General features: G+C 44.1%; 1 protein-coding gene across 3 annotated transcripts; it reads left to right on the top strand.

Annotated features, from left to right (window-relative positions):
- The first annotated feature begins 153250 nt into the window (after positions 1-153250).
- ADCY8 (adenylate cyclase 8) lies at positions 153251-517966 on the top strand. Of its 3 annotated transcripts, none has more exons than XM_077271241.1 (18): positions 153251-155030; positions 259745-259894; positions 283680-283810; positions 296442-296553; positions 330780-330907; positions 332008-332166; positions 345782-346052; positions 378929-379126; positions 405562-405662; positions 419502-419703; positions 441688-441777; positions 446548-446720; positions 454015-454096; positions 472220-472378; positions 476492-476638; positions 498305-498397; positions 498918-499032; positions 517382-517966. In XM_077271241.1, the coding sequence occupies exons 1-18, from the start codon at positions 154110-154112 to the stop codon at positions 517867-517869; spliced, it is 3720 nt and encodes a 1239-aa protein (XP_077127356.1). In that variant the 5' UTR covers positions 153251-154109; the 3' UTR covers positions 517870-517966. The 3 variants fall into 3 exon arrangements, with proteins under 3 accessions (XP_077127356.1, XP_077127357.1, XP_077127358.1); XM_077271243.1 differs by lacking the exon at positions 153251-155030 and adding an exon at positions 231876-232003; XM_077271242.1 differs by lacking the exon at positions 378929-379126 and having other exon boundaries at positions 153271-155030.
- Positions 517967-576716: the final 58750 nt, after the last annotated feature.

The raw sequence follows: 576716 nt of genomic DNA, 5'->3' as shown, positions 1-576716 counted from the left end.
AAAAAAAAAAAACAGTGGCAGAATTGATGTTTTTGTTCATTCGGCACAAAAAAAAAATTAAAAAGTTCTCTAAAAATTGCATTTAGTCCAAAATGTTACAAATAAAAAAACATCTTATGTGATAAATAACAAGTCGTCACTAAGATCCATAATAAATAAAATAATTAAGCTAAACATGTCAATTAAATGACAAGGTAAGCTATGTTAAAAAATAAACACTAAAATGGCGCTTTTTTATTCATCTCTTCTCTCAAAAAATAAAGCAAATTTTTTTATAAGAAGCGTATTTAGTATGTAAAATAAGAAAAACAGAAAAAAAATATAACTTTGGAATCTTCATAATCAAACTGACCTTGAATAAACTTAACTCAATTAATGCTGCCCATACAACAGCTACGCACATACTCAACTTGTCTAGCAAATAACAATCCCTCATACAGCTAGGCTTATGGAAGAAAATAAAAAATAAGGCTCTTGAAGTGCAATTTAAAAAAATCGAAAAAAAATCTTTAGCCTTTTCTAGCTTTGAACATATTGTAGCATTACATCTCTAGATCAAGCAAACTATTACCAATATGTATAAAAACTTAGTATAAGTCGTGTCATCGCTATTTTTGATAGGCTTAAAGTGATATTTCATGTTGCTAAGTTTAGTTTTATAAATCAGATTTAAAGAGTAACCATCATTTAAATTTTTATTCCATAAATGAATAATACACATGAAAATAAGCAACAGAGAAATGTGTAGACAAAACAGGGGGAATCTGCATTATTGCAGCTGAAATAGCAGGTGGTAATTGATAGTGAAATATCATAGTTTATCACTTCTTCTTGGAAATGATGAAGTACACTTACTGTCACCATAGGAAAGTAAGTGATGACCATAGGAAAGTAAGTGAAAGAGGAACCCTATTATGTCCCTTAATTGAAGAGGGTCCTAGTCTATCCATAATCCCTGGGTTACCCCTGAAGGTGGAGATGCCTGGGTCTCAAACCTTTCTGTGCTCCTTCGAAATCCTACACAGCTCTCACTCTCCCTCCAGGGAGGGAAGGGGCAGAAGAACAAGGGTAACGCTGGCTGGACAGAAAGGGAAAAAGCAAGACACAATGAAAGAAGAGACACACAGGATAAAATACAAAGGGAAAATAGGTACACAGTAAAGAGGCAGAAAGGCAACAAGGAAAAACACCAAAAGGGACGGTAGAAATATTCACAACAAACATGCATACATTTCTCAAGATGACTAGAGCGGCTCTGGAGAACAACTTTCTCCAATGAAGCCAGGAACAGAATGAAGATTCTATTGCTCACATGGAGGGAAGCCAGACACAGTGTTATATAACCCCTTTCTGACATCTGACGTACAATCCCGTTGAGGTGGGCCCGTATGACCACCGACGGGATAGTACGTCATAGCAAACGGCCGCGCTCACTGGGGGAACGCGGCCGATCGCGGCCAGGTGTCAGCTGCCTATCGCAGCTGACATCCGGCACTATGTGCCACAAATGGTCACGGACTGCCCCCAGCACTTTAACCCCTGGCACACTGCGATCAAACATGATCACAGAGTTCTGGTGGTATAGGGAAGCATCGCGCAGGGAGGGGGCTCCCTGCGGGCTTCCCTGAGATCTCCGGAGCAACGTGATGCCACAAGAAACCTGTTGACTCATGAATGGCTGTGTAGATTTAAAGGGGACCTGTCCTCAGCTAATCGCCACAATGTTCTAATCTCAGATGTACCACAGATCCCAGCATAATTTGTCACATTCATGACACACCCTCTAAGGAGACCAGGAAGGGGTGTCACATACACAGCCTTATTTGTGTGTGAATATTGTTACTGTCCACATTTATCTTGGCCTCCTGTAATGCAATAAAACTGCCATATAATCTTTTGCCCTTTGATGATAATGAGAAGACTCTGCTCATTCAGATCTAGTCGATACAGCAAAGCAGACAAACAGCACTCATTTGCTGAACAACAAACATTTCCTGTGTGGACGCATATCTTTATTCTTTGAAGTGTAGATTAATTTGACGTAGCCTTTGGTAAGTATTTTCATTGACGTAACCAAGAATATAAGTGAGTAAAATAAATAAAAATAAAACTGGTAAATGTGATATTTAATGAGTGTTAGATTTGACTGCGGAATTAATACCAACTAAAAACAGAGGTGGTAAATTACAGCAGCTGCATAACATTAACCAAAGGTGCAAAAACATCTTATAATTAAAATCGTGAAGAAGTTTTCAGAATGAGATGTCAATGTTTTTTTCAAGTAGGAGGAGCTTAAAAGTGGGGTTTTCCTATAGGAAGGGTCTTTGATGTATATTGTCTCCACTGTACATAACAGAGTAGTTACAGAAAGGGAGGATTCCTGGTGCATAGCATGGACAGTTGGACACCTATTGATCCCACCTCGCCTACACGTATGCATAGGGAGAGACCTGTCAATCACCCGTTGCAGCTCTGGGTAGAGCAATCCAGAGACCAGAATAGTCCAGTGTCGGTCTTTAAAGTAAATCTCTGATTAGGTCTGGGAGGGTTCTGCGCAAGTGCACAAATGGTCACAGAGAAGAAGGGCTGAAGAGGTGAGCAAGAGGTTGAGTATAAGGAATTTTTATTATTTTTTTACCTTTCGTTGGCCATTTACGGTTCTGAAAAAAATTGGAGCCTGCAGTACCCATTTTGCTGAGTCCACACAGAATCTAATTGCAAAAAAAAAATCTTCATTTTGGCCAATGCAGATTTTTGTAAAATTTGAACAGAATTCAATTCCACTCAAATATATTCATTCATTTCTACAAGGAGGGATCCCAAAGGATCAACTGTAATCTCAATCTCAATGCTTAATCACAGTGGAAATGATTTGGTTAATTGATAGAGAAATGTCATACATTAGGACAAGGACACTTAACGGGAAGAAAGGGAGTATAAACTTTTCCCAAGACACCAGAAAGTGATAGTAGAGTTGAACACAGACCCTTGTTTGTATGTATTGTGTTACTATCCTGCCTTTTTAAGGTAAGAAGTATAATAGAGCTGACCTTGACTTTCTTATCCTCTAATGATAATGCGATGACTCGGATAATTCTGTCCCAGTCTGTACGGCAAAAACTCTCAAAAAAGTAAATATCAACCTATTTTAACTGTTGTTTTGGCCAGAACAAAATAAAACGCAATCTTTCAAGATATTTGGAATAAAACTCTTGAACAATATGTAATGTTCTGATGAAATATTTACTTTTAAGATCACAGGTAACAAGAATACATTGTTAGGCTGTACACCCACAAGATTATCTTTGGAAATTTGTAGCCTTGCACATCAGCACAGAATTACAATATAGCTCTGTATGTAATGACTGAACTTCCGATTGTTTAACATGTCCTGAATATTATCCTAAATTTAATGCTGAGCTGCGGTCCCAGGGGATGTCAACTTTGATAGCAGGCTTTTAGCCTAAATGATGTTTCCTAGAAGGCGAGAGGGCTCCGGTGACTCATACCAAATCATACAGGAAGCCGAGTTAAGAAAGTGAAAAATGGAAATATTCTTTACAGTCTTATAGCTAAAGGCATAACTTACATATTCTGGGCCTTAATGCAAATTCTGTAACAGGATCCCTACAGGCTCCAGGACCCAGAGTCTCTGCTACATCTGTACCTACACTTCGTATCCTTAAAGGGTGTTTAGAAAATCTGGAATGTTTCTACGAAAACCATGGCAGACTTGTCCACAGGTAATTCCAGCCCAGCCCCATTCCTTTCCCACAGACAGGTATATGGCGCTATTTGTCTAATCCTGGAATGGTGACTATATGAGTTAATCATGACCTCCAGGGCCGGATTGTAGGAACAGCAGAAGGGGCATTTGCCCAGTGGCCCCATCACCTGGATACCTCCTGCACTCAGCGCCTTTCTATCCAATGAGTGCGACAGAAATGACCTTTGAGCAGTTTTTACCAAGATGAGTTATGAAGGACCAGAGCCGCATTCTATGACTATGCCTGTCAGTGTTATATGTGGCTGCCACTGTTATGGGGGCACTGTGATTGTCTCTGTTATCAGGGGCACTAAGACTTTCCATGTTATATTCACACTGTTAAACTCACTACTATGGGGTTCATTGCAGTAGTTGCTGTTTTTCGGGGTCACTGCTTTGGGTCACTGTAGCTGCCATTGTTATGGAGGCACTATGGCTGTCATTGCTATGGGGGCACTGTGGCTGTCATTGCTATGGGGGCACTGTGGCTGTCATTGCTATGGGGGCACTGTGGCTGTCATTGCTATGGGGGCACTGTCGCTGTCATTGCTATGGGGGCACTGTGGCTGTCATTGCTATGGGGGCACTGTGGCTGTCATTGCTATGGGGGCACTGTGGCTGTCATTGCTATGGGGGCACTGTGGCTGTCACTTCTATGGGATCACAGTGGCTGTCATGCTATGGGAGCACTGTGGCTGTCACTTTTTTAAGCAACTTCAAGGAACATTCTGAATATCTGAGAAAAATCAATAAATTGTGTTATGCCAATTACAGAGCTGGATGTGGTGGCTCCTGACTCTGTGATGTTCTTGAATAGCCGCGTGATCTACACTTGGCATCTATCAGTTTGGTCTCAAGTTTTCCTTGATGTGTCTACAAAGTTGTACAATCTGTGATATGATATTTGAAGAAAAAAAGGTTCTGGACTCTGGCTTTAACCAGGGGAGTCCACAACTGTTGATCTTTGTGCCAACCTGAGGCGATCCTTGTGTTCCTGGCCAAGAACCTGGATTGCCAAAGTCTTCACTTTGCAAGGCTGCAGTGATGACGTGCTGTCTGCCCAGATTACCCCTGCAGCCAGTCACTAGTCTTTCCGATATTTGGGGTGAGACTGCCGACACCAGTTACTGGCTTCAGTAGTCATGTAGGTCGACAGAACTTCATTACAGTATCTTGGCCCTATACATATAAAGGCATAGAAACACATGAGCTTCTCCATAGTTTCAAATTAAAAAAAAGTCCTATCTACTTTAATAGAGCCAAGATCCATTATATAACCCAACCCATAGACAGTTGTGGTGCTGTTTTTGTATGAAAGTCATGTTTTTGTCCTTCTGCAAATGTCATTGGATGACTACTACATGAAAAGCCAGGACTAAGGGTCCCATGGGCTAATTTACATAGATTCATAGAATGTTAGAGTTGGAAGGGACCTCCAGGGTCATCGTGTCCAACCCCCGGCTCAATGCAGGACTCACTAAACCATCTCAGACGGATGTCTGTCCAGCCTCTGTTAAAGACTTCCATTGAAGGAGAACTCACCACCTCTCGTGGTCACCTGTTCCACTCATTGATCTCCCTCACTGTCAAAAGGTTTTTCTAATATCTAATCTGTATCTTCTCCCTTTCAGTTTCATTCCATTGCTTCTCATATGTCCATGTGCAAATGAGAATAGTGATCCTTCTACACTGTGACAGCCCTTCAGATATTTGCAGACAGCTATTAAGTCTTCTCTTAGCCTTCTTTTTCGCAAGCTAAACATTTCCATAATGTTCCTGGCTTTATTACCCTAATAGCAGCGCTTAACACTGGTAGATAAATTTGATCACCAATATAAATCTCCGGTGACTTATTCCCATGTGACCCCTCTACTTTGTTGCCTTCAATTTGCTGGCAGTGATAAATGGTGACACTGCCAATACTGTAGCTGGCCAGGTAACATGGCATTGCTTGAAGGATGATTGGAAAATAGCACAAGAAAGAGCAAAAGTGCAGGACAGGTCTGATGAGTACAGTACAGGGAAGGTATGGTGGCAAAGAGGAGCAACAGAAATGTCTACGACGGTTGCGGAAAGATAGAGTGGGAATGTGTGCCAAACCTTCGGACTGTGACTGCTGGACTGTTCTGTTGGCTTTGCTGCACTTGGGGGTAGGCTGATTTATCAGAGCAATGATCTCGTTTTGTAGATGAACACCATATAACATATTTACTTTGCTTTTTCGTATCTTTTCCTGACACTTTCATACCGTATGTTAGAAACGGGATATGTCACATGCGTAATTTTGATAAACGTCCTCCGATTTGCTTTATTTTGCAGACCCATAACGTCTCCATATCTTACACCACTTATAATAATATTCTTCTCGTTTTCGTATAATGTTGTAACTGTTGGATCACTGGGCAAAAATAAGTTTATTTCCTCAGCTTGAACGTGGGCAAGATTTTGCATGAAATATGCAGCTAGAGTCGCAGACTCCTGAATTAACGATTCCCACACAATCACACATCTCGCTGTGCGGCATCCGTGTCCCTCTCAATGTGTTTAACAGTTTGTCAATCTGTGCAAATTAGGTAAAAAAATCTAATAAACACAGAGAAATGGATACACAAAGGTATTAATTTACTCATATAGTAAACGTCCAGTAGCCCGTCAAACAACAGTGGGATCATTCACACATTATTGTGGAGGGTCATTCATCCATTTATCAATACCCTTGAGCAAGTGACATTCTAAAATGCGAAACGTGCGTCGGGGTACATCCTATCCGATTCCTTCGACAGTCTGAGTCCTTCTCCCCACATAGGTAAGGCTGGTTTCACATTTGCGTTTTTTGCCGCTGCGTTTTAGCGCAAAAAAACGCATGCGTTTTTCCCCTATATTTAACATTAAAACGCATGCGTTTTTTTGTATGCGTTTTGCCGCGTTTGACGACGCATGCGTCGTTTCTATGCTTGCGTTTTGTTGCAGAAATGCAACATGTAGTAATTTCTAGAGGCGTTTTTTTGCATTAGACCTGCCAGGCAGACAGGGAGAAAAGGAGGAACATCTGAGCTGCAGACAGAGGTCCCTGTCAGGGGTGGGATCCTGGCAGAGACTGGGCGAGAGATAGAACATTACAGAGCTGCGCCTGCACCTCATTGCGGCAGCATCCTAAGAAAGGACAAGAAGCGGAGTATATTGTGGAGAAGTGAGAAACGAGATCACAGCACAAGGAGACAATACCGGGAGGAGTTCTGCCTTAAGACCGGCAACATCCTTCTGAGGCGCGTAGCCGGTGGCCAGAACACCGAGGGAGTAATAGGCTCTACGCATTACTTCAAACTACGGCAGGACAGTTAATTCCAAGTTGGCTGCCCAACCTTTAACCTAATGAAGACAACGGAGGCAAATTGTGGGAGAGGGGCTTCTCTAGGGTCCCTATAAAATAGCTCCAGGCCTACCCCATCATACGGGTCGTCCTAGCCATATCATCTGGGGGACATAGAAAGAGAATATCAGAAACATACACGACAGTTGTGAGGACTATCCCGTGGTGCTCAGCAGGGAAGTACTACAACACACAGGCGCTAGTAGTAAGGCTACTGATTTCCACCTGCAAAGGGAACTCAGGATGTGCCTTCGGACCGGCTGGATTCAGCCAGCCCTGTTAGCAGTGCTCTGGATTGTGGATGCTGAAGTCTACAGTAAAAGGTAAAGAGACTGCAACCCTGTGTCCTCGTTATTTACTGCGACCTACACCATCATCATCTACCTTACTGGGAAGCCCTGGGGACATACTTCACCTGTGGGAAGGTATACCATCTAGCTGCCATTCGAACACCCCAGTGGACCCCTAGCAGTGTCGGTCATCCTGACCGAGTACCACAGGTGGCGTCACGAACACTTGACAAACTCATCACCCCTTTAATTGGACGCCCCTTAGCAGGGCCAGGGACCGGGTCGGGCCACCGTGACATCCCCAGAACCGAGACAGAAGGGACCCGATACCGAGTACCCCACTGTCCTGCGCCTGGGGGCGATCCATTCACATTAATACCAGGATGGGAGTTGCACCTCTACTGGGGGATATAATAGGGCATCATCATAGGAACCATAAAAATATACCAAATCAGAAATACTCTCAAAACATGTCACACGTACAGTAGCTTGTCAAGTGATTTGGGTTACTTTAACGGATGTGGGAAATCAAAGTAGGCTACAAAGTGGCGGTGTGTCTGAAGTGAGAGTATAGTAATTTAAATGTTTGTACTATGAAAGGTAAAAGAAGGGGAACGTTTTCTAAGTTGCCATTCAGTGTCCTAGTGATTGGGGATGAGCAAATCGATTCAGCAAGAATCAAATTTGTGTTGAATTTTAGTAAATTTACTAGACCCAACAAATTTAAACTATTTGTTATTCGATTCATGCAAATTGCCTAATAATTATGCCCATCATCATTTTGTGATGGAAGTGTTGCCCACTTTTCTATTCTAGAAATTCTACTTCTTCAGCCAGATTCTCTTGAGAACTACAACTTTTGAACTAGAACACACTGACATAAGGGAAGTACCCCCATATTTTCTCATGTAATTTATCTCATATCCCAGGATGTGTTTGACAACCCATTGTATAACTCATATTTCTGCCAGATTATTGTGTAATGCCTCATTTCCCGTTGATCTTGTACTATAAAAGAACACCCTACCCCCCATTAAACAAAGACTATTTGGAAAGACAATGAGCAGTGTGTCTCTCTGATAATTGCTTCATCGCTTGGGTACCTAAGACAGAGAACACCTGAGTAGGTTAGAAATCCCTCCTCTAACACACCTTAAAGACACATGTATTGTTGCAATTTAGTAATGACAGTTAAGGTTAATAGTTGGGACCGGCCCAGAGTGGGAATGACTAAAGTTAATGGACAGAGACAGTTTCCCATCAGGAAGATAGATAGGGCAAATACTACAGCAGAAGCAGACCTATAGTCTCATAAGTAAGCAGAGCCACATGACGAGGGTGTCCCTGAGGTGAATGGAGACCGAAAGAACAGATAGCGAGATCCAGGAAAAAGGCAAGAGAAAGTGTCTGAGTGAGTCTTCAGAGACAAAACCTGGGGGCAGGAAACCTAGCAATGCTATATTGAGCTTGCGAGTCCAGAAGGTTACGGGATGGAGCAGAGCAGAGAATGTGAGATGAAGAGAGTGCCCAGGGTGGTAGTTTCAAAGCATTGACAAGCAGAGGAGCTGAGTAATGGCCAAAGTGGCAAAGTAGCTCTAAGGGGAAAAAGGAAGCAGAACAGTGGGTTGAAGTTCAGGACTCTCACTTACTGACTGTAGCATCGTTATTGGGGAAAGGGAAGTTCCTGAAGTATTATGCTGGGTTGTGGTGAAGACACAGGAGCGAGCAAGGCAGAACCGAGACATCCTGGAAAGGATGGAGAGAATGTGTATAAAGACGTTGCATGTACTAAGAGAAATGATAATGAAGTTATGCATCCGCTGTCCGGTGTATATAATTCCCACCAAGTTACTTTTTAGTAAAAGACAGTTGATTTTTAAGAGATGGTCTCACTTATTGAACTTTGCAAAACTTGGTCATGGCCAGCTGTAGTCACCGGCAGCATGCGGCCTGCAAAAGTGTAATGCCTTCATAGCTAAAGTCCAGAACTTCCATTTTGATGTAGCGGTCCAGGGAGTAAAACTCGAATACCTCGCCTACGTCTACCCTCCTGTGCCATGTTACAATTTTACATCAAGATAAGATTACATCAGCAAGAGAAGGCTCATATAACTTCAGGAACGCCCAAGCAGGCTTACCAATAATGTTTGGACCCATATTACTAACTATGCCAGTGTAATAGAGTGCAGGGTTGAGTATGTCACCACGGAACAGACAGACCAACTGTTGAGGACGAATTTATTAACAGGAGTAAGATTCTCCTCGCAGGGAGTAAACAGGGGGTTAATAGAGATAAATCAAACAGTAAACAGTTAAGCGGAATCAAAAGGGTTAATGAGTGTTCTTGTAACTTATCAGTCCAGTGAGGTCCTGACTGGAGGGTCCTAATTCCAACGTGGGTACAGTCACCAGCAGCACTTGAGATTCTGAAGTCTCTCCTCTGTCTCCTGAGAACTGGGTTAAGTCTTTTCTCCCAGTGAAGCTGGAAGCAGGAAGTAACACAGCCACTCTGCTGGGAGTCTCTGTATATCAGGCTGGCAGGCTTTCTGCAGTAGCAATGCTACACACACTGAGCAGTTTACTTGTCACACTCAGGGGTCCTGGCTTGTCACTGCGGTCACCACGGGGCTACGCACTCAGGTCACTGTCAGGGGATACGTCTTTTCTGATTATGGAGGCTTCCAAGTCCACACTCTCACATCCAGCCTCCACTATGGCTGGTATCTCAGCCTCAGTGCCCTCACGGGGAGCACTCTCTTTCAGGGAGCGTGGCGCTACAGCCTGCTCTCTGTCTGGCGTGCTGTCCCCTCTGGCGTGCTCTGCTCTCCCGCTCTTTTCTGACTACACCCCCCTCTCTTCCTCTCTGCCCCCAGCAGTCACATGGTCCCTTCTGTCCAGGGCAGAAAGTCTTCCCCTGACAACCCAGCTGTCTGACTAAGTGGTTCCAGGTAAGGAGCAGGGAAAGCAACCTCCTTACACCTGTATAAAAGCAGAGGCAAGGAATGCAGATGCCACTTTCTAGTGAATCTGGATAGTGAGGGGACATCACAGCTCAAAGCTTAGCAATATAGATAAGGAGAGAAAGCTTTGAAACACTGGAGAAACATCACAGATAGTGTGTGACAGGACAGCAGTGAAAATGGCTTCCATCCTTTTACCCATGGCCATATATGTTGAAGTCACTCTGACGTTACTTAGGCCGTGTTTCTGGTTAAGAGCCTCAATACTATCTTAAGAGGCCTTAGAGTGTTACACTTGCTTTCATGGCAATTGCCATTTTAGAAATTAGCAGAAAATTGATTAGCCGTTAATGCCTCAACGCATTAACCTAACGATCCCTGTGTGGCCTATCATAAAAAACAAACAAAAACAAAACATAATCAGGTTCCTCTCATCGTGTTCTCATACACTTTATGCAGTTAATAGCCTCTGTGTCTGTACTGTTACATACTTAGGCAGTTAACTGGTTCATGCAGCTTTACATGAACACCCGAGCCTTACACTATGGCTGGTCCAAATAACTAAAGCAATTGTTACCATCCACCTCTTGTGTCTCCCCTTTTCCTCATAGGTTGTAAGCTTGCGAGCAGGGCCCTCATTCCTCCTGGTGTCTGTTTTGAACTGTGATTTCTGTTATGCTGTAATGTCTATTGTCTGTACAAGTCCCCTCTATAAGTTGTAAAGCGCTGCGGAATATGTTGACGCTATATAAATAAAATTATTATTATTAGCCGTGAATCAAATTTTGGGGGAAAAACTTTATGAACCTGGAGAACTTATACCTAGTAGGGATCGGTAGAATATGGCAGACACACCACTTATGGTTACCAGGGTCCAACTACATGAGTCCAGTCTAACAATAATCTCTCAGGTTGGACCCAGAAGCTAGGATTAAACAGTTCAGTATTGAATCTTGTATAATTGTTTAAATGAAAACGACTAAGGCGGATGTTCACTCTGCAAAATTCCAACCGCATCCATTAAACATGTCAATAGTGCCCTTTGGCCCAAAGAAGGCCCAAAGAGGGCAGGCAATAAAAAAATGTGGTTTTTTTTCATAATGGTTGCCTATGGGTGACGTATGCCACAGTATGTCTTTACAGTAGCATAAGAGCCTACTGCACTGGGTAGCACTCCTTACGTATTCCTCCAACTGAAGGCTAAATACCATGTGAACAGAGACAAAGAACTAACAGAATAAAACTGACTGGAGTAAAATGGTTCCCAGAGATTTGGAGAATGCATACAATATTGAGAATAAATAATAAAGAATATATGAATGTGAGACTCAACTTCCCAGAGGCAAAGAAAGAGCAAAAGGACACAACAATGATGGGACAGAATCTGGGTATTGGTTACAGAGTCTCAAAAGTGGTCTATTCAATTCATGTGGTCTTAAAGGTAATTAGGGTGGAATAAGTGCAGCCAACAAAGAAGACATATATCATCATCATCATCATCATCATCATCATCAAGAAGCACCTGGTACATTGAACTAAAACATTACAGAGAAAATAAACATTAAAGATCCATCTGGGGACCATAGCAGGAGACCAGATTAGTCTGATGAAGTCCAGGCCGGCTCTTTCCAGCACTGCTACAGGTGATTGACAGGTCATTTCCTATTACCGATTGGACAAACAAAACACAGGGTAAGATAACCCCTGTGCCCGTAAGGAGATGAATATACCATAACGGTCCCGTACAAACAGATATATATAACCTATAATAAATTGCACGAGTCAAACCTCAAAATACAAATGTTACAAAAACTTTATTAAGATTAAAAAACAGCAATGAGACAACAATGATGGTGATATGTACCAATGATAAAGCACCATAGACCAGAGGCACGCTTGTTACACATATCCTTACTGCCACATTGTATACATTCTCCATGGACTAACACCCTATAACGCTCAGTGGCATAATAACATTATATTCCATGGTTATTCTATCACAAAATGTGGCAAGGTACAATATAAATGGTAAGTCACGCACTACATTACTTTACCTCAGGTCTGATGGTGCCAGAAACCCCTACGCACGTTTCGGCCGCGTGTGCTTTCTTCCGGGGGAGTGGCATCATCTGATCACATGCTAGATTAAATAGTACCGCCATCTTATCACAATCAAATAAAATATACCACGTAATATAGCCGCCGCCTTATTGCGTCTCATGCGCCGACCGCCGCCAAGAGGCCCGAGTCAATCACGGCGTCATCAGGTAGCCACACCCACTCGAACGCCCATCTGGGAAATCACGTGAGCGCAGGACCCGATAGAGACTCCAGTGATCAACACACAGCCCAACAGGGCCGCCATCAGGGCATGACAGCCATGACTGGCGTATGGGGCCCGGTGAGCAGAGGGGGCCCGCATCGGGCCCCGTCTAATCTGCTCACCGGGCCCCACCCTGCCGGCGCTGCGGCCCCCCCCCCTGCCGGCGCTGCGGGCCCCCCACCTGCCGGCGCTGTGGGCCCCCCCCTGCCGGCGCTGCGGGCCACTATTGACGTGCGGGCCCGTGCCCGCACGTCAATGGTTAACAGCCGCCGCCAGCCAGTCGGAGGGGCAGTCGCACTTCGCCGGCGTCTGACGTCATTGTCAGCCGCCGGCGAGTGCGTCCTTCACCTGCGTGGAGGAAGTGAGGTGGTTCCCCCCCGCCGCAGGAGCATGGCAAGGTAAGAACTCTTTTTTGTTTTGAGAACGGCGATCCCAGGGGGGTGGGGCCCGGGGCAGAACGCTGGACACGCTGGGGCCCGGGGCAGAACGCTGGACACACACGCTGGGGCCCGGGGCAGAACGCTGGACACGCTGGGGCAGAAAGCTGGACACGGGCAGTATGCTGGACACAGGGGGCAGAGATGCTGGACACAGGGGGCAGAGATGCTGGACACAGGGGGCAGTATGCTGGACACAGGGGGCAGAGATGCTGGACACAGGGGGCAGAGATGCTGGACACAGGGGGCAGAATGCTGGACACAGGGGGCAGTATGCTGGACACAGGGGGCAGTATGCTGGACACAGGGGGCAGAGATGCTGGACACGGGGCAGAGATGCTGGACACGGGGCAGAGATGCTGGACACAGGGGGCAGAGATGTTGGACACAGGGGGCAGAGATGCTGGACACGGGGCAGAGATGCTGGACACAGGGGGCAGAGATGTTGGACACAGGGGGCAGAGATGCTGGACACAGGGGGCAGAGATGCTGGACACAGGGGGCAGAGATGTTGGACACAGGGGGCAGAGATGCTGGACACAGGGGGCAGTATGCTGGACAAGGGGGCAGTATGCTGGACACAGGGGGCAGAATGCTGGACAAAGGGGCAGAGATGCTGGACACAGGGGGCAGAGATGCTGGACACAGGGGGCAGAGATGCTGGACACGGGGCAGAGATGCTGGACACGGGGCAGAGATGCTGGACACAGGGGGCAGAGATGCTGGACACAGGGGGCAGTATGCTGGACAAGGGGGCAGAATGCTGGACACAGGGGGCAGAATGCTGGACACAGGGGGCAGAGATGCTGGACACGGGGCAGAGATGCTGGACACGGGGCAGAGATGCTGGACACAGAGGGCAGAGATGCTGGACACAGGGGGCAGTATGCTGGACAAGGGGGCAGAATGCTGGACACAGGGGCAGAATGCTGGACACGGGGCAGAATGCTGGACACAGGGGGCAGAATGCTGGACAAAGGGGCAGAGATGCTGGACAAAGGGGCAGTATGCTGGACAAAGGGGCAGAGATGCTGGACACGGGGCAGAATGCTGGACACAGGGGGCAGAATGCTGGACAAAGGGGCAGGATGCTGGACACAGGGGGCAGTATGCTGGACATGGGGCAGAATGCTGGACACAGGGGGCAGAATGCTGGACAAAGGGGCAGGATGCTGGACACAGGGGGCAGAATGCTGGACACAGGGGGCAGAATGCTGGACACAGGGGGCAGAATGCTGGACACAGGGGCAGTATGCTGGACACAGGGGCAGTATGCTGGACACAGGGGCAGTATGCTGGACCCAGGGGCAAAGATGCTGGACCCAGGGGCAGAGATGCTGGACACAGGGGCAGAGATGCTGGACACAGGGGTTGAGATGCTGGACACAGGGGCAGAGATGCTGGACACAGGGGCTATGAATGATGCTGGACACAGGGGCTATGAATGATGCTGGACACAGGGGCTATGAATGATGCTGGACACAGGGGCAGAATGGAGATATGGGGTATGATGAAAGACATGGGGGCATGACTGGAGACAGATGGGGAAGGATTGGAGACACAGGAGGCATGATTGGAGACACTGGGGGCAGAATTGGAGACAGATTGTGCAGGATCATGGGGCAGGATGGATACGATGGAGACAGATGGGGCAGGATGGGGAGATCATATGGGGCAGGATGGATACTCATGAGGGCAGGATGGGAGAACATATGGCTGACGCCAGGAATGAGACACACGGGGGCCAGGATGGGGAATATTATTACCATAGGGACTAATTAAGGGATATTATTACTGCAGTGATGTATTTATTTTTTGAGGACACTGTTTTAACCCCTTCATGACCCAGCCTATTTTGGCCTTAATGACCTTGCCGTTTTTTGCAATTCTGACCAGTGTCCCTTTATGAGGTAATAACTCAGGAACGCTTCAACGGATCCTAGCGATTCTGAGATTGTTTTTTCGTGACATATTGGGCTTCATGTTAGTGGTAAATTTAGGTCGATAATTTCTGAGTTTATTTGTGAAAAAAACGGAAATTTGGCAAAAAATTTGAAAATTTCTCAATTTTCACATTTTGAATTTTTATTCTGTTAAACCAGAGAGTTATGTGACACAAAATAGTTAATAAATAACGTTTCCCACATGTCTACTTTACATCAGCACAATTTTGGAAACAATTTTTTTTTTTGCTAGGAAGTTATAAGGGTTAAAATTTGACCAGTGATTTCTCATTTTTACAACAAAATTTACAAAACCATTTTTTTTAGGGACCACCTCACATTTGAAGTCATTTTGAGGGTTCTATATGGCTGAAAATACCCAAAAGTGACACCATTCTAAAAACTGCACCCCTCAAGGTGCTCAAAACCACATTCAAGAAGTTTATTAACCCTTCAGGTGTTTCACAGCAGCAGAAGCAACATGGAAGTAAAAAATGAACATTTAACTTTTTAGTCACAAAAATGATCTTTTAGCAACAATTTTTTTATTTTCCCAGCGGTAAAAGGAGAAACTGGACCACGGACGTTGTTGTCCAATTTGTCCTGAGTACGCTGATACCTCATATGTGGGGGTAAACCACTGTTTGGGCGCACGGCAGGGCTCGGAAGGGAAGGAGCGCCATTTGACTTTTTGAATGAAAAATTGGCTCCAATCTTTAGCGGACACCATGTCACGTTTGGAGAGCCCCCGTGTGCCTAAACATTGGAGCTCCCCCACAAGTGACCCCATTTTGGAAACTAGACCCCCCAAGGAACTTATCTAGAAGCATAGTGAGCACTTTAAACCCCCAGGTGCTTCACAAATTGATCCGTAAAAATGAAAAAGTACTTTTTTTTCACAAAAAAATTATTTTAGCCTCAATTTTTTCATTTTCACATGGGCAACAGGATAAAATGGATCCTAAATTTTGTTGGGCAATTTCTCCTGAGTACACCAATACCTCACATGTGGGGGTAAACCACTGTTTGGGCACATGGTAAGGCTCGGAAGGGAAGGAGCGCCATTTGACTTTTTGAATGAAAAATTATCTCCATCGTTAGCGGACACCATGTCGCGTTTGGAAAGCCCCTGTGTGCCTAAACATTGGAGCTCCTCCACAAGTGACCCCATTGTGGAAACTAGACCCCCCAAGGAACTCATCTAGAGGCATAGTGAGCACTTTAAACCCCCAGGTGCTTCACAAATTGATCCGCAAAAATGAAAAAGTACTTTTTTTTCAAACAAAATTTCTTTTAGCCTCAATTCTTTCATTTTCACATGGGCAACAGGATAAAATGGATCCTAAAATTTGTTGGGCAATTTCTCCTGAGTATGCCGATACCTCATATGTGGGGGTAAACCACTGTTTGGGTGCACGGCAAGGCTCGGAAGGGGAGGCGTGCCATTTGACTTTTTGAATGGAAAATTAGCTCCAATCGTTAGCGGACACCATGTCGCGTTTGGAGAGCCCCTGTGTGCCTAAACATTGGAGCTCCCCTACAAGTGACCCCATTTTGGAAACTAGACCCCCCAAGGAACTTATCTAGATGCATAGTGAGCACTTTAAACCCCCAGGTGCTTCACAGAAGTTTATAACGCAGAGCCGTGAAAATAAAAAAATAATTTTTCTTTCCTCAAAAATGATTTTTAGCCCAGAATTTTTTATTTTCCCAAGGGTAATAGGAGAAATTGGACCCCAAATGTTGTTGTCCAGTTTGTCCTGAGTACGGTGATACCCCATATGTGGGGGTAAACCACTGTTTGGGCGCACGGCAGGGCTCGGAAGGGAAGGCACGCCATTTGGCTTTTTGAATGGAAAATTAGCTCCAATCATTAGCGGACACCATGTCGCGTTTGGAGAGCCCCTGTGTGCCTAAACATTGGAGCTCCCGCACAAGTGACCCCATTTTGGAAACTAGACCTCCCAAGGAACTAATCTAGATGTGTGGTGAGCACTTTGAACCCCCAAGTGCTTCACAGAAGTTTATAACGCAGAGCCGTGAAAATAAAAAATGTTTCCTTTCCTCAAAAATATTTTTTAGCCCAGAATTTTTTTATTTTTGCAAGAGTAACAGGAGAAATTGGACCCCAAAAGTTGTTGTCCAGTTTCTCCTGAGTACGCTGATACCCCATATGTGGGGGTAAACCACTGTTTTGGCACACGTCGGGGTTCGGAAGGGAAGTAGTGACGTTTTGAAATGCAGACTTTGATGGAATGCTCTGCGGGCATCAGGTTGCGTTTGCAGAGCCCCTGATGTGCCTAAACAGTAGGAACTCCCCACAAGTGACTCCATTTTGGAAACTAGACCCCCAAGGGAACTTATCTAGATGTGTGGTGAGCACTTTGAACCCCCAAATGCTTCACAGAAGTTTATAACGCAGAGCCGTGAAAATAATAAATGTGTTTCCTTTCCTCAAAAATATTATTTTAGCCCAGAATTTTTTATTTTTGCAAGAGTAACAGGAGAAATTGGACCCCAAAAGTTGTTGTCCAGTTTCTCCTGAGTACGCTGATACCCCATATGTGGGGGTAAACCACTGTTTGGGCACATGCCGGGGCTCGGAAGGGAAGTAGTGACGTTTTGGAATGCAGACTTTGATGGAATGGTCTGCGGGCATCATGTTACGTTTGCAGAGCCCCTGATATGCCTAAACAGTAGAAACCCCCCACAAGTGACCCCATTTTGGAAACTAGACCCCCCAAGGAACTTATCTAGATGTGTGGTGAGCACGTTCAACCCCCAAGTGCTTCACAGAAGTTTACAACGCAGAGCCGTGAAAATAAAAAATCATTTTTCTTTCCTCAAAAAAGATGTTTTAGCAAGCAATTTTTTATTTTCACAAGGGTAACAGGAGAATTTGGACCCCAATATTTGTTGCCCAGTTTGTTGTGAGTATGCTGATACCCCATATGTGGGGGTAAACCACTGTTTGGGCGCACGTCAGGGCTCGGAAGGGAAGTAGTGACATTTGAAATGCAGACTTTGATGGAATGGTCTGCGGGCGTCACATTGCATTTGCAGAGCCCCTGATGTGCCTAAACAGTAGAAACACCCCACAAGTGACCCCATTTTGGAAACTAGACCCCCGAAGGAACTTATCTAGATGTGTGGTGAGCACTTTCAACCCCCAAGTGCTTCACAGAAGTTTATAACGCAGAGCCGTGAAAATAAAAAATAATTGTTCTTTCCTCAAAAATTATGTTTTAGCAAGTAATTTTTTATTTTTGCAAGGGTAACAGGAGAAATTGGACCCCAACAGTTGTTGCCCAGTTTGTCCTGAGTACGCTGGTACCCCAAATGTGGGGGTAAACCACTGTTTGGGCGCACGTCGGGGCTTGGAAGGGAGGGAGCACCATTTTACTTTTTGAATGCAAGATTGGCTGGAATCAATGGTGGCGCCATGTTGCGTTTGGAGACCCCTGATGTGCCTAAACAGTGGAAACCCCTCAATTCTAACTTCAACACTAACCCCAACACACCCCTAATCCTAATCCCAACTGTAGCCATAACCCTAATCACAACCCTAACCCCAACACACCCCTAACCACAACCCTAACCGCAACACACCCGTAACCTTAATTCCAACCCTAATCCTAACCCTAATCCCAACCGTAGCCCTAATCCCAACCCTAACCACAACTGTAACCCCAACACACCCCTAACCCTATCCGTAACCCTAACCACAAGCCTAATCTTAACCCTATTTCAAACCCTAGCCCTAATTCCAACCCTAACTCTAATTCCAACCCTAACCCTAAGGCTATGTGCCCACGTTGCGGATTCGTGTGAGATTTTTCCGCACGATTTTTGAAAAATCTGCAGGTAAAAGGCACTGCGTTTTACCTGCGGATTTACAGCAGATTTCCAGTGTTTTTTTGTGCGGATTTCACCTGCGGATTCCTATTGAGGAACAGGTGTAAAACGCTGCGGAATCCGCACAAAGAATTGACATGCTGTGGAAAATACAACGCAGCGTTTCTGCACGGAATTTTCCGCACCATGGGCACAGCGGATTTGGTTTTCCTTAGGTGTACATGGTACTGTAAACCTGATGGAAAACTGCTTCGAATTCGCAGCGGCCAATCCGCTGCGGATCCGCGGCCAATCCGCTGCGGATCTGCGGCCAATCCGCTGCGGATCCGCGGCCAATCCGCTGCCGATCCGCTGCGGATCCGCGGCCGATCCGCTGCGGATCCGCTGTCAATCCGCTGCGGATCCGCGGCCAATCCGCTGCGGATCCGCTGTCAATCCGCTGCGGATCCGCGGCCAATCCGCTGCGGATCCGCTGCCAATCCGCTGCGGATCCGCTGCGGATCCGCGGCCGATCCGCTGCGGATCCGCTGCCAATCCGCTGCGGATCCGCTGCCAATCCGCGGCCGATCCGCTGCGGATCCGCTGCGGATCCGCTGCCGATCCGCTGCGGATCCGCTGCGGATCCGCGGCCGATCCGCTGCGGATCCGCGGCCGATCCGCTGCGGATCCGCGGCCGATCCGCTGCGGATCCGCGGCCGATACGCTCTGTGTGCACATGCCATAACCCTACCCCTAACCCTACCCGTAACCCTAACCCTACCCCTAACCCTACCCCTAGTTCTAACCCTAGTTCTAACCCTAACCCTAGTGGAAAAAAAAAAAAAAAAAATTCTTTATTTTATTATTGTCCCTATGGGGGTGATAAAAGGGGGGGGGGGTTATTTATTATTTTTTTTTATTTTGATCGCTGTGATAGAACCTACCACAGCGATCAAAATGTACCTGTAAGGAATCTGCCGACTGGCAGATTCGGCGGGCGCACTGAGCATGCGCCCGCCATTTTCCAAGATGGCGCCGCCCAGCGAGGAGACGGCCGGACACCGGGAGGATCGGTAAGTATGAAGGGGTGGTGGGGGGGTGGATCGGAGCACGGGGGGGGGGGAACGGAGCACAGGGGGGGTGGGTCTGAGCAAGGAGGGAGCGGACAGGAGGACGGGGGAGCCGGCAGGCGGACGGAGGGGACCGGACCCCATAACGGAGGACGGGGGGGGCGATCGGTGGGCGTGGGGGGGGGCACTTCAGTATTTCCAGCCATGGCCGATGATATTGCAGCATCGGCCATGGCTGGATTGTAATATTTCACCAGTTTTTTAGGTGAAATATTACAAATCGCTCTGATTGGCAGTTTCACTTTCAACAGCCAATCAGAGCGATCGTAGCCACGGGGGGGTGAAGCCACCCCCCCTGGGCTGAAGTACCACTCCCCCTCTCCCTGCAGATCGGGTAAAATAGGAGTTAACCCCTTCACCCGATCTGCAGGGACGCGATCATTCCATGACGCCACATAGGCGTCATGGGTCGGACTGGCACGGGTTTTCATGACGCCTACGTGGCGTCATGGGTCGGGAAGGGGTTAAATGAGGGGGCGGTCCTGTTACTGTGTAGAGTGACACTATGTCGCCTCTTTTTCTTTATGCGGTGTAATGTAGAAGTTGGGAAAAATTAAGTAATGTGTTCTACAAGTGGAGCTCGAGATAACTGTGTTATTTCCTGCAGAAACGAGTCCTGGCTGGAAGACATGATGGCGGTCTGTGCTGGATGAAAGATGAAGGACTTCACCTAGAGACGTCACTGGTGAGTCAGTGTTACCTATACACTGACACTATACACTGCATACTAAGTACAGATCTCCTGTGTATAATGGCACTTATGGATGGTGATAGTGTGGTGCTTTTTTTTATTACTGATCAGAATTGTAGTATTCAGTAACTATGTGGTGGTAATATGTGGTCTGGTCATGGTGTAGCGGTATTTGTTCTTTTTATGTGATATTATTGGTCATTTTAAAAATTGAAAAATAAATAAAAATATACCTAAATTGTATTGCATATTTTAACAAATATTTAATAGGTTACAGCAGAGTAGGGCCTCACCAAAAGAGTCTACCGTGTTATGGTGGCGGCTTACAAAATCTTTTGGCCAAAACAAAAGCTGCCGGCTATATGTGTGATCTGGTGATGGGAACTGTTAGGGTTAGTGTCCACGTTAAGTAAACGCTGCGTGGGGCCACAGCGTCAAACACGCAGCGTCCAGATGTTCCAGCATAGTGAAGGGGATTTTATGAAATCCCGTCTCCACTATGCATGGTAACACGCACCCGGCGGCCCTGCGACTCCGGACATGCGGCGCTTGTTTTAAGATCGCAGCATGTCCGTGTTTCTTGCGGCAGCTGCGCCGCCGCAAGCTATAACACATGGCCCTATTTGTGGGGTGCTATGCAATGAACACATCCGGCATCATCGCGTCACAGTAGGGGGCGGGGCTTAGCGCCGAGCGGGTTTGCCGCTCCGACGCAACCACCGGCCATCCTGAAGGTGGATACATACCCTCAATGTGTGATTGGTGAGAAGTGGAGTTTTTCCAAGAGAGAGCGGTGGGACTGTGGACAGTTTGAGGGGTGGAGAGTGGAGGTGGGGCTGGGGTGGAACTGGGGCGGAGTCTCAAGGGGGCCCCGAAAATTTTGCCAGTATGGGGCCCCGAAATTTCTAGTGGCAGCCCTGCAGCCCAATGACGGAGGACGCGCACGCGCACAGGAGGAGACCACACACGGGGTAAAGCCACCATCGATATTATAGTTTATAACATATTCTAATTCCAAACCAAGTATTAATATTATTAAGACCGGACAGAGATAAATCCCATTAGAAGCATAATATACAACCAAGAAGAAGGATTCTATTAACCCCATAGTTATGAACATAAATACTCATAATACATATTACAAAATACAAAGTTAGCACCAAAAAACATTGTGATGTGCACATTATACAATATATATGATATTAATAACCTATAATTAACAGTAAAGAAAAGTGCAATAAAAATACATACATACAAATACATGATAAACACATATCAATGTATACACGTGTGATAATACATATATATATATATATAAAGTGCAGTACACCTTAAAGTGCATAAAGTAGAAAGATCTTCTTTTATTCGTCCAAGCTTCCCTCAATACTCATACAGGGAAAAGAATATAGTGGAGGCTGAAAAATAACAAAATCAAGTTAAAATCAACTTAAAACCAAGCTTATAAAATCCAATGAACCACACAACATTAAAAAAGCAACTATATTAAAGAAAGGGTGCGAAGCTCAGAGTCTCATTTAGACCGTCTGGTTTCAGGGTCCGGAGTTCCCAGATCCAACGGGATTCCTTTTGAGCCAAAATTCTACTCACATTCCCCCCCGTGGATTTAGAGGGATACAATCAATACCTTTAACCCTCAAAATAGAGGGATCGCTAGCATAAAACTGTTTAAAGTGTCTAGGGATACTTTTTAACATGTCCAAGTTTTTTTCTTCCTTACCAGCAAGAATGTCTCTCACATGTTCTCTAATACGTATCTTCAAGGCTCTTGTGGTCAACCCCACATAAATTTTCGTACATGTACAATACGCATAATAAACCACTGCAGTAGTGGTACACGTTATTGTATGCGTAATTTTAAAATAACGTCCATCAGAGGATGCAAATTCAGATGCCGTATCCATGTTAGGGCACGCCACACACTTCCCACAAGGTTTACAGCCCCATGGAGACCTCAGTTGTCTTTGTAACGTGAATAGTTAATTAACGGCGCTGTGGAAAAAGTGAATAGCGCCCCCCAGAGTCGGATTTTCTCTGGGGTCTCGGTTACCGGGGGTAGCCGAGACCCCAGAGAACATGATTCGGGGGTTTTTTACCGACCCCCGAGTTGCGATCGCCGGTAATTAACCGTTTACCGGCGATCGCAAAAAAACCCCAAAAACGCGATTTCCCATTTAATTTCTCTGTCCTCCGATGTGATCGCACATCGGAGGACAGAGAAATGGGGTCCCCGGTCGCCCCCGATGCCCCCCCGATACTCACCTGTCTCCCCCGGTGCTCCTCGTGGTTCCACATGGGCGCCGCCATCTTAAAAATGGCGGGCGCACGCACAGTGCGCCCACCGTCCGGCACCTGGGAGATCTTTGGGGTCTCGGCTGCTGGGGGTAGCCGAGACCCCAAAAAACATGATCGGGGTCGGTTTTTACCGACCCCTGTTTTGCGATCGCCGGTAATTAACTGTTTACCGGCGACCGCAAAAAAAAAAAAAAAAGTGATGTGTAATTCTCTGTCCTCTGATGTGATCGCACATCAGAGGACAGAGAAATAGGGGGATTCGGGGACCCTATCATACTTACCGGTGTCCCTGGGTCCTCCTGTGTCTTCTCCTGCCGGCCGGCTTCTTCCTATAGAAAGAAAATGGCGGGCGCATGTGCAGTGCGCCCGCTCTCTGCTGCCATCTGCCGGCCGGCAGGAGAGAAGAGTTGGGGCTAAAATTAGGGTTAGGGTTAGGGTTAGGGCTAGGGCTAGGGTTAGGGTTAGGGCTAGGGTTAGGGTTAGGGTTAGGGTTAGGGCTAGGGTTAGGGTTAGGGTTGGGGCTAAATTTAGGGTTAGGGTTGGAGCTAAATTTAGGGTTAGGGTTGGGGCTAAATTTAGGGTTAGGGCTGGGGCTAAATTTAGGGTTAGGGTTTGGGTTGGGGCTAAAGTTAGGGCTATAGTTAGAGTTGGGGCTAAAGTTAGGACTAGGGTTGCGGCTAAAGTTAGGGTTAGGGTTGGGATTAGGGTTTGGATTAGGGTTGGCATTAGGGTTACGTTTGGGATTACGGTTAGGTTTGGGATTAGGGTTAAGGGTAGGGTTGGGATTAGGGGTGTATTGGGATTAGGGTTAGGTTTGAGGTTAGGGTTGAGATTAGGATTAGGGGTGTGTTGGATTTAGGGTTCTGATTAGGGTTATGGTTGTTTTGAGGTTAGGGTTGCGATTATCCTTAGGGTTGTGATTAGGATTATGGATCGGGTTGGCATTAGGGTTAGGCCTCTTTCACACTTCAGTCTTTTGGCCTTCAGTCTGAAACGGCCATTTTCATCAAATAGCGGATCCGCCATTTTTTTTGGCGGTTCCGCTATTTTCCCATAGACATGCATTAGCGACGGATTGTGGCGGATGGTCGTCCATTCCATCCGCCATGTGATGGATCCGTCGAGATTTGGCGGACGTCATCTAGACATTGACGGCCATTGTAACGTTTTTTGTCTGCGCCGAAATGGCAGTTCGCGACGGATCCGTCGCATTCGTCATTCCATAGAATGGCCGCCTATGGGCGACGGATCCGTTGTTACCGTCATTTCGGCGGATCCGTCGCCCCAATCCGCTTTTTCAATTGCGCATGCTCCAAAAAGTAGATACTTTTCCCAGACAACCCCCAAGTAACGGATCCGTCAAAAAAAACGGATCCGTTAATACCGTTTTCTCAACAATTGTGACGGATCCGTCACTATGTCGGAGCTGACTGACGCCAAACAACTGAAGTGTGAAAGAAGCCTTAGGGGTGTGTTGGGGTTAGGGTTGGAGTTAGATTTGGGGGGTTTCCACTGTTTAGGTACATCAGGGGGTCTCTAAACACCACAGCCAATTTTGCGCTCAAAAAGTCAAATGGTGCTCCCTCCCTTCCGAGCTCTGCCGTGCACCCAAACAGTGGTTTACCCCCACATATGGGGCATCAGCGTACTTGGGATAAATTGGACAACAACTTTTGGGGTCCAATTTCTCCTGTTACCCTTGTGAAAATAAAAACTTGGGGGCTAAAAAAAATTTTTTGTGGAAAAAAAAATATTTTTTATTTTCACAACTCTGCATTATAAAGGTCTGTGAAGCACTTGGGCATTCAAAGTTCTCACCACACATCTAGATAAGTTCCTTGGGGGCTCTAGTTTCCAAAATGGGGTCACTTGTGGGGGGTTTCTACTGTTTAGGTACATCAGGGTCTCTGCAAACGCAACATAATGCCCGCAGACCATTCTATCAAAGTCCGCATTCCAAAATGGGGTTCCTTCCCTTCCGAGCTCTGCCATGCGCTCAAACAGTGGTCCCCACCACACATGGGGTATCAGTGTACTCAGCACAAATTGGACAACAACTTTTGGGGTCCAATTTCTCTTGTTACCCTTGTCAAAATAAAAATTTGGGGGCTCAAAAATCTTTTTTGTGGAAAAAAATTTTTATTTTTATTTTCACGACTCTGCATTATAAACTTCTGTGAAGCACTTGGGCATTCAAAGTTCTCACCACACATCTAGATAAGTTCCCTGGGGGGTCTAGTTTCCAAAATGGGGTCACTTGTGGGGGGTTTCTACTGTTTAGGCACATCAGGGGCTCTGCAAATGCAACATAACGCCCGCAGACCATTCTATCAAAGTCTGCATTCCAAAACGGCGCTCCTTCCCTTCCGAGCTCTGCCGTGCACCCAAACAGTGGTCCCCCCCCCCACACATGGGGTATCAGTGTACTCAGGACAAATTGGACAACAACTCTTGGGGTCTAATTTCTCTTGTTCCCTTGTGAAAATAAAAACTTGGGGGCTAAAAAATCTTTTTTGTGGAAAAAAAAATATTTTTTATTTTCACGACTCTGCATTATAAACTTCTGTGAAGCAGATGGGCATTCAAAGTTCTCACCACACATCTAGATAAGTTCCTTGGGGGGTCTAGCTTCCAAAATGGGGTCACTTGTGGGGGGTTTCTACTGTTTAGGTACATCAAGGGCTCTGCAAATGCAACATAACGCCCGCAGACCATTCTATCAAAGTCTGCATTCCAAAACGGCGCTCCTTCCCTTCCGAGCTCTGCCATGCGCCCAAACAGTGGTTTACCCCAACATATGGGGTATCAGCCTACTCAGCATAAATTGCACAATAAATGTTGGGGTCCAATTTCTCCTGTTACCCTTGAGAAAATAAAAAATTGCAGGCTAAAAAAATCATTTTTGAGGAAAAAAAAAGGATTTTTTATTTTCACGGCTCTACTTTATAAATTTCTGTGAAGAACTTGGGGGTTTAAAGTGCTCACCGCACATCTAGATAAGTTCCTTAAGTGGTCTAGTTTCCAAAATGGGGTCACTTGTGGGGGGTTTCTACTGTTTAGGCACATCAGGGGCTCTCCAAACGCGACATGGTGTCCGATCTCAATTCCAGCCAATTCTACATTGAAAAAGTAAAACGGCACTCCTTCTCTTCCAAGCTCTGCGGTGCGCCCAAACAGTGGTTTACCCCCACATATGGGGTATCGCCACACTCAGGAGAAATTGCACAACAACTTTTGTGGTCTAATGTCTCCTGTTACCCTTGTCAAAATAAAAATTTGGGGGCAAAAAGACCATTTTTGAAAAAAAAATGCGACTTTTTATTTTCACGGCTCTACGCTATAACCTTCCGTGAAGCACCTGGGGGTTTAAAGTGCTCACCACACATCTAGATAAGTTCCTTAAGGGGTCTAGTTTCCAAAATGGTGTCACTTGTGGGGGGATTCCACTGTTTAGGCACATCAGGGGCTCTCCAAACGCGACATGGCGTCCGATCTCAATTCCAGCCAATTCTACATCGAAAAAGTAAAACGGCACTCCTTCTCTTCCAAGCTCTGCAGTGCGCCCAAACAGTGGTTTACCCCCACATATGGGGTATCAATGTACTCAGGAGAAATTGCACAACAACTTTTGTGGTCTAATTTCTCCTGTTACCCTTGTGAAAATAAATATTTTGGGGCAAAAAGATCATTTTTGTAGAAAAAATGCGATTTTTTATTTTCACGGCTCTACGTTATAATCTTCTGAGAAGCACCTGGGGGTTTAAAGTGCTCACCACACATCTAGTTAAGTTCCTTAAGGGGTCTAGTTTCCAAAATGGGGTCACTTGTGGGGGGCTTCTACTGTTTAGGCACATCAGGGGCTCTCCAAATGCGACATGGCGTCCAATCTCAATTCCAGCCAATTCTACATTGAAAAAGTAAAACGGCACTCCTTCTCTTCCAAGCTCTGCGGTGCGCCCAAACAGTGGTTTACCCCCACATATGGGGTATCAACATATTCAGGAGAAATTGCACAACAACTTTTGTGGTCTAATTTCTCCTGTTACCCTTGTGAAAATAAGAATTTGTGGGCGAAAAGATCATTTTTGTGTAAACAAATGCGATTTTTTATTTTCAAGGCTCTACTTTATAAACTTCTGTGAAGCACTTGGGGGCTCAAAGTGCTCACCACACTCTAGTTAAGTTCCTTAAGGGGTCTAGTTTCCAAAATGGGGTCACTTGTGGGGGGTTTCCACTGTTTAGGCACATCAGGGGCTCTCTAAACGTGACATGGCATCCGATCTCAATTCCAGCCAATTCTGCATTGAAAAAGTCAAACGGGGCTCCTTCTCTTCCAAGCTCTGCGGTGCGCCCAAACAGTGGTTTACCCCCAAATATATGGGGTATCGGCGTGTTCAGGAAAAATTGCACAACAACATTTATGGTTAAATTTCTGTTTTTACACTTGTGAAAATAAAAAAAAATGGTTCTGAAGCAAAATGTTTGCAAAAAAAAGTTAAATGTTCATTTTTGCCTTCCACATTGTTTCAGTTCCTGTGAAGCACGTAAAGGGTTAATAAACTTCTTGAATGTGGTTTTGAGCACCTTGAGGGGTGCAGTTTTTAGAATGGTGTCACACTTGGTTATTTTCTATCATATTGACCCCTCAAAATGACTTCAAATGTGATGTGGTCCCTAAAAAAAAAATGGTGTTGTAAAAATGAGAAATTGCTGGTCAACTTTTAACCCTTATAACTCCCTGACAAAAAAAAATTTTGGTTCCAAAATTGTGCTGATGTAAAGTAGACATGTGGGAAATGTTATTTATTAACTATTTTTTGTGACATATCTCTCTGATTTAAGGGCATAAAAATCCAAATTTTGAAAATTGCTAAATTTTTAATTTTTTTGCCATATTTCCATTTTTTTCATAAATAATCGCAAGTAATATCGAAGAAATGTTACCACTAACATGAAGTACAATATGTCACGAAAAAACAATCTCAGAATCAGCAGGATCCGTTGAAGCGTTCCAGAGTTATAACCTCATAAAGTGACAGTGGTCAGAATTGTAAAAATTGGCCCGGTCATTAAGTACCAAATTGGCTCTGTCACTAAGGGGTTAAGCACTGGATCCGCCAACAAAATCGGCCAATGTTTTGCTACACTTTCAAAAAGTTTATCCCATTGGGAATTATAAGTTGTCACAAGCCTTACCTGATTAGTTGCAGCTTTTTTAGCAGAGGAGTAAAGAAGATGATGACGATCCGTATTTCTAGCACGATTATATGCTCTTTTTATACTTCTTCGACTGTAACCCCTCTCCAGAAATCTTGCTTTCATTTCCAGTGCACAATTTTCAAAATCTTCCATAGTGGAATAAATTCTTCTTATCCGAAGAAATTGGCCATATGGTACTGCATTGATTACATGAGACGGATGAGAGGAGCTGGCATGTAGAACTGAATTTACAGCAGTATCCTTACGGAAGGCATCGGAGATCAAGAGACCATTGGGATCCCTCTTGACCAAAACATCAAGAAATTCGATCTGCTCAAAACTATGCTTATACGTTAACTGAATATTATAATCATTATTATTCAAAAACTGAAAAAAAGAATCCAACTCAGACGGTGTACCACGCCAGAACAAAAATATATCATCAATGTAGCGGGTCCAAAATATGACCCGCTCCATCGATGTACCCCGATCCGACGTGAATAGATCCCTCTCCCACAGCCCCAGGAACACATTTGCATACGAGGGCGCACAAGCCGCCCCCATTGCAGTGCCCTAGAGCTGCAGGTAGAGGGATCCATTAAAAATAAAAAAATTATGAGTGAAAAGAAACTGTAATAAGCACACCGAGAACTCAATTTCCTCCCTTGAAAAATTGGTCATAGTTAAAAAACTTGATACCGCCCTCAAGCCATCTTGGTGACGAATGCTTGTATATAGCGACTCAACGTCGCAAGTCACCAACAGCATATCCTCATCTATATGCACTGAATCTATTTTCTTCAGAAAATCAGATGTATCTCGAGTAAATGAAGGAATTGCTTCCACCAATGGCTTAAGGAACATATCTATATACCTCCCGATGCCCTCCGTAAGGCCCCCTACCCCGGAGATGATGGGCCTCCCCGGAGGATTTTTCTGATTTTTATGCACCTTAGGCAATAAATATAACGTAGGGGTGCATGGATCCTTAACCAATAAATTATCCCTCACCTCCGTAGTAATTATTCCCCTCTCCTCTGCCTTCCACAAAATTTTACGTAACTCCTCCTTATATGTGACAAGGGGGTTGAATGTTAATTTTTTATAGCAGGCTGAGTTCCTCAGCATTCGATATGCCTCTGTCTCATATAAATTAGTGGGAAGTGTGTGGCGTGCCCTAACATGGATACGGCAACTGAATTTGCATCCTCTGATGGACGTAATTTTAAAATTATGCATACAATAACGTGCACCACTACTGCAGTGGTTTATTATGCATATTGTACATGTACGAAAATTTATGTGGGGTTGACCACAAGAGCCTTGAAGATACGTATTAGAGAACATGTGAGAGACATTCTTGCTGGTAAGGAAGAAAAAAACTTGGACATGTTAAAAAGTATCCCTAGACACTTTAAACAGTTTCATGCTAGCGATCCCTCTATTTTGAGGGTTAAAGGTATTGATTGTATCCCTCTAAATCCATGGGGGGGGAATGTGAGTAGAATTTTGGCTCAAAAGGAATCCCGTTGGATCTGGGAACTCCGGACCCTGAAACCAGACGGTCTAAATGAGACTCTGAGCTTCGCACCCTTTCTTTAATATAGTTGCTTTTTTAATGTTGTGTGGTTCATTGGATTTTATAAGCTTGGTTTTAAGTTCATTTTAACTTGATTTTGTTATTTTTCAGCCTCCACTATATTCTTTTCCCTGTATGAGTATTGAGGGAAGCTTGGACGAATAAAAGAAGATCTTTCTACTTTATGCACTTTAAGGTGTACTGCACTTTATATATATATATATATATATGTATGTATATATATATATATATACATATATATATATATATATATGTATGTATTATCACACGTGTATACATTGATATGTGTTTATCATGTATTTGTATGTATGTATTTTTATTGCACTTTTCTTTACTGTTAATCATAGGTTATTAATATCATATATATTGTATAATGTGCACATCACAATGTTTTTTGGTGCTAACTTTGTATTTTGTAATACGTATTATGAGTATTTATGTTCATAACTATGGGGTTAATAGAATCCTTCTTCTTGGTTGTATATTATGCTTCTAATGGGATTTATCTCTGTCCGGTCTTAATAATATTAATACTTGGTTTGGAATTAGAATATGTTATAAACTATAATATCGATGGTGGCTTTACCCCGTGTGTGGTCTCCTCCTGTGCGCGTGCGCGTCCTCCGTCATTGGGCTGTGCGTTGATCACTGGAGTCTCTATTGGGTCCTGCGCTCACGTGATTTCCCAGATGGGCATTCACGTGGGTGTGGCTACCTGATGACGCCATGATTGACTCGGGCCTCTTGGCGGCGGTCGGCGCATGCGCCGAAATAAGGCGGCGGCTATATTACGTGGTATATTTTATTTGATTGTGATAGGATGGCGGTACTATTTAATCTAGCATGTGATCAGATGATGCCACTCCCCCGGAAGAAGGCACACGCGGCCGAAACGCGCGTAGGGGTTTCTGGCACCATCAGACCTGAGGTAATGTAATGTAGTGCGTGACTTACCATTTATATTGTACCTTGCCACTTTTTGTGATAGAATAACCATGGAATATAATGTTATTATGCCACTGAGCGTTATAGGGTGTTAGTCCATGGAGAATGTATACAATGTGGCAGTAAGGATATGTGTAACAAGCGTGCCTCTGGTCTATGGTGCTTTATCATTGGTACATATCACCATCATTGTTGTCTCATTGCTGTTTTTTAATCTTAATAAAGTTTTTGTAACATTTGTATTTTGAGGTTTGACTCGTGCAATTTATTATAGGTTATATAGGTCATTTCCTATGTATAAAGACTTGTCTATCTTGTCTAACAGTGCTGGGAAGAGCTGACCAGGAGTGGTGTCGGACTAGTCTAGTCACTGGCTATGGACCCTGCTTTGGTATATATTGTAACATAGTAACATAGTGACATAGTTATTAAGGTTGAAGGAAGACTTTAAGTCCATCTAGTTCACCCCATAGCCTAACCTAACATGCCCTAACATGTTGATCCAGAGGAAGGCAAAAAAAAAACATGTGGCAAAGAGTAAGCTCCACCTTGGGGAAAAAAATTCCTTCCCGACTCCACATACAGCAATCAGACTAGTTCCCTGGATCAACGCCCTATCAAGGAATCTAATATATATACCCTGTAACATTATACTTTTCCAGAAAGGCATCCAGTCCCCTCTTAAATTTAAGTAATGAATCACTCATTACAACATCATACGGCAGAGAGTTCCATAGTCTCACTGCTCTTACAGTAAAGAATCCGCGTCTGTTATTATGCTTAAACCTTTTTTCCTCCAGACGTAGAGGATGCCCCCTTGTCCCTGTCACCGGTCTATGATTAAAAAGATCATCAGAAAGGTCTTTGTAATGTCCCCTCATATATTTATACATTAACATAAGATCACCCCTTAGCGTTCGTTTTTCCAAACTAAACAGCCCCAAGTGTAATAACCTATCTTGGTATTGCAGACCCCCCAGTCCTCTAATAACCTTGGTCGCTCATCTGTTATGGCTGGACCTGGTGGTTAAGAGCACCGGGAATGACCTGATAGTCAAAACTGCAAAATAGAGCGAGCTCTGGGAAGTGGGAGCTCTGCTGACCGCAGCCCTAATCTATTATGACACACACTAGAATTAGCCGTGGATCGTACCTGACTCTGCCTAGACGACTCTTCACAGCCTGAGAGGTAACTTCCCCTAAAGAGAAATATAGCCTCACCTTGCCTCAGAGAAATTCCCCAAAGGAAAAGAGCAGCCCCCCACATATATTGACTGTGAGTTAAGAGGAAGGCACAAACATAGGAATGAGACAGGTTTCAGCAAAGGAGGCCCGACTTACTAAATAGACAGAAGATAGATAAAGGGATCTTTGCGGTCAGCACAAAAAACTACAAAAAGCCACGCAGAGTGAGCAAGAAACCCCCCGCGCCGACTCACGTGCCACTCTGCAACCCAGAGCTTCCAGCTAGCGAGACAATATCATGATAGCCAGCTGGACAAAACTTAGCAGGTACTCAGAAATATATTCAGCACACAAATGAACAACAAATAAGCTTAACAGGGACTTAGCTTCTGCTGAAGTAGACAGGTCATCAGGAGATCCAAGTGAGATCTGAACCAGTACAGATACATTGACAACTGGCATCAGGTAACGATCTGAGCAGAGTTAAATAGAGGAACCAGCCCAGTCTTAAACGATGCAGCTGAGGAAGCCACCTCCAGACCAGCAGCTCCACTTTCAGCCACCAGAGGGAACCCATGGACAGAACTCACAGAAATACCATTCCTGACCACAGGAGGGAGTTCCAGAACAGAGTTCACAACACTCTTCTCTGCACCCGCTCTAGTTCAGCTATGTCTTTCTTATACACCAGAGACCAGAACTGTGCACAGTATTCTAAGTGTGGTCGCACTAGTATAGAGGTAAAATTATGTTCTCCTCATGAGCATCTATGCCTCTTTTAATACATCCCATTATTTTATTTGCCTTTGTAGCAGCTGCCTGACACTGGCCACTACATGTGAGTTTGTCATCCACCCATACACCCAGGTCTTTTTCATTGACGGTTTTGCCCAGAATTTTAGAATTAAGCACATAGTTATACATCTTATTACTTCTACCCAAGTGCATGACCTTACATTTATCCCCATTAAAGCTCATTTGCCATTTCTCAGTCCAAGCTTCTAGTTTACATAAATCATCCTGTAATATAAAATTGTCCTCCCCTGTATTGATTACCCTGCAGAGTTTAGTGTCATCTGCAAATATTGAAATTCTACTCTGAATGCCCCCTACAAGGTCATTAATAAATATGTTAAAAAGAAGAGGGCCCAATACTGACCCCTGTGGTGCCCCACTGCTAACCGCGACCCAGTCCGAGTGTGCTCCATTAATAACCACCCTTTGTTTCCTATCCCTGAGCCAGCTCTCAACCCACTTACACATATTTTCCCCTATCCCCATTATTCTCATTTTATGTAACAACCTTTTGTGTGGCACCGTATCAAAAGCTTTTGAAAAGTCCATATACACTACATCTACTGGGTTCCCTTGGTCCAGTCCGGAACTTACCTCTTCATAGAAGCTGATCAAATTAGTCTGACATGAACGGTCCCTAGTAAACCCGTGCTGAACGGTCCCTAGTAAACCCCTTTTTGAATATTGGCACCACATTTGCTATACGCCAGTCCTGTGGTACAGACCCTGTTATTATGGACTCTTCAAAGATTAAAAATAATGGTCTTTCAATGACTGTACTTAATTCCTGCAGTACTCGGGGGTGTATCCCATCCGGGCCCGGAGATTTGTCAATTTTAGTGATTTTTAGATGCCGACGTACTTCCTGCTGGGTTAAAGGGAACCTGTCACCCCGTTTTTTCAGTATGAGATAAAAATATCATTAAATAGGGCCTGAGCTGTGCTGGACAATAGTGTATTTTGTGTACCCTGATTCCCCACCTATGCTGCCGAAATACCTTACCAAAGTCGCCGTTTTCGCCTGTCAATCAAGGTGGTCTGGTCAAATGGGCGTGGTGAAATCACTTCTTCTCCCCCAGATCTTGCTTATCTTTCCGTTGGTGGCGTAGTGGTTTGCGCATGCCCAACAGTGGAATGCACTGCACAGCTGAAGAAAAAGAGCGCGATCTGCGCTATTCACCGCTTTATCGCTGGCAGCGGCCATCTTCCTGAGGCTGCGCGTGCGCAGATGGAGCGCTCTGCTGCCCGTGGCTTCAGGAAAATGGCCGCGGGATGCCACATGTGCGCAGATGGAAATCGCGGCGGCCATTTTCCTGAAGTCGAGTTCGCACCTCTGCTTCAGGAAAATGGCCGCTGCGATCTCCATCTGCGCACGCGCGGCATCCCGCGACCATTTTCCTGAAGCCCCGGGCACCTCCATCTGCGCACACGCAGCCTCAGGAAGATGGCCGCCGCCAGCGATAGAGCGGTGAATAGCGTAGATCGCGCTCTTTTTCTTCAGCTGCCCGTGTGCGCCGCGTCTAACCCGTGCCTTCCTTTTCTTTTTTTTTTCCCATCTCCGTGCGCTCACCCAGCCGCCGCGTCTAACCTGCACCTTCTTTTTTTTTTTTTTTCCCATCTCTGTGCGCTCACCCAGCCGCCGCGTCTAACCCGTGCCTTCCTTTTCTTTTTTTCTTTCACATCTCCGTTCGCACACCCAGCAGCGGCCGAACTTTGATAAGTGATGCGGTTCACTTATCAGAGCTCTCGTGCCTGCCGTTTTTTTTCACATCCTTGTTCGCACACCCAGCAGCGGCCGAACTTTGATAAGTGACGCGGTTCACTTATCAGAGCTAGGGCCTGCTGTTTTATACTTTTCTTTCACAGGTATTTTTTTTCCCTATTTGCTTTTTTTTCCTTTAGCTTTTTCTTTTCAGAGTAGTTTGCACCAAGCACTATCCCCCCCACACTTACACATAGTTACCAATAAAGTACACCCAAGCACCACACTTACAAAAAAAATGTCCCTCTCGTCCCGTTCGTCCCAACAGCGCTATTCCGCGGAGGAGGCTGATAGCGAGGGAGAGGATCACACTTTTCTTTATTTTTCCGATTCTTCCTCATCCTCTTCCCACTCATCTTCCTCCTCCGGCCCTGCGGAACCGCCACGCAGACGCCGCAGGACAGAAGATGAGGCAAGGTCCATCATAGATGAAGATGAAGCGCCCACCATTGCTGAAGACGAACCAGCGCACCCCACTGCGGACCCCATATGGACCTCGCCACCCGAAAATTACGAGCCACTGATTCCTGATTTGTGGCAGAATCAGGAATCAAGTTTGACACCACCGGCCTCACAGAACTAGACTTTTTCAAAGTCTTTTTCTCTGAGGCTTTCGTTAACCTAATTGTGGAGCAAACTAACTTGTATGCGCGGCAATTTTTGGACCAAAACTCTGGTTCATCATATTCTAACTGGTCTCCTGTAGACGCAGTTGAAATGATGCAGTTTTGGGGCCTGGTCTGTTGTGAACTCTGTTTCCGGGCTCCCTCCTGTGGTCATGAGTGGTACTGTGTGAGTTCTCTCTTTGGGCTCCTCCTGGTGGCTCTTTTTGTTATTTTGCAGGTTTCTGGCAGGATCAGCTGTCTCGTCATCTGCTAGTTAGGTTTCCTATTTAATCCACCTGGTCCTTCATTCCTTGCCTGTTGCCGTTGTATTCAGTGCTATTCTGATTGCTCCTGTCTACATCCGTTATCAGTCTCTCCAAGAGAAGCTAAGTTCTGTTTGCTTATTTTTGCTCATCTGTGTTCAAGATGTTTCCTAGTATATGATGAGTTTTTGTCCAGCTTGCTAATATGTGATTTCCCTGCTTGCTGGTGCTCTGGGGTGCTGAGTTGCTCCACCCACATCGTTAGTTGGTGTGGGGGTTCTCGCATTCTCTGCGTGGATATTTTTGCATAGGGTTTTTTACTGACCGCACAGACGTTCCACGGCTGCCTATAGTGTGTGCGGTTAGGATCAGGTTTGCGGTTAGTTCAGTTACCACATCCCCAGAGCTCGTCCTATTATTTTCTACTTAGCTGGTTAGATTTGTGATCCTAAGCCACTAGGATCATAACAATGCAACAGGCCAAAAGTGTTAAATGCATCGCAAAAGTGGGATAAGAGAAATCCTGAGTTCAAATTTTTTTTTTCTGCTCTGCAGTCTGTCCTGCTTCTCTCCTCCCCTTAATCTCTGGGTGGCTTTGAGTTCTGCTGCAGACATGGATATTCAGAGTCTGACTTCTAGTGTGGATCATCTTGCTGCAAGGGTGCAAAGCATTCAGGATTTTGTTGTTCACAGTCCTATGTCTGAGCCAAAAGTACCTATTCCTGAGTTTTTTTCTGGAGATAGATCTAGGTTTCTGAATTTTAAGAATAATTGTAAATTATTTCTTTCTTTGAGACCTCGTTCCTCTGGTGATTCCGCTCAGCAAGTTAGAATTGTTATCTCTCTGTTACGCGGCGACCCTCAAGATTGGGCCTTCTCCCTGGCGCCAGGAGATCCTGCATTGCTGAATGTGGATGCGTTTTTTCTGGCGCTTGGATTGCTTTATGAGGAACCTAATCTGGAGAACCAGGCAGAAAAGGCCTTGCTGGCTCTCTCTCAGGGTCAGGATGAAGCTGAGGTGTATTGTCAAAAATTGCTTACTCAATGGAATGAGTGTGCCCTGGCTGCAAATTTCAGAGAATGTCTTTCTGAAGCCATTAAGAATGTTATGGTGGGGTTCCCCACGCCTGCGAGTCTGAATGAGTCAATGGCTTTGGCCATTCAGATTGATCGGCGTTTGCGGGAGCACAAACCTGCGCACCATCTGGCGGTGTTTTCTGAACAGAAACCTGAGTCTATGCAATGTGATAGGATTCTGACCAGAATTGAACGGCAAAATCATAGACGTCAGAATGGGTTGTGCTTTTACTGTGGTGATTCAGCTCATGTTATCTCAGCATGCTCTAAGCGCACAAAAAACTTTGCTAGATCTGTCACCATTGGTACTGTACAGCCTAAATTCATTTTGTCTGTTACTTTGATTTGCTCTCTGTCATCCTACTCAGTTATGGCTTTTGTAGATTCAGGTGCCTGTTGTGAAATTGGATTTTGGGCTCCCCCGGTGGCCACTGGTGGAATTGAACTTGTGTGCATCATCCCCTCTGTTCACCTGTTCCCATCAGGATGTGGGAGTCGCTATTTAACCTTGCTCCTCTGTCACTTCCATGCCGGTCAACATTGTAATCAGAAGCCTTTCTGTGCATGTTCCTGCTACCAGACAACTTCCAGCTAAGTCGGACTTTTGTCCTTGTTTGTTTTTTGCATTTTGTTCCAGTTCACAGCTGCAGTTTCGTTTCTGTGTCTGGAAAGCTCTTGTGATCTGAAATTGCCACTCTGATGTTATGAGTTAATACTAGAGTCTTAAAGTAATTTCAGGATGGTGTATTGATAGGGTTTTCAGCTGACCATGAAAGTACCCTTTCTGTCTTCCGGCTATCTAGTAAGCGGACCTCGATTTTGCTAAACCTATTTTCATACTACGTTTGTCATTTTCATCTTAAATCACCGCCAATATATGTGGGGGCCTCTGTCTGCCTTTCGGGGAAATTTCTCTAGAGGTGAGCCAGGACTATATTTTCCTCTGCCAGGATTAGTTAGTCCTCCGGCCGGCGCTGGGCGTCTAGGGATAAAACGCAGGCTACGCTACCCGGCTACTGTTAGTTGTGCGGCAGGTTTAGTTCATGGTCAGTTTAAGTTTCCATCCTTCCAAGAGCTAGTTCCTATGTATGCTGGGCTATGTTCTCTTGCCATTGAGAACCATAACAGTTTGACCGGCCACAAAGGGTTAAATTAATTGGCAGAGAAAGGAGAGAAAAAAGAAGTCTGCTGAAAAATTTTTTATTTTTTTTTTCCTTCAGTTCTGAGTGTGCTTTCAATTGAATCACTTGCAAGTCTGCCTATATTGCAGCCTTCCTCTCTCTCTCTCCTTCTAATCCTGGAATGGCTCTGTGTTCACCTGTTTAAAATGGATATTCAGAGTTTAGCTGCAGGTTTGAATAATCTCACCACGAAAGTTCAAAATTTACAAGATTTTGTTGTTCATGTTCCTATATCTGAACCTAGAATTCCTTTGCCTGAATTTTTCTCGGGGAATAGATCTTGCTTTCAAAATTTCAAAAATAATTGCAAGTTGTTTTTGTCCCTGAAATCTCGCTCTGCTGGAGATCCTGCTCAGCAGGTCAGGATTGTGATTTCCTTGCTCCGGGGCGACCCTCAAGATTGGGCTTTTGCATTGGCTCCAGGGGATCCTGCGTTGCTCAATGTGGATGCGTTTTTTCTGGCCTTGGGGTTGCTTTATGAGGAACCTCATTTAGAGCTTCAGGCGGAAAAAGCCTTGATGTCCCTATCTCAGGGGCAAGATGAAGTTGAAATATACTGCCAAAAATTCCGTAAATGGTCTGTGCTTACTCAGTGGAATGAGTGCGCCCTGGCGGCGAATTTCACAGAGGGTCTCTCTGATGCCGTTAAGGATGTTATGGTGGGGTTCCCTGTGCCTGCGGGTCTGAATGAGTCCATGACAATGGCTATCCAGATCGATAGACGTCTGCGGGAGCGCAAACCTGTGCACCATTTGGCGGTGTCTACTGAGAAGACGCCAGAGAATATGCAATGTGATAGAATTCTGTCCAGAAGCGAACGGCAGAATTTTAGACGAAAAAATGGGTTGTGCTTTTATTGTGGTGATTCAACTCATGTTATATCAGCATGCTCTAAGCGTACTAAGAAGCTTGATAAGTCAGTTTCAATTGGCACTTTTCAGTCTAAGTTTATTCTATCTGTGACCCTGATTTGTTCTTTATCATCTATTACCGCGGATGCCTATGTCGACTCTGGCGCCGCTTTGAGTCTTATGGATTGGTCCTTTGCCAAACGCTGTGGGTATGATTTAGAGCCTCTTGAAACTCCTATACCTCTGAAGGGGATTGACTCCACCCCATTGGCTAGTAATAAACCACAATACTGGACACAAGTAACTATGCGAATTAATCCGGATCATCAGGAGATTATTCGCTTTCTTGTGCTGTATAATCTACATGATGTGTTGGTGCTTGGATTGCCATGGCTGCAATCTCATAACCCAGTCCTCGACTGGAACGCTATGTCTGTGTTAAGCTGGGGATGTAAGGGGATGCATGGGGACGTACCTTTGGTTTCCATTTCGTCATCTATTCCCTCTGAGATTCCTGAATTCTTGTCTGACTATCGTGACGTTTTTGAAGAACCTAAGCTTGGTTCATTACCTCCGCACCGGGAGTGCGATTGTGCCATAGATTTGATTCCGGGTAGTAAATACCCTAAGGGTCGTTTATTTAATCTGTCTGTGCCTGAACATGCTGCTATGCGAGAATATATAAAGGAGTCCTTGGAAAAGGGACATATTCGTCCTTCGTCATCTCCCTTAGGAGCCGGTTTTTTCTTTGTGTCTAAGAAAGATGGCTCTTTGAGGCCGTGTATTGATTATCGGCTTTTGAATAAAATCACGGTTAAATATCAATATCCGTTGCCACTGCTGACTGATTTGTTTGCTCGCATAAAGGGGGCCAAGTGGTTCTCTAAGATAGATCTCCGTGGGGCGTATAATTTGGTGCGAATTAAGCAGGGGGATGAGTGGAAAACCGCATTTAATACGCCCGAGGGCCACTTTGAGTATTTGGTGATGCCTTTTGGCCTTTCAAATGCCCCTTCAGTCTTTCAGTCCTTTATGCATGACATTTTCCATGATTATTTGGATAAATTTATGATCGTGTATCTGGATGATATTCTGATTTTTTCGGATGACTGGGACTCTCATGTCCAGCAGGTCAGGAGGGTTTTTCAGGTTTTGCGGTCTAATTCCTTGTGTGTGAAGGGTTCTAAGTGCGTTTTTGGGGTTCAAAAGATTTCCGTCTTGGGATACATTTTTTCCCCCTCTTCCATCGAGATGGATCCTGTCAAGGTTCGGGCTATTTGTGATTGGACGCAACCCTCTTCTCTTAAGAGTCTTCAGAAATTTTTGGGCTTTGCTAACTTTTATCGTCGATTTATTGCTGGTTTTTCTGATGTTGTTAAACCATTGACTGATTTGACTAAGAAGGGTGCTGATGTTGCTGATTGGTCCCCTGCTGCTGTGGAGGCCTTTCGGGAGCTTAAGCGCCGCTTTTCTTCCGCCCCTGTGTTGCGTCAACCTGATGTTGCTCTTCCTTTTCAGGTTGAGGTCGACGCTTCTGAAATCGGAGCTGGGGCGGTTTTGTCGCAAAGAAGTTCCGACTGCTCCGTGATGAAACCTTGTGCTTTTTTTTCTCGTAAATTTTCGCCCGCCGAGCGGAATTATGATATTGGGAATCGGGAGCTTTTGGCCATGAAGTGGGCTTTTGAGGAGTGGCGTCATTGGCTTGAGGGGGCTAGACATCAGGTGGTGGTATTGACCGACCACAAAAATTTAATTTATCTTGAGTCCGCCAGACGCCTGAATCCTAGACAGGCGCGCTGGTCGTTGTTTTTCTCTCGGTTTAATTTTGTGGTGTCATACCTACCGGGTTCTAAGAATGTTAAGGCGGATGCCCTTTCTAGGAGTTTTGAGCCTGACTCCCCTGGTAATTCTGAACCTACAGGTATCCTTAAGGATGGAGTGATATTGTCTGCCGTTTCTCCAGACCTGCGGCGGGCCTTGCAGGATTTTCAGGCGGATAGACCTGATCGTTGCCCACCTGGTAGACTGTTTGTTCCTGATGATTGGACCAGTAAAGTCATTTCTGAGGTTCATTCTTCTGCGTTGGCAGGTCATCCTGGAATCTTTGGTACCAGGGATTTGGTGGCAAGGTCCTTCTGGTGGCCTTCCCTGTCACGAGATGTACGAGGCTTTGTGCAGTCTTGTGACGTTTGTGCTCGGGCCAAGCCTTGTTGTTCTCGGGCTAGTGGATTGTTGTTGCCCTTGCCTATCCCGAAGAGGCCTTGGACGCACATCTCGATGGATTTTATTTCGGATCTTCCTGTTTCTCAGAAGATGTCTGTCATCTGGGTGGTGTGTGACCGTTTCTCTAAGATGGTCCATTTGGTTCCCCTGCCTAAGTTGCCTTCTTCTTCCGAGTTGGTTCCTCTGTTTTTTCAAAATGTGGTTCGTTTGCATGGTATTCCGGAGAATATCGTTTCTGACAGAGGAACCCAATTCGTGTCTAGATTTTGGCGGGCATTCTGTGCTAGGATGGGCATAGATTTGTCTTTCTCGTCTGCTTTCCATCCTCAGACTAATGGCCAGACCGAGCGGACGAATCAGACTTTGGAGACATATTTGAGGTGTTTTGTGTCTGCAGATCAGGATGATTGGGTTGCTTTTTTGCCTTTAGCGGAGTTTGCCCTCAATAATCGGGCCAGCTCTGCCACCTTGGTGTCTCCTTTTTTCTGTAATTCGGGGTTTCATCCTCGATTTTCCTCCGGTCAGGTGGAATCTTCGGATTGTCCTGGAGTGGATGCTGTGGTGGAGAGGTTGCATCAGATTTGGGGGCAGGTGGTGGACAATTTGAAGTTGTCCCAGGAGAAGACTCAGCTTTTTGCCAACCGCCAGCGTCGGGTTGGTCCTCGGCTTTGTGTCGGGGACTTGGTGTGGTTGTCTTCTCGTTTTGTCCCTATGAGGGTTTCTTCTCCTAAGTTTAAGCCTCGGTTCATCGGCCCGTACAAGATATTGGAGATTCTTAACCCTGTGTCCTTCCGTTTGGACCTCCCTGCATCTTTTTCTATTCATAATGTTTTTCATCGGTCATTGTTGCGCAGGTATGAGGTACCGGTTGTGCCTTCCGTTGAGCCTCCTGCTCCGGTGTTGGTTGAGGGCGAGTTGGAGTACGTTGTGGAAAAAATCTTGGACTCCCGTGTTTCCAGACAGAAACTCCAGTATCTGGTCAAATGGAAGGGATACGGTCAGGAGGATAATTCTTGGGTGACTGCCTCTGATGTTCATGCCTCCGATCTGGTCCGTGCCTTTCATAGGGCTCATCCTGATCGCCCTGGTGGTTCTGGTGAGGGTTCGGTGCCCCCTCCTTGAGGGGGGGGTACTGTTGTGAAATTGGATTTTGGGCTCCCCCGGTGGCCACTGGTGGAATTGAACTTGTGTGCATCATCCCCTCTGTTCACCTGTTCCCATCAGGATGTGGGAGTCGCTATTTAACCTTGCTCCTCTGTCACTTCCATGCCGGTCAACATTGTAATCAGAAGCCTTTCTGTGCATGTTCCTGCTACCAGACAACTTCCAGCTAAGTCGGACTTTTGTCCTTGTTTGTTTTTTGCATTTTGTTCCAGTTCACAGCTGCAGTTTCGTTTCTGTGTCTGGAAAGCTCTTGTGATCTGAAATTGCCACTCTGATGTTATGAGTTAATACTAGAGTCTTAAAGTAATTTCAGGATGGTGTATTGATAGGGTTTTCAGCTGACCATGAAAGTACCCTTTCTGTCTTCCGGCTATCTAGTAAGCGGACCTCGATTTTGCTAAACCTATTTTCATACTACGTTTGTCATTTTCATCTTAAATATATGTGGGGGCCTCTGTCTGCCTTTCGGGGAAATTTCTCTAGAGGTGAGCCAGGACTATATTTTCCTCTGCCAGGATTAGTTAGTCCTCCGGCCGGCGCTGGGCGTCTAGGGATAAAACGCAGGCTACGCTACCCGGCTACTGTTAGTTGTGCGGCAGGTTTAGTTCATGGTCAGTTTAAGTTTCCATCCTTCCAAGAGCTAGTTCCTATGTATGCTGGGCTATGTTCTCTTGCCATTGAGAACCATAACAGGTGCCGCCCTGAATCTGATGGATTTGTCATTTGCCAAGCGCTGTGGTTTTATCCTTGAGCCATTACAGTTCCCTATTCCATTGAAGGGAATTGATGCTACACCATTGGCCAAGAATAAACCTCAATACTGGACTCAAGTGACCATGTGTATGACTCCTGCACATCAGGAGGTGATTTGCTTTCTTGTGTTATATAATTTGCATGACGTTGTCGTGTTGGGTCTGCCATGGTTGCAGGCTCATAATCCAGTCCTGGATTGGAAAGCTATGTCTGTGTTGAGTTGGGGTTGCCAGGGAATTCATGGCGATGCTCCCTTGGTATCAATTGCTTCCTCTACTCCTTCTGAAGTCCCTGAGTTTTTGTCGGACTACCAGGATGTATTTGATGAGCCCAAATCCAGTGCCCTACCTCCTCATAGGGATTGTGATTGTGCTATAAATTTGATTCCTGGTAGTAAGTTCCCTAAGGGACGACTGTTTAAGTTGTCTGTACCAGAGCATGCCGCTATGCGGAGCTATGAAAAGGAGTCTTTGGAGAAGGGACATATTCACCCCTCCTCGTCCCCTCTTGTTGCGGGATTCTTTTTTGTGGCCAAGAAGGATGGTTCGTTGAGACCCTGTATTGATTATCGCCTTCTAAATAAAATCACGGTCAAATTCCAGTATCCCTTGCCATTGTTGTCTGATCTGTTTGCTCGAATTAGGGGGTCTAGTTGGTTCACCAAGATAGATCTTCGCGGTGCGTATAATCTTGTGCGTATAAAACAGGGCGATGAATGGAAAACAGCATTTAATACGCCCGAAGGCCATTTTGAGTACTTGGTGATGCCTTTTGGACTTTCTAATGCCCCTTCTGTGTTTCAGTCCTTCATGCACGATATCTTCTGAGAATATCTGGATAAATTTATGATTGTGTATCTGGATGATATTTTGGTCTTTTCAGATGATTGGGAATCCCATGTGAAGCAGGTCAGGATGGTATTTCAGGTCCTGCATGCCAATGCCTTGGTTGTGAAGGGTTCCAAATGTCTCTTTGGAGTCCAGAAAGTTTCCTTTTTGGGCTTTATTTTTTCTCCTTCTTCTATTGAGATGGACCCAGTCAAGGTCCAGGCTATTCATGATTGGACTCAACCTACATCGGTTAAGAGTCTTCAGAAGTTCTTGGGTTTTGCTAATTTTTACCGTCGCTTCATTGCTAATGGAGCGCCCCCACACCGCCGCAGGGCCGAGGGGTACCCGGAGCCGGGCCTCTGGGTCTCAGTCCTGGGGTTGTCACGGTGGCTAGACCCGGTCCGTGGCCCTGTCTGTCAGTGGGGGACGTCCGGTGCAATAAGTGGTGTTGTAACGGTGCAGTTGTGGGGTGCAGGTCGCGGTAAATAACGAGGACACCAGGTTGCAGTCTCTTTACCTCTTTACTGGAGATCTCTGAGTCCTCAGTCCAGAATACGGTTCACCAGGCTGCGCAAGTCCGGCCGGTCCAATGGCACCTCCAGAGTTCACTTCACAGGTGAAAATCGGTGCCTTCCTTCTTAGCGCTATGTGTTGTAGTCCTCCCCTGCTGTGCTTACGGAAAGTACCCCACAACCGTTGTGTCTGTTTCTTAAGTTCCCTCACAACTCGATTAAATGATGTTCTTCTAATCTTCCGTCCCTTCCTGATGTTACAGTTAGAACGGCACCCGTTTGTCGGATAGGCCTGGAGTTCTTCCGGGACCCTAGAGACGCCCCTCTCCCGCAATTGCCTCCCAAGACTTCATAGGTGATATGTGTTAGACAGCCCGCCTTAAACTGACTGTCCTGCCGCTGTTTAGAGTATTGCTTGAAGCTGAATGTTATAATACTCCCTCGGCGTTCCGGCCACCGGTAGTGCACCTCAGTAGGGTGTTGCTCCGGTCTTACAGCACGACCCCTACTGGAATTCTCCTATTGCTTGATCTCGTTTCTCACTCAGCACAATCTATCTCGCTTCTAGTCCTTTCTTGGGTCCCGCCGCTTCCCGGAGCTGGCGCGGACCCGTTACGTTCTTTTCAATGCCAAGCCTCTGTCAGGATCACACCCCTGACAGAGACCCTACTGTCTCTTCCTCCACAACACCCTCTGCCACTAGGTGTTGCTTCGTCCAATCCAGTCAGCTTTCTCATCTAACTTCCTGCCTGACCCCCAGTTTACCCACTATGGTGGGGAGTGGCCTAATGAATAGAACCCTTAGCTCCCCCCCGGAGGCCCGGCTGTGAAATGTATTGGTGTCTGTGATACCTGGTCAGATGAACTCCTTCAGTGCCATCGGACGCACCATAGCTCCCCATAGTGGCGGAGCCACAGTACTGCAACGACCAGGACTCTGGGGCGCTGCACTCCCCCCTGGTTAAACACAGTACTCCGGGACTGGGAAGAAAACAACAATACAAGATTAGCAAAAAGACATACAATTTTTGTTGAGTGCAAATAACAATATGTATACTTGAACAAGCTTCCCTTTATGGGAGGTGAGGACACTTGAACGTTACAAAACATGGTTAAATATTAAAACATTATAAATTACAGGCTATAAATAACTCCTGTTACCCAACCGGGTATTCTACTAAGTGCAAAAACTGCTGAATAACATTTTAACATTGCCCTTAAGGACATACACTCTGTATCCACCAAAGGCCTTCCTATAATCACATTATAAGGTAAGTTAACTTTTTCATTCTCCTTCTTTGAGTCTGCAGGACTGCCTGTCCTATCGGCACCAGACCTACTGCCTCTCCTTTCTGTTACAGGACCGTCCCGTTCAGCCAGGACCTACTGCCTTTTCAACTGCTATACATAGTATAGGACATAACATACTTTCAGTTTTAGAAGCTTTGAGCCATCTACGTATGGCTCTTAGGAGGACTCGCTACCTAACCCCTACGGGTTCACTTTCTGTCCTCTGTAACACATTACTAACTCTTTCTTAACTTTCTATGGAGGACTCAGGGTTTACCTTCTATCCCCATTTTCTTATCAACATTATCAACTTTCTTCTTAGATCATCAACCTTCATTAATACTTTCTTACTTCCGACTATGCAGGACATTCTGTCTACCCCTAGGGGCCTACTGCACCTTCCTTCTGTCTCTCAATCTTTCTTCTAAGGAACATTATCAGCATTTCTTTACAATTAACCAGTTGGATACATATAACTTTTACATGTAAGTATCATCATTTTCTCTTATCAAACATCATTGCTATCTATCAGTCTTAATGCAATACCATTTCTTTAAGTGCAACACGTGAACATCCCCTTTAAGAGGGGGCCAAGTCTTTAGGAGGTAGCATTTGTTCTCTAGCTACCAGTCCTTTCTCAGCAAAAGCTCCGGTATGGTATCTTCACAAAGAGTCTTTAAGTAAAACCAGTAGGAAACACCCTTAAGAAGGTGTAAACTATTTACAAAGAAGAGTTTGTATCATGCACGGTCCATGATTACTGCAGTTCTTTCAACTTGTGCAAACTTGAGGAAAAATAAACAAACAAGAAGGATCCCGGGTCAGCAGAGGGATCCATAAGAATTAACCCTGGACGGGTTTAGCAGCAACAATCAGGAAACAAACAGTTAAGCAAAGAACTATATACATTTTCATGGTTTCGAGGTTTATTCTTGTTCTGGCGGTCTTGGTCCCTGACCCCCGACTACTGTGGCACGGATACCAGCGGCAGGCCCCGCAGGGACCACCAGGTCACCCGGTGTCTGAATTTGAAGACTGACCCTGCTGGCGAGTTCGGGAGCTACTACAAAGCGCACAGTGGAGACAGTAACGAGATCTGGCAAATCTGGATCAACCATAATTGGGGCCACAGGTGACACTCCCTCAGGCTCACATCGCTGAACATTCCGGGCACGCCATCCTTGTGCGTTCCAGTGACGGGTGTACGTCACCTGGTCCCCTTCTCGCAATGGTTCGCCTTCCCGATCACAGCAGGGAGTTTCCACGTCATAACTAGCAACAAAGACGTCAGTCGATAGACCCGGTTCCTGTATAGAGCCCCATCCTTTCCTTGGGTGGAAGGCCGACACCATTCCTCGCTTCACCACATCTTTCCTGCCAGGCACAGACTTCTTGCGTTGCGTCTCCCGTTGTTCAACTCCATCTCGCTGTTTCCAGTGCTGGAGCATGCATTGATTGTACTGGTCCCAGGTAAGTATCGCGATGGTGAGACCATCCACCGGAACCCCATCCTGCTCAATCCAGGGGGTGTCCCACCGGAACATCACTCCGTCCGGGCCCATCTCTATGGGCTCCCCCCACCTGGTTGGTAGTGGTGGCAACAACTTCCCGATCGCGCTGGGGCCGAGGACCACCCGCTCGATGGTGAACGAAGGATTACTGCTGCGGGGAGGATCGGTCGCGGGAGCGGGATCGAGCGTGGGGGCAGGGATATCTGTCGTACCTGCGCCTGATGTGGTTCCACTGGTGTCGATCCGGTCCGCTGACAAGAACGCTGGAGTCGGCTGCAGCCCGGACTGCGGCTCTTCCAATACGGTCCCCGGACGCGGCTCCGCTCGCTGTGGTTCCTCCTCCGCTGGCTCCGAGGTCAGGATTGGTGGACTCAGCTCCGCTATCTGTTCCAGGGGCTTCGGATCCTCCGGCTGCAGGGGACACGGGTCCGCCTCTGGTGAACGAGGGCAAACCGGGACTGCTCCTTCCCCGTTCCGGCACTCGCTGTTCTTCGTCATGGTCTGCTGATCGGTGGCAATGCATGCATCGGACTCCGCCATTTCTCCGGGGCCGAGCTTCTCCATCTCCGGCTTCCCGCTGTTGCAAATCAGGGGGTCGTCCTCTGCTTGAAGGCAGGTCCTCACTTTGCAGCCAGAAGCGCAGGGGGCGGTAGCCATTTCTCGCGCCACCCTGGTAGTCTCCTCCCATGGCACGCCCTCCTTCTTCTCTGGCGTAGCAATGGCGGCGGCTTTTGGCGCGAACTTTTGGTGGCAAGTGACAATCCACAGTCTTTGCAATAAAGTACAGTCCAAGCACAATAGATCACAGTTCCAAGGCACACATGACCCGATTCTTCAGGCTTAAGTAGATCCTGTTCGTGACGCCAAGTTTTTGGAGCGCCCCCACACCGCCGCAGGGCCGAGGGGTACCCGGAGCCGGGCCTCTGGGTCTCAGTCCTGGGGTTGTCACGGTGGCTAGACCCGGTCCGTGGCCCTGTCTGTCAGTGGGGGACGTCCGGTGCAATAAGTGGTGTTGTAACGGTGCAGTTGTGGGGTGCAGGTCGCGGTAAATAACGAGGACACCAGGTTGCAGTCTCTTTACCTCTTTACTGGAGATCTCTGAGTCCTCAGTCCAGAATACGGTTCACCAGGCTGCGCAAGTCCGGCCGGTCCAATGGCACCTCCAGAGTTCACTTCACAGGTGAAAATCGGTGCCTTCCTTCTTAGCGCTATGTGTTGTAGTCCTCCCCTGCTGTGCTTACGGAAAGTACCCCACAACCGTTGTGTCTGTTTCTTAAGTTCCCTCACAACTCGATTAAATGATGTTCTTCTAATCTTCCGTCCCTTCCTGATGTTACAGTTAGAACGGCACCCGTTTGTCGGATAGGCCTGGAGTTCTTCCGGGACCCTAGAGACGCCCCTCTCCCGCAATTGCCTCCCAAGTAGTGTTGAGCGATACCGTCCGATACTTGAAAGTATCGGTATCGGAAAGTATCGGCCGATACCGGCAAAGTATCGGATCCAATCCGATACCGATACCCGATACCAATACAAGTCAATGGGACTCAAGTATCGGACGGTATTCCTGATGGTTCCCAGGGTCTGAAGGAGAGGAAACTCTCCTTCAGGCCCTGGGATCCATATAAATGTGTAAAAGAAAGAATTAAAATAAAAAATATCGCTATACTCACCCTCCGACGCAGCCTGGACCTCAGCGAGGGAACCGGCAGCGTTGTTTGTTTAAAATTCGCGCTTTTACTTGGTTACGTGAAGTCCCGGCTTGTGATTGGTCAGGGCGGCCATGTTGCCGGGACGCGGACCAATCACAGCAAGCCGTGACGAAATTACGTCACGGCTTGCTGTGATTGGTCCGCGTCCCGGCAACATGGCCGCCATTAACCAATCACAAGCCGTGACGTCACGGGAGGCTGGACACGCGCGCATTTTAAAATGGGCGCGTGTCCAGCCTCCCGTGACGTCCCGGCTTGTGATTGGTTGCGCCGCGATCAACCAATCACAAGCCGGGAGGCTGGACACGCGCGCATTTTAAAATTTTAAAATGCGCGCGTGTCCAGCCTCCCGGCTTGTGATTGGTTGATCGCGGCGCAACCAATCACAAGCCGGGACGTCACGGGAGGCTGGACACGCGCCCATTTTAAAATGCGCGCGTGTCCAGCCTCCCGTGACGTCACGGCTTGTGATTGGTTGCGTCTCCCATGTGACTGCGACGCAACCAATCACAAAGCCGGGACGTAATTTTAAAATCCTTAAGGACCTGAAATTACGTCACGGCTTGCTATGATTGGTTGCGTCGCCCATGTGACTGCGACGCAACCAATCACAACGCCGGAACGTAATTTTAAAATCCTGAAGGACCTGAAATTACGTCACGGCTTGCTGTGATTGGTTGCGTCCCGGTCACATGGGCGGCACGCAACCAATCACAAGCCGGGACTCACGTAAAGGAAAGAAAAGCGCGAATTTTAAACAAAGAACGCTGCCGCTTCCCTCGGTAAGGTGCAGGCTGCGTCGGAGAGGTGAGTATAGCAATATTTTTTATTTTAATTCTCTCTTTTACACATTTTTACATTAATGTTGTTTCGATACCGATACCCGATATCACAAAAATATCGGATCTCGGTATCGGAATTCCGATACAGCAAGTATCGGCCGATACCCGATACTTGCAGTATCGGAATGCTCAACACTACTCCCAAGACTTCATAGGTGATATGTGTTAGACAGCCCGCCTTAAACTGACTGTCCTGCCGCTGTTTAGAGTATTGCTTGAAGCTGAATGTTATAATACTCCCTCGGCGTTCCGGCCACCGGTAGTGCGCCTCAGTAGGGTGTTGCTCCGGTCTTACAGCACGACCCCTACTGGAATTCTCCTATTGCTTGATCTCGTTTCTCACTCAGCACAATCTATCTCGCTTCTAGTCCTTTCTTGGGTCCCGCCGCTTCCCGGAGCTGGCGCGGACCCGTTACGTTCTTTTCAATGCCAAGCCTCTGTCAGGATCACACCCCTGACAGAGACCCTACTGTCTCTTCCTCCACAACACCCTCTGCCACTAGGTGTTGCTTCTTCCAATCCAGTCAGCTTTCTCATCTAACTTCCTGCCTGACCCCCAGTTTACCCACTATGGTGGGGAGTGGCCTAATGAATAGAACCCTTAGCTCCCCCCCGGAGGCCCGGCTGTGAAATGTATTGGTGTCTGTGATACCTGGTCAGATGAACTCCTTCAGTGCCATCGGACGCACCATAGCTCCCCATAGTGGCGGAGCCACAGTACTGCAACGACCAGGACTCTGGGGCGCTGCACTAATTTTTCTGGTGTGGTTAAACCTTTGACGGATTTGACCAAGAAGGGTTCTGATGTGACTAACTGGTCTCCTGCGGCCGTTGAGGCCTTTCAGGAGCTGAAGCGCCGGTTTTCTTCGGCTCCAGTTTTATGTCAGCCAGATGTCTCTCTTGCCTTCCAGGTCGAGGTTGATGCTTCTGAAATTGGAGCAGGGGCTGTTTTGTCACAGAGAAGCTCTGATTGCTCTGTGATGAAGCCATGTGCCTTCTTTTCAAGAAAATTTTCGCCGGCTGAACGAAATTATGATGTTGGTAATCGGGAGTTGTTGGCAATGAAGTGGGCATTTGAGGAGTGGTGACACTGGCTAGAGGGAGCTAAGCATCGTGTGGTGGTCTTGACTGATGATAAAAATTTGATTTATCTTGAGTCGGCCAAGCGGTTGAATCCTAGACAGGCTCGTTGGTCGTTGTTTTTCTCACGTTTCGATTTCGTGGTCTCGTACCTTCCTGGTTCGAAGAACGTGAAGGCTGATGCTCTTTCTAGGAGTTTTGTGCCTGACTCCCCTGGAGTTTCTGAGCCGGTTGGTATCCTCAAAGAGGGGGTAATTTTGTCTGCCATTTCCCCAGATTTGCGACGGGTGTTACAGGAATTTCAGGCGGATAGACCTGACCGTTGTCCATCAGAGAGACTGTTTGTCCCAGATAGATGGACCAGCAGAGTTATTTCCGAGGTCCATTCTTCAGTGTTGGCGGGTCATCCTGGGATTTTTGGTACCAGAGATTTGGTGGCTAGATCCTTCTGGTGGCTTTCCTTGTCGCGGGATGTGCGTTCCTTTGTGCAGTCCTGTGGGATTTGTGCTCGGGCTAAGCCTTGCTGTTCTCGTGCCAGTGGTTTGCTTTTGCCTTTGCCGGTTCCTAAGAGGCCTTGGACGCATATTTCCATGGATTTTATTTCGGATCTTCCGGTCTCTCAGAGAATGTCTGTCATCTGGGTGGTTTGTGATCGTTTTTCTAAAATGGTCCATTTGGTGCCCTTGCCTAAGTTGCCTTCTTCCTCCGATTTGGTTCCGTTATTTTTTCAGAATGTGGTTAGTCTGCACGGCATCCCTGAAAACATTGTGTCTGACAGAGGATCCCAGTTTGTGTCCACATTTTGACGGTCCTTTTGTGCTAAGATGGGCATTGATTTGTCTTTTTCGTCGGCCTTCCATCCTCAGACGAATGGCCAAACCGAGCGAACTAACCAGACCTTGGAAACTTATTTGAGATGTTTTGTTTCTGCTGACCAGGATGATTGGGTGACTTTTTTGCCATTGGCCGAGTTTGCCCTTAATAATCGGGCTAGTTCGGCTACTTTGGTTTCGCCTTTTTTTTGTAATTCTGGTTTTCATCCTCGTTTTTCCTCGGGTCAGGTTGAGCCTTCTGACTGTCCTGGGGTGGATTCTGTGGTGGATAGGTTGCAGCAGATTTGGAACCATGTGGTGGACAATTTGATGTTGTCACAAGAGAAGGCTCAGCGCTTTACTAACCATCGTCGCTGTGTGGGTCCCCGACTTCGTGTGGGGGATTTGGTGTGGTTGTCTTCTCGTTATGTTCCTATGAAGGTTTCTTCTCCTAAGTTTAAACCTCATTTTATCGGTCCTTATAAAATTTTGGAAATCCTCAACCCTGTGTCATTTCGCTTGGACCTCCCGGCATCGTTTACCATCCATAATGTGTTCCATAGGTCTTTGTTGCGGAGGTATGTGGTGCCTGTGGTTCCTTCTGTTGAGCCTCCTGCTCCGGTGCTGGTTGAGGGAGAATTGGAATATGTGGTGGAGAAGATCTTGGATTCTCGTATTTCAAGACGGAAGCTTCAGTATTTGGTTAAGTGGAAGGGCTATGGTCAGGAGGATAATTCCTGGGTTGTCGCCTCTGATGTTCATGCGGCCGATTTGGTTCGTGCCTTCCATGCGGCTCACCCTGATCGCCCTGGGGGTTCTGGTGAGGGTTCGGTGACCCCTCCTCAAGGGGGGGTACTGTTGTGAACTCTGTTTCCGGGCTCCCTCCTGTGGTCATGAGTGGTACTGTGTGAGTTCTCTCTTTGGGCTCCTCCTGGTGGCTCTTTTTGTTATTTTGCAGGTTTCTGGCAGGATCAGCTGTCTCGTCATCTGCTAGTTAAGTTTCCTATTTAATCCACCTGGTCCTTCATTCCTTGCCTGTTGCCGTTGTATTCAGTGCTATTCTGATTGCTCCTGTCTACATCCGTTATCAGTCTCTCCAAGAGAAGCTAAGTTCTGTTTGCTTATTTTTGCTCATCTGTGTTCAAGATGTTTCCTAGTATATGATGAGTTTTTGTCCAGCTTGCTAATATGTGATTTCCCTGCTTGCTGGTGCTCTGGGGTGCTGAGTTGCTCCCCCCACATCGTTAGTTGGTGTGGGGGTTCTCGCATTCTTTGCATGGATATTTTTGCATAGGGTTTTTTTACTGACCGCACAGATCCCTTGCTATTTTCTGCTATCTAGCGTTAGCGGGCCTCATTTGCTTAACCTGTTTCATTTCTGCATTTGTCTTTTCCTCTTAACTCACCGTTATTATTTGTGGGGGGCTTCTATATCTCTGGGGGATTTCTCTGAGGCAAGTGAGGTCTTACTTTCTCTTTAGGGGTAGTCAGTTTCTCAGGCCGTGAAGAGACGTCTAGGATTTCAGGAAACATTCCACGGCTGCCTATAGTGTGTGCAGTTAGGATCAGGTTTGCGGTTAGTCCAGTTACCACATCCCCAGAGCTCGTCGAATTATTTTCTACTTAGCTGGTTAGATTTGTGATCCTAAGCCACTAGGATCATAATACTGGTCCTCCACATGGGGATCCTGAAGAAGCCTGAACTTCGGCAATACTGGAGTAAAGATATTTTATATAACACTCCAGTATTCCGAATGGTCATGACCCAGACGCGTTTTGAGGCCATCCATAAGTTCCTGCATTACAACGATAATGCACGGTGTCCCGCACGAGATGACCCCAACTTTGACCGTCTGTTCAAAGTTCGGCCGGTCATCGAACACTTCAACAAAAAGTTTGCTGAAGTGTACGTGCCTCAAAGGGACATCTGCGTGGATGAGTCCTTTATTCATTTTAAGGGGCGGCTAAAATTCCGTCAATACCTGCCCAGCAAAAGGGCCAGGTACGGAATCAAACTCTGCAAGCTGTGTGAGAGTACCTCAGGGTACACCCACAGCTTTAGAGTTTAAGAAGGGAAGGACACCAGGATTGAACCGCCTCAGTGTCCTTCTATCCTGGGAGTGAGTGGGAAAATTGTGTGGGATTTGGTGCACCCACTGCTGGATAAAGGTTACCACCTCTATACCGATAACTTTTACACCAGCATCCCACTCTACAAATCTCTCTCTGCGTGAGGTACCGCAGCCTGCAGTACTGTCCGCAAAAATCAGAGAGGCCTCCCGAAGACGCTACTTGGGCAGACTCTCAGAAAAGATGAGAGCAAAGCCCTATGTAGCGACCACCTGCTGGTGGTCAAGTACAAGGACAAAAGGGATGTCCTTCTATTGACCACCATACACGGTGATGACAGCGCCCTCAGCACTGTAAGGGGTACCTCTACAGAGGTCAGCAAACCGACCTGTGTACTGGGGTACAACAAAAACATGGGGGGCGTTGATCTCTCTGATCAACTCCTCTATCCGTACAGTGCTTTGAGAAAGGCCATGGTGTGGTACAAAAAGCTGTCCGTGCACATTGTACAAATGGCAATGCTCAACGCTTTCCTGCTGTCACGATGTGCACACAACACCGATACGTCGTACCTTCATTTCCAGGAGGTAGTGGTTAAGGCCCTGATGTTTGGCACGAGGGAAGGAGCGGACCCCAGTACTTCTAGAACTGAAGGTGCTCGTATCGTACCAGGTCAGCATTTTCCGGGGGTGGTCCCGCCAACTGGAAGAAAAGGTAAGCCGCAAAAAAGGTGCCGAGTGTGCTACAAAAGAGGAATACGCAAGGACACCACCTATCAATGCGACACCTGCGCCAAAAAACCTGGCCTGTGTATGAAGGATTGCTTTAAATTGTACCACACCTCCATGCACTACTAATTTACCGGAAACAGATTTATTCCAAAGGAGGCACATCTACGTAAGTTCTTTGGGGACCTACTTTCCAACATGTTGTCACTTGTGGGTTTTTTTCCTGTTTAGGCACATCAGGGGCTCTGCAAACTGAACATGACGCCCGCAGACGATTCCATCCAAAACTTCAGTACTTCCCTTTCGAGCCCCAACGTGTGCCCAAACAGTTTTTTCCCACATGTGGGGTACCAACATACTCAGGACAAATTGGACAACAACTTTTGTGGTCCAATTTCTCCTTTAGTGAAACTTTTTGGGGTTCAAAGTACTCACCATGCATCTAGACAAGTTCCTTAGGGGGTCTAGTTTCCAAATTGGGGTCACTTGTGGGGGGTTTCTACTGTTTAGGCACATCAGGGGCTCGTCAAACGGAACATGATGGCCGCAGACGATTCCATCAAAGCTTGCATTCCGAAATGTCACTACTTCCCTTCCGAGCCCTGACGTGTGCCCAAACAGTAGTTTTCTCCCACATATGAGGTACCAGCCTACTCAGGACAAATTGGACAACAACTTCTGTGGTCCAATTTCTCCTGTTACCCATGGGAAATTAAAAAATTGGGGACTAAAGATCATTTTTGTGGGCAAAAAATAGGATTTTTTATTTTCACGCACGGGCGGTATAAACTTCTGTGAAGCACTTGGGGGATAAAAGTGCTCACCACACATCTAGATAAGTTCCTTATGGGGTCTAGTTTCCAAAATGGGGTCACTTGTGGGGGGTTTCCACTGTTTAGGCACATCAGGGGCTCACCAAACGCGACATGGCGTCCGATCTCAATTCCAGCTAATTTTAGCTTGAAAAAGTCAAATGGCGCTCCTTCCCTTCTGAGCCCTCCCATGCGCCCAAACAGTGGTTCCCCCCCACATATGGGGTATTGGCGTACTCAGGACAAATTGGACTACAACTTTTGTGGTCCAATTTCATCAGTTATCCTTGTGAAAATAAAGAATTGGGGACTAATCAATCATGTTTGTGGAAAAAATATGTTTTTTTTATTTTCACGCACAGGCGGTATAAACTTCTGTGAAGCACTTGGGGGATAAAAGTGCTCACCACACATCTAGATAAGTTCCTTAGGGGGTCTAGTTTCGAAAATGGGGTCACTTGTGGGGGGTTTCCACTGTTTAGGCACATCAGGGGCTCACCAAACGCGACATGGCGTCCGATCTCAATTCCAGCTAATTTTAGCTTGAAAAAGTCAAATGGCGCTCCTTCCCTTCTGAGCCCTGCCATGCGCCCAAACAGTGGTCCCCCCCCCCCATATGGGTTATCAGCGTACTCAGGACAAATTGGACAACAACTTTTGCAGTCCAATTTCTCCTGTTACCTTTGGGAAAATAAAAAAATTGTTGCTAAAAGATCGTTTTCATGACTAAAAAGTTAAATTTTAATTTTTTTCCTTCAACATTGCTTTAGCTCTCATGAAGCACCAGAAGGGTTAATAAACTTCTTGAATGTGGGTTTGATCTGCCTGAGGGGTGCAGTTTTTAGAATGGTGTCACTTTTGGGTATTTTTTGCTATATAGACCCCTAAATGTGACTTCAAATGTGAGGTGATCCCTAAAAAAAATGGTTTTGTAAATTGTGTTGTAAAAATGAGAAATTGCTGGTCAACTTTTAACCCTTATAACTCCCTAACAAAAAAAAAAATTTGTTTCCAAAATTGTTCTGATGTAAAGTAGACTTGTGGGAAATGTTACTTATTAAGTATTTTGGGTGACATATCTCTGTGATTTAAGGGCATAAAAATAAAATTAAAAGTTGGAAAATTGCGAAATTTTCAAAATTTTCGCCAAATTTCCATTTTTTTCACAAATAAATGCAGGTAATATCGAAGAAATTTTACCACTATCATGAAGTACAATATGTCATGAGAAAACAATTTCAGAAGTGCCAAGATCCGTTGAAGCTTTCCAGAGTTATAACCTCATAAAGGGACAGTGGTCAGAATTGTAAAAATTGGCCCGGTCATTAACGTGCAAACCACCCCTGGGGCTTAAGGGGTTAAGGATGATTTTACATATAGACACACACCTCCCCCTCGCTTATCCGTTCGGTCATTTCTGAACAGAGTATAACCCTGCAAGTTAACAGCCCAGTCATGGCTCTCATCCAGCCATGTCTCAGATATCCCCACCATGTCATAATTATGTTCCAACAACATTAATTCTAATTCGTCCATTTTGTTGGTGAGGCTTCTGGCATTAGTATACATTTTATGTATCTCTCTGCACCTCTATTCTTTCTTAAATTATTAATTGATCTAACCCCACCCCCCATGGGCAGCATGAATCAGATGACCTGTTCCCTTTAAGAGCTATAATAATGTAAGTTATGAAAGACAGATTTTTGTTGCAAATTGTGCCAGAATTCCGGCATGATTATTATAACAAATGGTCCACAATTTGTTGCAATCCTAGGGCATATCATTGGGAACCACAAAGAGATCATACCCACAGTCCAGCTACAACACATAACGATGAACATAAAAGACATAAAAATATCACACACTAAGGGATTGTCTAGTCAAAATGGGACTTCCTGATAAGTGAGGGTCTGAGGGCTGGGACCTGGACTGATCAACAGGACATGTAGCCTTTATCTCCAATAGAATGGAACGGCAGTGCACATGCTCAACCGTAGCTCCATTCATTCCCATGGGACAGTGCTCATGTTTTTATCAGGCAGCCCCATAAAGAATAAACAGGGGGGTATCCATCTGACCTAGCGCCAGTTTATAACAGGGATAAAAGACCCTTGTCAGAGATAAAAATTCCCCGCTGTGCTGATTGGTTCGAGCCTCAGTGATTAGACACACTGATCAATAAGATACTCCACCACCTTTCCTGAGGATAGGTGATAGCTTGTTTTCTCTAGACGTCATCCATCAAACCTGTGTTATATGAATTACACCTGAAATGCAATCACTGATATAAATATACAATACAAATTCGAATTCGCCTGAAGTTATTCTCCACAAATTTAATTTTGCTTATTATGCTCTGAGATTTTTCTACACCCCAGGGTATAATAAATGTAATATGTTAAAAAGTTATAAAAATCCTCATATCTGTAACCTTACCACTCACCTCTCCGGCCCATCCGCTCCTCATCGTTACCCCCATACGACTCACCTCTCCTGTCCCTCCGCTCCTCATCGTCACCCCCGTACCACTCACCTCTCTGGCTCTCCTGCTCCTCATCATCACCCCCTTACCCCTCAACTATCCTTCCCCTCTGCTCTTCATTGTCACTCCCTCATCACTCAACTCTCTGGCCCATGTGCTCCTCATCGTCACCCCCTTACTACTAAACTCTCTGGCCACTCTGCTCTTCATTGTCACCGCTTTACCACCTACCTCTCTGGCCCCTTCGCTTCTCATCGTCACTCCCTTACCACTCACCTCTCTGGTCCCTCTGCTCCTCATTGTCACCCCCTTACCACTCAATTCTCCGGCCTCTCTGCTCCTGATTGTCACCCCCTTACCACTCATCTGTATCTACTGTATATAGATGTGTTATCAGTCATTGTACAGGAGGAGGTGAGCTGTGACATCACCTATTGTCAATGGTGGATCCTGTGGTATCTACTGTATACAGAGGTGTTTTCAGTTATTGTACAGGAGGAGGAGGTGAGCTGTGACATCACCTATTGTGAATGGTGGATACTGCGTTATCTACTGTATATAGAGGTGTTATCAGTCATTGTACAGGAGGAGGAGGTGAGCTGTGACATCACCTATTGTGTATGGTGCATCCTATGTTATCTCCTGTATATAGAGGTGTTATCAGTCATTGTACAGGGGGAGGAGGTGAGCTGTGACATCACCTATTGTGAATGGTGGATCATGTATTATCTACTGTATATAGAGGTGTTATCAGTCATTGTACAGAGGAGGAGGTGAGCTGTGACATCACCTATTGTGAATGGTGGATCCTGTGTTATCTACTTTATATAGAGGTGTTATCAGTCATTGTACAGGAGGAGGAGGGGAGCTGTGACATCACCTATTGTGAATGGTGGATCCTGTGTTATCTACTGTATATAGAGATGTTATCAGTCATTGTACAGGAGGAGGAGAGCTGTGATATCACCTATTGTGAACTGTGTATCCAGTGTTATCTACTGTATATAGAGGTGTTATCAGTCATTGTACAAGAGGAGGTGAGCTGTGATATCACCTATTGTGAATGATGGATCCTGTGTTATCTACTGTATATAGAGGTGTTATCAGTCATTGCACAGGAGGAGGAGGTGAGCTGTGACATCACCTATTGTGAATGGTGGATCTGTGTTATCTACTGTATATAGAGGTGTTATCAGTCATTGTACAGGAGGAGGAGGTGAGCTGTGACATCACCTATTGTGAATGGTGGGTCCTGTGTTATTTACAGTTTATAGAGAAGTTCTCAGTCATTATACAGGAGGAGGAGGTGAGCTGTGATGTCTCCAGTTCTGAATGATGGATCCTGCATTATCTACTGTATATAGAGGTGTCACCTTTCATTTTAATTTTGCCTGTGTTGATAAAATAACTCCAGTGCCCTGTGGGAACATGTCAATATGACTAATTTTATTTTTTAATACAAATCATTATGCAAAAAAAGCACTGCCAAAGTAAAAAAACAATGCACGTAAATTTGATTGTAACAATAGATATTTTTTTTATTGCTGGGGGTCCGGCTACTGAGTCCCCTAATATTAACAACCATTGTTTGATTGACTTTGATGATTGCAAATGCTCAGTCCAGCTGCACACACATAGGCGGAGATACTCTATAAAGCCTAATCGCTTCACACATTCAACTCATTTCAAGAGAGAAAAAAAGGAATAAAAATAAACCTAAATTGTTGTGATATTTAAGGTATCAGTTTTTTTAAGGCTGCAAATACATAAATCATTTTTTGTACATGAAAATGTATTTTTCAAGACTCTGGAAAGCCAGGTAAACGTTCAACTCTTCTATTTTCTGAATACAAAAAAATAAATAAAATTGCCTGGAAGCAATATGTTTCCTATTTTTTTTAACATGAATGTGATATTACAAGTGGAAAGATGGAGCCCATCAGATGTGATGAGCGTTTAATGTACACGTACAGCCATTTCTCCAGCCTAATGAATAGCATCTTCAAGCAGATGTCATTTAAGTAAACAGACCTGAAGGAGAAGGATGATGGCACATTGTGAACCGGCAGCAATCATTTCATTCTTCTCTGTCATTACCAGGCTTGTCCAACTGAGTTATATTTATTTTACTGCAGCTAAAAGAAAATCCAAATTGGAAACATCTGCTTCAACTGAGCGAAAATGTCACATATATACTCCATATGACCACCTACCTAAAGAAGAATTACCCTCAGCGGCATTAAGTGATGTAGTGCTTGGAAAAAAGGCTAAACCAAACCCTACGAGAACAACAGTACTTCCCCTGCTCAGTAGATATAAGCAGGGGAGGGGCAAAGGAGGAAGTGTCCTGCAGTCTCCACCCCCTAGGGGCCTCAACATTGCCTTGGAAGAATTATGGACTTTAGTGAAGCAGAGAATCCATTGATATCCCACTGTTTTCCACATTTTTACTATTCTGAGTAGTTTAGACTCTTTAGAGTGCTTATTATGATACTTCGGTGGTGGTATTATTCAAACTCTCTTTATCTGTTTTTTCGTATGACTATATGACTATGTGGTGGTATTATTGTATTGAGATATTTAATATACTATAATACATTAGTCACGATGCTTAGTACAAAAATGTTGGTATTATCTTGAGGCATTTTCTCATTAGTCACTTGCTTGTTGTATGGCAACATTTATTCTATACCCTAAAGTCTTTTTTGTGACAAAGTATGACACGGTTATTAAAGCACTGTTTGGTAACTTATGTAGGAGTAAACTCTATGAGATGACCAAAATATTGTACTAGGAAATAAATAATGTACAAATTGCTTTGCATCGTATAGCAGTATCTTTATTCCCTGCATTACACAATGTATTACACTGTTATTAAAAACTTTATACAGTGGCAAGTAAACATTTGTGCACCCCTCTTCAAAATGACTGATATTTCGAACAGTTAAGCAAGTTGAGAATAAAATTATCTCTAAAAGGGTTAAAGTTAAAGATGACACATTTCCTTTGTATTTAAGGCAAAAAATAGATATATTCATTTTTAACATTTTAAAAATTACAAAAAACAAATGGGACGATGCAAAAGTTTGGTCACTCTTGGAGATTTGGGTACTCAGATAACAAGGTTTCAGACCATAATTAGGAAATGCCAGGTAATGCAAATTTTGCAGCTTTATAAAAACCCAGCCTACTCAAAAAACAGCAACCATGGGTTCTTCTAAGCAGCTGCCTAGGACTCTGAAAATGAACATGTTGGAAGCCCACAAAGCAGGAGAAGGCTAAAAAAAAGATAGGAAAGTGTTTTCAAGTTGCTCTTTCCTCAGTTCAAAATGTAATCAAGAATTGCCAGTTATCAGGAACAGTGGAGGTCAAGATAAGGTCTGGAAGACCAAGCAAAATTTCAGTGAGAGCTGCTGATGGAATTGCAGAGAGGCAAATCAGAACCACCTCTTGACTGCAAAACCTTCAGAAAGATTTAGCAGACTCTGGAGTTGTGACACATTGTTCTACTGTTCAGAGACACCTACACAAATATGGCCTTCATGGGAGAATCATCAGAAGAAAACCTCTCCTGAGTCCTCATCATAAAATTCAGTGTTAGAAGTCTGCAAAAGAACATCTAAACAAGCCTGATGCGTTTTGGAAACAAGTTCTGTGGACCGAAGAGTTTAAAATAGAGCTCTTTGGCCACAATGATCCAAAGTATGTGTGGAGAAAAAAGAGCACAGAATTTCAGGAAAAAACATCCCACCAACCATTAAGCATGGGGGTGGATCAATCATGCTTTGGGGTTGATGGGGGTGGATCAATCATGCTTTAGGGTTGTGTTGCAGTCAATGGCATGGGGAACATTTCATGGGTAGAGGGAAGAATGGATTCATTGAAATTTCAACAATTTCTTGATGCAAACATAACACAATCTTTTTAAAAGCTGAGGTAGAAAAGTGAATAGCTTCTACAAATGGATAATGATCCTAAACAGACGTCAAAATCCACAATCCACTATAAATGACCTCAAAAGGTGCAAACTGAAGGTTTTACAATGACCCTCACAGTCCTCTGATCTGAACATCATTGAAAATAGCAGTGCATGCAAGACGACCCCGGGATCTCACAGAACTCGAAGAATTTCCAAGGAAGAATGGATAAAAACTTGGGAATTATACAGCATTGTATTGTATTGTTTTGCTACATTGCTATGCAATAAGGTTTGCCCTTTAGAAGTTTATCCTCCCTCTCTCTCTATCTGCCTCCCTAGCTCTGGGGGGAGTATCTCAGCCATCTTAAGTAGCTCATGTCTTGCATCTCTGGTTAACAAAAGTCTTTTTTTTCCCTACTGTAATTATGTATGGCTGTAAGAATTCAGCTCCTGCAGTCGAGTCATGCTGTCTGATAAAGTCTCATAGTGTGAGTACTGGTACATTGAGATATCCATAGAAACGGTGTCTCAAGCACCCTACACTTGCAGCCTAGTTATGGAGTCAGAATAAACCTAGCTACAGTACATTACAGGGATTTCTCTGAGGACCCGCAGCAAGACTCGTGTGTACTGTAGAAGATTTGTGTAGACCAGGAAAGGAAGGGAAAGGGCTGCTGTAGCACAAGGCCCATTGTGGGCTCAAGACCTTACCACCAGGGAACCGTCAAATCTGACCCCATAGTCTGAGTCTGGGTCTGAGTTCTGTATCTGTATTTAGAATGATTTAAGAAATCAAGTCTATGGGAGGCCTACAATAATTCAAACTCTAGATCAGACCACAGAACTAAACTATGAAATCGCAAACCAAACCCAACACACTTGAGAATCGCAAACCAAACCCAACACACCTTAGAATCACAAACCCAACTTAACATACTTCAAAATTGCAAACCCAACCCAACATGGCTTAGAATCACAAATCAAACCCAACATACCTGAGAATCACAAACCCAACACACTTGAGAATCACAAACACAACCCAACACATTTGAGAATTGCACAACAAACCCAAGACACATGAGAATCACAAACTAAACCCAACACACTTGAGAGTACCAAACCCAACCCAACCCACCTGAGAAATGCAAACCCAGCTTGAGAATCGCAAACCCAACACAATTGAGAATTACAAACTCAACCCAAAATCGGAGAATCTGAAATCCAACCCAAAACATTTGTGAATCGGAAACCCAATCCAACAGATCTGAGAATTGCAAACCCAACACACTTGAGAATCGCACACCCAACACAACAGATCTGATAATTGGAGACCCAACACACTTGAGAATCGCAAACTCATCCCATCACACTTGAGAATCGCTGCTAAGAGTACTAAGCTGAACGGCAGCTGTTCTAAGGAAAAGGGCTGATGCAGAAACTGCCTGATTTGGCACAACTGTCCTCCAGCACTCCTCTGGTGAATTCTCTCATCCAACCCTAGTGTGGCTTGCAATATAGAAAAATTACTTTTAAAACATATAATATTGCTGAGGAAAGCTGTCACTTGCCATACATTTTAATGAAACATCACGTGTCAGCTGCTCCAATGTTCACTTTGCATCCAATATCAACCTCTTGCCGGAAGCCCATGTGCTTCTTTTCATCCTGGGTATGACTAGTTTGAGTCAATTGACTGCTCGTTCTTACAAATGATGCATCGCTCTGTAGGCACAAGGTGCATTGTAATAGGATCAAAACATCATTTTGCTATTACTCTTTTTCTAGTCTATATCAGTGTGGGCGGCATCAAAACAACCTACAGCAAGTTGAATCATCCAGATCACAGCAGCACAGGACATTTTGGATGAAGGCACCGTGCAGCTGGAGAACAAGGGTTTTTTTGGCATCCTATGCAAAGGACACATATATCAGTGCCTGTACACAAAATGTTCACTAATCACATGATTAAACAAATGATGTCCAAGGGTTGTGTGATGGGATTTAATAGCAGTTCTTCCATCGAAGACCTATTTTGGTCTGTTAGATGCTGGGTTTCTAAATGAGGAGACCAAAGGTATATGCCATTATTTCTATCTATGCACAACTACAATAACTCTGACTGCAGTTGTGGCATTATATTTATAAACCAGGATGACCAGGGCTAAAAACAGAGGTGTTGTAAAACAAGGTGCAGTTTCCAGTCCCACTCCCAGATCAGTAATCTGAGACCATCAGATGGGAGCCATGTCAGAAGCTGCGGCTCTTCTTTTGATTAGCTGGCCTGGCGTGACTACAAATGAGTAAATGTTCATCAAGCCACAACAATGACATTGCGGCAGGCCAACTAATCAAAAGAACAAATGGTTCGTAAGGCTCCAGTCCAACGATCAAAGATTACCTGGGTTAAGTCATGAGAATCGATTTGCACCAACCTTCATAAAGAATCCTCCCATATACTCACCAGAATGTTTTTTGCTGGACTACAGGTTTGTCCACCCTTACCTTTGCTAGTTATGGATTCCAACTCTCAAAACAGATTCCTTACATTATCGGAACATGCCGACAAAGAAGGCCGGCCCTCATAGCACCACCACTGGGTGGACACACATAGGCACATGTAAACTAAACATCTCCTGTTGTTGACCTGTGCCTAAGGCCTGTAATTTTGGACATTGAGAGTAGTGTGATGGGCTGAACTGGAGCAGTTTGCGGATTGATCTTTTTCGGTGTGCTGAAGCATGAGTATTACAGATTGTTTTGAAAGGTGAAGTACCCATATTTACATCATGATCAGGCTTTGTATTAATATTGTGACTTTGTGTAATACGAGAAGGGCGAGTGTTCTTCAACCTGGATGAGGATATCACTGGAGGTGTCAACATTGGTTTTGGGACCATATCAGCCTACAGTGAAGACCAGTGATGAGTGAACAAACCCATAGAGTCTTATAGCTAGAACTTGGAGATGTTGTAATGGAGGCCTGGATGTCAGAAGGATGTCTGAAGATTTGAGGTGAAACCTGGAGGTGTGAACAGAGACATCATTGGAAAGGAAGAGTTAGAGAGCTGGGGCTCCTGAGAATGCTCATGCTAGGGCTTTTGAGGTACAGGGTCAAAAGAGAGACAAGGTTTAAAGATCACAGTTTGGACAATTTGTTCAAGGGAGCAGAAACGGGGATGGCAGTGTTAGGACCCTGGACAGTAGGGCATAGGGAGACGTAAACTAGGACCTGTGGACGCACGGTCATTATAGAGGAATAAGTCTTTACAGAGCAGGGTTTAAAGAGAACCTGTCACCAGGTCACAAGTGGGCAGTGTTCGCTCCCCTGATTATCCAATTTTTAGTTCTTTTTTAAATCCGCAATACATTTCCAGATATATTTTTTTTATTTATTGCCTTTACCGTGTGGGAGCAGGGCATGACTCATTGGATCCTCTGGGGCGTGTCTTTAGTCTGCTCTGCATAATATCCCTGTGAGCCATGCCCCTTAGATAAAGATCATAAAAACTACAACTAAATAAAAAGGTCCATGTGTCTGGAACTGTATGTCAGATTTAGAAAATAACTTTTCATCTGATGACAGGTCCTCTTTAAGGCAGAGCATTAGGATTTTAGAAGGAAAAGCTATGCGGTGAGAGAATCACTTGAGATTCAGTGGGAAGTGACAGATAGTGTAAGTCCTGTGTGAAGGAACACAAATCTGGGTAGGGTTCTTACGGAAGGAATGGAATCCTGAGGTTATAGACGGACTTGATTACTTTTGCAATGTTAGGTGACTGTGTCCCCTTGTGTGTACTGAAGACACCAATAATCTACCTCAGATAAGTGCTGAGACTCAAAAGCTTTTTATGTCTCCTAAATATACAGAAACCAAAAATAATTCCATCCACTTTTCTGTTTCTGCCATTTTGTTTAATAACACTGGTCAACGCAAATTTTCTGGCAAAAGGTTTTAAAACATATTTTAAGTCAATTTTGGCTGCTGATTACGAATATGAACTCCGTTTTTGGCTATCACATGAGGATTTCGAGATATTTTCAATTTTTGATGAAAATTACTCCTAATGTTTTATGATAAAAACACATGATTTTCAGTACTACATTTTGTATATTTTTAATCAAGGAATAACAAAGATTACAAAGTCTATGTACAGCAAATCAAATATACTTACAGAATTAAACTACAAAATATAAAAACACATATATATGGCACACAGATGACTGGCAAATGGCAGTTATTTGAACTTTCTTTTCTTGGCTGATCTGTAATGTACAGCTTCTGGGTTGTCTCTCATCAGCTCCAGCAATAGTCAGCCATCATCTGTGAGTCCCACCGGCCTTGATACCATTCTTCTATTGTTTTAATGTCCTGATGAAAACGCTCCCCTTGTTCCTCGCTCACATCCCCAAGGTTCCCTGGAAAAAAGTCCAAATGGCCGTGTAAATAGTGAATCTTGATCCTCATTCTACCTCCAAGATTTCGCAGACTCATTAGTAGCTCTTCCACAATCTCTTCATAGTTGTCTGCTTTCTTGTCCCCTAGAAAATTCTGCACCACATTACAAAATGCATTCCAAGCTCTTTCTTCTGTCTCATTCATTGATGTGATAAAATTTGGGTCTCTCATAAGTGTTCTTATTTGAGGTCCATTAAATATTCCAGCCTTTTTCTTCTCTTCACTAAGACCAGGAAAAGTTGAACATATAAAGTTAAAGCATTCTCCACTGTGATTGAGAGCTTTGACGAACTGCTTCATCAATCCAAGTTTTATGTGTAAGGGAGGAAAGTCAGTGTTCTTCCTATCCACTAGAGGATCATGGATGACATTCTTATCGCCAGATGCCAAACTCTGTCGCTGAGGCCATTCAGTTTTCACCCAATGCTCTGCTGTAGCTCTACTGTCCCAGTAGCACAGAAAACAAGGGTGTTTTGTGTACCCTCCTTGCAGACCCAAAAGAAAGTTAACCATTTTCAAATCAGCACAAATTAACCACCCAAATTAAACTAAATTTACCTTAGTGAACCGTATAAACCGGCACTTTTCATACACTACTTATATTTATCATGGAATTAATGAAAATGGGCTATATACCTATAGCGCAAAAACGTGATGTAATAGAGAAATTATAAGATCAGATTTGAATTCAGCACCCTCAAATTAGTCTAAAACTGTTCTTAAAGTCCAAGAGTCCCTATAATTGGTGGATGTAATGTGGATATGAAGTCCCAGAGAGCACAGGCGATTGCAGTGTAAAAATGTAATGTCCTGGGTAAATGCAGCTACAGGACTGGAAACACAGTCTGAAAACATGGAGGAGCTTGTTAAGCAAATAATCCAGCAGCAGCAAACTAACAAACCCCGGATCCAGCAGTTTTAACAGCAACAGCAGTTTCAACAGCAGCAACAGGAGTTGTGGCCACAGTTACAGCATGTTCAGTAGCAGCATCAGCAGCCAAAGCAAAGGTAACCAAATGAGGGGAATGGTAGCGGAGGCCTTACAGAAAATGCCTCTGGAGGACAACGTCGAGGCTTTACTCTCTGTATTGGAGAGGGTGGCAGACAAAGAGAAACTGCCCCAAGAGCACATTACACTGTATGGATTACTAATTCAATCCAGAAAGATTTTTTGAATGTTGCTGTGTAGTGTAACACCACCATAATGTAACACTAACCACTGTATGGATGACTAATTGAATCCAGGAAAAAAATGAACTTTTTTTGGAGAATAATACCACCGTAATTTAACACTACGCACATTACACTGTATGCATGGCAAATTGAATCCAGAAAAAAGTTTTGAATGTTTTTTTGGAGGTTTATACAATGACAAGTAAATGTTTTGAACTTTTATCTTTCAGGCTCCATATCTCACCATCCACTACTACTTCAATCCTGAGACTCCCATAATTTATAGACAATCATCTTGGCTATCTCATACATGAATTTGACTTGCAACTATTTAGCATATGAATAGTTATGCCAGTGGTGGCGACATTACACCACTCCATTCAACGCCCAGCATTGTGCTCGGTGATGTACATCGGCATGCAGCTGCTTGGCCATGAGGCTCCTGGTTGGGTGCAGTGTTTGTGCTGATGTCATACTAGAGGGGGTCTGGACTCTGCAGTTATAAGGTCAGCAGAGCGTTCGTGACGTTTCTGGCTTCTCCTCCTCAGTACTCGGTGACCCCGCTCTCTAACATTAAGGGGTCTCCACTTTGTGGCTGAGTTACTTTGGTTCCCTGCAGTTCTCAATAATATCGCTCACAGGTGATGGGGGGAAGATCCAGGAGGCAAAAATGTCATGAACGGACTTGTTACCCCATCTGACCCCCAAGCCCAGGTATATAGTATTCATCCCCTTGCCCCCTGGTGTATAATCTCCATCCCCTCGATCCCGGTGTATTAAATCCTGACCTTTGGCTCTGGCGTATTATATCTGGCCCCTCTGCAACACCCGCTAAGGCCATGGGGTACTCAGAACCGGGGTGGTCACAGCAGCGGTGACCTGGTCCGTGGCCCTGGGCGCGCAATAAAAATAAGAAAGGGGAAGTCCCTCTCTCAGTCTGTCCACTAAATGAAACACTACCCACATGGCAGGCAGTTTGAGCCTGTTGTCACTCCCTCGTGGTGACTCCGGGCGCTAGTATGATGCTGTGCCTCCGGGTGTCGGCTGGGGCCAGGAGACTTACAATCTCCTGTCCTCCTGTTTTAGTTGCTGGGCCTGCAGTTCCCATACAACCACGGACTCTGGTGTCCGGTCCTTGGCGCTCAGTCCTGGGGTGAGCTCAGTCACAGCTCCTATCCCCCAGATTCTCCTCACTTCTTGCCTCTTCTTCCTTCACTAAAAAAATGATGAAGGAAAGCATCCAATCCAGGTGAAAAAAAAATTCTTTTATTGTGCCAAGTGCAATGTTTCAACCATCAAAGGTCTTTTTCAAGCATACAAAATGATTAAAATGGCGGCTTTAAATAGGGAATGGTTGCAAATCCCACCAATCTCTTTACAAGAAACCGCCCATATAATTTACATACAAATATATAATAAAGTGAACAATATATAAAAACACACATTAATACATCATATCTACCTAAATAAATGTGTCAATTCTTATTTATATGGAGAGATTCCTAATAAAAACGCTATAGATATCACTACTAGCACATTGAGTACATCAAACGTAAATAAACAGAAACATGCTGTTGTATCTAAACCAATCGTTACATCAAAAGGTGCTTTGGTCACTAATTCACTACCAATAAGATGTAACCTAACAAAGAGTGGTCACATGTCCAGTTTAAATCAATCACAGCTCTAAAAAAGTCAACAAATCACAGTGTTATCTCTAGCATGGTCTAATACCAGGACTGCCATTGGCTACCAAAAGAATGGTCACATGTTCAGTTTAACCCAATCAGAGCTCCAGATATATCAGTAAATCACAGCACTATCCCCAGCATGGTCTAATAGAAGGGCTGCCATTGGTTAACAACAAAGAGTGGTCACATGTCCAGTTTAACCCAATCAGAGCTCTAAATATATCAGCAAATCACAGCGCTACCTCCAGCATGGTTTACTACAAGGACTGCCATTGGCTACCAACAAAAGTGGTCACATATCCAGTTTAACCCAATCAGAGCACTAAATATATCAGCAAATCACAGTACTATCACCAGCACAGTCTGATACAGTGACTGCCATTGGCTATCGCGCCAGAATCTCAGGCCGATGCAGTAGAACCAATCCAAAGTAAACTCCACATCACCTGATCGGGGCCTCGCTCACCCGTCATATCCAGCAGAGAGTCGGCCTCTCTCCAACGTGCAGTGCCAACTCCGGTATGCGAATACGCATGACACCCAGCTCCACATGAGCAGCGCCCATTGGACACGCATACCGGAGTTGGCACTGTTTATTTACGTTTGATGTACTCCATGTGCTAGTAGTGACATCTATAGCGTTTTTATTAGGAATCTCTCCATATAAATAAGAATTGACACATTTATTTAGGTAGATGTGATGTATCAATGTGTGTTTTTATATATTGTTCACTTTATTATATATTTGTATGTAAATTATATGGGCGGTTTCTTGTAAAGAGATTGGTGGGATTTACAACCATTCCCTATTTAAAGCCGCCATTTTAATCATTTTGTATGCTTGAAAAAGACCTTTGATGGTTGAAACGTTGCAGTTGGCACAATAAAAGAAGTTTTTTTTACCTGGATTGGATGCTGTCCTTCATCATTTTTTTGGGTATGTACACTTCCACTTTGGTCCGTGGGACTAGGACGGGCATCCCATTGCCAGTTGTGCTGTCAGCTACTCTCTGAATTTCATCTTCTTCCTTCACTGTCTGCTCTCTGACCGAAGCTGACTAACCCCACCTCCACACCAGAACTTATAGGGAAGTTCTCCTGAAAACCGGGTTAGAGCTCCACCTTCTGGTCTGGAGTCAGGAAAGGTGTTGCATGCGAACATCAGCTGGTAAGGGGACCCCTCTTTGCTTCAAGGCATGGCATCCCCTCCCCGAGGAAGGCAATGCCACTGAGGCAACCGGACTCCTGGGGTGCCACACCTCACCCCCTTTTGTATTACATCCGTCCCTTCACCCACAGTGTATAACCTCCAAACCATCGCCCCAGGGTATAACTTCCGGCCCTTCGCGTCCAGTGTATTACATCCAGACCCTCACTATTCCATCTGCCTTTACTAACATGTCACATAACGACTAGTGGTAAAGAGCTCAGTACTATTTCCTATTTACTACCTTTCTAATATCAGTTTTAGGTACATCTGGGGGCGCTATTGCATTGATGTCTATGGAAAATAATACCCATAACAGTGGCTTGAAATGGTACTGCAAGTGAAAATTAAAAAAATAGGCAAATATCCATAAAATTAAGAAAATATATTCAGGGCATTCAAACTAAGTAGAATATTTTCTAATACATATTATGAAACAATTTTAAGCCCAGAATAAAATGTCCTATTAATGCACACCGGTAGAAATACGGTAAAAATCATCCACCGGGTTGAGCTCTGGCAATAAAGCTCAGAAAAAATGCAAGATTTCTATTATCAGGAGATCTGCTCACATTCAAGTTTTTTTAATGTTACACTGATGAGTCAGATCAGACGGTGCTGTTACACCGGACGTCTATGCTCTAAAACTCTTATCGAACACGACCCCCGGGTCATTGATGTTGTAGCCGACATTCGTTCTCTGCTCCGGTACTGATATATACACTCACCGGCCACTTTATTAGGTACACCTGTCCAACTTCTTGTTAACACTTAATTTCTAATCAGCCAATCACATGGCGGCAACTCAGTGCATTTAGGCATGTAGACATGGTCAAGACAATCTCCTGCAGTTCAAACCGAGCATCAGTATGGGGAAGAAAGGTGATTTGAGTGCCTTTGAACGTGGCATGGTTGTTGGTGCCAGAAGGGCTGGTCTGAGTATTTCAGAAACTGCTGATCTACTGGGATTTTCACGCACAACCATCTCTAGGGTTTACAGAGAATGGTCCGAAAAAGAAAAAAAATCCAGTGAGCGGCAGTTCTGTGGGCGGAAATGCCTTGTTGATGCCAGAGGTCAGAGGAGAATGGGCAGACTGGTTCGAGCTGATAGAAAGGCAACAGTGACTCAAATCGCCACCCGTTACAACCAAGGTAGGCCTAAGAGCATCTCTGAATGCACAGTGCGTCGAACTTTGAGGCAGATGGACTACAGCAGCAGAAGACCACACCGGGTACCACTCCTTTCAGCTAAGAACAGGAAACTGAGGCTACAATTTGTACAAGCTCATCGAAATTGGACAGTAGAAGATTGGAAAAACGTTGCTTGGTCTGATGAGTCTCGATTTCTGCTGCGACATTCGGATGGTAGGGTCAGAATTTGGCGTAAACAACATGAAAGCATGGATCCATCCTGCCTTGTATGGAGCATCTTTGGGATGTGCAGCCGACAAATCTGCGGCAACTGTGTGATGCCATCATGTCAATATGGACCAAAATCTCTGAGGAATGCTTCCAGCACCTTGTTGAATCTATGCCACGAAGAATTGAGGCAGTTCTGAAGGCAAAAGGGGTCCAACCCGTTACTAGCATGGTGTACCTAATAAAGTGGCCGGTGAGTGTATATGTTTTTTGCAATATTATGATAAATTACAAACAACGATAAAAGTATTGATAATAGCGGAGCGCTTCAGTCAATGCGCCCTACGCCCGGCTCCTGCCAGTGGAATATCTCGGTTTCGAGAGACATTAATTCATATTTATGTGCTGAATTATGCAAAGCTATTCTGCAAATGTATTGTATCTAACCTCCCACTCTGACTGTGAAACAGTCTAATAATAAGAGGTAGGCATTACTAATGTTTGAGCATCTAATGAAATACACCAATCTACGGGAGGAAAAAAAAAAGACTGTTCACGATCCTAAAAAGCAATTTTCAAGAAGTAAAGTCTAAAAGAAGATGAAAGGTGCAGAATATTATCTCTCGCTCCCCCATTACTCATTTTACATTGGCCTTATGTGGTTATGAGCTCATGGAGGATTTTTTATTTATTTATTTGTTTTTAAACTTGAAAAAAAGATTAGTTTTTTTTTTTTTATATAATAAAACTGCTTCAAAAAATGCTGTTTTTTGGATGAGTTTTCCTTTTTCTAAGTTTTTTTCTGAGGTTTTCGTGGTTTTTTTATCTTTTCCCCTCTGAATAGTTGTTTTGCAACCTGTCGATTGGACGAAGGGCTTAATTTTCAAAGGTTTCCTTCAGAATCGACTTCAAAGAAGCGACGTGGATTTCTCATAGAAACGAGTAAAGACATTATTCCAAGGATGTTTGGAGGAAAATATTTTTTTGGGAGAGGATCTGCTCAGAAAAAAAAAAGTCTTCGCAAAAAATGTCTGCATGAACATAGACAAAGAAGTGTTTTTGTAGGTGAAACTGAGCAGAAACTCCAAGTTTTTGAGTGGTTTTGAGTTTTTGAGGAGGATTTTGGAGAGTTTACTTTCCAAAAACTCAACAAAAAAGACCTAGTGTGAGCACAACACACCCGTTTGGCTAAGTTCCCATGATGAGTTTCTGATGTTGCAGACTTTAACTAGTCTTGAAATGTGACTTGGGAGAAAAGCCAAATCAGAATCTCAATTTGCAGACACGGTGTTTCGGGCTATTGCCCCTCTTCAGTGCAAAGTATGAGATCTGATTTGTCTAGGTGAGAAGCTCTGGATTGAGGTCTAAAAGATAACCTTTCTCCTTGTGGAGAGTGATACACTCATCCATCCATTTACTTTTCGTTTTTTTTTTCCCTTCAAGCGTTTTTCAAAACTTCTTCAGGAAAAAAGTCTCCAAAAACTCATATAATACTGCAAATTGGAAATAGAGTATTTGAAAGCAGATTTTGGCAAGCACCTGCTCCAAAAAGAATCTTCACAAAAAAACCCTCTCTGTGAGCATCGCCAAAGGGAGTATTAACCATGAGTCTTTTTGCTGAGTTTTTGCAGCTGAAATTGAGCAAAAACTCCAAGTTTTTGAGAAGTTTTGAGGTTTTTTTGAGGAGTTTACACTCCAAAAACTCAGGAAAAAGACTCAGTGGGAAAAAAACAACATTCCCATAGGATATATTCACGCTGTGTATTTTTGTGTGGGCTCGTGTACACAACTGTAATTTTTGTCCAAGTGCTATCGGTGAAAAAAACAGAACAAGCAATTCCATGGAGGAGTGCAGATGAGTTTTTTTTTTCACTGACCAAGTGTGAAAAAAAAAATTGCAGCATGCACGATTTTCCTCCTTAAATTGGATGAGAAAAAAAATCGGATGCCACAGTGGAGCACGCGATTTTTACGGATACATTGCAATCCTGTAACATAGGAAACTGGAAACGGTCTAATAATAATTAACAACTACTACTGTAATAAAACAGATTGTATACGGAAAGCACATGGATGACAAGTGAGAAAAAAAATCACCCCACTAGTCTAGATGAAACTCTCAACTATTTTTTTTATACGTTCGCGTGAACAAACTCTGAAGGTTAGTCCTTTTTTCAAGAAGAAGGCGTTACTGAAATAGTTCCTTTTATTTTCAGCTTTGTAAACCTGAAGCATCTTTTTTAGCGTTATTGCTTCTTTCTTCATATTTGTTTTTCAGTGAATTCGACTTTTTTTTTTTTTTTTAATGGAGTTTTTAAAAAAAAAAAAAAATTTTGTTTAATCCATTAAAACAATGAAGAGAATGTTTTTTCAAGCAAAAACGCTAACAAAACTCTCAAAAAGAAGCCCAGATGTTGAACATCTTCCTAGCGGAAAAAGCCTGAAGAAAGGACATGTCACTTCTATTAAACACTCGAGGTCTTTGAAAACCCGAAGGGCTTTATAAGATGTTCAAAATCCTGAATTTATGAACAACAAATCCTCTTTCCCTTGTGAATTTATAGGACCATTCCTTTGATCATTTTGTGAGCTCTTTTTCTGCCATTTATTTGCTCAAAAAAACGTGGAAAAAGAAGCAATGGGAGCACACCCTTATGATTTTCTGAATAGTACTGCACTTGAGAATATTTTCCAACTTTACTTATAATGGGATATTAGTATACAGTCGGTATTAGGACAACCCCTGCGCAGATGCCCCTCTATCATAGCCATATACCCTAATACCCTATGATAGAGGTGGATTCTCTTTCGAGGCCGCCCTTGTATGAGCCAACCATTAATTTGGATTGTTGGCATGTAATACTACATTTTCTATGCAGAGGCCTTTAAAAGGGAATTGCCAAATTAGACATGGATTTCCTACTTGTGCCAGTTCATTGTCAGGGGATTTAGAAGCCGGATCCAATAAAATAATCTCATGACCCATTTGGCTTCCATACAAAATTGGAAGTAGAGTTCCAATGGCCATTAGTAGTTTGACAACAAAAGCATGGATGACAACTATACCAAGATACCTCAAGTGAAAGAATGACGGGTTCATATAAACCCCATTCAAAAGTGGGCATCCTACTATGGGACAGGAGTGTTCCCACAAGTGGTGGTTTTGTTCCCATAAGGAACGGGGGCTGGATTAGGGATAGGACTTGGGGTTGGGAAAAAATGTTGGGTTGACCAAGAAAACCTAATTTAAAAATGAAAATGTGCCAGGATCTACTTGGGTCCAGCCTGTAAAACTTGTCTGACGACAAGGCATTTCTTCTCAATTATGCCAGACACAAATTTAAGTAAGCGAGGAGGCATAGACTGTTATCTTTATGTAGAATTTAGAATTTATGTGTTTGTCTTTGGTTGGTCAAGCAGCAAAAACTATTTTTCCTATGAGCCTGGATGTTGATGTTTGAGTTGCTGTTTGCTGTAACTTATTGTGTGTTATCTCTGCAAGAAAGGGGCTCAGGGTCATTGAACAATCAGTGTTTGATAACATCTTGACCTGCAAAACATAGAACAAGCTATACATAGTGATTAAATACTCAAACAATGAGAGTTAAACTAATCCCACCTCCCTCCTGACCTGTGGATGATGACCTGAGCCACAGCTGTGGGTATAAAAGAGGGATTTTCTGTCCTTATGGTGATCAGACAAAATCACAGATAGGAACATTCTACAGGATGTCAGCTTATTGGACCACGACCCTAGCTGGAAGAACCCACATCTGCTCTATTGACCATCACTGAACTCTCAGAGATGTCTTGAAAAATCCAGGTTGGGACAATCAGGTCACCTGGCCACATATCTCACAGCTCTCAGTCAGCTTCCCATGCTTGTCGCCACCTCCTCTCTGTGTGTGCCAAAGGTGGGGGTAGTCGGTCCCTGGAAATCACAGCCGTCATAACCCCGGTGAGTCAGCGAAAGGGTGAGACTCTGCAGGATGAGGTCCAACAGAGAGGCAAACCGGCCACATAGCCAGAGGTCACTGGACCAAACCTCAAAGTCAAGACATGACAGTATTAAGCCATCAGGTTACTGGTCTTCCTGTTCGCCTTGTTCCTTCTGTGGCGCCCCAGGGTCCTGGTCGTCACAGTAGCATTGCTCTCCTCTCGGGGAGAGTGATGTTACATTTGGAAGCGATGAAGGATATTTTTTATCAGGTAACCACCATACACACAACATGTTCACACTCCAGGCCACAAGGGGGAGCTTTTGATCCTATTTACTAGGTGACTCCCCTACATATATTGTGGTTTGGAGGGAAAGAAAGTTCAGACTGTGAGCGACAGAGAAGAGAGCAGACCGACCTAGGGGGTCAGATGGTCTGAAGGGGCCATGTAGTCTGAAGCACTACAGCTCCTAGAAAGGGACATACAGAAAGCCGAACATTGTTCAGTGAGCGTGAAGGAGAGCGAAGCACAGGAGAAGGATATCAGGTGAGACCAGCTAAGAACAGGCTGCCTCCCTCTGAGGCGCAGATCCCGTAGCTGGACCACCGAGGTTGTAAGGACTCTACAACTTACATCAGAGACCGGCAGGACAGCTGAACTGCAAGTTACCTGTCCGATTTAACACCCAGGAGACACGGTGGCACCTATAGAGCCCGGGGCATGCTAGAGTCCCTGTAAAAAGGCTCAAGTCACCAGTCATATGGGTTATGTCCTATCCTATATGGGGGACAGAGATGAAGCGCCCCCACTGCCGCAGGGCCGAAGGGTACCCAGTACCGGGCCTCTGAGTCTCTGCTCTGGGGATGTCACGGTGGTTAGACCCTGTCCGTGACCCTACTGAGGGGCGTACAGTAATAGATGTGAATAGATGATGGTGGTGGTGATGCTGTAGTGGTGCGGTGCAGTAAATAACGAGGACACCAGGTTGCAGTCTCTTTACCTCTTTACTGAAGATCTCTGGGTCCTCAGTCCGGAATCCGGATAACCAGGCTGCGCAAGTCCGGCCGGTCCAATGGCACCTCCAGAGTTCTCTTAACAGGTGGAAATCTGCGCCTTCCTGCTAGCGCTATGTGTTGTGGTCCTTCCCTGCTGTGCTTACGGAAAGTCCCCACAACTGTTGTGTCCGTTTCTTAAGTTCCCTCACAACTCGATTAGATGATGTTCTGCTAATCCTCCGTCCCTCCCTGGTGTTCTGGTTGGGACGGCACCCGTATGACGGGTAGGCTCGGAGCTCTTCCGGGACCCTAGAGTCGCCCCTCTCCACAAGTTGCCCCCCAAGACTGCATAGGTGATTTAGGTGAGACAGCCCGCCTTAGACTGACTGTCCTGCCGTGGTTTAGAGTATTGCTTGAAGCTGAATATTGTAATACTCCCTCGGCGTTCCGGCCGCCGGTTGTGCGCCTCAGTAGGATGTTGCCTCGGTCTTACAGCACGACTCCTACTGGTATTCTCCTTGTTGCTTTGATCTCGTTTCTCACTCAGCACAATCTATCTCGCTTCCAGTCCCTTCTTGGGTACCGCCGCTATACTGAGCAGGCACGGTCCCGTTACGTTCGCTCAAGTTGCCAAGCCTCTGTCAGGATCCCACCCCTGACAGGGACCCTACTGAATCTTCTCCCACAACACCCTCTGCCACAAGGTGTTGCCTGGTTCCAACCCAGTCAGCTTTCTGTCTAACTTCCTGCCTGACCCCCAGTTTACCCACAATGGTGGGGAGTGGCCTAGTGAATAGAACCCTTAGCTCCCTCTGGTGGCCCGGCTGTGAAATGTATTGGTGTCTGTGATACCTGTCCAGATGAACTCCTTCAGTGCCATCAGACGTACTATAGCTCCCCTTAGTGGCGGAACCACAGTACTGCAACGACCAGGACTCTGGGGCGCTGCAGAGAGAACAACTGTGAAGACCTTATGAGAAGCCATAGGCAGTAAGGGACTACAACACCACCGCGCTAGAGGAAGGCTTTTAACTCCCACCTGGTAAAGGGGACTCTGGATTCGCTTCCAAGCCGGCCGGACCCTGCCTGCCCTGTGATCTGGTGCCCTGGACTGTGGCTGCCTGAAGTCTTCAGTAAACCAGGTAAAGAGACTGCAACCCTGTGTCCTCCTTCTTTACTGCGCCATTCACCATCTTTCATCTACACACCGGGAGCCCTAGGGATATACTTCACCTGTGGGAAGTTATACCATCTAGCTGCCTTAACATCACCCCAGAGGACCCCTTAAAGCAGCATCAGTCCCCACTAACCGAATACCACAGGTAGCGTCACGAACATAAACTCTATTCAAACTTTCCCCTTTTACATGGGCACCCAGGGTCATGGACCGGGTCGCCGCCATGACACGTCCCCTTAAGTACTGGACCCGGTACCGAATACCCCACGGCCCTGGCGGGCGACTCACTTCTATTCTTCCGACCATGATGTCCTTCTCCAGTGATCGCTCTCTTTATATGATGTGTCCAAAGTAGGCAAGTTTTAACTTGGTGATCCTTGCCTTGAGTGACATGTCCCGCTTGATTTGCTCCCAAATTGATTTGTTTGTTCTCCTTGCCATTCATGGTATTGATAACATCCTTCTCCAGCGCCACATTGTGAAGGCGTCAATTCTTCTTCTGTCTTGTTTCTTTATGTCCTGGTTTCGAATTAGTAATGTATGTCTGTTAAAATATGTTTTTGTTTTTTCTTTTAGAAACCTCAGTAATATGAGAAATTAAAGGTGTGTTCCTATCTGGGACATTTATGGCATATCAATAGAATATTCCCTCATGGGAATTCACGAGTATCTCTAGGTGCAAGGAACAATATGTCAAGAAAGGAGGTAGCCATGCATGCATGACTCTCTTCTTCCATCTCTATATGATCCTTGAAAATCGCCAAGCATTCTCAATTGTCAATCTACCGGACACTTAAGCCATATTCTATTGACAAGGACATAGCTAGTGAGGCATCAACAAGGTACTTTGCTTGGACTGGAATATTTTGATATCGGATGAAGGCAGTACATTTAAATATTTTATCCCAGATAAAGATGTATCGTTTATCCTTGCGGAGAGTGACATGTTAAGCATGTTGAGATGAGGAGACTTAAAGCCGCAATGCTCCTCTGGGAAATATGCAAATTGTCTCTTCTGAGAGGAAGAGGACTAGAACTCTAGTGCCACCTATTGGAAGTAGCAAACCTAACAGTCAATGTCGACACTTTAACGAGCCTTGTCACATGACTTAAGATAAAAGCCAAACCAGATCTCAATTTGCAGACACTGTGTTTCGGGGTAATGCCCCTCTTATCCCAAGTCATGTGACAAGACTCGTTAAAGGGTCGGCATTGACTGTTAGGATTGCTACTTCCAATAGGTGGGACTAGAGTTCTAGTCCTCCTCCTCTCTGAAGAGACAATTTGCATATAACCCAGATAAAGGAAAGCCTAGTTACACCTCTGGTATCTATTATCCCATGAATGTTCCAGATTGGACAAATCCTTATCTTTTTGGCTACTGTCCTTTCCCTGTGGCTCCTGCATTTCATCACTAGGTATGGCATCCCTGGGCTTCCTGCACTTCATCACTACTTAGTAAAGGGACCAATATTGCCACAATTCAATTTGCAAACCAAGGTGGTTGCTAATTATAATGGGTAACATGAAGGACCCCAAGAATAAAAGTCTATTTTTTGGGGCCGGTCGCCTATCCAGTCGCGTGATTTGACATCCTAATCAGTAGTGGTAGCAGCAATGTAAGGGTTAAAAACAATGGGATTGAGGTTCTTACTTCTTATCAATCAGGTCAGATGCATCTGAAATAAAGAAATAAAAATTCACACAGGTTTCTGCCAGTTAAACTTTTTTTTTTTTACAATTAGTCCAAAATATCCATCCTCTTAATTTAACGTTTTTATGACCAAAATAGCACAATGTGACCTCTCGTTAGAAGCGGCTTTTAGAAACATTTTTTGAAGAGCACCATTGAATTTTGCTATACTTAGCACAAGCGGTTGGCTGGAGAGCTACGTTCTCTTGGACTTGGCAGCTGAGGTGGATGAGGTAGGGCTTTGTACAGTAGCTACGAATCTGATACTCAAGCACAGGCTATTTATATGCCGGCAATGATTGCAGCAGAAAATGGTATCAGGATAGGACAAACTGGTATTATAGGACATTGTGAGCAGAAATTTACTATATTAACCCCTTTCTGTCATCGGACTTACTATTCCGTCCATGTGGGGTGGGCTGTTATGGACTGGTAATTTAGGAGCGACATGCGACTAGCTCTGGGGAGGTGGTAACTATACAGACCGCAGTTCCTGATCTTAACACAACACTAGCAGTAGCCGTGGAATGTTCTTGTCACTCCCTGGACATCTCGTCACAGCCGGAGAACTAGCTACCCCTAAAGGTAGAAACATGAAAGCTATCTTGCCTCAGAGATAATCCCCAAAGGATAGGACAGCCCCCCACAAATATTGGCTGTGAGAGGAGAAGGAAATGACATACGTAGTATGAAACAAGATTTAGCAAAGGAGGCCAATTCTAGCTAGATAGACAGTAAGGAAAGAAACACTGTGCGGTCAGTAATAAAAACTAGAAAAAGTCCACCGCAGAGATATGCAAAAATCTCTACACCTGACTAAAGGTGTGGAAGGCAAAAACTGCAGCCCAGAGCTTCCAGCTTAGCTGAATGGATCCATACTGATAAGCTGGACAAATGAGCAAAACATAGAATGTGCTGAACAATAAAGTCCACAACAAGTGGACAGCAAAAGGACAAAAAGACTTATCTTTGCTGAACTGGACAGAGTGTCAGAGAAATCCAAAAGAGCAGTGGCTCCAAGCAGGAACAATTGACAACTGGCATTGATTGAGGAATAAGGCCAGACTAATATAGCAGAGCCAGAAAGACGATCAGTGAAAACAGCTGCTGATGCTAAATCCAAGAAGCAGCTATACCACTCAAAACCACAGGAGGGAGCCCAAGAGCAGAATTCACAAAAGTGCTACTTACAACCACCGGAGGGAGCCCAAGAGCGGAATTCACAACAGTACCCCCCCCTTGAGGAGGGGTCACCGAACCCTCACCAGAGCCCCCAGGCCGATCAGGACGAGCCAAGTGAAAAGCACGAACCAAATCAGCAGCATGGACATCGGAGGCAACCACCCAAGAATTATCCTCCTGGCCATAACCCTTCCACTTAACAAGATACTGAAGCCTCCGCCTCGAAAAATGAGAATCCAAAATTTTCTCAACCACATATTCCAACTCCCCCTCAACCAACACCGGGGCAGGAGGATCAACAGAGGGAACAACGGGTACCACATATCTCCGCAACAAAGATCTATGGAAAACATTGTGGATGGCAAAAGAGGCTGGAAGGGCCAAACGAAAAGACACTGGATTGATAATCTCAGAGATCTTATAAGGACCAATAAACCGAGGCTTGAACTTAGGGGAAGAAACCTTCATAGGAACATGACGAGAAGATAATCAGACTAAATCCCCCACACGAAGCCGAGGACCAACACACCGACGGAGGTTAGCAAAACGCTGAGCCTTTTCCTGAGACAACGTCAAATTGTCTACCACATGAGTCCAAATCTGCTGTAACCTGTCCATCACAGAATCTACACCAGGACAATCAGAAGGCTCAACCTGCCCTGAAGAAAAACGAGGATGGAAACCAAAATTACAAAAAAAAGGCGAAACCAAAGTAGCTGAACTGGCCCGATTATTAAGGGCAAACTCGGCCAACGGCAAGAAAGCTGTTATGGACTGGTAATTTAGGAGCGACATGCGACTAGCTCTGGGCAGGTGGTAACTATACAGAACGCAGTCCCTGATCTTAACACAACACTAACAGTAGCCGTGGAATGTTCCTGTCACTCCCTGGACATCTTGTCACAGCCGGAGAACTAGCTACCCCTAAAGGTAAAAACAGGAAAGCTATCTTGCCTCAGAGAAAACCCCCAAAGGATAGGACAGCCCCCCACAAATATTGGCTGTGAGAGGAGAAGGAAATGACATACGTAGTATGAAACAAGATTTAGCAAAGGAGGCCAATTCTAGCTAGATAGACAGTAAGGAAAGAAACACTGTGCGGTCAGTAATAAAAACTAGAAAAAGTCCACCGCAGAGATATGCAAAAAATCTCCACACCTAACTAAAGGTGTGGAGGGCAAAATCTGCAGCCCAGAGCTTCCAGCTTAGCTAAATAGATACATACTGATAAGCTGGACAAATGAACAAAACATAAATGTGCTGAACAATAAGTCCACAACAAGTGGACTGCAAAAGGACAAGCAAGTACTTAACTTTGCTGAACGGGTCAGAGTGTCAGGGAAATCCAAGAGCCGTGCCTCCAGGCAAGAACAATTGGCAACTGGCATTGATTGAGGGATAAAGCCAGACAAAAATAGCCGAGCAGAAAGAAGATCAGTGGAAACAGCTGCTGATACTAAATCCAAGAAGCAGCTATACCACTCAAAACCACAGGAGGGAGCCCAAGAGCAGAATTCACAAAAGTGCTACTTACAACCACCGGAGGGAGCCCAAGAGCGGAATTCACAACAGTACCCCCCCCTTGAGGAGGGGTCACCGAACCCTCACCAGAGCCCCCAGGCCGATCAGGACGAGCCAAGTGAAAAGCACGAACCAAATCGGCGGCATGGACATCGGAGGCAACCACCCAAGAATTATCCTCCTGGCCATAACCCTTCCACTTGACAAGATACTGAAGCCTCCGCCTCGAAAAACGAGAATCCAAAATTTTTTCAACCACATATTCCAATTCCCCCTCAACCAACACCGGGGCAGGAGGATCAACAGAGGGAACCACAGGTACCACATATCTTCGCATATCTCCACAACAACGATCTATGGAAAACATTGTGGATGGCAAAAGAGGCTGGAAGGGCCAAACGAAAAGATACTGGATTGATAATCTCAGAAATCCTATAAGGACCAATAAACCGAGGCTTGAACTTAGGGGAAGAAACCTTCATAGGAACATGACGAGAAGATAACCAGACTAAATCCCAGACACGAAGCCGAGGACCAACACACCGACGGCGGTTAGCAAAACGCTGAGCCTTTTCCTGAGACAACATCAAATTGTCTACTACATGAGTCCAAATCTGCTGTAACCTGTCCATCATGGAATCAACACCAGGACAATCAGAAGGCTCAACCTGCCCTGAAGAAAAACGAGGATGGAAACCAAAATTACAAAAAAAAGGCGAAACCAAAGTAGCCGAACTGGCCCGATTATTAAGGGCAAACTCGGCCAACGGCAAGAAAGCCACCCAATCATCCTGATCAGCAGACACAAAGCATCTCAAATAGGTTTACAAGGTTTGATTAGTTCGCTCAGTTTGGCCATTTGTCTGAGGATGGAACGCCGAAGAAAAAGACAAATTAATGCCCATCCTAGCACAAAAGGAACGCCAAAGCCTGGAAACAAACTGGGAACCTCTGTCAGACACAATATTCTCCGGAATGCCATGCAAACGAACCACATGCTGAAAAAACAATGGAACCAAATCAGAGGAGGAAGGCAATTTAGACAAAGGTACCAAATGGACCATTTTAGAGAACCGGTCACAAACCACCCAGATAACAGACATCCTCTGAGACACAGGAAGATCCGAAATAAAATCCATAGAAATATGCGTCCAAGGCCTCTCAGGGACAGGCAAAGGCAAAAGCAACCCACTAGCGCGGGAACAGCAAGGCTTAGCCCGGGCACAGGTCCCACAGGACTGCACAAAAGAACGCACATCCCGCGACAAGGAAGGCCACCAAAAGGACCTAGCAACCAAATCCCTGGTACCAAATATCCCAGGATGACCGGCCAACACAGAACAATGGACCTCAGACATTACCTTACTTGTCCATCTATCAGGAACAAACAGCTTCCCCACAGGACAGCGGTCAGGTTTATCAGCCTGAAATTCCTGAAGCACCCGCCGTAAATCAGGGGAGATGGCAGAAAGAATCACCCCTTCTCTAAGAATGCCAACCGGCTCAAGAACTCCAGGAGAATTAGGCAAAAAACTCCTAGAGAGGGCATCCGCCTTAACATTCTTAGATCCCGGAAGATACGAGACCACAAAATCGAAACGGGAGAAAAACAGGGACCATCGAGCCTGTCTAGGGTTCAGCCGCTTAGCCGACTCGAGGTAAATCAGATTCTTATGATCGGTCAAGACCACAACGCGGTACTTGGCTCCCTCAAGCCAATGTCGCCACTCCTCAAATGCCCACTTCATAGCCAACAACTCCCGATTGCCAACATCATAATTGCGTTCCGCAGGTGAAAACTTTCGGGAGAAAAAGGCACATGGTTTCATCAAGGAACCATCAGAATTCCTCTGTGACAAAACGGCCCCTGCCCCAATCTCAGAAGCGTCAACCTCAACCTAAAAAAGGAAGAGACACATCAGGCTGACGCAAGACCAGGGCAGAAGTAAATCGGCGCTTAAGCTCCTGAAAGGCCCCCAAAGCCTCAGAGGTCCAATTTGCCACATCAGCGCCCTTCTTCGTCAAATCGGTCAGGGGCTTAACCACACTAGAGAAGTTGGCAATGAAACGGCGATAAAAATTAGCAAAGCCCAAAAATTTCTGAAGGCTCTTCACAGATGTGGGTTGAACCCAGTCATGAATGGCTTGGACCTTAACAGGATCCATTTCTATAGACGAAGGAGAAAAAATAAACCCCAAAAAAGAGACCTTCTGGACCCCAAATAGGCACTTAGACCCCTTCACAAATAGAGCATTATCACGAAGGATCTGGAATACCATCCTGACCTGCTTCACGTGAGACTCCCAATCATTGGAAAAAATCAAAATATCATCCAAATACACAATCAAGAATTTATCAAGATAATTGCGAAAAATATCATGCATGAAGGACTGAAATACAGAAGGAGCATTAGAAAGCCCGAAAGGCATCACCAGGTATTCAAAGTGGCCTTCGGGCGTATTAAATGCAGTTTTCCATTCGTCACCCTGTTTAACACGAACAAGATTATACGCCCCTCGAAGGTCAATCTTGGTAAACCAACTAGCCCCCTTAATCCGAGCAAACAAATCAGAGAGCAAAGGTAAAGGGTATTGGAATTTGACCGTGATCTTATTAAGAAGGCGATAATCAATACAGGGTCTCAAGCTCAAGGAGCCATCCTTCTTGGCAACAAAAAAGAATCCCGCTCCCAATGGTGACGAAGACGGCCGAATATGCCCCTTCTCCAAGGACTCCTTGACATAGCTCCGCATAGCACAATGTATATATTGAACAGCGCTCCATCCAGGTGTAAAAGTCTTCAATACAAACTTTATTTAAGCCATAGTAAAACAGCGACGTTTCGACCACAACATGGTCTTTATCAAGCATACACCAAAATACACAGGGCTGTCTTAAGTAGTGTAGGTGCCACATGGTGCACCAATCACCACTCAGTACCTCCCATTCTATACAATTAACAAATAACATGTAAAAAACAGACATCAGTGGTACATATATGTAATCCATCACAAGAAATACCCATATAGTGTATAGAACTTACCAAACCCTATTAGAGTTGTGCATTGATCTTCCCATATTTGTTCATGATCAGTCAGTTGTCATATTCTGTTTACACCATCCCCATGGTGACTGACCGTCCCCCAGCAGTTCCCATTGTATAGAATGGGAGGTACTGAGTGGTGATTGGTGCACCATGTGGCACCTACACTACTTAAGACAGCCCTGTGTATTTTGGTGTATGCTTGATAAAGACCATGTTGTGGTCGAAACGTCGCTGTTTTACTATGGCTTAAATAAAGTTTGTATTGAAGACTTTTACACCTGGATGGAGCGCTGTTCAATATATACATTTTGGTCTGACGATATCCAGGACGGTTCCCTGGATGTGGAACGAGCGCCCCAGTCAACAGTGAGTGCTGTCAGTCTGTTTTGTTTTTTTGTGGACTGCTGGAACCTGGACTGACGTGCACCCGGAACATAGATATGGAGGCTATTGCTAGTCTAGAGGTGGGTGATCTAGAAAATGCCATGACTTTTTCGTATACCGATGATGACGCCGCACGCATTTTATCTGGCACAGATATGGACTCAACTTTCTTGAGCACACCAACCTCAGACATGCTCCGGAAGAAATGGGAGAATGAGAGGAGGAGATTTATCTCTCTGGAACTCCATGTTTTGACTTTGACTGAATATTTCAGAGCTAGAAGGATCCCGAGGGGATTACGGCCACATTTGAGACCAACTTTATTACCGGACAATGTGCAATTTTGTATGAAGTTTGAATCAATTTCCAACAAATATGCGTTTGATATAATGCTGTTAAACATTGAATTCCTGAAAAGGGAGATGGAGTTGATTAAAAAGAACGTACTTGACCTGGAGGAACAAATCAAGAGACAATTGACAGCACTGGTCTGGAGTCCGTTGAAAGCTAAGATCGAGGAAAATCTTGTGAAATTTAGAGCTGATATTGAGACCACAAAGAGAAATAAGTGGTTTCGTGATGCTGAGGACTATCGTGTGGGCCGAGTCTTCTCGTGGCAGATGAGATCTAATCAACAATCCGGAGGTGGACGAGGTAGATATGTGACCTCAAGAAAACATAAAAGACAACAAGGAAGGAAGCAGTCCAACTTCGGCTTTACAACAGCAGAGTCTGACTCTACGGATGAATCTGCGGCTGGGAGCAGCAGCAACAGAGCGTCCCATTTTTTAGGGAAGGAAAGGGTGGACAAGACCACTCCAGAAGGCGAGGCCGCCGAGGGGGTCGGAAGCATAGGAAACAAGGGATCGTCGAAAGAACAGCGCCAGATACGGAACACCACAATGAAAACGAGGAACATGAGGGACAACCGGTGATGGACGACCAGCTGGTGGTAAATATTTCATCTGTTACACTATCAGAAATTGAAATTAAAGTGTTGTCCAAGGGTTTGTCTTTCTGCCCCACCAATAATCCAGACTGGTTTGGTATAGAAGTTGATTTGCAGGCATTTTTCAGGAGACTGAGACTTTCATCATTTTTCTCTGATAAAGTGATTGAGAGTAATGTGATGACCGAGGATTCTAGTGGTGCTTTTTCTTTACAGAAGGTGGGACTCTACAATAAGAGTAAATTTCAGCCACCAAGCAGGAACCACTTTGTGGAGTCCTATATTGAACTTGCCCAGAGAGACATTGATAAGATAAGGACTACCTTCAGACCTAGGTCTAGATACAACATGACCATATTGGAGAGATCAACTATGGACACACTGGCTAGGAATGCTGCTTTGACTATCAAGCCGGCGGACAAGGGTGGGGCGGTGGTGGTGATGGACACCCTTAAGTATAAGGCTGAAATACAACGACAGCTAGGAGATCATCTGGTGTATGAGAAGCTGTCTTGCAACCCTACCACCCGGTTCCAGAGGGAACTACAACTTATGGTCAGTGACTCCCTGTCCATGGGACTCATTGACCTTAAGTTGTCCGAATATTTGGTGGTGGACTCTCCGGTGGTGCCTGTGATATATACATTACCTAAGATCCACAAAGACTTGTTTAACCCGCCGGGCAGGCCGATTGTGTCCGGTAGAGGTTCATTGTTTAACAAGACTGCGATTTTCCTGGACAAGGTGCTTCGCCCCTTCGCAATTAATGCAAGATCATATATTAGAGATACTGATGACTTTCTTGATAAAATCAGTGAGCTGGTGGTCTCTGAGTCCACCATTTTGGCCTCATTCGATGTGGTATCGTTATATACCTCAATTGAACATGAGAAGGGTCTGGAAGCGGTATCTTCTACGCTATCGGGCTCTGACATGGCCCCAGAGTGTGCACGGCTTGTTCTCTCGCTGCTGGAGTTCATCCTCAGGAGGAATTATTTCCTCTTTGGGGATGATTACTTCCTGCAGTTGAGGGGTACCGCCATGGGGTCCAATGTGGCCCCCACGTACGCTAACATCTACATGGCGGTACTTGAGGACAGGTTCGTGTACAACTCCAACCTCTGGCGCCGTGTCAGAGCCTGGTGGCGTTATATTGATGATATCTTTGTCATATGGGATGGTAACGTACGGGAATTAGAAGAGTTTTGGGGTGAAATTAATGAGATATACCCGGAATTAAAATTTACCCTCACCCATTCAACCTCCCAGGTACAATTTTTAGATACATTGGTATATAAGGAAGGGGCCACGTTGAGGACGGACATTTATGTCAAGGAGACAGACAGAAATAGCCTTCTGCTATTTAATAGTGATCACCCTAGGAGGATGGTCAGTTCCCTACCGTGGAGTCAACTGTTGCGAGTAAGGCGGATTGTGTCAGATGAAGATAGGGTGGATTTGCGACTGGAGGAGATGTGCTCCAAGTTTTTGAGGAGAGGATACCCAAGGGTGGAGGTCAATAGGCATAAAGTCAGGGCTCGCGATCTCTCACGTACAAGCATTCGTAATATGACGTCTAGTAGACAATCCGGTGAACGTATTCCTTTTGTATCTACATACAACTCTGCCAGTAAACAGATCTGTTCGGTTTTGAAAAAGCACTGGGCACTCCTACAGCGGGGGCTTCCCTCGGTTGTGGGCTTTAGAGCCCCTCCAATGATGTCGTTTAGGAGAGGTCGGAACTTAAGAGATAGGCTGGTGAATTCCGACATTGGCACTGAGAAAACCACTACTCAACGTCTATTGAGCGCAGCTCGACATGGGAATTTTCCATGTTTGAACTGCGCTTGTTGCAATAATATGCTGAAGGGTGAGTTCTTTCATCACCCCCATACGGGCAAGAAGATATTTTTGAAGGAGAGATATACCTGTTTGTCGAACTATGTGGTGTATATGCTTGTGTGCCCATGTGGCTTGACATACGTGGGAGAGACCACGATGGAGGTGAAAAATCGGATCAGTAAACATAAGAGCACCATACGGACGGGCCTGACGGATCTACCTGTTCCTAGGCACTTTATAGAGAAAAGACACTCTGTGAATCAATTGAGATTCAGGGTCATTGATAGTGTCCCTGTGCTAAGGAGAGGTGGTGACAGATTACAAATGTTAAAAACAAAAGAGATGAGGTGGATCTACACACTGGGGTCCCTGCAGCCCAAGGGTTTGAACTTAGATTTTAATTTACTCAATTGTGCCTGATGTGTCCTAGATTTTATGATGCGGCGTTTCTATCGGTGTATGTTTGTTTTTAGATTTGTGGGGTTACATATCTTTGGTAATTTTTGGTTTATTTTGTATGTTTCAGGTTGCCCAGTGACAGTCGGTGGCTGGATGGATTGGTCGGTTTTAGATCATGTCTGTTCTATAATGATAACAAATGGATATTTGTACATTTGATTCCTTTTTTATGCTGGCCGACTGTCTCACAGTAATGTGATAATGTATATTTCTTAGGATGGTGGATATTCTTCCAATACCCTAGAGTGCTTTTGCTTAGTTTGTTCTTTAACCCCCCCCCCCTTTTTTTTTGTCTGGTTTGTGCAAGGGGCACTGATGCCTCTGATAGAGGGATGTCACCTCTGAGATGCTGTGTTCGGGTTGCTACGCGCTTGCGCGGTTTGGTTTCCTAATTCAGGGCTTTACATGCAGGCGCCTTAGCTTCCTTTACATTGGTGGGAGGGACGTCCCAGGGTCCTTCGGCGTGACATGGGCGCCTGCGCGGATGGAAAGGGCGGGCCAACACTGTGGTGGTACGATGCGGCTTCGGCCGTGCGTTGTGCGCATGCGTTCTGCTCCGGCGCCCTGACAGGGGAGGTCCGGTGGTTGGCGCGTGCGCACTTCGCCAGGGTCCGAGCGGCATCCGCGGTCACGTGGTGTGGGTTCGCCGGCTTCCTCCTGCGACGGCGCCCAGTGATGACGCTGTATGGTGAGTCCCATGAGACCCGGTAGCATTATCCTTGTATGGTGACTTGCTTCCTCCTGCGCCGGCGCCCTGTGATGACGCTATATGGGGAGTTCTATGAGACCCGGTAGTAGTATCCTTGTATGGTGACCTGCACGTATGTGAGAGTCCCTGTGATTGGTACCGATTGGGGTGTTTGCAATATTAGATACAGTGATTGGTTACTGGCTTCTTTGGCGCCATGAGTATACATTGGACGGCGTGGTATACCTTAGAACTGCTGGGGGACGGTCAGTCACCATGGGGATGGTGTAAACAGAATATGACAACTGACTGATCATGAACAAATATGGGAAGATCAATGCACAACTCTAATAGGGTTTGGTAAGTTCTATACACTATATGGGTATTTCTTGTGATGGATTACATATATGTACCACTGATGTCTGTTTTTTACATGTTATTTGTTAATTGTATAGAATGGGAGGTACTGAGTGGTGATTGGTGCACCATGTGGCACCTACACTACTTAAGACAGCCCTGTGTATTTTGGTGTATGCTTGATAAAGACCATGTTGTGGTCGAAACGTCGCTGTTTTACTATGGCTTAAATAAAGTTTGTATTGAAGACTTTTACACCTGGATGGAGCGCTGTTCAATATATACATTTTGGTCTGACGATATCCAGGACGGTTCCCTGGATGTGGAACGAGCGCCCCAGTCAACAGTGAGTGCTGTCAGTCTGTTTTGTTTTTTTGTGGATAGCTCCGCATAGCGGCATGCTCTGGCACAGACAGGTTGAAAAGTTGGCCCTTACGGAACTTAGAGCCTGGAATCAAGTCAATAGCACAATCACAGTCCCTATGTGGAGGAAGGGAACTGGACTTGGGCTCATCAAATACATCCTGGAAATCTGACAAAAATTCAGGAACATCAGAAGAGGGGGAAGAGGAAATTGACATTAAAGGAACGTCACTATGTACCCCTTGACAACCCCAACTAGTCACAGACATCGATCTCCAATCCAACACTGGATTGTGTACCTGTAACCATGGAAAACCCAGTACAACAACATCATGTAAATTATGCAATACCAGAAAATGACAATCTTCCTGATGTGCTGGAGCCATGCACATAGTCAGCTGAGTCCAATACTGAGGTTTATTCTTGGCCAACAGTGTAGCATCAATACCCCTCAAAGGAATAGGGCTCTGCAAAGGCTGCAAAGAAAAACCACAGCGCCTGGCAAATTCTAAGTCCATTAAGTTCAGGGCAGCGCCTGAATCCACAAATGCCATGACACAGAAAGATGACAATGAGCAAATCAGGGTCACAGACAGGAGAAACTTAGGCTGTACAGTACTAATGGTAACAGATCTAGCGACCCTCTTAATACGCTTAGGGCAATCAGAGATAGTATGGACTGAATCACCACAGTAAAAACACAGCCCATTCTGATGTCTGTATCCCCTCTTTTCCGCTCTAGTCAGAATCCTATCACATTGCATAGGCTCAGGACTCTGTTCAGAGGATGCTGCCATATGGTGCACCACTTTGCGCTCGCGCAGGCGCCGATCGATCTGAATGGCTAGAGACATAGATTCGCTCAGACCAATAGGCGTGGGGAACCCCACCATAACATCTTTAAGGGCTTCAGAAAGACCCTTTCTGAAAATTGCTGCCAGAGCGTCCTCATTCCATTTAGTGAGCACAGACCATTTTCTAAATTTCTGGCAGTATAATTCTGCCGCTTCCTGACCCTGGCACAGAGCCAACAAGGTTTTTTCCGCATGATCCACAGAGTTAGGTTCGTCATACAATAATCCGAGCGATTGAAAAAATGCATCTACATTAAGCAATGCCGGATCCCCTGACTCAAGGGAGAATGCCCAGTCCTGAGGGTCACCACGCAGCAGAGAAATAACTATTTTAACTTGCTGAGTGGGATCACCAGAGGAACGGGGTTTCAGAGCAAAAAACAATTTGCAGTTATTTTTAAAGTTCAAAAACTTAGATCTATCCCCGAAAAACAAGTCTGGAGTAGGAATTCTAGGCTCTAAGGCTGGAGTCTGAACAACATAATCTTGGATACTCTGAACTCTTGCAGCAAGCTGATCCACACGAGAAAACAAACCCTGAACATCCATGTCCGTGCCCAAATCCACCCAGAGATTAAGAGGAAGGAAAAAGACAAAACAGGCTAAAGAAAAAAAAAAAATGGCTCAGAACTCTTTTTCTTTTCCTTCTTTTGAGATGCATTCAACTCATTTTTGGCCAGTTGTACTGTTATGGACTGGTAATTTAGGAGCGACATGCGACTAGCTCTGGGCAGGTGGTAACTATACAGACCGCAGTTCCTGATCTTAACACAACACTAGCAGTAGCCGTGGAATGTTCCTGTCACTCCCTGGACATCTCATCACAGCCGGAGAACTAGCTACCCCTAAAGGTAGCAACAGGAAAGCTATCTTGCCTCAGAGAAAATCCCCAAAGGATAGGACAGCCCCCCACAAATATTGGCTGTGAGAGGAGAAGGAAATGACATACATAGTATGAAACAAGATTTAGCAAAGGAGGCCAATTCTAGCTAGATAGACAGTAAGGAAAGAAACACTGTGCGGTCAGTAATAAAAACTAGAAAAAGTCCACCGCAGAGATATGCAAAAATCTCCACACCTGACTAAAGGTGTGGAGGGCAAAAACTGCAGCCCAGAGCTTCCAGCTTAGCTGAATAGATCCATACTGATAAGCTGGACAAATGAGCAAAACATAGAATGTGCTGAACAATAAAGTCCACAACAAGTGGACAGCAAAAGGACAAAAAGACTTATCTTTGCTGAACTGGACAGAGTGTCAGAGAAATCCAAAAGAGCAGTGGCTCCAAGCAGGAACAATTGACAACTGGCATTGATTGAGGAATAAGGCCAGACTAAAATAGCCGAGCCAGAAAGACGATCAGTGGGAGCAGCTGCTGATGCTAAATCCAAGAAGCAGCTATACCACTCAAAACCACAGGAGGGAGCCCAAGAGCAGAATTCACAAAAGTGCTACTTACAACCACTGGAGGGAGCCCAAGAGCGGAATTCACAACAGTGGGCCCTACTTCCCAAGGACGGAATAGTACGTCCAGCGTGATCGGCGGGACTCACGGGGGGAGCGCGGCCGATCGCGGCCGGGTGTCAGCTGACTATCGCAGCTGACATCCGGCACTATGTGCCAGGAGCGGTCATGGAATGTCCCCGGCACATTAACCCCCGGCACACTGCGATCAAACATGATCGCAGTGTGCCGGCGGTATAGGGAAGCATCGCGCAGGGAGGGGGCTCCCTGCGGGCTTCCCTGAGACGATCGGTACAAGGCGATGTGCTCACCTTGTACAGAGCGTCTCCTCCCTGCAGTCCCCAGATCCAAAATGGCCGCGGGGCTGCATCCGGGTCCTGCAGGGAGGTGGCTTCACAGCGCCTGCTCAGAGCAGGCGCCGGGAAGCCTTCCTGCTGTGCTGTGTGATCGCCGATCTAACACAATGCACAGCAAAGTGTCAGATCGTCGATCTGTCACTTTACTGTGATGCCCCCCCATTGGGTATCAGCGTACTCGGGACAAATTGGACAACAACTTTTCGGGTTCAATTTACACTGTTTCCCTGAAAAAAATACAAAACTGGGGGCTAAAAAATTATTTTTGTCGAAAAAAAAAGATTTTTTTTTTCACAGCTCTGCGTAATAAACTGTAGTGAAACACTTGGGGGTTCAAAGTTCTCACAACACACCTAGATAAGTTCCTTGGGGGGTCTAGTTTCCAATATGGGGTCACTTGTGGGGGGTTTCTACTGTTTAGGTACATCAGGGGCTCTGCAAATCCAACGTGACGCCTGCAGACCATTCCATCTAAGTCTGCATTCCAAATGGCGCTCCTTCCCTTCCGAGCTCTCCCATGCACCCAAACGGTGGTTCCCCCCCACATATGGGGTATCAGCGTACTCAGGAGAAATTGGACAACAACTTTTGGGGTCCAATTTCTCCTGTCACCCTTGGGAAAATACAAAACTGGAGGCTAAAAAATAATTTATGTGGGGGAAAAAAAAGAATGTTTATTTTCACGGCTCTGCGTTATAAACTGTAGTGAAACACTTGGGGGTTCAAAGCTCTCACAACACATCTAGATGAGTTCCTTAGGGGGGTCTACTTTCCAAAATGGTGTCACTTGTGGGGGGTTTCAATGTTTAGGCACATCAGTGGCTCTCCAAACGCAACATGGTGTCCCATCTCAATTCCAGTCAATTTTGCATTTTAAAGTCAAACGGCGTTCCTTCCCTTCCGAGCTCTCCCTTGCGCCCAAACAGTGGTTTACCCCCACATATGGGGTATCAGCGTACTCAGGACAAATTGTACAACAACTTTTCGAGTCCAATTTCTTCTCTTACCCTTGGGAAAATAAAAAATTGGGGGCAAAAATATAATTTTTGTGAAAAAATATGATTTTTTATTTTTACGGCTCTGCATTATAAACTTCTGTGAATCACGTAATGGGTCAAAGTGCTTACCACACATCTAGATAAGTTCCTTAGGGGGTCTACTTTCCAAAATGGTGTCACTTGTGGGGGGTTTCAATGTTTAGTCACATCAGAGGCTCTGCAAACGCAACATGGCGTCCCATCTGAATTTCAGTCAATTTTGCATTGACAAGTCAAATGGCGCTCCTTCGCTTCCGAGCTCTGCCATGCGCCAAACAGTGGTTTACCCCCACATATGGGGTATCGGCGTACTCACAACAAATTGTACAACAACTTTTTGGGTCATTTTCTCCTGTTACCCTTTGTAAAATAGAACAAATTGGAGCTGAAGTAATTTTTTTGTGTAAAAAAGTTAAATGTTCATTTTTATTTAAACATTCCAAAAATTCCTGTGAAACACCTGAAGGGTTAATGAACTTCTTGAATGTGGTTTTGAGCACCTTGAGGGGTGCAGTGTTTAGAATGGTGTCATACTTGGGTATTTTCCATCATATAGACCCCTCAAAATGACTTCAAATGAGATGTGGTCCCTAAAAAAAAATGGTGTTGTAAAAATGAGAAATTGCTGGTCAATTTTTAACCCTTATAACTCCCTAACAAAAAAAAATTTTGGTTCCAAAATTGTGCTGATGTAAAGTAGATATGTGGGAAATGTTACTTATTAAGAATTTTGTGCGACATATCTCTGTGATTTAATTGTATAAAAATTCAAAGTTGGAAAATTTCTAAATTTTCAAAATTTTTGCCAAATTTCCGTTTTTTTTCACAAATAAACGCAGGTAATATCAAAGAAATTTACCACTATAATGAAGTACAATATGTCTCGAGAAAACGTTGTCAGAATCACCGGGATCCGTTGAAGCGTTCCAGAGTTATAACCTCATAAAGGGACAGTGGTCAGAATTGTAAAAATTGTCCCGGTCATTAACGTGCAAACCACCCTTGGGGGTGAAGGGGTTAAAGCCAATATATATTAATAAGTATAAGTATATTAGCTTCAGGCTAATATACAGCTATAGTTAAGATTTACATCACCAAGGACAAATGTAAATTCTGCTGCCCTGGTCTTGGATCTAAATACCCCCTGTAAAGGTGTGGCCCAGGATCAGATATTGCTAAGCATTATTATTGAATATCAGATCAGTGGGAATCCAATGTCGGCGACCAACGTCTATCAGATATTTCCAGGAGTTAAACATTGAACTGAATTTGGACACCTCAGCTCTGTACACTGTGTAGAGGCCGTTATCAGGTGCTGCAGCTCCTATTGAAAATAATGAGAGCTGAGTTGCAGTACCTAACTATGGCCACTACATGGTGCATGGAGCTCTATTGGTAGCAAGACCTGCAAATAGCTGATAGTGATGTCCTAATATGGACAACCCCTTTAGGAGTGGCTTGTTAATGACCAAACTGTTCAAAACACCACCAGGATTTTCTCCACTCTCTACAGGGCCCCATTATATGTATGTCATGAATCCCACCAATATGTCACAGGTCACGGGGAGGATACCTTTATCATCCCCACTACTCACACCAATTTGTCATGAACTAGGGTTGTTTGGTTGCCCCTGGTTCCTTCTGAAGGGGATTTATCTATATCCCACTTCCCAGTTCCGGTTTGGAACTTGCAGCTCTCTGGCGCCCCCCTTACCCTCAGGTCAGTCAGGGTACTGCACCTAGGGTAATAAGTCGCCAGAAAGGCTGCCTGCTATGTACTGGCTATTGGGCACGCTGCATCAAGTGCAATATAACTACTCCCACACAGGCGGGAACAATAATTATCAACACCGCCGGTCGCTTCAAAGACGCCCAATTGTACAGGACAAAGTATGCTGCCACAAGCTCCGATTCTCTTAATTGTTAACAGGTCTGGAGCCAACCCAAATCAGTAGCGTAATTCACCTCTGAGGACGCGACAGTTCGTTATAGGGCAAGGAGAGACAAGCTAGTAGTTTTATATTTTACTCCAAAAAGGTAGGCAGTGTTTACAAAGTATAAAAAGATATTATAAAGAAGACAATTATCATATGTACGTTGAAAAATCACTTACATTTCGTTACGTCATCTTATCTCATGGTCGACCGTGTGCTGTGGAGGAGGGGACGAGCATATATCCAGATGCATCACCCCTGTATTGCAGCTAGACCCCAGACAAAGACACTGCAAGACTGCTGTCTCACTAAGTTATCTCACAGACGCAAACCCAGGCATTCCCCTTGTGGTGACCTCACTTAGATGCTGAAACCTCCCCTTTACTTAGAGCTATGGCAACTATTTTTATGCCTACCTCGCAGGATGAATCTCGTATATGAAATACACAATGATCAGGATGTAAACACGGAGTTATTACATGACCCGCTTATGGAGAAATCCACTCTTTGCACTCATTGCGTTTAGCTGCTAGCGGTTTTAGTGAGTTATAGATTTATTAATTGACATCTGGAATATATAATTCTTATATCTCTAGCCCAGATCGGTGCCCCTATATATCACTTTAATAGAACAAAGAATCTCATGCTTTCTGTACTAGTTTTGGCCGGTACCAGGTGGGAGGGGGAATGAGTAGTGTTCACAGAGTCTGGTATTTGCAGCATAGCTATATAAATTCTTGTGGGAGGAGAGAAACTGAGGGGTTTTAAATTACACACACAGGCAGCAGGCAGAGTGAGAAGAGGAGGGGTCGGAATGGCCCACAGCGTGTGCCTGTCATGGAACCTCCTAGAACTAAACTCACAATATGGCATTTTTACATTATCGTGACAATGTAGTTTCCCTGGATTTAATTACAGAACCAATTTCACCCACATTGGTTCACCACCTGGCTGAATGTTCCACATAGACTAGTTGTCTAGTCCAGTAATACACCTCAACCACCAACAATCAGGCAGCTGCACATCTTGACCCTAGCATGCCCACTTCCCACAGGGTATTGGTCAAGTACTAGCTCACAGTCCACTATAATACTGCCCCTATGTACAGGAATATAACTACTATAATACTGCCACCTATGTACAGGAATATAACCACTACAATACTGCTCCTATGTACAGGAATATAATTACTATAATACTGCCACCTATGTACAAGAATATAACTACTATAATACTGACCTTATGTACAGGAATATAAACACTATAATACTGCACCTCTGTACAAGAATATAACTACTATAATACTGCCCTTATGTACAAGAATATAACTACTATCATACTGCCCTATATGTACAAGAATATAACTACTATAGTACTGCTCCTATGTACAAGAATATAACTACTATAATACTGCTCCTATGTACAAGAATATAACTACTATAATACTTCCCCCTATGTACAAAAATATAACTACAATAATACTGCTCCTATGTACAAGAATATAACTACTATAATACTGCTCCTATGTACAAGAATATAACTACTATAATACCGCTCCTATGCGCAAGAATATAACTACTGTAATACTGCCCCCTATGTACAAAAATATAACTACAATAATACTGCTCCTATGTACAAGAATATAACTACTATAATACTGCTCCTATGTGCAAGAATATAACTACTGTAATACTGCCCCCTATGTACAAGAATATAACTACTATAATACTGCTCCTATGTACAAGAATATAACTACTATAATACTGCTCCTATGTACAAGAATATAAGTAGTATAATACTGCCCCAATACAAGAATATAACTACTATAATACTGCCTGTTATGTACAAGAATATAACTACTATAATACTGCATGCTATGTACAAGAATATAACTACTGTAAAACTGCCTCCTATGTACAAGAATATAACTACTATAATACTGCTCCTATGAACAAGAATATAACTACTATAATACTTCCCCCTATGTACAAGAATATAACTACTATAATACTGCTCCTATGTACAAGAATATAACTACTATAATACCGCTCCTATGTACAAGAATATAACTACTATAATACTGCTCCTATGTACAAGAATATAACTACTATAATACTGCTCCTATGTACAAGAATATAACTACTATAATACTGCTCCTATGTGCAAGAATATAACTACTATAATACTGCTCCTATGTACAAGAATATAACTACTATAATACTACTCCTATGTACAAGAATATAACTACTATAATACTGTCTCCTATGTACAAGAATATAGCTACTATAATACTGCCCCTATGTACAAGAATATAACTACTATAATACTGCTCCTATGTACAAGAATATAACTACTATAATACTGTCTCCTATGTACAAGAATATAGCTACTATAATACTGCCCCCTATGTACAAGAATATAACTACTATAATACTGCTCCTATGTACAAGAATATAGCTAATATAATACTGCTCCTATGTACAAGGTTCAGTGACCTTTCATAAGGCCATAAGGATGAATATGTAATCAGAGCACCACACAAAGACCCCCCCATAGGCCGCCCTGAAGCACGAGAATTTCTTTAAGTGAAAACTGCAAATGCAGTTTTAACAACAACCACAAGATGGATTTCATCAACCAAGGTATCAATTTAATCAGTATAATGGTGCCACCCTGACAGTGTCTGTAGTTTACTTAGCAAAATCCTGCTGACAGGTTCACTTTAATGCCTAACAGGGTGTCTGCAAGTGACCATTTGCTGGTTAAAGATGACAGAGAAAATAAAAACAGAAAGAATTACATTAGCAGGAACTCAAAGTGAAGTGCATGTTCCCTCAGGGAAGATATTGAAGGAGAAACCGGGACAGGTGATAGCTATGACACAGGACAGATGTGCAGTTCATTGAGCAGGCTTATAGCTGCCATTACAAGAGGCCAAAGCCAAGTAAAGATCTGAGACCAAAGTCGAATAAAGAGCTGAGAAAGACCAGTGCCAAGTAGAGATCCGAAAGAGACTAGAGCCGAGTAGAGATCTGAGAGAGACCAGAATTGAGTAGAGATCCGAGAGAGACCAAAGCCAAGTAAAGAGCCCAGAGAGACAAGAGCCAAGTAGAGATCCGAGAGACCAGAGCCGAGTAGAGATCCGAGAGAGACCAGAGCCAAGTAGAGATCCGAGAAAGACCAGAGCCGAGTAGAGATCTGAGAGAGACCAGAGCCAAGTAGAGATCCGAGAGAGACCAGAGCCGAGTAGAGATCAGAGAGAGACCAGAGCTGAGTAGAGACTCCAGGGAGAACAAAGCTGAGTAAAGACACAAGGAAGTTGAGAACTGGGAGAACTGAGCCAATTGAGCAGAACTGGGGCATAGAGAGACACAACTAGGCTGCTGCGGTGGAGGAACGTTCATGTCAGCTATTATTTCCGTGGTAGGATTTCGGTACAAAGTGGGGGCCAGGACCGTGCTTCAGGGAATGAAGGCAGCCAGTGTGATGAGTATATCGAGTGACTAACCAAGGACTTGCTGCCTAGCGAGTAGCATCATTGACCTACGTTGGGGCCTGTGTGACGTTTTGTGTTGCCTAGAGTGACAACGGTGATGGGCCAGTAGTGACAGTGAGGCTCTTTAAGGTGGGGTATTGGGACCGAGACATCATTGACGATAATTTATTTAATGCTAATAATGCTAATGCTTATAAGAATACAGTAATTCAGATGAACATGATAGTGACAAATTGCTATTCACACGTTATCGTTCTATTATAATAGAACGATAACGTGTGAATAGCAATTTGTCACTATCATGTTCATCTGAATTACTGTATTCTTATTGTAACAAAACTTCACATTTACACTCTTTGCGCTATCTGCTAATAATGTGCGTGTTGCTTTGGGTACCACTGTCTCCTCATTGTCTGCGCTGTTGCATCCGCGTACCTGTTAACATATGCACATGCGTCGCCCCAGGGTCCTGGTCGTCGCAGTGGTATTGCTTTCCTCTCGGGGAGAGTGATATTACGTTTGGAGGCAATGAAGGAGATCTCTTAATCAGGTAACACAATGCATGCAACATGTTCACACTCCAGACCAGAAGGGGGAGCTCAAGCCTGTTTAAGGTGAACTCCCCTATAAAACATCCTGATCTGGGGGGAAAAGGGGTTCAGTCAGTTCAGTTCCTGTCAGGGAGACAGAGGGAAAGGAAGCAGGGGAGCCGTGTAGCCTGAAGTGCTGCAGCTCCTGGGAAGAGACTTTCAGAAGGCAGAACTGTATTGCAGTGAGCATGCAAGGAAGTCAAAGCAAAGGAGAGGATACCAGAAGGGGACCAGCCCTGCTTAAGCTGCCTCCTTCTGAGGCGCAGAAATCCGGTAGCCGGAATACCGAGGGGGTAAGGACCTGTATGCCTTATCTCAGAGACCGGCAGGACAGCTAATTGCACATTACCTATCTGCACCTACACCCAGGAGGCACGGTGGTACCCCTCAGAGGCCGGGGCGTGCTAGAGTCCCTATAAACAGCCTCAACCCACCAGTCATACGGGTATTGTCCTATCCAACTACAGGGGACAGAGAGAGAAACAGCACATCTGTGAGACCCTTATGTGAAGCCATAGGCAGTAAGGGACTACACCACTGCAGCACAAGGGAAGGCTACTGATTTCCACCTGGACAAGGGAACTCTGGACTTGCCTCCAAACCAGCCGGACTCTGCCTGCCCTGTGATCTGGTGCCCTGGACTGTGGATGCTGAAGTCTTCAGTAAAGGTAAAGAGACTGCAACCTTGTGTCCTCGTTCTTCACTGTGCCTCTCACCATCCACCATCTACACACTGGGAAGCCCTGGGGATACACTTCACCTGTGGAAAGGTATACCATCTAGCTGCCATAACATCCCCCCAGCGGACCCCTTAAAGCAGCGTCGGTCACTCTGACCGAATACCACAGGTGGCGTCACGAACACAAACTTTATCCCTTTAAAGACCTTTCCCCTTTTACACGGACGTCCCAGGGCAACAGACCACGTCAGCCACCGTGACAACCCCTGTGAACCGCAGGACACAGTACCGAGTACCCCACGGCCCCATGGGGGCGATCCACACATATGACATGTGACATGTAAAATTGATGAGTACGACTGACAACCATCTTTATATAGAGAATGAGTCTACATAAAAAAATTAAAGCAAGTGTCAATGTTCACATACAGTCGTGGCCATAAGTTTTGAGATTGACATGGTATGGTTTTCACATTTTGCTGCTTCGGTGTTTTTGATCCTTTAGCCTAAGTTAAACAATCAGTCTTTTTCAGATGATAGCTTTCCTTTACTTTTATGCACAAATAAAATGTGAATATGGGTGTACTATTATTATCATTTTTATGATTTATTATATAATGATTATATAATGATTATTACTAGAAGTATAATACATTCAAATTAGTGATAAGGCAGCGTGTTTGCCACTACTCGTATCGTGATTGCTCTAGCGCCTGTCCCGCATGTTTCACAGCTATTATTGTACGTTCAGTGTTTGTTCAGGCGTCCAAGCAGCTGAATTTCCCCATGAATCCTGCACCTCATCTCCCTTGAGTTTTTCCTTTCATTTTTCAATGTATTTTTGCTGCATGTGTTTTTTGTCTCTCTTTGGTGTGATGTTGAAAGATATACCGTGGGTACGGACCCCTTTAAATTTTTCATTCTTTGTTTCATTGCAGCCATTTGGTAACTTAAAAAAAGTTCATTTTTTCTCATTAATGTACACTCTGCACCCCATCTTGACTGAGAAAACAGAAATGTAGAAATTTTTGCAAATTTATTAAAAAAGAAAATCTGAAACATCACATGGCCATAAGTCTTCAGCCCCTTTGCTCAGTATTCAGTAGAAGCACCTTCTGAGCTAGTACAGCCATGAGTCTTCTTGGGAATGATGCAACAAGTTTTTCCCACCTGGATTTGGGGATCCTCTGCCATTCCTCCTTGCAGATCCTCTCCAGTTCCGTCAGGTTGGATGGTGAACGTTGGTGGATGCCATTTTCAGGTCTCTCCAGAGATGCTCAGTTGGATTTAGGTCAGGGCTCTGGCTGGGCCAGTCAAGAATGGTCACAGAGTTGTTCTGAAGCCACTCCTTTGTTATTTTAGCTGTGTGCTTAGGGTCGTTGTCTTGTTGGAAGGAGAACCTACGGCCAAGTCTGAGGTCCAGAGCACTCTGGAAGATGTTTTCATCCAGGATATCTCTGTACATGGCGCATTCATGTTTCCTTCAATGACAACCAGTCGTCCTGTCCCTGCAGCTGAAAAACACCCCCATAGCATGATGCTACCTCCACCATGTTTCACTGTTGGGATTGTATTGGGCAGGTGATGAGCAGTGCCTGGTTCTTCATGCCATTGGGTCTTATATAAGACCCAGGACGCAATGCTGGGCACTCTCTCCACTGAAAGTAGTTCAGGGACATCTAATCTAGGAGGGAGAGCTTAGATTATAAGCAGTGTTTAATTGCTATTGCAGTACTTCCATACCGCTGCTGCACAATTAAAACAAAAGTCCTTTTCAGGGCTACACACTGTACTTTCTCTACTAAAACTGCTGTTATCTGCATTCAGTGTAGGGATATCTGGTGGAGGAGGGACAGTTTTGGATTAGGGGCATATAGGCAGGGTTTATTGCCATACAGTCCTTCTATAGGTATACTTCTCCTGCAACCTAAAAACAAAAGTCCTTTTCAAGGCTGCATCTTTTCTTTTCCCTATTAATACCGAAAAGTTTGCAGGCATATATTATGTTTCTAATTTAAATTGCACAAGGCGTGCGGTGAGGGACGGGGAAGTGAACGTGCTGCTGATGGTGCACACAGAGGCCAAGGCCTTGGGCCAGGTGAAACTGCGTCTACTGGGGGAGCAGAACAAACACACTTATTCACGAAACCAAGCTTCCTGTCCCACTTTGCAGGGGGGACACGGAACACAATTCTTGAAGCTAGAACAGTGCGAACAGCTGGTCAGTTGGATGGCAGATAATGCTTACAATATGTTTCCCAGCACCACCCTGTTTTCCAGACCCACTAGCCAAAAGTCTGGACCACATAATCCTCACTCTGATCCTCCTTCTTCCAACCATGGTGAGTCCCAGGAGAAAAGTGATCTTTATTTTTCTCTTTATCTATTCTGGCCTCTCACCCTGCAAGTTTCAAGAGGGACATGAGGAGATTGTGTGTAGTGATGCCCAAATATTTGAGCAGCCACGGTCAGAAGAAGACAACCAGAGGTAGATGATGATGAGATGTAAGGAGTTAAAAGCACCAGAAGAGTCTGGGGGCGGTTACCTTCTCGGCTCTGTGCCCGGAACCTTTGAGCTGTGCCGCAGGTTCCCTAGGGGAGAGACTTGTAGACTGGGACAAGAGGGAAGCAGCCAGAGAGCGGGAAAGGGACGCATGCAGGAGAGAGAGCAGCTTGCAGAGCAGCGTGCAGAGCCGGGTGCAGCTGCGCTCCAGAAGAGAGAGAGAAAGAGACTGCCCAGAAAGACTGCATCTTGTAGAGACTGCCCAGAAAGACTGCATCTTGTAGAGACTGCCCAGAAAGACTGCATCTTGTAGAGACTGCCCAGAAAGACTGCATCTTGTAGAGACTGCCCAGAAAGACTGCATCCAGTGAGTACTTAAAGCGGACTCTGCTGTGACTTTAGGGGGGCGCTTTGAGACCCGTTGAGAGACTACTACACCCTGGCCCCTGACTCCTGGTACAGAGACTTAACAGTGCAGAGCCCCCTGTTTTCCTGGTACAGAGACTTAACAGTGCAGAGCCCCTTGTTTTCCTGGTACGGAGACAACCGTGCGGAGCCCTGATTTTCTGGCTGTGCTATAAAAGTTAAAGACTCAGAGCCTGTGCATACCACATTAACTCCCGAAACCCCAGGCAGCAGGCTCTCAGAGACTACTCTGCTCACGGACCACAGAGGGACGACAAGTGCCACTGGTTCTCGGCGCCTACGTTGGAGAAGACGACCCTCCAAGCAAGTCCTCATGAGACTGATAAGTGTTCTTTTCTCAAGAAATCCTGCTTAATTCAGTTTTATTGTTTAACTCCCGTATTCTTGCATTGTTTTATTGTTAGTTATTTTCCATTGCTTCCTCCCTGCGAGGAGAACCTAATTCCTGTTATTAAACCCCTCAACTGTTGGTCTGCCTGTTCCATGGTGACATACTCAGTACCTGCACGTTATTACAGAGACACGGAATATGAGGCCCTCTTTTATGTCTAAGTCAGGGTGAATCAAAGTCCTTCTTACGTTTAATTTTTGGTAGTTCTTGCATTGTCCTCCTAGGCTTTGTGAGTTTCAGAGTCCGTCCTTCATAAGTTAAACAGGATATGTCTGACCATATCACACACACCACATGCCCAGAAAAGGTAGTAAAATATTAAAATTATATTTACCAGTGACTACAACTGGGTGTGGTTTTATTTCCCCCTCTACTATGTCATCTACTGTAGTCATAGGTGATGGCGAAATCCAGTTAGGGATGGCTCGGCTATTAAGGGGTGGAGGAGGCTTCTTTTTTTTCCTCTTTTTAATTTTGACTTATATAAAAATCATTATACAGGAGAGATTGTTTCCTAACTGTTTTTTTCACATAAAATCCATTTTATCATCGGTTTTGTATGTTTTAATGCCAGTTTGTAAAAGTGGAGTAATGCTCTGAAAACATTGTTCCCAGCAACGACATTGGAGTCAGAGATGCGTTCAGGGGTCTTCCCTGTGTTGTTTCCATCCATTTCAGCAATTTTTTAATTTGCACTCTCTACTGTGGAGTTTATCATAAGCATTATTGACTATACTAGTAGTAGTAGCTGTATTAGTTTCTATCTTATTATGTATTATTTATTGTATTATTTTTATTATTACTATTATACATTATTATTAATAATTATTATTATTACCATTCATTATTGTGGAGATTACCATGTTATCATTAGTAGCATTTTATTGAATATAATATTAGTAGCCGTATTATTATTACTTATTTATTGCCTTATTCATTATGTATTTTTATTATTACTATTATTATTATTACTACCACTCATTATGATGGAGATTATTATTTAGCATTAGCAATAGCTGTATTAGTACTTATTATCCTATGATTATTTCTTTATTATTTGTATTACTATTACACATTATTATTATTATTATTATTCAGGACATTAGTATATTATTATTATTTTGACTATAATATTAGTAGCTGTATTAGTACTTATTCATTGTCTTGTTCATTATTAATATTATTATTATTATTCTTTTTTTGTGGAAAATAATTAGCATTTTTTTGCAGTCATATTAGTAGTATTTATGACATAACATTGTTATAATAATATTATCAGTGTTTATTATGGAGTCTATTATTACTAGAAGAAATAGAAGTTTTGATTCTTCTATTATTCGTTTTTCTATTAGTATTTATGTTATTATGCCATGTATTATACTTGTTATTTCATGTATTTATTATTGTGTGTCATTTCTTTGTATTATTAGCATTATATTATGATTATTACTACTACTACAAAACATTATATCCAAAAACAAGGGAAGTGCCAGACAAAAAATTAATTAAAATCTGAGTAGTTTATTAACAAAATTAATAAAATTGTTAAAAGGAAATCATCAATATATAGAACATGACAGAGTGAGCACCAAGCAACACACAGATAAATTCAAATGAAACCCGGTATAAATAATAGCACCGTAATAAGAAGTCACGAAGTATATACCCTTATCTTAACAAAATAAAACCCAAATGGGTATAAAGTTAATGTAGCGCCCCCACTGCCGCAGGGCCGAGGGGTACCCGGTACCGGGCCTCTGAGTCTCTACTCTGGGGTTGTCACGGTGGCTAGACCCGGTCAGTGGCCCTGCCTGCGCGGGGGCGTTCAGTGAATGAGTGGTGAATGGTGGTGTAATCGTGAAGTGCCGGTCGCAGTAATAACGAGGACACCAGGTTGCAGTCTCTTTACCTCTTTACTGAAGATCTCTGGGTCCTCAATCCGGAATACGGTTAACCAGGCTGCGCAAGTCCGGCCGGTCCAATGGCACCTCCAGAGTTCTCTTTGCAGGTAGAAATCTGTGCCTTCCTGCTAGCGCTGTGTTGTGGTCCTTCCCTGCGGTGCTTACGGAAAGTCCCCACAACTGTTGTGTCTGTTTCTTAAGTTCCCTCACAACTCGATTAGATGATGTTCTGCTAATCTTCCGTCCCTCCCTGATGTTACGGTTAGGACGGCACCCGTATGACGGGTAGGCTCGGAGCTCTTCCGGGACCCTAGAGTCGCCCCTCTCCACAAGTTGCCCCCTATGTCTTCGTAGGTGATTTAGGTGAGACAGCCCGCCTATGACTGACTGTCCTGCCGTTGGTTTGAAGTATTGCTTGAAGCTAGATTTATGAATACTTCCTCGGCGTTCCGGCCGCCGGTTGTGCGCCTCAGTAGGATGTTGCCTCGGTCTCACAGCACGACTCCTACTGGTATTCTCCTTGTTGCTTTGATCTCGTTTCTCACTCAGCACAATCTATCTCGCTTCTAATCCTTCCTTGGGCACCGCCGCTATGCTGAGCAGGCACGGTCCCGTGACGTTCTCTCAAGTTGCCAGGCCTCTGTCAGGATCCCACCCCCGACAGGGGCCCTACCGAATCTTCCCCCACAACACCCTCTGCCACAAGGTGTTGCCTGGTTCCAACCCAGTCAGCTTTCTTGTCTAACTTCCTGCCTGACCCCCAGTTTTACCAGTATGTGAGGAGTGGCCTAATGAATTGAACCCTTAGCTCCCCCTGGAGGCCCGGCTGTGAAATGTATTGGTGTCTGTGATACCTGGTCAGATGAACTCCTTCAGTGCCATCAGACGTACCATAGCTCCCCTTAGTGGTGGAGCCACAGTACTGCAACGACCAGGACTCTGGGGCGCTGCACTCCCCCCCGGTTAAATCCAGTACTCCTGGACTGGGAAGAAAACAACAATAGAGGTTAGCAAAAAGACATACAATTTTGAAAATGCAAGTACAAGTTAATTTTTTTAACAGAACTTCCCTTTATGGGAGGTGAGGACACTTGAACGTTACAAACATGGTTAAATACTTTTAAATAACTTTACTATAAATAACTTTTCTTACCCAACCGGGTATTCTACTAAGTGCAAAATTTTGAACAATAATTTAACATTGTCTTTAAGGATGTACTCGCTAACTCCACTAAAGACCTTCTTATATCACATATAAGGCTAATTAACTTTTATGCATTCTCCTTCTTTAAATCTGCAGGACCGCCTGTCCTAGCTGCTCCAGGCCTACTGCCTCTCCTTTCTTTACAGGACCGCCCCTTTCAGCCCGGGCCTACTGCCTTTTCAACTACTATACACAGTATAGAACATAACATTTACTTTCAGTTTGAAATCACTGAGCCATCCCTACATGGCTCCTAAGAGGACTCACCGACTGACCCCGTACGGGTTCACTTTCTGTCCTCATTTTTCTATCAACGTTATCAAACATTTCTTACAATCAACTAGTTGGATACATATAACTTTTACATGTAAGCATCATCATCACTTTCTTTTTGTCAAGACATTATTGCTATCTATCTTAAAGCAATACCACTCTTTAAATGCAACAAGTGAACATCCCCTTTAAGAGAGGACCAAGTCTTTATGAGGTAGCACATCTCCTCAAGCTACCAGTCTGTACTCAGCAAAGGCTCCGGTGCGGCATCTTCGCAAAGAGTCCTTCTTTAAGTAAAACCAGTAGGGAGCACCTTTAAGAAGGTGCAAACTATTTACAAGCAGTTTGTATCATGCACTGTTCATGATTGCGGCAGTTCTTGATAACAAAGAAGAAAATAGAAAATAACCAAAAAGCAGTAGGGATCCCGGGTCAACAAAGGGATCCCTTTAAGAGTTAACCCTAAACGGGTTTAGCAGAAAAGATCAGGAAACAAACAGTTTAAGGAACTATTTACATGTTCAGAATACTAAAATGTTTATTTGAGCCATTCAGGAGGCAGCACCGGCGGAGGCAACCCCTTTGGGTATTGCGAACCACCTGGTACTGCATAAGGGGGTCTGTTATCCCAGCTGGGGGTCTGTGTACCCACAGTCTTCAGTTCTGGGGCAGTAGACACGAGGGTCACCTGAGGAGGCACTTGCGTGGCCACGACTTCGGTGGAGGTCACAACGCGGCAAGTCGTGGTCTTCACGATCGTGCCCGTTGGGGTGACCATGGTGGTCTCAGTGGTGATCGTGGGCCGACCACAAGGGGGCACCTTAGCTACAGGAGATATCTTCTCCGGCACCTTAGTCGAGGGTTCCATCAGCTTTTTCTTGTGGACATTCAAAGCAAACCATCCCTTCTCCCCAAAGTGCCGGGTGTAGGTGACTTCATCCCCTGGGTGGAGGTACCGGTCCGGGTGACCCTCCCGCAAGTGAGATTCAACATCCCTCCGATTAACAAATACTTCCGCATACAGGCCCGGTTCTTTGATGAAGCCCCAACCTCCGCGGAGCCTGAAGGTGACGATGGTGCCCTGCCTGCGCGGGGCCTGGTGAGCGATGGGGTCCTTGCGGGCCCGATCCTTGACTGCCAAATCTTTCTGGTGGTAGGCCTCTAGCCCGGCCTGGTATTCTTTCTGTTTCTCCTCCCATTGCTGCTCTAGCTGGACCTGGTATTCCTCCCAGCTTAGGGCCTGTACCATCTCTCCCTCCTGGGTCTTCACCCCGGGGAACCCCATAAGGTTAGATCCTGGGTTCACCCAGCGGCACACTGTGCGCTCTGCACGGACTTCACACAGCAGAGCAGTGGGTCGAAGCGGGGCTTTCAGGCCGTGTTCCATACCCGTGGGCTCCTCCCATGGCAACAGGCGCTGAAGTCTATGGGCCCCGGGGAGAGGGGGTGCCGCAACGGGGCCTACTAGCAAGCCCTCGGCCGGCGGGACAGGGTCGGCGGACTCACCAGCCGATGCAGGCTCCTCCTCCGCGGCGAATTCCTCTGCGGTGTCAGCGAGGACCTCGGCAGCAGTATCGGATCCGATGCTGGAAGACTGCTGTCCGGTGCCGCCTGGTGCGGAGCCTGGGCCTTCACATTCAGCTGAAGGAGCTGGTCGAGCAAGCTCTCCATCTCGACCCGCAGGAGTTCGGTGCTGTCCACGGAGAACGGGCTGCTGTGCTCATCCGGGTAGTTGGGGGAGACTTCCACTTCAACCCCACTTTCGGGTTCGGAGCTGCTGGCCATGGCGTCCTCCACGTGGGTCGCTTCCTGGTCTTTTTCCCGCTCTCTCCTTCGTGGGCAGTGTCGCCTTCTCGGTCTCCGCCCTCCATTGAGGATCAGGAGGCGGATCTCCGCTGCTGACGGACACGTCCTCACAGTGCAGAAATATTTAGACTGGGCGGCCATCGTCGTTCGCGCTCTCCAGCTTGCCTACGCCCATTCCACGCCCCTCTTCTTCTCCTGCGCTCTCCTCAGCGCTGTAATGGCGGCGGATTTTGGCGGCAAATGGCACAGCACAGTCCTTGTAATAAGTCACAGTCCAAATACAATAAATCACAGTTCCAAGGCACACATGACCTGATTCTTCAAGCTTAAGTAGATCCTGTTCGTGACGCCAAGTTGTAGCGCCCCCACTGCCGCAGGGCCGAGGGGTACCCGGTACCGGGCCTCTGAGTCTCTGCTCTGGGGTTGTCACGGTGGCTAGACCCGGTCCGTGACCCTGCTGAGGGGCGTACAGTAATAGATGTGGATAGTGGTGGTGGTGCGGTGCCGGTCGCAGTAAATAATGAGGACACCAGGTTGCAGTCTCTTTACCTCTTTACTGAAGATCTCTGGGTCCTCAATCCGGATTACGGTTAACCAGGCTGACCAAGTCCGGCCGGTCCAATGGCACCTCCAGAGTTCTCTTTGCAGGTAGAAATCTGTGCCTTCCTGCTAGCGCTATGTGTTGTGGTCCTTCCCTGCGGTGCTTACGGAAAGTCCCCACAACTGTTGTGTCTGTTTCTTAAGTTCCCTCACAACTCGATTAGATGATGTTCTGCTAATCTTCCGTCCCTCCCTGATGTTATGGTTAGGACGGCACCCGTATGACGGGTAGGCTCGGAGCTCTTCCGGGACCCTAGAGTCGCCCCTCTCCACAAGTTGCCCCCTATGTCTTCGTAGGTGATTTAGGTGAGACAGCCCGCCCATGACTGACTGTCCTGCCGTTGGTTTGAAGTATTGCTTGAAGCTAGATTTATGAATACTTCCTCGGCGTTCCGGCCGCCGATTGTGCGCCTCAGTAGGATGTTGCCTCGGTCTCACAGCACGACTCCTACTGGTATTCTCCTTGTTGCTTTGATCTCGTTTCTCACTCAGCACAATCTATCTCGCTTCTAATCCTTCCTTGGGCACCGCCGCTATGCTGAGCAGGCACGGTCCCGTGATGTTCTCTCAAGTTGCCAGGCCTCTGTCAGGATCCCACCCCCGACAGGGGCCCTACCGAATCTTCCCCCACAACACCCTCTGCCACAAGGTGTTGCCTGGTTCCAACCCAGTCAGCTTTCTCGTCTAACTTCCTGCCTGACCCCCAGTTTTACCAGTATGTGAGGAGTGGCCTAATGAATAGAACCCTTAGCTCCCCCTGGAGGCCCGGCTGTGAAATGTATTGGTGTCTGTGATACCTGGTCAGATGAACTCCTTCAGTGCCATCAGACGTACCATAGCTCCCCTTAGTGGCGGAGCCACAGTACTGCAACGACCAGGACTCTGGGGCGCTGCATTAACATGGGTAAAAGAACTGGACTTCATAAAAAGGCAGCTTAAAAATATGAAAAAATAATCACACAAGTGATATAAAAAAGTGCAATGTGCCAAAGTGCTAAACAACTGTATATAGATGTAAACAGTCCATGGAATCAAAGTTAGTGATCCTAAATGCTAAAAAAATGCAAAATGTCAAAGTGCTGTGTAATGCTAGCAGAAGACAAGATCCATGGGTTAAACAACAAATGCTGCCGGAATATGGGCAATACCTGGTGCAGTGGTTGAAAGGAGAAAAGACCCCGACACGCGTTTCTTCTTCCAAGGGGGCGCTATGTATGCTATGTATTATACTTGTTATTTCATGTGTTTATTATTGTGTTATTTCTTTGTATTATTAGCATTATGTTATGATTATTACTACTACTACAAAACATTGTTACAGAATTTATTATTATGAGTATTATTCACTAATTTTCCTCCTCGCACAATTCATTTCTCTGATGTATCACACAGTTTGTATACCGCCAGTAATCTTTTTTCCAAGTACTTATTATTTGACAGTAACACATTAATAAAGACTCTTAAAAAGTTACACCAAGGTTGTCTCCTGCTGGTACGAGGTGAAGAACCTTCCCTATGGAATCGAACATTTCTCTGATAGAAAACAATGAAAGTGAAAATGTAAATTCCGAACTGTTAAGTCAATGTGAGAATACAACTTTGTCTCCAAGGCCTCTCTTCACACATTGAAAAAAACTCTCTATTTAAGACATACGGAAGGCTAAATATGGGAAATAGAGCCAATATTTAATACAAATTCCAGACATTCTGAGCGGGGAGAGCTTTAACAATAGAAGAATGTTAAAGGGAGTCTATCAGTAGGATCAACCCTCCTAAGCCGTCTATACGGACATGTAGGTGATAGGAGCTGGATACAATGATACCTTGATATCCGCGATCCAATGTCTTATTCATTAGGAAAAATCTTTTTTTTTTTCCTAATATGTAAATGATCTGTTAAGACCTATGGGTGGGGCATAGATATCTCAGAGAATCTGCCTTTAGAGATTATTGCAAATGAAATGGACTTTACTAGTGTGAGACATGTAGATGAGGAGAACAGACCATCAGTCATTACATGTCTCACATTGGTTGAGGTAGGAACCTCAGCACCACAAAAGAAAATGAGACTGTAGGTCTTGCTGCAGTGTAAATTTATTTTACTATGGTAAGGAGTAGTGATGGGCGAACGCCTGGATGTTCGGATCCAGCAGGTTCTGCTGAACAGTTAAAAAAAGTTTGGTTTAGGTACCAAAACAGTACCTAATCCCGAACTCCAGTCATTTGAACGGAAGGCCCGAACATCCATTTTCTGCCATGCTTTCATCTGCATGACAGCGCAGCAAACAAAATTATTTAAATAAATAATTTAAAAAACGGAGAGGGGTTCCCCCCATTTTTGACAACCATCCAATATAAATCAGACAGCTGGAGGCTAATATTCTCAGACTGGTCAGGGGCCATGGATATTTCCCCCCAGCCTCAAAATAGCAGCCCTAAAACGCCAAAGAAAAGGCGCATCTAGTAGATGCGCCAATTCTGGTGCTTTGCTCTGCTTTTCCATTTGCCCCGTGGTGGTAGCAAGTGTGGTTGATATTTGAAGCCCATATTTGAAGCCCACCAATTATAAGACACTGATCCATTACTAACCCCATAGTCATATTGTAAATAAAAACACAGCCAAAATAAAGTCCTTTATTTGAAATAAAAATACATTGTTTAAAAATAAAAAATAAAGTTATACTCACCTGTCATGGTTCTCAATGGCAAGAGACCGTAGTAAAGCATACAAAAGGACTAGCTCTTGGAAGATGGGAACGCGAGCTGACTGTGAGCTAAACCTACCGCACAACTAACAGTGGCCGGGTAGCGTGCCTACGTTTTATCCCTAGACGCCCAGCGCCAGCCGGAGGACTGACTGACCCTAGCAGAGGAAAATACAGACCTGGCTTACCTCTAGAGAAATTTTCCCCAAAAGGCAGACAGTAGCCCCCACATATATTGTCGGTGATTTTAGAGGAAATTGACATACGAAGTATGAAGATAGGTTTAGCAAATTGAGGTCCGCTTACTAGATAGTAGGAAGACAGAAAAGGGAACTTCACAGTCAGCTGAAAACCCTTTCAAAACACCATCCTGAAATTACTTTAAGACTCTAATATCAACTCATGACACCAGAGTGGCAATTTCAGCTCACAAGAGCTTCCAGCCTCAGAAATATTCAAACACAGAGAACTGGAACAAAAATGCAAAACAATCTTAGGACTACAAGTCCAACTTAGCTGATAGTAGTCTAGGAGCAGGAACATGCAACAGAAAGGCTTCTGGTAACATTGTTGGCCGGCATAGAAATGACTGAGGAGCAAGGCTAAATAGAAACTCCCACATTCTGATGGAAACAGGTGAACAGAGGAGATGAAGCACACAGGTTCAGTACCACCAGTAACCACCGGGGGAGCCCAGAAACCAAATTCACAACAGTACCCCCCCCTCAAGGAGGGGGCACCGAACCCTCACCAGAACCACCAGGGCGATCAGGATGAGCCCTATGAAAGGCACGGACCAAATCGGAGGCATGAACATCAGAGGCTGTCACCCAAGAATTATCCTCCTGACCGTAGCCCTTCCACTTGACCAAATACTGAAGTCTCCGTCTGGAAACACGGGAGTCCAAGATCTTCTCGACAACGTACTCCAACTCACCCTCAACCAACACCGGAGCAGGAGGCTCAACGGAAGGCACAACCGGTACCTCATACCTGCGCAACAATGACCGATGGAAGACATTATGAATAGAAAAAGATGCAGGGAGGTCCAAACGAAAGGACACAGGGTTAAGAATCTCCAATATCTTGTACGGGCCGATGAACCGAGGCTTAAACTTAGGAGAAGAAACCTTCATAGGGACAAAACGAGAAGACAACCACACCAAGTCCCCAACACAAAGACGAGGACCAGCACGACGACGGCGGTTGGCAAACTGCTGAGTCTTCTCCTGGGACAACTTCAAATTGTCCACCACATGCCCCCAAATCTGATGCAACCTCTCCACCACAGCATCCACTCCAGGACAATCCGAAGACTCCACCTGACCGGAAGAGAAACGAGGATGAAACCCCGAATTACAGAAGAAAGGAGAAACCAGGGTGGCAGAACTAGCCCGGTTATTGAGGGCAAACTCCGCCAAGGGCAAAAAGGCAACCCAATCATCCTGATCCGCAGACACAAAACACCTCAAATAAGTCTCCAAGGTCTGATTAGTTCGCTCGGTCTGGCCATTAGTCTGAGGATGGAAAGCAGACGAAAAAGACAAATCAATGCCCATCCTAGCACAGAACGCTCGCCAAAATCTAGACACGAATTGGGTTCCCCTGTCAGAAACAATATTCTCCGGAATACCATGCAAGCGAACCACATTTTGAAAAAACAGAGGAACCAGCTCGGATGAGGAAGGCAATTTAGGCAAGGGGACCAAATGGACCATCTTAGAGAAACGGTCACACACCACCCAGATGACAGACATCTTCTGAGAAACAGGGAGATCAGAAATAAAATCCATGGAGATGTGAGTCCAAGGCCTCTTCGGAATAGGCAAAGATAACAACAATCCACTAGCCCGAGAACAACAAGGCTTGGCCCGAGCACAAACATCACAAGACTGCACAAAACCTCGCACATCTCGCGACAGGGAAGGCCACCAGAAGGACCTAGCCACCAAATCCCTGGTACCAAAGATTCCAGGATGACCAGCTAACGCAGAAGAATGGACCTCCGAGATGACTCTACTGGTCCAATCATCCGGAACAAACAGTCTACCAGGCGGGCAACGATCAGGTCTATCCGCCTGAAACTCCTGCAAGACCCGTCGCAAGTCTGGGGAAACAGCAGATAATATCACTCCATCCTTAAGGATACCTGTAGGTTCAGAATTACCAGGGGAATCAGGCTCAAAACTCCTAGAAAGGGCATCCGCCTTCACATTTTTAGAACCCGGTAGGTAAGAAACCACAAAATTAAACCGAGAGAAAAATAACGACCAGCGCGCCTGTCTAGGATTCAGGCGCCTGGCAGACTCAAGATAAATCAAATTCTTGTGGTTGGTCAATACCACCACCTGATGTCTAGCCCCCTCAAGCCAATGACGCCACTCCTCAAAAGCCCACTTCATAGCCAAGAGCTCCCGATTACCAATATCATAATTTCGCTCAGCGGGCGAAAATTTACGAGAAAAGAACGCGCAAGGTCTCATCACGGAGCAGTCGGAACTTTTCTGCGACAAAACCGCCCCAGCTCCGATTTCTGAAGCGTCGACCTCAACCTGAAAAGGAAGAGTAACATCAGGCTGACGCAATACAGGGGCGGAAGAAAAGCGGCGCTTAAGCTCCCGAAAGGCCTCCACAGCAGCAGGGGACCAATCAGCAACATCAGCACCCTTCTTAGTCAAATCAGTCAACGGCTTAGCAACATCAGAAAAACCAGTTATAAATCGACGATAAAAATTAGCAAAGCCCAAAAACTTCTGAAGGCTCTTAAGAGAAGAGGGTTGCGTCCAATCACAAATAGCCTGAACCTTGACAGGGTCCATCTCAATGGAAGAGGGGGAAAAAATGTACCCCAAAAACGAAATCCTTTGAACCCCAAAAACACACTTAGAACCCTTTACACACAAGGAATTAGAGCGCAAAACCTGAAAAACCCTCCTGACCTGTTGGACATGAGAGTCCCAGTCATCCGAAAAAATCAAAATATCATCCAGATACACAATCATAAATTTATCCAAATATTCACGGAAAATGTCATGCATAAAAGACTGAAAGACTGAAGGGGCATTTGAAAGACCAAAAGGCATTACTAAATACTCAAAATGGCCCTCAGGCGTATTAAATGCGGTTTTCCACTCATCCCCCTGCTTAATTCGCACTAAATTATACGCCCCACGAAGATCAATCTTAGAGAACCACTTGGCCCCCTTTATTCGAGCAAACAAATCAGTAAGCAATGGCAAAGGATACTGATATTTAACCGTGATTTTATTCAAAAGCCGATAATCAATACACGGCCTCAAAGAGCCATCTTTTTTAGATACAAAGAAAAAACCGGCTCCTAAGGGAGATGACGAAGGACGAATATGTCCCTTTTCCAAGGACTCCTTAATATATTCCCGCATAACAGCATGTTCAGGCACAGATAGATTAAATAAACGACCCTTTGGAAACTTACTGCCCGGAATCAGATCTATAGTACAATCGCAATCTCTGTGCGGAGGTAGTGAACCAAGTTTAGGCTCCTCAAAAACGTCACGATAATCAGATAAAAATTCCGGAATCTCAGAGGGAATAGATGACGAAATGGAAACCAAAGGTACGTCCCCATGAGTCCCCTGACATCCCCAGCTTAACACAGACATTGCTTTCCAGTCGAGGACTGGGTTATGAGATTGCAGCCATGGCAATCCAAGCACCAACACATCATGTAGATTATACAACACAAGGAAGCGAATAATCTCCTGGTGATCCGGATTAATACGCATAGTTACTTGTGTCCAGTATTGTGGTTTATTACTAGCCAATGGCGTGGAGTCAATACCCTTCAGAGGTATAGGAACTTCCAGAGGCTCTAAATTAAACCCACAGCGTTTGGCAAAGGACCAATCCATAAGACTCAAAGCGGCGCCAGAGTCGACATAGGCGTCCGCGGTAATAGACGATAAAGAGCAAATCAGGGTCACAGATAGAATAAACTTAGACTGTAAAGTGCCAATTGAAACAGACTTATCAACCTTCTTAGTACGTTTAGAGCATGCTGATATAACATGAGTTGAATCACCACAATAGAAGCATAACCCATTTTTTCGCCTAAAATTCTGTCGTTCGCTTCTGGACAGAATTCTATCACATTGCATAATCTCTGGCGCCTTCTCAGTAGACACCGCCAAATGGTGCACAGGTTTGCGCTCCCGCAAACGCCGATCAATCTGAATAGCCATTGTCATGGACTCATTCAGACCTGTAGGCACAGGGAACCCCACCATAACATCTTTAATGGCATCAGAGAGACCCTCTCTGAAATTCGCCGCCAGGGCGCACTCATTCCACTGAGTAAGCACAGACCACTTACGAAATTTTTGGCAGTATATTTCAACCTCATCTTGCCCTTGAGACAGGGCCATCAAGGCTTTTTCAGCCTGAATCTCTAAATGAGGTTCCTCATAAAGCAACCCCAAAGCCAGGAAAAACACATCCACATTGAGCAACGCAGGATCCCCTGGTGCCAAAGCAAATGCCCAATCCTGAGGGTCGCCCCGGAGCAAGGAAATTACAATCCTGACCTGCTGTGCAGGATCTCCAGCGGAGCGAGATCTCAGAGACAAAAATAATTTACAATTATGTTTGAAATTCTGGAAGCGAGATCTATCCCCGGAGAAAAATTCAGGTAAAGGAATTCTAGGTTCAGATATAGGAGCATGAATTACAAAATCCTGTAAACTTTGAACCTTCATAGCGAGATGATCCAAACCTGTAGCTAAACTCTGAGGATCCATTTTAATCAGGTGAAATCAGAACCATTCAAGGATTAGAAGAAGAGAGAGACGAAGGCTGCAGTAAGCAGAGATGCAAGTGAATCAACTAATGAGCAAACTCAGAAAAAAAAAAAAAATTCTCTGCAGACTTCTTTTCTCTCCTTTCTTCTGCCAATTATTTTAACCCTTGGCCGGCCAAACTGTCATGGTTCTCAATGGCAAGAGACCGTAGTAAAGCATACAAAAGGACTAGCTCTTGGAAGATGGGAACGCGAGCTGACTGTGAGCTAAACCTACCGCACAACTAACAGTGGCCGGGTAGCGTGCCTACGTTTTATCCCTAGACGCCCAGCGCCAGCCGGAGGACTGACTGACCCTAGCAGAGGAAAATACAGACCTGGCTTACCTCTAGAGAAATTTTCCCCAAAAGGCAGACAGTAGCCCCCACATATATTGTCGGTGATTTTAGAGGAAATTGACATACGAAGTATGAAGATAGGTTTAGCAAATTGAGGTCCGCTTACTAGATAGTAGGAAGACAGAAAAGGGAACTTCACAGTCAGCTGAAAACCCTTTCAAAACACCATCCTGAAATTACTTTAAGACTCTAATATCAACTCATGACACCAGAGTGGCAATTTCAGCTCACAAGAGCTTCCAGCCTCAGAAATATTCAAACACAGAGAACTGGAACAAAAATGCAAAACAATCTTAGGACTACAAGTCCAACTTAGCTGATAGTAGTCTAGGAGCAGGAACATGCAACAGAAAGGCTTCTGGTAACATTGTTGGCCGGCATAGAAATGACTGAGGAGCAAGGCTAAATAGAAACTCCCACATCCTGATGGAAACAGGTGAACAGAGGAGATGAAGCACACAGGTTCAGTACCACCAGTAACCACCGGGGGAGCCCAGAAACCAAATTCACAACACTCACCTTACTCCCATTCCATTGAAGCCCACATCTCCTGTAAAAAAAACAGAAAATATTAAACAACAATAATACTCACCTAATACCCATTCCATTGAAGCCCTGGTCTCCTGTAAAAAAAAAAAAAAAATTAAAAACAACTATATCCCTCACCTGTCCGAAAGGTTTTCAACCTGGATGGTGCCAAGATGCGACTGTCCAGGCTGAAAACTACAGGAGAATGAGGTGCTGTGAGTGCACCATCAAGGACTAATGGTGACATCAACTGAAGCTACATTCGCAGCTCACTTTGCTGTAAGCCAGTCCGATGAACTGTGGTGACCTCAGTGAGATCACAGCTAGCACCATGACAAAAAGTCTCACGGTTGAGCTCTGAGCTCAGTGAGTTCAATGCAGTTCACCATAACAAATTTCTTTCAGTGAACTATGGTGAACTCACTGAGCTCAGCGCTACACCATAAGACATTTTCTCACAGTGATAGCGGTGATCTCACTAAGGTTACCATAGTTCATCGGCCCAGCTCACAGTGGTAACCTTGATGATGTCACCGCTAGTCACTGATGCTGTGCTCGCAGCAGTTCCTTCTCCCATGGTTTTCAGCCTGGAAGGTCGCATCTTGGCACCATCCAGATTGAAAAGTGAAAACCACTTACCACAGAAATGGATTATAGCGTGGCACAGTATGTGGGACAGGAGAGGGATATGGTTGTTTTTTTACAGGATGTTAGGTGAGTATTATTGTTGTTTATAATTTTCTGGGGGGGGGTTTACAGGGGATGACTGTTGTGAATTCTGCTCTTAGGCTCCCTCCGGTGGTTGTAAGTGGTAGCGCTGCTGTCTCTGAATCACAGCATTTATCAGGTGTGTTCACTTTTTGCAATTTGGACTGGGCTATTTAGTCTTGCTTCACCCTTTAGTCAGTGCCAGTTGACCATTGTTCCTGGAGGATTCACATCTCTGCCTGGTCTCTTCTGCTTTGCAGTTCTTTTCAACAAAGATAAGTTCTGGCCTTGATTTTGCTGTCCACATGCTGTGGTCTTATTGTTCAGTTCTTTTCTATGTTTTGTCTTGTCCAGCTTGGTCTGTATAAGGATTTTTTTAGCCAAGCTGGTATCTCTGGAGATGCAGATATACCCTCCATATCTTTAGTTAGCTGTGGAGATTCTGTATTTTCTGTGGTGGATATTTTCTAGTGTTTTAATACTGACCGCATAGTACTCTGTCCTATCCTTTCTATTTAGCTAGAAGTGGCCTCCTTTGCTAAATTCTCATTTCAGTCTGTGTTTGTTTTTTCCCTCTCCTCTCACAGTCAATATTTGTGGGGGGCTGGCTATCCTTTGGGAATTTTCTCTGAGGCAAGATAGTTTTCCCTTTTCTATCTCTAGGGGTAATTAGTCCTCCGACTGTGTCGAGATGTCTAGGGAGCGCTAGGTACATTCCACGGCTACTTCTAGTTGCGGTGTTAGGTTCAGGGTCTGCGGTCAGTACAGGTACCACCTTCTCCAGAGTATGTCTCATGCTGCTCTTAGGCCACCAGATTATAACAGATGACAGCTTCAATGGAATGGGCGTAAGGTGAGTATAACTTTGTTTTTATTTTTAAATAAAAAAGTAAACCGTGTAGATTTTTATTTCAAACAAAGGACTTTAGTCATGCTGTGTGCTTTTTTACAATATGACTATGGGGTTAGTAATGGATAGGTGTCTTATAGACGCCTCTCCATTACTAAGCCATGGGCTTGCTGTCATCTTACAATACAGAGGTGAAATCAACACCAGAAATATGAACCCCACATTCCACCCCCACAGGGTAAGTGGGAAGAACTGGGAAAAGTGCCAGAATTGGCGCATCTAATAGATGCACCTTTTCTGCAGTGGCTGTGGGCTTCTATTTTTAGGCTGGGGGCCAAAATTCATAGCCACTTACCAGCCTGAGAATGCCAGCCCCCAGCTGTCTGCTTTAGCTTGACTGGTTGTCAAAAATGGAGGGGAGCCAATGCCGGTTTTTAAAATTATTTGTCTAAATATTAAAAAAAAAAAACCGGCATGGGGATACCTCTATTCTTGATAAGCAGCCATGATAAAGCTGACAGCTGAGGGTTGCAGCCCGCCATTTTTAAAATGTATATATAGCTGATGAATTGTCCCATCAGCGGCGCCTGCTCTTGCTGTTATTGGCCACAGCAAGTTTAGGCTGATGGGAGTAGTACGCTCTAATCAGCCAATGCCTCTGTGACCGGAGGTAAACTTTTTACCGTCGGTCACAGCTGCTGGCATGCAGACCAGCGTTAATTATCTTACTGCCAATCAGAGCAGCCAGTGTTTCTCGCACTGTTATACAGATGACAGCATGGGAAACACCCAATGTTGGAGGTGTCAAACCTGAACAGTGACACAGACTTCCTCATGAAGTCCGTGTTTGGGGTCTATGCCGAACAGTAGGTGCTCAGTACGGACCCCGAGCTTTACTGTTCGGGTTTAACCATCTCTAGCAAGAAGTCAAAACATATACTGTATGGTCCAATATGTCGACCAGGAGCGGTCTTTGTCAAGGACATCCTTCTTACCATATTTCCTGATTCTCGGCTCTTGTTCCACACAGGTTCTCCTTGACATGCAAGAGATTTTATGATTTACGTCATTGTTCTAGTAGATTTCTGCCTACCTGCACCCGCAACAGATGTCTTTCACAAAGAACGTTCCTGGTCAAAAAATTGGACTCTTTGCCAGATTAAAATAAATTTACACTGCAGCAAAACCTACAGTCTCATTTTCTTTTGTGGTGCTGAGGTTCCTACCTCAATAAGTCTGGACCACAATTCTTTTAAAAGGGCAGTGTGAATTAGAAGGTCTTTCTCCTTCTAATTCACACCGGTAATACCCCTTTCATTTATAATAAGCTCTGAAGGCGAATTCTCAGGGAGATCTATGTCCAGACCATAACAGCTCATTTATATATTAAGAAACTGTATTTGTCACTAATAGAGATGAGCAAGCAATAAAATGCTCGGATGTTCGTTATTCGAACCAAGCAGTTCCTAATGCTCGGATGATCGTTTTGAGTAATGAGTATAGTGGGAGTCAAGGGAAATCCGAGCATTTTTAGGGTAGAAGCTATAAGGATGTCTTGGGCGCAGTAAAAATGTTCAAATGGATGTGAAAAGTGCCGAATGGAAGGAGAACAGCATGGTGAAGACCCCTGGAAGCATCTCCGACCCACAGATCGCTGCTGAGAACAATGGTGTCACACATTCACTCCACTTTAAGTACTTACATTAAAACATTTAAAGTCGAAGAGAAAAATGGAGCTTACAAGAAAATAATGTTAAGAAACATTCTTTCCTGTGTAATGACTTGTATATAAGGCAAAATGTAAACAGGATTTAAAGGGAACCTGTCAGCAGGATTATGATGAAATTCGTCTAGGGGTTATTTCTTAATCTTTATTTTCAGTTTTGAGTTAATGATATGCTCGCGCTCGATCACAAAGCGCAAAGCCAGGAAAACATTAGTATGGTCTGTCTGTCATCCATAGACCATTGAAGGCAACAACTGGGGGCCTCATTCAAATATTAAACAATAAAAACATTTTATGTGCTGCTGTCATCTGTTGGTGTGGAAAAGTTGAGGCTAATCCAAGCTTTGTTAATTTTAATCAGAGTCAGAGCTTTGAGATCCAATATCTGAAGGTTGCAGAGGAATTAGGGAGTATGCTAGTTTTATCGGCCAGGTATTGCTTGAACATGTTTAAAAACTTTTCCCTCCTTGTCAAAAATACCCGGACATCAGGGCCTGGACTCTGGGAGGGTGTTATGAAATTGGCAGAGGCCTTTGAGAGTGTACCCCTGACTCGCCTAGTGTGAAAGTAGCCTATCCTCCATAGTTGGTCAAGGAAGCTTACCCCCTGTCGCTAGTTTGTCTGAAGGGAATTTTCTCAACATATTTTCAACAAAGGCCTTCTGCTATAGCACCATTTTAGTAGACTTCTCTGCCCCAGGAAGGAGACATGCAAGGTTCTCCATGTAGTGTGGGTGTAGAAGGGTGAACAACCAGTACTCTTTTTTTGGCCAAGATGAATGTAACGCGAGAGTCACAAGAAAGGCGGAAGTACATAAAGTCTGCCATATGTGCGAAGATCCCTACAGACAACACTTCCCTGTTTCCACCATGATGACTACTCTCCATCTCCTCCTCCTTCTCCATCTCTTCTTCCTCATTCCCCTCCTCAGCCCATCCACATAGTAGAGACGGGACCTTGTTTGTGTGGGTACTAGCCTCTGTTGCATTATCAACCATCTCCTCTTCCTCCTCCTCAGCCTCCACCTCCTTATTGCAATGTTACCTACTCTGCATTGAACAGATGAGATGAGGCTAGGCTGGGTATTATCTCCTTGTCTCATGTCTTCCTCAACTCCACCTTGTCTTCATGCAAATCTTCATACTTAATTGTCAGCAGCAATTGTTTAAGTAGGCACAGAAGTTGAATTTTTGCACCGATGATGGCATCAACACCGCTCACCATCTTGAGGCTTCCTCAAAGTCTTGGAGAACTGCACAAATGCCAGATGTCCATGCTCACTCTTCTGGTATGTGGAAAGGCTGACCCTAATACTGATGGGCGTGTTGGAGCTGGTAATCCACAACTGGCCTTTGCTGCTCACAAAGCCTTGTCAACATGTGCAGAGTGGAGTTTCAGAATGTGTGATGTCGCACATCAGTCTGCTGCATGCAGCACTGCCAGAGCCGCAACAGCTGTAGCTGATTTGCGGAAATGAGCGCTGAGGGCCAAGCCTGGTGCACCTGTGAACTTGCCAAGCTTTACAGCCACCACCAGGTTAAGGCCATTACCACACACAATTCCTGGTTGTAGGTTCAGCGGCGAGAGCCACAGATCTGTCTGGTCTGTTACTCCTTTCAATAACTCTGCCGTGGTATGTGATTTGTCTCCTAGACAAATTAGCTTCAGCAGAGCCTGCTGTTGCTTTGCTGAGGCAATGCTGCAGAGCTTCCAGCTTCCAGCTGATGTGGACGGCAAGCTCTGAGATAGCACATCGAAGGTGGAAGATGAGGAGGAGCAGTAGGAGATGCAGGAACTGATGTAGACGGTGGCGGAAACCCTGATAGAAGTAGGGCCAGCAATCCTCGTGTGTCGGTAGCACATGTGCCGTGCAATGGTGGGACTTGGCCTCGGCCTCTACAATGTTCAAGCAGTGTGCATTCATGGAAATTTAGCATCATTGGCCACAAGCACTTGTCCACGTGTCGGTTGTTAAGTGGACAATCCCAGTAACCTCATTGGTAAGAGCATGGGTGATGTTCCTGGACATGTGCTGGTACAAGGCGGGGACCACCGGGAGAAATAGTGGTGGGAACCGAGTACCGAAGAACCAAATTTGTACACCTCTAGCAGGCCAAGTTTTGTTTTTATTTTAAACCAATGAAATTTCACACAAACCAAGTTCTACAGTATAAATGAAAATAGTCAATATTTGAACAACCAAATTTGTTCACCTGTAGCAGGCCAATTTTGTTTTCTATTTCAAACCAACAAAATTTCACACAAGAAAGAAAGCTCCTAATGCTCTATGGATGACTAATTGGATCCAGAAATATTTTTCAACACTTTTTGGAGTGTTATACACCAACAAAATGTAAGAGAAAGCACCTAATATTCTATGAATGACTAATTTAACCCAGAAATATTTTAACGCTTTTTTGGAGTGTTATATACTACAGAAATGTAACAGAAAGTACGTAAAACTCTATGGGTGAGTAATTGAATCCAGAAATATTTTTCAATGCTTTCTTGTAGTGTTATATACCACCAAAATGTAACAGAAAGAACCTAATACTCTATGGATGACTAACTGAATCCAGAAAAATGTTGAATGCTTTTTGAAGTGTTAAATACCACCAAAATCTAACAGAAAGCACGTAATACTCTATGGATGACTTATGGAATCCAAAAATATCTTTCAACGTGTTTTTGGAGTGTTATATACCCCCGAAATGTAACAGAAAGCACCTAATACTCATTGGTTCAATATTGGAATCTAGAAATATTTTTCAATGCATTTCTTGAGTGTTATATGCCACCGAAATGTACCACAAAGCACATAATATCTATGGGTGAGTACGGTAATTGAATCCATAAAAAATTTCAACGCTTTATTGTAGTGTTATATAACATCAAAATGTACCGCAAAGCACATAATACTGTATGGATAAGTAATAGAATAAAAACATATGTTTATTGGACAGAAATGTACCACACAGGACATACTATTCTATGGATGAGTAATTGAATACTTAAAAAAAATTCAACTTTTTTTTAGAGTGTTATACAACACTGAAATGTACTACAAAGCACGTAATACTCTGTGGATGACAATATAGTTAATTTTTTCTGCTCCAAAAAAAGAATGGGGTCAATTGCTGCAGCTATGTATGTTGCAACAAATTGTATTGACTGTATTCAGCCACTCTCCCTGCTCCTGCAACTCTCTCTCTGTTCCTAGGCTAAATACAGAATGTGTCTGGATACAAACTGCAAAGCAAACAATTAGCCCTTAGAAGGGCTGTTAGTATGATGGTTCAAAATCAGCACCAGTATCCAGGGCCAGTTTTAGACAAAGTGGGGCCCTGGGAAAAAGCTTAAAGTGGAGCCTCAAATGCTCACATTTTGCACCATCACACAGAAGCATTTCTGTTGTCTTTGTAAGCGCTAAGCTCAAGCCGGTAAACGAGCATGATCAACAATATTGAAGTCGTTCGACCCTTGTTTCCCGGCCTCTTCAGGGTACATGCACATGTTCAGTAATTAGCAGTGCTTTGGACGCAGCACATGTCTGCTGTGTCCAAAGCGTTGACAGCTTTTGAACGCAGGTGATTCCGCATGTCTTCATTGAACCATGCGGAATCACCGCGTCCAATACATTGTATGGGTGAAATTTATCTTGCGGAGACTCACGTCTGCACAAGATAAATACACATACTGCGGTCTGGAGAGACATGCCGCATGTCCATCTCCGCGGGTGAGCTGCGGGTGTCTGTACACGCATAGTGGGCATGGGATTTCTTGAAATCCCATCCACTATGCTGTAACATCTGGACGCTGCACAAGTATGCACGTCCAACCCGCATCATTTGGCCGTGTGCACCTACTCTTACTCCGCCTGAGGAAGAATGATTGGTACAGATAGTCCTTGATAAAGTATAATGCAGCCCCCCTCAGAGAATACTGCAGCCCCCTCAGTGTGTACTGCAGCCCCCTCAGAGTATAATGTAGCCCCCCTCAGAGTATACTGCAGCCCCCTCATAGAGTATAATGTAATCCCCTCATAGAGTATACTGCAGCCCCCTCAGAGTATATTGCCACCCCATCATAGAGTATAATGCAGCCCCCCTCAGAGTATACTGTAGCCCCCTCATAGAATATAATGTAATCCCCTCATAGAGCATAATGCAGCCCCCCTCAGAGTATGCTGCAGCCCCCCTCATAGAGTATACTGCAGCCCCCTCAAAGAGTATAATGTAATGCTCTCATAGAGCATGATGCTGCCCCCCTCAGAGTAGAATGCAGCCCCTTCAGAGTAGAATGCAGCCTTCTCAGAACATAATACAGCCCCATTCAGAGTATAATGTAGCCCCCTCAGAGTATAATGCAGCCCTCTCAGAGTATAATGCTGCCCCTCAGAGTAGAATGCAGCCCCCCACACAGTATAATTCAGCCCCCCCACAAACACACACACAGTATAGTGCAGCTCTCTCACACACAGTATAATGCAGCCCCACACACAGTATAATGCAGCCCCTTCAGAGTATAATGCAACTCCCTAAGAGTATAATGCAGCCACCTCAGAGTATAATGCAGTGCCCTAAGATTACAATGCAGCACCCTCAGAGTACAATGGAGCGTATAATGCAGCTAGACACACAAAGTATAATGCAGCCCCCCAGAGTATAAAGCAGCCTGCTCAGAGTATAATGCAGCCCCCTCAGAGTATAAAGCAGCCCCCTCAGAGTATAATGCAGCCCCACACACACAGTATAATGCAGCCCCCCTACAAACATACACAGTATAATTCAGCCCCCCCACAAACACACACACACAGTATAGTGAATCCCCCACATACAGTTTAATGCAACCCCCCACATATACAGTATAGTGCAATCCCCCCACACTCAGTATAGTGCCGCTCCCACACACAGTATAGTGCAGCTCCCACACACACTACACTGCAGCCCCCTACATACACAGTATAGTGCAGCCCCCACACACACAGTATAATGCAGCCCCCACACACAGTATAATGCAGCCCACACATACACACAGTATAGTGCAGTACCCCCTTACACAGTATCATGAAGTAGACACAGATAAACACACAATTACCTCTCCTCCTTGTTCCCCCGCTGCTCCAGCTTCTGCAGAACATCTCAGCATCTCATAAGCTCCACTGCTGGCACACATTAACAGGCAGAGGGGGAGTGATGGGAGAGGGAGCATCACATGATGCTCTGTCCTCAATCACTGCTTTAACTGAATGCGTGATGTTGGAGGGTGTGGCGCCGGGCCCCTCTTACTCAGGGGTCCACTGGCTTGGGACCCCTGAATGAGCGGCCTGCCCTACCAGTATCAACACTAGAGGGACTGATTCATTAAACTGTGCACACACAGGCTTAGACAAGCACTCTCTCCCTCCGATAAGAACTGTCCCTGTGCTGTGCAATGGCGTCAGTGAGCGCAGAGCAGTGGTGCTGGTCCTTTTACAACCTCTGATTAGGTAATGCGGCCAGGCAATCATAGTAATGCCACTACAGGGCAGGGCCGTATTTGCCACTAGGCACTTGAAAGCACGTGCCTAGGGCGGGGCGACGCGGGGGGGCGGCACCTGAGCAGGTATGTGGGTTTTTTTTGTTTTGTTTTTTTTTAAAGAGTCCGGTCTGGCCGGGTTAACCCCTCCCCCCCTCCGCCCGCCCACCCACCGCTGCCTCCTTGCCCCCTTGAAGACATCATGATACAATCATACTCACCTCACCTGCTCCAGCGATGCCTGGTCTGCTCTCAGTGACTGCACGCCCTCGCCTCGTCCTGTGTGAGCGGTCACATGGTACCGCTGATTAAGGTTCATGAATATGCATGCATATTCATGAACTTAATGAGCGGCACCACCTGATCGCGGCGCTCACACAGGACAAGGGTGCTGCACCGCCGCTGGGAGTCGGGACAGAGGTGGAGCCGGCCGGGATTCCTTTCTTCTGTGCGGTGTGAGGTGAGTATGAGGATGACAGCCGTCAGCCAGGGAGGACGCGGGGGAGCCGGGGAGGATGAAGCAGGACCATGGATGGGGGGCGGCGGGGCAGCCGATGAGCCACGAATTGGGGGGGCGGGGGGGGATGGGAGATGATGAGTCTGAGCCGCCCGCACCCATGCATACAGAGGGAGGGGGAGATGAGCCACGCATGGGGAGGATGGGAGATGAGCCAGCCACCCATGCATACAGGGAGGGAGGGGGGATGAGCCACGCATACAGCCAGGGAGGGGGAGATGAGCCAAGCATAGGGGGGATGGGAGATGAGCCAGCCACCTATGCATACAGGGAGGGAGGGGGAGATGAGCCACACATACAGCCAGGGAGGGGGAGATGAGCCACGCATACAGCCTACAGGGGGGGATGGGAGATGACGAGCTTTAGCCACCCATGCATACAGGGAGGGGGAGATGAGCCACGCATACAGGGGGGGGATGGGAGATGAGCCAGAGCCACCCATGCATACAGGGAGGGAGGGGGAGATGAGCCACGCATACAGGGGGGATGGGAGATGAGCCTGAGCCACCCATGCATACAGGGAGGGGGAGATGAGCCACGCATACAAGATGGGAGGGGGGTGGGCCATTATACAGTATGCATGTAGCATCATATGTGGCCCTTATAAAGTATGGAGCATCATGCGTGGCCATTATACAGTATTGAACATCATGTGGGGTCATTATACAGTATGGAGCATCATGTGTGGTCATTATACAGTATGGAGCACTGTGTGGCCATTATACAGTATGGCGCATCATGTGTGGCCATTATACAGTATGGAGCATCATGTGTGGTCATTATACAGTATGGAGCATCATGTGTGGCCATTATACAGTATTGAGCATCATGTGGGGCCATTATACAGTATGGAGCATCATGTGCGGTCATTATACAGTATGGAGCATCATGTGTGGCCATTATACAGTATGGAGCATCATGTGTGGTCATTATACAGTATGGAGCATCATGTGTGGCCATTATACAGTATTGAGCATCATGTACGGTCATTATACAGTATGGAGCACTGTGTGGTCATTATACAGTATGGAGCATCATGTGTGGCCATTATACAGTATGGAGCATCGTGTGTGGCCATTATACAGTATTGAGCATCATGTGTGGCCTTTATAAAGTATGGAGCATCATGTGTGGCCATTATACAGTATGGAGCATCATGTGTGGCCATTATACAGTATTGAGCATCATGTGTGGCCATTATACAATATGGAGCATCATGTGCGGCCATTACAACAGTATGGAGCATCATGTGTGGCCATTATACAGTATTGAGCATCATGTGTGGCCATTATACAGTATGGAGCATCATGTGTGGCCATTATACAGAATGGAGCATCATGTGTGGCAATTATACAGTATTGAGCATCATGTGGGGCCATTATACAGTATTGAACATCATGAGGGGTCATTATACAGTATGGAGCATTGTGTGGCCATATTTTTTTTTTGGTTATAATTATTGTATATGAAACAGTGTGATCAGCAGTGCTAAATGGGTATGGTTGGGACTTGGATATAGGTGTGACTGGTTGTGAAATGAGTGTGGTCAGAGGCGTGGCGAACTACGTGCGCTGCAACCTTTATGCCTCTTTCCCTTCAAGAGTTGGGAGGTATGGTACCGCATTTTCCAGATCACAGCAAGTGCCGCAAATCCCATACGGAATGAATGAAGCCAAACGCAGTGTTGCCGTAAGTGATCCGTTACGCGGCAGATGCGAAAAAACTGCCCGATCTGCTGCAAAAGGCTATTTTCACATCAGCGATTCTTGCCAAAGTCACTGCCGATTGTGTCATACTCACCAATGGGGGAGGCAGCGCTAAAAGTGCCTAGGGCAGCAGAAACTCTAAATACGGCCCTGCTACAGGGGGTGCGCAGGCGATCGCCACTGATTCTGACAGCTGACACCCACAGTGAATGATCAACAAGTCTCTCTGTCAGTGCAGTGCTGACAGTTTCTATAGCATGCAGATGCTGCTTCATCTGCATGCTATAGAAGCGATCAGCCTGCAAAAAATGATTGTCCCATAGAGTGACAAAGTAAAAAAGGTAGAAAAAAGTAAAAAAATGTTTAAAATGATTGTAAAAATATAAAATAATAATAAGATCAATATATATTCTATCTCTAAATAAATATTTGAATGAAAAAAAACAAACAATAAAAGTACACATATTTGGTATCGCCGCATCCACAATGACCCGACTTATAAAACTGTCCTACTAGTTAACCCCTTTATTGAACACTATAAAAAAATAAAAAGGCAAAAAAACATTGCTTTATCATCATACCAAGTGGAATAACACGCGATTAAAAAGACGGATATAAATAAACATGGTACCACTGAAAAACGTCATCTTGCTCCGCAAAAAATAAGCCACCACACAGCTCCATCAGTGGAAAAATAAAAAAGTTATAGGTCTCAGAATAAAGTGATGCAAAAAGTAATTATTTTTTCTATAAAATAGTTTTTATTGCATAAAAGTGTCAAAACATAAAATCACGATATAAATGCGGTATCGCTGTAATCGTACTGACCCGAAGAATAAAACTGCCTTATCAATTTTACCGCACACAGAACAGCATAACCCCGCCCCCAAAAAAGAAATTCACGAATTGCTGGTTTTTGTTCATTCTGCCTCCCAAAACTAGAAAGATATAGAATAGAAAGCGATCAAAAAATGTCATATGACCGAATAAAAACGACAATTCGTCCCGCAAAAAACAAGCCATCACATGACTCTGTGGGCCAAAATATGGAAAATTTATAGCTCTCAAAATGTGGTGATGCAAAAACTATTTTTTGCAATAATAAGCGTCTTTTAGTGTGTGACAACTGCTAAACATAAAAACCCGCTATAAGGTCTTTTTGACACGTCCTGAAATTTCCGGTACCGGAAATGTCAGTGTCTGTGTATGTAATACTTGTGGCACACGTGTGGCGTGCATATGCCGCATCAGTACCACACGGACGGGCGCCAGGGAAGAAGCGTTACAGTAAGCGCTGTTCCCTGGCGCCGGGTGCTGAACACGGCTCTCATCATTCTTCCCTGCTCTGCTAGTGATCGGTGCGAGCAGGGGAGAATGATGAGAAGTATATTTAAGTGATAAAAGAGACAGCAAGCAGCGGCTGATTGGACTATTACTCCCATCAGCATACCCCTGCCGCCGCTAATAACCGTGACAGCAGGAGCAGCTGATAGGGGTATGGAAAAAAAACGGTGTGGGTTCCTCTGTATTTTCTATAATCAGCCAGGCAAAACTCTCAGCAGGGGGCTGCAACCATCAGCTGTCGGCTTCACCAAGGCTAGTTATGAATAATTTTAACCCCTTCACCCCCAAGGGTGGTTTGCACGTTAATGACCGGGCCAATTTTTACAATTCTGACCACTGTCCCTTTATGAGGTTATAACTCTGGAACGCTTTGACGGATCTTGGCGATTCTGACATTGCTTTCTCGTGACATATTGTACTTCATGTTAGTGGTAAAATTTCTTCGATATAACTTGCGTTTATTTGTGAAAAAAAACGAATATTTGGCGAAAATTTTGAAAATTTCGCAATTTTCCAACTTTGAATTTTTATGCCCTTAAATCACAGACATATGTCACACAAAATACTTACTAAATAACATTTCCCACATGTCTACTTTACATCAGCACAATTTTGGAACCAAAATTTTTTTTTGTGACGGAGTTATAAGGGTTAAAAGTTGACCAGCAATTTCTCATTTTTACAACACCATTTTTTTTTAGGGACCACATCTCATTTGAAGTCATTTTGACGGGTCTATATGATAGAAAATACCCAAGTGTGACACCATTCTAAAAACTGCACCCCTCAAGGTACTCAAACCCACTTTCAAGAAGTTTATTAACCCTTCAGGTGTTTCACAGGAATTTTTGGAATGTTTAAATAAAATTGAACATTTAACTTTTTTTCACACAAAATTTATTTCAGCTCCAATTTGTTTTATTTTACCAAGGGTAACAGGAGAAAATAGACCCCAAAAGTTGTTGTACAATTTGTCCTGAGTACGCTGATACCCCATATGTGGGGGTAAACCACAGTTTGGGCGCATGGCAGAGCTTGGAAGCAAAGGAGCGCCATTTGACTTTTCAATGCAAAATTGACTGGAATTGAGATGGGACGCCATGTTGCATTTGGAGAGCCCCTGATGTGCCTAAACGTTGAAACCCCTAACAAGTGACACCATTTTGGAAAGTAGACCCCCTAAGGAACTTATCTAGATGTGTGGTGAGCACTTTGACCCAACAAGTGCTTTACAGAAGTTTATAATGCAGAGCCGTAAAAATAAAAAATCATATTTTTTCACAAAAATGATCTTTTCACCCCCAATTTTTTATTTTCCCAAGGGTGAGAGAAGGAATTGGACCCCAAAAATTGTTGTGCAATTTGTCCTGAGTACGCTGATACCCCATATGTGGGTGTAAACCATTGTTTGGGCGCAGGGCAGAGCTCGGAAGGGAAGGAGCGCCATTTGACTTTTCAATGCAAAATTGACTGGAATTGAGATGGGACGCCATGTTGCATTTAGAGAGCCCTTGATGTGCCTAAACATTGAAACCCCTAACAAGTGACACCATTTTGGAAAGTAGACCCCCTAAGGAACTTATCTAGATGTGTGGTGAGCACTTTGACCCAACAAGTGCTTTACAGAAGTTTATAATGCAGAGCCGTAAAAATAAAAAATCATATTTTTTCACAAAAATTATCTTTTCACCCCCAATTTTTTATTTTCCCAAGGGTAAGAGAAGAAATTGGACCCCAAAAATTGTTGTGCAATTTGTCCTGAGTACACTGATACCCCATATGTGGGTGTAAACCATTGTTTGGGCGCAGGGCAGAGCTCAGAAGGGAAGGAGCGCCATTTGACTTTTCAATGCAAAATTGACTGGAATTGAGATGGGACACCATGTTGCGTTTGGAGAGCCCCTAATGTGCCTAAACATTGAAACCCCCCACGAGTGACACCATTTTGGAAAGTAGACCCCTTAAGGAACTTATCTAGATGTGTGTTGAGCACTTTGACCCAAGAAGTGCTTCACAGAAGTTTATAATGCAGAGCCGTAAAAATAAAAAATCATATTTTTTCACAAAAATGATCTTTTCACCCCCATTTTTTTATTTCCCCAAGGGTAAGAGAAGAAATTAGACCACAAAAGTTGTTGTGCAATTTGTCCTGAGTACGACGATACCCCATATGTGGGTGTAAACCATTGTTTGGGCGCATAGCAGAGCTCAGAAGGGAAGAAGCGCTATTTTACTTTTCAATGCAAAATTGACTGGAATTAAGATGGGATGCCATGTTGCAATTGGAGAGCCCCTGATGTGCCTAAACATTAAACCCCCCCACAAGTGACACCATTTTGGAAAGTAGACCCCCTAAGGAACTTATCTAGATGTGTTTTGAGAGCTTTGAACCCCCAAGTGTTTCACTACAGTTTATAACGCAGAGCCGTGAAAATAAAAATTATTTTTCACAAAAATGATTTTTTAGCCCCCAGTTTTGTATTTTCACAAGGGTATCAGGATAAATTGGACCCTAAAAGTTGTTGTCCAATTTGTCCTGAGTACGCTGATACCCCATATGTGGGTGTAAACCATTGTTTGGGCGCAGGGCAGAGCTCGGAAGGGAAGGAGCGCCATTTGACTTTTCAATGCAAAATTGACTGGAATTGAGATGGGACGCCATGTTGCATTTAGAGAGCCCTTGATGTGCCTAAACATTGAAACCCCTAACAAGTGACACCATTTTGGAAAGTAGACCCCCTAAGGAACTTATCTAGATGTGTGGTGAGCACTTTGACCCAACAAGTGCTTTACAGAAGTTTATAATGCAGAGCCGTAAAAATAAAAAATCATATTTTTTCACAAAAATTATCTTTTCACCCCCAATTTTTTATTTTCCCAAGGGTAAGAGAAGAAATTGGACCCCAAAAATTGTTGTGCAATTTGTCCTGAGTACACTGATACCCCATATGTGGGTGTAAACCATTGTTTGGGCGCAGGGCAGAGCTCAGAAGGGAAGGAGCGCCATTTGACTTTTCAATGCAAAATTGACTGGAATTGAGATGGGACACCATGTTGCGTTTGGAGAGCCCCTAATGTGCCTAAACATTGAAACCCCCCACGAGTGACACCATTTTGGAAAGTAGACCCCTTAAGGAACTTATCTAGATGTGTGTTGAGCACTTTGACCCAAGAAGTGCTTCACAGAAGTTTATAATGCAGAGCCGTAAAAATAAAAAATCATATTTTTTCACAAAAATGATCTTTTCACCCCCATTTTTTTATTTCCCCAAGGGTAAGAGAAGAAATTAGACCACAAAAGTTGTTGTGCAATTTGTCCTGAGTACGACGATACCCCATATGTGGGTGTAAACCATTGTTTGGGCGCATAGCAGAGCTCAGAAGGGAAGAAGCGCTATTTTACTTTTCAATGCAAAATTGACTGGAATTAAGATGGGATGCCATGTTGCAATTGGAGAGCCCCTGATGTGCCTAAACATTAAACCCCCCCACAAGTGACACCATTTTGGAAAGTAGACCCCCTAAGGAACTTATCTAGATGTGTTTTGAGAGCTTTGAACCCCCAAGTGTTTCACTACAGTTTATAACGCAGAGCCGTGAAAATAAAAATTATTTTTCACAAAAATGATTTTTTAGCCCCCAGTTTTGTATTTTCACAAGGGTATCAGGATAAATTGGACCCTAAAAGTTGTTGTCCAATTTGTCCTGAGTACGCTGATACCCCCTATGTGGGGGGGAACCACTGTTTGGGCGCATGACAGAGCTCGGAAGGGAAGGAGCGCCATTTGGAATGCAGACTTAAATGGATTGGTCTGCAGGCGTCACGTTGCATTTGCAGAGCCCCTGATGTACCCAAACAGTACAAACCCCCCACAAGTGACCCCATATTGGAAACTAGACCCCCCAAGGAACTTATCTAGATGTGTTGTGAGAACTTTGAACCCCCAAGTGTTTCACTACAGTTTATAACGCAGAGCCGTGAAAATAAAAATTATTTTTTTTTTTCACAAAAATGATTTTTTAGCCCCCAGTTTTGTATTTTCACAAGGGTATCAGGATAAATTGGACCCTAAAAGTTGTTGTCCAATTTGTCCTGAGTACGCTGATACCCCCTATGTGGGGGGGAACCACTGTTTGGGCGCATGACAGAGCTCGGAAGGGAAGGAGCGCCATTTGGAATGCAGACTTAAATGGATTGGTCTGCAGGCGTCACGTTGCATTTGCAGAGCCCCTGATGTACCCAAATAGTACAAACCCCCCACAAGTGACCCCATATTGGAAACTAGACCTCCCAAGGAACTTATCTAGATGTGTTGTGAGAACTTTGAACCCCCAAGTGTTTCACTAGTTTACAACGCAGAGCCGTGAAAATAAAACATATTTTTTTTCCCACAAAAATGATTTTTAGCCCCCCAAATTTTTATTTTCCCAAGGATAACAAGAGAACTTGGACCCCAGAAGTTGTTGTTCAATTTGTCCCTAGTACGCTGATAACACATATGTTGGGGTAAACCCCTTTTTGGACGCACGGGAGAGCTCGGAAGGGAAGGAGCACTGTTTTACTTTTTCAACGCAGAATTGGCTGGAATTGAGATTGGACGCCATGTCGCGTTTGGAGAGCCCCTGATGTGCCTGGACAGTGGAAACCCCCCAATTCTACCTGAAACCCTACCCCTAACCTCACCCCTAACCGTTTACTGAACATTTTCTGACAGTCATAAATGCCACGTATATAAGTGCCACGTATTTAAGAGCCACGTATTTAAGTGCCACGTATTTCAGTGCCACGTATTTCAGTGCCACAATATTTCAGTGCCACGTATTTCAGTGCCACGTATTTCAGTGCCACGTATTTCAGGCACTGAAAAATACGTGGCACGTAAATACTTCAGTGCCACGATATTTCAGTGCCACGATATTTCAGTGCCACGATATTTCAGTGCCACGTATTTCAGGCACTGAAAAATACATGGCACGTAAATACGTGGCACGTAAATACGTGGCACGTAAATACGTGGCACGTAAATACGTGGCACGTAAATACGTGGCACTTAAATACGTGGCACTTAAATACGTGGCACTTAAATACGTGGCACTTAAATACGTGGCACTTATATACGTGGCCACTGAAATATCGTGGCACTTATATACGTATATTTCAGTGCCACGTATTTCAGTGCCACGTATTTCAGGTTAGGGGTAGGGTTAGGGTTAGGGTTTTTTGTTTTTTTCTTGTTTTCTTGTGTTTTTCTATAAAAACGCATGCGTTTTACCGCGTTTACATGCATTTTTTCACACATGTGGTTTTTTTAAAAAACGCATGCAGATAAAAACGCAAGTGTGAAACCAGACTAAAAGACGCTTTTTATAGCAAAAAAGTTTTTGCGTCTCCACATTTTGAGATCTATAATTTTTCCACATTTTGGTCCACAGAGTCATGTGAGGTCTTGTTTTTTGCGGGACGAGTTGACGTTTTTATTGGTAACATTTTCGGACACGTGACCATTTTTTATCACTTTTTATTCCGATTTTTGTGAGGCAGAATAACCAAAAACCAGCTATTCATGAATTTCTTTTGGGAGAGGCGTTTATACCGTTCTGCGCTTGGTAAAATTGATAAAGCAGTTTTATTCTTCGGGTCAGTACGATTACAGCGATACCTCATTTATATCATTTTTTTATGTTTTGGCGCTTTTATACGATAAAAACTATTTTATAGAAAAAATAATTATTTTGGTATCGCTTTATTCTGAGGACTATAACTTTTTTATTTTTTTGCTGATGATGCTGTATGGCGGCTCGTTTTTTGCGGGACAAGATGACGTTTTCAGCGGTACCATGGTTATTTATATCCGTCTTTTTGATCGCGTGTTATTCCACTTTTTGTTCGGCGGTATGGTAATAAAGCGTTGTTTTTTGCCTCGTTTTTTTTTTTTTTCTTACGGTGTTTACTGAAGGGGTTAACTAGTGGGCCAGTTTTATAGGTTGGGTCGTTACGGACGCGGCGATACTAAATATGTGTACTTTTATTGTTTTTGTTTGTTTTTTTTAGATAAAGAAATGTATTTATGGGAATAATATTTTTTTTAATTATTATTATTTATTTAGGAATTTTTTTTTTTTTTTTTACACATGTGGAAATTTTTTTTTTTTACTTTTTTACTTTGTCCCAGGGGGGGACATCACAGATCGCAGATCTGATAGTGTGCACAGCACTCTATCAGATCCGCGATCATACTTTCATCGGAGCAGGCTGCAGCTTTCATCTGCAGCCTGCTCCGACCCGGAAGTGCTCCCTGCAGGACCCGGATACAGCCCCTCGGCCATTTTGGATCCGGGGCCTGCAGGGAGAAGATGTTCGGTACGAGGTGAGTACATCACCTTGTACCGATCGTCTCAGGGAAGCCCGCAGGGAGCCCCCTCCCTGCGCGATGCTTCCCTGTACCGCCGGTACACCGCGATCATGTTTGATCGCGGTGTGCCGGGGGTTAATGTGCCGGGGGCGGTCCGTGACCGCTCCTGGCACATAGTGCCGGATGTCAGCTACGATATGCAGCCGACACCCGGCCGCGATCGGCCGCGCTCCCCCCGTGAGCGCGGCCGATCGCGTATGACGTACTATCCCGTCGGCGGTCATGGGGGCCCACCCCACCTCGACGGGATAGTACGTCTGATGTCAGGAAGGGGTTAAAAAATGGCGTGGGGTCCCCCCATTTTGGACAACCATCCTTGCCAAAGCTCACAGCTGGGGGCTAGTATTCTCAGGCTGGTAAGGGCCCATGGATATTGGCCCCCCAGCCTAAAAATAGCAGCCCGCAGCCGCCCAGAAAAGGCACATTTATTGGATGAGCCAATTACTGTCCTTTTCCCAGCTTTTCCCACTTGCCCTATGGCAACTGTGATTCATGAGCTAGCGGGGATCTCTCCGGGTCTCACCACAGTTCAGCCCGGCTGGGAATGGAGCCTCAGTGACTGGAGGTAACCTCGATGATGTCACCGCTGGTCAATGATGCTGTGCTCGTAGCAGCTCAGTCGCCAGTGATTCCCAGCCTGGACGGTCGCATCTTGACAACGTCCAGGTTGGAAACTAATTATCCCCCAAACAAGGTTTACGGCGTGGGACAGAACGACAGACAGGTATGGTATATTGTTGTTTTTTATTTTAGTTTTATTACAGGAGAACGAGGGCTTCGGTGGAATAGGCTTTAGGTGAGTATAACTGTGTTTATTTTTACATTAATAGGTAAAAAGTAAAAGTGTGTTTTGTTTTAATTCTAATAAAATACTTTATTCTGGCTGTGTCTTTATTTACAATACAACTATAGGATTAGTAATCGATAGGTGTCTTATAGACGCCTCTCCATTACTAAGCTGTGGGCTTGATGTCACCTGACAATATAAAGATGACATCAACCCCACAAATATGAACCCCACTTGCCACCACTACAGGGCAAGTGGGAAGAGCTGGGCAAAGCACCAGAATTGGCAAATCTAATAGATGTGTCTTTTCTGGGCGGCTGCGGGCTGCTATTTTTAGGCTGTGGGGGCCAATATGCATGGCCCCTTACCAGCCTGAGAATACCAGCTCCCAGCTAGGAGCTTTAGTAAGGCTGGTTGTCAAAAATGGGGTGGATCCCACGCTGTTTTTTTAATTATTTATTTAAATAATTTAAAAAAATCAGCATGGCGAACCCTCTAGTCTTGATAACCAACCTTGCTGAAGCTGACAGCTGAGGGTTCCAGCCCCCAGCTGTGAGTTTTGCCTGGCTGGTTCAAGAAAATACAGGGGAACCCACGCCATTTTTTAAATTTATTTATTTATATATAGCGCAAGCAAAGGATGATGAGTACCCCCATCAGCCGCTCCTGCTGTCACTGTTATTAGCGACAGCAGGGGTAGGCTGATTGGAGTAATAGTCCCATCACCCACCGCCTGCTGTCTCTTTGATATGAAATTCTGTGACACACCCATTGTGTCAATATGATCACTGCATCCCTATATGAATTCATTGAGAGGTGTAGTTCGTAAAATGGGGTCATTTGTGGGTTTTTTTATGTTCTAGCACTTCATAGGCTCTCCCAGTGGGTCATGGCACCTCAGGGGCTCTGCCAATGTGACATGGCACCCTCAAACCATTCCAGCAAAATCTGAACTACAATATGGCACCTCTTCCCTTCTGAGCTTTGCACTGTGTCTCAAAATTCCCTTACATATGGGGTATCAGCGTACTCAAGAGAAATTGCACAACAAATTGTATGGTGCAATTTCTCTTGTTACCCTTATGAAAACGCAAAATTTGGAGCTAAAATATCATTTTTTTAAGGAAAATTGATTTTATTATTTTCTTGGCCCAAAGTTATAAACTTATGTGAAGCAACTGGGGGATTAAAGTGCTCACCACACATCTAGATATGTTCCCTTGGGGGGTCTATTTCCAAAATGGGGTCACTTGTGGGAGGTTTCCACTGTTTAGGCACATCAGGGGCTCTCCGAACGCGATCAGATCTCAATTCCAGCCAATTTTGCATTGAAAAGTCAAATGGCGCTCCTTCCCTTCCGAGCTATTGCTAGTGTTTATTTCTGTTAATGTTGATGATTATGGCTTACAACCAATGCAAAGAAGCACTTGTATATATACAGGTACATTACATGGTGTTTATATTCATGCAGGTGCATTACACGTTATATATATGTGTACCTTATGTGTATATCTACTGAATGGCACAGATACATACTGTTAGGGCTAGCGGAACGCACCAAATATTTAGAAAGATAGAGTAAGGTGCGTTCGAAGCCAGGGTTCCACCGTGCAGAGATGGAACCTACTGCTAAGTAATGACGGACTATATGGCGGTACAATATGGATTCACACACGGGTTAACTTCACCCAGTATAAAGAAAGCAAACCCTGTTGCGTCACAGGGCCGCGGTACCGCACAAAGAGCGCAAGCAAGGAGTCACAGAACTCTACCCCTAGACTCGGGATTAGAGTACAACTAGACCTCTTGCGCTCGACACCGCAACTGGGGTGTCAGCGTAACCAAAATAATAATTTAGATGCACAGGAGTGCGTGCGGTGCCGCTCTGGCGGACGCCACTAACCACCCAGGCTTGGGTAAGGAAAGCGCTGTGAAAGCGCACTGCACCGCACTGGCGGTCACAGCAATCTGACGCTGTATTGTGTGTCACGTGCTGATGACTAAGTCGGGCGCTAGATAGCAATCATCCACCTTACGCGAGCAGTCATACACAAGGGAGGGGATAATTAATGAACGACTTCACACATCAACACACACACGTTTACAAGTGTACACTAGCGAATGGCCGAGCGGCCATGCAAACCTTTTATAGCTGCAGCAAGTACAGGACCTTCCCAGAAGGACCAATGGGAGGCTGTCACAGAAGTTGAGCACCGTCAGGACCTTCCTAGAGGACCAATGGGATCTGCTGCAGTATCTGAGCATGTGACCCTTGATCTCCAACGGGAGATCTTGCCCTGGGCATGCTCAGAAGGGGAAAAGCAGGACTTAGTGCCAAAAGCGTCTGCTCGCCGCTGCCCAGTACTGGCTACAATGGCAGAAGCTGGAAAGGCAGCAGTAACCAGTCCAGTATCAGCCTGAGGCAGACGCTGGGTCCGACGTCTCCGCTGAGCGGACTCCACTGTGGCAGGAGAAGAATGGGAGACTGCAGCGGAGATGGTTTGAGATTCCCCCTGTGCAGAGTCGGGAACTCGACTGTTATGGTTACCCCAATGACCAGGGGAATAAAAATACAAAACGGACTAGCTCTCGGGTGATGGAAACTAAGGTCGACCGTGACCTGAACCTGACCCAACACTTACAGTAGCCGGGGGATGTACCTACGATGCCCTAGACACCACGCGCCAGCCGGAGATCTAACTACCCCTATAAGAGGAATATACAGGCCTGCCTTACCTCCAGTGAGGAACCCCAAAAGATGATAGTAGGCCCCCACAGATATTGACGGTGAGTTCAGAGGAAATGACATACGTAGGATGAACAGCAGATTTAGCACAGTGAGGTCCGCTTACTAGATAGCAGAAGGACAGGAAAGTGTTACTTCACGGTCGACCTAAAAATCACTATTCAAAAACACCATCCAGAAATTACTTTAAACTCCAGTGACAACTCATGCCACTGGAGTAGTAATTTTCTGTCCACAAGAGCTTCCAGCACTGAAGAGTCACATTGCAGATAGCTGGACAAAAATAGCAAAAACAAGAAACAAAATTCAACTTAGCTGAACTGGAACTTGAGGCAGGTGAATGCAACAGAATGCTACTAGCACATTGTTGGCCGGCATATGACTAACAGCCAAGCAGCCTTAAATAGGAAACTCCCCTAGAGGGTGGCGACAGGTAATCAGAGATGGAGGAAGGCACATAAGAGGCACTACCATAACAGACCACCGGGGGAGCCCACAAACCGAATTCACAACAGTACCCCCCCCCTTAAGGAGGGGGCACCGAACCCTCACCAGAACCACCAGGGCGATCTGGATGAGCACTATGAAATGCACGAACCAAATCAGGAGCATGAACATCGGATGCTGTCACCCAAGAATTATCCTCCTGGCCATAACCTTTCCACTTAAACAGATACTGAAGTTTCCGTCTGGAAACACGGGAGTCCAAGATCTTTTCCACCACATACTCCAATTCACCCTCAACCAACACAGGAGCAGGTGGATCAGCAGAAGGAACAACCGGTACCTCATACCTCCGCAATAATGACCGATGGAAAACATTATGGATATTAAAAGATGCTGGGAGGTCCAAACGAAAGGACACAGGATTAAGAACCTCCAGAATCCTATAAGGGCCGATAAACCGAGGCTTAAACTTAGGAGACGAGACCTTCATAGGAACAAATCGAGAAGACAGCCACACCAGGTCCCCAACACAAAGACGAGGACCAATACGCCGATGACGATTAGTGAACTGTTGAGTCTTCTCCTGGGACAACTTCAGATTGTCCACAACCTGTCCCCAAATCCGATGCATCCTATCAACCACAGCATCCACTCCAGGACAATCCGAAGACTCCAATTGACCGGACGAAAACCGAGGGTGAAACCCTGAATTACAAAAAAATGGAGAAACCAAAGTGGCAGAACTGGCCCGATTGTTAAGGGCAAACTCTGCCAATGGCAAAAAGTCAAGCCAATCATCCTGATCAGCGGACACAAAACACCTCAAGTAAGTCTCCAAGGTCTGATTAGTACGCTCAGTCTGGCCATTAGTCTGAGGATGGAATGCAGACGAAAAAGACAAATCGATACCCATCCTGGCACAGAACGTCCGCCAAAATCTAGACACAAACTGAGTACCCCTGTCAGACACTATATTCTCAGGAATACCATGCAAACGCACCACATTCTGAAAAAATAGAGGAACCAACTCAGAGGAGGAGGGCAATTTGGGTAAAGGTACCAAATGAACCATCTTGGAAAAACGGTCACAAATCACCCAGATGACAGACATCCTACGAGAAACCGGAAGGTCAGAAATAAAGTCCATAGAGATGTGCGTCCAAGGCCTCTTAGGAATAGGCAAGGGCAACAACAACCCACTGGCCCTAGAACAGCAGGGCTTGGCCCGAGCACAAACATCACAAGACTGCACAAACATGCGCACATCTCGAGACAAAGAAGGCCACCAGAAGGACCTAGACACCAAATCCCTGGTGCCAAAAATTCCAGGATGACCTGTCAACGCGGAAGAATGAACCTCCGAGATAACTCTACTGGTCCAATCATCAGGGACAAACAGTCTACCAGGCGGACAGCGATCAGGCCTATCCACCTGAAACTCCTGCAAAGAACGCCGCAGGTCTGGGGAGACAGCTGACAATATCACCCCATCCTTCAGGATGCCGGTAGGTTCGGAATCACCAGGCGAGTCAGGCTCAAAACTCCTAGAGAGGGCATCCGCCTTCACATTCTTGGACCCAGGCAGATATGACACCACAAAGTTAAATCGGGAGAAAAACAACGACCAGCGCGCCTGTCTAGGATTCAGACGCCTGGCCGACTCAAGATAAATTAGATTCTTGTGGTCAGTGAGGACCACCACCTGGTGTCTAGCACCCTCAAGCCAATGACGCCACTCCTCAAACGCCCACTTCATGGCCAGAAGTTCCCGATTTCCCACATCATAATTTCGCTCAGCGGGCGAAAACTTTCGGGAGAAAAACGCACATGGTCTCATTACTGAGCAGTCAGGATCTTTCTGCGACAAAACTGCACCTGCTCCGATCTCCGAAGCATCCACCTCAACCTGGAACGGAAGTAACACATCAGGTTGGCGCAACACAGGAGCGGAAGAAAAGCGGCGCTTAAGCTCTTGAAAGGCCTCCACAGCCGCAGAGGACCAATTAGCAACATCAGCACCCTTTTTGGTCAAATCAGTCAAAGGTTTAGCAATGGCAGAAAAACCCGCTATAAATCGGCGATAGAAATTAGCAAAACCCAAGAACTTTTGCAGACTCTTCAAAGAAGTAGGTTGCATCCAATCACAAATGGCCTGGACCTTGACAGGGTCCATCTCCATAGATGAAGGGGAAAAAATATATCCCAAAAAGGAAATTCTCTGAACTCCAAAACTACACTTTGAGCCCTTTACAAAAAGAGAATTAGCTCGCAAAACCTGAAAAACTCTCCTGACCTGTTGAACGTGAGATTCCCAGTCCTCCGAAAAAACAAGAATATCATCCAAATACACAATCATAAACTTATCCAGATATTCACGGAAAATATCGTGCATAAAGGACTGAAAAACGGAAGGGGCATTTGCGAGACCGAAAGGCATTACCAAATACTCAAAATGGCCTTCAGGCGTATTAAATGCGGTCTTCCACTCATCCCCCTGCTTAATCCGCACCAAATTATACGCACCACGTAGATCGATCTTAGTGAACCACTTAGCCCCCTTTATACGAGCAAACAGATCAGTCAGTAAAGGTAACGGGTACTGGTATTTAACTGTAATCTTATTCAAAAGTCGATAGTCGATACAAGGTCTCAATGAACCATCCTTTTTACCTACAAAGAAAAATCCTGCCCCTAGTGGAGACAACGAGGGGCGAATATGACCCTTTTCCAAGGATTCTCTGATATACTCCCGCATAGCAGTATGTTCGGGCACAGACAAATTAAACAAGCGACCCTTAGGAAACTTACTACCGGGGATCAATTCAATAGCGCAGTCACACTCTCTGTGAGGAGGGAGAGAATCAACTTTAGGCTCTTGAAAGACATCATAAAAATCTGACAGAAATGCTGGGATCTCAGAGGGAGTAGATGAAGAAATAGGAACCAAAGGTGCATCCCCATGAATACCCCGACATCCCCAGCTCAACACAGACATAGATTTCCAGTCCAAGACGGGATTATGAATCTGTAACCATGGTAATCCAAGCACTAAGACATCATGTAGGTTATATAATACAAGGAAACGAATAATCTCCTGATGGTCTGGGGTAAGACGCATAGTCACTTGTGTCCAATATTGTGGTTTATTGCTAGCCAAAGGTGTAGAATCAATACCCTTCAGGGGAATAGAAACTTCCAATGGCTCCAAATCAAACCCACAACGCTTGGCAAAGGACCAATCCATGAGACTCAGAGCGGCGCCAGAATCCACATAAGCATTCACAGTCACAGATGATAAGGTACAAATCAATGTCACGGACAAAAGAAATTTTGACTGCAAGGTACCTGTAGAAAAAGATTTATCAACCTTTTTATCAACCTTATTTATACGTTTAGAGCATGCTGATATAACATGAGCTGGATCTCCACAGTAGAAGCACAATCCATTTTTGCGCCTGTAATTTTGACGTTCGCCTCTAGACAAAACACGATCGCATTGCATATGCTCTAATGCCTTTTCAGAGGTCCCCGCCAAATGGTGCACAGGTCTTTGCTCAGAAGACACCGCCATATGGTGCACAGGTTTTTGCTCAGAAGATACCGCCATATGGTGCACAGATTTTTCCTCAGAAGACCCCGCCATATGGTGCACAGATTTGCGCTCCCGCAAACGCCGATCAATCTGGATAGCCAATTTCATGGCATCATTCAGACCTGCAGGCACAGGGAACCCCACCATGACATCCTTCACGGCATCAGAGAGACCTTCTCAGAAATTAGCTGCTAAAGCGCACTCATTCCATTTAGTAAGCACCGACCATTTACGGAATTTCTGGCAGTATATCTCAGCTTCATCTTGCCCTTGGGAAAGAGCTATCAAGGCTTTCTCAGCCAAAATCTCCAAATTAGGCTCTTCATAAAGCAACCCCAAAGCCTGAAAAAACGCATCTACATTTAACAACGCAGGATCCCCTGGCGATAATGCAAATGCCCAACTTTGTGGGTCGCCCCGCAATAGAGAAATAACAATTTTAACTTGTTGAGTATGATCACCAGCAGAGTGAGATCTCAGAGACAAAAACAATTTGCAATTTTCTCTGAAACTCAAAAACCGGGATCTGTCTCCGGTAAAGTATTCAGGCAGAGGAATCTTAGGTTCAGACATTGGAGCACGTATAACAAAATCTTGTAGGTTCTGTACTTTTGTCGCAAGGTTATTCAAACCTGCAACTAAACTCTGTGGATCCATATTCAAATGGGTGTAACCCAAGCATTCAGAGGTTAAGAGGAGAGGAGAAAAAAAAAGGCTGAAGACTGCAGTTTAAGCAAGGAATACAAATGAGCAAACTAAGGTGCACTTTCAAACACAGAAAAAAAAAAAAAACCTTTTCTTCTCCTTCCTACTTTAGTGCATATTTTAACACATAGATTTTTACAGGCCGGCCAAACTGTTATGGTTACCCCAATGACCAGGGGAATAAAAATACAAAACGGACTAGCTCTCGGGTGATGGAAACTAAGGTCGACCGTGACCTGAACCTGACCCAACACTTACAGTAGCCGGGGGATGTACCTACGATGCCCTAGACACCACGCGCCAGCCGGAGATCTAACTACCCCTATAAGAGGAATATACAGGCCTGCCTTACCTCCAGTGAGGAACCCCAAAAGATGATAGTAGGCCCCCACAGATATTGACGGTGAGTTCAGAGGAAATGACATACGTAGGATGAACAGCAGATTTAGCACAGTGAGGTCCGCTTACTAGATAGCAGAAGGACAGGAAAGTGTTACTTCACGGTCGACCTAAAAATCACTATTCAAAAACACCATCCAGAAATTACTTTAAACTCCAGTGACAACTCATGCCACTGGAGTAGTAATTTTCTGTCCACAAGAGCTTCCAGCACTGAAGAGTCACATTGCAGATAGCTGGACAAAAATAGCAAAAACAAGAAACAAAATTCAACTTAGCTGAACTGGAACTTGAGGCAGGTGAATGCAACAGAATGCTACTAGCACATTGTTGGCCGGCATGTGACTAACAGCCAAGCAGCCTTAAATAGGAAACTCCCCAAGAGGGTGGCGACAGGTAATCAGAGATGGAGGAAGGCACATAAGAGACACTACCATAACAGACCACCGGGGGAGCCCACAAACCGAATTCACAACACTCGACACCTAACACATACACATATACATACATACATCCATACATATATGGAGCGGCCCCTAGGGGTACTTGGTACCGGGTCTTTGATTCACAGGGGGATGTCACGGTGGCTGACCCAGTCCGTGGCCCTAGGGACGTCCGTGTTAAAGGGAAAGGTCTTTAAAGGGGAATGTTTGTGACGCCACCTGTGGTATTCGGTCAGGGTGACCGACGCTGCTTTAAGGGGTCCGCTGGGGTGATGTTATGGCAGCTAGATGGTATACCTTCCCACAGGTGAAGTGTATCCCCAGGGCTTCCCAGTGTGTAGATGGTGGATGGTGTGAGGTGCAGTGAAGAACGAGGACACAAGGTTGCAGTCTCTTTACCTTTTACTGAAGGCTTCAGCGTCCACAGTCCAGAGCACAGACCACAGGGCAGGCAGAGTCCGGCCGGTCTGAAGGCAAATCCAGAGTCCCCTTATCCAGGTGGAATTCAGTAGCCTTCCTCTAGCGCCTGGGTGTTGTAGCCCCTTACTGCTAAGCGTCTCATAAGGTCCTCACAGATGTTGTAGATGTTATGACTCTCTCTGTCCCCCAGATGGATAGGACCAACCCGTATGACCAGTGGCTTGAGGCATTTTACAGGGACTCTATCATGCCCCAGCCTCTTGTGGGTGCCACCTTGCCTCCTGGGTATGGGGTGGATCAGTAACGTGAAATTAGCTGTCCTGCCGGTCTCTGGAGCAAGGCATAAAGGACTGTTGCTCCCTCGGTGGGCCGGCTACCAGATCCTGCGCCTCAGAAGGGGGCAGCCTGTGCAGGGCAGAACTCCTTCTGGTATCCACTCCTTTGCTACTTCTTTTCACCCTCTCTACAATACAGTTCGCTTTTGTGTCCTTTCTTAGGAACTGCCGCACGTGGGGCAGGCGCAGCTCCATGTCCTTCCGTCTAGATCTCTGACAGGCTCCCGCCCCTGTCAGGGACCAACTACCTGAGTGAAGCTCAGACAGCAACTGCCTAACTTCCTCTCCAGGCCACCAGTTTTACCTAAGTGTGAGAAGTGCCCTAATAAATAGGAGCATAGCTCCCCCTGGTGGACTGCAGTATGAAATGTGTTGTATGTTTGTGATACCTGATAAAGAGATCTCCTTCATTGCCTCCAAGCGTAACATCACTCCCCCCTAGAGGAGAATGATATTGCTGCAACGACCAGGACCCTGAGGCGCTGCATATACAGTACAGACCAAAAGTTTGGACACACCTTCTCATTTAAAGATTTTTCTGTATTTTCATGACTATGAAAATTGTACATTCACACTGAAGGCATCAAAACTATGAATTAACACATGTGGAATTATATACTTAACAAAAAAGTGTGAAACAACTGAAATTATGTCTTATATTCTTGGTTCTTCAAAGTAGCCACCTTTTGCTTTGATGACTGATTTGCACACTCTTGGCATTCTCTTGATGAGCTTCAAGAGGTAGTCACAGAGAATGGTCTTCCAACAATCTTGAAGGAGTTCCCAGAGATGCTTAGCACTTGTTTGCTTTCACTCTGCGGTCCAGCTCACCCCAAACCATCTCGATTGGGTTCAGGTCTGGTGACTGTGGAGGCCAGGTCATCTGGTGTAGCACCCCATCACTCTCCTTCTTGGTCAAACAGCCGTTACACAGCCTGGAGGTGTGTTTGGGGTCATTGTCCTGTTGAAAAATAAATGATGGTCCAACTAAACGCAAACCGGATGGAACAGCATGCCGCTGCAAGATGCTGTGGTAGCCATGCTGGTTCACTATGCCTTCAATTTTGAATAAATCCCCAACAGTGTCACCAGCAAAGCACCCCCACACCATCACACCTCCTCCTCCATGCTTCACGGTGGGAACCAGGCATGTAGAGTCCATCCGTTCACCTTTTCTGCGTCACACAAAGACACAGTGGTTGGAACCAAAGATCTAAAATTTGGACTCATCAGACCAAAGCACAGATTTCCACTGGTCTAATGTTCATTCCTTGTGTTCTTTAGCCCAAACAAGTCTCTTCTGCTTGTTGCCTGTCCTTAGCAGTGGTTTCCTAGCAGCTATTTTACCATGAAGGCCTGCTGCACAAAGTCTCCTCTTAACAGTTGTTGTAGAGATGTGTCTGCTGCTAGAACTCTGTGCTGAGCTGCTGTTAACCTGCGATTTCTGAGGCTGGTGACTCGGATAAACTTATCCTCAGAAGCAGAGGTGACTCTTGGTCTTCCTTTCCAGTTTCTTTGTAGTGCTTGATGGTGTTTGCCACTGCACTTGGGGACACTTTCAAAGTTTTCCCAATTTTTCGGACTGACTGACCTTCATTTCTCAAAGTAATGATGGACACTCATTTTTCTTTACTTACTGTAGCTGCTTTGTCTTGCCATAATACAAATTCTAACAGTCTGTTCAGTAGGACTATCAGCTGTTTATCCACAAGACTTCTGCTCAACACAACTGATGGTCCCAACCCCACTTATATTATAAGGCAAGAAATACCACTTCTTAAACCTGACAGGGCACACCTGTGAAGTGAAAACCATTCCCGGTGACTACCTCTTGAAGCTCATCAAGAGAATGCCAAGAGTGTGCAAAGCAGTCATCAAAGCAAAAGGTGGCTACTTTGAAGAACCCAGAATATAAGACATAATTTCAGTTGTTTCACACTTTTTTGTTAAGTATATAATTCCACATGTGTTAATTCATAGTTTTGATGCCTTCAGTGTGAATGTACAATTTTCATAGTCATGAAAATACAGAAACATCTTTAAATGAGAAGGTGTGTCCAAACTTTAGGTCTGTACTGTATATATACAGTATATGCCTCATTCAGAGCCATGTCCACAACACAAAGCACGGGAAGATGTACGCTTGTTTTGTGGATTTCAGAAAGGCTTTTGACTCAGTGTGGCACCCGGGCCTGTTACTCAAACTGCTGGAGAGCAGAACAGGAGGACAGACCTATGATGTCATCAAAAGCTTCTACACCGAGAACCGCTGCAGTGTGAGCGTGAACAGTAGAATGGCTGATTTCCAGCAGAGCCGCAGAGTCAGACAGGGCTGCACCCTAAGCCCAACGCTCTTCAACATTTACATCAATGATCTGGCCACCGCTTTGGAATCTTCCATGGCACCAGGTCTCACACTCCATGACGCCCAGGTGAAATATTTGCTGTATGCGGATGACCTACTGCTGCTGTCACCAACTGAGAAAGGCCTCCAAGAAAAGCTGAAAATCCTGGAGAAATTCAGCTCCACATGGGCACTACCGATCAATGCAAAGAAAACCAACATTATGGTGTTCCAGAAGAGAAAGCCAAGACCGAACCCGCATCTTCCATTCATGCTAAACAACTGCGCTCTTACAGAAACGGACAAATATACCTACCTGGGCCTGGAAAATCACCAGCTCACAGACACAGAAACTGACCGTGTACCAGAGTCTACAGAGGGACTACAGACTGGCTCCATATCTGGAGAAACTCTCGGATCTCAGAGACCGCCAGATCCTGAGCCGGTATAGACTCAGCGCCCACAATCTGGCCATCGAGGTCGGCCAGCACAGAGCTACAAGCCCAGAGAAGACAGACTGGGCCTACACTGTGACATGGAGGCCCAGGAGGATGAGACCCACTTCCTGCTACACTGCACCAAATACTCAGCAGTGAGGGACACTCACTTCAGGAGACTCTCCAATCTCTTCCCGGATTTCAGCTCCATGAAGGAGGAAAAGAAAACATATATCCTGCTTTACATACATAAACATACACATACATATACACACCCACATACATCTATACATACATGCACTCATACACATATATACATACACATAGCGGTATATACACATACACACATACATACGTACATAAATATACAGGGTGGGCCATTGATATGGATACACCTAAATAAAATGGGAATGGTTGGTGATATCAACTTCCTGTTTGTGGCACATTAGTATATGGGAGGGGGAAACTTTTCAAGATGGGTGGTGACCATGGGGGCCATTTTGAAGTCGGACATTTTGCATCCAACTTTATTTTTTCCAATGGGAAGAGAGTCATGTGACATATCAAACTCATTGAGAATTTCACAAGAAAAACAATGGTGTGCTTGGTTTTAAGGTAACTTTATTCTTTCATGAGTTATTTACAAGTTTATGACCACTTATAAAATGTGTTCAAAGTGCTGCCCATTGTGTTGGATTGTCCATGCAACCCTCTTCTCCCACTCTTCACACACTGATAGCAACACTGCAGAAGAAATGCTAGCACAGGCTTCCAATATCCATTGTTTTAGATGCTGCACATCTCATATCTTCACAGCATAGACAATTGCCTTACGACACACACACACATATACACACATACATACAACACATACATAGATATACACACACATACATATACCGTATATACACATTACATACATATATACACACATATACACACATATCTATATATATACTGTATATACACATACTGTACATAGATATACACACATACATATATACACATTACATACATATATAAACACATACATACACACACAAATAGATATACATACACACATACATATATAAACACATACATACACACATACATAAATATATATATATATACAGTATATATATATACACACATACATGTACACACACACATATATATATACACACATACATACATATACAGTACATATATATACACATACACATAGATATACACACATACACACAAATAGATATACATACACACATACATATATACACACATACATACACATATATATACATACACATTCACATACATACACATATACCGTATATACACATATATACACACACATACATATATACACACATACATAGATATACATACACACATACATACACATATACAGTATATATATATACACACACATATACATACACACATACATACATACACACATATACAGTACACATATATGCATACATAGATACACATATACATACACATGCATACACATATATACACACATACACATATATATATATATATACATACACATTCACATACATACACATATACTGTATATACACACATATATACACACATACATATATGCAGACATACACATACACATATATACACACACACATACACATATACAGACATAGACATATACTGTATACCCACATGTATACATGCACACACATATATATACATACACATACACACACATATATACTGTATATACACATATATACATACACACATACATACATACATACATAGACATATACTGTATACACACACATACACATACATAGACATATAATGTATACACACATATATACATACACACACATACACATATACACACATATATACAGTTAGGTCCATATATATTTGGACAGAGACAACATTATTCTAATTTTGGTTCTAGACATTACCACAATAAATTTTAAACAAAACGATTCAGATGCAGTTGAAGTTCAGACTTTCAGCTTTCATTTGAGGGTATCCACATTAAAATTGGATGAAGGGTTTAGGAGTTTCAGCTCCTTAATATGTGCCACCCTGTTTTTAAAGGGACCAAAAGTAATTGGACAGATTCAATAATTGTAAATAAAATGTTCATTTCTAGTACTTGGTTGAAAACCCTTTGTTGGCAATGACTGCCTGAAGTCTTGAACTCATGGCCATCACCAGACGCTGTGTTTCCTCCTTTTTGATGCTCTGCCCGGCCTTCACTGCGGTGGTTTTCAGTTTCTGTTTGTTTGTGGGCCTTTCTGTCTGAAGTTTAGTCTTTAACAAGTGAAATGCTGCTCAATTGGGTTGAGATCAGGTGACTGACTTGGCCATTCCAGAATATTCCACTTCTTTGATTTAATAAACTCCTGGGTTGCTTTGGCTTTATGTTTTGGGTCATTGTCCATCTGTAGTATGAAACGACGACCAACCAGTTTGGCTGCATTTGGCTGGATCTGAGCACACAGTATGGCGGCTCTGAATACCTCAGAATTCATTCGGCTGCTTCTGTCCTGTGTCACATCATCAATAAACACTAGTGACCCAGTGCCACTGGCAGCCATGCATGCCCAAGCCATCACACTGCCTCCGCCGTGTTTTACAGATGATGTGCTATGCTTTGGATCATGAGCTGTACCACGCCTTCGCCATACTTTTCTCTTTCCATCATTCTGGTAGAGGTTGATCTTGGTTTCATCTGTCCAAAGAATGTTCTTCCTGAACTGTGCTGGCTTTTTTAGATGTTTTTTAGCCTTTTTATTCTTGATGCTTATGAGTGGCTGCACCGTGCAGTGAACCCTCTGTAGTTACTTTCATGCAGTCTTCTCTTTATGGTAGATTTGGATATTGATACGCCGACCTCCGGGAGAGTGTTGGTCACTTGGTTGGCTGTTGTGAAGGGGTTTCTCTTCACCATGGAGATTATTCTGCGATCATCCACCACTGTTGTCTTCCGTGGGCGCCCAGGTCTTTTTGCATTGATGAGTTCACCAGTGCTTTCTTTCTTTCTCAGGATGTACCAAACTGTAGATTTTGCCACTCCTAATATTGTAGCAATTTCTCGGATGGTTTTTTTTCTGTTTTCGCAGCTTAAGGATGGCTTGATTCACCTGCAAGGAGAGCTCCTTTGACCGCATGTTTACTTCACAGCAAAACCTTCCAAATGCAAGCACCACACCTCAAATCAACTCCAGGCCTTTTATCTGCTTAATTGAGAATGACATAACGAAGGGATTGCCCACACCTGCCCATGAAATAGCCTTGGAGTCAATTGTCCAATTACTTTTGGTCCCTTTAAAAACAGGGTGGCACATGTTAAGGCGCTGAAACTCTTAAACCCTTCATCCAATTTTATTGTGGATACCCTCAAATGAAAGCTGAAAGTCTGAACTTCAACTGCATCTGAATTGTTTTGTTTAAAATTCATTGTGGTATTGTCTATAACCAAAACTAGAAAAATGTTGTCTCTGTCCAAATATATATGGACCTAACTGTACATACACATATACACACATATACACACACATACACATATATACTGTATACACACATATATATACATACACACACATATACATACACACATACTGTACAGACATACATACATATATATACACACACATACACATACATAGACATATAATGTATACACACATATATACATACACACACATACTGTACATACATACACACATATATACTGTATACACACATATATACATACACACACACATATACACACATATATACATACACATACACATATACATACACATATATACATACATACACATATATACTGTATATACACATACATATACACACACATACTGTACATACATACACACATATATACATACACACATAGCTATACATAGACATATACCGTATATACACATATATACATACATACATACACATATACTGTATACACACATATATACATACATACATACACATATACTGTATACACACATATATACATACACACACATACACATACATACACATATACATACACACATATACATACACACATAGCTATACATGTACATATGTCACATAGTAGGATTGTGGCTGTGAACTTGCAGGTAATAGACGGCCGTGACGTCATCCTCGGTGTCAGCTGACTCCGCAGGCCCCGCCCCTCCAGCGGTAGCAGCCGCTCCGGCTCCGCTCTCGTGTAATCCTCGGTCTATCCCGGGCGCTAATGCTCTCCGCTCCGGTACCGGCTCATGCGGCTCCCGGCATACAGGACCCTGCAGCGGCCTCACCGGGCAGCCCGCACCTGAGATGAAGCCCCCCATGGAGCCCCCCTTGAAGGTCAGCAGCAGCGGCAGCTCCTTGTTATCTGGAGGAGGGAAGTTTATTTGACGCGAGCAGGACGGCGATGTTCGGCTGCCGGGGACCGCGCTGTGCCGCCGCCGAGGAGTGAGCCATTGGTTCTCCTGCGCCTAACTTTGCGCTGAGTGGCCGCACCAGGAGGTGTCACAGTGGCATCTGCCCCCCAGCTGCCACCACCACCACCATCCTCACCCATTAATGACCTTAGCAAAGACCTTGATGATGTCTTCTGTAGCTGAGGTCCGCGTCTCCTGCATCTCCAAGGTCAATGTTCTCCTGGTCAGATGAACTGTTCCCAAGTCCCCTATTGTTCTCCAGCCCTCAGATGTCTGCCTGCTCCTTCCACAGCTGCTCGTCCCCAGACCAGATGTCCCAACCTTCCCACCAGCTCTGATTCCCAGATCCATCCCAGTTTGGTGAAGATCTGATGTTTCTTTGGAAGTTTCATCCAGACAGAAGATTAACCTTCAGGAGGTTCCTGACCTCAGTTTTTAAAGATGAATGGACTTAGTGCCTGTTATGTTGATAGCGACGTTTAACGGGAGGACATGATACCAGGATTATGGACCTGGGGACCATACGCCGCTCCGGAAAGTGAGCGTCCTCTCTAAGCACATAAGAAGAAGAACCTTTTGTCAGCCAATGCCATTGGCCAGTAAAATGACCACAGATGTATTTCAGTAAGCTCCAACGAAGAAAACAGCAAGAACTGTACAGATCTACCATGGAGCTGTCCGAGGTGAGGTGCTCCAGTGCCACGGATGAACTCTATACCATCAATAAGACCCCCACCATCAACAGCAACACCAGACCCAAAAGGCTCCTCTGGCAGACGGCGGTGAGGCACATCACCGAGCAGAGGTTCATTAACGAACAAAGCAGCGCCAAAACCCTCTCCTCCGATGACTCCTACACCACTAATGCCAGTAGACAATTTGGCAAAATCTCTGGTGGGGATAGACACAATAATGGGGGCACCAAAGTCTTCCCAGAGAGGACAAGTAGTGATCTGGGCTTCCTTCACCTGGACTGCGCCCCTAGTAATTCGGATTTCTTCTTAAACTGGGGCTACACCTATCGAGGGGTCATCTTCCCAACCTTAAGGAATTCTTTCAAGTCTAGAGACCTAGAGAGGCTTTACCAACGCTATTTCCTCGGTCAACGACGCAAATCGGAAGTGGTGATGAACATCTTGGACGTATTGACCAAACTCACCTTACTGATCCTCCATCTCACCTTGGCCTCTGCACCAATGGACCCCATCAAAGGCATTTTGCTGGGCTTCTTCACTGGAATTGAGGTGGTCATCTGTGCCTTAGTAGTTGTCAGGAAGGACACAACCTCGTACACCTATCTGCAGTTTAGTGGGGTTGTGACATGGTTAGCCATGGCTACCCAAATCCTGGCAGCCGGTTTAGGATATGGCCTTCTAGGGGACGGTATTGGCTACGTACTCTTCACACTTTTTGCTACCTACAGCATGCTTCCATTGCCCCTTACCTGGGCTATTTTGGCTGGATTGATAACTTCCCTTCTACAAATCGTGATGCAGTTGGTGATCCCCAGACTTGCAGTGGCTTCCATAAATCAGGTACCCAGTGTGCTTGTGTGCGTGGGTGTTTGATATGTTTCCCTGAAGCATCTATCTAGATGGAAAACTTCCCATGGTTATTCATTCAGTTATATATAGACAAGTTGAGGAGTTTGGATTCTGACGTGCAACAACTGTATAAAAAACTTCATTCATCACCTTCAGGAAAGTGGGTCATGGGCTCGTCCTTCACAGGTCAAAGTCTGAACCTGCTTCTCCTTTATCCTCCATCACATTATTTTCTGGCTCATACCCTTATTACGGTACCATAAGACAAGATCGGGGTCTAAATTTCGGTCAACCTTGTTTTCCATCCTATGAATTTATTCCTTTATTTTTCAAGTACTGAGCATTATAAGGTTATGTTTGATGCTCCCTCATACCTTGGGATTTTATTTATTGTTCTATTTGTTATTTCTGTATTTATCTATTATTTTTTTATATATTTATGTATCTCTATTTTTTACGTTTCTTTATTAAGTTATACATTTCTATATGTATTTTATTTATATATTTATTATGTTCATTTATATGCATATGCATGTATCTTTTAAGTTTATATATTTATCTATTATGTTTTATGTATCTTTTTAAATTATGTTTAATTCGTATATTTATTTATATATTTATATATCTTCTTTTCATTTATATAATTATTTATTATGTTATATATTTATGCATTGTTCATTTGTTTATTTATTTATATATTTATTATGCTATATATATGTGCATTTTTGCATTTATTTATAATGTTATTTTTTATATATATTTATGCATTTTTTCATTTATGTATTTTTTTATTTATATATGTCTCTATTATGTTTCTTTAGCCTATTCTTTTTTTTTAATTATATTCATTTGACAGATTTAAACCATTGTTATTTAATGTCCTCACGGAACAGATCCACGAGAAGAGATTCGTGTATCTCTAGGTACATTCCTGCCGTTTCCCATTATATCAGACAATGGATGACATTCACTAAGGACACTAACTGTGTCGTTAAGTGCTCAGCTCGAATTCGGCAACACATTCGTCTTTGGTCAATTAACAGATCTCTCCGACTGCCCTTGTGCTGAATTATAGATTACAGTGCAACATTGTGTCTTGGAGATCAGGAGCTCTCCAGGCTGCTGGGTGCTGAATGCACAGATTGTTTCAGAGCCATCAAAATTAGGATTCACTTGGCTCCCTCTACCGGTCCCGTACCATTCACCCATAGGAAACATCTCCCATTCTTGGAATTGAAGAATGCAATGAGCCCCCTCCTCCCATTAATAAGATTCTGGACGTGTCTCCGGTTATTTCCACAAGTGGTGCACATTGGGTCTGTAGACACTCCATTAATAAAAAACCATAGTTGGGGGCGATTAAAGGCCTTTCTGTAGTAAATCATATCCTGAGGATATATGCAGATAATCTGGGGCATAATAACATGGAAAAGCTCTTCTGGTGAATGTAGGGATTTGTACTTATGGCCGCCAAGGTAAGAAGTGACTACTCTGCCTGTAGGACCGTATTAATATCTGTGAATTGGAGGACGCAGACAGAAAAGGGCCCCTGTGCAAGAACAATCTATGGGCTCTAATGGTAGAAATGGGGCCCCCTTACCTCTTGGGCCCCAGGTTGCACCAATGAGATATGTCCACCCCTGAAGGAGTGCATTATTTTCAGATACTGCAGGCAGCGTCTACCATCCCGTCAGCCACCCACGCAGTACGTCCATACAGACTGGGATATCTTCCATCAGTTCCTGTCCTTGTGAATCTCAAAAACGAATCTCCTTCTTTCTCACTTCCCTCCCAAATATATTTATTTTTTTATAATTTTGGTTAATTTTTTTGCATTTGGGTTACCTTCAAATCCAGGACCCCAGTGATGACCACTGAGCTACCAGTCCACTGCCAAAAGGGTTCTTCAACAACAGAAAGAGGTGGCATCACTACTCATAGATGCCCATTGTTTCCTAGAAAAAAATGGACTTCTGAATTTCTCCCTGCGTAGGATCACTCTTGGCTGTGCAGGTTTTTCTTTCCCATGTACTTTTTAGGGGGCTGCACAGGATCGGTATAGGGGTGCAGGTAGACGTGTAGCATGATGGCTCACTGGTCAGTTGAGTTTGAAATTGACCAAGAGGTATCTGCTTGAAATCCTCATATTTCTCCAACCTGGGTGGGGGAAACAAATGAAATAACCTTGCATCCGTCTTGGAACTTTTTTTTAGAGGGGCACCAGTTTGGGGGAACACTCTGAATCCGCTTCCTTGGGATATCAAGAGAGTTTGGGACATAGAGGACAGGAGCTTAGGGAAAGGGAGTCCAGTAGAAAAAATTGAAATGGACTTTGTTGGTGGCACCATGCCATGATGATCACAGGAGGTCCTGGCGCTTAGCGGTGTTATGGCAGGGGTGGACACAGAGGCCCCTGTGCAAGGACAATATATGGGTCCATTGCAGTCCAATAGCTCAGCATAATGCAGCTTTGGAAGTGGTAATGGCCCCTTTTACCTTTTGGCCCTTGTGCGATGGCACAGGATGCACCAATGGTTTGTCCGCCCATGTGTCAAGGGTCTATGGAGTCTCGTTCTGAATTAATCCTCCCTTGTTTGGGTTTACATCACCCATGCGAAAGATGGAAGGAACCAAAGTGAGCTTGATATTCCCTGACCTTGGGCCCCATAGTGACTGCCTTTAGGGTGCGTATATCCGCATACTCTGCACTGTGGGGGGCCATGTGGGACAGTGCCTTAATAGAAGACTTTCAGGGTGACGTTTGACCTTGACTTTATGAATATTAATAATATATGAGAGATTATAAAACTAATAGTTCACGATACTAAAAAGGATGATACGTCGAGTGGGTCATCTGCCTTGGAACTATGATCGCCCCGAACCTGAGCCGGCCCCCCATGGCCACTTCCCTTGTATCTTGCATATCATCTGCCACCACTAGGAAAAGGTAATATCACATAGTCTTTCTTCTGACTAGTCAACTGGGTAATGGATGGGCTAGCCAAGACCGCCATGGTGGCGGCTCATAGAAGCGCTCTGAAGGAGACCCCATTATTGTAAGGCTTTATATCCTGTACATCACTAAATGACCTTGGGGGGTATATGCCCATATAGACCCCCACTAAATGACCTTTGAGGGTGTAAGGCTATATAGACCCCAGATGCACCTGCGCCCATGACTGTGACTACGGAGATAACGATTGTGATATCTGATGTGATAATCCCCATAAATAATGTAACGTCCTCCCGAACCTGCTCTCTGTATCCTTCCCACAGTGATACCGCCGGGTTTTATCAATGAGCTTTAGCTCCGAGCTGAATGAAATTCCTGTCTGATTCTTCACTCGGTGATGAGAGAACATCAGCGTCAGGAGCTGAACCTGACGGACGCAACTGCCGGTGGGAGCTGTGCTGTTCCTCTATGGTGCAGAGGATGCCCATATACCGTCCCCTATAGGATGTATATAACGCTCCATTATTTAGTATGGGGTGCCATATAGCCTTTCCTCTATAGTGCAGAGGATGTCCCATATACCGATACCGTCCCCTATAGGATGTATATAACGTGCCATTATTCAGTATGGGGTGCCATATAGCCCTTCCACTATGGTGCAGAGGATGTCCCATATACCGTCCCCTATAGGATGTATATAATGCACCACTATTTAGTATGGTGTGCCATATAGCCTTTCCTCTATAGTGCAGAGGATGTCCCATATACCGTCCCCTATAGGATGTATATAACGCACCATTATTTAGTATGGGGTGCCATATAGCCCTTCCTCTATGGTGCAGAGGATGTCCCATATACCGTCCCCTATAGGATGTATATAACGCTCCATTATTTAGTATGGGGTGCCATATAGCCTCTCCTCTATAGTGCAGAGGATGTCCCATATACCGTCCCCTATAGGATGTATATAACGCACCATTATTTAGTATGGGGTGCCATATAGCCCTTCCTCTATGGTGCAGAGGATGTCCCATATACCGTCCCCTATAGGATGTATATAACGCTCCATTATTTAGTATGGGGTGCCATATAGCCTTTCCTCTATAGTGCAGAGGATGTCCCATATACCGTCCCCTATAGGATGTCTATAACGCACCATTATTTAGTATAGGGTGCCATATAGCCCTTCCTCTATGGTGCAGACGATGTCCCATATACTGTCCCCTATAGGATGTATATAACGCTCCATTATTTAGTATGGGGTGCCATATAGCCTTTCCTCTATAGTGCAGAGGATGTCCCATATACCGTCCCCTATAGGATGTATATAACGCACCATTATTTAGTATAGGGTGCCATATAGCCCTTCCTCTATGGTGCAGACGATGTCCCATATACTGTCCCCTATAGGATGTATATAATGCTCCATTATTTAGTATGGGGTGCCATATAGCCCTTCCTCTATAGTGCAGAGGATGTCCCATATACCGTCCCCTATAGGATGTACAGTATATCACTCGCTATTATTTAGTATAGGGTGCCATATAGCCCTTCCTCTATGGTGCAGAGGATGTCCCATATACTGTCCCCTATAGGATGTATATAGTGCTCCATTATTTAGTATGGGGTGCCATATAGCCCTTCTTCTATGGTGCAGAGGATGTCCCATATACTGTCCCCTATAGGATGTATATAATGCACCATTATTCAGTATGGTACCATATAGCCTTTGCTCTATAGTGCAGAGGATGTCCCAGGTGGGCATTCAATCTGGTGATTAATGAGGCAGTGGCGCACAGGGTGTTTTGTAATGGCCACAAACATTCCCCTACATGCTTGTATATAGTAGAGCTTGCAATACCAGTTCTGGCCACTATACAATGTGTGGTGCTGTGTCATTTCCACTGTTCTGGTGTCAGTCTTTACTGCATCTCTGGAATTATATTCATAGATTCGGTTGAGTCTCGCCTGCATAAGGGGATGCAGATATCTGCAATGCCAGACACTTAACATCTAGCATATATTCAATACAAGCAGCCAAACTCCAGAAACAGCTCTTTAACCAAAGGCATCTAGTTGCCATGTGCCTTTAATGCCGCCCCCCCCCGGTTATTATCAGCCATGCCGACTGTCCACGCCTCTGAGTCACGTACCTGGTAAAGTCACGTGATCCGGTCCGAGCATAGAATTATATGTCTCGTGCTCCTGTGTGGGCGTCTATAGGGTAAGATTAAATAAAAATCCCCTATAAGGGTTTTTCCCCCCCTCGAACATTGGAGCACCATGGTAAATAGGGCATAGCTAATATTTCCCATCCGATGAGTGACTGTATTGTGGAAACACATCGGGGTGAAGGATACCGGCCTCGGCACCGTCATTCCTATTGTCCGCTCGCTCTCTAAACGCTTTCTCGATGAAACAAATCTTCCCGGTGACGTCGCACGCGCTCTAAATTAAAAGATGTCACTTTACTGCTGAGGTTTCGCCATAAAGCCGTTCAATATGTGCTATTAAGACGCCGCAATGTTCTGTGCCGTCAGTCAGCGCCGATCTGATCAAGACCCCCGTCATAATAACGAGGAGGCTGCGTATAATGAGACAGCAAAGACGGCACCATTACGTCTCCAGAATGTGACCGCCACATGATGAAAAAGCACCAAAAATGATAGATGCCACCGGCAAGTGACTGTGCGGCTGAGTTCTCCCCATAAACTTGAATATCACCCGAAAAATCTGCAGATAAAAAAACACGGCGGAGTTTTTAGCGCGTTCCACCTCCATCTCTAAGAGCTACTTGATATAAGACCTGGGTCGTGTACGGCAGCTCTCGGTGTAACGACCCGGACCAGACGCCTTCAGCTCTAGTCATAGCGCCCCCTGCTGCAGCGTAGGCAGGAGCACCGCCGACCCTCCAGGAGCAGAACATTGTGCCCCCCTCCACACTTACTGAAGCCCCATACTCTTTAAGACGGGCACAAGTTCGTGGTCAACATACAGACATCAGCTTCATCCACCTGATGAGGACACTTTTCTAATACACATGATATGGAATACCCACTGCACCCCAGAATACCATGTACTTCTCTCCCTCTGTTTTAACTGACCTCCTACTCTCCTCCACACTTATTCGTTCCTCATACAACTGCCTCCAAGATTTCTCACGAATATCCCCCATCCTCTGGAATTCCACGCCTCAAGACATCCGATTATCTACCACCCTCGGATCCTTCAGATGGAACCTGAAAACCCATCTCTTCAGGAAAGCCTACAGCCTGCAATAACCATTCTGCTGCCTCCCCACCACCCGAGCTGCCGCCTCACCACCACCCGAGCTGCCGCCTCACCACCACCCGAGCTGCCGCCTCACCACCACCCGAGCTGCCGCCTCACCATCACCCGAGCTGCCGTCTCACCACCACCTGAGCTGCCGCCTCACCACCACCCTCGGATCCTTCAGACAGAACCTGAAAACCCATCTCTTCAGGAAAGCCTACAGCCTGCAATAACCATTCTGCTGCCTCCCCACCACCCGAGCTGCCGCCTCACCACCACCCGAGCTGCCGCCTCACCACCACCCGAGCTGCCGCCTCACCACCACCCGAGCTGCCGCCTCACCATCACCCGAGCTGCCGTCTCACCACCACCTGAGCTGCCGCCTCACCACCACCCTCGGATCCTTCAGACAGAACCTGAAAACCCATCTCTTCAGGAAAGCCTACAGCCTGCAATAACCATTCTGCTGCCTCACCAACCACCCGAGCTGCCGCCTCACCACCACCCGAGCTGCCGCCTCACCAACCACCCGAGCTGCCGCCTCACCAACCACCCGAGCTGCCGCCTCACCAACCACCCGAGCTGCTGCCTCACCACCACACCTGATCTGCCGCCTCACCACCACCAGTGCTGCCACCTCACCACCACCCGACCTGTCTCTTCCCCATTATCCCGTAGAATGTAAGTCCACAAGGACAGGGTCCTCTCCCCTCTCTACCAGTCTGTCATTGTAAATGTGTTTACTGTAAACAATATCTATAACTCTGTACATAACCCATTTCTCTAGTACAGCACCATAAATAAATAATAATTATAATGATACTACGGCAGCCAATTTGGTGGCACTGCTATGCGAGTGTCACATTTGTCTCCGGGGGTATCTATTATCTATCTATTATCTATCTTTCATCTATTATCTATCATATATCTATCTATTACCTATCTATTATATATTATCTATCTATTGTCTATCATATATCTCTATTATCTATCATCTATCTAATATTTATCTTTTATTTGTTATCTATCTATTATCTATATATTATCTATTATCTATCCATCTTCTATCTATGTCATACTGTGACTGTTCGTGATTAGGGAAAGGGGCCATGAACTGTCCCAAGGACTGGGGCCCTAACTATCCCTGCTCCCAAAGGTACCTCTAAAGGTGAGGATGTTTGGGCCACCAGCCTTACTGTTCTCCTGTTATTCCTTAAACTGTCTCCTCCGCTTCCCCCAGGAGGCTCGGGACTGAAATGCTATTGTATCTACACATAAGACAGGGATAACAGGAAGCAACAAATGTACATACACTTACCAAAGGTAAAGATGTATATATGGAAGGATAGAAATGTACCAACCAAATGGGAATAGGACAATGAGGAAAGCATATACCCCAAAACAGCACGCAACAATCTCCAGTAGCAACAACGATCTCCAATTCAGCACAGTGTCTCCAAGGAGCTAGGAAGCAAAGCTTTCACTGGCAAGACAGAGAAGGTCTGGCCAGGTTTTATAGGGAGAGGTAATGACCAGATCAGAAGCAGCTGAAATGGAACTGCATGTTTTTGTCCAGCACAGAAAGATTCATTAACCTCTTCAGCACCAAAGGAAACCAAATCCATTCAATATGGGACACAAACACACAGGCTAAATGGAGGAACTGTGATTCGCAATACGTAGTTATCTTCTAACCCCAGATCTCCCAGAAGGACGTGACACACTTGTGACTATCTATTATTGATTATCTATCTATCTATCTATCTATCTATCTATCTATCTATCTATCTATCTATCTAATCTATCCATCTCTCTATCCCACAGTATCTGTATTTTATCTATATTTATGTGTCTTTTTTCATCAGTAACTGATTTAATGTAGTGTAACATCTGCATGGTACTAGAATTAATCTTTCCCTTAGGAGATTGAACAGTCAGAAGAAAAACAACATGATTATTAATAATAAAAAAAGAACATGTGCAATACCGCAGAGATTATTACAGGTCTTACTTTGTCGCTACTATATTTACCAGGCTGGTATTCTAAAGACGACCCCCATCCACGGCCGTCATGGAGGGGACATCAAGTCCTCTTTGTGCCTGTCTGATTGGTGCGATTCTTACTTTTGTGGACTCTGTTAGTGAGAATTATGTCATATATTTCTCATGTATTTGGATACTTATTGCTTATTGCCGAGGTTAGAGAAAAGCCTGAAAAATAGAGTGTCAGGGAGCACTGATGCCGGACTGACCAGGGAATTTTTATTTAATGCCACTTTCTCTTCTGACGTCTTGGCCCAAATTTTTCTGATCTTGGAAAACCCCTTTATCACTGTGTTGTAATTTCCCCTTAGTCATAGCTGCAGGGAGACATATTTTTTTTAATTTATGCATCCATCATTATCCAAGGGCTGACTCAGGTGGCTGCGCCGAGTATTCAGGTGGCTGCCATGTGCTCTTTGGGAGTCAAGCCTTACGTCCCACCTGACTCTGCTACAGCCGGATTCCTGATTGTCTACTCAGTTCCTTCTGAGTGTTGTCTGCACACTCAGTTCTGCTGTTCTTGAGTGCTATCAGCACTTCCAGGTCTGCACCGTAAGGTTCCTGATTGCCTACTCGGTTCTTCTGTTCCTGAGTGCTATCAGCACTTCCAGGTCTGCACCGTAAGGTTCCTGATTGCCTACTCAGTTCTGCTGTTCTTGAGTGCTATCAGCACTTCCAGGTCTGCACCGTAAGGTTCCTGATTGCCTACTCAGTTCTGCTGTTCTTGAGTGCTATCAGCACTTCCAGGTCTGCACCGTAAGGTTCCTGATTGCCTACTCAGTTCTGCTGTTCTTGAGTGCTATCAGCACTTCCAGGTCTGCACCGTAAGGTTCCTGATTGCCTTCTCGGTTCTTCTGTTCCTGAGTGCTATCAGCACTTCCAGGTCTGTACAGTAAGGTTCCTGATTGCCTTCTCGGTTCTTCTGTTCCTGAGTGCTATCAGCACTTCCAGGTCTGTACAGTAAGGTTCCTGATTGCCTTCTCGGCTCTTCTGTTCTTGAATGCTATCAGCACTTCCAGGTCTGTGCAGTAAGATTCCTGATTGCCTTCTTGGTTCTTCTGTTCCTGAGTGCTATGCACACTCTCACCCCCTGGCTATTATATCTGCATATTCAAAGTGTTATCCACACGCTCAACTTTGCTTCATCAAGGTACCTGCCTTCTCATTTGTCTCTGCTGGTTCAATTCAACAGACTCAACTGTGCTGCATCAATGTAGCTGCTCACCTACTAGTCTCTGCTGAGTCAAGGTGCTCTGCTGCTGCTTCTAGCACCTCAAGGCCTTCTGATCCACATCCTGCATATCCATCTGTAATGGTCCTCGCTGTTCCACATGGCATCTAGTTAATCCAGCGCCTCCGGTCCATGCTGCTCACTCTTACCTAGAACTTAATTAATTCACCTCATCAGGAGATACCATAACTCATTTACTCAAAATTAAAAAAATAAATGAATATTCATGACTAGGGTTGAGCGACCTTGACTTTTTTAGGGTCGAGTCATGTTTTGCGAAACCCGACTGTTGGAAAAGTCGAGTCGGGCGAAATCGGCCGATTATTGCGCAAAATCGAGGATCGGCCGGAACACGAAACCCTATGCACGTCAATGGGGATTTTTTTTTTTTTCTCTCTCCCTCTCTCTCTCTCTCCTCCGTCCCAGCACAGAAAATTTCATTTTACACATTCCAAATCGCTACTGCGCACAAACGATAAAATGATGATAGGCGTGCACGCCCTAACCCCTATGTCATCACTCTGCCCACGCTCCTTCATTGGCTGAAAAAATGGCGCTAAACGCGTCATACGAAACGCGACTTTGGCGCCAAGATCGCGTACCGCATGGCCGACCCCACACAGGGATCGGGTCGGGTTTCATGAGACGCCGACTTTACCAAAAGTCGGCGACTTATGAAAATGAACAATCCGTTTCGCTCAACCCTATTCATGACAAGTGACAGGTTCAATTTAATTGAGAAAAAGAGACTTTAGAGACTTTGGTTTCGGTTTCCTACAAGGAAGTAATTATGGAACTTGGTTCCCAAGGACGATTTGTGCCTTCAAAGCTTTTCTTGTGCTATTCGGCCGGGAGTTTTGTGAATGTTAAGGTTCTGTATTTCCTAAGTGGAGAAAAACTCTGCAAAGTTTCAGATCAGACAGGCAAAGATCAAGTCTCTGAATTACCGAAGAGTCCTGCTATAACTTGTCTCCGCATTGAAATGGTTATAACTGTGACAGGTTTGGAAGGCTCTGCCGGTATACCCCCTCCTTCCAGCCCAGGGTCCGCAGCATCGTCCCACTCCTGCCACCGCCGGCTTCTTGCAGGGGCGACCTTGCCTCATGGAACTCTGCTCTACCACAGCTTCCTGTTGTGAATTCTGCTCTTGGGCTCCCTCCGGTGGTTATAAGTGGTAGCGCTGCTGTCTGTCTTTCACAGCAGTCATCAGGTGTGTCCACTTAGGACTTGGCTATTTAGTCTGGCTTCACCCTTTAGTCAGTGCCAGTTGTTCATTGTTTCTGGAGGATTCACATCCCTTCCTGGTCTCTCCTGCTTGCCGTTCTTTCAACAAAGATAAGTTCTGCTTGTTTTTGCAGCCCACATTTTGTGGGCCTTATTGTTCAGTGCATTTCTTGTTTTTTTCTTGTCCAGCTTAATCTGTGTAAGGATTTATGCAGCCAAGCTGGAATCTCTGAGAGAGGCAGATATACCCTCCATGTCTTTAGTTAGATGTAGAGTTTTTGTATTTTCTGTGGTGGACATTTTCTAGTATTTTAATACTGACCGCATAGTTCTCTGTCCTATCCTTACTATTTAGCTAGATTGGCCTCCTTTGCTAAATCCTGATTTCAGTCTGTGTATGTTTTTTCCTCTCCTCTCACAGTCAATATTTGTGGGGGGCAGTCTATCCTTTGGGGATTTTCTCTGAGGCAAGATAGTTTTCCCTTTTCTATCTATAGGGTTAATTAGTCCTCCGGCTGTGACGAGGTGTCTAGGATCGGTAGGTACATCCCACGGCTACTTCTAGTTGCGGTGTTAAGTTCAGGGTCTGCGGTCAGTACAGATACCACCTTCTCCAGAGTATGTCTCATGCTGCTCCTAGGCCACCAGATCATAACAGCTTCCCCCGCACCCCGATAAGCTACATTCAGAATATAAGACGCACCCCCATTTTCCTCCCAAATTTGGGGTAAAAAAGTATGTCTTATAGTCCGCAAAATACAATACAGTTTAGAGAACATACAGTCAAATCCAGAAATATTTGGACAGTGATCTCCATGATTTCAGCTTTGCAGGCCAATTTTTTTTAACCCCTTCCCGACCTTTGACGCCACGTAGGCGTCATGAAAACCCGTGCCAATCCGACCTATGACGCCTATGTGGCGTCATGGAAAGATCGCATCCCTGCAGATCGGGTGAAAGGGTTAACTCCTATTTTACCCGATCTGCAGGGAGAGGGGGAGTGGTACTTCAGCCCAGGGGGGGTGGCTTCACCCCCCCGTGGCTACGATCGCTCTGATTGGCTGTTGAAAGTGAAACTGCCAATCAGAGCGATTTGTAATATTTCACCTAAAAAACTGGTGAAATATTACAATCCAGCCATGGCCGATGCTGCAATATCATCGGCCATGGCTGGAAACACTAATGTGACCCCCCCACACCCCACCGATCGCCCCCCCAGTGCTCCGTTATAGGGTCCGGTCCCCTCCGTCCGCCTGCCGGCTCCCCCGTCCTGCTGTCCGCTCCCCCGTCCTCCTGCCCGCTCCCCCCTGCTCCTATGTCACCCCCCCGTGCTCCGACGCCCCCCTCGTGCCCCGATCTCCCCCCCCTTATACTTACCGAGGCTCCCGGTCCCCGTCCGCCTCCATCATGGGCGCCGCCATCTTCCAAAATGGCGGGCGCATGCTCAGTGCGCCCGCCGGCCGGCAGATTCATTAGAGGTACATTTTGATCGCTGTGGTAGGTTCTATCACAGCGATCAAAATAAAAAAATAATAAATAAACCCCCCCCCTTTATCACCCCCATAGGTAGTGACAATAATAAAATAAAGAAAATATTTTTTTTTCTTTTTCCACTAGGGTTAGGGTTAGAACTAGGGTTAGAACTAGGGGTAGGGTTAGGGGTAGGGTTAGGGTTACGGGTAGGGTTAGGGTTAGGGGTAGGGTTATGGCATGTGCACACAGAGCGGATCGGCCGCGGATCCGCAGCGGATCGGCCGCGGATCCGCAGCGGATTGGCCGCGGATCCGCAGCGGATTGGCAGCGGATCCGCAGCGGATTGGCCGCGGATCCGCAGCGGATTGGCCGCGGATCCGCAGCGGATTGGCCGCGGATTGGCAGCGGATCCGCAGCGGATTGGCCGCTGCGAATTCGAAGCAGTTTTCCATCAGGTTTACAGTACCATGTACACCTATGGAAAACCAAATCCGCTGTGCCCATGGTGCGGAAAATTCCGTGCAGAAACGCTGCGTTGTATTTTCCGCAGCATGTCAATTCTTTGTGCGGATTCCGCAGCGTTTTACACCTGTTCCTCAATAGGAATCCGCAGGTGAAATCTGCACAAAAAAAACACTGGAAATCTGCTGTAAATCCGCAGGTAAAACGCAGTGCCTTTTACCTGCAGATTTTTCAAAAATCGTGCGGAAAAATCTCACACGAATCCGCAACGTGGGCACATAGCCTTAGGGTTAGGATTAGAGATAGGGTTGGAATTAGGGCTAGGGTTTGAAATAGGGTTAAGATTAGGCTTGTGGTTAGGGTTACGGATAGGGTTAGGGGTGTGTTGGGGTTACAGTTGTGGTTAGGGTTGGGATTAGGGTTACGGTTGGGATTAGGGTTAGGATTAGGGTTGGAATTAGGGTTACGGGTGTGTTGCGGTTAGGGTTGTGGTTAGGGGTGTGTTGGGGTTAAGGTTGTGATTAGGGTTATGGCTACAGTTGGGATTAGGATTAGGGGTGTGTTGGGGTTAGTGTTGAAGTTAGAATTGAGGGGTTTCCACTGTTTAGGCACATCAGGGGTCTCCAAACGCAACATGGCGCCACCATTGATTCCAGCCAATCTTGCGTTCAAAAAGTCAAATGGTGCTCCCGCCCTTCCAAGCCCCGACGTGCGCCCAAACAGTGGTTTACCCCCACATTTGGGGTACCAGCGTACTCAGGACAAACTGGGCAACAACTGTTGGGGTCTAATTTCTCCTGTTACCCTTGCAAAAATAAAAAATTACTTGCTAAAACATAATTTTTGAGGAAAGAACAATTATTTTTTATTTTCACGGCTCTGCGTTGTTGGGGTGTTTCTACTGGTTAGGCACATCAGGGGCTCTGCAAATGCAATGTGACGCCCGCAGACCATTCCATCAAAGTCTGCATTTCAAATGTCACTACTTCCCTTCTGAGCCCTGACGTGTGCCCAAACAGTGGTTTACCCCCACATATGGGGTATCAGCGTACTCACAACAAACTGGGCAACAAATATTGGGGTCCAAATTCTCCTGTTACCCTTGTGAAAATAAAAAATTGCTTGCTAAAACATCTTTTTTGAGGAAAGAAAAATGATTTTTTATTTTCACGGCTCTGCGTTGTAAACTTCTGTGAAGCACTTGGGGGTTGAAAGTGCTCACCACACATCTAGATAAGTTCCTTCGGGGGTCTAGTTTCCAAAATGGGGTCACTTGTGGGGTGTTTCTACTGGTTAGGCACATCAGGGGCTCTGCAAATGCAATGTGACGCCCGCAGACCATTCCATCAAAGTCTGCATTTCAAATGTCACTACTTCCCTTCTGAGCCCTGACGTGTGCCCAAACAGTGGTTTACCCCCACATATGGGGTATCAGCGTACTCACAACAAACTGGGCAACAAATATTGGGGTCCAAATTCTCCTGTTACCCTTGTGAAAATAAAAAATTGCTTGCTAAAACATCTTTTTTGAGGAAAGAAAAATGATTTTTTATTTTCACGGCTCTGCGTTGTAAACTTCTGTGAAGCACTTGGGGGTTGAACGTGCTCACCACACATCTAGATAAGTTCCTTGGGGGGTCTAGTTTCCAAAATGGGGTCACTTGTGGGGGGTTTCTACTGTTTAGGCATATCAGGGGCTCTGCAAACGTAACATGATGCCCGCAGACCATTCCATCAAAGTCTGCATTCCAAAACGTCACTACTTCCCTTCCGAGCCCCGGCATGTGCCCAAACAGTGGTTTACCCCCACATATGGGGTATCAGCGTACTCAGGAGAAACTGGACAACAACTTTTGGGGTCCAATTTCTCCTGTTACTCTTGCAAAAATAAAAAATTCTGGGCTAAAAAAATATTTTTGAGGAAAGGAAACACATTTATTATTTTCACGGCTCTGCGTTATAAACTTCTGTGAAGCACTTGGGGGTTCAAAGTGCTCACTACACATCTAGATAAGTTCCCTTGGGGGTCTAGTTTCCAAAATGGAGTCAATTGTGGGGAGTTCCTACTGTTTAGGCACATCAGGGGCTCTGCAAACGCAACCTGACGCCCGCAGAGCATTCCATCAAAGTCTGCATTTCAAAACGTCACTACTTCCCTTCCGAACCCCGACATGTGCCAAAACCGTGGTTTACCCCCACATATGGGGTATCAGCGTACTCAGGAGAAACTGGACAACAACTTTTGGGGTCCAATTTCTCCTGTTACCCTTGGGAAAATAAAAAATTGTGGGCTAAAAATCATTTTTGAGAAAAGAAAAATTATTTTTTATTTTCATGGCTCTGCGTTATAAACTTCTGTGAAGCACTTGGGGGTTCAAAGTGCTCACCACACATCTAGATTAGTTCCTTGGGAGGTCTAGTTTCCAAAATGGGGTCACTTGTGCGGGAGCTCCAATGTTTAGGCACACAGGGGCTCTCCAAACGCGACATGGTGTCCGCTAATGATTGGAGCTAATTTTCCATTCAAAAAGCCAAATGGCGTGCCTTCCCTTCCGAGCCCTGCCGTGCGCCCAAACAGTGGTTTACCCCCACATATGGGGTATCATCGTACTCAGAACAAACTGGACAACAACATTTGGGGTCCAATTTCTCCTATTACCCTTGGGAAAATAAAAAATTCTGGGCTAAAAATCATTTTTGAGGAAAGAAAAATTATTTTTTTATTTTCACGGCTCTGCGTTATAAACTTCTGTGAAGCACCTGGGGGTTATAAGTGCTCACTATGCATCTAGATAAGTTTCTTGGGGGGTCTAGTTTCCAAAATGGGGTCACTTGTAGGGGAGCTCCAATGTTTAGGCACACAGGGGCTCTCCAAACGCGACATGGTGTCCGCTAACGATTGGAGCTAATTTTCCATTCAAAAAGTCAAATGGCACGCCTCCCCTTCCGAGCCTTGCCGTGCACCCAAACAGTGGTTTACCCCCACATATGAGGTATCGGCATACTCAGGAGAAATTGCCCAACAAATTTTAGGATCCATTTTATCCTGTTGCCCATGTGAAAATGAAAGAATTGAGGCTAAAAGAAATTTTGTGTGAAAAAAAAGTACTTTTTCATTTTTGCGGATCAATTTGTGAAGCACCTGGGGGTTTAAAGTGCTCACTATGCCTCTGGATGAGTTCCTTGGGGGGTCTAGTTTCCAAAATGGGGTCACTTGTGGAGGAGCTCCAATGTTTAGGCATACAGGGGCTTTCCAAACGCGACATGGTGTCCGCTAACGATGGAGATAATTTTCCATTCAAAAAGTCAAATGGCGCTCCTTCCCTTCCGAGCCTTACCATGTGCCCAAACAGTGGTTTACCCCCACATGTGAGGTATTGGTGTACTCAGGAGAAATTGCCCAACAAAATTTAGGATCCATTTTATCCTGTTGCCCATGTGAAAATGAAAAAATTGAGGCTAAAATAATTTTTTTGTGAAAAAAAAGTACTTTTTCATTTTTACGGATCAATTTGTGAAGCACCTGGGGGTTTAAAGTGCTCACTATGCTTCTAGATAAGTTCCTTGGGGGGTCTAGTTTCCAAAATGTGGTCACTTGTGGGGGAGCTCCAATGTTTAGGCACATGGGGGCTCTCCAAACCCGACATGGTGTCCGCTAAAGATTGGAGCCAATTTTTCATTCAAAAAGTCAAATGGCGCTCCTTCCCTTCCGAGTTCTGCCGTGCGCCCAAACAGTGGTTTACCCCCACATATGAGGTATCAGCGTACTCAGGACAAATTGGACAACAACGTCCCTGGTCCAGTTTCTCCTTTTACCCTTGGGAAAATAAAAAAATTGTTGCTAAAAGATCATTTTTGTGACTAAAAAGTTAAATGTTCATTTTTTACTTCCATGTTGCTTCTGCTGCTGTGAAACACTTGAAGGGTTAATAAACTTCTTGAATGTGGTTTTGAGCACCTTGAGGGGTGCAGTTTTTAGAATGGTGTCACTTTTGGGTATTTTCAGCCATATAGAACCCTCAAAATGACTTCAAATGTGAGGTGGTCCCTAAAAAAAATGGTTTTGTAAATTTTGTTGTAAAAATGAGAAATCACTGGTCAAATTTTAACCCTTATAACTTCCTAGCAAAAAAAAAAATTGTTTCCAAAATTGTGCTGATGTAAAGTAGACATGTGGGAAACGTTATTTATTAACTATTTTGTGTCACATAACTCTCTGGTTTAACAGAATAAAAATTCAAAATGTGAAAATTGCGAAATTTTCAAATTTTTTGCCAAATTTCCGTTTTTTTCACAAATAAACTCAAAAATTATCGACCTAAATTTACCACTAACATGAAGCCCAATATGTCACGAAAAAACAATCTCAGAATCGCTAGGATCCGTTGAAGTGTTCCTGAGTTATTACCTCATAAAGGGACACTGGTCAGAATTGCAAAAAACGGCAAGGTCATTAAGGCCAAAATAGGCTGGGTCATGAAGGGGTTAATTTAAACAACTGAGATGCAGCTGAAGTGCAGACTTTCAGGTTTCAATAAAGGGGTTGAATAAAAATATCCTGCGAAAGGTGTAGAAATTGCAACCATTTTTCCATAAAGTCTCCTCATTTCAGGGGCTCAAGAATAATTGGACAAATTAACTTAACCAAATTAACCATAAATAAAATATTCAGTTTTAATACTTTGAAGAGAATCCTTTGCAGGCAATGACGGCCTGAAGTCTGGAGGCCATGGACGTCACCATCGCTGGGTTTCCTCCCTTGTGATGCTTTGCCTTCTTTACTGGTGCCGACTTCAGTTGTTGCTTGTTTGTGTCTCTTTTTGCCTTATGTTTTGCTTTCAGCATGTGCAATGCGGCTCAATGGGGCTGAGATCTGGTGATGACTCGGCCATTACGGAATATTCCACCTCTTTGCTTTCGTAGGATGTTTCGGGTCGTTGTCCATCTGTCCTGTGAAGCGCCGCCCAGTCATTCTTGCTGTATTTGGTTGAATCTGAGCAGACAGTCTCGCCCTGTACACACACAATTCACACGGCTGCTTCTGTCTTCAGTCACATCATCAATAAACACTAGTGACTCGTGCTAAAGGAAGCCATGCATGCCCGCGCCATCACACCGCCTCCACCATATGTTATTGAAGATGTGCTGGGCTTCAGATCATGAGCTGCTCCAAGCCTTCTCCATAATTTCTTCTTCCCATCATTCTGGTACAGGTTGGTCCTGGTTTCATCTGTCCTGTTAATGCTCTTACGGAACTGGGCGGCTTCTTTAGATGTTTTTGGCAAAGTCTAATCTGGCCTTTCTATTTTTAATACTAATAATGGTTTGCACCTTGTAGTGAATCCTCTGTATTTGCTCCCATGAAGTCTTCTCTTTATGGTGGACTTAGATACTGAAGCACCAACTTCTGAGAGAGTGCTCTTCACTTGCGTGCATGTTGTGAAAGGGGTTTTCTTCACCATGAGATGACTTCTGTGATCATCCATCATTGTGGTCTTCTGTGGATGTCCATGCCTTTTTGAGTTCCCAACCTCACCAGTGCACTCTTTTTTTAGCAGAATATACCAAACCAATGTTTTTCAGAATGTACCAATGTTGATTTGGCCACTTGTAACATTTCTGCTATCTCTGTGATCAATTTCTTTTTTTTTTTTTTGCCTAATGATGGTCTGTTTCTCCTCCATTGAGAGCTCTTTTGACCACATGTTGTGGGTTCACAGCAACAGCTTCCAAATGCAAATGTACATCTGGAATCAGCTCCAGACCTTTTACATGCTTAATTGATGATGGATTGGCAAGGGAATAACCAATGCAGCCCATTAAAGAGCTTTTGAGATAATTGTCTAATTATCTTTGGTCCCTGTATTAAGAGGCAGCTCTGCATTAAGGAGCTGTAACTCCTAAACCCTAACTCCAATTAGAATGTAAATAACCCCAAATTAAAGCTGAATGTTCGCACTTTATGCCCATATTGATTATATAGCTGTAACTTGATTTAGGTAAACAGCTAAAATGCCAAAAACTTGTGTAACTATTCAAGTATTTCTGGACTTAACTGTACATTTAGATCAAAGACACATGCTGATCTTTCTGGTCGAATGGAGTTGGGATCTAAATAGAGTCCATACAGTATAAAACCCAAACTTTCAAAGCAATAGTAATCCCTGGGCAGTGCCAAAGGGTTATAGGCGCTCTATAGAGTCCGCCAAAGTGTTATAGGCGCTCTATAGAGTCCATACTTTGTAGACGCCACACATTGAAATCAAATTATGCTAATAAGTGTAAAATAGGTTTGTGACCTTTATAGGGGTCCATATGTTCTAAATCTCATACTGTCAAATCAATGGCATTCTCTAGACAGTGCCAACTGGTTTAGGTAGTTTTATGGAGATTTGCCTTTCTTGGCCCATCCGTATCATCAGTTGTATTTTTATAATTCTCCATGTTGTTTCAAAGCGGTTTCGATATCAGTGTCGAAGAGAGATACTTCCAAAGTCTTTGTTCTGTGCTTCTTGGTCATGTCCTTGAAACATCGGTAATGACTAGAAATGCCCTTTCAATGAATCACTGACCTCATCAGTAACACGCTTTAGTCAGCGTTTGGCTAAATTGGGATTTTGAGTCAAGTGCAGGATCGAGAAGCAAAAGACCAGCAGGGACCAAGTAAGAATGGGACCTTGAGGGAATTGGTGCAGGAGTGTATTATTATCATCATCTATAAACCCCTCCTTGGAACCCTTCTGAAGACCTGTGGCGATCTATAATTTTACACTCCACCACTGGCTGGACACTAGTCATAATACATCGTATCAGCTATATTGTTTCTGAGGATAACTCCATATAATGTGATCCTGCACAGTTGAGAAAATTTTGCTTCCAAGGAAAAGTTGTCGGGATGTGCTTTCTTTCAGGTTGTGTCTCTGCAAAGGTCTTCAAACTCCAGTAGCCCACAAGCCACTTTCAGATACTGTACGAATCAGACTGAACAAAGTCTATTTCAAGACATGAACGAGAGATACAACTTTTTCAGGAGTGCCAGTGATATAAAGTTAAATTCTAGCGTAAACGTTCAGTAATTCTATTACATTCCTGTTACTCCTAGTACACAGGGGTGCACCATCCGTGATCCAAGATGAAAATTCCCGGCCTTCAAGGGTCAGCTCTTTGCAAATATATTTCAATCTTTTACTTTCCCATTCTCTCTTCAGAAAGTGAGGATAACATTATACTTGTTATATCAGGTAATATGATTTAATATGATTTAATCCTAATGTTAATTTCCAATAATGCAATTTTATCATTGGTACCACTAATACAGGTTGGGCCATTTATATGGATACACCTAAATAAAATGGGAATGGTTGGTGATATCAACTTCCTGTTTGTGGCACATTAGTATATGGGAGGGGGAAAACTTTTCATGATGGGTGGTGACCATGGCGGCCATTTTGAAGTTGGCCATTTTGGATCCAACTTTATTTTTTCCAATGGGAAGAGGGTCATGTGACACATCAAACTTATTGAGAATTTCACAAGAAAAACAATGGTGTGCTTGGTTTTAACATAACTTTATTCTTTCATGAGTTATTTACAAGTTTATGACCACTTATAAAATCGGGAGACCTTGGTGGCCATTCAACTGGCCCACGAGGACCAATCCACTTTCCAGGAAACTGTTCATGTAGGCATGCTCAGACCTGACACCCATAATGTGGTGGTGCACCATCTTGGGTGTCAGGTCTGAGCATTCCTACATGAACAGTTTCCTGGAAAGCTGATTGGTCATCAAGGTCTCTCAATCTGACCCCCTTAGACTTATCTTTGGGGTCATCTGTAGGTAGTTGTCTATGCTGTGAAGATAGGAGATGTGCAGCATCTAAAACAATGGATACTGGAAGCCTGTGCTAGCATTTCTTCTGAGGTGTTGCTATCAGTGTGTCAAGAGTGGGAGAAGAGGGTTGCATTGACAATCCAACGCAATGGGCAGCACTTTGAACACATTTTATAAGTGGTCATAAACTTGTAAATAACTCATGAAAGAATAAAGTTACGTTAAAACCAAGCACACCATTGTTTTTCTTTGAATGTCTCAATAAGTTTGATGTGTCACATGACCCTCTTCCCATTGAAAAAAATAAAGTTGGATCCAAAATGGCCGCCATGGTCACCACCCATCTTGAAAAGTGTTCCCCCTCCCATATACTAATGTGCCACAAACAGGAAGTTGATATCACCAACCATTCCCATTTTATTTAAGTGTAACCATATAAATGGCCCACCCTCTATCTTGAGATGCATCACCCATGAGATAAAGTGATAACGTCCCTGTTTCAAATATATTACTTAGAGTACTTGCACTTTACAACCTCTAATTGTGAAAGGAGGATGACATTATATGTGCCATAACAATTTTTTTTTTAAATGAATGACAATTTTCAGTAATGCTATTACACTCCTCGCACCCCTAGTACACAGGGGTGCATCATACATGAGGCAAGATGATAACTTCCCTGTCTTTAAATACTGTATATAACATATAGTACTTGCATCATTCTACCTCTAATTGAGAAAGGCAGATGCCTTTTATACCTTAAAAAAACATGGTTTTATCATTGTGTCAACTCACAGTAAAACTATTGCATGATTGGTACTCTCAGTACACAGGGGTGCATCATGTATGTAGTAATGATAAACCTCCCTGCCCTCGAATATAGTACATACAGTACTTGCACTTTTCCACCTTTAAGTGTTGTGAACTCTGTTCTCGAACTCCCTCCTGTGGTCAGGAATGGTATTTTTGTGAGTTCTGTCCGTGGGTTCCCTCTGGTGGCTGAAAGTGGAGCTGCTGGTCTTGAGGTGGCTTCCTCAGCTGCATCGTTTAGGACTGGGCTGGTTCCTCTATTTAACTCTGCTCAGATTGTTACTTGATGCCAGCTGTCAATGTATCAGTACTGGTTCAGATCTCACTTGGATCTCCTGATGACCTGTCTACTTCAACAGAAGCTAAGTCTCTGCTAAGCTCATTTGTTGTTCATTTGTGTACTGAATATATTTCTGAGTACCTGCTAAGTTTCTGTCCAGCTAGCTATCATGATATTGTCTCGCTAGCTGGAAGCTCTGGGTGCAGAGTGGCACCTACCGCACCGTGAGTCGGTGCGGTGGTTTTTTGCTCACTCTGCGTGGCTTTTTGTAGTTTTTTGTGCTAACCGCAAAGATCCCTTTATCTATCTTCTGTCTATTTAGTAAGTCGGGCCTCCTGTGCTGAAACCTGTCTCATTCCTATGTTTGTGCCTTCCTCTTAACTCACAGTCAATATATGTGGGGGGCTGCCCTTTCCCTTTGGGGTATTTCTCTGAGGCAAGGTGAGGCTATATTTCTCTTTAGGGGTAGTTACCTCTCAGGCTGTGAAGAGTCGTCTAGGCAGAGTCAGGCACGATCCACGGCTAATTCTAGTGTGTGTGATAATAGGATCAGGGTTGTGGTCAGCAGAGCTCCCACTTCCCAGAGCTCGCTCTATTTTGGCAGTTTGACTATCAGGTCATTCCAGGTGCTCCTAACCACCAGGTCCATAACATTTAAGTGCCAACTTTCAGTAATGCTATTACCTCCCTAGTAACCAAAGTACTCAAGGGTGCGTCTTCCATGAGCCAAAGTTGTACCCTCTCTGCCTTAAAATATATTACACACAGTACTTGCACTTTCCCACCTGTAATTTAGAAAGGAGGGTGCCATTTTAACTTGTTATATTAGCAACCAGTGTCAACTCTCAGAAAAACTATCACATTCTAGGTACACCTAGTACACAGGGGTGCATCATCCATGAGGAAAACTGCTAACTTCTAGCCTTCAAATATTTTACACACAATATTTGCACTTTCCCATTTAATATTGACATTATACTTGTCTTTTCAGTTAGCTAAAAGACAGCTGAGGAGCTACATTTAGTGTATCCCAGATCTACAGGTGGCTCCTGATTTGCTTTTGAGGAATTCTGCCATAGAGGATTCTTTATGAACCTAGATTTACCTGGCCATCAGCAGAGACTTGAATCGTGTATCTATCCAGATAATCGTGGGTTACTTTCATAAGATCACTCTATTATTATAAAGTGAAACATATGGAGTAATTGGCCCGCTGGGTGTTTCAGGTGTGTTGGGGATTGTTGCGATGCCACCGAAGTTCCTTGGCTTTCACCCAGTGCGAGGAGTAGGCTGTGCACCTGGTATTTCAATTACATGGATGTTGTCGACTGAAAGAAGGCTCTTTGCAGCTCAGTCTCATGGGTCGTATACACAATAGAGAAGATAATGTAACGTGATCAACATGTAATTTGTAAGTGTAGACAAACATGGCAGCCGGGTCAGAACAGAATGCTCTTTTATATAGCTGTAATTTACTGGAGCTGTTTACTGCACTGATTTACTGGACTAAGTCCATATGGTTAGAAAGGTGGCCCTGTCATTGTAAATTATAGTCTGGGCAGGATAGAGGGATCTTAGTGAATGATACATGTAGGGGAGAGGTTGAAGAGCAATCTGACCTGCATACCACAATCTACGTGTAACTTGGGGGATTGCAACACAATTTTAGGCATTATGGTGCTAAAGTATCATTAGCAACGATGACATGAACTGTCCAGGTCTTTCCAGGGTCAAGAACACTTCTGATTTGTAATACGGGACAACAGTGTAACAATAAGAAAGATCGTAGCCATTTTGAAGACTCTAAAGATGGGACCATCAGTGGTGTTGTGAGACCTGAGCATCAGGGGTACATAACGTGGGTCTTTTGACCAGTAGACTTAAGTAATTTGATTTTCCAGTCCAGGCTGGTCTTCCGTGGCTGACTGTCTTCACTTCTATGCCTGGTATATTCGTCCTGACCTCCTCGACACCATTGGCACTTGTTAGGAGCCAAGACTTCGTGATGTCATAAGTGCGCCCAGAATTCTAGGCACAGAAGTAAAGACTAGATGCCAAGGAGGACCGGATTGGACCCTGGACCAGGGCAAGGAGAATCAAATTGTTCTTCTTTTTGTATATTTGTTTCCTGAGAATCAGTCATGGCCACCAGGTTGAAGCTAGTTCTCTTTTTTTTAGCATTGTGACTGACGTCGAGGAATTGTGTTTGGGATACATGACATTGTGGTTGAGATATGTGGCATTGTGGCTAGTGTCCAAGAAATGTGATTGGGATATGCGGCAATGTTACTGGTTTAGGGGAATTGTGGTTGGGAATGTGGCTGGCTTAGAAGAATTGTGGTTAGGATATTCAGCATTGTGGCTGGTGTAGAGGAATTGAGGTTGGAATATGTAGCATTGTGGCTGGTGTAGAGCAATTTTGGTTGGGATTTGGGGCATTTTGGCTGGTATAGGGGAATTGTGGTTGGGATATGGGGTAATATGACTCATGTAGGGGAATTGTAGTGGGGATATGGGACATTGTAGCTGGTATAGAGAAATTGTGGTTGAGATATGGGACAATATGACCGATGTAGGAGAATTGTGGTTGGGATTTGGGGCATTTTGGCTGGTATAGCTGAATTGTGGTTGGGATATGTGGCTTTGTAACAGATGTAGAGGAATTGTGGATGAGTTATGGGGCAATGTTACTAGTATAGGGAAATTGTGGTTGGTATATGAGGAATTGTGGTTGTAGGACAATTGTGGTTGGGATATGGGACATTGTGGCTGGTGTAGGAGAATTGTGGTTGGGATATGAGGCATTGTGACAGATGTAGAAGAACTGGGGTTGGGCTATGGGACATTGTGGCTGGTGTAGGAGAATTGTGGTTGGGATATGGGGCATTGTCCTTCAAGTAGAAGATTGATCTACAGGCCCTATAGCTCCTCCTCATGATTACTCAGCCTTCCTCCTCCAAAACCAGCTTCTCCAATAATATGGAATATCAACTTTTCTCTCTACTCTCAACACCACATATCACCACCTGTGCACTCGATTTGATCCTGTTCCACCTTATCCCAAACCTCACCACAGCCTTCATCCTAACCCTAACCCATCTGTTCAACCTATCACTAACAAATGGTGTTTTCGCCTCATGCTTCAAACATACTTCTATCATACCCATCTTCAAAAATCCCTCTCTTGACCCATCCTCTGGGTCTAGCAATCGCCCCATATCTTCCCTATGTCTTAAAACTAAGGGGCATCATGGCTGGTGTAGGGGAATTGTGGTTGGGAAATTGGACATTGTGGCTGGCTTAGGGTAATTGTATTCTGGCACCGTACAGTGGATTTTTAACCAAAAAACTCCCAGAATTTTCGGCACTTCAGCGGGAATAAATTTAGAGCAAAAACTGGCCAATTTTCATCTAGTGACAGGTCCCATTTTCGGGTCTCCCGTATTTCTATTACCCTTTGATCTGTATATTTGTAAGTACAGATGACATGATAGCATGCTGAAAAAAAATTGGGCTCATGATGGGAGAATCCAGGGGGATCCTACTAATTTAGCATTTAGCCACTTTTCGAGCTTCTACATTAGAAGCCTACCATTAGTATATAGGACACAGCTGATAATCATATGACCGGCGTAAGTGATTTCCATGTGCTGTAATTATTTCATACAAATGGGAATCAGTAGGAAACATTGCGAAATGAAGCAGTGAACGCAGAAAAAGTGGCAGAACGTGTAAATCCAGAGCTTTGGGCGATACTTTATTGGTAAGTCTCTTTAGTTATGCTGCATTATTAATGTGCTGCAAGAGAATGAATTCTCTGTTGGGCGGCATTGTATGTTGTGTTATGGGGCGGTATATTTTATTCATTTTATCAAGCTGAAAGATTGGAGAAAAAAATTTCTCATGCATGAGATAGTATGAAAAATACAGTCGCTATACGAGAAAGGGTCAGGGATCAGGGCCTGTATGTGTCTTCTTGGGGTGGTGCAGTGAGTGCCCATCCTGAGCTGCTTATGCAGAGCGCAGCAGGCTAGATGAGTTTGTCATCGGCTGCTACACTCTGCATAGACAGCAAGAAAAATGACAAAGCTCAGTCTAATGAAATGAGCTTTGTCTTCTCGTTTGCTCTCTACACGGAGCACAGGAGCCTGTGATAAACTCATTTTCACTGCTGCACTCTGCATAAGCAGCAAAAGAGATGAAGACTTTTTATTTTAGGCATTGATTTATTAAAAATAAGAAACGGAGGTACGCCCCCTGCGGATCCTTCGTAGACTGCTCCGGAAGAGGTGGCTGCTGATTGTCAGCCTGTGATTGGCTGCAGTGGTCAGGCGCCTAGGAGGGGTCATCATTAGATGTTTCCCTGAAGATGTACTTGTCTCCTCTGCAGACCAGCGGAGTGGGCTGTGCTGGATCTGTGGGGGCGCAGGAAAGTCAGTACAATTTTGTTTATTTTTAATCAATTCATGCCTAAAAAAAATTAGGCAAAGATTATATGTGTCATTATCTTGTTCCACAAGTGTCAGTGTTAGGGAAGAGTCAGACGGACGTATAATTTGGACGTAGATCGCAAGGCAATGCTCGGACTGACCGTCAGCTGTCATGACCTCAGCGTGCCAGCAGAGAGAGCTTGTACTCCAAATAGAGAGCCGACGGCCAGTCCGAGCATTGCGATCCTCATCAGGGTTATACGGCCGTCTGACTCTGACCTTTTAGTCCTGTACCCCCAGTGTCAGTGTCATTATCCTGTACCCCGAGTGTCAGTGTCATTATCCTGTACCCCCAGTGTCAGTGTCATTATCCTGTACCCCCAGTGTCAGTGTCATTATCCTGTACCCCAAATGTCAGTGTCATTATCCTGTACCCTGAGTGTCAGTATCCTGTACCCCGAGTGTCAGTGTCATTATCCTGTACCCCGAGTGTCAGTGTCATTATCCTGTACCCCAAATGTCAGTGTCATTATCCTGTACCCTGAGTGTCAGTGTCATTATCCTGTACCCCGAGTGTCAGTGTCATTATCCTGTACCCCAAATGTCAGTGTCATTATCCTGTACCCTGAGTGTCAGTGTCATTATCCTGTACCCCGAGTGTCAGTGTCATTATCCTGTACCCCAAATGTCAGTGTCATTATCCTGTACCCTGAGTGTCAGTGTCATTATCCTGTACCCCAAATGTCAGCGTCATCATCCTGTACCCCCAGTGTCAGTGTCATTATCCTGTACCCCGAGTGTCAGTGTCATTGTCCTGTACCCCGAGTGTCAGTGTCATTATCCTGTACCCCGAGTGTCAGCGTCATTATCCTGTACCCCCAGTGTCAGTGTCATTATCCTGTACCCCGAGTGTCAGTGTCATTATCCTGTACCCCGAGTGTCAGTGTCATTATCCTGTACCCCCAGTGTCAGTGTCATTATCCTGTACCCCCAGTGTCAGCGTCATCATCCTGTACCCCTAGTGTCAGTGTCATTATCCTGCACCCCAAGTGTCAGTGTCATTATCCTGTACCCCGAGTGTCAGTGTCATTATCCTGTACCCCGACTGTCAGCGTCATTATCCTGTACCCCCAGTGTCAGTGTCATTATCCTGTACCCCGAGTGTCAGTGTCATTATCCTGTACCCCCAGTGTCAGTGTCATTATCCTGTACCCCGGTTGTCAGTGTCATTATCCTGTACCCCCAGTGTCAGTGTCATTATCCTGTACCCCGAGTGTCAGTGTCATTATCCTGTACCCCCAGTGTCAGTGTCATTATCCTGTACCCCGAGTGTCAGTGTCATCCTGTACCCCCAGTGTCAGTGTCATTATCCTGTACCCCCAGTGTCAGTGTCATTATCCTGTACCCCAGTGTCAGTGTCATTATCCTGTACCCCGAGTGTCAGTGTCATTATCCTGTACCCCGAGTGTCAGTGTCATTATCCTGTACCCCGAGTGTCAGTGTCATTATCCTGTACCCCCAGTGTCAGTGTCATTATCCTGTACCCCGAGTGTCAGTGTCATTATCCTGTACCCCGAGTGTCAGTGTCATTATCCTGTACCCCGAGTGTCAGTGTCATTATCCTGTACCCCAAGTGTCAGTGTCATTATCCTGTACCCCGAGTGTCAGTGTCATAATCCTGTACCCCAAGTGTCAGTGTCATTATCCTGTACCCCAAGTGTCAGTGTCATTATCCTGTACCCCGAGTGTCAGTGTCATTATCCTGTACCCCCAGTGTCAGTGTCATTATACTGTACCCCCAGTGTCAGTGTCATTATCCTGTACCCCGAGTGTCAGTGTCATTATCCTGTACCCCGAGTGTCAGTGTTATTATCCTGTACCCCCAGTGTCAGTGTCATTATCCTGTACCCCGAGTGTCATTATCCTGTACCCCCAGTGTCAGTGTCACTATCCTGTACCCCGAGTGTCAGTGTCATTATGCTGTACCCCCAGTGTCAGTGTCACTATCCTGTACCCCGAGTGTCAGTGTCATTATGCTGTACCCCGAGTGTCAGTGTCACTATCCTGTACCCCCAGTGTCAGTGTCATTATCCTGTACCCCCAGTGTCAGTGTCATTATCCTGTACCCCCAGTGTCAGTGTCATTATCCTGTACCCCGAGTGTCAGTGTCATTATCCTGTACCCCAAGTGTCAGTATCATTATCCTGTACCCCCAGTGTCAGTGTCATTATCCTGTACCCCAAGTGTCAGTGTCATTATCCTGTACCCCCAGTGTCAGTGTCATTATCCTGTACCCCAGTGTCAGTGTCATTGTCCTGTACCCCCAGTGTCAGTATCATTATCCTGTACCCCCAGTGTCAGTGTCATTATCCTGTACCCCAAGTGTCAGTGTCATTATCCTGTACCCCAAGTGTCAGTGTCATTATCCTGTACCCCCAGTGTCAGTGTCATTATCCTGTACCCCCAGTGTCAGTGTCATTATTCTGTACCCCCAGTGTCAGTATCATTATCCTGTACCCCCAGTGTCAGTGTCATTATCCTGTACCCCCAGTGTCAGTGTCATTATCCTGTACCCCCAGTGTCAGTGTCATTATTCTGTACCCCCAGTGTCAGTATCATTATCCTGTACCCCCAGTGTCAGTGTCATTATACTGTACCCCCAGTGTCAGTGTCATTATCCTGTACCCCCAGTGTCAGTGTCATTATCCTGTACCCCAGTGTCAGTGTCATTATCCTGTACCCCGAGTGTCAGTGTCATTATCCTGTACCCCCAGTGTCAGTGTCATTATCCTGTACCCCCAGTGTCAGTGTCATTATCCTGTACCCCCAGTGTCAGTGTCATTATCCTGTACCCCCAGTGTCAGTGTCATTATCCTGTACCCTGAGTGTCAGTGTCATTATCCTGTACCCCCAGTGTCAGTGTCATTATCCTGTACCCCCAGTGTCAGTGTCATTATCCTGTACCCCAGTGTCAGTATCATTATCCTGTACCCCAGTGTCAGCGTCATTATCCTGTACCCCAGTGTCAGTGTCATTATCCGGTACCCCCAGTGTCAGTGTCATTATCCTGTACCCCAGTGTCAGTATCATTATCCTGTACCCCCAGTGTCAGTGTCATTATCCTGTACCCCCAGTGTCAGTGTCATTATCCTGTACCCCCAGTGTCAGCGTCATTATCCTGTACCCCCAGTGTCAGTATCATTATCCTGTACCCCAGTGTCAGCGTCATTATCCTGTACCCCAGTGTCAGTGTCATTATCCGGTACCCCCAGTGTCAGTGTCATTATCCTGTACCCCAGTGTCAGTATCATTATCCTGTACCCCCAGTGTCAGTGTCATTATCCTGTACCCCCAGTGTCAGTGTCATTATCCTGTACCCCCAGTGTCAGCGTCATTATCCTGTACCCCCAGTGTCAGTGTCATTATCCTGTACCCCCAGTGTCAGTGTCATTATCCTGTACCCCCAGTGTCAGTGTCATTATCCTGTACCCCCAGTGTCAGTGTCATTATCCTGTACCCCGAGTGTCAGTGTCATTATCCTGTACCCCGAGTGTCAGTGTCATTATCCTGTACCCCGAGTGTCAGTGTCATTATCCTGTACCCCAGTGTCAGTGTCATTATCCTGTACCCCCAGTGTCAGTGTCATTATCCTGTACCCTAAGTGTCAGTGTCATTATCCTGTACCCCCAGTGTCAGTGTCATTATCCTGTACCCCCAGTGTCAGTGTCATTATCCTGTACCCCAGTGTCAGTATCATTATCCTGTACCCCAGTGTCAGTATCATTATCCTGTACCCCAGTGTCAGCGTCATTATCCTGTACCCCAGTGTCAGTGTCATTATCCGGTACCCCCAGTGTCAGTGTCATTATCCTGTACCCCGAGTGTCAGTATCATTATCCTGTACCCCAGTGTCAGTGTCATTATCCGGTACCCCCAGTGTCAGTGTCATTATCCTGTACCCCAGTGTCAGTATCATTATCCTGTACCCCCAGTGTCAGTGTCATTATCCTGTACCCCCAGTGTCAGTGTCATTATCCTGTACCCCCAGTGTCAGTATCATTATCCTGTACCCCCAGTGTCAGTGTCATTATCCTGTACCCTGAGTGTCAGTGTCATTATCCTGTACCCCCAGTGTCAGTGTCATTATCCTGTACCCCGAGTGTCAGTGTCATTATCCTGTACCCCCAGTGTCAGTGTCATTATCCTGTACTCCAAGTGTCAGTGTCATTATCCTGTACCCCAAGTGTCAGTGTCATTATCCTGTACCCTGAGTGTCAGTGTCATTATCCTGTACCCCCAGTGTCAGTGTCATTATCCTGTACTCCAAGTGTCAGCGTCATTATCCTGTACCCCCAGTGTCAGTGTCATTATCCTGTACCCCCAGTGTCAGCGTCATTATCCTGTACCCCCAGTGTCAGCGTCATTATCCTGTACCCCCAGTGTCAGTGTCATTATCCTGTACCCCCAGTGTCAGTGTCATTATCCTGTACCCCCAGTGTCAGTGTCATTATCCTGTACCCCCAGTGTCAGTGTCATTATCCTGTACCCTGAGTGTCAGTGTCATTATCCTGTACCCCCAGTGTCAGTGTCATTATCCTGTACCCCGAGTGTCAGTGTCATTATCCTGTACCCCCAGTGTCAGTGTCATTATCCTGTACTCCAAGTGTCAGTGTCATTATCCTGTACCCCAAGTGTCAGTGTCATTATCCTGTACCCTGAGTGTCAGTGTCATTATCCTGTACCCCCAGTGTCAGTGTCATTATCCTGTACTCCAAGTGTCAGCGTCATTATCCTGTACCCCCAGTGTCAGTGTCATTATCCTGTACCCCCAGTGTCAGCGTCATTATCCTGTACCCCCAGTGTCAGCGTCATTATCCTGTACCCCCAGTGTCAGTGTCATTATCCTGTACCCCCAGTGTCAGTGTCATTATCCTGTACCCCCAGTGTCAGTGTCATTATCCTGTACCCCCAGTGTCAGTGTCATTATCCTGTACCCCAAGTGTCAGTGTCATTATCCTGTACCCTGAGTGTCAGTGTCATTATCCTGTACCCCCAGTGTCAGTGTCATTATCCTGTACCCCCAGTGTCAGCGTCATTATCCTGTACCCCCAGTGTCAGTGTCATTATGCTGTACCCCCAGTGTCAGTGTCATTATCCTGTACCCCCAGTGTCAGTGTCATTATCCTGTACCCCGAGTGTCAGTATCATTATCCTGTACCCTGAGTGTCAGTGTCATTATCCTGTACCCCCAGTGTCAGTGTCATTATCCTGTACTCCAAGTGTCAGCGTCATTATCCTGTACCCCCAGTGTCAGTATCATTATCCTGTACCCCAGTGTCAGTATCATTATCCTGTACCCCAAGTGTCAGTGTCATTATCCTGTACCCCCAGTGTCAGTGTCATTATCCTGTACCCCCAGTGTCAGTATCATTATCCTGTACCCCAGTGTCAGTGTCATTATCCTGTACCCCCAGTGTCAGTGTCATTATCCTGTACCCCCAGTGTCAGTGTCATTATCCTGTACCCCTAGTGTCAGTGTCATTATCCTGTACCCCAGTGTCAGTGTCATTATCCTGTACCCCCAGTGTCAGTGTCATTATCCTGTACCCCAAGTGTCAGTGTCATTATCCTGTACCCCCAGTGTCAGTGTCATTATCCTGTACCCCCAGTGTCAGTGTCATTATCCTGTACCCCCAGTGTCAGTATAATTATCCTGTACCCCAGTGTCAGTGTCATTATCCTGTACCCCAGTGTCAGTGTCATTATTCTGTACCCCCAGTGTCAGTGTCATTATCCTGTACCCCAAGTGTCAGTGTCATTATGCTGTACCCCCAGTGTCAGTGTCATTATCCTGTACCCCCAGTGTCAGTGTCATTATCCTGTACCCCCAGTGTCAGAGTCATTATCCTGTACCCCCAGTGTCAGTGTCATTATCCTGTACCCCCAGTGTCAGAGTCATTATCCTGTACCCCCAGTGTCAGAGTCATTATCCTGTACCCCAAGTGTCAGTGTCATTATCCTGTACCCCCAGTGTCAGTGTCAGTATCCTGTACCCCCAGTGTCAGTGTCATTATCCTGTACCCCCAGTGTCAGTGTCATTATCCTGTACCCCCAGTGTCAGTGTCATTATCCTGTACCCCGAGTGTCAGTGTCATTATCCTGTACCCCCAGTGTCAGTGTCATTATCCTGTACCCCAAGTGTCAGTGTCATTATGCTGTACCCCCAGTGTCAGTATCATTATCCTGTACCCCAGTGTCAGTGTCATTATCCTGTACCCCAAGTGTCAGTGTCATTATCCTGTACCCCCAGTGTCAGTGTCACTATCCTGTACCCCAAGTGTCAGTGTCATTATCCTGTACCCCAAGTGTCAGTGTCATTATGCTGTACCCCCAGTGTCAGAGTCATTATCCTGTACCCCCAGTGTCAGTGTCATTATCCTGTACCCCCAGTGTCAGTGTCATTATCCTGTACCCCCAGTGTCAGAGTCATTATCCTGTACCCCCAGTGTCAGTGTCATTATCCTGTACCCCAGTGTCAGTGTCATTATCCTGTACCCCCAGTGTCAGTGTCATTATCCTGTACCCCCAGTGTCAGTGTCATTATCCTGTACCCCCAGTGTCAGTGTCATTATCCTGTACCCCCAGTGTCAGTGTCATTATCCTGTACCCCCAGTGTCAGAGTCATTATCCTGTACCCCAGTGTCAGTGTCATTATCCTGTACCCCAGTGTCAGTGTCATTATCCTGTACCCCGAGTGTCAGTGTCATTATCCTGTACCCCCAGTGTCAGTGTCATTATCCTGTACCCCCAGTGTCAGAGTCATTATCCTGTACCCCCAGTGTCAGTGTCATTATCCTGTACCCCCAGTGTCAGAGTCATTATCCTGTACCCCCAGTGTCAGTGTCATTATCCTGTACCCCCAGTGTCAGTGTTATTATCCTGTACCCCCAGTGTCAGAGTCATTATCCTGTACCCCCAGTGTCAGTGTCATTATCCTGTACCCCCAGTGTCAGTGTTATTATCCTGTACCCCCAGTGTCAGAGTCATTATCCTGTACCCCCAGTGTCAGAGTCATTATCCTGTACCCCCAGTGTCAGTGTCATTATCCTGTACCCCAAGTGTTAGTGTCATTATGCTGTACCCCCAGTGTCAGTGTCATTGTCCTGTACCCCAGTGTCAGTGTCATTATCCTGTACCCTGAGTGTCAGTGTCATTATACTGTACCCCGAGTATCAGTGTCATTATCCTGTACCGCAAGTGTCAGTGTCATTATCCTGTACCCTGAGTGTCAGTGTCACTATCCTGTACCCTGAGTGTCAGTGTCATTATCCTGTACCCCCAGTGTCAGTGTCAATTACCTGTACCCCAAGTGTCAGTGTCATTATCCTGTACCCCGAGTGTCGGCGTCATTATCCTGTACCCCGAGTGTCGGCGTCATTATCCTGTACCCCAAGTATCCTGTACCCCCAGTGTCAGTGTCATTATCCTGTACCCCCAGTGTCAGTGTCATTATCCTGTACCCCCAATGTCAGTGTCATTATCCTGTACCCCCAGTGTCAGTGTCATTATCCTGTACCCCAAGTGTCAGTGTCATTATCCTGTACCCTGAGTGTCAGTGTCACTATCCTGTACCCCGAGTGTCAGTGTCATTATCCTGTACCCCCAGTGTCAGTGTCATTATCCTGTACCCTGAGTGTCAGTGTCATTATCCTGTACCCCCAGTGTCAGTGTCATTATCCTGTACCCCAAGTGTCAGTGTCATTATCCTGTACCCCGAGTGTCGGCGTCATTATCCTGTACCCCGAGTGTCGGCGTCATTATCCTGTACCCCAAGTATCCTGTACCCCCAGTGTCAGTGTCATTATCCTGTACCCCCAGTGTCAGTGTCATTATCCTGTACCCCGAGTGTCAGTGTCATTATCCTGCACCCCCAGTGTCAGTGTCATTATCCTGTACCCCGAGTGTCAGTGTCATTATCCTGTACCCTCAGTGTCAGTGTCATTATCCTGTACCCCGAGTGTCAGTGTCATTATCCTGTACCCCGAGTGTCAGTGTCATTATCCTGTACCCCCAGTGTCAGTGTCATTATCCTGTACCCCGAGTGTCAGTGTCATTATCCTGTACCCCCAGTGTCAGTGTCATTATCCTGTACCCCCAGTGTCAGTGTCATTATCCTGCACCCCCAGTGTCAGTGTCATTATCCTGCACCCCCAGTGTCAGTGTCATTATCCTGTACCCCGAGTGTCAGTGTCATTATCCTGTACCCTCAGTGTCAGTGTCATTATCCTGTACCCCGAGTGTCAGTGTCATTATCCTGTACCCCGAGTGTCAGTGTCATTATCCTGTACCCCCAGTGTCAGTGTCATTATCCTGTACCCCCAGTGTCAGTGTCATTATCCTGTACCCCGAGTGTCAGTGTCATTATCCTGTACCCCCAGTGTCAGTGTCATTATCCTGTACCCCCAGTGTCAGTGTCATTATCCTGTACCCCCAGTGTCAGTGTCATTATCCTGTACCCCGAGTGTCAGTGTCATTATCCTGTACCCCCAGTGTCAGTGTCATTATCCTGTACCCCCAGTGTCAGTGTCATTATCCTGTACCCCCAGTGTCAGTGTCATTATCCTGTACCCCGAGTGTCAGCGTCATTATCCTGTACCCCGAGTGTCAGTGTCATTATCCTGTACCCCGAGTGTCAGTGTCATTATCCTGTACCCCGAGTGTCAGTGTCATTATCCTGTACCCCCAGTGTCAGTGTCATTATCCTGTACCCCGAGTGTCAGCGTCATTATCCTGTACCCCCAGTGTCAGTGTCATTATCCTGTACCCCGAGTGTCAGTGTCATTATCCTGTACCCCCAGTGTCAGTGTCATTATCCTGTACCCCCAGTGTCAGTGTCATTATCCTGCACCCCCAGTGTCAGTGTCATTATCCTGTACCCCCAGTGTCAGTGTCATTATCCTGTACCCCGAGTGTCAGTGTCATTATCCTGTACCCCGAGTGTCAGTGTCATTATCCTGTACCCTCAGTGTCAGTGTCATTATCCTGTACCCCGAGTGTCAGTGTCATTATCCTGTACCCCGAGTGTCAGTGTCATTATCCTGTACCCCCAGTGTCAGTGTCATTATCCTGTACCCCGAGTGTCAGTGTCATTATCCTGTACCCTCAGTGTCAGTGTCATTATCCTGTACCCCGAGTGTCAGTGTCATTATCCTGTACCCCGAGTGTCAGCGTCATTATCCTGTACCCCGAGTGTCAGTGTCATTATCCTGTACCCCGAGTGTCAGTGTCATTATCCTGTACCCCGAGTGTCAGTGTCATTATCCTGTACCCCCAGTGTCAGTGTCATTATCCTGTACCCCGAGTGTCAGCGTCATTATCCTGTACCCCCAGTGTCAGTATCATTATCCTGTACCCCAGTGTCAGTATCATTATCCTGTACCCCAGTGTCAGTGTCATTATCCTGTACCCCCAGTGTCAGTGTCATTATCCTGTACCCCCAGTGTCAGTGTCATTATCCTGTACCCCGTGTGTCAGTGTCATTATCCTGTACCCCGAGTGTCAGTGTCATTATCCTGTACCCCAGTGTCAGTGTCATTATCCTGTACCCCCAGTGTCAGTGTCATTATCCTGTACCCCCAGTGTCAGTGTCATTATCCTGTACCCCCAGTGTCAGTGTCATTATCCTGTACCCCCAGTGTCAGTGTCATTATCCTGTACCCCCAGTGTCAGTGTCATTATCCTGTACCCCGAGTGTCAGTGTCATTATCCTGTACCCCAGTGTCAGTGTCATTATCCTGTACCCCCAGTGTCAGTGTCATTATCCTGTACCCCCAGTGTCAGTGTCATTATCCTGTACCCCCAGTGTCAGTGTCATTATTCTGTACCCCCAGTGTCAGTGTCATTATCCTGTACCCCCAGTGTCAGTGTCATTATCCTGTACCCCGAGTGTCAGTGTCATTATCCTGTACCCCGAGTGTCAGTGTCATTATCCTGTACCCCCAGTGTCAGTGTCATTATCCTGTACCCCGAGTGTCAGCGTCATTATCCTGTACCCCCAGTGTCAGTGTCATTATCCTGTACCCCGAGTGTCAGTGTCATTATCCTGTACCCCCAGTGTCAGTGTCATTATCCTGTACCCCCAGTGTCAGTGTCATTATCCTGTACCCCCAGTGTCAGTGTCATTATTCTGTACCCCGAGTGTCAGTGTCATTATCCTGTACCCCCAGTGTCAGTGTCATTATCCTGCACCCCCAGTGTCAGTGTCATTATCCTGTACCCCGAGTGTCAGTGTCATTATCCTGTACCCCCAGTGTCAGTGTCATTATCCTGTACCCTCAGTGTCAGTGTCATTATCCTGTACCCCGAGTGTCAGTGTCATTATCCTGTACCCCGAGTGTCAGTGTCATTATCCTGTACCCCCAGTGTCAGTGTCATTATCCTGTACCCCGAGTGTCAGCGTCATTATCCTGTACCCCGAGTGTCAGTGTCATTATCCTGTACCCCGAGTGTCAGTGTCATTATCCTGTACCCCGAGTTTCAGTGTCATTATCCTGTACCCCCAGTGTCAGTGTCATTATCCTGTACCCCGAGTGTCAGCGTCATTATCCTGTACCCCGAGTGTCAGTGTCATTATCCTGTACCCCGAGTGTCAGTGTCATTATCCTGTACCCCGAGTGTCAGTGTCATTATCCTGTACCCCGAGTGTCAGCGTCATTATCCTGTACCCCCAGTGTCAGTGTCATTATCCTGTACCCCCAGTGTCAGTGTCATTATTCTGTACCCCCAGTGTCAGTGTCATTATCCTGTACCCCCAGTGTCAGTGTCATTATCCTGTACCCCGAGTGTCAGTGTCATTATCCTGTACCCCGAGTGTCAGTGTCATTATCCTGTACCCCGAGTGTCAGCGTCATTATCCTGTACCCCGAGTGTCAGTGTCATTATCCTGTACCCCCAGTGTCAGTGTCATTATCCTGTACCCCCAGTGTCAGTGTCATTATCCTGTACCCCAGTGTCAGTGTCATTATCCTGTACCCCAAGTGTCAGTGTCATTATCCTGTACCCCGAGTGTCAGTGTCATTATCCTGTACCCCAAGTGTCAGTGTCATTATCCTGTACCCCGAGTGTCAGTGTCCTCGTCCTGTACCCCAAGTGTCAGTGTCATTATCCTGTACCCCGAGTGTCAGTGTCATTATCCTGTACCCCAGTGTCAGTGTCATTATCCTGTACCCCGAGTTTCAGTCTTAATATATATTTATTTTGCACCCCTGCCAGGTATAATATATTGAGGACCCTCTTAGGGAGCGCTATGACATTATCATGGGGCACTGTCCGGTCAACATAAAGAGGATAGAGCAGATTTCCTATTGTGGTAAAAAATGAACATCATGGGGTTCTCCGAACTGCCGACCATGGAGCGCATCAGTTGATATTTATGACAGCGCTTTTACTAGTTTTGTTTAAGAATTTAGTAAATTAGCGGGGTCCCCATATCTTTTATTATATCGTTATAAATGCGGTGCGTCGTCAGCGGCTTCCCCTGACCTTCAGCGATCAGATGCCGTCCGCGATTTACATCACAGCTACAATGGTGGAAGCCGTGATGCAATCGCATTATCTAAGCGGTATCTTTCCAGACCCGGCAGGATGTGACTGGAATATATATTGCGCTATTACAGGGAGACATAATAGACGAGAGAAGGCGGAACGAGCTCCATTTCCCTTGCATTTCACTGCTCATTAAAACCTTTACTTTTAGAAAAATAATTAAGTCCATATCATTAAGCAATATACGGCGTGTACACCGCTATAAATAACCGCCTGCGTGCGCTCCGCCGTGTCCTGCGCGCTCCGCCGTGTCCTGCGCTGTCACCGCTGTCCCTTTAATAACAGCCTGAAATCTGCATCCCATATTTATTCTGCGGCTGCATCTGAGCGCGGTTGCCTCTCCCCCCCTCCGGCGCCCTTTGTGCCCATCTTTTCCTTTCTCTTCTCATGACTTTCCAAACTGAAGCACCGAGCGTGGCTAATGGCAAATTTACACCCACAGGTTTCACAAAGGAAAACATTTGTTCTAGTCTGTTCCCTGAAAGAAGAGATTTAATCCGTCCTCCCCGGAATGTTCTCTTCAGGGTCCGTTGTCTAATGCGCTGTCTGCATTCCTTCAGGGGCCATGTCCCCTTTTTTGTGAAGGTTGTGGAGTCATTTGCATCAGGCTTTGGGATTTATTATGCACATTTAAAAAAAAGTCAGAAAATCCAACACTTTTTCATTTTTATTTATTTTTATTGTATTTTTTAATACCGTATTTATTTAATTTTTTGAATTTTTGTAAATTTGATTAATACTAAAAACCACAGACAGAGATGTAGCCAAGCCTTGCTTTACTCCTCGCCCCTCCACCTACCCCTATATCGAAAATATCTGTTTTTTTTGGGTGGGCGAGGGTGCGACGACCGTATAATGTCAATTTCTTTCTTTACAGCATTTATCTCATGGGTTGCAAAATGTTATATTTTGATAGATCGGAATATTAAGTGTTGACATTGAACATGATTTTTTAAAAATGATTATCATTATTTATAAATGGCAGTGATTTGATGTTTTTTATTTATATTTTTAAAACTTTTTTTTAATTTTCACATTTTTTTCTCCATAGATATAGAACCAATTTTTATGTTTTTTTTTTGTTTCTCAATACTTTTTTTGTTTTCACTTTTTTCTAGTCTCCATAGATACTTAGATCCAATTCTGTAGAATATAGTAGAAATCACGGCTTCCTATTTAGTTCTGTAACTAGACTTCACAGGAAATCCAAGATATTGGTGATGATACCTTCAGTAGACCAACATCTGCCATGGCAACTATTGGCACCAAGCTGGAGGCAATAAACAACGGAACAGAAATGCCACCAACGTTAAGCTGAAAATGTCATTTCTGACATTGGCACAAAAACTTATCAAGAAGAAACTCTATAAGCTGGTAACAATTTCAGTAGCAGCCAATAGGATTCTAATAATTACTTGGAACCAGACAGAAAATATAATGGAGACGATTAAATGTACGCTATATACAGTGGCATGTAAAAGTTTGGGCACCCTTGCAGATTTGTATGCTCAGATAACTTTGACCAAGGTTGCAGACCTTAATTAACCTGATAAGGTTATGGCTTGCTGTGAAGACTCGGGAGGTCATCGAGTGCTCTAGTCCGCTGGCTTGAGACCGCACGGACCAGGGATCATCCCACTGAATGCCCGCTCTCCTTTTACAGTGGGCATAATACTACTCAGAAAACACAGAGTGAGGGTAAAACAGTGTGTTAATACTTTATTGAACCACAAAACAGGCAAATAACACATAGAACAGTCCATGCAAAAACCCAAGGTAGTGCAAGTCTCACGCTTCCGTGATTAGAACCGCTTCAAGGGCTGACCACCCCCACCAGTGGCACCCCACTTTTGGCGGGCACCCACAGAGAGGAGTTAATGACAAGCTTAGGAAGCTAACCGAGAGCAGTGAGGTATGTGGCCAGGGGACCTGTTTGTCCCAACTGGGATTCTTCCAGATGTCTTTGAGTTAGCGATGGTCAATGAAGCAGATCTGTGTTCTACCAGCTGGGGTCGTGGTCCCCTAAGCTGACATCCTGTAGAGTCACTTAGAACAGAGGCAAAGTCTCCTTAGATAGTTCACAACTGTCCTTCAAGACAACATTCACAGGGGAAGGGGTGATGAGGTTAACCTGCATTGTTTTATTATTTATAGTTTATCCTTCAATGTTTGCAAGTAGTGATGAGCGAATATACTCGTTACTCAAGGTTTCCCGAGCACGCTCGGGTGACCTCCGAGTATTTTTTAGTGCTCAGAGATTTAGTTTTCATCACCGCAGCGGAATGATTTACATCTGTTAGCCAACATAAGTACATGTGGGGGTTGCCTAGTTGCTAGGGAATCCCCACATGTAATCAAGCTGGCTAAGAGATATAAATCATTCAGCTGAGGTGAGAAAAACTAAATCTCCGAGCACTAAAAAATACTCAAAGGTCACCCGAGCGTGCTCAGGAAATCTTGAGTAACGAGTATATTCGCTCATCACTATTTGCAAGTCATCATGGCCTGGTATAATGTGGAATCAACATATTAGTAAACATCATTGTTCAGTGACCCTGCATCCCTGTTTTGCAAATATAACAGTACAATAAACTGTAGGAGCTGATATAAAGGTAAATAACAACCATTCATAAATTTACAAATTTCAATGCAGCCTACAATTTACATCTGGCATAATTAAGAAGAAATACTGTGTCGTCACACTTGTTCACTATCATCGTTAGGAAAGGCCAGGTGATGCAAATTTCTTGGCTTTATAAAAACACAGTGTGATGACACAGCATTTCATCTAATTTACCCAGACATCTATTTTCAGTAGGCCAGGAGGCATAGACTATTATCATTATGTTGACTTTTGAATTTGTGTTTTTCTTTGGTTGGTCAAAAAAACAGGCTATTGTTCGTATGAGCATTTAACGTTGACTTTTGAATTGACGTTTGTTGCAGCATAATACGTTATCTGGGATGTCAGGGATGCAGGGTAATTGAACAATAGATGTTTGTTAATATATTGATTACGCATTGTACCAGGACAGATAGTTTGTTGGCCTGCAAAGGAGGACAAACTAGGCAGATTGATTAAATACTCAAGCAACTCCATTTAGTCTCATCACACCTTCCCCTTAACCTCAGGATGATGGCTTGAAGTTCATTTGTGAACTATATAAGGGGGATATGCCTCTATATCAAGAGTGACGACAGAACAACAGCCAGGACACCATGACTCCATAAAGGAACACTCTACCAGGATAACATGGCTCTACCAAGGGGGACATAGATTTGGATTCTGCAGATGACAGCTATAATAAGACAGATTTGCTCCATTGACTATCAAAGAAGCCATGGATACATTTGGAGAAGTCAGGTTAGGACCATCCCATCACCTGGCTCTATGGAGACGTTTGGAGAATCAGGTTATGACTCTGCAGTCACCTGGAAGCCATGGATAAGTTTGGGGAAGCTAGGATTGTAACCCTCTGGTCACCTGACAACCATGAATATGTTTGGAGAAGCCAAGTTTGAAACATCCGGTCAATTGGCCACATGCCTCCATGGACTTTCAGCTTCCTAAGCTTGTCATTACCTCTTCTCTGTGGATGCCCGCCTAAAGCGGGGTGCTCTAATCCTGGTGACTTAGCAGAAGGGTGAGACTCTAATTTTGCACCATCTTAGGTATTTTGCTGGGACTGTTCTATATGTTGTTTATTTGAATGTTCAATAAAGTATCTTCACTCTGTTTTACCCTTAACCTGTGTTGTCTGAGTAGTATTGAACCCTGGTCCATGCGATCTCAGGCCAGCATAGTAGAGCTCTTTCTGACACCCTTTGTTTCCCCATCAGCCTTGTGCCAAAAGACAGCAGCCATGGGTTCTTCTAAGCAGCTGCCTATTACTCTGAAAATGAAAATTGTGGAGGCCCCAAAAGCAGAAGGCAATATGAAGATAGCAAAGCGTTTTCAAGGTGCCCTTTCCTCAGTTTGAAATGTAATTAAGAAATGGTAGTTACCAGGAACAGTGGAGATCAAGATAAGGTCTGCAAGACCAAGTCAATTTTCAGTGAGAGCTGTTCATAGGATTGCTAGAGGGTCAAGTGATAACCCCCGCTTGACTGCAAAAGACCTTCAGAAAGATTTAACAGACTCTGGAGTTGTGGTACATTGTTCAGAAACAACTGCACAAATATGGCCTTCATGGAAGAGTCATCAGAAGAAAACATCTCATGCATCCTCACCATAAAATTCAGTGGTAGAAGTATGCAAAAGAACATCTAATCAAGCCTAATGCATTTTGGAAACAAGTTATTTCAAGGAGGTTAAAATAGAAGAGCACAGGATTTCAGGAAAAGAACATCTTGCCGACCATTAAGCATTTGGTGTTGTGTTGCGCAAGTGGCACAGGGAACATTTCACGGGTAGAGGGAAGAATAGATTCAGTGAAGTTTCAACAAAGTCTTGATGCAAACATAACACCATCTGAAAAAAGCTGAACTTCAAAAGTGGATGGCTCCTACAAATGGATAATGATCCTAAACACACATCAAAACCCACAAAGCTGAAGGTTTTAAAATGGCCCTCACAGTCCCCTGATCTGAACATCATTGAAAATCTGTGGCTAGACCTCAAAATAACAGAGGAGGCAAGACGACACAGCAATCTCACAGAACTGGAAGAGTTTTCCAAGGAAGAATGGAAGAATATCCCTCAAACCAGAATTTAAAGACTCTTGTGTGGCTACAAAAAGTGTTTAGAAGCTGTGATACTTTCAAAAGTGGGCGCTACTAGGTATTAACCATGCAGGGTGCCCAAACTTGTGCATCGACCAATCTTTCTTTTTGTAATTTTTAAAATGTTAAAGATGAAAAAATATATATATATTATTACCTAAAATACAAAGGAAATGTGTCATCTTTAACTTCAGGCCTTTTAGAGATCATTTCATCATTATCTTGCTTAACACACAGTAACGATAATTTTGACTAGGGGTGTCCAAACTTTTGTATTCCACTGTATTCCAGCCATATTTCCAGTCTTATACTTAAATGGCCACATTTTGCTTTTATCTTATTGCTACTATTGCTAGAGTATTTTTTTTTTTTTAATTCGTCATGCGGTTCCAGAGACATGAGCCTTTTTACTTATTGCTTAGTTTTATGGCCTTTAATAAGAGGGCGTGGCTCACAGCATTCTATGGGGGCGTGTCTTTATGCTGTGAGCCACGCCCACATAGTATAGACTATACAATTACTAAGCAAAAAGCCCCATATCTCTGGAACCATATGGCGGATTTACAAAAAATAAAAAGCAGAAAACCCAGAGGAGCAACAGATATAATATGAGAGCAAAAACTGCCCACTGTTAACTTAGTGATAGGTCTTCTTTTAATGGAACCTGTTTTTCCATATAAACTCTTTGAGCCAATAAATGTGACTGGAAAAGACCTTTGTAAACTTATATCTATTATTCCCCACTAGAGTCATATATCTAATAACCTGGAATGAGTGGACAGGTGGAGGTTCGGGTTCTGGTAGCTGATGGAACTTTAGTCCAAACTTCGGTTCGGGTACCAGAACTGTACCCAAACTTGAACCTGAATCCTAACTCCATTGAAACTAATGGGATCATGAACTTTGGAGCTGGAAAATCTCTTATTTATGCTGCCTGAACCACGATATGGATGTTTTGGATCAGAAACAATTTATTAAAGGTTCAATTAAAGTTAGTTTTTGACAAAACGTTTGTGGTTGTTATTTTTTTTTTTATATTTACACGTATCAAAACTCAATTTTTTTTCCTGTCGCAGAGCTCCAAATTTCCTTTGTAGGCATAGCATGAAATGGTAAAATTGTGACCCCCTATAACTCCCACTAGAGGGAGCTGATGAGCGTGCTCTTCATTGTATGCAGTAAGCTCATCAGCTCCCCCTAGTGATGGCTGCAGGCATCCAAACTTTTATTCTTTTAAGTCTCTGGCAGTACAAGTGATTTGGCTCTATGGATCAGAAAATTTGAGCTGTTACCTACTGAATATAAAGATATATCAAGAAAAAATATTAAAAATATTGGATCTGTACAGAATAAAAAAAACAACTGGAGTCCAAGGGTAGACATCTACTTTAATGGGTTTTTATGTTTTTGTTTTTTTTTTTATTTCTTTTTTTCTGCTTTTATGTATTACCTATGCTTCTTATGATGGCTTATTAGCTCATACGCAAACAGTCTTAGGCCGACTCATTCTCCTTCCCCTTTTTTTTGCAGCTTCTGAATGGAGCGTTTTGCGCTTTTCTAAATCATTTTCCTTTTGTCTGGTGTTTCCCTGTGAAACCTAAGTGTTGTGATGATAAAATAAGCTCCTTAATGCCTCCTGCTGCTGTTATGTTCAGTAATGGGATCATCTCCCATGCTGTGCTAAGTCTGCCTTTTGTTGGAGAAAATTCACCAGTCAAAGTTTTAAAGCCCCTCCAGACATGATCATTAGTGCGGCTGGATGCGAGGAGCAGACAACTTCTGAGGACCAGAGTAATTGGTATTTTGCTAAGTCAATTTCTACATTCAGAAAACTTGTTAAAACCTTGCAACTTTGCAATCATGGTCTGCAACCTGTGGCTAGCAATCACTGCTGCGGGTTGTAGTTTCTCTAGCATTTTGCTCATATCTTCTATTTACAGTGCCTTGAAAACGTATTCATATCGTGTGAACTTTTCCACATTTTGTTTCACACTTTACACCCACAAAGTTAAATTTATTTTAATTGGGATTTTGTGTGATACCGACGCAAAGTAGCAAGTATTTGTAAAGTGTAAAGAAAATGATACATGGTTTTCTAAATATTTATTTATATTTAGATTTTCTTTATTTTCTATTTTATATATATTTTTATTTTTTATATTTTATATATTTTATATTTGTATTTATTTAATATTTGATTGCTATATGTTTAAATTTTAAATTCATTATTTTATTTATATTTATTCAACCCCTTCACCCCCAAGGGTGGTTTGCACGTTAATGACCAGGCCAATTTTTACAATTCTGACCACCGTCCCTTTATGACGTTATAACTCTGGAACGCTTCAACATATCCTGATGATTCTGACATTGTTTTCTCGTGACATATTGTACTTCATGATAGTGGTAAAATTTCTTTGATATTACCTGCGTTTATTTGTGAAAAAAATTGAAATTTGGCGAAAATTTCGAATATTTCACAATTTTCCAACTTTGAATTTTTATGCCCTTAAATAACAGAGATATGTCACACAAAATACTTAATAAGTAACATTTCCCACATATCTACTTCACAACAGCACAATTTTGGAACCAACATTTTTTTTTGTTAGGGCGTTATAAGGGTTAAAAGTTGACCAGCAATTTCTCATTTTTACAACACCATTTTTTTTAGGGACCACATCACATTTGAAGTGACTTTGAGGGGTCTATATGATAGAAAATACCCAAGTGTGACACCATTCTAACAACTGCACCCCTCAAGGTGCTCAAAACCACATTCAAGAAATTTATTAACCCTTCAGGTACTTTACAGGAATTTTTGAAATGTTTAAAAAAAAAGATGAACATTTAACTTTTTTTCACAAAAAATTTACTTCATCTCCAATTTGTTTTATTTTACAAAGGAGAAATTGGACCCGAAAAGTTGTTGTAAAATTTGTCCTGAGTACGCTGATACCCCATATGTGGGAGTAAACCACCGTTTGGGCGCATGGCAGAGCTCGGAAGGGAAGGAACGCCATTTGACTTTTCAATGCAAAATTGACTGGAATTGAGATGAGATGCCATGTCGCGTTTGGCGAGCCCCTGATATGCCTAAACATTGAAATCCCCCACAAGTAACACCATTTTGGAAAGTAGACCCCCTAAGGAACTTATCTAGATGTGTGGTGAGCACTTTGACCCACCAAGTGCTGCACAGAAGTTTATAGTGTAGAGCCGTAAAAATTAAAAAATCATATTTCTTTCACAAAAATTATCTTTTCGCCCCCAATTTTTTATTTTTCCAAGGGTAACAGAAGAAATTGAACCACAAAGGTTGTTCTTCAATTTGTCCTGAGTACGTTGATACCCCATATGTGGGGGTAAACCACTGTTTGGGTGCATGGCAGAGCTTGGAAGGGAAGGAGCGCCATTTGACTTTTCAGTGCAAAATTGACTGGAATTGAGAAGGGACACCATGTTGCGTTTGGAGAGCCCCTGATGTGCCTAAACATTGAAACCCCCCACAAGTTACACCATTTTGGAAAGAAGACCCCCTAAGGAACTTATCTAGATGTGTTGTGAAAACTTTGAGCCTCCAAGTGTTTCACTACAGTTTATAATGCAGAGCCATGAAAATAATTTTCTTTTTCCACAAAAATTATTTTTTAGCCCCCAGTTTTGTATTTTCCCAAGGGTAACAGGAGAAATTGGACCCCAAAAGTTGTTGTCCAATTTGTCTTGAGTACGCTGATACCCCATATGTTGGGGTAAACTCCTGTTTGGGCGCACGGGAAAGCTCAGAAGGGAAGGAGCACTGTTTTACTTTTTCAAAGCAGAATTGGCTGGAATTGAGATTGGACGCCATGTCGCATTTGGAGAGACCCTGATGTGCCTAAACTGTGGAAACCCCCCAATTCTAACTGAAACCCTAATCCAAACACACCCCTAATCCCAACCATAACCCTAACCACACCCCTAACCCCAACCCTAATCCCAGCCGTAAATGTAATCCAAACCCTAACTTTAGCCCCAACCCTAACTTTAGCCCCAACCCTAACCCCAACCCTAACTGTAGCCCTAATCCTAACTTTAGCCCCAACCCTAACCCTAATGGGAAAATAGAAATAAATACAATTTTTTTAATTTTATTATTTTTCCCTAACTAAGGGGGTGATGAAGGGGGGTTTGATTTACTTTTATAGCGGGTTTTTTAGCGGATTTTTATGATTGGCAGCTGTCACACACTAAAAGACGCTTTTTATTGCAAAAAATAGTGTTTGCGTCTCCACATTTTGAGAGCTATAATTTTTCCATATTTTGGTCCACAGAGTCATGTGAGGTCTTGTTTTTTGCGGGACAAGTTGACGTTTTTATTGGTAACATTTTCGGGCAGGTGACATTTTTGATCGCTTTTTATTCCGATTTTTGTGAGGTAGAATGAACAAAAACCAGGTATTCATGAATTTCTTTTGGGTGGGGCGTTTATACCGCTCCAAGTTTGGTAAAATGGATAAAGCAGTTTTATTCTTCGGGTCAGTACGATTACAGCGATACCTCATTTATATTATTTTTTTATGTTTTGGCGCTTTTATACGATAAAAACTATTTTATATAAAAAATAATTATTTTTGCATCGCTTTATTCTGAGGACTATAACTTTTTTAATACTTTTTCATTGATTACACTGTATGGCGGCTCGTTTTATGCAGGACAAGATGACGTTTTCAGCGGTACCATGGTTATTTATATCGCGAGTTATTCCACTTTTTGTTCGGCGGTATGATAATAAAGTGTCGTTTTTTGCCTCTTTTTTTTACGGTGTTCACTGAAGGGGTTAGCTAGTGGGACAGTTTTATAGGTCGGGTCGTTATGGACGCGGTGATACAAAATATGTGTACTTTTATTGTTTTTTTATTTTTATTTAGATAAAGAAATGTATTTATTGGAACAATATTTTTTCTTTATTTATTTAGGATTTTTTTTTTTTTTTTACACGTGTAAATATTATTTTTTCTAACTTTTTTACATTGCCCCAGTGGGACATCACTGTATAATGACAGATCGCTGATCTGACACTTTGCTGTGCACTGTGTCAGATCAGCGATCACACAGGCACTGCAGGGAGGCTTCCTGGCACCTGCTCTGAGCAGGCGCTTGAAAGCCACCTCCCTGCAGGACCCGGAAGGCCCCCCGCAGCCATTTTGGATCCGGGGCCTGCAGGGAGGAGGAGGTAGGAGACCCTCGGAGCAACGCGATCAGATCGTGTTGCTCCGAGGGTCTCAGGGAAGCACGCAGGGAGCCCCCTCCCTGCGCGATGCTTCCCTGTGCCACCGGAACGCTGCAATCATCTTTGATCGCAGCGTTCCGGGGGTTAATGTGCCAGGAGCGGTTCGTGACCGCTCCTGGCATGACCGCTCCTGGCACATAGTGCCAGATGTCAGCTGCGATAGTCAGCTGACACCCGACCGCGATCGGCCGCGCTCCCCTCAAGAGCGCGGCCGATCGCCTATGGCATACTATTCCGTCCATGGGAAGTAGGGCCCACCCCACATGGACGGAATAGTACGTCCAATGGCAGAAAGGGATTAAAAAATCTGAAAAGTGTGATGTGCATTTGTATTCTCCCACCTGAGATGTGGGTCTCTGTAGACCTGAATCTGTCCATGGGACAACTATTAGGTTATGTGCACACGTTGCAGATTTTTTTCTGCACTGAATCCGTATCTCTTGGCAGAAAACGCAGGTGCGTTTTTTATGTGTTTTTTGTGCGGATTTAATGTGTGTTTGGTCCTTTTTTTATGCATTTTTATATGCGTTTTAAAAAGCTAAATAAAGATCTATTATTGAACAAAAAAAAATGATTTGTGATGTAATTTCTTGTCCAACCTCCTCTTTTATATTTGTCCAACCCACACTCCATTACACACAAAGATAGATAGAGCTATAGATAGATGGAATGAGATAGATAGATAGATAGATAGATAGATAGATAGATAGATAATAGATACAGTGCCTTATGAAAGTATTCGGCTCCCTGGAACTTTTCAACCTTTTCCCACATATCAGGCTTCAAACATAAAGATACCAAATGTAAATTTTTGGTGAAGAATCAACAACAAGTGGAACACAATTCTGAAGTTGAACCAAATTTATTGGTTATTTTAAATTTTTGTGGAAATACAAAAACTGAAAAGTGGGGCGTGCAATATTATTCGGCCCCTGTAACTTAATACTTTGTTGCGCCACCTTTTGCTGCGATTACAAGTCGCTTGGGGTCTGTCTCTATCAGTTTTGTACATCAAGAGACTGAAATTCTCGCCCATTCTTCCTTGGCGAACAGCTCGAGCTCAGTGAGGTTTGATGGAGATCGTTTGTGAACAGCAGTTTTCAGCTATTTCCACAGATTCTCGATTGGATTGAGGTCTGGACTTTGACTTGGCCATTCTAACACCTGGATACGTTTATTTGTGAACCATTCCATTGTAGATTTTGCTTTATGTTTGGGATCATTGTCTTGTTGGAAGACAAATCTCCGCCCCAGTCTCAGGTCTTTTGCAGACTCCATCAGGTTTTCTTCAAGAATGGTCCTGTATTTGGCTCCATCCATCTGTCCATCAATTTTAACCATCTTCCCTGTCCCTGCTGAAGAAAAGCAGGCCCAAACCATGATGCTGCCACCACCATGTTTGACAGTGGGGATGGTGTGTTCAGGGTGATGAGCTGTGTTGCCTTTACGTCAAACACATCATTTGGCATTGTTGCCAAAAAGTTCGATTTTGGTTTCATCTAACGAGAGCACCTTCTTCCACATGTTTGGTGTGTCTCCCAGGTGGCTTGTTGTAAATTTTAAATGACACTTTTTATGGATTTCTTTGAGAAATGGCTTTCTTCTTGCCACTCTTCCATAAAGGCCAGATTTGTGCAGTGTACGACTGATTGTTGTCCTATGGACAGACTGTCCCACCTCAGCTGTAGATCTCTGCAGATCATCCAGAGTGATCATGGCCCTCTTGGCTGCATCTCTGATCAGTCTTCTCCTTGTTTGAGATGAAAGTTTAGAGGGACGGCCGGGTCTTGGTAGATTTGCAGTGGTATGATACTCCTTCCATTTCAATATGATCGCTTGCACAGTGCTCCTTGGGATGTTTAAAGTTTTGGAAATCATTTTGTATCCAAATCCAGCTTTAAACGTCTCCACAACAGTATCACGGACCTGCCTTTTGTGTTCCTTGGTCTTCATGATGCTGTCTGTGCTTCACACAGAACCCTGAGACTATCACAGAGCAGGTGCATTTATACGGAGACTTGATTACACACAGGTGGATTATATTTATCATCATTAGGCATTTAGGACAACATTGGATCATTCAGAGATCCAGAATGAACTTCTGGAGTGACAGTAAAGAGGCCGAATAATATTGCACGCCCCACTTTTCAGTTTTTGATTTTCCACAATAATGTAAAATAACCAATAAATTTAGTTCAACTTCACAATTGTGTTTCACTTGTTGTTGATTCTTCACCAAAAATTTACATTTGGTATCTTTATGTTTGAAGCATGATATGTGGGAAAAGGTGGAAAAGATCCAGGGAGCCGAATACTTTCGTAAGGCACTGTATCTATTATCTATCTATCTAGGCACTGTAATACTGCTCCTATGTACAGGAATATAACTGCTATATTACTGTCTTTTATGCACAGGTGATGATACTTTTCTACTAAATAAAAAAATGATATATACCGCAGTCACAATATTTATATTGTAGAGCTAAATACATAATACAATAGTATGTACTGACAGACATAAGACATAGTCATTTGCTGACCTATGAATGTCTCCAGGGCTGTGAGCAGAGGACTGACAGTAGTAGGAATATATAACAATATTATGGTCTCCTCTCTTGATCCTGATACATTATTGCGCTGCACAACTGTTTGTTGAAGTGAAAAATGACAATTTCTTGTTGCATGATTTTTGCACTGATTAAAATGTCATCCTTCTCATGCACATTATGGGACATAAGCAGATTACCAGGCAGCTGCCCGCTCCGCTGCCATCCTCAGCGAACGCCTCTGATCGCCTCGCTGCTTTCCCCTTTGTTTGGCTTTCTGCCTATTTGGCTGCTTTGTTAGATCACTGGCTTTTTTTTAATTGCTGATTTGTTGCACTTTATCTTCCGTTTGTTACATACTAAACGCTTAGCAGTTTGCGAGTAATGAACAAATGCAGCCAGTGAGGTCTGTCCTATACTCAGTCATTGACACCCTCCAATAAGTACAAAGAGGCAGGAACATGAGAATATATAATAGCTACGGATAACGGTTCATTGATCATTTTCCGATTTATTAATTACAGAGAGCAAATTAAATTACAACCTCAACTGTACCCATAAATTAATAGCATAAAATGCAAATAACACAAAGTACATCAGTGTAGTATTATTACTATGGTTATAGTTACTGTATACTGTATGCTTGGACGTAAGAAACAATAGTATTGTAGTTGTGTTTATGCCCAAACGGGGAACTATTATATTTATATTCTCGTATATAGGAGCAGTATTATAGTACTTATATTCCTGTACATAGGGGCAGTATTATAGTAGTTATATTCTTGTACATAGGGGGCAGAATTATAGTAGTTATATTCTTGTATATAGGAGCAGTATTATAGTAGTTATATTCTTGTACATAGGGGGCAGTATTATAGTAGTTATATTCTTGTACATAGGGGCAGAATTATAGTAGTTATATTCTTGTACATAGGAGCAGTATTATAGTAGTTATATTCTTGTACATAGGAGCAGTATTATAGTAGTTATATTCTTGTACATAGGAGCAGTATTATAGTAGTTATATTCTTGTACATAGGAGCAGTATTATAGTAGTTATATTCTTGTACATAGGGGCAGTATTATAGTAGTTATATTCTTGTACATAGGAGCAGTATTATAGTAGTTATATTCTTGTACATAGGAGCAGTATTATAGTAGTTATATTCTTGTACATAGGAGCAGTATTATAGTAGTTATATTCTTGTACATAGGAGCAGTATTATAGTAGTTATATTCTTGTACATAGGAGCAGTATTATAGTAGTTATATTCTTGTACATAGGAGCAGAATTATAGTAGTTGTATTCTTGTACATAGGGGCAGTATTATAGTAGTTATATCCTTGTACATAGGAGCAGTATTATAGTAGTTGTATTCTTGTACATAGGGGGCAGTATTATAGTAGTTATATTCTTGTACATAGTAGCAGAATTATAGTAGTTATATTCTTGTACATAGGGGGCAGTATTATAGTAGTTATATCCTTGTACATAGGGGCAGTATTATAGCAGTTATATTCTTGTACATAGGGGCAGTATTATAGTAGTTATATTCTTGTACATAGGGGGCAGTAATATAGTAGTTATATTCTTGTACATAGGGGGCAGTATTATAGTAGTTATATTCTTGTACATAGGAGCAGTATTATAGTAGTTATATTCTTGTACATAGGGGCAGTATTATAGTAGTTATATCCTTGTACATAGGAGCAGTATTATAGTAGTTATATTCTTGTACATAGGAGCAGTATTATAGTAGTTATATTCTTGTATATAGGAGCAGTGTTACAGTAGTTATATTCTTGTACATAGAAGCAGTATTATAGTAGTTATATTCTTGTACATAGGGAGCAGTATTATAGTGGTTATATTCATGTACTTAGGGGCAGTATTATAGTAGTTATATTCTTGTACATAGAAGCAGTATTATAGTAATTATACTCTTGTACATAGGAGCGGTATTATAGTAGTTATATTCTTGTACATAGGGAGCAGTATTATAGTAGTTATATTCTTGTACATAGGGGCAGTATTATAGTAGTTATATCCTTGTACATAGGAGCAGTATTATAGTAGTTATATTCTTGTACATAGGAGCAGTATTATAGTAGTTATATTCTTGTATATAGGAGCAGTATTATAGTAGTTATATTCTTGTACATAGAAGCAGTATTATAGTAGTTATATTCTTGTACATAAGGGCAGTATTATAGTAGTTATATTCTTGTACATAGGAGCAGTATTATAGTAGTTATATTCTTGTACATAGGAGCAGTATTTTAGTAGTTATATTCTTGTACATAGGGGCAGTATTATAGTAGTTATATACCTGTACATAGGGGCAGTATTATAGTAGTTATATTCTTGTACATAGGAGCAGTATTATAGTAGTTATATTCTTGTACATAGGAGCAGTATTATAGTAATTATACTCTTGTACATAGGGGCAGTATTATAGTAGTTATATTCTTGTACATAGGGAGCAGTATTATAGTAGTTATATTCTTGTACATAGGAGCAGAATTATAGTAGTTATATTCTGGTACATAGGAGCAGTATTATAGTAATTATACTCTTGTACATAGGGGCAGTATTATAGTAGTTATATTCTTGTACATAGGAGCAGTATTTTAGTAGTTATATTCTTGTACATAGGGGCAGTATTATAGTAGTTATATTCTTGTACATAGGAGCAGAATTATAGTAGTTATATTCTTGTACATAGGAGCAGTATTATAGTAATTATACTCTTGTACATAGGGGCAGTATTATAGTAGTTATATTCTTGTACATAGGGAGCAGTATTATAGTAGTTATATTCTTGTACATAGGGAGCAGTATTATAGTAGTTATATTCTTGTACATAGGAGCAGTATTATAGTAGTTATATTCTTGTACATAGGAGCAGTATTATAGTAGTTATATTCTTGTACATAGGAGCAGTATTTTAGTAGTTATATTCTTGTACATAGGGGCAGTATTATAGTAGTTACGGTATATTCTTGTACATAGGAGCAGTATTATAGTAGTTATATTCTTGTACATAGGAGCAGTATTATAGTAATTATACTCTTGTACATAGGGGCAGTATTATAGTAGTTATATTCTTGTACATAGGGAGCAGTATTATAGTAGTTATATTCTTGTACATAGGGAGCAGTATTATAGTAGTTATATTCTTGTACATAGGAGCAGTATTATAGTAGTTATATTCTTGTACATAGAAGCAGTATTATAGTAGTTATATTCTTGTACATAGGGGCAGTATTATAGTAGTTATATTCTTGTACATAGGGGCAGTATTATAGTAGTTATATTCTTGTACATAGGGGCAGTATTATAGTAGTTATATTCTTGTACATAGGGGCAGTATTATAGTAGTTATATTCTTGTACATAGGAGCAGTATTATAGTAGTTATATTATTGTATATAGGAGCAGTATTATAGTAGTTATATTCTTGTACATAGGGAGCAGTATTATAGTAGTTATATTCTTGTACATAGGGAGCAGTATTATAGTAGTTATATTCTTGTACATAGGAGCAGTATTATAGTAATTATACTCTTGTACATAGGGGCAGTATTATTGTAGTTATATTCTTGTATATAGGAGCAAGGCGGGAGAGGGGGAGCGGCGGTTGTAACATACTCACCTGCTCCTGGCGTGGTCCCTGCATCTCCGATGATCTCCGGGCACTGACAGCTTCTTCCATCGTTGAGCGGTCACATGGTACCGCTCATTACAGTAATGAATATGGCCGCATATTCATTACTGTAATGAGCGGTACCATGTGACCGCTCAACGATGGAAGAAGCTGTCAGCGCCCAGAGAAAACCATCAGGGAATCTGCCAGGGACCACGCCGGGAGCAGGTGAATATAAGGGGAGGGTGAGCAGCATTGCGTGATATTCACCTCTCCTCATTCCACCGCCAGGCTCCGTCTTCAGCTTCCTCTGCTGTGATGCTCAGGTCAGAGGGCGCGATGACGTGTTAGTGCGTACCCTCTGCCTGAACGTGAGGACACGAAAGACACAGCTGCGCCCGGCCGTGGAACGAGAACAGGTGAATATTGCAAGTGCCGGGGGCCTGAGCGACGAGAGGTGAGTTTTTCATTTTATTTTTTTTTTAATCGCAGCAACCGCATATGGGGCAAGTGTCTGTATGGAGCATCTTATGGGGCAATAATCAACATTTGTGCATTAGATGGAGCAAATATCTCTATGGAGCATCTTATGGGGCCATAATCAACATTTGTGCAGCATTATATGGGGCAAATATCTCTATGGAGCATCTTATGGGGCCATTATTAACCTTTATGCAGCACTGTATGGTGCAAATGTGTCTATGGAACATCTTATGGGGCCATTATTAACCTTTGTGCAGAATTATATGGGGCACATTTTAATATGGAACATCTTATGGGACCCACTATAAATTTTATGGAGCATTATATAGGGCGTATTTTGTATGGAGCATCTTATGGGTCCCATCATGAACTGTATGGAGCATTATATGGGGCTCCTTATTCAATATGGATGTTCAAAAACACTTTACCTACTGATGTCTCAGTTAATTTTGCTTTTATTGGTATCTATTTTTATTTTTGAGATTTACCAGTAGCTGCTGCATTTCCCACCCTAGGCTTATACTCGAGTCATTAAGTTTTCCCAGTTTTTTGTGGCAAAATTAGGGGGTCGGCTTATACTCGGTCGATTTATTCTCGAGTATATACGGTATTTGAATATGTTTCATTTACTGTACAGTGTCGCCTCCACGTCCATTACTTCAGAAGCACAGCAGTAGTAACAGTATGGAATATATTAAACTAGAATCTTTACAGCTCAATTTTATTACATTTTCTTTGTAAGTTGACTCATGTTTCCTGTAAATTAGACCAAATTACCATTAGATATTTGACCCTTTGACCACAGATTATATTAATATTGCAGCTGATTAAGCAATTTTGCTGAGCCGTGTTCACTCTGCGGACAGTTTACTTGGTTGATTCCTATTAAGGCTGATTTCAAAGTAACAGGTTTCCCGGTTTCCTCCTCGGAGCTGTCACTGCAGGCGGCAGAATGCCCGGTCTGGCTCATGTAGTGAAAGTTGATATATTTGTATCTCTGGCTGTTATTCAGGGAAAGCCTTCTCCATGTCACCATACGACACGCAATCATGGTTGGACACCCCTGTTTCAAGGTGACGCTATCAAATACCTTTGTGTCCTATAATAAACTCCCTGTAATAAAGTGATCCCAAGAGGATTTAACACCCTGGGCGCCATATCCAGGCCTTCATATTGTGCTCAAAGAACAACATACGTGGATGGACTTTAAAGACACCTTGGGCATTGGTGAAGGAGGATGTTGATTAGAAATGAGCTGATATATTCCAGTGAAATTGAATTATTGTCCAATATTACAAAAAAATCACATTGGATTGAGCAAAACAGCGGCCATTTTTCAAAACCGTAAAGAGTCATCAAGAGGTTACATTTAAAAAAAAAAATAGTTATGCTCACTTCTCCGTTCAACTCTTTGGCCCTCGGCATCTCACCGGTAGCCGTTTCATCCTTGGCGCATCTTCTTTGTACCTCCACTGACCAGACTTTCTGCTCTGATGAGGCCTGGGACATTTCCGCGCCTGCACACACAAGGTCTCGGAGCAAGTAATGATGTAATGACCATGTACGCATTTACGCAGAAACGTCCTGAGCCTCATCAGAGCCGGACGTTGTGGCTCAATGTGCAGAATTCGCGCGGCGGTATTAAGAAGAGATTGTAAGGACCGGTTGGGGGACAGAGAGTAGCCGATGTGTTGGAGAGGTGAGTATAAGGATTCTTTTTTAATTTTGACCTTGTGTGTTTCTTGAGTTCTGGGGTGTAGTAGGAGCATAATAAGTGATATTCAATTTGTAGAAAAATCAAATTTCCCAGAAAAGTCCACTAAGTTTGGCAAATTTGAATTTTTGTCAGATCCACTGACACTTGGAGATCTGGTGCAACAAGTAAAAGATTTAAGTGGTTAAACACCGAGACTCTCCAAGTCATCAAAATCCCAAATTGCAATAATACCTGTTTTAGGTTGTCATTATGATTTAAAAAGAGAAAACACAGTAGTTTGACAATAAATGGCTTCACCCAACGACTAACCATGAGTGGAGAAAACGTTTTGGTGTTATCATTCATATTCTCTGAAAAAAAGTCCAAGAAAGCAAAAATTCTGCCGGGGTATATAAACTTTTGAGCTCAATTGTATGTTTGGAGAAAAAAAGGCACAGAATTTCAGGAAAAGAACATCTAGCCAACCATTAAGCACGGGGGTGGATCAGTCATGCCTTGGGGTTGTGGTACAGCCATTGGTATGGAGAACATTTCACGGGTAGAGGGAAGAATGGAGTCAATGACATTTCAACAAATTCTTGAGGCAAACATAACACCATCTGTTGAAAAAGAGGATGACTTCTATAAATGGATAATGATCCTAAAGATACATCAAAACCCACAATAGAAGACCTCAAAAGACGCAAGCTTTTACAACGTCCCTCACAGTCCCCTGATCTGAACATCATTGAAAATCTGTGGCTAGACCTCAAAATAGCAGAGGATGCAAGACGACCCAGGAATCTCACAGAACTGGAAGAATTTTCCAAGGAAGAATGGAAGAAAATCCTGAAAACAAGAATTGAACTCTTATCTGGCTACAAAAAACATTTAGAAGCTGTGATACTTGCAAAACAGGGTGACATGCCTCCTGATGAAGTTTTGATTTGAAACGTGCGTTGGGGCGGTGCGGACCCTCTTTCCAAGTTCATATTAATGTAAGCGCGGCCATCTTGCTTGTTTTAGCATACGATTTTCTGATGTGACCATCGTTCCACATAAGGGGAATTTAACCCCCTTATAGTGCTTTTTTTGTATACAACCAGCTTGATAAGGCACCATTGCACTATGTGATATAATATATGATGTTGTGTCCCCATTCTTTTGTAAATGTCCAGTAGTATTTATATATTGTAGTAATTTTTTATTATTCATAGAAGTTGATAAAATAATTAAAAAAAAAAAAGTTTATACTCTTTTTGGTTAATTTATAACCATTTTTTGTGACACATAGGTCCTAATCATGCAGGGTGCCCAAACTTTTGCATTGGCCCATTTTCCTTTCTGTAATTTTTAAAATGTTAAAAAAAAACTACAATATTTTTTTTTGTCTAAAATACAAAGGTGTCATCTGTAGCTTTAGGCCTTTTAGACATCATTTCATCTTCAATTTGCTTAACTGTTCACAATAACAGTGATTTTGCACAGGGGTGCCCAAACGTTTACGTATGTTTCTTGCACTGTGTCCTAAGTGTGATTATCGAATGTTCTCACTGAGTCAGTGTTTTGATTTACGTTAGTGCCCATTTAGACTAAACATTTGTTTTCTAACGGTCCTAGTTTCATCAGTTTTTCTTGGATGAGACAGAAAAAAATAAAAGCTTCTCTACCTTCTCTTAACTATGAGTCCTTTGGAAACGTACCTCACTAGGATGGCATCCGAATGCCGTCTGCTTTTTTCACTGACCCGTAGACTTCTGTTACCGATTTTACTCTGACAATCGGATCAATATTGAACATGTTAGACAATCGGTCATGTGGACAGTCACATGGACTGTGAAAAACACGGATAGAACTCATACCTTAAAAACAAATGTCCGAAAGAGCGCTTACTGTGATGTAAATATATTTTGTAAAAATATAATATACCATCATAATCACACCACATTTAGAGGATGTAATATTCGACAGTGCAGTGATCAAGGCTTGACACACTCGATGCTTAATTCTTGGTTAGAGAACACAGAATTTGATATTTTGGTTGCCCCATAATTAATATTGCAGAGGGTGATCCTCTTATAATCTTGCAATATTTAGTGTATGGAAATAAATGTGTGTTATGACTTCAACGCGTTTCGTTCTCCTACATTCTTGGCGGTTGCATTGTTTCCAGAATGGAACCATTGTATATTTTCTATACGATTTATAATGTCACTATGGGGACAACATAATAAATGATCACAATGGGTGATCCCAGTGTATGCACACAATAGAGAAGGATCCAGTCCGAGGTTTCCTATGTGCTCAGAAGTCAGTCCATGTTTTGTTAGAGAGAGGGAGGAAGGGCGTGGATCCCGGGAGCGGATTTCAAAATCCTGCAACGCGTTTCAGAGTAGATGTAGCTCCTTCTTCAGGCACGTTTTGACTATTAGGCTACATTCACACATCCGTGTGACATGTCTTGGGACTGTCCGTTTTTTTTTCGGACAGCACATGGACCCAGTCTGTGAGACTCAGAGAGTGTCTTGTTCTCATCCATTTTGTGAATCAGACTCGGCCACTAATGTCTATGGGAATCCATGAGACTTGGATGATACATGGAAGATATGTTCCATCTGAGCTTCATGCATTTTTAAAGTGAACCTGTCAACAGGTTTTCACAATATAAATTACGGCCATCCCCTTTACCGCCTTTTTTACAGAATTCTAGTAAGCTGTATATAACTCCCCAACCCCTTTAGGCATAGCATAAAAAAATACTTTTTATTTTAACCCATATGATGCGGTCCAGTCCAATGGGCGTCTCTAGTCTTGATCCAGCGCCTCCTATCTTCTTACGATTGCCACCCTTTCCTGCTTCATGGTAATGACGTGTCCTATGTCGTCCACACTGTGTCCTCCATCGCGTTCCTGCGCAGGCGTACTTCTCTGTGTCCTGTTGAGTTCAGAGCAAAGTACTGTAGTGCGCAATTTACGTGAAGGTCATCGGCGCTCTTGGCCCTTTCCCCACTCGTGTGCACTACAGTGCTGTCCTCAGGAATGCAGTGAGAAGCGCAAGAGCACAATTGGGGGCGCTGTGTGGGTGACGTAGGACTCGTCTTCCAATATGAAGCAAGGAAGGAAGACGGCACTTGTGGGAAGAAAGGAGGCACCGGATTGAGGCCAAAGATGCCCATCGGACCGTACCAGGATGACGCTTGTGAGAAGAGAGGAGGCGTCGGATCAAGACCAGAGACGCCCATCGGACTGGACCAGGACAGCACTTGTGGGAATAAAGGAAGGACCAGATCAAGACCAGAGACGCTCATTGGACAAGACCAGAACTGCGCTTGTGGGAAGAGAGGAGGCACCAGATCAAGACCAAAGATGCCCATTGGACCGAACCAGGATGATGACTGTGGGAAGAGAGATGGAGCCGGATCAAGACCAGCGATGCCCATTGGACCGAACCAGGATGACGACTGTGGGAAGAGAGGAGGAGCCGGATCAAGACCAGAGATGCCCATCGGACAAAACCAGAACTGCTCTTGTGGGAAGAGAGGAGGCACTGGATAAAGACCAGAAACGCTCGTCGGACTGGACCAAGACGGCGCTTGTGGGAAAAGAGGAGGTGCCGGATAAAGAACAGAGATGCCCATCGGACCAGCCCATGAGCCGTATGGAGTTATAATGCTGTAAAAGAGGCGGTGAACATACATTATAGTGGGAAAGCCATGTGACAGGTTCCACTTAACTGTTCCATTGTTACCAGTAAATGGATGAAAACGTTGACACAGTCTGCCTGCTTTAGTGGAAAAAAAGGGATGAGAAAAAATAAAAATGATGCAACTAGGATGCAACACTCACACGAATGGGTGAACATAACCTAAGCTGTAGGGTTTAAATAAAGGGGAAGTGATACTGACGGAGACATTCACTATTGAGAAACGAATAGAGCACATTTCACCATCTGACTTCTTGCACAGATGCTGATTCACTACTTCTATGGGCCCCATTGTGCATTTTGTACATTATCAATTGAGTTGAGGACACATCTGTAAACCTCCATAACCCTGTATGTTTCTTCATGTATTTGTACATCTAAGTGGCACTAAATATTATTTTTGGTTGTTTTTATCCAAGTATTTTTAGTTTCGGTTCTAATTTAGGCTAATTGACCGATACTGTGTTATCCTAAATATCGGTGATAAGTGTTATCATCTGAACTGTATGATTAATCTGCAGTTCATTTTTTCTATGATTTCATTGACCAGGAAAAGTGGGTTTGTACAAAATTGATCGAGTTGTCTCTTAAGTCCAATGAATCTGAGCAGTATCTAAGGTTGTTCTCCATAACTAAATCTCCTGTAAGCCTACGTCATGTATACCAATATTCGTATCAGAACGAAAATCCTGAATCTTAGGTCATAGACTAGAACAACCCTAGTTTCTTCATTTTTAGTCATTGGACAGGTCCCTTATTTCAGGAACTTGGAGATGACGGTTTGCCTCTTGTCCATTTTCGATAGATGGTTATCTACTGTTCATAGCTGATGGTCCAGAACATAGATCACAATTCTACAATTCGGCCATGGTTGGTCCCTTTTTCATGGATTGGTAGATAGTTTCTGGGCTTAGCCCAGTCCTTGCGAATACTATATACAAAAGTAAACTTGGTAAGTTACCCCTTGCAGGTCACTCTTTTCAGAGACTGGTAGAAAGATATTTGGGACTGGTCCAGATCTCCTTTGAGATAAACCTGTGGTCCAAGCATTGGTAAGACGTTTGCTCTCTGAAAGTGCATCTTCTGCATCATACATAGTCATTCCTGTTTTTCTAAATCTATATATATCATCTCCTTAAGCCATCTGGCAGTCTCCACAAATGGAAACGGTGCACCAGTAGACCCACAATAACAGCATCTCACGCAGCACTGTGCTGTGCTCCGATGAGGAGTGAGGAACCCCAACACAATGGTCTATGGATGGTCATGTCTTTCTTTCGGAGAAGACTTTATCGTATCACACAATGGCATGTATGCTTACTCATCTTCCAAGGCTTGTTAACGATTTGGACATTAACTTATAGGGTAGCTTATTTGCTTATCTTTTCCCGGACACTAAGACTCCCTACACCAGCAGATGGTCTTCAAAACAACCAGTACCCTCCTAGATATCCATGTTAGCCATGGTTCAGCTCTTCCGTTTCTGAAGCTAATACATGGAGAGTTGGGTTTCATCCAGTCCAGATGTATAGACACACAAGCAATGTGATCCCAGTAATAATGGGCAGGTCTGTCTAATCTGTGGGTCTGGTGGTCCTAGGAGGTAAGCTTGGGTTCTCGATTTCTCAAAGATAAGATGCCGGAGCCAATAACCACAACTGGAATGTTCTCCCAGTTGTAGACGTGGTCCAGGGTCCCTTGTTTTAGAAACTGGATATCTATGGTGCAAAAAATACTAATTTGGTCCATCTAGGCTTTGTGCCAAAATATCACCTCCTCTATACCTCCTATATTCACGGAGGCATGGAGGTACGGTATATTTTGGGGTAAGGAATACTCCCAGGTCTAAGCTGTAAAACTGAGTTTTCTATTACTTTTGGCTGAAGACTGTCCTAAGAATCTGGACTTTATTTACTTATTTTGTAGCGTACCAGTTTGTAGATACATGCCGAGATAAATTATGTATGACTCCTGGCATCGTTCTGCATTATTTGTATCCTTGTTCTAAAAAACACATTGTACTTTGTGCAAAGCATCCGCCCCGGGAGGAGACTGACACTATCTCACATGCATCTCTTTGTAACCTCCCGGTATACCGTAACCGAAAAACAAAAGGCAGCCAATTAGTAGTAGGTTGGTATGTCAGAAGGCGTCGTTACTAATGCATTAGGGTACAGTAGCTTGGCTTATCGTGTTTTCCTTGAATGGTTAGGGTAAACAGATCCTCATATATGATAGAATTGGGCTTGGCTTCATGAGAGCCGACGCGTTCCAGCTCTTCAGTTGAAAGGGTTTCCAAGACAGATAGAGGAGCACAAACAAGCTCGAAAAGACAAGATGTTCGGCATGCAGGGTGCAGATAAGATAACAGGCAGGACGCATGAAAAGATGCTCCATCTAGGCAGCCAGACCACACGCTGGCATCCTGCTATGGCTATATCGCTTGCTCATACATTTCCAGCGTTATGTGCTTGGTATTTTCCAGAATGGAAGTAGAATGACACGTTGCCTTCTTGTCAAGCTTATCTCTGGCTCTCGTCACTGTCATGTTGGTATATTACTTATTCAGAATCATTATAACATCCTTCCCATTAGCATGTAGAAATGGGGAAAAAACGGAAGAGATCCACCAATAAAGTTAAAAATATTTTAATTTTATTACAAATAATTATAAAAGGCAAGGGTATAAAAAAGCACGATATAGATAGCAAAATACCGTAGGGGACGCAGGGCATATAGAGAAGGGCAAGGAAAATACAAAAACATCACATGTATAATTATGATATATTAGGAGACTATAGGAAGGATTCAATCAATAAAGGAACTAATGCAAATAAAAAACTTCCTTCCCTATAGATTAACCTCACTGACCAAGCTACCATTCAGTGATGGTAAGGAGGCAGCATGGATAGAGCCATAATGTCATAACAGGATAAATGTCCCAATTGCATGTCCTTAAAGGTACTAAATTAACCTATTTGTCCGCAAAACCAAAACCCAGGGGTCCCCTCACCCCGACGCGCGTTTCGCCTGGGCTTTGGTTTTGCGGCAACACCTATCAGGTAATTATTGTTCATGTACTGTTACGTCTTGGCTGGACAAATAGGTTCATTTAGTGGCTTTTTCTGCACTTACCTTTAATGTCTACTTCCTTTCATAATTTCAACGTTCCTGGCCCCTTTATGTAATCATGTCCTGCATCCAGGGCCTTTCCTGTAATAATGTCCCCATCCTGACTCCTTATTATATTAATGTCCTCCATCCTGGCCGAATTCTGTAATAAAGATCCCCATCCTGGCTCTTTCCTGTAATAATGTCCTTATCACGGGCCCTTCCTGCAACAAAACTCCACGATTTTTGGCCCCTTCCTGTAATAATGTCCTCCATCCTTGGCCTTTCCTGTAATAATGTCCCCATCTTGGATGCTTCTTGTAATAATGTCCTCCATCATGGACCCTGTCCAGTAAAAATTCTCCCCATCCAGGGCCTCTTCTTGGGCTATTGTCCCCCCCTCCTGGGCCTCTTCTTGGTATATTGTCCCCCACCCTGAGTGAGCTTTTCCTGTAATAATGTCCTCAATCTTGGCCCTCTCCTATATTAATGTCCTCCTTCCAGGACCCCACCCTGTAATAATGTCCCCCATCCTTGATCCCTTCCAGTAATAATATCACCCATCCCAAGCCCCTTCCAGTAATAATGTCACCTATTCTTAGCCCTTTCTTTGTATAATGTCCCCCATCTTAGACTGCATCCTATATTAAAGGGAATCTGTTGCCAGGATTGGCCGATACGAATTATGACTTTGGTTCTGTAGTGCCTTTTCTTAAAGGATGACCTCTTCCCTTTATATAAGTCTTTAATATTAGATTAGTGGGGATCTGACTCCTGAGAAACCCCTCTGATCAGATAATTGAGGGGACCATGGCGCAACAAAAGTGGAACAGCGCTGTTTATTGTGTAGTGGCCAAAAATGGAACTGCAGTCTCTACTATACCAGTGAATGGGAGAAAACTTCTTGCTTCATTTTATTCATCTTATAAGTGGATTCTATATAACAGTAAAGTAATCTAAACTTCATCTTTTCAATGTTTAAAGCATCTTAGCGCTAACAGGCTACTATATTCTTTTGATAGTCTACAATGCAGTCACTGCAGCTTGCACCCGTTCACATGTGCTTTATTCTGTTTGGAGGTGCTAGTCAGTGTCACAGCCACTACACAATGTGCAGAGCTTTCCCACTTTTTGTCCACTACAATCCGTTGATCAATGGTGTTGCCTCACATCCTCACCCCCTGATGAAACTGAAAAAATGACTGGTCCTCGGTAGTGAAGTTCGATAAAAATCCCTTTATCTTTAATTATCAGTTGTCTCTTAGCTAGTGGGTGGCGACTGTCTGCTGTGTTTCCTATACACAGCACACACACACACATACACATTAGATATTCCTGATCCTCTTTCTCTATGTATCTCTTGTTCAGAAGCAACAACAACGTGGAGGATATTATTCAGCCGTTCTAAGCAGTGTAACTGTGAATCCAGCTCTGGAGTGAGCTAAAATACTTACTAGACTGCAGCAGCTGTGTCCATTACTCTTTTCCACTTCAGTGTCCTCTTTCTATAGACATCAATAGGCAGCTGTAATCTGATCCCTCAGTGACCTGGCAGCGAACGGTGAGTTCCGAAAGGGAAGAAGTGGCTCATATGTGGAGAAAGAAGCGTATTCCTTTGATAAGATATGTTACAATGTTTGTTCTGTTCGCTTGTACTATTGATTCATGAAAAATTTGTCAAAAAGGCTATTTAAATACAGACTTTTGGCGTATGTTATGGGTCCAGTGCAAATAAAATATATTCTGTCCACAGTGAATGGAAGAGAAGAATGTCGCCTGCGCTTTTACATGTGAGGTTCATTTTACATTTTTTTGATGCATTACAAGGTGGTTGCTGAATTGATCTGCGATCAGTTATAATGTAGAATCCATTTATTTACGGCGGGTAAAGTTGCGGTGAGTTCGCCGTCTGCAGAACATGTCCTGCTCCGAGCATTCATCACATCCTGCAGCCGTAGCAGACGGGTTTCATCTCGCTCATTTATTAAAAGTTGCTTTCTGTGGAAGCTTTTCAATATTTGATGAGTCCAGTAATGGGAAGAGACATTAAGATTCATTTCCAGGCCTCGGCCAATCCTGTAATCCGGAGGCTTACATACAGGAGAGGGGAAACATGGAGGAGGCTTACATACAGGAGAGGAGAAACATGGAGGAGGCTTACATACAGGAGAGGGGAAACATGGAGGAGGCTTACATACAGGAGAGGAGAAACATGGAGGAGGCTTACATACAGGAGAAGGGAAACATGGAGGAGGCTTACATACAGGAGAAGGGAAACATGGAGGAGGCTTACATACAGGAGAGGGGAAACATGGAGGAGGCTTACATACAGGAGAGGGGAAACATGGAGGAGGCTTACATACAGGAGAGGGGAAACATGGAGGAGGCTTACATACAAGAGAGGGGAAACATGGAGGAGGCTTACATACAGGAGAGGGGAAACATGGAAGAGGCTTACATACAGGAGAGGAGAAACATGGAGGAGGCTTACATACAAGAGAGGGGAAACATGGAGGAGGCTTACATACAGGAGAGCGGAAACATGGAGGAGGCTTACATACAGGAGAGGGGAAACATGGAGGAGGCTTACATACAGGAGAGGGGAAACATGGAGGATACAGAGATTACAATTGTTCCGGTGCGCAGGATGACGCTAGTGTCGTCGCGCAACCTCACCACCAGTTACGTTAACGTCGCAGCGCGGCACAGTGGCTGCTTTGTGTATTGCTTCCTGAAATGTTTGGGGAGCGGTGCTAGCAATCGTTAACTTGACATTTAATACAGTATAAGCCATTTAGAATGTCAAATTAAAATTTCCTACATCATGGCTTCCATGAAGTTATGTGTTCATTTGAAGTTTGCTACATCATGGGATGTCGTGTGTTGGATGTGAAATTAAAGTTTTGTGCATTATGGTATGTAACAGGCAAAGTTTGCAACATCATGATATGTAGCAGTGTCGCGTTATAGTTTATATGTAGCAGTGTCAGGGTAAAGTATATAAGTAGCAGGGTCAGGTTAGAGTTTATATGTAGCAGTGTGCGTCTCTGCAAGATGAATTGACATGCTGCGGTCTAGAAAGATGCGCCGCATGTGCGTATACGCAGGGATGCCGGAGGAGTCATTTCATATCTAACAAGAAAAGGGACTATGTAATAAAAGAGGGTGCTGTGAATAACAAAATCACCAAGAATACACTATGTAAGATACAGCTCTGTACATAACAGCAGAGGAAACTATATAATAAGGGACGGCACCATATATAACTAGAGAGGATGGTACGTAATAAGGGACGGTGTTATATATAATAAAAGAGGAAACTATGTAACTAAGGATGGTGTTATACATGACAAGTGAGTACACTATATACTAAGGGACTGTGTTAAACATAAGTGAGTACACTATACTAAGGGACTGTGCTATACATAAAAAGTAACTACACTATATGCTGAGGGATGGCCCTATACATAATAAGCGAGTACACTATATACTAAGGGACTGTGCTACGTATAATAAATGAGTACATATACTGTATACTAAGGGACTGTGTTAGACATAATAAGCGATAATAACATCTTCCTCCACCTTACCTTATTCCTGTCCATTATAACTCCCCCTTCCTCCCATCCCATTCCCCCACTTCCCTCATTATCCTTCTCCCCCCGCATCCCATTATTGTACTTTCCCCACCAACATCTTTCCCTCTCCACCACCTCCATCATTGCCCTCACCACCACCTCCATAATTGCCTTTCCCCCACCACCCCCATCATTGCCCATTCCACCACCTCCATCATTTCCTCCTCCCCCACTACCCCATTATTGCCCATTCCACCACCTCCATCATTTCCTCCTCCCCCACTACCCCCATTATTGACCATTCCACCACCACCATTGTTGTCCTTTCCACCACCACCTTCATTGCCTTCTACCCCACCACCCCATCATTGTCCTTTCCACTAGCTCCATCACTGCCTTCTCCCCACCCCATCATTGCCCTTTCCACCACATCCATCATTGCCTTCTCCCCCACCACCCCCATCATTGCCCATTCTACCACCTCCATCATTTCCTCTTCCCCACCACTCCTATTATTGTCCTTTCCACCACCAACTTCATTGTCCTTTCCACCATCACCATCATTGCCTTCTCTCCCACCGCCCCTATCATTGTCCTTTCCACCACCTTCATTATTGCTTTCTCCCCCACCACCCCCATCATTGCCTTTTCCCCATCATTGCCCTCTCCTCTACCTACATACACAGCACCATTCACCTCTCTGCGTGTTCCCCCGCAGCACTACGCATGCACGCACACACACGCCAACACTCATCTCTACACACATACGCACACTCGCAGCACCATTCACCTCTCCGCGTGCTCTCCTGCAGCTTCACTGTCGCTGGCAGCTTCCTCTGTCTGGCACAGCTGATCGCTGAATGATGAGTCATCCAGCCACACTGCTGTGTGGGACAGGAAGTGCAGGCAGGAAGCAGGATGGATTGCTGCAGCTCCGCTCCCATTTTCTCTTGTGGGCAGCGGAGCTGTAGGGATCACTCCCTGCCTGCAGCACATGAAGGCAATTTGGACAGGGGTACCCCAGAGCCTCAGGGCTGGATAAACAGGCCCGATTGCCCTTATTATTAGCCAACCCGCAGGGGCCCCCTTCCATCTCCTGGCCCCGGTGCAGCTGCACCCGCTGCACATGCGGTATGTCTGCCACTGCGAGACACAATATAGAATTTGATATCCTAAACTAGTGATAATCTGTAGACAGATTTAAAATGACAACAGAATTTTAAATGGAGCTCTGGGTGTGGCAAGAGCTCAAATAGATGTACCTTAAAGTGGTTTTATCACTGAAATGTTTGATCTAAACTGAGTACCTCCTCTAATTGCTGCTGTTTTGCTGATTCTGAAACAGTTTTTCTTTTTCTTTAGTGCCCCTCCATTCCAAAGTTAAGCCCCCAATAATAAAGGCACAAATTGTCCCTTTAATCAGTCCAGTGGATCACAAAACTTCTTTGTGGGCGTTAGCTTTTTTTCACCTTTGACACTGGCCAATCAAAATGTGACCACGCCCACAGAAGTGGTGTAGTACACGCCCAGTTAGTTCAAGGAAAATTATACGTTTAGGGGGCATAACTTTGGAACGGAGGGGCACAGAAGAAAAAGAAAAACTGTTCCAGAATGAATGGAGCGGCGGCAATTGGAGGAGGTGCACAGTTTAAATAATAATGAAAAAAAACCAGCGAAACATTCTATTTGAATTGAAAGCTTCATTTTTGGCGACATTGCACAGAGTATTGTATATTCTCCCTCTCATAAAGTTATACATTATACCCTACCCCTGTCGTTCCTCCTAAAATTTTGGCATAAATTGACAACTTTGCGTCACTACTTGTGGGCGTGTCTCTTCACAGTCTGACACTGTCCAATCAGAACTGACAGCAGCTGACTATGTAGAGACATCTCTTTTGGCAAGGGGGAATGGTAACCCCCATTTGTCAATTTATTCATATATTTCAAGGAAGAATACCAGAGAAACAACACAATGCAAAATGTATATTAAAGGAGTTGTCCAACTTTGGGGATTTTTTTTTTTACTTAAATTGATGTACTTGAGACTAAAAATCATTTTTATAATTGGGTTTATTAAAAAAATTGCACCATTTGACTTTTACAGGCTTTTTGTATCTTTACACATTCAATTGTGATGTCATCTGTGCTCATAAATCAGCTGAGAGGAGCTCAGAAAAAGACAGATAAAGGAGTTAAAAACTCCCCAACATCAGACTGTCATGGCGGGCTCACTGACGGATTCTCAGTTAACTCATTCTGGAGCCAGCCGGCAATACAGAAGCTATAAAAGGCAAACGGTGCGATATATTTAATAAAACCCAATTGCGAAAATGATTTTTAGCCCCAGTTACATGCATTTAATTAGGAAAAAAAGTGCCCCCCCCAAAAAAAAAAAAAAAAAAAAAGATGACTAATCACTTTAAGGAATAATACTCCAGAAGAGTTTTTTTTCATACGGACATGTTAGAGGGTAACAGTCGGATTTTGGATCATATGACCCTTTCTTTCATCGACCTCCACTCTTTCTGTCATAGTTACAGGGATGTGATTGGTTGTTTTGTTTGTTTCTTTGTAACACGGAGGTAATTTAGATACATGACATTCTGGAATGTGATTTATGGGATTAGATCTGATGCCTCGGATCATTTTTTTTCTAAGGAGTGTTTCTACAGCAGGGGATAATTTTGGATCTATGGTGTCCTTCACTGTATTTCAAGCCCAATTACAATCACAGTGCAGCTTTGTTATTCACGCTCGCCCTACAGGCGTAATCCCCCGCGGGACCAGGAGCCGAATATTGCACACAAACCATTAGGCTGACAAACCCTCAATCATCCCACATATCTGACTGTGAGCGAGAAATAGGCACCTGCATGGGAACTGCTCCAGACCCTACATTTGTAGGTGCAGACCCCAAGATAACCCCTTTAAATTGAGTCCCCTGTGTGGGTCCACTGCTGTGACCCTGGGGTCATTTTTGGCAACTAATTTTGAGCCCCTTTTGTGCAATTATTCGCCTTTCCTATATAGTACAGAAATGCCCTCTCCTTTTAAGAAGTCTATTTTCTCATGACACATTGTAGCAAATCCATTAACAAGGTGCAATTCACATTACAGCCACAGGATGGCGTCAGTTAGACACATATAGCATAAACATCTCCCGACAGAGTGTCACAATATCATGTCTTTTCTTAAAAGATGGACATCGTGCACTACTTATGATGGGATACATCAAATCAAGAGGAAAAGTAAGGAAACAGCATCTGAATTGGCACGAGAGGATAACTTTGGGATACTTTGCTGGGAGATGCTTATGCCGTTTTTTGCCATATGCGTCTATAGGTGGCCGCCCAGTGGTTGTGTTGTGAATTGCAGGTAGTTGCATGTTTTGCCTGCATGTCATCATAGTAATGTATTGAATTTGTATCATAAGACTTTGTAGTGTCTTTGATGTGAAAGTCTTCCCAGCTCACCACAAGGCCGGGCCGCTGTTATTTGTGACTTTGTTTTGCTAGGACTTGATCTGAATAATTTGAGCAATAATGAAGGAGTCGCGGGTTAATGGTTTATCACTCGTGTATGGGGGGAGCCTCTTGAGTGCATCCATTGACCAATATCCTGTAGACACAATTACGGTTCAGCGGTAATTGTATCGGCTTCACATCAGAGGTGTGTAGGCTGAGAGGTTCTAATGGATTGGGGGGGAAAAAGCAACTGTTGGCTGGAATCTGATTACAAGGAAATGCTTTCTGTCTTACTGGGATCATCATAGTTGCATTAATCATATCGAACAATTTATTGCATTTATAGCACTAGGGGATTTTAATATGAAGCTCCAAAAGCTAAGGAATGAAATAACATTATGCTTACTGCCGGCCGTCACCACTAGAGGGAGCTGAGTGCTGGTATTGTATGCCAATGGTATTATCTGCAAGTGCATTGTGGGCGTGTCAGTGCACTCACATCGTCCATGTGCACTTCTCCCTCCCGGCTCCGCCTTCCTCCCTGTGATTGACTATTCAGTCTCTACATCATCCCTGTGGCAGGTTGGATTTTGCACATGCACAATATGGTTCTATGTGTGGGTGTAAGCCTTGCTACCATACTGAGATTGTGCTGCCTTCTAAGAGAGGAAATATTATTTTGGGAGGTTTCCTTTCTACATACTGTAGATGGTGCATTCCCAGTATGATATAAATGTATCTTCGTGTACATGGGGAAATTGTCATGATCCAGGCCGGGGTTGGTTTCTTGTTATTTTATCCCCGGTCTGGTCATGCGGGGGTTATCCTTCTCTGCCTCGTTTTGGGTGCTGTGTGGCTATTTCAGTCTGTTGTGGTCTGCAGACCAATGTCAGTGATAGTTCATGCTTCCAGGCTAGAGCAGCTGATCCCTTGATACCGTGTTTGTCCTCTGCCCATGTACTCTGTTCCCATGACTTCCCTTTCCTGCCTTCCCGCTTTGTCTTAGTATTCGCTCCCTATTCTTGGACCTCTTGGTTTGTGACCCGGCTTGGCTTGTGACCTGTTTTACTGTCTCTCATCTCGGTTATATCTGCTCTTGTCTAGCTCTGACTTCTGGCTTGTATTTGGCCACGTGTATTGCTGTGACCTCTGGTACTTCTTGTCCTGACTGTTTCTGACTCGGCTCCTCTGACCACTCTTTTGCCACTTGGTGACGCTTATGCTGCTTCTCAGTAGTGTTACGCTGTGTGTGCAACCTCTCTTCCCTCACCAGCATCCCCTGGTGGAGGGTGCACTATACTGCACTACAGCAGGATTACATTATCACTGACCATACATTTAAAGGGGATTTTGCATTTTTTTTCTCTGCCCTGCTTTCTGTGGATCCGCTCCATACCTTGGCAGATCAAATGGACAGTTTTACACAAATGATACAGGACCTGTCTGTGGAACAGAGAGCTTTTACCTCGTCTCATAACCACCTGCAAAGGGAGCTTTCGGACACAGTAAAATATTTGCAGACTGACTGTAAGCACTGTAACACTGTTGATGTCTCATTGCACTCTCCGGAACCTATGGTCAGGCTCCCAGATACCTTCTCCCGAGAAAAGGAGAGGTTCCATATGTTTAAGGAGAGTTGCAAGCTATTGTTTTCTCTTAGAACCCGATCTTCAGGAGATGAGAGTAAGCAGGTGTGATAATAAGTTTCTTAAGGCCCCGTCACACTTAGCGATGCTAAAGCGATCCCGACAACGATACGACCTGTCAGGGATCGTTGCTGCGTCGCTATGTGGTCGCTGGTGAGATGTCAAACAGTGAGATCTTCCCAACGACGCAGCAGCGATGCGGCGACCTGTAGCGACCTGTACAACGATGTCGTTGGTCGTTGTGACCCTGTCACATGGCAGCTATTATGACGATTCATACCTCGATGAGGGATGTCCTGTGTGACGTTGTAGTCAACGAGGTCGTTGGTAAGGTGTCAAACACAGCGATGTGTGCTACCCAGCGGGACCTCAACGATCAAAAAAAGGTCCAGGCCATTCCGACACGACCAGCGATCTCCCAGCAGGGGCCTGGTCGCTGCTACGTGTCAAACATAGCGAGATCGCTACTGAGGTCGCTGTTGCTCGCTTAGTGTGACGGGGGCTTTAACTGTGGGAGTGACCTCAGTCGTGGGCTTTCTCTTTACCTGCTCCTGCCCCTGAACGTGTGTCTGTGGACAGATTCTTTGAGGCTTTAGGACTTATTTTTGATGAGCCTGACCGGGTCAGAGTGGCAGAGGACACAATCATGAGTCCCTTTCAGGGTAAGCTCTCTGCTCAATGGTATTGCTCCTAGTTCCATTGATGGTCCCCTGAGGTGTCCTGGGATGACTCTGCGGTGAGATGTCAGTTCAGGAGAGGACTGTCGGATCACCTGAAGGACACTCTGGCTCTCCATCCACCACCCAGCTCAATGGAGGAGGCTATGACTCAGACTATCCATATGGATCGGAGGCTAAGGGAGAGAGGTGCTACACAGTGAGAGGTTCCATTACTCCCCGTGCTATTCCTGTTGTTTTGCCACTGTTTGAAACCATGGAGGTGGGAGCCACCAACCTCAAGGAGAAGGAGAGGAGACGGCGACGTGAAGGAAAGCTGTGTTTTTACTGCGGAGATCCCGGATATTGGAAAAAGGACTGCACCTTCTGCCCACCGACTAACAAACGGCTGAGTCTAGGTGATTGTTGTGGAGGTCACCCAGACTCTCAGGTACATTTTCTTCATTTTCTAAAGTACTGTTGTAAGTAGAACTTAGTTGTGGTGGTTGCTGCTGCACTTCTGCTTTTGTGGACTGCGGTTTGTCCATGAACTTTATTGACTCTAACTTGGTGACCAAGTGTAAGTTAGAGACAGTTAGTGTCATGACATGGGGACAGTTTGACCAGGGTTTAGGCCTGGGGTGCTAACCGGGAATGCGAGCCGATACACGAGGAGAGAGAAGACCGAGGTGTGAAGAGCGCCCAGGACCTGAGCTAAGCCGTTCATGTGATCACAGGGGGCGGAGCTAAGCCAGTCACGTGACCACAGAGCGGAGTTACCCTACGAGCGGACGAAGAGCCCACCATAGTGTGGAGAAAGGTGCGAAAACCGAATAACAAAGTGAAAGCAAAGCCAAAGGTCAGAAGCCAGACAAGTACAAGGTAACCAAGAGCAAAACAAACAAGTAAACAGGGCCGAACCAAGGGGTAAGAATATCAGGAGGGACACAGTAGTACCGAGCAGGAAGACAGAGACAGTAGTAAAGAGACACATGGGGTCATACACAGCGAAACACATGCAGAGGAACAGCGATTACAGGCTAGTAACCTGGGTCAGCAATCTCTAGCCGAGTAAACAGAAGTATCACCGACACTGGACACAGGAACTACCATCATTAAATAGCCGCCCCAGAACCAAAGAGAGGTGGACAAACTTAACCCTGACCTGACCAGGACGGAGCAGAACCGCCCCGTCCTGAGTCATGACAGGCTGGAGACTCCTTTTCATATTGTTACCATTGACAAAACGCCACTGGCTAAGAATGCTGTCAAGTTTGTCTCAGAGGAGTTTCTCCTTAAAGTGGGCTCCTTGCACCAGGAACGTATTTTATGTTTCGTTCTGGACAATCTACCTGCGGGACTGGTTTTGGGGTTCCCCTGATTACAATTACATAATCCAGTGATAGTCTGGGAATCTCGGGACATTGTTAAATGGGGTCCTAATTGTAGTAGAAGTTGCCTTTCTACTGTATCTTTGTCATCCGTCAGTCTGGAGGGTATTCCCGAGTACCTGAAGGACTTTGAGGATGTGTTCTCCGAAAAGGAGGCTGAGGCTCTACCACAACACTGCCCATTCGATTGTGCTGTTGATCTTGTTTCTTGTGCCAAATTGCCGAAGGCCCATCTGTACAATCTCTTCTGCCCTGAACGGGCTGCTATGAAGGAGTATATCTCTGATAGCCTTCGTGAAGGGCACATTCGGCCATCTGTTTCCCCTGTGGCAGCGGGGTTCTTTTTTGTTAAAAAGGATGGTGGTTTACACCCATGCCTCGTTTTATATATTCTTCTGATAAACAGAATCACATGGGTCACTTCTGTTCGGTTTTCCAGAGTCTCGGAGAAAACTTCTGGCTTGTATTTGACCTCGTGTATTGCTGTGACCTCTGGTACTTCTTGTCCTGACTGTTTCTGACTCGGCTCGTCTGACCACTCTTTCGCCACTTGGTGGCGCTTATGCTGCTTCTCAGTGGTGCTACGCTGTGTGTGCAACCTTTCTTCCCTCACCAGCATCCCCTGGTGGAGGTTGCGCTATACTGCACCACAGCAGCATTACAGCAATACTTTGTATGTGCTGTCTGGCGCAGCAGTAGCGCATACACGAGATTCCAGATAGCTGAAAAGATGATGTAGGGATCTACAGCGTTATCAATCAGGGAGAGGAGGCGAATGAGGCATGAGGCTCTGTGAGTGCATTGACACGCTCACAATGCGCATGCTTTCTAACTAGCACGCAGATTCAAAGGGGTTGTCCACCTTTCAGGACAAATTTTTATTACTAAAGAGAATCTGTCACCAGGGCAAGTGTCCCATTTTTTCTGTTCTTTTATTACTACTGCTCCCCAGAGCATGCCGTTCATTTTTTTTTAAATCTGCCTTATTGTTCCACATATATGGGCCTTTATATCTAGTATTAATATTTATGGTCTTTTCCTAGGGGGTGTGGCTCACAGGATTCCTCGGGGGCGTCTTTTTAGACTGCTCTGCATTATTATAATGTGATCACCTTCCTCTCTGGAAAAAAATTATAAAAAATAGCAGTGAATAAAAAAAAACAAATATCTCTGTAGCCATATGAAATATTAAATAAACAACCAAACAACAAACTCAGGAGCAGCAGGAATAAAATAGGAGAGAAAATTGGACACTTCCTTCCCGGCACCGCCTTCCTCTCGCAGTTTCTACATCGTCCCTGGGGTTACTCCAACCACCATTAGTGACCTGATAAGATCTTTCTAAAGTTCTATCCCTCCGTTAATTGTAGCACTGCAAACCTTTTAAAAAGCACTTTGGCAACACTTGTGCCAAAAAGTCTCCAATGTCTACTGGGCGTATCCAGCCCGTCTAAGTGGCCTGATCTGTCCTCGCTGACCTTACCCCTGGCCTGTTGACTCCTGTGGATGGCGCCTACAGATTGCACAAAAATGGCACCATCGTGCTACACTTTCGCAGACTCTTTGCCTATGAGCAATTTTGGTTTGTGCATTCACCGATTCCCGATGACCAAGTTGTGAACTTGGGACCAGACCAAGGTTAATTACTCTGCCCACACACGGGAAAACCTCTGCATTTGCCAGAAAGTAGCAGGCTACGACTCATGACAGCTAAAGGCAGCAATTTTTTTAAAAAAAGTGTTAAAGTGATACTTTTACCAAAGTTTGAAAGCTGCTTCCAGTCTTACAGATGGCAAATCCCAGCTATCGTGGTCACATGTAGAGAAACGGGAGCCCATGCGTCTGGCGCTGTCCCTATAGACAAAGCTGACCACCTTTAGGGTACGTGCACACCATTGGCGGACACAGACAGAAGAGACCCCTGTGCAAGAATAGAATATGGGATGTTTTCAGTCCAACAGCTCCTCATATTGCACATTTCCACCTACTTTGGGGCCCCTTTACCTCTTGGACCCCCTGGGCAGCTAATGATATGTCCTCCCCTGGTGTGCACAACATTTTTTTCACCCAATGAGTTTTCTCAAGAGGACAACACCTTAGAAAAAGCTGGAGATTTTCCTGAAACGCCTTTCTTAGAGTTTTTTAGTTACCGTTTACTCCGAGCTTTTTAAAAAATGTTGAGCTTTTATCGAGCATTTTTGTGGCATCTTTTTTTTTACTGTCATTTTCCAATGGTTTTTTTTAACTCCATTCAGCAATAATGGAAACACAAGCAAAAGCACTGGAAATAGCTTGAAAAGTCACCCGGTCGCCATCCAAGTGTTTTTTGAACCTTCATATTGACTATTGTAAAGTATAGAGCGTAAAATGCCAAAAGAATGGTCACATTGCTTATTTTAACCACTTGGCATCTTTGGAAGCTTTAAGAAGGTAAAAAATGCTCAAAATCCTGAACATGTGCACGGTAAGTCATTTTTACTTAGAAATGTATACAGTATGTTCATTTTTCTGAACGTTTAGTTAGAGCTTTTTTACACTAACCTGTCTTTGGATTGGAAGGATTACCGTCCAGGAGGGTGAGTTTTGGAGGTCTCCAAGGCACTGGCCCAAAAGCATCACCTGGTACGGGCTTTGTTATACCCCTGACAACACCGGTTCTTAAAATGTCGGGGCTTTCAGTTTGGAAAAATATACTAACCTAACATTCTAGAAATGCTTACATCACCTACTATCATTGTCATCTGTGAGCACCAGTGAGATGCATCGTTTTCACCGGTTTTTGCTCGCCACCCTGCCCTGACCGCTTTACATTGCTCCTCCAATAGCCGCCATACAAAATATATTGTTATTTTTTGCAAATTATATTTCTAATACTTTAACAGGAATACTTGGCTAATAGAGACGAATGTGAATAATCCGGCATAAAGCATGACAGATGCGGGCAGCGCGGTGTTTGTCTGCCGTATACGACTCGCTAAAATTAAGATGTTTTCGACACATGGCAAGTTTTTGACAAGGAGATAGCAGAGGTTGAATGGGATTAATAGTGCGCGCCAAGCAATGCGTTCTGCAGAGGCTAGCGTGATTACAGAAAATGAATCATGGACTATTAGAAGATTAATGTGTAAATCTATAATGTCCTCATTTCACTCCGAGAAAGTTAACAAAAACCCTACTCTAGAAATAATAAGGGACACTTAAACGCCATCAGGAAGTGTCACGGAATCTTCATTTTCAAACATTCTACTATGGAATCTGAGGAGTAGAAGGTTCTACCACTGAGGACCCTCATCTATTAGCTGGGGCCGAAGAGCCCTTGACTTTATAGGACCCTGCAACTACACAGGCCCAGGCCTTGGATACATCCATGATGTTAGGTCGACAGTACACATCATCATAGTAGCCAATTGCTGAAGTTAGTGGCTCCTCGGAGGTAGATTCATTGTTATGCTCTTTACAAGGGGGCGGTGCAAACAGGATCCTCGGGGGCGTGTCTTTATGCTGCCCTGCATTGTTACCCTGTAAGCCATGCCTCTTTGAGAAAAAAAAACGTAATTAGTGCTAAACAAAAGGATCATATCTCTAGAACCATATAGCAGATTAAAGGAAAAAAAAGGAAGCTGGTCTCTGACTACATTTTTAATTGTAGCAAGCAGTGCAACGGACTGGCTGGGGTTGGAAATCAGAGGGTGCACCGAAAAACCCTGATTTCAGTATGGATGAAAAGTACATTTTTCGGCAAGTAAACCACTAAAATGGAGGTTACTGGTATCATTTTTATAGGGGGTTAATTTCCCTATTATGTTTAAGTAGCTGAAATGGAGAGCGGTTTGGAGGGGGACAATTAGCTGAATACGCTGCTATGTAGACCGAAAAGTTCCTTGTTGGTATTTGTGCTGGTTGTTGTCTTTATTTACACGTTTCGAACCGTTTCTCAACAAATCTACAGGTAAGTCTCTAAATTGTCATTTTAAGTGTGACTGATTCCCTTTAAATGTTAATATTCTGGCTTCCTGTAGTCACCACTAGGGGGAGCTTAGGAGACAAATGAATACTGGGATACTATAGAATTAGATAATGAACCTACAACGTTTTCTTTTTTATCTTTTGCCATCTGGCTCTTTTTCCTTTTTTTTTTTTGATGGTAGGGTATAATATCAGTGTGTGCACAGCGCTTTCTGATTCTTATCAGGCTGCTGCAAATGTTGATAATTTTCAACAATTAATTATTTTTTTTGTTTTATTTATTTTTTGCCCTAATTTATACATCTGTTTTTAGTGTTATTGTTTGGGACATTTTATCTCCACGTGTTACATTTATTACATCTTCCCACGGAAGCCGGGTTGTAGCAGGGATTTTAGAGGAACGCACCATCTGTAACATGAGTCCCTCCATTCTTTATATGTAGGTCAGTAGCTATCGAAATTCAGATTAAAAAGCGTTGGATTTCACCCAAGTGATCACATTATTCAATGACATGAAGACAGAGAGGCTGAAGCGACGTGCGTTCCCGGCCAAGGCGCGTATTATGAGGCTACATGTGAGACTTCCGTAGTTAGGAGGATAGCCCACTATTTAAAGGGCTTGTCAATCTTTAGGAACATTTTATTCCTCTTTTTTTTTTGGACTTAAATACATTTATTTGGGGTTCAAAATTATTTTTGCAATTGGGACCGTTATGGTTTTACAGACTCTTTGTTTCCCTGAACATTCAACTTTGATAAGGTCTGAAGTCATAAACCGGCTCAGAAAACTACAGAGTTGTAAACTCTACCATCACTAAATCTGTAGGAGCTCGCTGGCTGATTCTCGGTTAACTCATTCTGCAGCCAAAAATATACAGCGAAGCACAAATGCTATAGAAAGCAAAAGATGCTTCATTGTTAATGAAACTAACTTGAAAAAATTATTTTTAAGACAACAGTGGGGCACTGTAACAGACCTTGTTACATGATGACTTATATTATTTTAGTTAATGTTTTATTTTAGTCATTCACTGGGTTCAAACAGCTGTAAATAAAAATTGCTGTTACACTTCATTCTGGAAAAAGAGTGAAAAATGGAAAAAAAAAATACTAAAAAAAATCAAAATCCAAAATAAATATCCAGGTCATCCCCCCCAGTTCTATCACTCTCATTCCTTTCTTTTGAGGTCCACACCATCAGGCTCTTCCATCCCCTCTCCCTCAGAGTAGCGGTCATATACCGGCCCCCAGGTTCGCCCACCCACTTCCTGGACCATTTCTCTGCCTGGCTGCCGCACTTTATGTCCTCAGAACTCCCAACCCTTATCCTGGGAGACTTCAACATCCCCACTAACAGCCCCACTTCTACATCTGCATCCCAGCTTCTATCCCTAACCACTTGTCTAGGCCTCTCACAGCTCTCAACATCTGAGACACACAAGGACGGTTACACCCTTGACCTGGTCTTTATCCGGCTGTTTTCAATCTCCTACCTAAATAACTCACCGCTTCCCCTCTCTGACCACAACTTTCTCTCCTTCACACTCACAAATCCTCGCCCACCCCAGCACACTCCTACCTACCACACATTCAGAAATCTACAAACCATTAATCCTCATACACTTTCAGACTCCTTACACTCATCACTGTCCTCAACCTCCTCTTTTTCCTGTCCTGATCTGGCGGTACATCACTATGTCGACACTCTTAGAAGCACCCTGGACCAAGTAGCTCCCCTCACCCTCAGAACCTCCAAACACAGAGTGAAACAGCCCTGGCTCACATCGCAAACCCGATTTCTTCAGCGATGCTCTAGGAGTTCTGAACGTTTATGGAGGAAAACTCGCACCCCAGAAGACTTCATCCACTTCAAATTTATGTTAAGGACTTATAATTCTGCCCTTCACCTCGCCAAACAGACTTGTGATGGTGGGATATGTTATGTGGGTATCATTTTGTGTATATTTATATTTTACTGATTATCATGGTGTTCTCTTGTAGGAGTTGGGTTACCGTGTATACTCGAGTATAAGCCAAGATTTTCAGCCCACTTTTTCAGCCCACCTCATGGTAGATTGTAAGCTCTAACGAGCAGGGCTGTTTTATTTTGCTTCAATCATTACATTATTGTTAATGCTGTTACTTATGACTGTTGAAACTCTTTAACTGTAAAGCGCTGCGGAATATGTTGGCGCTATATAAATAAAGATTATTATTATTATATCAAAAAGGCATTTTTTGTATATATTAACAATGTAAACAAAAGATTGACTTAACCCCTTAACGACCGCCGATACGCCTTTTAACGGCGGCCGCTAAGGGTACTTAAACCACAGCGCCGTTAATTAACGGCGCTGTGGAAAAAGTGAATAGCGCCCCCCAGAGTCGGATTTTCTCTGGGGTCTCGGTTGCCGAGGGTAGCCGAGACCCCAGAGAACATGATTCGGGGGTTTTTTACCGACCCCCGAGTTGCGATCGCCGGTAATTAACCGTTTACCGGCGGTCGCAACAAAAAAAAAAAAAACGCGATTTGCCGTTTAATTTCTCTGTCCTCCGATGTGATCGCACATCGGAGGACAGAGAAATGTGGTCCCCGATGGCCCCCAATAGCCCCCCAATACTTACCTACCTCCCCCGGTGCTCCTCGTGTCTCCCCATGGGCGCCGCCATCTTTTTTCCGGGAAAAAATGGCGGGCGCACGCGCAGTGCGCCCGCCGCCCGGCACCCGGATGTTCTTTGGGGTCTCGGCTGCCGGGGGTAGCCGAGACCCCAAAGAACATGATCGGGGTCGATTTGCACCGACCCCTGCTTTGCGATCGCCGGTAATTAACAGTTTACCGGCGACCGCAAAAAAAAAAAAAAAAAAAAAGCGATCAGTTATTTCTCTGTCCTCTGATGTGATCGCACATCAGAGGACAGAGAAATAGGGGGATTCGGGGACCCTATCATACTCACCCGGGGTCCCTGGGTCCTCTTCTGTCTTCTCCTGCCAGCCGGCTTTTTCATCATGGCGGGCGCATGCGCAGTGCGCCCGCCATCTGCTGCCATCTGCCGGCCGGCAGGAGAAGACAAGTTGGGGCTAAAATTAGGGTTAGGGTTAGGGTTAGGGTTAGGGTTAGAGTTAGGGTTAGGGTTAGAGTTAGGGTTAGGGTTGGGGCTAAATTTAGGGTTAGGGTTAGGGCTAGGGTTAGGGTTAGGCTACTTTCACACTAGCGTTTTTTGGCTTCCGTCGCAATGCGTCGTTGGAGAAAAAACGCATCCTGCAAAAGTGCTTGCAGGATGCGTTTTTTCTCCATTGGCTTGCATTAGCGACGCATTGCGACGGATTGCCACATGTCGCATCCGTCGTGCGACGGATGCGTCGTGCTTCGGCAGACCGTCGACACAAAAAAAACTACATGTAACTTTTTTGTGCGACGTGTCCTACATATTTCAGTGCCACGTGCCACGTATTTAAGTGACACGTGCCACGTATCAAAGTGCCACGTGCCACATATTTCAGTGCCACGTATCAAAGTGCCACGTGCCACGTATCAAAGTGCCACGTGCCACGTATCAAAGTGCCACGTGCCACGTATCAAAGTGCCACGTATCAAAGTGCCACGTGCCACGTATCAAAGTGCCACGTGCCACATATTTCAGTGCCACGTGCCACGTATCAAAGTGCCACGTGCCACGTATAAAAGTGCCACGTGCCACGTATAAAAGTGCCACGTGCCACATATTTCAGTGCCACGTGCCACGTATTTAAGTGACACGTGCCACGTATCAAAGTGCCACGTGCCACATATTTCAGTGCCACGTATCAAAGTGCCACGTGCCACGTATCAAAGTGCCACGTGCCACATCTTTCAGTGCCACGTGCCACGTATTTAAGAGACACGTGCCACGTATCAAAGTGCCACGTGCCACATATTTCAGTGCCACGTATTTAAGTGACACGTGCCACGTATCAAAGTGCCACGTATCACGTATTTCAGTGCCACGTATTTAAGTGACACGTATCACGTATAAGTGCCACGTGTCACGTATTTAATTGCCACATATTTAAGTGCCACGTATCAAGATTTTCCATGGAGAACAGACACATCCAGAGATATGTCTGCTCTCCACGGCTGCAGCAACACACTGACAGGAGCCATAGTTCCTGTCGGTGTGTCACTGCGCATGCGCGAGCGAGTTTACCGGCGGTCATTGACCCCGGCACTCTCGCTTAACGGCAGTGCTGCGTGGGAAAGTTCAACGCAGCTGTACTGCTGTTAACCGAGACGCCGGAGTCATTGAACTCCGGAACAGTACGCGATACACTGCTAGGAGCTTCGCTCCTGGCAGTGTATCGCCGGAGAGCAGCCGATCGGCGTGGGACACTCGTTTTATGGATTCTGCGGACAGGGAGTATGAATTTGGTTTATTATTTTTGGATTTTTTCCTGGAGGATCGAGGGCTTCGCCTACAAGTGTGCTGTTGGTGAGTATATACTCTGTGTTATATGTTGTATGTACTGTGTGTCATGTATGTGTATTGTGTGTAGGTGTTTTGTGTAACTTTACAATTGTGCTAAGTCGCCGGACACAGGGACAACTCTCCCATCCTAATACCGGATGGGAGTAGTAGTCCCATACGGCGACTTAGCACAATGGTGGCACTAGCGTCGCATGGGGACACACACACGCACACACACGCACACACACACACAGAAGGACTCCATGCTGCTTCACTGGGGGGCGGGGGCTTCCCTCTTCCTGTCCGACGTCACGTCCGGTCCTGGGTGTCAACCCCTCCGTACAAAGACGCCGACACCCAGGACAAAGGCGCTGTGTGTGGAAGGTAATATGGGGCCCTAGGGGGATACGCAGACACGCCGCTGCGTAAAGAATTGACATGTCAATTCTTTTTACGCCGGCGTGTTTGCAGACAAAAGCGCCACGTTTTTTTGCGGTGTGTCTGAACGGCAAAGTGAATTTCTCATTCACTTTGCCGGCAGACGAAAATGACATTGCGCATTTTTGAAAAGCGCCCGCAAAATAGCGCTCAAAAATGCGCTATGTCTGAAAGTAGCCTAAGGCTTCTTTCACACTTGCGTCGGTACGGGGCGGTCGCAATGCGTCGGCCCGATGTACCGACGCACGTTGTGAAAATTGTGCACAACGTGGGCAGCGGATGCAGTTTTTCAACGCATCCGCTGCCCAGTCTATGTCCTGGGGAGGAGGGGGCAGAGTTACGGCCACGCATCCGCGGAAATGGCGGACGCGACGTACAAAAAAAAGGTTACATTGAACTTTTTTTGTGACGACGGGGGCTAAAGTTATGGTTAGGGTTGGGGCTAAAGTTAGGGTTGGGGCTAAAGTTAGGGTTAGAGTTGGGATTAGGGTTAGGGTTTGGATTAGGGTTGGGATTAGTGTTACGTTTGGGATTAGGGTTGGGATTAGGGTTAGGGTTGGGATTAGGGTTAGGGGTGTGTTGGATTTAGGGTTTTGATTAGGGTTATGGTTAGGGTTGAGATTAGGGCTGTTTTGGGGTTAGGGTTGTGATTATCGTTAGGGTTGTGATTAGGATTATGGATCGGGTTGAGATTAGGGTTAGGGCTGTGTTGGGGTTAGGGTTGGAGTTAGAATTGGGGGGTTTCCACTGTTTAGGTACATCAGGGGGTCTCCAAACACGACAGCCAATTTTGCGCTAAAAAAGTCAAATGGTACTCCCTCCCTTCTGAGCTCTGCCGTGCGCCCAAACAGTGGTTTACCCCCACATATGGGGCATCAGCGTACTCGGGATAAATTGGACAACAACTTTTGGGGTCCAATTTCTCCTGTTACCCTTGTGAAAATAAAAACTTGGGGGCTAAAAATCTTTTTTGTTGGAAAAAAATATATTTTTTTATTTTCACTACTCTGCATTATAAATTTCTGTGAAGCACTTGAGCTTTCAAAGTTCTCACCACATATCTAGATAAGTTCCTTAGGGGGTCTAGTTTCCAAAATTTGGTCACTTGTGGGGGTTTCTACTGTTTAGGTACATTAGGGGTCTGCAAACGCAACATAACGCCCGCAGACAATTCTATCAAAGTCTGCATTGCAAAATGGCGCTTCTTCCCTTCCGAGCTCTGCCGTGCGCCCAAACAGTGGTTTACCCCCACATATGGGGTACCAGCATACTCAGGACAAATTGGACAACAACTTTTGGGGTCCAATTTCTCTTGTTACCCTTGTGAAAATAAAAATTTGGGGGCTAAAAAAATCTTTTTTGTGGGAAAAAAAATATTTTTTATTTTCACTACTCTGCATTATAAACTTCTGTGAAGCACTTGGGCATTCAAAGTTCTCACCACATATCTAGATAAGTTCCTTGGGGGGTCTATTTTCCAAAATGGGGTCACTTGTTGGGGGTTTCTACTGTTTTGTTACATTAGGGGTCTGCAAAGGCAACATAACGCCCGCAGACAATTCTATCAAAGTCTGCATTCCAAAATGGCACTCCTTCCCTTCCGAGCTCTGCCATGCGCCCAAACAGTGGTTTACCCCCACATATGGGGTACCAGCATACTCAGGACAAATTGGACAACAACTTTTGGGGTCCAATTTCTCTTGTTACCCTTGTGAAAATAAAAACTTGGGGGCTAAAAAATCTTTATTGTTAAAAAATATATATTTTTTATTTTCACGACTCTGCATTATAAACTTCTGTGATGCACTTGGGCATTCAAAGTTCTCACTACACATCTAGATAAGTTCCATGGGGGGTCTAGTTTCCAAAATGGGGTCACTTTTGGGGGGTTTCTGCTGTTTAGGCACATCAGGGGCTCTCCAAACGCGACATGGCGTCCGATCTCAATTCCAGTCAATTTTGCATTGAAAAGTCAAATGGCGCTCCTTTGCTTCCGAGCTCAGCCATGCGCCCAAACAGTGGTTTACCCCCACATATGGGGTGTCGGCGTACTCAAGACAAATTGTACAACAGCTTCTGGGGTCCATTTTCTCCTGTTACCCTTGGTAAAATAAAAATTTGGAGGCAAAAAGATCATTTTTGTAGAAAAAATGCGATTTTTTTATTTTCACGGCTCTACGTTATAAACTTCTGTGAAGCACCTGGGGGTTTAAAGTGCTCACCACACATCTAGATAAGTTCCTTAAGGGGTCTAGTTTCCAAAATGGTGTCATATGTGGGGGGTCTCTACTGTTTAGGCACATCAGCGGCTCTCCAAACGTGACATGGCGTCCGATCTCAATTCCAGCCAATTCTACATTGAAAAAGTAAAACGACACTCCTTCTCTTCCAAGCTCTGCGGTGCGCCCAAACAGTGGTTTACCCCCATATATGGGGTATCGACGTACTCAGGAGAAATTGCACAACAACTTTTGTGGTCTAATTTCTCCTGTTACCCTTGTGAAAATAAAAATTTGGGGGCAAAAAGATCATTTTTGTAGAAAAAATGAAATTTTTTATTTTCACGGCTCTACGTTATAAACTTCTGTGAAGCACTTGGGGGTTCAAAGTGCTCACCACACATCTAGATAAGTTCCTTGGGGGGTCTAGTTTCCAAAATGGTATCACTTGTGGGGGGTTTCCACTGTTTAGGCACATCAGGGACTCTCCAAACGCGACATGGCATCCGATCTCAATTCCAGCCAATTCTGCATTGAAAAAGTCAAACGGTGCTCCTTCACTTCCAAGCTCTGCGGTGCGCCCAAACAGTGGTTTACCTCCACATATGGGGTATCGACGTACTCAGGAGAAATTGCACAACAACTTTTGTGGTCTAATTTCTCCTGTTACCCTTGTGAAAATAAAAATTTGGGGGCAAAAAGATCATTTTTGTAGAAAAAATGAGATTTTTTATTTTCACGGCTCTACGTTATAAACTTCTGTGAAGCACTTGGGGGTTCAAAGTGCTCACCACACATCTAGATAAGTTCCTTGGGGGGTCTAGTTTCCAAAATGGTATCACTTGTGGGGGGTTTCCACTGTTTAGGCACATCAGGGACTCTCCAAACGCGACATGGCATCCGATCTCAATTCCAGCCAATTCTGCATTGAAAAAGTCAAACGGTGCTCCTTCACTTCCAAGCTCTGCGGTGCGCCCAAACAGTGGTTTACCTCCACATATGGGGTATCGACGTACTCAGGAGAAATTGCACAACAACTTTTGTGGTCTAATTTCTCCTGTTACCCTTGTGAAAATAAGAATTTGTGGGCGAAAAAATCATTTTTGTGAAAACAAATGCGATTTTTTATTTTCACGGCTCTACGTTATAAACTTCTGTGAAGCACTTGGGGGTTCAAAGTGCTCACCACACATCTAGATAAGTTCCTTGGGGGGTCTAGTTTCCAAAATGGTGTCACTTGTGGGGGGTTTCCACTGTTTAGGCACATTAGGGGCTCTCCAAACGCGACATGGCGTCCGATCTCAATTCCAGCCAATTCTGCATTGAAACAGTCAAACGGTGCTCCTTCACTTCCAAGCTCTGCGGTGCGCCCAAACAGTGGTTTACCTCCACATATGGGGTATCGGCGTACTCAGGAAAAATTGCACAACAAAATTTGTGGTTAAATTTCTGTTTTTACACTTGTGAAAATTAAAAAAAATGGTTCTGAAGTAAAATGTTTGCAAAAAAAAGTAAAATGTTAATTTTTTTCTTCCACATTGTTTTAGTTCCTGTGAAGTACGTAAAGGGTTAATAAACTTCTTGAATGTGGTTTTGAGCAGCTTGAGGGGTGCAGTTTTTAGAATGGTGTCACACTTGGTTATTTTCTATCATATAGACCCCTCAAAATCACTTCAAAGGTGATGTGGTCCCTAAAAAAACCATGGTGTTGTAAAAATGAGAAATTGCTGGTCAACTTTTAACCCTTATAACTCCCTAACAAAAAAAAAAATTGTTTCCAAAATTGTGCTGATGTAAAGTAGACATGTGAGAAATGTTATTTATTAACTATTTTTTGTGACATATCTCTCTGATTTAAGGGCATAAAAATACAAAGTTTGAAAATTGCAAAATTTTAAAAATTTTCGCCATATTTCCATTTTTTTCATAAATAATCGCAAGTAATATCGAAGAAATGTTACCACTAACTTGAAGTACAACATGTCACGAAAAAACAATCTCAGAATCAGCGGGATCCGATAAAGCGTTCCAGAGTTATAACCTCATAAAGTGACACTGGTCAGAATTGTAAAAATTGGCTCGGTCATTAAGTACCAAATTGGCTCTGTCACTAAGGGGTTAAAACAATGTAAATAATAATAAACAATAATACTAAAAAACAAGTATAATATACCTTTAGGTCCTAAAAATCATTTCCCAATGATAAAAACTGCTTTTTAACAATGACGCTAAGAGGAAAATGATAAAAATAAGCGGCTAATTTCTGTTCCGTGCTTTTGCTTTGTATGGAAAATGCTACATAAAACGCTTTATTCCCGTGGGCTCCACACAAGAGAAGAGTTTCCATACAGCAGTCGCCCCGTTAATCCCTCATCTGTCAATGCTGCAATATACAGCGATCAGCTAAACAGACTGATGAGTGCGGTCAGATCTGACACATTCATATATTCCAGGGTTTAGTTCCATAGGGTGCAGCTATTACCGGCGCTTCTCACAAAATTAGAATATCCTCAAAAAGTGAATTTATTTCAGTTCTTCAATACAAAAAGTGAATCTCATATATTATATAGTCATGACAGAGTGATCTATTTCACGTGTTTATTTCTGTTAATGTTGATGATTATGGCTTACAGCCAATGAAAACCCAAAAGTCATTATCTCAGTAAATTAGAATACTTTATAACATCAGCTTGAAAATGATTTTAAAATCCGAAATGTTGGCCTACTGAAATGTATGTTCAGTAAATGCACTCAGTACTTGGCCGGGCTCCTTTACATCAATTACTGCATCAATGTGGCATGGCATGGAGGCGATCAGCCTGTGGCGCTGCTGAGGGGTTATGGAAGCCCAGGTTGCTGTGATAGCAGAATAGTGAGTGCAGCTCTGGGGTCTAATACAGGATGTAACTCAGGATCAGTAATGTAATGTATGTACACAGTGACTGCACCAGCAGAATAGTGAGCGCAGCTCTGGAGTATAATACAGGATGTAACTCAGGATCAGTAATGTATGTACACAGTGACTGCACCAGCAGAATAGTGAGTGCAGCTCTGGAGTATAATACAGGAGGTAACTCAGGATCAGTAATGTAATGTATGTACACAGTGACTGCACCAGCAGAATAGTGAGTGCAGCTCTGGAGTATAATACAGGTGGTAACTCAGGATCAGTAATGTAATGTATGTACACAGTGACTGCACCAGCAGAATAGTGAGTGCAGCTCTGGAGTATAATACAGGAGGTAACTCAGGATCAGTAATGTAATGTATGTACACAGTGACTGCACCAGCAGAATAGTGAGTGCAGCTCTGGTGTATAATACAGGATGTAACTCAGGATCAGTAATGTAATGTATGTACACAGTGACTGCACCAGCAGAATAGTGAGTGCAGCTCTGGAGTATAATACAGGATGTAACTCAGGATCAGTAATGTAATGTATGTACACAGTGACTGCAGCAGCAGAATAGTGAGTGCAGCTCTGGAGTATAATACAGGATGTAACTCAGGATCAGTAATGTAATGTATGTACACAGTGACTGCACCAGCAGAATAGTGAGTGCAGCTCTGGAGTATAATACAGGATGTAACTCAGGATCAGTAATGTAATGTATGTACACAGTGACTGCACCAGCAGAATAGTGAGTGCAGCTCTGGAGTATAATACAGGATGTAACTCAGGATCAGTAATGTAATGTATGTACACAGTGACTGCACCAGCAGAATAGTGAGTGCAGCTCTGGAGTATAATACAGGATGTAACTCAGGATCAGTAATGTAATGTATGTACATAGTGACTGCACCAGCAGAATAGTGAGTGCAGCTCTGGAGTATAATACAGGATGTAACTCAGGATAAGTGGACCAACAGAATAAATTAAGTAATCTGTCTGATGTTTTTTCTTTAAAAAAAAACACAATTCTTAGCTAAAAATGTCCTATATTTTTTCAAATTTCAATTTGTTTTATACAGAGATTCAGTCCCTTGGATAGCCATTGTTAGGTAGCATTTTGGTTGCCTGCAGCCACCACTAGAGGGAGCTAAGCGCATGCTGCATACTACTAATTAGTAACATTGTATGGTATAAGCCTTGAGCTCCCCCTAGTGGCGGATGCAGGCTGTCAGAATTTCATAGCACTGCGTCTGTGCTGAAGGGTTTGAACTTTAACACCTGTATCTGTATATCAAAAAATTAATCGGAGCAGAACGTTCGGCCTCTCTATTTTAAAAAGAAAGCATGGATTCAGGGTGGACGTTCACTTGTAGCTGTTGCCAGAACGAAAATGATTATTATTCCAAGGCCGATTCAGTAATATATTTCTGCTGCAAGTATCACTCAAAGCAATGTACAGTGTAATAAACTGCATCATTACTAGTATAAACATGAAATCACCGAGAGCCAGGAGCATAAACACCAGCAAAATGACAGCGAGCGGCTCCGACAATTGATGTCCGGCGAAGGACGTCTCCTGAAACAAGTTCATTCATTGATGTTCCACACAGTGGACTGTGACTATAATGGGATAACAGTGTGCAGTGTGTGTCCTCCAGAGCTGCGGCCATTAACCCCTATAGATATAAATGGACAGAACGGGAATCGGGACAACACAGTGTAAAGGTATAAATGTAACAAACACAATGTGTGACGATAATCAAGTACAATAACATATTCTGTGTATGCAGGACGGTAGACTATAGGTATAAACAGCGCCAAAGAGCTGATCATAGGGGAAATACCGAGGACCCTCACTACTGAGCCATCATCTATTACTATAGCAGTTATATTACTGTACAGCATGGCCGTATTATAGTAGTTATATTCTTGTACATAGGGGCAGTATTATAGTAGTTATATTCTTGTACATAAGAGCAGTATTATAGTAGTTGTATTCTTGTACATAAGAGCAGTATTATAGTAGTTATATTCTTGTACATAGGAGCAGTATTATAGTAGTTATATTCTTGTACATAGGAGCAGTATTATAGTAGTTATATCCTTGTATATAGGAGCAGTATTATAGTAGTTATATTCTTGTACATAGGAGCAGTATTATAGTAGTTATATTCTTGTACATAAGGAGCAGTATTATAGTAGTTATATTCTTGTACATAGGAGCAGTATTATAGTAGTTATATTCTTGTACATAAGAGCAGTATTATAGTAGTTGTATTCTTGTACATAAGAGCAGTATTATAGTAGTTATATTCTTGTACATAGGAGCAGTATTATAGTAGTTATATTCTTGTACATAGGAGCAGTATTATAGTAGTTATATCCTTGTATATAGGAGCAGTATTATAGTAGTTATATTCTTGTACATAGGAGCAGTATTATAGTAGTTATATTCTTGTACATAAGAGCAGTATTATAGTAGTTATATTCTTGTACATAGGGGGCAGTATTGTAGTAGTTATATTCTTGTATATAGGGGCAGTATTATAGTAGTTATTTCTTGTATATAGGGGCAGTATTATAGTAGTTATATTCCTGTACATAGGAGCAGTATTATAGTAGTTATATTCTTGTACATAGGGGCAGTATTATAGTAGTTATATTCTTGTACATAGGAGCAGTATTATATTAGTTATATTCTTGTACATAGGACCAGTATTATAGTAGTTATATTCTTGTACATAGGGGCAGTATTATAGTAGTTATATTCTTGTACATAGGAGCAGTATTATAGTAGTTATATTCTTGTACATAGGACCAGTATTATAGTAGTTATATTCTTGTACATAGGGGCAGTATTATAGTAGTTATATTCTTGTACATAGGGTGCAGTATTATAGTAGTTATATTCTTGTACATAGGGGCAGTATTGTAGTTATATTCTTGTACATAGGGAGCAGTATTATAGTAGTTATATTCTTGTACATAGGGGCAGTATTATGGTAGTTATATTCTTGTACATAGGGGCAGTATTATAGTAGTTATATTCTTGTACATAGGGGGCAGTATTATAGTAGTTATATTCTTGTACATAGGGGCAGTATTATAGTAGTTATATTCTTGTACATAGGGAGCAGTATTATAGTAGTTATATTCTTGTACATAGGGGGCAGTATTATAGTAGTTATATTCTTGTACATAGGGGCAGTATTATAGTAGTTATATTCTTGTACATAGGGAGCAGTATTATAGTAGTTATATTCTTGTACATAGAGGCAGTATTATAGTAGTTATATTCTTGTACATAGAGGCAGTATTATAGTAGTTATATTCTTGTACATAGGACCAGTATTATAGTAGTTATATTCTTGTACATAGGGGCAGTATTATAGTAGTTATATTCTTGTACATAGGGAGCAGTATTATAGTAGTTATATTCTTGTACATAGGGGCAGTATTATAGTAGTTATATTCTTGCACATAGGGAGCAGTATTATAGTAGTTATATTCTTGTACATAGGGGCAGTATTATGGTAGTTATATTCTTGTACATAGGGGCAGTATTATAGTAGTTATATTCTTGTACATAGGGGGCAGTATTATAGTAGTTATATTCTTGTACATAGGGGCAGTATTATAGTAGTTATATTCTTGTACATAGGGGGCAGTATTATAGTAGTTATATTCTTGTACATAGGGAGCAGTATTATAGTAGTTATATTCTTGTACATAAGGGGCAGTATTATAGTAGTTATATTCTTGTACATGGGGCAGTATTATAGTAGTTATATTCTTGTACATAGAGGCAGTATTATAGTAGTTATATTCTTGTACATAGGGGCAGTATTATAGTAGTTATATTCTTGTACGTAGGAGGCAGTATTATAGTAGTTATATTCTTGTACATAGTGACAGTATTATAGTAGTTATATTCTTGTACATAGAGGCAGTATTATAGTAGTTATATTCTTGTACATAGAGGCAGTATTATAGTAGTTATATTCTTGTACATAGGGGCAGTATTATAGTAGTTATATTCTTGTACATAGGAGGCAGTATTATAGTAGTTATATTCTTGTACATAGTGACAGTATTATAGTAGTTATATTCTTGTACATAGAGGCAGTATTATAGTAGTTATATTCTTGTACATAGAGGCAGTATTATAGTAGTTATATTCTTGCACATAGTGACAGTATTATAGTAGTTATATTCTTGTACATAGAGGCAGTATTATAGTAGTTATATTCTTGTACATAGAGGCAGTATTATAGTAGTTATATTCTTGCACATAGTGGGCAGTATGGTAGTAGTTTTATGCTTATGCATTTGTCAGCAGGAGGGTTCAATTCTGAGCAAAGAAACAAGTTCCTCCCATGGTAATGAAAATCTGACATATGTGCTGTATCCTGAGGGATAATAACTAAGGACAGCTGTGCTTTACATATAAACCATAGGTTGCGATCTTGAGATTAAGTCCTTGAAATATGAAGTGTTATGAAATAAAGCAAAATTAATAATAAATCTCCCTTCATATAAACCATTGCACAAACAAATAATTATGTACATCAATGAGGGAGTGATAAGTGGGCTCCACTCTCGTCGCAGAGAACGTAATTAGAGGTCCTCATTCTCTCTCCTTGCTGTTTCTTGCTGTTTCTTTCTATCCAGGAACAAACACGATAGATGTGAATAATTAATAATGTCAGTGATAATTTATATTATGAAGTTGCTGCAATTAGAGCCCAGCCATGCTGAGAAAATTGTGACTCTGAGAAGGAACAAATAGCAATAATAATTATAATAATTCAAGAAATATTTGCAGAAATAACTGGAAGAGGGTGTAATAACACAACGCGGGGAATAGAGGACGTGTTGTAAGAAAATATTGACTCTGCAACTACTGGATGTGCATACAGGGTATTTTCATGGCATTGACAGTGGGGCTCTCTTATGGCATTGTCAGTGGGGCTCTCTTATGGCATTGTCAGTGGGGTTCTCTTATGGCATTGTCAGTGGGGTTCTCTTATGGTATTGTCAGTGGGGCTCTCTTATGGCATTGTCAGTGGGGCTCTCTTATGGCATTGTCAGTGGGGCTCTCTTATGGCATTGTCAGTGGGGTTCTCTTATGGTATTGTCAGTGGGGCTCTCTTATGGTATTGCCAGTGGGGCTCTCTTATGGCATTGTCAGTGGGGCTCTCTTATGGCATTGTCAGTGGGGTTCTCTTATGGTATTGTCAGTGGGGCTCTCTTATGGCATTGTCAGTGGAGCTCTCTTATGGCATTGTCAGTGGGGCTCTCTTATGGCATTGTCAGTGGGGCTCTCTTATGGCATTGTCAGTGGGGTTCTCTTATGGTATTGTCAGTGGGGCTCTCTTATGGTATTGTCAGTGGGGCTCTCTGATGGCATTATCAGTGGGGCTCTCTTATGGCATTGTCTGTGGGGCTCTCTTATGGCATTGTCAGTGGGGCTCTCTTATGGCATTGTCAGTGGGGCTCTCTTATGGCATTGTCAGTGGGGCTCTCTGATGGCATTGTCAGTGGGGCTCTCTTATGGCATTGTCAGTGGGACTCTCTGACGGCATTGTCAGTGGGGCTCTCTTATGGCATTGTCATTGAGGCTCTCTGATGGCATTGTCAGTGGGGCTTTCTTATGGCATTGTCAGTGGGGCTCTCTGATGGCATTGTCAGTGGAGCTCTCTTATGGCATTGTCAGTGGGCCTCTCTTATGGTATTGTCAGTGGGGCTCTCTTATGGCATTGTCAGTGGGGCTCTCTTATGGCATTGTCAGTGGGCCTCTCTTATGGTATTGTCAGTGGGGCTCTCTTATGGCATTGTCTGTGGGGCTCTCTTATGGTATTGCCAGTGGGCCTCTCTTAAGGTATTGTCTGTGGGGCTCTCTTATGGCATTGTCAGTGGGGCTCTCTTATGGCATTGTCAGTGGGGCTCTGATGGCATTGTCAGTGGGGCTCTCTTATGGCATTGTCAGTGGGACTCTCTGACGGCATTGTCAGTGGGGCTCTCTTATGGCATTATCAGTGGGGCTCTGATGGCATTGTCAGTGTGTCTCACTTATTGCATTGTCAGTGGGGCTCTCTGATGGCATCGTCAGTGGGGCTTTCTTATGGCATTGTCAGTGGAGCTCTCTTGTGGCATTGTCAGTGGGACTCTCGTATCACATTATCAGTGGGGCTCTCTGAAGGCATTGCCAGTGGGGATCTCTTATGGCATTGCCAGTGGGGCTCTCTTCTGGCATTGTCAGTGGGGCTCTCTTATGGCATTGCCAGTGGGGCTCTCATGGCATTGCCAGTGGGGCTCTCTTATGACATTGCCAGTGGGGCCCTCTTATGGCATTTTCAGTGGGACTCTCTTATGACATTGTCAGTGGGGCTCTCTTATGACTTTGCCAGTGGGGCTCTCTAAAGGCATTGTCAGTGGAGCTCTCTTATGGCATTGTCAGTGGGGCTCTCTTATGGCATTGTCAGTGGGGCTCTCTTATGGCATTGTCAGTGGGGCTCTCTGATGTCATTGTCAGTGGGGCTCTCTGATGTCATTGTAAGTGGGGCTCTCTGATGGCATTGTCTGTGGGGCTCTCTTATGGCATTGTCAGTGGGGCTCTCTTATGGCATTATCAATGGGGTTCTCTGATGACATTGTCAGTGGGGCTCTCTTATGGCATTGTCAGTGGGGCTCTCTTATGGTATTGTCATTGGGCCTCTCTTATGGCATTGTCAGTGGGGCTCTCTTATGGCATTGTTAATGGGGCTCTCTTATGGCATTGTCAGTGGCGCTCTCTTATGGCATTGTCAGTGGGGCTCTCTTATGTCATTGTCTTTAGGGCTCATTCATTGGGGCTCTCTTTTGGCATTGTCACTGGGGCTCTCTTATGGCATTGTGAGTGGGGATCCCTTATGGCATTGTCAGTGGGGCTCTTTTATGGCATTGTCAGTGGAGCTCTCTTATGGCATTGTCAGTGGGGCTCTCTAAAGGCATTGTCAGTGGGGCTTTCTTATGGCATTGTCAGTGGGGCTCTCTTATGGCATTGTCAGTGGGGCTCTCTTATGGTATTGTGAGTGGGGCTCTCTTATGGCATTGTCAGTGGGGCTCTCTTATGGCATTGTCAGTGGGTCTCTCTTATGGCATTGTCAGTGGGTCTCTCTTATGGCATTGTCAGTGGGGTTATCTTATAGCATTGTCAGTGGGGCTCTCTTATGGCATTGTCAATGGAGCTCTCTTTTGGCATTGTCAGTGGGGCTCTCTTATGGCATTGTCAGTGGGGCTCTCTTATGGCATTGTCAGTGGGGCTCTCTTATAGCATTGTCAGTGAGGTTCTCTTATGGCATTGGCAATGGAGCTCTCTTTTGGCATTTTGAGTAGGAATCCCTTATGGCATTGTCAGTGGGGCTCTCTTATGGCATTGTCAATGGAGATCTCTTATGGCATTGTCAGTGGGGCTCTCTAAAGGAATTGTCAATGAGGCTCTTTTGTGGCATTGTCAATGGAGCTCTGTTATGACGTTGTCAGTGGGGCTCTCTTATGGCATTGTCAGTGGAGCTCTCTTATGGCATTGCCAGTGGGGCTCTCTTATGACATTACCAGTGGGGCTCTCTTATGGCATTGTCAGTGGGGCTCTCTTATGGCATTGCCGTTAGGACTCTCTAAAGGCATTGTCAGTGGGGCTCACTTATGGCATTGTCAGTGGGGCTCTCTTATGGTATTGTCAGTGGGGCTCTGATGGCATTGTCAGTGGGGCTCTCTTATGGCATTGTCAGTGGAGCTCTCTTATGGCATTGCCAGTGGGGCTCTCTTATGACATTACCAGTGGGGCTCTCTTATGGCATTGTCAGTGGGGCTCTCTTATGGCATTGCCATTGGGACTCTCTAAAGGCATTGTCAGTGGGGCTCACTTATGGCATTGTCAGTGGGGCTCTCTTATGGCATTGTCAGTGGGGCTCTCTTATGGCATTGTCAGTGGGGCTCTCTTATGGCATTGTCAGTGGGACTCTCTGACGGCATTGTCAGTGGGGCTCTCTTATGGCATTATCAGTGGGGCTCTGATGGCATTGTCAGTGTGTCTCACTTATTGCATTGTCAGTGGGGCTCTCTGATGGCATCATCAGTGGGGCTTTCTTATGGCATTGTCAGTGGAGCTCTCTTGTGGCATTGTCAGTGGGACTCTCGTATCACATTATCAGTGGGGCTCTCTGAAGGCATTGCCAGTGGGGATCTCTTATGGCATTGCCAGTGGGGCTCTCTTCTGGCATTGTCAGTGGGGCTCTCTTATGGCATTGCCACTGGGGCTCTCTTATGGCATTGTGAGTGGGGATCCCTTATGGCATTGTCAGTGGGGCTCTTTTATGGCATTGTCAGTGGAGCTCTCTTATGGCATTGTCAGTGGGGCTCTCTAAAGGCATTGTCAGTGGGGCTTTCTTATGGCATTGTCAGTGGGGCTCTCTTATGGCATTGTCAGTGGGGCTCTCTTATGGTATTGTGAGTGGGGCTCTCTTATGGCATTGTCAGTGGGTCTCTCTTATGGCATTGTCAGTGGGTCTCTCTTATGGCATTGTCAGTGGGGTTATCTTATAGCATTGTCAGTGGGGCTCTCTTATGGCATTGTCAATGGAGCTCTCTTTTGGCATTGTCAGTGGGGCTCTCTTATGGCATTGTCAGTGGGGCTCTCTTATGGCATTGTCAGTGGGGCTCTCTTATAGCATTGTCAGTGAGGCTCTCTTATGGCATTGGCAATGGAGCTCTCTTTTGGCATTTTGAGTAGGAATCCCTTATGGCATTGTCAGTGGGGCTCTCTTATGGCATTGTCAATGGAGATCTCTTATGGCATTGTCAGTGGGGCTCTCTAAAGGAATTGTCAATGAGGCTCTTTTGTGGCATTGTCAATGGAGCTCTGTTATGACATTGTCAGTGGGGCTCTCTTATGGCATTGTCAGTGGAGCTCTCTTATGGCATTGCCAGTGGGGCTCTCTTATGACATTACCAGTGGGGCTCTCTTATGGCATTGTCAGTGGGGCTCTCTTATGGCATTGCCATTGGGACTCTCTAAAGGCATTGTCAGTGGGGCTCACTTATGGCATTGTCAGTGGGGCTCTCTTATGGTATTGTCAGTGGGGCTCTCATGGCATTGCCAGTGGGGCTCTCTGATGGCATTGTCAGTGGGGCTCTCTTATGGCATTGTCAGTGGGACTCTCTGACGGCATTGTCAGTGGGGCTCTCTTATGGCATTGTCATTGAGGCTCTCTGATGGCATTGTCAGTGGGGCTTTCTCATGGCATTGTCAGTGGGGCTCTCTGATGGCATTGTCAGTGGAGCTCTCTTATGGCATTGTCAGTGGGCCTCTCTTATGGTATTGTCAGTGGGGCTCTCTTATGGCATTGTCTGTGGGGCTCTCTTATGGTATTGTCAGTGGGCCTCTCTTATGGTATTGTCTGTGGGGCTCTCTTATGGCATTGTCAGTGGGGCTCTCTTATGGCATTGTCAGTGGGGCTCTGATGGCATTGTCAGTGGGGCTCTCTTATGGCATTGTCAGTGGGACTCTCTGATGGCATCATCAGTGGGGCTTTCTTATGGCATTGTCAGTGGAGCTCTCTTGTGGCATTGTCAGTGGGACTCTCGTATCACATTATCAGTGGGGCTCTCTGAAGGCATTGCCAGTGGGGATCTCTTATGGCATTGCCAGTGGGGCTCTCTTCTGGCATTGTCAGTGGGGCTCTCTTATGGCATTGCCAGTGGGGCTCTCATGGCATTGCCAGTGGGGCTCTCTTATGACATTGCCAGTGGGGCCCTCTTATGGCATTTTCAGTGGGACTCTCTTATGACATTGTCAGTGGGGCTCTCTTATGACTTTGCCAGTGGGGCTCTCTAAAGGCATTGTCAGTGGAGCTCTCTTATGGCATTGTCAGTGGGGCTCTCTTATGGCATTGTCAGTGGAGCTCTCTTATGGCATTGCCAGTGGGGCTCTCTTATGACATTACCAGTGGGGCTCTCTTATGGCATTGCCATTGGGACTCTCTAAAGGCATTGTCAGTGGGGCTCACTTATGGCATTGTCAGTGGGGCTCTCTTATGGTATTGTCAGTGGGGCTCTCATGGCATTGCCAGTGGGGCTCTCTTATGACATTGCCAGTGGGGCCCTCTTATGGCATTTTAAGTGGGACTCTCTTATGACATTGTCAGTGGGGATCTCTTATGACTTTGCCAGTGGGGCTCTCTAAAGGCATTGTCAGTGGAGCTCTCTTAAGGCATTATCAATGGGGCTCTTATGGCATTGTCAGTGGGGCTCTCTTATGGTATTGTCAGTGGGCCTCTCTTATGACATTGTCAGTGGGGCTCTCTTATTGCATTGTCAGTGGCGCTCTCTTATGGTATTGTGAGTGGGGCTCTCTTATGGCATTGTCAGTGGGGCTCTCTTATGGCATTGTCAGTGGGTCTCTCTTATGGCATTGTCAATGGTGCTCTCTTTTGGCATTGTGAGTAGGAATCCATTATGGCATTGTCAGTGGGGCTCATTCATTGGGGCTCTCTTTTGGCATTGTCACTGGGGCTCTCTTATGGCATTGTGAGTGGGGATCCCTTATGGCATTGTCAGTGGGGCTCTTTTATGGCATTGTCAATGGAGCTCTCTTATGGCATTGTCAGTGGGGCTCTCTTATGGCATTGTCACAGTGGGGCTCTCTTATGGCATTGTCAGTGGGGCTCTCTTATGGCATTGTCAGTGGGGCTCTCTTATGGCATTGTCAGTGGGGCTCTCTAAAGGAATTGTCAATGAGGCTCTTTTATGGCATTGTCAATGGAGCTCTCTTGTGACATTGTCAGTGGGGCTCTCTTATGGCATTGCCAGTGGGGCTCTCTACAGGCATTGTCAGTGGAGCTCTCTTATGGCATTGTCAGTGGGGCTCTCTTATGGCATTTTCAGTGGGACTCTCTTATGACATTGTCAGTGGGGCTCTCTAAAGGCATTGTCAGTGGGGTTCTCTTATGGCATTGTCAGTGGAGCTCTCTTTTGGCATTGTCAGTGGGGCTCTATTATGGCATTGCCAGTGGGGTTCTCTTATGGCATTGTCAGTGGAGCTCTCTTTTGGCATTGTCAGTGGGGCTCTATTATGGCATTGTCAGTGGGGCTCTCTAAAGGCATTGTCAGTGGGGTTCTCTTATGACATTGTCAGTGGGGTTCTCTTATGACATTGTCAGTGGGGTTCTCTTATGACATTGCCAGTGGGAGGTGGGTGGAGCTTAGCGCAATATGGAGGTTGTCCTAGCACAGTCCACTAGTTAACTATAAATTATGCCACAAAAGTAAAGTAAATTATTGCAGTAATCTTGTCCAGTCTTTGGTACTATTGCTCGAGCAGCTGAAAGATCCGCCACATTGATTAGCCCTGGATGAAGACAAAACACCAGTCCTAATGAATTCTTCCCTGTATTACTTTTTCAGGTATTTTATTACTTTATAAGTAGTAAAACAAAGTACAAAAATCCCATATAAATGTAGTTTTGCTGTTACCAAATTGACCTGCAGAATAAAGTGACCATAAGGGTCCCAATTCATCAAGACCAGTGATTTTGTTGCCTGTTTTAATGAGAGGCCATGTAGGAGTCAGACGCTCCTGATTCATTAAGAGGCACCATGCCAGTCCTTGACTGGAGTAAGATTTCTGGTGTAAGGAACGCAACACCTCATCATGAATGAGACAACTGTGACGTCACGCCATTCTGCCCCAACACCAACAATATGGGAAAAACTGGCTTGGAAATACCAAAAAGTTTCAATTCCAAGCTGCGTAAAACTTTTTTAAACCAAATTGCTAAGTGGCTTTGATGGAATCAGCCCCCATAATTTTTACCGCACAACGAACATCAAGAAAATTAGAAAAAAAAATGGTAAAATTTCTCTTTCTTTTTTCCTTTTCACGCCAAAATTATTATTTTATTTTTTATAGAATTTGTTTAGTACCTTATATGGTCAATTAAAAAGAGCCATTAAAAAATTAATAATTCAACTGATCCCACAAAAAAAATGTATGCTCATCACTAGATAGGATATTTCGAGTTTGCTGTTTACATTTTCTTTTCTTTTTTTGCCACAGAGTCAAATTTTTTTCCAAAATTGTTTTTGAAACATGTCGCCTTTTAATAATTCATAGGTGAAGCCGTTTACAATTTTAATTAAATCAGATGTGCAAACCTGAAAAGCAGAGAAAGTGGGGAGAGGAGCCCAAGCTAGAAGGAATCAAAGGAGAGAGAGACGCGGTCTGACAAATAATGAGAAACGAGTATTTGCAGAGGTGCAGAGGTTTGGGAGAACGAAGGGCAACAAGAGCACAATGGCAAAGGGTTGATGATAGCTGCACTGAAATGAACTGCTTATTAGCATATAGAGCCTTGTCAGCCCATGAGGACATTTATCTCAGTAGCAAAAATAATTATGATTCCACGTACACTTACTAGTCCATTCCTCTAGTTTTAGTTGGGGTAAATGAAAAGAAAAAGGGTTAAAGGCTATTGCCAATGAGTGCCCCTGTAAATCCTTGTAGCACCACTAGAGGGAGCGACAAAGCTTACTGCACACAGTATGCAGGAAGCTCATAAGCTCCCCCTAGTGTTGGCTGCCGACAGTAAAAAAATGTTAATTTACAGCAATGATTATACAGGAGATTTGGAGCGAAATTAAAATGTATTCAGCAACGCATTTTGGAGCCCAAAACAACATGATGTTAAAAAGTGGATTTTTAGCTGTATAAATGTAATCTGCACTGATATTATACACACTCTTTGTTTCACTCGAGATTTTGCCGCGTTAGAATTTGACCAGGCCTAAGAATTAACCCCTTATCACCCTTATGACTTCCGCATTTAATATGTAGAAGTATAAAGATGCCAGGAGCAGAAAGGAAAAATGGGAGTTATCCAGATTTCAGCCCCGATGGAGAGATTGTAATGAGAATGGAAAATAGAAGCCAAACTTAAAGGGAACCTGGCAGATGTACCAACTTTACTGAGCACATTGGGGTCACGGGGGCTTTCTGTGCAGGTGGCATAGATATCCGCTATAGTATATGCCACTTTGTAAATCTTTCGGGCAGCCGTCGGCCACTAAAATTTGTCTACATTTTCTCTGAAAGAAAGATACACTAATACGCATCCATCCTAAAAACAACACATGTGTCTCCAACCAAAAAAATGCCATATTTGACTCCAACCTAAAAAAACGACATATGTGACTCCAGGCTAAAAAAAATGCATATGTGACTCCAGCCTAAAGAAAGTGCATATGTGACTCCAGCCTAAAGAAAGTGCATATGTGACTCCAGCCTAAAGAAAGTGCATATGTGACTCCAGCCTAAAGAAAGTGCATATGTGACTCCAGCCTAAAGAAAGTGCATATGTGACTCCAGCCTAAAGAAAGTGCATATGTGACTCCAGCCTAAACATTACATATTTGACTCCACCCTTTAAATTCCATACATGACTCCAATCTTAAAACGACATGTCTAGCTCCAACTACAAAATGACATATGTGACTCCAACCTAAAAACAACATACAGTCATGGCAGAAAATGTTGGCACCCTTTAAATTGTTCCAGAAAACAAATTTAATTTAATTTACATGTGGTAAACAGCAGGTGTGGGCAACATGAAAATCACACCTGAAACCAGATAAAAAGAGAAGTTGACTCAATCTTTGCACTGTGTGTCTGTGTGTGCCACACAAAGCAATGACAGCAGAAAGAGGAGAAGAGAACGGTCTGAGGACTTGAGAACCAAAATTGTTGAACAATATCAACAATCTCAAGGTCACAAGGCCATCTCCAGAGATCTTCATGTACCTTTGTCCACGGTGCGCAACACAATCAATAAGTTTACAACCCACGGCATTATAGCTAACCTCTCTGGACGTGGACAGCAGAGAAAAGTTGATGAAAGGTTGCAGTGTAGGACAGTCCGGATGGTGGATAAGCAGCCCCAATCCAGGTCCAAAGAAATTCAAGCCGTCCTGGAGGTTCAGGGGGCATCATTGTCAGCGCAAACTATCCGTCTACATTTGAATGAAATGAAACCCTATGGCAGTAAACCCAAGAAGATCCACTGCTGACACAGACATACAGTGGGTATGGAAAGTATTCAAACCCCTTTAAATGTTTCACTCTTTGTTCCATTGCAGCCATTTGGTAAATTCAAAAAAGGTCACTTTTTTCTCATTAATGTTCACTCTGCACCCCATCTTGACTGAAAAAAACAGAAATGTACAAATTTGTGCAATTTTTAAAAAAAAAGAAAAACTGAAATCTCACATGGTCATAAGTATTCAGCCCCTTTGCTCAGTATTGAGTAGAAGCACCTTTTGAGCTAGTACAGCGATGAGTCTTCTTGAGAATGATGCCACAAGTTTTTCCCCCCTGGATTTGGGGATCCTCGGCCATTCTTCCTTGCAGATCCTCTCCAGTTCCGTCAGGTTGGATGGTGAACGTTAGTGGACGCCATTTTCAGGTCTCTCCAGAGATGCTCAATAGGGTTTAGGTCAGGGCTCTGGCTGGGCCAGTCAGGAATGGTCACAGAGTTGTTCTGAAGCCACTCCTTTGTTATTTTAGCTGTGTGCTTAGGGTCATTGTCTTGTTGGAAGGTGAACCTTCGGCCAAGTCTGAGGTCCAGAGCACTCTGGAAGAGGTTTTCATCCAGGATATCTCTGTACTTGGCCACATTCATGTTTCCTTCAATGACAACCAGTCGTCCTGTCCCTGCAGCTGAAAAACACCCCCATAGCATGATGCTGCCACCACCATGTTTCACTGTTGGGATTGTATTGGGCAGGTGATGAGCAGTGCCTGGTTTTCTCCACACATACTGCTTAGAATTATCACCAAAAAGCTTTATCTTTGTCTCATCAGACCAGAGAATCTTATTTCTCATAGTCTGGGAGTCCTTCATGTGTTTTTTAGCAAACTCTATGCGGCTTTCATATGTCTTGCAATTAGGAGAGGCTTCCATTGGGCCACTCTGCCATAAAGGTCTGATTGGTGGAGGGCTGCAGTGATAGTTGACTTTGTGGAACTTTCTCCCATCTCCCTACTGCATCTCTGGAGCTCAGCCACAGTGATCTTGGGGTTCTTCTTTACCTCTCTCACCAAGGCTCTTCTCCCACGATTGCTCAGTTTGGCTGGACGGCCAGGTCTAGGAAGACTTCTGATGGTCCCAAACTTCTTCCATATAAGGATTATGGAGGCCACTGTGCTCTTAGGAACCTTGAGTGCTGCAGAAATTATGTTGTAACCTTGGCCAGATCTGTGCCTTGCCACAATTCTGTCTCTGAGCTCCTTGGCCAGTTCCTTTGACCTCATGATCCTCATTTGGCCTGACATGCACTGTGAGCTGTGAGGTCTTATATAGACAGGTGTGCACCTTTCCAAATCAAGTCCTATCAGTTTAATTACACACATCTGGCCTCCAATGAAGGAGTAGAACCATCACAAGGAAATGGACAGCTTGGGACTTAAATATGCGTGTCTGAGCAAAGGGTCTGAAGACTTATGACCATGTGATATTACAGTTTTTCTTGTTAAATAAATTTGCATAAAATTTCTACATTTCTGTTTTCTCAGTCAAGATGGGGTGCAGAGTGTACATTAATGAGAAAAAAATGAACTTTTTTGAATTTAGCAAACAAAGAGTGAAAAATGTAAAGGGGTCTGAATACTTTACGTACCCACTGTAAAAAACCTATACTGCAGTCTGCCAAAATGGACATGATTAAGCCAAAATCCTTCTGGGAACATGTCTTGTAGACAGATAAGACCAAGATTGAGCTTTTTGGTAAAGGACATCATTCTACTGTTTACTGAAAATGGAATGAGGCCTAAAAAGAAAAGAACACAGTAAATACAGTCTACTGCATCCTAGGTCATGGGTTTTCCAGCAGGAAAATTACCCTAAACATACTTCGAGAAGCCCCCAGAAATGGATGGAAACAAAGCCCTGGAGAGTTCTGAAATGGCCAGCAATGAGTCCTGATCTAATTGCCATTGATCACCTGTGGAGAGATCTTAAAATTGCTGTTGGGAGAAGACGCCTTCAAGTATGAAAGACCTGGAGCAGTTTTTCAAAAGAAATTGTCCAAAATTCCAGTTGAGAGGCTTGATGTTATAGGAAGCGATTGATTGCAGTTATTTATTCCAAAGGGCATGCAACCGAATACTAAATTGAGGGTGCCAACAATTTTTGTCCTGCTTATTTTGGGGGTTTTGTGTGAAATTATGTCTAATTTGCCGTTTTTTCAGTTTTTTTTTTGTGTTGTCCCAATACACACAAAGGAAATAAACGTGTGTAATTGCAATAACTTTCTGGGAAAAATATTTCATTTTCTGGAACAATTTAAAGGGTGGCAACACTTTCAGTATGTGACTCCACCCTACAAATTACATATGTGCCTCCACCCTACAAATTACATATGTACCTCCACCCTAAATATTACATATGGACTCTAAATTAAAAGCACCGTATATGATTCCAACCTAAAAACAACATATGAGATTCTTATCCAAAAATTACATATGTGACTCCAGTCTAAAAATTACATAATTGACTCTAACCTTAAAACAACATATGTGACTGCAGCCTAAAAATTACGTAAGTTGCTCCAACCTAAAGCTGACATATGTGCCTCCAGTCTAAAAAAAAAAACGTTCAGGCACAATTAAAAATTAAATATTAATCAGTTTATAAAGTTTGGGAGCGCAAATTGAGCCCTTATAATCCAAAATTTAAGAGAGTTGCAAATTGCCCATGATGACTTTTTGTGACATCCTATGCAAGGGCTAAAAAAATCAGCACGGTTTCCCATGGCTGCTTATATATCTGACTTTTGGAAAGTATGACATGTGTACATTTAAAGTGAATGTATCATTATAAAATTGCCTATTTTTTTATGTTTTTATGTTTTTTTGGTAGGGGCAATTTTTTTCCATTTTACAATCTGTATTAAAAATAAAAATACAAATCTTGCCATTTTCACACTGGCCACTAGGGCTCTTTTAGATGCATATTTCTAGTTCTTTCAGGAAATGCGCATGTACATTAGCAGCAATGGATAGACTGATATTTTTGCATTGAAGCATCTAATGAGCGTGTGCAAAGGTCATTGTTAGACTATTATGGGGAACGCGTGTTATTTAAAATTGAATCGTTTTCATTTTTTTCTTTTTTTTTTCTAGATCGTGGCACAAGCTGTGCTGTTTATGTGTATGAACACTGCAGGAATATTCATTAGCTACCTGTCCGATCGGGCTCAGCGACAAGCCTTCCTGGAAACTAGGAGATGCGTGGAAGCAAGGCTGAGACTTGAGACTGAAAACCAGAGACAGGTATTTATCTCGGCTGCTTTCAAATCTTCCTTCCTTCTGTTGTATAAAAAAAAGGTTGTGATAATATAAGAAATCCAATATGTATAATTGTGGTATTTTATCTCAGCCAGCGTGCAATCACAGTGTGGGAAATAGGAATAGTCATTATATAGTGAAAAACACATATTACTGCTTATATTGTATGGTAAATGTGCTCTCAAAGATAATACCGTCATACAGTTTAAGTGCTATTTCAGTCATAACTAGTATAATGGCAATGGGGCAGGAAAAGTTAAGTTATATAGTAAAGGAATGGAAACCTTCATTTTAGGTATAAATATATGTGTCAATGTTTTATGCTGCATTTCACTCCCATCATAACTCAACATTTCAGATCTTATTTGCCTTTTAAATGTTCTTATACAATGCTTCAGAGGATTTTTTGTAAGGGAACTAGTAATACTATGAATAATATAATACTATAATACTGCCCCTTATATACAGGAATATAACTATTATAATACTGCCCCTATGTACAAGAATATAACTACTATAATACTGCTATTATGTACAAGAATATAACTACTATAATACTGCTATTATGTACAAGAATATAACTACTATAATACTGCCCCTATGTACAAGAATATAACTACTATAGTACTGCCCCTATGTACAAGAATATAACTGCTATAATACTGCTCCTATGTACAAGAATATAACTACTATAATACTGTCCCTATCTACAAGAATATAACTACTATAATACTGCTCCTATGTACAAGAATATAACTACTATAATACTGCTCCTATGTACAAGAATATAAATACTATAATACTGCCCTGATGTACAAGAATATAAATACTATAATACTGCCCCGATGTACAAGAATATAACTACTATAGTACTGCCCCTATGTACAAGAATATAACTGCTATAATACTGCTCCTATGTACAAGAATATAACTACTATAATACTGTCCCTATGTACAAGATTATAACTACTATAATACTGCCCACTATGTACAAGAATATAACTACTATAATACTGCCCCTATGTACAAGAATATAACTACTATAATACTGCTCCTATGTACAAGAATATAACTACTATAATACTGCTCCTATGTACAAGAATATAACTACTATAATACTGTCCCTATCTACAAGAATATAACTACTATAATACTGCCCCTATGTACAAGAATATAACTACTATAATACTGCTCCTATGTACAAGAATATAACTACTATAATACTGCCCCCTATGTACAAGAATATAACTACTATAATACTGCCCATATGTACAAGAATATAACTACTATAATACTGCTCCTATGTACAAGAATACAACTACTATAATACTGCTCCTATGTACAAGAATATAACTTTTATAATACTGTCCCTATCTACAAGAATATAACTACTATAATACTGCCCCTATGTACAAGAAAATAACTACTATAATACTGCTCCCTATGTACAAGAATATAACTACTATAATACTGCTCCTATGTACAAGAATATAACTACTATAATACTGCTCCTATGTACAAGAATATAACTACTAAAATACTGCTTCTATGTACAAGAATATAACTACTATAATACTGCCCCCTATGTACAAGAATATAAGTACTATAATACTGCCCCTATGTACAAGAATATAACTACTAAAATACTGCTCCTATCTACAAGAATATAACAAATATAATACTGCTCCTATGTACAAGAATATAACTACTATAATACTGCTCCTATGTACAAGAATATAACAAATATAATACTGCTCCTATGTACAAGAGTATAACTACTATAATACTGCTCCTATGTTCAAGAATATAACTACTATAATACTGCTCCTATGTACAAGAATATAACTACTATAATACTGCTCCTATGTGCAAGAATATAACTACTATAATACTGCCCCTATGTACAAGAATATAACTACTATAATACTGCTCCTATGTACAAGAATATAACTACTATAATACTGCCCCTATGTACAAGAATATAACTACTATAATACTGCTCCTATGTACAAGAATATAACTACTATAATACTGCTCCTATGTACAAGAATATAACTACTATAATACTGCCTCCTATGTACAAGAATATAACTACTATAATACTGCTTCTATGTACAAGAATATAACTACTATAATACTGCTCCTATGTACAAGAATATAACTACTATAATACTGCTCCTATGTACAAGAATATAACTACTATAATACTGCTCCTATGTGCAAGAATATAACTACTATAACACTGCCCCTATGTACAAGAATATAACTACTATAATACTGCTCCTATGTGCAAGAATATAACTACTATAACACTGCCCCTATGTACAAGAATATAACTACTATAATACTGCTCCTATGTGCAAGAATATAACTACTATAATACTGCCCCTATGTACAAGAATATAACTACTATAATACTGCTCCTATGTACAATATTATAACTACTATAATACTGCCCCTATGTACAAGAATATAACTACTATAATACTGCTCCTATGTACAAGAATATAACTACTATAATACTGCCTCCTATGTACAAGAATATAACTACTATAATACTGCTTCTATGTACAAGAATATAACTACTATAATACTGCTTCTATGTACAAGAATATAACTACTATAATACTGCCTCCTATGTACAAGAATATAACTACTATAATACTGCCCCTATGTACAAGAATATAACTACGGTACTATAATACTGCCCCTATATACAAGAATATAACTACTATAATACTGCCTCCTATGTACAAGAATATAACTACTATAATACTGCTCCTATGTACAAGAATTTAACTACGGTACTATAATACTGCCCCTATATACAAGAATATAACTACTATAATACTGCCCCTATGTGCAAGAATATAACTGCTATAATACTTCCCCTATATACAAGAATATAACTACTATAATACTGCCCCTATGTACAAGAATATAACTACTATAATACTGCCCCTATGTACAAGAATATAACTACTATAATACTGCCCCTATGTACAAGAATATAACTACTATAATACTGCCCCTATGTACAAAAATATAACTATAATACTGCCCTTATGTACAAGAATATAACTACTATAATACTTCCCCTATGTACAAGAATATAACTACTATAATACTGCTCCTATGTACAAGAATATAACTACTATAATACTGCTCCTATGTACAAGAATATAACTACTATAATACTGCTCCTATGTACAAGAATATAACTACTGTAATACTACTTTATAAAATATGTACTGCTTGGTATACACTATTTTCGATGAATGTCTCTGCATATAATGTGTAGCAGAGCAGTCTGTTCTGATTTATATTGATGATAAATAAGGTTTACTATCTCGTGAACTATTACATCATGCAGAGATCTTGAAAATCACAAAGAAGTGATACACAAAGTATCCTATTGATTGTTGCATTTCTGTCTTTGTTATCGTCTAGTTTTTGGTGTTTTTCGCCTGTTTTTCATTTGCACTTAATCATTCTGTTAATTTGCTCCTATTTTTTACACATTACATTGCAGTCTATTTTACATGTATTCATCTGATTTTTTTTCTTTGCTCATGTGGACAGGGTTTTTTCATCTGATTCATCATTTGCAGCTTTTTAAAAAGTTGCAAAACATCTTACACAGATGCACTCTAGCCCCCTCCTCCCCAGAGTGAGTTTATGCACACCAGTCGTTTTGGAGCAAATTTTGTAACATTTTTGAAAACGTAGGACTTTTTTTTTTTGCGCTAAAAAGTTGCCAAAAAGTTTAAAGGCAAAAAAACTTTTTTTTTATTTTGCGCAAAATTGAAGAACTGTTTGCGCCAGTTTGAAGAATTTTGTGCAAAAAAATTATAATGAATGCCACAAGGCTAAATAAAAGAAAAATGACTTTAAAAAATTGCACATGATGACTTAGGGCCAAAGTTTTTTAGAAAGTTTGAAAACTTTTTATTACTCTGTGATTCCGTTTTATTGATGTGATAACTGCGTGGGGGGCCCTACATTTTTTGTCTCCCGGGCTTTATGGCCAGTACTTGCTTCCTGTAATTAATGCTATGTCACAGATTTGGGGGGGGGGAGTCGTATCCATAGAAACGGCACTTCTGCCAAGTCTGCGGTCATATATCGGCAATACTTTTTTTCGCTTTTGTATTTTACATGCAATATATTTTGAAAACCTGCGTGCCAACGAGAGATTGTTGTGTGCCCCTGTAAGCCCCCAGTCAGATTACAGGTGTTTCTATGGCGACCGGTCTCCTGGGATTGCCATGGTGATGGCATTTATAGAACGCACGCAGGAATGCAGCCAAAATTAAACTGGATGAGAGGAGAGTGTCCGTTTCAATCACATTTTCCCAGGAGTTCTGCGCTCAGCCGTGGGTGAGATCTGTGGAAATGACTGGTAGCGCACTGGGCATTCTGGTTGCAGGTGCCAATCGCCAGAGCATCTGTCATGTCACATAGTCCCTGTTTGATGGAGACGCGCGGTGGTCGAGGTGACCTTCACTGCATTCTCAGACAGTATCACCGCCGGCAAAGTCCCGACAGCAAAAATACAATATATTTATATATATATATATATATATATATATATATATATATATATATATATATATATATATACACTGATTTTGGAATTTTTATTATTATAGCGCCATTTATTCCATGGCGCTTTACATGTGAGGAGGGGTATACATAATAAAAACAAGTACAATAATCTTAAACAATACAGGTCACAACTGGTACAGGAGGAGGGAGGACCCTGCCCGTGAAGGCTCACAATCTACAAGGGATGGGTGAGGATACAGTAGGTGAGGATAGAGCTGGTCGTGCAGCGGTTTGGTGGATCGGTGGTTACTGCAGGTTGTAGGCTTGCTGGAAGAGGTGGGTCTTCAGGTTCTTTTTGAAGGTTTCGATGGTAGGCGAGAGTCTGATGTGTTGTGGTAGAGAGTTCCAGAGTAGGGGTGATGTGCGAGAGAAATCTTGTATACGATTGTGGGAAGAGGGGATAAGAAGAGAGTAGAGAAGGGGAACTTGTGATCGGAGGTTGCGTGCAGGTAAGTACCGGGAGACGAGGTCACAGATGTATGGAGGAGACAGATTGTGGATGGCTTTGTACGTCATGGTTAGGCTTTTGTACTGGAGTCTCTGGGTAATGGGGAGCCAGTGAAGGGATTGACAGAGAGGAGAGGCCGAGGAATAGCGGGGGACAGGTGGGTTAGTCGGGCAGCTGAGTTTAGAATAGATTGGAGGGATGCGAGAGTGTTAGAGGGGAGGCCACAGAGCAGGAGGTTGCAGTAGTCAAGGCGGGAGATGATGAGGGCATGGACTAGGGTCTTTGCAGATTCTTGATTTAGGAATGTACAAATCCGTGAAATATTTTTGAGTTGAAGGCGGCAGGAAGTGGAAAGGGCTTGGATATGTGGTTTGAAGGAGAGATCAGCGTCAAGGATTACCCCGAGACAGCGAGCTTGTGGTACTGGGGAGAGTGGGCAGCCGTTTACTGTAATGGATAGGTTCGTTGGGGGGGTCGCATGTTTTGTCCATGTTAAGTTTTAGAAATCTAGCAGAGAAGAAGGATGAAATAGCAGATAGACATTGAGGGATTCTGGTTAGTAGGGAGGTGATATCTTGTCCAGAGATGTAGATCTGTGTGTCATCAGCATAGAGGATACTGAAAACCATGAGATTCTATGAGCTGTCCCAGGCCAAAAGTGTAAATGGAGCAGAGCAGGGGCCCTAGAACTGAACCTTGCGGGACTCTGACAGATAGGGGGCGAGGTGAGGAGGTGGTGTGTGAATGGGAGACGCTGAATGTTCGGTCAGTTAGGTATGACGAGATCCAGGATAGGGCCAAGTCTGTGATGCCAAGGGATGAGAGGGTCTGTAGTAATAGGGAATGGTCCACTGTGTCAAAGGCAGAGGACAAGTCCAGGAGGAGGAGGATAGAGTAGTGTCGCTTGCTCTTGGCGGTTAATAGGTCATTGGCGACCTTAGTTAGGGCAGTTTCAGTGGAGTGGTGTGACCGGAAGCCTGATTGTAAGTGGTCGAAGAGGGAGCAGGAAGATAGATGGGAGGACAGTTCAAGAGGGACGTGTTGTTCCAGTAGTTTTGAGGCATAGGGGAGAAGTGATATAGGGCGATAGCTAGATACAGAGGATGGGTCAAGAGTGGGCTTTTTCAGGATAGGTGTGATTGAGGCTTGTTTAAAGCTTGAGGGGAAAACACCAGTTGTTAGTGATAGGTTGAAGAGATGGGTTAGGGTTGGGATGAAGACTATGGCAAAGTTTGGGATGAAGTGGGAAGAGATCAGGTCAAGTGTACAGGTGGTGAGATGCGATATTGAGAGTAGAGTAGAGAGTTGATCTTCTGTAAAGGTGGAGAAGTTGGTTTTGGAGGTGGAGGGCTGGGTAGTTGGGAGGAAGGGCTCTGGGGGTTGTCGACTAAAACTGTCTCTGATGTTCTCAATCTTCTGCTTGAAAAATGAGGCAAAGTCTTCAGCTGAGATGAGTGGGAAGGGAGGAGGTGCTGGGGGACGGAGGAGAGCGTTGAAGGTGTTGAATAACTGTTTAGGGTTGTGAGACAGGGAGGATATGAGAGATGAGAAGTAGGTTTGTTTAGCTGTGGCGAGTGTGGTCTTGAAAGTAGTGAGGGACTGTTTGAATGCGATAAAGTGCTCGTTGGAGTGGGATCTTTTCCATCTCCGCTCTGCAGCCCTGGAAGCTCGCCTCAGTTCTTTAGTCAGGCTGATCTTCCAGGGAAATCTTGCTCTCTTTTATAAACCTTAAGGCCCCTGAACTTTCTCACAACTTGATCTCATTTGATAGTTATTTTGATAAAAATACAATCTAAAAATCACTTTATTTGATAATTATGGTGTCTTATCCCTGAAAAATGACTCCAAAGTGATGGCCACCTGGTGTCTCGCTTCTGGGTAATTTGCCATCCACCGCCTGTTGCCAAGAGTAATCTGTATCTAGCAGCAAAGATGCCGAGATGGATTTTCAGAAGGATGAGACTTTGTATCTCTACAGGAAGTGGGGCAGAGCTGTGTCACTGCAGGAAATGGGTGTAGCTATGTCCCTACAGGAAGTGGGGAGTGTTATGGCCTGGTGGTTACGGAGCAGTACTGAGATGACCTGGTGGGTAAAACCAATCATGGACAAGCTCAGCGGAGGTGGCAGCTCCACTGACAGTAATCACTGTTATGACCTGGTGATTACGGAGCAGAACTGAAATGACCTGGTGGGTAAAACAAATAAAGTACTAGCTCTGGGGAGGTGGTAGCTTTACTGATCGCAATCCCTACTCCTAACACCAACACTAGAAATAGCCGTGGAGCGTACCTATCTCTGCCTAGACGCCTCTTCACAGCCTAAGAACTAGCTACCCCTGAAGATGGAAACGGAAAACTATCTCGCCTCAGAGAAACCCCCAATGGAAAGATACCCCCCCCACACAAATATTGACGGTGAGTGGAGAGGGAAATGACAAACTCAGAAATGAAACTAGATTTAGCAAAGGAGGCCAACACTATCTAAATAGACAGAGATAGAAAAGGCTACTGTGCGGTCAGTATAAAAACTAAAAGTCCACGCAGAGTTTACAAAAATAACCTCCCCACCGACTCACGGTGTGGAGGAGCAAATCTGTGACCCCAGAGCTTCCAACTAGCCGGAATACTTCATAATGACAAGCTGGACAAAAGAGACATAACTTAAACTGAACAGAAGGTCATAAGCAGGGAAACACCCAAAAACTAGCAGAACTTATCTTAAGCTGAAATGGACTGGCCAACAGAGAACTTCCAGGAAAGGACTGAATCCACAGGAAGAAACATTGACAGCTGGCATCCACTACAGCCTAAAGCCCAGTTAAATAACAAGGCCAGGGCACCGATTAGTGAAAGCAGCTGCTAAGTTCCACTTGAAACCACCAGAGGGAGCCCAAGAGCAGAACTCCCAAAAAGACCATTCATGACCACAGGATGGAGCCCAAGAACGGAATTCACAACAGTACCCCCCCCCTTGAGGAGGGGTCACCGAACCCTCACCAGAGCCCCCAGGCCGATCAGGACAAGCCAAATGAAAAGCACGTACCAAATCGGCAGCATGGACATCGGAGTCAAAAACCCAAGAGTTATCCTCCTGGCCATAACCCTTCCACTTGACCAGATACTGAAGTTTCCGCCTTGAAAGACGAGAATCCAAAATCTTCTCCACCACATATTCCAGCTCCCCCTCCACCAACACCGGAGCAGGAGGATCAACAGAGGGAACCATGGGTACCACATATCTGCGCAACAAAGATCTATGAAACACATTATGAATGGAAAAAGAAGCTGGAAGGGCCAAACGAAAAGACACCGGATTGATAATTTCCGAAATCCTATAAGGACCAATAAAACGAGGCTTGAACTTAGGGGAAGAGACCTTCATAGGAACATGACGAGAAGACAACCAGACCAAATCCCCAACCCGAAGCCGGGGACCAACGCACCAACGGCGGTTAGCAAAACGTTGAGCCTTTTCCTGAGACAATGTTAAATTGTCCACCACATGAGTCCAAATCTGCTGCAACCTATCCACCACAGAATCTACCCCAGGACAGTCCGAAGGCTCAACCTGCCCTGAAGAAAAACGAGGATGAAAACCGAAGTTACAAAAAAAAGGCGAAACCAAAGTAGCCGAACTAGCCCGGTTATTAAGGGCAAACTCGGCCAATGGCAAGAAGGTAACCCAATCATCCTGATTAGCAGACACAAAGCATCTCAAATAGGTTTCCAAGGTCTGATTGGTTCGCTCCGTCTGTCCATTTGTCTGAGAGTGAAATGCCAAAGAAAAAGACAAATTAATGCCCATTCTAACACAAAAGGACCGCCAAAACCTAGAAACAAACTGGGTACCTCTGTCAGACACAATATTCTCCGGAATACCATGCAAACGAACCACATGCTGGAAAAACAAAGGAACCAAATCAGAGGAGGAAGGCAACTTAGGTAAAGGTACCAAGTGGACCATTTTAGAAAACCGGTCACAAACCACCCAGATGACAGACATCTTCTGAGAAACAGGAAGATCAGAAATAAAATCCATGGAAATATGCGTCCAGGGCCTCTCAGGAATAGGCAAAAGCAACCCACTAGCACGAGAACAGCAGGGTTTAGCCCGGGCACAGGTCCTACAGGACTGCACGAAGGAACGCACATCCCAATGCAAAGAAGGCCACCAAAAGGACCTGGCAACCAAATCTCTGGAACAAAAGATCCCAGGATGACCGGCCAACACCGAACAATGAATCTCAGAAATCACCTTACTAGTCCATCTGTCAGGAACAAACAATTTCCCCACAGGACAGCGGTCGGGTCTATCAGCCTGAAACTCCTGAAGCACCCGCTGCAAATCAGGGGAGATAGCAGAAAGAATCACCCCCTCCTTGAGAATACCAGCCGGCTCACGGACTCCAGGAGAATCAGGCAAAAAACTCCTAGACAGGGCATCAGCCTTCACATTCTTAGATCCCGGAAGATACGAGACCACAAAATCAAAACGGGAGAAAAACAAAGACCACCGAGCCTTTCTAGGATTCAACCGCTTGGCAGACTCAAGGTAAATCAGATTCTTATGATCGGTCAAGACCACAACACGATGCTTAGCTCCCTCAAGCCAATGTCGCCGCTCCTCAAATGCCCACTTCATAGCCAACAACTCCCGATTGCCGACATCATAATTACGCTCAGCAGGCGAAAACTTTCTGGAGAAGAAAGCACACGGTTTCAACACAGAGCCATCAGAACTTCTCTGAGACAGAACAGCTCCTGCCCCAATCTCAGAAGCGTCAACCTCAACCTGAAAAGGGAGAGAAACATCTGGCTGACGCAACACAGGGGCAGAAGTAAAACGACGCTTAAGCTCCTGAAAGGCCTCCACAGCCGCAGAGGACCAATTCACCACATCAGCACCTTTCTTGGTCAAATCGGTCAGAGGTTTAACCACAGTAGAAAAATTAGCAATGAAGCGGCGATAAAAATTAGCAAAGCCCAAAAATTTCTGAAGGCTCTTCACAGATGTGGGTTGAGTACAATCAAAAATAGCCTGGACCTTAACAGGGTCCATTTCAATAGCCGAGGGAGAAAAAATGAACCCCAGAAAAGAAACCTTCTGAACTCCAAAAAGGCACTTAGACCCCTTCACAAACAGTGTATTAGCACGGAGAATCTGAAATACCATCCTAACCTGCTTCACATGAGACTCCCAATCATCAGAAAAAAAAAAAATATCATCCAAATATACAATCATGAATTTATACAGATACTCCCGGAAAATATCATGCATAAAGGACTGAAACACAGATGGAGCATTAGAGAGCCCGAAAGGCATCAAAAGATATTCAAAACGGCCTTCGGGCGTATTAAATGCTGTTTTCCATTCATCACCCTGTTTGATGCAAACAAGATTATACGCCCCTCGAAGGTCAATCTTGGTAAACCAGCTAGCCCCTTTAATCCGAGCAAACAAATCAGAGAGCAAAGGCAAAGGGTACTGGAATTTGACCGTGATCTTATTGAGAAGGCGATAATCTATACAGGGCCTCAAGGAGCCATCCTTCTTGGCAACAAAAAAGAACCCCGCTCCCAACGGTGACGAAGACGGGCAAATGTGCCCCTTCTCCAAGGACTCCTTTACATAACTCCGCATAGCGGCATGCTCTGGCACAGACAGATTGAAAAGTCGACCCTTAGGGAACTTACAGCCAGGAATCAAATTAATAGCGCAATCACAGTCCCTATGAGGAGGCAGAGGACTGGATTTAGGCTCCTCAAATATATCCTGGAAATCCGACAAAAACCCAGGAAGTTCAGAAGAAGGGGACGAGGAAATTGACATCAGGGGGATGTCTGTTGTGAACTCTGTTAGTAGGCTCCCTCTTGTGGTCACAACTGGTATTGTGTGAGTGTTGTCTTGGGCTCCCTCTGGTGGTGTGTTTATCTTCCTGCGGGGTTGGCTGGATCAGCTGTCTCGTTATCCACCAGGGAGGTTTCCTATTTAGCTCAGCTGCAACTTCATTTGTTGCTGGCTGTCAATGTGTTCAGACCTATTCTGATTTCATCTGACTACGTTTGGTCTCAGTCTTTCCAAGACAAGCTAAGTTTGCTTTTCAGTTTTTTTACTCATCTGTTATCAATATTTGTTCTCTGCATGATGAGTTTATTCCAGCTTGCTAACATGTGATTTTTTTGCTTGCTGGTAGCTCTGGGGTTCAGACATGCTCCCCTCACACCGTTAGTTGGTGTGAGGGCTCGCGCATGCTCTGAGTGGATTTTTAGAGGGTTTTTCACTGACCGCATAGACTCCTTTCTATTTTTCTGCTATCTAGTATTAGCGGGCCTCCTTTGCTGAATCTGATTCATCTCTGTGTTTGTACTTTCCCCTTAACTCACCATTATTATCTGTGGGGGGGCTTTTCTATATCTTTGGGGATCATTTCTCTGAGGCAAGGGAGGTCTTGATTTCTCTTTAGGATTAGTCAGTTTCTCAGGCCGTGAAGAGACGTCTAGGATTTTAGGCACGTTCCACGGCTACCTATAGTTGTGTGTGGTTAGGATCAGGTATGCGGTCAGTCCAGTTACCACCTTCCCAGAGCTGGTCTATGATTTAGTACTTAGCTGGTCAGAGTTCGGATCCTCAGCCACTGGGATCATAACAGTACAGCCGGCCAGTTGTTAATGCATTGCAGAAGCGGGATAAAGAGAAGCCTGGAGTTTTTTTTGTTTTTTTTTCCTCCTCTGCTGCAGTGTGTCTTGCTTGTCTAGCTTCTCTCCTCCCCTTAATCTTTGTGTGGCTTAGAGTTCAGCTGCAGACATGGATATTCAAAGCTTGATTTCTAGTGTTGATCATCTTGCTACAAGGGTACAAAATATTCAAGATTTTGTTGTTCACAGTCCTAGGTCAGAGCCGAAAATACCTATTCCTGAGTTATTTTCTGGAGATAGATCTAAGTTTCTGAATTTTAAGAACAATTGTAAGTTGTTTCTCTCTTTAACACCTCGTTCCTCGGGTGATTCCGTTCAGCAAGTTAAAATTGTTATTACCTTCTTGCGTGGCGACCCTCAGGATTGGGCCTTCGCATTGGCGCCAGGAGATCCTGCATTGCTGAATGTGGATGCGTTTTTTCTGGCCTTTGGATTGCTCTATGAGGAACCTAATCTTGAGAGCCAGGCAGAAAAGGCTTTGTTGGCTCTCTCTCAGGGTAAAGATGAAGTAGAGGTGTATTGTCAGAAATTTCGGAAGTGGTCGGTGCTTACTCAATGGAATGAGTGTGCTCTGGCTGCAAATTTCAGAAAAGGTCTTTCTGAAGCCATTAAAGATGTCATGGTGGGGTTCCCCACGCCTGTTAGTCTGAATGATTCCATGACTTTGGCCGTTCAGATTGATCGGCATTTGCGGGGGCGCAAACCAGCGCACCATTTGGCGGTGCTTTCTGAGCAGAGACCTGAGTCTATGCAATGTGATAGAATTCTGACCAGAAATGAACGGCAAAATTATAGACGTCAAAACGGGTTGTGTTTTTACTGTGGTGACTCTACTCATGTTATCTCAGCATGCTCTAAACGCACAAAAAAGATCGATAAATCTGTCACCATCGGTACTTTACAGTCTAAGTTCATTTTGTCTGTTACCTTGATTTGTTCCCTGTCTTCTTACCCGGTTATGGCTTTTGTAGACTCGGGTGCTGCCCTGAGTCTTATGGATTTGTCATTTGCCAAGCGCTGTGGTTTTGTCTTGGAGCCATTAAAATTCCCTATTCCACTGAGGGGAATTGATTCTACACCATTGGCCAAGAATAAACCTCAGTACTGGACTCAGGTGACCATGTGCATGACTCCTGTGCATCAGGAGGTAATTCGCTTTCTTGTGTTGCATAATTTGCATGATGTTGTAGTTTTGGGTCTGCCATGGTTACAGACTCATAATCCAGTACTGGATTGGAAAACAATGTCTGTGTTAAGTTGGGGTTGCCAGGGTATTCATGATGATGCTTCTTTGGTGTCAGTTGCTTCTTCCACGCCTTCTGAAGTCCCTGCGTTTTTGTCTGACTACCAGGATGTATTTGATGAGCCCAAACTCAGTTCCCTACCTCCTCATAGGGATTGTGATTGTGCTATAAATTTGATTCCTGGTAGTAAATTCCCTAAGGGACAACTTTTTAATTTGTCTGTGCCAGAACATGCTGCTATGCGGAGTTATATAAAGGAGTCTCTTGAGAAGGGACTTATTCGCCCGTCCTCTTCTCCTCTTGGTGCGGGGTTCTTTTTTGTGGCTAAGAAGGATGGTTCGCTGAGACCTTGTATTGATTATCGCCTTCTAAATAAAATCACGGTCAAATTTCAGTATCCCTTGCCGTTGTTGTCTGATTTGTTTGCCCGGATTAGGGGTTCTAGTTGGTTCACCAAGATAGATCTTCGTGGTGCGTATAACCTTGTGCGTATCAAGCAGGGCGATGAATGGAAAACAGCATTTAATACGCCCGAAGGCCATTTTGAGTACTTGGTGATGTCTTTTGGACTCTCTAATGCTCCTTCTGTTTTTCAATTATTCATGCATGACATCTTCCGTGAATATCTGGATAAGTTCATGATTGTGTATCTGGATGATATTTTGGTCTTTTCTGATGATTGGGAGTCTCATGTGAAGCATGTCAGGATGGTATTTCAGGTCCTACGGGCTAATGCCTTATTTGTGAAGGGCTCAAAATGTCTTTTTGGAGTCCAGAAGGTTTCTTTTTTGGGTTTCATTTTTTCTCCTTCTGCTATTGAGATGGACCCAGATAAGGTCAAGGCTATTCATGACTGGACTCAGCCTACATCTGTTAAGAGTCTTCAGAAGTTCTTGGGTTTTGCTAATTTTTACCGTCGCTTCATCGCCAATTTTTCTGGTGTTGTTAAGCCTTTGACGGATTTGACCAAGAAGGGTTCTGATGTGACTAATTGGTCTCCTGCGGCTGTGGAGGCCTTTCAGGAGCTGAAGCGCCGGTTTTCTTCAGCTCCAGTCTTGTGTCAGCCAGATGTCTCTCTTCCTTTCCAGGTCGAGGTGGATGCTTCGAAGATTGGAGCAGGAGCTGTTTTGTCGCAGAGAAGCTCCGATGGCTCTGTGATGAGGCCATGTGCTTTCTTTTCAAGAAAGTTTTCGCCTGCCGAGCGGAATTATGATGTCGGTAATCGGCAGTTGTTGGCAATGAAGTGGGCATTTGAGGAATGGAGACATTGGCTTGAGGGAGCTAAGCATCGTGTGGTGGTCTTGACTGATCACAAGAATCTGATTTATCTTGAGTCTGCCAAGCGACTGAATCCTAGACAGGCTCGTTGGTCGTTGTTTTTCTCTCGCTTCAACTTTGTGGTTTCGTACCTGCCTGGTTCGAAGAATGTGAAGGCTGATGCACTTTCTAGGAGTTTTGTGCCTGACTCCCCTGCAGATTCTGAACCGGCTGGTATTCTCAAAGAGGGGGTGATTGTGTCTGCTATTTCCCCAGATTTACGACGTGTGCTGCAGGAATTTCAGGCAGATAGACCTGATCGGTGCCCACCAAGGAGACTGTTTGTCCCAGATAGATGGACCGGTAGAGTTATCTCCGAGGTTCATTCCTCAGTGTTGGCAGGTCATCCTGGAATTTTTGGTACCAGAGAGTTGGTGGCCAGGTCCTTTTGGTGGCCTTCTTTGTCGCGGGATGTGCGTTCCTTTGTGCAGTCCTGTGGGGTTTGTGCTCGGGCTAAGCCTTGCTGTTCTCGTGCCAGTGGGTTGCTTTTGCCCTTGCCCGTTCCTAAGAGGCCTTGGACGCACATTTCCATGGATTTTATTTCGGACCTTCCTGTCTCTCAGAGAATGACTGTCATCTGGGTTGTTTGTGACCGTTTCTCTAAAATGGTCCATTTGGTGCCCTTGCCTAAGTTGCCTTCATCTTCTGATTTGGTTCCGCTGTTTTTTCAGAATGTGGTTCGTTTGCACGGGATTCCTGAAAACATTGTGTCTGACAGAGGATCCCAGTTTGTGTCCAGGTTTTGGCGGACCTTTTGTGCCAAGATGGGCATTGATTTGTCTTTCTCGTCAGCCTTCCATCCTCAGACGAATGGCCAAACTGAGCGAACCAATCAGACCTTGGAGACCTATTTGAGATGTTTTGTTTCTGCTGATCAGGATGATTGGGTGACCTTTTTGCCATTGGCCGAGTTTGCCCTTAACAATCGGGCTAGTTCTGCTACTTTGGTTTCACCTTTTTTTTGTAATTCTGGTTTTCATCCTCGTTTTTCCTCGGGTCAGGTGGAGTCTTCTGACTGCCCTGGGGTGGATTCTGTGGTGGATAGGTTGCAGCGGATTTGGAACCATGTGGTGGACAACTTGAAGTTGTCACAAGAGAAGGCTCAGCGCTTTGCCAACCGCCGTTGCTGTGTGGGTCCCCGACTTTGTGTTGGGGATTTAGTGTGGTTGTCTTCCCGTTTTGTCCCGATGAAGGTTTCTTCTCCTAAGTTCAAGCCTCGGTTCATTGGTCCTTATAAGATTTTGGAAGTTATTAACCCTGTGTCATTTCGTTTGGACCTCCCAGTATCGTTTGCCATTCATAATGTGTTCCATAGGTCATTGTTGCGGAGGTATGTGGTGCCTGTGGTTCCTTCGGTTGAGCCTCCTGCTCCGGTGCTGGTTGAGGGAGAATTGGAATACGTGGTGGAGAAGATCTTGGATTCTCGTATTTCAAGACGGAGGCTTCAGTATTTGGTTAAGTGGAAGGGCTATGGTCAGGAAGATAATTCCTGGGTTGTCGCCTCTGATGTTCATGCGGCTGATCTGGTTCGTGCCTTCCATGTAGCTCATCCTGATCGTCCTGGGGGTTTTGATGAGGGTTCGGTGACCCCTCCTCAAGGGGGGGGTACTGTTGTGAACTCTGTTAGTAGGCTCCCTCTTGTGGTCACAACTGGTATTGTGTGAGTGTTGTCTTGGGCTCCCTCTGGTGGTGTGTTTATCTTCCTGCGGGGTTGGCTGGATCAGCTGTCTCGTTATCCACCAGGGAGGTTTTCTATTTAGCTCAGCTGCAACTTCATTTGTTGCCGGCTGTCAATGTGTTCAGACCTATTCTGATTTCATCTGACTACGTTTGGTCTCAGTCTTTCCAAGACAAGCTAAGTTTGCTTTTCAGTTTTTTACTCATCTGTTATCAATATTTGTTCTCTGCATGATGAGTTTATTCCAGCTTGCTAACATGTGATTTTTTGCTTGCTGGTAGCTCTGGGGTTCAGACTTGCTCCCCTCACACCGTTAGTTGGTGTGAGGGCTCGTGCATGCTCTGAGTGGATTTTTAGAGGGTTTTTCACTGACCGCATAGACCCCTTTCTATTTTTCTGCTATCTAATATTAGCGGGCCTCCTTTGCTGAATCTGATTCATCTCTGTGTTTGTACTTTCCCCTTAACTCACTGTTATTATCTGTGGGGGGCTTTTCTATATCTTTGATGATCATTTCTCTGAGGCAAGGGAGGTCTTGATTTCTCTTTAGGATTAGTCAGTTTCTCAGGCCGTGAAGAGACGTCTAGGATTTTAGGCACGTTCCACGGCTACCTATAGTTGTGTGTGGTTAGGATCAGGTATGCGGTCAGTCCAGTTACCACCTTCCCAGATCTGGTCTATGATTTAGTACTTAGCTGGTCAGAGTTCGGATCCTCAGCCACTGGGATCATAACAGATGTCACTATGTATCCCCTGACAACCCCAACTAGTCACAGACCTAGATTTCCAATCCAGCACTGGATTATGTACCTGTAACCATGGAAATCCCAGCACAACCACATCATGCAAATTATGCAACACCAAAAAGCGAATATTTTCCTGATGTGCTGGAGCCATGTTCATGGCTAACTGTGACCAGTACTGAGGTTTATTCTTGGCCAATGGCGTAGCATCAATCCCCCTCAAGGGAATAGGGCTCTGCAAAGTCTCCAAGGAAAAACCACAGCGCTTGGCAGATTCTAGGTCCATTAAGTTCAGAGCAGCGCCAGAATCCACAAATGCCATTACAGAAAAGGACGACAATGAGCAAATCAGGGTAATAGACAAGAGAAATTTAGGCTGTACAGTACTGATGGTAACCGACCTAGCAACCCTCTTAGTTCGCTTCAGGCAGTCAGAGATAGCATGAGTAGCGTCACCACAGTAAAAACACAGCCCATTCTGACGTCTGAACTCCTGCCATTCTGCTCTCATCAAAATCCTATCACATTGCATAGGCTCAGAACTCTGCCCAGAGGACACCGCGATATGGTGCACCATCTTACGTTCACGTAGGCGCCAATCAATCTGAATGGCCAAAGATATTGATTCGTTCAAACCAGCAGGCATGGGAAACCCCACCATAACATCTTTAAGGGCTTCAGAAAGACCCTTTCTGAAAATAGCTGCCAGGGCATCCTCATTCCATTTAGTAAGCACAGACCACTTTCTAAATTTCTGACAATATATTTCTACTGCTTCCCGATCCTTACACAGAGCCAGTAAATTTTTTTCTGCCTGATCCACAGAATTAGGTTCGTCATAAAGCAGTCCAAGTGCTTGAAAGAATTAATCTACATTGAGCAATGCAGGATTCCCTGGCTCAAGGGAGAATGCCCAGTCCTGCGGGTCGCCACGCAGCAGAGAAATAACAATCTTCACCTGCTGAATGGGGTCACCAGAGGAACGGGGTCTCAGAGCAAAAAACAATCTGCAATTATTTTTAAAGTTCAAAAACTTAGATCTATCCCCAGAAAACAAATCAGGGATAGGAATTCTAGGCTCAGAAACAGGAGTTTGAACAACAAAGTCTTGGATACTCTGTACCCTTGCAGCGAGGTGATCAACACGCGCAGACAGACCCTGAACCTCCATATCAGCACCAAGCTCCTGCACCATCCAAAAATCAAGGGGAAAAAAAAGACAAAACAGGCAACAAGAAAAAAAAACAATGACTCAGAACTTTCTTTTCCCTCTTTTGAGATGCATTTAACACATTGTGGGCCAGCTGTACTGTTATGGCCTGGTGGTTAAGGAGCAGTACTGAGATGACCTGGTGGGTAAAACCAATCATGGACAAGCTCAGCGGAGGTGGCAGCTCCACTGACAGTAATCACTGTGACCTGGTGATTACGGAGCAGAACTGAAATGACCTGGTGGGTAAAACAAATAAAGTACTAGCTCTGGGGAGGTGGTAGCTTTACTGACCGCAATCCCTACTCCTAACACCAACACTAGAAATAGCCGTGGAGCGTACCTATCTCTGCCTAGATGCCTCTTCACAGCCTAAGAACTAGCTACCCCTGAAGATGGAAACGGAAAACTATCTCGCCTCAGAGAAACCCCCAAAGGAAAGATAGCCCCCCCACAAATATTGACGGTGAGTGGAGAGGGAAATGACAAACTCAGAAATGAAACTAGATTTAGCAAAGGAGGCCAACACTATCTAAATAGACAGAGATAGAAAAGGCTACTGTGCGGTCAGTATAAAAACTAAAAGTCCACGCAGAGTTTACAAAAAATAACTTCCACACCGACTCATGGTGTGGAGGAGCAAATCTGCGACCCCAGAGCTTCCAACTAGCCGGAATACTTCATAATGACAAGCTGGACAAAAGAGACATAACTTAAACTGAACAGAAGGTCATAAGCAGGGAAACACCCAAAAACTAGCAGAACTTATCTTAAGCTGAAATGGACTGGCCAACAGAGAACTTCCAGGAATGGACTGAATCCACAGGAAGAAACATTGACAGCTGGCATCCACTACAGCCTAAAGCCCAGTTAAATAACAAGGCCAGGGCACCGATTAGTGAAAGCAGCTGCTAAGTTCCACTTGAAACCACCAGAGGGAGCCCAAGAGCAGAACTCCCAAAAATACCATTCATGACCACAGGATGGAGCCCAAGAATGGAATTCACAACAGGGGAGGAGATATTTCACTACAGGAAGTGGGTGGAGCTATGTCCCTACAGGAAGTTGGACAGATCTATGTCCTTACATTAAGTGGGTTGTAGCTATGTTTCTACAGGAAGTGGGGCAGAGCTGTGTCACTGCAGGAAGTGGGTGGGAGCTGTGTCCCTACAGGAAGTGGGGAGGAGCTATGTCACTACAGGAAGAGGGTGGAGCTATATCCCTACAGGAAGTGGGGCGTAGCTATGTCACTACAGGAAATGGGATGGAGCTATGTTCCTACAAGAAGTGGAGCGGAGCTATGTCTCTACAAGAAGTGGGGTGGAGCTATGTCACTACAGGAAATGGGTTGGCGCTATGTCCCTATGGGAAGTGTGGCAAAGCTATGTCACTACAGGAAATGGGTTGGTGCTATGTCCCTACAGGAAGTGGGGTGGAGCTATGTCACTATAGGAAGTAGGGAGGAGCTATGTCCCTACCGGAAGTGGGACGTAGCTATGTCACTACAGGAAATGGGATGGAGCTATGTTCCTACAGGAAGTGGAGCGGAGCTTTTTATGGGTTGCTGGTGCCGTATTTACACCTATTTCCCCCCTTCTTTTATACTTTAGATTCATTTGTTGGTGTATAGCAAAATACTCTTAAATATAATTTTTGCATTGCCAGTTAATTTTTCTAATAAATTCTTTAAAATGGCGATCTTGGCTTATGAATGTTATGCAAAATCAAGAATATTCTTTACTTTTGCCTTTAACCTTTTTTTTATCTAAAACAATCAGAAATTCCGCTAAAATGTAGCAAAATGAACTCCAAAATTTCAGATATACATAAAATCATTAGAAGAAAATGTGAGAAGAAAATGGAGTACATTTGCTCAATAATTGAGCTATTTTTTTTATCCCCAAGCCCTGCATACAATGAACTTTAGAAAAAAAAAAACACAGGTGAACACATACAAAATAACTTTACAAAAGTGCAAACAAAAAAAAAATTAGGTGAAAATTAAAAACAGGCAAAAAAACACAAAAAAAGGCTCAAATGCAATAATGAATGGAGCCCAATAACCTGCAGAACAAAGGGTAACAAACAAAAATATAAAAAATTCTTCCACTTATAAAAACATAAAAGCAAAATGTGTCTTATTCTAGTTAATATCCTTCACCTCTATCCACCCGGCACTGGAGGACTTTTTGCCTCGTGGTATTTTTGCTTTTTTTTTTCTAGGCAAACTGTTTACGTTTTTGAGCACTTGACTTCTAAACAATAAAATTGTTAAAAAACTTTTCACGAAAAAAAAAAAATTAATGACTTCTTCACATTTTTGTTTTATCTCAGACCAGCGCCCTTAGCGACTATTATTGAACATTTAATGCAAGGTAATGAATCACGCATTAAGGGTAATGTCGCAGTATGGCAACTTAATGGCCTCCTGCTGGAATGTGAAACTGCAATGAAACCGTGGATTTTTATGGCCATCGCAGGAGCATATTATCCTGCCATCGCCTTCCAGCCTGCTGACGTTATTCCCATTGCAAAGTAGAAATGGGATGCGACTGACTTTAGTAATTTACTGCTGGACAATCAAGGGTCATGCATTTCCCCCATAGGAAACATAAAGAAGATCATTCCAATGCCTTTAATTGAATGGCTGCGCGCCTGTAGAAAAGTGGAACATAAAAGCTTTACGACCAGGAGTTATTCCAGTGCTTTAGGTTGTTCCAAGGTACTGGCCAAAAAAAAAAAAAGACATTAATTGGGGCGCAAATTAGTTGAGGACATATTTTTGCTCTATATGAGGAAATTGTAAATACTATCACCACCTTTACCTCTTCCAAACCGGCTCAATATTCATTTTTACACTTTTAGTTTTTTTTTTTTTAGAGCAATAACTTTTTTTTATTACTTTTCACCTCCATATGAAGACCTTTCTATTTTGAGACATATCAGTACGCTTGGAAGAAGCTCCCAATACCATGATAACACTACTTTCATATCTAAAAATGTACCAACAGGTTCCTTTTCAAATGCTAGAAAAATATAACTTCTTTTGTATAACAGTGCCATTTTGCTGAGCTGCAATACCATGCACTGCCTGTGAACAGGTGTGGTGCTGTTTTTGGAAGAAAGCAGTCATGTTTTCCTAAATTTGGACAATCCCTTTAAATCCTGAAGCATCTCCTAGTAGAGGCCGCAGACAGGTAATATTAAATCATTTTATTTCAATGACTGCATGAAAGCAAATGAGATTTGATGGTAGTTGAGTCTTCGTTTTAATCACTAGGTGGCGGAAGTGCAGTACCTGCCCGCGGCCACTATCAGTAGATGGAGCAGTTACGCCCACCTACGGTACCTAGAACAGCTGATCGGCGGGACTGTGGGATGCCGCACCTCCACCGATGAGACCTCGATGACTTATCTTCAGGATAGGTCATCATTGTTAACGAAGTGGACAACCTCTTTAAATTCATCTAAACTGACTTTTGGAGACACAGCTATGCCCTTTTTTACCTTAACTCTTGACTCGACTTCCCAAGATATGTGGCGAAACACGACTAGTTCTAAAAAAAAGAAAATAAGTACACATGATTTTGTGATACTCTGTCGGAAGTTGTTTCTGCCGTATGTGGCCACTCAGAGGTTTCGATGTAAATTGTAACCTGTCAAAGTTTTCCGCAGTATTGAATTGATCTAATGACAAAAAAAGAGTCCTCAATCAAATATGAGCGAAGGTAAAGGTGGAGGTAAAGGTGGATGAACGGCCGAATATCTGCATCTTCATTGTTCAAATTTACTAACAGAACTGAAGCCAAGACTTAAAATTAGAGTACAAAACATCTAATACTCTGTTTTTCATAGTAACACCCCTCCTGGGCTTTCACCAGGCATCAAATATTTTCAATCTCAATCATTCCAGTGAACAGAAAATAATACATCAAAAAAGATTTAAATATTGCATTTGCTGGTTGTTATCGGAATGGCCTATTATGCCAAAATGGCCCATTTCGATTCAACTTGAAAGGTTTTAAAATTGCTTCACAAGCAGTCCGTGGAGTCAGTATGTTCAGATTCAATGTGGTATATAATCAGCGGGATGGAAAGTTACGCTTCTAGAAATAATAACCAAGGAAAAGGTGGAATGAGGATTCACATATTCAAACATGCAGTCAGGCAGCTGCACGGAAAGCCAGTATAATTTTGTAGTCCTGTGAAATTTGTTGTCAATGATCCTCAATGATTGTATTGTTAGATAATCGATGGGTTGGAAAAGTTAACCCGAGGAAAAGGTGCTAATAAAAAAAAAGATCCAGCTGGTCAGCCTGCTGCACAGAAAGCCGTTATAAATTTGTAGTGTTTTTTTTATATTTGTTCACAAATATTCTCAGTTGTTGTACTGTTGTATAATCAGTAGGATGTAAAAGTTACACTTCTAGAAATAATAAGTGGAATAAAGATGCACATATTCAAGCTGCAGATTCATCCTCAAGGTCAGGAAGCTGCACAGAAAGCCGTTAGAAATTTGTAGTGCTGTGATATTTGTTCGCAAAGATTTTCAGCTTTTGTACCATTACGTAATCAGTTTTATGGACAAGTTAAACGTCTTGAAATAAAAATCAAATAAAAGGTGGAATAAAGATTTACATATTCAGGCAGGTGATTAGGTATCTGCATAGAAAGTCAGTATTAATTTTATGTTTTCCCTTTTCCTGATATCAATGACTGTTTCAAAGAAACAATGGTAGGTATGATAGAAGAAAACAGGATGATATGAATGTGGATAGGAAGCATATTGATTAGGTCAGATCCTGATCATTTCTCATCCTGATCGTCTCTCATCCTGATCGTCTCTCATCCTGATCGTCTCTCATCCCGATCGTCTCTGATCCTGATCGTCTCTCATCCTGATCGTCTCTCCTCCTGATTGTCTCTCCTCCTGATTGTCTCTACTCCTGATCGTCTCTGATCCTGATCATCTCTGATTCATATCATCTCTCACCCTGATAGTCTCTGATGCTGATAGTCTCTGATCCTTATCATCTCTCATCCTGATCGTCTCTGATCCTGATTGTCTCTGATCCTGATCGTCTCTCATCCTGATCGTCTCTGATCCTTATCATTTCTCATCCTGATTGTCTCTTATCCTGATCGTCTCTGATTCTGATCGTCTCTCATCCTGATCGTCTCTGATCCTAATTTTCTCTGATTCTTATCATCTCTCATCCTGATAGTCTCTGATCCTGATCATCTCTGATCCTGATCGTCTCTCATCCTGATCGTCTCTCATCCTGATCGTCTCTGATCCTTATCATCTCTCATCCTGATAGTCTCTGATCCTGATCATCTCTGATCCTGATCGTCTCTCATCCTGATCGTCTCTGATCCTTATCATTTCTCATCCTGATTGTCTCTTATCCTGATCGTCTCTGATTCTGATCGTCTCTCATCCTGATCGTCTCTGATCCTAATCGTCTCTGATTCTTATCATCTCTCATCCTGATCGTCTCTGATGCTGATAGTCTCTGATCCTTATCATCTCTCATCCTGATCGTCTCTGATCCTTATCATTTCTCATCCTGATTGTCTCTTATCCTGATCGTTTCTGATTCTGATCGTCTCTCATCCTGATCGTCTCTGATCCTAATCGTCTCTGATTCTTATCATCTCTCATCCTGATCGTCTCTGATGCTGATAGTCTCTGATCCTTATCATCTCTCATCCTGATCGTCTCTGATCCTTATCAGTTCTCATCCTGATTGTCTCTGATCCTGATCGTCTCTGATCCTGATAATCCCTGATCCTGATCTTATCTTTCTTCTTGGGATTTTGCAGGAACGGCTCGTCCTCTCTGTATTACCTCGATTTGTTGTACTTGAAATGATCAATGACATGACCAATGTAGAGGATGAGCATCTGCAGCATCAGTTTCACAAGATTTACATCCATCGCTATGAAAATGTCAGGTAAGAGTAACACATAAGATACGTCTCTTCTTTGCTATGCATAACCAATGTTGCAGACTGAATTGCATAATTGCAGGGGTTTCGATTTTGGGAATTTAAGTGTTGACAAATAAGTTATGCTGGATTTCAATGGCCACAAAACTTTTCAGTGATTTATTATATCGTAATGGGATGGGAATGTGGAACAGAAAAGAGAAATCTTCCACTTTTCACTCTGGGTACTAAGCCTTACACTAGACTCCCACGTCTGTTCTGTACAGGCATCCACATGGAGAGAGTCAGCAGTATACGGGCTCTCCGCCTCACTTACTCTTTTAGAAGTATCTTCTAAATGTGCCCTCTGGGAAAAGATCATTGGGAAGGGAGGGGGAGGAAGTGTTCTGCACCTATCGCCGAGCTGGATATCTAATCCTAGCATGACCCTGACGATAAGCCCTGCATAGGGACGGACAGGATGAGCACTAGTCAATCCCCACTACTGGGGAACACTTAGCTTGAGAAGACTCAGAGAGAAACACCAACGTTCTCCAAACTCCAAAGAGGCTGATATCCGACTGCCACAGCTCCAAGCCTCAACAGGAAAATGCAAATAGAAATATCACCTGCAACTCCCAACAGCAAGTTGGAAGTTATAAACACCTAGATCCAGGTGTGACCATTAAAGGCGGGGGAGGTGGGCACTGGGTCCTAGCGTTAGAAAGATCAGGCAGAACTCTGTGAAGGAAACTGCTGAGACCTTCTGCAGACAGATACAGTGCAACGGTCTGCAGCCTCTGACACTTCCATGACAGTTGTCTACTGTATATAGAGGTGTTATCAGTCATTGTACAGGAGTAGGAGGTGAGCTGTGACATCACCTATTGTGGATGGTGAATTTTGTGTTATCTACTGTATATAGAGGTGTTATCAGTCATTGTACAGGAGGAGGAGGTGAGCTGTGACATCACCTATTGTGAATGGTGGATCATGTGTTAACACCTCTATATACAGCAGATAACACATGATCCACCATTCACAATAGGTGATGCCACAGCTCACCTCCTCCTCCTGTACAATGACTGATAACACCTCTATATACAGTAGATAACACAGGATCCACCATTCACAATAGGTGATGTCACAGCTCACCTCCTCTTTTACAGTGACTGATAACACCTCTATATATAGTAGATAGCACAGGATCCACCATTCACAATAGGTGTTGTCACAGCTCACCTCCTCCTCCTGTACAATGGCTGATAACACCTCTATATACATTAGATAACACAGGATCCACCATTCACAATAGGTGATGTCACAGCTCACCTCCTCCTTCTGTACAATGACTGACAACACCTCTATATACAGCAGATATCAAGTCATTGTACTAGTGGAGGTGATCTGTGACATCATCTATTGTGAATGGTGGATCCTGTGTTATCTACTGTATATAGAGGTGTTATCAGTCATTGTACAGGAGAAGGTGAGCTGTGATATCACCTATTGTGAATGGTGGGTCCTGTGTTATCTACTGTAGATAGAGGTGTTATCAGTCATTGTACAGGAGGAGGAGGTGAGCTGTGACATCACCTATTGTGAATGGTGGATCCTGTGTTATCTACTGTATACAGAGGTGTTATCAGTCATTGTAGAGGAGGAGGAGGTGAGCTGTGGCATCACCTATTGTGAATGGTGGATCCTGTGTTATCTACTGTATACAGAGGTGTTATCAGTCATTGTACAGGAGGAGGAGGTGAGCTGTGACATCACCTATTGTGAATGGTGGATCCTGTGTTATCTACTGTATATAGAGGTGTTATCAGTCATTGTACAGGAGGAGGAGGTGAGCTGTGACATCACCTATTGTGAATGGTGGGTCCTGTGTTATCTACTGTAGATAGAGGTGTTATCAGTCATTGTACAGGAGGAGGAGGTGAGCTGTGACATCACCTATTGTGAATGGTGGATCCTGTGTTATCTACTGTATACAGAGGTGTTATCAGTCATTGTAGAGGAGGAGGAGGTGAGCTGTGGCATCACCTATTGTGAATGGTGGATCCTGTGTTATCTACTGTATACAGAGGTGTTATCAGTCATTGTACAGGAGGAGGAGGTGAGCTGTGACATCACCTATTGTGAATGGTGGATCCTGTGTTATCTACTGTATATAGAGGTGTTATCAGTCATTGTACAGGAAGAGGAGGTGAGCTGTGACGTCATCTATTGTGAATGGTGGATCTACTGTATATAGAGATGTTATCAGCCATTGTACAGGAGGAGGAGGTGAGCTGTGACGTCATCTATTGTGAATGGAGGATCTACTGTATATAGAGGTGTTATCAGTCATTGTACAGGAGGAGGAGGAGGTGAGCTGTGACATCACCTATTCTGAATGGTAGATCCTGTGTTATCTACTGTATATATATATACAGAGGCGTTATCATTCACATTACAGGAGGAGAAGGTGAGCTGTGATATCACCTATTGTGACTGCTGGATCCTTTGTCTACTGTGTAGAGAGGTATTTTGTCAATGTAACCCTGTCTACTATAATAGTGGTGTGCGATATAGAAAGCAGAGAGTCTGGATCTAGTATTAGGCTTATTGCCCAGGGTAAAAAGTGCAGGATTTCATTTTTTTTTATTTAAATTGAGGTAAGGCAGATTAAAAAAAAATATATATATATATATATATATATATTCAACATGAAAACCTGATTAGAACATTAGGTATTCTGTGCGGACACATTCCCCTTAGAACAACCGCTCACATCTACCCTTTGCTTGGTGATTGAGGCCGCCGGTGCTCATAGTCAGTGCTGAACGCCGCACTCCGCTCCGCTGCCGGTGTAAGCGCGGCCTTTGTCTGAGGTTCATAGCGGGGCCGCTATGTTCGGCGGGATCCTGCTCTGTGTATGGACGGATTGCTCCTAAAAGCTGCATTATCAGTATTATATATACCGTCCGCTGTAGATAATCTTCTTGCTTTTACAGTTAAATCCGCTCCTTTTAAAAACAGTTTATTTCTATGTCCTCCTGGCTGCTGCCGAAACAGATGGGGAAGGATTGTGTCGTCTTCTTCGTACACTTACTGGAAAGAAAAGCAAAAAAAAAAACCCCAAGTCTATTTTTACATATTAATGTCGCAGATTTCATTAACCCTTCAGGATGAAAATGAATTGATGTTATCACTTACGTTAAGTCAACAAGGGCTCGACGTCAAGGCTGCATGCAGTGGTGGGCATGTAGTGTGCTGCCATATATGCTGACGTTCTAGGTAGAACTATCATATACCCAAATCAAACTTTGTACCAGGACCCTCTCGCTTCACTTCTAAGAGGGGCATACTTACCAAATTCAGGACATTGAAACTCCAATTTGCCCAATTTGGGCAAATTTTTGCAAAATTCCGCCATTCCTGCTCAAGGACCGTTGGCAAGTTTGTAAGGACATGAAGGTTCCAAGGCCCAGGAGCAAATGTTGCCCTTACCACCTCCATCTGCCTGTATATTAAATTGGAGTCCACTATAGGGTCTTAGGTTGTACATGAGGCGGAAAGGTTAATTCAAGCTGCAAAATTTCCTATATAATGGAATACGGAGTATTTCTAATGACACAAAATTATACGTTTTTCTTTCTTTCTTTTTTTATTTGATGTAAGAATTTTTTTGCTTTTTTTAGTTTCTTAAACGGTCCACACTTTACACTTACTACTAATTATAGCTTTTTGATTGGAATACAGATGGCTAATCCAACTTACTGGTCCCCTTGTAGGGAGTCCCCTGGTCACCCACTAATGTTCTACTGGTGTCCATGTCGGACCTCCCTCTTATCCCCAAGGTTCAGGACCTGCTGTGATGCAATGATGGATTCCCCCTAAATACCCAAACGCTGTGGGACTGCTGTGGTGGAGAGCTCCAGCCTCGGTTACAGACCACCCAACCCAAAAGTGTTACCTAAAGAAGCCAACAAAAACTAAGTTTACCAGAAAGCATTCACTTTGTGTCCAAGCTGAACTCCACCTCTTTGACTAAGTTCCACCTACATTTGGTGTCCAGCCAAACAAAATCGATTCATATCCAATCAAATTTTTTTCCAAAAATTTTAGATGTGACAAATCCCAAATTTTCATGATTCAATTAGCGGAAATCCAGCAAAATGGCAGTCAGCAAGACAACATTTTTCTGAATTGTGTGCGTGCCAGTGAGGGGCTAAAATAATAAGTGATTATACTCAACTGTCCTGCTGCTACCCGTCCGGTCTCCTGCTCGCTCACTCCAGGCTTTGGATCTTCTGGTGCTGTCTAGACAGCATGTGACCATGTGGGACTTCATTGTGTACATCATTGAAATGGGTAGCATCTAATGTGACCATGTGAGGACTACATAGATCCGGACTGAAGAACGTGGCAATCCGAAGCAAAAAGGGAAGCGGGCCGGGAGCTGTGGCGGCAGGACACTAAGACGGGTGAGTATAAGTTTTTATTATTTTTTAAAACCTTCCCTACCTACTGTTTATTATGTTTTGGGGTAGCTAAAAAAAATATATTACTGGAGCACTTTTAATGTGAACCATCTCCAGTCCGTTCTTAACTTTTCTCTTCACTCAACAAATCCAAAAATGAGCAACTCGCGATGATCTCCAAATTCCAAATCAGTTAGGAATTTCTAATGCGGTAATTTTTTATGTAAAATTGAAAAAAGTCCAACTTTCAACTTTGATCTGTTCTAGGTTCTGCTGTGAATGTTACGTTTTATACAGTGTCCCAACTTTTTCAGGAATTGGGGTTGTATATTGACAGCAGAATATAAATCTCATCAGAGTCCAGGAGAGTGACGAATGCATTGGCTTCATTGAAGCTGAAATTATTCTTTATTGGACTTAGTGCAGCAATTACCATAATCTATAGATCAATGTCGGATGTGCACGGACTCTACCTCCTTAACTACAGTAATGGTTGTGGCTGCACAAACCTCTACATGTGGCGTCTCTGCCTGAATACATTAACTACCGTATATCTGACCGTACAACACCTTGTTAGTAAAATCACCCACATTACATTGTGATCTATGTAAATATCTATCTATTTATTAACTATCTATTATCTATCTATTATTATCTATCTATTATCTATCTTTTAACTATGAATCTAGTATCTATCTATTTATTATCTATCTATTATCTATTTATCTATCTATCATTTATCTATTGTCTATCTATCATCTATTTATCTTTCTATCATCTAGCTACCTCTGTTCTGTTTATTATCTATTTATTATCTATCAATCTATCTCATATCTATCCATCTATTAGAGATGAGCCAATCTTTTGACACTTGAATGTACCAGATCTGACAAATTTTCCCAGGAAATTTTACTTGTTGCAAATCGAAAGCACTCCACAACCTCCAATTGCCCTTAAAAATGCATACAAAACTATTCTCTTCCCCTCAAATACTAATATTCACTGCTGTGCTGTCAGACACTATACAGTTTTTTCCGTGTTGTATGAATTTTTTTCCCTATCTCTGTTGCTAAGTTGTGAGTTGTGACGTCTTTTCACTATCCAGATTCACCACAAAATGGCTGCCACATTCCCGGCCTTTGCTTTTATACAGACTACGATAGCTCCTCCTAATTGGCAGTGCTATACCATGTGATATGAAAGCTTTAAGGCATTATGTGGAAGCCTGACGGAGGTCATTTGATTCTTCTTTAGCCAACACAATGTGCAAAATAGAGGCAGACATTTGAGATGATTCACAGAAAAGGAATTGCAAATTGTTCAAATTTCCTAAAAATTCTATTCTAGTTCAATTTGCATCAAATTGATTCCCTTATCTATTTATCTGTTTAAGCGCAGCTCTCCAAAAATATATTGTAAGAAGCCTCAATTTATATTACTTTACTGAGGATCTAGATAAGCTTGAACAATGGGCAGCGGCTAATATAATGGTATTTAACAAGGAGAAATGCAAGACTCTACATCTGGGCAAGAAAAAACGAAAATTACATCTACAGAATGGGGGGAATACAAATAAGCAACAGCACGTGTGAAAAAGACTTGGGAATACTAATAGATCACAGACTGCACATGAGTCAACAGTGTGATGCAGCAGCAAAAAAGGCAAATACAATTCTAGGATGTATTAAGAGAAGCATAGAGTCTAGATCACATGAAGTAATTATCCCCATCTACTCCTCCTTGGCCTCATCTGGAATACTGGGTCCAGTTCTGGGCACCACATTTTAAAAAAGACATTGGAAAACTGGAACAAGTTCAGAGAAGAGCTACCAGGATGGATGGTGAGCGGACTGCAAAGTATGTTATATGACAAATGGTTAAAGGATCTGGGAATGTTTAGCTTGCAGAAAAGAAGGCTAAGAGGAGACTTAATAGGGGTCTACAAATATCTGAAGGGTTTTCACAGTGTAGAAGGATCATCATTATTCTCATGAAAAGTAATGGAATGAAACTGAAAGGGAGAATATACAGATTAGATATTAGAAAAACTTTTTGACAGTGAGGGTGATCAATGAGTGGAATCTTGCTGCTACGAGAGGTAGTGAGTTCTCCTTCAATGGAAATCTCCAAACAGAGGCTGGACAGACATCTGTCTGAGATGGTTTAGTGACTCCTGCATTGATCAGGGGGTTGGACACGATGACCCCAGAGGTCCCTTCCAACTCTAACATTCTAGCATTCTATGATTATTTGAGGTTGGTAATTCTTAGGTGCCTTGGTCCATCCAGAAACAGAATGGGTTGGTGTTGCCTTGCTTTTTTTTATTTTTGTTTCAATCTATCTTTCTGGAGGTCAAAAAAATGAATTGTTTATTGACCCATTGTAATGTCATCACTCATCTTAATGGATCAATAAATGATTCATTAGTTTGACCTTGGAGTGCTTCCTCTATTTTGGATATTATTAAGGTTTGGTTTTGCCTGGAGGACTTTGCACCCATTTTCCATTTTTACTGTTGCTGGTGCTGCACCACTTTTTTGTCTTCCATATCTATCTCTTTCTCTCCCTCTCGCTTTCTTTCTATGCATCTATCTATTTGAAATGCTGGACTTAACGGGTAATTCTCATTATAGAAAGTTATCACTTATGACATGTACAGGTGCTTCTCACAAAATTAGAATATCACCAAAAGTTAATTTATTTCAGTTCTTCAATACAAAAATTGAAACTCATATATTATATAGTCATTATTATTATAGTCATAGATTTTAAAATCTGAAATGTTGGCCTACTGAATGTATGTTCAGTAAATGCACTCAATACTTGGTCAGGCTCCTTTTGTATCAATTACTGCATCAATGCGGCGTGGCATGGAGGCGATCAGTCTGTGGCACTGCTGAGGGGTTATGGAAGCCCAGGTTGCTTTGATAGGAGCCTTCAGCTCGTCTGCATTGTTGGGTCTGGTGTCTCTCATCTTCCTCTTGACAATACTCTACAGATTCTCTATGGGGTTAAGGTCAAGCAAATTTGCTGCCAATCAAGCACAGTGATACTGTTGTTTGTACACCAGGTATTGGTACTTTTGGCAGTGTGGACAGGGGCCAAGTCCTGCTGGAGAATGAAATTTCCATCTCCAAAAAGCTTGTTGACAGATGGAAGCATGAAGAGCTCTAACATTTCCTGGTAGACGGCTGCACTGACTTTGGCCTTGATAAAACACAGTGGACCTACACCAGCAGATGACATGGCTCCCCAAACCATCACTGATTGTGGAGACTTCACACTAGACCTCCAGCAGCTTGGATTGTGGCCTCTCCACTCTTCCTCCAGACTCTGGGACCTTGATTTCCAAATAAAATGCAAAATTTACTTTCATCTGAAAACAACACCTTGGATCACTGAGCAACAGTCCAGTTCTTTTTCTCCTTGGCCCAGGTAAGACGCTTCTGGTGTTGTCTATTGGCTATGAGTGGCTGACACAAGGAATGCGACCCTTGTAGCCCATGTCCTGGATACGTCTGTGTGTGGTGGCTCTTGAAGCAATAACTCCAGCAGCAGTCCGCTCCTTGTGAATCTCTCCCAAATTTTTGAATGACCTTTTCTTAATAATCCTTTCAAGGCTGCGGTTATCCCGGTTTCTTGTGCACCTTTTTCTACCACACTTTTTCCTTCCACTAAACTTTCCATTAATATGCTTGGATACAGCACTCTGTGAGCAGCCAGCTTCTCTAGCAATGATCTTCTGTGGCTTACCCTCCTTGTGGAGTGTGTCAGTGACGCCTTATGGACATCTGTCAGGTCAGCAGTCTTCCCCATGATTGTGGAGCTACTGAAACAGACTAAAGGTACCGTCACACTAAGCGACGCTGCAGCGATACAGACAACGATGCCGATCGCTGCAGCGTCGCTGTTTGATCGCTGGAGAGCTGTCACACAGACAGCTCTCCAGCGACCAACGATGCCGAGGTCCCCGGGTAACCAGGGTAAACGTCGGGTTGCTAAGCGCAGGGCCGCACTTAGTAACCCGATGTTTACCCTGGTTACCAGTGTAAGGCTACTTTCACACTAGCGTTAACTGCAATACGTCGCAAATGCGTCGTTTTTGCGAAACGCCGCATCCAGCAAAAGTTTTTGCTGGATACGTTGTTTCGTCATAGAGTAACATTAGCGACGCATTTGCGACGCATTTGCGACGCATTTCCAAACGGTGAATGCGTTTGGCGGCGTTTGGGCGTATGGTAGCGGTCCGTCGGGAGAAAAAAACGTTACATGTAACGTTTTTTGCTCCCGACGGTCCGCTTTTTCCGACCGCGCATGCGCAGTCGGAACTCCGCCCCCACCTCCCCGCACTTCCCCGCACATCACAATGGGGCAGCGGATGCGTGGGAAATATGCATCCGCTGCCCCCGTTGTGCGGCGGAGACCACACTAGCGTCGGGAACGTCGGCCCGACGCGCAGCGACGGGTTGTTCCCGACGCTAGTGTGAAAGTAGCCTAAAATGTAAAAAAACAAACACTACATACTCACCTTCGCGTCCCCCGGCGTCCGCTTCCTGCACTGACTGAGTGCCGGCCCTAACAGCAGAGCGGTGACGTCACCGCTGTGCTGTGCTTTCACTTTACGGCCGGCGCTCAGTCAGTGCAGGAAGCGGACGCCGGGGGACTCGAAGGTGAGTATGTACTGTTTGTTTTTTTACATTTTACACTGGTAACCAGGGTAAACATCGGGTTACTAAGCGCGGCCCTGCGCTTAGTAACCCGATATTTACCCTGGTTACCATTGTAAAATATCGCTGGTATTGTTGCCTTTGCTGTCAAACACGACGATACACGGCGATCTGATGACCAAATAAAGTTCTGAACTTTAATCAACGACCAGCGATATCACAGCAGGATCCTGATCGCTGCTGCGTGTCAAACTCAACGATATCGCTATCCAGGACGCTGCAACGTCACGGATCACTAGCGATATCGTTTAGTGTGAAGGTACCTTAGGGGACCTTTGTAAACACTTTGGAAATCTTTGCTGGTGTTTCTTGTTAATTATTCTAAGTTACTGAGATAATGACTTCTGGGTTTTCATTGGCTGTAAGCCATAATCATCAACATTAACAGAAATAAACATGTGAAATAGATCACACATGTGTGTAATGACTCCCAGTGGTCTGACCCTATTGATTAGAAAGTGTTGGGAATAACCATGTTAATTCTTTTTAATGGGTACCACAATTGAACTGCAATGGAAAAATTGCACCACTAATAGTTGAGAGAGCAGCTCTGACTTTACAGCAAGCCCTGATCTCCTCATTATTTTGCTTCTACCTGCTTGGGTTTAGGAATCTACCGTATAGTCACCCATTTGATTGAGGGTCCCATTGTTGGGACTACTACAGAAAAATATTCCTGACATTTCCTGTGAATACCCGTAGAGGATCATGGCCATCTCTTCCTTTTCTGGCTCTCTTTTACATGAGTCTTGGCCCTAGCAGTGGAACACCTAATCTATCGGACAAGGTATAGGCTATTAATCTATTTTCTTTGGATACTCCTTAATATGGGTTTTTCACCTTTGGGAACAAGTTTTTTTTTTACTTAAATGCGTATGTTATTGTCTACAAATAATTTTTGTAATCCACTTTCATGCAACATTTTTTCCCATTTGCCATCTATAGCCTCTTTGTTACACTGTCTATTGCAGGTTGTAGGATGGGTTAACTGAAAATTCACAAAAACAAAATGGTGCAATATTTTTTAATGAACCCAAAATGCAAAAATTATTTTAGGTCAAAATGCCGACATTTAAGTAAAAAAATAAAAAAAATAAATAAAAAAGTTTCCCTACAAGTGGACAACCTGCAATTGTAGGACCATGGACAGGGTACAGGTAGTAGGTTTTCAAGAGACGATTGTCAACTCAACCCTTATAGGTACCATGTACCAAAACCTTGTCACCACTGTATCAGAAAGGTCATTCCCATGTGAAAATGAGAATATGCAGGAGTTATTTATGGGTTATCTTACACCCCCAAAACAATTGGTCTATAAACAGAGATTGGTATTTGCCTACAGTGTACATACATGGCCTGTTGAGCTGGATTATGGACCGCCAAAATCATCACCTTTATTGGTTTTCATAGTCTTGCGAGTGGCAACTTGTAAATTGGAGACTACAGCGCGCTATTGTCTGTTCACAGTACATTGCTGCAATTCACAGCCCTACTCTTATAATCCAGTAGTAATGTGATGTCATTTACGTCATTTTCATTCATATGAATCTTTTTTTTAATAGTAAATTCAAGGAGAAAAATGAATCTAAATAAAAGAACGGCGCATGATAGCCTAGATTACGTTTTTATAGCTCTACACTTTACGTATTATTTAACTGTCACTTCTCTTATACACATTATATTCTGCTCGGCAAAGTTTAAAAATATCCCCAAAAATAAATTCCCAGTAGAAACAAATGTCTGAGTCATCCTGTAAAGACAAGTTACTGTCTCCTATATATATCTGGTTCATCTGAAGTAGGCAAAACTAATGGCAAAAAAGCAGTTCCTATAGCAATTCTCAGATAACTAAATAAAGGCTATATTCGAGCTGAAGGCAGAAAAAGCTAACATTATTTCCTATCTAGTCACAAAAGCCTTTAAAAAATTAGTTTCTGCTTCTGTGCTACCTTTAAAAAGGTTTTCTTATAATGCATGAATGTCTGTGATTAGGGTACCCATAGCGGTTCCCAAATAATACAAGTGACCAAAATGCCTGTCAAAAATGGTGTTAGTACCACTCCATAACTATGGAAAATTTGCCTTTCAGTAGCGTGGGTGACCATCACTGTAGGAGCTTTAAAGGGATTGTCTCATTAACATAAGCAGTAGCATTTGATATTATGGTTCCCATAGCGGTTCCCAAATGTGTAAATATCAAAGTGCCTGTCAAAAGGCAGCAGAGCTGTGGAATATGTATCACTGTATATAACGCATAATGTATGTATAACGTATTGTCCGCAATCCGAACTTATTGTCCACCATCATAACTTATTGTTTCCTCTGTATAAATCCTTGGTGAGGCCACATCTAAAATACGGGATCCAGTTTTGGGCTCCACATTTAAAAATGGATATTCAGAAATTAGAGTCAGTTCAAAGGTGGGCAATTACATTATTACACGGGATGGAAGACCTCTCGTATGATGAAAAGTTGGAAAAGTTGTGCTTCATTAGCTTAGCAAAAAGACGCCTCGGAGGAGATCTCATTTACATGTATAAATATATGTGTGGTCAATGCAAAGGACTTGTTCATTCCAAAGACCATACTAGTAAGGACCAGGGGGCACTCATGCACTCATTACAGGTGGAAGAAAGGCGAAGTGTAAAGGATTCTTTACAGTTAGAGCAGTCAGACTGCAGAATGCCAACCACAACAGGTAGTAATGGCCGACACTATAGCAGCTTTTGAAAAAGGGCTGGACAAATTCCTCATTACACATAATAATGTGGGTTATAGTAAAATTAGTGACAAAATGTACAATGGGTGGAGAAAGGTTGAACTTGATGGACCGGGGTCTTTTTTTCAACCTATTTAATTATCATATATGGTATGTATCAGAAAGGTTGTTATCCAAGGACCTGGATGGTCCACCACTGATAGAGCTTAGCTGCTTGCTTCTTGAATATTTATGAATTCAATTATAGCTCTTAAATGGTTCTAAGGCACCTTACAGTTGTGCTCAAAAATGTACATACCCCGGCAGAATTTTTGTTTTCTTGGCCTTTTTTTTCTGAGAATATGAATGATAACACCAAAACTTCTTCTCCACTCATGGTTAGTGGTTGGGTGAAGCCATTTATTGTCAGACTACTGTGTTTTCTCTTTTAAATCATAATGACAACCCAAAATATCCAAATAATCCTGATCAAAAGTTCACATACCCTGGTGATTTTGGCCTGATAACATGCACAGAAGTTGACACAAATGGGGTTGAATGGCCACTAAAGGTAACATCCTCACCTGTGACAAATGTCAGGAAAATATGTATATTGCTTATACTGTATATTCTCTGTAGAGGAACAGTTCAACAATTAATATTTTCTAGGAATCATTTCCTCATACTGCAGGTTGATAATAATGCATCACTTGTATTTGCTAATTGTTTTTGATATTGTATCTCTTCATCTCTTTTCTTTGCAGCATTCTTTTTGCAGATGTGAAAGGATTCACCAACCTGTCCACCACCTTATCAGCACAAGAACTAGTCCGAATGTTAAATGAACTCTTTGCGAGGTTTGATCGCCTAGCACATGTGAGTTATAGAATACGCTGTTTCCACTCATAGAGAGATCATCGTGATGGGATTTTGTGACTAAAAGAATATGTGACCATAAGAAGAATGGCTAAAGTGGACATTCAGTAGATACAATTTCAATCCAAATGTCTCCTACTTATCCATGTCCATATTTGTATCCATGGGGAGCAGTATTATAGTAGTTATATTCTTGTACATAGGGGCAGTATTATAGTAGTTCTATTCTTGTACATAGGAGCAGTATTATAGTAGTTATATTCTTGTACATAGGAGGGCAGTATTATAGTAGTTATATTCTTGTACATAGGGGCAGTATTATAGTAGTTATATTCTTGTACATAGGGGCAGTATTATAGTAGTTATATTCTTGTACATAGGGGCAGTATTATAGTAGTTATATTCTTGTACATAGGGGCAGTATTATAGTAGTTATATTCTTGTACATAGGGGCAGTATTATAGTAGTTATATTCTTGTACATAGGGGCAGTATTATAGTAGTTATATTCTTGTACATAGGGACAGTATTATAGTAGTTATATTCTTGTACATAGGGGCAGTATTATAGTAGTTATATTCTTGTACATAGGGGCAGTATTATAGTAGTTCTATTCTTGTACATAGGGGCAGTATTATAGTAGTTATATTCTTGTATATAGGAGCAGTATTATAGTAGTTATATTCTTGTACATAGGAGCAGTATTATAGTAGTTATATTCTTGTACATAGGAGCAGTATTATAGTAGTTATATTCTTGTACATAGGAGCAGTATTATAGTAGTTATATTCTTGTATATAGGAGCAGTATTATAGTAGTTATATTCTTGTACATAGGAGCAGTATTATAGTAGTTATATTCTTGTACATAGGAGCAGTATTATACTAGTTATATTCTTGTACATAGGGGCAGTATTATAGTAGTTATATTCTTGTACATAGGAGCAGTATTGTAGTAGTTATATTCTTGTACATAGGAGCAGTATTGTAGTAGTTATATTCTTGTACATAGGGAGCAGTATTATAGTAGTTATATTCTTGTACATAGGGAGCAGTATTATAGTAGTTATATTCTTGTACATAGGAGCAGTATTGTAGTAGTTATATTCTTGTACATAGGAGCAGTATTATAGTAGATATATTCTTGTACATAGGAGCAGTATTATAGTAGTTATATTCTTGTACATAGGGGCAGTATTATAGTAGTTATATTCTTGTACATAGGAGCAGTATTGTAGTAGTTATATTCTTGTACATAGGAGCAGTATTGTAGTAGTTATATTCTTGTACATAGGGAGCAGTATTATAGTAGTTATACTCTTGTACATAGGGAGCAGTATTATAGTAGTTATATTCTTGTACATAGGAGCAGTATTGTAGTAGTTATATTCTTGTACATAGGAGCAGTATTATAGTAGATATATTCTTGTACATAGGGGCAGTATTATAGTAGTTATATTCTTGTACATAGGAGCAGTATTATAGTAGATATATTCTTGTACATAGGAGCAGTATTATAGTAGTTATATTCTTGTACATAGGGGCAGTATTATAGTAGTTATATTCTTGTACATAGGAGCAGTATTATAGTAGTTATATTCTTGTACATAGGAGCAGTATTGTAGTAGTTATATTCTTGTACATAGGGAGCAGTATTATAGTAGTTATATTCTTCTACATAGGAGCAGTATTATAGTAGCTATATTCCTGTACATAGGGGACAGTATTATAGTAGTTATATTCTTGTACACAGGGGCAGTATTATAGTAGTTATATTCTTGTACATAGGGGCAGTATTATAGTAGTTATATTCTTGTATATAGGAGCAGTATTATAGTAGTTATATGCTTGTACATAGGGGCAGTATTATAGTAGTTATATTCTTGTACATAGGGGCAGTATTATAGTAGTTATATTCTTGTACATAGGAGCAGTATTATAGTAGTTATATTCTTGTACATAGGAGCAGTATTATAGTAGTTACAGTATATTATTGTACATAGGGGCAGTTTTATAGTAATTATATTCTTGTACATAGGAAGTTACTTGTATGAACAAACTATATCTTTGTTCCCTCCACAATACTCTGCAGTCTAGCTGAGTCATGATTATATTTGTGAGTGTAATGTGACTATCATGTAGTTCTGGAGACACGTTATTGTGGCCTTTTTGACTAGCTCTTTAACTTTACACCACCTTTATGAAATATACATGCCCCTGGCCGATGATTGCAGTGGTGAATAGGCACAGACATGGTATTGGGTTCCCGGTAAGCTCCTTGGCTGTACAGCGGTTGTCAGGTTATTGCCCGGTGTCACTGATACTGAGTCACGGAAGCTTCTGCTCGGTGTCACTGTAGACATGAAGTTCATTCATTAACAAGTGACTGACTTGTTGTGTGACACGGACATTTGACGCCGCTGTGCTTTTTTCATCCTTCTCCCTGACGGAGGGATCAGCAGGATTCTGCATTGCGTGCTGACACAGTAGGGGATGAATATCGTTTCCCAGTGGTTTGTATGTCAAATCTTGTCATTAGCGATAATGGAGAGTCGGATTCATGTGTGATGCAATGAAGGAGGTGAATAATTTCTCTGAATAAAAACATTAATATCATTTCTAGTGAGGAGTAGCTGTGTGGATGTGATTGGAGGCCTTCAGGACCATAGTCGCTTTGCTGTAGCCACATCCCCAGCTGTATTCATAATTCTGCTTTTTTAGGGCGCAGTAAATTGCTGGAGTTTAGGTGACTGAACAAGACTTATAATAGGCTCGATTTTTCTCATCACTGACTGTACAGTGTGAACAGTAACCAGTAGCTTTTTAAATGCAGCTCTGGATGTGACTAGAGGATTTTCTTTGACTCGTCATGAATGAAACGTTAATACTGGAGTCATGCTCCCTTCTTCTTACTAAACTATCAGGTGTATGAATAGAACGCAGACTACACGGAGTTGTTTGTAGTCTGTAGCCATGGGAATCTATTACTCTGCGCTGAAGCTGTGCACTGAAGCGGAGTGCCTGCAAAACGAAGACATTCCTTTATTCTAGATGCATCTGAGCAATCCCATTCATTCCTCTCCTTCTGGTTTCTTTCTCACTTTTCTTTTTTCTCTTACCTGTATTTTTTCGTTGTACTTCTTTTGTTCTCTCCTTTCTTTCTCTTTCCTTTCCTCTTTTCTTTCTTTCTTTCTTTCTTTCTTTCTTTGTTTCTCTTGCCTCCTTACTTTCTTTCCTTCCTTCTCTTTTTTCTTCCTTTCCTAACTTCTTTCTTAATTTTCTTTGTTCTCTTTTTTCTTTCCTTTTTCTCTTTCCTTCAATCTTTCTTTCTTTCTTTCCTTCTTTCTCTTGTCTCATTACTTTCTTTCCTTCCATCTTTTTCTTTCTTTCCTACCTTCTTTCTTAATTTTCTTTGTTCTCTCTTTCTTTCTTTCTTTCTTTCTTTCTTTCTTTCTTTCTTTCTTTCTTTCTTTCTTTCTTTCTTTCTTTCTTTCTTCTCTTTCTTTCAGGCTTTTCTCTCTTTCTTTTTTTCTTTCTTTCTTTCTTTCTTTCTTTCTTTCTTCCCTTCCTTCTTTATTTCTTTCTTTGTTTCTCTTGCCTCCTTACTTTCTTTCCTTCCTTCTCTTTTTTCTTTCTTTCCTAACTTCTTTCTTAATTTTCTTTGTTCTCTCTTTTTTCTTTCCTTTTTCTCTTTCCTTCAATCTTTCTTTCTTTCTTTCTTTCTTTCTTTCTTTCTTTCTTTCTTTCTTTCTTTCTTTCTTTCTTTCTTTCCTTCTTTCTCTTGTCTCATTACTTTCTTTCCTTCCATCTTTTTCTTTCTTTCCTACCTTCTTTCTTAATTTTCTTTGTTCTCTCTTTCTTTCTTTCTTTCTTTCTTTCTTTCTTTCTTTCTTTCTTTCTTTCTTTCTTTCTTCTCTTTCTTTCAGGCTTTTCTCTCTTTCTTTCTTTCTTTCTTTCTTTCTTTCTTTCTTTCTTTCTTTCTTTCTTTCTTTCTTTCTTTCTTTCTTTCTTTCTTTCTTCCCTTCCTTCTTTATTTCTTTCTTTGTTTCTCTTGCCTCCTTACTTTCTTTCCATCCATCTCTTTCTTTTTCTTTCTTTCCTACCTTCTTTCTTAATTTTCTTTATTCTCTCTGTCCTTCAATCCCTTTCTTTCAGGCTCTTTCCATCTTTCTTTCTTCTTTCCTTCCTTTTCCCTGCCTCCTTGGTTTGGTATGTAACCATTGGTACATATAGGTCTGTATTAAAACCTTATACTCAAGCAGACTGCTACGTCAAATACATATTTTCTTCTCTGTTTCTTTCTTTCTCTTTTATTCTCACTCTCTTTCTTTCTCTTTCTTGTTCTCTCTTTCCTTCTTCTTCCCTCGTTACTGTAGCAGGCATACAGTGTATATTGCCACATCATCATTTTATTACATTTTTTATTCATTATACCTGCACTTTACTGGACCCTGAAACATATTTTTTTCCACTGTACTAAATCCTTTTTTTTTTTTTGTGAAGCCACAAATACATTTAAAAATAGAGCAAATGATATTATGTCCTCCTTGAGCAGGACATCGAGGCAGACAGTCATCACTGATAACGTGATCGGCCTGTACTGGCTGCCTTTTATGTTCTTAGGTTTTACCGTATATCTGATGAAGACTCAAAAGATCGCGGAAACTGAAACAAATCAATTGACTTAATGAATAATATGATTTACCATAGGTTCAGAATGTAGCTAAAACTTCACAATGTCCTCTACACACGACCACCAAACGCTCACTGTTTTCCCATAATATTGTCTATTATATGTCTGAAAGTCTAGACGTTGTCCTGCAGTCTGGGACACGAATTGTACCGTGAGGTATGGGACTTTCAGAGCTGTTTGTCCCAGGGCTGTAGCTGTGGTCTTACCTCCCACCGTCCCAGATCCAGCAGGACGTTCCTGAATTCGGGGAGCTGTCCTGTGTCATGAGAAGTCGGGGTATCGGTATGTCCCTACTTCAACCTACCTGTATCCCCAAGACACCGATGCAGGAAACCATCCTAAAAAAAACTGGAGAGCCCTGTTTTAAAATATCAGTACAATCATCTTTATCACATACAATAACAGAATTGTTATAAAAAAATAAAGGTTGTGAAGTAGTACGTGACGAGACAACTTATTTAATATAACTTGTTGCTTTATTATATCACATGAAAATATGTTTTATTTCAAGCCATATATTATGTCTTAAGGTATATACAGTCATATGCTTAGGGGCTTAAACAGGATTGTTGGCACAAATAAAGCAGCACTCCAAAATAGGAATATTTGTTAACTGGAGCCACAAACTGCTAGTGCCGAATCTTAGAGAGCTACTATTAGTAAAATTGTAAAGCCCATATACAAAAGTGGGTTTTGCTTACATATAGTCATGATATTCATATAAGACTGTTAGTGTCATGTAAATGAAAGGTGTGCAAAGTTAATTTTAGGTAAGATGTTTCCACTTTTGCCTTTGAGAGAAAAAAAATATGTGAATTGTGAGAGGTGAATGGCACTATCTATAGTATATCAAATCGGGCTGCTATTTTTAGGCTGGGGGGGCAATATCCATGGCCCCTTACCAGCCTGAGAATACCAGCCCCCAGCTGTCTGCTTTAGCAAGGCTGGTTGTCAAATATGGGGGGGCCCACTCCGGTTTTTTTTTTATTATTTATTTAAATAATTTAAAAAACAGCAGTGGGACCCCTCTATTCTTGATAACCAACCTTAGTAAAGCTGACAGCTGAGGGTTGCAGTCGGCAGCTGTTAGTTTTGCCTGGCTGGTTATCAAAAATACATGGGAACCCAGGTTGTTTTTTTTTTATTATTATTTTTTGTTTACAGCTCCAGCTAATGAATACTTCCATCAGTCGCACCTGCTCTCACTCTTATTAGCGGCAGCAGGCATTGGCTGATGGGAGCAGTAGTCCCATCAGTCAACACCAGTGACCAGAGGTAAACTTTATACTTCCAATCACAGCTGCGGGCTCACGCTGCCATTGGACAGCGTTGGAACCACGGCTGTCTGACCGGCGGTAATTATGTTCCCAACCTTCAGAAGCAGTGTTTGCCGCGCTGTCATGAACATGACAGTTCAATAAACATTCAGTGTTCAGGCAGCCGAACCCGAACACTAACATGTACTTACTGGTCAAGTCTGTGTTCGGTGTCCGTGCCTGAACAGTAGGTGTTTGGTACATACACCGAGCTTTAGTGTTCGGGTTCGTCCATCTCTAATTACAATGTGTGATAGGCACTGGCTCCATCATACTGTGTGGGCACATTATACTGTGGGGGGGGGTTATGTGGACATCATACTGTGTGTGTTGGTGAGGGGAATTATAATGTGTGATATACACTGGCTGGATCATACTGTGTGGGGCATCATACTGTGTAGGGGGAATATGGGAACATCATACTGTGTGTGGTGTATTATGGAGCATTATAATGTGAGATAGACACTGGCTGCATCATACTGTGTGGGGGCATTATACTGTGGGGGGTTATGTGGATATCATACTGTGTGTGGTGTATTATGGAGCATTATAATGTGTGATAGACACTGGCTGCATCATACTGTGTGGGGGCATTATACTGTGGGGGGGGGTTATGTGGATATCATACTGTGTGTGGGGTGGTGAGAGACATTATAATGTGTGATATACACTGCCTGCATCATACTGTGTGTGTGGGGAGGATTATGGGGGCATCATATTATATGTGGTGTATTATAGGGCATTGTAATGCGCAATAGACACTGGCTGCATTATACTGTGTGGGGGCATTGAAATGTGTAGGAGGTAGGCTATGGGGTCATCATTAACTGTGTAAAGGACTCCAGCCTCATCATACTTTTTAGGGGAGCTGTGGGTGCTTCATATTGTGTGGGTGGCACTGTGGGGTTATACAGTGTGGGGGCACTATGGGAAACATAATTTCATGGGTGAAGTAGACTGTGGGGGCATCATACTGTGAGGGTGACTCTATGTAGAATTCATACTTTATTTGGACACACTATTGGGGCATAGAATTGTGTGGACAGCACTATGGGGTTATACTTTGTGTGGGGCCTCTTTTGGGAAGCATCATTCTATGTAGGGGGGAATGTACTGTGGGGGCACCATACTGTGTGTGTGGGGGCATCATACTGTGTGTATGGGGCCGCTCTAGGACTCACACTGTGTGTGAGCAATGCTGGGGAATCATAATGTGTGGGAGGCACTGTGAGGGAATAATACTTGTGTGGGGCGACTGTGGGAATCACACTATATGTGTGGGCACTGTGAGGGCGATGAAAAGGGTATCATACTGTATGGGACCACTAATGTTTTCACTAGGAGCAAGATTTATGTTTTGTTACTCGTAAAGGATGGGGCAAAGTTAGGGACGTGGGCAGCTTAACGTAAAATAAATTTTGACATGGCGCGCTTCGCGTAGTGCAATCTGGGTCCTTCTTTCCTAACTTTCAAAGTTGTGAGGTATATCTAGAGAAGTTACAGACACAGCAGTCGCAATCCAGCCCTGATGACAACACCCGTTATGAAGTCCTGTCCAAGTTATTAATGTTCACCAGATCCCTCCATAGAATAGGTCTCATCTAGCGCCCAGCAAAATCTGCAAATAGTGTTTTGCACACAAAAGCCATAGAACACAGATTATCATCTGACCTTAAGGAATGAAAGAAGAACTTCTAGGAGGCAAAATCAATGTCTCAATCACTGGGCTTCATCTCTGTCTGGTTTAACTACCACATTTGCAGCTAATTGGAATCTTGGCGTAGGAAACAATGACATTCAGATAAGCCAATCATTTACCGTGACATGAATTTACATGATTGTTTCTTCTATCTTCTTTTACTGCCTTCATGTTTTAACTTTCCAAATTCCAAAAGGCCATAAAGGGAATTTAGAATTTGGTTGATTTCATGCATATTGAAAATATATTATATTTCTAGAGTGAATTTTAACAGCAATCTATTATCATTCTTAACCACTTCTTTGCCTGTTTGTATCCTTCTGCAATGCTCAGTAAAGTAAGAGGGGATAGAAGAGCAAAGTCACAACTGGAGGGCACGAGGGGCATCCTAGTGCTCCTACCCAGTTGGGGACCACAACCCTCTTCCTCCTGCCCTAGATCGATCGTATCTATCTATTATCTATCTGTCATGGTCCCACCCCTCAGGGTGTCTGGGATGCAGTTACTGACAGCTCTGCCGTCCAATCTGGTACAGGGCTGTGCTGAAGCTGTCAGTACTTTGATTGACAGCATGACCATCCGGTCTGGTTCAGGGGCATGCTGAGCTGTTGGTGTGTTGATTGACTGTTCAACTAGCCAATCTGTGACTGGGAGGCATCGGCTGTCTCAGGTGTTCACTATCCTGGGTAATGACGATGCCTACTTAACCAAGCAGCTTCTCCCAGACCACTACCAGACGCATACCTCCCAACCGTCCCGGATACAGCAGGACTGTCCTGATTTTGACAGTCAGCCCCGCGATCCCGGGTGGGACATTAGTTGTCCCGCAGTGGTTGGGAGGTCTGCTGCAATATCAGGCTGTCACTGCGGTCAGCCTCTTCCCTGCACCCGCAGAGCTGCCTGAGCACAGCACACCACATATTGGCTGCTTCATGGCCACAGGACCTGTGATGAGGTCACAGGGGGGAGGAGTCAGGGGGTCACATGATCGGGACCTCGTGGATTGCAGGACTCGGCTCTGTGCTGTTGCCAACTTGCTATGGTGCCTGCTGGATGAGGTAAGCTGCCGTGTGTGGGGTCATGAGGTGTACAGTGTGGATGTAGCGGAGCCGTGTGTGTATGAGGTGTACGGAGCGGAGCGCGTGTGTGTACGAGGTGTATGGAACAGAGCGCGTGTGTGTACGAGGTGTACGGAGCGGAGCGCGTGTGTGTACGAGGTGTACGGAGCGGAGCGCGTGTGTGTACGAGGTGTACGGAACGGAGCGCGTGTGTGTACGAGGTGTACGGAGCGGAGCGCGTGTGTGCACGAGGTGTATGGAGCGGAGCCGTGTGTGTACGAGGCGTACGGAGCGGTGTTGTGAATTCTGCTTTTGGGTTCCCTCCGGTGGTAGTAGGTGGTAATGCAGTTGTCCCTGGGTTGCAGTCCTGGTCAGGTGTGTCTGCTGATTGCAGTTCTGACTGGGGTATTTAGGTGTGCAGGATTCATTAGTCCTTGCCAGTTGTCAATTGTTGTTGGGAGGTGTTGGACCTCTGCCTCGTTCCTCCTGCCTTTCTGCCAAATCAGCAAAGATAAGTGTCTGTTTTTTGTCTTCCTGTGGCACACATGCTGTGTGCTTCACAATTCAGTGCTATTCTTTGTGTTTTCTTGTCCAGCTTAGATTGTGTCAGTATTTTCTCAGTCTTGTTGGATTCTCTGGAGTGGCAGATATACATTCCATGTCTTTAGTTAGATTGTGGAACTTTTTGTATTATCTGCTGTGGATATTTTTGGAAGGGTTTTAATACTGACCGCTTAGTAATCTGTCCTATCCTTTCCTATTTAGCTAGAGTGGCCTCTTTTGCTAAATCCTGTTTTCTACCTGCGTGTGTCTAATCTTCTCCTTCTCACAGTCATTATTCGTGGGGGGCTGCCTATGCTTTGGGGGTCTGCTCTGAGGCAAGATAGCATTCCTATTTCCATCTATAGGGGTATTTAGTCCTCCGGCTGTGTCGAGGTGTCTAGGGTTGTTAGGCACACCCCACGGCTACTTCTAGTTTCGGTGTTAGTTCAGGATTTCTGGTCAGTACAGGTTCCACCGACTCCAGAGAAAGTTTCATGCGGCTACAAGGTCACCGGATCATAACAGTGCAACTGGCCCATAATGAGTTAAATGCATCTCAGAAGAAGGGAAGAAAGGTGTTGAGCCATTTTTTTTTCTGTAGTCTGTTTTGTCTTTTCTTCCCTCTATATTTATGGGAGGCTGAGGAGTCTTGTGCCAGCATGGATGTTCAGGAATTAGCTTCTCGTGTAGACCAGCTTGCTGCTAGGGTACAGGGTATTTCTGATTATATTGTTCAGACTCCTGCTTTAGAGCCGAAGATTCCTACTCCTGATTTGTTTTTTGGTGATAGATCCAAATTTTGGGGTTTTAAAAACAATTGTAAACTGTTTTTTTGCTTTGAGACCGCGATCCTCCGGTGATTCCATTCAGCAGGTTAAAATTGTCGATTTCTGGTGTTGCATAATTTGCATGATATCGTGCTGGGTTTCCCGTGGTTGCAGGTACATAATCCTGTGTTGGATTGGAAATCTATGTCTGTGACTAGTTGGGGATGTCAGGGGGTTCATAATGATGTTCCTTTGATGTCAATCTCCTCTTCTTCCTCTTCTGAAATTCCAGAGTTTTTGTCTGATTTTCAGGATGTATTCGATTAGCCCAAGTCCAGTTCCCTTCCACCGCACCGGGACTGTGATTGTGCTATTGACTTGATTCCAGGCACTAAGTTTCCTAAGGGCCGACTTTTCAACCTGTCTGTGCCTGAACATACCGCCATGCGGAGTTATGTTAAGGAGTCTTTGGAGAAAGGGCATATTCGGCCATCTTCTTCACCGTTGGGAGCAGGTTTTTTTTTTTGTTGCTAAGAAGGATGGCTCCTTAAGACCTTGTATTGATTATCGCCTCTTGAATAAGATCACGGTCAAGTTTCAATACCGTTTACCTCTGCTTTCCGATTTGTTTGCTAGGATTAAGGGGGCTAGTTGGTTTACGAAGATTGACCTTCGGGGGGCATATAATCTTGTTCGTATTAAGCAGGGTGATGAATGGAAAACTGCGTTTAATACACCCGAAGGCTATTTTGAATACCTTGTGATGCCATTCGGGCTCACTAACGCTCCATCTGTTTTTCAATCTGTCATGCATGATATCTTCCGGAATTATCTTGATAAATTCTTGATTGTATATTTGGACGATATTTTGATTTTTTCTGATGATTGGAAGTCTCATGTGGAACAGGTCAGGATGGTATTTCAGATCCTTCGTGACAATGCTTTGTTTGTGAAGGGGTTTAAGTGTCTCTTTGGGGTGCAGAAGGTTTCTTTTTTGGGCTTTATTTTTTCTCCCTCATCTATGGAGATGGATCCGGTTAAGGTTCAGGCCATTCATGATTGGATTCAACCCACATCCGTGAAGAGCCTTCAGAAATTTTTGGGTTTTGCAAATTTTTATCGCCGGTTCATTGCTAACTTCTCCAGCGTGGTTAAACCCTTGACTGATTTGATGAAAAAAGGCGCTGATGTGGCGAATTGGTCCTCTGTGGCTGTCTCTGCCTTTCAGGAGCTTAAACGCCGATTTACTTCTGCTCCGGTGTTGCGCCAACCAGATGTTTCTCTTCCGTTTCAGGTTGAGATTGATGCTTCTGAGATTGGGGCAGGGGCCGTTTTGTCTCAGAGGGATTCTGTTGGTTCTTTGATGAAACCGTGTGCCTTCTTCTCCCGCAAGTTTTCGCCTGCTGAACGCAATTATGATGTCGGCAATCGGGAGTTGTTGGCTATGAAGTGGGCATTTGAGGAGTGGCGACATTGGCTTGAGGGAGCTAAGCACCGTATTGTGGTCCTGACCGATCATAAGAATTTGATTTACCTCGAGTCGACAGGCTCGATGGTCCTTGTTTTTTTTCCCGTTTTGATTTCGTGGTTTCGTATCTTCCGGGTTCTAAGAATATTAAGGCTGATGCGCTTTCTAGGAGTTTTTTGCCTGATTCTCCTGAGGTCCTTGAACCGGTCGGCATTCTGAAAGAAGGGGTGGTCCTTTCTGCCATTTCCCCTGATTTACTGCAGGTTCTTCAGGAATTTCAGGCTGATAGACCTGACCGCTGTCCTGTGGGGAAATTGTTTGTTCCTGACAGATGGACTAGTAGAGTGATTTCTGAGGTTCACTGTTCTGTGTTGGCTGGTCATCCTGGTATTTTTGGTACCAGAGATTTGGTTGGTAGGTCTTTTTGGTGGCCTTCGTTGTCACGTGATGTGCGTTCTTTTGTGCAGTCCTGTGGGACTTGTGAGCGGGCTAAGCCTTGTTGTTCCCGTGCTAGTGGCTTACTTTTGCCATTGCCGGTCCCTGAGAGGCCCTGGACGCATATTTCTATTGATTTTATTTCTGATCTTCCGGTTTCCCAGAGGATGTCGGTTATCTGGGTTGTTTGTGACCGGTTTTCTAAGATGGTTCATTTGGTGCCTTTGCCTAAATTGCCTTCCTCTTCAGAGTTGGTTCCGTTGTTTTTTCAGCATGTGGTTCGTTTGCATGGTATTCCGGAGAATATTGTGTCCGACAGAGGTTCCCAGTTTGTTTCTAGGTTTTGGCAGGCCTTTTGTGCTAGGCTGGGCATTGATTTGTCTTTTTCTTCTGCATTTCATCCTCAGACAAATGGCCAGACCGAGCGAACTAATCAGACTTTGGAGACTTATTTGAGATGCTTTGTGTCTGCCGATCAGGATGATTGGGTGGCCTTTTTGCCATTGGCCGAGTTTGCCCTTAATTATCGGGCTAGTTCGGCTACTTTGGTTTCGCCTTTTTTTGTAATTTTGGTTTTCATCCTCGTTTTTCTTCTGGGCAGGTTGAGCCTTCTGACTGTCCTTGTGTGAATTCTGTGGTTGACAGGTTGCAGCAGATTTGGGCTCATGTGGTGGACAATTTGGTGTTGTCTCAGGAGGAGGCTCAACGTTTTGCTAACCGTCGTCGGTGTGTTGGTTCCCGGCTTCGGGTTGGGGATTTGGTTTGGTTGTCTTCCCGTCATGTTCCTATGAAGGTCTCTTCCCCTAAGTTTAAGCCTCGGTTTATTGGTCCTTATAGGATTTCTGAGATTATTAATCCGGTGTCTTTTCGATTGGCGCTTCCGGCCTCTTTTGCTATCCATAATGTCTTCCATAGATCTTTATTGCGGAAATATGTGGTGCCCGTTGTTCCCTCTGTTGATCCTCCGGCCCCTGTTTTGGTTGATGGGGAGTTGGAGTGTGTGGTTGAGAAGATTTTGGATTCTCGTTTTTCGAGGCGGAGGCTTCAGTACCTTGTCAAATGGAAGGGTTATGGCCAGGAGGATAATTCTTGGGTTTTTGCTTCTGATGTCCATGCTGCTGATCTGGTCCGTGCCTTTCATCTGGCTCGTCCTGATCGGCCTGGGGGCGCTGGTGAGGGTTCGGTGACCCCTCCTCAAGGGGAGGGTACTGTTGTGAATTCTGCTTTTGGGTTCCCTCCGGTGGTAGTAGGTGGTAATGCAGTTGTCCCTGGGTTGCAGTCCTGGTCAGGTGTGTGCTGATTGCAGTTCTGACTGGGGTATTTAGGTGTGCAGGATTCATTAGTCCTTGCCAGTTGTCAATTGTTGTTGGGAGGTGTTGGACCTCTGCCTGGTTCCTCCTGCCTTTCTGCCAAATCAGCAAAGATAAGTGTCTGTTTTTTTTTTCCTGTGGCACACATGCTGTGTGCTTCACAATTCAGTGCTATTCTTTGTGTTTTCTTGTCCAGCTTAGATTGTGTCAGTATTTTCTCAGTCTTGTTGGATTCTCTGGAGTGGCAGATATACATTCCATGTCTTTAGTTAGATTGTGGAACTTTTTGTATTATCTGCTGTGGATATTTTTGGAAGGGTTTTAATACTGACCGCTTAGTAATCTGTCCTATCCTTTCCTATTTAGCTAGAGTGGCCTCTTTTGCTAAATCGTGTTTTCTACCTGCGTGTGTCTATTCTTCTCCTACTCACAGTCATTATTCGTGGGGGGCTGCCTATCCTTTGGGGGTCTGTTCTGAGGCAAGATAGCATTCCTATTTCCATCTATAGGGGTATTTAGTCCTCCGGCTGTGTCGAGGTGTCTAGGGTTTGTTAGGCACACCCCACGGCTACTTCTAGTTGCGGTGTTAGTTCAGGATTTGCGGTCAGTACAGGTTCCACCGACTCCAGAGAAAGTTTTCATGCGGCTCCAAGGTCACCAGATCATAACATAGCGGAGCGCGTGTGTGTACGAGGTGTATGGAGCGGAGCCGTGTGTGTACGAGGTGTACGGAGCGGAGCGCGTGTGTGTACGAGGTGTATGGAGCGGAGCCGTGTGTGTACGAGGTGTACGAAGCGGAGCGCATGTGTGTACGAGGTGTACGGAGCAGAGCCGTGTGTGTACGAGGTGTACGGAGCGAAGCGCGTGTGTGTACGAGGTGTACGGAGCGGAGCCGCGTGTGTACAAGGTGTATGGAGCGGAGCGCGTGTGTACGGAGTGCAGCTGCGTGTGTAGGACTAGCTATGTGTGGCCATTATACAGTACAAAGTATCATGTGCGGCCAATATACAGTATGGAGCATCATGTGTGGTCATTATACAGTATGGAGCATCATGTGTGGCCATTATACAGTATGGAGCATCATGTGCAGCCAATATACAGTATGGAGCATCATGTGGGGCCATTGTACAGTATGGAGCATCATGTGGGGCCATTATACAGTATGGAGCATCATGTGTGGTCATTATACAGTATGGAGCATCATATGTGGCCATTATACAGTATGGAGCATCATGTGCAGCCAATATACAGTATGGAGCATCATGTTGGGCCATTGTACAGTATGGAGCATCATGTGGGGCCATTATACAGTATGGAGCATCATGTGTGGCCATTATACAGTATGGAGCATCATGTGGGGCCATTATACAGTACTAGATGGTGGCCCGATTCTAACGCATCGGGTATTCTAGAATATGCATGTCCACGTAGTATATTGCACAGTCCACATAGTATATTGGTCAGACATGTAGTATATTGCCCAGTGACGTAGTATATTGCCCAGTGACATAGTATACAGCACAGAGCCACGTAGTATATTGCCCAGTGATGTAGTATATTGCCCAGCCACATAGTATATTGCCCAGCGACGTAGTATATTGCCCAGTGACGTAGTATATTGCCCAGTTACGTAGTATATTGGCCAGCCACGTAGTATATTGCCCAGCCACGTAGTATATTGCCCAGCCATGTAGTATATTGCCCAGCCACGTAGTATATTGCCCAGTGACGTATTATATTGCCCAGCCACGTAGTATATTGCCCAGTGACGTAGTATATTGCCCAGCGACATAGTATATTGCCCAGCCATGTAGTATATTGCCCAGCCACGTAGTATATTGCCCAGTGACGTAGCATACAGCACAGAGTCACGCAGTATATTGCACAGCGATGTAGCATTGTAGCATACAGCACAGAGCCATGCAGTATATTGCCCAGCGATGTAGTATACAGCACAGAGCCACTTAGTATATTGCCCCGCCACATAGTATATTGCCTAGCCACGTATGTCACAGGTTAAAAAATAAAAAATAAACATACTCACCTTCCAATCCGTGGGCCCCTTGTAGTTCTAACATACTCACCATACTTGTAGTTCTGTCGCCTGTGCGAGGTACAGGCGGCAGCTTCCGGTCCCAGCCTGCTCGCGCAGCCGCGCAGGGCCTGTGATGGCGTCGCGGTCACATGACCGTGACGTCACGGACCTGCCAGACCATCCGTGCCAACGGAACGTGGCGGTTGCATCGCGAGGAGCGGGAAAGGCGGCGTAGGTGAGTATATAATCATTTTTTCTTTTTTTTAATTATTTTTAACATTAGATGTTTTTACTATTGGCGCTGCATAGGTTGTGTCAATAGTAAAAAACTTGGTGACACAGGGTTAGTAGCAGCGGTAACGGAGTGCGTTACCCGCGGCATAACGCGGTCCGTAACCGCCGGCATTAACCCTGTGTGAGCGGTGAGCGGAGGGGTGTATGCGGGCGTCGGGTAGTGAGTGCGGGGAGTAAGGAGCTGCCATTTTCTTCCGGACTGTGCGCATCGCTGATTGGTCGCGGCAGCCATGACAGGCAGCTGGCGAGACCAATCAGCGAACGAATAACCGTTACAGACAGAAGGACAGACGGAAGTGACCCTTAGACAATTATATAGTAGATGGAGCATCATGTGGGGCCATTATACAGTATGGAGCATCATGTGTGGCCATTATACAGTATGGAGCACTGTGTGGCCATTATACAGTATGGAGCATCATGTGTGGCCATTATACAGTATGGAGCATCATGTGTGGCCATTATACAGTATGGAGCACTGTGTGGCCATATTTTTTTGTTTATAATTATTCTTTATGAAACAGTGTGATCAGCAGTGCTAAATGGGTGTGGTTGGGACGTGGATATGGGTGTGGCTAGTTATGAATGGGTGTGGTCAGAGGCGTGGCCTAAACTTTGTCCCTCTTTCCCATCTTCAAAAGTTGGGAGGTATGCCAGGCGTACATTCATCTTGTGAGGTTTGGGCTCCCTGTGCCTTGAGGTTGATATGCTTGATCTGTTGCCTGACCTTGTACTTCGTTCTGATACATGCGATGTTTTCCTTCGAGAACCAGGTGTTATCAACATTGGAGTTCATTGACTGTGGGTCTGCTGCTAACTTTATTGATTCAGGATTGGTTCTGAAGTTAGGGTTGGGGACAGTTAGATTAGAAAGACCCATTCAAATCATTTCCCTTGACAAGACACCGTTAGCTCACAATTTGGTCAATAGTGCAACGGTGGATTTCACTCTCCAAGTGGGGGCACTCCACTCTGAATCCATCTGCTGTTTTGTGTTGGATAATTTACCTGCTGGATTGCTACTGCCGTTTCCATGGTTACTGGCTCACAAACTAGTTATTGATTGGTGTCTGAAGGAGATTGTGAAATGGAGCTCCAACTGTGCTAAGAAATGTCTAAAAAATTTACAAATATGATCCGCTAGTTCGGAGGGTCTTCCGGGGTACCTGAAGTACTTTGGAGTTGTGTTCTTGGAAAAAGAGGCGGAGCTACTACCTCCCCATCGTCCCTATGATTGTGCTATTGATCTTATTCCTAGCTCCAAAAGCTCGCCTTTACAATTTGTCGGGCCATGAAAGAATATATTAACGAAAGTTTACAGAAGGGTCATATCCATCCTTCCTCCTCCCCTGTCGTTGCTGGATTTTTCTTTGTTAAAAAGAAAGATGGGGGTCTCCATTCCTTGCCTTGATTTCTGAGAACTAAACAAGATCACGGTTAAAAATACCAACCCACTTCCACCCATCCCCTATCTATAAATACTCAGCTTCTGGGGGCCAGGGTTTTTCTAAACTTGATCTTAGAGGGGCTTACAATTTGATGTGCATCCGGAAGGGTGATGAGTGGAAAATGGCGTTTCTAATGTCCGAGGGTCTGTTTGAAAACCTTGTCATGCCTTTTGGATTATCTAATGCACCTGCTGTGTTTAAGAATTTTATGAATTATATTTTCTCTAATTGCATTGGAAGATTTGTTGTAGTATACCTCGATGACATTCTAATTTTCTCACCAGACTTGGACGCTCACCAGGAACATGTCCGTGTGGTGTTACAGAGATTGAGGGAGAACTCTCTGTTTGCTAAATTAGAGAAATCAGTTTTTTTCTATTCAGGAAATCTCTTTCTTGGGGTTTATTTTGTCAGCAGAAGGGTTTAAGATGGACCCGGGAAGGTGCAGGCCATAATTGATTGGGTTCAACCTCATGATCTTAAGGCTTTGCAGCATTTTCTGGGATTCTCCAACTATTATAGAAAATTTATCAAGGGGTTTTCACAAATTGCTAAACCACTTACTGACCTTACATGTAAGGGGGTGAATCTCAAGGTTTGGTCCCCGGGGGCTATCAGGGCTTTTGAAAGATTAAATGTGTTTTGTGTCCACACCCATTCTGACCCAACCTGATCTCCAACAACCGTTCATTGTGGAGGTGGATGCTTTGGAGATCGGAGTGGGGGCAGTCTTATCGCAGGGGCCCAAAACTCTGATTAACATGCATCCATGTGCTTTTCTTTCTAAAAAATTTTCACCGGCAGAGAGAAATTATGATGTTGGGAATCGGCAGTTTCTTCCCATTAAATTGGCATTTTTGGAGGCATTTTTTGGAGGTGGCAGTTCATCCAGTTACGGTGATCACGGATCACAAGAATTTAGCTTACATTGAATCAGCTAAAAGGCTAACTCCTAGACAGGCCAGATGGCCCTTGTTTTTCTCTCGATTTAATTTTTCTATTACATTCAGGCCAGGGTCTAAGAATGTGAAAGCTGATGCTTTATCTCGTAGTCTAGATTCCATTTCTCCTCCAGAACCTTCATCCTCCATTATTCCTCAGGGTATTGTGGTGTCTATGGTAACCTCGGACCTGGAAGAGGAGATTGGTAAATCCCAGTCATTGGCTCCTTCTACTCCCCCAGGGTCCAAATTATTTGTGCCTGTGTACCTAAGGTTGCGGGTGTTACAGGAATTTCATGTTTCCGTTTTAAGTGGCCATCCTGGGGTTACTGCCACAAGGAAAGCCATCAATAGACTTTTTTGGTGGCCATCCATGCATAAGGATATTAAAGATTTTGTATCTGCTTGTGAAGTCTGCGCACGTGCCAAAACCAGTCATGGCCGGCCGGCTAGGGAATTGGCTCCATTACCTATTCCAGAAAGCCCATGGACTCAATTGTCTATGGATTTCATTACAGATTTGCCTATGTCTGATGGGAAGACTGCTATCTGGGTGGTAGTTGATCGATTCAGCAAGCAAGCTCATTTTGTTCCTTTGTCAGGATTACCTAATGCAGAGACACTCTTCAGGTTGTTTATTTCTCATATTGTAAGGTTACATAGAATCCCTCTGAACATTGTGTCTGATAGGAGAGTACAATTTGTCTCTAGATTTTGGAGAGCTGTTTGCAACAAACTAGGCATTGACTTGTCATTTTCATCTGCTTATCACCCTGAAACCAATGGTCAGACTGAGAGGACATATCAATCTTTGGAACAGATTTTAAGGTGCTTTGTGGCAGCACGACAGGAAGACTGGTCTTTATTTTTACCTCTCGCTGAGTTTGCTTTCAACAGTCAAGTAAATCGATCTACCGAAACCTCACCATTCTTCCGTAGTTATGGTTTTCATCCCCGTTTTGGCGAATTTTCTAGGATTAGTTTGAATGCCCTGGGGTGGAGGTCACCGTGCAGAGACTTGGTGATGTCTGGAGGGAGGTTCAAAAGAGTATTGGGACTGCTCAGATTCGACAAAAACGTAAGGCCGATAGACGTTTTGTGGGTCCTGTTTTTAAGATTGGGGATAAGGTTTGGTTGTCGTCTAGGAACATTAAACTTAAAGTGCTGTCAGCAAAGTTGGGTCCAAAGTTAATTGGTCCATATGAGATCCTAGTGGTGGTCATTCCTGTGGCATTTAGGTTAAAGCTTCCTCCATCCCTTCGCATCCCTAATGTATTCCATAAATCCCTATTAAAGGAGTCTGTCCCTTCTGCATTGTCTCCCTCATCCTCACCTCCTCCGTTTTCAGTTGACGGTGGCCTGGAGTATGAGGTTCAGAGGGTTGTAGATTCTCAGAGGGTCTGTAATTCCCTCCAGTACCTCATCCACTGGAGGGGATGCGGACCAGAGGAGAGATCCTGGGTACTTGCTTGAGATGTGAAGGCCAATCGGTTAGTCAGGGCCTTCCATCTAAACTTTCCTGGGAAGCCTGGGGGTCCGGTGGCCCCCCTAGAAGAGGGTTACTGTCATGGTTCCACCCCTCAGGATGTCTGGGATGCAGTTACTGACAGCTCAGCCATCCAATCCGGTACTGGGGCGTGCTGAAGCTGTCAATACTTTGATTGACAGCATGACCATCCAGTGTGGTTCAGAGGCGTGCTAAGCTGTTGGTGTGTTGATTGACAGCTCAACTAGCCAATCTGTGACTGGGAGATGTCGGCTGTCTCAGGTGTTCACTATCTAGGGTAATGGCCATGCCTACTTAACTGAGTAGCTTCTCCCAGACCACTGCCAGATGTACATTCATCTTGTGAGGTTTGTGCTTTGTGCTCCCTGTGCCTTGAGTTCTGTTTGCTTGATCTGTTGCCTGACCTTGGACTTCATTCTGACCATCTGCCTGTTTAGCCCCTTCAGCTCTGATCCGTTATCCTCCCGGTATTCTGACCTCAGAACGTTACCTGACTACACTTTTGTCTCTTCCTTCTGTTTATAACATATCCTCCTGGCTTCTGACCTTGGACTCCCTGACCACTCTGACTCATGGCTTAAGTCGTGAGAAGTGACTAGCATCACACCTATCTATCTATCTATCTATCTATCTATCTATCTATCTATCTATCTGCTTTTCCTTCTTACAATCCTAGCATTCACTTGTAATTTAGAACCTATACCTCTCCAGAAAACACAGACCATCTTGTTTAAGCTTGGCCTTCACCAGTTTTTCGTCTGGTGCCTTTATCCTTCTAAATCTGGCACTGATAACATTTGGAGGAAATAAGTATTACAAGCGCCATCGTAGAAGCATTGATATACCCCTTGATACCGCCTTATAGTGACCATACAGTGGTCAGATACCAGTTTGGCCAGAGATGGTCTACAGATGATTGTAATGCTGCAGACGATACTTGGGTAAACGTGAGAACATAATTCCCCTTGTCTTGCCAATAATTGCCGTGTAGAAGCAATTTAAGAGCATTACGGGAAATCACTACGATCCAATGGCGAGTGAAAGGTTTTCCATGGAATAATGAGCTTTAATTTAGGCTAAAACTAGTCAAGTAGATATATCGAAGTTTTTTCTTTTTCGTTTTCCCACCCCTGGTATGTTTGCCTGTCACCATCTATAGGAACGATATGGCACATAACTGCGCCATTATAGTGATGACCTAGTTTGTTGTTCTAAGCTTGACACGCTTACGCTTCCTTTCCGTGCTTTATGTGTGTGTATATATAGTAGCATTGGTGCCTGCGTCAGATGCTGTTCTTGCTGTCAGCGCCCCCACATTCTGCCCACATCAGCTGTCTGGTTGGCACAAGTTAATAAGAGATTTGTGTGTGATCTTCTATCTGCCTGGAGAAACTGGCTGACTTTTTATCACCCATCCTTCAACTATGCGTCTGTGTAAACTGTCAACTTGACATTTACTTACATGCAAAACAATCCTGGTTTTAACATATTAGTAAGTGACTCATCCCTGCTGCTTTATCATAAACTAGTTACCCAGTCCTCCACGGGGACCTGCGCTTGTTTGCAGCCCATAGATTTGCCACTTCTATTTTGACACCCGTCACCTGACGAATCACTACATATCATTCATCACTCACATCGAAACTAATCCTAGTCTTGAATGTTACACAATAACGGCATAATTTACTCCCACGTTCTTCACCGTGCAGATTTATACACAATTATAGGGGGTTTTTTTTACTGCTTCTTGATGTTTCGTGGCTATGACATACCATTTTCACATGCACTATTACAGGGGTGTCCCTAGAAAGAAAACCCCAGATGTTCACTAATTACATGAGCTCAGTTCTGTACGGACCACCAATTATGAACATAGTTAGCCTGTGCAATAGGAAAGAGGGGGACCAAGTCCTACTTATTCCCATTCTCTTATTAAAACTCTGTGACGGTCTTTGGTAAGGAACTGGGACTCTAACTATCCTTGTCCCTGGGGTACTCTTGAAGTTAGAGAGGCTCGAGTCTCCCACCTTACTATGCTCTATGCTCTATGCTCCTGTTAAACCCTGATTTGTCCCCTCGCCCACCTCATGCGGCATGGGACAGAAATGTAAGGTAAACAAGACACAAAGACAAAACAAGGATTCCCAAAAACCTCTATCATACAAAATCACAAATCAATAATAGGGAGGAGAGGGACAGGGAGGAATAAACTAAATGGGAACCGGGACCAGGAGATAAACACACGCATGCTACAGCTAACCACAAAATACCTCTACAACAACTATACTCCATCTTCTTAGCTTTAGCACATAGCACAGGAAGACAAATCTTTCACTGGCAGGGACAGGAAGGTCTAATCAGTTTTTATAAAGAGGCATTGACCAAATCAGAAGCAGCTGAAATGGAGCTGCCTATTTCTTATCTGCATTGAAACATTCGTTAACCTCTTCAGCACAAAAGGAAACTAAATCCATTTAATGTGGGACACAAATCTCATCATCTCTAAAGAAGACCCAACATGACTGTCTAACTGCAGGTCTTCCAGGGGGACACTTATGCTACTAGCTGGAAGAAGCCAATGATTCCAGATAATTTCAATCTTAGTAGGTAAAAGTATGCAATGTGGTGGAACACAAGCTCAAGAAAGGTGGACAAAAACACCAAAATGAGCATGTACATTATACAGTAGTAAACAGTAATAGTACATGGAAATAACATAGGGGACAAGATTAACACTATTTTGATTAAAAAAAAGGGTAAAAACCATCACACCACTACAAGGTGTGCCATGTCGGGATGGTCCTATCAGTAGTATATAAACCTTACCAAGTGTCAGCCGACGTCAATATATATAAGGGAAGAGCAGGACCAATTTATAAATATTGAGGTACTTAGAGCACAAACTGGCCATTTCGTTTGTGCCCACCAGTCACAACAAGGTATGCTTTTGTGTGCTCTAAGATATGTGCAACCATTGAATAATATGAAATGCAAACTGCATTACTGCTATATAGATTATACCTATAAAACTGAGGTATTTAGCTTATAAATTGGGCAAACTTTTACCTGCTTAGATCCCACCACTGAGACCTACATCAATCTTGTGAACACTTCCCAGGGACATACTACCAGGAATGAAGAGGTGGAAGCACATGCGTGTATGTCTCCATTCATTTGTATGAGTGCCCAGAAAATTGCAGAATTTCCTAGAAAGTTGCTCATTCATTTCCAGGAATGGAGAGGTTGCACATCTCTCCAATCATTTCTTTGAGCGCTCCGAACATTGCAGAACTCCATAGAAAGAAACGCATGCGCTGCCAATAAAGGAAAAGTTGCTATGCCTACATAGCCCTCTCTAGGATGTAACTACAGTGGGTGCAGGGGTTGCAGTTGCACTAGGGACCTGAAGCCCAGAGGGCTCTAAAGTTCCCTTTCTCAATATAAGATGATAAATACTATTAAAGAACCTTGATAGTTGGAGATTTTGCAATGAGACCCATGAGCTACACATTCATTGGGACCCAGGGCTCTGTTCTCGAGATAGATGCACGTCTCAGGGGTTGGGAAACATATTTATTCCATTCATGTGCTGTAAAGGGGTTCTCTACCTAAATGTTATCTGTGCCAGATGGGAGCTATAGTGTTAAAACAATAAAAGAAGGCATACTCAAACTTGCTGTCTACTCCCTGGGATCGTTGCACCAGCGATGTCACTCTAAAAATCCAAGAGCTACAGCTAAGACTCTAAAGGCCACAGAATGTTAAAAGTTCAAGTTCATGATGGTGCAAATAGAAATATACTGAACAAGTATGGCTTGTCTGGAAGGGTTGATGTCAGGAAAACTCTTTTTTTTCAAAAAATGAGGACTGTGATGTACCCAAATGAGAAGTGTGATTTACAATCGATGAGGAAGCTGATTGGCCACTCCTGATTCTGCATCCTGTTGTCGTTTCAGTTAGGTCAGTTGTGGTTGGTGATGTCACTGCTGTTGGCCCAGCAGAGATCGTTGGACGTGCAACACTGAAGCAGAAACAAACTCTTGCACGTTAATGATTTGGAGCTGTGACGGATAGAACAGGGGAAGATATGTCGACTTCACTCACCTCTGGGGAGGGGAGAGTATGACCCAGGGATCAGCTCTCTGGTGCCACTACTTACCCCAGTTCAGTCAGGGAACTGCACTGAGGGCAAATAGTTGCTGGAAAGGCTTCCCATATACAGTAGGTAAGAGTTATTGAGGCTCTCCCAGTGAGGGGGGATATATATCACCAGTCCAGGCTGGGGATATATATATATAAACCTCCCGACCATCACTGTCAGAATTCCTCATTAACACAATATGGTATGCTGCCACCAGTGCCTCGTTAGATAAAACAACAGGCTTATATCGGGTCAGAAACCAACCCCAGGTAGCGTATAATAACCAACCGAGTGTGTGGACATGGGGATTCGTGAATCTAGATAAAAGTGCAGCCCAAGATTAATTTTATATTTAATCGCCAAAAGGGGCACTAGAAAGATACAGGTATATATGTACAAGAACAAATATACAAGTATACAGTCAGGAAGGTAGTACAAGGGTAAGATACAGATAGGTTACAATTACCGTGTTATGTAACATGTGACCACAGGGAGGCGCTAATCAATCACAGGTTCAAATCTTTGTTACATAATTCTCTGTCTGATTCAGCTAACTGGCCTCCTGCCAGTAGAAAAACTGAGTCCAAAATGAGGAGCTGCCTATTATCCCCTAGGCTGCTCCCTCCCACTCGCTGCGCCAACCCCTGGGCTGTGCAGCCTCTCTCCTCCCATATCTGAGAGCATGGTTTTCAAGCCAGAACCGTGGATGCCCATAACTTTCCGCCTGAAGCTCTAAATGGGATGGCAGCGGTGCCACTGGGTTCTGCTAGATTTTATCTGCGCAGGGAGACCAAGTACGGCTATCGTATTTAATTCCTGGTAACTATGCTTTATAACTCAATAACGCAGGATTCTAGAGGTGGCTGCTTGGGATAGTCTTGTGGGGAAAGGAATGCACATTCTGATTATGTTATGATTATATTATAGGTCATTTTCTAGATTCAATATCTCAGAGCCTTGTGCTGTTGAGCCTGGGATGTACATTGCCAATATGTCTGTGTGTCAGCCTGAGTCCAATAAAGGAAGTCAGTTGGCTGGTATCTGCACAAGAGTTCACACCCCTGTGATAATTGCTGGACTTGGTGCTGAGGGACACGGGTCTATGCCTTTTGGCCCCCCTGGAGAGAGTTTCAAAGGCCTATTTGCTTGAGCTAATAAAAAAAAAAGCCATTGGTCTGCCCTGTCCATTGAAGTGCCTTCGCTGGATAATGAGGTCCCATTGTTTGATGTGTATTTGACTTCCCTTTTGGCCTGGGGGGAATGTCAAAGGTGGGGGCTGAGTTTGGAGCTAGTATTTTTGAGCCAAACTGTATGTAATGGAGAATTCCATCCGATATCAAAATTATATCAATTAGATATCATTTTCCCATATCTCACAGGAGCGGAGAACCTCATTAAATGTCCTAGATGGTATACCCCTTTGATGACTTTTTTTCTTATTTGTTATAATTTTCTTTTATCAATTGCCTGGAAATAATTAGTCTGTCCAGAACACAAACCAGGCGAGGAATTAAAGTAACAGAAGGAATTACATTTTTGTTTTTCTAACGTTATTAATGAAGCTTTCCTAATTAGGATCCGTTTTAGTTAAATAAGTTTGTTTTCCACAGAACAAATACTTCTCCTAATGGTTTTTTGCACATTGAGACTCTGGTAGTCAATTTACTGGTATCATTACAGACGTCTCCCTCGACTGCGGTCATCACGTATAGAGAATCACTGTTTATCTTTTCATTGCTGCGCATAAATAATATATTCCTGCCGAATGGCATCATTAAGCTGATCAGTCACAGCTGAAATGGATTCATCGCTGTATGGGTTCGTGCGCTTCTCATTATTTTTTTTTAAATATTACAATGTAATGATCTGTAGGAGAGAAGTGTCATCGGGAAATACAATGTTATTAAAATGGTTGCTGGAAAAAAAAGCAGCGTGTGAAAAAGTAAGTACACCCCATAAATCAGTAGCTTGTAGTACTACCTTTAACAGCGATAAATGAAAGTAATGTTTGTTTATATGATTATATCAGTCTCTCCCTCCATTCTGGAGGAATTTTGGCCAACTCTTGTTTGCAACATTGATTAAGTTCCTTGAGACTTGTGGGCATTCATTTATGAGCAGATCTTAAGACTCCGCCACAACATTTATATAGGGTAAAGGTCCGGACATGTCTGGGCCATTGCATCCCCTTGATTCTTTGCTTTTCCAGACATTTTAATATAGATTTGTTCAAGTGCTTGAGATCATTGTTCTGTTACATGACCCGGTTTCGGACAAGATTTAGCACTTGGATAGTTGGCCTCACGTTTGACTATAGAATACTTTGCTATACTGAGGAGTTCATGATGGATTCAATGCCTGCAAGGTGCCTAGGTCCTGAGCTACAAAATAAGACCAAATCATCACCCATCCATCACCATACCTGACAGTCGGTATGGGCTGATTGTGTGATTTCACCAAACATAGCAGACAAAATTATGACCAAACATCTCCACTTTGATCTCATCTGTTCTAAGGACATTGTTCCAGAAGTCTTGTTTGTTCAGACGCCGCTTTTTTAACTTTAGCCATTGTGCTATATCATTTTTAGAAAGAAGAGGGGTGTTTTTTTTTATCATCAACCCTTCCAGACAAGCCATAATTGTTCAGTCTTTTCATAATTGAACTGTGGTGAACTTTAACATTTAACATGCTGTAGCCTATAGAGTCTGAGCTGTAGCTCTTGGATGTTTTTTTTTTTTGCAATTTCTATTGTTAGGGCCACTCATGTAGTGACAGTTATCAATGGTTAGGCCCATTAACAACTAACTGTTACTACATGAGTGGTCCGCTAATGCAATGCCCTTCACATGGGGTAAGCGACATAGCTAATCAGAGGAACTATACTACATTTCTAATTGAAGATATTTTCAAATATTATTATTATTATACTTCCACATCATATTGGAATAGGATCTTGGAGATGGGAATACCCCTTTATCGAAACCCTCACATTAATCTCCAATGTTGGCCTGTCACCTCTCGGAGACCTAAAGCCTATAATTGTATAATTGTGGACAGAAACCAGTGAAATATTTCGGGATTTGATGTCAAGCTCATTAAGAGCCGAGCCAAGTCTTATCAACTAACATTAGTGTCCAACCTACAAACGTAAGTTAATGGTGAAGTTCTACACAGCTATGTTCCAAAACCAAGACGGTGGTATAACATGAAGCTTGTGGGCCTACTGCAAAATCTCCCACGTTGCTTAGGCTCCAGGGCCCACCGGCAACCCTTGTACCCACTATTATGACGTCCTTGTTGGGGACTGGCATAGTAGCTAAAAGGGAACCAGATCCATACTAAAGGGGTTTTCACCTAAATGTCTGAGATATGCCATCACTTCTTGATTAGTGATGGGGCGTTGTTAGAATTACCACAGTCCCCAAAATCAAGATGCTATCATTAAAACCTTACAGATTACTCAAAAGTCTCTAAAAGGAAAAATAAATATGTCTTTGTTGCCCATGACAACCAATCGGAGCTCAGCTTTAATTTTACCTAAGCATTTTAGGAAATTATTCATTGGTATGGGCAACAAGGACAGCTTCAAGGTCCTATCCCAGTAGGTGTAATAACAATAATAATATTAGCAAATACCTCCAATTAGAAATGTAATATAGTTTTCCAGGACGTCATCCTGACAGCACTATGGAGGACGTCCTCCTCCCCCTTGCTGGGACAGGAAACACACGAGAGTTTAAAAGGTCCGGTCCCACCCCCATTCCTCAGTGTTTTTCCTGTCCCTGCAAGGGACACATGAGAGAAAGCTGCGCTGCTTACCGGAGCTCAGGGGGATCGTGCGGCTCGTCCAGATCCTTCCCCCTGTCAAGAGGCTCAGGGCCGAAACCCTCCAGAGGGGGGTCCCTCGGTCCCAAAGACCAGCGGCCGCTCCTCCCGGTGGGGGGGCTCTCGGCTGCGGACGCGGTCTCCGAGGTCAGCAGCCTCCATGCGGCGTGAACGCCGGGCTCTGACTCTTCCAACGGAAGTTCCGGGGACCGCGTCACTTCCGGTTTGCGCCATTCGTTGCCGGCACTTCCGGTAACGCCGGAGAATACAGGGGAGGCGTGCGCTCCAGCCAACAGCTCAGGAACTACAGCGCTCAGACGCCGACAAGCCGCAAGGAGCACCAGTACTCCGGAGCTATGGAAAGCATGCCACCTGAGGATGGGGATAAGGGAACTTCAGCGGTCCCCCCTGGTCAAGCTAAGAAATCTGGGAAGGCTTCAGCAAAGTCCAGTAGATGTCCGATATGCAGTACAAAGCTTCCGGACACTCATGGCAAAACCTTATGTGCAGACTGCACATCTAAGGTTATGAGAGATGAGCAGCCCTCCCTATTGTCCGAGATGAGGTCCTTAATAAGAGAAGAGGTCCAAGCATCTCTGGCCACCTTGACGGAAAAGTCCAGCCCTATGCCCAGCAGGAAAAGGGCCAGACGGGAGGTGGATTATAGTTCGGACGACAGGTCCGATTCTGAAGAGCCTATCTCTGAGGAAGAGGGCGAGCTTCTATCTGGAAGCCAGGACCATCAAAGGAAGTACCTTTTCCAGGCGGAGGACACAAACGAGCTGGTGCAGGCTGTAAGGTGCACCATGCAAGTAGAGGAGGCATCTAAGCCGCAATCCAGGCAGGACCTGATGTTTGGGGGACTTATGTCGCGTCGGCAGACCGTCTTCCCAGTTAGTGAACATATCAAGGCTATGGTGCTTGAAGAATGGAAGGAGGCAGAACGTCGGCTGACTCTGTCTAAAGAATTTAAGGCACGCCTACCCTTCGAGCCGGATGACGTGAAACTTTGGGATGAGATACCCAAGGTGGATGTCCCGGTGGCGAAGGTCGCAAAAAAGACTGCTATTCCTTTCGAGGACTCATCAAGCTTGCGCGATCCAATGGACAGAAAGGCGGATATATTGCTAAAAAGAGCCTGGGAGTCTTCTGCGGCTCTAATTAAGACCAACATCGCAGCTACCTCGGTTGCCAGGTCTATGCACCTCTGGATGGGTCAATTAGAGGAGCACCTCTCTAATAAGACCCCAAGATCAGAGATCCTAAACTCTCTCCCAATAATGAGATCGGCTACTGCCTTTCTATCTGACATGACGGCTGAGTCTGTAAGATTTTCAGCCAGAAATGGTTCATTGTCTAATGCGGCTAGAAGGGCAGTCTGGCTAAGGTCTTGGTCGGGTGATAATGCGTCCAAGACAAAATTGTGTTCAATCCCCTTCTCAGGCGCAAGGGTGTTTGGTCCTTCCCTCGACACTATATTAGAGTCGGCTTCGGACAAGAAAAAAGGGTTCCCAGAGGACAAGCCTAAGAGGCCTCAGTCCTTTCGGAGAGGGTTTCCCTTTAGGAGACAGTCCGACTACAGGTCCGACTTCCGAGGGGGAAGGTCCAATAGAGGCTTTAATAGGGGTTCCCGCGGTCACAGCAGTAAGAACAGGAGTTTCTTCTTCAGCCCCTCCTCTAAGTCCAAATCACAATGACGCCACTCTTATAGGGGGAAGGCTTCGCCATTTCGCGGTAAACTGGAGCAGAGTCACGCAGAATCAATGGGTCCTCCGCACTGTATCAGAGGGCTACAGTATAGAGTTCTACTCCCCTCCTCCAGACAGGTACATCGTACCCACGGTGGTTATGCAGGACTCTCCCATGCTAAAAGACTTAATGGACATGCTGTCCTCAAGAGTTATAATACCAGTACCACCGCTAGAGCTAGGCCAGGGACACTACTCTTCCCTGTTCTCCATAACAAAACCATCCGGCGACTCACGCACAATCGTAAACCTGAAACCTCTAAATGCCTGGGTCAGGTACAAGAGGTTTCGTATGGAGTCCATCCGTTCTGCAATCCTCCTTATAGATCAGAACGCGGTAATGTGCACTCTCGATTTGAAGAGTGCCTATTATCAGGTTCCTGTCCACCATCTATCTCAGAGGCTTCTGAGGTTCGCGGTGGTCCTGCCGTCCGGGACCTGTCACTACCAGTTTCAGTGCCTGCCGTTTGGTCTTGCCTCAGCACCTCGTGTATTTACAAAGCTGGTGTCGGAGATTGTAGCGTTCCTATGAAATCAGGGGATTGTTATAGTCCCGTATCTCGACGACTTTCTCCTGATAGCAAGAACACCAGATATCCTGTTGGACCACAGGAACCGAACCATCGCGGTATTGGAGCACTTGGGATGGATTATAAACTGGCAAAAATCAGACCTAATTCCGGAGCACAAGAAGGTCTTCCTGGGTGTCTGTCTAGATTCTGCAAACAGAATATCCTTACTACCCGAATCCAAGCTGGAGGCAATTCAGATTCAGATCAGACTCCTACTAGAACGCAGAGTCTCGATAAGGATGGCTATGAGAGTGCTTGGCCTAATGACGGCATGCATACCATGCGTAAGATGGGCACAGTTCCACTCAAGATCTCTACAGAGCCTAATCCTCTCCAAGTGGGACCGTCGTCAGTCTTCTCTAGACAATACTTTACGTCTACCAGATCCGGTACGAAGATCCCTCCTGTGGTGGACAGACCCGGAGAAGCTAAGAACAGGAGTACTATGGACTACCGACCCTTACGTAGTAGTTACTACAGACGCCAGCGCCTGGGGCTGGGGAGCTCACTTAGAAGGAAGGATCCTCCAGGGAAGGTGGCCTCCAGACGTCGCTCGCAACTCATCCAACTTCAGAGAGCTGTATGCCGTCTGGGAAGCCCTGAGAAGGAATCATTGCATTCTGGAGAATCGTCACGTCAGAGTATTGTCCGACAATGTGACAACTGTCTCCTTCCTAAAACACCAAGGAGGCCCAAGACACCATCTTCTCCAAGAGCTGGCAGGGAGAATATTTCGCTGGGCAGAGAGGTCGATCCTTTCCATCTCGGCAATCCACCTAGAGGGCTCCCAGAACGTTGTAGCGGATTACCTGAGCAGAAGAAGAGTGTTTGCAACAGAGTGGGAACTCAACCAGGACATCTTTCAGGAGCTGTGCCGGCGTTGGGGCACTCCCAGTATAGACCTCTTCGCAAACAGGAGAAACTCGAAGGTCTCAAGGTTCTTCTCGCTGAACCCTCTAGATCTGCCGGAAGGGATAGATGGCTTAAGCCAGAGGTGGACGGAGCCCCTCTCGTATGCTTTCCCTCCTCTAGCTCTAATCCCGGCTGTTCTCAGGAAAATCAAGGAAGAACAGGCCCGAGTGATGTTGATAGTTCCATACTGGCCAAGAAGGAGTTGGTTCTCCCTGCTGGTAGACCTGGCGATAGAAAGTCCAGTGGAGCTCCCTCACAGACCAGATGTAATCCACCAGGGCCCAGTGTACCATCCGGACCCAGAGAAGCTACATCTCTCAGCCTGGATCCTGAAAGGAACATCTTGAAGGCAAGAGGCTTGTCTGACCAGGTCATATCCACTATCAAGGCTAGCAGGAAGCCAGTCACGTCAGCAATCTACCTGAAGATTTGGAGGCGTTTCTGTCTAGAGGGTGGCAGGTCCGAGGTTGCAGCAGGCACTCCCGACTTACCCAGAATTCTGGATTTTCTGCAAGCTGGGTTTGATAAAGGGCTTAGGCCGAGTACATTGAAGGTGCAGATCTCAGCACTTAGCTCCTTTCTAGACTATCCCCTGGCAACACACCCTTGGATAGTTAGGTTTATCAGAGCCACCCAGAGGTTGCGTCCCACTATCAGACAATTATCTCCTCCATGGGACCTTAACCTTGTCCTGAGATTCCTCTGCAAAAATAATTACGCCTCGGCAGATAACATGTCCATTTCAACCCTGACACGTAAAACGGCATTCCTAGTGGCGATCACCACGGCTAAGAGGGTGGGGGAAATTCAAGCCCTGTGCACTCGGGACCCGTACCTTCAAATTAGAGATGATAGTGTGGTCCTCAAACTAGATCCTTCATTTGTTCCAAAAGTGGGTACTCTAAAAAATAAGAATCAGGAGATAGTGTTACCATCCTTTTGCTGTAACCCTTCCAATTCTAAAGAGGAAGCTCTGCATTCCTTGGATGTCAGACAGGCGGTCATTGACTATCTGTCAGCCACCAACCCATGGCGCATCGACCCAAACCTGTTTATTTTGTTCGCCGGTAAAAATAAGGGAAAAAAGGCCTCTAAGGCCTCCATTGCTCGCTGGATCACTTCGGTGATCTCTGAGGCTTATCAGTCAGAGGGCATCCCTCCTCCAAAAGGTCTTCATGCGCACTCCACTAGAGGGATGGCTACTTCTTGGGCTGAGAGGGCGGGCGCCTCTCTAGAGCAGATTTGTAAGGCCGCTACATGGGCTAGTGCGAATACCTTTTGCAAACATTATAAACTTGATGTTTTGTCCGGTCAACATACTGCATTCGGGAGAAAAGTTCTCCAAGCGGTAATCCCACCCTGAGGAGGTGCTTTGGTACTCTCCATAGTGCTGTCAGGATGACGTCCTGGAAAATAGGTATTAAGCTTACCGTTAATTATGTTTCCAGGAGTCCATCCTGACAGCACGGGTAATTCCCTCCCTGTTAATATAACTATGTTTGTTAACATGAGCCTGACATGTCCGTAGTATGTTTCTAACATATGATGTAATATGTTCATAATATATGTGGTTATGTTCTTTACTATTAAATATTATTTTTTTGCATCTCCCTTGAGGCGGTTCTTGTTACAACACTGAGGAATGGGGGTGGGACCGGACCTTTTAAACTCTCGTGTGTTTCCTGTCCCAGCAAGGGGGAGGAGGACGTCCTCCATAGTGCTGTCAGGATGGACTCCTGGAAACATAATTAACGGTAAGCTTAATACCTATTTTTCTGATTTGTTATGTCTCTTTCCTCATGTGCAGGCATTGCAAGACCTTAGCTATCCATGGTTACGACCACTGACAGTTATCTAGTTGCCAGTGGTCGTAACCATGGATACCTAAGGTCCTGCATTGCCTGCACATGAGTTAAGAGACATAACAAATCAGAAAAACTATATTACATTTCTAATTGGAGGTATTTGCTAATATTATTATTACACCTACTACATATTGGGATAGGCTTTTGAAGATGGGACTACCCCTCTAAAGTGGTTGTCTGGTCTAAGAAGCAAAGTCTGCAGTGACTCCTTGTCACAGCAGACTGCTGAATCAGGACAGTGTGAGATGCGCACACTGTCACGATATACCGGTATTGCTGGTGAGAGTCGCAGGTCATGTGACCACATGTACGCCATTTACATACCGGTCACATGCCGACTAGTCTCGTCTGTCTTCTCTCAATAAGAAAGGAATGAGAGATGCGCGGGATTCTACTCGACAGGAGACCGCCGACATGGTAAATCGCAGACATTCAGTCACATGGCGGCCGACACGCACCAGCAATAGTGGGATATAGTGACAGTGCGCTCTTAGCACATTGTCCCCCCTCAGCAGCTTAGAGTCAGTGCAGACATTGCTTTTTAGGCTAAGTGCATATGGCACACTTTAGACACCGGCGCGACCACTGAATTTTCCCAGATGAAGCAGCTCAGGTCTTTTCTCTGAGGAGGTTTCGCCAACGGCTTTGCCATCGTTCTTGTGGCAGCTCCGCCATTGACATATTTTCCTTTATACTGTGAAGTATAGATAGGAGACGGCATCTGAACGAATGAGCATGTCACTTCTTTTAACTGCATCATGGCTTCCGAATGGGACATTGCCGTGTATTATGTTAATTTTATAAGGTGCTTTTGCAACGCTTTATCAGGGGGATTCCAAGCTGAATAATGCAGAACAATACAGATCTTTTTGTTTTTTTTCAACTATATGTTATTCTACCAGAGTGGTGCCATATTATACTAACTCCATTCATGCATATGCCGCAAAAACTGCACAATGCGGATGGATGATTGATGGTTTGTGGCTGATGTCAAAAGATCTGAACTTCTTGAATGCTCTTTTCCTTGTTTCCATATGACGTCTACCCTCAGTTTAGTCACATTTTTTTTACATTTCTATATCGAATTACAAAATAAAATTTGTTGGTGGTTATAGATTCGGTATTGGATCTTTTCTATTGTTTTTTTTTGTATATATATATATATATATATATATATATATATATATATATATATATATATAAATTGTAGGACTTTTTTATCCTTAGGAAATAAACCATCAGTTTCCGATAAGAGGGTTTACAACTCCTCGCACCTCCATATATCAGCTCATGGAACAAGTCACAGGACTATGTAGAGCATTGCATCCCGATGTTTTTTTTTACCATAAACAGCTCTGTAGATTGTTTTTTTAGCTTTTAGTCCCTTCTGTCAGCTCCTCGGAGGCGGTGCCAAAAGCTTCACCCCTGCCTAAGTTTTTTTTATCACAGTAGAAAAAAATATATATAGAAATAAACTTTTTATTTTACAACAAATGGGTTTTAAGCATAGAATATATTATGAGCTATTCATGTAATATGCAGAATAAGTCCTGGAATAATTTATGTAGTCGCATGTGCGCACCTATGTTGGTACTTGTGCCGTTATTTCATGACAGTATCACTTTTTTTATTTTCTCGTCTATTTTAGGAACATCACTGCCTTAGAATTAAGATCCTGGGTGATTGCTATTATTGTGTGTCTGGCCTTCCGGAGCCGCGTCAAGACCACGCACATTGCTGCGTTGAAATGGGACTCAGCATGATCAAGACTATTAGGTAATTGTTCATTTCTTACTTTCTTTGGGCATGGGGTGAAATTTGTTTTTTGAGCTCAAAACTATAACGTTTGGAAACAAGTCTGTCCCGTAGGTCGGCGATATTATCTTACTTTGTACGGTAATGTATCAGAATAAGCTGTCCTTGTGTGTGTACATGAGGAATAACACTATATGTGGCCATTATATGACCTATACTTTTTGCCTCCGGAGGCTCTGTCTCTACTTTCCAGTTGTCTCTGAGCTAGTGGGTGCACACAAGCTGATATGATGCCGCCCATGCAGAGCATACACAGATATGAGGGTTTCCTGCTCTCTTGTATCACATTTTCAGAAGTAATAGCATCATGGAGCACATTATACAGGAGTACTGAGCAGTGTAGCTGGGAAATAAAACACTGGGAAAGATAAAACATTTTACTAGAAAGCAACCAAGTTGTCTTTTAAGCCCAGGTCCAACTGCAACCTGTGCAACCTCTATAGTTAAACCTAGAAATACCGAGATCTTATTGGTAACAGAACTTGAAGTTGACTTGATATTCTTAGTAAATCACACTCTAGCACTTTAATATAGGACTGCACAGAGGAGCAGTCACGCTACTGCCTCTTGTTTTTATAAGAACCTCCCAGGAGGAGTTCTCTGTCCCAGATCTCGTAGAGGGTCATGGAGCACCTATTTGGAGTATGTAAAAATGATCACGTTGTGCTAGGCAGAAGAAGAAGCCAAATTGGGTCTCTCACTGGATTATGCACTTTTGAGAGAATGAGCGCCTGAGTTTGAAGGTGTTCAACTATAGTTTTTACAAGGGTCTCACATATATACAGTGGAACAATCGATCTTCCAATTTCCTGGAAGAAAAGTAGTAAAAAAAAAAAGTTGAGACGCTGCCTTTTTTCCTTGATGTTTTTAAATCAATTGTTACATGGTGGGAACTGCCAACCCTACCAACTAGACATCTAGTTCTTGGGATCACAAATAGATGCAACTCTTTTCAAAAAGCTTTGGTTTGCTTGGTGGTAATCAGTAGAGGAATACAATTTTGATGACTTGATTAATTGTTGATTATTTATGCTTTTCTTAACGAATCTCTTGGATTACAGATATGTACGATCGAGAACGAAACATGACATTGACATGAGGATTGGAATTCACTCCGGTTCAGTCTTATGCGGAGTACTGGGACTTAGGAAATGGCAATTTGATGTGTGGTCCTGGGATGTGGATATTGCCAATAAGTTGGAATCAGGCGGAATACCAGGGTAAGAGATGAATCATCAGACCTTCTATTTGAGTTATCTAATCAGCCTAGCAATATAGGAACACCGGACCATCTTGGTGTGACAAATGATAGTATAAACCTTTACTGGGAGTACAGGGAGTTACGGCCACCATACACCTTATACTAATGGCAACTGAACTTGCCGATATCAAGGGGTTCAAACAATTGTCTAATGTGCATGGAAGCGCTGGTCGACTGATCATTGGAAGAGATGTTGATTAGACAAGTCCAGCTTCGAACTGCCGATTGCATTGTTTTCCCGCAGATAAATCGCCGGCTGATGTGTCAATCGGTGGTTTTCTCATAGAGAACACTGCGGTATATGGGAGAGTCGGCTGAAATAGCTGTTGGCTGAAGGACCTGTTAAAGTATCAACAGCCATCTAATGTATATGGCCGGCCTTACATTCAGATCTGCTAAGTGATCCGTCTTCTTTCAGTATATTATTCTGTCATTTATTTTGATAAGGGTGAACCTTCATTCTCCTTTCATGGGGCTTCCAGAAAGAGGCAGACCATTCCTGGATGTTAAGGTCCTGTGGTAATGGAGTGATGAGAACTTGCCTAGGGATATTGTCCCCATGGGAGCTACAGTGCTGGCAAGCAAAGAACTTGAAATGCACTCAAGTCATGAAAATGTAATCTTCTTGTAATGATTTCACCCCTCAGTGCTGAGCTGTCTGTGCAGTGATTGACAACTCAGTTGACCAGTCTGGCGCAGGAGCGTGCTGAGCTGTCTGTCCAGTGATTGACAGCTCAGATGACCAGTCTGGCGCAGAAGAGTACTGAGCTGTCTGTGCAGTGATTGACAGCTCAGTTTTCCAGTCTGGCGCAGGAGCGTGCTGAGCTGTCTGTGCAGTGATTGCAGCTCAGATGACCAATCTGGCGCAGGAGCGTGCTGAGCTGTCTGTCCAGTGATTGACAGCTCAGATGACCAGTCTGGCGCAGGAGCCTGCTGAGCTGTCTGTGCAGTGATTGACAGCTGATTTGACTAGTCTGGCGCAGAAGAGTACTGAGCTATCTGTGCAGTGATTGACAGCTCAGATGACCAGTCTGGCGCAGGAGCGTGCTGAGCTGTCTGTGCAGTGATTGACAGCTCAGTTTTCCAGTCTGGCGCAGGAGCGTGCTGAGCTGTCTGTGCAGTGATTGACAGCTTAGTTGACCAGTCTGGCGCAGGAGTGTGCTGAGCTGTCTGTGCAGTGATTAACAGCTCAGTTTTCCAGTCTGAGATTGGGAAGTACTGAGCTCTCGTCAGGTGCTTTCAGATTCCATTATTGCTCAGCTACTGTATTTAACTGAGCTGGCAGTCCCGGATAGCCGTCAGCCGAAGCTTCAGCTAAGTGTTGTTCGATTACTCTTTACCTTATATTTTGCTTATTGATCTATCGCTGCCGGACCTTGGACCTCTTTCCTGCCATCTGTCTGTTTTTATCACCTTTGCTCTGATCCGCTATCCTGGTACTTTGACCTCGGACCGTTACCTGACTACAACTTTGTCTCTTCCCTCTGTTTATGACATACCCTCATGGCTATTGACCTCTGACTCCTCGATTATCCCAACTAACAGCTTGTCTGTAAGAAGTTCTCAGCGTCACACTTCTGTTGCTCATGATTTTTTATTTTTGCTCCCCATCCTCTATGTCCACCATTGTAATGCCTCATTCAAATGTCAGTGATCATTTTTCATTTGCAAAAATTGATTGATATTCATCAGGCCTTACGTGCTGTATATGTGAGAAACCATGTAGGTGAAAAACAAACTTCAGATGCATTGTTCACGTCTCAAATAGTTCAGTTTTGCTCAGATACAACTACATGTAGCAGGAGCCTCATATATGTTAAAATCTAGTTGAAGCTAAGAAGTAGTGGAACCAAATTCAATAATTTCGTTCAAGAAGTTGTTCATTTTCCAAGTTCCTCCAAGAGTAAAAGACACCACAATGAATATTTAATACTGAAACCCGGTGCCATGGACAGACAGGGGGGCCCACTCACCGTCGGGGACACCGGCGCGATATGGAGCCCGTGAGTCGGGGGTGTCTGATGCCAGCACTGGCACCCCCCCTTAAATTGTTTCCAATACTCACTTCTCCTCATTCCCCGCTGCTCTGGTCTCCTCAGCGTCGTCTGACTCTGTGTCACGTCTCTACAGCGCGAGACCAGAGTAGGAGAGACAGGAGCAGCGGGGAACATGGAGAGGTGAGTATTTGATGATTTATTTTTTTATGAATATAGCAATATATGGGCCCATTATTCTGTAGGGAGCAATATAGGGGACCAATTATATTGTAAGGGGCAAGACATAGGGCCCATTATACTGTATGGAGCAGTATATGGGGCCTATTATACTTTATGGAACACTATGTGGGCCAATATACTGTACGGAGTAAAATATGGGGCCATGATACTGTATGGAACAATATACAGGGCTCATTATACTGTATGCAGCATTATATGGGGACCTTTATACTGCATGGAACAATATAGGGGCCCCATTATACAGTATGGAGCAATATATGGGGCCCATTATACTGTCTAGAGTAATATATGGGGCCCATTATACTGTATAGAGTAATATATGGGGCCCATTATACTGTATAGAGTAATATATGGTGCCCATTATACTGTATGGAGTACTATATAGGGCCCATTGAAATGTAGGGAGCACTATGTTGGGCCCATTATACTTTATGGAGCAATATATGGTGCCCATAATACTGTATAGAAGTCTATGTGGTACACATACTACTGTATGGAGGACTGTGTTGCCCATAATACTGTATGGAGGACTATACTGTACAGTAGAGATGAGCGGTGTTCGACTCAAACTGTTCGCCAATTTCAAATTCGAGCTGTTTTGGGCGGTGTTCGAGTCGTTCGACGAACCCGAACAATTTGCTTAAAATTCGGCTGTTCGAGTTTCTGTTCGATAACTGTTCGTTCACCAAAAGCCTAGCTTGATTTGCACATTAAAACTGTTTATCATTGTTAATGGACTGTTTCAGTGTATAGTGGGCAGGGGATAGATCTGTGCTGAAATAACGCAGATCTCCATTTTTTTTTTCTTTCCCTCATTTACAGAGGGGCGGTGCAGTCTCTCAGCCTATCAGCAGTGCGCACACACACAGCAATGTGCATGTGATGCAGACAAGCAAGGGCATGTGTCATTGGCTGTGTATGTCACATGTCACTCCTTGCCCAATGAGAACCAGCCATTTGCCCCGTCGCCACCATTTCCTCACTGCTGCAGCTTAGTGTTAGACGGCACCGCTGCTTCTGTGGGCGCTATACAGACTAAGAGTCTTTTTTGGGGCTGAATTTTCTGAGAGATAGGTTTAGGGAGTCTGGAGTCAGGACAAGTTGTAATATCAGCCCTTTTCAGGGTAGGTTACAGCAGTTCATAGCACTGTTTGCCAGGCAGGTCTGAGCCAGTGCTGTGCAAGTGTTAGTCACAGCATTTGGTGTAATCTAGCTCAGCCAATCCTTTTGGGCTAGTAGCATTGTCTGATAGTCATCTGAGTAGCCCGCCTGTGAAGCTAGCTACACCGCCTGTGTATCTCAATTTTTACTGCATCTAACCCAGTAAATCATTTTGGGCCTAGTACTACAGTTTGGCCACTCAGTTCTGCTCGGTTTCCATCCATCGTTTTTTGTGCCAACAACTACAGATACAGAGTTGCCAATTAGGGTTGAGCGACTTTTATTTTTATAGGATCGGGTCGGGTTTCACGAAACCCGACTTTCTCAAAAGTGGGTTGAGTGAAATCGGCCGATCCTATAAAAAAGTCGGGGTCGGGGTCGGCCGAAACACGAAACCCAATGCAGTGCAATGGGATACTATGGTTCCCAGGGTCTGAAGGAGAGGAAACTCTCCTTCAGGCCCTGGGATCCATATTTAAGTGTAAAATAAAGAATCAAAATAAAAAATATTGATATACTCACCCTCGGACGCGCCCTGGTACTAACTGGCAGCCTTCCTTCCTAAGAATGAGCGCGTGCATGACCTGCGGTGACGTCACGGCTTGTGATTGGTCCCATGAGCGGTCACATGGGCGGCCGCGACCAATCACAAGCCGTGACGTCATCTAAGGCCCTTCACGCGCTCATTCTTAAGAAGGAAGGCTGCCGGAAAGAAGCAGGGCGCGTCCGAGGGTGAGTATATACCTAATAGGAATATACTCACCCTCGGCTTCTTTCCGGCAGCCTTCCTTCCTAAGAATGAGCGCGTGAAGGGCCTTAGATGAAGTCACGGCTTGTGATTGGTCGCGGCCGCCCATGTGACCGCTCAGGCGACCAATCACAAGCCGCGACGTCACCGCAGGTCATTCATGCGCTCATTCTTAGGAAGGAAGGCTGCCAGTTAGTACCAGGGCGCGTCCGAGGGTGAGTATATCAATATTTTTTATTTTGATTCTATATTTTACACTTAAATATGGATTCCGATACCGATTTCCGATATCGCAAACATATCGGAACTCGGTATCGGAATTCCGATACCAGATTCAGAAGATCGCCGACCTCATGGCCGACCCCACACAGGGGTCGGGTCGGGTTTCATGAAACCCGACTTTGCCAAAAGTCGGCGACTTCTGAAAATGGCCGACCCGTTTCGCTCAACCCTATTGCCAATTATTAAAGCACCAAAATTAGTGGCAAAAGGCCTGTTGCTGGTGGAAAGGGGAATTGGTGTGTTGGAAAGGGAAAAAAAGGTTGTGTCCGTAGGGTAGGTGATAAAGCAACAATAACATCTGCATAAGAAAGACCATCTTCCAGCCAAAGTAAGATGTCTACTTCTTTTCGTGGACAATCTTATATGATCCCTTTCTTACAACCATCGATACGAGCATAGCTACAAATTCCAGATGAGGCACAAAAACAGCAGGTGCTTAATAATAATAATAATAATAATAATAATAATTTTTATTTATATAGCGCCAACATATTCCGCGGCACTTTACAATTAGCGAAGACATGTACAGACAATAAATTCAATACAAGTTAAGACAATTTAAACAGTGACATTAGGAGTGAGGTCCCTGCTCGCAAGCTTACAATCTACAAGGAAATGGGGGGACACAATAGGTGAAAAGTGCTTGTTATTTCAGGTCTGGCAATTATAATAAATAGGGATTTTCATATAAAGCTGCAAGATCCGGTCATCAGCCCGTGTGTTTAAGTGCAATAGTCAAGTATCAAGTGCAGTTATCATGTGCATGGAGGGTGTGGAGACAGATGATTAGTAGGGTGCAGATTCAGAGTAATATTTGGAAGGAGGGAACAGGGCAAAGTTAGGTTACTGAGTAGTTGATCTAGTAGGCTTGTTTGAAGAGATGGGTTTTTAAAGTGCGCTTGAATAGGTCGGGGCCAGGTATCAGTCTGATCATCTGGGGAAGTGCATTCCAGAGAGCTGGCGCAGCACGAGAGAAGTCTTGAAGACGGAGGTGCGTGGTTTGGATTACAGGGGATGTTAGTCTTAGGTCATTTGTAGAACGGAGGGCACGTGTAGGACGATAGACTGAGATGAGAGAGGAGATATGTCGATGCAGAACTGTGGAGAGCTTTGTGGGTGAGAGAGATGAGTTTATACTGGACCCTGTAGCGAATGGGTAGCCAGTGTAATGACTGGCACAAGATGGAGGCATCGATGAAGCGGCTGGACAGAAATATGACCCTGGCTGCCGCATTCAAGATGGATTGGAGAGGAGAAAGTTTGGTAAGAGGGAGACCGATCAGAAGAGAGTTGCAGTAGTCCAGACGAGAATGAATAAGAGCGACAGTAAGAGTCTTAGCAGTGTCAAAGGTGAAAAAAGGTCGGATTCTGGAGATGTTTTTAAGATGCAGGTGACAGGAGCGAGTGAGTGATCAGATATAGGGAGTAAAGGAAAGTTTGGTGTCGAATGTGACCCCAAGACAGCGGGCATGCTGCTTGGGAGTTATGGTTGAACCCTCCAGGGTAATTTCGATGTTGGGTGTAGTGAGGTTAGTAGAAGGGAGAAACACAAGAAGTTCCGTTTTGGAGAGATTTAGTTTCAGATAGAGGGAGGACATGATGTTAGAGACAGCAGACAGACAATCCTTGGTATTTTGAATTAGGGTAGGGGTGATGTCAGGGGAAGAAGTGTATAATTGAGTGTCATCAGCATAGAGATAATACTGGAACCCAAATCTGCTGATTGTTTGTCCAATAGGGGCTGTGTATAGAGAGAAGAGGAGGGGGCCTAGGACTGGGCCCTGCGGAACCCGATAGTAAGGGGACGAGGAGAGGAAGAGGAGCTGGCAAAAGATACAGTGAAGGAGCGGTCAGAGAGGTAGGAGGAGAACCAGGAGAGGGCTGTGTCCTTGAGGCCTATAGAGCGGAGCATAGTGAGGAGGAGCTGGTGATCCACAGTGTCGAATGCTGCGGAGAGATCCAGGAGAATCAGCAGGGAGCAATGACCTTTGGATTTAGCTGTTATTAGATCATTAGAGACTTTAGTGAGGGCAGTTACAGTGGAGTGTAAAGAGCGGAAACAAGATTGTAAAGGGTCGAGAAGAGAGTTATCTGGGAGATAGAGGATTAGACGGGAGGTTACCAGGCGTTCCAGGAGTTTAGAGATGAAGGAAAGGTTAGAGACAGGTCTGTAGTTAGCAGTGCAGTTCTGGTCCAGGGATGGCTTTTTAAGTAAAGGGGTTATGATTGCATGTTTAAATGAGGAGGGAAAGATACCTGAAGAAAGAGAGAGGTTAAATATTTTAGTCAGGTGAGTGGTGATCACTGGTGAGACAGACTGCCGGAGATGTGAAGGAATGGGGTCACTGTTGCAGGTTGTAGGCTGAGCAGAAGCGAGGAGCTTGGAAACTTCTTCTGAAACAGGCTCAAAGATGTCTAGTGAGCTTGAGGTGTGGCAGGGAGGGGGATCCAGGCACTGAGGAGATTGGGCTGAGATATCCTGATGGATGTGGTTGATTTTTTTCTAGGAAATAAGTGGCCAGATCCTCACCACTGACATTGGTGATGGGGTCCAGTACTTTAGGTTTCAGGAGGGATGTTAAAGTTTCAAAAAGTCGTTTTGGGTTGTTGGATAGTGAGGTGATGAGGGTGGTGAAGTAGGATTGTTTGGCTAGATGAAGGGCAGTGTTATAGGTTTTGAGCATGACTTATAGTGGATGAAGTCTTCTGCTAAGAGAGATTTTCTCCACTGCCGCTCTGCACACCTTGAGCAACGCTGAAGAAAGCGTGTTTGCATAGTGTGCCGGGGCTACCATTGTCCGTGTCGGGTTTTTCTGCGTGTAGAAGGTGCTGCTTCATCTAGGGCATTCTTCAGTGTATTATTGAAGTGTGACAATGCTAAGTCTGGACAGAAGAGGGAGGAGATGGGGGCTAAAGATGTGTGGAGATTGTCCATAAGCTGCTGGGTATTAATGGTACTTGTATTCCGATAAGTGTGGTAAGTGGGGGTGTCCCGGGTAGGGAGACAATTCTTCACAGAGAAGGAAAGAAGGTTGTGGTCCGAGAGCGGGAGAGGGCAGTTAGTAAAGTAATGCAGAGAGCCGGGACGGGAGAAAACCAGGTCCAGAGTATTCCCGTCTTGATGCATAGAAGAATTAGTAAACTGTGAGAGGCCGAATGATGAAGTTAGAGAAACAAGATGAGAGGCAGATTGGGAGAGGGGATCATTGATGGGGATGTTAGTCTCCCATGATGAGGGCGGGGATGTCACAGGATAGAAAGTGAGTAAGTCAGGTGGCAAAGTGGTCTAGAAACTTGCAGCAGAAGCCTGGAGGGCGATAAACAACAGCCACTAGCAAGGAGAAGGGCTTAAAGAGTCTGACCTCTTGGACTTTGAAGGAAGGAAATGTAAGTGAGGTAACCGGGGGGATGACCTGGAAAGCACATTGTGATGAAAGGAGCAAACCAACACCTCCACCATGTCTGTTCTCAGGTCTGGCGGTATGTGAAAATTTCAGCCCACCAAATGAGAGAGCGGCAGCGGCAGTGGTGTCTGAATGCTGGATCCAGGTTTCTGTAATAGCCAGAAGGTTAAGGGAATTAGAGAGGAAGAAATCATGAATGTAAGTTAGTTACACACAGACCGTGCATTCCAGAGAGCACAGTGGAAAGCGATAGGAGAAGGCATGCACTGAATGTTAATAAGATTAGCAAGGTTTCTATTTGTAGCTGGAGGAGAGTAATGTATGCTGGTGGAGGGAGGCCCAGGGTTGGGGGAGATGTCGCCTGCAACTAGTAAAAGGAGAAAAAACAGAAAGAGCAGGTGGTGGGATGATTTGTATGAACGTTTTGAGTGCTGCATGGAGGTATTTGATGGTTTGGAGTGGGTAAGAAATGTCAGTAGAGCCTCAGAGTTATACATGGGAGAGGGGAGAAGGGAGGGGTGGATATGGAGTGAGTGCACAGAATGTGTTAAAGGGCAGGTTGTGAGAAAGCAGAAGTAAAAACAAATAAGAAGCAGATTGATATGATCAATGCATAATGCAGTACGACTGACCAAGAAGCATGGTTGTTTGGAAAACGTATGCACCTTACCTATCTCCTGCCCTGTCCAACTGCCAAGCACTTGATCCTGTTGCACTTAATATCTGTTGCACGCACGACCCCGCGCACGTGCTATCCCAACTAGACTAAATATATATGAAATGAAATGACTGCTACCATCAGGCACCAAATGGCCACAATCAGCAATTAGCCAATTAGCAAGGTGCTTGAACGGATATCAAGTGCTCATTCAGGTGGGCTCTCCTCCACCTCAACTTCAACATCACAAATCATCCAGTCCTCAGAGGTGTCAACCCAATCGCACTGCTTCCTCAGAGCTCCCAAGTCTCCAGCCGCCCATCTGAGTATGGAGTAACACAGATGGTTGAGTCTGCAGAGCTGTTTACTCATATTATAGCCTGGGAATCAGAGGTCTGCTCCAGAGCTTCTGTGAATCTAGACGATGAAATGATCTGCTCTGATGCCCAGAATCTTTGTGAGTCGGATCCAGGCCCAGATGAAGAAGGTTCTGAGCATAATGTAGACCCTCATTCTCAAACTGTAACTCCTGTTGATGTAGACAATGAGGAAGATGATGATGAGACTGAGATACCTGATTGGAACGAAAACTTGACTTTTCGGTCAGGGCAGGAAGAGGTTGGCTCTGAGGATGATGGGTGTGAGAACACACAGGGTGATGATGACGAGGTTGGAGACCCCACTTATTGTCAACACACAGTCCGCCTGTCCATGAGGTCAGCAGAGGAGGTGGCGGATGCTAGTGATGAGTCTGACGACAAGGTTAGGTTGTGCCTTCCTGGACAGAGACGGAGTACTGGAAGCACGTCAACAACTGCATCCTCAACCACAACTGTGCCTCTGAGCCCAAGTCGTGGTGGCTCTTCAGGTCGCATGGGCTCTAAGCCTTGCATAGCCTGGGCATTTTTTGAGATCGCAAAGGATTGACCCGACTCATGTTGTCTGTAAGATTTGTCACCAAAATCTCAGTAGAGGCTAAAAAATGAATAGTTTGAGTACTTCATGCATGAACCGTCACATGGATATGAGGAAAAAGTTGCAGTGGGAAGCTCACTTTGCTACAATGCAGCCTAGTGGGCCGGGCCAACCACCGTCTGCCCCATCAAGTGCATCCGCAGCCTCTTCATCCTCTGTGACTGTGGTGACAGCAGTCACACATGGTTTTGGACGCAGACCTTCCACCTCTTTAGCCGCAACAGCCAGTGTGATTGGCAGGTCGTCAGGACATTTGCAAGTGGAAACACCTGCTGGTGTTGAGGGCTCTCCGGCATCGAGACCACCACATTTTGATCAAGGCAACATAATATCTCCGCCTGCACCTTCCTCACAGACCAGCAGTTTGCCGGGGACACCCTACTCAACCCCGTCTAAGCATGGCAGCCAGCCCTCGGTCCCTCAGATGTGGACAAGTAAAAGACCATTTCCTCCTAGCCATGACAAAGCTAAGAGGTTGAATTTCACCATATGAAATGGCATGGAAGACTCATCAGATGAGGGAGACCTTGATCAAATTTCTGTTGTGTGAGGTTGGGGGGAAAGGGCAGAGGAAGGAAGCATGATTCTCACCTCGCCGCCACCAAGACAACAAGGACTTGGTCCTCCTGGATGCACAAGACACTTGAGTGCCTTCTTGCTGCGCTACCTGCAACATGACCCTCGGATTGTCAGAATCCGAAGTAATGCCGACTACTGGGTTGCCACACTCTTAGATCCCCGGTACAAAAGTAAATTTGGCGAAATAATTCCTGCCATAGAAAGGGATTCACGCATGCAGGAGTATCAGCAGAGACTGTTACAGAATCTTACATCTGCTTTTCCACAAAACACCAGTGGTGCACGTAGTGAATCTCTGAGTTCTAACTTGCCAACCATGGGACTGTCGAGTCATCACTTAAACCGTAACAGTAACATCGTATCTGGTGGTAACAGCAATTTTTTCCAATCGTTTCAAGAATTTTTTAGGCCATCCTTTGCAAGGCCACAGGAGACAAGAAGTCTGACGCATAGCCAACGCCTAGAGAGGATGGTACAGGAGTATTTCCAAGTTAACATCAATGCCATGACTGTGGAACTGGACCTTTGCTCATTTTGGGCTTCCAATCTGGAAAAATGGCCTGAGCTCACCACTCACGCCTTGGAGATCTTGTCATGCCCCGCAGCCAGCGTTTTCTCTGAACGTGTGTTCAGCACTGCTGGTGGTGTGCTGACAGATAAGCGCACGCGGCTGTCCAGTGACAATGTAGACAGACTAACGTTCATCAAGATGAACAAATCCTGGATCCGCAAGGACTTTTCTACCCCTGTGTCATCCTGGGGAGACTAAAAGCTTGATGATTTTTGAAAATCACCTCACCAATCATTTTAAGAAACTCTGGCGAAATTGATGCCACTTACGTGGTGTCTGTACCCCAATTTTTGGAAAAAATGGAGACTCTTTTTGGAGTCCCCTTGCTGTGTTTTACATGACGTTGCCATCGTCAATTCCAGGTGGGTGGGGTCGCTCCCCTTTTAACCTTTAGAAACTACATACACTATGGCTTTGGGTAACACAGATGGTTGACTCTGCAGAGCTGTTTACTCATACTATGGCCTGGGATTCAGAGGTCTGCTCCAAAGCTTCAGTGTCTGCTAGTCAGCAGAGTAGCCCACCCATGAAGCAAGCTACACAGCCTGTTTATATAATTAATAATTTTTAACTGCATGTAGCCCAGGCAATACTTTGGGCCTAGTAGCAGTTTCTGCTACTCAGCAGCGTACCCCACCCATGAAGCAAGCTACACCGCCTGTTTATCTAAGTGCTAAGTTTTAACTGCATCTAGCCCAGGAAATCCTTTTGGGCCTAGTAGCATTTTTTGCTACTCAGCAGAGTACCCCACCCATGAAGCAAGCTACACCGCCTGTTCATCTAAGTACTAATTTTTAACTGCATCTAGCCCAGGAAATCCTTTTGGGCCTAGTTGCATTTTGTGCTACTCTGCAGAGTACCCCACCCATGAAGCAAGCTACACCGCCTTTTCATCTAAGTACTAATTTTTAACTGCATCTAGCCCAGGCAATACTTTGGGCCTAGTAGCAATTTCTGCTACTCAGCAGAGTACCCCACCCATGAAGCAAGCTACACCGCCTTCTTCCTTTCTCAATCTAACCCCTCAGCTCTGGGGTGTCCACTCTCCCTCCAGCTCTCTCCTTCTCGCAGGGGGACTACCGCGTGTATTCACACTGTGGCGAATCTTTTGGGCCCAGGCATAAGAAGGTAATGGATAATACGTGCCCCTTTAGAAATGTCCATGACGACCCATTCGAGGAAGCAACTAAACGCCTCAAATAGTGAGCAGGATATGGAGCACCCCATGGGTAAACAGCGATCTATGTAGTATGCTTCTTCACAGAAGCAGCCCAATGGGAGGACACTAATCAGAGGCACAGGTAGTAACCGGAACACCCCCTCAATGTCTGTTTTGGCCATTAGGGTGCCCCTTTCCAACTTTTTTTTGACCTACCTGCCTCGTCAAAGGAGGTACATATATATAGTATTGTACTTGGTTCTGCATCGATGTTGTCGTTTACTGACCTGCCCCTTGGATATGACAAATGGTGGATTAGTCTGAATGTATTGGGTTCCTTTTTTGGCACGACTCCCAATAGGGATACCACTACGTCTTCAAAGGAAAGTGTTGTGAATGGACCCGCCACCATTCTACCTAAAGATATTTCTTTTTTTACATTTTTTTGTCACGACGTCTGGGTGTTGGTAGAGTGATTTTATATTTTTACTTCAGCCTTTCTTGATTTTAGAAGGGCATGACATGCCAATATCTGTGTCTCCTCCTCCTTCTACTCCTCCACCTCTTTTCTTTTCGCATGACTATATGTACTTGTGACTTTTCCATGTGTTTGTTGTGTCTTCTGAGCAGTTTGTCAGCTTTTGGACACCTTTTAAGGTGTTTTCTATGTGTTTTCTATGTGTTTGTATGTGTTTGTGTTTGCCTGCCATTGGTTTCAATGGGGTTTGACGGTGTTTGTCAAACGTTCGACGAACATTCGTCGAAAACGTAATGTATGAAATAAGTGAAATCTTTGGCATTGTACTATACCTAGTTTTCTCTGCTGCATCTGTGCATCATGAATATTTTAAAGTGGTCCACAGAGACTCTTTTGCCCCGGGACCCACGAAAACCTGGAGCCAACCCTGGGTCCATGTGAAAGACAGTTTTGTTATTGGAGGACTCTCCTGTATGATGTCGTGAGATGGCCATCTTTGGAAAAAAAAAAAGATTTTTGCAATACTCCTTTGGAAAATGTTTATGCTATATGTGTCTATGTCTAGCAAACCAGTGGTTGTGATGTGAATTTCAGCCTACTAAAGGTTTTGCTTACATGGCGTGATAATAATGTATTGAATTTGTCCACATGAAATTTGAGCCCTTAAAGAAGTTGTCCAGTGAAGATAAGTTATTTCCAATCCACAGGACAGTTGATAACTTAAATATTGGCAATGGGAAAGCAAACCATTGGGTCCTTCACAATGTGTAAAATTAGAAAACCATATCTTCAATGGGACACTTTTATACACTTTAGAATGGAGATGCACATTCCCTATGGGAGTTTTCTCCAACTCCGGTCCTTAAGAGCCACCAACAGGTCATGTTTTCAGGGTTTCCTTAGTATTACCCAGGGGATGGAATTCTTGTTTGTTCATGTGATGCAATTATCACCTGGGCAATACTAAGGATATCCAGAAAACACAACCTGTTGGTGGCTCTTGAGGACTGAAGTTGGTGAACACCACCCCATGAGGTTACATTTTCCCAGCTTTTTCTGGCAGCCCCATAGGGAATGAATCGAATAGTGGTTGGGCATGTTCACTGCCGTTTCTTTTCAAATGGAATCAAAGTGCCCCATTCTGCCCATCGGTGCAGGTCCCAATGGTCGGATCCACACCGATCTATAAGTTATCACCATTCCCGCAGAACGGTGGTAGGCCAGCTTCACCGAGACAGCTGAGTTTTTCCGCATTGTGATGTATATTTTTCTTCCACATAAATGTATTCCTTTCTAACATTGCTTTTATTTGCTCCTTAAAGGAGAATTCATATATCAAAAGCTTCTCTTGACTGCCTTAATGGGGATTACAATGTAGAAGAAGGCCACGGCAAGGAAAGAAATGAGTTTTTGAGGAAACATAATATTGAGACCTACCTGATAAAACAACCTGACGAGAACCTTCTGACGCTCCCAGAAGACATAGTGAAAGAAGCCGTGAGTCCGACAGACAGGAGAAACAGCGGCGCAACTTTTACCGAAGGTTCCTGGAGCCCAGAACTTCCTTTCGATAACATCGTGGGCAAGCAGAATGTAAGTCAAACTTTATCTAATGTCACCGAATATAAGGCATGCTTGAGCGGATCTCAGTAGTAGAAGCCTCAGAGGGAACACATCCATCTTTAACCTTTTCTCTTAACATGAAACATCAAGTGATTATGCAAAACCCTCTTGAGGGCAGAATTAACCTACCGAATGTATCGTTAGAAGGAAATGCCAACCATAGCGATCAAAATGGACTCCCTTTTAGAAGGGATGAAATAAAAATGTTACAAGATGATAGAACAAACCCACTGGATGTACGATTTACCACCTCGTATTGTATGTGCTCCCCACCCTCTCCTCCCTTAAGGCAGATGGATATGCAAAGTGCATGCAATGGTGCATGAACTAGAAGACCCATATTGTAGGTTAACGCTGTAGGAAAGTCAACCTCTTTATGCAACCGTTAGCATATTCATGAAAATCGCATCTGAAAACAGATAGAGCCATGCTGTCAGACAACCATGCCCATGGGTGAGAAGTCTGTGGGGTAGAATTTATGGGATGTTATTTTCTTTGAGGACCCTCAATAGAGTAGTGTCCTGTCCACTTCTGGAGCAGAATTATCATCTCTTCTGCCTAGAGTAAGCCCCTTTGACCCACTTCTTATAGTATTGTCCCTCGATTCAGAAGCTTAGACTATGATTCGTGCTTTCTAATATGAAGCCTAACGATGTGAGGTTTGGTAGATAGGTGAGATCGTTTTCACCTGAGCCAATATTACAAAAGGTTGAGAAAGTTATTTTAAGATATTATTCGCTATAACATTTCTGAAGCAAAAAAAACAACAAAAAAACATCATAAAGGGCTTTTTCTTTCCGAGGAGTTATTATTAAGAGTTTGCAGTACCATTCATGGCCACCACACAATATGGCGCTGTGCCGCTTTGATCAGGTGATCGGTGGGAGTGTCGGGAATCAGACTCACCACTGATCCCATAATTTGACATCTAAATCATCAATATTAAAGTTTCAGAAAAGCATTAATTTGCTTTTGCTTTGATAATCTAAATCACTATGTTCCACCTTCATCCATTACAGTGTAAGCGTCATCAACTCTAACAATTAAGTAAAAAAATTGAGTTTAAATTCTTTTTATTTTTTCTATTTCTTTTCTTCATACTGTTTTTTTCCACTCTTTTATCCTTTTTTTTTACAATACCTGCTCCACATACAGTATAATGACTTTTACTTCTATACCATTTCCTCATATATCTGCATTTTCTACAGTTTTTTTCTCATCTAATATCTTCATCTATTGAATCTTCTCATGCAATATCTTTATTTTTGTGTCTTCTCGCATAATTTCTTTTTATTCATCTTCTCATACAATATTTGCTTTTTATCTTCCATTTTTTCTCCTCATCATTGTCTTCCCGTTTAGCTGCTCTTCATATATTGTGTTGTTCTGCATCTTCTACAAAATCTTTTCCTATTATAATATCTGCTACTTCTGTATATTCACCCCTCTTGGCATTTTTTTTAATGTTTTGATATCTCACAACCTGTAATTTCACTGTTTTTTAAGGGTTTGCATCAGTTCGTGTAAAGAAAATGCCTACAACTGTGAACATTTGCTTTTCTTATTATTGTGAAGCGAACAACAAATAGGACAAAATAACTGAAGATTTCCATGTGCATAACTATTCAAACCCCTAAAGTCAGTACTTTGTAGAGCCTCCTGCAAGTCACTTTGGATAAGTCTCTATTAGCTTTCCACATCTGGCTAATGGGATTTTTGCCAAATTCCTCAAGGCAAAACTGCTCCAGCTCCATCAAGTTAGATGATTTTCTCTGGTGAACAACAGTCTTCAACTCTGACCACAGATTCTCAGTTGGATTAAGGTGTTTGCTTTGACTCGGCCACTCCAAATCATTTACACTTTTCCCCTTAAATCACTTCAGTGTTGCCTTAACAGTATGCCATGGGTCATTATCTTGTTGGAAGTTGAACCTCTGTCAAGTCTCAAGAATATCCCTGTATTTCGCACCATCCTTCTTCCCCTCGAGTTGGACCATTTTCCCAGTCCTTGTTGCCTCAAAACATCCCTACAGCATGCTGCCACCAGCATGTTTCACTGTGAGGATGGTGTTCTTGGAGTATTGAGCTGTGTTGGTTTGGTGCCAGACATAGCATTTAACTTGGTGGCCAAAACGTTCAATTTTGGTGCCATCTGCCCACAACACCCTAACACATGTATTTTGTAAAACTAAAAATGAGCCTTACAATTTTTGTGTGTAAGTAAAGCTGTCATACACGGACGCGGGTAAGTACGGCGGACGACACAGCATATAAATTCAATGGGATGGAAAAGGGAGACTTTTCGGACTTGACCGAAAATGATGTATTGCAAGGACGCATCAAGCCAGTAGTATTCACCTCCGTAGTCACCTGGTCCTCAAGGTCATAGCAAACGCAGCCCGATTGTGATGGTAATACCATAGGCTCCGGAGGCGAAACAAATCTCCTTAGCGACAACCTGTAGAACGTTATGTACATGCATCACTGGGGATGATTCCAACTGGAAGGTCCCAGGCCTGAGAACGGCCGACATTATATACGGCCCAATGACCCTAGAACTCCAAATCCCAGATGCATACTTCCACCTGATGTTTTTAGTGGACCACCCACACATACTCATTCACACACAGGTCTGAACCCGAACGGTTATTGCCACGCGTACGTTTGCCAATGGACGCTAATCTCCTTGAGGGACAGACAACACAGGTGTCCCCTGTGTCACGAAACCCTTATCCTCAGGATACTCAGAGGGAACCACCGCCCTTCCCTGCCCACTCTTCCCGGGAGGATACCGAGACTCAGAGTTGTGGATAGAGTCTTCCCCTATTCACTGGTAGCACCTTAGCTACCTCCACCGAGAAGAAGGGGTAGATTTAACAAAGACTGCAGAGATCGTAGCTCCCAGGCAATAGTTTATAGAAAACTTGCTCCAACGGACTACTTCTCTGGACCGCGAATCAATTACCGGATTGTGTTTTTTCATCCAGTGAAGGCCTAAGACGATGGGAGTAGACATACCCTCCAAAACATAGCACAGAAGGAACTCTTCATGAAGAGTCCCTATGTGCAAGTTCACATTATGTACGACTTGGGTCAAACTCTTCTGGCTGAGAGGAACAGAATCAATAGCAAGAATAGGAATGGATCTCGCTAGAATCCTACCGATTAGACCATGGGTCTGACCAAGGCGAGAATCCACCAAACTGACTCCAGCTCCACTATCCACAAGAACCGGAATAGTCTCAGTTTTCCTACCAACCACTATTTCAGCCGAAATGGTAAACTGAGACGAAAAAGTGGAGGAAATGTACACACCCTGGTCGTCTCCCTCCCTTCAGTAGACCCAGAGTTGCAACAAATCCCTTAATGATCCATGGAAAAAAAGGCTTTTTTCTGCCCACTCTTCCATGAAGACCACCTCTATGGAGTGTACGGCTTATTGTGGTCGTATGGACAGATACTCCAGTCTCTGCAGCTCCTTGAAGGTTACCTTTAGGTCTCTGTGCTGCCTCTGAGATTAATGCCCTCCTTGCCCAGGCTGACAGTTGTGGTGGGCGGCCCTTTCTTGGCAGGATTGTTGTGGTGCCATGTATGTTCTTTCCATTTGATGATAATGGATTGATGGTGCTCCGGGGAATCATCAGACATTGGGAGATTTTATTATAACCCAACCCTGACTAATACTTCTCAACAACTTTGTCCCTGACTTGTTTGGAGATCTCCTTGGTCTCCATGGTGGTGCCTCTTGCTTGTATACTGACAGCCCATGTGACACTGGTGGACTCATGAAGGTCATTGCCTGCACCAGAAATGTTTAGGGCTTCATAATAAAAGGAGTGAATACATATGCACATGCCAATTTTTAGTTATTTGATCCCAAACATTTCATTTATGCCTATATTTTTCTCACTTCAGTTCACCAACTCACACTATTTATTTATTGCTGATGCATCTCAGACAAATCGCATTATAAAACACAGGTACGTTCGCAAGCCTCTGTAATATCTGCCTCTTCTCTATCTTCCTCTCATATAATATCTGCTTCTTCTGTATCTTGCCATTTAATAGTTGCTTCTACTATATTTTCTCATCATATAATATCTGTCTCTTCTGTATCTTCTCATGTAATATCTGTATTTTCTCCTCATTTAATATCTACTTCTTCTTTATCTTCTCCTCATGTATCTGTATCTTTTCATTTAATATCTGATTCTTCTCTATCCTTTCATATATCTTTTTCTGCATCTTCATTTCATATATTATCTGCTACTTCTGTATCTGCTTCTCATATAATAATATCTGCGTCTTGTGTCTCCTCATATATCTGAATCTTCTCCTCATATAATATCTGTCTTCTGTGTCTCCTGATATATCTGTATCTGCTCCTCATATAATATCTGCTTCTTCTGTGTCTCCTCATATATCTGAATCTTCTCCTCTTATATTATCTGCTCCTTCTGTGTCTCCTCATATATCTGAATCTTCTCATATAATATCTGTGTCTTCTGTGTCTCCTCATATATCTGAATCTTCTCCTCATATAATATCTGTCTTCTGTGTCTCCTGATATATCTGAATCTTCTCCTCATATAATATCTGCTTCTTCTGTGTCTCCTCATATATCTGAATCTTCTCATATAATATCTGCGTCTTCTGTGCCTCCTCATATATCTGAATCTTCTCCTCATATAATATCTGTGTCTTCTGTGTCTCCTCATATATCTGAATCTTCTCCTCATATAATATCTGCTCCTTCTGTGTCTCCTCATATATCTGAATCTTCTCCTCATATAATATCTGTGTCTTCTGTGTCTCCTCATATATCTGAATCTTCTCCTCTTATAATATCTGCTCCTTCCGTGTCTCCTCATATATCTGAGTCTTCTCCTCATATAATATCTGTGTCTTCTGTGTCTCCTCATATATCTGAATCTTCTCCTCATATAATATCTGCTCCTTCTGTGTCTCCTCATATATCTGAATCTTCTCCTCATATAATATCTGTCTTCTGTGTCTCCTGATATATCTGAATCTTCTCCACATATAATATCTGCTTCTTCTGTGTCTCCTCATATATCTGAATCTTCTCCTCATATAATATCTGCGTCTTCTGTGTCTCCTCATATATCTGAATCTTCTCCTCTTATAATATCTGTGTCTTCTGTGTCTCCTCATATATCTGAATCTTCTCCTCATATAATATCTGCGTCTTCTGTGTCTCCTCATATATCTGAATCTTCTCCTCATATAATATCTGTGTCTTCTGTGTCTCCTCATATATCTGAATCTTCTCCTCATATAATATCTGCTCCTTCTGTGTCTCCTCATATAACTGAATCTTCTCCTCATATAATATCTGTGTCTTCTGTGTCTCCTCATATATCTGAATCTTCTCCTCTTATAATATCTGCTCCTTCTGTGTCTCCTCATATATCTGAGTCTTCTCCTCATATAATATCTGTGTCTTCTGTGTCTCCTCATATATCTGAATCTTCTCCTCATATAATATCTGTGTCTTCTGTGTCTCCTCATATATCTGAATCTTCTCCTCTTATAATATCTGCTCCTTCTGTGTCTCCTCATATATCTGAGTCTTCCCCTCATATAATATCTGCGTCTTCTGTGTCTCCTCATATATCTGAATCTTCTCCTCATATAATATCTGTGTCTTCTGTGTCTCCTCATATATCTGAATCTTCTCATACAGTATAATATCTGCTTCTTCTGTCTTCTTATCATATATCTGATACTTCTCTATCTGCTCCTCATATAATATCTGCTTCTTTTATATCTCCTCCAATTTATTTCTTCCATTTCTACAATATCTGCTCCACATACTGCATAATATCTTTTACATCTTTTATACCTGCTCCTCACATATCTGCATCTTCTACAATTTTTTTCTCTTCTACCATCTTCCACTGTATCTTCTCATATATCTGCTTCATCTTCCGTATCTCCTCATATAAATTCTGCTTCTTCGTCTTCTGTATGTTTTCATGTAATATTGGCTTATTCTTCTGTATCTTCTCATCTATTATCTGCTTCCTCTGCATCTTTTTATTTACTGTATCTTCTTCTGAGTGTTTTTCTACAGTATGCTCTCCTCATTTAATATCATATATCTGCGTCTTCTTCCATATCTCCTCCTTCACTAGTTTTTCATGTACTGTCTGCTTTTTCTTCTGTGTCTTCTCCTCATATATTTGACTCTTCTACAGTATGGTCTCATATAATATCTGTTTTTTCTATCTCATATAATATCTGCTTCTTCTATATCTCCTCATGTACTGACGTATCTGCTTCTTCAGCAGTTTATCTTCTCTTATAATATCTGCTTCTTCTGTATCTTCTTATATAATATCTACTTCTTCATATCTCCTCATCCTGTATAATATCTGCTTCTTCTGTATCTTTTCCTCATCTAATATCTTCTTCTGTATTTATCCTCATAATATCTACTTCTTCTGTGTCATCCATATAATATCTCTTTTCTCTATGTTTTCTCATATAATATCTGCTTCTTATATATCTTCCCCCTCTTATAACGTCTGCATCTTCTCATATTATGTCTGCCTTTTCACTATCTTCTCATATACCTGCCTTTTCTGTATCTTCTCCTCATATAATATCTGATTCTTCTGTATCTTCTCATATAGTATCTGTTTCACCTATATCTTCTCATATAATATCTGATTCTTCTGTATCTTCTCATATAATATCTGATTCTTCTGGGTCTTCTCATATAATATCTGATTGTTCTTTATCTTCTCATATAATATCTGATTGTTCTTTATCTTCTCATATAATATCCAATTCTTCTCTCTCACATAACTGCTTCTTGTATGTCTTCCTCACATTATATCTTCTTCTTTCTCTTCTCATATATCATTTACTTCTTCCGTATGTCCTTGTAGAATATTTGCTTCTTCTGTGTCTTCTATATAATATTTGCTTCTTCAGTATCTTCTCATATAATCTGATTCTTCTGTATCTTATATAATATCCGATTCTTCTCTCTCATATAACTGCTTCTTGTATGTCTTCCTCACATTATATCTTCTTCTTTCTCTTCTCATATAATATCTACTTCTTCTGTATGTCCTCATAGAATATTTGCTTCTTCTGTGTCTTCTATATAACATTTGCTTCTTCAGTATCTTCTCATATAACATCTGCTTCTTCAGTATCTTCTCATATAATATCTGCCTCTTCTACATTTTCTCCTCATTAAATATCTGCTTCTTCTGTATCTTCTCCTCATACAATATCTGCTTATTCTAAATCTTCTTATGTAATATCTGCTTCTTCTGTTCCCTCTCCTTATAAATCTCCCACTTCTGTATTTTCTCATATATCGGCTTTTTCTCTATCTTTTCTTCATTTTATTTACTTCTTCTGTATCTTCTCATATAATATCTGTTTTTTTTTCTTTATTCCTATTCATGCAATATCTTTACCCCCTGCATAATCTTCTTCTACCTCTGTACTGTGTATTTACCTAATTCAGTAGCTGCCAATTCAAAACTCACAACCCTTCAATAGTATATATCATTTGTTGTAGAAAAATAATGGGAAAGAGTCTGTACAGAGGGAGCGGTGGCTGGGGAAGAGTATGAGGTACAGGGGACCTGGAGTCTCAGTTTCTGAAATTATTAGTGGTCCCAAAGCCCACCAGTCTGTCTATAAAAAAAAAATACATTTTTCTGTCCATTTCTTTACTATTAGATGACAGCTTAATACTATGTACTTGAAGGTATATAGAGCTTCCAAGAAGAGTGAAGATATAGACAAAGGAAAGAAAAGGTACACTAGATAGAAAATGAGAAAGCTTTATTGACTGATAAGTCTGAGATAGATATATAAATAATAGATAGATAGATAGATAGATAATAGAGAGATAATATATAGATGCTAAATGATCAATAAATAATAGATATAGATAATAGATAATAGAGAGCTAATATATAGATGATAAATGATCAATAAATAATAGATATAGATAATAGATAATAGACATGGATAATAGATAGATAATAGAGAGATAATATATAGATGATAAATGATCAATAAATAATAGATATAGATAATAGATAATAGACATAGATAATAGATAGATAATAGAGAGATAATATATAGATGATAAATGATCAATAAATAATAGATATAGATAATAGATAATAGACATAGATAATAGATAGATAATAGACAGATAATAGACAGATAATAGATGGATGGATAGATAGATAGATAATAGATTGATAGGTAATAGATGGATGGACAGATAGATAGATAATAGAGAGATAATAGATTGATACTGATATAAATCTTCAGATTACAGAGAATGTTTCTGTCCCCAGTGTCCATCCAGTAGTGTCTCTATAGCGCCCCCACCCTCCGCTGTTGTCTCCTGCGCACCGTGCATGCTCTGCTGCCTCCTGTATTGCAGTGTTGCCTGCATGCTGCGATGTTTTGCTTCTTGCATTCTCTCGTGCCTCTTTAGCTGCTTGCTGCATTTTGCATGTAACTCTTGCTGATATCTTCTTCTGTCGTGCCTTTTATTGCTGTTTTATAATAGTGTGTAATGTAATAGTTCCGTGTCTTTTGTCAGTCAGGACGCAGAGTTTTCTGCTGGTGTCAGTGTTAGGAGCAGAGTAACGGTAGAGTTCTCATCTGATCAGAGGGTTAACGTTTTGCTCCCAAGCCCCAATGTAAATGCTTATCTCGGCGCCAGAACTAATATCCGTCATTTGTCACACTGGTCTTCTCATATGGGTCTCCCTAAGGCTCTAAGTCTAAGTGCGATCTCAGCCTCTGCTTCCCCTATGCCCTGCACCATCCCCTATATTTGGGTTTATAGGTTAGATTGTTCCAATAATCATATTTATCCCTCTTATATCATGCAACTGCATTCAAATATGTGTCAAAGTCCCCCGCATGTGCCATTAATATTTTGGTCGGTGCATGCGCCGTACGATACTATGTGCCACCCAAATTCTTAGTCTCGCATTGCACATGCACCAGCCAAAAAGAAAGAGAGGTGCATGCATGAGATTTCGTCCAGGAGAAGAGGTGATATCACGCGGCAGAGATGCCGGCTCCACTGGTAACCAAGCTGCAAAGTGTTTTAATGAAAAGCCATAAACTGCAAGTGCGTCCCCAAGTGCACCTGCCGTCTAATCGACAAATTTTGCCCCGGTAGAGTAAGAGATCATTACATAATCGGTATCTCTGCGAACGTTGGACACTGCCCTATTCTGCCATGCCACTCACTGGCTAATGAAAATGTTGCTGATAGGTTCCCTTTAAATCATCATTAACTGGATATGTTTTCAATCTCAAAGGTGTTGAACAGTCTTCTACCTATGTCCTCATGTTTTATAAGATGAAAGGATTATTTTTCTACTCATTCCCATTCTCTCCCCTGCACATTGCTCGATTAACCTAAGGAAAGTTTTTCACTTAAAATAAAATTAAAAAAAAAAAAAAAATATATATATATATATATATATATATATATATATATATATATATATATATATATAATATTATAATACAGTATACCGTACACTCATGAGCTCCCTCTAGTGGCAACTGCAGGTGGCAAAATTATCATTTGCTCCTATGTCTTTACGTGAGGATTTGGAGGTCTGTATCAGAAAAGTCGAGCTAAAGGCGCTAAAAGCTTCTGTTTAAGTCGGCACCAGGACCAGGAGTTTATTGAGAAGGAGTTTTGTGGATGTGGACTTTTGATGATTTTTGATCACTGTTACAGTAGTCCTCCAGGCAGTATGTATACACTGATATACTAGTGTGGCTGTTAAGGCTGGCGGAACGAACCAAATAAAAAGGAAGATATATGGTGCGTTCGCTCACTCGTCACCCTGGACGAGTGAGCCCAAGAGAGAAGCTCTGGTTGCAAAGTAGGTGGTACAAAGTCTTGCCCAGAGGCACAGACTCTGGGGAGACTGGGGCCACAGTTCTCAGGCTCTCTGAGGGGACAATTAGCCGAGGCTGCCCCTCCTCCACTGATGACACTACAGAGCGGGAGAGAGCGTTGGCACGGATGTTCTTCTCCCCGGAAAAATAATGAAGGGTGAAGTGGAAGCGGGAGAAGAACAAGAACCACCTAGCCTGGCAAAAGGTTAGCAGCTGGGCAATCTGTAAATAAACCAAATTTTTGTGGTCGGTATACACTTGGAAGGGAAAACGAGCCCCCTCCAGGAGGTGGCTCCACTCCGAGAAGGCCAACTTCATAGCTAGAAACTCCCTGTCCCCGATGGAATAATTCCTCTCCACCGGTGTGAAGGTGTTGGAGAAAAAGAAGCAAGGCTGCTTCCAACCTTGAGCATCCTTTTGGAAGAGGACTGCTCCAGCACCGACGGATGAGGCATCCACCTCCATTATAAATGGTTTATCCACATCGGGGTGATGTAGGATGGGAGCGCTAGCGAAATGTGACTTAATAGAGAGGAAGGCCTTGGAGACCTCCTCCGACCATAATTTGGGATTTGCTCCCTTCTTGGTGAGGGCTACCAAGGGAGCTACCAAAGTTGCGAAGGAATGGGGAAAGGGGAATGACCTGGCGATAATAGTTAATGAACCCCATAAAGCGCTGCACCACTTTGAGAGAATGGGGTTCCTGCCAGTCCATCACAGCTTGTAGCTTGGCAGGATCCATAGCCAATCCCTGGTCGGAGATGATATAGCCCAGGAAAGGCAAAGACTCCTGCTCAAACACACACTTCTCCATCTTGGCATAGAGGGAGTTTGCCCGTAGGAGGTCGAAGACTTTGCACACATCTCTCCGGTGGGAGTCTATGTCTGGAGAGTAGATGAGAATATCATCCAGATAGACTACGACTGAGATGGAGAGCATGTCCCGGAAGATGTCATTTCCAAAGTCCTGGAAAACGGCTGGGGCATTACAGAGCCCGAAGGGCATCACCAGGTACTCGTAATGGTTGTCCCTGGTGTTAAATTCTGTCTTCCATTCGTCCCCCTCATGGATGCGAATCAGGCTGTAAGCACCCCGCAGATCAAGCTTTGTAAAAACCCTCGCTCCCTGCAGCCTATCAAACAACTCCGATATCAGGGGCAGAGGGTACTTGTTCTTAACAGTGATGGCATTAAGACCCCTGTAATCTATGCATGGACATAGAAGAACCCCCGGTCCTGCAGGTGACACTGACTTCCTAATGAATCCTCTTGCTAGATTCTCCTGGATGTACTGAGTCTTTGCCTCCATCTCCAGGAGAGATAGTGGATAGACTCGACCCCGGGGAGGCTCAGCACCAGGCAAGAGGTCAATAGGACAGTCATAGGGGCGGTTAGTCGGAAGGGCCTCCGCTGGCCTCTTGGAGAACACGTCCACATAGGGCCAGTAGTGCTTGGCGACAGAGGAAAGATCTTCAGGTACCTCTCTAGTAGCAACCTGAATGCACTCCCTCAGACATCTGCCCTCACAGGATTCACTCCATCCCAAAATTTTCCCTGTGGACCTTTCTATATGAGGGGAGTGGTAGCGCAACCAGGGTATCCCTAACAGAACCTCATCAATTCCCTCAGGAATGACAAGCAGGGAGATTGTTTCCTTGTGGGACAGTGACATAGAAAGGGTAAATGGGATGGTCTGATGAGTTATTTGTGAGGGCAGTGTCGATCCATTTACCACTCGTACGTTCACTAGTTTGGCAAGCATTACCAGGGGTATTGCGTGCCGTTGGGTGAAAGCAGATGACATGAAGTTGCCCTCCGCCCCGAAATCCATGCAAAGCCCTAGCGTATGAGTGGATGGGCCTATGGTTATTGTCCCCTTTAAGGACAGTTTGGAGGAAAACGCCACTGTGTCAAGTGAACCACCTCCTACGGTCACTAAACGGCGATGTTTTCCTGACCGCTGAGGACATCTGGAGGCATGATGTCCTGACTGCTGACAGACATGACAGACCTTGAGTGCACGAGCTGTCCATGACTTAGATCCCGCTCATGACACCTCCATGGCCTCATGTGGCTTGGATGCCTTGACTGGAGATTCCAGAGGTTTGGCGAAGGTTGGAGCCAGCCAAAACCTCTGCCTACACTGGGCTCACTAAAACCTTCGCTCGTTAAAACGAAGGTCGATGCAAGTTGATACCGTTATTAGCCCCTCCAGTGTGGCAGGAAACTCCTTAGTGGCCAAAGCGTCCTTCACATGGTCAGCCCGCCCCCTCCAAAAAACTGGGATGAGGACTTTATCCGGCCACTCCAGCTCAGATACTAAACTCTGGAAGTGGACGGCAAAATCGCTGACCATGGACGAGCCCTGTGTCAATGCCAGCAGTTGGAACGCCGTATCATGGGTGACTCGAGGTCCCAGAACGCTCAGGAACCGCGGAGCACTCTGCACCACATGATTGTCACGCTCCCACAGCGCCCTGTCCGACCGGAGGGATATGATAAATCCCACCTTTGCCCACTCTGTGGGAAAACGTGCAGCCAGGAGCTCAAGGTGTATTGCACACTGGCTCACAAATCCCCTACACAGCTTACTGTCACCAGAAAACTTATCTGGCAACAGGAGGCGCAGGGGTGGCAGTGGACAAACTAGCTGCAGCCATGCTAGCAGCCTGAACAGCTACTGTGGTAACATCCACAGCCGGGGTTTTGCGCTTGAGAGCCGCCAACCTGCCCTCCAGCTGCTGGATGTAGTCGCTGTTCGTCCACCATTACTATCCAGACCCTGGGGCTAGTATAATGTTAAGGCTGGAGGAACGCACCAAATAATATAAAGGAAGATATATGGTGCTTTCGTAGCCCGGGGTCCACCATGCAGAGATGACACCTGCTGCTCATTAACGGCGGACTATATGGCGGTATAATGTGAACACATATGGGTTAACTACACCGGTTAAGTAAGGAGGTGAACCCTGTTGCTTCACAGGGCCGCAAAACCGCTGAGTGTACGCTAGTGTTTGGTCACAGGACTCGGGTTAGAGTCCCTCTAGACCTACTAGCGCTCGGTGCCGCAACTGAGGTGCCAGGGAGTAACTAAATAATAAAGATTTAGCTCTGGCGGACGCCATTAACCGCCCTAACTAGGGACCGGAGAGCTCACTAGCTGCGCACGGCGCCGCACTGGCGGACACTGCTGAATTGACGCTTGCATGATCGTGCCTTTTGCTAGATGGCACAAACTGGCGCTAGTCAGCTCCAAACACCTAACCACATACCACAGCGCTAGAGAGGAGGATGATTTGGAGCTTTCACCAGATAACATACTAACATCCACACTTACACGATTTTCGTTTTATACTAACGCATGGCCGAGCTGCCATGCAAATCTTTTATAGCGGCGTCCTTCCGGGACCTTCCCAGTGGTCCAATTAGGGCCGCTTCAGGGCCTGAGCATGTGACCCGTCCCATGGGCATGGTCAGTTGAGAAAAAGCAGAACATAGTCCCAGGAACGTCTGCTCGCCGCTGACCACTGTTGGTTATAATAGCAGAACCAGAAATGACAGTGGTAAGTAACCAGATGCACAGCATCAGCTTGAGCAAGATGCTGGGACCTGTGCCTTTGCTGAGCAGGCTCCTCTGTGGCTGGGGAAAAATGGGAGACCGCAGAGGACATGGTTTTAGATTCCCACTGTGCAGCGGCAGGAACTTAGCGGCTAAGAGGAGTAGGAATATATTAGTTACTTGCTTTTTGACCATTTGGTGACCTACAAATGTGCCTTTACCTTTGCTCTTGGCTTGATGTGTCCACAGATAAGTGACAAGGAATGACCAGATTTTTTTTTTTTTGTGATACTCTGTCAGGGGATATTTATGTTACATGTGGCCACCTGGTGGTTGTGATGTGAATTGCAGCCAGTTGAGGGTTTTGTATCATATCATGAGAAATCGGAGCCAAAGTCAAGCCAAACTAATGGTGGACCCCTCTGTATAATACGCTGGAAGGTACTCATGATGGTTTGCTTGGGGTGTGTGAGGTCAATAGGTTTGGCTATACCCACACATCTGACATTTGCAAGCCTACCCTCGATTGCCACAAAAACATCCCCAAAATACCAATTTTGGAGCTTATTTTTCATAAACTCCTCCCTATCTGCAGCTCAATGCCAATAAGTGCTCAGTCCAAAGTAAAGCATCATAAAATATTCTGTATTGTCTCCATTCAGTGATCTAGTTCCCATTCCTGTCTGGTGAGATTCTGAATTCTCAATCTTTTTCCTGTTAGATTAAAGGGATTTTGTGTTGACCTGAGATGAGACAACCCCTTTAAGAACCCAGTATAGAATAACGCTCATTATCTTTTCATCATCTTACAGATGCCCTAATAATAGTAAACTAAAGATAAAGAATATCCTAAAGAACCCAAAAAATGTGGATGTAAGGGATTACAACATACCCCTGCCTTCTGTGAGTCCTCTTAGTTATTTTAAGAGATTAGTGTCCCATTATAACGTTTTGTAGTTCTGCACAGAAGTGTGTAATGCAGCGGTCTCCAGCTTGTGATTTCACAACGAATCAAAAAGGTTAGAGCTGCAGTCTTGCAGCGCGTCTGAAAACACTGATCCAATCAGTCAGGATGGGAGGAGCCTGTGCCTAAGAAAGTCCAGGGGGAGGAACTTCTTGAAACTTTCTTACTGGGTGTTACTTTGGCACAGTTGTGAATTTAAAGGGAATTTTTCCAGGTGATACTTTTCCTTTAAAGCATTTGGGTCCTGAAGTGAGCAAGAAGCAGCAAAAAAATCCATGCGAATAAGAAGATTATTGGTAGCCGAGCCTGGTGTGCATTATCGGAGAACAGATAGCTAAATCCGGGGGGTTTTCAGTAAACACATAGATTATGTTTTTTTATCAGAAGTAACCAGGCGCGTTTTCAGTTAACAGCTGGAAAAAGCAGATTATTCCTCGCCTGACAGTAAAAGGGTTTCCTGTAAAACCTGGGAATCGAAACACGGAGACTTTGAAATTGATGATGCAGGTCTGAATCCTCCTAAAATTAGCAGAGCAGGGAGGAATATTAAAAAAAATATTCAGTATCTTCCCGTCCCGCACATTCATGATAGATATTATTATTATTATTATTATTATAGCGCCATGGAATACATGGCGTAGAGCTGCTCATGTAGCGGTTTGGTGGATCAGTGGTTACTGCAGGTCGTAGGCTTGTCGGAAGAGGTGGGTCTTCAGGTTCCTTTCGAAGGTTTCCACAGTAGGCGAGAGTCTGGTGTGTTGGGGTAGAGAGTCCCAGAGTATAGGGGGGATTCCATTTAAAGAGCACTTGTCATCATGTTTTGTTTTTTTTTCTAACTTAAATACATTTATTTTTGGCTAAAAATTAATTTTGAAATTGGGTTTAATCAACAATTTTGCAACATTTGCCTCCTGTAGCCTTTGTGGTGAGAGTCCGCTCACTGGAGTTTGTACTTCTTGTATCTTTCCTTTCCGGAGCTTCCTCTCATCTGATTTATGACCACAGGCCACATCAGGGTTGAATTAGCAGAGGAAATAGAGTCTGGAAAAGCAAAATGGTGCAAAATTTGTAATGAAAACCAATTACAAAAATGTATTTTTAACCCCAAATACATACATGTAAGTAATTAAAAAAATGTCCTTAAAACTGGACAACCCCTTTAAAGTCTGTTTTGGCTTCCCTACAATCCCTTTGTATTATACCTGCATAATACAAATTTTCCCAGGCTGTATGTTAATGAGCGGAGAGCGGTCTGACGGGTTCTCCAGATCATGCTCCACACCCCGTCTGTGCCTAACGCCTCTCCTCTCCCCATGATTGACGTGGATGACGTCTCCTTCGTCATTCGCATTGGCTGCCAAATCTCCCTCCTGCGCTTTTTCTCAGAACACTGATTCATGCGCCATTTGACCTGCGCTTGTGCTATTCTTCTGAACCAGAGCACAGGAGCAGCATGATTTGGCTGGCTAAGCGGATGACAAAGGAGACATCATGCACATCGATCTGAAGAAGAGGAGCATGCGTCTAGCAAGGTCCGGGAACGTCCCTTCGAACTTCTCGCGGCACATCACCATACAGCACAGGTGTTTCCACGTATAGAGCACACGTGGGAGCCAAGGGTTCTCTAGAAGGATTGTAGGGAAGTAACAAAAACAATTTGACTTTAGGGGGACATGCCCAACTGCAGTGATTTGCAAGGTTTCAAGGGGGCAACTTGAAAAATAAATGGGCTGATTCTACTATTACATTGGGGCAAATGATGACAAACCCATCAGAATGATTTTTTTAAGGATTCTTAATTCTATGGATTAAAAAGAAAAAAACAATATAACAAAATTCTTATACTTACATTACCACCATTTCACTGTAGCAGTCCAGGATGGTCTACCAAGTACTCACTGCCACGACTTGCTTTTAAAGGCTTGTGCAGTCGACCTTAGTTTCGGTCCAAGTGTGATCTGTCAAAACATCTTGAAACACTGTTATTAAGTGAGGCCGTGCACATGTCCTATTCATTCCTCGCACCATAGGATCCGAGGAAAAAACATTGCGGCATGCATGATCTGCCTCCGATATTTGGATTGCACTCATCCATCCAAGTCTATGGGTCTGTGAAAAAAATTGACATCTGAGTGTGGTTTGATTTTCGCGGACTGACACAATGGAGAAGTTGGAGAAACTTTTTTTTATTAGTATTCTCCACCTCTGAGAGAAACGGATTCTAGTCTGATCAGAGTGTGATTGACATAATTGTGCTGATTTTCTCGGATGGAGAACTTACGTCTGCACCTAGACGTAGTGTAAGATTAGTCATCACAATAGGGACACCGTAGCTTCATGTAGTGTCACTTCTTTCTCTCATCTTACAATAGCTGGAGCTTTACGTCCAGGATGCCGACCTTATCTGCGGCTATTTCTACTGATTGTTTCAGAGCTATAAATAGTCCGTGGCCTCAGTCATTATGTCAGTAGTGGCTCTGTCTGATCACCGCGTGGTCTGCTAAATAGGATTAGGGCATCCTGAACGTATTACATAACAGGTCTGCGGAGACAGAGAGTGATGGCGTGAGACTGGTGAGACTGGCCGAACGCCCAGCTGTCACACCGGCCACAGGAACGTGATCCAGTGTATCTCATGTCACACCGTAGTCAATGCTCAACTCCAAGCGTGAAGCCTGAGGGCCAGAATAATGGCAGGAAAACCAATATATCGGGAGCCGGAATATCGTGTGTTATATCTATCTATTATCTATCTAATATCTATTATCTATCTATCATCTATCTATCTATCTATCTATCTATCTATCTATCTATCTATTATCTATCATCTATCTATTATCTATCTATTATTTATCTATCTATTATCTATCATCTATCTATTATCTATCTGTCTATTATCTATCTATTATCTCTCTATTATATATCTATTCTCTATCTATTCTCTATTTATCTATCTATTATCTGTCTATTATCTATCTATCTCTATCTATCTATTTATCTATCTATTATCTATCTATTGTCTATCTATCTATCTATCTATCTATCTATCTATCTATTGTCTATCTATCTATCTATCTACAGTGGAGATATAAGTACCGGTATTTGAACCCTCGCTGATTTTGTAAGTTGGCCCACTGACAAAGACATGAACAGTCTATAAATTTTAAGGGTAGGTTAATTTTAACATTGAGAGATAGAATATTAAAAATAAAATCCAGAAAATCACATTGTGTAAATTATATACATATATTTGCATTTTGCAATGAGAAATAAGTATTTGATCCCCTACCAACCATTAAGAGTTCTGCCTCCTACAGACCAGTTAGACGTTCCTAATCAACTCGCTACCTGCGTTAAAGACAGTTGTCTTACATAGTCACCTTTATAAAAGACTCCTCTCCACAGACTCAACTAATCAGTCAGACTCTACCAACAAGGGTTTTGCCACCAAGTATTAAAGGGAACCTGTCACCCCCAAAATCGAGGGTGAGCTGCGGCCACCGGCATCAGGGGCTTATCTACAGCACTCTGTAATGCTGTAGATAAGCCCCCGATGTCCCGGTCCGGTCTGATGGGCGTCACAGTCCGGCGCCTCCCATCTTCATCAGATGACGTCCTCTTCTTGTCTTCACGCTGCGGCTCTGGCGCAGGCGTACTTTGTCTTCCCTGTTGAGGGCAGAGCAAAGTACTGCAGTGCGCAGGCGCCGGGCCTCTCTGACCTTACCCGGCGCCTGCGCACTGCAATACTTTCCTCAACAGAACAGACAAAGTACGCCTGCGCCGGAGCGTGAAGACCAGAAGAGGACGTCATCGTAAGAAGATGGGAGGCTCCGGACCGGACCGCCCCTGGGTGAGTATAATCTAAACTCTTTTTCTCATCTTTCAGGTGACATCGGGGGCTTATCTACATCATTACAGAATGCTGTAGATAAGCCCCTGATGCCGGTGGGCTTAGCTCACCCTCGATTTTGGGGGTGACCAGTTCCCTTCATGCCTTGTTTGCCAGAGGGATCAAATACTTATTTCTCACTGCAAAATGCAAATAAATGTATGAAGTAAAAGAAAAATGCGGCACTCACCCTTTAGTTGCTATGCTTGCGTGTTCTTTATTGGATAAGAAAAAGTTAATCACAAACGTCCATTAGGACTACAGATGAGCGAGAGGGTGCGGGAGTGTGGACGACGGCCGTTTCGCACCAAATGTGCTTCGACGGGTCCTGGACCCGTCGAAGCACATTTGGTGCGAAACGGCCGTCGTCCACACTCCCGCACCCTCTCGCTCATCTGTAGTCCTAATGGACGTTTGTGATTAACTTTTTCTTATCCAATAAAGAACACGCAAGCATAGCAACTAAAGGGTGAGTGCCGCATTTTTCTTTTACTTCATATGAATATCTAATCTATTACTCCATGCTGAGCACCATATACCCAATCAGCTCGTGTTCCCTGCACAATAGTGGTTAATCTACTCAAGACTGAGAAATTTTGCACGCTTCTAGTGCCGTCTGACTCTTGTCTCATGGACTGATGCAAATAAATGTATATCGTTTATACAATGTGATTTTTGCAATATTATGTTTTATATTCTATCTCTCAATGTTAAAATGAACATACCCTTAACATTATAGACTGTTCATGTCTTTGTCAGTGGGCAAACTTACAAAGTCATCAAGGGATCAAATACTTATTTCCCCCACTATATCTATACTATGTGGATTAAGGTATCAGGACACCTCCACATTTCACCTGCAGGAGTTCTCCTGACCTCCCGTTCTACATCCATAGACATTAATATGGGGTCGCTCCCTCTCAGATACAACAGCTCCCTCTGGTAAAGCTCCCAACTTTTGGTAAAGGACAAGATTTTGCCGGCGTCTGTGGGAATGTTTGAGCATTTGTGAGGTCAGACCCTGGTGGTGGGCAGAGGCCGGGCTCATAATCTCCATTCCTGGCTGGGGCTGAGGTCAGGGCTCTGTGCGGCCGGCCATGTTCTTACCAATCCCTGATTGGACGGACCGTCATGTTCCCACAGAGCCAGAAGCTGGAATTGGCCACAATGTATGTGCTGAAGTTTTAGTCCACGTTCCCACTTTAAGTATTTGGTCAGTTTTTTACCTCAGTATTTATTAGCCAAAACCATGAGAGGGTGAAAAGTACAGAAGTTGTACACCGGAGGGCGAGGGGTCGGATGTTATACATCAGGGGGTGAGAGGCTGATATAATATACAGGGGGGGGGGGCGAGGAGCTGGATGTTATACATCGGTGGGGTGAGGGGCCAATATAATATACCGGGGGGGCGAGGGGCTGGATGTTATACATCGGTGGGGTGAGGGGCCAATATAATATACCGGGGGAGGGGGGCAAGGGGCTGGATGTTATACATCGGTGGGGTGAGGGGCCAATATAATATACCGGGGGAGGGGGGCAAGGGGCTGGATGTTATACATCGGGGGGTGAGGGGCCAGTATAATATACCGGGGGGGCGAGGGGCTGGATGTTATACATCGGGGGGGTGAGGGGCGCATATATTATATATCGGGGGAGGGGGGCAAGGGGCTGGATGTTATACATCGGGGGGTGAGGGGCCAGTATAATATACCGGGGGGGCGAGAGGCTGGATGTTATACATCGGGGGGGGTGAGGGGCCAATATAATATACCGGGGGAGGGGGGCAAGGGGCTGGATGTTATACATCGGTGGGGTGAGGGGCCAGTATAATATACCGGGGGAGGGGGGCAAGGGGCTGGATGTTATACATCGGGGGGTGAGGGGCCAGTATAATATGCCGGGGGGGCGAGGGGCTGGATGTTATACATCGGGGGGGTGAGGGGCCAATATAATATACCGGGGGAAGGGGGCAAGGGGCTGGATGTTATACATCGGGGGGTGAGGGGCCAGTATAATATACCGGGGGGGCGAGAGGCTGGATGTTATACATCGGGGGGGTGAGGGGCCAATATAATATACCGGGGGAGGGGGGCAAGGGGCTGGATGTTATACATCGGTGGGGTGAGGGGCCAGTATAATATACCGGGGGAGGGGGGCAAGGGGCTGGATGTTATACATCGGGGGGTGAGGGGCCAGTATAATATACCGGGGGGGCGAGGGGCTGGATGTTATACATCGGGGGGGTGAGGGGCCAATATAATATACCAGGGGAGGGGGGCAAGGGGCTGGATGTTATACATCGGTGGGGTGAGGGGCCAATATAATATACTGGGGGAGGGGGGGGAGGGGCTGGAAGTTATACATGCGGCAATGGGATCTATCTATCTCCTATTTAATCGGAGGGTCTGGGACATTTCTATGTATAGTATATATATAGGTTACCTGCAGGTTGTAGTGGAAATTACTATGTAGTATTATTGTCATCCATAATTCTGGCGCACAGTGGCACCCAGATATTCTGCTCAATGTGCTATAATATGTATTATTGGTGTGCTGTGGTTTGGTGTGTGCATGCTGCCTACTCTACTGACCATCATGTATTTGTGTCTTCCGTTATTGGGACTTTCTGTATAACAACCAGTATAACAATAACACTAATTATTAAAAATAATAATAATAATAATGACCCCCACCCACCTGACCTCAGCAATAGGTAATAGTGCAGCTGCAGCACTTGCGCCATTCTCAGTATTCATTAAACGACTGCAGCAATAGTGCCACCTAGAGGGATGAAGCAGTACTGATCTCACTTAAAGGGAACCTGTCATGCCCCCAAACACTATTGTCCTGCAGGTATGTAGTATTCCATTGCTGTTCAGCTGCCTTACTGAAAGTGGGGTTACCGGAAGAAAATCAGGACTAGCACCACTAGTTTGAGCAGGAAACTGACAGCTTCCCTTTAATTTTGTTGTCCTTCTTTGTACTTTCTTCAGTTGTTAGATTTTTTGTTTTGGTGCCTAAAACTGGACTGTGCTTTAAAAGATGTGATTGCATTTTTCAAAATGGTGAAATTACCATTTTTCTAAACGCCAAATACAAACCAATATCTTGCTTTCCTTTGATGCAGAAGACTGACATTGAGAGTCATAATTTAGCACTCAGTCTTTGGCCATTGTGTAGTCGCCCAGTAGTGACCATCTGCTATCTATTGCAAGATTATGCAGGCCTGGTCCCTGTGTAGGAAAAATACATCATGTACATTATATAAATATTTATTACCATGTACTATGAAATCCATCTTCTGCATCATGTAGAAACGGATCCCTGGGGGGCTTCTACGAGACCATAAGTTTAATTCTTTCATGGGCATTGCTAGGGTTTTCCAAAAAGTGAACACAGTGTGATGATATCCAGTGACTCCCAGGTGAGGTCTTTTCTGATTGTAGAGCTTTACATTTTGTTCTCTATCTGGGCCAGACCACTATGACGACTTCTTCCTAAAGCAGCACATCTCAGCACACAGATTTCACACCCTGATACTGCCTCAATCACCCCCATACAATAGTCCCCTATTTATGCCCCACATCATACAATTACCCCCTTTTTTGTGTCCTACAAACCAATATGACAGAGTAATAACTGTGCCCTTGTTTGTGCTCCCACATAGTAATACCCCCTTTGCTCCTGACACCACTTCCTGCAGAGAGACAAAGACCTGCTTCCACTTCCTGTGGAAAGAATAAAATCTAACCCCATTTCCTGTACAGAGACAAAGACTCACCCCCCACTAGACAAAGACCAACCTCCACCTTCCTGTAAAAACAAAATACCTGCCCTGCTTCCTGTAGAGAGACAAAGACCTGCTGCCACTTCCTGTAGAGAGACAAAGACCTGCTGTCACTTCCTGTAGGGAGACAAAGACCTGTTGTCACTTCCTGTAGGGAGACAAAGACCTGTTGTCACTTCCTGTAGGGAGACAAAGACCTGCTGCCACTTCCTGTAGAGACAAAAACCTGCTGCCACTTCCTGTAGAGACAAAGACCTGCTTTCACTTCCTGTAGAGAGACAAAGACCTGCTGTCACTTCCTGTAGAGAGACAAAGACCTGCTGTCACTTCCTGTAGAGAGACAAAGACCTGCTGTCACTTCCTGTAGAGAGACAAAAACCTGCTGCCACTTCCTGTAGAGAGACAAAGACCTGCTATCACTTCCTGTAGAGAGTCAAAGACCTGCTGTCACTTCCTTTAGAGAGACAAAGACCTGCTGCCACTTCCTGTAGAGAGACAAAGACCTGCTGTCCCTTCCTGTAGAGAGACAAAGACCTGCTGCCACTTCCTTTAGATATACAAAGACCTGCTGTCACTTCCTTTAGAGACAAAGACCTGCTGTCCCTTCCTGTAGAGAGACAAAGACCTGCTGTCACTTCCTTTAGAGAGATAAAGACCTGCTGTCACTTCCTTTAGAGAGACAAAGACCTAGTGCCACTTCCTGTAGAGAGACAAAGACCTGCTGTCACTTCCTGTAGAGAGACAAAGACCTGCTGTCACTTCCTGTAGGGAGTCAAAGACCTGCTGCCACTTCCTGTAGAGACAAAGACCTGCTGTCCCTTCCTGTAGAGAGACAAAGACCTGCTGTCACTTCCTTTAGAGAGACAAAGACCTGCTGTCACTTCCTTTAGAGAGACAAAGACCTGCTGTCACTTCCTGTAGAGAGACAAAGACCTGCTGTCACTTCCTGTAGAGAGACAAAGACCCGCTGTCACTTCCTGTAGAGAGACCAATACCTGCTGTCACTTCCTGTAGTGAGACAAAGACCTGCTGCCACTTCTTGAAGAGAGACTAATACTTAAATAATAATAATAATCTTTATTTTTATATAGCGCTAACATATTCTGCAGCCCTTTACAAACATTATCATTGCTGTCCCCAATTGGGCTCTCAATCTAAATTGCCTATCAGTATGTTTTTAGAATGTGGGAAGAAACTGGAGAACCCGGAGGAAACCCACGCAAACACGGGAAGAACATACAAACTCCTTGTAAATGTTGTCCTTGGTGGGATTTGAACCCAGGACTCCAGCGCTGCAAGGCTAACCACTGAGCCACCGTGCTGCCCATACTTACCCCTACTTCCAGATAGACAAAGATCTGCCAACTCCTCTCGTACAGAGACAGAGTTGTTCCAACTTCTTGCAAATGCAAAGATTCATCCCTACTTTCTGTAGAGAGAAAAAGATCACTGGCACTTCTTGTAGAGAGGCATATATCCACCTTCACTTCCTGTAGAAAGACCAATACCCATCACCATTTTCTTTAGAAACAAAGGCCCATCGCCACTCCCTGAAGAGAAATAAAGACTAGAGTTAAGCAAATTTTTCAAAATTTGGTTTTGATTATGATCGGTGGCGAATATTGCAAAAACAATATTCGCCACCGATCATAAGCAGAACCAAATGTCATTGGAGTCAATGGAAGTAGAAATGAACGAATATGTTCGGAACCAATCATGAAACATAAATTTGGCACAAAAAGGTACCAATATGGCACGAATATGGCAAGTTCAGATTCCGCGACCGATTCCGAACATATTCGCTCAACCCTAATGCAGGTACATTGTCACTTCCTGTAGAGAGATAAAGATCCACCCCTACTTCCTGTAGAGAGGGAAATACCTACCTTACCTTCCTTTAGAGACAAGACCTATCACTACTCCTTATAGAGAGAAAAAGACCCACTTCCTATAGAATGACTATGTGACCCATCGCCATTTCCCATAAATAGACTAATATCCACCGCCACTTCCCATAATCCGTCTCCGCGTCTCTGCTGTTGGAGTTGGGACTTGTTTACCCTATGGGGGGGCAGCATTATTCCCTATGGGGGGAGCTGCATTGTACCCTATGAAGGGGATAGTATTATTCCCTAAGGTGGAGCTGCATTATACCCTATGAAGGGGGGGGGGCAACATTATACCCATTACACTTGACAACAGGAGGAAGTTCACAGTAAGTTAACCAGAAGGAGACACCTAAAGTCTTGCATTTTATAGTTACTTTTATAGGGGAAAAGGCAACATAATTTAAAATAAAGTGATTTGCAGTCTATTTATCATATTATTTATCAGATGAAATCAAGTTGTTCAAAATTACAAGCACCATGTAACAACATGCCTGCTTCACGTTACAGTATAAAATGATACAGTGCTGGCGATCAGTAGGGCAAGATTAGAATCATAGGATACTAGAATCCTAGAATGTTAAAGTTGGAAGGGACGTCCGGGGTCATCGTGTCCAACCCCCTGCTCAATGCACTATTCACTAAACCATCTCACACAGATGTCTGCCCAGCCTCTGTTTGAAAACTTCCATTGAAGGAGAACTCACCATAGGATCCTAGAATGTTAGAGTTGGAAGTGACCTCCAGGGTCATGGTGTCCAACCCCCTTCTCAATGTAGCATTCACTAAACCATCTCACAGATGTCTGTCCAGCCTCTGTTTGAGGACTTCCATTGAAGGAGAACTCACCATAGAATCATAGAATGTTAGATTTGTAAGGAATCTCCAGGGTCATCGTGTCCAACCCCCTGCTCAATGCAGGATTCACTAAACCAGCTCAGACAGATGTCTGTCCAGCCACTGTTTGAAGACTTCCATTGAAGGAGAACTCACCATAGAATGTTAGATTTGTAAGGAATCTCCAGGGTCATCGTGTCCAACCCTCTGCTCAATGCAGGATTCACTAAACCATCTCACAGATGTCTGTCCAGCCTCTGTTTGGAGACTTCCATTGAAGGAGAACTCACCACCTCTCATGGCAGACTGTTCCACTCATTGATCACCCTCACTGTTAAAACGTTTTTTCTAATATCATACCGACAAATCTGTAAAGGCTCCATAGAAAAGAAAAACTTTCCTTCAAGTCATTAGGAGTTTGAGGTCATTTTTAATATTAGTATTATTAGTATTGCGGCAGTAATTTGGAAACAACCCTAGATAATAATTGTCTTTCGTACTATGTCTTGTCTTCTGTCTGAATTGTCGAGCTTCTCTGTATCATGCCTTTATTTGTTATCTCTAGTCATCTTATTGCGGCTCATCGTGTTCTTTATTTCCCTTTAAAGTGCTGCTCCTGTCCATGGAAAGTATCTGGTATGGAAGCTGAACCCCATTCACGTAATCGCTGCAGTACCAGACACAGCCATGGGCATGAGTGGCGCTATTTCTGGAGGACAGCAGACATGTTTTTCCAATCATAAAAGTCTGATGAACAGGGTTTTCTCATTAGTTGTCAAAAAGGAATCTCAGGATCTGTTTGTAGAATTATACATTTGTTTTTAAGAATTTTCCCAAGCTGTAAGATTGATGAGCTTTCTTTAAGATGTGCGGCCAATATGAGCTCCAACTCCTCGCGATCCCAGCGATCAGCTGCCTCAAGTGATTGCATTTCCTTCTTTATTAGTTACAGCGCCATACTATTAGTAGTGGTCATGTCTGGTATTGCTACTCAGTCTCGGTTACATGAATGGGATGGAGCTGCTCTTAGCCTCTACTACAAGTACGACACTGTACCTATCAAACCAAGGAGGGCATGTAGCAGTCGGCTAGAATGCCAAAAATCACTTTAGTTAATTGATTGGTGGGATTGCAAAGGATAGGGAATCAGCAGAAAAGTCCCCTTTTAAAGGGTATTTGGAGTTTGGGGGGAAAAAAACAGTTTGCGTTGCACTTCTGTTAAAGGGGTTGCCTTATTCTCCATCTTTAGGAGTGTACCACAGTCTTATTCATTATTATTTCTTTAATTTTGTATTTTTTATCATTATGATTATTATTATCTCAAACAATGATTTTCATATATACATATAGTATACAGTATTGTGCAAAAATTGTAGGCAGGTGTGAAAAAATGCCAAAAATTAAGAATGTTTTTAAAAAAAAAAAAATATATATATATATATATATATATATATATATATATATATATATATATATATAATATATATATATATATATATACTGCTCAAAAAATAAAGGGAACTCTTAAACAACAGAATATAACTCCAAGTAAATCAAACTTCTGTGAAATCAAACTGTCCACTTGGGAAGCAACACTGATTGACAATCAATTTCACATGTTGTGCAAATGGAATAAACAACGGATGGAAATTATTGGCAATTATCAAGACACCCTCAATAAAGGAGTGGTTCTGCAGGTGAGGACCACAGACCACATCTCAGTACCAATGCTTTCTGGCTGATGTTTTGGTCCCTTTTGAATGTTGGTTGTGCTTTCACACTCGTGGTAGCATGAGATGGACTCTACAACCCACACAAGTGTTTCAGGTAGTGCAGCTCATCCAGAATGGCACATCAATGCGAGCTGTGGCAAGAAGGTTTGCTGTGTCTGTCAGCATAGTATCCAGAGGCTGGAGGAGACAGGCCAGTACACCAGGAGACATGGAGGGGGCCGTAGGAGGACAACAACCCTTCAGCAGAACCGCTACCTCAGCCTTTGTGCAAGGAGGAACAGGAGGAACACTGCCAGAGCCCTGCAAAATGACCTCCAGCAGGCCACAAATGGGCATGTGTCTGCACAAACGGTTAGAAACTGACTCCATGAGGATGGTCTGAGTGCCCGAAGTCCACACCACAGATGGGGGTTGTGCTCACAGCCCAACACCATGCAGGACGCTTGGCATTTGCCACAGAACACCGGGATTGGCAAATTCGCCACTGGCACCCTGTGCTCTTCACAGATGAAAGCAGGTTCACACTGAGTACATGTGACAGACATGACAGAGTCTGGAGATGCCTTGGAGAGTGATCTGCTGCCTGCAACATCCTTCAGCATGACCGGTTTGGCAGTGGGTCAGTAATGGTTCGGCGTGGCATTTCTCTGGAGGGCCGCACAGCCCTCCATGTGCTCGGCAGAGGTAGCCTGACTGCCATTAGGTATCGAGATGAGATCCTCAGACCCCTTGTGAGACCAGATGCTGGTGCGATTGGCCCTGGGTTCCTCCTAATGCAGGAGAATGCCAGACCTCATGTGGCTGGAGTGTGTCAGCAGTTCCTGCAAGAGAAGGCATTGAAGCTATGCACTGGCTCGCCCATTCCCCAGCCTGAATTCGATTGAACACATCTGGGACATCATGTTGTGCACCATCCACCAACGTCATGTTGCACCACAGACTGGTTAGGGGTTGGCAGATGCTTTAGTCCAGGTCTGGGAGGAGATCCCTCAGGAGACCATCCTCATCAAAAGCATGCCTAGGCATTGCAGGGAGGTCATATAGGCACGTGGAGGCCACACACAATACTGAGCATCATTTCCTTGTCTTGAGACATTTCCACTGAAGTTGGATCAGCCTGTAACTTCATTTTCCACTTTGATTTTGGGCATCATTCCAACTCCAGACCTCTGTGGGATATTAGTTGTGATTTACGTTGATCATTTTTAGGTTTTATTGTTCTCAACACACTCCACTATGTAATGAATAAAGATTTACAACTGGAATATTTCATTCAGTGATATCTAGGATGTGGGATTTTAGTGTTCCCTTTATTTTTTTGAGCAGTGTATTTAGAAGTGTTAATAGTTTATTTTTATCCATTAACAAAAAGCAAAATGAATGAATTAATGAGCAATATAAATCCAATCAGTATTGGGAACCACATTTTGACTTTAAAACAGAATCAAAGCGTCAGTTCTTCTAGATACACCTTGCCCACAAAGAGGAACACAGGGAACTCGGCAGGAGGTTGTTCCAAACATCTTGGTAAACTGTAAACTTGATTCCAGCTCACCTAGTAGCTCTATGCTCATCCACCTGGGGCTCACACACCGGCCTCGCCCTGGCCTCATATCAAGGAAAATAGAAAAAATTGGAGTCCAGCTCAACAGGGCAACATGGTGGCGCAGTGGTTAGCACAGCAGCCTTGCAGCGCTGGAGTCCTGGGTTCGAATCCCACCCAGGACAACATCTGCAAAGAGTTTGTATGTTCTCTCCGTGTTTGCGTGGGTTTCCTCCGGGCACTCCGGTTTCCTCCTACATTCCAAAGACATACTGATAGGAAATTTAGATTGTGAGCCCCATCGGGGACAGCGATGATAATGTATGCAAACTGTAAAGCGCTGCAGAATATGTTAGCGCTATATAAAAATAAAGATTATTATTATTATTAACAGGACTGGATTTTCCTTTTCTTTTTATTTTTCGAAAGAAAATATAGTGCATACAAAAGAAAAATGTACATGGTCGACATGACCCAGTCGACACGTTTTGACTGCACTAAGCAGTGTTTCTCATGACTCTTGGCGAACTGACCCCAGATCTTCTGTGGATGTCGCTTGTACAAATCCTTCTGTCTCTTCATGAAATCCCAGACAGACTGGATGATGTGAGATCAGGGCTCTGTAGGGCCGGATCATTACTTCCAGGATTCCTCGTTCTTAATGACATTGGCTGGATGTTGGTGGTCGTTGTTCTGCTGAAAGAATAAATTTGGAGCCAGACGCCTCCCTGATTGTATTACATGATGGATAAGTATCTGCCTGTATTTCTCATCAATGAGGACACCAAGATATTGGCAACGTTGAAGACCGTAGACGCAATGATCGGCCAAGGAAACTTAGTGAAGCAGATGAAAGCCATAACATGCTCATTGTACATATCTGCAAAATTGTTAAATGTCCAGCTGTGCCATCAGCTCAGAACTGGCAGCAACGAGAGGGACCCAGCAGCATCCATCTACTGCTTGGAGAAGTCTGGCCAGAAGGAGTCTTTATGGAAGAACTGAGGTCAAAATGCCCAAATCTTCCACATGGAAACAACGCCAAGTTGCTCAACTATAGGTGAAAACATAGGAACCAGGGTGCAGAAAAATGGCAGCAGGTGCTCTGGACTGAGGAGTCAAATGTGAAATATTTGGCTGTAACAGAAGCAGATAGTTCACCAAAGGGCTGGAGATCGGCACAATAATGAGGGTCTGCAGGAACAGTAAAGTATGATGGAGGGTCCTGCAAATTTGTGGCTGCATTTTGGCAAATTGAGTTGTGTATTTGTTCAGGATTAATGGTGAGAAATACAGGCAGATACTGATCTATCATGTAATACCATCAGGGAGGCGTCTGGCTCCAAATTTATTCTTTCAGCAGAACAACGACCCCCAAAATCCTGCCAATGCCATTAAGAACGAGGAGTTCGGGAAGTGATGATCCGGCCCCACAGATCCCTGATCTCACATCATCCAGTCCATCTGGGATCTCATAAAGGATCTGCACAAGTGACATCATCTAAATAGGATCTGGGATCAGTTCTCCAAGATGTTTGGAACAACCTCCTGCCGAGTTCCTTCACAAACCGTGTGCAAGTGACCGAGAAATGATGGTGCCGACGGGCAGTCATCAAATATCGATGGGATTTAGATTTCTCTTCTTTTCATTCACTTTGTATTAACTATTAACACTTCTGTGGTTAGAACCATTCTTACTTTGCATCATCTTCTCCTGAATCTTTTGCACAGTGCTGTATACATTCATAAATGGATAATAAGTTCCGGATGCTCCGGTTTAATGTAACATAAATCACTTAACACTATAGAAATGCCACTTCCGTCCATCCGTCTTTCTACGGCCTCAGTATAATATGAGCAGTTTTGAGCATAATGCCCAATAATGTCTATTTTACGTCCATTTTCCCTGTAGTCACTTCTGGAAAAGAGGCTTTTCGAGAGGTTAATTGATAACTTATCTTGCATTGGCTTTTTGGCAGTAATGTAATTTACTGCAGCAATTAGATGAGTTCAGTGGCTTTATACAGTACAATGGGGGGGAGTAGAAAGAAAATTCCCGTCCTCATTGGAAACATTATGTCCTCTGACAATAGATGAGTTTGTTAAATTGCCGTTTTCAGATTTGTAGCATGTGTCACTGAGCGGCGAGATCTAATGAATGGCAATCAGAATAATTCAGCAAATGGGCTGATTACTTTGTGGAATATCAATGAACAATGCCGTGAGTTTTATAGAGCGAGTTCGGCTATTCCTTATCGATGGGCATTAACATTGGTAATAACGAAAACTGGGGTCACCCATACCATCCGATCACATCACTGAGGTCTACCTTCCATCTTGGGCTTTCCATTTTTACAAAAGTTTGTTCTTTTGCATTTGCACCTTCCATAGGATAGGGGATAACATATTGCTGGGACCACCACCGATCCCAAGCACAGGGCTATAGCATGCCCCTTTTAATTGAGTGATAGTTCTGCCATCCTGATTCATTCCTTATATTTGGTACCCATGAAGATAGCCGAGAATTGTAATCGACTATCTCCGGTAGCCCCATAAACAGTGAATAGAGATGACCCTACTGTTGGGAGGGTCATATCGGTCAGACCTACAATCGTGTGGGTTGGTGATGACTTCCTAAGCCATACTTATGGCTTTTGCAACACTAGAACCCTAGAGGTAGCCTTTAAGATGGGGCAGCAACTTGCAACACTAGTCCTGTTGATCTGACCGGCTGTAAGGGTTGCAGTCCCAACTCTAAGAGGGGGAGATGTCTCGGAGAGAAGCTTTCTCTAGTAGGTCGCATGGAGTTATCTAGATCATCCCCTATCAGAGATTCATTACATATTTTGGGAATGTGTCCTATATGTTACTGGTCCGAATAAAATTTAAGGTGAATATCCTCTGAAGTATGTGAAGCCCCCCTTTGAGACATGCCGATCAGGGGATGTGGGAGGGAGATGGGTCTAACAGTTGGGTAAATCCAGTGCCAATGGAATGAGCCTCACGCTCTGCTTTAACCCAATCGAAGAGGGCACAAAGACCATAGAAGAAAATTCCATTGCAAGGAAAAAGTAGGATTAAACCAAAAAAAATCCAGATTATATTAGCCTTGTCTTGCGGTGCTCAGCTTGATACTTGTAAAAGAGCATGAAAATTCAGAGGAGAGCAAGAGAAGTGGCACTCACCACCAATTTCAGCAAAATGCACTTTATTTCGGTCACAGGACTGCAGAGACATCAGCCGTTTCGCTAGTTAATGCTTCTTCTAGCTCACAGAGGAACCTGGAAAAGCCACAAGAAGCTCGTCCTCAGGCGAAACAGTTGTTCATTTCACTGATGTCTCTATCTGCAATCCTGTGACTGACACAGTGCATTTTACTGAAATTGCTGGTGGTGAGTCCTGCTTCTCTCGCTCTCCTGTGAATTTTCATGACCATTCGAAGAGGGATCTGGCCGCTGAACCTTCTTATTAGCTCTGATAGGTTTGTAGCAAGAGGTCTACTAACAGTATTCGAAGATACAAAGCTACTAAATGAAGTCTAAGCTTCCTTAAAGAGAGCTTTCTAAATTTGGGTCATTGATCATTAAAGGGGGCGTTGAGGATATCAACACTTCCAGAATTGGTGGGGACACCGAGAGCGCTGCCATAGCGGGAGATTCAATGGATGAGTGATTCTTATATCTTTATTTTACAAAGTTCCCTACTCTTTGCTCATAACAAAAAACCTTAAAAAAACATGTTGTAAAGGGGATGAATCTCTATTTTTGAATTCTCACCTTTTGGCCAGAGTGGAGAGCAGCTACAAAGAGAGACTTTGCCTCTGGAGGACCAATCCTGTCCTGTATAACACATGCAACCCATTGATTTGAATGTACGCAGTGTAATACTTAATTTGGCCTCTGGTGGTGCTGCAGGAACATTGAATACTTTCCTCCATACATAACATGGGGATTTTAGTAGGGGGATTCTATAGTTAAGTTAGAACTGTCCAAAGTGAAGAACGCTCTTGGCATTATAGGACTTCGAAACTTTGCAGATTGAGACAATTTCATCCATAATGATGTCACCAGAGACATTTTAGATAGGTTCCTTCAGAAATGGTCATCCTCTAGTCAACAAGCCCAAACAAATGTTCACAAAATAGTCTTTTCATGAGGCTAAACGTTGAGGAACCACAGTCCTCATATTAGTGAGGATAGGGCTCGATACGCTACCAATGGCTTGTTTAATAACATGGTGCAAATTGATACTTTGTATCTGATGGAACCAATTGGATTTATGTTTCAGAGGTCTAAGTTGTTACTTGTGGTCTCCACCCATGAGGTGCAGACCACGACCCAACCTGGGCTCATCCACAAGATTGCCTCCTCCATGTATCATGTTATTAAACCGTATCCATTTGCCATCTATACACCATGAAGGAAGACGCAGGATGAGTCGATATTCGGCTCCACGACGTCTCCAGTCATCGTGTTAGCGAATGGATCCGCTGCTTTCTCCTGCCCATTGGCTCACCGCACGGACTAGCCGCCATCGTTGTGTAGAGGTGATGGGTGCACATGACGTAACATGTATTGTGCTCTTCTTTCAATTGCATGGAATGCTGTTTTTGACTTGCAATGCCAACATGACCTAAAATATATTGCATTTTTTTTTCATAACCCCAGGGGACTAGCAGGTTTTATTTTTTTGCATGTGCTTTCCCCTAGACTCTGGCTGCGCTAACAAGAAATTCAATAAATCTGCTTCCAAACCATCTTGCACAAGCTTTGCATGTCCAGTCTGGTCCTGAGGAGATTAACAAGCGAATAGAAAACACCATCGACTTACGGAGTGGAGATAAGTTGAGAAGAGAGCATATCAAGCCTTTCTCACTGATGTTTAAAGACTCCAGCCTGGAGCATAAGGTAGCTGAGTCTGGGTGGCAAGACCGTCTCTATCGTCTGTGTAATGGGTCGTTATGAAAGAGAAAAAAGAAATATTTGTGAAAATTCCATGTTGTTTTGTTAACGGTATTAAGCCCGGGCCCCGCATTTTAAAGTGAACCTGCCACCGACACTACTTTAAATGAGTCAATTGTGTCATGCCTTAAGACCGGGAGTGCACAACCTGCTGTCCGGGGGACAAATACTGCCCAATGCAGTAAGCGCATGCTTATTGAGTCCTCCAGAAAGGAAGAATTGGTTGAGTAGGAATGAAGCTCTCTCTGTAAGAGCGCAGTCAGATGGTGGTACAAATCGGACCATGATCGGAACGCAGTGCATGGACTGGCTGGCGGCTCTCCTGAACCAAGCGTGAGAGCTTCATGTATTTCTATACACTCAGGTCGGGAGAGCCTCCTTCCAGTCCATGCACTGCATTCCGATCTCGGTCTGATTTATACGACGGTCTGACTGCTACGCTAAGGGCTCATGCAGCTGTCCGTGCAACAAGGTCTGAGCATGGACTAAAATGCACTCCTTCGCCACAGTGTGACCACCTCATAGAATTAAATGAAGCTGTCACGCTCAAGTCAGGAGACTCGCGGCCAGTCCGTGCATTGCTTTACGATCTTGGTCCGATTTATACGACTGTCTGATTGCAACTCTAAGGGCGCATGCAGATGTCGGAGCACGGACCACAACGCACTCCTTGACCCCAGTGTAACAGCCTCATAGAATTATATGAAGCTGTCTCGGTCAAGTCGGGAGACTCGTGGCCAGTCCGTGCATTGCTGTCCGTGCTTGGACCGTATTCCACAGATCTGCATGAGCCCTATTACTTTTTATGCCTCCTTAACTACAATGGAGATAGCCCTGCTTACATCCGGCCATCTCCACTCCTTTTCTCTGGAGTGCCATAGAGGGGAGGAAGGGACCCCCATTTTCCAAATAAGTTGGCAGTTATATGTCAGATATGGTTCATGTTGGCTAACCCCTCATTAGACCTTTTGGGGGTGTTACATCTAACAATATGTCCCTCGGCCTCCCTAATAAAAGGTTATGCACCCCTGCCCTAATACAGGTCAGTGTAATTTCTTCCACTAAACAGCCCCTTAAATTACCAAATATTAGGACTATACCGCGGAATGCACTCCATAGTTCCTCCAAAATGAGAGTCTGCATCATATGATCCTTTTTGGCACAGGCGATTGGCATATTTTCATCCCTTCGTGCTCTGCTTGCCACAATGAGTTCCTTTTGGCATAAGTGATTAGCGTATTTTCAGCCCTCCATGTCCTGTGTTCCTCTTTAGGTGAGTGTTAAGTGCTAATATACAGTGGGTACGGAAAGTATTCAGACCCCTTTAAATTTTTCACTTTGTTTCATTGCAGCCATTTGGTAAATTCAAAAAAGTTAATTGTTTTCTCATTAATGTACACTCTGCACCTCATCTTGACTGAAAAAAAACAGAAATGTAGTAATTTTTGCAAATTTATTAAAAAAGAAAAACTGAAATCTCACATGGTCATAAGTCTTCAGACCCTTTGCTCAGTATTGAGTAGAAGCCCCTTCTGAGCTAGTACAGCCATGAGTCTTCTTGGGAATGATGCAACAAGTTTTTCACCCCTGGATTTGGGGATCCTCAGCCATTCTTCCTTGCAGATCCTCTCCAGTTCCGTCAGGTTGGATGGTGAACGTTGGTGGATGCCATTTTCAGGTGTCTCCAGAGATGCTCAGTTGGGTTTAGGTCAGGGCTCTGGCTGGGCCAGTCAGGAATGGTCACAGAGTTGTTCTGAAGCCACTCCTTTGTTATTTTAGCTGTGTGCTTAGGGTCATTGTCTTGTTGGAAGGTGAACCTTCGGCCAAGTCTGAGGTCCAGAGCACTCTGGAAGAGGTTTTCATCCAGGATATCTCTGTACTTGGCCACCTTCATGTTTCCTTAAATGACAACCAGTCATCCTGTTCCTGCAGCTGAAAACACCCCCATAGCATGTTGCTGCCACCACCATGTTTCACTGTTGGGATTGTATTGGGCAGGTGATGAGCAGTGCCTGGTTTTCTCCACACATACCGCTTAAAATTATCACCAAAAAGGTCTATCTTCATCTCATCAGACCAGAGAATCTTATTTCTCATAGTCTGGGAGTCCTTCATGTGTTTTTTAGCAAACTCTATGCGGGCTTTCCTATGTCTTGCACTGAGTAGAGGCTTCCGTGGGGCCACTCTGCCATAAAGGCCTGACTGGTGGAGGCTGCAGTGATAGCTGACTTTGTGGAACTTTCTCCTATCTCCCTACTGCATCTCTGGAGCTCAGCCACAGTGATCTTGGGGTTCTTTACCTCTCTCACCAAGGCTTTTCTCCCACGATTGCTCAGTTTGGCTGGATGGCCAGGTCTAGGAAGACTTCTGGTGGTCCCAAACTTCTTCCATTTAAGGATTATGGAGGCCACTGTGCTCTTAGGAACCTTGAGTACTGCAGAAATTCTTTTGTAACCTTGGCCAGATCTGTGCCTTGCCACAATTCTGTCTCTGAGCTCCTTGGCCAGTTCCTTTGACCTCATGATCCTCATTTGGTCTGACTTGCACTGTGAGCTGTGAGGTCTTATATAGACAGGTGTGCGCCTTTCCAAATCAAGTCCTATCAGTTTAATTAAACACAGCTGGACTCCAATGAAGGAGTAGAACCATCTCAAGGAGGATCACAAGGAAATGGACAGCATGGAACCTAAATATGAGTGTCTGAGCAAAGGGGCTGAATACTTATGACCATGGGATATTTCAGTTTTACTTTTTTATTAAATTTGCAAAAACGTCTACATTTCAGTTTTTTTTTTCAGTCAAGATGGGGTGCAGAGTGTACATTAATGAGAAAAAAATGAACTTTTTTGAATTTACCAAATGGCTGCAATGAAACAAAGAGTGAAAAATGTAAAGGGGTCTGAATACTTTCTGTACCCACTGTATTACAGGGTATGACACCATTGTGCTAATTTACAGACGTGTCCTTTCTTACCTTTTCTCTAAGTCCAATAATTAAAAATAAAATAGCAAACATTAACTTTGTGATACTCTGTGGGGAGATGTCTATGCTATATGTGTCTCTATGTTGCCACCCAGTGGTTGTGATGTGGGTTGCAGTCGTGTAGAGGTTTTGGTTGTGATGTGTTGAATCTGTATGGGGAGAAACTAGCGTCTTTAACAAAATTTGCATGAAGTTAAGGCAAGACGCTTCCGTAGTGACGAGTTCTCTCTAAATCCACATATAATATTGCGTTAGCATTTATGCCCTTTCTTGAATTACTGGATGTTTGTTCTCCATTCTCATCCGGAGCTGGTTTCAGATTTCTGCTGGTTCATCATGTACAGGGCGATAAATGTAGTTGGTCGCACCGTGGGACTCAAGAATAAGGGGGTCCAGACTGTCCCTTTTGGTCCATGTGAGAATACCGATACTATTAAAGACCCCTAATAGTTGGGATCTCTCTTGTAGATTTTCTTTATATTTTAGCCAACTTTTTCTACTAATTTGCTGCTCCAGATTGTCTGTAAGTTCTTTACCTAGCTGAGTGCTTTTGAAAAAATGTTAGAAATCCATCAGCGCTCCTGGTTATGACGGCTCTTTCTGCTCTTCCCCTTTCTTCTCCTAGTGTTAGGGCTATTATATCGGATGTGGACGAGTGCTAGCTGTGGTTTTCACGGATAGCAGTCAAAGCCATGTTATTGTACATGCTGTGCACATGTAACATTTTTTGCTCGAGGAAAAAAAATTGTGACATGTTCGACTTTGATCCTAGTGTCAGATCAAAGTTGGCAATGCAAGTCTATGGGTCTGTAGAAAACATTGGATCGCACTTGGATGAAATCCGTGCCCTGTCTGAATTTTCACGCACTGACATAATGGAGGCGGTTGAAAAACTCCTTTGAGAACAACTGATCCCACTCTGAACAAACTCTGATCAAATTCTAATCAGAGACTGTTTTTCTCAGTTGGAGAGAAAATGATCATGTGACCCTACCCTTAGAGATAGCAGCACGTAAGAGGAGGGGTTTGTACTCAGATCTTCACAGTATGGAGAGGTGAGAAAGCATATAAAGTCTTAGGGAGGGCAGATAAAACAAGCTATAGGCAAGGAGAAAAGCACATGAGCAGGAAATAAGTGCAGGATAGAAGCTTTGCTGATATATGAGCTACTAAAAACTTCAGCACCATAGATACACACAGAGATCATATCCAACCTATATTACTGAGAGAGACAATCAAACAAGAGAGACAACTGAAACTTGCATCAGGCTGCAAACTGCATCTTAGGGGGTATAAAAATGAGTAAAGATTTTAGACGGGAGCTTAGTGCAATTTTATTTACTAAAAGTAAATACTAACATCATTTTTCCTACATCGAATACGTGGAAATCCCTGTGTCGTTCGCCACCCCCTACACCCTGCACTGTGTATAGCATAGTATCAGTTTTTCCTTTTTCTTTTTTTATGAACCAGATTAATTTTTAGCAAAATATTTTCGCACTATTTGAGAAGTAATTGATCTCTAAGAGCTGCTCCTTAATATCTGTCTACAGTTTGTCAAACTCCCCTTGGATTAGTAATTTGACAGTGAGGAGTAGATTAAGGATTGGGTTCTTGTCATTAGCCTATGTTCACACTTTTAGCTGTTCATCTGTGAAATCCTCTTCGAAAACCGCTCTAAAAACTCATCTTATTCATCTCTACAGGAAATCTGCTTTTCTGTTCCTATGAGGAGTTTTTTGAGCTTCTTTTTTTTCCTTAAGAGGTTTTAAAAAAATGCCTAATAGAAAAATAGTAGCGCAATAAATCTCTCCAAAGTCCAAAGTAGGCACTGTCAAATCAAAAGGCAATTCAGGAAAAAAAAAAAAAACGTTTCAAAACCCTGTTGAAACAGTTTTAGTGATAGAAAAACTTTTATAAAAACTCCCCCGAAAAGGAGAGTTTCTTGAAGCAGCTTCTGCTTGAAAAACTCATAGTTTTTGAACTCTTCAAAAACTTAGTGTGAACATAGTCTTATACTGATCCTTAGGGCTCATACTGACTTGCGAGAAATACTGACGAGTGCAATCCGATAAAAAGTCAGACTGCACACGGGCCAGTGTTATTCAATGAGTTACATCTCATCTGCGATATTTTTCTTAGCTGAAATTGGACCGAGAAAAAAAATCGCAGCATGCTGCATATTTCTACGATTCTCGGACGAGACTCGCCAATGTAAGTCAATGGGTGCGAGAAAAAAAAATTGCACAGCACTCGCACCATGCGAGTGCTGTCCGATTTTTACACACCGTGTCCTTTGAAAAGCCGGTAATTCAGTGCAGTGTACAGTAAAATCACACTGACAGGTTAGAATAGAAAAGATAGAATAGATATATACACATAGAATATATATATATATATATATATATATATATATATATATATATATATATTGAAAAAATTAGAACAGCATCATATTACCACACTTGCAGTGCAAAGCTTTCCAGACCAGTGTTCAGGTGGTTCCAATAATATGAGAAAAAAAGGAAAACAGCACAAAGAAAGTAACAAAAAAGTGGGTCTTTAATGCCTGGACGGCGTGGCAACGTTTCGGATTTTCCAATCCTTTTTCAAGCTTGAAAAAGGATTGGAAAATCCGAAACGTTGCCACGCCGTCCAGGCATTAAAGACCCACTTTTTTGTTACTTTCTTTGTGCTGTTTTCCTTTTTTTCTCATATATATATATATATATATATATATATATGTATATGTCTTTATATTTCATAGAGAGATAGATAGCAGAAAAGCCGATAATTCATTTGTCGGCTTCTGTGAAATCATTGCAGAAGCCGACAAGATAGGAGACATGGTTTACATACAGTAAACCATTGCAGATCAGTTACATTTATCATGTCAGTGTCTAATACTGTTAGTAGTATGTGTGTGTAAAATTTGGGGCCAGTATGTATTTAACAAAAGAAAAAACGGAAAAAACTGTTGTGGGCTCCCGCGCAATTTTCTGCCCCAGAGAGGGAAAGCCAGTGACTGAGGACAGATATTAATAGCCTAGAAAGGGACGGACCATGGTTATTGCCCCCCCTGGCTAAAAACATCTGCCCCCAGCCACCCCAGAATTCCAGCACTTAGCCTCTCTCTTGGCACTGCCCTGTAGTTGTGGCATATGGGGTAATAAGGGGTTAATGTTACCTTTGTATTCTAAGGTGACATTAAGCCTGGCTAAAGGTACCTTCACACGAAACGACATCGCTAGCGATCCGTGACGTTGCAGCGTCCTCGCTAGCGATATCGTTTCGTTTGACACGCAGCAGCGATCAGGATCCTGCTGTGATGTCGCTGGTCGCTGAATAAAGTCCAGAACTTTATTTGGTCGTCCGATCGCTGTGTATCGTTGTGTTTGAAAGCAAAAGCAACGATACCAGCGATGTTTTACACTGGTAACCAGGGTAAACATCGGGTTACCAAGCGCAGGGCCGCACTTAGTAACCCGATGTTTACCCTGGTTACCAGCGTAAAAGTAAAAAAAACAAACAGTACATGCTCACCTGCGCGTCCCCCAGCGTCTGCTTCCTGACACTTACTGAGCGCCGGCCCTAAAGTGAAAGTGAAAGCACAGCAGTGACGTCACCGCTCTGCTGTTAGGGCCGGAGCTCAGTCAGTGTCAGGAAGCAGACGCTGGGGGACGCAAAGGTGAGCATGTACTGTTTGTTTTTTTTACTTTTACGCTGGTAACCAGGGTAAACATCGGGTTACTAAGCGCGGCCCTGCGCTTAGCAACCCGATGTTTACCCTGGTTACCCGGGGGCCTCGGCATCGTTGGTCGCTGGAGAGCGGTCTGTGTGACAGCTCTCCAGCGATCAAACAGCGACGCTGCAGCGATCGGCATCATTGTCGCTATCGCTGCAGCGTCGCTTCGTGTGAAGGTACCTTTAGTAATGGAGAGGTGTCAATAAGAAACCTATCCATTACTAATCCTAAAGTTTGTAATGGGTTAATAAAACACACACACATGCAGAATAAAGTATTTTAATTAAATAAAACACTAAACGCTGTTTAACCATTTTATTGTTACTGGTAGTCCATGTGATGCCCTCGATCTCCTGTAATAAATGAAAAAATAACAAACCAACAATATAACCATACCTGTCCGGCATACAGTCAGTCCCACACCATAATCCATATCTGGGGTGTATACAGTTTACAAGCGGGAATGGTGCTAATGCGACCGGCCCGGCTGAAAACTACTGGGGAATAAATGAAATGCTGGGAGCGGAGCTTCGGTGACTAGCGGTGACGTCACTGAAGCTGCACTCCCTCACAGCCTGAACTCAGATGAACTCTTGAGCATGGGAAAATCAGCTGGCATTTTCCCACACTCAAGAGTTCATCTGAGTTCATGCCGGCAGGGAGCGCAGCTTCAGTGACATCACCGCTAGTCACCGAAGCTCCGCTCCCAGCATTTCATTCATTCCCCAGTAGTTTACAGCTGGGACGGTCTCATTAGCACTGCTCCCAGTTGTAAACTTTATATACCTCAGATATAGATTACAGCGTGGAACTGACTGTATGCCAAACAGGTATGGTATATTGTTGGCTTTTCATTTATTACAGGGTGTCGCATGGATTACCAGTAACAATAAAATAGTCAAACAGTGTTTAGCATTTTTTTCCATTAAAAGACTTCATTCTGCATGTGTGTGTGTTTATTTAACCCTTTACAACCTTTAGGATTAGTAATAGGTGTCTTATTGACACCTCTCCATTACTAAGCCAAGCTTAATATCACCTTACAATACAAAGGTGACATTAACCCCTTATTACCCCATATGCCACTGCTACAGGGCACTGGGAAGAGAGAGGCTAAGTGCCAGAATTGGCACATCTTACAAATGCGTCTTTTCTGGGGTTGCTGGGGGCAGATGTTTTTAGCCGGGGGGGGGGGGGGGCAATAACCATGGTCCCTCTCTAGGCTATTAAAATCTGCCCTCGGTCACTGGCTTTCCCTCTCTGGCGCAGAAAATTGCGCAGGAGTCCACGCCACTTTTTTCCGTGAAAACATTCTTTTACTAAATACATACAGGTCCCACATTTTACAAACACAGACTACTAACAGTATTAGACATTGACATATATAATTCTCTAACTGTTCTGCAATGGTTTACTGTATGTACACCATGTCTCCTATCCTGTCGGCTTCTGCAATAATTGTACAGAAGCCAACAAATGAATTATCACCCATTCTGCTATTTATCTGTCCATGAAATATGAAGATATATGTGTCACTGACATATATATATATACACCTATTCTATGTGTATATATCTATTCTATCTATTCTAACCTATTCTATTCCATACTGTACTCGGCGTCTGCCGGCTTTTAATCTATCTATCTATCTAATATATATATACTGTATGTTTTGAAGATTATTTGGTTTTAAAATGATGTGTACAGCTGTATTTTACAATGCGATTTTAACATGAGCTTTTACATACAGAGAACTGCTGTATGTAAAACCTCGTGTTAAAGTTGCATTGCATACGGATGTGGAAAAATCGCACGGAAATCGCATTTCACTCGCATGACACTCACATAGCACTCGTCCGTTTTTTCGGTCCAGAAATCGGACCGTTTTTTTTCTCACAAATGGGTATGAGCCCTTATAAAGAGTCTCAGGGTTGTGCTGTTAGAATGAATATTACATATTATATTAGTATAGTGGAATAACCCTTAACCCCTTAATCCCATATGACATACTATCCCGTCAAGGTGACCTGGGACTTAATTCCCAGTGACGGGATATTACGTCATATGCAATCGGCCGCGCTCACGGGGGGAGCGCGGCCGATAGTGGCCAGGTGTCAGCTGACATCCGGCACTATGTGCCAGGAGCGGTCACGGACCGCTCCTGGGACATTAACCCCCGAAACACGATCGTAGCGGTCCGGGGGCATAGGGAAGCATCGCGCAGGGAGGGAGGTCACCTTGTACCGAGCGTCTCCTCCCTGCAGGCCCCGGATCCAAAATGGCCGCGGGGCTACTTCCAGGTCCTGCAGGGAGGTGGCTTACAAGCGCCTAAATAAAAGTACACATATTTTGTTTTGCCGCGTCCATAACAACCCGACCTATAAACCTGTCCCACTAGTTAACCCCTTTAGTGAACACCGTAAAAAAAAAAAAAAAAACGAGGCAAAAAAACAACGCTTTATTATCATACCGCCGAACAAAAAGTGAAATAACACGCGATCAAAAAGACGGATATAAATAAACATGGTACCACTGAAACGTCATCTTGTCCTGCAAAAAACGAGCCGCCATACAGCATAATCAGCGAAAAAATAAAAAGTTACAGTCCTCAGAATAAAGCGATGCAAAAATAATTATTTTTTCTATATAATAGTTTTTATCGTATAAAAGCACCAAAAATGATATAAATGAGGTATCGCTGTAATCGTACTGACCCGAAGAATAAAACTGCTTTATCAATTTTACCAAACATGGAAAGGTATTAAGGCCCCCCCCCCTCTCCCCCCAAAAAGAAATTCATGAATAGCTGGTTTTTGGTTATTCTGCCTCACAAAAATCGGAATAAAAAGCGATCAAAAAATGTCACGTGCCCGAAAATGTTAACAATAAAAACGACAACTCGTCCCGCAAAAAATAAGACCTCACATGACTCTGTGGACCAAATATGGAAAAAGTATAGCTCTCAAAATGTGGAGACGTAAAAACTATTTTTTCCAATAAAAAGCATTTTTTAGTGTGTGACAGCTGCCAATCATAAAAATCCGCTAAAAAACCTGCTATAAAAGTAAATCAAACCCCCCTTCATAACCCCCTTAGTTAGGGAAAAATAATAAAATTAAAAAAATGTATTTATTTACATTTTGCCATTAGGTTTAGGGTTAGGGCTAGCGTTAGGGCTAGGGTTAGGGCTAGGGTTTGGGTTGGGGCTAGGGTTAGGGTTGGGGCTAGAGTTAGGGTTGGGGCTAGGGTTAGGGCTATGGTTAAGGTTGGGGCTAAAGTTAGGGTTAGGGTTGGGGCTAAAGTTAGGGTTAGGGCTACAGTTAGGGTTGGGGCTAAAGTTAGGGTTCGGGTTAAAGTTAGCGTTGGGGCTAAAGTTAGGGTTGGGGCTAAAGTTAGGGTTAAGGCTACCGTTAGGGTTGGGGCTAAAGTTGGGGTTAGGGTTTGGATTACATTTACGGTTGGGATTAGGGTTAGGGGTGTGTCGGGGTTAGGGGTGTGGTTAGGGTTATGGTTGGGATTAGGGTTAGAGGTGTGTTGGAGTTAAGGGTGTGGTTAGGTTTGGGATTAGGGTTAGGGGTGTGGTTGGGATTAGGGTTAGGGGTGTGTTTGGGTTAGGGTTTCAGTTACAATTGGAGGTTTCCACTGTTTAGGCACATCAGGGGCTCTCCAAATGCGACATTGCATCCGATCTCAATTCCAGCCAATTCTGCATTGAAAAAGTAAAACAGTGCTCCTTCCCTACCGAGCTCTCCCGTGCACCAAAACAGGGGTTTACTCCATCATATGGGGTATCAGCGTACTGAGGACAAATTGGACAACAACTTTTGCGGTCCAATTCCTCTTGTTACACTTAGGAAAAAAAAAAATTGGGGGGGCTAAAAAAACATTTTTGTGGGAAACAAATGATTTTTTATTTTCACGGCTCTGCGTTATAAACTGTAGTGAAACAGTTGGGGGTTCAAAGCTCTCACAACACATCTGGAAAAGTTCCTTGCGGGGTCTAGTTTACAATATGGGGTCACTTGTGGGGGGTTTCTACTGTTTAGGTACATCAGAGGCTCTGCAAATGCAACGTGACGCCTGCAGACCAATCCATCTAAGTCTGCATTCCAAATGGCGCTCTTTCCCTTCCGAGCTCTGCCATGCGCCCAAACGGTGGTTCCAGCCCACATATAGGGTATCAGCGTACTTAGGACAAATTGGAAAGCAACTTGTGGTGTCCAATTTCTCCTGTTACCATTGGGAAAATACAAAACTGGGGGCTAAAAAATAATTTTTGTGGAAAAAAAAAGAATTGTTATTTTCACGGCTCTGCGTTATAAACTGTAGTGAAACACTTTGGGGTTCAAAGCTCTCACAACACATCTAGATAAGTTCCTTAGGGGGTCTAGTTTCCAAAATGGTGTCACTTGTGGGGGGTTTCAATGTTTAGGCACATCAGTGGCTCTCCAAACGCAACATGGTGTCCCATCTCAATTCCAGTCAATTTTGCATTGAAAAGTCAAACGGCGCTCCTCCCCTTCCGAGCTCTGTCATGCGCCCAAACAGTGGTTTACCCCAACATATGGGGTATCAGCGTACTCAGGACAAATTGCACAACAACTTTTGGGGTCCAATTTCTTCTCTTACCCTTGGGAAAATAACAAATTTGGGGCGAAAAGTTCATTTTTGTGAAAAAATATTATTTTTTATTTTTACGGCTGTACATTATAAATGTCTGTGAAGCACTTGGTGGGTCAAAGTGCTGGCCACACATCTAGATAAGTTCCTTAGGGGGTCTACTTTCCAAAATGGTGTCAATTGTGGGGATTTCAATGTTTAGGCACATCAGGGGCTCTCCAAACGCGACATGGCGTCCCATCTCAATTCCAGTCAATTTTGCATTGAAAAGTCAAATGGCGCTAATTCCCTTCCGAGCTCTGCCATGCGCCCAAACAGTGGTTTACCCCCACATATGGGGTATCAGCGTACTCAGGACAAATTGCGCAACAACTTTTGGGGTCCATTTTCTCCTGTTACCCTTGGTAAAATAAAACAAATTGGAGCTGAATTAAATTTTTTGTGAAAAAAAATTAAATGTTGATTTTTTTAAAAAACATTCCAAAAATTCCTGTGAAACACCTGAAGGGTTAATAAACTTCTTGAATGTGGTTTTGAGCACCTTGAGGGGTGCAGTTTTTCGAATGGTGTCACACTTGGTTATTTTCTATCATATAGACCCCTTAAAATGACTTCAAATGAGATGTGGTCCCTAAAAAAAAATCGTGTTGTAAAAATGAGAAATTGCTGGTCAACTTTTAACCCTTATAACGCCGTAACAAAAAAAAAATTTGGTTCCAAAATTGTGCTGATGTAAAGTAGACATGTGGGAAATGTTACTTATTAAATATTTTGTGTGACATATCTCTGTGATTTAAGGGCATAAAAATTCAAAGTTGGAAAATTACGAAATTTTCTAAATTTTAGCCAAATTTCCGTTTTTTTCACAAATAAATGCAGGTAATATCAAATAAATTTTACCACTATCATGAAGGACAACATGTCACGAGAAAACAATGTCAGAATCACCGGGATCCGTTGAAGCGTTCCAGAGTTCTAACCTCATAAAGGGACAGTGGTCAGAATTGTAAAAATTGGCCCGGTCATTAACGTGCAAACCACCCTTGGGGGTAAAGGGGTTAAAGGGTATGAACGCCTTTAGGGGCCTTTAATAATTTTTGCTATTGGGTTTCATTAAAAATGTAGCACTGCTTAACTTTTCCAAGCTTTTTGTTTCCCCGAACATTGGCCAGCTCAGAATCCACCAGTGAGCTCGTTTCCATGGGGTATTTGTAACTCTTTTTTTCTGAGTTCCTCTCAGATGATTTATAACCACATCAAAGTTCAGCTCAACTTTGATGTGGTCTGTAGTCAGAAATCATCAGAATGGAGTTAAGAAAAAGACAGATAAGAGTCAATCAAAACGCGCTGAATCACAAAGTTTCAATTAAGTCGTTTTCCAGAAAGGATTACAAATTTTCCTGTGCGGCACACCGTGTTCGGCATACAGTGTGCGCACTAATAAAGGGGTGCATCAATAGGCGATTTCATGCACAATGTTATGGAAAAATGGCTTGCTGAAGATTTAGGATACTTTGGTCTGTTCGCTGTAAACCTAGCGTTATTGCTACTTATCTAAATGGAAAACTTACATGAAAACAATAATTACTCCACAGGAAGCCCAAAATTACAGTCTCGGAAAACAGACTCTCCGAAAAATGTACACCGTCTATATCAAGAAATTTCAATGGAATTGCTTTTTTTGTGGATTAAAGTTATGCTTGCTTGGCGATATTTCCTTAGATATCATTTTGGAGAATGGATTTAGTTTTTAACCCATTCTCTAGATTCAGAGGGGACAGGGAGCCAGAGTAAAATGCTTAAATTGTGTCTTCCTACTGCCACCACTAGGAGGAGCTCTTTGCACAAGGATTTATAAAGCTCTGTCTCCCACTGAGCTGAATGGCCCAGGTTTATTACAAAAGTTTTCCCAACTTCTAAAGAAATTTGCAATCAGTGGGAACCCTGCTATTCATGACAATGATAATTTGGTGGGGGTCTCTAATATTTTTAGCCTGTACAGTGACACAAGGATCTGCAGTCCGCTTCTTCCACTTGCACCGGAGGTGACCAGTCGCCAGTGTGCGAAAGAAAACCAGTATAGGTGACAGAGCGCACAAGGGCTGTTAAAGGGGTTTTCTAGGATTATATTATTGATTATCAGTAAGAAAGTCGGAGAAGGTGTGATTTTTTTTGGCACTGCCATAGACAATATCTCCTTTTTTGTTTTTCAGACATAGCGTCATACCTATCTACTTGTAGCTGTCACTGGTACTGCAGTTAAATCCATAATGTAAAAAAGAGGACAGCGCCACAACGGTCAGTGATAAGAAAAAAACTTACAGCTTTAATCTGCCAACTGCGGCGACGTTTCGGTATAAACCTTTATCAAGCACAGTATGACACATGTTCCAACCACCATTATATATCCCAAGCACCACCCCTCATTAGAACAAAACACCAATAGGAGTATAGTACTACAATGACACAATACATCAATACATCAAAATACATATAAATATACAAAAAATACTTGTACAAATACATAAACATTGACAATACAACATCAGAAAAAGGCATGCTAGTCCTGATCTCTAAAAATCCAACGAACTAACCCACTAAAGTGCAAAGAAGGTCGCCCTCAAACAGATGTAAACAAACGACATTCCTCCAATAGAACTGTAGCATTCCCCGTAGTCAAGATACAAACCACCCCCCCAGGATGATGTCATAACGGCCGTAGTCCAATCAGATACTCCTCCACAAATCATGTGATCATGGTGATAGAAAAAATTGCTGCACAGACCCAGTCCATACATGGGAGAAGTCTCCATTGCGCATAGCAGGATTAGTATCCAGGATATCGATCAGCTCCCAAACAAAATAACAGTAGTCCAACAGTAGTCCCATTGGACTACTGTTATTTTGTTTGGGAGCTGATCGATATCCTGGATACTAATCCTGTTATACGCAATGGAGACTTCTCCCATGTATGGACTGGGTCTGTGCAGCAATTTTTTCTATCACCATGATCACATGATTTGTGGAGGAGTATCTGATTGGACTACGGCCGTTATGACATCATCCTGGGGGGGTGGTTTGTATCTTGACTACGGGGAATGCTACAGTTCTATTGGAGGAATGTCGTTTGTTTACATCTGTTTGAGGGCGACCTTCTTTGCACTTTAGTGGGTTAGTTCGTTGGATTTTTAGAGATCAGGACTAGCATGCCTTTTTCTGATGTTGTATTGTCAATGTTTATGTATTTGTACAAGTATTTTTTGTATATTTATATGTATTTTGATGTATTGATGTATTGTGTCATTGTAGTACTATACTCCTATTGGTGTTTTGTTCTAATGAGGGGTGGTGCTTGGGATATATAATGGTGGTTGGAACATGTGTCATACTGTGCTTGATAAAGGTTTATACCGAAACGTCGCCGCAGTTGGCAGATTAAAGCTGTAAGTTTTTTTCTTATCACTGACCGTTGTGGCGCTGTCCTCTTTTTTACATTATGGATTGGACTTTTTAGCTGGGCTGACCCCCTGGCAAGGACTTGCGTCCACAGGCCTAGGAAGGCTATAAGGGACATAGGGTGCGGTTTAACCTATTTTTTGGATTTGGTACTGCAGTTAGTCTCATTCATTTAACTGGTTGTGCAGTATGCAATACCACCGGGCCCTTGATTTAGCTGATCAGCAGTAGGGTGTAGGGGTGATACTATAATCTTAGGCCTCATTCAGACGTCAGTTTTTGCTCAGAGTGTGGTTCCAGTGAAATAAAAATATATACCGTACATACTCGAGAATAAGCTGACCCGAGTATAAGCCGACGTATCGGGAAAACTTATTGACTCGAATATACGCCGAGGGGGGAGATGTAGCAGCTACTGGGTCCGTGAGTCTCCCCTCTCTCCGTGAGTCTCCCTTCTTTCCGCGAGTCTCCCCACGAGTCTCCCCTCTCCCCTCGAGTCTGTAGCTCCCCGCGGGTCTCCCCTCTCCCCGCAAGTCTCTCCTCTCCCCTCGAGTCTGTAGCTCCCCGCGGGTCTCCCCTCTCCCCGCAAGTCTCTCCTGTCATGATCTCAATGGCAAGAGAACATAGCATCAGCATATATAGGAACTAGCTCTTGGAAGATGGGAACTGAGCTGACCATGAACTAAACCTAACACACAACTAGCAGTGGCCGGGTAGCATGCCTACGTTGATTCTAGATGCCCAGCACCAGCCGGAGGACTAAATAATGCTAGCAGAGGAAAATAAGTCCTAGCTCACCTCTAGAGAAATACCCCGAAAGGAGACAGAGGCCCCCCACATGTATTGGCGGTGAATTAAGATGAAATAACAAAACGTAGTATGAAAATAGGTTTAGCAAATTTGAGGTCCACTTACTACATAGCAGAAGACAGAAAGAACACTTTCATGGTCAGCTAAAAACCCTATCAAAACACCATCCAGAAATTACTTTAAAACTCTGGCATTAACTCATAACACCAGAGTGGCAATTCCTGTTCACAAGAGCTTTCCAGACACAGTAACGAAACTACAGCTGTGAACTGGAACAAAAATGCAAAAACAAACATGGACAAAAGTCCAACTTATCTAGTAGTTGTCTAGGAGCAGGAACAAGCACAGAGAGGCTTCTGATAACATTGTTGACCGGCAAGCAACTAACAAAGCAGCAAGGTTATATAGCGACTCCCACATCTTGATGGGAACAGGTGAACAGAGAAGATGAAGACACCAGTTCAATTCCACCAGTAGCCACCGGGGGAGCCCAGAATCCAAATTCACAACAGTACCCCCCCCTCAAGGAGGGGGCACCGAACCCTCACCAGAACCACCAGGGCGATCAGGATGGGCCCTATGAAAGGCACGAACCAGATCAGAGGCATGAACATCAGATGCATTCACCCAAGAATTATCCTCCTGGCCGTATCCCTTCCACTTGACCAGATACTGGAGTCTCCGTCTGGAAACACGAGAGTCTAAGATTTTCTCCACAACGTACTCCAACTCTCCCTCAACCAACACCGGAGCAGGAGGCTCAACGGAAGGCACAACCGGTACCTCATACCTGCGCAATAATGACCGATGAAAAACGTTATGAATAGAAAAGGATGCAGGGAGGTCCAAACGGAAGGAAACAGGGTTAAGAATCTCCAATATCTTATACGGGCCGATGAACCGAGGCTTAAACTTAGGAGAAGAGACCCTCATAGGGACAAAACGAGAAGACAACCACACCAAATCCCCAACACAAAGCCGAGGACCAACACGACGGTGGCGGTTGGCAAAAAGCTGAGTCTTCTCCTGGGACAACCTCAAATTGTCCACCACCTGCCCCCAGATCTGATGCAATCTCTCCACCACAGCATCCACTCCAGGACAATCCGAAGATTCCACCTGACCAGAGGAAAATCGAGGATGAAACCCCGAATTACAGAAAAACGGGGACACCAAAGTGGCAGAGCTGGCCCGAATATTGAGAGCGAACTCCGCCAATGGCAAAAAAGCAACCCAATCATCCTGGTCAGCAGACACAAAACACCTCAGATATGTCTCCAGGGTCTGATTAATCCGCTCGGTCTGGCCATTCGTCTGAGGATGGAAAGCGGACGAAAAAGATAAATCTATGCCCATCCTAGCACAGAATGCCCGCCAAAATCTAGACACGAATTGAGTCCCTCTGTCAGAAACGATATTCTCAGGAATACCATGCAAACGAACAACATTTTGAAAAAACAGAGGAACCAACTCGGAAGAAGAAGGCAACTTGGGCAGAGGAACCAAATGGACCATCTTAGAGAAACGGTCACACACCACCCAGATGACAGACATCTTCTGAGAAACAGGCAGATCTGAAATAAAATCCATCGAGATGTGCGTCCAAGGCCTCTTAGGAATAGGCAAGGGCAACAATAATCCACTAGCCCGAGAACAACAAGGCTTGGCCCGAGCACAAACGTCACAAGACTGCACAAAGCCTCGCACATCTCGTGACAGGGAAGGCCACCAGAAGGACCTTGCCACCAAATCCCTGGTACCAAAAATGCCAGGATGACCTGCCAACGCAGAAGAATGAACCTCAGAGATTACTCTACTGGTCCAATCATCAGGAACAAACAGTTTATCAGGTGGGCAACGATCAGGTCTATCCGCCTGAAACTCCTGCAAGGCCCGCCGCAGGTCTGGAGAAACGGCTGACAATACCACTCCATCCTTAAGGATACCTGTGGGCTCAGAGTTACCAGGCGAGTCAGGCTCAAAACTCCTAGAAAGGGCATCCGCCTTAACATTCTTAGAACCCGGTAGGTATGACACCACAAAATTAAACCGAGAGAAAAATAATGACCAGCGCGCCTGTCTAGGATTCAGGCGCCTGGCGGTCTCAAGATAAATCAAATTTTTGTGGTCCGTCAATACCACCACCTGATGTCTGGCCCCCTCAAGCCAATGGCGCCACTCCTCAAAAGCCCACTTCATGGCCAAAAGCTCCCGATTCCCAACATCATAATTCCGCTCAGCGGGCGAAAATTTACGGGAAAAGAAGGCACAAGGCCTCATCACGGAGCAGTCAGAACTTTTCTGCGACAACACTGCCCCAGCTCCGATCTCAGAAGCGTCGACCTCAACCTGAAAAGGTAGAGCAACATCAGGCTGACGCAACACAGGGGCAGAGGAAAAACGGCGCTTAAGCTCCCGAAAGGCCTCCACAGCATCAGGGGACCAATCAGCAACATCAGCACCCTTCTTAGTCAAATCGGTCAATGGCTTAGCAATATCCGAAAAACCAGCAATAAATCGACGATAAAAGTTAGCAAAGCCCAAAAATTTCTGAAGACTCTTAAGAGAAGAGGGCTGCGTCCAATCACAAATAGCTTGAACCTTGACAGGATCCATTTCAATGGAAGAGGGGGAAAAAATATATCCCAAAAAGGAAATCCTCTGTACCCCAAAAACACACTTAGAACCCTTCACACACAAAGAATTAGACCGCAAAACCTGAAAAACTCTCCTGACTTGCTGGACATGAGAGTCCCAGTCATTCGAAAAAATCAGAATATCATCCAGATACACAATCATAAATTTATCCAAATAATCGCGAAAAATATCATGCATAAAGGACTGGAAAACTGACGGAGCATTTGAAAGACCAAAAGGCATCACTAAATACTCAAAGTGGCCCTCGGGCGTATTAAATGCGGTTTTCCACTCATCCCCCTGCCTGATTCGCACCAAATTATACGCCCCACGAAGGTCAATCTTAGAGAACCACTTGGCCCCCTTTATGCGAGCAAACAAATCAGTCAGCAACGGCAATGGGTATTGATATTTAACAGTGATTTTATTCAAAAGCCGATAATCAATACATGGTCTCAAAGAGCCGTCTTTTTTTGACACAAAGAAAAAACCGGCTCCTAAGGGAGATGACGATGGACGAATATGTCCCTTTTCCAAGGACTCCTTTATATATTCTCGCATAGCAGCATGTTCAGGCACAGACAGATTAAATAAACGACCCTTTGGGTATTTACTACCCGGGATTAAATCTATGGCACAATCGCACTCTCGGTGCGGAGGTAACGAACCAAGCTTGGATTCTTCAAAGACGTCACGATAGTCAGACAGGAACTCAGGAATTTCAGAGGGAATAGATGATGAAATGGAAACCACAGGTACATCCCCATGAGCCCCCTTACATCCCCAGCTCAACACAGACATAGCTCTCCAGTCGAGGACTGGATTGTGAGATTGCAGCCAAGGCAATCCTAGCACCAAATCATCATGTAGATTATACAGCACCAGAAAGCGAATAATCTCCTGGTGATCCGGATTAATACGCATAGTTACTTGTGTCCAGTATTGTGGTTTATTATTAGCCAATGGGGTGGAATCAATCCCCTTCAGAGGAATAGGAGTCTCCAAAGGCTCTAAATCATACCCACAGCGTTTGGCAAAGGACCAATCCATAAGACTCAAAGCGGCGCCAGAGTCGACATAGGCGTCCGTGGTAATAGATGACAAAGAGCAAATCAGGGTCACAGATAGAATAAACTTAGACGGTGAGGTGCAAATGGAAACAGATTTACCAAGCTTTTTAGTGCGTTTAGAGCATGCTGATATAACATGAGTAGAATCACCACAATAGAAACACAACCCATTTTTACGTCTAAAATTCTGCCGCTCGCTTCGGGACAGAATTCTATCACACTGCATACTCTCTGGCGACTTCTCAGTGGACACCGCCAGATGGTGCACTGGTTTGCGCTCCCGCAAACGCCTATCGATCTGAATAGCCATTGTCATGGACTCATTCAGACCCGCAGGCACAGGGAACCCCACCATAACATCCTTAATGGCATCAGAGAGACCCTCTCTGAAAGTCGCCGCCAGGGCGCACTCATTCCACTGAGTAAGCACAGACCATTTACGGAATCTTTGGCAGTAAATTTCCGCTTCATCTTGCCCCTGAGATAGGGACATCAAAGTTTTTTCTGCCTGAAGCTCCAAATGAGGTTCGTCATAAAGCAACCCCAAGGCCAGAAAAAACGCATCCACATTGAGCAACGCAGGATCCCCTGGTGTCAATGAAAAAGCCCAGTCTTGAGGGTCGCCCCGGAGCAAGGAAATCACAATCCTGACCTGCTGTGCAGGGTCTCCGGCAGAGCGAGATTTCAGGGACAAAAATAATTTGCAATTATTTCGAAAATTCTGAAACCCAGATCTATTCCCCGAGAAAAATTCCGGCAAAGGAATTCTCGGCTCAGATACAGGTGCATGACAAACAAAATCTTGCAAATTTTGTACCCTCGTGGCGAGATTATTCAAACCTGCAGTTACACTCTGAAGATCCATTACAAACAGGTGGACACAGAGCCATTCAAGGTTTAAGAGGAGGTAAGAAGCAGCTAGACAGCAATTAAGGGCTAGACAGCAAAACTCTGAAGGGAAAAAAAAAAAAAAAAAAAAAAAATTTCCCTTAAACACTTCTCTATCTCCTGCTTCAGCCCAAACAATTAACACTTTGTAGGCCGGTCAAACTGTCATGATCTCAATGGCAAGAGAACATAGCATCAGCATATATAGGAACTAGCTCTTGGAAGATGGGAACTGAGCTGACCATGAACTAAACCTAACACACAACTAGCAGTGGCCGGGTAGCATGCCTACGTTGATTCTAGATGCCCAGCACCAGCCGGAGGACTAAATAATGCTAGCAGAGGAAAATAAGTCCTAGCTCACCTCTAGAGAAATACCCCGAAAGGAGACAGAGGCCCCCCACATGTATTGGCGGTGAATTAAGATGAAATAACAAAACGTAGTATGAAAATAGGTTTAGCAAATTTGAGGTCCACTTACTACATAGCAGAAGACAGAAAGAACACTTTCATGGTCAGCTAAAAACCCTATCAAAACACCATCCAGAAATTACTTTAAAACTCTGGCATTAACTCATAACACCAGAGTGGCAATTCCTGTTCACAAGAGCTTTCCAGACACAGTAACGAAACTACAGCTGTGAACTGGAACAAAAATGCAAAAACAAACATGGACAAAAGTCCAACTTATCTAGTAGTTGTCTAGGAGCAGGAACAAGCACAGAGAGGCTTCTGATAACATTGTTGACCGGCAAGCAACTAACAAAGCAGCAAGGTTATATAGCGACTCCCACATCTTGATGGGAACAGGTGAACAGAGAAGATGAAGACACCAGTTCAATTCCACCAGTAGCCACCGGGGGAGCCCAGAATCCAAATTCACAACACTCTCCTCTCCCCGTGAGTCTCTCCTCTCCCCATGAGTCTCTCCTCTTCCAGCTAGTCTCTCCTCTCCCCGTAAGTCTCCCCTCTCCCCGTGAGTCTCTCCTCTCCCCATGAATCTCTCCTCTCCCCGTGAGTCTCTCCTCTCCCCGTGAGGCTCTCCTCTCCCCACGAGTCTCCCCTCTCCTCTCGAGTCTGTAGCTCCCCGCAAGTCTCCCCTCTCCCGGCAAGTCTCTCCTCTCCCCACAAGTCTCCCCTCTCCCCGTGAGGCTCTCCTCTCCCCGTGAGTCTCTCCTCTCCCCGTGAGGCTCTCCTCTCCCTGTGAGTCTCTCCTCTCCCCGTGAGGCTCTCCTCTCCCCACGAGTCTCCCCTCTCGTCTGTAGCTCCCCGCGAGTCTCTCATCTCCCCGCAAGTCTCTCATCTCCCCGCAAGTCTCTCCTCTCCCCGCAAGTCTCCCCTCTCCCCATGAGTCTCTCCTCTCCCCGTGAGTCTCTCCTCTCCCCGTGAGTCTCTCCTCTCCCCATGAGGCTCTCCTTTCCCCACGAGTCTCCCCTCTCCCCTCGAGTCTGTAGCTCCCTGCGAGTCTCCCCTCTCCCCGCAAGTCTCTCCTCTCCCCGCAAGTCTCCCCTCTCCCCACGAGTCTCTCCTCTCCCCGCGAGTCTCTCCTCTCCCCGCGAGTCTCTCCTCTCCCCGCGAGTCTCCCCTCTCCCCGCGAGTCTCCCCTCTCCACGTGTGTCTCCCCTCTCCCCGCGAGTCTCCGCGAGTCTCCCCGCCGGTCCGCAAGTCTCCCAAGGGGCTGTTTCTTACCCACTTCTACACAGCAGCGGTGGAGCAGCGCCATCCTGTCATATATGGAGTCCCGGAGGTAGTGGCGTGCCAGTAACGTATGGAACAGCACTAGGAGTCGTGAAGGCAAGCAGTAGCTGTACAGCAGGTGGAGGTTGCGGGCAGAGTGTATTTTCGCTGCACACACTTAATTTCCGATCCCGCTCATTATGGCTTATGCACATTCGTGACGTCACCGGAAGTGAAGCATGTGGCACTGAAAATACAGCCTCCACCTGCCGTACGGCTACTGCTTGCCTCCACGACTGCTACTGCTGCTCCATACGTTACCGGCACGCCGCTACCTCTGAGACTCCATACAAGACAGGATGGCGCTGCTCCGCCGCTACCGCTCGCTCCATAGGTTACCGACACGCCACTACCTCCGGGGCTCAACACATGCCAGGATCGCGCTGCTCCGCCGCTGCAGCTGTGAAGGAGGGGGTAAGAAACACCCTCGGGGAAGAGAGACGGACCTTGGGTGGGGGTGACTCAAGTATAAGCCGAGAGGGGCACTTTGAAAATCTCAGCTTATACTCGAGTATATACAACAAAACCACCGCAAACAACGATCAAAGAAAAAAACCCCAAAGGACTAAATTGTTGAAAAATATAGAAAATGTTTATTAATAAATAGGATCAGGGTAGGAGACAAAGGGAAAAAAGCAAGGCAGATGTCCTTACACACATGTTGAGAAACGCTGGGGTGTATGTTGTATGGCTGGCTCAAAGTATACAGAGGAATACAATTAATCATTATTTGTGAAGTATATACACAGTATAAGCCTCTGAATAGACAACACAGGTAACTACATCATTGAGTAATAGTCAGTTACAAAACAAATAGATCACAGATTACCTGAGAGGTGTAAAGATGAGAACCGCCGCAGCATACACCCGCCCCAACGCGCGTTTCGGCGTGATGGCCTTTTTCACCCCTTGAAAAAGGCCATCACGCCGAAACGCGCGTTGGGGCGGGTGTATGCTGCGGCGGTTCTCATCTTTACACCTCTCAGGTAATCTGTGATCTATTTGTTTTGTAACTGACTATTACTCAATGATGTAGTTACCTGTGTTGTCTATTCAGAGGCTTATACTGTGTATATACTTCACAAATAATGATTAATTGTATTCCTCTGTATACTTTGAGCCAGCCATACAACATACACCCCAGCGTTTCTCAACATGTGTGTAAGGACATCTGCCTTGCTTTTTTCCCTTTGTCTCCTACCCTGATCCTATTTATTAATAAAAATTTTCTATATTTTTCAACAATTTAGTCCTTTGGGGTTTTTTTCTTTGATCGTTGTTTGCGGTGGTTTTGTGGTACTTTAAGTGCGATTACCCCAGAATTATCCATATTTAGCCCATTTTATAATATCCATATATGTATTGTATTACATTTTCGTGGGCATGCGTCTTGTGAAGTTGTTATCGAGTATATACAGTATATATATTTCTCTACCTAGGATGGTATCCAAATGCTGTACTCACAGTAGTATAAAAGGCACAAAAAACGGTTGAATACAGCAGCACAAAAATTAAAAAGGCAGAAAAGAAATATCCTCTGCGCTCCCAGGCAACATGTTTCAGACCTGCATGGTCCTTTGTCCAGCCTGGAAAAAGGCTTGACAAAGGACCATGCAGGTCTGAAACATGTTGCTGCTTTTTTGTTTAACCATTTTTTGTGCCTAGTGTTTTACTTGTTCTTCCAGCGATCGGCAACCTGTTTACACTGCACAAATAGGAGTGATAGTCGTGCAGTGTAAATTCACCATTAGATACCCGCTTCAAGTGATGAATTATCCCAGTGATTTATCATTTACTATGTTGGGAAAATCTCTTTTAGCAGCAAAGAAACAGATTAAAAAAACATAAAATTCTCCGTGATGGCAAAAAAAGTATTTTTTTCCATTTGAGCTAATTATAATCAATGATCCCAGTAGAGATGTCGCGGGTACCTCTGCCCATCCTCAGTTCAGCCTCGCAGTGTGGCAGTGAACCCTCCTCGGGGGCCTTCTTTCTTAGCCTCTCACCTAGCCAAATCAGATCTCATACTTTGCACTGACGAGCGGCAACACCCCGAAACATGTGTCTGCAAATTGGGATTCTGGTTTGACTTTTATCCTTAGTCATATTGCAAGGCTCGTTAAAGGGTCGATATTAACCTTTAGGATCACTACTTCCAATAGTTGGCACTAAAATTCAAGTCCTCTTCCTCTCTGAATAGACAATTTGTATATTTTATTTCCCAGGGGAGCATGCAAGGCGTTCAAGTCTCCTCACACTGGCTTGTCACTCTCCCCAAAGAGATATCTTACCCCTCTTATCTCCTTTTTTCTTATTACACTATTTTTTTTCTTTGTTGGAAATCAAAGTTAGAAAAACTCAGAAAGTTTTTCTTCTCTTTTAAAATGTTTAAAAACGGATTTTAATTTATTGTTCTTTTTTTTAACATAGATTTTAGATTATTAGCAATAATATTAATCGTCATCATATTACATTTTTTTCATAATAATTAAAGGAAAAAAGTCACAGCTATAAATGAAACTTAAAAAACACAATCGACATAGTTGTTGCACCTCCTCAGTTCAGGCGAGACTGCAATCAATGCCAATATTTTACCCATTCGCATCGTATGCGCAGTAGGATGCTGATATATCGGGAGTTTTTTCACACCCTTCTCACTGGAGAAACAGTTACAGTCTACGGTCATCTTCCTTTCCCCCTCAAAAATATTGACAGTGAAGTTAAAGGGGAATTTTCACTGGATTTTTTTAATTTAAACCGAGTACCTCCTCCATTTGCTGCTGGTCCGCTGATTCTCGAACAGTTTTTCTTTTTCTCCTGCGCTCCTCTGTTCCAAAGTTAAGCCCCTCAGTAATAATTCTGTAAACTTTCCCTACTGATAACTGGGCGTATACCACAGGACTTCTTTGTGGGCGTGGCCATATTTTGATTCGCCAGCATCGGGGGAGGAATTAATAAACGTTCCCAATTGGTTGAAGGGAAAATTTATAATTATTACTGAGGGGCACAGCATTGGAATGGAGGGGCGCAGAAGAAAAAGGAAAACTGTTCCGGAATCAGTGCAGCAGTGGCAATTAGAGGAAGCACTCCGTTAAATTAAAAAAAAGCAGCAAAAGGTCCCCTTTAAAAGTAAAATAATGAACTTTTTGATCCTCCATAGCTAATATATTTCATCAGTTAAAGAAATAGTAGTCATCACTATCTTCAGCTCTTTAGTATGGGAACAAGTTTTCCATAATTGTCAAGAGTCTGGGAGAATCCTGTGATTGGAACATCAAAAGGGGTGAGGTTTTCCTGGAGTTTTCTTGGTGGACTAGGGTGGAGCTTAAATGTCTTGTTTTCAGGAATCAAAATGTTGGTATGTTCCAAATTCTCATTTTTTTTTTTTTACAACATTCTATGTTACAGGAGGCTGGGATAGTAAAGGGGATCTGTCAGCAGATTTTTGATATTTAATCAGAGAGCAGCATAATATAGTGCATGAGAGCCTGATTCCAGGGACGTGTCACTTACTGGGCTGTGTGCTGTAGTTTCTACTTTTATTACAATCAGTGTTAGACAAACTACAGTAATCTGTGTATCCCCACCCCCACCACTGATTGGTAACTTGCTGACTGTAAACAGAAAGCTGCCAATCAGTGTTGTGGGCGGGGTTAGACACAGAAATCTGCCAATCAGTGGTGTTGGTGGATTACAGCGTTCGAAGCTCTGCTAAATATACAGCAGAGAAAGCAGGGATTCTAAAACAACTGCACCAAGCAGCCCAGTAAGTGATACATCACTGGAATCAGGGTATCTGCCCCTACATCATGCTGCTCTTAAATTAAATGTCACATTCCCTTCAAGGCTAAATAGACACACCTAGAATTAGAGATTTTGAGGAAGCTTAAGGCTTACGTGTCAGGACATATTAATGATCCTTTCTACATCCAAACTGTATAGTGCCGTAATATGGCGAATATTTTAGTTTATTGTACCTCTAATTTCAAAAAGAGGTATACAGGGTCACAGGGATATTGAGGTGCCAGTGTAACAATTTCTATAATAACTAAGTCATAATCAATAAATGTGACTGCCGAGACCAATTTACAATTCGTTTCAAGGTGGCAGCAAAAGGTCCCCGAGGTTAAGAGCCGCAGTTACTGTATCTCTCGGGCCAACAACCCCATATTTGCTGGTAGCATTTTAAATTTTCTGAAATAATTCTGGCAAATTTGGACATGCGATGTAGGTGTAAAAAAAATCCCACATTAAGGTGGGCGGTTGCATTGGGGTTTGGGTGTTTCCAGATCAGTCCTTAGTGAGAATCTGTCGTAAACTTGTGCTGGAGTCGATATGTTGGTTCTGGAATTTTGCGGTTTCGTTAATGATACAAATCTAGTGATATTTTCTTTGATCTTCGGATGTTTTTTTTTTTCTCCTTTTTATATTTCAGTATTCTCAAATGAGGGACGAAGTGTTCAAATCCAACCTGGTGTGCGCATTCATCGTCCTCATTTTTATCACTGCGATCCAAAGCCTGCTTCCGTCATCAAGGTAATTCTCGTTTTCTATGTCTTTTTTTTTTATTGATTGGCATCAACATTTTTTTATTAGTAAATCGAGTTAATTTTGACTCAAAGGCCACGTCGTTTAGTATTTCCTCAGTATTTTGCAACAGTATTTAGAAGCCAAAACCAGGAGTGGGTGAAAAATGCAGAAGTGGTGACATTTCTGTTACATTTTTCCTCTGATTGTTTCACTCCTGATTCTGACTTACAAATACTGATGTGAAATACTGACCAAATACTGCTAGTGTGAACATGGCTGAAACCTGAAAATTCTAATCTACCTGTGGATGTGTAAGAGGAGGTGACAATAATCCTGAAAGTCCCAGCACTGTGCATCATTGGTGTGAGAAGACTGCTACCTACCGTCCAAACAGGACCATGTGGAGCCAACCAGTTGAGGAAGAGTTGCAGGAGGGGACGAGTTTAGAAGTAGCACCAAGTCAGGTGCCATTGATGATTGAGTTCCTAAATATAAAAGGTCTGTGCACCAAACCGGAGTGGGTTTTGACGCCAAGAAGGAGAGCAGACCAGAAGTGCTCAGGGGCAGACGCCACAGTCGAAGAGACAGGTTGCAGTAAGGAGTGTGCGCCAGCAGGCTGCAGCATGGTTAGAGGCAGAATTATGCGGCATGAGACCAGACCCGGAGAACACACTATGCCGGTCAAGGCCCAAGGATCCGTTCCAAACCGGTCAAGATGTGGAGTTCCGAGCAGGTCAGTCAATGCTCGAATCCCAGATCTGCTGAAGTCATGATCCAGATCCCGGATGATGCTGTTGAGTCCTTCTCGTCCCTGGCTTCCTGAATGTTGGTAACCAAGTAAATGACACGCAGCACAGAGTTTGTGTGATCATATACAGAGGTAGCCCAGGAGCACGTCTGTCTCACTGGGCTCTCCCCCTCCTTTATATAGTAAAGAGTTAGACATTTTACAGACATGCGCACAAGCGCTCATATTTCACATTCTTTTACAAAGCAGATCTATACTGTGATAAGTTACAAACTCTGGTATGTAGGTGAAAGGCTACAATATCAAGAAGGAATGCGTGCGTAATTATTTCCATAAAAGGAAATGTCAACTTTTGCTCAAGTTTCCTGTTGTAAGCCAGATTTAACAGGATAAAGACACGATAGATTCTTTTGGTTCAGTCTGATCTCCACAATTCCCCCCTTTGACATATTCTTTTATTTTTATTACCACAGGGCCAAAGACAAAGCCTTTATTTGGTATTACACATGTACACGCTTGTATTCAATAAGAGAATCAAATCTAGTATTAATTCTTCCGTTTAACTCTCGCAACCTTTTCTTTGTTTTGCAATAAGTACAGATGTTACAAAGAGATAGCAAAATAAGCGCAATAATCAGTATTAGCAAAGGATAACATAATGCTTGTAGAATGCGTTGTGCAGTAGGAGGCTTCTATTATATACAATGTATGATAGTCACTACTTCTAAAGATTCTGCCTGTCCCGCCAATCTGCACATTCATTACTGGGCATCCAGTATTTGCTTGACAAGTAAAATGTCCTTGTGTGCGATTCTGTGTACTATTGGTCCAAGACCATGATGTATTGAACTTATTGTTTTGTAGCTCGGTATTCTGCAACATCTCTTTACCTGGAGTCCAACTGTTACATAATTTGAATGTTAGTGTCCATAAGAAGATTATGGTCGAGACTTCTTGCAATGACTTGCGTGTATCCATGATGCCTTTCCTTCAAGCTTGACTGATGTAGGTGTTGTCAACAGGACTTGGAAGGGTCCGTCAAATCTTGGTTCAAGAGCCTTTCTGGTGTGTCTTTTTACATAGACTTGATCGCCTGGTTCCAACTTGTGACTCCCTTCAGTGTTGTCAGGATCTGGAAGGGAAGCAAAAACTTGTGCATGCACCTTAGTTAATTGTTTCTGAAGATTTTGCACATAAGAAGTCAATGACTCAATATTTAATACAAGTTGCTGTGGAAAATAGCATCCTAAATTGGCAATCCTGCCAAACAAAATTTCATATGGAGACAGTTTAGTCTTACCCCTTGGGGTATTGCGTATTGAGTAAAGGGCCAGTGGAAGGCATTCTGTCCAAGGCTTTCCTGTTTCAGCCATGGCTTTCTGTATTTTTAATTTTAAAGTTCCATTCATGCGTTCCACCTTTCCAGAACTTTGAGGATGGTACGGAGTGTGTAACTGACTTTCAACACCTAACATTTTCAGTACATTTTGAAATATTTCTCCAGTGAAATGAGTACCCCTATCTGACTCGATCACTTCAGGGAGACCGTAACGGGGTATCAGTTCGGCAACTAGCTTTACAGCAGTGTTTTTAGCTGAAGCCTTCCGAACTGGATAGGCCTCTGGCCACCCCGAGAACATGTCCACACACACCAACACATACTCATACCCATTACTTTTTGGCAGCTGGATAAAGTCTATTTGTAATCGCTGAAACGGGTAGAGAGGTCGGACGTGGTGCTTCATAGGGGTCTTTGTTGTCTGTCCGGGATTATGTGCCAGGCATATAACGCATGCAGCACAATAGTCTCTTGCATAGTTGCCAAAACCTGGAGCCAACCAGACTTGCTTTGCCAGTAGTGTCATTGCATTTGCAGACACATGAGTAGGGTGGTGCAGTCCACCAACTACAATCGGGTACCAGGCTCTAGGTAGACATATTAGTCCATCTTTCTTCCAAATTCCTGCTTGTTCTTCTGCCCCTTCCTTTTTCCACCTGTCCCTCTCCTCTTCTCCTGCATCTTCCTGTGCTTGTCTCAGTCTATCTTCAGTATTTTCTGTGGGGTTTACAGTATGAACCTGTTGTAAGGGTTTGACTGCTGCTGCTTTGGCTGCTTTATCAGCCCTATCATTTCCCCTAGATTCCCTAGTGTCGAGTCTCACATGTGCAGCTACCTTGATTACTGCTACTTCTTTTGTTTCTTGTACAGCCTCTAAAATCTGTTTGATCAGAGAAGCATGTTTTACAGGTTGTCCTGACGCTGTCATGTAACCTCTAGCTCTCCAGATTACTCCAAAATCAAACACAATACCATATGCATACCTAGAATCAGTGTATATATTAGCTGTCTGATTCTCAGCTATTTTTAGCGCTTCAATCAATGCTGTTAGTTCTGCTTCTTGTGCAGACTGTTTCGGTGGAAGTGGTTCTGCTTTGAGAGTTTCAGATTCTGACACAACTGCATACCCTGTATGGAAGTTACCTGTGTCATCTGCAAACCTACTACCATCTATAAACAGCTCTAAATCTGGATTTTGAAGTGGTGTTTCGGATACATTGGGTAAGCCTACCGTTTCTTGTAAAATGAGCTCTGTACAATCATGTGTGTCTGTAGGGAAAAAAATTTGCGTGTGGATCAGTGTCCTTATTCCCCCCTTCAGACTCGAGAGGTAGCAGTGTAGCTATATTGAGAGTCTGAAGCCTAGCAAATGTGATAGTAGAGGGGAGCAGCAAAGAACACTGCAGCCGCAAATGTCTGGCCATGGAAATGTGTTTTGGTTGGACCTGGTTTAATATCCCATAAACATCATGTGTAGTTTGAACTGTGAGTGGATGCTCTAGGACAATTTCTGATGCTTTGTCCAACAATAGTGAGACAGCAACAACTACACGTACACAGGTTGGCGCTGCTCTAGCTACGGGATCTAACCTTGCTGAAAGATATGCAATTGGTCTTTGTTTCCCTGCATGCTTCTGGGTAAGAACTCCTGTAGCATGAGAATCAACTTCTGCAGCCATAAGCTGAAATGGTTTGGTGTAGTCTGGTAGCCCTAACGCTGGAGCTGAAACAAGGGCATCTTTTAATTGTTGGAACGAAATTTGACCTTCTTTTGTCAACAAATAAGGTTCACTTTTTACACAGTCATACAGTGGTTGCATTAGTTGACTGGCATGTATAATCCATTGTCTACAATGAGACACTATTCCTAAAAATGCTCGTAGCTGTTTATGATTTCTAGGCTCATTCATCTGTCTTATTGCTTCAGTTCTTTGAGGTGTAAGATGCTTTTTACCTTGAGAAATGCAATGACCTAGAAAGACCACTTTGGATTGACAAGTTTGTAGCTTTTGTCTATTCACTTTACACCCTTCTTTTTCTAGAAAACATAGTAAACTTACAGTGGACCTTTCTGCAGTTTCTAGGTCTGGGCAGCAAAGTAGTATGTCATCCACATACTGCAAAATTACTACCTGTGGTTCGGGTTCAAACCTCTGAAGGACTGTTTGTAGGGCATTTGAATAAAGAGTAGGGGAGTGTATCATTCCCTGTGGAAGGCGTGTCCACGCCAACTGTTTGCCTTTAAATGTAAATGCAAACAAATGCCAACTGTCTTGGTGTAAAGGAACCGAGAAAAATGCATTTGAAAGATCTATTACAGTAAACACTTGAGAACTGGCTGGTATCTGTGATAGTAACGTATGAGGATTGGGTACAACTGGGGTGATTGGATCTAGAACTTTGTTTATTTCTCTTAGATCATGTACCATACGATATTTGGGCATAGAACTCTTATCAAGAGTTCTCTTCTTGACTGGATACAGAGGAGTGTTAGCAGGTGATTGTATCTCTACCAAAACTCCTTTCTCTCTATATTTCTCTATCTGTTTTGTAATCGCTAATTCCTGCTGGGCACTCACAGGGTATTGTCTGAGCTGTGGGAGAACAGTTCCTGGTTGCACAGATAATTTTACAGGAGAGATATGCAATAATCCCACATCAGTGTCACCCTGTGCCCACAGTGTTTCTGGGACCATTGAGAGGTCTAGATCTGTGGTGTACTCTTTTTCTTCAATATAATCCTCAAAAGCCTGAATTCTAACATATTGTTCTAATGTTTCTGCATCATCAGGGATAGTCAGCATAACTGTGCCATCTTCCCTAAAATTGATGTTAGCTTCTAATTTCTTTAGGACATCAGTTCCTAACAAACATGTTGGGGCACCTCTGGCATACAAAAATCGGGATGCAAAACATTTAGGTCCTAATGAGACCTCTAGGGGCACAGTATATGGCAGTGTTCGAATTACCCCATCATAACCCTCAGCAAAAGTTGTTTGTTGTGAAATATCTTCCGGGTTTGGAAGAAAATCTTGATTCAAAATTGAGGAAGTTGCACCTGTATCTATCAAAAATGGAATCTCTCTCCCCCCCACATTCACCTGTATCATAGGTCTTCTAGCTGGTAGGGAAGTTTGTAACACATTGAGTCAATCTGAATCTGGTATGGGACCATCTACGATGGTAGATTTCTGCTGGTTGTCCATTTGGGGAGGGTTATTTCTGGGAACAAATTTGCCTGACTTTATATCTGCCAACTTTTTCCTGCATTCTCTCTGAAAATGTCCTGGCTTCTTGCAGTAATGGCAAGGAAAATTGTGTCTTGCTCTCCCTCCTGTTGTGTTTGCTTGCGCTATTCTGACAGGCTTATGATTTTCTCTTAAATCCAACTCTATCCCTACGGCTTTTTGCCTAGCCAAGTGTGGGTCTTCCAAGGTTCTCCAATCAGGAGTTGCGGCCTTAAGTTTCTCCTTCACTTTTGGAGTCAATCCATCTATGAAGGTTTTTGTAATTAACCTCATCATTCCTGGAGTAGTCAGATCTATTCCTTCATCTCTAAAGCTATTTTCTACCCCTAGATAATACTCATCTACTGATTGACCAGGTTTCTGAGCCACCACTCCCGTTGTTCCTCTCTGCCTCTGTTTCTGCCTCATGAAAATTATTAAGTGGTCTACGAACTGATTGCCTGATTCTATCGTTTGTAGGGCACCTTCTCCTGCTTGTCCTACTTGTCCTGCCTGTCCCACTTGTCCGGCCTGTGGCCTATGTCCCTGTAGATATGCCAGTAATTCCTGGAAGAGACCAGGAGTCATTTTCATTCTACATAGTTCCTCTCCATCCGCCCAGACTCCTGCGTGAGTCTGCATAATTTGCTGTATATATTGTGCAAATCTGACTGGAAACTAGGTGGGGTCTGGCGCGTTATGCAAGAGAGACATACCTTCAGCAGGGGACCAAGGGAAATATTGCCGAGTTTGATGATACCTAGTTCCCATTACCCCGTCAGCACCAGGTTCCCTAAAGGGTCTTGGTACTACCCTAACAGGGGCAAGTACAGCGCCATGTCTAGGCGCACCACAGGCTAGGCAATCATTCCTCCAATCTGGATTTTGTTGTCCACAGTGTGAACATTCCCATCCTCCTACCCTACCAAGATTGGGATACAAAGCTGGAAATTGTTTTCCTCCTTCTGCTCCTCCAGATGGTACAAATGATTGGGCTTTTGGATCTAGGTAAGGTGGCGGGATTATGTCACAACATTTTCCCTTCCCCATGATCCATTTGGAAGTGTCTGGATCATACTTCCAATTTTCTTCCTTTGCTGTTTTTGAGACTCTTATCATGCAGTGCACAATATCTTCCCACCCATTATCTTTAACTATTCCTCCTCTTTCTTTATTTACTCTTTCCCATTCTGTACTGAACATAAGTGCTTCTGAAATTCCCAATTTTTCTCTTACCCTCCTAATCTGCCTTCTAACTGTCTTTCCACATCTTTCCTGTATGATATCTGCTGCTTCCACTTGTCCTAAGACGGTTTTTGTCTGTTTATTTCCCATTTTTCTCTTCAATATTAGCTATTTCTACCCCAGGTGACGTTTGGACAATCACTTACTCTATGGTGATGTCTCGTTGCCTTCTCTCCTAGGGAGCTAAAATATTGAAAGGCTTGTCTGCTCCGTTCTTCCTAACATGCAGATCATACTTAAGTGCTATTATGCACGCAAACAGACCCAGCAACACCATACAGATCACAAAACTTTCTGTCTCAGTTAGCATACTTGTCCCAGGCTCATGAAACCGCGTCCTGGGCTCATTCTATCAAACCTTATCCAGAAATGAAGGAAGTTAAGCACTTAATGAGAGTCAAGCATGGGCGGAGGTCTCCCCGAAAGGACGCAACCACATGACCCAGTTAGGCTGACTTCCGTGTATAAGGCTTATACCCCAACTATTTCGGCTTATTTTTCTACGCACTTTTGCTCTTCTTTCACAACATGCCACAACCTCCACACTGCTCACACACTGCCAGGGACAGGACTCATAAATCTATACAATATGGTAACCCGAGTTTTATAGGTATCTACTCACTACTAGACTAACCCAGCGTGACACGGCTCATAGAGATCTTTCGGATAATACAAGGCAGATAAAAGAGAACTAATAATGTCTCTTACCTGGCCAGGTTTTTTTAGTTCATTTGCCGTCCATTATCCCAGATCTCCGTTGTCCGTATCCGCAGGTGAATCTCGAGCAAATACTCTCGCCTCGGGTCCCTGTTCGGTGCGCCAAAGAAATGTTGAGTCCTTCTCGTCCCTGGCTTCCTGAATGTAGGTAACCAAGTAAATGACACGCAGCACAGAGTTTGTGTGATCATATACAGAGGTAGCCCAGGAGCACGTCTGTCTCACTGGGCTCTCCCCCTCCTTTATATAGTAAAGAGTTAGACATTTTACAGACATGCGCACAAGCGCTCATATTTCACATTCTTTTACAAAGCAGATCTATACTGTGATAAGTTACAAACTCTGGTATGTAGGTGAAAGGCTACAATATCAAGAAGGAATGCGTGCGTAATTATTTCCATAAAAGGAAATGTCAACTTTTGCTCAAGTTTCCTGTTGTAAGCCAGATTTAACAGGAGAAAGACACGATAGATTCTTTTGGTTCAGTCTGATCTCCACAATGCCAACCAGAAGCCAGAGCCCAGCCCATCCCATCCCTTCGGACCTGAGAGATTTGGCATTCTAAATGTTTCTTAGCATGAGAGCTGTTTACAATGTCCTGGGTTAGTGACGACCAGGAAATCATGGGAAACGTTAAAATAATAGCTCATTTTTAGTTCAAAGAGATTTCCTTCAAGGGCTCGTTCACCCAACCATATAACACGGCCGAGTGCTATCCGATGTTTTATCGCCTAGCACTTGGATCAATGCTATTCTATGGGGCAGTGCAGATCTGCATTTTTTTCTCATGCAAATTAGGCATAAGTAAAAAATCAAGGCATGCTGTGAGTGGCTCCACAAATGGGATGACACGCCCCCATCCAAGTCTATGGCTGCATGTTAAACATTGGACTGCACTCGAATGACCTTTGAGTGCAGTCTGATTCCCGCAGACTCAGACAATGGGGAAGATGGAGAAATTAAGTTCTCCATCTTCTCCACACCTGTGCTCCGGTTTTCTCATGCAAGAGAATCGGATCACACTAAGATGACACTCGGCTCAAACTCTTATAGAATTACAGAGTGTCATTACTATGGGCCTAAAAGCTAACAGGCAGGTTGGTGTTACCAGGCTCGGACTGGCCCATGGGGGAGCAGGTGAATCCTCCGGTGGGCTCCTGTGAAGGAGTGCTAATGAAAAGTGCTCAATTGTTGATTCCGCACGCCACCCTCTCTCCATACAGTGCCCCCTTTTCACACCGTACAGCCTCCATAATGTGCCTTCACGCTGTCCCTCATATACTGCTTCCCACCTTTCTGTGTCCTCAAACTGCCCTTATTTTTGTATACTGCCTCACATGCTTTGTATACTGAGTGAACACCCCATCCCCCCACAGTCCACAGTAAAAGTTCCTCACGTCTTCAGCTCCACTATGGAGCATTTAACTTCTCCCTCATCTTCACCTCTTTTGTACTGCTGTATCACAGGTAGCCTGCACCCCTCTATCCCACAGCCTGTACCCCCATATTACACATAGCCTGCACCCCTCTATCCCACAGCCTGTACCCCCATATTACACATAGCCTGCACCTCTCTATCCCACAGCCTGTACCCCCATATTACACATAGCCTGCACCCCTCTATCCCACAGCCTGTACCCCCATATTACACATAGCCTGCACCCCTCTATCCCACTGCCTGTACCCCCATATTACACATAGCCTGCACCCCTCTATCCCACAGCCTGTACCCCCATATTACACATAGCCTGCACCCCTCTATCCCACAGCCTGTACCCCCATATTACACATAGCCTGCACCCCTCTATCCCACTGCCTGTACCCCCATATTACACATAGCCTGCACCCCTCTATCTTACAGCCTGTACCCCCATATTACACATAGCCTGCACCCCTCTATCCCACTGCCTGTACCCCCATATTACACATAGCCTGCACCCCTCTATCCCACTGCCTGTACCCCCATATTACACATAGCCTGCACCCCTCTATCTCACAGCCTGTACCCCCATATTACACATAGCCTGCACCCCTCTATCTTACAGCTTGTACCCCCATATTACACATAGCCTGCACCCCTCTATCCCACAGCCTGTACCCCCATATTACACATAGCCTGCACCCCTCTATCCCACAGCCTGTACCCCCATATTACACATAGCCTGCACCCCTCTATCCCACAGCCTGTACCCCCATATTACACATAGCCTGCACCTCTCTATCCCACAGCCTGTACCCCCATATTACACATAGCCTGCACCCCTCTATCCCACAGCCTGTACCCCCATATTACACATAGCCTGCACCCCTCTATCCCACTGCCTGTACCCCCATATTACACATAGCCTGCACCCCTCTATCCCACAACCTGTACCCCCATATTACACATAGCCTGCACCCCTCTATCTTACAGCCTGTACCCCCATATTACACATAGCCTGCACCCCTCTATCCCACAGCCTGTACCCCCATATTACACATAGCCTGCACCCCTCTATCTTACAGCCTGTACCCCCATATTACACATAGCCTGCACCCCTCTATCCCACAGCCTGTACCCCCATATTACACATAGCCTGCACCCCTCTATCCCACAGCCTGTACCCCCATATTACACATAGCCTGCACCCCTCTATCCCACAGCCTGTACCCCCATATTACACATAGCCTGCACCTCTCTATCCCACAGCCTGTACCCCCATATTACACATAGCCTGCACCCCTCTATCCCACAGCCTGTACCCCCATATTACACATAGCCTTCACCCCTCTATCCCACAGCCTGTACCCCCATATTACACATAGCCTGCACCCCTCTATCCCACAGCCTGTACCCCCATATTACACATAGCCTGCACCCCTCTATCCCACAGCCTGTACCCCCATATTACACATAGCCTGCACCCCTCTATCCCACGGCCTGTACCCCCATATTACTCATAGCCTGCACCCCTCTATCTTACAGCTTGTACCCCCATATTACACATAGCCTGCACCCCTCTATCCCACGGCCTGTACCCCCATATTACACGTAGCCTGCACCCCTCTATCTTACAGCTTGTACCCCCATATTACACATAGCCTGCACCCCTCTATCCCACAGCCTGTACCCCCATATTACACATAGCCTGCACCCCTCTATCCCACAGCCTGTACCCCCATATTACACATAGCCTGCACCCCTCTATCTTACAGCCTGTACCCCCATATTACACATAGCCTGCACCCCTCTATCCCACAGCCTGTACCCCCATATTACACATAGCCTGCACCCCTCTATCCCACAGCCTGTACCCCCATATTACACATAGCCTGCACCCCTCTATCCCACAGCCTGTACCCCCATATTACACATAGCCTGTACCCCTCTATCTTACTGCCTGTACCCCCATATTACACATAGCCTGCACCCCTCTATCCCACAGCCTGTACCCCCATATTACACATAGCCTGCACCCCTCTATCTTACAGCCTGTACCCCCATATTACACATAGCCTGCACCCCTCTATCCCACAGCCTGTACCCCCATATTACACATAGCCTGCACCCCTCTATCCCACAGCCTGTACCCCCATATTACACATAGCCTGCACCCCTCTATCCCACGGCCTGTACCCCCATATTACACATAGCCTGCACCCCTCTATCTTACAGCTTGTACCCCCATATTACACATAGCCTGCACCCCTCTATCTTACAGCTTGTACCCCCATATTACACATAGCCTGCACCCCTCTATCCCACGGCCTGTACCCCCATATTACACATAGCCTGCACCCCTCTATCTTACAGCTTGTACCCCCATATTACACATAGCCTGCACCCCTCTATCCCACGGCCTGTACCCCCATATTACACATAGCCTGCACCCCTCTATCTTACAGCTTGTACCCCCATATTACACATAGCCTGCACCCCTCTATCCCACAGCCTGTACCCCCATATTACACATAGCCTGCACCCCTCTATCCCACAGCCTGTACCCCCATATTACACACAGCCTGCACCCCTCTATCCCACGGCCTGTACCCCCATATTACACATAGCCTGCACCCCTCTATCTTACAGCTTGTACCCCCATATTACACATAGCCTGCACCCCTCTATCTTACAGCTTGTACCCCCATATTACACATAGCCTGCACCCCTCTATCCCACGGCCTGTACCCCCATATTACACATAGCCTGCACCCCTCTATCTTACAGCTTGTACCCCCATATTACACATAGCCTGCACCCCTCTATCCCACAGCCTGTACCCCCATATTACACATAGCCTGCACCCCTCTATCCCACAGCCTGTACCCCCATATTACACATAGCCTGCACCCCTCTATCTTACAGCCTGTACCCCCATATTACACATAGCCTGCACCCCTCTATCCCACAGCCTGTACCCCCATATTACACATAGCCTGCACCCCTCTATCCCACAGCCTGTACCCCCATATTACACATAGCCTGCACCCCTCTATCCCACAGCCTGTACCCCCATATTACACATAGCCTGCACCCCTCTATCTTACTGCCTGTACCCCCATATTACACATAGCCTGCACCCCTCTATCTTACAGCTTGTACCCCCATATTACACATAGCCTGCACCCCTCTATCCCACAGCCTGTACCCCCATATTACACATAGCCTGCACCCCTCTATCTTACTGCCTGTACCCCCATATTACACATAGCCTGCACCCCTCTATCCCACAGCCTGTACCCCCATATTACACATAGCCTGCACCCCTCTATCCCACAGCCTGTACCCCCACGCACCGCTCTCACAGTATGCCATCCTCTATTTCACAAACGCAATCACCCTGCACCCCCTAGCACCCTTCTATCTTACGCACCCTATATCCCACACACCCTGCACTTTTCTGTCTATTGCACCCTGAAACCCCCTACACCCCATCGCACATAGCCTGTACCTCATGCACCATTCTATCTCACACCCTGCACTCCCATATCCCACATAGTCTGCAACCCTCTATTTCACAGCCTGTAACCCCACGCACCCCTCTCAAAATCTGCACCCTTCTTTCACTCACTCAAGCACCCTGTACCCCTCTATTTTGAACTCCCTGCACCCCCATATCCCACACACATTGCACCGCTATCTCATGTAGTCCTCTCACACACCCTGCACCCCACAATCTCATGCACCTTGCACCTCTCTCTCACGCACCCTGCTCCCCCTTGCAACCCTCTATCTCACACACCCTGTACCTCCTTGCAACCCTCTATCTCATGCACCCTGCACCTCCTTGCAACCCTCTCTTATGCACCCTGTACCCCCTTGCAACCCTCTATCTCATGCACCCTGTACCCCCTTGCAACCCTCTACCTCACGCACCCTGTACCTCCTTGCAACGCTCCATCTTATGCACCCTGTACTCCCTTACAACCCTCTATCTCACTCACCCTGTACCTCCTTGCAAGCCTCTCTCATGCACCTTGCACCCCCTTGCAACCCTCTATCTCACTCACCCTGTACCTCCTTGCAACCCTCTATCTCACGCACCCTGTACCCCCTTACGACCCTCTATCTCACACACCCTGTGCCTCCTTGCAACCCTCTCTTATGCACCCTGTACCCCCTTGCAACCCTCTATCTCACGCACCCTGCACCCCCTTGTACCCCTCTATCTCATGCACCCTGTACCCACTTGCAACCCTCTATCTCATGCACCCTGTACCTCCTTGCAACCCTCTCTCATGCACCCTGTACACCCTTGTACCCCTCTATCTCATGCACCATGTACCCACTTGCGACCCTTTATCTCACACACCCTGTACCTCCTTGCAACCCTCTAGCTCATGTACCCTGTACCACCTTGCAACCCTCTATCTCATGCACCATGTACCCACTTGCGACCCTCTATCTCACACACTCTGTACCTCCTTACAACCCTCTCATGCACCCTGTACCCCCTTGCAACCCTCTATCTCATGCACCCTGTACTCTGTTACAACCCTCTATCATGCACCCTGTACCCCTGTACTACTCCTACAATACTAATTTCAGTATCGGGTAAGAAAACTTTAAACATAGGATTGAATAGTAACAATTACATGGATTTTCAGAGTAAGTACACCAGCCTCAAAAGGTTTAATATTGATTTTAATAATGTATACACTTTGTATTGTGAAATCTGATGACAGATCATTTTGATTGGCGAAATTACCCCCAAAAAACTTTCTACACTGCAAAAAAAAAAAAATCAATCCGTTAGTGCAGGCGAGCAGAAACCCGGTAGTTTTCTAAGCAATAAAAGGAACACAAAGAAGCTCTTGAGCAGAGGTGTACTTAGTGAAATTGCTCCTCTTGTCGTACATGCTATTTGCAAACAAAAAGTGTCTTTAGTTGAAAGGTGCCTCCTCGAGACGGTCATCGAAATGAGGCGCTACGAGTGTTTGAAGAAGGTTCTCCGCAGTCATTGAAAGTGAAGTGACGGCTTTGACAGACGCGTCGTCGCCGTATTTACATCCTCGTTTTATCCTGAATTTGTGTTTTGATGGTAAAATATATTCTGAAGGCAGAATTTGTCTCCTCTGTCTCCTTTCAGGATGATTCCAATGATAATCCAGTTCTCCATACTGATAATGCTGCACTCCGCACTGGTCCTCATCACCACGGCCGAGGATTATAAATGTCTGCCTCTCGTGCTCCGGAAAACCTGCTGCTGGATTAATGAGACCTACTTAGCCAGGAATGTCATCATCTTTGCATCCATTTTGATTAATTTCCTTGGAGCTGTAATCAATATAGTAAGCATTTTTATGAGGGGTATAATCTGCTTTGTTTTGGGGGAGGGAGTGAGGTCAGCATGAAATGAAAGGGCTTGTCTACGGTGAATCCGCGTGCACATTTCATATGATTTTTGCATATACTTGTAGGTGCACTTTTGCAATTAATATCTGATACCGTTTTGTGTACTCAGCTCTGATGCATACTTATGTGCCTCTTGTTTAATTAACTGTTTGCTAAAGTCTATATATCCCTTTAGAGGGGTTTTCAATAGAGCTCAGCAGAACGATTCTCAGCCGTGGTCCAGCGGCCATGTCGCCACTCCAAAGGGTACCAGCACACTGCAAACTTCCTACATGATGTTGGTGCGTAATAATCAGAAGTTTGGTCCAGCTCCCATGGACTACTGATGTGGCTTCTTACAGATTTTATGTAATGTAAGCTTTACTGGATAAATGGAAAGCTGTGCAACTTTCTAAAATAGTTTGTGCCCTCATCAAAGTTCTGCAACTTTCTAAAATAGTTTGTCCTCACCAAAGCTCGGCAACTTTTTTAAATAGTTTGTGTCCTCACCAAAGTTCTGAAACTTTCTAAAATAGTTTGTCCTCACCAAAGTTCTGCAACATCTAAAATAGTTTGTGTCCTCACCAAAGTTCGGCAACTTTCTAAAATAGTTTGTCCTCACCAAAGTTCAGCAACTTTTTAAAACAGTTTGTGTCCTCACCAAAGTTCTGTAACTTTCTAAAATAATTTGTGTCTTCCCCAAAGTTCTGCAACTATCTAAAATATTTTGTGTCCTTAACAATGTTTTGCAACTTTCTAAAACAGTTTGTGACCTCACCAAAGTTCTGCACCTTTCTAAAATTGTTTGTGCCCTCACCAAATTTCTGAAACCTTCTAAATTACAATGTGAGCTGTGCCTGGTAATCAATATAGGGGACGTTTTGTTCGGTGAACCCCTAAAAATCTAAAATGAATGGCATGTACCTAGAATAACCCATCTATAGTGAATTCATGGTAAACCCCTTTATTTAATTACATATTTTGCATTGGTTAACTTGCTTTCACACTGACCCCTGGAGCATATTATATAGGCTGCAAAATCCTGTTTTATGAAGTTTGCCTATTTGCTTTTCTGTATAGACTAGGACAAAACGTGCAGAGCCATATCAATTTCTTTAGAGGATAGTTAAGTTAAAAGGGTTGTCCAGTGAAATGGTTATAAACTTTTCTTGAACTGGTGGAAGTCCCGACTGCTGGGACCCCCACTAATGCCAGAAAGAGCACTCTATGCGAGTGCAGACTTGTGAATCTTCGCATCACGTGCATAAAGTGACTACAGACATTTTTGAAAAGCCTGGACAATCCCTTTAATGATTCCTTGTGGTACTGCTGTAGTCCTAAATTAGGCAGAAAAATCTATACACACAGATATGGCTTTGGTACAGCTGTCCTCACACCTTGGTCTCCTTTGGAGGTCGATTACTTCCTGGAGACTTGTTCACATGAAGTTTTTGCAGCATTTTTTTCTGCACCAAAAACCTGCTCTCTTGGCAGTAAAATCTCAGGTTTTGCAGCGTTTTTGCTGTGGGGGGTTTTGTGAATTTTTGGGGAGCGGATTACAGGTGTGATTTATTTACAGTACATGTTTACTAAACTGAGTTTTATTCATCAAAAATGCAGCAAAAAAACATTGCAAAATGCAACAAAAGCTTTGCTGTGATTTTTTGAAGTGTTTTGGCATTTCTCATTACTTTCTATGGGTGAAAAAAAAACTGCAAAAACACAGAAAGACTAGAAATGCTGCAGATTTAAAAAATGCTGCGGTTCCCAAATTCAGTCTGAAAAAAAAACATGCGCTGCCATGAAATTTCTGAAATCTCGTAGCTTTTGCTGGCACTGTAAAATGCAGCTTTTCTGTAGAAAAAAAATGCAGCACAAATGCTTCATGTGAACAGAAGACTTTTCTCTGTCACTTTGACTACCATTTTTTGTTGCTGCCATAAAGCGCTCATACCCTGCTTTCATGTCAATGCAGACAATCCAAAGAGAATGTATATGTCTCCAATATGGCCAACCCCAGGGAAGCTTTTAAAATTAAAAAAAAAGTTTAAAAAAAAACAATTTCTAGGGTCTGCTATCTGAAAACTAAAACTTTAATTCATTGAAATTTCAGGAAAATAGAAAAGCCATGTTTGAAAGTCCCGGCTGTCTCAGATTCTTGCTCTCTACCTCTGTGAAGGATTCCCCTGAGGACACATAAAAGGTTTCGAAACTCGAGGTTTCACAGCAATTTGTTTCTGCTTTCCTCCCCTGTGGTCTCCAGGCCAAAATTTGAAGAGAAAATAGAGATACAAAGTAGGACAGGAGACTTTTTTATGTTTCCTTAAAGTGCCCTTTAGATATTAGGAAAAAAAATCCAAAAAACAGATAACTCAGAGTTACGATTCCCATCAGGTTTTTGGTTCTGCAAGATTTCTTCTCTCCCAAGTTTTCCTTGTGATACAGAAAGAACTTTTTCTCTTAAGGGGGTTTTCTGCTTTGGACATTTTTTTTTTGGATGAAAAGGAACGTTTCACATAAGGTTGATCACAAAGTTGCCGTCCACGAGGATCTCGTGCAGCAATTGGATGGACACTGATCTTCTGCAGTGCCCCTCCAGGAGAAATGAAGCATTACAGTGCACAATTTAATCAATGGGTTGTCTGTGTATTGCAAGACAGGTTGTAGGAACCTCGTTGGAACCGTTATTGGCCACCGCCCTGTGAACCTCCTCCTACCTGCTGGCCTCCACAACTCCTCTTCTGATGACTATGCCCACCGCGACATCATGAGTGACCACTCTGCATCATGTTGCACCAGACCTTCTCATCAGAAAAGGAAGCATGTGAGAAAAGGTTGGCAGGGCTCTGGAATGGTGGCTGGTAAACCAGGATCTGATTAAACTTTTTGCTCAACTCTAGTAACTGCTCATCACTCTGGCCAAGAGTTGAAGACCCTCGACAGAAGACCTCTCTTTACCAATTGGTAAATAAAAAAGGGTTTTCTAAACTGGACAACCTCCTTTGAGCTCTAGAAACCCCCTACTCTCATATTTACGCTAATTTAGTTGGGATATTCAGTTCTTATGCAGCACACCTGGTGGGAAACCTATCTAACACCGGTGGTAGGTGTGGGCTCCATTGATTCATGGATGATCAGTGGCCTGTCTTCACCGTGGTCTCCATCTATTCCCAATGGGACGTCTGAGATGGCCGAGTACAACTAAGTACGGTAACCACTCACATCTCATGGGGCAGTTCAGAGCCCGTTCAGTGTGGATCCCAGTAGTCTGTCCCCCACAGATTCACAAGGCTTCATCTATGGTGCTAACTTTAAATGATGGGCATGCAGTCTTACAATGATGAAAAATAAGTAACTCCCGACCATCATTCTAATAATTGTTGGAGCCCTCAGCAATGGTATTTATTGTTTTTTTTATCTATCCTGTCCATAAGGAATAAATATGTTTCACAGGACAACACCTCTAACAACACAGTCTCTATGATACTGCTGAAGGGCATTGTGCATGACATTACTCTTCTGCCCCTAGTGGAGTCTGACTTTTGGGACCCCTATGGATCCTATGAATGTAGAGAAAAGAGCTTTAAACTAGTGTTGTGTCGTCAGCATTTTCAGGATTGGCGGACAACCTGCTGATCGTGTATTGATGGCAGTGTTAGGGTCACCTTGTGATGTGGACCCACTAAGCCCTAGGTCCGGGTGAGTATACAGGCCCCGGGCGTTGGGGCAGCTGGGAAGATGTCATATGGGGAGTGTTGTGAAATTGGATTTTGGGCTCCCCCGGTGGCCACTGGTGGAATTGAACTGGTGTGCATCATCCTCTCTGTTCACCTGTTTCCATCAGGATGTGGGAGTCGCTATTTAGCCTTGCTCCTCTGTCACTTCCATGCCGGTCAACATTGTAATCAGAAGCCTTTCTGTGCATGTTCCTGCTGCTAGACAACTCCCAGCTAAGTTGGACTTAGTCCTTGTTTGTTTTTGCATTTTGTTCCAGTTCACAGCTGTAGTTTCGTTTCTGTGTCTGGAAAGCTCTTGTGATCTGAAATTGCCACTCTGATGTTATGAGTTAATACTAGAGTCTTAAAGTAATTTCAGGATGGTATTTTGATAGGGTTTTCAGCTGACCATGAAAGTGCCCTTTCTGTCTTCCTGCTATCTAGTAAGCGGACCTCAATTTTGCTAAACCTATTTTCATACTACGTTTGTCATTTCATCTAAAATCACCGCCAATATTTGTGGGGGCCTCTGTCTGCCTTTCGGGGAAATTTCTCTAGAGGTGAGCCAGGACTATATTTTCCTCTGCCAGGATTAGTTAGTCCTCCGGCCGGCGCTGGGCGTCTAGGGATAAAACGCAGGCTACGCTACCCGGCTACTGTTAGTTGTGCGGCAGGTTTAGTTCATGGTCAGTTTAGTTTCCATCCTTCCAAGAGCTAGTTCGTATGTTTGCTGGGCTATGTTCTCTTGCCATTGAGAACCATAACAGGGGAGCAAGGATGAGAAACCCTCAGGATTCTTGGGAGCAGCAGGATGGATGAAGTTAAGTCAGCAGGGATAGAAGCAGGTCAGCAAGGTGTGCACCGGAGGTGTAGTATAACAAACTGGAGTCTTGAATCACAATGTGAAGATACAGGTGTGTGTCCTATTGGGCCTTAAAAGGCCTAGGGAGTTGATGTCACACATCGGGCAACCTGCCTGCCAAACCTGATGTGGAGCACAACAGAGGCAGCTGACCTAGAGGAAGAGAGTGAATGATACCCAGGACAGTTGTGTAAAAGGCAGATCCTAGTCATCACCGGTCTAATGATTGGTGAGCGTTGTGTGCGGGGACATATCATCTTATGACCAGTTTCAGACAGTCGTAAGGGAGAATACAAAAACTTGGAATCAAAATGTAAAACTCATCTTACAAATAAATGATCAGGATTTTCCAGGGCTCATAATAAAGTCAACATCTTGGCGTCACTTGAGCTAATCCAAGGGAATCAGGTCCGGCTCATGAAGATGTCTTGTAAGATCTTCAGTACTTTATTCAGATAGCATTAACAACAATGCACCTGACTAATAATCCCCTTTCCACCAATGCATTTCTGAGGCACTAGACGCCCGATCTCATGGTGGTGGATCTTCATCAGTCGGATCTGTTTCCACTGGGTTACAAAAACACGTCCCTGCTGCAGTTTTGCTGAAGCAAGTTTAGATCACTGTACAATCCGACGCCTTTCCAATTTTTCTTCCGTAGCCAAACAACCTCCCTTTGTATCCTTGTTTGGGCGACGGAGGCAAATTCATGTTGGCTTTGAAATGGGCATGAAGGAAAAATCAGTAATGATTGGATTTAATTCTGCCACCATTCAAGTGCTCACTGAAATTATGGATCCAGCTATGCTATGATGGGAGATCACCTCTTTGGGCACACGCCATGGTGATCATGTTTAGATGGTCTCTATCCAGTTCTCGTTGTGTATAGTGATGTTTGACTACCAGAACAACCATAGTGGACATGACATAAATACCTGATAGGAGAGGGTCCCACCTTGGAAACCCCCATCTATTGGGGGTCCCTGTTTTTAAGGTTTGGCTGTACCAAAGCTCTGCCATTTCCATTACTCCCATAGACTTGAATGCATTGGAGAGCCATGCAAATGTGACCACCCCGGCTGAGTAACACACAGATAAGGACAAATGGAAAACCTGAAGGTAGGGTTGGGTATGAACAGTCTTAATTTCTCTGGGTATGTTTTCTCTTATTCTTATCCAGCCTGTGACACTTAAGGCAAAATTTCGGGATTAATGCAAAATCCATAATAGGCCCCAACCTACCATTTATGTAGTGCAGGGACAGTCGGCTACTTTAAACCCCACGACTAGGGGTGAATACCACTTCTGTACACCGTGGGTTGTACCAAAGACAACACGTATCAACTATCTATGATCACTGTAAATATGGCTGCCGAGAACCTTGCCGATCCCCAGATAGGAGGTATATGGGGGGTCAAAGCCTCTGAATGGAGCAGAGAGAAGTAAATGGAGCGGTTTTGAGCACATGCGACCACCAATTCTGTAGAAAGTTAAAGAGATAGATATAGTTCATCAGTATCAGATAGGTGGGAGTCTCATGGGTGATCCATAGAAAAGTAGTGGACAATCCCTTTAACTATAATCCAGACTCCCCACACATAAATAATACATAACATACTTACAAGAGACTGAATGATTTGTTTTCGTGAATCTTCTTATATTCAGTTTAGTTTTCTTTCGAGCTAATCTAAAACTTCATAATTTTCTGATACCAACGAGGAAAAAGAGAAGAAAAGAAAATAGGATTTATTGCCAGAGCCGCGTTTTGTCACATGAAACTTTTAATTTTCTTTCAATAGGTTCAGGGATGTTTTTTTTTTTTTTTTTACCGTTTTATCATAAAGAAGCCAAATTATGTTGGCTGCTAAGACTCGGAAAACAAATTTGCAGCTCAGAATTAAATCCGGCAGCTGCTGTAAACACGAAGGATGCGGTGTGCATGCAATAGTAGAAAACAGCGATCCGAGGATTTCTCAGAAGTCAGACCGGCTCAGGATGTGGAGGAACTCTAGGTCCGGGGTATTCATGGAGGAAGGGGCCAAAGGAAACGAAATGGGACCTTTTTGTGTTGTAGTTCATCGATCTGCTGCACAATCTCTAAAATGTGTAATCTTCCTCACATCTCAAGATCAAATACATAAGTTTTAATGTTTCCCTGACTGCAAGCACAAATTTTGATTATTTTGTGAAATTAGATGAAGTTCATTAGTAAATTTGATGGATAATCTAATATATTCCCTTATCTATCTCATGCTGAGTTGCATCCTATGTTATACCCCAGAGCTGCACTCACTATTCTGCTGGTGCAGTCACTGTGTACATACATTACATTACTGATCCTGAGTTAAATCCTGTATTATACCCCAGAGCTGCACTCACTATTCTGCTGGTGCAGTCACTGTATACATACATTACATTACTGATCCGGAGTTACATCCTGTATTATACCCCAGAGCTGCACTCACTATTCTGCTGGTGCAGTCACTGTGTACATACATTACATTACTGATCCTGAGTTACATCCTGTATTATACTCCAGAGCTGCACTCACTATTCTGCTGGTGCAGTCACTGTGTATATACATTACATGACTGATCCTGAGTTACATCCTGTATTATACCCCAGAGCTGCACTCACTATTCTGCTGGTGCAGTCACTGTGTATATACATTACATTACTGATCCTGAGTTACATCCTGTATTATACCCCAGAGCTGCACTCACTATTCTGCTGGTGCAGTCACTGTGTACATACATTACATTACTGATCCTGAGTTACATCCTGTATTATACCCCAGAGCTGCACTCACTATTCTGCTGGTGCAGACACTGTGTACATACATTACATTACTGATCCTGAGTTACATCCTGTATTATACTCCAGAGCTGCACTCACTATTCTGCTGGTGCAGACACTGTGTACATACATTACATTACTGATTTTGAGTTACATCATGTATTATACCCCAGAGCTGCACTCACTATTCTGCTGGTGTCCAGTCCTATATAACATTTTTCCCTCGTTGTCCATAATCAGTATTTTTGTTTGGAGCCTTTTCTTTCTTCCATGACTTTATTACTACAGTGTTTTTCATTCTTCTCTGCTTCGCTTTGCAAATTGAATCTGCCTTTAAGTTGACAGATATTAGAGGTTTTTATTCGGTTACGGACCAAGTTCTTCTCCGAAATCTGATTGTGCTTTAGTTCTTTCCAAGAAAATAAATCCCCACATATTGCTTTTTGATAAGGTTATGCACCTCTCACCTCTCCACGTGTAGCTTTAATCCCCTGTGTAACTGTGTAGACGCAGGTGGTAAATCCGTCACCTGTGCCGTCTTTGGGGGAGATGCTTGTGCTTTTGGGGCAGAGAATCTATCAATAATCCTTATACTAGAACATGTCATTTACAAAACATTAGCGATGTTAGAATGCCAATGCCAGGTAGGTAGCGGTAAAGCCAATATTTCTGGATGTTTTACTATGCTCACATAATTACATTTTCTCATTACTAATTTCTGGATGGTGGATTTGTGGCATATAGAGACCCCCTGACAAATAACTATTTGTATATACAGGCACAGTCTTTATCCATACAGGTGCTTTTACCCAATAATCCTGCACATCTCATAGCTTAATTGTAATTTTGTAAAAAATAAAAAAACAATCTGTCATGATCCAGACCGGGTTTTGAGTCCTGTTTTCCCTTTTTTCTGGTCTGGTCATGTCAAGAGTTAACCTTTCCCAGCCTCTGTCTGGGCTCAGGTTGGCTATTTATCACTGCTGCTTCCTGCCTAGGGCTGCTGTAGCTGACTCCGATCGCTCTGATTTGTCCTTTTGCTTTTGCTGTTTGAACCCATGTCTCTGTTTTCCCGATTCCCGTCTTTCCCTTTAGGGTGCTGACTCCCTGGCTTTGACTTGGCTTGTATCTTGACCTGCTTCTGTCTTTTGTCTTCTGGCATATCCGCTCCTGACCGTTACTGATCCCCTGGCTTGTCTCTGACTATAAGATTGCTTATTCCTTTGGTACTGCACTACAGTCTAAGATCTCACCCGGCTTGCACTGCAGGCCAGATCTGTTTAGGTGTAGTCCTGCTTCCACTCTATTGACATCTAGTGGAGCCTGCACCTACTTGCATTGCCTAAAAAAGTAGCTATTGTCATTGGTAACATGAGAGATTCCGGGATGGAACCTGCTGGATTCCATTGTAGTCATTGGGTTCCGTCCGGTGCTTTTTATATTACCATCGTGATGGATCCATCGGTTCTGAAATTAATCTTAACAGATCCTAAGGAATAGCCTGTCTTAAAAATAAAGGGGATTTAGCGCTTGTAAAGTGGGCACATTATCTGACAACATAATACAGAGAATATAGACCACCTTCAGGACAGTGATGGGCAGTGAAGGGGCCTTGGTGCTGGATGGAGGAAGCGAGCCGGCAGAAAGCCTGGCTGGGAGCTGCAGCAACAGGACGTGTAGGGGGAAAGAGCATATAATAAGCCTAACTCATCATTTGCATTTTTTAAGTCCATTTTCTTTTTTTTATCGTCTTGTAGTATCCGTTGATATTTATTTTTTTTTGCGCCAAATCTTTCCAAAATTGCACCTTTAGCTCACGAATTTTAAGGAAAATCAAAAACGCTCATTTTCATTTTGTCTTCATACTTTTTTGGAACTTTTTAGTGCAAAAAAGTCACACGCTCCATTAATTGTCACAAAATTTGCATAAACCTTTTCGGCCGTACATCAAATCCGTCTCACGATGGACTAGAGGAAATTTCCCCAATAAAATAGCGAGTTTTCAAAAAGTCGCAACTGATGAATTGGAGAGAAATATCTGGAAACACCAAACCTCAACCACGGCGGCGTACGTTGGAAGAAGGAAAAAAACAGGCGAAAGTATATAAAATGGAATTTAAACAAGCGCAAATTAAAAAAAAAGGTGTAAATGGGGGAAAAAAGCTAAAAACGACCCAAAAGAAAAAAGGCGTAAATGTAATAATAAATCGAGCCCCATGTGTTTTTTAATTTTTGATCATAAAATAAAGGGAACATGGCGGCCACCTCGAATCGATTAGCTCATCTCTAGTATAAACCTAGTAAGTGCCATGAATAAAAACTTGTAAACCTCGGATACATCACGAAGCAGAATGAGTAATGGACCTGATACACAAACCAATAACTTTATTGATCGTGAAGGCAAAAGTACTTAGCACAGCAGTAAAAATAAAATAAGAAAAAAAATCATAAAAGACCCCGAGCCCAATATTTTATTTATCTAGTGTAGTTAGCACAATAAAAAGCTGCCGACACAATAAATCCCGCCTCGCTGATAATGCAATTTCTTTTTTGGATATCAGCCATAAAATATCTGTTGCAACAGCTTGCAGCTTAACACGGGGAAAAAAAATACAATATTCCTTAAGGGCGATGGAACAGAAGGTGAGATTATAATATCAGCCTTGGGAGTAAAATAAAAAAAGAAACAAAAACAAAAGTTGCATGTAAATTAAATCCAAAATTATACAAAATTGTTCTTTGCTAAGGACAATAACATATTTTTTTTTAATTTGTTTATTAATTCAGAATAAGCAAACATTGCACACATTTGCAATTATCATCATTAATTATACCATGGAATACAAATAGTTGCAAAATATCGTCATACCAGAGGTTACAAAGGTAATGGAGTGTGCATGTTAAATCATTAGTTCCTTATAAGAAAATACCTATTATACAACTTTAACAACTTTAACCATTAATAGTGAATCGCCAAAAGAAAAACAGATTTAAATCCTGCTCTATAAGTGATGCCCCCGAAAACCACAGGCCCTCCTTTCTATGTAGATGTCTAGTCAGTGCAGACCATAGAGTACGATAAGAGGAATTCCATCTGCCCCATATCTTTTCGAATTTACCTGGACCACCTCTATTTTGATACATTGTTCTTTCATATGGGATAATCGAATTCACCTGATCAATCCAAACTCTAAGGGTCGGGGGGGAACCACCCATCCATCTTAACGCCAATACCTTCCGTGCCAAAAAGAGCGTCTCTCGGAGAAAGATCCCAGTATAATGATCCCAAGTCTCCGTATCCCACACCCCGAACAAACAGGTCAATGGTTCGAGCGGGACAGGAATCGACAATAAAGACGTTAGTAATGTCGTTACCTCTCTCCAGTAATAAAGAACTACCGGGCACCTCCAAATCATATGAATAAAATCTGCATCAGGCATATGACACCGTAAGCAATCTGCCGAATGTAAGCGACCCATTTTAAAGAGTCGCGTCGGGATCAAATAGGTCTGATATATGATATATAACTGGGTCTTCCTATTATTGACTGAAGGGGAAACTTTAGTTGGAGATTCTAGAATATCTTCCCATTCCTCTCCCAGTACATCGGGAAGGAGAGCCTCCCACTTCCCCTTGACAGAATTGATGACAGACCCATCTCCCACGGATAGTAGATATGTATATAGAGAGGAAATAAGTCCTTGAGGACCCTGTGAGTTGAGGATGCCTATCAAAGGTAAAGAAGAGATCGCCCGACCCGTACCTACATTCCGTATGTGCGATTGGAAAGCTGATCTTAGTTGTAAATACCGGAAGAATTGAGACCTCGGGATGTTGTACTTATTCTGTAGTTGTTCAAAGGTTACAAAACAACCCTGGTCATGTATATCGCTCACCGAGAGAACACCACAGGAGATCCAGAAATCAGTGGATGGGTGATTTAGTAATTCTGGTATATAACCATTATTCCACAGTGGCATTTCGGCTATGACATCCACAAATTTAATAACTCTTTTAATTTGTCTCCATACCAATCTCGCCAGCCGGAGCATAGGCAACAGACGACAAGCACCAACTTTCTCCATCTCCAAGAATCCCAGTGGGCAATTAATTCGGGCAGAATGAATTAAATGACTCTCGGAGTTAGGTAGGGAGGTATTAGGCATCCACTTACTTATCGCCTTAGCCTGCCCGGCAAGGTAGTACAGATAGAGGTCTGGTAGGGCCGCCCCACCCCCCTTTTTTGGTCTCTGTAGAATAGATAGTTTGAGTTTGGGCCTGGTCTTCCCCCATATAAAGGATGTGATTAAGGAGTGTAATTTTGCAAAAAATGACTTGGGTATTGGTACAGCACTATGTTGAAAACAGTAATTGAGTTTGGGAAGCAGTATCATTTTAATTAGATTAATGCGGCCTGCAACAGAGAGGGGGAGTCTACTCCAGGTTATAAATTTAGATTTGACCAAATCCAGCAGTGGATAGATGTTAAGTTGTAGGTCTAACCGACTATATTGAGACATATGAATACCTAGATATTTGAAATTGGAAACCACAGGTAACGACATGAGAGTCCCGAGACAGGGAACCGAAGTATGAGATAGAGGCATCAGGGCAGATTTATCCCAGTTTATATATAGACCGGAGAATTTACTAAATTTATCTATGGTCGCTATCACTTGTGGTAGGGTTTCTTCTATTTTATCCATAAATATTATCATGTCATCAGCATAAAGGCCAATGGTATCCACACGGTCCACAATATTTATTCCCTTGATATCCACGGAGGATCTTATGCGTATTGCCAAAGCCTCTATCGCAAGGGCAAAGAGAGCCAGGGACTTAGGACATTCCTGGCGGGTTCCCCTGTGTAAGGTAAAAGAATCAGAGGTGGAGTTATTTACAATTACACGCACCCTGGGATTCTTATACAGCGCATCTATCCCCCTAATAAATTTCTCTCCAAAACCATATTTCTGCAGACACGCAGAGAGGAAAGGCCACTCGAGAGAGTCGAACGCCTTGGCCGTATCCAGCGATGCCAGCGCCCAACTATTATCCAGCTCTAGAGAGCTATATTGAATCACCGATTGGACCCGCCTGATATTGATAGAAGTACTTTTCCCAGGCATAAAGCCGGTTTGATCTGGGTGTATAAGGTCCAATATGAGCGTATTTAGTCTTGTGGCCAATATTTTAGTGAAAATCTTGTAATCTACGTTTACTAGTGATATGGGGCGATACGATCCACATTCCAGAGGATCCTTCCCTTCTTTTTTAAGTACAATAATGTTTGCATCATAAAATGTTTCGGGCATGAATTCTCCCTCCCATATACTCTGAAGTACCTTCAATAAAAGTGGTGCCAGTTGACCTCGATATTTCTTATACAGCTCAATAGGAAACCCATCAGGTCCAGGGGCCTTCCCGGTGGCCATGTCCATTATAGCTTGCTCAACCTCCTCCAAAGTGAACTCAGCCTCCATAAAGGCTTGCTGAGCTGGACTCAATGAGGGGAATGTTATGTCCGATAAATAGTCTGCACATTCAGGAACACCAAAACCACTACTAGACTTGTATAAAGATTTATAGTAATCGTAAAAACACTGGAGGATCTCCTCAGTAGAGGATACCAATGAACCATCAAGTGCCCGGATCTGTAATACTGTATTAGATGTGTTATGTTGGCGTACTAAAAAAGCCAATAGTTTACTGGCGGGGTTCCCCAATTCAAAATAGGATTGACGGGTAAAAAACAATTTGCGTTTTGATTTTGTGTCTATATGTTGGGTATATAACCTTTGGGAAGTGAGCCACGCTACCCTGTTGCCACTAGTTTGGTTGGTTACATAAGCGGCCTCGGATTCCTTCAGCCGTCGCTCCATCTCGTCATCCTTTTAATATAGGAAATTGTGGAAGACAGACATCCCCTTAGATATGCTTTTAGAGTATCCCAAAACAGACTAAGATTTGAGGGGTCTGGGTGGGTAAAGATGAAACAGTTCAACTGATCCACCGTTCTATCGCTAGAATCTATTAATTTCAGCCAGAAGGGATTCAATTTCCAGGGTATAGTATTATTTGACTGACCGTATTTAAGTTTAAGAATAACTGGACTGTGGTCTGATATCCCCTTATTGCCATGCTCAACACTATCCACCCATAATGCCAGGTCACCAGATCCAAATATATAGTCTATACGAGATAGAGACCGTCTAGTTGACGAGTGGCAAGTGTAATCCCTTATCTCAGGGTGACGTAATCTCCATAGGTCCAGCCATCCGCTACCGCTCATAAACAGTGCCAATTGAGAAGAGGATTGAGTAGAAGGGCCCGCAGACATCCCGTCGTCCAGTCTCAATCTATCTAAGGAACTATCCATGACTAAGTTAAAATCTCCCATACAAAAAATACTAGCATCAGGATAATTTAGGGAGAATCCCATTGCCATGCGGAGAACCGATATATTAGCTGGGGGTGGGTTATAGATGCACAGTATCACGTATTCCCGCGTGTTAATAAAGGCGTGTACAAAAACAAAGCGACCTTCGGGATCTCGTCTTGTCTCCCTGGCCTCCCATCTAACACTTCTATGGATTAGCAGAGAGACCCCTCTTGAATAGCTGGTATGGAATGCGTGAAGGGACCAATGCACCCAAGGCTTTTGTGTACATTTAGCTGTGTCCCTGGTCAGATGTGTCTCTACAAGTGCTACAACATGGGGATGATACTGCTTAATCTGTGAAAATACCTTGATTTTTTTACGGGGAGTCTTAATACCCCGTATATTCCAAGTCATACATATAATCTCAGACCCCATATCTACACTTGAGAAAAGGAATATTATACACCATAGCTTGAGCAAAGATCAGGGACACCACGCAGAGCACAGAATTATCAATGGCGACTATCAAACATATCAAACAGTCAAAACTGGTGTAAAAACCCAAACAAAACAAAGCTCGAACAGTGGAGGAGTATAATCCTACACTCCTACAGTCAAATAGAAAAGGGGATACCCTCACTGGAATCAGCGTTCGGTATTGTTGATAAGCTCAACACCTGTACGGAGAGCTCCATTTTGTGTTGCCATTAGATAAGGAAGATTGCTCAGGAGTCCGGCACATTAGACCTTGTATGATCGTAACCATTCGGTTACCTCCGCCGGATCTGTAAAAAACAAGGAAGAGCCTTCATGGACAACGCGGAGTCGAGCTGGGTAAAGCATGGAATAAATTATGTTTTTATCCCTGAGCCGCTTCTTAACTTCCACAAATCGAACTCGCTGTTTTTGGAGCTCCATGGAGAAATCCGGGAAAATTGATATAGTAGTATTGTTGAATTTAATAGGGCTCTTCTGCCTCGCCAGGCGGAGTATCGCATCTCTGTCTCTGCAGTTAAGAAGACGCGCCAAGAAGGGCCGGGGCGGAGCTCCGGGGGGGAGAGGCCTCGTCGGTACTCTATGGGCCCTCTCCACAGAAAATGTTGAGGAGAATCCATCTCCCAGGGAGGTTTTAAGCCAGTCCTCTAGGAATTGCTCAGGTTGTTGACTGTTGTGAATTCCGTTCTGGAGCTCCCTCCTGTGGTTGCTAATGGTATTTTTGTGAGTTCTGCCCTTGGGCTCCCTCTGGTGGTTTCGAGTAGAACTGCTGCTCCTTTAGGTAGCTGTGGCAGCTGCCTTCACTAATCGCCTTGCTTGGGTTTGTTATTTAAACCTGCTCTGGGCTTTAGTTCATGCCAGCTGTCAATGTTCTTGGTTGGATTTGGTTCTCTCCTTGGATTTCTCATATGGCCTGTCCTTGTCAGCAAAAGATAAGTTTTTGCTAAGTTTTTGTTTGTCCATTTGCCTGGACTTTATTGCTCTGCAGATATGTCTCTTTTTGTCCAGCTTGTCACTATGTCATATTCTGGCTAGCTGGAAGCTCTGGGAAAGCAGATTTGCCCCTCCACACCGTGAGTCGGTGTGGAGTTCATTTTTGTAAACTCTGCATGGATTTTGTAGTTTTTAATACTGACCGCACAGTATCCTTTTCTCTCTGTCTATCAAGTTTAGTATTGGCCTCCTGTGCTGAAATCTGATTTCATTTCTGTGTATGTCATTTCCCTCTTCACTCACAGTCAATATTTGTGGGGGGCTGTCTTTCCTTTTGGGGTTTTCTCTGAGGCAAGATAGCTTTCTATTTCCTTCTTTAGGGGTAGTTAGTTCTTAGGCTGTGAAGAGGTGTCTAGGGAGAGTCAGGAACATCCCACGGCTATTACTAGTGTTGTTGTTAGGATTAGGGACTGCGGTCAGTAGAGATACCACCTTCTCAGAGCTCGTTCCATGTTGCGTTTTAGCCACCAAGTCATATCAGTGTGGCCTCTTAACCACCAGGTCATAACAGTTGACCCTCCGAGCGCTCCGGCAAGCCAATAATTCGAATGTTATTACGGCGCAGTCTATTTTCCAGGTCGTCTGCTTTTTGTTTCCAGGCATTCACGGACCCGGCTGCTTTTGACAACTTAGTTTCCATAGGGGTGATGGTGTCTTCTATCTGAGACACTCTTGTTTCAACCTCCGAGATGCGCCCTCTCATAGCTTGCATATCATGTCGCAAACGGCCCACTTCAGTATGTACGTCTTCTATTTTCTCAGTAAGAGAAGATCTGGTGAGGTATATAGCCTGCATCAGTTGCTCAGACGCTTGTTTAAGAGTCAGTTCGCCCTGTTCTCCCTCATTACTGTCAGAAGGACGATTTTTGCGTTGGTTCTGCGTGGGATTATTTCTGAGAGTGCGTGCATTGTCAGAGGCGTCTTCTCTGGTATATTTCTTTAATTTCTCAGCAGCCCCCGCTCCTTTGGAGTGCCTCATGTCGGTTAGCAGAAGGACCCTTCAGAAGGATCACAAATATAGTTATAGCTGGTCTATTCTCCAATAACTGATTTGGCAAAGTTAAATTCTGGAATAGATCCTAGGGAGACCACCAGCCAGATAAGGGGATTGTCAGATATTCATAGAAGTGGCAACTCAGGATTCACCCAGGCACTACGCCCCAGAGCAGCCCACAGCCTCCACAGGCAGCACAGCAGGGAGGGAGGGGTTAATCCCTCCAAAGTTTATGGCACAAACAGGAGCTTGTCAGATAAGGGGGGTGCAGGGACGAATCTTCCAGGGCACACACCGCACTACCCCTTTATTATTGCAATGATGCGCTCACCTCCCGGGTTATACCACGGTCATGCTGTATAGCGCCGCTCTCCTTACTGCTGGAGAGCGCGCTGCAGTGATGGCTGCCGTCTCCCCAGGTGCCGCCCGCTGCCCCAGACCCAGCACCTGTATCTCAGCATTCCACAGCGCTCCCGCTTCAGCGTAGGTGTCTGCCTCCTCCAGGGGAGATGTATCTGGCTCCGGTAACCGCCGGCGCTGTGTCCTGTGTGTTGGAACACGCGCCCCAAGATGGCCGCCGCAGCCCAGGGATTTTGCCGCCCGTCCAGGCCACTTCACCTCCCAGCGTCTCTGGGCTCCAAAATTGCCGCTTCCGGGGGTCGCCGGTCTCCTGGGGTCCTGAGAGCACCTTTCCAGCCGGTGCAGTCGGTAAGTCAGGGGATTTATGGCAGGATTAAGTTCAGGGTGACCGAAGCTCTCCCGAGGTGCGTCCTCTCTCCTGGACTACATAGCCACGCCCCCGACAATAACATATTTAATTGAAGCAAAAGAAGAAAAATCCTGTAGATTTATTTAACTAATACCTGTTTCAGGAGACTTTTCAAAATGAGCTGTGACATGGGTACTTGAGGAAACACTACATCTTGCCACTATGTGCCACTTCTGTCTCTGATTTTCAGTTGTCTCTGAGCTGGTGGGTAGAGACAAGCTACTATTGTGTCTCCCATACACAGCACACACACATGAGGAATCCCTGCTCTCTTGGCTCTATGTAGAACTTTTAAAAGCAGCACCAAAATAGAGGACGTTATGCAGCAGTACTGAGCAGTGTAGCTGTAAATCATACATCTGTACTGAGCAGTGTGTCTGTGAATCCATTTCTGGATAAATCAGAAGCACAGTATGTTCTTCCCTCTCTATCGATTTAAACATACAGCAGTAATTTGGTATTTGCAGTTCCTCTTTAAATTAACAACATGAATTTTAGCAGTTTTTCAAAGTGAATGATGAGTTCCGGAGATGGGGAAGCAAAGAAGAAGTGGCTCATGAGTGAAGAAAGATGCATATTTCTCTGATTAGAAGTATGCTAACTTTTACTTTAAAATTCTTGCAATGTTTGTTAAAACAAGACTGTCCATTTCAAGAGGATCCCTAGTCCGATTGTAAAATCAAGGATGTACCTTGGGGAAGGGAGGTGAAGGGATTCTCTGATAGGGTGCATCAGGGTGATCAGTTAAAAGTTACAAATTAACTAATTTACTGAAAAAAAATGTAAACTTTTTTCATTATTTATCAAATCTGAAACAAAGACATTGTCTAATGGGGCATATCTCAAGCCTTATTTAATTAAAGGGGTTCTCCACTCCTATGAAAGTTAAAAGCTTATTCCCAAAATAAGAAATCAACCCCTTTCTATAGAATAGAGGATCACTTGCTTATCGATGGGAATCTGACCCCTGGGACCCCTAACGATCCCTAGAATAGGGCTCTGGAACCCCAAGAGCTGGTCTCTAAATCACCAGTCTTGAGTAGATCGGTGGTTTTCATGCTCGATCTGTGCTCCACTCATCGCCTACGGAACTCCTGGGAAATAGTGAAGTGCTGTAATCTGCTTTCTCCTGCAGTCTCATAGACAGTGAATGCAGCAAAGGTCACCGACAGACCACCGCTCCATTCAAGATGGGGTTTCATAAATGTTCTCTAGTTAGCCCTATATCCTCTCATTTCTTAGTTTTGCAATAACCCTTTAATGGGCATAAAGCAGTGCAGTAAAAAAAAAACTATACTCATCTACCGGACTGAAACTTGTTCTCTGCACCATCTGCTGTGTCCACAGCAGTTTTCTTAGCATTAGTATACAGGACGCTGTTATGTGACCACTGCAACCAATCATTTGTTGCTGATCAACTGTAGCGTTCACATGTTATCTGTACAGGAAGAAACTGTTCGGATATAATGTGAAAGCTGCAGCCGATCAGCAAATGTTGATTGACTGCAGGGGTAATGTGACGCCTCCATGAGATGTTCATGCCAGGAGAAGGGCAGGGGACAGACTGCAGAAGGGCTGTGCTGTTTCAGTTTGTGGATATATATATATTTATTTTTGTCTTACTTTGCCTTGTTGAACCCCTTCAAGGTGAGAATTGCTTAGAGTAGATTTTTTCATTTCACCAAATTGTTAGGATGCCACACAAAAGGTTGGTACATAAAATGAGAATAATGGGACTAAGGTAAAATATGTGTAACTGGGTTAATGACTGTCTCAGTGATGGGAAACAAAGGAGTGTTACTAATGGAACACACTTGGATTTTGTCACAGTTAACAGTTGGATACCACAGGGGTCAGTACTGGGTCCTCTTCTTTTTACCATATTTTTTAATGACCTTGTAGGGGTCATACAGAGTAGAATTACAAGATTTGCAAATGAAACTAAACTCTGCATGGTCATCAACACAGAGGAGGATAATGTAATATTACAGAAGGGTTTATATAAGCTGGGGGCTTGGGCTGAGAAATGCAGATGAAATTTAATACAGATCAATGTAAGGTCATGTACTTAGACAGAGGAAATAGCATGTATAACTATGTACTAAGTAGGAAAACACTGGGTAACACTGTCACTGAAAAACACTTGGGTGTATGGCAAATTCCACTTTAGTGAACAGTGCCAGGCAGCTGCTGCCAAGGCTAATAAAATAATGGGATGCATTAAAAGAGGCTGTGCTTGTGACCAGAACATAGTTTTGCATCTATACAAGTCACTAGTGCAGCCATAGTTAGATACCGTATACATTTTTGGTCACAGGTGTATAAGACGGACATAGCTGAAGTAGAGTCGACGTTCCCCTTTCCAGTCCATCCTTAATGCAGCAGCCAGGGTCATCCATCTGGCTAATCGGTATTCAGACATGTTCGCTCTTTGCCAGTCGTTACACTGGTTGCCTACTCATTATAGAATCCAATTCAAAGTACTTGTTCTCACCCACAGTGCAGCACCCCCTTACATCTCCTCCCTCATTTCTGTCTATCGGCCTACTGCTCGATACGCTCTGCAAGCGACTTTAGACTAACCTCTGCACTAATCCGTACCTCCCACTCCCGGCTCCAAGACTTCTCCCGTGTTGCACCAAGGTTATTAAGGGAATGGATGCACTGCAGACAGCAGATTATTAAACTAGATTTTTCTGTTTGGAAAAATTTAATTTTATGGTCGATATTATTACAGTGTACAAATATATTAGTGGACAGTACAGAGATCTGTATAATGAGCTTTTAGACCTATGACAACGGGCCATCCTCTACACCTAGAGCACATATGTCAAACTCTTGACCACAGGGTGGGTATATTTGGCCCGTGACGCCGGGTGGGTCCCCCAAGTATCTTTGGCCCATGACAGCCTGGCATGATACTTTCAATTGTATCGTCATCCTGGATACAATAGCAATAATGGAGGAAGGAGCGCTCTGCCATCATTCTCCATCTGCATCTGACATCTCTGCGCAGCGGACTTGATGACATCATTACAACGTGCCTGCTGTACTGCAGTGTGCAAACTATTTGAAGACACCATGAAAGACCGGAGCAGTAGGGGAATGAGCAGAGGTGAGTATTTTTTTATATGAGACCTATTATACTGTTTGGAGCATTTTGTGGGACCATTATACTGTATAGAGCACTATGTGTGGCACATTTTACTGTATGGAGCACTATGTGGGGCTATTATACTGTATGGATCACTATGTGGGGCTATTATACTGTGTGGAGCATTATGTTGGGCCATTATACTGTATGGAGCATTATGTTGGGCCATTATACTGTGTGGAGCACTATGTGAGGCCAATATACTGTATGAAGCACTATATGGGGCCATTATACTGTATGTAGCACTATGTGGGGCGCATTTTACTGTATGGAGCACTATGTGGGGCCATTATACTGTATGGAGCATTAAGTGGGGCCATTATACTGTATGGAGCATTATGTGGGGCCATTATACTCTATGGATCACTATGTGGGGCCATTATACTGTATGGAGCATTATGAGAGGCCATTATACTTAATGAAGCACTACGTGGGGCCATTATGCTGTATGGTGCACTATCTGGGGCCATTATACTCTATAGAGAATATATGGGGCCATTATACTGTATGGATCACTATGTGGGGCCATTGTACTGTATGGATTACTATATGGAGCCATTGTACTGTATGGATCACTATGTGGGGCCATTATACTGTATTGCTCACTATGTGGGGCCATTATACAGTATGGAAGACAAAGCAAGGCCCTGGTATACTACATGGAGCGCTATGTGGGTCCATTATACTATATGGAGCACTTTTTATGGCCATTATACTGTATGGAGGACTGTGTCGGGATCACAATTGGAAAATCACACTGTGTTGGGGTCACCATTCTTTGTCCTGGGGATTGAGGGAAGGGGCTACAGTAGAGTCATTATACCATATAGGTTATGAGTACTAATTTAAGAAAATTGGACCCATGAAAAAGCCATTTAGGTAACTGTTCCCTAGTCGATGGGTTAGCACAGCTTGCTACTTTTCGTGCCAAGATCACTGGGTAATGGATTCCGCTCCTCCTCTTTCCTACCCCTCTCTGCGCTACTATTTGCTGAATGTGACATCATCAAACTCAAGGCGTAAATGATGTCACCGGATGTGGGAGGGGCATTGTCCAGGTTTCGGCATCACCGGAAGTGGGAGTAGCATTGTCTGGGTGTCGGCATCATCGGAAGTGGGAGGGGCATTGTCCATGTGTCAGTCTCACCGGAAGTGGGAGGGGCATTGTCCGTGTGTCCATTTCACTGGAAGTAGGAGGGGCATTGTCCGGGTGTTGACAATACCTGAAGTGGGAGGGGCATTGTCCAGGTGTCAGCATCACCGGAAGTGCAAAGGGCATTGTCCGGGTGTCGGCATCACCAGAAGCGGGAGGGGCATTGTCCGGGTGTCAGTATCACATGAAGTGGGAGGGGCATTGTCCGTGTGTCCGTCTCACCGGAAGTGGGAGGGGCATTGTCCGTGTGTCTGTCTCACCGGAAGTGGGAGGGGCATTGACCGGGTGTTGACAACACCTGAAGTGGGAGGGGCATTGTCCGGGTGTTGGCATCACCGGAAGTGAGAGGGGCATTGTCCGGGTGTCAGCATCACTGAAAGTGGGAGGGGCATTGTCCATGTGTCAGCATCACCAGAAGTGGGAGGGGCATTGTCCAGGTGTCAGCATTGCCGGAAGTGGGAGGGGCATTGTCCTTGTGTCAGCATTCTCCACCATCCCTCCCAGTTTGGACTCTATGGGTCATGAAAGAGAATTTTGTGGGGGAGAGTTGTTACTAATTTTTTTTGTATTTATCTTCAGTTTCTCTGTGGTTTATGCCTGTTTTTTTCTGACTTGTCTCTTTTCAGCTCTGGTGTGATTTCGACAAATCGATTACCTCAAAAAATCAGACCTTCAACTCATCGGCCTCCGTCACCGACATTTGCTTTTATCCCGAGGTAATAATTTTCACTCTCACCATCCACAGTCTCTTGTAGACAGCCCACCATGCACACACACTGATAAAGGCAGCCCTCTCTGCCTCTAGCACAGCAGGAAACTCCCAGAGTTGGGAAGCGGCCGCTTGCTTCTTTTTTTCCATTATAGAGGATGTGTAACTTGCTATAAATGTCAAGTATGTAAATCTATTCAAATATTTTGGGTTTTTTGGCAAGTAGGCGTAGCCATTAACTGTTCTCTGTGGGTGTCTGCTTATTGACCACTCCCAGTCTTCAAAGACCAGATTTATATGCAATGAGGGGGAGGTCATATCTCAGGAACGGAGAGGCGCAGGAACAAAAGAAAAACATCTCCGGATTCAGGAGAACGGTGGCATTTAAAAAAAGCTACATATTTATGGAAAATGAGAACTCCTCTTTTAAAGGACAACTGCAAATGACCACATCATTTGGCCATCACGTACCTTCTGAATACAAATCCATACATTGATCTCTATTAGACACGTTGACTAAAATTTATTTTCAGCCATTATATCTGTTTTTTTGGAAAAGCTGTCCGACAACTGATATGACTACAATTATGGTTTCATACAAGGTTGAGATTAGCCTAAATTTGCAACAATCAGGAGTCTAGGAAAGCAGCGTGATGACACTTTTTGGGGCCCTAACATCGGCCATACTGGTTGGTGTCACCCAATATTTCCAAAAATGGATATAAATGGTTGATTGGAAATGTTATCTTAAGATGACAAGTCAGGTATTCATTAATGATTATTTTTATTCCTTGGGTGAAAATGCCTTATAATTGGGCCGTGTACCGGATTGCTGACAAATCATCGGCGTGCCTTGAGTCGCTCTAGACTCTCTGTACCAGAGTCATTTACCCCAGTAATGAATATAAAGATGTCACCGCGTGTCGAGTGGTTTTCTACATAATTCTGACTCCACTGCAGAGATGAAGCGCGCGTCGCCGCCGCCAGGGAGACACAAGGGATGTGCACACACCGCACGGCCTCTAATAACATGTTACTGTCACCCGGTGCACCAGTGCATGAGGCAGAAGGGGCAGCTATGTGGAAAATTACACACTTTGGAAACGCGGCCATGTAGATTGTACAGCCCTTTAACAAAGCCTTGGAAACTGCCGCCTTCGTTCCTGGAAAAACACATTATTAATTGTTCATGTGGTTTTGTGAATAGATCTCATCACCGTGCAGCCATATGTGACATATAACTAGATGGCAATGGTTTAATTAGCTATTAAGGTCCTTATTGCTTTCTTCCTTACTGTAGGAAAAATACAATAATAATAGTAATAAATCCATATTGCCTGTAAATCTTCCCAGCGAACACAATGGAGAGCTATGCCTGTCATCGGGGCCATGCTGCCCACTTTTCTATATAATATCTACGTATATACGATAGATGGAGGTTGAATGATGCCTTCTGCAGTACCTTCTGTTGCTTCCCCGTATAACCCCATGTACAATTAACCAGACCAAACAGTGCCTAAATGATACCGCCATCAGCTGTCAATAAATACTAGTGCTATACAGTGTCCCCACCATCATATACAACAAAAATAATATCTGGTAAAGTAACTAAAAAGCAGCACCAAATGCTGCAAATACAACCATTCAGTGCTGAAATAATACCACCACACAGTAAACAAAATATACCAATACACAAATAATATCAACATGCGATGAACAGAAAAAAGCAAGAAATTCTAAAATAATACCAACATGCAGTGTTCAAATAATTACTGGGTGTGAAAAACAATCATTATTTTTATTACAGATATCATTTCTGTAGTGTTCAAATAATACCAGCATTTGGTGCACATTTAACACCAATATACAATGCTCCAATAATACCACTATGCATTGCTATAGTAGTAGCAAAATGTAGTGTTTAAACATATTCACCATACAGGGCTGAAATTAAACCAAATTCAGCGATGAAATAATACTGCCATACAGTGCTTAGATATCAATACACGATGCACAAATAATACCGCCATACAGTGCTTAGATATCACTACACAATGCACAAATAATACCATCACATGGTGCTTAAATAATGCCACCATATAGGGCTTAAATAATACCATGATACTGTGCTCAAATAATAAAACCACACAGTTCTCAATCAATGCCAACATACAGTGCTCAAATAATACCACAATACAGTGCTAAAATAATATCAACACACAGTGGTCAAATTATAGCAGCATACAGTGCTGAGCTAAAACCAACATGCAGAGTTCACACAATACCACCATATAGTGCTGAAAAAGCATAATAACACCATACAGTGCTGTAATAACACCAATGTGCAGTGGTCGAATAATACCAATATACAATAATATCAACATATAGTGTTTCATTTAATACCACCATACAGTACTGAAAGAAAAACATCATCCAGTATTCATATTACGGAATACCAAAATGCAGTGCTCAAATAATAACACCATACATTGCTTAATTAATACTACTTTGCGGTGTTGAATTAATACCACTGTATAGTGCTAAAAAATATCAGCATATATGGCTTAAATAACTCAAACAAACACTGTTTATATAATATAAGCATACAGTGCTTTAGTAATACTAAAATAATGTGTTTCAAAGAATACCACCACAGTGCTGAAATAAGACCAACATACAGTGTTCAAGTAATATAAAGATTCAAGGCATAAATAATACCAAGAAGTATCATACAGTGCTTAAATAATAGGTATATACAGTCCTTAAATATTCCACCATGCAGTTTTGTTTTTCAAATAATACCACTATACTGTTCTCAAATATTACCACCATACAGTGCCCAAGTAATATCAACAAACAATGTATAAATCATCCAAACGTAACATTGCATAAATAATACCACCATACAGTGCCCAAGTAATATCAACAATGTACTGTATAAATCATCCAAACATAACATTGCATAAATAATACCACCATACAGTGCTCAAATAACAGCAACATAGAGTGCTTTAGTAATACCAAAACACGGTATTTCAAATAGCATCACCATATATTCCTCAAATAATACTGACATACCGGATGACAAAGTGGCTCGGTGGTTTCCTTCCTGATAGGGAAATTAGATTGTGAGCCCCAAAGATGATATCCATAAAGCATAGAATTAATGGCGCCATATAAGTCAGTAAAATAAATACAGTTTCCATGTATTCCTACAGAACTGAAACATACAGTGACTAAATATCAACTCCATAAACAGAATCGTCAAATGCTAACTATCAGTGGCAGATGAATTTGTGGTGGCCACAACCCTTGGGCGACAGCCCTTTTGGAAGACAAGTGAGGCTCCTTTTGCAGAAAATCATCATAGTCCTACATTTTGGAACCTCTTTTTAAGGGGGTTGAAATTTCAATGATTACTACTGACAAAACAGTACGGCATTATTATAATTTGTAGGGGAGATAGTCTCAGCCCACCCAAAATGTGACTTTTTTTTACCATTTTTTTTTACCATTATTTGGTAGTGAGAGTTCTCCACAGCAACATTATATTACAAGACCTCGCTGCCTCTAGCACAGCAGGAAATCACAGGGGGATCTCATCTGCCAATTTGCAGCTGAATTCAATCCTGCATTAGCCCTGGTCATGTTTTTGGCTAGAATACCCTATTAACTGAATCGCATGCAATTCCTTCAAAGAGGACCTGTCACCAGGTCGAAATTAGCCAGGTCCTGCTCTTACTTTATTCCCACTATCCCTTTAAGTATTATCCCTGACAGCTGATACATGTGGCCCGATCCACGGGCAGCATGTCTCAAGACAGTGGCTGCATGATTTTACCCACGTATCTTTCAGAGAAGAACCTACTTTTAAAGATGTCAGAGACCGAGCCGCACAGGAGACTAGTCCAGCAGGTGGGTCATCGGTGATTTCTCCAGTGACATCCATGTCTTTACCTAGCTAAAAAGGGTGAGACTTGTGAGTAACTGGCAGCATATAGAAGCCTTGAGATCCCCTTTTTTGACTCCTCACCTGTGCGGCCCGGCCCCCGGCCACAGAGAAGAACCTACTTTTAAAGATGTCAGAGACCGAGCCGCACAGGAGACTAGTGCAGCAGGTGGGTCATCGGTGACTTCTCCAGTCACATCCATGTGTTTACCTAGCTAAAAAGGGAGAGACCTGTGAGTAACTGGCAGCATATAGAAGCCTTGAGATCTCCTTTTTTGACTCCTCACCTGTGCGGCCTGGCCCCCAGCAGCTTTTAATGTATGCTTTTATTTGAAATGCCGCAGTGTTTCAAAGTCAAAGATATATGGTTGAAAACATGCAGCCAATGTCTGATACATGCTGACCATGGGTTGATTGTCAGGTTCCCATTAAATCCGTCATATAGTGCCAGAGATATGGCTCTTTTTATTGAGTGCTCCTTTTTATAGTCTTTACTTAGGGGGCGTCGCTCACAGGGTGATAATGCAGAAGAGCTCACGTCACGCCCCTGAGGATCTTTTAAGTCACGCCCCTTTGTAAAGACCATAAAAATTAGCACTAAATAAAAAGACTCATATATACAGTATGAAACTGTATGAAATTATAAAATACCCTGAAACACGGGGAATAATATAAAGACAAAAACTGGTCACTTTTGACTTGGTGACAAATCTGAATGGTGAATCTAAATCTGAACTTTCCTACGTAAACATAAACATGTTGTTTAGTAAATTCTCGGTCATGTGTGATATTTCCGGATTTCACCTGTCTGGTTTTGTATTCTCTTAGTACTTTGTCTTCACCGGAGTTCTGGCGATGGTGACCTGCGCTGTCTTTTTACGACTCAACTCTGTCCTGAAGCTGGCGGTGCTGCTCATCATGATAGCAATATATTCCCTGCTGACAGAAACCATTTATACTTCTCTCTTCTTACGATACGACAATTCACATCACAACGGGAAGTAAGTGCCCCCATGGGTTGTTGTGTTTTTTTTATATTTAATTGTAGAGCAAAAAAAAAAAAGTGAGAGAAAACCCTGTCCCCCCCTGCTGGTGTGAACCTCCTCTATAATTCTCACTCTTCAGAGTTAGGAAAATCAGAAATAAAGTTTTCCCCTTCTTCCGCATGTTCCATCACTCCGGACTGGACAGAGTGCTGGGAGAAGTAATGAAAGTATGACCATGCAGTGACACTGCTAGCGCCTGGCACCAGGGTCACATCTCTTGAGTCTTTTTCCCAATGTCCAAGGTATCTTGGCACAAACAATCACCAATCTCAATACTATCCGCATCCGGTCTTCCACCACTGCGCACTGTAGGAGTGTTTTTGGAACAGGTCCACTGAAAAAATAAAACTAAAAAATTAAAAGTTGCTGAACAAAACTCTTAAAAGTCTGTATTGCAAAACCATTTGTTTGTTTTTTTAAGCATTTTTTTTTTACGTCAGGTTTTCGAAAAAACCTGGTGGGAAAAAAAGAGTGTGTGTTACTTCTTCTAAGTGTCTCCTGATGGAAAACACTCCAAATTAGGCACTGGCTAATGTGCACATAGAAGTTTTTCGAGGAGTTTTGGAGCAGAAACTAAAGGAGCGTAAACTTTCCAAATCCTCCACAAAATTGCAAAACATCTAAAAAGTTTGGAGGTTCTGTTTAGTTTCTGCTCGGAAAACTCTACAAAAAAAACCATGAGCCGAAATTCACAGTTTTGAGGGAGATTGGAGCATTTCCACGCAGTGCCTATAAGCAGAAGACTCTTCAAAAAATTTTTTTTCCTGAAGTGTCTTTTATGTCATTTTTCAGTCGTTTCTTGAACGTTTCTTCTACAATTTTTTGGAGAGTTTTCCCACGGTTTTTGTGAAAACTTTTTTTTACTGTTGTTTACCGGTCGTTTTTCACTCCATTGGATAATGAAGAAACCACTAGTGGGATTTTTGACCAAAATTGATGATAAAACGCTCCATAAAATATCCAGGAGCCTTTTGAGCCTTCCAATTGACTTGTATTGTAAGCTACAGGGAATGGTTCTAGCAGAAAACACCAGAAAAATGCATTGTCCCAAATTCTTAGTCATTGACTGTTAGGTGTCATATCGGTAATGACCCCATGTCCGGCTAAACAATAATGAAAAAAAAAAGACTCAAAAGCACAAACATTTTCATTAATGGCTCCAAAGCAAATTATGTGCATCTTTGTGCTGTAGTCACCGTGCGATATTCTTTGCAATAATCTGTTGTCTTCTTCTCCTTTACATCCCGACAAGGTGATCAGATCGGTAAATGACACTTGCGATACTTGTGCTGCTGTCACCGATCAGAATATGCTTATTAGAAAATACAGTGGCGTAGTAGTGTTAGAACAGCTCATATGCCCAGTACTGCATTTAAATGGAATGTATCATTAGAAAATTACCTATTGTTTATATCAGGTTATGTGTTACAAGTATTATTTTATATGTTGGCAGCGTTTTGTTTTTTTTTCAACAATTTATATTCATTAAAAAAATCTAAATTTTGCAGATTTCACATTAGCCAATACAGGTATTTTACATTTCTACTTGTTCTTTCCAGAAGACTTTTCAGAAGTCTCATTATTATCACAGGCAGAATCCACCATTCACAATAGATGATATCACAGCTCGCCTCCTCCTCCTCCTGTACAATGACTGATAACACCTCTATATACAGTAGATAACACAGGATCCACCATTCACAATAGGTGATGTCACAGCTCACCTCCTCCTCCTGTACAATGACTGATAACACCTATATATACAGTAGATAACACAGGACCCACCATTCACAATAGGTGATATCACAGCTCACCTCCTCCTCCTGTACAATGACTGATAACACCTCTATTTACAGTAGATAACACAGGATCCACCATTCACAATAGGTGATGTCACAGCTCACCTCCTCCTCCTGCACAATGACTGATAACTCCTCTATATACAGTACATAACACAGGATCCACCATTCACAGTAGGTGATATCACAGCTCACCTCCTCCTCCTCCTGAATAATGACTGATAACACCTCTATATACAGTAGATAACACAGAATCCACCATTCCCAATAGGTGATATCACAGCTCATCTCCTCCTCCTGTACAATGACTGATAACACCTCTATATACAGTAGATAACCTAGGATCCACCATTCACAGTAGGTGATATCACAGCTCACCTCCTCCTCCTGTACAATGACTGGTAACACCTCTATATACAGTAGATAACACGGGATCCACCATTCACAATAGGTGATATCACAGCTCACCTGCTCCTTCTGTACAATGACTGATAACTCCTCTATATATAGTAGATAACACACAATCCACCATTCACAATAGGTGATATCACAGCTCACCTCCTCCTGCTGTACAATGACTGATCACTCCTCTATATATGGTAGATAACACATGATTCACAATAGGTGATATCACAGGTCACCTCCTCCTCCTGTACAATGACTGATAACACCTCTATATACAGTAGATAACACAGGATCCACCATTCACAATAGGTGATGTCACAGCTCACCTCCTCCTCCTGTACAATGACTGATAACACCTCTATATACAGTAGATAACACAGGATCCACCATTCACAATAGGTGATATCACAGCTCACCTCCTCCTCCTGTACAATGACTGATAACACCTCTATTTACAGTAGATAACACAGGATCCACCATTCACAATGGGTGATGTCACAGCTCACCTCCTCCTCCTGTACAATGACTGATAACACCTCTATTTACAGTAGATAACACAGGGTCCACCATTCACAATAGGTGATGTCACAGCTCACCTGCTCCTTCTGTACAATGACTGATAACTCCTCTATATATAGTAGATAACACACGATCCACCATTCACAATAGGTGATATCACAGCTCACCTCCTCCTGCTGTACAATGACTGATCACTCCTCTATATATGGTAGATAACACATGATTCACAATAGGTGATATCACAGGTCACCTCCTCCTCCTGTACAATGACTGATAACACCTCTATATACAGTAGATAACACAGGATCCACCATTCACAATAGGTGATGTCACAGCTCACCTCCTCCTCCTGTACAATGACATAACACCTCTATATACAGTAGATAACACAGGATCCACCATTCACAATAGGTGATGTCACAGCTCACCTCCTCCTCCTGCACAATGACTGATAACACCTCTATATACAGTATATAACACAGGATCCACCATTCACAATAGGTGATATCACAGCTCACCTCCTCCTCCTCCTGTACAATGACTGATCACTCCTCTATATATGGTAGATAACACATGATTCACAATAGGTGATGTCACAGCTCACCTCCTCCTCCTGTACAATGACTGATAACACCTCTATTTACAGTAGATAACACAGGATCCACCATTCACAATAGGTGATGTCACAGCTCACCTCCTCCTCCTGTACAATGACTGATAACACCTCTATATACATTAGATAACACAGGATCCACCATTCACAATAGGTGATATCACAGCTCACCTCCTCCTCCTGTACAATGACTGATAACACCTCTATTTACAGTAGATAACACAGGATCCACCATTCACAATAGGTGATGTCACAGCTCACCTCCTCCTCCTGTACAATGACTGATAACACCTCTATTTACAGTAGATAACACAGGGTCCACCATTCACAATAGGTGATGTCACAGCTCACCTCCTCCTACTGCGCAATGACTGATAACACCTCTATATACAGTAGATAACCTAGCATCCACCATTCACAATAGGTAATATCCCAGCTCACCTCCTCCTCCTCTCTTCACAATGACCTTTGTGCACTATTAGGTAATATCCCAGCTCACCTCCTCCTCCTCTCTTCACAATGACCTTTGTGCACTATCATTTGATGCTTCAGTGCACAAGATAGGGTCACAGTCCATCTATTGCTGCTAATGTGCATGTCCATTTCCTGAAAGAACAGGAACTATGAGCCTAAAATATCCCCAGATTCCAGTGTGAAAATTGCAAGATTTTTATTTTTTTCATCAATATTTTTTTATGAATAATATAAAAAAAAACTTTACCAAAAAAGTAAAAAAAAAAATACATCTAACATGAAAACTTGATTTATACAGTGGATTATTTTCTGATAACACATTGCCTTTGTTTATTGATCCCCTTTCTGGAAGCTGGCAAGACATTTGCCAGAGTGAGCTCCGCTTTTTGTTAGTTTCCTTCCACTAATAGAGGAAGGTGCCGAGCCTTGCCCACCTCTTCCGTTCTGCTCCTCGCCATCACTTCCCATTTTTGTCCCCTTCCTTATATAGCAACCGTGATCAGATTTCGATGAGGCTACAAATAGTGTAGGTCTTTGGATGTTCCTCTGATTGTCTCCCAGAAGACTTGTCCCTACTCCTTGCCAATTATTTTGAAAGGCAAATTGGTTCCAGTTTTAGAAATGACTTTGTAATCTCTTCTAGACAAATTTATTGCCACAGATCCCTCTGGCAAGTTTGATACAATATATCAGTCAGACTTTTTTCGCTCATAGAGCATTGTCATGAAAAATTTGGGACCTTTTGACTTATACAGCCTCTGTGTATCACAGTAGAAGTGCTATGTACTGTGATTCATAGAGGCTGTAGAAACTAAGTGGTTTAAACTTTTTAATCAAATCCTGTGGCTTCTACAGTCTTTGTGTATCACATTAGATCTGCTATGTACTGTCATACATAGAGGCTGTGGTAACTAAGTGGTCTAAACTTCTTCATGAAAACCCATGGTTTCTAGAGCGCCTGAGGATCACAGTAAATCTGCTGGGTACAGTGATACATAGAGGCTGTAGAATCTAAAATAGTCTAATCTTTTTAATGAAACCCCATGATTTTATGAACTAATATAATTTAATTACAGACATGTCCACTGGTTATCAGCTCCCAATTTCCCAGAATAAAAATTAATACAGTATGGCAATTTGGCAACAATATCCGCAACAAACTGCTATTCACATGACAACCACTTGGTGGCCATATAAAGACACTTAGATCATAATCATATCTCTACAGAGTATCACAAAATCAAGTTTTTTATTTTGTAAAAAAAAAGCTGCTGATCTCATACCAGACATCTTGGTATATGTTGAGCTAATGTGTATCACATTAGATCTGCTATGTGCTGTGATAGAGCATTGTCATGAAAAATTTGGGACCATTTGACTTCTACAGCCTCTGCGTATCATAGTAGATGTGCTATGTGCATGATGCAGAGAGGCTGTGGTAACTAAATGGTCTAAACTTTTTCATGAAACTCCATGGTTTCTAGAGCTTTTGTGGATCACAGTAAACCTGCTGGGTACTGTGATACATAGAGGCTGTAGAATCTAAAATAGTCTATTCTTTTTAATGAAGCCCCATGACTTTTACAACTTCTGTGGATCACAGTAGGTCTTCTATATACTGTGATGCATAGAGGCTGTAGAGACTGAAATGGTCTAATCTATTTAATGAAACCCGTGGCTTCTAAAGTCTCTGTGTATCACATTAGATCTGCTATGTACTGTGATACGTAGAGAATTTAGAAACTAAACAGTCTGAACTTTTTAATGAAACCCCATAGCTTCTACAACTTCTGTGGATCATAGTATGTGTGCTATGTACTGTGATACATATTGACTGAAGAAACTAAAATGGTCTAATTTTTTTAATGTAAAGAGATCAATAGGGAAATCCCAAGTGGCAATGGTAAGTATGTTTACTTACCTGAACCTGTTATGCAGTGTCAGGCACAACACTGTTGTAAGCAGGGAAGGACTCTCCTCTGGATCTCCTGGTCATGAGGATCCTGATGGACACAATAGGGATTAAAAGGATAAAACTTCTGGCTACAAAGTGCTGCCATCAACCGGAGAGGAAATGGTTTGAATAAAACATAGCTTTATTCGAGCTACTCGTTAAGGAGCTGATTCAGCTCGTTCCTTAGGCTCATACCCTCTCTGCCTTGATCTGTGTACTGTGATACATATTCGCTGTAGAAACTAAAATTGTCTAATCTTTTTAATGATACCCCATGTCTTCTACAGCTTCTATGGATCACAGTAGCTCTGGTATGCACTGTGATACATAGAGGCTGTAGAAACGAAATGGTCTAAACTTTTAATGAAACCCCATGACTTCTACAGCTTCTATGGATCACAGTAGATCTGCTATATACTGTGATACATAGTGGCCGTAGAAACTAAATGGTCTAAACTTTTAATGAAACTCCATGGCTTCTACAGCTTCTGTGGATCACAGTAGCTCTGGTATGTACTGTGATACATAGAGGCTGTAGAAACAAAATGGTCTAAACTTTTAATGAAACCCCATGACTTCTACAGCTTCTGTGGATCACAGTAGATCTGCTATATACTGTGATACATAGAGGCCATAGAAACTAAATGGTCTAAACTTTTAAGGAAACTCCATGGCTTCTACAGCTTCTCTGGATCACAGTAGATCTGCTATGTACTGTGAAACATAGAGGCTGTAGAAACTAAATGGTCTAATTTTTTTAATTAAACATTATAGCAAAAATGCTTTTTAGACCAAAATACATACATTTAAATAACAAAATGTCCTTGTAGGTCTTCATATCCTTTATTTTCATGAAATTGGATATTTGAAATACAACACCCTATACAGTAGCAGAGCTATATGGAGTATTGACATTACAGCCCATATGCCATATCAAAAATGGATATTAATATCTCTGGGACTCCAACCTAGCTGGAGAATGCAGGTCACCTGCCCCTTAATATGGCAAACAAAGCAGCCGGGGAATAAGGTAGCAAACTGGGCAATCAGACAGCTCCCTCCATTGCCATCTATGGAGGTTATGAAGACTTCTTACCTTTCTTTCTCTGCCACCGTTGGCCATTTTGACTCAAAGGTCATAAACAAATGGAGGTTCTAAAGGTGGAATACCCCTTTAATATCTGAAACATTAGGAAAGCAATGTGCGTAGCCCAGTTGCAATCACTTTTCTCCTACTTATAGAACAATATGGTTCTGCATATAAATACCAAAGAAGGGACTGGACGCAAGAGTGGAAGTCTTTAGATATGGACGATGTGATATCAAGCATACATTATAGTGAATCCTTGCATGAGTAATATGAGCAGGCTTGTCAGACGCCCACGCAGCGCATCTTAAGTGCTACATTACCCACTGGACTGATATTCACGCGCTATATTGTGAGGCTCGTAAAGAGTGACAATGGCTGTTTTATCTATTTTCCAGCACAGACTTCCTAGGGACGAAAGAGGCCTCCCTGCTGCTAATGGCCATGTTCCTCTTAGCCGTCTTCTATCATGGACAGCAGGTGAGACAAAACATTTCCTTCACTCGTTCCCCATGGTTCTCTGGCATTTCATTATGGATGTCCTGTAAAATGTCACCGGCTGCTCAGGACGCCTAATGGAGACAGTGATTGTTTTGGTGAATTCATCTGCCGTGTCATTCAGAAATGTGAAAATGTTCATTCTTTTTTCCTTTTTATTTACTTGCGTTTTATTATGTTGTATAGTTTTTGAACATAAAAACAAGAAAAATTGTGCAAAAACCTGATGGGTTCCACAAATATTTGTTGTATGATCATTGAGTAACATCTCATGGTCAATGCTTGGCATCTAGATCTGTATTCCTAAACTCCACTTCTTAAAAAAAAGAATCCTGAACTCTCACTCATTGTCATGAAAAATTTGGGACCGTTTGACTTCTACAGCCTCTGTGTATCACAGTAGATGTGCTATGTACGTGATGCAGAGAGGCTGTAGAAGCTAAATGGTCTAAACTTTTTAATGAAACCCCGTGGCTTTTACAGCCTCTGTGTACCACATTAAATCTGCTATGTACTGTGATTCATAGAGGCTGTAGAAACAAAGTGGTTTAAAATTTTTAATCAAACCCCGTGGCTTCTACAGTCTTAGTGTATCACATTAGATCTGCTATGTACTGTCATACATATAGGCTGTGGTAACTAAGTGGTCTAAACTTTTTCATGAAAACGCATGGTTTCTAGAGCGTCTGTGTATCACAGTAAATCTGCTGGGTACAGTGATACATAGAGGCTGTAGAATCTAAAATAGTCTATTCTTTTTAATGAAACCCCATGATTTTATGAACTAATATAATTTAATTACAGACATGTCCACTGGTTATCAGCTCCCAATTTCTCAGAATAAAAATTAATACAGTATGGCAATTTGGCAACAAAATCCTCAACAAACTGCAATTCACATTACAACCACTTTGTGGCCATATAAAGACACTTAGATCATTATCATCTCTCGACAGAGTATCACAAAATCAAGTTTTTTATTTTGTAAAAAAAAAAAAAGCTCGTGATCTCATACCAGACATCTTGGTATATGTTGAGCCAAGAGGAAAGGTAAAGGAGGACACATCTATATGGCCTGTGCATCAGGAACGACTATTGCTCTTTCTATGGGGTATCTTCTAATGTCATGAGTTGTAGGGGTATAGAAGAACTAAAAATACTGGTCCAAATGGCATAGCATGATACCCACAGTACTAGGGGCAAAGTATTCTGTGGAGGTAACTCTGGCAGTTTCATTGGTCCCGTGAGCCATATGCCGCTTCCACATGGATGCTAGTATTCGTGCCCTGCCTAAAAGGCGCTGGATGTAGGGAGAGGATTGGGCAATTTGTTTTGTCCAAGACACGGAAAAGGTCTTGTTGTGTAAGCCAGCCTAAGGAGGAAGATCCATTTAAAGGGGTTTTCCAGGCTTGGGGCTCAAATCTGCAGTCAATCCTTCTGACTGCAGACTTGTGAATCTTCACAGTGTGCCTGGAGCGAGCAGGCACATGATTGCAAGTGTACAGTTTGCATACATGTGGTCACGTGCCAACTAGACGTGTGCGGCCTCGCTCAATGGTAGTGTATTGTGTAAGGCTGGATACGTCTAGTCGGAATGTGGCCGGAAGTATACAAATCACATGCTTGCAGTCACATGACCGACAGCTCAAGAGAATCCTGACTGCGCACATTGTGCACACTGAATATTTACAAGTCTGCAGTCACATACAGTGACTGCAGACTTCAGCCCCAAGCCCGGGCAATATTTTTTAAAGAAGTGCCTCCTTTGCATAATGTAAGTTGTAAGCAGCAGGGGCACATTTTGGCTCTTATGTGCCAATGAGAGGAGAAACTCCTGATTATACGATAAGCTTTACCCTAATATTAATATATATAGACCACTTACAATAAAAAAAAAAATAAATAATACCACTCTAACGTCAAATTAATATTATTACACACTGGATGGGTAAATCCAGGACAGAGCCACCACAGTCACGGGGAGAGGATACAACAGGGATGACTTCTGATTGTAGGCGTTCTTCCAGGTTTCTTTTCAGTGCTCCCTTCGGCACTATTATTGAGCACTTTCTAAATCCATTATCTGGACATTATATTAGTATAATTTATTATTCTATATGTTGGTATTAGTTGGTTAATTAATTGTTAATTTGTTGTTACTTTTGGCTTTTTTTTTTTTTTTTTAAATAGTGAATTGCGTTTTACCTTTACAGTTGTAAACTTTTTTTTTTTTCCAAAACGATTCTTCCTACTCTTCATTTCCCAAAAAATGTTTTTTTGCCCAATAACATCTTCGGAATGCAGTCGTTTTCTCTATCTAATATAACAGATGTTGTATAGCGTTTCTTTTTTTGACATTACTGAGCACGTTATAGATCTATTATTTGGTGAAGTACTGACAAGAAAAAGACAAAGCACAAATATATATTGCGTTGGGCCGGGAACATGTCTAAGTATGATGTTCCCCCACAGTGAGTCATGGTAATATTACTGGTGATGTATTCCTATATGATCATTAAAACAACCGGGAAAGAAATGGAGTAGACTGAAACCACCCAAAAAAATATAATATCAGAATATGTTAAAAATTTGAATATTTTATTGATACATCTAAAAACATTTTGTACAATATATTACTGTAAGGAGGTCATAACAAGAAATAGCAAAAAAATGTTTCTATAGGAAAATAAATGATCACTGTGCTCCAAATATCAATACGCAAAACAGTGTATGCATAAAAATATTAATGCAGGGTAACAGCCCTAATATTGGCAGATAGATATGGGGTAAAATTCACAATACTGTCATATAAGGTGAAGGATTGTATCGTGAAGGTATAAATTATGGCTAAGAAGCTCTTCCCACATCATTACACATCCCCTCATAAAAGCAAAAGGCGAAACGCGCGTCGGGGTATGGGCGGGTGATCTCCTTTCTTATTCTATCATGGATAAGTGACTTATTGTAATAAAGTGCTTCTTAGCCACAATGCAATCCTTCACCTTATATGAAAGTATTGTGAATTTGACCCTATATTAGTGTTGTTGGCCTCTATAAACATCTCTATAGACAATTCATTGCATGGTAGATCTCTACCTGCATTACCTCAGCACTTTATATGTACCACTAACACACCTGTCACAGTGACTTTCGGATATGATGCCATTAGTCAGACACTGTATGGTATTGTTATTTTGCTGTGTTCCTTTTTCACTTTCTTGTTATAGTAAAACACATTCTACACTTTCAGTAGGCTCACTGTACATGTTGAGTTCTCATCTCCTTCTTGCTTCTTGGCTCGATTTTATTGTTTTTCTTTGATGGCTTTGGTTTGATCCAGTTTCCTTATTCGCAGCAGCTGTTCTAGTCACTTTCGTGTCAGTACCCCAAGTTTTGGCTGCCCGGGGATCGGCTTCAGCTTTGGATTATGTCACTGACTTATTGGGATGCCCTTTTTATGACCAAGAGCCCCCATTTATCGCAATGGTGGCCAAGCAAGTTGGGATCCAAAAAATTAACTTTTATTATCTATTCTTAAAACAGACAACAAAAAACATATAACGTAAAGTGCAATGTGCAAAGAAAATGGACGCAAGGTCCAAAAATATACAAGAAAGTCCTCACTGAATACTTCCTACAGAGGTCATAGTGTAGCGTAGGGATGAATGTACTGGGATTTGTCAAAAAATAACGTACTTCCACCACAAGTACCAGGACCATACAGCGGCCTCTGTCACATTGACTGATCTAGTGGATCACAAATGACCCTCACCTCTTGCAGAGGGGACCAGTGTTAGAGTAGGTATTTTCTGATAACTAACTATGTCCTCAATAATAATGATTAATTTGGAGGACTGGTACATAAAGGTGTACTGGTGTCATTCAAGGAACATATACCACGTATGGTTTTATATCAAAGCTAACTGAGATGGTAACGAGACTACACTTGGGTAATAATATTCTGCCTTGAAGAAATGAAAAAAAAAATCACTCCTGCGGAAACACCAACGTAGGCTCTTAGGTCAGGATTACCTTCCTCTCAGTCACACCACAGTTATGGCACACCGTTACAGATGCAGCTCACAAAATTAGAATATCATCAAAAAGTTAATTTATTTCTGTTCTTCAATACATATATGAGTGAATCTCATATATTAAATAGTCATTGCACACAGAGTGATCTATTTCACGTGTTTTTCTGTTAATGTTGATGATTATGGCTTACAGCCAATGACAACCCAGAAGTCATTATCTCAGCAAATTAGAATACTTTATAACACCAGCTTAAAAAATTATTTTAAAATCCTAAATGTTGGCCTACTGAAATGTATGTTCAGTAAATGCATTCAATACTTGGTCGGGGCTCATTTTGCATCAATTACTGCATCAATGCGGCGTGTATATCAATCATCCATTTACGGTGTGACACCAACCTCAGAATAATCATAATAAACAAAATCCCATGTATGTACAATGGGGATAAAGAGGCATAGGCAAAGGCATAAAATTAAAAATATTTTATTCCAAAATTCTGTAAGATAATATAAAATGTAAAAACAAGGGGAAATTCTCAAGAAATGGCTGAGCGTGAACAAGGGGCCAAGGATAATAACTTCTAGCAGCAGACAAATAACATACATTATTTCATAATGAAATCCTGGCAAGTGATAAGCAGTATGCTGCAGCGTTCACACAAATCAATAAAGTGCAAAGTGCCAATGTATTACGAAAACGCTGCCGCATCTGAAGAGATATCCACAGTCATGGCACAGCGTAAGCCAATGAGTTTTAACCATAAGGTGTATGAGTGCAATGTTTAGAAAAGTCTGCCTCTTAAGTAAGGAACTAAATTACTTACGTTACATTAACGTCTTTCCTGGCCCCAGGCACCTCTCAGCAATACCCCGACAGCGCCGATTCGCCTGACTGTCTTCCTCAAATGGCCCATTGTATCCTTGGCCCCTTGTTCACGCTCAGCCTTTTCTTGAGAATTTCCCCTTGTTTTTACATTTTGTATTATCTTAAAGAATTTTGGAATAAAATATTATGTTTAGTTTTATGCCTTTGCCTATGCCTCTTTATCCCCATTGTCCATACATGGGATTTTGTTTATTATCAATGCGGCGTGGCATGGAGGCGATCAGCCTGTGGCACTGCTGAGGTGTTATGGAAGCCCAGGTTGCTTTGATAGCAGTCTTCAGCTCGTCTGCATTGTTGGGTCTGGTGTCTCTCATCTTCCTCTTGACAATACTCCATAGATTCTCTATGGGGTTAAGGTCAGACGAGTTTCCTGCCAATCAAGCACAGAGATGCTGTTGTTTTTACACCAGGTATTTGTATTTTTGGCAGTGTGGACAGGTGCCGAGTCCTGCTGGAGAATTAAATTTCCATTTTCAAAAAACTTATCGGCAGAGGGGTGCAGCGCCCCAGCGTCCTGGTCATTGCAGTAATATCATTCTCCTCTAGGGGAGAGTGGTGTTACGTTTGGAGGCAAAGAATGACAGCCGAATCCAGGTAACACAAACATTCAACACATTTCATACTGCAGTCCACCAGGGGGAGCTATGCTCCTATTTATTAGGGCACTCTTCACACTTAGGTAAAACTGGTGGCCTGGAGAGGAAGTAAGGCAGTTGCTGGCTAAGCTTTGCTCAGGTAGTTGGTCCCTGACAGGGGTGGGAGCCTGTCAGAGGCCCAGACAGAAGGTCACGGAGCTGCACCTGCCCCACGTGCGGCAGTTCCTAAGAAAGGACACAAACAGAGAACTGTATTGTAGAGAGTGAGAAGAAGCCATAGCAAAGGAGTGGATACCAGAAGGAATTCTGCCCTGCACAGGCTGCCTCCTTCTGAGGCGCAGGATCCCGGTAGCCGGAACACCGAGGGAGCAACAGTCCTTTATGCCTTGCTCGAGAGACCGGCAGGACAGCTAATTGCAAGTTACTGATCCGCCTTATACCCAGGAGGCAAGGTGGCACCCACGAGAGGCCGGGGCATGATAGAGTCCATGTAAAAAGCCTCAAGCCACCGGTCATACGGGTTTGTCCTATCCATCTGGGGGACAGAGAGAGAGACATAACATCACTAACATCTACAACATCTGTGAGGACCTTATGAGAGGCTTAGCAGTAAAGTACTACAGCACCAAGGCGCTAGAGGAAGGCTACTGATTTCCACCTGGATAAGGGGACTCTGGATTTGCCTCCAAACCGGCCGGACTCTGCCTGCCCTGTGATCTGGTGCTCTGGACTGTGGATGCTGAAGCCTTCAGTAAAAGGTAGAGACTGCAACCTTGTGTCCTCATTCTTTACTGCGCCTCACATCATCATTCACCATCTACACACTGGGAAGCCCTGGGGACATACTTCACCTATGGGAAGGTATACCATCTAGCTGCCATAACATCACCCCAGCGGACCCCCTTAAGCAGCGTCGGTCACCCTGACCGAATACCACAGGTGGCATCACGAACACAAACTCTATCCCTTTAAAGACCTTTCCCTTTTACACGGACGTCCCAAGGGCCACGAACCGGGTCAGCCACCGTGACATTCCCATGTGAACTGAAGCTCCCGGTACCGAGTACCCCACTGCCCGCGGGGGCGCTCCAGGAAAGCATGAAGTGCTCTTAAATTTCCTAGTAGACAGCTGCACTGACTTTGGTCTTAATAAAACACAGTGGAACTAAACCAGCAGATGACATGGCTCACGAAACCATCATTGATTGTGGATACTTCACACTAGACCTTGGAAATCAAGGTCCCAGAGTCTGGAGAAGAGTAGACAGACAATCCAAGCTGCTGGAGGTCAAGTGTGAAGTATCCACAATCAGTGATGGTTTGGGGAGCCATGTCATCTGCTGGTGTAGGTCCACTGTGTTTTATCAAGGCCAAAGCCAGAACAGCCGTCTATCAGGAAATTTTAGAGCACTTCATGCTTCCCTCTGCCGACAAACTTTTTGGAGATGGAAATGTCATTCTCCAGCAGGACTTGGACCCTGTCCACACTGCCAAAAGTACCAATATCTGGTTTACAAACAACAGTATCACTGTGCTTGATTGGCAGCAAACTCGCCTGACCTTAACCCCATAGAGAATCTATGGAGTATTGTCAAGAGTAGGGTTGAGCGAAACGGGTCGGCCATTTTCAGAAGTCGCTGACTTTTGGCAAAGTCGGGTTTCATGAAACCCGACCTGACCCCTGTGTGGGGTCGGCCATGAGGTCGGTGATCTTCTGAATCTGGTATCGGAATTCCGATACCGAGTTCCGATATGTTTGCGATATCGGAAATCGGTATCGGAATCCACATTTAAGTGTAAAATAAAGAATTAAAATAAAAAATATTGATATACTCACCTCTCCGGAGTACCCTGGACATCGCCGCTGGTAACCGGCAGCCTTCTTTGCTTAAAATGAGCGCGTTCAGGGCCTTCCATGACGTCACGGCTTCTGATTGGTCGCGGCCGCCCATGTGACCGCCACGCGACCAATCACAAGCCGTGACGTAATTCTCAGGTCCTAAATTCCTAGAATTAGGAATTTAGGACCTGAGAATTACGTCACGGCTTGTGATTGGTCGCGTGGCGGTCACATGGGCGGCCGCGACCAATCAGAAGCCATGACGTCATGGAAGACCCTGAACGCGCTCATTTTAAGCAAAGAAGGCTGCCGGTTACCAGCGGTAAGGTCCAGGCTGCGTCGGAGAGGTGAGTATATCAATATTTTTTATTTTAATTCTTTATTTTACACATTAATATGGATCCCAGGGCCTGAAGGAGAGTTTCCTCTCCTTCAGACCCTGGGAACCATAGTATCCCATTGCACTGCATTGGGTTTCGTGTTTCGACCGACCCCGACCCCGACTTTTTTTATAGGATCGGCCGATTTCACTCGACCCGACTTTTGAGAAAGTCGGGTTTCGTGAAACCCGACCCTATAAAAATAAAAGTCGCTCAACCCTAGTCCAGAGGAAGATGAGAGACACCAGACCCAACAATACAGATGAGCTAAAGGTTGCTATCAAAGCAACCTGGGCTTCCACAACCCCTCAGCAGTGCCACAGGCTGATCGCCTCCATGCCACGCCGCATTGATGCAGTAATTGATGCAAAAGGAGCCCCAACAAGTAGTGAGTGCATTTACTGAACATACATTTCAGTAGGCCAACATTTTGAATTTAAAATAATTTTTTCAAGCTGGTGTTATAAAGTATTCTAATTTACTGAGATAACGACTTTTGGGTTTTCATTGGCTGTAAGCCATAATCATCAACAGTAACAGAAATAAACACGTGACATACATCGCTCTGTGTGTAATGACTCTATATAATATATGAGTTTCACGTTTTGTATTGAAGAACTGAAATAAATTAACTTTTTGATCATATTCTAATTTTGTGAGATGGTGTATATAAAGGAGGTAAGTGTAAAGGAAGATATTTAAGCATACTAATGTTTCTGATTCAGTAACGATTACAGCAGTAGGTATTAAGGGTATATTGACACAATAACTACATCAAAGACCCTTTAAAAAGAGGATAGGAACACCATTTCATAACAGTATTAATGTCATCCTCAATATTTAAAAAGTAACATTCTCACCGCTTTTATAGGGCTGTATCTTCAGATGCATACATGTTGCCTAGTTTAGACTTCATAATCCATGTTCCCCCCAAAAAATGTCACCCCAGTAGAAAAATCAAAGATGCTATAGGATTTTTACAGGATGGAAAGTGTGATGTGGTCAAAAATGATGTTGAGAAGGCCGAACTTTTAAATTCCTAATTTGCATCTGTATTTTTTGAGAAAGCATTTGTAACATCAACTGATCGTCACGGTGCCATCAAAGGAATAAAAGAATCCATACTATGTATAAACAGAGAGATGATGAGGGAACACTTAGCTAATTTAAGTGAATTTAAATATCTTGATCCAGATTAATTACATCCTAGGTTACTGAAAGAGTTAGCAGAGGAAATTGCAGAACCATTAGCCAAAATCTTTGAAAAATCCTGGAAAACTGAAGTCCCAAAAGATCGGAGTTGGGCAAATGTTGTCCCTAGCTTCAAAAAAGGAATTGGAGAAATAGAACTAATCAACAGCACATGAGAAAAAGACTTGGCTATACTAATAGATCACAGTAAAAAAGGGGAGAAGCCAGCACCACTGTTGCCGTACGCGCTGGGTTATGTACGCCATTCTTTCTGTGTTTTTGGTGATTGACCTAGGCTGCTGTACACACATACAGCAGCCCTGCCCTGTCCTAGGCTTTGTTTGATTGTGCACCTGTGTCCAAGCCTGTCTCACCCTTCATCTGTGGTGCTGGTTAGGCAGTGTGGAGGTTGGACCTGAAATGTCTATGTCCAGACCTGGTCAACCTTTATCAGGGCTTGCCCTTTCTGGCGCCATGGGAGTGATTCAGAAATGCTTCAGGTACAGCTTGCATTTAATGTGGTCTTGCTTTTTAGAGGTCGTAATGGCACAGCAAATATAAAAAACGTAGAGTAGGACTGCCCCATTATGAGAATGCCTTGACGTGGCGGGGTGGCTCAAAGAATTGATCAAGTGTTTGCTAAATGTGTCATTTTTTAAATACAGTTAGAAATCAATATGTGCATGTGCACTTTATGTTTTGCGTTCTGACCATAAGCAGCGCTGGCTTCTCCCCTTTTTTACTCTTATACTAATAGATCGCAGACTGCACATGAGTCAACAGTGTGATACAGCAGCAAAAAAGGCAAACACAGTTTTAGGATGTAATAGGAGAAGCATAGAGTCTAGATCACGTGAAGTAATGATCCCCCTCTACTCCTCCTTGGCCAGGCCTCATCTGGAATACTGTGTCCAGTTCTGGGCACAACATTTTAAAAAAGACATTGAAAAACTGGAGCAAGTTCAGAGAAGAGCTACCAGGATGGTGACTAGACAGCGAAGTATGTCCTACGAGGAATGGTTAAAGGATTTGGGAATGTTTAGCTTGCAAAAAAGAAGGCTAAGAGGAGACTTAATAGCTGTTTACAAATATCTGAAGGGTTGTCACAGTGTAGAGGGGTCATCATTATACTCATTTGCACACGGAAACACGAGAAGCAATGGGATGAAACTGAAAGGGAGAAGATACAGATTAGATATTAGAAAAAACATTTTGACAGTGAAGGTGATCAATGAGTGGAACAGGCGGCCCTGAGAGGTGGTGAGTTGTCCATCAATGGAAGTCTTCAAACAGAGGCTGGAGAGACATCTGTCTGAGATGGTTTAGTGAATCCTGCATTGAGCAGGGGGTGGGACACGTTGACATCTGTGCTCCATATAGAGAAGTCAGGAAAAAAAACACTGAAATATAAAAAATAGATAAAATAAAATCAATACTATAACAAATACCTTTTAACCTTAGTATTTTTACATTCTCGTTATTTGTGCCCATTGTTACCCAATTTGCTCTTTTATGGTTTCATGTCTGAAGGATAGTGAATGGTTAATTGTTATTTTTTAAGAGAAAAATATCAGATAATTTCATATAAATGTAAAAAATTACACGCAAAACAAAGCAAAAAGCCGATCCGTCTGCTGCGAGTGGGAACAATTACTCGGAGACCCACTGACAAATTGTTAATTGCAGCCAAGCTAAAAATAATGCCGGCTGGCAACTACAGCGGAAACGCATTTGGTTAGATCAGAGAATTGAGGTAGAAACAAAAAGTTCCATCGAAACGGCAAAACAGCAGCGATCTGCTAAAAAAAAATTCAGAAATTTCCAATTAGTCAAAAAATAAATTAAATTAATCCGATTGGTACATTTCGAAGCGAGAAAAAAAATTGAAACTCCAAAATTAAGTTTTTTGGGCAGCCGCAACATTGCAATAAGAGGAGATCAAAACATCGTATCTACCCCAAAATGGTATCAATAAAACATCAGCTCAAGGCAAAAAACTAGGACTTCAAACTGCCCCAGATCCGGAAAAATGAAAATACTATGGGTCTCGGAAAATGTTGACAAAAGCAAAAGCATTTTTTTTAACTCAAATATTGAGTTTTTTCTTTCACCAATTAAATTAAAAATAAACTATGCATGTTTGGTATCTGTGAATTTGTACTAACTGTCAGGTCACTTTTACCATACACTCACTGGCCACTTTATTAGGTACACCTGTACATGGTCAAGACAATCTCCTGCAGTTCAAACCGAGCATCAGTATGGGGAAGAAAGGGGATTTGAGTGCCTTTGAACGTGGCATGGTTGTTGGTGCCAGAAGGGCTGGTCTGAGTATTTCAGAAACTGCTGATCTACTGGGATTTTCACGCACAACCATCTCTAGGGTTTACAGAGAATGGTCCGAAAAAGAAAAAAAATCCAGTGAGCGGCAGTTCTGTGGGCGGAAATGCCTTGTTGATGCCAGAGGTCAGAGGAGAATGGGCAGACTGGTTCAAGCTGATAGAAAGGCAACAGTGACTCAAATCGCCACCCGTTACAACCAAGGTAGGCCTAAGAGCATCTCTGAACGCACAGTGCGTCGAACTTTGAGGCAGATGGGCTACAGCAGCAGAAGACCACACCGGGTACCACTCCTTTCAGCTAAGAACAGGAAACTGAGGCTACAATTTGCACAAGCTCATCGAAATTGGACAGTAGAAGTGTTGTGAAATTGGATTTTGGGCTCCCCCGGTGGCCACTGGTGGAATTGAACTTGTGTGCATCATCCCCTCTGTTCACCTGTTCCCATCAGGATGTGGGAGTCGCTATTTAACCTTGCTCCTCTGTCACTTCCATGCCGGTCAACATTGTAATCAGAAGCCTTTCTGTGCATGTTCCTGCTACCAGACAACTTCCAGCTAAGTCGGACTTTTGTCCTTGTTTGTTTTTTGCATTTTGTTCCAGTTCACAGCTGCAGTTTCGTTTCTGTGTCTGGAAAGCTCTTGTGATCTGAAATTGCCACTCTGATGTTATGAGTTAATACTAGAGTCTTAAAGTAATTTCAGGATGGTGTATTGATAGGGTTTTCAGCTGACCATGAAAGTACCCTTTCTGTCTTCCTGCTATCTAGTAAGCGGACCTCGATTTTGCTAAACCTATTTTCATACTACGTTTGTCATTTTCATCTTAAATCACCGCCAATATATGTGGGGGCCTCTGTCTGCCTTTCGGGGAAATTTCTCTAGAGGTGAGCCAGGACTATATTTTCCTCTGCCAGGATTAGTTAGTCCTCCGGCCGGCGCTGGGCGTCTAGGGATAAAACGCAGGCTACGCTACCCGGCTACTGTTAGTTGTGCGGCAGGTTTAGTTCATGGTCAGTTTAAGTTTCCATCCTTCCAAGAGCTAGTTCCTATGTATGCTGGGCTATGTTCTCTTGCCATTGAGAACCATAACAGTTTGACCGGCCCACAAAGGGTTAAATTAATTAGCAGAGAAAGGAGAGAAAAAAGAAGTCTGCTGAAAAATTTTTTTTTTTTTTTTTTTTTTTCCCTTCAGTTCTGAGTGTGCTTTCAATTGAATCACTTGCAAGTCTGCCTATATTGCAGCCTTCCTCTCTCTCTCTCCTTCTAATCCTGGAATGGCTCTGTGTTCACCTGTTTAAAATGGATATTCAGAGTTTAGCTGCAGGTTTGAATAATCTCACCACGAAAGTTCAAAATTTACAAGATTTTGTTGTTCATGTTCCTATATCTGAACCTAGAATTCCTTTGCCTGAATTTTTCTCGGGGAATAGATCTTGCTTTCAAAATTTCAAAAATAATTGCAAGTTGTTTTTGTCCCTGAAATCTCGCTCTGCTGGAGATCCTGCTCAGCAGGTCAGGATTGTGATTTCCTTGCTCCGGGGCGACCCTCAAGATTGGGCTTTTGCATTGGCTCCAGGGGATCCTGCGTTGCTCAATGTGGATGCGTTTTTTCTGGCCTTGGGGTTGCTTTATGAGGAACCTCATTTAGAGCTTCAGGCGGAAAAAGCCTTGATGTCCCTATCTCAGGGGCAAGATGAAGTTGAAATATACTGCCAAAAATTCCGTAAATGGTCTGTGCTTACTCAGTGGAATGAGTGCGCCCTGGCGGCGAATTTCAGAGAGGGTCTCTCTGATGCCGTTAAGGATGTTATGGTGGGGTTCCCTGTGCCTGCGGGTCTGAATGAGTCCATGACAATGGCTATCCAGATCGATAGACGTCTGCGGGAGCGCAAACCTGTGCACCATTTGGCGGTGTCTACTGAGAAGACGCCAGAGAATATGCAATGTGATAGAATTCTGTCCAGAAGCGAACGGCAGAATTTTAGACGAAAAAATGGGTTGTGCTTTTATTGTGGTGATTCAACTCATGTTATATCAGCATGCTCTAAGCGTACTAAGAAGCTTGATAAGTCAGTTTCAATTGGCACTTTTCAGTCTAAGTTTATTCTATCTGTGACCCTGATTTGTTCTTTATCATCTATTACCGCGGATGCCTATGTCGACTCTGGCGCCGCTTTGAGTCTTATGGATTGGTCCTTTGCCAAACGCTGTGGGTATGATTTAGAGCCTCTTGAAACTCCTATACCTCTGAAGGGGATTGACTCCACCCCATTGGCTAGTAATAAACCACAATACTGGACACAAGTAACTATGCGAATTAATCCGGATCATCAGGAGATTATTCGCTTTCTTGTGCTGTATAATCTACATGATGTGTTGGTGCTTGGATTGCCATGGCTGCAATCTCATAACCCAGTCCTCGACTGGAACGCTATGTCTGTGTTAAGCTGGGGATGTAAGGGGATGCATGGGGACGTACCTTTGGTTTCCATTTCGTCATCTATTCCCTCTGAGATTCCTGAATTCTTGTCTGACTATCGTGACGTTTTTGAAGAACCTAAGCTTGGTTCATTACCTCCGCACCGGGAGTGCGATTGTGCCATAGATTTGATTCCGGGTAGTAAATACCCTAAGGGTCGTTTATTTAATCTGTCTGTGCCTGAACATGCTGCTATGCGAGAATATATAAAGGAGTCCTTGGAAAAGGGACATATTCGTCCTTCGTCATCTCCCTTAGGAGCCGGTTTTTTCTTTGTGTCTAAGAAAGATGGCTCTTTGAGGCCGTGTATTGATTATCGGCTTTTGAATAAAATCACGGTTAAATATCAATATCCGTTGCCACTGCTGACTGATTTGTTTGCTCGCATAAAGGGGGCCAAGTGGTTCTCTAAGATAGATCTCCGTGGGGCGTATAATTTGGTGCGAATTAAGCAGGGGGATGAGTGGAAAACCGCATTTAATACGCCCGAGGGCCACTTTGAGTATTTGGTGATGCCTTTTGGCCTTTCAAATGCCCCTTCAGTCTTTCAGTCCTTTATGCATGACATTTTCCGTGATTATTTGGATAAATTTATGATCGTGTATCTGGATGACATTCTGATTTTTTCGGATGACTGGGACTCTCATGTCCAGCAGGTCAGGAGGGTTTTTCAGGTTTTGCGGTCTAATTCCTTGTGTGTGAAGGGTTCTAAGTGCGTTTTTGGGGTTCAAAAGATTTCCTTCTTGGGATACATTTTTTCCCCCTCTTCCATCGAGATGGATCCTGTCAAGGTTCGGGCTATTTGTGATTGGACGCAACCCTCTTCTCTTAAGAGTCTTCAGAAATTTTTGGGCTTTGCTAACTTTTATCGTCGATTTATTGCTGGTTTTTCTGATGTTGTTAAACCATTGACTGATTTGACTAAGAAGGGTGCTGATGTTGCTGATTGGTCCCCTGCTGCTGTGGAGGCCTTTCGGGAGCTTAAGCGCCGCTTTTCTTCCGCCCCTGTGTTGCGTCAGCCTGATGTTGCTCTTCCTTTTCAGGTTGAGGTCGACGCTTCTGAAATCGGAGCTGGGGCGGTTTTGTCGCAAAGAAGTTCCGACTGCTCCGTGATGAAACCTTGTGCTTTTTTTTTCTCGTAAATTTTCGCCCGCCGAGCGGAATTATGATATTGGGAATCGGGAGCTTTTGGCCATGAAGTGGGCTTTTGAGGAGTGGCATCATTGGCTTGAGGGGGCTAGACATCAGGTGGTGGTATTGACCGACCACAAAAATTTAATTTATCTTGAGTCCGCCAGACGCCTGAATCCTAGACAGGCGCGCTGGTCGTTGTTTTTCTCTCGGTTTAATTTTGTGGTGTCATACCTACCGGGTTCTAAGAATGTTAAGGCGGATGCCCTTTCTAGGAGTTTTGAGCCTGACTCCCCTGGTAATTCTGAACCTACAGGTATCCTTAAGGATGGAGTGATATTGTCTGCCGTTTCTCCAGACCTGCGGCGGGCCTTGCAGGATTTTCAGGCGGATAGACCTGATCGTTGCCCACCTGGTAGACTGTTTGTTCCTGATGATTGGACCAGTAAAGTCATTTCTGAGGTTCATTCTTCTGCGTTGGCAGGTCATCCTGGAATCTTTGGTACCAGGGATTTGGTGGCAAGGTCCTTCTGGTGGCCTTCCCTGTCACGAGATGTACGAGGCTTTGTGCAGTCTTGTGACGTTTGTGCTCGGGCCAAGCCTTGTTGTTCTCGGGCTAGTGGATTGTTGTTGCCCTTGCCTATCCCGAAGAGGCCTTGGACGCACATCTCGATGGATTTTATTTCGGATCTTCCTGTTTCTCAGAAGATGTCTGTCATCTGGGTGGTGTGTGACCGTTTCTCTAAGATGGTCCATTTGGTTCCCCTGCCTAAGTTGCCTTCTTCTTCCGAGTTGGTTCCTCTGTTTTTTCAAAATGTGGTTCGTTTGCATGGTATTCCGGAGAATATCGTTTCTGACAGAGGAACCCAATTCGTGTCTAGATTTTGGCGGGCATTCTGTGCTAGGATGGGCATAGATTTGTCTTTCTCGTCTGCTTTCCATCCTCAGACTAATGGCCAGACCGAGCGGACGAATCAGACTTTGGAGACATATTTGAGGTGTTTTGTGTCTGCAGATCAGGATGATTGGGTTGCTTTTTTGCCTTTAGCGGAGTTTGCCCTCAATAATCGGGCCAGCTCTGCCACCTTGGTGTCTCCTTTTTTCTGTAATTCGGGGTTTCATCCTCGATTTTCCTCCGGTCAGGTGGAATCTTCGGATTGTCCTGGAGTGGATGCTGTGGTGGAGAGGTTGCATCAGATTTGGGGGCAGGTGGTGGACAATTTGAAGTTGTCCCAGGAGAAGACTCAGCTTTTTGCCAACCGCCGGCGTCGGGTTGGTCCTCGGCTTTGTGTCGGGGACTTGGTGTGGTTGTCTTCTCGTTTTGTCCCTATGAGGGTTTCTTCTCCTAAGTTTAAGCCTCGGTTCATCGGCCCGTACAAGATATTGGAGATTCTTAACCCTGTGTCCTTCCGTTTGGACCTCCCTGCATCTTTTTCTATTCATAATGTTTTTCATCGGTCATTGTTGCGCAGGTATGAGGTACCGGTTGTGCCTTCCGTTGAGCCTCCTGCTCCGGTGTTGGTTGAGGGCGAGTTGGAGTACGTTGTGGAAAAAATCTTGGACTCCCGTGCTTCCAGACGGAAACTCCAGTATCTGGTCAAATGGAAGGGATACGGTCAGGAGGATAATTCTTGGGTGACTGCCTCTGATGTTCATGCCTCCGATCTGGTCCGTGCCTTTCATAGGGCTCATCCTGATCGCCCTGGTGGTTCTGGTGAGGGTTCGGTGCCCCCTCCTTGAGGGGGGGGTACTGTTGTGAAATTGGATTTTGGGCTCCCCCGGTGGCCACTGGTGGAATTGAACTTGTGTGCATCATCCCCTCTGTTCACCTGTTCCCATCAGGATGTGGGAGTCGCTATTTAACCTTGCTCCTCTGTCACTTCCATGCCGGTCAACATTGTAATCAGAAGCCTTTCTGTGCATGTTCCTGCTACCAGACAACTTCCAGCTAAGTCGGACTTTTGTCCTTGTTTGTTTTTTGCATTTTGTTCCAGTTCACAGCTGCAGTTTCGTTTCTGTGTCTGGAAAGCTCTTGTGATCTGAAATTGCCACTCTGATGTTATGAGTTAATACTAGAGTCTTAAAGTAATTTCAGGATGGTGTATTGATAGGGTTTTCAGCTGACCATGAAAGTACCCTTTCTGTCTTCCTGCTATCTAGTAAGCGGACCTCGATTTTGCTAAACCTATTTTCATACTACGTTTGTCATTTTCATCTTAAATCACCGCCAATATATGTGGGGGCCTCTGTCTGCCTTTCGGGGAAATTTCTCTAGAGGTGAGCCAGGACTATATTTTCCTCTGCCAGGATTAGTTAGTCCTCCGGCCGGCGCTGGGCGTCTAGGGATAAAACGCAGGCTACGCTACCCGGCTACTGTTAGTTGTGCGGCAGGTTTAGTTCATGGTCAGTTTAAGTTTCCATCCTTCCAAGAGCTAGTTCCTATGTATGCTGGGCTATGTTCTCTTGCCATTGAGAACCATAACATAGAAGATTGGAAAAACGTTGCTTGGTCTGATGAGTCTCGATTTCTGCTGCGACATTCGGATGGTAGGGTCAGAATTTGGCATAAACAACATGAAATCTTTGGGATGTGGTGGAACGGGAGATTCGCATCAGGGATGTGCAGCCGACAAATCTGCGGCAACTGTGTGATGCCATCATGTCAATATGGACCAAAATCTCTGAGGAATGCTTCCAGCACCTTGTTGAATCTATGCCACGAAGAATTGAGGCAGTTCTGAAGGCAAAAGGGGTCCAACCCGTTACTAGCATGGTGTACCTAATAAAGTGGCCAGTGAGTGTATAGTGATCATGGTAAGTAAAAAAACCAAAAAACAATTGTGGAGTTGCACTTTTTTATGCAATTTCACCATACTTAGATTGTTTTTCCCAATTTCTAGTACACAATATGTTAAAATCAATTTCAACGTTCAAAAGTACAGCTCATCCCGCAAAAAACAAGTCCTCATGCCGACATATTGATGGAAAAATGAAAAAGTTATGGCTCTTGGAAGAAGGGGAGGAAAAAACGAAAATGGCATCGGGGTGAAGAAGTTAAAATGGTTTAAAACACTGATAAATGTTATGCGCTGACTTACGACAAGGAAATGTTACAAATTGTTCAACATCTGGATGAAAAACGCTTTGATAAATGTCCCTCAATATGTCTGGCATTTTATAATTAGAGAAACTGATTTTTTTTTTCCCTATGATTTCTTTCTTGCAGCTAGAATATACTGCACGGCTAGATTTTTTGTGGCGGGTTCAAGCCAAAGAAGAAATCAATGAAATGACAGAATTGAGGGAGCATAATGAGAACATGCTGAGGAACATTCTTCCGAGTCATGTGGCTCGTCATTTTTTGGAGAAAGACCGAGATAATGAGGTTTGTGTCGTAAATTGCTTTTTAAAACGATGTTTAATTGTATTTTTCTGTAAGTCGGATAGATTGATACATTTGACTTTCTAATGCCAAAATCACGATTCCATCTCAGATAGAATAAAAAGGGGGCTAGAAGCAGAAATAAAAAAGATGGCTCCTTTCGGTTCTGCCTCAGGTTCCCTCCTCCCCAGAGGAGCCTTAAGCTCTAGTGTAAACCCTCCCCTGCTTAAAATGCTCTTACTACCTTGTAGCCATCCATGTTTGGATTTGGACATGTACCCCCCATGTTTGCTACTATTTTGACTTGAGGAGGCCCTTCACTGCTTTATGAACCTTTAGTCTTTTTGGCCAGCCTACGAGTAAGTTAGGTTCCTACACTCCATTAGTCCAGTGGTCTCTCCCACAACAAGCCTGGCCATTACTATTCCAGGGGTTGTTTAGCTCAGTGTACCTGTTTCCATAGACATTGATAAGGCTCTGTTAGACTAGGGGTTCTCTGCTGAATTTAAAGGGATGTTATCATCCAAAAATGACCGATTGTTTATGACAGGTTTTTATATTATATGCATTTAAAAAAAATTTATTAAAAAAAAAAAAAAAGTAATCTTGCAATTTTCACACTGGGACTTTGTTAGACTCATACTTCCTGTCCTTTCAGGAAGATTTTACAGCAGTTTCCTTATCATCACAGACAGACTTACAATGACAGGTAACACCGTGTATATTGCCGAGAACACACACAAAGTAACAGCTCACCCTGCTACTCTTTCTTTCCAAAACCAAGGAAATGAGCCGGATCATAAGGTGGTATACGTGCACTGTGTGAAAACCACATTTTCACAGTGTTCGCTTCACAGACAAAACCCAAGTAAAAAAAGCAAAATGAGAATATATCCTATAGTAAATAAATAGTAATAGCACATATAAATAATATAGAGTACTTGGTTAACACTATTTTTATCAAAAAGCATAAAAGTCATCCCACCGCGACAAGGTGTACCCTGTTTCGATGGTCCTATCCAGTTCCTAGCATTAAAACCTTACTTTATCTATATAGATAAAATGCTTAGCTCAGACATGCCATGCTACTGTTTGTACAAAGTACAAAAAAAACTACAATAAAACCAAAGAAATGAGCCGGAGCATAGGCTGATATATGTGAAATGTGTAGGAGCACGTTCACACTGTGGCCATTTCACAGACAAATCTCAAGAAAAAAAAAACAGTATGAGCATATGGCCTATTTCAAATAAATAAGTGTTAGAACATGGTCACACTGACTAGAGGATTTGTGTTTATTTTAATTTATTTTCTTTTTAGTTTTATCAGTGAAATTGCCACAGTGTGAATGTGCTCTTACTCATTGCCTTTATACCAACTTATGCTCCAGCTCATTTCTTTGGTTTTACTGTAATTTCTTGCACTTTCTACGAACAGGGGCATGGCTTCCCCTTTCTTAGCTAAGCATTTCATCTATAGAGCTCGTCATGTACGGGTGGCTGACCACACCTTCGTCCTGCTCTGCCCACTTTAAGGTCAGTTGACACAGGGTAAGGCTTAAATACTAGAGACAGGATAGGACCAGCCCGCCTGGGAACACCTTGTCTGTCGCATTGAGATGGCTTTTATGCTTTTTGATCAAAATATTGTTAACCACATACTCTGTTATTTGCATATACTATTATTATTTACATACTAAAGAGTATATACTAATTGTTTTTTTTTTCCTGAGTTTTTCCCCTTTCCTTCTCTATGACCTCTGCACCCGCTCATTAGATGCTCCTATACAAAAGAATAGTGTCAGAATCTGCTAAGTGCAGCTAATGTTCATGTGAATTTAATAAAACAACAGAAAATCAAAGTCTAAAAAATCTCCAATGGCCGTTGTGAGATTTGAAAGATTTCTAATTTTTATTTTTAATGCTGATTAAATATAAAAAATGCAATTTTTTTTTAAATAAACGTAAGAAAACCTCTGATTTAAAAAATGGGTCATTTTGTGATGACATCTTTCTTAGCTGGAGTGAAACACCCTAAACACCCAGTATGCAGTGCATGATCAGGGAAAGAGGAGTACTAATAAACTGAAAACCATCCCGGGAGCCTTTCTATGGCACTTAGGTTGTCACAGAAATGAAAATGATGGGAAAAAATAAATTTTGATGAGTCGTTTTAATATTTTTTTGTATTTTTTTTAATTATTTCTCCTTTTAGTGGAAGCTTTTTGCATATGGTTCGGGTAGTTTTTTTTTTATAAGATCAGGACATCCAGTTCTCTGAGAAACTCCATGCTCTGTCACTTAGATAAGAGCTTGAGCGTTTACCGTTCATCGATTCTAATTTCAAGGGATTGTATATTGTTCAGTGCTCTATAGAAAGAGGCTTTTCTTCAGTTTCCTCTTGCAGTAAATGCAGTAAATAATCTTCGGAAATGTTGGTCGCGGGCTGAGTGCAGGCGGAAGCTTCACTATTACAATCCATTACCCTCTTTTGTGATCACCGAGGCTGCTTCACAATCGAAAAAACAATAAAACCTAATTTCAGTGCAGGAGAGAGGATATATGGCGAGTACAAAGCAGGACCCTTCCACGTCCGCGGACACCACCGGGGTGCAGTCCATATAGGATACACTCCGTACTGGTCCCATTACCTCCTCCTATACTATGAGCAATCATAGCGACCTTCTCACATTAAAGGGAACTTATCATCGAAAGATTACATCATATCGATGGGGTTTTTTTTAGTAAGTTTTTATTGCAGCTTTTTATTTAAAAAAATTAAATATATCAAGTTTTTATATTACTAGAGAAAATGGTCCCCCGATGGTAAGAATATAACTGTTTCAGGAGTACCTGGGAATGGCCAAAACTGGAGGAAAATGCCTACCTTTGGGTGGGGTTTAATTAAACCTCACCGCCAAAACTGGATTTCTCCACCTATTTTTGGGTGGAGTTTAATTAAAACCCACCCTTTTGAATCAAAACATACACGCCTTAATTTGTCAAGTCTTTTGCTGAAAATTTGAGAAAATGCAAACAAATTCTGGACTGTTGACACTAGTATGAACTAGAGCAGTCAGAACAGGCTGATAGTTCCTGTCTTCTGTATCTTGTCACCTTTGCTGTACAGACTGGGACAGAATGAGCAGAGTCATCTTTTTATCATTAGAGTATATTATGATGGCTCTATTGTAATCCTGAAATCCTAGATAAGACAGGATGCCAATATTATACCCAGTGTATGAAAATGCCTCGTCACTCCCGGCTAAATTATTTGCCAGCTTATTACTCCGTCAACGCTGTAATAACTTGACATTTCTCATCATGATGCGCAGACAGTAAAGAAATACATTTGTGTTTAGAAACGTTTTAGAAAAAAAAACATTTACAGTATGTTTTACAGTATTTTATTTAATTAATGAGACTAAAACTAAGTAAGAGACAGGCCCTATAACAGGCATTTATCCAGAATATTCAATATATTTTATTCACAAAATTTTTTAAAGAAAAATCTGTATTTTTCTAATTGTTTCCCTTACTTTTTTTTAATTGTAAGATATTGGTTTTCAACATTAATTAGTTCCGTGATGGGATTTTTTAAAATTCTAATATAATGTAAAGTATCTAGATAGCATTTAATTATAGGTTCTGCATGTAAAAATACACGGCCATTTGTTAGGGCAGCTTTGAGGATCTTTATTAGGCTCACATAATAAAACCATCCGCCTTCGCGATCGAGAAGGAAGGAGCCGATGGTTAACGAACAAAAAGGGTTAAACATCTGGGATCAGAGTTTTTCCAATCCTTGCCGTTAGTAGTCAGTTCCTGCATTTCTCCCACGCTGCCGAGGAAAAGCTGTCTCTGCTAGTAGCATGTGAGAGCATCGAACTATCAATCTTCAGGAGCACACTGGCCCCTGGCAAAAAGGAACCTGAGAGGCATAGGAGCTGTGTGCTTCGGAAGAAAAGAAGATGAGAAAACTCCTTTAAATTCTGAAAATAAATTCAAAACCATCCATTCGTCTATACAAAAGTGAAATTAATCCATTGTGCAAAGGCATATTTTACCAACAGTGGAGTGACCATCTTCAATGTTGCTTTTTCCTCTCTTCCTTTAGGAGCTGTATTCCCAGTCCTACGATGCTGTTGGAGTCATGTTTGCTTCAATCCCTGGATTTGCTGATTTTTATTCACAAACGGAAATGAATAACCAGGGTGTAGAGTGTCTGCGTCTACTGAATGAGATAATTGCTGACTTTGATGAGGTAAATAGCATTCTTATATTTGCTGTTCATTTCCTGCCCCCTAGACTATAAGTAAAAAAATGTTACTCTTGTCTACAAGAATGTAACTACTATAATACTGCCCCTATGTACAAGAATATAAAGTTCTATAATACCGATCCTATGTACAAGAATATAACTCCTATAATACTGCCCCTATGTACAAGAATATAACTACTATAATACTGCCCCTATGTACAAGAATATAACTACTGTAATACTGCCCCTATGTACAAGAATATAACTACTATAATACTGCCCCTATGTACAAGAATATAACTACTATAATACTGCCTGTCATGTTCTCAATGGCAAGAGAACATAGCATCAGCATATATAGGAACTAGCTCTTGGAAGATGGGAACTGAGCTGACCATGAACTAAACCTAACGCACAACTAGCAGTGGCCGGGTAGCATGCCTACGTTGATTCTAGATGCCCAGCACCAGCCGGAGGACTAAATAATGCTAGCAGAGGAAAATATTAGTCCTAGCTCACCTCTAGAGAAATACCCCGAAAGGAGACAGAGGCCCCCCACATGTATTGGCGGTGAATTAAGATGAAACAACAAACGTAGTATGAAAATAGGTTTAGCAAATTTGAGGTCCACTTACTACATAGCAGAAGACAGAAAGGACACTTTCATGGTCAGCTGAAAACCCTATCAAAACACCATCCAGAAATTACTTTAAAACTCTGGCATTAACTCATAACACCAGAGTGGCAATTCCTGTTCACAAGAGCTTTCCAGACACAGTAACGAAACTACAGCTGTGAACTGGAACAAAAATGCAAAAACAAACATGGACAAGAGTCCAACTTATCTAGTAGTTGTCTAGGAGCAGGAACAAGCACAGAGAGGCTTCTGATAACATTGTTGACCGGCAAGCAACTAACAGAGCAGCAAGGTTATATAGCGACTCCCACATCTTGATGGGAACAGGTGAACAGAGAAGATGAAAACACCAGTTCAATTCCACCAGTAGCCACCGGGGGAGCCCAGAATCCAAATTCACAACAGTACCCCCCCCTCAAGGAGGGGGCACCGAACCCTCACCAGAACCACCAGGGCGATCAGGATGGGCCCTATGAAAGGCACGAACCAGATCAGAGGCATGAACATCAGATGCATTCACCCAAGAATTATCCTCCTGGCCGTATCCCTTCCACTTGACCAGATACTGGAGTCTCCGTCTGGAAACACGAGAGTCTAAGATTTTCTCCACAACGTACTCCAACTCACCCTCAACCAACACCGGAGCAGGAGGCTCAACGGAAGGCACAACCGGTACCTCATACCTGCGCAATAATGACCGATGAAAAACGTTATGAATAGAAAAGGATGCAGGGAGGTCCAAACGGAAGGAAACAGGGTTAAGAATCTCCAATATCTTATACGGGCCGATGAACCGAGGCTTAAACTTAGGAGAAGAGACCCTCATAGGGACAAAACGAGAAGACAACCACACCAAATCCCCAACACAAAGCCGAGGACCAACACGACGGTGGCGGTTGGCAAAAAGCTGAGTCTTCTCCTGGGACAACGTCAAATTGTCCACCACCTGCCCCCAGATCTGATGCAATCTCTCCACCACAGCATCCACTCCAGGACAATCCGAAGATTCCACCTGACCAGAGGAAAATCGAGGATGAAACCCCGAATTACAGAAAAACGGGGACACCAAAGTGGCAGAGCTGGCCCGATTATTGAGAGCGAACTCTGCCAATGGCAAAAAAGCAACCCAATCATCCTGGTCAGCAGACACAAAACACCTCAGATATGTCTCCAGGGTCTGATTAGTCCGCTCGGTCTGGCCATTCGTCTGAGGATGGAAAGCGGACGAAAAAGATAAATCTATGCCCATCCTAGCACAGAATGCCCGCCAAAATCTAGACACGAATTGGGTCCCTCTGTCAGAAATGATATTCTCAGGAATACCATGCAAACGAACAACATTTTGAAAAAACAGAGGAACCAACTCGGAAGAAGAAGGCAACTTGGGCAGAGGAACCAAATGGACCATCTTAGAGAAACGGTCACACACCACCCAGATGACAGACATCTTCTGAGAAACAGGCAGATCTGAAATAAAATCCATCGAGATGTGCGTCCAAGGCCTCTTAGGAATAGGCAAGGGCAACAATAATCCACTAGCCCGAGAGCAACAAGGCTTGGCCCGAGCACAAACGTCACAAGACTGCACAAAGCCTCGCACATCTCGTGACAGGGAAGGCCACCAGAAGGACCTTGCCACCAAATCCCTGGTACCAAAAATGCCAGGATGACCTGCCAACGCAGAAGAATGAACCTCAGAGATGACTCTACTGGTCCAATCATCAGGAACAAACAGTTTATCAGGTGGGCAACGATCCGGTCTATCCGCCTGAAACTCCTGCAAGGCCCGCCGCAGGTCTGGAGAAACGGCTGACAATACCACTCCATCCTTAAGGATACCTGTGGGCTCAGAGTTACCAGGCGAGTCAGGCTCAAAACTCCTAGAAAGGGCATCCGCCTTAACATTCTTAGAACCCGGTAGGTATGACACCACAAAATTAAACCGAGAGAAAAATAATGACCAGCGCGCCTGTCTAGGATTCAGGCGCCTGGCGGTCTCAAGATAAATCAAGTTTTTGTGGTCAGTCAATACCACCACCTGATGTCTGGCCCCCTCAAGCCAATGGCGCCACTCCTCAAAAGCCCACTTCATGGCCAAAAGCTCCCGATTCCCAACATCATAATTCCGCTCAGCGGGCGAAAATTTACGGGAAAAGAAGGCACAAGGCCTCATCACGGAGCAGTCAGAACTTTTCTGCGACAACACTGCCCCAGCTCCGATCTCAGAAGCGTCGACCTCAACCTGAAAAGGTAGAGCAACATCAGGCTGACGCAACACAGGGGCAGAGGAAAAACGGCGCTTAAGCTCCCGAAAGGCCTCCACAGCGTCAGGGGACCAATCAGCAACATCAGCACCCTTCTTAGTCAAATCGGTCAATGGCTTAGCAATATCCGAAAAACCAGCAATAAATCGACGATAAAAGTTAGCAAAGCCCAAAAATTTCTGAAGACTCTTAAGAGAAGAGGGCTGCGTCCAATCACAAATAGCTTGAACCTTGACAGGATCCATTTCAATGGAAGAGGGAGAAAAAATATATCCCAAAAAGGAAATCCTCTGTACCCCAAAAACACACTTAGAACCCTTCACACACAAAGAATTAGACCGCAAAACCTGGAAAACCCTCCTGACTTGCTGGACATGAGAGTCCCAGTCATCCGAAAAAATCAGAATATCATCCAGATACACAATCATAAATTTATCCAAATAATCGCGAAAAATATCATGCATAAAGGACTGGAAAACTGACGGAGCATTTGAAAGACCAAAAGGCATCACTAAATACTCAAAGTGGCCCTCTTTATGCGAGCAAACAAATCAGTCAGCAACGGCAATGGGTATTGATATTTTACAGTGATTTTATTCAAAAGCCGATAATCGATACATGGTCTCAAAGAGCCGTCTTTTTTTGACACAAAGAAAAAACCGGCTCCTAAGGGAGATGACGATGGACGAATATGTCCCTTTTCCAAGGACTCCTTTATATATTCTCGCATAGCAGCATGTTCAGGCACAGACAGATTAAATAAACGACCCTTTGGGTATTTACTACCCGGGATTAAATCTATGGCACAATCGCACTCTCGGTGCGGAGGTAATGAACCAAGCTTGGATTCTTCAAAGACGTCACGATAGTCAGACAGGAACTCAGGAATTTCAGAGGGAATAGATGATGAAATGGAAACCACAGGTACATCCCCATGAGCCCCCTTACATCCCCAGCTCAACACAGACATAGCTCTCCAGTCGAGGACTGGGTTGTGAGATTGCAGCCAAGGCAATCCTAGCACCAAATCATCATGTAGATTATACAGCACCAGAAAGCGAATAATCTCCTGGTGATCCGGATTAATACGCATAGTTACTTGTGTCCAGTATTGTGGTTTATTATTAGCCAATGGGGTGGAGTCAATCCCCTTCAGAGGAATAAGAGTCTCCAAAGGCTCTAAATCATACCCACAGCGTTTGGCAAAGGACCAATCCATAAGACTCAAAGCGGCGCCAGAGTCGACATAGGCGTCCGTGGTAATAGCTGACAAAGAGCAAATCAGGGTCACAGATAGAATAAACTTAGACGGTAAGGTGCAAATGGAAACAGATTTATCAAGCTTTTTAGTGCGCTTAGAGCATGCTGATATAACATGAGTAGAATCACCACAATAGAAACACAACCCATTTTTCCGTCTAAAATTCTGCCGCTCGCTTCGGGACAGAATTCTATCACACTGCATACTCTCTGGCGACTTCTCAGTGGACACCGCCAGATGGTGCACTGGTTTGCGCTCCCGCAAACGCCTATCGATCTGAATAGCCATTGTCATGGACTCATTCAGACCCGCAGGCACAGGGAACCCCACCATAACATCCTTAATGGCATCAGAGAGACCCTCTCTGAAAGTCGCCGCCAGGGCGCACTCATTCCACTGAGTAAGCACAGACCATTTACGGAATCTTTGACAGTAAATTTCCGCTTCATCTTGCCCCTGAGATAGGGACATCAAAGTTTTTTCTGCCTGAAGCTCCAAATGAGGTTCGTCATAAAGCAACCCCAAGACCAGAAAAAACGCATCCACATTGAGCAACGCAGGATCCCCTGGTGTCAATGAAAAAGCCCAGTCTTGAGGGTCGCCCCGGAGCAAGGAAATCACAATCCTGACCTGCTGTGCAGGGTCTCCGGCAGAGCGAAATTTCAGGGACAAAAATAATTTGCAATTATTTCGAAAATTCTGAAACCCAGATCTATTCCCCGAGAAAAATTCCGGCAAAGGAATTCTCGGCTCAGATACAGGTGCATGACAAACAAAGTCTTGCAAATTTTGTACCTTCGTGGCGAGATTATTCAAACCTGCAGTTACACTCTGAAGATCCATTACAAACAGGTGGACACAGAGCCATTCAAAGATTAGAAGGAGAAAAAAAAAAAAAATTCACAGCAGACTTCTTATTTCTCTCCTTTCTCAGCCAAGGATTTTAACCCTTTAGTGGGCCGGTCAAACTGTCATGTTCTCAATGGCAAGAGAACATAGCATCAGCATATATAGGAACTAGCTCTTGGAAGATGGGAACTGAGCTGACCATGAACTAAACCTAACGCACAACTAGCAGTGGCCGGGTAGCATGCCTACGTTGATTCTAGATGCCCAGCACCAGCCGGAGGACTAAATAATGCTAGCAGAGGAAAATATTAGTCCTAGCTCACCTCTAGAGAAATACCCCGAAAGGAGACAGAGGCCCCCCACATGTATTGGCGGTGAATTAAGATGAAACAACAAACGTAGTATGAAAATAGGTTTAGCAAATTTGAGGTCCACTTACTACATAGCAGAAGACAGAAAGGACACTTTCATGGTCAGCTGAAAACCCTATCAAAACACCATCCAGAAATTACTTTAAAACTCTGGCATTAACTCATAACACCAGAGTGGCAATTCCTGTTCACAAGAGCTTTCCAGACACAGTAACGAAACTACAGCTGTGAACTGGAACAAAAATGCAAAAACAAACATGGACAAGAGTCCAACTTATCTAGTAGTTGTCTAGGAGCAGGAACAAGCACAGAGAGGCTTCTGATAACATTGTTGACCGGCAAGCAACTAACAGAGCAGCAAGGTTATATAGCGACTCCCACATCTTGATGGGAACAGGTGAACAGAGAAGATGAAAACACCAGTTCAATTCCACCAGTAGCCACCGGGGGAGCCCAGAATCCAAATTCACAACAACTGCCCCTATGTACAAGAATATAACTACTATAATACTGCCCCTATGTACAAGAATATAACTACTATAATACTGCTCCTATGTACAAGAATATATCTACTATAATACTGCTCCTATGTACAAGAATATAACTACTATAGTACTGCTCGTATGTACAAGAATATAACTACTATAATACTGCTCCTATGTACAAGAATATAACTCCTATAATACTGCTCCTGTGTACAAGAATATAGCTACTATAATACTGCTCCTATGTACAGGAATATAACTACTATAATACTGCCCATATGTACAAGAATATAACTACTATAGTACTGCTCCTATGTACAAGTATATAACTACTATAATACTTCCCCTATGTACAAGAATATAACTACTATAATACTGCCCCTATGTACAAGAATATAACTACTATAATAGTGCTCCTATGTGCAAGAATATAACCACTATAATACTGCTCCTATGAACAGGAATATAGCTACTATAATACTGCTCCCATTTACAAGAATATAACTGCTATAATACTGCTCCTATGTACAAGGATATAACTACTATAATACTGCCCCTATGTACAAGAAAATAACTAATGTAATACTGCGCCTATGTACAAGAAAATATCTACTATAATACTGCCCCTATTTACAAGAAAATAACTACTATAATACTGCTCCTATGTACAAGAATATAACTCCTATAATACTGCCCCTATGTACAAGAATATAACTACTATAATATTGCCCCTATGTACAAGAATATAACTCCTATAATACTGCCCCTATGTACAAGAATATAACTACTATAATACTGCCCCTATGTACAAGAATATAACTACTGTAATACTGCCCCTATGTACAAGAATATAACTACTATAATACTGCCCCTATGTACAAGAATATAACTACTATAATACTGCCCCTATGTACAAGAATATAACTACTATAATACTGCTCCCTATGTACAAGAATATAACTACTATAATACTGCCCCTATGTACAAGAATATAACTACTATAATACTGCTCCTATGTACAAGAATATATCTACTATAATACTGCTCCTATGTACAAGAATATAACTACTATAGTACTGCTCGTATGTACAAGAATATAACTACTATAATACTGCTCCTATGTACAAGAATATAACTCCTATAATACTGCTCCTGTGTACAAGAATATAGCTACTATAATACTGCTCCTATGTACAGGAATATAACTACTATAATACTGCCCATATGTACAAGAATATAACTACTATAGTACTGCTCCTATGTACAAGTATATAACTACTATAATACTTCCCCTATGTACAAGAATATAACTACTATAATACTGCCCCTATGTACAAGAATATAACTACTATAATAGTGCTCCTATGTGCAAGAATATAACCACTATAATACTGCTCCTATGAACAGGAATATAGCTACTATAATACTGCTCCCATTTACAAGAATATAACTGCTATAATACTGCTCCTATGTACAAGGATATAACTACTATAATACTGCCCCTATGTACAAGAAAATAACTAATGTAATACTGCGCCTATGTACAAGAAAATATCTACTATAATACTGCCCCTATTTACAAGAAAATAACTACTATAATACTGCTCCTATGTACAAGAATATAACTCCTATAATACTGCCCCTATGTACAAGAATATAACTACTATAATATTGCCCCTATGTACAAGAATATAACTCCTATAATACTGCCCCTATGTACAAGAATATAACTACTATAATACTGCCCCTATGTACAAGAATATAACTACTGTAATACTGCCCCTATGTACAAGAATATAACTACTATAATACTGCCCCTATGTACAAGAATATAACTACTATAATACTGCCCCTATGTACAAGAATATAACTACTATAATACTGCTCCCTATGTACAAGAATATAACTACTATAATACTGCCCCTATGTACAAGAATATAACTACTATAATACTGCCCCTATGTACAAGAATATAACTACCATAATATTGCTCATATTTACAAGAATATAACTACTATAATACTGCTCCCATGTACAAGAATATAACTACTATAATACTGCTCCTATATACAAGAATATAACTACTATAATACTGCTCCTATGTACAAGAATATAACTACTATAATACTGCTCCTATGTACAAAAATATAACTACTATGATACTGCTCCTATGTACAAGAATATAACTCCTATAATACTGCTCCTATGTAAGAGAATATAGCTACTATAATACTGCCTCCTATGTACAAGAATATAACTACTATAATACTGCCTCTGTGTACAAGAATATAACTACTATAATACTGCCCCTATGTACAAGAATATAACTACTATAATACTGCCCCCTATGTACAAGAATATAACTACTATAATACTGCTCCTATGTACAAGAATATAACTACTATAGTAGTGCTCCTATGTACAAGAATATAACTACTATAATACTGCTCCTATGTACAAGAATATAACTACTATAATACTGCCCCTATGTACAAGAATTTAACTACTATAATACTGCTCCTATGTGCAAGAATATAACTACTATAATACTGCTCCTATGTACAAGAATATAACTACTATAATACTGCCCCTATGTATAGAATATAACTACTATAATACTGCCTCTGTGTACAAGAATATAACTACTATAATACTGCCCCCTATGTACAAGAATATAACTCCTATAATACTGCTCCTATGTACAAGAATATAACTACTATAATACTGCTCCTATGTACAAGAATATAACTACTATAATACTGCCCCTATGTACAAGAATATAACTACTATAATACTGCTCCTATGTACAAGAATATAGCTACTATAACACTGCCCCTATGTACAAGAATATAACTACTATAATACTGCCTCTGTGTACAAGAATATAACTACTATAATACTGCCCCTATGTACAAGAATATAACTCCTATAATACTGCTCCTATGTACAGGAATATAACTACTATAATACTGATCCTATGTGCAAGAATATAACTACTATAATACTGCTCCTATGTGCAAGAATATAACTACTATATTACTGCCCCTATCTACAAGAATATAACTACTATAATACTGCTCCTATGTACAAGAATATAACTACTATAATACTGCTCCCTATGTACAAGAATATAACTACTTTAATACTGCCCCTATGTACAAGAATATAACCACTATAATACTGCTCCTATGTACAAGAATATAACTCCTATAATACTGCTCCTATGTACAGGAATATAACTACTATAATACTGCTCCCTATGTACAAGAATATAACTACTATAATACTGCTCCCTATGTACAAGAATATAACTACTTTAATACTGCCCCTATGTACAAGAATATAACTACTATAATACTGCTCCTATGTACAAGAATATAACTACTATAATACTGCTCCCTATGTACAAGAATATAACTACTTTAATACTGCCCCTATGTACAAGAATATAACTACTATAATACTGCTCCCTATGTACAAGAATATAACTACTATAATACTGCTCCTATGTACAGGAATATAACTACTATAATACTGCTCCTATGTACAAGAATATAACTACTATAATACTGTCCCTATGTACAAGAATATAACTACTATAATACTGCCCCTATGTACATGAATATAACTACTATAATACTGCTCCTATGTGCAAGAATATAACTACTATAATACTGCCCCTATGTACAAGAATATAACTACTATAATACTGCTCCTATGTGCAAGAATATAACTACTATAATACTGATAACTGCCGTAAAAGGAAAGGATAGATTTTCTTAAACTCCTTCATAAACTCACAAATACATGAAGGTGCCATGTAGTTTGCTGCCCAGAAGCAGTCCGCTGTGCTATGATCAGGGTCACTTATAGTAGGGTGTCTTTGATGTGCCCGTGTTGTGTGTTTTGACCTCTTTGCACATGAGATATGAAGCACAGTGGATAATATGAGTTTTTATGTGACATGTGTTAATGTATTTAGTTAGATTTCGGTGCCATCTGTAACATATTCGAGTGACCTTAGCTGCCTGATTTTCAGAAGTGTAGCAGATGGACCGCTCAGTAACTGGAGGAGAAATGCAAGTGGCTGTGATTGAAACTTCAGAGAAATAAAAAGATTTTTATTAATTTCTAAATATTTTGCATCTTAATTTGTTCCAAATAGAAAACAACATGCCCTGAGATTGGCATATGGGCGCATAAACAGTGTACCCGAGCTGCTTGCATTCTCAAAAACCAGGTCATTGAAATTCAGAATATTGATGTGCATTAAATGGATAGTCCTCCTGTTATATTTTACGCAGTTTATGTAAGTAGAATTGAAGGGTCTCTAGCCATCGAACGCTGGCCTTAGAGATGTGCAGTTAGGCCGAAACCCCTCACTACTGAAGGGAGCACAGTTGCTGTGATGATGGACTGCACACATAGACATTTTACCCTCAATCCCACACTTTTGCCCAAACGTATAGAAAAGAAGGGGATATGCAAGGAATGAACTACAGAGGGCGTCAACCAAAATCCGACCACTTTATAGCATACTTTGCCATCTCTCGGTAAATCTTTCAGTAGGCTTTCAGAAAAAGAAGAGACCTCCAAGACTCCTGGAAGAGTTGGCACATCTCCATGGTGTTGTTGAAACCTCAGAGAAAGGGAAGGTCTCCCGAAATGTCTCCTTAGGTGTGTTTCCCTCATCGTCAGTCAGTGTCTTTGCTCTCCTGCTCAGTCTATGGAATTGCATGTCTGCAATTGTATATTCACACTGGATGAAATATTTTTGGATAAATTATGAGGAGAAACAACTTGTGCTGTTTTCTGTTTTGTATAAACTAAAATTGTTATGTATTATATTAGAACCAGGAAAAACCTTTGGACAGCAAGGGACATCAAGAGGGCATATCACACAGGGCAGTGACCAAACAAAGGCCAACCATATTTGCTAACTTTTTGAGAATGTCCAGTGGACTTCCAGAAAAACGAGAGTCTTCACTAGTGTTGAGCGATACCTTCCGATATCGGAAAGTATCGGTATCGGAAAGTATCGGCCGATACCATCAAAGTATCGGATCTAATCCGATACCGATACCCGATCCCAATGCAAGTCAATGGGACGAAAATATCGGAATTAAAATAAACCCTTTCTTAACTTGTAGGTTCATTCTACATGAAGGAAAACAACTAACTAAGAATAATGTAGGATGTATTGAGGGACTTGGTGGAGACATTAAAGGCACAGAGGTTTAGCCCAATCTAATAGAATAGCAGGATTTTGTTTTGTTTTTTATGACGTTCGGCGTTAGAAAGATTTTGACTATGATAATTTTTTTTTTATTTTGTCAGATATTGATGTTTCACTACTTCCATGCCCTTCACCTTCTTTTTTACTTCTCCCACACTTTCTTCTTCATTATCCTCATCATCAGCTTCTTTGACATCAACTTCTTCACCTTATTCATCTTCTTCTTCATCTTCTACCTATTTTTTTTTTTGTTACATACATTGTTCATATTCTTTTTATTTTACTATTATCTTCTTCATATTCAACTTCTTCATCATATTCTTATTTGTGACAGGCATTCCCGTAGTTGTTATCTATAAAAGTTTGAAGATTACACCTTCCGTTCTGCCTGTCACAAAACAGTTACATTTGTCCGCGTTCAGTTTGGCCTGCATCATCAGGCTTTATCCAGGGGCACCACGAGGAGGAACGGACTCACCCCCATACACTGCTTAGTCTTCTTCTGCTTATAATTTAGATAATATCTTTTGCTCTGATATTTAGTCTTATGCTTAATGTTCTTCTGCTCTTTGTTCTGCAGCCTCTTGTTCTTCTGCTTCTCGGTCTTCCAGGTCGTCGTCGTCTCCAGGGTCGTTGTCTCCAGGGTCGTCATCATCGGGGTGGTCTTCAGGGTCATCGTCTCCAGGGTCGTCGTCATCTCAGTGGTTGTCGTCTCTGGTGTCGTCGTCATCTTAGGGGTGGTGTTCCGGGTCGTCGTCTTTAGGGTCTTGAACTTGGAAATGTAGCAGAAGGTACAAGTAGGCTGAGAAAATGCCGAGAAACAGCTGATGGAACTGGAACTCGGATGGCTACCCGAAGGTCCAAGAGCCAATGGAACTACCGAGGACCAGCTGACGTTACTGGAACCCGGTTACTAAGCAGGAGGTACCCGTGCTGAAAGCACTACCAAGGACCACCTGACGTTGGTGGAACTCGGATACCCAAAGGGAGGCACCTAAGCCAAAGGCTCTGCCCGGAACCAGCTGACGGTACTGGAACCAGGATGGGGAGCAGAAGGTACAAGAGCAAAAGACACTGCCGAGAACCAGCTGACGGTACTGGAACCCGGATGGGTAGCCGAAGGTCCAAGAGCCAATGGAACTACCGAGGACCAGCTGACGTTACTGGAACCCGGTTACTAAGCAGGAGGTACCCGTGCTGAAAGCACTACCAAGGACCACCTGACGTTGGTGGAACTCAGATACCCAGAGGGAGGCACCTAAGCCAAAGGCTCTGCCCGGAACCAGCTGACGGTACTGGAACCAGGATGGGGAGCAGAAGGTACAAGAGCAAAAGACACTGCCGAGAACCAGCTGACGGTACTGAAACCCGGATGGGTAGCCGAAGGTCCAAGAGCCAATGGAACTACGGAGGACCAGCTGACGTTACTGGAACCCGGTTACTAAGCAGGAGGTACCCGTGCTGAAAGCACTACCAAGGACCACCTGACGTTGGTGGAACTCAGATACCCAGAGGGAGGCACCTAAGCCAAAGGCTCTGCCCGGAAACAGCTGACGGTGCTGGAACCAGGATGGGGACCTATTCAAGCTTGTCTTCCTAGAGCCCCAACTAGCGGTGTTGGAGCAAAGGGTCAGCAGGGGGAGCAGAGTGTAGGCCGAAGCCTGCACTGGCGGCAGCTTTGGGTCTGTTGTGTCTGCGTGGCTGTTGCAGGACACGTTGCCGGCTACACAGCAGGGGAACAGCTGGCGGTGCTGAACCCCACTGACACATTGGCGAGGTGTTTTTCTCTGTGCAGCCAGCACTTCCGGACAGCAACTAGCGGTGTTGGAGCCCAGGCTCTTCAGGTGGAGCAGAGTGTAGGCCGCAGCCTGCACTGGAGCAAGTTGAAAGGGAACCTTTAACCCCCCCCCCAGGCGTTTGTAGCTGAAAGAGCCATCTTGTACAGCACTAATGCTGGAAAAGGTAAACTTAGCTCTTTTAATTATGGTCCTTGCACATGTTGAACCTAACACTTTTGAAATGTGTCCCCTCACACGGTTAAACCGTCCGGTCGGTGGAACTTTCCTTTGTCATGTGACGCAGCACAGCCGTCATTCTTACCCCCTTGGCGCCGTGCGCCTCCTCCTCAGCGTTGTTTGAATCTGTCCCGGAGTCAGCGCTGTTATGTTATCCCTTGGCCAGGCACACTTAGCGCTGCCCGTCTTCTGACATCATTTGGTGTCAGGATGGCTGCGCCTGTGTGGCCGCGCTGGAGGAGATCCCGCCTCGCTGTGTCATCTAATGTTATCACTCTGCGGACCTGTGATCCATGGGCATGAGCAGTGCATATCCTCGCCTCTCACTCCCCTCCCTACGGCTTCTTCAGACTGTGCGGCGTCACGGCCGTGGCATGCTATTAGGGATCAGCTGACAGCGCACAGTCTGAAGAAGGCATAGGGAGATGAGTGAGAGGCGGAGGTTCAGATATGCACTGCTAATGTCCATGGATCACAGGTCCGCAGTGGGATTTAATCAGAAGACACTACGAGGCGGGATCTCGTCCAGCGCAGCCGCACAGGCGCAGCCATCCTGACACCAAATGATGTCAGAAGACGGGCAGCGCTAAGTGTGCCTGGCCAAGGGATAACATAACAGCGCAGACTCCGGGACAGATTCAAACAACGCTGAGGAGGAGGCGCACGGCGCCAAGGGGGTAAGAATGACGGCTGTGCTGCGTCACATGACAAAGGAAAGTTCCACCGACCGGACGGTTTAACTGTGTGAGGGGACACATTTCAAAAGTGTTAGGTTCAGCATGTGCAAGGAGCACCACGAAAAGAGGCACTTTTTCCCTTTGCATCATTACTGCTGCACAAGGTGTCTCCTTCAGTAACAAACGCCTGGGGGGGGGAGGACAGGTTCCCTTAAATTTAACTTGTTGTGCCTGCGTGGCGGTCGCAGGTCACGTTGCCGTATACACAGCAGGGGAGCAGCAGGCATTACTGAACCCCACTAACACATTGGCGAGGTGTTTGGCTCTGTGCGGACAGCACTTCTGGACAACAACTAGCGGTGTTGGAGCCAAGGGACAGGAGGAGGAGGAGGAGATAGGAGGGATTGCCACACACACAGCTGGGGAACAGCTGACGTTACTGAACCCCAATAACAGAGGAGGGACTGTTGGGACTGTGCGGACAGCACTTCTGGACGGCAACTAGCGGTGTTGGAGCCCAGGGACAGGAGGAGGAGGAGGTGGAGGAGATAGGAGGGATTGCCACACACACAGCTGGGGAACAGCTGACATTACTGAACCCCAAAAACAGAGGAGGGACTGTGCGGACAGCACTTCTGGACGGCAACTAGCGGTGTTGGAGCCCAGGGACAGGAGGAGGAGGAGGTGGAGGAGATAGGAGGGATTGCCACACACACAGCTGGGGAACAGCTGACGTTATTGAACCCCAATAACAGAGGAGGGACTGTTGGGACTGTGCGGACAGCACTTCTGGAAGGCAACTAGCGGTGTTGGAGCCCAGGGACAGGAGGTGGAGGAGATAGGAGGGATTGCCACACACACAGCTGGGGAACAGCTGACGTTACTGAAACCCAATAACAGAGGAGGGACTGTTGGGACTGTGCGGACAGCACTTCTGGACGGCAACTAGCGGTGTTGGAGCCCAGGGACAGGAGGAGGAGGTGGAGGAGATAGGAGGGATTGCCACACACACAGCTGGGGAACAGCTGACGTTACTGAACCCCAATAACAGAGGAGGGACTGTTGGGACTGTGCGGACAGCACTTCTGGACGGCAACTAGCGGTGTTGGAGCCCAGGGACAGGAGGAGGAGGAGGTGGAGGAGATAGGAGGGATTGCCACACACACAGCTGGGGAACAGCTGACGTTACTGAAACCCAATAACAGAGGAGGGACTGTTGGGACTGTGCGGACAACACTTCTGGACGGCAACTAGCAGTGTTGGAGCCCAGGGACAGGAGGAGGTGGAGGAGATAGGAGGGATTGCCACACACACAGCTGGGGAACAGCTGACGTTACTGAACCCCAATAACAGAGGAGGGACTGTTGGGACTGTGCGGACAGCACTTCTGGACGGCAACTAGCGGTGTTGGAGCCCAGGGACAGGAGGAGGAGGAGGAGGTGGAGGAGATAGGAGGGATTGCCACACACACAGCTGGGAAACAGCTGACGTTACTGAACCCCAATAACAGAGGAGGGACTGTTGGGACTGTGCGGACAGCACTTCTGGACGGCAACTAGCGGTGTTGGAGCCCAGGGACAGGAGGTGGAGGAGATAGGAGGGATTGCCACACACACAGCTGGGGAACAGCTGACGTTACTGAACCCCAATAACAGAGGAGGGACTGTTGGGACTGTGCGGACAGCACTTCTGGACGGCAACTAGCGGTGTTGGAGCCCAGGGACAGGAGGAGGAGGAGGAGGTGGAGGAGATAGGAGGGATTGCCACACACACAGCTGGGGAACAGCTGACGTTACTGAACCCCAATAACAGAGGAGCGACTGTTGACTGTGCGTACAGCACTACCAGGCAACAACTAGCGGTGTTGGAGCCCAGGGACAGCAGGAGAAGCAGAGGAACACAATGTAGGCCGAAGCCTGATTGGAGAAAGTCGAAAGGGAACCTTTAACCCCCCCCCCCCCCCCAAGGCGTTTGTAGCTGAAAGATCCAGCTTGTGCAGCACAAAAGATGCAAAAGGAAAAGGTGGCTCTTTTCATTATGCTCCTTGCAAACACAGAACTAAACACTTATAAAATGTGTCCCCTGAAACCGTGAGACCGTCCCGGAGGTCGGACTTTCCTTCGTAATATGACGCAGCACAGCCGTCATTCTTACCTCCCCGGCGCCGTGCCCCGGCTCCTCAGCGTTGTTTGATTCCGTCCCGGAGCCTGCGCTGTTATGTTATCCCTTGGCCAGGCACACTTAGCGCTGCCCATCTTCTGACATCATTTGGTGTCAGGCTGGCTGCGCCTGTGCGGCCGCGCTGGCCGAGAGCCCGCCTAGCAGTGTCGTCTAATGTAATCCCACCGCGGGCCTGGGATCCGTGGCCATGCGCAGTGCATATCCTCGCCTCTCACTCCCCTCCCTACGGCTTCTTCAGACTGTGCGGCGTCACGGCCATGGCATGCTATTAGGGATCAGCTGACGGCGCACAGTCTGAAGAAGGCGTAGGGAGATGAGTGAGAGGCGGAGGTTCAGATATGCACTGCGCATGTCCATGGATCTCAGGCCCCCCGTGGGATTAAATCAGAAGACAATGCGAGGCGGGCTCTCGGCCAGCGCGGCCGCACAGGCGCAGCCAGCCTGACACCAAATGATGTCAGAAGATGGGCAGCGCTAAGTGTGCCTGGCCAAGGGATAACATAACAGCGCAGGCTCCGGGACGGAATCAAACAACGCTGAGGAGCCGGGGCACGGTGCCAAGGGGGTAGGAATGACAGCTGTGCTGCGTCATATTACGAAGGAAAGTCCCACCACCGGGACGGTTTTACGGTATCAGTGAACACATTTTATAAGTGTTAAGTTCTGCGTGTGCAAGGAGCTAAACAAAAATAGCTACCTTTTCCTTGTGCAGCATTACTGCTCCACAAGGTGGCTCTTTCAGTAACAAACGCCTTGGGGGGGGGGGGACAGGTTCCCTTACATTTCAGTTGTTGTGTCAGCGTGTCGGTCGCAGGACACATTGCCGGCTACACAGCTGGGGATCAGCTGACGTTACTGAAACCCAATAACACTGGGTCGTATGTTTTGACTGTGCAGACGGCACTTCAGAGCCTCAACTGGCGGTGTTGGAGCCCAGGAATTTAAGTTCAGGTGGTAGAAAGATGAACACAACAGGAGACCTGGATAACGTAGACAGTCACCTAATTATTTAATCAGGAAGAGGAGTGGCAAATTCCTGCAAGATCCAAGCCTTGTTCATTTTCAGGAAAGTAAGCCGGTCAACGTTATCGGAGGATAGTCGCATGCGACGGTCAGTTAGTACACCACCTGCAGCACTAAAGACGCGTTCCGATAATACACTAGCCGCAGGGCAAGCCAGCACCTCCAATGTATACTGGCTTAGCTCTGGCCATGTATCCAGCTTTGAGACCCAAAACTTGAAAGGTGAAGAGCCGTCTGGGAGTACAGCAAGAGGGCAAGACATGTAGTCTGTCACCATCTGACGGAACCGTTGCCTCCTGCTGACTGGAGCCGTCTGTGATGGTGTAGACTTTTGTGGCGGGCACAGAAAACTGTGCCACAGTTGGGCCATACTGGTCTTGCCTTGGACAGAGGCACTGCTTCTGCTCCCTCTTTGTGCAGAGCCTCCACCACTGCCTGGACACACTGAGCTGCTTTGTAATGCACTAGCAGCACTTCTCTCAGTTGGAATGGAGAAGATGATGGAATTCACCAGTGTGTCTTGGTACTCCCGCATTTTTCGCTCCCGGTTCAATGGTGTGATGAGGCTTTCTACTTTGTCCCGGTAGCGAGGATCGAGGAGGGTGAACACCCAATAATCAGACATGTTGAGAATGTGGGCGATGCGATGGTCGTTTCTCAGGCACTGCAGCATGTAATCCACCATGTGCTGCAGACTGCCAACTGCCCAAGAAACGCTGTCCCCTGCTGGAGGCGTGATCTCTGCCCGCTCGTCATCACCCCACCCTCGCTGTACACACTGACTACTGGACAATTGTGTAACTCCCTCCTCTGGACGGATGTCTTCCTCCTCCATTGACTCCTCCTCATCCTCCTCACAAACTGTCCCCTGCCTACGCGTTTGTGAGGAACCACGTGGCGCTGACTGTCCAGAAGATGATGGAAATGGTGAATCCTCATCCTCCACCTCTTCCACAACATCATCCCTTAGCGCTTGCAGTGATTTTTCAAGCAGGCAGATAAGGGGGACAGTCATGCTGACTAGTGCATCATCTGCACTCGCCATCCGCGTGGAATAATCGAAGGGACGCAAAACCTGGCAGACGTCATTCATAGTGGCCCACTCTGTGGTTGTGAAGTCTGAACGGCGCTGAGTGCGACTTCTTTGCGCCTGAAGCAGCTGGTACTCCATTACAGCTTGCTGCTGCTCACACAACCGCTCCAACATATGTAACGTGGAATTCCACCTGGTAGGTAGGTCACATATGATGCGATGTTCCGGCAGGCGGTGTCGGCGCTGCAGAGCCGCAATGCGCGCTTTTGCCGTGCTGGAACGCCGCAAGTGAGCACACTCTAGGCAGACCTTGTGCAGCAGTGCATCAAGATCCGGATAGTCCCTCAAAAAACTCTGCACGACCAAATTGAGCACATGTGCTAGACATGGGATGTGAGTGAGGTTGCCGAGGCCCAGAGCTGCCACCAGATTTCATCCCTCAGATCCTTTCAGACCTCATCATCTACACTACCCTCTGCCCCCAACTGCTCCTCCTGGGTAGTCTCAGCAGCAGAGCACGCACCAGAAAGTGGCACCTGAGTGTCATCAGCGGATGCGTCCTGCGATGTGGTGACCGGAGCCACTGGCCCACCCGCCTCTTCAGAGGAAGAGAGAAAAAGCTGTTGGGCATCACTGCACCCTGCCTCTTCTTCCATTTCTCCAATGCTGCTTGGCTGGCCCCCTGTTTCCAAGCCAAGAGATTCAGAGAACAGAAGTAGAGACGGCTCCTGTCCTGGGATCTCTGTCTGCCTGGGCAATTTGGCAGGTGGTGAAGAGACAGATGGCTGCTCTCCAGTGCTCTGTGTCTGAGAGGATGTGGCACTAATTGAAGTTGATGCATTAGCTGCCATCCATCCGACAACGGCTTCAATTTGTTCTTCACGCAGCAGCGGTGTACGGCGCTCTGCGACAAAGCTGCGCATGAAGGACTGTTCCCTGGTGAAAGTGGGTGCTGATGAGTCACCGGTGCCCGCAGCAGGCACAGAATCCCCACGTCCTCTCCCTGCTCCGCGCCCACGCCCACGTGCCTTACTCACTGCCTTCTTCATCTTGGTTGACTGATAAAGATAAGCAGAAAAGTACTAACGGCTTTGTGTGCTTATTCCTGAACAACTCCTAACAGGTATAAGAAACACTAATTTTCTAAAGTGTGGACTAGACTTTAATATGAGCTAATGTGGCCTACACAAATGTAAAGTGGTGTCACTGGTGTGTTTGGTGAACTTTATTATTTATTTATTTTTTTTGGGCTGAACTGACAACAGAGAGAGCTGCAGTCACACGGAGACTGTGCAGACAGCCGTAAACGGCGCTGCAAGGCCCAAAAACCCTCCTCTACGTTATCCTATGTAGTGTTTTTCCACAAGTTAGCTGGAGACGGGTGGAAAGACACTAATAGGAATTTTTTGAAAAAATGTGCAGCAGCCTGCACTACTTAAAACAAAAGGAAAATTGTTTTTACGGTATGACGCAGTGAAGAACCCTGAGCTGGAGACAACCAGGCTATGGCTGCTCACAGACTACAGGGCGAGCTGCAGTCACATGGTGACCGTGCAGACAGCCGTAAACGGCGCTGCAAGGCCCAAAAACCCTCCTCTACGTTATCCTATGTAGTGTTTTTCCACAAGTTAGCTGGAGACGGGTGGAAAGACACTAATAGGATTTTTTTTTAAAAAATGAGCAGCAGACTACACTACTTGAAAAAAAAAAAAAAAAAAAGAACAGTATGAGGCAATGAACCACCCTCCCTGAACTGAATACAACCAGCTATGGATGGCCTATGGCTGCACTCAGACTAGAGAGTGGGCTGCACTCACACACACACACACACACACAGACCTTGCAGATCGCTGTGAAAACAGCGCTACAAGGCAAAAGCAAGGTGATTAGTAGGTGAACACAGCGGTTGCTAAATTAGCCTTTGAAAAGCACAAAGAAGCAAATCACTATCTCTAAACTGGCCCTCAGTCAGCAAACAGCGTCCTGTCACTAACTGAATTCACAGCAGAGTGAGCGCAAAATGGCGCCAGAGACTTTTAAACTGCATCATGACATCATTTCAGTAGCCAATCACAGCCTTGCCAGTAGTTTCAGGCCCTCCATGCTGAACAGGATGTGCCCACACTTGGAATCATTCTCATTGGCTGATTTCGTACAAATTTGTGCAGTTTGAATCCTGGGAACTTCCGATTCCGGTATCCGATACGCGGCAAGTATCGGATCTCGGTATCGGAATTCCGATACGCTAAGTATCGGCCGATACCCGATACTTGCGGTATCGGAATGCTCAACACTAGTCTTCACGCAATCAAGGAATAGTTGGCAAATCTCCTGGGTGTTGTGGAAACCTCAAACAGAGCAACACTTTCAGGTTTCTAGTATATCTTGCCAGGATGCTCCATAATTAGTTGTTACCCTAGCATTCAGAGTCAGGAAAATAGAGGGTGGAATTGGCATAGAGTTCGTTATGAACACTTCTAGGGACAAGCTTTGCTCGATACTCTCAGCACATAAAATTTGCGTGTATTGTAGTAGAATTAGGACAACCCAATGGAGAGGTAGGGGCATCTAACAAGGTACCAACATACTAAATACTGACTCCTTTGTAGCACACTTGCCAACTTTTTCAGAACTCTTTCAGTTGGCTCCCAGAAAACGGGGAGACTTCTCGACTTGCTAGAAGAATTATCAAACCATCTTGGGGTTGCAGAAAGCTCACAGAGGGCCACGCTTTCAGGTTTCTAGTGCACGATTCCGAGATGCTCCATTATTGATGGAGTCCTAGCATTTTGGGAGCAGAAAAATAAGGGGATTGAATCTGCATGGATGGGTGAGACCTGGAAAAGAGCTGTGGTTATAATCACATTTGGAGACAAACTTTACCCATTACTCTCAACGCATAACATTGGTATGCTTTGAAGTAGACCCAGTACAAACCATTGCACTTGAGAGTTGAAATAGAGTACAACTGGCGTTGAACTATTCTTTCCCCGTATTTTAATTTTGTGGTATGTCTGGTGGACTAAATTCTTAGAAAATGGTTCTTCCAAGAAGTGGAGCTTAAGTGTCTTTACAACTATTGCCCATAGCCACTGTGCCCATAAGTTAATCTTTGATGGACCGTCCTACAGATGCTGTAGCATAAGAGCATCCAAGTGACCAATTCACTTTTTTACCTCTAGACTCATCCATAAGGTTAACGCCAACACTTTAGACTCATTGCTACAAGTTCCTAACTCTACGTCTTCACATGGAGTTTCTTCTCCACGTCTTGGTGCCTGTCCTCCTTGAAACTGCAGTGATTGTCCTTAGCTTGCTGCTTCCGATCCTTTCTACTGTAGAACACCCACCAGTGAGCGCAGCTCTTGTGGATAATGCAGGCTTAGACAAGGTGGTTTCTAATACAGGAGATAAATGAAAGAACTTCTTCAAGGCATAACTCTTCTGAGACCACAGACCCTCTTGCCCCATGCCATATTCATGCGATATTGGCACTGGTCCTCCCAGCTGGCACCATCTTACCCTAGACTCTCTTTGATGGGTCACCTTGTAGGCCACCTACCTTCATTGTATATAACAGAACATAAAATACTCATGTCCTTGTGACTTTTGTGACATTTTCTGTATTTTTCTGCAGTTATTAGATGAAGAAAGATTCCAGGACATTGAAAAGATCAAAACTATTGGAAGCACATACATGGCCGTATCGGGATTATCTCCAGAGAAACAGGTACTTATAAAATACAACCTGATGCCATGATTACAGGTTCTTCTGTATGAGCCAGATATCTTATACGAATGGCGGCTGGGGCTAATTCATTTTCACACTGTTGGGTAGAGAGGAAATTCATTCCGAGGGTCCATCCTCTAGCCATATAAAAGAAGGCCATGTTTATCCACATCCCTTAAACCGAGGCATAAGGATAACATGAATATCTTAGTCTGTGATGCAAAATAATGGCCATCACCTACTATGTGCCATTTGCGATACAGACACCGCCTATAGACAAGAGTGGCGCTGTGACTGGAAAAAAACACAATCTTGAGCCACGTTATATCAAAAATGTATGCGATCCACATTGGCCGCCTACAACTAAAAACGTAAAAATAAAATATAAATTATGCAATAAAATAAGATTTTTTTTTTTTTAAATTGAAATGATAAAATTTATTGTATGTTATAACTGCAAAAGTAAACATTTCCCGTTCTTGGTGAAGAAATCTGATGGGTTTTTTTGCGTATGATTTAGCAATGTGAAGACAAATGGGGGCACTTGTGTGCCGTGGCCGACTTCTCCATCGCACTGAATGAAAGCATCCAGGAGATTAACAAACATTCATTTAACAACTTTGAGCTCCGTATCGGTAAGTATTGTGTAAGACACCCAAATGTTTGACGTGAAAGGGAACTTGTCACATAAGACATGGTATTCTGTATAATGTAGAGCTGGAGGAGCTGAGCACACGGATATTTGGGTTTACAGGAAAAGCTTCAGTATAACTTGGCATTTATTGACCTACATCTCTACTCGATCAGAGCTTAGGAGTCCAGTGGGCGGATCTTTTGAACCCCTTCCCACAAATGGCTGTAACTGTTTGACTTAGCTCACATCCCACAACTTTAACCGTTCCAATGCTACAGTCAATAGTGGCAGTAGCATCTACGGCGTTTTACAGACAGATATTGCTCCTTCTCTAAGCTCATTGGTGGTGCCGATGACCACTAAGGCAACAAAGAGGCCTAACAATGTCCTGTGTATCTGACATTTACCTTAGCCTATCAGATCCCACCAAAGTCTGGTCTAATAGGCCACATGTCCATAAAGCATTGACAGGTTAGATAATGCACTGCACTGTGTAAGTAGTACAGTGTATTATCAGTGTTATCAAGGGATCTCTTGGTTTGGTCGCCTTTGCGGAACTATTAAAAAGTGTAAACACATTTTTTAAAGGAAACAAATATGTAAATATATATACGGTATATATATGTTTGTGCAAAATATCAGTAATAATTAAAATATTGTGTATTTGTGGGAGAAAAAAACCCACAAAAGCAGCATGTATTTTCGGATTGACCTGTACTATAAAACTGTATTATTATTTATCCAGCATGATGATTGTCTTAAAAAAAATGAAAAAGCATGCCAAAATTGCTCTTTTTTGTTGTTTTTTTCCTCTCAAAAATTTTAAAAAAAATTGATAAAAAATAATAATAAAAACTACAGCTCGTCATAAAAGAAAATCACACAGCTCTCTACTCTAAACAAAAATGAAAAAGTTAGGTCTCCCCATAGTGACAATCAGAAAATAAGTTTTATATATATATATATATATATATATATATATATATATATATATATATATATATATATATATATATATATATATACAGTCATGGCCAAAAGTATTGACACCTCTGCAATTCTGTCAGATAATACTCAGTTTCTTCCAGAAAATGATTGCAAACACAAATTCTTTGTTATTATTACCTTCATTTAATTTGTCTTAAATGAAAAGACACAAAAAGAATTGTCCTAAAGCCAAATTGGATATAATTCCACACCAAACATACAAAAAGGGGGTGGACAAAAATATTGGCACTGTTCGAAAAATCATGTGATGCTTCTCTAATTAGTGTAATTAACAGCACCTGTAACTTACCTGTGGCACCTAACAGGTGTTGGCAATAACTAAATCACACTTGCAGCCAGTTGACATGGATTAAAGTTGACTCAACCTCTGTCCTGTGTCCTTGTGTGTACCACCTTGAGCATGGAGAAAAGAAAGAAGACCAAAGAACTGTCTGAGGACCTGAGAAACCAAATTGTGAGGAAGCATGAGCAATCTCAAGGCTACAAGTCCATCTCCAAAGACCTGAATGTTCCTCTGTCTACCGTGCACAGTGTCATCAAGAAGTTTAAAGCCCATGGCACTGTGGCTAACCTCCCTAGATGTGGACGTAAAAGAAAAATTGACAAGAGATTTCAACGCAAGATTGTGCGGATGTTGGATAAAGAATCTCGACTAACATCCAAACAAGTTCAAGCTGCCCTGCAGTCCGAGGGTACAACAGTGTCAACCCATACTATCTGTCAGCGTCTGAATGAAAAGGGACTGTATGGTAGGAGACCCAGGAAGACCCCACTTCTTACCCCGAGGCATAAAAAAGCCAGGCTGGAGTTTGCCAAAACTTAACTGAAAAAGCCTAAAACCTTTTGGAAGAATGTTCTCTGGTCAGAAGAGACAAAAGTAGAGCTTTTTGGGCAAAGGCATCAACACAGAGTTTACATGAGAAAAAAAGAGGCATTCAAAGAAAAGAACACGGTCCCTACAGTCAAACATGGCGGAGGTTCCCTGATGTTTTGGGGCTCCTTTGCTGCCTCTAGCACTGGACTGCTTGACCGAGTGCATGGCATATGAAGTCTGAAGACTACCAACAAATTTTGCAGCATAATGTAGGGTTGTTCATCCAAGTATTAGGCTGAGGGTGCCAATACTTTTGTCTGGCCCATTTTTGGAGTTTTGTGTGAAATGATCAATGTTTTGCTTTTTGCTTCATTCTCTTTTATGTTTTTTCATTTAAGACAAATTAAATGAAGATAATAATACCAAAGAATTTGTGTTTGCAATCATTTTCAGGAAGAAACTGAGTATTATCTGACAGAATTGCAGGGGTGTCAATACTTTTGGCCATGACTGTATATATATATATATATATATATATATATATATATATATATATATATATATATATATATATATATATATATATATATACATACACAGTGTATATGTATATAGCCTCCAGGGCTGCTGAGCGCAGATGGAAAAAAAGATCCCACTCCAACAAGCACTTCATCGCATTCAAACAGTCCCTCACTACTTTCAAGACCACACTCGCCACAGCTAAACAAACCTACTTCTCATCTCTCATATCCTCCCTGTCTCACAACCCTAAACAGTTATTCAACACTTTCAATTATTTCCTCCGTCCCCAGCACCTCCCTCCTCCCCACTTATCTCAGCTGAAGATTTTGCCTCATTTTTCAAGCAGAAGATTGATAACATCAGAGACAGTTTTGGTCAACAACCCCCAGAGCCCTTCCTCCCGACTTCCCAGCCCTCCACCTTCAAATCCAACTTCTCCACCATTACAGAAGATCAACTCTCCACTCTACTCTTAAGATCGCATCTCACCACCTGTGCACTTGACCCGCTACCATCCCACTTCATCCCAAACCTCATCAAAGTCTTCATCCCAACCCTAACCCATCTCTTCAACCTATCACTAACAACTGGTGTTTTCCCCTCAAGCTTTAAACATGCCTCAATCACACCTATCCTCAAAAAGCCTTCTCTTGACCCATCCTCTGTATCTAGCTATCGCCCTATATCACTTCTCCCTTATGCCTCCAAACTACTGGAACAACATGTCTACCTTGAACTGTCCTCCCATCTCTCTTCTTGCTCCCTCTTTGACCGCTTACAATCTGGCTTCCGGTCACACCACTCCACTGAAACTGCCCTAACTAAGGTCACCAATGACCTCTTAACCGCCAAGAGCAAGCGACACTACTCTGTCCTCCTCCTCCTCGATCTGTCGGCTGCCTTTGACACAGTGGACCATTCCTTATTATTACAGACCCTCTCATCCCTTGGCATCACAGACTTGGCCCTATCCTGGATCTCATCATACCTAACAGACCGGACATTCAGCGTCTCCCACTCACACACCACCTCCTCACCTCGCCCCCTATCTGTCAGAGTCCCACAAGGTTCAGTCCTAGGGCCCCTGCTCTTCTCCATTTACACCTTTGGCCTGGGACAGCTCATAGAATCTCATGGCTTTCATTATCACCTCTATGCTGATAACACACACATCTACATCTCTGGACCAGATTTCACCTCCCTGCTAACCAGAATCCCTCAATGTCTGTCCACTACTTCATCCTTCTTCTCCGCTAGATTTCTGAAATTTAACATGGACAAAACAGAATTCATCATCTTTCCCCCATCTCACGCGACCCCCCCCAACGAACCTATACATTACAGTGCATGGCTGCCCACTCTCCCCAGTCCCACAAGCTCGCTGCCTCGCGGTAATCCTTGACGCTGATCTCTCCTTCAAACCACATATCCAAGCCCTTTCCACTTCCTGCTGACTTCAACTCAAAAATATTTCACGAATCCGTACATTCCTCAACCAAGAATCTGCAAAAACCCTAGTCCATGCCCTCATCATCTCTCGCCTTGACTACTGTAACCTCCTGCTCTGTGGCCTCCCCTCTAACACTCTCGCACCCCTCTAATCTATTCTAAACTCTGCTGCCCGACTAATCCACCTGTCCCCCTGCTATTCCCCGGCCTCTCCCCTCTGTCAATCCCTTCACTGGCTCCCCATTGCCCAGAGACTCCAGTACAAAACCCTAACCATGACACACAAAGCCATCCACAACCTGTCTCCTCCATACATCTGTGACCTCGTCTCCCAGTACTTACCTACACGCAACCTCCGATCCTCACAAGATCTCCTTCTCTACTCCCCTCTTATCGCCTCTTCCCACAATCGTATACAAGATTTCTCTCGCGTATCACCCCTACTCTGGAACCCTCTACCACAACACATCAGACTCTCGCCTACCATCAAAATCTTCAAAAAGAGCCTGAAGACCCACCTCTTCTGACAAGCCTACAACCTGCCGTAACCACCGATCAACCAAACCGCTGCATGACCAGCTCTATCCTCACCTACTGTATTCTCACCCATCCCTTGTAGATTGTGAGCCTTCGCGGGCAGGGTCCTCTCTCCTCCTGTACCAGTTATGACTTGTATTGTCTAAGAATATTGTACTTGTTTATATTATGCATACCCCTCCTCACATGTAAAGCGCCATGGAATAAATGCAAGTCCAATATAGCAGAGATGGTCACAGTTTAGTAGAGCTTGGTTTGTCAGAGTCCAGTATAACAGATGGTCCCCAGTATAGTAGAGCTTGGTTTGTCACAGAGTCCAGTATAGCAGAGATGTCACCAGTATAGTAGAGCTCGGTTTGTCACAGAGTCCAGTATAGCAGAGATGGTCACCAGTATAGTAGAGCTTGGTTTGTCACAGAGTCCAGTATAGCAGAGATGGTCACCAGTATAGTAGAGCTTGGTTTGTCACAGAGTCCAGTATAGCAGAGATGGTCACCAGTATAGTAGAGCTTGGTTTGTCACAGAGTCCAATATAGCAGAGATGGTCACCAGTATAGTAGAGCTTGGTTTGTCACAGAGTCCAGTATAGCAGAGATGGTCACCAGTATAGTAGAGTTTGGTTTGTCACAGAGTCCAGTATAGCAGAGATGGTCACCAGTATGGTAAAGCTTGGTTTGTCACAGAGTCCAGTATACCAGATGGTCCCCAGTATAGTAGAGCTTGGTTTGTCACAGAGTCCAGTATAGCAGAAATGATCACCAGTATAGTAGAGTTTGGTTTGTCACAGAGTCCAGTATAGCAGAGATGGTCACCAGTATGGTAAAGCTTGGTTTGTCATAGAGTCCAGTATAACAGATGGTCCCCAGTATGGTAGAGCTTGGTTTGTCACAGAGTCCAGTATAGCATAGATGTCACCAGTATAGTAGAACTTGGTTTGTCACAGAGTCCAGTATAGCAGAGATGGTCTACTATACTGATTTGTCACAGTCCAGTATAGCAGAGATGGTCACCAGTATAGTAGAGCTTGGTTTGTCACAAAGTTCAGTATAGCAGAGATGGTCACCAGTATAGTAGAGCTTGGTTTGTCACAAAGTTCAGTATAGCAGAGATGGTCACCAGTATAGTTGAGCTTGATTTGTCACAGAGTCCAGTATAGCAGAGATGGTCACCAATGTACAAGAGCTTGGTGTGTCAGAGTCCAATGTATCAGAGATGGTCACCAGTATAGTAGAGCTTGGTTTGTCACAGAGTCCAGTATAACAGATGGTCCCCAGTATAGTAGAGCTTGGTTTGTCACAGATTCCAGTATAGCAGAGATGTCACCAGTATAGTAGAGCTCGGTTTGTCACAGAGTCCAGTATAGCAGAGATGGTCACCAGTATAGTAGAGCTTGGTTTGTCACAGAGTCCAGTATAGCAGAGATGGTCACCAGTATAGTAGAGCTTGGTTTGTCACAGAGTCCAATATAGCAGAGATGGTCACCAGTATAGTAGAGCTTGGTTTGTCACAGAGTCCAGTATAGCAGAGATGGTCACCAGTATAGTAGAGTTTGGTTTGTCACAGAGTTCAGTCTAGCAGAGATGGTCACCAGTATGGTAAAGCTTGGTTTGTCACAGAGTCCAGTATAACAGATGGTCCCCAGTATAGTAGAGCTTGGTCTGTCACAGAGTCCAGTATAGCAGAAATGATCACCAGTATAGTGGAGTTTGGTTTGTCACAGAGTCCAGTATAGCAGAGATGGTCACCAGTATGGTAAAGCTTGGTTTGTCATAGAGTCCAGTATAACAGATGGTCCCCAGTATAGTAGAGCTTGGTTTGTCACAGAGTCCAGTATAGCATAGATGTCACCAGTATAGTAGACCTTGGTTTGTCACAGAGTCCATTATAGTTGAGATGGTCACCAGTATAGTAGAGCTTGGTTTGTCACAGAGTCCAGTATAACAGATGGTCCCCATTATAGTAGAGCTTGGTTTGTCACAGAGTCCAGTATAGCAGAGATGTCACCAGTATAGTAGAGCTCGGTTTGTCACAGAGTCCAGTATAGCAGAGATGGGCACCAGTATAGTAGAGCTTGGTTTGTCACAGAGTCCAATATAGCAGAGATGGTCACCAGTATAGTAGAGCTTGGTTTGTCACAGAGTCCAGTATAGCAGAGATGGTCACCAGTATAGTAGAGTTTGGTTTGTCACAGAGTCCAGTATAGCAGAGATGGTCACCTGTTGTGAACTATATTTCTTGGCTCCCTCTTGTGGTCACTAGCGGTATGGCACTTGGATTGTCTTTCCCCAGGTTGGTACTCACCTGGTTCGTTAGGCCTTGGGTGTTCCTATTTAGTAAGTCAGCTGGGTAATTAATCCAAAAAAGAAATGTAGAAGCTATAGCAATTGGATATATTAAAACTTAGCCTTTAATAAATAGCATAAAATACAAATACGCACAAAAAAAATTTTTTTTGAGGTAATAGTGCCCTAAACCCAAACACAGGACGAAAAAAGACCAATATACAAAACATATAAAGTTTTAAAACATTGACTGCACTATTATTTGATTAACAGTGGACCAGAAGGCTGTCACTGGTCCTGATATATATTCAACACTCTCAAAGAGGTGCAAACAATGAGGTGCTCCCTACTTTGTTGGAGTCCACGTATCCTTATATGTTATAAGTCAAAAATGTACATAGGCAATGGTTGCCTTTATTTTAATGGCCAAACAAAAGCCACACACATCTACCAGACCAATTAAATAGTGTCAGTCAAATGAAAAAATTAGCAGCATGTCACTGTAGGCTTCATAAGGCATAAAGATGCCTAAAGGACTGGGTCATATCTAAAGGAACTCCTGCTTCCTCATCAATATTAGATAAGCGTTCACCAATGTGATCCAGTGTACCAAGGCAATATCACTTTTTTCTAGAAGTACATACAACAAGTGCTCCTAAGGCGCAATAACCAATATGAGCTGTGCCAAGCAAAAATAACCCACTGCTGTAGTAACCGTGGTCATATCACCTTTATCTCGATGACACATAACATATACATAAAGTGCTTCAAAGGCACACTAATCAATGTAAAGTGTGTCATAAAGAATAGAGCCACTGCTGTGGATCGATCTCACCCGCATCTGGAGAGTTTACTTTGCCATAATATGGACCCTCAGTCGGAAGAGATCCAAAAAAGAAGCCGTGACGATGGACAGTCTTTGTTACGGCGGTACGTTGTGCCTGTGGTTCCTGCTGTTGAGCCTCCTGCTCCGGTGTTGGTTGAGGGCGAGTTGGAGTACGTGGTGGAGAAGATCTTGGATTCTCGTCTCTCTAGGCGGAGGCTTCAGTATATGGTCAAATGGAAGGGCTATGGTCAGGAGGATAATTCCTGGGTGGTCGCCTCTGATGTTCATGCGGCCGATTTGGTTCGTGCCTTTCACGCTGCTCATCCTGATCGCCCTGGTGGTCTTGGTGAGGGTTCGGTGACCCCTCCTTAAAGGGGGGGTACTGTTGTGAACTATATTTCTTGGCTCCCTCTTGTGGTCACTAGCGGTATGGCACTTGGATTGTCTTTCCCCAGGTTGGTACTCACCTGGTTCGTTAGGCCTTGGGTGTTCCTATTTAGACTTCCTGGATCCTCAGTCTAGTGCCTGGAATCGATGTAATCAGTCCATGCCTGTTTTCTCCTGTCTACTGGTCTCCTGATTTTTGCAAGATAAGCTAAGTCCTGCTTTCTTATTTTTGTTTATTTGCTTTGCTCTCATTTTAGTCCAGCTTGTTCAAAATGTGATTCCTGATTTTGCTGGAAGCTCAAGGGGGCTGATATTCTCCCCCCACACCGTTAGTCGGTGCGGGGGTTCTTGGATATTCAGCGTGGATATTTTTGTAGGGTTTTTGCTGACCGTATAAGTCCGCTTCCTATTTTCTGCTATTAATTAGTGGGCCTCTCTTTGCTGAATCTAGTTCATTCTTACGTTTGTCTTTTCTTCTTACCTCACCGTTTTTATTTGTTGGGGGCTTGTATTATAACTTTGGGGTACTTTTCTCTTGAGGCAAGTGAGGTCTTATTTTCTCTGAAAGGGTTAGTTAGTTCTCCAGCTGGTGCGAGACATCTAGAATCAATGTAGGTACGTTCCCCGGCTGCTTCTAGTTGTGGGCTAGGATCAGGTATACGGTCAGCCAAGTTACCACCTCCCTATGAGCTGGTTTTTGTGTTTGCGGACTTAGCTTATATTCCTGTGATCCTCTACCACTAGGATCATAACAGTATTCCAGGCCCAAAGTGAATATTTAATGCATTGCAGAAGCGGGATTAAAAGAAAAGAAGTTCTGAGTTGTTTTTTTTTTTCTTCTTCCCCTTTTTCTCTGAGTGGCTTGAAGCTCTGCTGCAGACATGAATGTTCAGACTCTGATTACTAGTGTGGATCAGCTTGCTGCACGAGTGCAGGGCATTCAGGATTTTGTTACTAGTAGTCCTATGTCAGAGCCTAAGATACCTATTCCTGAGCTGTTCTCTGGAGATCGATTTAAATTTAGAAATTTTAGGAATAATTGTAAATTGTTTCTATCTTTGAGACCTCGTTCGTCTGGAGACTCAGCTCAGCAAGTTAAAATTGTTATCTCCTTCTTGCGTGGCGACCCTCAGGATTGGGCTTTCTCATTGGCGCCAGGAGATCCGGCATTGGCAAATATTGATGCGTTTTTTCTGGCGCTCGGATTGCTTTATGAGGAGCCAAAACTTGAAATTCAGGCAGAAAAAGCTTTGCTGGCTATCTCTCAGGGCCAGGATGAAGCTGAAGTGTATTGCCAAAAATTTCGTAAATGGTCCGTGCTTACTCAATGGAATGAGTGTGCTCTGGCCGCAAATTTCAGAAATGGCCTTTCTGAAGCCATTAAGAATGTGATGGTGGGTTTTCCCATTCCTACAAGTCTGAATGATTCTATGGCCCTGGCCATTCAGATTGATTGGCGTTTGCGGGAGCGCAAATCCGCTAATCCTCTGGCGGTGTTGTCTGAACAGACACCTGACTTAATGCAATGTGATAGAATTCAGACTAGAGCCAAATGGCAAAATCATAGACGTCAGAATGGGTTGTGTTTTTACTGTGGTGATTCTACACATGTTATCTCAGCATGCTCTAAACGCCTAACAAAGGTTGTTAGTCCTGTCGCCATTGTTAATTTGCAGCCTAAGTTTATTTTGTCTGTGACTTTAATTTGCTCATTGTCTTCCTACCCTGTTATGGCATTTGTGGATTCAGGTGCTGCCCTGAGTCTTATGGACTTGTCGTTTGCCAAGCGCTGTGGTTTTGTCCTGGAGCCTTTAGAAAATCCTATTCCTCTTAGAGGAATTGATGCTACGCCATTGGCGGAGAATAAACCGCAGTATTGGACACAAGTGACCATGTGCATGACTCCTGAACATCGGGAGGTGATTCCTTTTCTTGTTCTGCATAAAATGCATGATTTGGTCGTTTTGGGTCTGCCATGGTTACAGACCCATAATCCAGTTTTGGATTGGAAGGCTATGTCTGTGACAAGTTGGGGTTGTCAGGGAATTCATTGCGATTCCCCGTCGGTGTCTATTGCTTCTTCTACTCCTTCTGAAGTTCCTGAGTATTTGTTGGACTATCGGGATGTATTCAGTGAGCCCAGGTCCAGTGCTCTTCCTCCTCATAGGGACTGTGACTGCGCTATAGATTTGATTCCTGGTAGTAAATTTCCTAAGGGACGATTATTTAATCTGTCTGTACCTGAGCATGCCGCGATGCGTTCTTATATAAAGGAGTCTTTGGAGAAGGGACATATTCGTCCATCCTCTTCCCCTCTTGGTGCGGGATTCTTTTTTGTGGCCAAGAAAGACGGGTCTTTGAGACCTTGTATAGACTATCGGCTTCTGAATAAAATCACGGTTAAATTTCAGTATCCTTTGCCACTATTGTCGGACTTGTTTGCTCGGATTAAGGGTGCCAGTTGGTTCACCAAGATAGATCTTCGTGGTGCGTACAACCTTGTGCGCATTAAGCAGGGAGATGAATGGAAAACTGCGTTTAATACGCCCGAAGGTCATTTTGAGTACTTGGTGATGCCTTTTGGGCTCTCTAATGCTCCTTCAGTGTTTCAGTCCTTTATGCATGACATCTTCCGGAAGTATCTAGATACATTTATGATTGTTTATCTGGATGATATTCTGTTTTTTTCTGATGATTGGGATTCTCATGTAAAGCAGGTCAGGATGGTGTTTCAGGTTTTGCGTGATAATGCTTTGTTTGTGAAGGGCTCAAAGTGTCTCTTTGGAGTGCAGAAGGTTTCCTTTTTGGGTTTTATTTTCTCCCCTTCTACTGTGGAGATGGACCCAGTCAAGGTCCGAGCTATTCATGATTGGACTCAACCCACGTCTGTTAAGAGTCTCCAGAAGTTCTTGGGTTTTGCTAATTTCTACCGTCGTTTTATTGCTAACTTTTCTAGCGTTGTTAAACCTTTGACGGATATGACCAAGAAAGGTTCTGATGTTGCTAATTGGGCTCCTGCAGCCGTGGAGGCCTTCCGGGAGCTGAAGCGCCGGTTTACTTCGGCGCCTGTTTTGTGCCAGCCTGATGTCTCACTTCCCTTTCAGGTTGAAGTGGATGCTTCTGAGATCGGTGCAGGGGCTGTTTTGTCGCAGAAAGGCTCTGGTTGCTCTGTGATGAGACCATGTGCTTTTTTTTCTAGGAAATTTTCGCCTGCTGAGCGGAACTATGATGTTGGTAATCGGGAGTTGTTGGCTATGAAGTGGGCATTTGAGAAGTGGCGTCATTGGCTCGAGGGAGCTAAGCATCGTGTGGTGGTCTTGACTGATCACAAAAATCTGATGTATCTCGAGTCTGCTAAGCGCCTGAATCCTAGACAGGCTCGTTGGTCATTGTTTTTCTCCCGTTTTGACTTTGTGGTCTCATACCTGCCTGGTTCGAAGAATGTGAAGGCTGATGCTCTTTCTAGGAGCTTTGTGCCTGACTCTCCTGGAGTCTCAGAGCCAGCTGGTATTCTGAAAGAGGGAGTAATCTTGTCGGCCATTTCTCCTGATTTGCGACGTGTGTTGCAGAGATTTCAGGCTGGTAGACCTGACCCTTGCCCACCTGATAGACTGTTTGTTCCTGATAAATGGACCAGCAGAGTTATTTCCGAGGTTCATTCCTCGGTGTTGGCAGGGCATCCTGGGATTTTTGGTACCAGAGATTTGGTGGCTAGGTCCTTTTGGTGGCCTTCCTTGTCGCGGAATGTGCGTTCTTTTGTGCAGTCCTGTGGGACTTGTGCTCGGGCTAAGCCTTGCTGTTCTCGTGCCAGCGGGTTGCTTTTGCCCTTGCCCGTCCCGAAGAGGCCTTGGACACACATTTCCATGGATTTCATTTCAGATCTTCCGGTGTCTCAAGGAATGTCTGTCATCTGGGTGGTGTGTGATCGTTTTTCCAAGATGGTCCATTTGGTGCCCTTGCCTAAGTTGCCTTCCTCTTCCGATCTGGTTCCTTTGTTCTTTCAGAATGTGGTTCGTTTGCACGGCATTCCTGAGAATATCGTGTCTGACAGAGGATCCCAGTTTGTGTCCAGATTCTGGCGATCTTTTTGTGCTAAGATGGGCATTGATTTGTCGTTTTCATCTGCCTTTCATCCTCAGACTAATGGCCAAACGGAGCGAACTAATCAGACGCTGGAGGCTTATTTGAGATGTTTTGTTTCTGCGGATCAGGATGATTGGGTGACCTTCTTGCCATTGGCTGAGTTTGCCCTCAATAATCGGGCTAGTTCCGCTACTTTGGTTTCGCCATTTTTCTGCAACTCTGGTTTTCATCCTCGTCTTTCCTCGGGTCATGTTGAGCCTTCTGACTGTCCTGGGGTGGATTCCGTGGTGGATAGGTTTCAGCGGATTTGGAATCATGTGGTGGACAACCTGAAGTTGTCACAGGAGAACGCTCAGCGTTTTGCCAACTGCCGCCGCGGTGTGGGTCCCCGACTTCGTGTTGGGGATTTGGTTTGGTTGTCTTCTCGGTATGTCCCTCTGAAGGTTTCCTCTCCTAAGTTTAAGCCTCGCTTTATTGGTCCTTATAAAATTTTGGAAGTCCTTAACCTGGTGTCTTTTCGTTTGGATCTTCCGGTGTCGTTTGCCATTCACAATGTGTTCCATAGGTCTTTGTTACGGCGGTACGTTGTGCCTGTGGTTCCTGCTGTTGAGCCTCCTGCTCCGGTGTTGGTTGAGGGCGAGTTGGAGTACGTGGTGGAGAAGATCTTGGATTCTCGTCTCTCTAGGCGGAGGCTTCAGTATATGGTCAAATGGAAGGGCTATGGTCAGGAGGATAATTCCTGGGTGGTCGCCTCTGATGTTCATGCGGCCGATTTGGTTCGTGCCTTTCACGCTGCTCATCCTGATCGCCCTGGTGGTCTTGGTGAGGGTTCGGTGACCCCTCCTTAAAGGGGGGGTACTGTTGTGAACTATATTTCTTGGCTCCCTCTTGTGGTCACTAGCGGTATGGCACTTGGATTGTCTTTCCCCAGGTTGGTACTCACCTGGTTCGTTAGGCCTTGGGTGTTCCTATTTAGACTTCCTGGATCCTCAGTCTAGTGCCTGGAATCGATGTAATCAGTCCATGCCTGTTTTCTCCTGTCTACTGGTCTCCTGATTTTTGCAAGATAAGCTAAGTCCTGCTTTCTTATTTTTGTTTATTTGCTTTGCTCTCATTTTAGTCCAGCTTGTTCAAAATGTGATTCCTGATTTTGCTGGAAGCTCAAGGGGGCTGATATTCTCCCCCCACACCGTTAGTCGGTGCGGGGGTTCTTGGATATTCAGCGTGGATATTTTTGTAGGGTTTTTGCTGACCGTATAAGTCCGCTTCCTATTTTCTGCTATTAATTAGTGGGCCTCTCTTTGCTGAATCTAGTTCATTCTTACGTTTGTCTTTTCTTCTTACCTCACCGTTTTTATTTGTTGGGGGCTTGTATTATAACTTTGGGGTACTTTTCTCTTGAGGCAAGTGAGGTCTTATTTTCTCTGAAAGGGTTAGTTAGTTCTCCAGCTGGTGCGAGACGTCTAGAATCAACGTAGGTACGTTCCCCGGCTGCTTCTAGTTGTGGGCTAGGATCAGGTATACGGTCAGCCAAGTTACCACCTCCCTATGAGCTGGTTTTTGTGTTTGCAGACTTAGCTTATATTCCTGTGATCCTCTACCACTAGGATCATAACAGTCACCAGTATGGTAAAGTTTGGTTTGTCACAGAGTCCAGTATAACAGAGATGGTCCCCAGTATAGTAGAGCTTGGTTTGTCACAGAGTCCAGTATAGCAGAAATGATCACCAGTATAGTAGAGTTTGGTTTGTCACAGAGTCCAGTATAGCAGAGATGGTCACCAGTATGGTAAAGCTTGGTTTGTCATAGAGTCCAGTATAACAGATGGTCCCCAGTATAGTAGAGCTTGGTTTGTCACAGAGTCCAGTATAGCATAGATGTCACCAGTATAGTAGAACTTGGTTTGTCACAGAGTCCAGTATAGCAGAGATGGTCTACTATACTGGTTTGTCACAGTCCAGTATAGCAGAGATGGTCACCAGTATAGTAGAGCTTGGTTTGTCACAAAGTTCAGTATAGCAGAGATGGTCACCAGTATAGTTGAGCTTGATTTGTCAAAGAGTCCAGTATAGCAGAGATGGTCACCAATGTACTAGAGCTTGGTGTGTCACAGAGTCCAGTATAGCAGAGATGTCACCAGTATAGTAGAGCTCGGTTTGTCACAGAGTCCAGTATAGCAGAGATGGTCACCAGTATAGTAGAGCTTGGTTTGTCACAAAGTTCAGTATAGCAGAGATGGTCACCAGTATAGTTGAGCTTGATTTGTCACAGAGTCCAGTATAGCAGAGATGGTCACCAATGTACTAGAGCTTGGTGTGTCACAGAGTCCAATGTAGCAGAGATGGGCACCAGTATAGTAGAGTTTAGTTAGTCACAGAGTCCAGTATAGCAGAGATAGTCACCACTCACCAGTATAGTAGAGCTTGGTTTGTCACAGAGTCCAGTATAGCAGAGATGATCACCAGTATAGTAGAGTTTGGTTTGTCACAGAGTCCAGTATAACAGAGATGGTCACCAGTATAGTAGAGCTTGGTTTGTCAGAGTCCAGTATAGTAGAGATTGTCACCAGTATACCAGAGCTTGGTTTGTCACAGAGTCCAGTATAGCAGAGATGGTCACCAGTATGGTAGAGATTGGTTTGTCACAGAGTCCAGTATAACAGAGATGGTCACCAGTATGGTAGAGCTTGGTTTGTCACAGAGTCCAGTATAACAGAGATGGTCACCAGTATAGCAGAGCTTGGTTTGTCACAGAGTCCAGTATAGTAGAGATGGTCACCAGTGTAGTAGAGCTTGGTTTGTCACAGAGTCTAGTATAGTAGAGCTGACCAGTAATATAGCAGTGTTTGTTTTGTCATGGAGTCCAAGAACAGTGGCAGTCCATTGTAGCGGCATGAATGCCAACTACATGAATGCACAGCTTTGGTGATACCACCTATAAGGCCAGAGAAAGTGACAAAGTAGAAGCACAACGTACAGAAGAGCAGAGGTAGCCGACCAAAGCATGAACAGTGGTGCTTCCTAAACTCCAGTCCTCTCTGCCCCCACACGTCATGTTCTCAGGATTTCCTTAGTATTGCACAGTTGCTGGACGTATCATGAAGACACGAGGAATTCTCTCACCTGTGAAACACTATGGAAATCCTGAGAACACGACCTGTGGGAAACGTGAGATGGGCTGGAGATTGGGAAGCACTGAGGAGGATGCGGGTCCCGATGCTGGAGCCAGGACCGATGAGTAACATTTACAACTCATGGTGTCGGAAATGTGTTCTCATCGTAAGGGGTTAATAGAAAAATGTCACCTCTTCACAGTTTAACAGCAACCTGAGCACATGACCATTAATCCTGCCATCTTTGATCTTTTTTTTGTATGAATTGCTTCTCAATATAATTATTATAATCGTCCTAATAATGTTTTCTGCTGCGGCAATCACCGTGCAGGGCGCCATTTCTGCATATTCTGCCCTCATCACATCTAGAGATTTTTAGCCCAGAATATTAAACTACGTGAGTGATAAAGTGATATTGTCATGATCCTTGCGGCATTAAATACATCATAATGAATGAAAATAATGAATTCAGATGAATCCGGTTGATCATTTATGCCCAGGTTCATCCGGATGTTTAATGCATGCTGAAAAGAGCTGTCACCGAAATTCTGGGGAGGTCACAATCCGGAATTAATGACTCCTACAACAGAGTGCACCTGGTTTATGTGCTGTAGACGGGACCTTTACATGGTGACTCATGGTCGTATCAGCGGCGCACAAGTCATCGTGCCTGTCATCCAGCGGCAGGAAAATAATGATAGCAAACGCTACTCACATCATCCGGCTCCAAAGAATCTCGTGCATTTTTATTTCAGTCCTGCCCATTGTACGGGCTGGTGCATATAATGTCTGCATCATGACAGTGCGTGACTGTATATTCCTGTGCTAGAAAATGTGTCAGACGCCATGATATAAGGATAGATAGATAGATAGATAGATAGATAGATAGATAGATAGATAGATAGATAGATAGATAGAGTGGGGAAAAATGTGCAAGTTCTCCCACTTAAAAAGATGTGAGAGGCCTGTAATTGACATCATAGGTAGACCACAACTATCAGAGTTAAAATGATAAAACAAATCCAGAAAATCACCTTGTCTGATTTGGCAAGATTTATTGTGCATATTATGGTGGAAAATAAGTATTTGGTCACCTAAAACATGCAAGATTGCTGGCTCTCACAGACTAATAACTTCTTCCTTAAGAGGCTCCTCTGTCCTCCACTCATTACCTGTAGTAATGGCACCTGTTTGAACTTGTTATCAGTATAAAAGACACCTGTGCACACCCTCAAACAGTCACACTCCAAACTCCACTTTGGTGAAGACCAAAGAGCTGTTGAAGGACACCAGAAACAAAATTGTAGCCCTGCACCAGGCTGGGAACACTGAATCTGCAATAGGCAAGCAGCTTGGTGTGATGAAATCAACTGTGGGAGCAATAATAAGAAAACGGTAGATATACAAGACCACTGATAATCTCCATTGATCTGGGGCGCCACACAAGATCTCTCCCTGTGGGGTGAAAATTATCACAAGAACGGTGAGCAAAAATCCCAGAACCACACGGGGGGACCTAGTGAATAACCTGCATAGAGCTGGGACCACCGTAACAAAGGCTACCATCAGTAACACACTACGCCACCAGGAAATCAGATCCTGCAGTGCCAGACGTGTCCCCCTGCTTAAGCCAGTGCATGTCCGGGCCCGTCTGAAGTTTGCTTGAGAGCATTTGGATTATCCAGAAGAGTATTGGGAGTATTGGTCTGATGAAGCCAAAGTAGAACTGTTTGGTAGAAACAAAACTCATTGTGTTTGGAGGAGAGAGAATGCTGACTTGCATCCAAAGAACACCATACCTACTGTGAAGCATGGGGGTGGCAACATCATGCTTTGGGGCTGTTTCTCTGCAAAGGGGCAAGGACGATTGATCCATGTACATGAAAGAATGAATGGGGCCATGTATCGTGAGATTTTGAGTGCAAACCTCCTTCCATCAGCAAGGGCATTGAAGATGAAACATGGATGGGTCTTTCAGCATGATAATGATCCCATGCACACCCCCAGGGCAACGAAGGAGGGGCTTCGTAAGAAGCATATGAAGGTCCTGGAGTGGCCTAGCCAGTCTCTAGATCTCAACCCAATAGAAAACCTTTGGAGGGAGTTGAAAGTCCATGTTGCCCAGCGACAGGCCCAAAACATCACTGCTCTAGAGGAGATCTGCATGGAGGAATGGGCCAATATACCACCAACAGTATGTGACAAGCTTGTGAAGACTTACAGAAAACGTTTGACCACTGCCAACAAAGGATATATAACAAAATATTGAGATGAACTTTTGTTAATGACCAAATACTTATTTTCCATGATAATTTGCAAAATAAATCTTGCCGAATCAGACAAGGTGATTTTCTGGATTTGTTTTCTCATTTTGACTCTCATAGCTGTGGTCTATCTATGATGTCAATCACAGGCCTCTCGCATCTTTTTAAGTGGGTGAACTTGCACAATTGGTGGCTGACTAAATACTTTTTTCCCAACTGTAGAAGATAGATAGATAGATAGATAGATAGATAGATAGATAGATAGATAGATAGATAGATATAATAGATAGATAAATAGACAGATTTAAAAAAAACTAAGAAAGTGGGTAGCACTCCCTCGCTTGTGTCACCTGCATCTAAAAAACATCTCCAGAATCCGACCTTTTCTCACCTTTGAAACTGCAAAAACTCTTACTGTCGCTCTTATTCATTCTCATCTGGACTATTGCAACTCTCTACTGATTGATTCCCCCCTTTCTAAACTCTCCTCTCCAAACCGTCTGAATGCAGCAGCCAGGATTATCTTTCTGACCAGCCGCTACACCGACGCCTCCACCCTGTGCCAGTCATTGCACTGGTTACCCATCCGCTACAGAATACAATATAAACTCATTGCTCTCACCCACAAAATTCTCCACAGTTCTGCACTACCCTACATCTCCTTTTTTCACCTCTGTCTATCACCCTACCCATGCCCTCCATTCTGCAATCCTCCATAATTCGAACCTCCAACTTCTGTCTTCAAGACTTCTCTCGTGCTGCACCAGTTTTCTATAAGCTTGTGAGCAGGGCCCTCATTCCTCTTGTAACTGTTAAAATATGTGGTACTTTGTAATCAGAGCTGTGGAGTCCATTTTGGAGGAGTTGGTATAAAATGGACCGACTCTGACTCCTAAAACCTAATAAATTGGGTACAGTAGTTCAGTGGAGTAATTTTTTTTCATAAGAATTTGGGAAAGTTATGAAATGTCCTATAAATGTCTGTTCTGCTTTAATAAAGTAACTTTGCTATACTAACCTGTCATATCCGCCACGTTACAGCTGATTTCTGTCATTTCTCTCCCAGGTATCAGTCACGGCTCAGTTGTTGCCGGAGTCATTGGGGCTAAGAAACCTCAATATGATATTTGGGGGAAAACTGTAAACCTGGCGAGTAGAATGGACAGCACGGGAGTGAGCGGCAGAATCCAAGTGCCTGAGGAGACCTACCATGTCCTGAAGGATCGCGGCTTTGCATTTGAGTATCGCGGAGAGATCTACGTGAAAGGTATAAGCGAGCAGGAAGGAAAAATCAAAACCTATTTTCTTCTAGGAAGAGTGCAGCCAAATCCATTAATATCACAGCCAAAAATAATCACTGGACAATATTCACTAGCAGCTGTCGTACTAGGACTCGTGCAGTCCCTAAACCGACAAAAACAGAAGCAAATCCTCAACGAAAACAACAACTCCGCCATCATGAAAGGACATTACAACAGGCGGACATTACTAGCATCAAGCGGATCGGAGGTCGTAACGCAAACAGAGGGAGTCGACAAGCCGGAATTGCCATAAAATACACCTTTTTTTTTGTTCTTTTGAGTTCATTTTTTGTATTTCTTTTATATATAAATTCACAAATAAAAAAACTTATAATTTTTTTACAAAGTGACTTAACATCCTCTCTTCACTAGAAATTATTTTGTTATTAGTGTTGTGCTGATTTTGTCAGAGGCAGTGACCTGTCCGCTAGTGACTTGGATAATGAGGACAACAGTGAATATGACATGTAGAAGTATTATGAAATAGGCAGTGATGGATGACTTTGTAGCCAATTATATCATTAAAATTATCACAGCATAGGAGGGTGCTGTTGATTTTGTTGGAGGCAGTGACCTGTCCGCTTGTGATTATGGTACTGAGGACATAGGTAAATATAACATGGAGAAGTACCATGAAATGGGCAGTGATGGATGGCTTTGTAGCCAATTATATCATTAAAATTATCACAGCAGAGGAGGGTGCTGCTGATTTTGTTGGAGGCAGTGACCAGTCCCCTCATGATTAGGGTACTGAGGACATAGGTAAATATGACATGGTTCGGTATCATGAAATGGTCAGGAATAGATGACTTTGTAGCCAATCTTATCAAAATTATCACAGCAGAGGAAGGTGCTGCTGATTTTGTTGGAGGCAGTGACTGTCCACTCATGACTATAATAGTGACGACAGAGGTGAATGACATGAAGAAGTATTGTGAAATGAGCAGTGATAGATGACTTTCTAGCCAATCTTATCATCAAAATTATTACAGCAGAGGAGGGTGCTGCTGATTTTGTTGGATGCAGTGACTGTCCACTCATGACTATAATAGTGATAACACAGGTGAACTGACTGTGACATGAAGAAGAGTCATGAAGTGGGCAGGGATAGATGACTTTGCAACCAATCGTATTATGGGAATTATCACAGCAGCAGGTGACATGGTGCAGTATCATAAAATGGGTGTGGATAGAACACAAAGTAGCCAATCTTATAATGGTAATGAGCACAGCAGAAGAGTGTGCTGCTGATTTTGTTGGAGGCAGTGACCTGTCCATCCATATGACTATGATAGCAAGGACACAGCTGAACAATCAGTATCACAAACTGGGAAGGGACAGAACACTTTGTAGTTTTTATAACCAATCATATTATTAGTTATTAACAAAGGAGAAGGGTGTGCTGATTGTGTTTGAAGCAGTGACCTGTCCAATCGTTTAACTACGGTAGTGAGGACAGAGTGGCATGGGACAGGGATAGTTTTATTTAATAGGAGGGGATGCCATAGGAAATATCACAGCAGAAGTGTGTGTTGATTTTGTTGGAGGCAGTGACATGTCCATTTATAAACTGGGCTGTGTGGGAGAGGGGGAGTATCATTTCAAGAACAATGGGACTGAACACAGTGTACATAGGCATTTCATGGGACTGACGACAGCAGAGTACTGTACAAATGTTGCTGAAACCAGTGACCTGCTTACTCATGTGAGTATGGTAATTTGATTTATCAAGAGGCAATATCATGGGAAATATCGCAGCAGAAGAGTGTGCTGATTTTGATGAAGACAGTAACATGTTTACTTATGTGATTATGAGTAGGGCTCCACTAGACATGGCAATATCAGGAAATGTGGAGGGACAAGAGATAATGTACACCCTCATTTCATAGGATTGATGAAATCAGAGGATTGTGTTTATTTTGTTGGAGCCAGTGACCTGACCACACATCTGACTAGAGTAGTGAGAACAGTGCTTCATGTGACAAGAACAGTGTGTTTTAATGGGAGTGAACAGAGCACTGTGTGCTTAGTTATATCATAGGGAGGATGACAGCAGAGGATTGTGCTGGTTTTGTCAGTCAGTGACCTGTTCATGTATGTGACTATAATAGAACAGAACTGCATGGGACATAGAAAACACAGTGAAATAGTTGGAGATAGAATAATATGCAACTAATCTTATTATGGGAATGATGATCACAGTAGAAGTGGAGTGTGCTGACTTTTTGACAGGCAGTAAGCTGTCCAATCACGAGAACTGTGAGAACAGAGGTAAGTGTGATAAGGACAATACAATGAAATAGGCTTTGTTAAGCTAACATTCGGCTAATAACTATCTCCAGTGTCCAGGCAGAGGACAGGAAGAGGTAAGTGACTGCCTGTTGTGCTACCTCATATCATCCTGGAGGGACCATCACTCATATCACTCACCAGACTGCCTGCGCCTCGACCATCACTTATATCACTCACCAGACTGCCTGTGTCTTGACCATCACTCACATCACTTACCGGACTTCTGGCGCTTTGACCATCACTGACATCACTCACAGACTCTGTGTCTTGACCATCACTGACATCACTTACCGGACTTCCTGCGCCTCGACCATCACTGACATCACTCATCAGACTGCCTGCACCTCAACCATCACTGACATCACTCACCGGTCTGCTTTTGCCTTCACCATCACTGACATAACTCACTGGACTGCCTGCACCCCGACTATCACTAACACACTAACTGGACTGCCTGCGCCCCGACTATCACTGAGATCACTCACCAGACTGCCTGCGCCTTGACCATCACTCACCTGACTGCCTGCGCCTTTACCATCACTGACATCACTCACCAGACTGCCTGTGCCTTGACCATCACTCACCTGACTGCCTGCGCCTTTACCATCACTGACATCACTCACCAGACTGCCTGTGCCTCGACTATCACTGACATCACTCACCAGACTGCCTGTGCCTCGACCATCACTGAGATCACTCACCGAACTGCCTGTGCCTCGACCATCACTGACATGACTCACCAGACTGCCTGTGCCTCGACCATCACTGACATCACTCACCAGACTGCCTGCGCCTCGACCATCACTGACATCACTCACCAGACTGCCTGCGCCTTTACCATCACTGAGATTACTCACCGAACTGCCTGTGTCTCGACCATCACTGACATGACTCACCAGACTGCCTGTGCCTCGACCATCACTGACATCACTCACCAGACTGCCTGCGCCTCGACCATCACTGACATCACTCACCAGACTGCCTGTGCCTTTACCATCACTGAGATCACTCACCGAACTGCCTGTGCCTCGACCATCACTGACATGACTCACCAGACTGCCTGTGCCTCGACCATCACTGACATCACTCACCAGACTGCCTGCGCCTTTACCATCACTGAGATCACTCACTGAACTGCCTGTGCCCCGACCATCACTGACATCACTCACCAGACTGCCTGCGCCTCGACCATCACTGACATCACTCACCAGACTGCCTGCACCTCGACCATCACTGACATCACTCACTGGACTACCTGTGCCCCGACCATCACTGACATCACTCACCAGACTGCCTGCGCCTCGACCATCACTGACATCACTCACCGAACAGCCTGTGCCTCGACCATCACTCACCGAACAGCGTGGGCCCCGACCATCACTGACGGCACATACTGAAATTATCGGTCCAAATCTTGTTTGCAGATCTCCAATCTCTTCCACTTGTGCTTTTTTATCAGTTTTTTCCGTACCCATGTTTCACAAACTTTTTGCAAATCCAAGTGTGTTATAGATTAATGCACAGGCAGAGCCATGTGAGTGATTTGTCACATGATCCCGTCACTCGTCCATCCCCAGATTCAGCTCACGTGCACGCTCAGGGTTGTCTTCGTTCATTGTTTGACGTCCGCCTCCTTCTTCATGGCTGACACTTCTTCCTTGAACTTTCCTGTTTTACCACAGACTCAGAGTTGAATAATTTTCAGAGGCAAACCGCTCATGCTGTGATTTTTTTTCGGTCCAAAGAAATAAATCAGACGTGTGCACGGCCCCATAGAATAACATGGGGACCAGTGATTTTTAATCGGTTTGCACCCATCTGGTGTGAACGAGGCCTGATAGTGAGGATCTGCTCCAGGCAGGCCATGAGCGTTGGCTTGGCGGAGGGCAGGATTTACGCGGTCAGCCTTCTTACAGGCTGCCAAAACCTTATCACTCTGGAGGTAAACTGAGGATTTGGATGTGTCTGAGGAAAGTGGAGAATTTTGCATTTAGATTAAAAAAAAATGAAAAACAAAAGGTTGGAAATTCACTTTTTGTCTATTTGTTGCCTCCAGCGAGCAGCTGAATAACATGGCTGCGACTGCTGCAATTCTCAGTTCTCAGTTTTTCACACAAAACTCGGTGACTCATCGGTGTCGGCACAACACGTAATTAATCAAATGTTTTGGTCGCTGCCATTTCTGCAAAACTATCCAATGTGTTTTTCGCCCTCTGGGCAAATGACATTTGTTATGTTTTTCCATTGAATTATCCTTTTTTTGCAAAACTGAAGCCGTTCAATTTGTATCCTGCAAACCATGTAGTCTAATCCTATTACTGGAGAATTACATCCGTGCAGTTCTCCTGCAGGAGTGCGGCCACTCACAAAATCTCATCACGCCTCACACTCGTGTGCCCTATGTCTGGATATGCCCCTGTGGTAAAATGGTGGTCTTGTTAAAATATATTATACTTAATAATAATAATAATAATAATATACTTACATTTTCACAGATGCCACTATTTTCCAACCCTGTGCTCAACACTGCTGAGTATAAAGGGGGCTCATTTTAGTAGCTAAGCCAGCCCCCTTCTCTGTCTACGCCTCAGCTATTGGGGTTGGCTAACTGGCTTATTTATGTAGCTAAGCCAGCCCCCGTTCGTTGTCTATGCCCCCAGCTGACTTGCTTATTTCAGTAACAAAGCCAGCCCCCTTCTCTGTCTATGCCTCCACTATTGGAGTTTCTCTGACTGGCTTATTTCAGTAGATAAGCCAGACCTCTTCTCTGTCTATGCCTCCACCATGAGGGCTGGGCCATGAGGGCTGGCTGACTGGCTTACTTACATTCATTATTATAGGCCAGTAAGCTTAACCTCTACTGTGGGTAAAATCCTGGAGGGCATTCTAAGGGATGCTATACTGGAGTATCTGAAGAGGAATAACCTCATGACCCAGTATCAGCACGGGTTTACTAGGGACCGTTCATGTCAGACTAATTTGATCAGCTTCTATGAAGAGGTAAGTTCCGGACTGGACCAAGGGAACCCAGTGGATGTAGTGTATATGGACTTTTCAAAAGCTTTTGATATGGTGCCACACAAAAGGTTGATACATAAAATGAGAATAATGGGGATAGGGGAAAATATTTGTAAGTTGGTTAAGAGCTGGCTCAGGGATAGGAAACAAAGGGTGGTTATTAATGGAGTACACCCAGACTGGGTCGCGGTTAGCAGTGGGGTACCACAGGGGTCAGTACTGGGCCCTCTTCTTTTTAACATATTTATTAATGACCTTGTAGGGGGCATTCAGAGTAGAATTTCAATATTTACAGGGGAGGACAATTTTATATTACAGGATGATTTATGTAAACTAGAAGCTTGGGCTGATAAATGGCAAATGAGCTTTAATGGGGATAAATGTAAGGTCATGCACTTGGGTAGAAGTAATAAAATGTATAACTATGTGCTTAATTCTAAAACTTTAAAATTAAAATTTTCTAAAATTTAAGAGGGGACTGGATACTTTTCTTGAAAAGTATAATGTTACAGGGTATATATACTAGATTCCTTGATAGGGCGTTGATCCAGGGAACTAGTCTGATTGCCGTATGTGGAGTCGGGAAGGAATTTTTTCCCCAATGTGGAGCTTACTCTTTGCCACATGGGTTTTTTTTGCCTTCCTCTGGATCAACATGTTAGGGCATGTTAGGTTAGGCTATGGGTTGAACTGGATGGACTTAAAGTCTTCCTTCAACCTTAGTAACTATGTTACTATGTTATTTCAGTAGCTAAGCCAGCCCCCTTCTCTGTCTATGCCTCCACCATTAACCCCTTCACCCCCAAGGGTGGTTTGCACGTTAATGACTGGGCCAATTTTTACAATTCTGACCACTGTCCCTTTATGAGGTTATAACTCTGGAACGCTTCAACGGATCTTGGCGATTCTGACATTGTTTTCTCGTGACATATTGTACTTCATGATAGTGGTAAAATTTCTTCGATATAACTTTCGTTTATTTGTGAAAAAAATGAATATTTGGCGAAAATTTAGAAAATTTAGCAATTTTCCAACTTTGAATTTTTATGCCCTAAGGCTACGTTCACACTAGCGTTGTGTGCCGCTGCGTCGGCGACGCAACGCACAACGCACGCAAAAACACGTCAAAACGCACGCAAAAACGCTGCATTTTGCGACGCATGCGTCGGTTTTTGCCGAAAATCGGACGCAAGAAAAATGCAACTTGTTGCGTTTTCTTGGTCCGACGCTTGCGGCAAAAAAGACGCATGTGTCGCACAACGCAACAAAAAAAAACGCATGCGTCCCCCATGTTAAGTATAGGGGCGCATGACGCATGCGTCGCCACTGCGTCGCCGACGCAAACCCGACGCACATTAACTTAACGCTAATGTGAACGTAGCCTTAAATCACAGACATATGTCACGCAAAATACTTAATAAGTAACATTTCCCACATGTCTACTTTACATCAGCACAATTTTGGAACCAAAATTTTTTTGGGTGACGGAGTTATAAGGGTTAAAAGTTGACCAGCAATTTCTCATTTTTACAACACCATTTTTTTTTAGGGACCACATCTCATTTGAAGTCATTTTGAGGGGTCTATATGATAGAAAATACCCAAGTGTGACACCATTCTAAAGACTGCACCCCTCAAGGTGCTCAAAACCACATTCAAGAAGTTTATTAACCCTTCAGGTGTTTCACAGGAATTTTTGGAATGTTTAAATAAAAATGAACATTTAACTTTTTTTCACACAAAATTTATTTCAGCTCCAATTTGTTTTATTTTACCAAGGGTAACAGGAGAAAATAGACCCCAAAATTTGTTGTACAATTTGTCCTGAGTACGCTGATACCCCATATTTGGGGGTAAACCACTGTTTGGGCGCATGGCAGAGCTCGGAAGGAAAGGAGCGCCATTTGACTTTTCAATGCAAAATTGACTGGAATTGAGATGGGACGCCATGTTGCGTTTGGAGAGCCCCTGATGTGCCTAACATTGAAACCCCCCACAAGTGACACCATTTTGGAAAGTAGACCCCCTAAGGAACTTATCTAGATGTGTGGTGAGTAGTGTTGAGCGATACTTTCCGATATCGGAAAGTATCGGTATCGGAAAGTATCGGCCGATACCGTCAAAATATCGGATCCAATCCGATACCGATACCCGATCCCAATGCAAGTCAATGGGACGAAAATATCGGAATTAAAATAAACCCTTTATAAACTTGTAGGTTCATTCTACATGAAGGAAAACAACTAAGAATAATGTAGGATGTATTGGGGGACGTGGCGGAGATATTAAAGGGACAGAGGTTTAGCCCAATGTAATAGAATAGCAGGATTTTTAATTTTTTTTTATGAAGTTCGGCGTTAGAAAGAATTTGACTATGTTATTTTTTTTTTTTTTTATGTCAGATATTGATGTTTCACTACTTCCACGCCCTTCACCTTCTTTTTTACTTCTCCCACGCTTTCTTCTTAATTATCCTCATCATCAGCTTCTTTGACATCAACTTCTTCACCTTATTCATCTTCTTCTTCATCTTCTACCTATTATTTTTTGGGTTACATTGTTCATATTCTTTTTATTTTACTATTATCTTCATCATATTCAACTTCTTCATCATATTCTTATTTGTGACAGGCATTCCCGTAGTTGTTATCTATAAAAGTTTGAAGATTACACCTTCCGTTCTGCCTGTCACAAACCAGTTACATTTGTCCGCGTTCAGTTTGGCCTGCAGCATCAGGCTTTATCCAGGGGCACCACGAGGAGGAACGGACTCACCCCCATACACTGCTTAGTCTTCTTCTGCTTATAATTTACATAATATTTTTTTGCTCTGATATTTTGTGTTATGCTTAATGTCCTTCTGCTCTTTGTTCTGCAGCCTCTTGTTCTTCTGCTTCTCGGTCTTCCAGGTCGTCGTCGTCTCCAGGGTCGTCGTCTCCGGGGTCGTCGTCATCGGGGTGGTCTCCGGGGTCGTCGTCATCGGGGTGGTCTTCAGGGTCATCGTCTCCAGGGTCGTCGTCATCACGGTGGTTGTCGTCTCTGGTGTCGTCGTCATCTTAGGGGTGTTCTTCCGGGTCATCGTGTTTAGTCTCTTGAACTTGGAAATGTAGCAGAAGGTACAAGAAGGCTGAGAAAATGCCGAGAACCAGCTGATGGAACTGGAACTCGGATGGCTACCCGAAGGTCCAAGAGCCAATGGAACTACCGAGGACCAGCTGACGTTACTGGAACCCGGTTACTAAGCAGGAGGTACCCGTGCCTGAAAGCACTACCAAGGACCACCTGACGTTGGTGGAACTCGGATACCCAGAGGGAGGCACCTAAGCCAAAGGCTCTGCCCGGAACCAGCTGACGGTACTGGAACCAGGATGGGGAGCAGAAGGTACAAGAGCAAAAGACACTGCCGAGAACCAGCTGACGGTGCTGGAACCCGGATGGGTAGCCGAAGGTCCAAGAGCCAATGGAACTACCGAGGACCAGCTGACGTTACTGGAACCCGGTTACTAAGCAGGAGGTACCCGTGCCTGAAAGCACTACCAAGGACCACCTGACGTTGGTGGAACTCGGATACCCAGAGGGAGGCACCTAAGCCAAAGGCTCTGCCCGGAACCAGCTGACGGTACTGGAACCAGGATGTGGAGCAGAAGGTACAAGAGCAAGTGTCTGCGTGGCTTTTGCAGGACACGTTGCCGGCTGCACAGCAGGGGAACAGCTGGCGGTGCTGGACCCCACTGACACATTGGCGAGGTGTTTGGCTCTGTGCAGCCAGCACTTCCGGACAGCAACGAGCGGTGTTGTAGCCCGGGCTCTGCAGGGGGAGCAGAGTGTAGGCCGAAGCCTACTTGAACCAATTTCAAAGGTAACCTTTAACCCCCCCTCAGGGGTTAGAAAGTAGAAGAGCCACAGCTTATGCAGCAGTAGTGCTGCACAAGTCAAAGGTTGCTCTTTTAATTTCGCTCCTTGCACACGCTGAATGAAACACGTATAACATTTAGCCCTTTATACAGTCAAACTGTGTTGGAGGCGCGAGTTCCCTTTGTAATGAGACGCAGCACAGATGTCAAGAATCCCACCTTGGTGCTGGGTGCAGCCTCCTGAGCGTTGTTATTTGCTGTACAGGAGTCTGCGCTGTCGTGTTATCCCCTGGCCTAGCGCCGTTAGCGCTGCCCATCTTCTGACCTCATTTAATGTTGGCCGGTGCGGTTCGCGATGCCCATGAATCACAGCCCCGCAGTGTATTGACATAGTTTAAACACTGCGGGGCTGGGATTCATGGCCTGGCGCAGTACATATGTTCGCCTCTCGCTTGGGTTCTTACACCCGCTTCAGACTATGCGGCGTCATCTGATCCCTTATCGCATGCCACGGCCATGAAGCCGCACAGTCCGAAGAAGGCGGAAGGAGAGGAGGGACAGGCGAACTGATGCACTGATCCTGCCCATCAATCACACCCTCGCAGTCCCAATAAATAAGACACCGAGGGGCGTTGTGTGGGTCAGGGCGGCCGCAGAGGCGCAGGCAGCCAAACCATGATGCCAGAAGACGGGCAGCGCTACCAAGGGGGTTGCAGCGTGTCATTACAAAGGAAAGTCACACCACCGGGACGGTTAAATGGTCACACAGAGGACACATTGCAGACGTGTTTTCAGTTCCACATGTGCGAGGAGAATACGTTTCTGAGCCACCTTGCACACATGCAGCATTACCGCTGTACAAGGTGGCTGGATAACGTAAAAACGCCTGGGGGAGGGGGGACAGGTTCCCTTCAATTTCAGTTCTTGTGTCTGCGTGGCTTTTGCAGGACACGTTGCCGGCTGCACAGCAGGGGAACAGCTGGCGGTGCTGGACCCCACTGACACATTGGCTGGTGTTTTTCTCTGTGCAGCTAGCACATCTGGGCAAAAACTGGCGGTGTGTTAGAGCCCAGGGACAGCAGGAGGAGGAGCAGGAGGAGGAGGAGCAGGGGGAGGGGAGTGTAGGCCGAAGCCTGCACAGGCGGCAGCTTTGGGTGTGTTGTGTCTGCGTGACTTTTGCAGGACACGTTGCCGGCTACACAGCAGGGGAACAGCTGGCGGTGCTGGACCCCACTGACACATTGGCGAGGTGTTTGGCTCTGTGCAGCCAGCACTTCCGGACAGCAACTAGCGTTGTTGGAGCCCGGGCTCTGCAGGTGGAGCAGAGTGTAGGCCGAAGCCTAATTGAACCGATTTCAAAAGTCACCTTTAACCCCCCCTCAGGGGTTACAAAGTAGAAGAGCCACAGCTTATGCAGCAGCAGTGCTGCGCAAGTCAAAGGTTGCTCTTGTAATTTTTCTCCTTGCACACGCTGAATGGAACACGTATAACATTCAGCCCTTTAGACAGTCAAACTGTGTAATGGAGGCGAGAGTTCCCTTTGTAATGAGACGCAGCACAGGTGTCAAGAATCCCACCTTGGTGCTGGGTGCAGCCTCCCGAGCGTTGTTATTTGCTGTACAGGAGTCTGCGCTGTCGTGTTATCCCCTGGCCTAGCGCCGTTAGCGCTGCCCATCTTCTGGCATCATGTAATGTCGGCCGGTGCGGTTCGCGATGCCCATGAATCCCAGCCCCGCAGTGTCTTAACATTGTTAAAACACTGCGGGGCTGGGATTCAGGGCCTGGCGCAGCACATATGTTCGCCTCTCACACTCGGGTCCTTACACCCGCTTCAGACTGTGCGGCGTCAGCTGATCCCTTATCGCATGCCACGGCCATGAAGCCGCACAGTCCGAAGAAGGCGGAAGGAGAGGAGGGACAGGCGAACTGATGCACTGATCCTGCCCATCAATCACACCCTCGCAGTCCCAATAAATAAGACACCGAGGGGCGTTGTGTGGGTCAGGGCGGCCGCAGAGGCGCAGGCAGCCAAACCATGATGCCAGAAGACGGGCAGCGCTACCAAGGGGGTTGCAGCGTGTCATTACAAAGGAAAGTCACACCACCGGGACGGTTAAATGGTCACACAGAGGACACATTGCAGACGTGTTTTCAGTTCCACATGTGCGAGGAGAATACGTTTCTGAGCCACCTTGCACACATGCAGCATTACCGCTGTACAAGGTGGCTGGATAACGTAAAAACGCCTGGGGGAGGGGGGACAGGTTCCCTTCAATTTCAGTTCTTGTGTCTGCGTGGCTTTTGCAGGACACGTTGCCGGCTGCACAGCAGGGGAACAGCTGGCGGTGCTGGACCCCACTGACACATTGGCTGGTGTTTTTCTCTGTGCAGCTAGCACATCTGGGCAAAAACTGGCGGTGTGTTAGAGCCCAGGGACAGCAGGAGGAGGAGCAGGAGGAGGAGGAGCAGGGGGAGGGGAGTGTAGGCCGAAGCCTGCACAGGCGGCAGCTTTGGGTGTGTTGTGTCTGCGTGACTTTTGCAGGACACGTTGCCGGCTACACAGCAGGGGAACAGCTGGCGGTGCTGGACCCCACTGACACATTGGCGAGGTGTTTGGCTCTGTGCAGCCAGCACTTCCGGACAGCAACTAGCGTTGTTGGAGCCCGGGCTCTGCAGGTGGAGCAGAGTGTAGGCCGAAGCCTAATTGAACCGATTTCAAAAGTCACCTTTAACCCCCCCTCAGGGGTTACAAAGTAGAAGAGCCACAGCTTATGCAGCAGCAGTGCTGCGCAAGTCAAAGGTTGCTCTTGTAATTTTTCTCCTTGCACACGCTGAATGGAACACGTATAACATTCAGCCCTTTAGACAGTCAAACTGTGTAATGGAGGCGAGAGTTCCCTTTGTAATGAGACGCAGCACAGGTGTCAAGAATCCCACCTTGGTGCTGGGTGCAGCCTCCCGAGCGTTGTTATTTGCTGTACAGGAGTCTGCGCTGTCGTGTTATCCCCTGGCCTAGCGCCGTTAGCGCTGCCCATCTTCTGGCATCATGTAATGTCGGCCGGTGCGGTTCGCGATGCCCATGAATCCCAGCCCCGCAGTGTCTTAACATTGTTAAAACACTGCGGGGCTGGGATTCAGGGCCTGGCGCAGCACATATGTTCGCCTCTCACACTCGGGTCCTTACACCCGCTTCAGACTGTGCGGCGTCATCTGATCCCTTATCGCATGCCACGGCCATGAAGCCGCACAGTCCGAAGAAGGCGGAAGGAGAGGAGGGACAGGCGAACTGATGCACTGATCCTGCCCATCAATCACACCCTCGCAGTCCCAATAAATAAGACACCGAGGGGCGTTGTGTGGGTCAGGGCGGCCGCAGAGGCGCAGGCAGCCAAACCATGATGCCAGAAGACGGGCAGCGCTACCAAGGGGGTTGCAGCGTGTCATTACAAAGGAAAGTCACACCACCGGGACGGTTAAATGGTCACACAGAGGACACATTGCAGACGTGTTTTCAGTTCCACATGTGCGAGGAGAATACGTTTCTGAGCCACCTTGCACACATGCAGCATTACCGCTGTACAAGGTGGCTGGATAACGTAAAAACGCCTGGGGGAGGGGGGACAGGTTCCCTTCAATTTCAGTTCTTGTGTCTGCGTGGCTTTTGCAGGACACGTTGCCGGCTGCACAGCAGGGGAACAGCTGGCGGTGCTGGACCCCACTGACACATTGGCTGGTGTTTTTCTCTGTGCAGCTAGCACATCTGGGCAAAAACTGGCGGTGTGTTAGAGCCCAGGGACAGCAGGAGGAGGAGCAGGAGGAGGAGGAGCAGGGGGAGGGGAGTGTAGGCCGAAGCCTGCACAGGCGGCAGCTTTGGGTGTGTTGTGTCTGCGTGACTTTTGCAGGACACGTTGCCGGCTACACAGCAGGGGAACAGCTGGCGGTGCTGGACCCCACTGACACATTGGCGAGGTGTTTTTCTCTGTGCAGCTAGCAGTACCGGGCCCCAACTGGCGGTGTTGGAGCCCAGGGTCAGCAGGAGGAGCAGGGGGAGCGGAGTGTAGGCCGAAGCCTGCACTCGAGCAAGTTGAAAGGAAACCTTTAACCCCCCCCCCCCCAGGCGTTTGTAGCTGAAAGAGCCATTGTGTACAGCACTAATGCTGGAAAAGGTAAACTTAGCTCTTTTAATTATGGTCCTTGCACATGCGGAACCTAACAGTTATGAAATGTGTCCCCTCACAGCGTTAAACCGTCCGGTAGGTGGAACTTTCCTTTGTCGTGTGACGCAGCACAGCCATCATTTTTACCCCCTTGGCGCCGTGCGCCGCCTCCTCAGCGTTGTTTTAATCTGTCCCGGAGCCTGCGCTGTTAGGTTAGCCCTTGGCCATGCACACATTTTGCGCTGCCCGTCTTCTGACATCATTTGGTGTCAGGCTGGCTGCGCCTGTGCGGGTGCGCTGGCCGAGATCCCGCCTCGCAGTGTCGTCTAATGTAATCCCACCGCGGGCCTGTGATCCGTGCCCGTGCGCAGTGCATATCCTCTCCTCTCACTCCCCTCCCTACGGCTTTTTCAGACTGTGCGGTGTCACGGCCGTGGCATGCTATTAGGGACCAGCTGACATCGCACAGTCTGAAGAAGCCGTAGGGAGGGGAGTGAGAGGAGAGGATATGCACTGCGCACGGGCACGGATCACAGGCCCGCGGTGGGATTACATTAGACGACACTGCGAGGCGGGATCTCGGCCAGCGCACCCGCACAGGCGCAGCCAGCCTGACACCAAATGAGGTCAGAAGACGGGCAGCGCAACATGTGTGCATGGCCAAGGGCTAACCTAACAGCGCAGGCTCCGGGACAGATTAAAACAACGCTGAGGAGGCGGCGCACGGCGCCAAGGGGGTAAAAATGATGGCTGTGCTGCGTCACACGACAAAGGAAAGTTCCACCTACCGGACGGTTTAACGCTGTGTGGGGACACATTTCATAAGTGTTTGGTTCAGCATGTGCAAGGAGCATCACGAAAAGAGGCACTTTTTCCCTTTGCATCATTACTGCTGCACAAGGTGGCTCCTTCAGTAACAAACGCCTGGGGGGGGGGGGGGGGTCAGGTTCCCTTACATTTAACTTGTTGTGCCTGCGTGGCGGTCGCAGTACACGTTGCCGTATACACAGCAGGGGAACAGCTGGCGGTGCTGAACCCCACTAACACATTGGCGAGGTGTTTGGCTCTGTGCGTACAGCACTTCTGGACGGCAACTGGCGGTGTTGGAGCCCAGGGACGGGTGGAGGAGGAGGAGGTTGGAGGAGGTAGGAGGGATTGCCACACACACAGCAGGGGAACAGCTGACGTTACTGAACCCCAATAACAGAGGAGGGACTGTTGACTGTGCGTACAGCACTTCTGGACGGCAACTGGCGGTGTTGGAGCCCAGGGGCAGGTGGAGGAGGAGGAGGTTGGAGGAGGTAGGAGGAGGTAGGAGGGATTGCCACACACACAGCAGGGGAACAGCTGACGTTACTGAACCCCAATAACAGAGGAGGGACTGTTGACTGTGCGTACAGCACTTCTGGACGGCAACTGGCGGTGTTGGAGCCCAGGGGCAGGTGGAGGAGGAGGAGGTTGGAGGAGGTAGGAGGAGGTAGGAGGGATTGCCACACACACAGCAGGGGAACAGCTGACGTTACTGAACCCCAATAACAGAGGAGGGACTGTTGACTGTGCGTACAGCACTTCTGGACGGCAACTGGCGGTGTTGGAGCCCAGGGACGGGTGGAGGAGGAGGAGGTTGGAGGAGGTAGGAGGGATTGCCACACACACAGCAGGGGAACAGCTGACGTTACTGAACCCCAATAACAGAGGAGGGACTGTTGACTGTGCGTACAGCACTTCTGGACGGCAACTGGCGGTGTTGGAGCCCAGGGACGGGTGGAGGAGGAGGAGGTTGGAGGAGGTAGGAGGGATTGCCACACACACAGCAGGGGAACAGCTGACGTTACTGAACCCCAATAACAGAGGAGGGACTGTTGACTGTGCGTACAGCACTTCTGGACGGCAACTGGCGGTGTTGGAGCCCAGGGACGGGTGGAGGAGGAGGAGGTTGGAGGAGGTAGGAGGGATTGCCACACACACAGCAGGGGAACAGCTGACGTTACTGAACCCCAATAACAGAGGAGGGACTGTTGACTGTGCGTACAGCACTTCTGGACGGCAACTGGCGGTGTTGGAGCCCAGGGGCAGGTGGAGGAGGAGGAGGTTGGAGGAGGTAGGAGGAGGTAGGAGGGATTGCCACACACACAGCAGGGGAACAGCTGACGTTACTGAACCCCAATAACAGAGGAGGGACTGTTGACTGTGCGTACAGCACTTCTGGACGGCAACTGGCGGTGTTGGAGCCCAGGGGCAGGTGGAGGAGGAGGAGGTTGGAGGAGGTAGGAGGAGGTAGGAGGGATTGCCACACACACAGCAGGGGAACAGCTGACGTTACTGAACCCCAATAACAGAGGAGGGACTGTTGACTGTGCGTACAGCACTTCTGGACGGCAACTGGCGGTGTTGGAGCCCAGGGGCAGGTGGAGGAGGAGGAGGTTGGAGGAGGTAGGAGGAGGTAGGAGGGATTGCCACACACACAGCAGGGGAACAGCTGACGTTACTGAACCCCAATAACAGAGGAGGGACTGTTGACTGTGCGTACAGCACTTCTGGACGGCAACTGGCGGTGTTGGAGCCCAGGGACGGGTGGAGGAGGAGGAGGTTGGAGGAGGTAGGAGGGATTGCCACACACACAGCAGGGGAACAGCTGACGTTACTGAACCCCAATAACAGAGGAGGGACTGTTGACTGTGCGTACAGCACTTCTGGACGGCAACTGGCGGTGTTGGAGCCCAGGGACGGGTGGAGGAGGAGGAGGTTGGAGGAGGTAGGAGGGATTGCCACACACACAGCAGGGGAACAGCTGACGTTACTGAACCCCAATAACAGAGGAGGGACTGTTGACTGTGCGTACAGCACTTCTGGACGGCAACTGGCGGTGTTGGAGCCCAGGGACGGGTGGAGGAGGAGGAGGTTGGAGGAGGTAGGAGGGATTGCCACACACACAGCAGGGGAACAGCTGACGTTACTGAACCCCAATAACAGAGGAGGGACTGTTGACTGTGCGTACAGCACTTCTGGACGGCAACTGGCGGTGTTGGAGCCCAGGGACAGGTGGAAAAGCAGAGGAACACAATGTAGGCCGAAGCCTGAGAAAGTCGAAAGGGAACCTTTAACCCCCCCCCAAGGCGTTTGTAGCTGAAAGAGCCAGCTTGTGCAGCACAAAAGATGCAAAAGGAAAAGGTGGCTCTTTTCATCATGCTCCTTGCAAACACAGAACTAAACACTTATAAAATGTGTCCCCTGCAACCGTAAAACCGTCCCGGAGGTGGGACTTTCCTTCGTAATGTGACGCAGCCCAGCCGTCATTCCTACCCCCCCGGCGCCGCGCACCGGCTCCTCAGCGTTGTTTTATTCCGTCAAGGAGCCTGCGCTGTTATGTTATCCCGTGGCCAGGCACACTTAGCGCTGCCCGTCTTCTGGCATCATTTGGTGTCTGGATGGCTGCGCCTGTGCGGCCGCGCTGGCAGAGAGCCCGCCTCGCAGTGTCTTCTGATTTAATCCCACTGGGGGCCTGGGATCCATGGACATGCGCAGTGCATATCTGAACCTCCACCTCTCACTCATCTCCCTATGGCTTCTTCAGACTGTGCGGTGTCACGGCCGTGGCATGCTGTTAGGGACCAGCTGACACCGAACAGTCTGAAGAAGCCATAGGGAAATGAGTGAGAGGTGGAGGTTCAGATATGCACTGCGCATGTCCATGGATCCCAGGCCCCCAGTGGGATTAAATCAGAAGACACTGCGAGGCGGGCTCTCTGCCAGCGCGGCCGCACAGGCGCAGCCATCCAGACACCAAATGATGCCAGAAGACGGGCAGCGCTAAGTGTGCCTGGCCACGGGATAACATAACAGCGCAGGCTCCAGGACGGAATAAAACAACGCTGAGGAGCCGGTGCGCGGCGCCGGGGGGGTAGGAATGACGGCTGGGCTGCGTCACATTACGAAGTAAAGTCCCACCTCCGGGACGGTTTTACGGTATCAGTGGACACATTTTATAAGTGTTAAGTTCTGCGTGTGCAAGGAGCTAAACAAAAATAGCTACCTTTTCCTTGGGCAGCATTACTGCTGCACAAGGTGGCTCTTTCAGTAACAAACGCCTTGGGGGGGGGGGGACAGATTCCCTTACATTTCAGTTGTTGTGTCAGCGTGGCGGTCGCATGACACATTGCCGGCTACACAGCTGGGGATCAGCTGACATTACTGAAACCCAATAACACTGGGTCGTATGTTTTGACTGTGCAGACGGCACGTCTGAGCCTCAACTGGCGGTGTTGGAGCCCAGGAATTTAAGTTCAGGTGGTAGAAAGATGAACACAACAGGAGACCTGGATAACGTATACAGTGACCTAATTATTCAATCAGGAGGAGGAGTGGCAAATTCCGGCGAGATCCAGGCCTTGTTCATTTTCAGGAAAGTAAGCCGGTCAACGTTATCGGAGGATAGTCGCATGCGACGGTCAGTTAGTACACCACCTGCAGCACTAAAGACACGTTCCGATAATACACTGGCCGCAGGGCAAGACAGCACCTCCAATGCATACTGGCTTAGCTCTGGCCATGTATCCAGCTTTGAGACCCAAAACTTGAAAGGGGAAGAGCCGTCTGGGAGTACAGCAAGAGGGCAAGACATGTAGTCTGTCACCATCTGACGGAACCGTTGCCTCCTGCTGACTGGAGCCGTCTGTGATGGTGTAGACTTTTGTGGCGGGCACAGAAAACTGTGCCACAGTTCGGCCATACTGGTCTTGCCTTGGGCAGAGGCACTGCTTCTGCTCCCTCTTTGTGCAGAGCCTCCACCACGGCCTGGACGCACTGAGCTGCTTTGGAATGCACTAGCAGCACTTCTCTCAGTTGGAATGGAGAAGATGATGGAATTGACCAGTGTGTCTTGGTACTCCCGCATTTTTCGCTCCCGGTTCAACGGTGTGATGAGGCTTTCTACGTTGTCCCGGTAGCGAGGATCGAGGAGGGTGAACACCCAATAATCAGACATGTTGAGAATGTGGGCGATGCGGCGGTCGTTTCTCAGGCACTGCAGCATGTAATCCACCATGTGCTGCAGACTGCCAACTGCCCAAGAAACGCTGTCCCCTGCTGGAGGCGTGATCTCTGCCCGCTCGTCATCACCCCACCCTCGCTGTACACACTGAGTACTGGACAATTGTGTAACTCCCTCCTCTGGACGGATGTCTTCCTCCTCCATTGACTCCTCCTCATCCTCCTCACAAACGGTCCCCTGCCTACGCGTTTGTGAGGAACCACGTGGCGCTGACTGTCCAGAAGATGATGGAAATGGTGAATCCTCATCCTCCACCTCTTCCACAACATCATCCCTTAGCGCTTGCAGTGATTTTTCAAGCAGGCAGATAAGGGGGACAGTCATGCTGACTAGTGCATCATCTGCACTCGCCATCCGCGTGGAATAATCAAAGGGACGCAAAACCTGGCAGACGTCATTCATAGTGGCCCACTCTGTGGTTGTGAAGTCTGTACGGCGCTGACTGCGACTTTTTTGCGCCTGAAGCAGCTGGTACTCCATTACAGCTTGCTGCTGCTCACACAACCGCTCCAACATATGTAACGTGGAATTCCACCTGGTAGGTAGGTCACATATGATGCGATGTTCCGGCAGGCGGTGTCGGCGCTGCAGAGCCGCAATGCGCGCTTTTGCCGTGCTGGAACGCCGCAAGTGAGCACACTCTAGGCGGACCTTGTGCAGCAGTGCATCAAGATCCGGATAGTCCCTCAAAAAGCTCTGCACGACCAAATTGAGCACATGTGCCAGACATGGGATGTGAGTGAGGTTGCCGAGGCCCAGAGCTGCCACCAGATTTCGGCCATTATCACACACTACCATGCCTGGCTGGAGATTCGCTGGCACAAACCACACATCGCTCTCCTGCTTGATGGCATTCCAGAGCTCCTGCGCTGTGTGGCTACGATTCCCCAAGAAAATTAATTTCAAGACGGCCTGTTGACGTTTGGCCACGGCTGTGCTCATGTCGGTCGTAACAGGTACACGTTCATCACGGGTCCATGTGGAGGTGGACTGTGACGGCTCCTGCAGCGATGATTCTGAGGAACTGGTGTAAGAGGAGGAGTCAATGCGTACAGAATGGATTCCTGCAATCCTTGGAGTGGGCAGGACACGTCCTGCGCCACTCGCACGGTCTGTACCCGGCTCAACGACATTAACCCAATGGGCAGTGAGGGAAAGGTATCGCCCCTGTCCATGTTGACTGGTCCACGCATCGGTGGTGAGGTGGACCTTGCTACTGACGGCGTTCAGTAGCGCGTGTTTTATGTGTCCCTCCACATGCTTCTGCAGGGCAGGGACGGCTTGCCTGCTGAAGTAAAAGCGGCTGGGCACTTTGTACTGTGGGACTGCCAATGACATGAAGTCACGGAAGCTGTCAGTCTCCACCAGCCTGAATGACAGCATTTCCAGTGACAGAAGTTTGGCAATGCCTGCAGTCAGAGCCTGTGCTCGTGGGTGGTTTGACGAGAAAGGCCGCCTTTTCTCCCATGCCTGTACTACCGATGGCTGTAGACTGGGCTGGGAGTGTGTGGATGACTGGGAAAGTGGCGCTGCGGGTGGAATTACAGCGGGTCTCTGGACAACAGGGGCAGAGGTTCTTCCACGGCGATCCTGGGAGGACGCCGAACCAGCTGCGTGTGAGGTAGAGGAAGAGGCAACACGAGCTGAAGAGGTGGTAGCTGCCGCTGTTGGTTGGCCTACCTCTTCAGTGTGTTTTTCTAACTCCGCCGGGTGCCTGTTGCGCACATGTTTCCACATGTTGGAGGTATTGAGGTTGCTGACATTTCGACCTCTTTTGACTTTTTGATGACACACGTTGCATCTGACATAGCAAATGTCATCTGCAACTGTGTCAAAAAAGGACCAGGCACTGCAAGTCTTGGGAGCGCCCTTTTTGGCTTTTGGAAGAGACATGCTCCTAACGGGTGCCAAAGCGGAGGCTGCAGGATCCGCAGTCTTCCCCCTCCCTCTCCCTCTTTGGGCCGTACGGGGAATCTCTTCCTCAGAGCTGCTCCCACCACCTTCCTGTCCCTCACGCCAAGATGGGTCGAGGACCTCATCATCTACACTACCCTCTGCCCCCAACTGCTCCTCCTGGGTAGTCTCAGCAGCAGAGCACGCACCAGTAAGTGGCACCTGAGTGTCATCATCAGCTGATGCGGCCTGCGATGTGGTGACCGGAGCCACTGGCCCACCCGCCTCTTCAGAGGAAGACAGAAAAAGCTGTTGGGCATCACTGCACCCTGCCTCTTCTTCCATTTCTCCAATGCTGCTTGGCTGGCCCCCTGTTTCCAAGCCAAGAGATTCAGAGAACAGAAGTAGAGACGGCTCCTGTCCTGGGCTCTCTGTCTGCCTGGGCAATTTGGCAGGTGGTGAAGAGACAGATGGCTGCTCTCCAGTGCTCTGTGTCTGAGAGGATGTGGCACTAATGGAAGTTGATGCATTAGCTGCCATCCATCCGACAACAGCTTCAATTTGTTCTTCACGCAGCAGCGGTGTACGGCGCTCGGACACAAAGCTTCGCATGAACGACTGTTGCCTGGTGAAAGTGGGTGCTGATGAGTCACCGGTGCCCGCAGCAGGCACAGAATCCCCACGTCCCCTCCCTGCTCCGCGACGGCTCCCACGCCCCCGTGCCTTACTCACTGCCTTCTTCATCTTGGTTGACTGATAAAGATAAGCAGAAAAGTACTAACGGATTTGTGTGCTTATTCCTGAGCAACTCCTCCTAACAGGTATAAGAAACACTAATTTTCTAAAGTGTGGACTAGACTTTAATATGAGCTAATGTGGCCTACACAAATGTAAAGTGGTGTAACTGGTGTGTTTGGTGAACTTTATTATTTATTTATTTTTTGGGGGCTGAACTGACAACAGATAGAGCTGCAGTCACACAGAGACCGTGCAGACAGACGTAAACGGCGCTGCAAGGCCCAAAAACCCTCCTCTACTTTATCCTATGTAGTGTTTTTCCACAAATTAGCTGGAGACGGGTGGAAAGACACTAATAGGATTTTTTTGAATAAATTAGCAGCAGACTACACTATTTTGAAAAAAAAGAAAATTGATTTGGCGGTATGACGCAGTGAAAAACCCTGAGCTGGAGACAACCAGGCTACGGCTGCTCACAGACTACAGGGCGAGCTGCAGTCACACGGAGACCGTGCAGACAGCCGTAAACGGCGCTGCAAGGCCCAAAAACCCTCCTCTACTTTATCCTATGTAGTGTTTTTCCACAAATTAGCTGGAGACGGGTGGAAAGACACTAATAGGATTTTTTTAAATTAATTAGCAGCAGACTACACTACTTTGAAAAAAAAGAAAATTGATTTGGCGGTATGACGCAGTGAAAAACCCTGAGCTGGAGACAACCAGGCTATAGCTGCTCACAGATTACAGGGCGAGCTGCAGTCACACGGAGACCGTGCAGACAGCCGTAAACGGCGCTGCAAGGCCCAAAAACCCTCCTCTACTTTATCCTATGTAGTGTTTTTCCACAAATTAGCTGGAGACGGGTGGAAAGACACTAATAGGATTTTTTTAAATTAATTAGCAGCAGACTACACTACTTTGAAAAAAAAGAAAATTGATTTGGCGGTATGACGCAGTGAAAAACCCTGAGCTGGAGACAACCAGGCTACAGCTGCTCACAGATTACAGGGCGAGCTGCAGTCACACGGAGACCGTGCAGACAGCCGTAAACGGCGCTGCAAGGCCCAAAAACCCTCCTCTACTTTATCCTATGTAGTGTTTTTCCACAAATTAGCTGGAGACGGGTGGAAAGACACTAATAGGATTTTTTTGAATAAATTAGCAGCAGACTACACTACTTGGGAAAAAAAAAAAAAAAAGGAACAGTATGAGGCAATGAACCACCCTCCCTGAACTGAATACAACCAACTATGGATGGCCTATGTGGCTGCACTCAGACTGGAGACTGGGCTGCACTCACACACACACACACACAGACCCTGCAGATCGCTGTGAAAACAGCGCTACAAGGCAAAAGCAAGGTGAATAGTAGGTGAACACAGCGGTTGCTAAATTAGCCTTTGGAAAGCACAAAGAAGCAAATCGCTATCTCTAAACTGTCCCTCAGTCAGCAAACAGCGTCCTGTCACTAACTGAATTCACAGCAGAGTGATCGCAAAATGGCGCCAGCGACTTTTAAACTGCATCATGACATCATTACACCAGCCAATCACAGCCTTGCCAGTAGTTTCATGCCCTCCATGCTAAACAGGATGTGCCCACACTTGGAATCAATCTCATTGGCTGAATTTCTGCTTTTTGAATCTTAGAACTTCCGATTCCGGTATCCGATACGCGGCAAGTATCGGAATCCCGGTATCGGAATTCCGATACCGCAAGTATCGGCCGATACCCGATACTTGCGGTATCGGAATGCTCAACACTAGTGGTGAGCACTTTGACCCAACAAGTGCTTCACAGAAGTTTATAATGCAAAAATCGCGTTGCTCCGGGGGTCTCAGGGAAGCCCGCAGGGAGCCCCCTCCCTGCGCGATGCTTCCCTATACCGCCGGTACACCGCGATCATGTTTGATCGCGGTGTGCCGGGGGCGGTCCGTGACCGCTCCTGGCACATAGTGCCGGATGTCAGCTGCGATATGCAGCTGACACCCGGCCGCGATCGGCCGCGCTCCCCCCGTGAGCGCGGCCGATCGCTTATGACGTACTATCCCGTCGGTGGTCATATGGGCCCAAACCACCTCGACGGGATAGTACGTCAGATGTCAGAAAGGGGTTAAGGTTGGCTCAGCTATTGGCATGTTGACAGAGGAAACACAAGCTAGGAGTGGAGCTGTTGAAGCCCAGAAATATCCAAAGGTAGAGGCAGCAGCTGTAATAACCACCTCTCTCAGTGCATTGGCTGTGACAGAGAAGGGGGCTGGCTTTTTATTGAAATAAGTCAGACAGTCCCCTTTGCACACTTCTCTGAACATGATCCAATACGGGAAACTGCTTTGCTCCGAGCACAGAACGGGGAGTGAAGCTGCCAGAACCTTGGATTTAGCGGAAACTTCATGATGGAAGCGACTGATCTATTCGAACTCTTTTAGGAACCTCCACAATTTTTTTTTTTTACATTTTGTTTTATGACGTTCATTATGCGGTAACAATATAATTCTCCGGGTCAGTACGATTATGGAGAAACCAAACATGCATGTTTGTTTTGTTTTGTTTATTTATGTGTTGAAAAAAAATTAAACATTTGTGGAAAAAATAAAAAATTCTTGTGTGTGTCGCCACTTCCAAAAACTGTAACTTTTTAATTTTTGTTTATTTTTGTCAATACAGCCGTGGGAGGCCTTGTTTTTTTGAGGGTCGATCTGATATTTTTATTGATACCATTTTGGGTTAGATATGACTTTTTGATCGCTTCCTAGTGCATTTTTTGCGGTTGGAGTTACACGCCATTCTGGAGTTTTGATTTTTTTTTTTTTTTTGCTGGGGGGGTTTATCAATCAGGCTAATACATTTTATATTTTTTTTGCATATAGAGATAAAACGTGTAGTTATATATATATATATATATATAGAGAGAGAGAGAGAGCGCCCCCAGACGCAGGGCCGCGGGGTACTCGGTACCGGGCCTCTCTGTCTCGGTCCTGGGGTTGTCACGGTGGCTAGACCCGGTCCGTGACCCTGCTAAGGGGCGTCCAATGAAAGGTGTGATGAGGGTGCGTGGTGCAGGTCGCGATGAATAACGAGGACACAGGGTTGCAGTCTCTTTACCTCTTTACTGAAGGCTTCAAGGTCCTCAATCCAGAGTACGGTTAACAGGGCAGTCTGAGACCGGCCGGTCCGAAGGCACATCCAGAGTTCCCTTTGCAGGTGGAAATCAGTGCCTACTTTCTAGCGCCTGTGTGTTGTAGTACCTCCCTGCTGAGCACCACGGGATAGTCCTCACAACTGTCGTGTATGTTTCTGATGTTCGTTCTCACAACACGTATCTATTCTGATGTTCTTTCTCCGTCCCCCAGATGATATGGCTAGGACGCACCCGTATGACGGGTAGGCCTGGAGTTCTTCCGGGACCCTAGCGTCGCCCCTCTCCCACAATTACCCCCTATGTCTTCTTAGGTGATTTAGGTGAGACAGCCAACCTATAATCAACTGTCCTGCCGCTGTTTGAAGTAATGCTTGGAGCCTAATACTTCCTCGGCGTTCCGGCCACCGGCTACGCGCCTCAGTAGGATGTTGCCACGATCTTAAGGCACGACTCCTACTGGCTTTATCTCCTTTTTGCTGCGATCTCGTTTCTCACTACTCCACAATAAACCTCGCTTCGTTTCCTTTCTTAGGATGCCACCGCAACGGGTGCAGGCGCGGCTCCGTAACGTTCTGTTCTTTTCGCTAGGCCTCTGTCAGGATCCCACCCCTGACAGAGACCCCCCTGAATCTTCCCACCGCAACACCCTCTGCCACAGGATGTTGCCTGGATCCAACCCAGTCAGCTTCTGGCTAACTTCCTATCCAGCCCCCAGTTTTACCAGATTGTGAGGAGTGGCCTAATACATAGAACCCTTTGCTCCCCCTGGTGGCCAGAGTGGGAAGTGTAATGTGTGACTGTGATACCTGGTCACGTGAACTCCTTTAGTGCCATCAGACGTACCATCACTCCCCTTAGTGGCGGAGCGTCAGTACTGCAACGACCAGGACTCTGGGGCGCTGCACTCCCCCCCGGTTAAATCCAGTACTCCCGGACTGGGAAGAAAACCACAATACATGTCAGCAAAAGACATACAAAATTTTGAAATGCAATGAACAAGTAAATATAACAGTGCTTCCCTTTATGTGAGGTGAGGACTCTTGAACGTTACAAACAAAAACATGTTTAAATATTTTAAATAACATACTATAAATAACTTCTATTACCCAGCCGGGTATTCTACTAGGTGCAAATTCTTGAACAATAATTTAACTTTTCCTTTAAGGGAGTATAGGCTGAACCCACTAAAGGCTTACTATAAAACTCTGAAATATAAATTAACTTTTTCTTTATTTCTCTCTTCTAAGTGCAACATTTTTCTTTCTACTCTCTGATTTCTCTTATGCAGGACCGCCTGTCTATCTGCCCAGGCCTACTGCCTCTTTTCTTAGCACAGGATCAATTAACCATCTCTCTATGGCTCTTAGGAGGACTCACTATCTAACCCCTACGGGTTTACTTTATTGAAATTCGGCTTTCAACTCTTTCCTGTCCTCATTCTCTAGTAACATTATTAAACATTCTCTATAACTATCTAGCTAACTGCATATTACTTCTATGTAAGACATTATTACCATCAACTTTCTTTAAGGCAACATTATACTTTAAGAGCAACTAGTGAACGTTCCCTTTAAGAAGAACCAAGTCTCTTTGAGGTAATGCAGACTGTCTCTATCTGCAAGTCCGGTTAAGGCAAGAGCTTCCATGCTGTACTCAGGAACAGTCTCTTCAAAAAGCTCTTTTTTTTGTAAAACCAGTAAAGGGCACCTTTAAGAAGGTGCGAACTATTTACAATACAGTTTGTGAACCATTCACCGTCCATGATTCGACAGTCTGTGTAAACATTGATGAACAAAAAGCAAAAATAAAAACGAGCAAAAATAAAAAGCAATAGGGATCCCGGGTAAACAAAGGGATCAATTTAAGAATAACCCTGGTCGGGTTTAAGCAGCAAAACAGCAGGAAAACAAACAGTTAACTATTTACATTTTCAGGTTTCCAAGGTTTAGTTGGACGGCTTCCAGGGCTGCACCTGGCACTTAACCCTTCTTGGCCTGGGAAGGGTGAAGTCCAGGGTTGCACCCAGTGCTGGATAAACGCCGTTAATCCGTCTTTCATGTACGGTTAAATCATGCGCAGCGATGGATGTCTGCTTAGCTTGAGTATGGGCATTGGCTGCAGCAGAGGTAGCGGCTGCTGCAAGATCAGTCACTGGAACGGAGTCAGCAGCTGTGTCACTAGCAGTCGCTGGAGTGGTGTCGGTCATCAGGGCAGGGTCGTTCTTCATACCTGCTTCAGATGCGGTCCCTCCGGTGCCGGTCTGCTCTGTCTCCGCTGGGGTCTGGAATGCTGGTTGCAGGGCCTGGTGCTGCGATGTTGTCATCTCTGTTTGCAGCATCTCGCTTTCCGGCAGGGCCTTGCTTTCTGGCTTCGGAGCGCTGGAACTTCTTTCCTGCTCCAAACCAGAGGAGGCTGCCGACAGGCGTCTGGTGAGGCTCCCAATGAAGATCTTCTTCCACCCGGCCTCAGTGCTCAGCTGTGTCCGCCGGAGTTGGTCGCTGAGCTCTTCCAAACCGGCCTGCAGGAAATCAGCATCAGCGGTGGAGGCCTGGTTACGGTGCCCCTCGGGTAGCTGGGGGAGTCCTCTGCTCCGACCCCACGCTCCAGCTCCGGGTGGCTGGCCATGGCGTCCTCCACGTGGCTCACTTCTTCTTTGTCCTTTTCCCGCTCTCTCCTTCGTGGACGGTATCTTTTTCTTTGTCTCCGCCCTCCATTGAGGATTAGGAGGCGGATCTCGGCTGCTGACGGACACGTCCCCAAGGTACAGAAATATTTAGACTGGGCGGCCATTGTCTTTCGCGCTCTTCAGCTTGTCTACGCCCACTTTCACTCCCTTCTTCTCCTGCACTCCCCTTGGCGCCGTAATGGCGGCGGTTTTGGCGGGAAGTGGCAATACACAGTCTTTGCAATAAGTCATAGTTCAAGCACAATTCAGACACAGTTCCAAGGCACACATGACCTGATTCTTCAGGCTTAAGTATATCCTGTTCGTGACGCCAAGTTGGAGCGCCCCCAGACGCAGGGCCGCGGGGTACTCGGTACCGGGCCTCTCAGTCTTAGTCCTGGGGTTGTCACGGTGGCTAGACCCTGTCCGTGACCCTGCTAAGGGGCGTCCAATGAAAGGTGTGATGAGGGTGCGTGGTGCAGGTCGCGATGAATAACGAGGACACAAGGTTGCAGTCTCTTTACCTCTTTACTGAAGGCTTCGGGATCCGCAATCCAGAGTACTGCTAACAGGGCTGGCTGAGACCGGCCGGTCCAAAGGCACATCCAGAGTTCCCTTTGCAGGTGGAAATCAGTGCCTACCTTCTAACGCCTGTGTGTTGTAGTACCTCCCTGCTGAGCACCACGGGATAGTCCTCACAACTGTTGTGTCTGTTTCTGATGTTCTTTCTCACAACTTGTATCTGTTCTGATGTTCTTTCTCCGCCCCCCAGATGATATGGCTAGGACGCACCCGTATGACGGGTAGGCCTGGAGTTCTTCCGGGACCCTAGCGTTGCCCCTCTCCCACAATTGCCCCCTATGTCTGCTTAGGTGATTTAGGTGAGACAGCCAACCTATAATTAACTGTCCTGCCGCTGTTTAAAGTAATGCTTGGAGCCCAATACTTCCTCGGCGTTCCGGCCACCGGCTACGCGCCTCAGTAGGATGTTGCCACGATCTTAAGGCACGACTCCTACTGGTTTATCTCCTTTTTGCTGTGATCTTGTTTCTCACTTCTCCACAATAAACCTCGCTTCGTTTCCTTTCTTAGGATGCCACCGCAACGGGTGCAGGCGCGGCTCCGTAACGTTCTGTACTTTTCGCTAGGCCTCTGTCAGGATCCCACCCCTGACAGGGACCCCCCTGAATCTTCCCACCGCAACACCCTCTGCCACAGGATGTTGCCTGGATCCAACCCAGTCCGCTTCTGGGTAACTTCCTATCCAGCCCCCAGTTTTACCAGATTGTGAGGAGTGGCCTAATACATAGAACCCTTTGCTCCCCCTGGTGGCCAGAGTGTGAAGTGTAATGTGTGACTGTGATACCTGGTCAGGTGAACTCCTTTAGTGCCATCAGACGTACCATCACTCCCCTTAGTGGTGGAGTGTCAGTACTGCAACGACCAGGACTCTGGGGCGCTGCATATATATATATATATATATATATATATATATTTATTTATATATATGCAGTATATATTTACATAAATTTATTTTTTTAATTTGTAATGGGGGAAAATTAGCTTAATTCAAACGTTAAAAAAACATCTTTTTTGTTTCACTTTTACTGTATTTGTAAGTCCCCTTAGGGGACTTAAACCTGCAATCGTTCGATCACTTGTACTAAACATAGTACTGTGGTGTACAGCAAAAAATCAGTCTTCTATGAAAGACTTCAACAGAGCACCATCATGAAACGCAAAGGGGTCTTCAGCAGACCCTGACCATCATGGCACCCTGTAATTACTTTATGGGGGTGGGGGAAATGGGCTCTTAGTATGGTGAATCCCAGGCATGCTGGAAATACCGCTATCAGTGATTGACACTGGCACTTAACAGTTATTAAAGGCAGATGATGGCTGAATAACACAGCCATCATCTGCCGGGAAAGATGCAGGCTCATCTCCAGAGCCTAAATCAAAGATAAGGAGCCAACATTGGATGTTCCAAAGGTTAACATGCATGGTATTATGCCAAATTCACAATTTTTCTGGGAAATCAGCCACACTAGCGACGTGATAAAATAATAAGCGACATGCTGGAGCCATGTGCATGAAGGCTGCGCTAATGTACATGTGAATTTCCTGGAGCAATAAGAAGTAGGAGTTTAGCATCGCCGCTCTAGTGGCCAATGGAAAAACTGCAAGATTTCGAATTTTTTTTATATAAATAAATATAAAGAAGAAAAAGTTAACAAAAAAAATAAAAAATAGACATTTAACATAAAAACTTGATATATACAGTAGGCCTTTTTTTTTTTTTTTTTTTTAAATAACTGGTAATTTAGAAATGGTAAGTAAGAGCCTGTAAAAAGGGTAAGAAACATAAAATCAGAGGAGGCGTTTTCCAGGAAGTTCAAGTTATTGAATTCTTGAAGATTTAATGACGACAACAAATAATGGTTGGAAAGACTTAAAAATGATGAAGACGTTCCTGTGACATCCATTTCGGTTCACCACCTGTTCACCTTCATGCGCCATGTGATTCTCCATTAAAATGAGTGCTGCGTTGTGTATCAGGGGTCTTATAAATTCCTGCTTGAATCTGATTGATTGTGGCCAGAGCATAAAACCTCATAAGCGGCAGAACCAGAGCAGTAAACCACTAATACGGCGAGGTCTCCTGTGCCGACACCGACACGTTACTGCTCTCAAAGATTGTCTGGCATCTGGCTCTAGGAAAACCTTATCGCTCAATAAAACTCTGCCTCCTTCTTAAGATTGCAGGCATTTTAACTCTTGAGTGCCTGCTATAGTAAAACCTTCAGAAATGAAAGGTGTGAGGAGCTGACCACTTACTAACGACTATAGGACGAATGGACGTAGAACGAAGTCCACAGCTCTAAGGGATGCAGACTTTTTTCCAGCACCGGTTACGTCCATATTATTGAGATTTGCTTGCTGTGTTTTATTGGAGATTTCCTTGCTCGTCAGTTCATCCTCAGGAATCGATGTTTCCATTCAGTGACCATAAGCAGAGGAAGACGTGCAGGCTAGATCTTATGCATACATAAGGCCTAACCCAAGATTAGTAATCAAGGAACTCAGTCATTCCATTGTTCTTCCAGCCACTGATCACATTGCTTGGATGGGGATTGTAGACCCAGGGGAGCCGTCACTACAGGGGGTCTCACATGCAGTCCCAGGTGATGGGCTGATGGAATGTTCTTCATTCTTTTGAGCTACAAGCAAATGTGTAAAGGTACCGTCACACTAAACGATATCGCTAGCGATCCGTGACGTTGCAGCGTCCTCGCTAGCGATATCGTTTAGTTTGACACGCAGCAGCGATCAGGATCCTGCTGTGATGTCGCTGGTCGCTGAATAAAGTCCAGAACTTTATTTGGTCGTCCGATCGCCGTGTATCGTTGTGTTTGACACCAAAAGCAACGATACCAGCGATGTTTTACACTGGTAACCAGGGTAAACATCGGGTTACTAAGCGCAGGGCCGCGCTTAGTAACCCGATGTTTACCCTGGTTACCAGCGTAAAAGTAAAAAAAACAAACAGTACATGCTCACCTGCGCGTCTCCCAGCGTCTGCTTCCTGCTCTGACTGAGATCCGGCCCTAAAGAGAAAGTGAAAGCACAGCGGTGACGTCACCGCTGTGCTGTTAGGGCCGGAGCTCAGTCAGTGTCAGGAAACAGACGCTGGGAGACGCGCAGGTGAGCATGTACTGTTTGTTTTTTTTACTTTTAAGCTGGTAACCAGGGTAAACATCGGGTTACTAAGCGCGGCCCTGCGCTTAGCAACCCGATGTTTACCCTGGTTACCCGGGACCACGGCATCGTTGGTCGCTGGAGAGCGGTCTGTGTGACAGCTCTCCAGCGATCAAACAGCGACGCTGCAGCGATCGACATCGTTGTCGCTATCGCTGCAGCGTCGCTTAATGTGACGGTACCTTAAGGGGGAGATAGAAAAAAACAAGCCACATGTATTAGGTAGTTTTTGGAGTGACCTTCAGGGGAGAGGATCTAGGTTGAGGTCTTGGAGTCATGGATGGATGGCCTATGGAGTTTTGGAGATCAGTTGCCAGCTGGGCTGGTCCCTCTGCTACGGTAGAGGGATTTGTCGTCTGGATTTCACAAGCTTTCTTAAGGATTCTTAGTCCTGAAAACATGGACATCAGTTGTGTTTTATGTAGTCTGGAGGAGCCTGGACTGTGACTACAGAGTATACTGGCTGGAGATACGAAATCTGTGAGTCAACCAAAAGTTGGGAGACAGTGAGTATTGCCTGGTACGGGGGCAAAAAAAACACCAGTATACAGGCAGAGATGCTTACCTGTTCAAGGCCTCCAACAATTGCACTAACCAAGGTACAGCGGACCCAAGTTAAGATGGCAAATACACAGGTGCAATAATACCGATAATGCAGCCAGCCTACAATCAGGAATTGGCCGCTTGGTGCACCTGTGCAAACAGTCTGTATGTGACGTGTTCACACTGGAATGCAAAGTATATGGCTCTAAGCCTATTAATGATGCCATGTAGCGGGCTCACCATGAGGCTCAAGAAGGAGGAGCTGGGAGCTCTTTGCTCTGAGAGAGAGCTTGAGTGGTTGCCGGAGGACAATCGGGCAACCCTAAAATAACGCTTGGAAGACTGGGACCATGAACGACCATATGAGGAGGGACTACAGCCCAGGGCTGTCATCCAAATGGCAGAGGATCGATCGACTGACCTGAGGCGGATGCTGGAAGCACTAGGAGAGCAGGCGGCAGTGTTAGGCTGCGGTCACACTTGCGAGTGTGATGCAAGAAAATCGCGCATCAATACCCGGCACTGCCGCTGGCACACGGACCTGAGCGTGCCGCTGCATGTATTTCTATGCAGCCGCACACTCCGAGTGCCGCCGTGTGACCCAGGCCTTAAGCAAATATCTGCGTGTGCATATAGCAGGACCCCCACCTGCCCCAGTGCAGTGGATAGTGGATAACAGGAGAGGGGGGCACGCATCTTTAAGGTACCGGAATATACCATAGTTCAATGAGGACACCTCGGATATTGATGAACATCTCTGGTTATTTGAGAATCTCTGCCTGCTGCATGAGGTATCAGTCAGTGACTGCCCCAGATTTTTGAGCGTTGGCCTGACCAGAAAAGCAAGAGAAGCTTTCAATAACCCCCCGCTATTCCCCGGCCTCTCCCCTCTGTCAATCCCTTCACTGGCTCCCCATTGCCCAGAGACTCCAGTACAAAACCCTAACCATGACTTACAAAGCCATCCACAACCTGTCTCCTCCATACATCTGTGACCTCGTCTCCCGGTACTTGCCTACACGCAACCTCCGATCCTCACAAGATCTCCTTCTCTACTCCCCTCTTATCTCCTCTTCCCACAATCGTATACAAGATTTCTCTCGCGTATCACCCCTACTCTGGAACCCTCTACCACAACACATCAGACTCTCGCCTACCATCGAAAGCTTCAAAAAGAACCTGAAGACCCACCTCTTCTGACAAGCCTACAGCCTGCAGTAACCACCGATCGACCAAACCGCTGCATGACCAGCTCTATCCTCACCTACTGTATTCTCACCCATCCCTTGTAGATTGTGAGCCTTCGCGGGCAGGGTCCTCTCTCCTCCTGTACCAGTTGTGACTTGTATTGTTCAAGATTATTGTACTTGTTTTTATTATGTATACCCCTCCTCACATGTAAAGCGCCATGGAATAAATGGCGCTATAACAATAAATAATAACTTATTTTCTGGGGATCAGAGATGTTAATCTACTGTTCACATCGCATTACTAGAGAGGTATGCCGTCACACCTGAAACCTACCGGAGGAAGGTTTTGGAGATTAACAAGCCCAATTCACACACACCGGGAGTTTGTCAACACACTACATATGGCATGCACTTGGTAGATAGGACTGGGAGCTCGGGAAGTTGAACATGTTTTGGATATATTCATTGTAGCAGACTGGGTGGTGGAGGAACTGTGCGGGAGCCCAAGGAAGACCTGGAGGGTCCTGACTAGGAGCCTCACCCAATCTGACCATGAATACACAGTAGGATATGATACTGAGATCTGAGGAGAGACAAGGAAGGTGGTCCAGGTGCTACTCCAGGACTGACCTTGAGTAGATGGCAGCTGACCCCGCTAGGAATGGGTAGCGTAGAGGTGAGAACAGGCAGGTGCAGCGGGATTGGCAGATGTAGAGATGAGCACTGGTAGATGCAACTGGAGCAGCTGACTTAGAGATGAGCACTTGGCGGGTGCAGCGGGACCGGCTGACGTAGAGATAAGAAATGGCAGGTACAGTGTACTGGGACCTGAGAACCCACAAGAGTGTTAGGAAACATACTCACAACATTGCACAGGCACTTCCATGTTGGAAGAGGTGCCTTAAATAGTAAGTATCCTCCAGCTATTAGCTGGGGACACTTTAGGGGAACGTTCGTGGCCCCTTTAAGAAAGGGGAAGTGTGTGCATGCGTGTCCTAAGAACAGTGTCCGGGACCTGCCTGCGATGCATGCACCCTGGGCAGCTGAAACCTGGAAGGGGGAGATGGAGCAGGACTGCAATGGATTTTGGCCATCTACTTGGATATGTTGTAAAACCATGGTTCTAAGGAATAAAAATAGTTGTATCGTTATTTTGCCTAGGTGATGATTACAACCCACAACCTCAGATCTTCACAAAAGGTAATGGACAACACTGAAAATACATGAAGTTTAGAAAACCAGTAAGACAAAACTCAACAACTGGTAGATTTGGCTATGATGATGACGCCATATTTCTTACAGTTTATATAATTGTCCATACAAGTCATAAACTTCCCATTTATTGCTGCATCTGTCCTCTGCGTTAAATTGCTTCCCTGCTTGTTCACATTAGCTGGTATGTAAAAACCTTTGAAACTGAAGGTGTCAGTGACCCACTACCCAAAACCCATGATGACAATTTCCCTCAGGCTGAGTGTGCCAGTGAGTTCCTAATATCCATCGGGTTCTTGTTCTGTCCCTGATATTTAGTGAACGTGTTCTATATAGTGTCAGGTGTCTAGTGGACTTGTGCCATATATTCCCTGATATCTAGTGATTGTGTGCAATATAGTCCCTGATATCTAGTGATTGTGTGCAATATAGTCCCTGATATTTAGTGCACTTGTGCCATATAGTCCCTGAAATCTAGTGGACTCGTGCCCTATAGTCCCTGTTATCTAGTGATCGTGTTCCATATATTCCCTGATATCTAGTGGACTCATGCCATATAGTCCCTCTTATCTAGTGATTGTGTGCCATATAGTCCCTTATGTCTAGTGCACTTGTGCCATACAGAATCATAGAATAGTCCCTGTTATGTATTGGATTTGTGCCATATAGTGCCTGGTATGTAGGGAACTTGTACCGTTTAGTTCTTGGTATAGTGAATGTGTGCCATGTATTTCCTGGTATTAAACGGCAAGTAATATTATAAAATAAGGCATACTCACCAGCTGTAACCCCAATCGCCCTAGTAGGAGAGTGGAATTGGGGAAAAATTAATAGATAGATAAATAGACAGACAGATTGGGTTCGGTGCCAAATTTAGAATGTTTTAAGCTAGTTTTTATGTAACCCATTACTGGGATGAGTTTGCACATTTTTAGTAATGAATCAGTCTGCAATCATCTGGAAAACAAAACCATGTCCAAAAGAAAAAAGCTGTGGGATGAAGAGAGTAATTACAAAAAGTTTGTCGCAAGTATTTAATACATTTGTCTCAGGGCATAAAAAGCAGTCAAAAAAAGTTACATTTTACTCCAGTTAATTGGAGCAACTGTGGGCACATCACAGTGAGGGTAGGCCTACCGGAGTGAGGGTAGGTGCACTGGAATGAGGGTAGGCACATTGCAGTGAGGTGCGGCGCATCACAGTGAAGGTAGGCACCAGAGTGAGGGTAGGTGCACCGGAGTGAGGTTAGGCACACCAGAATGAGGGTAGGTGCACCGCAGGGAGAGTAGGTCCAACGGAGTGAGGATAGGTGCACCGGAATGAGGGAAGGCGCACCGGAGTGACGGTAGGTGCACTCGAGTGAGGGTAGGCACACCGGAATGAGGGTAGGCACACCGCAGAGAGGGTAGGTCCACCGGAGTGAGGGTAGGTGCACCGGAGTGAAGGTACACCCACCGGTACGAGTGCTATCCGTGAAAATTACAGATAGCACTAATCTGATATAATCGGTCGTGTGTACGAGTCCTAAGAGCAATAATAATAACAGCCTCATTATGAAGAAGTTGGGAATTTCAGATGAAGACATTGTGAAGATGATCATTTAGAAGGGATTTATTGTCTGAACATTTCCAAACATTTCACTGCACAAATGTTTAATTACCATCCAGAAATGATGGGAAAGTGATAATTGACAATGAAAGATTTATCAAAAGCTCCTCTCAGCGTGGAGAAATGTAATTGCTTCCATAACTGCCACCTTGGGAACCACGAATGTCTTTGTTATAGCTTATAGATTATTATAATGTAATCATTTATTATGGATGACGTTACCCGTCACCGTGAGGATTTATCTGAACAGATGTGATTTATCAGGATTGATATTTTGAATCATGACAACTGCTTCCCGAGTCATGAATGACCTCCAGAAGGCACCTATGGACGCTCATATTAGGTGCACATATCCAAGTCTTTGGATGATGGAAGGCTCAACTCATAGTTAGCAAGGCCGAAAAAAGACATTTGTCCATCCTGTTCAGCCTATATTCCGTCAGAATAAATCCCCAGATCTACGTCCTTCTAAAGAACCTAATCACTGTAAGATACAATATTGTTACCCTCCAGGAAGACATCCAGGCCTCTCTTGAACCCCTCGACTGAGTTCGCCATCACCACCTCCTCAGGCAAGGAATTCCAGATTCTTACTGCCCTAACAGTAAAGAATCCTCTTCTATGTTGGTGGAGAAACCTTCCCTCCTCCAGACGCAGAGAATGCCGCCTTGTGACCGTCACCTTCCTTGGTATAAACAGATCCTCGGAGAGATAATTGTATTGTCCCCTTATATACTTATACATGTTTATTAGATCGCCCCTCAGTCGTCTTTATTTCTTGACTAAATAATCCTAATTTTGCTAATCTCTCTGGATTTTGCTAACTTCACTCTTGGATTTCAGGTTTTTCTTAGATTTTCACTTTAACAAAATGAAGGCACACCAATTTGGAAAACTTGCACAATTTTCGAAAGTTTCTTAAAGTGCTCGGCAATGTGTATAAACTCTAGAGTTGCGATAGACATATCACTGATGCAACAGGGGCTGAGAGGAAGGGGGCCATATCCAGCTCCAAAACAGGTGGAATTGGGCAAAGGGCCCCTATACTGTTCTTGCACAGGGGCCCTCTTCTGTCTGTGTCCTATCCTACCTAGAGTAGACCTTTAGATGGCAACTCCAGACTATTTGCTTTTTTGAACTTTTTGCTGTGATGAATTTTGAGCCAAATTCATAAAAATGGTGTACGATGTTTGATGAATTTTGCTTTGTTTTGACTGTTTTGAAACTTTTTAGAATTCAAAGTGTCATAACTTCTTAAAGGGAACCTTGGAAAACACTGTTTATGTAACAAGAGTGGTGGAACCACTGTGCCGTAGTCCGAGGAGAACCTGGAGGGGCGTAAGTAGGTGAGCACCGGAATCTTCACTAGAGCCCATGATGGTGGGGGTTAGAACTGGCTCCAGATGGACACCAGGACAGACCTTGGATGCACGGCAGCTGACCCCCAAGGGACAGGAAGCTGGAACAGCCAAAAAGGAAAGGTTCAGCTGGTACAAGCAAGCACGGAAAGAGCCCAGGAGCAGCAGATGTTGGCGGGTACGGCTGATAGGCAGGCACTGGCAGGTGCAGGCAAGTACAATTGGTGTACAGGGGGGCACAGGCAGGTGCAGGCAGCTATGGCTGATATACAGACTGGCAGAGCAGGTACGTTGGAAGGCACATGCAGGAACAAGCAGATTAGCGGATACAGGCAGTTACTAGCAGGTACTGGTGGGTAAACACAGGCAGCGGACCTGAGAGCTAGCAGGTGTGCAGACTAACTGACTCAACACGTTTCTCAGGTGTCTCCCATCAGGTGGGGGAGCCTTAAATAAGAAATGTCTTCCATTGGCTGTGGCCACTTTAGGAAGTCGTGCACTGTCCCTTTAAGAGGGATGGAGCATGCACACACCCTAAGCATAGTGCCTGGGGATCTGTAAGCTGTACCCAGATCCCAGGCAGCAGCAGGAGGGGAAGTAGGTAGTGCCGGACGGGGGCAGCGGCAATGAGTAAGTTGGGGTCCCTGCCGGGGGAGGGAGGAAGTTTACAGTGACACCAGTGCTACAGTTTACTTGCAGATATAGGGTTAATCTGAACATTAATAGTATTAAAATGATGCCTGGTGTCACACTGAAACTACAGCTACTGGGAGATCATGAGTTTATTTTCTCCTGGTAGCCTCTGGCTTTCAGTCGTGGGGATGAGGATGGAGCAGCTAGAGTCATCTCTTACAGAACTGTTTGCTATACTGTGAGTGGCTGTAAGCACTACTAGTGACAGCCGGCTTTGCAGAGCATCTGTGCACAGTGAGCTGTCAATCAAAGTGCTGATGCGTGCTTACATCTGCATCTCACCGCTCAAATATAGTGAGCGGTGAGTGTAATCGCTGTAAGCCAGCAGCTCCTGTGAGCAGGCCCGGGACAAGGAGTAGACATGCTAGGCACCTGCCTAAGGTGCTACCCCTTCCCCACCCGAGGGGGCTCACTTTATATTAAATGCTTACTGGTGTTATATATTTTTTTTCTATGGGGCTAAGAATTTACCAGCAGGTACTTTGTAACTATCTACCTGTGCTGCCATGCAACGATCTCCAGCTCAGAGCAGTTACAGACCGCTCCTGCCGGCAATGCTGTGGCTTCTAGTGATGTCATGTTGGCAGAGCAGTGGCTTCTCTTCCGCTCTACTATGTTGACGGGGCATCACTGCCGATATCATGCTGATTGTCAGCCGACTCCTCGCTGCCTAACTACAGGGTGTTGGCTGTCAATCAGCATGACATTAGCAGAGCAGAAGAGAAGGAACTGCACTATTGATGCAACATCAAAGTAAGCAAGAAAATCACCGCCTGAGCAGATCGTCACAGGGCTGAACAGGCAAGGAGTTAGCAAATACCTGTCGGAAAACACACAAACGCGTAAAAAAATAGGTCCCATTCTAATCCAGGAGAGTGGAATGATTTTTTTCTCATTTGTCATCCATTTGCTGTTAGTTTTATTTTCTTAAATGCAGCAATTATTAACCTTTACAAGACAATTAACAGTTTCCTATTTAACAGAATTGCAATGTATTAAAAAAATAAAATTCCGTACTGATGGACCTTATGGAATTCAATTCCATAAGCTGTGACCATCTGAATGACCCAGAGGAGGCATGGGAGAATGTCATGTGGTCAGATGAGACCAAAATAGAGCCGTTTGGTATCCACTCCACTCGCTGTGTTTGGAGGAAGAAGAAGAAGAAGAATATAATAATTTTTATTTATATAGCGCCAACATATTCAGCAGCACTTTACATGACGAGTACCACCCCAAGAACATCGTCCCAACTGTGAAGCATGGTGGGAGAAACATCATACTTTGGGGGTGCTATTCTGCAAAGGAGACAGGACGACTGCACCGCTTTGAAGGGAGGATGGATGGGGTCATGTATCGTGAGATTTTGGCCAACAACTGCTCCCCTCAGTAAGAGCATTGAAGTTGTGTCGTGGCCGGGTCTTCCATCATGACAATGACCTGAAACACACAGCCAGTGCAACAAGGGAGTGGCTCCGTAAGAAGCATTTCAAGGTCCTGGAGTGGCCTAGCCAGTCTCCAGACCTGAACCCAAAGGAAAATCTTTGGAGGGAGCTGAAACTCAATGTTGCCCAGCGACAGCCCCGAAACCTAAAAGATCTGGAGAAGATTTGTATGGAGGAGGGGGCCAAAATCCCTGCTGCATTGTGTGCAAGCCTGGTCAAGAACTACAGGAAACATCTGACCTCTGTAATGGCAAACAAAGGTTTCTGTACCCAATATTAAGTTCTGTTTTTCTATTGTATCTGCATAGAGCTTAAAAAAGGCGTAAAAACAGAAGATGAATTAGGCAGAAAAAAAGCAAAAAAATATAAAATCACGCCAAAAAAAGGGATCAAATTCAATGATGAAGGTATGCCTATGTCTCTGAAGTCACTGCAATTCTAAACCGAACATTTCTAAAAATGTTAGTGCTCTGTACATGTCCATGATTTACACTGCTTCTTTGCTTCTTTGAATGAAAACCTACTTTTTTTTATTTCAACAAAGGTAAAATGATATTTAAAGAAATAATAAGAAGAATAAGTAATGAGTGACGTGAATGATAATAACGTGAATAATGAGCTTTCTGAGAGGTTTAAGAAGAGCCTTTTGTCCCCCTGTGAGATTTGTCATCTCTCCGGGGTCCTAGAGATCTACTATTTTACCGAGTCATTCTGAGAGAGTTGGAAAGTATAAATATAAAGTATTACTTGTGACTCAAAATCAGAGGTATCTTCATCCTCAACGTGCACATACACTTGAATACAATGGTGGAGCAGGGAGCCAATGACTCCCTGCTCCACCATTCAGTCTGTGCATCTGAGTCTTGCAAGAGGCAAGATGCCGTCACTAGATCACGCCTGCTGTGCGGAGCCTCGGTTCTCACGTCGAACAGAGAGGAGCAGCGCATTTCAAGAATGGGGTGAAGTGCGTAGCTTTTATTGATTTTTTTTTATGTCAGTGCTTATTTGGGAAAACTGTGGGGGCATTATACTGTGTGGAAGTCTCATAATGTATGATGGAACTATGGGGACACCATACACTTTGGGGGGCACCATACTGTGTGGGGAGTTGTGAGGGCATCATACTGTGGAGGCATTAAACTGCATGTGGGGCTAGGCGGACATTATGGTGTAGGGGTCATCATACTGTGTGGGTGGCTGAGGGGGGTCATCATACTGTGTGGGTGGCTGAGGGGGGTCATCATACTGTGTGTGGGGCAGGGGGGACATTATTGAGTGGGGACTGGTTGACTTCTTTCTGAGTGTGGAGCTGTGGGGTACATCATACTACGTGTGGCACTGGGGGATATCACTCTGAGTGGGGGGCTGTCGGGGACTTCATTCTTAGTGGGGGGCTATGGAAACCTTCATACTAAGTGGGAGGCTATAAGGGGCATCAAACGGTGTGGGGGACTGTTAAAGGGTATTATACAGTGTTAGGGGCCGTGGTGGGCATTGTAGTATGTTAGGAGTGATTGTGGGGGCATCATACTATGCTCGAGGCATTGTCGAGGGTACTGTGGGGGAATTCACTGTGGGGTTGGGGTTTAGTGAAAACACTAAATGACTTCAGTAGGGGCTCAGTTACTGTGTTCATGCTGCATTACTTGTCCCGCTCCCTATTTTTTAAAGTTGGGAGTTATACCATTTTGTGATTGCTCCTGTGTACTGTGATCTCGAGGACTCCATTTTTTTTTTCTTTTTGGAGGGGAGGGGGGTTTAGGGGGTGAGGTGTCCAATTAGGACTTTTGCTTGAGGCCCCATGATTTCTACGTATGCCTCTGCCAATATTCTATGGAATTATTCTTTCACAAATGTCCAATTGATATTCTGCGCGTGTATTCCTCTCCATAAACAATTAACGTAGAACCTCAATGATGGGGAAAAGTCCATTTTAAGAAGTACCATGTAATTATCATCATTTCTCAAGCGGATAATGTATCGCCGCTCTGAGGACATGGAAATAAAACGTGATAATATAGGAAGCAGCGCGGGGACTTGTGCCGCCACATTTCAATAAAGCCTCATTTACCGCTGCCCTACGCGCACTTCACCCCGGCGCGCAGCATGAAATATATATATTGGAGGGGATGAAATATTAAATAGGATGCAATACGGATTTTAATGAAATGCTTGTTTTCATTTTCTGTAATTTTCCATATTTTGTCGGCAGTGACATTACACAAACTTAATAAATAGGAAACAAGCGCGGGTATACCATAACGGGACAACTAAGCACAAACTATTGGGCATGAGAGATTTGCAAAAACTTTTGCACGTTTTGCTTTTTACGGGCTCTTTGCTTTCTATGCACATTTCTGGCTGCAAAATGAGTTAGCTGAGAATCTGACAGTGATTATGAATATAGCTGGTCTTCAATAGTAGTAGTCTTCTCTTGTTTTCAACATATGTGGATAATGATGTGGTTCGCTGGAGTCCCAAAGCTTTCAAAATGGCTGTATAACCTTTTCCAGACTGACAGATCTCAATTACTTTGTTTCTCATTTGTTCCAGTATTTTTTTGGATTGCAGCTTGATGTCTGGGAACTTTTGGTCTAATTCACTTTATCAGGTAGGTTCTATTTAAGTGATTTCTTGATTGAGAAGGATAAAGGATAAACCAAATAGGAGAGGATGAGGATGTGGACCCAAACAAACTTCAAGCAACTATCTCCTGAACAACTCTCCAACGCCTATGCCAAACGAACTTCATCTCTAACTCCTAAAAAGGCCGTATGAACTATCACTGGCAATTCCCAAGTGGCAAGCAGGGGTGAGTGGCCAACACAGAACAGTATCGGAGTTCTTGAAACTAAGCGATATTCTGGCCCCTCTCTGTCGCGGTATCCCTGTAACAGTTACCTTATACCGTGCAAAGTAAAAAAAAATGTATGGTTTATAGAAGCCAAAAAAATAGCTGTATTCCAAAGGGGTTAAAATATTACTAATCCGACATAATGAAGAGCAAAAAAGTTGTTATTTGACATGATTAGTAACCGGGGCGAGTCTCGGAGCGACAATCCGGCCCTGGATTAAACCATCAGGTTCTCTCTGTAAATATTTATGAAGTGACCCGATAACCTTCACATCAGAAATTCGCCTCCACGAGAACCCCCCGCCACATTGTTACCAGCGAGAAGGGCCAACTTTGACGCCTGATGGAAGGAGACATTTAAATGTTGATGATTTTACATCCCGCTCATCTTGCTTGGTTTGTTTTGTCTGGAAGACTTTGGCAAACGTGGAATGGCAGTAATTGCTTTTTAAAGTATAGCAGTTGCCAGGAGACGGGGGACTGAGCGGAGAATATGTGATCGCATGAACGCTGTCAGTTCACAGAAGTGTAGGTCACCGGGTGAAGCGAGGACCTTGCCTATTTTGATGCCTGAAATGACGGATGATATTTTCATTCCGAAATTCAACCTAATGAGAAATAACATGCATTTTAATATGCCAAACATCAAGGCCAGCCCGGCTCTACCAGACATTCCTTCTAGTCATTTAAGAAAAAAGAAAACATAAGGCAAGATTTGATCGTAGGCCTCATTTTGTTTTTATGTTGCCCGTAGCAACCAATCACAACGCAGCTTTCATTTTGTAAACAGCTGGGATAAAATGAAAGCTGCATTCTGATTGCTTGCTGTGCGTAACAAAGGCAATAAACAGTTGTGAGAAATCTGTCAACTAGGCCTCACTGCATTACTAATATGCTTCAAGGGCATATGTCTCCCTCAAATTCACAGTTTGCATACTGAAAGTCCACCAACATTGTGGAAAAAGTCGTGGGTCACATATTTATGAAATATATGTGGGTCATAGTTACAGTTATTAAAATAAGCATAGGTTTTTAGTATACAGTTTGATCAAAATGTGTAGGGCCAGTTCATGGCAACCTTTTGCTTTTTAAGTGCTGCACTCAGTAGCGTATCTACTGGGGGGCAGAGGGAGCGGTCACCCAGGGCCCCGCGCTCTGAGGGGGCCCACCTGGAGCTACGCTACTGTAACTGTATCAGCACGCTGCCTTAAACTACAGGGTCTGCCTATGGGGGTGCTGCCTTGTACTACAGGGTCTGCCTATGGGGGTACTGCCTTATACTACAAAATCTGCCTATGGGTGCTGCCTTATACTACAGAGTCTGCCTATGGGGTGCTGCCTTATACTACAGAATCTGCCTATGGGTGCTGCCTTATACTACTGAGTCTGCCTATGGGTGCAGCCTTATACCACAGAGTCTGCCTATGGGTGCTGCCTTGTGCTATAGATTCTGCCTATGGGTGCTGCCTTGTGCTATAGAGTCTACCTATGGGGGTGCATTATACAATATAGAGTTTGCCTATGGGGGCTGCCTTGTGCTATAGAGTCTTCTTATGGGGGTGCATTATGCAATATAGAGTAGGCCTATGGGGCTATGGGGAGTGCATTATACTATATGGAGGCTTATGGGGAATGCATTATACTATATGGAGGCTTATGGGGAGTGCATTATATTACATTTAGGACTATCTGGTGCATTATACTATATGGAGGCTATCTAGGGGGGCACCATACAGTGTGGAGATTACAGTGAGGGGGCCATCGTACAGTGTGGGGATTACAGTGAAGGGGCCATCATACAGTGTTGAAGCCATCAAACAGTTTGGAGGCTACTAAGGGGTCAGTATACTGTGTGGGTTGTACTATACATTGAGGGGGCATTGTACTGTGTATAAGAGAGCATCATTCTGTGTATAGGGAGCTGTACAGGGGGAGACTCGGGACATTATTAAATGTAAAGTGGGTACTTATTGTTATAGTGGAACTCAGGTTACTGTAACTATCACAGGGGCACACAGGGCATTATCACTTTCTAGGGGGCAAAATATGGGCACTGTTTTCTGGGGCACTTGCGCCTGGCATTACTATATAATAGAGGGTTGCTTTAGAATTTAAAAGGCACAGAGAACCACACAGCAGGAGCAGTAATAGGGACACATACAGCAGTAGCGGCTCAGTATTGAGGTATCAGCAGGATGAGGAGTTTGTGCAGGTTGGGAATAGATGGTGAAGGCTGGAATATGAGAAGTGAAATGTGTCTTTGTTGTATTCTTTGCAGACGAGTTGTGGCTGGAAGAAGTTGTCATGTCGGTCTGGGCCAGATGGAAAAGATGGGAAAATGGGAAAAATGAACGATTCCATCAGAAAGAATGTCAGAGTAGGGTAAGTCACCATCTATATCTGTGCTGTAATGACTTATGTGTTCTGTAGGACTGGTATCTACCACTGACCATATGGCGGTAATATCCATGTTGGTCTTTATATAGAGATTATCTTCATTAACAGCGCGGTCATCTGCTGAGGTTCTCCTCCACTATTAAGGTGCGTCACCCAGTTGTAATCAAAGTTATCTGGTTAGGGGCCCACTCAGAAGCTTCGACCCCCTGAACCAAAACCCTAGCTACGCCTCTGGCTGTACTGCATGGTTACTGCCACCACCAAAATGTAAATGACCCAGAAGCTCAATAGCGCCCCTGCTGGTGGGTGAAGCCCCCTTTGCTAAAGGGCGCATCTCTCCACAAACATATCACCTTTAGGCCACGCTATCCATTGGTGAGTAGGAATGTGCATAAGGGCACATCAACACAGGTCTGACCCACTGTGGACTTTCTGCAGATTTTACTCTTTGGCTATGTGCAAACTGAGGTTTTTTAGAAGTTTTAGGAGCAAAAACTGTTTGGACACTGAGAGGAAACCTCTCCAAATCCTCCTCCAAGTCTCAAAATTCTTCAAAAACTTTGAGTTTCCACTCAATTTATGCTCCTAAAGCTCAACAAAAAAAACTGTGTGCACATGGCCTACGCATTGAAAAGGCCATAATGGGTCATCTCAACACATGAAAATGCAGCCAATTTCAGTTTGACACAAGAGATGAGTGAATCAATCAGATTAGTTCCGAATGTCACAAATCTTTCGGATTCTGACAAAGGCAAATCCATAATTCGCTTCGCACAAATCCAGCATAATTAATCAGAGCATAATAAATGTCTCCTCACGGCTCTCGTGGCACTTTCGATTTGGGTCAAATTTTATTCAGACCGATTCTGCCAACAGATTCAAGTAAAATTGCCCAAACGAATTTCGATCCTTCGCCACACCCCCTTAGAAAAGACCATAAAATTAGCAGTAAATAGAAAGTTCCATATCTTTAAAACCGCGTGGTGGATTACTGAAAAATAAAAAACTGATTACTTAGCGGAGTAGCGTAAATATTATAGGACTGATAACTGGCCACTTTTGACCTGCTGACATATCTCCTTTAAAGCATACTGCAAAAGCAATGTAAGCCAAAGGGGGTGATAGGTATTAAAATGAGCTTTGTGACATCAGTATCATTACATGCCAGTGCCTGCAGTGTCTCTGTTTCAGTCGCTGGGTGGCATCGCGCTCTCATTGTGGGCAACAGTTTTAGTTCTGTGACCTCAGGGACTTGTAGTTCCATCCAGTTTGGGAGGTATAGAGTTAGCTTCTGTTCGTGTTTGCTCCATACTATGAGGTTTGGGTGCTCCTGCAAGCTATTTAATCTCCTGGAATCCTGCTTCCCACTTCCAATTACAATCTGACTTGCTTTTGTGAACTTGTGTGCCTTGCTTTACTCTCAGTCAACATTCCTGATTTTGACCTTGGTTCGTCTTTTGACTATTCTCTTTCTTTATGATTGTATCCCTACACCGACCTCCTGGTTCTGACCCGGCTATCAGAGAGGGAGAGTAGGTCATGTCTACTAGGTCCTCAGAATGGTGAAGATCCAAATATATCTGCACTAGTCAAAATACATCTCTTTCCAATGCATACTTGAAGGCAACCTAAGACTTTTCTAAGAGAAGACATTAACTTTTCTGCAATAGCCAAGTCGAATTGCCGGTGCACCGCCAAAGAGGCAAATTCCTATAGACTCATGTCTTCACATGTCAGAATGTCAGAGCTGCAGTAGTAAACAAATTGATGATACGACCATAGAGAATAAGGACGATTTGATTAACGTTCCAACAAACTAAGACTTGGGAATAAACCGACGTAACATATCTCGGAGGAGCCTGAATAGGAGACTCTTTATAAATCTAAATGAAGAAATTCGATCCCCTGGGCAGTCGTCGGGAACAGGTTGTGTTTCTAATTAAAATTACTAGTTTAATTTTAACGAGAAGGTAAAAAATAAAGTTTTTCGTTCCCGAGTCCTACTAGAAGAGTTTAGCTGATTTTCGGCAGCAATGAATAGTTAATTTGCATCAGATGGAGGAGTGCAACAGATGCTCATATAACATTATACAGGCAGAAGACGTTTGACAAATTCTCTACAAGGTGCCAACAAAAGCGTTAGGCTCTTGTCAGAAGACAACTTGATATTTTACAACCTGCACAGGAGCGTGATAACACCAGCTACATGCAAATAAAGAAATGAGGACAGGGGGGAAAAAAACAACTTTTTTAACCCTTTAATGAACACATATAGGTCAATTTTATGGCAGTGAAGTTGTAGTCAAATACTGTACATAAAACAGTCCCAACTGGAAATGTGAATGCAGGTGGTCTGCCAACTGGGACCCCCACCAATCTCCTTCTTAAAATGGATAGGTGGACACTTATGGGCACTACCACTCTATTTATTTTCTATGGGACAGCAGAGAATGCCATATAAAGCGCTTCATCTACTGTATGCAGTGTAGTGCCGGCATTCCTGCACGATTTCTCCCTCCCCCAGTATGGATGCCAACGTACTCACCGCGCGCGGCCCCTGTCCCGCACTCCCTCCTCTTTCTCCTGCTGCTGCCCAAGATCTGCATACAGCTCTCAGATCCCCGGGCACTGTGCTTAGATCGCGTGCTCCCACACTGAACGCGCGTCGGGGTGAGCACCACACTCTCAAGTATGAACAATGTCTCCAATCTTGCATACTTATGCGTTATCTATTAGGATCAGTGATGGGCTATGCAATATCATATAGGGCATGTGCAATATACTATGAATACCTCTGAGTATTTACTATAGGCCTAAGGCTTTTTGCTATCACTTATGTTACGTCATGATTTCCACTATCCAGGCCATATATACTTGAACAATTATTACTATTTCTATACACTTTTTGTGCCAAACACATGTATATTACACCTTTGTTATGCCATTGATCTTTATAGTACAGGCCATACATACTTGATTAATTATCACATTTTCTATGTGCCCCTTGTGCCAAATACACGTCAACTATACTCAGTTGAGGCACGCCTTACACTATAGGTATCCTCTGACCAGATATAAGGATTGGGGTTATCATTGACATCCCTAATACTGTTTCCAATTCATTCTTTTTCCTGATATTTGTCCTGCAGCAATATCTATTTTTATTAAAACCATTAGTTTTTTTTTTAAATGTCCTTTTAATCATATGTATGTGCTCTTTCTTCTTTGCCACCACGTACCCTCTTGTATAAACAATAAAGGTAATTTATTATTAACTATCTATGTTCAGACTACTCAATCGGGCTGTTTATATTGGTTTGAGTGCTCTCCGCTTGGTCTGTCCAATCTATCCAGCAGATCTACATCTATCACTGTGGGTGATTCTATTTAAGGATTTTGTACACAGATTTAGATGTATGGCTTCTGCTCGCTCCTTGCATCATTTGTTTAATCGTTCCTGCTTGTGCCTTCTGGCGTACCTGCCGTGCCAGCCTGTTTACCAGTCGTACCTGCCTCCGCCTACCAGGCCAGTCTGTTTACCAGAAGTGGTCTGGACTCTGCAGTTTTGGGACTGCAGACCGGTGGTGACTTTTCTGCCCTCTGCTGCTCAGCACTCGGCCCCCCGCTCTGTAATTTTACGGGGTCTCCACTTCATGGCTGAGTTGCTGCGGTTCCTTCCGCTTCTCAATTATATCACTCATAGGTGATGGAAGAAGATTTAGGAGAAAGAAACATCATGGACGGACATGTTATACCGGTGGCTTCTATTACAGGACCGCGCTGGTATTAGTGAGCTCTGCACCACCGGCCATTATGTCACACGTTACCAAAAATAGACGGCATGGCGGGGGGCCGGATGTTATACACCAGGGATCGAGGGGCTGGATAATATTTACCGTAGCCAAGGAACTAGATGTTATACACCATTAGAGGGGTCTGATGTTATACACCGAAGACAAGGGGCTGGATGTCTACACCATAAGAGGGGCTGGATTTTATACACTGGGAGCGAGAAGCTGGATGTTATACAGGTGCTTCTCACAATATTAGAATATCATCAAAAAGTTATTTTATTTCAGTTCTTCAATACAAAAAGTGAAACTCATATATTCTATAGAGTCATTACAAACACAGTGATCTATTTCACGTGTTTCTTTCTGTTAATGTTGATGATTATGGCTTACAGCCAATGAAAACCCAAAAGTCATTATCTCAGTAAATTAGAATACTTTATAACACCAGCTTGAAAAATTATTTTAAAATCCGAAATGTTGGCCTACTGAAATGTCTGTTCAGTAAATGCACTCAATACTTGGTCGCGGCTCCTTTTGCATCAATTACTGCATCAATGCGGCGTGGCATGGAGGCGATCAGCCTGTGGCACTGCTGAGGGGTTATGGAAGCCCAGGTTGCTTTGATAGCAGCCTTCAGCTCGTCTGCATTGTTGGGTCTGGTGTCTCTCATCTTCCTCCTGACAATATCCTATAGATTCTCTATGGGGTTAAGGTTAGGCGAGCTTGTTGGCCAATCAAGCCCAGTGATACTGTTGTGTGTAAACCAGTTATTGGTACTTTTGGCAGTGTGGACAGGTGCCAAGTCCTGCTGGAGAATGACATTTTCATCTTTAAAAAGTTTGTCAGCAGAGGGAAGTATGAAGTGCTCTAAAATTTCCTGGTAGACGGCTGCGCTGACTTTGGTCTTGATAAAACCCAGAGGATCTACACCAGCAGATGACATGGCTCCCCAAACCATCACTGATTGTGGAGACTTCACACTAGTCTCCAGCAGCTTGGATTGTGGCCTCTCCACTCTTCCTCCAGACTCTAAGACCTTGATTTCCAAATGAGATGCAAAATTTACTTTCATCTTTAAAAAAAACGTCTTGGACCACTGACAACAGTCCAGTTCTTTTCCTCCTTGGCCCAGGTAAGACGCTTCTGGCGTTGTCTATTGGTCATGAGTGGCCTGACACAAGGAATGTGACACTTGTAGCCCATGTCCTGGATATGTCTGTGTGTGGTGGCTCTTAAAGCAATGACTCCAGCAGCAGTCCGCTCCTTGTCAATCTCCCCCAAATGTTTAAATGGCCTTTTCTTAACAATCCTTTCAAGGCTGCGGTTATCCCAGATGCTTGTGCACGGTTTTCCACCACACTTTTTCTTTCCACTCAACTTTCCATTAATATGCTTGGATACAGCACTCTGTGAGCAGCCGGCTTTTTTAGTAATGACCTTTTGCGGCTTCCCCTCCTTGTGGAGTGTGTCAGTGACTGCCTTCTGGACATCTGTCAAGTCAGCAGTCTTCCCCATGATTGTGGAGCTACTGAAACAGATTAAGGGATCTTTTTAAACGCTTAGGAAGCTTTTTGCAAGTGTTTTTTGTTAAATATTCTAATTTACTGAGATAATGGCTTTTAGGTTTTCATTGGCTGTAAGCCATAATCATCAACATTAACAGAAATAAACACGTAAAATAGATCACTCTGTAATCACTCTCTATAATATACACTCCCTGACAGAAGTTATGTCGCTTATCCATGTTATATAAATAAAAGCTTATAACCTGACATTAAATTCATCCATTGGATGTATAAATTATTCTTTTGAAAGCTGAAACCCTCCGAAATGTGGTTTAGGTTAAGAAAATAAATTGGCATCAATGCAGAAATATTGATCAGTTAATGGACACACAATGGTCAGATTTTGACAAGACAAAAGTTTTGTCGCCCACAGAAAGTAATGAGATATTCAAACAAATAATTAACTTAAAATACAAATATATGTTGCAGAACATTGGTGAATGAAGTTGTGGTGCTATTAGAGTCATATTTAATATTTTGTGTGACTTCCATGAGCTTGAAGGACTGCATCCATGCGGTTCAACAATGATTCATACAATTTATTAATTATCAGGAATAGCAAAGAATGCAGTCTTACATGCCACCCAGAGTTCATCTAGAGTCTTTGGTTTTGTCTTCCAAGCTTCCTCTTTCATCCTACCCCAAACATGGTCAATGATGTTCATGTCTGGTGACGGGGCTGGCCAGTCCTTGAGCACCTAGATCTTTTTTGCCTGGAGGAACTTTGTTGTAGAGATGGATGTATGAGATGGAGCACCATCCTGCTGCAGAATTTGACCCCTTTTGTGATTTGGAATATAAGAGGAAGCTAATACTTCTTGATATTTTAGGCTATTGATATTGCCTTCCACCTTGCAAATGTTTTGCACACCCCCATACTGAATGTAACCCCAGACCATGATCTTTCCACCACCAAATGTAACTGTTTTCTGGGTGTATTTTGGATCCATACGGGCTCCAGTAGGTCTCCTGCAGTATTTGCGGCAGCTGTGGTGTAATTCTACTAAAGATTCATCAGAGAAATCCACCTTCTGCCACTTTTCCAGCGTTCATCTGTTTACCAGGCTGTGGGACTTTGCAAATGCCACACGGTTTTTTATTTGCCTTTTGTTTAGTGCTGGTTTCTGGGCACTGATTCGATCATGAAGGCCATTTCGAGACAGAATCCTACAAACTGTTCTAGTTGACACAGGGACTTGAGGTGACCAGGCCTGCTGGAGCTCTGCTGCAGTGGAAGAGGGGCTTGCTTTGGATTTTCTAACCAACAAACGTTCCTCCTGAGCAGTTGTCTTGCAGGGTCTGCCGGACCTGGGCTTGTCAAACACATCGCCAGTTTATTCAAATCTTTTTTTAATTCTTTGTACTTGACGCTGAGACACATTAAAGGTGCCAGCCACCTCTGCAGTGGATCTGATCTTCAACCTCTTGATAATCCAGGCTTTGGTCGCAGGGTGGATTTTTGGCATGTTGTCAGAGCTCAAGTTGCAGTTCAAGTGAAGGTCTGGGGTGCTGGATTTCTTTTTATACACACATACTAATTAACTGATCATTTACTGAGCACAGGTGAGAATGTAAATTAGGATTGGGTGCATTATATGACCAGGCGACAAAACTTCCGTCTTGTCAAAATCTGACCATTCTGTGTTCATTAACTGATCAATATTTTTGCATTGATGCCAATTTATTTTCTTAACCTAAACCACATTTCCGAGGGTTTCAACTTCCAATAGGTGGCACTAGAGTTCTAGTCCTCTTCCTCTCTGAAGAGACAATTTGCATATTTCCCAGAGGAGCATTGCGGCTTTAAGTCTCCTCACCTCGACATGCTTATCATGTCCCTCTCCACAAGGAGAAACGATACTTCTTGGATTCAGCTTTCAAAAGAATAATTTATTCAACCAATGGATGAATTTAACGTCAGGTTATAAGCTTTTATTTACATAACATGGATAAGCGACATAACTTCTGTCAGAGAGTGTATGAGTTTCACTCTTTGTATTGAAGAACTGAAATAAATTAACTTTTTGATGGTATTCTAATTTTCTGAGAAGCACCTGTACTCTGGGGAGCGAGGGGCCAAATGTTATATGCTGGAGACGCGGGAACAGATGTTATACACTGGGTGCGAGGGGCTGGATAATATACACCAGAGCGATTGGGAATTTGGGACCAGATGTTATTCACTGGGGAAAGCGAGGAGCTGGATATTATACACTGAGGGCGAGGGGCCAGATATTATGCACCGGGAGCAGAGACCTGGATGTTATACACTGGGAACCAGATGTTATACACTGAAGCTATGGCCCGGTATTATACACCGGGGCGGGGAGCTGGATGTTTTACACCAGGGTGAGGTGCTGGATGTTATACATCGGGGGAGTGTGGCCGGATGTTAAAGACCAGAGTGTGAGGGGCTGGGTGTTATACACCGGGGGGCGTGGGGCCTGATGTTATACACCAGGGGGCGTGGGGCTGGATGTTATAGACCGGGGTGGTGGTCCAAACACTATTCACTGGAGTATAGTCGTCGGATACTATACACGGGGGCGAGGGGCCGGATGTTATACACCAAGGGGTGAGGGGCTGGATGTTATAGACCGGGGGTGGTGGTCCAAACACTATTCACTGGAGTCTAGTCGTCGGATCCTATACACAGGGGCGAGGGGCCGGATGTTATACACCAGGGTCTAGGGGACAGATGTAATACAGATACACCCAAGAAACCAAGAAGACTGCCACACCTCTTGGCCTATAAGTGGACTCTGTGTGTTCTTTTATCTGTAAATGCCGAGTGGCTGTGCGCAGGTGTATACACTACAAGTATGCAGTGCGCTCGTGTCCTCCAGAATAACATTTCCTAAATGCTACGTTTTGAGCCTCGTTCTTTCAGTAATGACAAAGACTCAGAATAACAGCAGCGATTGTCTGCAGCTTAATATCCGGAACCGTGCAATGGATGTTTTGATATTTTCTCATCCACCCTGCAGCTATCTGACGATTGCTGCAAAAAAAAATTAAAAAAAATTCTGAAACACAAACTTAAAATAGTCGCTATAGAAACGGAGGAGGGAGACGATAATATTGTATATTAATATTGTCAGTAATATTGTTTATATTGGTGTGCAGAGCGCTGAATAGAAGATGGATTATGTGCCGCGCTCAAAGGATTCCAGACAAATACATTAATTTAGGAGCAGCAAATGACTTCTCATACAGTACACAGCGGCTGATTAACTTAGGTTCCTTGTATCCATGTAAGAAGTATTGTAAGAAGCGGCGCAGTCTTATTTATTGATAGATGTAATCCCGCCGCTGGGTTCTGCGCTCTGCAAAAATTAATATGAAGAATAGTGAAATGAGACTCCAGTTCCGTCATTTAGTAGCTCTCGGTCACATATTGATGCATAAAAAAATACTTTAAAAAGGGATAAACCACCTTTGGGGACCAAAACAAAAAAGAAAAAATGGTCAGCACTCACCATTCCCGATGCTAAAAAAGTCTTTATTAGAACATGGACACGGACAGGGAGAGCATGGTGTCCAGGGATGACAGCTGTTTCGCGCTACATGCGCTTCCACAGATCCCGATGATCCATCGGGATCTGTGGAAGCGCATGTAGCGCGAAACAGCTGTCATCCCTGGACACCATGCTCTCCCTGTCCGTGTCCATGTTCTAATAAAGACTTTTTTAGCATCGGGAATGGTGAGTGCTGACCATTTTTTCTTTTTTGTTTTGGTCATATGCATATCTTTTGGTTGAAGCACCCCATAAGCCCATGCATTGAGTAGTGGGAATAGGAGCTGGTACAGCGCATCGTGGCACGCCGTTAGGTGATCGCGAAAAGCAGCAGTGCGAGTATTTATTCTTTTTGTTGCACCTTTGGGGACATTTCTTTTCTTTAAATGCATGTATTTTGGGCTAACAAGCATTTTTGCTATTGGCTTTCGTTAAATATTTTGCAGCGTTTGGCTTCTACACGATCTTTGTTTACTTGCAAATCATGTCTTGATGCCAAATTTTTCACAAACGGCGCATGTGGTTTATGAATTTTTGAATAACGCCATAAATGATCTTTATTTTTGTTTTTAACCTGTTTTCAAACTTTTTAGCACATAAAGTTGCACCTATCACTAAAATATACATAAAATCACCTTAAGGGGGTGGACTGGGGGACATTTACAATAAAATTTGGAGATGAATCGCCCCAGAAAATATCTGTAAACGCCAAAGCATTTCTGTAATTACAAACATAAAAAAGTGAACTCTTACGGAATTGACTTTGAAAAGGATAAAATTGAAAGTAGAATGAGACATAAATGAGAAAAATGCGAAAAGCACCAAAAACTAGAGAAAAATTGTGCAAATGCAATCACGAATCAGGCCCTAAATATTTGGAAAATGTTTTAAATCCCTGAATCTCCCCAAGTAATTCAATAACCCAAGAGAGGTAATAAGGCTCTTTCTTAGACTTGACTCTTAAGACACAAGGAGTATACCGCGGATGCACATCTCACCCATAGGCAAAAGTTTTGTGGGAACCATCTCTCTCGAATACTGGTAAAAGTGGTACACCGTAAGTGACTACCAAGCATTTCTGGTAGAGAACGAATCAATTTGCAGGATCCAGCAGCCACATCAGAATCTTGTGTCCTCCTGATGGAAGACCTGTCAACCTCCTCTTATTTGCCAGCATCTCCGATACCTCTTTTGATTCAGATATACGGAGATATGGGAAAGTAGCATGAGGTTGTTAGTGCTCCCATCTGGTGGACATGGGTTTCTGATGTGGGGGTGTGGATCCTACAACTCGATTCGTTCTCTAATTTCTGGCTCATTTGTCTTTGGTTGATTAGGGTCAAATGAACATAAATAAAAGCTTTCCAATCCTTGTTTCATCCGGTAGGAAATGGCAGGGGGCGGTTTTATAATCCATTGACATTGTAGAACAATTCACTCCTTGTCGTCGGCCACACTGGCTTGTTATTCCTTTCGTAAGAGGGGGATAAGACTCCCTCTGGTAACATTTAATTTTGGGCAACCAATAGGATTAAATGGGCTGAAATCAAACCTGTCGTCCCATGTCTCCCTGGATGGTCAAGTGATGATATGATAGACATGATATCTTCAGCTCGATCTTAGTCCATGACAACTTGATGAATTTAAGATCTGTAGGAAGATCAATCTTGCACAAGACTAGATGGGTCCACAAGGGTCTGCTCCACCGTTATTTTGATAGTATCTAGCCATCGGGTTGCTTGTCTTCCTCTTCAACTTGTTCATTCTATTCTTCCGACCATGAGGTTTTTCTTCAGTGATTGCTCTCTTCGTATGACGTGTTCAAAGTAACCAAATCATAGCTTAGTGATCCTTGCTTCGATTGACATGTTTGGTTTGACTTGTTCCAAAATTGATTTGTTTGTTCTTCTTGCCATCCATGGTATTGATAACATCTTTCTCCAGAACCACATTTCAAGGCACCACATTTCTTCAGCTGTCTTGTTTCTTTATTGTCCAGGTTTCGCATCCATATGTTACCATAGGAAGGACCAAACTATTTACGAGCCATGTCTTTGTCGCCAGTAAAATGTTCCTCAATTTGTAGACCTTGTCCAGTGACATCATTGTTGATTTGTCCATAGCTATTCTCCTATTGACTCCCAGTGTCGTCATTGCATATTGAGTGACCATTGATCCGAGTAGGTTGATGTCCTTTGCAACATCCAGTTAGTCGCTGTCCATCTCAAACGAGTCCTTGTCGTACCTGGCAGTAGTCAGTATCTTTGTCTTCTTTGTATTGAGTAGCAGTCCCATGTTTGCGCTCCCTGTAAGTTTTGAAATAATCTCCCTTCAATCTTCCAATCCTCCGAACTTTTAAAGGTGGGGTGAAACAATAAGGTAAAATGTGCAAATAATCAACCAGTCCAATCGAAATTAGTGGTCACTTTCCAGTCCCCACACATAGTCTTTAATTTTTCAACACGTCTTTAAGATAGCATCTACAATAGTTAAACACTGACAATTAATGATGGTATCAAGCAATTTCCTCTAACGATGTCAATAAACCAATTGTATACCTTGCAAAAGAAAGAGAAGAACACAGGAGAATAGGAGAAGGCATGGGCGGCTATAAATACCAGCAGAGGCTGCATTGTCCTCTATGAGAGGCAGCTGTCCTTTTATAAGTACTCAGACCATTGTGTGGCACATCAACAATCTCACCGCCAAGAGGAGGAGAAGGAAGGAGTCATCGTCTCATTCAGTCGGTTAACTAACAATAGAAGGTTTTTTCAATTGATAAGAAGTAAAGTGCCGAACGTCCTGAGAAGAAAGCAGGGGGCACTTACTAAATTGGTTTGATTCCATATCTATCTGTGTCTTTCTCAAAGACTCCCAGACAAGAGGTTGGCTGATGTTCGATAAATTTGGATGTCAATAACGTAGCAAGGTGCTGGGCGTCCACACAAAGCCCCAGAGCACCATGTCATGCGTGACATTTTGAGATTTCTATTGTGCATTGATGATGACCATAGAGGCATTGTGCTTGCACATTGTGGTTGGTTACATAGCAGAGAATGGTATTTTTGAGTATTGATTTTAATCATCCTTCTTGTTTACTCCACTTCGAAGAGGACAACCTGAGACCAAACCGATGCTGTGCTCTTTGAAAAACAGGAATAATGACTCAGATAGGAGGCACAATGGAGAAGGATGCGGCTTGAGCAGAGATATGACACAGAAGTTAGTCAAAGAAGGACAGAAGAATGGAAAAAGAAACACTCTAAAGTAGAAAAGCGAGAAAAGGGCAACTCTTTTAAAGGTTTTGATTGTCCTTTTCTACATTCCAAAGTAATTGCTCGTGAAATAAAATCATTTTGTGTTTTGTGTTCACAAAGTCATTTGAAAAGTAAAAGATTTATACTATTTTCGTAGGAAAGTTTTATTACTTTTCTTTTTCACAAAGTGAAAACCAAACCAGAGAAGTAGGAACTAAAGGAGAGAGAAAGCTCCAGACAAGGAATTCATATAAATTAATCTTTATTTGAGCAGCAGTGAGTCAAATTACAAAAATGGTGCTTTATATAGACCTTATGTTCGGAATAAAAGATAAATAGTACCTAGGCGTGCAAAAGTGAAAAAAGGTTTTTTCGTAAAAAGATAACAAAAATTATATATATCACAAGGTGAATCAATTATAAAAGACACAGTATAAGGCAGTGCCTAAGGATAAATAAGGTGCATAAGTGCCACAGCAATAGGAGGAGGGGGAAAGGAATACCTATGCTGGTAAGGCACAGATATCCTAAACCGTGCTCAATCAAAAAACAAAACCAGTGATACTAATATGATCAATCCGAACATACAGGGTAACTTTGAGAATGAGTATCCGTGTGTACACGCGCCCCGACGTGCATTTCAGTATAATTTCCTTTGTCAGGGGTATTAGGGAATAGTGTATAACGCCGAATATATATATATATATAGTAGCTGCACCCGATGATCAAACAAGGCCCGGGTATACTCGGCGCATGCGCCGTCAGGAGGTCCAGGAAGTCCCGGGGCGCCGCATCACGTGACCAGACTCACGACATTGTGGGTCTGGCGTTACCAAGGCCACAGTGACGCGATGCCCCAGAGCCCAGACCACGCAAGCGCATGCATTATACACTATTCCCTAATCCCCCCACGAAGGTCACAAGCTGACTAGACGTGCACAGCCTCACTCAATTCAAATGACTTGAATGAGGCTGTATACTTCTAGTCGGAATGTGGCCGTAAGTATCTAAATCGCATACCTGTGGTCTCATGATCACTCCCTTCCGGGTGTGCTGTGAGGATCCAAAAGCCTGCAGAATAACTGTAGACTTGCAATCCAGGGCTGGACATCACCTTTAAGGACCTTGTCTGAGCAAATTATCTATGTTATTGGAGGGCCCCCACACCGCCGCAGGGCCGAGGGGTACCCGGAGCCGGGCCTCTGGGTCTCAGTCCTGGGGTTGTCACGGTGGCTAGACCCGGTCCGTGGCCCTGTCTGTCAGTGGGGGACGTCCGGTGCAATAAGTGGTGTTGTAACGGTGCAGTTGTGGGGTGTAGGTCGCGGTAAAAAATGAGGACACCAGGTTGCAGTCTCTTTACCTCTTTACTGAAGATCTCTCGGTCCTCAATCCAGAATACGGCTCACCAGGCTGCGCAAGTCCGGCCGGTCCAATGACACTTCCAGAGTTCTCTTCACAGGAGGAAATCTGTGCCTTCCCCCTAGCGCTATGTGTTGTAGTCCTTCCCTGCTGTGCTTACGGAAAGTACCCCACAACTGTTGTGTCTGTTTCTGATGTTCCCTCACAACTCGACTAGATGATGTTCTGCTAATCCTCCGTCCCTCCCTGAGGTTCGGGTAGGAACGGCACCCGTTTGACGGGTAGGCCTGGAGTTCTTCCGGGACCCTAGAGACGCCCCTCTCCCACAATTGCCTCCCAAGACTTCATAGGTGATTTGAGTTAGACAGCTGTTGTGGATTCTGTTTGTGGGCTCCCTCTGGTGGTTACTGCTGGTACTGGGTGACTTTGGTGGGTTGCGGCCTTTGGTTTCCACCTGTCCATCAGAGGCTGGGTGTTTCCTATTTTACCTGGCCTTTCTGTCATTTCCTTGCCGGCTATCAATGTATTCAGATGTGCTCTGTTTTGTTCCTGCCTACCTGCTCCCAGATCTTTCAGGATAAGCTAAGTGCTGATTTTCAGTTGTTTGGTTTTTTGTCCAGCTTGCTTATTATGTCTCTATGCTAGCTGGTAGCTCTAGTGGACTGAGGTTCTCCCCATGTGCCATGAGTTGGTACATGGGTTCTTGTAATCTCAGGATGGTTTTTTTGATTAGGGTTTTTTGCTGACCGCTCAGACCCCTTTTGTATCGTTCTGCTTTCTAGTTTACAGCGGGCCTCAATTTGCTAAACCTATATATATCATCTCTATGTGTGTGCCTTCCTCTCATTTCACCGTCAATACATGTGGGGGGCAACTATACCTTTTGGAGTTCGTTCCTCTGGAGGCAAGTGAGGTCTTTATTTTCTCTGCAGTACTAGTTAGCTCTTAGGCTGGTGCGTGGCGTCTAGAACCAACGTAGGCACGCTCCCTGGCTATCTCTAGTTGCGTTTGTCAGGCGTAGGGCAGCGGTCAGCCCAGGTTCCATCACCCTAGAGCTCGTCCGTTATATATTTGTACCTTGCTTGTCCTGTGCTATCCCTAGCCATTGGGATTCATGACAGTATAGCCGGCCCACAAAGTGTTAATTGTTTGGGCTGAAGCAGGAGAAAAAGAAGTGTTTAAGGGAAATTTTTTTTTTTTTTTTTTTTCCCCCTTCAGAGTTTTGCTGCCTAGCCCTTAATTGCTGTCTAGCTGCTTCTTACCTCCTCTTAACCCTTGAATGGCTCTGATCTTAGCTGTTTAACATGGATGTCCAGAGTTTGGCTTCCAGCCTGAGTAATCTCGCGGCAAAAGTTCAAAACATACAGGATTTTGTTGTTCACACTCCCATGTCTGAACCTAGAATTCCTATTCCAGAGTTCTTCTCTGGAGATAGATCTACCTTCCTGAATTTCAGGAACAATTGTAAATTGTTTCTTTCTTTAAAATCTCGCTCCTCTGGAGACCCTGCTCAACAGGTCAGGATTGTAATATCTTTCCTGCGGGGCGACCCTCAGAATTGGGCATTTGCATTGGCACCAGGGGATCCTGCATTGCTCAGTGTGGATGCGTTTTTTCTGGCATTGGGATTGCTCTATGAGGAACCCAACCTGGAGATTCAGGCTGAAAAGGCTTTGTTAGCCCTCTCTCAGGGGCATGATGAAGCGGAAATATATTGTCAAAAATTTCGGAAATGGTCG

The sequence above is a fragment of the Ranitomeya variabilis genome, chromosome 6 (assembly GCF_051348905.1).
Source record: "Ranitomeya variabilis isolate aRanVar5 chromosome 6, aRanVar5.hap1, whole genome shotgun sequence".
Taxonomy (NCBI): domain Eukaryota; kingdom Metazoa; phylum Chordata; class Amphibia; order Anura; family Dendrobatidae; genus Ranitomeya; species Ranitomeya variabilis.
This window is presented reverse-complemented; position numbering and strand designations above follow the sequence as displayed.

Bases quoted from the DNA above. Each gene is read 5' to 3' on its own strand.
- ADCY8 (XM_077271241.1), top strand. From the start codon at position 154,110: ATGTATTTCAGTAAGCTCCAACGAAGAAAACAGCAAGAACTGTACAGA. The intron at 332,167-345,781 runs GTAAGAGATGAA...TGCTCCTTAAAG, and splicing joins GAATCAGGCGGAATACCAGG to GAGAATTCATATATCAAAAG. The intron at 441,778-446,547 runs GTAATAATTTTC...GTATTCTCTTAG, and splicing joins ACATTTGCTTTTATCCCGAG to TACTTTGTCTTCACCGGAGT.